This window comes from Triplophysa dalaica, chromosome 22 (assembly GCF_015846415.1).
Source record: "Triplophysa dalaica isolate WHDGS20190420 chromosome 22, ASM1584641v1, whole genome shotgun sequence".
NCBI classification, from domain to species: domain Eukaryota; kingdom Metazoa; phylum Chordata; class Actinopteri; order Cypriniformes; family Nemacheilidae; genus Triplophysa; species Triplophysa dalaica.
The window spans coordinates 10,227,539-10,804,254 of NC_079563.1; the positions used below are offsets into that span (position 1 = coordinate 10,227,539).

At 37.9% G+C, this 576,716-nt stretch overlaps 13 protein-coding genes across 20 annotated transcripts; 11 read left to right on the forward strand and 2 right to left on the reverse strand.

Annotated features, from left to right (window-relative positions):
* The first annotated feature begins 9,814 nt into the window (after positions 1–9,814).
* On the forward strand, positions 9,815–14,126 carry si:dkey-175g6.2 (uncharacterized). Its single transcript, XM_056736942.1, has 2 exons — positions 9,815–10,005; positions 11,033–14,126. The coding sequence occupies exon 2, from the start codon at positions 11,073–11,075 to the stop codon at positions 12,855–12,857; it is 1,785 nt and encodes a 594-aa protein (XP_056592920.1). The 5' UTR covers positions 9,815–10,005; positions 11,033–11,072; the 3' UTR covers positions 12,858–14,126.
* Positions 14,127–23,091: 8,965 nt separating this feature from the next.
* Positions 23,092–27,311, forward strand: slc25a1a (solute carrier family 25 member 1a). The gene is made up of 9 exons (XM_056737206.1): positions 23,092–23,455; positions 24,161–24,268; positions 24,390–24,489; positions 24,560–24,698; positions 24,847–24,931; positions 25,707–25,811; positions 25,931–26,046; positions 26,560–26,633; positions 26,711–27,311. The coding sequence occupies exons 1-9, from the start codon at positions 23,203–23,205 to the stop codon at positions 26,823–26,825; spliced, it is 1,095 nt and encodes a 364-aa protein (XP_056593184.1). The 5' UTR covers positions 23,092–23,202; the 3' UTR covers positions 26,826–27,311.
* A 930-nt stretch (positions 27,312–28,241) lies between these two features.
* nle1 (notchless homolog 1 (Drosophila)) lies at positions 28,242–32,633 on the reverse strand. Of its 2 annotated transcripts, none has more exons than XM_056737204.1 (13): positions 32,596–32,633; positions 32,307–32,447; positions 31,594–31,811; positions 31,434–31,513; positions 31,273–31,349; positions 31,090–31,187; positions 30,802–30,994; positions 30,552–30,687; positions 30,392–30,438; positions 29,718–29,920; positions 29,103–29,262; positions 28,851–28,921; positions 28,242–28,734 (listed from the first exon to the last, which is right to left on the reverse strand). In XM_056737204.1, the coding sequence occupies exons 2-13, from the start codon at positions 32,439–32,441 to the stop codon at positions 28,722–28,724; spliced, it is 1,431 nt and encodes a 476-aa protein (XP_056593182.1). In that variant the 5' UTR covers positions 32,442–32,447; positions 32,596–32,633; the 3' UTR covers positions 28,242–28,721. The 2 variants fall into 2 exon arrangements, with proteins under 2 accessions (XP_056593182.1, XP_056593183.1); XM_056737205.1 differs by having other exon boundaries at positions 32,554–32,620.
* Positions 32,634–32,679: 46 nt separating this feature from the next.
* Positions 32,680–49,140, forward strand: ltn1 (listerin E3 ubiquitin protein ligase 1). Its single transcript, XM_056736955.1, has 29 exons — positions 32,680–32,772; positions 33,215–33,421; positions 33,593–33,691; positions 33,793–34,023; positions 34,135–34,187; positions 34,550–34,730; positions 35,272–35,445; positions 35,612–35,802; positions 36,361–36,508; positions 36,676–37,431; positions 37,548–37,589; positions 37,661–37,871; positions 38,398–38,637; positions 39,067–39,368; positions 39,490–39,697; positions 39,793–39,952; positions 40,233–40,337; positions 40,955–41,097; positions 41,196–41,331; positions 42,523–42,667; positions 42,922–43,135; positions 43,209–43,446; positions 44,340–44,420; positions 45,541–45,727; positions 45,842–46,013; positions 46,092–46,312; positions 46,399–46,593; positions 46,869–47,036; positions 47,816–49,140. The coding sequence occupies exons 1-29, from the start codon at positions 32,731–32,733 to the stop codon at positions 47,876–47,878; spliced, it is 5,313 nt and encodes a 1,770-aa protein (XP_056592933.1). The 5' UTR covers positions 32,680–32,730; the 3' UTR covers positions 47,879–49,140.
* A 25,461-nt stretch (positions 49,141–74,601) lies between these two features.
* Positions 74,602–407,454, reverse strand: cadm2a (cell adhesion molecule 2a). The gene is given in 13 exon segments (XM_056735977.1): positions 74,602–78,892; positions 79,946–80,068; positions 88,344–88,436; positions 93,185–93,363; positions 93,908–93,998; positions 95,026–95,187; positions 105,781–105,918; positions 109,690–109,842; positions 139,631–139,753; positions 139,756–139,779; positions 151,014–151,040; positions 253,158–253,175; positions 407,121–407,454. Coding segments are annotated over 13 exon segments (1,566 nt in total). The 5' UTR covers positions 407,437–407,454; the 3' UTR covers positions 74,602–78,773.
* LOC130411385 (C-type lectin domain family 10 member A-like) lies at positions 162,964–164,918 on the forward strand. 2 transcript variants are annotated; one of them, XM_056735980.1, is made up of 5 exons: positions 162,964–163,241; positions 163,413–163,784; positions 163,916–164,043; positions 164,115–164,221; positions 164,332–164,918. In XM_056735980.1, exons 1-5 carry the CDS (start codon positions 163,061–163,063, stop codon positions 164,453–164,455), a joined length of 912 nt encoding a protein of 303 aa, XP_056591958.1. In that variant the 5' UTR covers positions 162,964–163,060; the 3' UTR covers positions 164,456–164,918. The 2 variants fall into 2 exon arrangements, with proteins under 2 accessions (XP_056591958.1, XP_056591959.1); XM_056735981.1 differs by lacking the exon at positions 163,413–163,784 and having other exon boundaries at positions 162,973–163,241.
* LOC130411390 (C-type lectin domain family 17, member A-like) lies at positions 167,108–168,413 on the forward strand. 2 transcript variants are annotated; one of them, XM_056735990.1, is made up of 5 exons: positions 167,108–167,253; positions 167,393–167,668; positions 167,818–167,945; positions 168,017–168,123; positions 168,234–168,413. In XM_056735990.1, the coding sequence occupies exons 1-5, from the start codon at positions 167,169–167,171 to the stop codon at positions 168,355–168,357; spliced, it is 720 nt and encodes a 239-aa protein (XP_056591968.1). In that variant the 5' UTR covers positions 167,108–167,168; the 3' UTR covers positions 168,358–168,413. The 2 variants fall into 2 exon arrangements, with proteins under 2 accessions (XP_056591968.1, XP_056591969.1); XM_056735991.1 differs by lacking the exon at positions 167,393–167,668.
* Positions 170,439–173,335, forward strand: LOC130411386 (C-type lectin domain family 4 member M-like). Of its 2 annotated transcripts, XM_056735983.1 has the most exons (5): positions 170,439–170,690; positions 171,542–171,916; positions 172,077–172,204; positions 172,564–172,670; positions 172,775–173,335. In XM_056735983.1, the coding sequence occupies exons 1-5, from the start codon at positions 170,522–170,524 to the stop codon at positions 172,902–172,904; spliced, it is 909 nt and encodes a 302-aa protein (XP_056591961.1). In that variant the 5' UTR covers positions 170,439–170,521; the 3' UTR covers positions 172,905–173,335. The 2 variants fall into 2 exon arrangements, with proteins under 2 accessions (XP_056591961.1, XP_056591962.1); XM_056735984.1 differs by lacking the exon at positions 171,542–171,916.
* LOC130411389 (CD209 antigen-like protein C) lies at positions 188,301–189,872 on the forward strand. Its single transcript, XM_056735989.1, has 5 exons — positions 188,301–188,689; positions 188,815–189,060; positions 189,135–189,262; positions 189,340–189,446; positions 189,552–189,872. The coding sequence occupies exons 1-5, from the start codon at positions 188,527–188,529 to the stop codon at positions 189,673–189,675; spliced, it is 768 nt and encodes a 255-aa protein (XP_056591967.1). The 5' UTR covers positions 188,301–188,526; the 3' UTR covers positions 189,676–189,872.
* LOC130411388 (C-type lectin domain family 17, member A-like) lies at positions 208,451–211,070 on the forward strand. 2 transcript variants are annotated; one of them, XM_056735987.1, is made up of 5 exons: positions 208,451–208,678; positions 208,968–209,201; positions 210,173–210,291; positions 210,367–210,473; positions 210,573–211,070. In XM_056735987.1, exons 1-5 carry the CDS (start codon positions 208,489–208,491, stop codon positions 210,691–210,693), a joined length of 771 nt encoding a protein of 256 aa, XP_056591965.1. In that variant the 5' UTR covers positions 208,451–208,488; the 3' UTR covers positions 210,694–211,070. The 2 variants fall into 2 exon arrangements, with proteins under 2 accessions (XP_056591965.1, XP_056591966.1); XM_056735988.1 differs by lacking the exon at positions 208,968–209,201.
* Positions 232,773–235,928, forward strand: LOC130411383 (C-type lectin domain family 4 member F-like). Of its 2 annotated transcripts, XM_056735978.1 has the most exons (5): positions 232,773–233,119; positions 234,782–235,195; positions 235,282–235,409; positions 235,481–235,587; positions 235,698–235,928. In XM_056735978.1, exons 1-5 carry the CDS (start codon positions 232,951–232,953, stop codon positions 235,855–235,857), a joined length of 978 nt encoding a protein of 325 aa, XP_056591956.1. In that variant the 5' UTR covers positions 232,773–232,950; the 3' UTR covers positions 235,858–235,928. The 2 variants fall into 2 exon arrangements, with proteins under 2 accessions (XP_056591956.1, XP_056591957.1); XM_056735979.1 differs by lacking the exon at positions 234,782–235,195.
* On the forward strand, positions 239,812–243,230 carry LOC130411387 (CD209 antigen-like protein C). Of its 2 annotated transcripts, none has more exons than XM_056735986.1 (6): positions 239,812–239,939; positions 241,241–242,035; positions 242,114–242,449; positions 242,574–242,701; positions 242,789–242,895; positions 243,006–243,230. In XM_056735986.1, exons 2-6 carry the CDS (start codon positions 241,915–241,917, stop codon positions 243,133–243,135), a joined length of 822 nt encoding a protein of 273 aa, XP_056591964.1. In that variant the 5' UTR covers positions 239,812–239,939; positions 241,241–241,914; the 3' UTR covers positions 243,136–243,230. The 2 variants fall into 2 exon arrangements, with proteins under 2 accessions (XP_056591964.1, XP_056591963.1); XM_056735985.1 differs by having other exon boundaries at positions 239,825–239,939; positions 241,921–242,035.
* Positions 407,455–448,948: 41,494 nt separating the features above from the next.
* On the forward strand, positions 448,949–450,467 carry LOC130412155 (CD209 antigen-like protein C). The gene is made up of 5 exons (XM_056737304.1): positions 448,949–449,105; positions 449,226–449,471; positions 449,578–449,705; positions 450,009–450,115; positions 450,225–450,467. Exons 1-5 carry the CDS (start codon positions 448,976–448,978, stop codon positions 450,352–450,354), a joined length of 741 nt encoding a protein of 246 aa, XP_056593282.1. The 5' UTR covers positions 448,949–448,975; the 3' UTR covers positions 450,355–450,467.
* Positions 450,468–576,716: the final 126,249 nt, after the last annotated feature.

Sequence of the window (576,716 nt, forward strand, 5' to 3'; positions counted from 1 at the left end):
GGGACAAAGAGAGAGAGAGAGCGAGAGAGACAGAATGTGTGTGTACACTGTATATAAATTGGCAGGTTGTAATTAAATGTGCAGACCTCTCCACTATCTCCTCCTCCAGCCCTGCGCCAGTGACGCACAAGCGGCTGCAGAAAAGTGAGTCATCCAGCCCTGAGGATCACCAGCCCTCCCTCTATCTCTATATCCCCCACTTCCCCAGTCCCCCCTTTTACCTCTGTCTCTCTTACCCTCCTCCATTCACTCCCTGCCACTCCATCCCTCTCCTCCTTTTACCCACTTCCCCCCTGACATTTCGAGTCACATGGTTTTCCAATACAACCCCTGCCGTACGCGAGTTTCTCTGCATTTGTCTTTCTCTCTCCAATATATATTTTTTTGAGATTCCCATCTTCCGTCTTTCTCAGACACTCTACCATTCCCGCAGTCCCTATTACGTTTTTCCATCGCTCTACCATTTCATACCTCTGATGTATTTCACGAAGTCAAACAGTTGACAAAAAGGGCAGATGGCGCCTAGTTAAAGAACGAAACGTAATGGGCAAATTTGTGTTTAATCTTGCGTACGTGTTTACGCTAATTGCTTTATGCGGCAAGTAAATTTAGCATAAAAGGATCCTCCCGGAAGATAAAATGTAGATAAACGTTGGACAGATAAACATGATTAACCGTAAGAGCCAAACAAAAAACCTGAATCATTATATGACTCATTAAATAATCGCTACTTTCTAACATGCAATCTGTCAGAAGTTGACAGCCGCAACCAAAACAAGCAAGGCGTGTTGTAGGAGAGTGTACGAGCAACTGCGCAAACAACAAACCGGCCCGTTGGTGACTACAGATTGATCAGAAATTACAGTACAGAGATTCATGTGCCGCAATTCTGTCTTTTGCAGTGGGAAGAAGGCCGATCGCATACATGAGTCATGTAATTGTAAGCGCTGCCCTGGTTGGCTTCGACTTTGAAAAGAAGTTCATCGCCCAGAAGAAAGCAATTTAGCACGTGGTTATACAATTAGCTTCATCTGAAAAGCGGATGCGCACGGGGAGGAACATACTAATGTCAGCAGCCATTTAAATGCGTTAAATGGCGCTGAAACAAACGATGAAACGGAATCATTTATTATTATTAAAATAAAGGTAGCCGTAAAATAATAGCTGACTGGAGAGCTGCGTACTCGTGCAAGTGAAAAGAAATGTAACTTTTTGAATTCGTGAAGCGATTAAAGCTCTGAGTCATTCGGTTTACTCTGTCATTGCAGCTGTGCGATGACTACTCGCACTCACGTGGTTTCCAAAATCTCTGTACTCTCACTACATCTCCAATCATTTTATATATCTAAAAAATTGTGTGCATTTGATGTATATCAATAATTTTTGCTATTATAGTGCAGTGGTACTATTATAATGTTAAGTGAAGGTAACAAGTACACTTATTTTTGATATTATAATAATAATGTTTAATAAACTATGGTTAATTTGTGGAGTGAATTGCAGCAATTATTTAATAAGTACATGCTTTATATAACCTAGACGGCAAAATCTTTTAATTTGTGACCATTGTGTGGTTGTGAAATCTGGTCTTTATGAGAGGCTTGGAACAGAGAGGCACTGTGGGAGGGTTAGTGGATGATGGTGGGATTCAGAGGAGCAGGTACAGCTTATCAAAACATAATCTTCAACAACAAGGTCGTCACTCGCCAGAGGACACCGCCTGGCCCATCATGTACTCAGAAAACCTACCAAGAAGCAGCTTAAAGAGACCGTTTTGATTCATTTTGACGACATTGAGTGGACGAAAAGCTTGTATAATACATCGGAGGGAATACAATGTGGCCACTTGGTGGGCACAGCTTATAAAAATTTACCATAAAATAAAGTAGATCTGTCATCAAGATGTAATCATTATCCATCTCTTTCTCTATCCGGCTTTGTTTTTTGACTGAAATCACCAGTTTTATGGAATGGAAAAATAATGTTAACCAGAAAGTTATTCAAGCATTGTTGATCTCTAGTTAGTAAAGCAAGAGATCGACTAGTTTCGCGGAAACTTTGGCCGCTTTCATCAGCCAAGGCCCACCCAAGGGGGCATATGACTGAAGGGTTGTAGCGATTTTAGCTGCATGTTAAAATAAGGATGAGTTTCTCCACCAGATTTATCAAGATCACATACATGAAATGAGTTATTTAAAATGTCAATTTCAGTATAGGAATTAGTTAAGCTCAAAGGTAAATACGTATAATAATCGTCATTACACATACATATTTTACAATTCTGATTAGCAGTTTAGTGATAAAAATCCTATATGGATTCGTCCAGCAAATGCATTGATGATTTATATACTAACGTTATCTCATGACCATAAGTAACATGACTTTACCAAACAGAATTAAGAGTTAAGAGGTAGCATAGACCGATACACGGTTTATGTGACCCGTTTGTGAGTGCGAGAACCCATCACAAATGCCTTTATGGTTTTTATTGAACTCAACTTTACATGGTAAACATAATGACGACAAGCAAATACATGAAACACAAACGCGCAAAGAAGTGCAGAGAGTGAGAATGAGAGCGAGCGAGAGAGAGAGAGAGTGAGAGGGCATGGCCGTGAGGCAGGTAAAACATGTCTGAAAAGCTTTCCTGTAGCTCAGTGGTAAGAGCATTGCGTTAACAACGCAAGGTTGTGGGTTCAATCCCAGGGGATTGCAAATACCTATGTAAAATGTAAAGGATAAAGCAATGTAAGTCGCTTTGGATAAATGCGTCTGCCAAATGCCTAAATGTAATGAAAACCAATAAAATCATCTTTAACAAAGAGGCACACTCTTAATGCAGCTATTCTAATGTATAATTGGATACTTGCAATCTCGGTGTTGGACCAATATCCGTGTATTTTTTCTGTAAGAAAATAGGAGGACATTCTGTTGCATGTTGACGTCAATAATGCAACCACGTCATTAACGATCGCTTGCTAAGATCATTCATTTGAACCTAATGGCTCGGAAGTCTATGATCTGCTTTTTTGTTATTTTCTCCTTAAAAGAATAGTTCACAGAAACATGATAATTCTCGTAATTGATTCTCCCTTATGGTATCTGAGATGTATGTTAGGCTATATAAGTATATTTGTTACTTCCACTGCATAAACCGCATTTTTTTACTGCATAAAAAAAATACGTTTATATTGAAATACTACCATGGTATCAACATGGCGAAGCTCTAAAAAGCACATCCATACAAATCCTGAAAGGCTGTAAGTATTCATTGCCGATTGTATATGTTGGATTGTTGAGAACAAAGCCAACTGAAGGAGGCGATATTACTGAAATGAATGCCGATGGAACGTCATTTATGTTTTGTAATGTGGCTCTTACGAACCGATTGGTAATACTCAGTCAACAGATGAGACACAAAGGAAACGGCAACTGCATCCTTTCATCCTCGCAGACGTTGGCCTCCGTCTGTTTCGTCTAAATATCCTCAGTGAATCTGTTGTCCATGTGCTAAGGCTTATGTGCTAATCTCCAGTCATAATAGGTCCCATTATTAAACATATTACTCCAAACCAACATAGCCATCTGGCTCACTGAGTGTGTAGCACTGAATAGGACAAGAGCTACTGTTCTTTTTATGTCAATTTAGTTGTAGCACACTGTAAAAACACAAGCTGGTATGACGGCTGGTCGAGGGGTGGGGGTGGTACGGTATGATTGACGAGGGCATGAATGACCTCATAATGGATGAATTTGTATGAGGCGATGCAGAGGGGGCTTTGATGGACTGAATCAGCCTGTGGTAATTAAACGATTAATAGTACTTAGCTCAACTCAGATCATCTCCGTCGCTGGCTCCCATGGGGCCCGTCATCATGTTGAAATTACACAGATGTTATCGCTCTCCCCGCCTGCAGACAGACACACAATCAGTGTTTGGTAAAGATGCTCGCCTGTTTACATTTACACACGAAACCAATGTCAAATGACATAAAATAGATAATGGTGATGATAATGTGCTGCTGTCCTTATGATCCGATCAACAAGTCGACTTTTTATATGCAAAAGTCTGAAACAAACAAACCTTTTGCTCTTCTCCTTTCGGAGTTTGGTGCATAAACACCATTATGACTGGGAGGGCATTCCCCTCCCCCACCCCTGAAAGACTTTTGGATGATAGAATTCAGACTTGAAGGATGGTTTACCCCAAACTGTGCCTGGCATTAAAATACCATCATTTTATTTAAATATGGTGGCATGTTGGTAACTTCAAATACTCTGATCTGCTTGTTTACATCTAGCTAAATATTTGCAAATTCAGTTTCAGTTTTTCACTCGCAAACAAAATGCAAATTTTTTCAAATGGCCCACTATAGTCATTTGGATTACTTTAATGATGGATGACTGTGTTATTCTGATCTTTACCATTGTGAGCACCGTATAAGAAAATAACTGCTTTTAAATTAATTTCATTTTAATATAATTATGTTTTTGTGTTCTAGTAGATGAAAGCCATATAGACTATATCTGGGATGGCATGAGGGTGAGTAAAAGACCTTTTTCAATTATTTCTTCCTTTACAAATCTATTTAATTTTCCTTTAGGTGAATACTTTATTGTGAATAGTCGAATTGTTGTGCATGATTTATCAACGCACTCCAAATAAATTATTATCCCAAATCTTTGCACTTTTACCTTCAAAATACAACTTCCTCTGAAGTTTCTTTACTTTCCTAACAGATCTCACCAGTTTTTAAACCCTATATCTACATCAGAATTAACAGAAAGACGATTTCATTGACTGTTTATTTTACAGAAATAAAATGAGTTGAGACTGAGAGCATCCTTATGTATAGACTTGAAAGAGCGGTTTCAGTAGCTCTTGAACTACATACTTGCAAGTCTACTTTCATTTATTCCTTTTGCACATGCTTCTTTCCAAACAGGCTCACATTCCCAACACAAACAGTTCATCACAGGAAGACAATAACATTAGAGGTGCAACGCAATGTTCCACAGTTGGCCGGAAGGTACGCGCAAGCAGAGATTGAATGACAGATGTTTCAGTGACACATGTTCGTGCCACTACGACAGTCTGTAGAAAGTGTCAGGGGTGACGAGAGGAGGGGAAACATCTGTCTCGAGTTTCTCTCGCCGCGCGTGACTCTACTTTTCGCACAGTTACAAACATTTATTTTCTGGCTCGGGGAACGCAGCATACTCACGATCTGTTTTCATTCATCTTTTTGCATTCTATCTGCCTCCTCCCTCACTCACTCTTTCTCTGTCTCTCGCGCGCACACACACAGATTCGTTCCCCTCCCTCCCATTCGATAGATCAGAGGCTCGTGGGTGTCTTGGATGAGTCATATCAGCAATTTACCCAGTTTAAAGCATCTTTCAAATTACTTCCCTTCCAGTCGGGTACCGTGCTGATAACCGATAACAGTTTTCGTTCTCGCAAGGAGTTTTGGAGGACATTCATCGTCCGTTGGTGTTGTCACGAGCGCGTTTTACGGTAGCTGATTTGCGCATGTGCCAATGTCCGCGAATGCCAAAAGTGTTGGAAAGTGATGCGGTGAAAACACGAGTGACTGGAGAAGATTTTAGACCTTACTCTGACACGACCTGATTTCTAAAAATAAAATAAAAAAATAACTGAATATTCTTTTAATAAAATATGGGCAGTTCCGTTTCATCTTTTGGTTCCATGCGTAATCTTCTTTGTTTGTGCGTTTAAATATGTAATCTTCAAAAGGCTATTTCAAAGATGATGAATGCTTTTTAAAATCTTCCCAAAGTTTGATAGGTCGTTTCTTTGTTTCTTTTTGACTCTCTTTCCCTGCCGCATTTGCCTTCTGCCAACTTTACATGCGAAATGGGCATCATGGCAGAGGAAACTTAACACACAGCGTGGTAACACGTATTATAGCGCCCTCTTCTGGATTTACCTTTGCTAAAAATGCATGCATTCCGGGAAACGCCAAACAGATTATTAAATATCCCCACGTATGCATTACATTTTCTATATATTCAATTCTTAAAAATAGCTTTGAAGTTACTATAGCTAAGGTTAAAATTCCAATTGTAGTCTGCTTCTGTAACTCCTTATCTATTCTAAACTGTAACTTTTAATGAAACAAACTAGTGTTTTATGTAATGTTACTTGTCTGATAACAAAAATGGAAAATAAATGAAATAAAAAAGTAAATTCTATACGACAGGGTAGTACGCCTGATTGACTAACAGATTTTACACAAAATGTTGGAAAATCCAGTTATTTACACCACGTCCTTTACGCTGCACATCATTGCTCTACCATCTCTTATTTTTCTGGGAAGGCCATACATATTAGAAGGTTTTTTTGTACATTTATAATTACAAACAATTTATACTGTATTTAATATGACTTTCTGTAATTGCTGTAGTACTTTACATTGTGGTATATCGTGCACAATCATTACGTGGTCTTTTAATGAAAAAAATCATAATGCAATTCATTATAAATTAAGAGATTATGTTTAGGAATTTAAATTACAATTATATTTAACAGATTTAGAACCTTTATCTACTATAACACAATACAGCATTTTGTTTTTCAGTCATAGTTGTGTCAAAAGACTGCTGTAATATTCACGACATGTTTTATAGCAATGCTTTCTAAAAACCAGTTTACATATATATTTATTTAGAGCATTTTTAAGAAACGTAAATTCATGTAAAAGCTTTTCTAATCTCATTACGCATCGATTTGGCTTTTTTCTGTCATAAATTGTGGAAACCCCTCTCCACATTTTTAAAAACACCACAATAGGCTATAGGACAAATGTAAATGACAGTTTTTTTAGCACACCGCTTGCACCAAATCACAATGTTATGGGCGAGATTATCCATCCTCTCTCCGTGAAAGAGAGATTGATGGCAGGGAACCGATGACTCTCGCTGATATCAATCGGCTCATTAACTCCAAATACGAAGCCAACCTCCGACGTAATATGTCACCGACCAAAGGTTTTCATCACAGAATTCGGGGAAAATGCGCACTGGTCTCTTCTCCAAACAAAAACGCATCTATGTTCCTCAACGTCGTTATTTGTTTAATTCATTTGAGTTGAAACAATTAGCTGTAAATTAATATATTATTGCGATTTTTTGATAACAGCTTTTCGTTTAGTTCGCATGCAATGGCTTTTTATTAAGCACGACTAAACAGGCGAGCTCTACAGTATGTGATTATTACGCAAATTGTGCGATCGGATTTTTTTGCGACCGAATTAAGAGGACACGTTGCTATGGCCCCGTTTAGCCTTGACGTATTTTAAATGGCTAACAAGTTTGATTTAAAACGAGAAAATACAGCTCAACATTTTTGGCAAACGAATCTTCAGCGCGCGCGGGGTGGCTTTGATGAATGACGACGCAAGCGACGACGGAACACGTCCTCTGACTGTAAATATTGACAGATCAAACATGCCCGCCATAAACGTTTAAAACATTTGCTTTGGGTCGCCATTCGTGGAACCGATGCACAGATCAAATAAATCAAACAGCAGATTATACCCCACTGCTAGTCCGGCAAATTGTTCCAGTGGCAATGGTCAAAGAGCGCGTGCTGACACACAATAATCCGTCTCGATGGGGACGGTCCTTCATCGTGAATATTTACGCGTAATATCAGCGCATGTTATTTGGTGAAAACCAAAACCTAAGAGTGACTAAATATGCAACTGGTTTATATGAAATATCGGGATTGTTGCGTACTGAGGCACCATACAGTTCGACATTTTCGCCATTTAAGAGCTTATCGCCTCAAGAGAGCAGTCTCTTACGAGAATTTGCCATCAAAACAGATGCGGTGCTCGTGTGTGGGCGCAAGGCTTGGGGTAGGCTACACACCATTAAGCTTGAGCCGCAGCTGAGTAAAATGTGAAATGGGAGATTTAATCGATCCCAGGACGATGCTTTTTTTCAGTCTCGTGGGAGTAGGAATTCTTTTATTCATGAGGAGCATGTTATGTCACTTCCATTAGGCGCTTTTGTACTTGATGCGGTGCAGATTTTTTTGAGTGTATTTGAACATACATTTTCATAATTGCAGCCAATATGTCTACGGCACCCTCAAACGAATCTTCTCTTGGCTTGTGAGGGTGGAAATGTGGGTGCACAACAATTCCCATCAAGGGCCCAAGAAAAAAACTAAAGCTCAAAAGTACTTTTATCCACTGTTTGGACTGTTTTGCTTTGCTTTGCTTAGATTTTTAACGGATAATATATTCATTCTGTTCTTGAGCGAAATAGTCTGTGGGCATTTTGGGTCCTGCATTAAGTGCATGGATAGTTAGGGAGGAGGTGAGTCAGCGCGGGGGATGAAGAGCGTTGGTAAAGGGTAGCAACTGCGCTAATGCTGAGTGGCAGTCGATAATGCCAAGCCGTATCAAAATTTGACCATAGCTCGAACCTCAGAGCTCTTAAACTATTTGCCACCAAGAGAGAAAAGGACACGCATTCAACCTCTCTTAACTCGCCCCCTTTGTTGTATATCGCATATACAGAATTAAAAGTCATTGTCCCACCAACTTGTCTATAACAGGAAAAATAAGTCATTTCTTATGACTGGAAATATGTGTGTTATTAGGGCGGCCATGCACCACTCTGGAGCGTATAATGAGAAGGAAGTCGTCGGCATGAAAAACATTAATTTATAAACAAATAAAGCGCAAATCACGCGCGAGAATTTATAACAAAGGGGTCTCAAAAGTTTCAAGAACACGGGTCTCATGGATGCAACCTAATAAAATATTGAAATAAGGTTCCCACTTTGTAATGAGACAGCTTTGATGCTGCCATTTCGAGTGTGACTCGTGGGACTTCAATATCCGCACTGCAACTAATCCAATTACACGAATCATAAACTGTGATTGGTGGGATTGCTGTTGGCTCCAATGCCACGCGAGCATTTTCCAATTAGGCCTATTCCTAAAACCTACAGTATTCCTGTGAAGGTCCTAAACCACGTCATAGGGACTTCTTCTCTCTAAACGATAATTGCAGGAGAGAGATCGAAAAAGCATAGGTTGCATTCCGTCATACACGTATCCACGAAACTTTTTTTCTGGCTTGTTTAGGCTAGGTCTTCAGAGCCAACCGCAGCTTACCTGTTCCATACGATTAATAAATACACGTAAATGTGAAAATGAGAATGACGTTTGAGACAGATGGATGAAAGTCAGGGGCGGCAGGAGACAAAGAGCGGAAAATTGAACGAGCTCGGGAAATTGAGCGGAAGTAGAGCAGTGAAGCTGAACCTCCTGCGTCACGGTCGGTGCAGCCGTTCGGTCTCTCTCCAGCTCTGATTATAAGGACACCTCAGAACAATTAACGGGCCAAAAGGCAAACGCACCTTGAAAATGCTACTAAGTAGTTGACAGACTCACATTACTCTGGCCATATCATTTCATGTCATTTTTAAATACAGTGTGTGTATTAAATATAACATGCTTAAAGGTTCAAAACAACACAATTACTCAGTTACAATAAAGTTTAGTCTATGTGTTCATTTAACAGAACAGGTTTCGCGGGTGCGCCACATTGCTCCGTTCTTAATGGAGAGACTGTTTCATTCATACAATCTCTGTTCATTCATCAGAGCACCGTAGCGTACCATGTGAGTTCAAACGAGACACGAAATTCTTATCAATGGAGAGTCTGACGTCAGCAGCGGCGCGATGACTCGAGGGTCACGTGTTCGGCGGCGTCTATACAAATTGGTGATGCGCTGTCCGTGGTCCTGAAAAAAATCATGCACCGCGTTCATCTGTGGAGCAAATGACATCTCTCAACTGTGCGAAAAAGACCGAATTGTGCTCTTTATAAGTGTTGTGGGAACGATACTGACTTGACTCAAGTTTTAAATGAACTTCACGAGAGCGATTGTTTCCAATGCTCGTCTGTTAGAGACCAAGAAGCACAAGCTTTGAGTTCCAGCTAATTTGTTCAGGGAAGCAGGTGAGTTGTCCATCTCTATTCTTCAAATGAATGTGCTGTATAATTTGTGAATAGGCTATGCATCATATAAAACAAAGATAACTTGAAACGATGAAGTTTTAAACATCTGATTATACTCGTGATATTTTGCTATCTTGAGATTGCACGCCGTTGAATCTAAGCGCGAGTCTTTCTAGAAAAGATACAGGTCGACCGATCAACAAGCGTTTGGAGCAAAAATTTATAAACGGGTAATATTTAATATGACATAAAAAATTGTTTATATACATATGTTTTTGATTCCATAACTTCGTGTTTGGAAAATTGTTGATGCAATCTTTGATAGCCCGTTTTTAAAATTTGTAAAACGAAATAATTTTTGGGTATGAAGTGTTTGGAGAAGAATAATTTTGAAATATTGAGACTTTTCTATTGACTTCATTGACAAAAAGAAGCAGAGGTACCGTATAAATTCGCCAAAAGTTAAGGACAAGTGTCAATATGAATAAACAAAAAATTGATATTGCTCGGAGCGATTCTCATTATTACATCCGTTATGCTCGTTTCGCACCAAATCAAATAACACTTTTCTTTTCACCACACAGTCGGCACGACGTGTGTCTTTTAAAGATTTTCACACATAATGACTCTCGAAGTGTATATTTCCTTTCCATTCAGCGATTGCCAGCCTGTCGTGATTCTTTATTGATTCGACTCAAGAAGTGATTAGGAACGTTAATTAGGTGTCCAAGGAGTTCGCTCGCCATTTAACATTTTTTTGTGGTGCTATGTAGTCTATGTGGATTTATAAAAGTCAATTTATTTAAAAAACTATAAAACTATATTGTTGGTCATGTTTTTGTCATGCAAATTAATCTATGCGCATGCTTGGATGTTAAGTTAAACATATTTCATCCACCCACATACAGTAATGTTCTGAAATGTTCAAAAAGTAAAACATCAAGCAGAATTTATATGAATGCTTTAATAAAGAAAATGAAATAAAACAACAACGCAGTTATTAATCACTACATTTTTATATTAACAGGTGCTCCCCTCTCCCCCTCACCCTATCCCGTCCTCTCTGCATGGTCATGTTCTGCTGTTGCTACCCCTCCAGCACCTCAGCTCTCCTGTTAGTCCTCCTCAGCCTCACCCCCCTGCTAGCCCTGGCTGCCCCTGCACTTCAGCAGAGACTTCCAGTCAGCAGCACCACCAATGAGGCTCTCCACTTGGCAAAAGAGGACCTGGGGGAAGCAGAAGGAGCTGCTTGGGCACACAGGAATGTGGACGACCTGCTCCAGAAACCCCTGGGAAGGGAACGTGTCTCAGATATGGACTCTGCCAGTGCTCTAGCTTCCGTTCTGCTCGAGGCTCTTGACCACCCAGCCAGAGAAAAGATGGCCATTAAAGCGGATCCTGAAGAGGAACTTCCACTGGAGGCAATGAGAAATCAGGATGATTATGAGCAGAACAAAGAAATGGAGGACGACACGGAGAACTCAGAGATGGAGGAAAATGGAGGACGAGAAAAGGCAGAATTAAAAGAGCAGTGGTCAAAAGATGAGGGCTACGAAGAGGACGGGGCAACCGCGGCTGGAGAAAAAGACGAGCATTCGCAGAGCCAGTTGAACATGGCATCCCTCCTTCAGCGCAAAACCAGAGGCTATTTCCAAAACATTGACCTCGGACTCCAAGACAATGAGATTCTGCCTCCTCTAAAAGGCTACAAAGCCTATAACCAGCAGCTGGCCCAGGCCACAAAGAAGCTTAAGTGGCAAGAGGAGAGAACTAGGAACCCATCGCAGCTAGAAAGAAACTTCATGGATGATTTTGACTTTGTTGAGGAAGAGGAGGAGATTATAACCCGGAAGGATGAGGAGGCACGAGCACAGGCAGAGCAGGAGGAGGTGAGGCGGCAGGAGGCAGAGGCACAGGAGGCACGCGAGGAGGAGCAGAGGTTGGCCGACATCGCCTCCGACATGCTTCTGGAGTACATGGGAAGAAAGCAGAAAGCATCATCTTACATGAAGGAGGCAGCTCTTCTAAGCAACGTCGCTGAGGACAAGCGCTCTAATGAGGTGGAGGACAGTGATGACGATGATGAAATGGATCCTCAGACAATTGACAAGCTGATTGAGATTTCCAGCAAGCTCCACCTGCCAGCCGATGATGTGGTTGAAATAATCAGCGACGTTCAGGAGAAGAAGAAAAAAAGGAAGGATTTACTCATCCCCAATAACGCCCCTCGTTTCCGCCCTCTGGTTCCTCTGAAAGCCAAGCCGAGGCCTCAGGCATATCAATATCCTAAGTCACCTAAGAAATCCTCTCATGCGGTCAATCCGTATAAGAAATGGTACAAGGAGAAAAACAAAGCCAAGCTCAGCAAGCAGGACTATTGGTTTAAACCCCAAAAGCAGTTTCTGGCCTATCCCTCGTTCCCTTATTACCAAAAGCCATATCGAGCATATTACCCAGTCTACTTTCCTCCCCCTAAGCCCCGGTTCTATACAAATCCTGCTCTCCCCTTTGACTACAACTTTGGGGGCTCCATGGGCTATGCCCTCAAAGCTCCGAACCGCAGGTACAGAGACAGGGCAAAGGCAAGGGATTGGAAATGGTCCCAAGCCCCTCAACGTGCCCAGAGCCCCTACCCACAACCGGACTCTGTCATATCTAATTACATCCTGCCCCATCCTCGAACTTACCAAGCCCTCCCCATGCCCAAACCTCGTTCTCCTCCCAGCGGGAGAGCCCCCCCTTACTTGTACCCACCAGACTATGTGTACGATGAGCCTGAGTCTCCACAGGACAGTGACGAGGAACTGGAGAACTTCATCGAGAAGATTTATTACAACCGTAGATTATATTAGTCAGTCGGAGTTCAGGATATTCTCAAGCGATGATACTTTGAAAGCGATGAAAGAGTGAGGAGAATTCTGGGTAAAAACTGAAACAGAGCGTTTTGAGCGACAGGGCTGTTTAAAGACAGTTAGGTGTTTCTTCTCCACTCTTGTTTTTTGATACATTCCAAATCAGGAACGGAAGAGACGGTGCTGTTATATCAGACCCTCTCTGCGTGCACTCATTTGGTTTCTCTCGCAGTTTACATTTTAATTTGGTGAGAGAATACACAGGTGAATTTGTAAGGTTTCATTCAGGTATGTTTTTGATGCTCTTGCATGTTAAAAAAGAAATCTAAAAAACTAAATGAAATAGTAAAACATACAAACAAACAGACAAAAAGGTGCCAATTGCAAGAGTTTACACAAAGATTTATTTTCTTTAGGAAACACTTGATTAACTGAAGCGCAAAGCTCGGATTCTTGATACTGCAGGGCACAGTAATAATTGTTACAAAAACAAGTAACAGTCAAATTATTACAGGCTTTTTCTTGAGGGTCTGTTGGAATGTTTTGATCAATGTTCCTATTGCCTTAATACTGATCACTGTTTTAGCTCATCCATGTGCATGCAGGTCTTGCACCACTAAAAATGATTCACGCACGCTGTAAACAATGCTTGAAACTGAATCTTCCATTTTATTCACAGAAATGCAAAATGGTGAAAATCTTCTTTAGGTCGGTGCCCTGTCAATCTGCTTGGTGGAATTCTATACCTGTACACATGTGATTCAATGTAAACTTGACATCCTGCCAAAATGTACGATTTTAAAAATGCCCGTTGCTGGTGATTACCTACAACGTTCAACCACTGAGTATGGGATGTTTGTCTCGAGAGCTGACAGAACGCTGTATAATAATGTTCGTTCTTAAAAACAAGTTTTAAAATGTCCGAGGTTCGTGAGGAATAAGCGGAGGGGGAACAGTTTGCACGTCTATCTGTATTTGCATCTTAAAAAAAAAAAAAAAGTCTGACAAATTTGGGGAAAATCGCCTCTTTAAACAAACTGTGATTATTAAAAAAAAAGAAAAAAAGAATGAACTCAAAATTACTATAGCAAGTGTTTTCATCAGTTAAACCGTCTTGTGAAAGGAATTTGTTGTTGTCAACTTCCAGATTGTAAGTTGTACAGTGTCAAATAAACAATTGTGTGTGCGATGTGTAAATAACAGCATGTCGATTACTAGTTTTGCTATATGCTGAAAATAAAAGCAATTATTTTATTAAAGTCAGTTTTTTAAAAATGTCTTATTGGAATATCTTTGATCAGAGTCCGAGCCAGAAAGTAATTAATTTCTCTACCACAGGGTGTGAATGCCAAAGCTATATGCCATTTCTTATCTCACCTGTGACAGAAATTGTTTTGGACGTCAGAGTTTCAAGCAGCATGCTAATTTAATCTGTGTTTGATCTTTGATTTTAGGTGCCAAAGTGTTCTTAGCTGTCTAAAACTAAAATGTATACCGGACAAGATCTCTTAAAAATAATAAACATCATTAGGTACATACGCAACGCCACATACATCTGCATTTCTCAGAACATTTACACATCAATAAGATTTATCTAAACAAGTGTAGGCCTAATTATGATCATTTAAAGAATCACATTTATCAAAACATCAGAGCCAAAAAGCTTTGCGTTTTATAAAATAAGAAGCATAAATACAGAATGACAAACAAACGTGTTTGAACACATCTCATACACACAATAAGTCATGTATGCATCTGTAACCAAAAACATGTTTTCAACCTTTTGAAATGGATGCCATTCATTCAGAAAAAAGTGCTGTCATTTGTAAATAAAACGAATCTGTAATAAAAAGAGAGTAATGTGAAGGGAACAGGCAAGGAGACACACAGACCAAATGAAAAGCGAGGGGTGGGGAAAGAGAAAGCTGCAGTGATTAATGAGTCACATGATTGACGGGTGAGTCATCTACTGCCATGCACCACTGCAGAACCTCGAGCACCTCTCTCTCTCTCTCTCACTTATTCTCTCCACGCTAGGCACAAACAGCAGCCCACTCCCCCACACCCTGACTTTGGACACAATGCAGAACTCAATTATTCACAAAAAAACACTTGAATTAGGCAACCACCACATGCAAACGCATTTGCGCGCGCCCGTTGTGGCGGAGCCCGCTCGCCGTGTATTAGGTTAAGACACAGCTGTGACCTCACATCGGGCAATAACGCTGGGTTTTTAACCCCAAATTGACGTTCATTGTCATGCTGATGCACTCTAAACGTCTACTGCTTTCAAGCCAATCGCCCTAAGTGGCAGGTCCCGCTGCAAATTAACAATTGCAGACGACTGCTGGAAGATGTTCCATTAGTGACCAAAGCGCAAGGGCTGTGGGGACGGCCGTTCACGAGTCGACTGTATGTTTCTCTCTTTTCTCTCTGCGTTGTAACCCAAAGGGCCGCGAATGGGTGTAAATGCGGAGAAATCTCGGAGCGCTGCAGTCCGAGGCTGGTGAGTCATGGCCACTTATGCTCTACCTCCATTTTGAACGGTTTCCTGACAGGGAGTCTGTTAAGTAACTCCAATAATCACTGTCAATGGACGACCGACTGTTCAAAAGCTTTACATGCAAAGCCTTCCAAGTCATTAATGTACGCACCGCTCTCCATCTGTTGCTCATTCGCGCGCGCGCGCACGCACGTCAAAATCAGCCGTAAACACAGGCTGATGCACTGATAACAGAGCCTCCAACACTTCAGAGGCAAAAAAGTGCCTCATAATGACTGTGACTCAGATGGCAGCTCTAATGATGCATTCTGCCGAGCCAACCAACACGGCACAGCGAGAACACTCGCTAAAACTTTCTCCGTGACACGCGCGCGCTAAGGTGCTTCAAAGCGCCTTGAAGCTCTCCGCTGCCTTTGTAGATAGACAGCACCATTTATGCCCTCCCTGGATTTCAGTGATTAGCCATAATTGAACAGAAATCTCAGAGAGGTTGTTAAAAAAATAATAAAGTAAAAAATCCCCCCCCCCCCGATCCTTTTCGGTATGCCAAACCTTTATGCATGATGATAATTGCCGTGTAATTACCATTCAATTATACCCTCTGCTTTCCCCGTAAGAGCTGTCAGTGGGTTCGCGAGGAGCTGATTGCCAACGTCTACCGTTATTTTTCGCAAGACGAGCTGGATGTTTTTACCTTTACGTCAGATGTGAGTGTCAAACAGCGTTTATTGATTTCAAATGTACCTGTTCCGGCAGGTCACATTGCGCATCAAGGTGTTACTTTAATGTCACGTGCTTGAGGTTTCACATTAAAGACTTTGAAATGATTTTCTTTCTGAATCAATTCAAACTGTTCCATTTCACCTGCTGGGGGGGCGCTCTTTGACAGCACTGGGGAGGGGAGGCGGGCGTTGTGCTTTCTGTTCCCAGCGTTCACCAGCCGTCATGTTTCCATTAAAGAGCTTTGAATGCGGTGCCACTAAAACAAGAGGGACGCAATAACTGCGATGTGCGGGTGTTTAGAATGTCTGATTAATCTAACTAGCTATCTAGAAACTGTGTTATGACTGGGTTGGTAAAAATGTTCTCACATACGAACTGACGCGCGTACGCACGCGCACACATACTTTCAACTAATGCATGCAGAGCACATCAAAAGTCATGTATTTGCACTGTATTCAAGAGAATCTTCTTTTAAAAGAATGGCCCTCTCAAACACAGCCAAACCTACGCGCACACGCACAAACGCACATACGCACACACACAAGCCCACGCGCTAATAGTGCTCACGCTCGCCAATTCTTCCTCAAAAGTGTTGAGCACAATCAGCTCCGCTGAAACACCTGCAGAAGGTTAACGTTTGGAACCACGGCGAGCGGAAAACAACATCAGCACTTCATTCATCTGCTGTTGGGGTCGGTGGCGCATTTAAAGTAAAAAGAGAGCGAAGGTGAAGAGGGTTGAGGGGCTGATGAAGTCAGAGAGAATGAAACCGAGAGAATAAAGGTGAAGGTCTGAATGACTCACCCTCTATAAGCACTTAGCCGCCAGCTCTGTGAAGTGGCACCACCTTCTGAGTAATAAGCTCATTGCCTGCCGGATCCTCAACAGAACACACACACACACGGGGAAATTATTCGTCATATAATGTGAATAACATGATTGTTTATGTGCTTTCAGGATGCTGGCTGTAGCACACAGGCTACACAATTAGCCTGATCTAGATGCAGGGTTCTGTCAAAATAATTCAAAACATCACAGTTATCAAACGCAATACGTCATTTCAAATGTGGTGCTGGATCATTATGGCAAATTTCTCCCTTGATGCATTTATGCGCGCTGCTGGCGATCATTAGGCGACAAATTGAAATCTATTAGTGTGGCTATGAAGTGGGAGTGTCATTTTGAAAAGTCCAAAGGGCCAAACGTGCCCCTGTTTGAAGAAAAGCCCATGCATAAATATTGCTCCACGCACTTCATTCTGTCTGGTACTACATTAGGTTCACACTGTGTGTGTGTAAACAGCCCTCTTGTCTCCAGGGTGTAATCCATTTGATGCTTACACGAGTGCTGTTGTGGCAGATGGGGTAAAATGTCCCTCAGGGCTCTATATGCTCCGCTGGGAGGTCCAGACCGCTGACTGACTTTGACACGTGAGGCCTGACACCTGAGCTCTACTGCTGTCTCTGTTTACAGCAAATGTGCTTGTGAGCCATTGAGAGTCATCAAATATTGAACGGCCAGAGTTTCCTTTCCGTGAGAAGGACGGGCGAGAGAGAGACAGAAAGAGAGAGCGGGTGAAACCACAGGAGATTGCTCTCAAGGAAACGAGAGGTCAGGGAGATGGCCGGGACGCTATGCCGGGGCCAAGCAGCCAGAGTGGGGTAAGAGAGATCTTTATGAGTACAAGTCTCAATTGCTTTGGATTCTGACTAGCCCCAGAGTGCATTAAAACTCTCGGCTGGGGAGAGTAAAGCCTATCGGTGTGTAATTTGTCGGCAGATGGATTAATTGATAGCCTCATGATGAGGGGTAGCCTAAGTGTGAGTGAGAAAGACAGCCGGGCTTTAAAGTAAAGTTTCTAATGTTGGTTTAAATAAAAAGAACATATACATGTGCCTTATTCTCATTTTCAAATTTTTATGTTTCCACAAATACAGAGAGAGTCCTTCTGACAACGGGAACAAGGAGCAAAACTCTCCACATGATCAACATGAACAGGTCAGATCTGCTCTCTACCACCACTGTCAATCTATAACAAAAGATGTCTCTACAACTCTCTAAAATATTTAATTCCTTATTTTTTATTTGATAATATATTGGGTTTAAAGTAACCCTAACTGTATGTTTTCATAGTCGTGGACATGTTCTTAACTGTTTTATGTTACTTGTCTATGATCTCTTTTCTCTTAAACTTAAACCACTATGCAAAGTCCGTTTAAATAAGTATTTAAAAAAAGTAAAATGTACCGTTAAATGATCATTACTTCAATATAAACTCATTCACCGTAATAAAAGACCTATTTGCTTCATGTCTTGGATCTTTTGCAATGAGTAGCCGACTGTACGTCATCAGTATTCTATTCTAATGTAAATTTATTCTGTTCTGTTCTATCTGACTACTTTGGATGACGTAAACAATGTTGGTTTTAACGCTGGTACAGTTTAGCGCTGGTCCATTTTCACTACACAAACGTTTGAACAAAAAACAAGCAAAATAAATTTAATTATATATGTAAGATTAAAAAAAAACTAAAACCAGAAGTGCTTCTGGAACAGTGTTTACATCTTGCAAAGTGTTCTATTCTATTCATATTGTAATGATGAACAGGCCATTCCATGTGAAGAAGAGAACTGTTGTGTTAAAGAGGGTGTGATACAGGACAAATCTGAATCCGACCAGAATCCAAACATCACCCAAGCATTGGCAGCTACTCCTCTGGACACACAGAGTATGTCTGCACCTTGTTATTGTCACCCAGCTGATAAACAAAGATAACATACATGAAATGTGCTGTGTAATCTGTGCCTGAGCAAATATTCAGACCTGAAATCCAAATGCTATTTATTCAGATGGCTGAAGGGAAACAATCGCCAAGCACCCAGCCCTGATTTACTGAGGCATTTTGTCCAAAAATAAAATGGCGTAGAGAAAAGTCAAATATGATTAAAATGCTCTCACTTTGGCATAGGGCACCGGATACACAGCCAGTGTTGATTTAACCTCCAGAGGATTTTTGTTTGCTCAGATTGTTGCTCTCTTTTATGACTTTGGAAATATTATCCTCAATTTAATTTCTATGCAGTAGAAAAACACATCAAATGAAGTGATACATCTCTTCTAAAGGCAATATACATGTTAATTTATATCAAGTGTGCATTGTTTTATTAAAATGACAGCTTTAATTCGACACTATTATAGGAGCTGCCCTTGAACTCTGTTGGTATTGCTTAAAATCTTTTTCTATCGAGGAGCTACACATAACTCAGGTAAAGTGACAAGTTCTCTTTTGTTCTCCAACTGCATGATATCAAATACAGGTCATACTGTAATAGAATAAGTATCAATTTTGTCTGCCTTTTTGTCACTTGGTTCTCTCTTAGATTGGGTTTCATTGACCTGGCATGCATTCAGAGTCTTGTTGCAACCATTTCAGCTGGCTGTAAATAATGTAGCCTTTCAAAATATAAGTTTTCATTTCCGTATCTGTCCAGTAGAGGGCCCAGTGCCGTCAATGTTTTGTCTCGACTGCAGGTGGAAAACGATGCCTCAATATTGACCTCTAGTGGCGAGCGTGTGAAATACCTGCGAGACCCCCGACCTCATTTTGGAGTCGCTCACTCGTCTCGGTCTGTATCGTTTGCGCTGTGGGACAGTGATCGGCCGAGAGAGGTGAAGGAGGGGGAGGATGATGAGGAGGAGAATGGCGTGGATTCTGTCAGCTGTTGTCCTCATTGCCATCTTGGGCTGCCACGTGATACACTGCGCTGGCATGAGGTGACTAGACACATACACATGCTGCTTTATTTTATTAAAAGTTACAACACTATTAAAAAGTTACTGGGACTAGTTATGAGAAAAAGTAGCATTGTAATAACAAAACAACAACTGAACATATATATAAAAGTACTGTCATTTGTGATTTTTTATATTTATTTTTTCTTTTGCAGGCAAAGTGTCAGCTGTTTGAAGGAGTGAGAAACAGTTCAATATAAAAGTTGCGAGAACAAGATGTAAAACTGTTTTTTTTCACAATGGCAAACTTTATTTATCAGTTTTTTTCAAGAATGCTAATATATATTTTTCAATTATGTATTACAAAACCGATTCCAGCCTCAACGGTGCAACAATTTCTACCGATTAAAATATTTTAGAATTAGGTATAAATAGAAGTATGTATGTATTTGTTATTAGCATGCTAAGAAATGTCTATAAATGTCTTAATAGTTCACCCCAGAATAAAAATGCTGTCATTATTTACTCACAAAACAAGATATTTTGAAGATTGTTGTTAACTGGGCCCCGTCCACTTGCATTGGTTTTGTCTCCATACAATAGTAGTGAATGGGGGACAGTGCTGTTCGGTTTCCAGCTTTCTTTAAAATAAGAAAGTCATACATTTTTTAAATGAAAGAATTTTTTGGGGTGAACTATCAGAGATATCTTGTTTTTTTTAGCTTATTTTAATGCAGGTATTGTCCTATGTTAAATCACTTGTAAATTCTTGTTGAGGCCACCTTGGTTTGTTAAGACCCCCTATTGTGTCCTGGCACCCCAGTTGAGAAATATCATTGCAAACAATTCAGGGACTATGTGTGACTGAATAGAACAGCCTTTAATAACACAGTTTTACATCTCTTTGAGGTCATGAAACAGCATAAGTGCTTTCTGTTACCCAGCTAAATCCAATTATTTGTTTCAAAGAAACGCATCACATTTCACAAGTTGCATTACATTGCTTTTTCTTTTCAGCCTTGAGGAATTTGAACCTTTTTCAGTACACCTTTCTGAAAAGTACTGGATTTCATACCAATATTTGAATGAACATAAATAGATTTCTCGTCCTTGGTGATTTAATAATGAATTGTAGTAATATTATAAACCTAAATTGATGCTGATGTATAATGTGCATTGTTGTCAAATAGCATATCTGTAACAAGGCAAGTCTTTTTGTACAAATACGCTGGCTAGACTGTATAGAGTATGTACATTTAAAAATCTTGAACCTCTGTAACAGTGTGTTTGATTATTTATTCAATTAAACTTTTTTAATAAACTTATGTCATTGTTATGTATTAAAAAAGCAGAATAACAGGTTGTAACCATGAACTGTGATTTTCAGGATATTCAGAGCACAAGTTTGTTAGCCTGTTCCCTTCATGTCACCCTAAAATGGTTAAGGAATACAGTTGGACTGGACTAACAAGAGGAGATTAGATTTAACGTTGTCATTACAAAGTAAAGAGTGAATGAAATGCCAAAGAAAAAACCTGTAAGAGTCTGTTCTATATTCGGCCAGGCAAGGCTTTCTCAGCTAAGTCATGTTCATTTTATACTTTATATTTTTATAAACATAAAAGCTTGAATGTGGCTTTCACAAACAACAGACCTGGTGTTTAGTTTATGATTTCAGGCAACCACTGAGGAAAGAATAAAGTGTGGAGAGGTGAATGTGTCTTCACAACCCCATGAGCACAAAGGTGTTATATGAGGTGAAGCCAAAATCTTAAAGTTGCCTCGAGCTGAGAGTTACGTAGACGTGGAAGGAATTGTCAACAATATTCAGTTCAGAAACTTAAAAGCCAGAGGTGTCCCGACAGCTCCTTCAGTGTGATTATCAGCTGTTGGCTTATGAGGAAAGACAGAAGTGCCAGAACAATTTTACTGGCTTTCTTATACAGAATAAAAGCAAACTCCATTTAAAACAACATGCAATGTATTATTTCAACTATGAATATGAACATTTCCACCATTCAACAAATCACATTTACACATTTGTTAATTTAAAATTCATTCAGTTTCTCTCTTTTCACTAATGTGCATGTAATTAAAAAGCCAAGATCTCACCTACCCACCCAAACACACAGAAACACATTATGGAGGCAAATGGAGTCAAAGTACTTATTCTGAGGATGCCACAGTTTAATAAGCTTAGACTTTGGACTAAGATACAAATGGTTTCAACATCCATGTTTTGTATCATATAAATTGACTTGTGTTAGCTGTGCATGTCTACATGACAAGAACTGCAAATATGGTTTGCACTCCAGTAAACATACAGAAGAAATTCATAGCAGTCACTCAACTGTTACCAAACACAGACACTCAGAATTAGCATGACATAAAAACATGTATAATGTAATGGACAGACTAACATGACAACTACTTACAACTACAGTAAAGTAAAGAGTATAAATTTGAAGTGGGGCTGTCAAATAATTAATCGTGATTGATCACACCCAGAATAAAAGTCTGTGTTTACATAATATCTGTGTACTGTCCTTTCATTCTTTATTTATGAACACAAAAACATACACATACATGTATATTATATATATATTGAGAAATACTTAAATGTATTTATTTATATTTACCAATAATTGAAATTATATGTTTATTATTTTTTATATTTAATGTTTTTTTTCTTAAATATATGCATTTATGTGTGTAAGTTTATAATTAAATACGAAATATCTATGTACACTACACCTACATATGTTATGTAAACACAACCTTTCTATTCTGGATGCAATTGATTGTTTTACAGGCCTGCATTTAAAGTATTTTTTTATAATATAATATAATATAATATAATATAATATAATATAATATAATATAATATAATATAATATAATATAATATAATATAATATAATTAAATAAAATATAATATAATTTAAGGTAATGTAATATAAGGTAATGTAATATAACATGCTATTTATTTCATAGATATATAGATATTTGTATATATATATATATATATATATATATTTTTTTTTTTTTCAGTAATGAAATAAATATTTTCTTTTTAAACAAACAAAAATAAAGAAAGAAATATGCTTCTGGTCATACATGTTCGTTGGTCTATTTTATACTAGAAGATGCGTAGCGTAATAAATTATCCAAATTATGAAAACGGACCAATGGCTGAGCTCATTTCTGACCTCTATATTAATATTCATGAGCCCCGCAGCGCCACGCCTCAGAGTGGTCTCTCTGTGATTGTGTTCATTGGCTCCGTCCTATTGGGCAGGCGCATCGTACGTGTCGTCATCCCGCACCGGGCAAAAAAGGCGCATGGTTAATTCTCCGCTTTATTTAGGGGCAAAATCTCACTAAAACATGTCGTCTTTGTACAAACCCTTTTCTGTTTCGGAAGGCCCGTGTAAAGATGCGATCTCGAAGCGAGGATGCACAACGAAGCGACAGCATCCGTTGACCCGGATTCCCTCCGCGCAGTGTTTTGGGGCTGGCGGCGCGTGCTCGACGGGGACTTTTACCCCAATTCCCAACATTTATCCAGGTCGAAGGAATTTAGCGGCCGCTGCCATCGGAGGGAGAAAAATCACCCATCCGGGGAAAGCTATTCTTGCAGGTAAATGTCTCGTTGGGTTTGCGTTGGAAGCAGACGAGCGTTAATGTTTTGGTGGGTCATGCGACACCCCATTATGCCCGAGCGCACAACAACAGTCATGCGTGGTCATAGATCATATGTGTCGAGTCCAATGCACGCAGTTGAATGCACGTCCCCCTCCATATGATTCAAATAGCTTCATTGGCCAAAGCGTAAGAGCTTTAAATACACACTTATTACACATTATATAAATAGAGAAGCATATATTAATAAACAGTAAAATTGCATTCAAATTATGTTGTCATGTCAGTTACACTGTATTTATTTTTATGTTCCACTTTTTGTTCTCTGGTATCTGTGGTACTATAAAAGCTCACTGACCTGCATGTCTTTAGTGGGTTTGTTGGCTGAATGCTACAGTCATTGTGACTCAGCTAAAACCAGTTTATAATGGTTTGTACACATAAATGCACAGTTATTTATTATCATAAACAACAGGATTTAATGTGTAATCACATCCCACCATTGTTACCCCAACAGAAATGCTTCTTTGGTTGCAGTGTTATGTAAATATCATAACTTCTAAAATAAAATGACCTTGTTTGATACTCCATGTCCTCGATACCAAAACAGCTGTACGCTGGAGTGAACCACATAGATTGCTGTTGATGTCACCATATGGAATTAGACACTGATATGAAGTTGTGTTTACTGCTTTTTCCCCAGGTGGCATTGCAGGCGGCATTGAAATCTGCATCACCTTTCCAACGGAGTATGTAAAGACGCAGCTTCAGCTCGACGAAAGAGCCAACCCGCCTCGCTACAGAGGCATAGGTGAGGATGACAGCTCATTGTTTTGAGCAGAACAGTATATTAAGTTTGGATCTGCATGTCTTTCCTGTCTGAAGGGGAGGGACTTGATTAAAAATAACACAATTGTGTAAACTTCGTGCAGGAGACTGTGTTAAACTGACAGTGCAAGATCATGGGTTGAGAGGTCTGTACAGAGGTCTTAGCTCTCTGCTGTATGGATCCATCCCGAAATCAGCAGTACGGTAAGAAGCACACACCTTCATATTGTGTCTTTTTATTAGTGCTTAACATTTGTTATTGGCATACTTGCAGATTCGGCACATTCGAGTTGCTTAGTAACCCCATGAGAGATGCCACGGGTCGCCTTGACAACAAAGCAAGTTTGATTTGTGGGCTTGGAGCGGGAGTTACAGAGGCGGTTTTGGTGGTCTGTCCAATGGAGACGGTCAAGGTTGGACTTGTTTTGTTACATACTTGATGTGACCTTAAAGGAGTTGGTCACTGAAGTACTCCTTTAACTATCCCTCTGGAATACAGAGCACTCCAATAAATCTGAATACGAGTAAAAACAACAAAATGTTGTTTTGTTTTGTTTGCAGGTTAAGTTCATTCATGACCAGTGCTCTTTGAGGCCACGCTACCGAGGGTTCTTTCACGGTGTTCGAGAAATCATCAGAGATCAAGGTACTTTAGACACCAACACAACTTAAGACTGCTTCTAGAAAAATCGCAACAGGTCAATTCTATACAAATGTAAACACTAATATGAAGTCCCAGTGAAATAAAAAATTACAATAGCTACTTTGTCATGAAATATTACAGTGTTTATTGTCAATAGTTTACCAATGCGTGTCATTCTCTTTTTAATATATGTGCCCTCATAATCTTAAATGAAATGTGAAAATGTACTTCCAGTGGCTGTCAATGTCAAATGATGTGAGTTCGACAGCTTGGGCGGAGCATCCGTTAACTCATCACCTTCAAGCAATTCGCAGAGAAAAACACAAGCCACGCTCACTATTGTTTTCATTTGAAATTCTGTTTTGCTCGGAAATGTGTTAAATACATAAGAAAAAACGCCTGCATTATCTGGTTCACGGGGACTATAAATACCCATGTGATGTCATCTTTTAAAGCTTTATTGCATAGTTTTCCAATGTCTGGTAAGTGACATTATTCCTCATAAATGGGCAAATCAAAATGTAAAAAAGTAACTATTTCATGTTCTATAAAAAGCCATCCCTTCTCCATTTGTTGGGTATTATTGCTTCTGGTTTGCATATTTTAATTCACATTCATAAAACATGAACATTTTGACAAGTGCATAGTTTTAGTCATACTCTGTTTTACAAAAGTTAGTTGTCAAGTCATTTTTTCAGACAGGACTATTATACGCATTAAATGCAGTAAATTATATTTTTAAAAACATGATTTCACGAAGTTCCCTCTTTGTTCGCAGGTGTTCGAGGGACGTATCAAGGACTGACTGCTACACTTCTGAAACAGGGTAGCAACCAGGCAATACGCTTTTATGTTATGAACCTGTTGCGCAACTGGTACAAAGGTGAGGATTATATTACATCCCTCCTGTATTCAGCAGTAATCTGTCAAACAGATTTGTATCCAATTATGATCCTCGGTGGTGAAAAACAGGCATCATAAAAGTCATCTTGCCTTGTTCAGGTGATGACCCAAATCGTGACATGCACCCGGTGGTTACAGCGTTGTTTGGTGCGACAGCCGGTGCGGCGAGCGTTTTCGGAAACACGCCGCTTGATGTGGTGAAGACCAGGATGCAGGTAAGCATGATCCAAATTTATAAATAACATTGACAAAACATCTCTAATTTAAGACATTTGATTATATAAAGGGTTAAATATTTTATATAAAATATAAAAGATCCAGGAATGAAAATGTGAAATGTGTTTAAACTCCTCAGCTGTCCTTCTGAAACCTTGGATGTCCAAATTCACTGTTTTCAGGAGAGCTGTGTTTTGTTAAGCACTTTTTAATACGTTTGATCGGTTAGATATTTGCAAAACCAAGTGACAATCAGGAAGGGTGACTAATAATAATGATTTATTGCAAAAAATGAACACGAAATATGACAAAAAAAGTTTAAAGTTTTAAGATTTGAAACCCTACGCTAGCTTTTATGATGTATTTGACCCTGTTTTGAGCTTTGAAGTCAAAAATTCTCCTTTCGTGGAGAAAATATAAAATAAAAGCATGTTTGGATCAACATGGGAGTATATAAGTGATAAAGTTGTATTACCTTTTAGAAAATGATTTAATCCATTTTTTTAATTCAGGGTTTGGAGGCCCATCGCTACAAGAGCACAATGGACTGCGCTTTTCAGATTCTGAAAAACGAGGGTCCTCAGGCGTACGTTTTAGCTCCAAATTACATTTTGTTCAAACACTCCTTCTTCTGTCTAACATCCTTCTTTTCTTTCATTACAGATTCTACAAAGGCACAGTCCCGCGACTGGGTCGGGTTTGTCTGGACGTGGCCATTGTCTTCGTTCTTTATGAAGAAGTCGTGAAGCTACTGAACAATGTCTGGAGGACAGACTGAGCATGGACCTGAGCATAATCTGCACAGGACTGACTTTGACAGGGTGGACTATCCAAACACAGTTGGTCACGTCAATCTAGTTAAAAAGATCCAGACTTTAACTGTAGCCTCTGGCTCAAAGGAACGGATTAAACTAGCTGTCTGTGTCTGAATAGTTCAGAAGATGGGAAGGTGGGAGTCAAGGGCAGAAAGCTGTAGCTTTTTATTGCGTTGCACAAAAAGATTTCCGAGAAATTCAAGGTCCTTCATTTGCACTCTTCACTTGTAGAAAGTAATGCAAGTATCTTCTTGTCACCATGCGTTTATAAAGATTTTCGTGAGATGGTCCACTTCCGTGGCGCGATGAACATAATAGCGAAACAAAGTACACAGAAATTTCACTCAAATGCACATTTTGTCTTGGTTTTCATGTAAAGTGCTCCACATAATTGCTTAAAAAAATGTAAATGTGAATTTTGGAATCATTTAAATAAATCTAGAATCGTACAGCTGGTTGAAATCTAGATATTCATATTGATATTAAAAGTACATGGTTAAGTGTTATTGTCAGAATCAGGCCGTCATAGCTTTGGAAAGCTTTCAGACTCAATTACAGATTCACTGAATAGTGCCAAGTTTGGAACTGTGGTATTACTGCACCATAATGCTATATGTAATCTTACAATGTAACTCTTTAGCGGTTAGTTTTTTATTCATGATGTAAATGGCAGCAGTTTTTTTAGTTGCGCAATATTTGTTTGTATATTGCGCTTATAGGTTGTCAAGGTAAAGTTACCCAATCTACCAAAGCAAATCGTACTCGTTCTGCTTCTTTTGCGCTCTTGTCAGAGATGCTTTACTGGTACTTAATCAACAATGCTCGAATTGATTGTGGAATACTTCACGATGATTCAATAAACTGAATGGGTTACATTTTCTGTCACTGTGATCATGCCGAGTGGCATAATGCCTATAAAAGCATAAATTTATCCAAATTGAACGGAAATCTATATGAATCAACTGATCATAACTCTTTGAATCATGTCTCATAAATTGATCTTAACTCTTCGAATTGTATCTTATGAATTGAACTAAACTTTTCTAATCATGTTTTGTAAATTGATCTTAACTCCTTGAATCATGTCTCAAATTGATCGAAACACTTTGAAACACACCAGAAGTAATCCGAAAATCTTTGAATCAAGTATTATAAATTCATCCAACCTTGATGTGTCAAATAGTTTTCAACAATTTTAATCATGTCTAAAGTATTTAACCCAAGTCTATATTGAAGAATATATCGCTAACCCTGTTAAGCTTTAACCCTTTGAATCCCAACAGTCAACTTTAACATCATAAAAATCTAAACAACACATGGCTAAATGTATTTCGCACAGTATCTAATTCAAGATAAGAAAACCACACACACAACATGGATCCCATCAAATTTCTTATACTGCTCGTTTAATGAGGAAATGTCTCTGCTGACGTAGCATGAGCGACTGTGACGTAGCTGGTTATCTCTCTTTGCTGGAACAGACCCAGTTAATGCCGCCTGTATCACAGCATTAAGGATTAAGTTAATTACAAAGGAGGTGTGTGTAGGAAAGATTACATAGATTAAACCGGGCCAGCTTGGCTGCAGATTCAACCGGGCGATCACGCACGAACGGGTGACAGGACATTTTATCAGGCCATAAAAGACACCATTTAATCTTATTCTCACCATCTGGCCGACAACATCAGAGAGTGCTATGTATATCTGCTATTATGAAGCTGTCGGGGCTGTTTTGTTGCATGATTCAGTCAAGGCTTCTTGCTCTGACACTGCAATTTGCTGTCCTGTGGGACGGGCCATCAAGTATGGCATCGAGGCGCCAGGTTGAGCGCAGAGCCAACGACCTCTGGTTTCTGTGGCTACCGCCTCCATCTAAAGGGAATAAAGATAAGATGTGCCAAGTGTTTTTACCAGGTGGTGTGTTGTACAAGACTGTACATGTGTGGAGTCGATATAAACAATGTGTTGGACACATTGATGTCACTCACATTCTTAAACACTTGTCTTTGCCCCCGCTGGCCACCCTCTGCCCATCAGTACTCCAGTCAACGGCAAAAACCTAAACAATAAAAAGTAACACAAATAACAATTATTTTTATTTTTGGGGGGCCCTACTTACTAGCATCACAACTATGAATGGCTCCATTATTAATAAAATTGTGCATATATTCTTTTCTAAATTAAAACATTTAATTTCAAAACTTTGCAAACTTCTGAACTAAATCCATTCAGTGTCTTACCTCATCAGCATGGCCCGGCAGATCCACCTTCAGTTTGGCTGTCTTGACGTCCCAAACCTTCAGAGTGCTGTCACTACTGCCACTGACCAGGAGACGGCTGTCAGCTGACCACGCCACCTGGTACACCGGCCCTACATGACCCCGCAGCGAAGTCAGGTACCTGGCAGCAAAAGGAAAAAATTAACTAGGATCTGAAAATATCATATTATACACATTTTCTATTAACACGTTTGACATGTCTATAATTATATATTGATTATTTTAAATGTTTTAAAAATGCCTGTTTAGAAACAAGATATAGATGTCACGTGAGTGCCCTCTAGTGTCTGCTACTGGAAATACAAAAAATGAACGCATTACTAATATCTAGACTTTTGGAAGTATGAGTAATAAGGATGCAAGAATAAAATAAAGAACATTGAATACATTGATATTTCCTGTCCATTTTTCACAATAAAAATGCCAACTGCATAAAAGTTTTTGCAAGTGTAGTAGGTCATCCAAGTTTTCTACGCATAAAGAAAATTTGCATTTGACACATAGTATTAATACTATACATAGTAATGCAAGAATGTTTATTCCAAACATAAACAAAATCACTAATAATTTCCATACTTTCCCGTCTTTCCATCCCAGATCTTGATAGACTTATCGAAGGAAGCGCTGGCAATCAGCCGTGTGTCCGGAGAGAAAAGCACCTCATTGACAAGCGCTTGGTGACCAGTCATACGGGCCACAGGCTTCTTCTCCTCTGCCGGGTTCCATAAAAACATGGTGAAGTCATCAGAACCAGACACTAGTCTTTCATGTCCTTCACCCTTTAGACAAAAACATGTTTGTAGTCAAGAGATCAGAAAATCATCTTTGTTTGTTGATTGGTCTGACTATTGGCTTATAATATAACGGTTTACAGTTTATTTAAAATAATGTTAATTTATCAGAATATTTTATTGTATAATAATTGTATTAATAAAAAATGTTGAATTTTATAGTATATTATATAGTAATAAAACATTTTGTTGTATTGGTCGTGTAACTGTGTCGCACTTAAGTTTAGCCAAACAACGGTTCTTCTACTGGTAAACAAAAATAACACTGAGTAGACATGCTTTTAACTTGCTAGCTAATGTTATATACTTATTATTTCTTTAACTTGTTATCAGAAACAATCTACAGGGAATCTTTGCGGATGTGAACCAGAAGTTAAGTTTGGACCACAAAGCACATATGTGCAGTGACGTTGAATATGTTGTTGCTTTAAAGCCATCCATACACTACTAAAAACTTACTCTGACGTTGTTGTATCGTTTCAAAGCGTTCTCCTTGATCTCTTCCACTGTGGAAAACAGAAACATTCTCATAAAAATAACATGAACATGTAAATCAAATCCAGCATCATTAATGCTAAAACAATGGACGATCTTGTGTACAGTTTATACAAACACATACACGAGCCAGTAAGATCCTGTGGGTTTACAGTGGCGGTGGCTGGTTCAAACGCTCCTGTGCGCAGAACATAATCTGTGCTGAGGGCCAATGTGTTCACCCAGTGAGCGTGACCTTGCAGTGTGCGACACTGAACCCCCTATAAAATGGACGGAAGCCATTGTTTAAAAAACCAACCATAAGACGGGTGATGAGTTCAAGTAATCCTTTGTAAATATGAACCATGAAAATATAACATTTTTTTATTTCTTACATCTTTGGCTCTCCACACTTTAATAGTTCTGTCTTGAGATGAAGTGTACAGGAGTCCATCACCCCCCCACTTCACGCATGTCACGGATTGTGTGTGACTTGTCAGGATCTTCTCACAGCGGCCCAAAACCGTGTCCCATATCCGAATAGAGCAGTCTTTAGAGGAACTAGCCAAATAGCGGCACTCTGGGTTCCTGTAATAGAGTGAACATATCATTAGTTACGGTTCTTCAATCTGATTACATATTCTTTTATTAACAAAATACATGAGTATCATTCTAAGACTCACAAGTGAAGTGGTTCCCAGCATAGCCAGGTGATCCACTTTGTGTGTCCTGTCAAAGTCTTTCCTATTTGACCTCCTGTGACTGGATCCCACAGGAAGATCTACAAAGGTTTCAAACATTTTAACCTCACAGGTTACTTAAGGCAAACTGAAATGCCAATGACTATATGAACAGAACAAGCTCACCTGACTGTTTTTGCACCCTGATGCTAACTTCTTCCCATCTGGAGACCAGGCAATAGATAAAACCCAGTGTGTGTGACCTTATAAGACGAAAGACCGAATGTCAGGTGAACGGTTTGAGTTACAGATGTACTGCATTTGATAACGTTCCGGGGTGAACTGACCTCTAGAAGTATGGTGTGGAGTTTCTGTAGTCAGATCCCAGAACCTTACCGTTGTGTCCCCAGATCCACTGGCCAGATATCTGAATAACACAAACAGTTTTATAGTTTTTTATAGTTTTCGTAAAGAACACAGAGTTACAGTGCTATGCGCTCAACCTACTTCCCGGTAGGGCTAAAGGCCACAGAGATGACTGCTTCCGTGTGACCCTCCAAAGAGCTGGTGCATCGAGCGATGGCCCGCACACGGAACACAGCCTGCGGCTGGTACACCACAGGAAGCACCTGTTCAGTCTCCAGACCCAGAGTCTGTACGCAAGTGCCCAGAGAGGAGACCACCTCCGCATCTTTCAAGAAGAACAAGAAGGGCACTGGTTCCTCCTTTGGTCAGAACAGAATATTTCATGTGGTCGCTTTGATTAATATACTATAAAGTTAGGACACATGTGATGACTTGATGTATAGTAATCTGCCAAAACATAGCTGTATTTATGCATTTAAATTCATGTAATTGGCTGACGGCTTTATGCAAAGTTACTTACAGTACATTAATAATTATAATCTTCAGGTCATGGGTTCGAATCCCAGGGAAAACACATACAAACGTACCAAAAGTGTACGCTTCATAGGACACATGTGATGACTTGATGCATAGTAATCTGCCAAAACATAGCTGTATTTATGCATTTAAATTCATGTAATTGGCTGACGGCTTTATGCAAAGTTACTTACGGTACATTAATATTTATAATCTTCAGGTCATGGGTTCGAATCCCAGGGAACACACATACAAACGTACCAGAAGTTGTTAGAGCTAAAAGCGTCTGTCGTACTTATAAAACTCATTAACGTAAAGAAAGAGTCCATCTTTCTGACCTTTTGTAAAAGCGCATTGCAGACCAACTGCAGTTTATCCGGGTTGATGTCCAGCGGAACATCGAAGGGGGATCCGAGCACCTCACCGCTCTCATTCTGGAGCTGAATCAACACACGCTCCACGTCCCCGCTCATTTTTACCTTTTAAACACATGACAACAGTTTTAGATACCCGTTAAACCTTTGTATACGAATATCATACACAAATATAAACAATCGTAAATTAAAAACAAAACAAGAAGATTACGTATGGGCGAAACAAGAGGAACTGCAAAATGACAAGCCTCACTTTACTAATAGATGATCCACGCGTGTCGCGTACTGCACTCTTGGCGCACAATATGTGCGTCATCGTGACGCGCTAACCGGGCGACGTTATTGTGACTGTACTAGAAGTCGGAAGAGACGCTCATCCTACATCAGCATGGGTGGCAAAAATAAACAGAGAACGAAAGGAAATGTTCGGGTAAGACAAAGATGTTTAAGAAATAACAAATAAGCTAGTTATAAATTGAGTCAAATACGTCATAGGTTATTGAGCACAACGCTTACGTGTTTGGCAAACGTTGAAAACTATTTATTACACCGTCTGACACACTACCATAAATCATTCGGAAGTCTTCGGTCATATATACTTTAAAGTAGTTTTATTCTATGTTTTATGGCAAATGTAATTTGTATGTCGTTGACGTCACTTCACGTATCTGTTGTGCAATTGAGTCGTAAAGTCACGTGTGTTTATGCATCAGTCAAGTGTTCTAATTTAAAATCATTGGACAGTAAAGATGTGATGTAATACAACCTGATGACATTATAGGACTACAGTATGAGACGTGAAATGATTGACTGTTAACAGTTCAGACTCAGAGCAGATGCATGTGAAACATCTCTGTGTTTGTGTTTTCTAGCCCTCCAGCAGTGGGAGAGCTGCTGATCTATTGGCGAGGGAGAGCGGGGTCGTACCTGGGTTTGTCGGATTCGGTGTTTCGTCCTCCAGCGATCCAGGATACGTGCCTGCTGTGCAGGGGGCTGAAGAGATTGACAATCTGGTTGATGCGGACTTCCGCTTGGTTCTTCGAAAGCTTTCAAAGAGAGATGCGGTCACTAAATTAAAGGTAAGGAGTTGTACAATGGTGTTGAAATGTTGTGGGTACGATCCCTGAGAAACACGAAGAAAGACACTACACAAAGTATCCTTGAATTCACTTTAAGTATCTGCCAATGTAAATGTTAACTGTGGAATCAGTACTTGACTGGCATATAAATGTCATTAATGTGTATTTCAGGCAGTTCAGGAGTTTGGAGCGATGTGTCAAGAGCGAGAGCCTGATATTGTAAAGGGTGTTCTTCCATACTGGCCACGCATATACTGCCGAGTGTCAGTGGTGAGTCAACAATATCTCTACAACACCACACTGGCACACAGCTGTGTATTTACGCCAAAGCTCCGTAGTCAATTTCTATCTAAACATGTTTTTTTTATCAGGACCATGACCGTCGCGTGCGAGAAGCCACACAGCAGGCCTTTGAGCAGCTGGTTTTAAAAGTCAAGAGGAATCTCGCTCCCTACCTGAAAAGCGTTATGGGTCACTGGCTCATTTCTCAGTGTGACACGTACTCTCCCGCAGCTTCGGCTGCCAGCGTTGCTTTCAATGCCGCTTTTCCCCTCAACAAACAGCCGGGGGCTGTCAGCTTCTGCAAAGATGAAGTTTTGATTGTAAGATGATGTTTAGCTTGTTTAGTCAGACTGGAGCAAATCTCAGTGCACTGTTGACGCTTACTTTGCAGGAACGATTCATTGATCAAAATGATGTGCTTGGATTTTTAGGTCCTTCAAGACAATTTGCTGAAAGAAACACCCGACACACTTAGTGACCCTCAGTGAGTGTGAAATGTGACAGTTCGGCAAAATTACAAATGTTGTCATCATTTATTCACCATCATGTCGTGAAAACCTGTATATGACTTTTTCTTTTGTCGAACACAAAAAACGATATTTTGCAGAGGTTTTGTGTCCTTTCAATGAAAGCCAATGGGGGACAATGATGTTTGGTTACAACATTCTTCAAAACATCTTCTTTTGTGAAAGTCATTCAGGTTTACATTGGCATGAGAGGAAGTACATTTTTATTTTTAAGTGTACTATCCCTTTATGTTGTTGTGACTATCCTATATATAATTTTCAGCGACATTTTTTATATATTGGACATGTAACTTATATTTTGTGTGTTTTACTTGTGCAGGAGTGTGCCCGGGGAGGAGAGAGAGGAAAAGTATGTGCGACTGTTGACCAGCTCTCTTCTGGCCCTCAAGAGATTGCTCAGTGTTTTACCTGAACAGGACAGAGAGGCGCTGAAGGAGCAGTTGGCCCAGCTCATTGCACAGGGAAAGTTCTGGAAGTACAGCAAACACAAAACTCCACAGGTGAGTTACACATTTGGATTAATACATTTCTTTGGACCAAAATTCCACTTCTCGTATTTGTACACAAAGCATCAAGGATTCTCTGACTGTGAATTTTGTTGCTAGTCACAGTGTTTTGTGACAGAAATTTTGCTTTAAAGGTCCAGTGTGTAGTTTTTGGAAGATCTATTGACAGACATGCAATAAAATGATGTCTTCTGGGGTATATAAAGACTTAACATAATGAAGCGTTGCTATTTCTACATTGTGCACTGCGGTCCCCTCGCATTGAATTCACCATGTTGTTTCTACAGTTGCCCCTTAATGGACAAACTGCTCTACAGAGTAGATTTCGTAAATCTGTTATCTCCTTCTACAAAGAAGTTAAAACGTGACGACATCTTAGTGCTGTGTCAGTCGCCGTAGTGCTTCATAAGGGAAGCGGAGAGGGTGGAGTGAACCGTTGGTTGCAATTTGCAACCTCACCACTACATGCCGCTAAATTTCATACACCGGACATTTAATTTACAGTTATTTTCTCACTTTTGCCATTGTTTCCCAGATTCGAGGTGCTTTCTTTGAGTTGATAGCCACAATGTGTGAGTACACGCCACAGCTGATCCAGGCGGAGGCGGCCCGAGCATGTTCTTCTGTCCTGCTGTCTATCGACGACACTGAACCGATGGTGCTGCCTCCTTTGTGGGAGGCGGTTCTTCATATTCTCTCCTGTGTTGAGGTTAGACTGAAGAGAGATGACTGTATATATATTAACAGGTCCTATTTGCAGAGCTGTAACTTAAGGCACATTCATCCTTAATTGTGATCATGTTTTTACATCGTATTGTGACCCCCCCCTTAAATTTCTCAAACTGTCCACCTCTATAAATTCTTGGTTGGCGCAGAATTGTTGGACGCATGTCAATGCCAGGAAAGGTGTGATGCCAAAGCTCTGGGTGTTACTTAAAGAAGGAGGTCGAGGTTTGGCAACAAGTTTACACCCGAATCTCCTACCCTTCATCAGCAAACTGCCAGCGGAGGTCACACAGCCTTACCTGGACTTCTCTAGAACGTTCCTCACATCAGTCATTCAGGGGTAAAGATTTGCAAATTCTTACAAAGAAATCTTTATCAGTGTCATGTGTTTGCAGGTTGGGTGTCAAGTATTTGATGAGGCTCTGCTTAAAGGGACAGTCCACCCAAAAATAAAGATTCTGTCATCAATTACTCACCCTCGAGTTGTTCCAAATATGTACAAATTTCTTTGTTCTGATGAACACAATGAAAGATATTTGGACGAATTCTTGTAACCAAAAGGTTCCTGGTCACAATGACTACCATAGAGGAAAAAATGCTTTATTCTGTTGGACACAAAAGAAAGATATTTTGGAGAATACGGGAACGCCAACAGTTCTGGGGCAGCATTGACTTCCATTGTAATTGTTCTTACTATGATAGTCAATGGTGCCCCAAAACTGTTGTTGTGTTGATCAGAACAAAGAAATTGATAGAGATCTGGAACACTTTGAGGGTGAGTAAATTATGTCAGAATTAAAATTTTTGGGTGAACTGTCCCTTTAAGATTTATACAATAAAAATAAATCAGTTTCAACTTTTTAAATGGTGTTATTCTCTATGTGTTTGTTTGATACAGATTGTCGAGCGAGCGCGCCACATCCAGTCCTTCAGAAAGTGCTGCTATTGTTTTTGCTACAATGGAGTGTTTGCGATTTATCATGCTCCAAAATGCTGGAGATGAGCTGGAGCAGAGAAGCATCCAGAACATGCTGATCTCAGAACAGGTCTGTGAGTCACCTGCTGTAATAATGCTAAATCTGAATGTCAGAACAACTGAATGTAGCCCAATACCAGAATAACTCTGGTTCCCTGGTAAAATGCTTGACTTTAAAATATGTGAACAGAAAATTCTTGCACCACCGTGAAACACTTATGCTTTTTCTCTTCACAGCTCTTGCCATTGATCGATATAGCTCTGGAGAACCCGTCGCTACAGTCCGGCCCTCTATTTTCTCAGGTCTCTGATATGCTGCTGTCCTGGGAAAAGCGGGCGGCTGGGACAGAGACTGGCGTCTTCCAGAGGCTGCTGTCGGACTTTTGGGATGATCTGGCACGCTTGTGCACGCGTTATGTGGACAGCGAAGATGCCCACCAGTCTGCCCTGGAAGGCATTGCCTCGCTTTTGCAGATCATGCAGAACCCGAACAGCAGTGACATTAAACGGACCAAGAAGAAGAAATCTGTCAAAATCTGCTTCATGGACGAGGAAGAAAAAGGCCAGGGGGACGCTCCTCAGAGGGATGCCCCGGTGGCTGAGCCCACGGATGGGCAAGAAAAACTAGCTTGTCCTTTAAGAAACGGACATCTGCTGGATTTGGTGTGCCAGCTGGCGGAGCTAAACATGGTTTATGTGAGCAAGCGTGACTCTGAAAGGCACTTGCGGTTTTTGTCTCGGCTTCTTGGAGCTTTTCCGAACCCTCAGGTGTTTCTGGTACTGCTGAAGCTGGAGGAAACGAAGCCTGAAATGGGGTCGGAGCTCGGGCATCTAGCGGAAAGCCCAGCCGTCCACTTCCTCCTGGAGAAAGTAGCCGTGTGGTTAAAACAGGAAAGCAGGAACGACACGGACTTCCTGGTGGACATGGTGTTCAGTTCCCTGCAGTGTTGCGGCTCCAGTGCTGACAAGACGCTGATCCTCGATTACATCAGCGTAAGCGTCACATGCGTTGAGTTTTATTTTATGTGTGTTGGATCCTAAATGTTATATGCATTACAGCAACCAACTAGAAAGAAATTCAATTAATAACTTGTATTTCTTCATCACAGAGGGATTTGAATTGGGCTGTTACTCTTCAACTTATTCAAAAGGTACCTTTAATTTAGCTTTTTTAATCAGGATACATTTGCCAATTATGATTAACTAAATATCTTTTTCCCAGGCGTGTGTTGATTCTGTTCGTCTGGAGGTGTGTGCTGGCTGGCTGAGAGGGCCCGTGTTAGGGGAAAGGTTGGTGGGTCTGGCTGGAGAGCTTTGTGCGATGGGTTTGTGTGGACCCCCTCCGTCATCCTCTTCATCCTCTCCTCATTCTTCCCATCATACACATGGCTGGACTCTTATCAGTCTTGCTCTGTCCCAGCAGCACAATAATGGTGAGTCACAGGTTTACATATGTGACCCGGGACAACAAAACCAGTCAAGGGTAAATGTTTTGAAATTGAGATCTACACCATCTGAAGTTAAGTATATAGGAAGTTCATTTATAAAGTTTTGATATATTTACTGTTGGAATTTTACAACAAAACCTTTATGGAACATGATTTTACATAATATCCCAATGATTTTTAGTGTAAAAGAAAAATCTATAATTTTCACCCATACCATGAATTGTTGGCTATTGCTACAAATATATGGGTGAGACTTATGACTGGTTTTGTGGTCCAGGGTCACATATCATCTTGTTGAGAACATGAAAATCTAAATGTGCCCTGTTTACATTTCTGGAACAGTGCATTTTAATATTATTCATGTAAATTTCATTAAAATGCATAATCCAAAAATCCTGTCCTACTTCTTTTCTCAATATTTTTCAGTCTTATAACTGGTGTTATTTTTGGACAAAGCTAAATCTTTGTCTGAATTTTACAGAGATTAATACATTTCTTCTATTTTTTTCAGAGCCTCTCATTGGCAAGGTGTATGTGGAACAGATCATTGACAAGCTCCATGGCACGCTGTCAGAAGCGAAGGGCATGTCTGACGCCGGGAACATGGAACCTCTGGTGTCTTTCATCTCTGATGTGACGGCCACCTTTTTCTCTTCAGTTAAGGGCTGTCTGCTGCTGGCATCTGCTGAGGAGCTTCTCATAACTGTTTTCCAGCTGTGTGCACAGGACCAAACCATAACTCACCTGTCAGGTAGATACAAGACCTCTCCAGAATTGCTCTAAAATTGTTTAGGTTTAACTAAGCTTGCTGTAAACTGTCAACTGTGTCACTGATTTCTCGCAGCAAATAAAATATAATTTTGCTATAAATATTAAATGTCTAGTGTATGAAATTTACCGGTGTGGTCGCAAATGGCAAACCAACGGCTTAGTCAAAGCCTCCCTTTTGAAGTGGCTGACACAGACATAAGGTGTCGTCAAGTTTGCTCATTGTTGCAGAAGAACAAAGTGTTTACGAAATTAGCTCTGTGGTGCAGTTTGTCCATGTAGGGCTACTGTAGAAACATATTGGTGATAAAGAATTGAACATTTACTCTAGATATGTTCACAGTTACTGTCAATGGTTTGTTTGAATTTCTGAATACCCAATAATTGCTTGTGTTTCTCAACTGATCTACAGATGCTCTCCTCCTGAAGCTGAAGCATGCTTACACTGCAGGAGTTCATTCATTGATCACTCATCTGGGTGCGGGGGTCACGCAGGGCACGCTCCTCCACAGTGTCGCGGGATGGATTAAAAACCAGCTACTCACTGCACCATTGACCGTCAAAAGCCTACAGGTTCTGGTTCAAGCTGTAGAGAGCCTGATTCGGACGATCACCTCAGCCCAGAAGAGCAGCTGTGTCCTGCCTCAGTTCATCAGCTGTCTTGCTCCAACAGATGAGGAATGGAGCCGCATCAGACAGGCCCTGCCCCCTCAGGTACTCGGCCCGTCATAGGGCAAACTCTTGCAAAGCCAATGCTTTTATTTATTCCTAAGTGAACAGTTCTTTGAGTTTCTGTTTTGAATGAAAGAGCCCAACTCTGTGTGTATCTCCACAGTGGGTAAAACACCCTCTCCTGTCTGGGCGTCTCAGAGCGACGGGTGAATATCCCAGCATGGATGTTTGGAAATTCAGGCCGTCTAATAGGCTGCCTGCCCACCTTTGTGCAAGTGCGTTACTTGGCAAAATCATCCACACTGTAACATCACCTGATGACCCACAGGTGGCAGCAGACTTCTCAGAAATTCCCAATCTTAAACACATAAGTGAGTTTTATTCCATCTTTCATTCAGCTTTTGCACAACACATTAAAAAAGTAATGTGTAAATCGTTTATGACCGTGTGTCTTTGTTGTGTATAGTTGCAGAGATCCTCTATGCGCTCCAGTGGTGTGAGGAAATGGAACTGTCACCACATATAGTGACTGAATATCACAACCTCCTGCAATCCTCAAGCTTACAGGAGAAAATCCAGAACAACATTCTGATCAAAACCGCTGTTATAGACACACTTTTCACAAGGTGAACTCATTCATATGTTTAAATAAAAAACTAAATTACATTATTTATTTGAGATAAGTATGTATTTTTATTGCATCAGACACTCAGATTTAGATGGCCACATATTTTAGTTATTTGTATTATTTTGAATATGTATGAAAAGTCCTGACTATATTGATTAGTTGTGATGATGCAAAATACAATTATTAAAAATATATCATATATGAATCATTTAGCAACAAGGAAAGAATAAAAAAAGGGTAGATCCAGATCATTAAATTGAATGATACTTTGTTCACAGGTCACAGGAAGAGGGCTTTCTCTGGTCACTGTCTCTGGCAAAATGCATCCACAACAAGAAACTGGACCCAAGTGACATCCAGAGTTTGTACAACAATGTGGAAAGGTACAAAGATCCAAGAACCATATGACATGTTGTTTTTTAGTTCAGGTGCGACATACATCTGCATGATTTTTTGTAGATGTTTCTCTGGACTGCTGCAGTGATGCGGTAAATAGCATATGCAGGTGTGGTGCACGTGTTAATGTGTTTTTTGTATTGTATCCTGAGAGAACTCAGCCAGTCAGCTGATACAACCACACCGAGCTAATTGTTAGTCCCACGTCTGTCAATAAGAACAGTGTAGTGTGTAAAAAATGCCAGTTTACACTGATTTATGAGTGCTTAAATTTACCGCAGATGAAATTGAATCTTCCATAATCTTCCTTATGTCAGGTATACAAGTAAAAGATAAACATGTCTCTAAAAGACAGATATCTCTGTCAATCTGTAGGAAATATTGAGTTTTGGTGTTAAGAAGGTTTAAGGGCCACTGAGTGATAACGTTAACAAACACACACAATGAATAAAAATAACGAAAGAAGGAAAAAAACATTGTAATCTAATGTCACATGCAGTTCAGGAATATGCTTTATCTTTTTGATATTATTGTGTCTGTAAAAAATCACAGAGGTAGTTTTATGACATGCTCATTCTATGGCTTGTTTCTGTGTGCGTTTCAGTTTCTTCCCCCTCACAGATCACAGCGTGAGCACATTGCAGGTCCTGTGTCCATATCTAGCCAATGAGGAGAAAGAATCACTCGTGGCCCTGTGTGTCGCAGAGCTTCTTAACTGGCAGGACAGAGAGAGCGACTGCATTGACAGTGAGATTTTTATCATACACACACTGCACATGATGAGTCATGTAGACTGAACATCCCCAATCATGCTCAATTGAACTGATGTGTGTGTGTGTGTGTAGGCGTGCGGGCGTGTCTGGCTGTGCTGCACTGCTGTCTCCAGGCTGATACGGCTGCGGAGGAGGAGATTTTATTGGCTGTCGTAGCTACGATGGCTGAATGGAGGAACAGCAGAGAGGAATGGTTTCTCTTCAACAGGTGTGTCCGTGCGGCAGCTCTGTGGGGTGATAAAGACAGTACGGGCAGTGACAGTAATGCTTTTCACAGCACACATGATTTAGGTGTAGTGGTGGTACTCAAATGTTTGATTTTGATAGTTGTGGTTGGGATGGCCGAAATGGTTTTTAATGCTCCATATGTATATTTAATGTTACATAAGATTAAAACAACTAAATATGAGGTCCGTGGGATGAAATAACTTTTACATTTACATTGCATTTAGCCATTTAGCAGACGCTTTTGTCCAAAGTGACTTACAAAATAAGCACCAATGAAATGAATCACAACTGTAAAATGTGTATCAAAAACTGAACACAGTTTCAAAAACAGTATACTTGACTAGCATATTATTTTTGTTTAATAGAGGACAGGATAGAACAGAAAATAAATGCTGTTTATTGTGTAAATAGGCAAAATACTAAACTCTTAATATATTTATTTCATATAATTTACTACATTATAAGGGAATATGGTTTCATTTGAATTTATTTTATAAGGCTCACAAAAAAAGTATACATTGTATACAATTTCACAAATGATTATAGTTATTTTATATACAAGCTTTGCTTGTGTTTTAAGCCTCCTTATATTTTTCCACAATTTAACAAAGTTGGACATTAACATTTCCATTCAAATGTATATTTTGAACACCTACAGAAATGCAAAATCTACAATACATTACTTTTTGTAATACAGACCAAGGCGATTAATCGTATCCGGTATAAAATTTTGTATTTGCACAGTGTCTGTGTACTGTGCATATTAAATTTGTATTTATAAACACATACATGTATACATATTTAAGAAATATTTACATGTGTTTATTTATATTTCCAAATAATTTAAAGCAGTAGTTATTTTAAATTATATATAAATGTTTATGAATGACTATATTTTATTTATTTCTTAAATAGATGCATGTATTTGTATGTTTTTATAAAAAACAAATAAATATGCACAGTACACAGACATTTAATATGTAAACAAAACTTTTATTCTGGATGCGATGAATCGTGATTCATCATTTGACAGCCCTAAATCAAAATAAAAAAATATTGGAAATAATAAAAACGCTTTCTAAAAATATATTTGACTAACAACTGATTTTAAAAACTCCTTTAAGTGTCTAAATTGTTTTACTTTCAATATCTTCATTGTGTTGATTTGTAGTGACCTTGGAAAAGTTTCCGCCTCAGGCCTCTCATTGGCTGTAGAGATGATGCGTTTCCTGTGCTGGTCTGTGGATTATTCTCCCGCCGTTTTGGGAAACTCCCACTGGGATTTTCTGCTTTGCTCCATGCTGGCTTGGCTCGAGGTGGGATTTCTTCATTCGTATTGTTTGTATGCAGAAAGTGACACTTCCTGCACCTTCTAGAGACTTAAACCCCAGTGGCAAATCAAATCAGCATTTTAAACAGATCACATTTTAACACCAGGTGTAAATGACATCTGAGATGCTTAACACAAGCGGCTGATCTCATAAATAATCGCGTTTATCCTGAGATGCACGGTGCGCACAGACGCATATTGTTACTAATCAGTACGACATGTGATTGTGTCTCTTGCCAGACGGCTTGTGAAAACAGCAGCGTGTTCTGGAACCCTTGGGTGCAGCTGTTTGTGTGCGAGAACTGCAAGCTGACTGTGAGGCTCAATCGGTTTTTCACATCGCCCCCTGCTGGTGTGGCGGAGCAACTGCCTCCCGAGCTGACATCTGAGTGGAACGAGTTCTTTGTGGAGGGAATTTACAATCTTTTGCTTCCACTGCTAACCAAGATTCCCAGTGAGTTTCATGGACTAAGCGATCATATTGTTAAAATAAAAATGGACGTTTATATGTCATTCTTTCCCTTCAGTTGACTTTACGGAACCAGACGACCCGTTGTTTCCCCTGCCGGTGTTGAGGGCGGTTGGGGAAGCCCTCACCTACATTCCTGTGGAGCTGCTAACACAGAATAAGCTTCCACCTCGGTTTGTGGCCGATCAGAAAAGCAGTCTGCCAGAGCCTATGCAGACCCTGCTGAACACCCTCTCGCCCCTCCTGCTCTTCAAAGCTCGACCATTACAGCTCGCCGTCTATCATATGCTGCACAAGTAAATCATACCATATTGTCTTTTTTATGTTTGTGTCCAAATCTGGATTTTTAAATGGAGATCACAGTCGGTCAAAAAGTCATTTAAAGGGACAGTTCACCCCATCATTTATTCACACGTATGTTGTTCAAAACCTGTATGTGATTCTTTCTTCTGTGGAACACAAAAGATATTTTGAGAAATGTCTAAGCGGTTTTGTGTACACACAGTGAAAGTCAATGAGAGCCAGTGTTGTCTGGCTACCAACGTTCTTCAAAATACCTTCATTTGTGTTCTGCAGAAGAAGTAAATAATGACAGAATGTTTTATTTTTGGGTGAACTTTTCCTTTTAATCTGAAGTAGCATATACATTTTGGTTTGGAGGAAGGAGAATGTCATGTGTGTTGGTCATCAAAATTGAATTACAACGCTTAACTACCATTATAACTGGAGAAGTGTTTAAAGAAAAATACAAAAGTGTCTCGATCAGCAGATAAATCTCTCCGAGTGTCCAGCTAGGCCTTTGCTTTCTGCTTGTTCTGCAAAAATACAGTAATGGACTTTCCTGTTAGTTGCTTTGGTAGGAAAGTAGGACACGATTGTGAGTGTAATAGAAACGAATACTCTACAGGGCCGCCAGTTCAGGCAGCCTTGAGGTCATGTCGCACGGCAGGAGTTTAATCCATGATGCGTTTTGCTTTCGGTTGAATGAAATACTTTTCATTGAGAGTGTGAGCCGCTGGGAGAGAAGCGGTTTTGTTTTTCACAGGACAGAGATCTTCTCTAAGCTTTTGCTTTAAGGTTCTTTCTATTTCAAGCACATATATGAGTTTAAGTGTTTATGTAAGATCCTCTCAGGAGGAGTGTGTGGAGTTAAAGACTGAAATGAGAGTGATGTGTTTATATTGTACAGGGTGATGCCTCTGTTACCGGAGAGCGACAGCGAGAGTGCCAGGGCTAAATCTGAGGCTGAAGATGGGGAGGAGCCGTGCTTGTAAGACATGCGCACACACACACAGCCTTCTGGACAAAGATATTTAGATTAATATTAGCAAATGAGATTTCTGGGGCACCATTGAATACCATAGTACAAAAAAATATAGTATTTTCAAGAATTTACAAAAACAAACTTCATTTGCATTTCTGCATTTTTTTGTCTACCCCAGAAAGGTCAGCTGCTAGCATTGATCATTCAGAATTATTATTTATTTATATTATTGAAATATTTATTTACTTAAGGTAGATGCATATTTCGTTAAATTAATGGCACAGCTGCATTGCAAACATTAAGCTTTGATCAATAGTATTTTACATAGCCATTGTAAAAAATGTAATGTCAAAATTAAATATTTTAATACATGGATTCACAATCAGCAGATTATTGTTATACATTTAAGCTTTTACATTAAAGGTTTGGATAAACCTGTAACATTTCTTTGCGAACAAACATTAATTTAATGGAAACAAGTTTAACAACACGAAAACACTGCCAATTCACTACTCCCCTGCAATTCCCTCATGAACCACCAGGGGTTCGCAAATCTCACTTGGGATCTGTCCTTGTTAGTTGAGAAAATTCTGTGGTGGTGGTATATAATAGATCACAAATAATAGGCAATAAATCTGCGTAGGGTTAAATGTAGGGACAGACTTGTTTAAAATTCGGTAAAATCTTTAACTAAATTACTTATTCTCCATGCCTCTACTACATTAGTAAAATGATTTATTTCTAAAAATGTTGCTGTTTTAATGTTAGGTGGATTTTTTTTTTTTTAATGGAATATTATGAAATATTTCAATATAATCCCCTCTGGAAATACAGATTTGGGGTAGTCAAATAAAATAAAAAAATCTTTTTTTATTGAACGTCCTGTTTAGAAATACACATTATGTAAATGTGATGAGTCGTGGAGACTGTTTCATGTTTTATTTATGTACAACATGTTAATTGACATTAATTGTCTTCATAACAACTAAAATAGCATAGAATCGATGTGGTAGAACAGCCTTTGAGAAACAAAAGACCATTTCTTAATGTACTGAATTCTTTATACCTTCTCTAATGTTTACCATTTGTGATTGTGTGTGTGCGTAAATGTTCGCACATTGTGAAGATCTCCTCCGGCAGCATTGATGAACATGCTAACTGGCACAGAAGAGCTGCTGGAGAATATTCTCGGCGGTGTGCAGGTGGGCGAGTTTGCCGTGGTTCAGCCTCTCAGTGTGGAGCACTGCTGCATTCTGGGATATCTGCTGGCATGGAAACTCCTCTTAACCTTCTTTAAGGCTTCTTCATCACATGTGAGTTAGATCTTAACCGTCTGTGATTTGGATACACTTTCAATTATTGCCCTGTCCTCTCTGATATGCTAGTAACAGTGGTTTAGTGACGCAAACGTTGTCTTTGTGTTCCAGCTGCGAGCTCAGTATTCACTACATTTGAAAAAGACTCGTTCTCTTCACAAACTTCTGATGCATCTGTTTCGTCTGATGCCCGAAAACCCGTCGTTGCCTGGACAGCCAGCGGAACCCTCCAGCAAAGAACCCAAGACTTTCTTCACAGAGAGCCTGTCTCTCTCGCCCCGCAGTGCGTTGTATCTCAAATAGTCTCCTGTATTTCACACACAGGGGAGTTCTTGTCTTATTATGTGAGCGTGTGTTTTAGAAACCGAAGGCCTGCAGTTTGAAGTGCCCCATCTGGCGTGTTCAGTGTATTATGGTGCGCTGAAGGACCTGCCGGCGATGGTGCGCCTGTGGTGGAACAGCCAGGAGAAGCGTGTCTTCAGCACGGTGGATAAATTCACAAGCAAGTACGTCAGCGGCGTGTTGTCTGCGCAGGAGATCGCGTCGGTGCAGTCCAGCACCGTGACTTTTGAAAACATGATGGTGAGCGCGATGCAAAGCTTCTGGCAAATTCTGATAGCCTGCAGGAGTACGTTTTGTGAGCTGTTTTGCATGTTTTGTATTACCAGGTAAAGGCACGTTCTACCACGCGGGAAGTGATCGCTACGTACTCCGTGGATGATATTTTCATAGAACTAGTGATTCAGCTGCCTCAGAATTACCCTCTCGGATCGATCTCAGTGGAGAGTGGGCGGAGAGTGGGCGTGGCTGTCCAGCAGTGGCGCAATTGGATGCTTCAGCTGAGCACTTACCTCACACACCAGGTACAGGAAGCGAACAGGTTTTGCGATCATTGCATAATAATGTACTCAATATTTGTCCCAGATTTTTATTTTTTTAATCTTTTAAAAAACGTTCAAATTTACTGACAGAAACGATAAGAGTAACCTTGGAGTTTAATGTAAATCCAGAACTATTAGGACAGGGTACTATGAACAAATGTTAACAACTGTAAAGTTTATTTTGTCAAGAGTGAAGTAAATAAATGCTATAAACTGAAATGCTCTCATTTGGAATCTGGTGTTGTGGTTGTGAACAGAATGGGAGTATATTGGAGGGTCTGTCCCTGTGGAAAAACAATGTTGACAAGCGTTTTGAAGGGGTTGAAGACTGTATGATCTGCTTCTCTGTCATTCACGGATCCAATTACTCGCTGCCAAAGAAAGCCTGCCGTACTTGCAAGAAAAAGTTCCACTCTGCCTGTCTGGTGAGCGCCACACACACATTGACACAAGCTTTTGACAAATAACTTGTTATAAGTGTAGTTTTGAGCTTTTGTGAGGATATGAGTCTACATAAAAATATAAAATATCTAAAGTTCAAAGTCAACATAAAAACTCTGTCATTTGATATTATATGGCCTTTATGTGTATGGCTGTTGCCTACAAAGAAAACCAATGCTCAATTTCATGTTCTTAGTTCTTGAAAAGTCCAAAATCTCCAAAACGGTTTGTGAGGACTATGCAGCAATAAATTCGGCTACTTACATTTTAGCCACAATTTCTCCCAAAAAAAGAAAGTATGGCCGCTATAGCTATAATACCAATAGTACATGTTTAAAATGTAAGTAACTATACGTATCTTGCCATCTTACAAGCTTTGTATTGTGATTATGAGTTAAACAATGAGAAAAAGGATTACAAAGACATTTTTTTTAGAATCACAATGACAGCAAAGCAAGAAATGTGTATTAAGCGAATTAATAGGGTCTATTTCGATTTCTTGTTGACTTTAAAGGCCATTATTGGTTGTGACAATCCACCCCATTTACTCTAAAGCTTTAAAAGCCTTCAGAAGGTCAGCGACGCACTTAGGAGTTGAATGGTCATTTTTCTCCCTATTGAGGTTCTGAATCGTGAATCCGTCTCAATTCATTACAGCAATTCTGCAGATATTTCAGAATCAGCAAAATGTGCAGCCTTGAATGTTCTAGAACAGTCCTCGTTCCTCACTGATTGGTTGTTTCCATTTCCTTTCATTCCACAGTATAAATGGTTCACATCCAGCAACAAATCCACGTGTCCTCTGTGCCGAGAGACGTTCTTCTGAGCGCTGTCTCCATGTACACTTAAATAATGGCTGAGTGACGTCCCGTGCGAGCAAACAGCTGACACGAACAGAAACGTTCTGTTCGTTTGTTTGCACATGATTTTTGCAGTGTTGCAAATGACTGTGGCCTTTAAGTTTCTGACTTTGAAGATGAACCTAACAACCCCTGTCACAGAGAGAGGGATGAATCAATGCAGTCGCACCAAACCGGATTAAAGACCAGAAACTGGACTGTGCATTGAACGATGAACAAGCTTGTGTGCCTCTACAGACTTCAATCATGGATTCAAAGGAATAGGTCATCCAGATTACTTGTTTCGGTCAAACAAAAACGATGAATCTATTAACAATGACAGTTTATAGTGACTGTGTGTCAAGCATACAATATAGTGTATGTGAAGTGTCACATATTGTAGTGAAAACTGTCAAAATTGTACTAATTGAAATCTTGCCTTACAATTTCTAATCAGATGTCACTAATTGGTTCTTGTATATCACATGATCAAATGTTATCAGACCTCCACCATATTTGATTAGATTTTTGGAGGGATGAGAAAGATTACCAGTGGATATCTCACAGTTCACCCAAAAATGAAAATTCTGTCATCATTTACTCGTCCTCTTGTCCGCAGAACACAAAAGACATTTGGAAGAATGTTGGTAACCGAACAGCGACGCATTGACTTTTATGGTATGGACATAAAACTAGTGCACTGTTGATCGGTTATCAAGATTCTTCAAAATATCTCATTTTATGTTCTGCAGAAGAAGGAAAGTCATATAGTTTTGAAATGACAAAAGAGTAAGTAAATGATGAAAGAATTTACATTTTTGGGCGAATTAAATTGTAGCACAGCCACATAAACTTATATTATATTACTGTTTGGTGTTTATTGAGTAAATAATTGAAAATTTTCATATATGGCAGAACTATTTCTTTGAATTCACTTAAAATGTCTAAGAGGGGAAGATCGTCACAGAATTGTTTACTGGAAATTACCTTTCACAATTACAGTAGTACTTTTCTGATGAAACCAGTTTACAGCTTTTGAAATGGGAAATATGTTTTGCCCCGATAGCTGTGGGACCATTTTTGTGACCTGTTAAAATGATGGACTGAGTTTTGGCTTTTAATCCCATCTTGATGATACGCTTTGAAATTATACATAATGTTGTAATCCACAGCCATTTCTGTTTGCTTTGATCTTCGGATGTCATAGACAAACACAATCTGTGTTTGTGAAATACAGATTTTTCCCACACTTTCTGTGTCTGTCCATCACAAAGCGTCACGTTGCCTCAGTTTTAAAACCAGTTCATGTTGTTTAAACGTTTTTTTGTAACATTACTGACAGTATATGACAAGTGAGCCTTTTATCTTCAAACCCATATACGGCTGTGGGTTTCTTCCACATAAACGGATAGTGTGACCGAATAGCTTACATGTTTTGGTGTCAATCCACCGCACGACTGTGAGGATGGTTTTGACACACTTGGTTTAACTGGCTGCCAGAAGTCTGTATATTTCATTCAAACAAAACTTAGAACAAAGCTTTAGAGAGAAGAAGTGTAGTGCGTGTTGTTAATATAAGATCAATAAAGCAATTTTTAGAAAGAATAAACATTTGAAGACACATGCACGGACTTGTTTTAAATATTACGATTATTATCTAATTTCACATTTAAATTCTCTATCTGTGCCTGAGATTGTGCCAAATATTCCCATGTATGACTTGAATGCAAAGCACTCGTTCACTAGTATTGCGTCTCTCTACATGGACTCTGCAGCATGACAGAAGCTCATCTCCTGAGAGAGGACAGATAAGAGGTCCCGCTCCACATAACCATAAGAAAATATCATTTTCTGTCGCATGCAGAGGAAGTTAATGCCTCTAGGTGAGGATAGGAGGGATTTAGAGCTCTTGGGGAGATTTAACAGTCTTATCTATGATCAAAATCGATAGTGGTAAAGACTACAATGAGGACCGGCGGACAGGAATGTCAGAGGTCTCAGGGATATATTTTCTTAAGGGAAACGTACATGTGTCGTCAAGAGTGCAGGAATGATGTGAATATGGGGGCGGCATCGCATTTATCATCAGCTTGACTCATGAATATTAATGAGATGTAAGTTTGTAGAACTCTGTTAGCTGTAGGTGGAAGAAATGGGCTGAAAGGATTATCATCGGTCATTATTGGTCAATTTAACGATTAAGCACCGAAGTTACTTTTATATTAATACAATTATTGCAGTTTGGGGATGTAAGTGTTTATTATGTGCATATACGTGTGAATGACTGACAGATCTATTGAGATCAGGAAGGCCTACTAAGTAACTAAATTTTTCTTTACTGACTAATACACTCTTTTTTTGTTGCTATTTCTCTTTCTAATCTTCTTGTTTAATGTTAAATGCAAATAGTGCTGACATGTGTTGAAAAATCTCTGTCCATCTTTAACAGCTGTAAACAGATGTCCATAGTTGTGAGAGTTCTTTATATACACCCAACTCTCTTTACGCACATACTGAGCTAATCTGTAGAGTAAGAGAAGACTGTCCGTTACAGTCCCCACAAATGTACAAAGTCCTATATGATTTGTTAAATGTGTGGAATGGATACATGTACTTATATCTGCATTGTGTGTGCAAACAAAGTTTATGCTTTTATGCATGCAGAACATTTTATGTCATTCCACAGTTCTAGACTTCCTCCATTAGTTTTTTCTGAAGTCTGTAATGTTTAAGACAAGAAACTTATGTGATTTAGTTGACCAATGACACCGGCTAAGGGGCGTGGCTTGTGCTTATGAAGGCTCTTAAAGAGGAGTCGATGATTCCGACCTTAGGAATCGACTTTGGATTCTCAAGGCCTTGGAATCGATTCTTTTGGAATCGATTCCCAGCCCTACCTTCACTTGCAGAGGAATTTCAATTCATGCCTGAAACGATTGGTTTGTAGCTTCTGATTGGTTTAATTGTATATACCTTAACGTCCTCATTGCTTGTATTTTAAAATATAACAACCATTACCCCAAACCTGAGAAAATGAAGACATTTCGAAATTATATATGGCTCCTCTTGCACTAATAGGAACGCCTATTGGGTAATGAATGTCTGTGAGTGAAAATGAGAGGAAAGCGAAAGTGCAGAAAAGGCCAACCTACTTGAAGTTGTCGAGAAAGTTTGCAGGGTTCACACGTATAATGAGCTCTCTGTCACAACAAACTCCGTCGATTTCCTCTTGAAAAGCCGTTTATCTGATTTATTAGGCCTGCAATGCCAATAGTAATTTCAGTTTTACTGTAAAATGCCACCGATGCTCGTTCTCGGTAACCTGACCAATTAGACCGCCGCCGCTGGCGCCAAAATGGCCGCGGTTATCGAGTCTCAGGTCATTGCCGTTTGAGTAATATTCTGGCCTAATGGAAGCTTTATTTTGAAGTCATTAGTTAATTATACATGGCCGACTTTTGTTGTCTGGCCTGAGCAAATCCCTGAAATATATGAATAAAGCTGATCTTATGAACTCGCAGCAACAGGTTGATTTAAACCACTAGGTGGCAGCATTAGATCGTATCATTGCAGGGTTTGTAGTATCGGGACTCTGTCATTCTTTTGTTTTCATGTTTCTATTAAATCATTCAGTGTCAAGAGGAGGTTCATCAGCACCTATGAACAGGATCATCATGTAAAACATCAGTCTTTTCTGTCAGTCTGTTATTCTCTCTGTCTATCTATTTTCTCTAAAAATGTTGATTTTCCTTTTGGTTATCTGTTGGCTTTATATGTTGACAAAAGTGAAAAAGATGCAATTCAAAATTAGCGAAATTGTATATTTGTGAGAGTATCATTTTGCCATAGATAGGCCTACATCAAATACCTCTTCGTATAACATCACAGCATTCTGACGTATTGATTTGAGTTTAACTGAAGAAAGGAAAACATATACTACACATATACTGTATATGTATATGGGATGGCATGAGGCTGAGTAAATTGAGAGAACTATTCCTTCAAAATCTGTCCATCTCCTGCTGTCATCCCGTCAGACCACATCACTGCTTATGGATGCAGAGAGAACTGATGTTGTATAATGGTCCTTAACAGTGCATTATGAATCACCAAACTTAAGCACATTTTGCAGCCAAAAACCACTAGGAACCCTGTCCACATCTCTGTAAAAATCTGAACTTAATGCATTTCAGAGTGTGTTCAGTTTATAGCATAAAGCTGAAGCGAGATCTAGCATACAGGGCCTAGTTAATATTCAGTCCATTCTGACCCATTTGAGGACTCGGGGTTCTTCCAGAGTTGTCATGGCTCAGTTCAGTGCTGTAGGCTTCTTTTCAGCTCTCTAAATAGCAGCATGTCACTGCTGTTCTGCCAGCACAATGAAACCAGGCCAGCTCGACTCTCTCCTCCTCCTCCTTCCACTTTCATTATTGCCATTAAAGTAGGCAATTTGCATGGCCAGCAGTTTGGCTGACCTCTAGTGGAGATGTGCTTCTTTATTCTCTGGCTTTCATTTTTCTTTGTCTGGTTGTACTTTTGGCTAAACATAGTAAAATTACCTTTTTTTGACGACGGGGTGACTTTTACCCTTTCACATGCTTTTTTAGTGGAAGGAATTTGAGAATTTATTCAATTTTGTCATGGAGCTAGTTAGTGCCGTTAGCTGACACGAGTGGACCCATTTGTGAAAATGTCATTTCACACTAAATTGATCTACGTTGATTTAGTCAATTCCTTAAAATTATACTTTAGCGAGTGGTAGGTAAGAAAACTGTCAATCAGGAACGTTTCGTGAAGAAAAAGCTTGCAGCATGTACTGTATAAAGCTGTTGCAAGTAATAAAATTGAGCTTTCGGCTCAGAAATCTGAAAAGCATGAGCCACATTCAAAGTCAATCACTTGAAACCACACATCAGAAAAAGCCAAAGCAAAGCTCACTAGAAATATGGCACATACTTAAAGTCGGCAAGGATCGGAAGTAGCGATTGTCTTTTTCTATCCTATCGTGACTAATGTGAAACAACTTCTGAGATGAGAAAAAAATGTAGGGCGGGACTTGATTTCGTTCATCGAGTACTGATTGGATCGTTGAAGGTTGGGCGTTGCCAACAAAAGGGAGTCATTTGAACAGATTAGCATCTGTTGGTACACGATCCGGGATGCTTGCACGATCCGTTCTGCGCATGCGTGTAATTACGTAGTAGTAAACATCATGGTTTCCCTGAACTATTGGTATCACGCATGTTATGAAACACTTGATGGCCTGGCGGCACAACTGGGGGCATATTTGTGTGGGCTACATTGTGTTTCTCATTTAACAGTTCACTGTGGGACTAGTTTTATGTTTTTAAATGTAGCTTACGCTATGCATTACGAGGTGTTTACGTGGTTGCCAATCCAAAATAATACAGGAGCTGTTACGTGAACAACGATTTTAGTTACAAGTCTAAAGTCTGAGTCTTTCTGTCACTGCAAACCTTCAGTTTTATCCATCTCCCCTTTGCGATTCATTGCTGTATGGCATTAGGCCTACTTAACTTGCCGTGTTTCGATCTGATGTCTGTAGTTTTGTCAAAGACGGTTTGTGTCGTTTTTTTATTAAAACCTGCTAATATAAGTCAACTTTAAATTTAGTAATTTTGTATTAGTATGGATATAGGCTAATATATCTATCCATATGATCTAAATGAGGAAAAAAAATCCCTTCAATGGTGTTTACAGAAGACAATAAGGAACATAATATGCATTTCTGCCTAAACTATCTGCACTTACATGAAGAAAGAACTACAAACAAGTCTTGGGAAACGTTACAGAGTATTTCAAACTGACAATGGAAATGACTTGAAAGAACGCATAGTGTGCACACAGTAGTGACACGAGACCACACGAGAGGTGGACAGCAGTGAAGTACATTTACTTCAGTATTGTACACTTTTTGAGTATCTAGTTTATTTAAGAAAAAAAAATATCACTCACACGTACTAACAAACAGTATATGGGTGACTGTGCACCCCACGTACACGCTACGTGGAACAGATCGTGCAGTCTCGTAAATCGTTGCAGAACCGAATCATCATTTGAGCATGCACGTTTTCTACTACGTCATTATGCGCATGCGCAGACACATCATGCAGGGATCCCGGATCGTACACCAACAGCATCCCTACGATTAACCAACCACTGAGAAACCCCTTGGGATGTCCTAGCAACCAGCCAGACCACTTTAGGATCTGAAAAGCAACTGTGTGATTGTTTGACAGTAAGGAAATTTAGGAACACACTACTTTATATAAATCTGATATGTGTCCTTGTACATAATTTGGTTGTTTGCCTGTGTCCCATTTGGTCTATTCAACAGAACCTGTGACTTTTGCACATGCTAGAACGTAGAAACATGAATCCTTTTTTTTATCACCCAAGTACGTTCTCCTACCCTATACAATTATGCCTGTAAATTAAACATCGGTGGTGTTTATCATATTGCATTAGCTGTTGCTAAAAAAAAAAGCTGTTTAGCTAAAAGGTTCGCACCATGGCTTGTAAAAATGCCCAGGCTTGCTGGTTCTTTAATAAAGTTGTCTTTTAAATTCCAAACACATTCTGCCAAACTCCCCGTTCGCTGCAGCTGTCTCATATGTCGTCTTTGTCAGCAAATGCTGCCCGTCTAGAATTTATTTATTTATTTATTTGGGGGTTGGAGGAAGGGAAAGACAGGGTTGGAGAGTCTGTGATATGTACCCAGATGGCTTCTCGCTGTGGCTGTAGGCCGACTCCCCTGCGCCGTACTCTTTAATCTCCCTCAGCTGTGAAGCCGGGATATCTAAATTAGAGAGGAGAGGAGAGAGGAGCTGCCATTCTCCATGCTGCAGGTTGTTTATTTGCCGTGACTGGGCCGCAGAGGTAGAACAAATGAAAAGCCCAGGGAGAGGCTTAAGACTACGACACGACTAAGAGCCTTTTAAGAGCGGGGCCATTAACGCCGAATCTCAGCAGTTCTCTGACACTCGGGCTCGTACGCCGCTGCGTGGAGAAACAGCCACGGGCTAGAGAGGATAGGCCATAACAAGGCGCCATGAATTCATCCGAAGCGAATGCGTCGCCACTTAGGTTGGCGGATTTGTAAACAGAAAGTTGAGCAGAGGTTGTACTCAAGCGCCAGCCCCAGACCTTAATTCGAACCGTTACTCATTACGAACGAAATCAGTAGGTGTAGGCGACCCTTGTCCGCACCGCCTATTGCTCAGGCTGTGTGGGGCTGTTGTTTATGGAAAGCGTAGTTTGTTTACGCTACTATGCTAATGAGGTCGTAGCCTCTAGGTCTCAAGATCAGAGAGTCTCAGCGTGGAGCAGCAGCCCGAGGCGGCCGCCTCACGGGGAGCTGAAGGTAGAGACTGTCTTACATGACAGTTATGCTGAAAACAATTTTCATAAGGCCCTGTTTATGACATGCTCGGTGGCAGAAAGGCTGTTGACTGTCAAAGCGGCAGAAACACTTTGTATAAGATGCTAATAATATCAAAGTCAGCTTAAGTCGTCAGGGTGGGAAATCCCTTTGAAATGAGAATTATTCGGATAATCTAAGTAACTTCGTTTCTGGTTTATACCATTAGGCAAATCCTAATTGACAATTTCCTTGATTTATAATCTAAAAAACCATTCATGAGTTCATTTAGTGGTGCTTTGGTAAATGAACAAGGTAATTGCTTTCTTAAAAAAGGTATACGTATCATTGTGGCTTTTCTAAATTTTGTTTAATTTGCACTATCTTCGGTGTTTGTAATTGGTATAATAAAGTCTATAAGAGGAAATGTTTAGCTGTGGACACATTTAGTAAGCATATTTTATGCTGAACATAGAGAATGCAGCATGAAATAAAACGCTGATTAGACAAGTTATTACCTTTCGCACAGATGAATAATTATGCATAATCTCCAATTAGAGCAATCTGACATCTCTTGAATTGCCAAATTAAACCATAAACATGACGAGTACGCCATTAAATCACTTCAAATGCTAATGCCAAGATAAAGAGAGACAACAAAATAAGATCTTGTTGTTTTGCATTTGTCAGACATGTCTGTGATGGTGTCTGTTTCATTTTTCTATATACACGTTTGACGTCAAGGCTTTGCAGTTTTATGGGTTGGAAGTGGATGTCTCACTTATAGATTCTAACAAGGTCACAGTTGTCAACAGGTACCAAGGCCGTAGAGTGATATACAGGTGCTTGAAGCAAACAGCATTTCTCATCGGCTTATTGGAATGCTTAGTGTGTTAGCAGCCCAGGAAATCAGGATGCACGTTGCCGGTTTGATATCCAAGGTGCTCCAAAGCAAAGCTCTGTCACAGGCCAACTCTTTCTGCTGATATACTACGGGTTCAAAAACAACCTTCAAGCTGTAAGAGAGCTGACTGTTCTTCTCTCTCACATTCTCTGTAATTCTTCTCGTATGTTTTCTTCACAGAATTGTGTGCTATTAAGTATAATAACTGGAGGTTTAAAAGTACATTTGGGAAATCACCATTTTTAAAGAATTCTTCAAATAAAACTTGGGCTAAATAAAAATTGTTATTGATTAATATTGAACTAATGTATTACATTATTGATTTCAAGGTGTCTTTTAAAACACATTTTAAATACTATTTAAACATATGTGAGGAGTATGTGTTATGTAATTTGTATACAATTTGTTAACATTTCGTTAATGCTTTAGCTAACATGAGCAATATCATTTTTCACCATATTTGTGACCCTGGACCACAAAACCAGTCAAAAGGGTTTTAATTGGGGGTTATATATCCGCTGAAAGTTGAATAAACAAGCTTTCCATTGTTTGTTAGGATAGGATAATATTTGACCGAGATACAACTATTTGAAATCTATAATCTGAGGGTGCACAAAAATATTGAGAATATCGCCTTTAAAGTTATCCATCAGAGTCAGGTTTGTTTTAACACTCTTTATTGGCTTACTGCAGCTGTTATGCCATTCTGGAGAGTGAATAAACCCGAAAGCAGAAATTCTAAGTTTCACATAGATACCAAACTTGAGTTGGTAATTCCCAAAGAGGGGGCAGCTGACAGTGAGTGAAGTTGAAGGCATGTTTCTAGCAATTTTTCATGATTTTACTGAAAAAATTAACTTGATATATATATAAAAGAAAATATATTGATGTTTCTTAATTCCAAGAACACAAAGAACGGACTTGTGTTCTTGTGGAGACCCTCTTGCCAGCAGCATCGGAAGAACGAACTTTGAAAGATGCGCATCAGTGACTTCTGAGATTTCAAGCGGATTCCGTAGGCGCATAAGTCTGCATACGATGCATCCTTGATATCGAGAACACATCATGGTACGTTCACGAGTTCTCTGTTTTTGAGTATTGGAACTGGATGTTGACAGTTATTGATGATGTAGAGCGAGAAATATTGAGAAACGCTATTGCTGGAAATGTACCTGCGCAGCTGTGACTGTTTTTGTGGTCCAGGGTCACATTTGTTAATGTTAGTTAATGTCAATACAGTTATTCATGTTAGTCTTCCGTGCATTAACTTATGTTAACGGTTACAACTTCATTTAAAAATGTGTTAGTAAATTCAGAAATGAGCATGAACTAAGATTAATACATGCTGTAGAAGTATTGAACATTCTTACGTTCTGTTAGCTAATGCATTAACAACCTTGTTAAAGTGTTACTGGTGTGTTTAAGTTGTTCTTTTCAAAGCCAGAAACCTTATAAAGTGAAGGTTCAAATAAATACATAAATCCAATAATGTAGGAAAAGTGCTATGGATGCTTTATGGTGAATTTACAAGTTAGTCACAGCTGCTCGGTCAAAACCTGCAGGCCAAAACAAAACACTTTCTCCACAGAAAGCTATGGAGCTACGTTTCTGCTTTGTTCTGCTCTATGTGGTAAGTCTATTATAGTAAATTTCATGTTTGCTAAAGTGAGAAATGACCAAAAGAGCTTTAAGGCATAAACACCCTTCTCACAAACCGGTGATTGGTTGATAGTTATGAATTTTGAGGAACTCGCCCTACTTAATACAAATCAGGTTCTTGTAGCTTTACATCATTGTTTGCTAGTGTCCCATGACTTTGGTCTATTCAATAGGATCTTTGACTTTGGCCCACGCTAGAACGTAGAAACCTGACAGTTGTTTTCTCGCCCAAGTACGTTCCCTCTCCACAGGTCCTAATTAGTTTCAACCGAAAGCCATTATGCCATGGCAGAGTGGACCTACCAGCAGGTGTCTGTAGTCACACGCTAATTGAAAAACAGTAATTAAAACCCCAGGTAGCTGGCCTCTGTGTCCAAGAAGAAAGCCCAACCCCTACAAACAAGTTGTAAAGTTCACTGAAAGAGCAATGCACTATGTTTTATGAAAGAGAGAACTGTCTATAAAAGTCTTACTTTTATAGCCAGTCAGATATTACTTTTGTATAATCTCGCCCAGCTCGGCAACCCGGAGTGTTTCACAGAAAGCATCAGACGGAAGGCGATGTGGCAACTTTGAGATTGATGGAAGCTGGATGGGCCCAGGACTCTACAGAATGAGAAAATGCCAGTCACATAGTTTATTGGTGGTCATTATTGAAAGAGGAGTCGCTTTCCTGTATTGATTTACAGTTGACAGACACATGAAGCGCTAGTGACTTTCGGTATAGCAGGGCATCAGCTACAATGCGATTTCATGACTTCACAACTATTGTTTCGTGTCTCTATTGGGCGAGGCCTGGACCGTCTGATGATGATAATAAGTTCATTGTGTTCTATGTATGATGTCAATGGTAGACAGAGATCTCACATACTGTGCTTTCAGGCATCTAAAGTCTATAAACCTCTGGGACTAGGCCCTGAATCCACAGCCCATATGGTGTGAAAACAGGAAATAATTTGCTCGGCAGAGTGGAAAAGTATTATCAGTGCAATCTGTTTTTATGAAAGTAAATGTGGCCGTGGGGTTGAACAGGTGATGTTGTCTTCTGTCAGACAGTTTGGATGTATTAAACAAACAGCCATATGTGCTTAATCCTCTGGTGACACCTGTGACTTAATTCCGATAGTTTATTGTGATGCAGTGTGCTGAAATGTGTCCCACATTGTACTGTATTTGACCTTTTGATGCCAGTATCAGGAATGAATTGGAAGAACTAAAGCATCTTTCCTTGACTTGTTGGATTACAGATTGTACAGTTTTGAGTGTGTGGTTCGAGGTGTGTTGCATGCCACATGTCAATGTTCTTCTCTAAATATAGGGTGTGTTCACACTTGGCAAATTTGGTTAGATTAAAACAAACTCTGTGTGATTGCTCTCCTAGTGTAAATACTACCATCTGAACCTTGGAGCACACCAAACAAGCACCAGAAAAGGTGGGTCTTGATATGCTATCAAACAAACACTTATATTGTACATCTCCACTTGCCTGTTTAATTGTTAGAGTAATGCTAATTCAGTCAAGTCTCCTTTAATGATGTAATATTGCAGTCGATTACAACTTGCCTAACACACGTCTAAACAATTTCTGGCGTAGATCACATAGAAGTGTAATTTATTTACAAACCCCAAAAATGTCCAGTATTGTTGCCGTGTCCCTGTGGTGATCTCATTAATCTGTGAGTAAGAGGTGTTTTTAACAAAAGTTCAACCAGTGCTTGATCTCTCCTGCATGGTTTGGGTTCCCGCTCTGTGAAGCCCTCCGAGCAATAATCGTTCGGTTGACAGGTGATATACGGAGGCTATTTCCAGAAAGTAGGATTAGGCAAAGACACATCTTTAGCTGCCGGACATAGCCTCTGCTGTGTTTATGCAGTGCATTTTAGTGGTGGCTCAGGAACAAGAGTCACAAGACCCCAAACACATGCTGAAATGTACGCCTGGAACTCATCCTGGTGCATTACATTAAAATAAAAGCCTTGCAGTGTACCATCATAAACCATCAGTAAACCAATAAACCATCAGCATAAGATTGACAATCTTAGTCCAAATTTATAGAAATACCAAAATTTAAGAACTCTTGGGCAATAAGGTTTGATTACACGACTAAATGACAAAGAAGAACCGAGTTTAGAGACTGTTGGCAGGTGGTCTCTTGACTATAGATCGAGCTACTTTGATTGATCCATATGCCAGGTGGAACTTGTGTCACTACCCAGAATATTCCTACTCATTTGGCTGGGATTTTGGAGTGGGTAATGGTTAAGTGCTCGCGGAGCGCCCGCAATCCACATGTGCTTGCCATCATCGCACAGAGTTCTTTTCTCTGCAAACATGCAAATGTGATTAACCATATTATGATGAGTCCCCATCCTTAGCAAAACAAGGCATGTGAACGACATCACTCAAATGTGCACGGCTGTAACGGGATGTGATTTCATGTTATTCAGTGGAGCTGTGAGAAAAGTTGGTGTAAAGGATGTGATGAACAGTTGAGATTGAATATGGCTGACTTGGCTACTATGGAAACATCCTTGTGATGTTTTGCAGGTGGTTTAAGTGGGCCATCAAATGATCAAGGCTACCGGCAAAAGTGTTTGAAATGTCTGTGTGTAAATGATGATGCCAAATGCTATTTGCATGAAAAAACTAGGTGAAAATAGTGACTGGTGCAAATTACACTTAGTTTAAATAGCAGTAGGTTCTCTTTACACTAAGTGAGAATATCAGCATTTTCTAGCGATGTGCTATTTACACAAACTGAAAATAGCTGTATTTTCTTTGGATTAAGCAGAAATAGTAGTTTTTTTAGTACTTATAAATAGTGGCAGATAACGTTACTATTTGCACCTCAGTATTGTTGTGTTTTGTTATTACTGCATGTTTAGAGTTTAAGTCATTATATTGATAAAAATATGAAGATGATGGCAATTTATTGAGATCTGTAAGCCCTACACCTACCCTTACTCTAAACCTTAACTTCATGAATAAAAAATATTTTTGATCTGAAATGCCGTTATGATCTGTAATGATAGAAAAAGGTAAAAGAGCGTTTTGAGCAAGAGTTGGATTAGAACCCCGGTCACCAGTGGCAAAGCTAAACAGAATTTAAATCTCACTCCTCTTTAGTGGCTGTTTAAAACGGGGTCGTTCTCGAATATTCTCTATTCCAATCACATATTGGTGGGCGGAGCAAGTGCAAATAGTACTGTGTAAATAGACAATTTAGAAAAACTCAATTTAGAAAAACTAAATTGTCACGCCAATTTGAAGCTTTAATTTGGTCTATTTCTTTTGAGAAGCAAGAATATCATCAGACTTGGAATGGGCTACTTTTGATGCGTTTAAACACCTTCAACAACTTTTTTTTGCTTGTGTTTTGTGTAATTACGTATATGTTCACAAACTCACACAAGTGTATAGGCTACATAGCTTTGGAGAACCATGTAGAAACCTTTGTATTTTTCCTTCCCTGAAACATTTCCGCTTCTCCGTTTTACAAAAGCCGTATCCTTTTCACCGATCTAAAGGACTGAGAATTAGAACAAAGAGACATTAGCTGGAAGGAGCAAACGGCCCAGTTCTCTATGCTTCTGTCACCCGAACAGTAAATGTGGACCCTGCTCTGCCTGGGGGGCCTTTAGCTTTACCCGAACCCTGCTGTAGCTGCGCTCGCTCGGGCCGGGGTGGCCACGTTTCTCCTATCAGCCTCGGTGGAAAATGCACATTTTAATTGAGTCCCCGCTGAGTGTCGGGAAAGATATTCCGACTCTCCTGCTTTAACAGATGGTGCACTATTTTTACCCCCACCTGCTGTTCCACTCGGTAGGGAGAAAGGCTGCAGCTTAATGGTCTCCCATGGGCTTCCTTTTCCTGACACGCTCCCTGGCAGGTTTGAGCACACCTGGAGGGAGAGGCTTCAGCACCGACACAGCCCTCTCAGTAACCCAGAAACGGGAAAATGAATCACATTGTGCATTAATTGTTAGGGAAAATTGTCAACAGTCAGAGGAAGACCTGGTTATTGTACCTGTCATGGACGTGTTGGGTAAGTCGAATCTGTATGCCTGTATCTAGCTCAGAATGAGGACGGAGCAGAAAGTGAACTTTATAACATCTGAGGTGTGCATTTATCTGGAGAGTGATAAAAAAGTTATAGTTTTTAAAGATTTTAACGTGATGAATATATAAGAACAATTTAATGGAACCTTTTATCCGATTCTACCCTTTTGTAGGCTTCATGCCTGCTAAGACATCTATAAAACATGAACTTTCAGTGGAGGCCAAAAAGCTCCAAAGTGGTGCTTTCTTGTGCTATTCATTTTCATAAGTTCAAGTTCAAGTTTATTTATAGAGCACATTTAATGCAAATGATGTGTGGAGGATTTAGATAGACCCATATATAATGAGTTACAATAGTCAAGCCGACATGTGATAAGTGCGTGAATCACTATTTCTAAGTCCTTTGATAGAAGTTGTCTTAATTTGGCGATGGACCGGAGATAAAATAAACTTTCTGAATTGAATTGTTAGGTGAATAATAAATCAGCGTCAAAGACAACTCCTAAGTTCTTGAACCTTCAGTGTTAAAGACAAGGATCCCAGTTGGTTACCGATCTCAGCGACACACAAAGAAGATCCAAAAGCAATGACCTCTGTTTTGTCATCGTTTAGCATTAAAAAGTCAATCAAATTTTGACTTCCTCCAGACCGGAAATAAGATTTAAAATCGAGTTTCCTTTGCTAGACTTGACAGGGAGATAAAATTGTGTGTCGTCAGCATACATCATGTTTCTGAAAGATAGATCCAAGAGGAAGCGTGTATAATGAAAAAAGCAGTGAACTCAAGATGGAACCTTGTGGGACACCATATGTGATCACTGTTGTGGATGAATTGTGTTTACCCCTTTTTACTGAGAAGGTCCGTCCATTAAGATATGAAGAAACCATTTTAATTTAATTTCATTCTCTATATGATTTAATAGGATAGTGTGATCTATCGAGTCAAATTCTGCACTGAGATCCAAAAGAACTAAGAATCCAGCCAGCACATAAATTTAGCACATAAATTTCCCATCACCAGAATCCAGCCAGCACATAAATTTAGCACATAAATTCAGACTGCCATCAAATGTTGGTTGTTTTATCATCTAGTTTTTCCCAAATTTTTTCCATTCCTTAATTTAGATTTTGTAAGGTGCATGTCGACAGTCAAATTACCACTTGAATACATGGACTCACTACATCCTCTTGTGGAAATAAGTGTTGAAAAAACTATTAAATAACAGTAGCCGTGTTTCCATTCCCCTTCAAATTTCAGCAAATTGAAATTGCGAATTGAAGATATGAAAATGGACTGGAAACACGTCAGTTTAGCAGAAAATCCCATATATTGCAAAAAAGGTTTTGAAGCTCACATAAAGTATCTATTCAGACAATTAGAAAAAATATTTTTTCACAAAACTGCAATGAAAACAGTTTTTCGTACAGGTCACAAACTGCCTAGAGTTTTTTCGCATTTTCAGGTCACATGCCGTATGATCATTGTATCGCTGGCTGTTGTAGGCTTTACGTAAACTTACCAAAATCCGACATCGTGTTTTTGCAGCCGATTTTCGAATTTCAGTGAGAATAAAAATAATTAAGATATTAATCTGCATACATTATGGACATCGATTATGCTTATCTTTGGTATCATTTGTTAAAGACCTTTTAAGTAAAATAGCTCCGTATGTGACGAAGCACATACAAACTTAAACCAGATGCAGTGAGACCTGTTTTCAAGTTTCTGCATGTAATGTTCAGCTTAAAGCTTACTATAATTAAAGCTTGCTTAATTTCACTAATAATATTAAAGGTTAATAATGGAAATAATAATATTACATATGAAAGTTTCAACATGAAAAAGTACAAGTAATTTTGATGTAACTGTACATTTGGTTGTAAAACATTGGCAAAAATCTGCCTAACAATTGGCTGTTTCTTGTGTCTAGGAAAATTTATGCCTGGTCACTCTCCTCATAAAAGCCTGTATTATTAAGTATTATTATAAGCTGCCCATTAACATTGTCCTAATTTCTCTAATAACTTAGTTGGCAAGCGTTAAAGTACTTCATTTATGTGGGTCCAGAGTCAGCCTCTAAACGGCCATCATTTAAACATATAATTACAGAAAAAGCTTTTTATTGATGATTGAACAAAATACTAATTACACACCTACATGAAATAACCAAAATCATTTTTACATTAGGGGATACACAATACAGATCTGTAATAATTTAAATGAACAAAACAATGACATTTAATCAGATACATGATTCTGATATCAAGATGCAGACTTTAAACACTTTCAGTGTTTTTACTCTTATGGACAATGCTGATGACTTTTTTTGAAGACTAAGTTTCTTTGACTTTCTGAAAAACACCTAGTTTGGTTGTTGGGAACCATTAAGACCTATTGGTCTTAGCCTGAGAATCTGAGTGGATCTGACGTAATGAAACAGAATTGACTGGACGGAGATGTGTCCGTTATATCTGCTGTTGTCTGGTTACGCTGAAGCCTCCTGGGCTTTACCTTTGAAACCAAATTAATGCGGTTAAACAAGAATTGTTTACAGATTCTGTGGACCTAACACCCTCATACAAGATCTTAATAGAAGGTCTTCTATAAATATTTACAAGAGCCATTGGGAGGCTATAATAGAAACATTACTTTCAGATGCCCTTTAAAAAACCCACGTGATATAGATCTGATTAGTTAGTAGAGCTTGAAGAAGAATTGACACTCGTTGGCGACTGCAGGTTGGCGTGAGGCCATTGTAAAGAGGACATGATTGATGTAATGCGTCAGGGTTAGGCTGGTTAGGTCAGCAGTTAGTCCATGGTCTGTGTTTGGTTGTAATATAACAATTTATTTTATATTTAGTATAAATAATGTTGATTTATATGAATAGTTTATTATGTATTAATTTATTGTGTAGTTTGTTTTCGTCTTGTTTATTGATTTTGCCTTGTCTTGCCAAGTTCACGTTTCTGTTACATGTTTTGGATTTATTAAACATTCATTAGCTGCATTAGGATCCGTTTTCTCTCGCACTTTACACTTCTGCTAAACACAAAGGAAGATATTTGGAAGGATGTCAGAAACAAACAGATCTCATACCCACCATGTACTGCCATGGTAGGGAAAATAAATACAATGGGAGTCAATGGGGAATGAGATCTGTTTGGCTACTGACATTCTTCCAAATATAGTAGCATGGGTATATTTGCAGAAATAGCCAACAAAACATTGTATGGATCAAAATTATCTATTTTTTAGGCCAAGAATCATTAGGTTTAGAATCATAAGATCATGTTCCATTAAGACATTTTACAAAATTTCCATCGTAAATACAGTATATCAACTTCATTTTTGTCCACCAACAAAAATGTCCAGAACACGCCTACAAACTTGGTTCTGCTGCTCTGGGAATTACCCTCTTAAGTTTGGTATCTAGTATCAATGTAAAGCTTAGAGTTTCCGCTTTTCAGTTTCAGTTTCATCTACTCGCATTACTCTCACAACGTCATAACAGCGGTAAGCCAATAGAGAGCGTTAAAACAAACCTGTTTCTTAGCAACGGCCTGCTGCAGCAAATGAATTGGAGTTTCTTTACTTTCTCTTTTTCATATTACTTTTAAAGTTATATCTTTATTTCTATTTATTTCGTGTATTCAACATGTGCTTTCTTTTTTCTTATAGTTTTTTGGTCTCGTACAGCTACTTTGACACAATACAAACAGTAAATAGCGCTATAAAAACAAACTTAAAAATGTGTCAAAATCGAGTGGCCATCAGCAATGAAGGCAGCAGGTTCTTCAGTGCTGCATGCACCAGTCAGCAGCTACTATTAAGATGAATGGGAATGCTTTCAGTTGACTTTTCAGGTATTACAAACCCCATTGGAACGTTTCTGACTGACCCCTGGAGATCTTTTTGTTCACCTTACCATTTCAAAAAAGCCACATGGTTCCCCATCTACGAAGTAGCATTTCTGGACAGGCTTCGTACTCAACTGACAAACCGGAAGACAATTATTTGAACCTATTCGTGCGCACTACCGATGTCATGTTAAGCTCCAGTTAATAAAACCTAATATTGGAGACATTTCACTCAATCTCATCTCCTCTTCCTCCATCTTCCTCCAAAGGATCACATGGTCATTAATCAGCCTGTATCAACACCGCCTCAGTGAAGTTTGCGGAGGCTAAATTTGGGCCATCCATCACTCCGCCGGGTTGTCTTATAATAAAGGGCTGCATACATTTTTCCTGTGTTCACCGTGGCAGGCTCTGATAGGATCTCTTGGTAGAGTTTGGTCCACCCTTGATTCATTAGCTTGCAGAGTGTTAGCGACAGAATAAACGCCTGCTGGATGTAGATGCTATCGGAGTGTGATAGATACCCCTGCCTCTGAAATTAGGCAGGTGGACACAGAGAATTTAGAACGGCGCCGATCTCAATTGTGTGCCACTCATTCTAATTCAGATTACTGTTGCAAGTGCTTGAGAAAATCGGCAAATATGACAAAACCAACAGCAGACTTGATTCTTAAACATTCTGAATAACACTTTGAATGTTCAGCTCAAAATCTGTTGCTGCTTACTTGAAAATTCTTCAACCAACTACACACACCATCACTTTTGGGTGTCTTTCCAAATCTGTGTGACTTTTTCCTTCTGCAGAACACAGAATAATATATTTTGAAGAACCCTGGTAACCAAACAACACTGGTCCATATTGACTTCAATTGTATGGACAGAAAACCACAAAGACATTTCTCAAAATATCTTCTTTTGTGTTTTGGAATGGTTTAAAATGACCTGGGTTCATTTTTCAGATAACTATCAATTGAAATGACTGTGATTCCAAACTGTTTTTCGACATGACAGCTTGTACTGAAACAATGTTTTTAGGATATTGACTCGAAACACTTTTCTTTCTAAGCCTCTATAATGACAAGTATATTTTAAGGAAGTGCAATATGGGAAATGTTCTGGTTATGCACGATTTAATAGAACCTGAGAGAAGCGATTACACCCGTCCTCTCTCTGAATCGTTTGCTTACATGTGGTGCAGCAATGTGGTCTCATTGTTCAACCTATTGTTTCACATCGTAAAGTATATGCTTTACCCATGGTTCACATTTTTTGACATGCATCTCATATTTTCACCAAGCTTCCCTCAAAGCAAAGCCACCCTGACAGACGGATAAGTCCGAAATGTGATAAGCTCATGTATCACTGAATAAAAAAAAAACATCTTTGAGCCTTTCTAACCATAGATGGCAGTAACTAACCACAAGCCTGTGCTTGACCGACAAAACGAAACATTCCCAAATGGTTTGTGCAGAGAACTATGTTATGTCAAATTAGTCGCTTATTTCTTCTAAAATTACCCTACCCACCGTGCATTGGGCTGCAGGATTCAAAGAGCCGTCATTTAGAGCTACAAGCAATGTAATTACATACAAGAGGGGAAAGAGTCTTTCCACAAGCAAATGACTTGATTTGCTCAGAATTCAATGACGGTGTAACGCAGCATTCACGTTTATATTCCTTTTCATGTTAAGAGGTTTTTATTTAGGTAATGAACAACAGAGATGCTGTAAAAATACAATATCAGGGTACATTTGATTTAAATAGGCATTAGAAGGCAAAGTAAGAATGTAGCAAAATGAGATTTATATAAAAGATAAAGAAATATAGGTTATTATTCCTTTATTGTTTTATTTATAATATTCCTAAATGGGCAAACTGCTTTACATAGCACATTATCTCCTTCTGCAAAGAAGCAAACATCTAGGTTCTGTGTCAGTCACAGTCATACAAGGGAAGTGTGGAGTGAGCCGTTGGTTGCAATTCACATCCCCACCACTAGATGTCGCTAAGTTTCATACACAAGATAATTAATAGAAAGTTAAAAAATTAGCATTAACTAATTTTACCAAATAGATTTGCATTCTTTTTTCTTTTTCCATTTCACTGTTTTGCTATTTGTTCTTTTGTCTTAGTTCATACATTTACACCCTAAACCCGTTCGAAATGAACTAACAGGCTCTTTTAAACCAAAGCCATTAGCTCCCAACGAGGAACCTGCAAGTTCATGATAAATTGGAAAGAGCTGGTGAGTAGTTTAAATATAGAGATGAGGGGATGAAAGTTCTTTATCTTGTTGACACCACGGATAAGAAATGGAAAATCAAGAGGGAGGATCTATCAAAGTGCGAGTGGATTCCAGCTGCCCTCCAATGAGTCAGTGTCAATGGTCTGATTACTGACCTTAAAGCAGAAGACAGGAAGAGGAATGCTTGAGAGAGAAAGCGAAGAATAGCTTAAGAATAAATTGTGCTGTGAAGGAAGGCCAAAATGAGGTATTTTACATTTGATCCCCTGTGAAGGCAATGACATCCCAGACTGTGCTGGAGTTTCTGACACTCTTGCATGCTTGGAAACAGGACATGATGGACTTTCTGTGAGTAGTTTCAATACTACGGAATTCACACCATGGCATCAGCATGTGTTTACCAAAGATCAAAGTGACTTTGGCTCTTTTCCTTCAGGGTAAAAAACTAGTAGGATCAATGTCGAATCAACGGCTGTTATTGGCGTACATTCATTGTGGAATAAAAATGGTCCAATGGTTGAAATTGGCTTCGATTGAAGACGGGCGCTAGAGAAGGTTAACAAGCAGCACGGTAATTTGACCGAACTCGGCTCTGAATGCTAAAGCATCCGGACGTGGTGTCTCGGTGTCTCGCGTCTTAAAAAATGGCATTCAGGAGACAGTCGTGAGAGTTCACTCTGAAGGTTACGTCTGGGTTGGGCGTTTCCAACCGAGCACAGGCTGACACCTCTCGCCCTCTGCCAATACTTCCTGCAGGGGGTCTTGTTTCAGGAAGTGATATTCGTCAGGTAAAGGTGTGAGGGGATAAGAAAGGGTGACAAGCCGCCCATATTCATACAGATACCATCTGCTCAACTCTGACATGCCATACATATCAATGTAAAATAAGGCACTGGCTCCCAAGGTGAACGAGGTAGACATACGCGCAATGAGGTTGGACTGTTTTAATATTAATGGTTACATCTCTCACGCCCTTTAGAGGGTAATGACTGTGTCAAGATGGCTTCAGTCAAATGAGAGGGTAAAGAGACTGCTATGTAAATTAATGCTTTTCTGCTTGGCTGTAGTGTTTTTAGAAATTTGTGAATGACTGTGGGGAGTCATTAAAGTGTGTTAGTATGAAGAAAGAAATCACGACTGTGTGAAAATCCAATGAATATGTATATATATATATATATATATATATATATATATACCAATCGACCAATCAGAATTCGCTCGTTAGTGGTATTTGTATGCATGCTATTTTTAAATTTGTTGTATGTGGTGGAAAATATTAAAACATGAAATTGAAAATATTTATTTTATTTTACTATTTAGTTTGCTACTATTTATTTTTCTTTGGCTGTTATTTATTTCATGCATTTATTTGATTTATATTGATTCATAGTATGAGTACCTGATGTCATATGTTGCATGTTCTCTTGTTTGTTTGTTTTTGAAAAGAAATAAAACAACAATTATTTGGAAAAAAAGGATGGATTTGTAGCAATTTGAAAATAATAAAAATGTATATATTTATAATCAACAATATTGTTGTTTCATTTAACAATCATTGTTAACATATTGAGCCAACAGACCATTTTAACAGGATAAATTGAATATTAACAAAATGTATGGGTCTAGGTAAATAAATGTCATTTTCATGAAAACTATTAAAATGGATTTATAGCGTTTTGGAAAAGAGCTCTTCATATATACACACATATATATCATCACCTGACTGATCGTACACTTTCAATGACCTTGTCCACACTAATATGTTTAAGTTTTAAATTGCTTACACTAAGCAATTTAAGTCTCCTGCCTACACTAAGAAGGCATTTGTCAATAAAGTTTTTTTACATTTGTTTAAAGGAGAGGGAATGTTTCTGCGCGAGGACATTTTACTTGCTTTTGCAAATAATCTTGTGTTACTGCAGCAACATATCTACCTCATTGTCCGTGCATAAAAAACTCAGGTACTAACAAAATAAAAGCTCAGGATGTTGCTTTAAAGAATTTGTTTGAAAAGTCAGTATTTACTGACAGTATTGTAGGTATTTACTCACTCTCTGTATTTTTTCAAGCACAAAAGTATACATTTTTTAGAATGGTTTTACAGCTTTGCCCTGCAATGACAGTTTGTGGTTAGCAGGGGCTGTCAAGCTGAAAAACAGAAGAAATCAAAAAGCAGTCTGTATGACTAATACACCATACGACTTCCATACTTCAGTTCTACCAAAGTACTTTGTGTACCCGTGATGTCATTAACACCACAACATCATCTTTTGAGTTTATCAACAAAACATGACACACTATTTTTATCTCTGCACACAAGCTTTGGAGAAGATCATGGGCTTTGGCCTGATCTTGTTGTATCACTGTTGTTTTGTTAACACATTACAATAAGGTTGTTTTTGTTAACATCAGTTAGTGCATTAGCTAACTAACTAACAAATCTTAGTTCACATTTTTAAGTCACCATGAAACGGAAGTTGCCATTGACTTCTTTTACGTATCGTGATGTATATCCGAGTGAAACGGCTTCTGAAATTAGAAAAAATGTAAGACGGGCTTTATTTTGTCCTTCCCTTTTTGACTGGTTTGTTATAAATTGGACCTGGAGGCGAGGGCTAAAATGCTGAAATACAGTGAGGATAGTCCTAGCTCATTTTTGTTGAGAGGGGGAGAAGAGCTTAATGTTTTTCCTACTATGGTAGTCAATGGGGGGCAACATATCTTCTTATAAGCATTCTTCCAAATATCTTGTGTTCATCAGAACAAAGACATTTATACAGATTTGGAACAACTCGAAGGTGAGTAAATGATGACAGAATTTTCATTTTTGGGTGAAGTATCCCTTTAACTTATGTTAACAAAGCTTAATAAATTCAAAAAATCTATCTTGCTCATTGTTAGTTCATGTAAGCTAATGCATGTACTAATGTTAACAAATTCAACCTTATTGTAAAATGTAACCATTGTCTTTTTTTGTCCTTTTCTAAACTTAACAGCCCCTGGGCATGATCAATTTATTGTTTTTTAGCATTCCAACAGCAGCCGTAAATAATGACAATATTTACTTTTCTCATTTTCGGGTAATGTACACCTTTAAACTCGGACTCAAGTGAGGCACAGATTCTGGCAGGCACATAAGTACATTACCATAGTGTGCAGAAACATTCAGACAGGCTCACCACGATCTCTGGCTAAATGTATTCATGCCACAGAGACAAAGAACAGTGTTGAATCCGTTCGAAATATTCCCCGTGCCTCGTTCGTGAACATATTAAATGCATGTTTTCTCCATTTCTGCCTTCTCAATTCAATGCTGGCACGTTCGATGCGAATAAAATATGCATTAAATGCGTTTCAATCAAAAGGCTTTTCATACATCGAGCAATTCTTCATCTTTCACACGGGGACACATGACTGGATTACTAAATCGATGCATACATCCTTATTTGGAGTCTGGAAAGACACTTTCTGTTGTTCTTGACACCGTATTTAATTTCAGGGAAGTTAAAAAATGATGTGCCTTGTAAATGACTGCCTTGGAGAAAGATGCGGTCTGATTGATAGCTTCGATTGCAGAATAGGGTGGTGGAAAGCTATGTGGTCGGTAGGAGGTGACTCAGGATGGGTCAGCTTGTGAATTGGAGAGATATTGAAAGATCTCTATCGCCATTGTGCTTTTGAATAAGGCACTTTAGCGCAGCGCTGAGCTCAAGGTAAGCGGCCCCTGTAGTTATACTTGAGGTTGCCTCGGATGAATGATAACAGTGTGAGTGAATACGGTCACACAGAGCCATAGAGATTCAGAAGATGAGGGTTTCGACAACAGACACAATACAAGTTTAAACCCAAAGATCCACACAACAAGGCTCATATCAGTGCATAATCATTTAAGTATCGTGTCTTGTTTTCCTGTAAAATATCAAAAAACTTTTTCAAAGTAAGAACGAACAATCGAAAATGCTAAAACATCCATAAAATGAGAGATGTAAGGCTTATTTTCAGATAATTATTTATGTTTAATAAGGGACGAAACCCCCAAAAAACTCTGACATCATTTATTCATTCTCGTGTTGTCCAAAACATGTATATGACTCTTTCGTCTATGGAACACAAAAGATGTCTGAGTGGTTTTGCACAATACAGATGCCAGTGTTGTTTGGTTACCATTCTTCAAAATATCTTCTTTTGTGTTCGGCAGAAGAAAGAAAGTCATACAGGTTTGGAATGACAAGAGAGTGAGTAAATTATAAACTAATTTTCATTTTTAGGTGAACTATCCCTTTACGTTATTTTGACGGATCGACTATTATATATCGTTCTTTTGCTCCTATCAAGGGGCATGAGGTCCAAACCACAGAAAATTGTGGGTGTCTTAAACCCCTTAAAAGGTATCTGAACGTGGATGGCATTCCCATCACTCCAAAATACCAGCGGAGAAGGTCACATGTCCAGAAAATGATTGATAAGAAAGGTGAAAGTCTCATAGCTCGAGCACTACATCATTCATTTCTCTTCACACCTGACACAAAACACATTCAGCTCTAATGTGTTCAGGACAGGGATGAACATGTTGAGTTTACTGAGTGACACGCGGGATTAGATCTTATCTGCTGTCAGAAATTAGATGGGGAGGAGCCTTTATTTAATAGAAACTCTTATCACAATTGCATTCAGCTTGGTTTAATTCTACTCTATTGATTTGGAGGGTCTTGATGACATGCTGATTACTCTTCACCCGTATTATAATTATTTTAAGTAATTGAGTTCATTTGACTTGTTTAATTAAAAAGTAGTTGATTCCCACGTTGGAAACTAGTGGATAATAAAGGAATGTTCTGGGTTCAGAATAAGTTTTGTTGTCGGCTTCAGTGGATTACTGTTGAAGGAATAGTCCACAAAAAAATTCAAATAAAATTCACTTAAAAATCTCTCATAAATCCAATGTCTTTTAAATTATTATATTCACCCCAGCATCTTTATGTCCTCTCAGATTTATAGCACTAAAAACTTTCCCCCCTATGATTACGATGACAATATATTTTTTACTGTATATATAAATACTGTAAAGTAATTTGCTCACAATTGAAGTTTTCAGGCCAAAATTCTAGAGTGTGCAAAAAGCAAACGTGTGACTTTTATTTTTACGTACATAAGTGTGTTGTTATTTAACCTGTAAACTTATAGTTGTGAAACTTTTACTCTTCTAGATGGATACCCGGTTATGTATAACATATGCGTTTTTTACCTATGGATTTTTCGTCACATAAACATTGCATTTCACCATGAGAAATATGTCTTTACACGGTCATGGTCATGCACAGACAAGGTTAGCATTTTTTTATTACAGAAGTCTCAAGTTGTCATGATTCTGCCGCATCATGTCATGTTTCTCTTTGACTAGTGGCGGGATCATGACAGAACCCCATGTTTAATGTGGAGAGAGACAATTTGGGCACTTGTGGCTCGCCATACTCTCTCTCCAGTCTCGTCATTGTTCCTGCCCTCTTGTTTCCTTGTTAGTGCTCGTTATTAGTTCATGCCCCGCACCTGTCCCCTCTTGATTTACTTCCATATTTAATGCCCTCATGTTTGCTGTCTTGTTCCTGTTTCTTGTAAGTGTAGTTTAGTTATTTTTTATTTAATTCAAGTGTTGTCTCAGTCTGGTTAGGTTGTTGTGTTTTTACTCCTTTTTTCAGCTAACACTTTTCTTTATTGTCTTCTTTTTACTCCTTCATCTTCTGCATACAACTACTCACTAGAGCCCCCAGTGGCGCAGCTCCACATCACATATAATAAAGCAAATTATACCATTGAACAATTAGTATTGCATACTTTAACACAACATAGGTGGAGTTAGTCCTTGTCCCTGATGTCATGTTTTATACCCTTGTGCTTTACTTGTATTGCACTGGGAACATTTATTAAGGTTGTTGAAAATATTTTTGTATCGATTCTTGTGATGGCACGTGTTTCAGTGGCTTGTTGATGGTTGTTCTTGTCCATAATATAAATGTCATGGCTGAATCATCAAATCCAAGGTAGTGCCAGCTATTAAAGTAAAACAAGCCCCATCAAAGTTGACTTATGTCTTTTTAAAATGATATCGCGCACCTGTTCTGTGTCTAGTCACAACAATGGAAGCCAAACTATGAAGTGGTTTTGAAATGGAAGCGATTGTTTTTTGTGTTGCTGTTGACCTCGGTGTGTGTGTGTGTGGAGTCATGTCCCCTGTGGTGATTTCACAATGATGGCAGTTTCATGCCCTGAGGGCTGCTGTCTCACATCCCCTCAGGGGTCTGCTGCATGCTTTATCTTTCATAGTTTGTGCCGGTCTCCACAGCAACAGCCATATCGCCGTTATATTACAATCCAGAACATTCTCAAGTAACGGTACAACCTCATTTTTTCATCCAATTTGGAGATAACTAAATTTTGTCTTTGATATCTCATAAGCAATATGTTACTGAGATGATTATATACGTTAGGAACATAAGGACCAAAACAAAAAGTTTTAGGAACAAAAGTCACAGTTTTGAGGACCAAATTGACAGGATGAAGGAGATTAATGATGTCATTCAGACAGCACGAAAAACAGCCAGGAGATTTTGGTATTCATTTATTTAACAATTTCATTCCATACATGTGAATTAGGCTTAAAATCGAATCTCGAACCAACTGAATACACCATGGAACACAAAAAAAAAGAAATAGAAACCCTAATGAGGCGTTTTTTATTCAGCTTGCTACAAGAAGCACAAACCCCTTTGTGTTCTGAAGCCACTATCATTTCAAGAGCGAGGGAGGCCGTTTCGCTTTAAACCGGGTACTCGATTCTACCAGAGCGCAATATGCTACCCACTACATCTGTTTCACTGGCACTCTGAATGTTTTTGAGACGCGAGAGGAACATGGTGTGCTCGAGTGAAATTTAAGCAGCATTTTTTTTCTTTTTTCAACTTTATAACTACAGAAGTTTCTGGAACAGTGCGTATTGTGGTGTCGGCGGTGCAGGTGCTAATTCTAGCAAGGCCATGCGAAAAACTGTGAAATTAGAGTCTCCCTCAAACTATTTGATCTTGACCTACATGGAGCTCGTCCTCGCTATGACAGCTGCCCTTTCAGTGTAACACATTACAAGCTAAATTAGCCCGAGTATTTTTCTGCTCTAAAGTTCGCAACGGATCGCAAACTCGTGGTAACAAGATTCGCTTCGTGTTGGAGAGATAAAGCGTTTGTCTAGGGTTGGTATGTTGGAGATATGTGAATGGGAACAATGCATGTACAGAGATGCAGATAGACAGCAATGAACAAGTATGAGGTACTCGTATGTGTTGTCAAAATCAAAATAAAACCTGATTCATACCTGAGATGTGAAAATATGCAAACGATGTGATTGGTTGTCAGTGTTCGACATACGTTTACAATTTGAACTGTTTTGGATTGCCAGTTTGTCAAAGTGATTCTCTTAAAACACAACATTTCTAGTACAGTATGTATCTAGTATAATGTATGAGAAATGCTAAACATTACAGTTGACAAACAACTTTATTTTGTGGATTTCTTATTGTCTACACATACTGTGCCTAAATTTGAGGAGGGACTTGGAGGTTCTGTTATGTTTAAATGACGTGCATTAAAGGGATAGTTCACCCAAAAATGACATTTCTGTCATAATTTACTCACCTTCTTGTCACAACACAAAATAAGATATTTTGAAGAATGTTGGTAACCGAACAATGGTGGTACCCATTCGCTTCTATTGTATGGACTCAAAACAAATGCAAGTGAATGGGTACTGCTGTTGTCCGGCTACCAACGTGCTTCAAAATATCTTCTTTTGTGTGCAGAAGAAAGTAAGTATGAAAGTTTTTAAATAAAATGTAGAATTATGACAAATAATGACAGAATTTAGATTTTTGGGTAAACTATCACTTTAAGAAATAGGGTTAAATTTGACTTATAATTCTTGTGGCTTTGTTGAAGCTGTTTAAGCATCAAAATATTCAGGATTGTAGAGGGCCAATTAAATCGTTTAAGAACGAAGCATATTGTTAAAGCACTGCGTATTGTTAAAACACTAAACATGGCGGGAGACATGCCCCTGTAATTTTATGATAGTTACAGCCCTGTAGCTATGAACACTGTCTAAATCACAGCTGAACAAAAAGCACTACTAGAACTAGATGTGCATTCTGAGAAAAAGTGAATGAAGTATACAAAAAAAAAGGTAAACTATACCATGTAACGTATAAAAGAGAGTTTAAAAGAACAGAAACAGAACTAGCCAATGTGAAAGTCAACAGCAGTACTGACGTAACTCAACGTGTAGCTCTCACTACAAACACATAGGCAATCATGGTGATAAAAGAAGCTGATTTATTAATAGCTGGAAATGTTGAGCGCAAATCTGAGATATATTGTCTTGATAATAGTATGTGATTTACTGATTACAGAAGGCAGCGTCAAGTCAGGATCACAATCAGAGATGATCAAAAATTGTTGTGATTATAATGTAGGCAGATGGTATCGAGCCGATCAACCGTACACAGAACATGAGAAAAACAGAAATAAATAACAGTAGGATGTACTGTAAGCTTGTCCGCGTTTCGTTTCACAAGACTCAAGTTGATTGATTTTATTTTGTACCCTAAACAAGTATGATCACAGCCCAGTGACCCGACCATTCTCCACGCCATTAACATATTCGCAAAAATGAAAGATACATGTGACAAGACACTTATATTTGAAACTTGTATATGGTTGTGATATGTGTTGTTGTAGTTCGGTAAAACGAACAGTTTTGGATAGTCTACCTTGAAAAATGAAAGCTTGAGCTATTGGTTATAGAAGCTTTGTGATGTTGTCCTATGTGAGAATGATAATAAACAACTTGACGGACAGTGATGCAGGTAGCCATGAACACTAATCGTATATAGCAAATGAATATCAGGTTGTTAATGTGTGAATTCTCCCATTCAAACAAATGTAGCTTCGCCGTTTCATTAAGAATCCGTTACTCACAAATACTGTCATACCCATTGTGGTTTTCAATAAGCAAAACAAAAATAACTTACATTGTGAGCAGAACCAAAGAAATTCTTTCCAAAATGTTTTTACCAAAATGTGATACTTATACATTATATACATGCCTTGAGCTTAAAAGAAAAGCCATGAAGTTAAGAATCTTTAATCGACAAATCAAATCAAATCAAAAATTCCCCACCAATATTTAAATCAGCTAATATACAAACTTGATGGAAATAGGGACCCCAAAGTCTAACAACAATTTTCACTAGTTACCACATTTAGCAGATATATTATACAGCCTTAGCAAGGTTGTCTATTCATTGTAGAAATCAACGAAAGAACAGAAAAAGATACCGTAATTTCAGAAACACTTCCAACCATTTATCAACATAATTTGCAACGTCAGTGATTGTATGACAGGTATCGATACGGTTTGGATGATGACAATTGAATCGTTATTCTCATGAGTTATCTGCGCATTAGACCTCGTTCATAAGATGTCTTGTGCTTGTTTTATCGTTTGACCGAAACTCACACAATAGTGAGCAGGCGGGCGACACTTTTTGCGCAATGTTTTTATATGTGTGAAATTTTGCATACCTTTTTGGGACCTATAAATTGTGATGAAAATTGAACAGCACTGAAATATAGTTGCACTTGAACCTATCACTTTTTCCTGGTGTTATGAGAATCTTCGGCACAACGGTTGTGTAAACAGCTGAAAGGATGACATACTGTACGATTCCCACCCCTCACTCGGCCGTGGATCTGTTACCATGACAACGTTCTATATGGAAAGCCTCATAGGCTGGGGGGCCAATCAGTGCAGGAATATACAGACTAGTGCAGAACCAAGTGTCATAGGAGCCAAGCGAAGATGCGTCATGAATTCGTTCTTTCCTGCTTGGTTGCAAATCCACAAACCTGCTAGTTTATCCGGTGATAAAGTTCAGTTAACCAAAAATACAAAGTGAGTTTTATGTGTAATTCACTAAGACCTTGTGTGGAACTATTCGTTTACTTAACAATATCTACATTTCAAGTACAAAATACTGATTTTAGTCATAGTGTGAGCTTGTCAGTTTCACGCAATTTAATGGTCAGCCGGAGAATGGAGCATCTCTACGTACCAATAACATTATTAACACCTACAAATCTGCAGAATAAAAAGGGAACCTCCCTTATTTCAAGTCTGAGTATATTTCGACTACTGTACATCTTTTTTTGTTGAGGAACATCACAATAAATGGATTCAGCATGAATCACAAAGAAAATGTGAAAAGAATAAAAAAAACGAAAGCAACACTAGAGCACAGAACTTTTTTTTTAAATCAAAACGCTGAAGATACAAAGCAAACAACCAATCAGAGGTCTACTGACACACATAAAGGCATTGAATCAACTCAATGGACGTCTGTATATTTAGGCACTGTGAGAAAATGGAGATGAGTCCTTACTGAAAAATGGCTGCAGATTATTCTTCTTTTTCAGATTTGGAGATTCTTGTACTATTCTGGGGTGTTTTACAGCTATACAATGGTTACAAAAGGTGACATCTTCAGCAAATAAGTTGCTCGTTAAAAGTAGCGGGTGAGATCAGCTGTTATCGGAGAAGGCAACGGAACCGAAGCGAAAGTAAAAAATGCAGGAGAAATGTGGGAAAAGAATCCTCTGCTGTCTTGAAGAAGTTCCTACACGATGCGGGGAGGAGCGAGAGGAGGAAAGGAATGGTGTACCGCTCGCAGTCTAAATAAAATATTCTTTCTTTTCCTCTGCGTGCGCGTGGTTGCCGTCTGCGTTGATGATGGCTGTGTCTGCGTCCGGGGCGTCGTCTGCTCCTTTGGCCTCATTTGTCAAATACGTGCCTGAAATAACACACAAGACCATGATATTGCAAATGTCACTAAAACTTTAGGATTCCTATTTATGCACGCTCTGCAGTTCAGAGTTTGTGTCCTTTTTTACAAAGTCAAAGAAAATTTTATTGACAAGTCTATGTTGGAAAATTACTTGCGTGCTTCACTATATTGTGAAGTTATACTTAGCAAGTCTCTTTTAGTAACAAATTTGAACCCCAATATTTATATATGATATATATATATATATGATGATTGCATATTGTATAAAACAAACATTTCACAGTGCCATGACTAATTTTGTCCCCAGCATTAATAGAAAGATCAGTGGTCCTTTTTTTGCAGTTTTCATTTTTTGGTTTGTCCACATGGTGATGGATCTTGGATCGATACATCTTATAAGACAGTGTATTTATGAAAACAGTAAAATGTCAAAATAATTTGTTCTCAAACTAAAAAAATAAGTATCAGCATATCGTCATAATGTATGTATATGTCATCCCAACACTTTGCAAAACAAAGCCCATGCTATAAAGCTTTCCTGTAGCTCAGTGGTAAGAGCATTGCGATTGTGGGTTTGATCCCAGGGGATTGCAGATACCTAAGTATAAATGTATTTGATAATGCATTTGGATAAAAGTGTCTGCCAAATGTGTAAACGTATATAGAAAAGGTTATTAAACAACCCCATGTTTAATATTAATAGTGATTGTATGAATAAATAACATTCAGAAAGTTAAGAAATATTAATCTTCGGTATCGGCAGTGGCACATATACCTGAGAATCATCGGTATCGGTGGACAAATTTAGTATCGGTGCTTTTTTTGTAGTTCGTGCGGGCCTGGTACCTAGGCTGGCACCCATTTTTTTAGCAATATATTAATAGTTCATTGCAAGCATCATTTTACATTTTTATGTTATTAAATGAAAAGATAATCATTCAGTCAATACAATACTTATTAAAAAGTATTTAATGTTTTTTTTTTTATAACCAGCTGGACATATTTGGAATTTCCCAGAGAAAATCTAGTGAGGCAGTGCATCTCAAAGGAAAAGCTCACCTTTATGTCGCGCCAGGTAGCGTCCCAATACAATAATTAAGCACAAAGTAACGAAAACGACGACGGCGACTACTCCACCAATCAAAGCGTGATCTGGCCCACGTTGCTCCAGGGCATTAGGATCTGTAGAGAGAAATACAAACGGACAAAAAGTACAGTTAATAACACCTATTTTACCCAGAAACAGTTCATCATGTGGTGTTACCTTCTAAGACTACATTTTCCATTCAAGCTATACATATAAATCAACAGTTGAACTAAAGGAAACATAAGTCGTCTCCTGTCTGCTCATCTGTTGATCAATCCATCTATCTATCCATTCATCCTAGTTTGCATTCCCATCCATCCATCTATCATTCTACTATTCTGTCTTGTCCCTTTGTTCACCAACAGTATTTATTATTGTTATTAAAGGGTCATCACAGTCATTTTAATACCCTACTGCTCAATAAATCCAATACGAGTTAAAAGAAACACATTTCAGTTTTGCATTCAATGAGGGCGTAATTGAGCCCTATAAGGAAAATGTACACCAAACGGGTCGAAAAACACTGACTCATGAGATAAACCTCTCGTTTTTTTTCTGGATCTGTAAGCTGCGGTTCTTTATTATCTCTCCGCTTAGTGCTATTTGGAGTGGTATATTATAATTGACAGTGCGCGTGGCATCCGCCACAGCGTGTGCGTTTAATCCGAGCTCCGTTTTGAGCCGCGGGAGCCACCTAATCACTGTCTGCCATTACTGTATCAACCACAAAAAGCCCAAATAAGCTCAACCGACAGAGACGTTCAAACTCATTTCATTAACGGAGAATCCCACCGTCGGCCGGGGCGTCTCCCTCACGTCCTTTTCATGGACATCATCATAGACTTGCTGCTTCTCTTTTTTGTTTGTGTTTACAGGTGGACTGTAAAACCCACAGGCTCCGTCTGACTTTCCCGTGACTATCAATCACAATAAAAAGCGAAATATGTGCAGATCTCTATCACGCGTTTATCGGCTCGCCGAAATTTGAAATGTGGAAGGCTCGCTCGTATCTGACAGGCGCATGTTTCTGAATTTCCAATAGTGAAAGGCTGTAGTATTAAATTCTACACATTTTTATGACATCGATAAATCAGACTTAAGCTCCGAAAAGTACCTCGCTTCAGGTGCATCTAACTTGAGTTCAGTTCGGTTTAACTCCTTGTCTACCGTCACAAGGTTGGATGCGTCGGGGTCCGGGAAAAAACCTTTTGGGTGGTTTGCTTTCTGACAAAACAATTTTTGCCATTCGTATTCAGAATATCTGTACTGGTGTGCTCAGATACTGTCCCTGAACATTAGGCTGTGAATCTCAAGTACATCCCCTCAGTGTCGTGATAATTAGCCCTCCGCTATGCTAGCTCTATTTTTATCAGTGCGCAATGGGGTTGCCGTGTTGAGAGCCGTCCTGGGGCAAGTGCATTGACACTGTGTGGGACCTAATAATCTCTAACAATATGAAGAGTAATTTCAACACTTAAAGAGATGAATTATAAGTCAAAATGATTGCCCCCTCGGTTCAAATGGGCATTAGATTTCTAAATTGAATGTTTGAAATTTGCATACTTTCCAAGATCTTGATTTCCTATCATTCAAACCCTGTCTTATTGTTTCTTGTTGATTATCTGCTTTGGTCAGTGTTGTAGTTACATGCAATCTCATCAGATATCTTTACACCTAAACATACACTAGGCCTGAGATGCATTGCTGGAATTATATGTTTCCTCTTCCCAAAGAACACATTATCTTTTAATAAGGCCCGTGACACTCCCTCCCCCCTGATTCAATATTGCAGCGCCACACGCAACTTCCTATTTTAATATTTATAATTTCTTCCCGCGCCCGCCATTGAGCGGCTCTGGCAAATTGAACAAATTAAAGGCAGTGCGGTATAAACCCGCCAACGGCGCATCAGAGAAAAAGGCTTTCAATCCAGCAGCGACTAAACAAGGCTAAAAACGGCAACAGCACCCAGCGAGCGCAAACCCCGCAGCCGCATGAATTCTTAAAGGAACACTTACAGAGGAAAAACATGTAGGAAACACTCTCTTAACAAATCCACGAAGCAGGGGGTTACCAAGAACCCTCGGGGGGCTGCAGCAGCAGGGGCTGCCATGATGCTCCTTCACAAAGATGACATTTCAAGGTGAGCATTAGTCTTAACTCCACACGGCATGCTGATGCAGATCCCCGGGACACGGACCCTTGAGACCGGTGTGTGCCGTTTGGGATATTATTGTTACAGTAATCGTGGAGATGTTTACATAAATGCTTTAAAAGGCGACAGTGAGCGTGGGCTGAGTGTAGAATGGATGAACGCTTCAGTGATCTTCTACACATGAGAGAGCTGTTGAAGGAGAGCAACAGAAGAAGTGCTGAATCTAAAAACTTTACCTTAATGGTACAATCGAAGCTGAAAATGTACATTTACAGGCCAACCGGCGGTGTACGTCCAGAATTAAAAAGAGCAAAATGATGGTCGGCCTACAGAACGAATTAAAACCTACGAGCAAAAGTCTATGTAGGAGGCAAACAGAATGAAAACTTCCCAACAAATATCGTGATATGAAAAACCTGCACGAGCTTTTCAATGGTATTTGTGATTTGATTGCGGCATGCATGATTTGCTCCGATTCTTGGATTCAAATGTTCCACCACAATCAACCAGAAGCAAACCAAATTACGCATAAATTGTCAAATGCAGTGGGACGGAAAGATGGTGTTATTAACCAAATTATGAGTTTAAGTGTGAGCTCATTAGACTTGATTAGAAACTCGGCTGGAAATGAAGCTGTTTACCGTCAGATACATCAACATTAGTCTGAGCCATTAGTGTGGGACTGATAGAAAACGTGCATATGCCCAGATTTACAAATGTGATCATTTTATATTTAGATTTTATACATTTTTAAATTACATTAAAAACATTTTTGTATTCAATTTTATAAAATGATGTACAGTGTATTAAAAAGCAATGTGTGGAATTGTTCTTTGTTGTTTAATTCTTTCTTAATGTGTAAACAGTAAGGTTCTATGGCACTGTATTTTTATTCTTTAGAGGGACATCCAGACTAAATCTTAACTCTGTTTGGAGACACTTGTGATGCAGAAATGACACAATACAAATACTGTATATTTAACTATATATCGCTGCTGTCCTTCTAAAACCTCCATATTTTCATTTTTGCCATAAATCATTACTTTTAGTCACCCTTTATGTTTGTCACTGGGTTTTGTGAATATATCACCAAAAATAGGGCTTGTCAACTTTGACAACACAGTAGTATTTAATCATTTAAGAAGTACAGTGTTTATCTATTTCCTGAAAAACGGTAAATTTGGACATTTGAGGTTTTAGAAGGACATCGGCGATATGCAACTCTGATCATTTGTTCTTCTGTAATTTCTCCTGTGCAACTAGTTAAAACCGTAAGCCACCAGCACAGGATAATAATACAACCTTCTCTCTCTCAGACATTTTAACCATTTCACTTCAGCGTTGGCTGTTTTGCCACTGTTTTTCGGCCAAAGAAGCGAAAACGTGACGACATCTTTGTGAACTGAGCCGTTGGTTGCAATTCGCAACCTCACCGCTAGATGCCGCTACATTTTATACACTGGACCTTAAAGAGCACATCTCATCATGACACACCACCAGCAACAAAAACCAGCCTGTTAAATGCTATTACAGGACTCTATAAATAAATATTAAAATGTCATCTTAATGCACTATGTAATAATTAAATAATCCCTTAATGTAAATAAATTCCAATTAATGGAAATGAACTTTTATCAGACTGTGCCTCCAATCTACAGTATAAAATTAAACAATAAACACCCAAATCAACAGTTCTTTCCCTTCTTCTTCCATCTACATGAAAATGAAACAGCAAATTAGGTTTTGCCTGTCTTCCACATTCCTCCGCACAGCACAGCAGCCTCTGAAATGACCTGTGAAGGGTGATTTACATACTGGACGCTCACGAGAGCTGATCTAAAGCCAAGAAGGGCCGGCGGAGCCTCCGAGTTGGTCAGCCCAGTTTAATTAGATTTTCAAAACAAATTACGCCTTCTAATTGTGGTTAAAGAAGGTGGGCGTGTGGAGAGACGTGACGAACTTGAATAGAGTGAAAACAAATGCAGGTGTCATCCGCTGAGAGTCATGAGCAGGTTATTGAGGTGAGACAAGACATTTACGTCAAGACATTACACTGCAACATTTCATAGGCCATCATACTTGAAAGTGAATTGTGGGAAACGGCACGATGTGTTCATTCCGGCAAAGGTATAGGCAGCTCAAGGGTTCCAGAGGATTACGTTAAGTGTCTCCCTCCATTGAAACAGTAGAGACTTATTCGTAATTCATATTCAGTGGCAGAGTTTAATGATTTTTCTTTTTTCCTTTCTGTTTTATTTTAAATTGTTACCATAAGTCTTCCCGCGAAATGACTTAATTTGACAGATCATCAATAACTGCGCTGCTTGACTGAGGAAAAAGACCTTTGCATTACATTTTAATTCCTCCTGTGTTCCGTCTCTTTCAGGAAGGAGAGAGAGGCGGGCGGTCAGGAGTGCTGTCTCAATATTTAACTGACCCTCGAGGGACACGGCAGCAAAACTTTGCCTTATTCCTTTAAACAGAGCATGTGTCCTCTGGCAGACCCTGAGAGGAAGTGCTTTTTCATTTTAAGAACGTCTCTTAGTGCTTCTCTTGGGGTTCAAATCGATAATTCGAAGATGTTTAGTTAAAAATGATTTTAAGTGTTTTATTCAGGTCCAACAGCAGAATAAATGACATCTAGCGCCTTGACCTAAGCAAAAGTGATGCATTAAAGCGCCTCACGATAAAATGCAAATCAGAATTTTTGTCTTTACCTCTCCACGTGACTGGAAATCTTGCCGAATACTTAAATTTTAATTCATTACATCGATACCGACTATTCTTGTGGTTACGAGACAGGCGACAACCAACAAAGTTCAAAGTTGAGAGTGAGTCTGCATGCCGTCTTCAAGTGATGTATTGTTTACATCCAGAAAATAAAACTCACTCAAAATATAAAGCGTTTTCACCCGCAAACGTATTGTTTCGCTTCATAAGACATGCAAAAACACCCTTGAGTTGTTTCGATTGCTTTTATGAGGTTCCTTTAAAGTGTTCTTATTAAATGTGAATCATAGGTAAAACATTAGGATTTGCCAAAATTTGATAAGAAATGTTTGAGTACATATTGAAATCTTTATTAATAATGACTTTTAATAGCAAATTTGAGCTCAGTTTGGGATCATCTGATTTGTTAGATTACTGGTGCATGTGACTTAAGGAAAAGTTCGCCTTTGTTCTACAGTAACTGAGAGATTACATCTGTGATTTTTCCGTCTTACTGTACAAACATCTAACTTTGGTAGCTTGAAACGTAAATCTCTTGAAAGTTTCTTCCGATTCTACGAATTAACTCAAAACACCCTGACATGGTTTTGACTTCACTCAGAAAACACAGAAATCAACAAAGCTTTTCTGGCATTATTGGAACTTGCAAATGACTCTCGGAGGATTGCTCATTTGTTTGCTTCTTACTGGGACCAGAGCCCACGAACGAGTCCGTGTCCAACCTACAACTGACAGGCCATGTCTGCCCATTATGCTCCTGCGGCGCGGCCATGTTGAGTAATCGCCGGGTTTCTGGTCAACGCTTCAAGAAACATATGCTCTACTCCATACTGTGAGATTTCAAGCAGGACGCTAGCAGCTATGCGTAACCTCTCTTACATGGCTTTAAGGAATTCCTAGTCACCTAGGGCAGAAACATCTTAAAATATATATATATTTTAGCCAACAAATTTCAAACACCTAAAAACTTCAGTACAGTTTCCTCCTTCTGTGTTTATGTTCCAGAGTTAAATCCAATTAAACTGGATCATTTTTGGCAGACGTAGGACCATAGATAAAAAACGCTCTGCCATAATTCTGCAAAACTGCTTTGCTTTGTTTTCCCCTCTTGTCCGTGGCCTTGGCTAATGAACCCAAACTCCGGCCCTCCCTAAAACAGATACATTTCTGCACTCTCGTCTTCCAATCCAGAGACAAAAGCCGTGACCAATCATTATCCCTGTAAAAGTGTCTCGGTGGGACAATAACGGCGTGAGGGTCTGCATGAGGGCGCTTTCATGCTGATTATGAAAAGTGAGCTGTAAATATTTAAAAATCCGCAGCATCCCTAGTACTTTATTCAACCTTTCAGCTTCATAAGGTCACAGCTAATTTGCAAGCCATAAAAATGCATTTGGCAGATTTAACGGGGACGGGAGACGCGCTGATGGCATCGTCTGAGCCCCGCGCTTCTTCTTGGAAGACATATTATTCCCATTAAGGCCGGCAGAACGATGAGGCCAGACCGCGACTGGTACGCCCCCATTGATCGCAGGCAGGGAATGAGCTGCTAATGCCTTTAGAGAAAAAAGCCCTGTTAACAATATAACCTTAAAGAGAAATTCACCTGAATGATGGGATGATGTCGGGTAGATGTTATTTACAAATAGCTGAAACAGGTTTTGTTTGAACACAACATATGCAGCTGTGTCTGTTTCGAGAAATCTTGAAGATAACTAGGATAGTTAAGTAACAAGTACTACCGTTCAAAAGTTTACAATCACTTATTCGTTCCTTGTTATTATTTTATTCTAGAATAATAAAAAATTATCCAAACAATAATGTGATGATGAGAATGATGTTGTGACTGATGAAAACGAAAACAAATCAAAGCTAAGTGATATTTTTGTGCCTTTGAAGTTTTGATGTTCCAAATATGGCAAGAGGCGTCACATTTCCATCACACGCTTGCAGTATTCGACCAATCACTACACATTGGTTAACTGGCGAATCATAGCACACCTCGCTTTTCAGAGCAATTAGCTTGGTAAAAAATCTGCGCGTTACAGAGAGGCGGAGCAAAGAGTAGATACAAACATGCACGGTATGTGGAAAATACAACATTTTTTAACCTTAAATTGAGTATACACATAGCATAACATCTAAAACAAACTACAAGATACGTTTTAGTCTTGTCATATGACCCCTTGAAAAGCAGCTTCTCTAATAACCTTGTAACCTGAAAAAATATTTTCCAGCTAAGTTTATAACGCTAGATAAACATACATTGCCGAACACATAATTTCATGTTAATGCAAAGTTACCCTATGTTTTATCCAGTTAAAGTGATTGTTCACCCAAAAATTTTAATTCTGTAATCATTTACTGCAGACCACAAAAGAAAATATTTTGAAGAATGATTTGATCGTAAGAATGTACCGTTGTTCGTTTCCCAACATTCTTCAAAATAACTTCTTTATAAGATAACCACATTTCAATAGTGGGGTTGAGATGTGTATGGTGTACACTGTATTGCCGCTTTTATGTATAAAGTTACATGCAACCACGGACAAACAGAACCCTCAATTGCTGCAGGAAATTCTCACGTGTCGCACGAAAAAAAATAGATAGCCATTCAAATGACCTTATGGAGTCCTTATGTGTGTCTACCGGGAGTACAAAGACTCTTAGCCACACTTTATAAATCAAGCTGTCTATATATTTAGCTGAGACATACATAAACAAAACAATCCCCGATACCCCCGAGACCATGTATTCACAGCAAAGATCGAAAGAAGGGTAAGGTCACACCGTACAGATATTATTCTCGTAGAGGTTACGTTACAAAAATCCATCACTCTGGCGGACATGCCATTTGTGTTGGGTTGTTTTTAAAGAAACAGGTTTCTTTTAATTTTTCCAATATTGCTTTACCGCTACTTTCTGCCGCTCTCTCACTTGCTCGCTTTCACTCGCAGCGGAAGTTTTACTGGAAGTAACTCTAAAGATGTACCGTCATAACCTCAGGATACAGGATAATTAGTCTGACCATAAATGCATCTAGTACAGTAAAGACACACAAGGTTCATTTAAAGAGTACTTCACAAAAATGTTGTCGTTCTGTATTCACTCGCACAGTTTGGAGATTGAATGACATGAAATTGAGGAAATTTGTAAAATTCAGCTTTAATAAACAGCTCCAGATGGAGCTCAAACAGTCGTGCCAAAGATAAAACGGACACCAGTAAGATGACAGATACCACAGCGAGAACTAAGGGGTGTGGATAGAGAAAATCTAGAAAGAGACAGGATCTATCAAAAGACATCAAGGTGCAGAGGGACCATAAGCTTCCAAACCACTTTTTGTTTTCAGATGCAGCCTGTGACTGTCCTTGGAGTTACAGACCTGTGAAAACCAGCTCTGAGAAACAAAATGTGATAGATGTATGAAAAAAAGGAGGAATGAGAGGAAAACAAGAAGGACGGGAGGTGGGTTTATACAGTACCTCTCTTACCGGTGATAGCAGGATTGAGGTGCTTGGTGTCTGGGGAGGTGGGTGCGAGGGGAGTTGTGGATGGAGACGGTGTGGTGTTGGCATCTGTCATACGCGACAAACAACATTGAAAACAAAAACGTAAACAAAGGACGGACAAAACAATGACAAGGGGAAGAAAAGATTATAACAATGGAACAAATGAAACACATCACGATGAGTAAAGTGCTGACATCACAATGCAAATAAAAACCGAGTGGGTTTAATTCAACAATGTTGACGTGAATAAACTATTTTAATAAACTGTGCAGTGCACCTGACAGTCATGAAATGTCTTTGTTTATGATGTTTACGTGTAATGGCTGTTTGGATTGAGCATGATATTTCAAAACATTTACAATGAAAGCAAATGACAGTTTTGCTCTCGATATGGTTGCAAAAGCAGGCCGCATGCAGGAAGACATGCATCAATATTTGATGAACCATCCAAAGCAGTCAGTAATGCCTTCATGCTGGAGAAAATGTGTGAAACAGCATCGCCATAACAAGCTTTTTATTCCTGATAATAAACGCTTGTAAATCATCAGACCACCTTAGAGCTTAATATTAGTGCAGCTTTAAAAATGTATTAGATCTTTTTTTCTGAAACGTTTTTTTTTAGCGAAGGTGTCGAAGAGGCTGTCGCTACCTAAAAAAGCATAATTCCCGTCTTTCAAATTCAATCACGTATCAGTTTGACGTACGATTCACTCGTTATTTTCGCTCTTGAATACGGCAGGTATAGCCGAATCATCCTCGTCTTGCTTCCACCTACACAATCAGCTTAACACTAGCAGCTGTTTTGCATGCGTGAGCGCGTTTGGTGCTTTGATAAGGACGGGAGAGGAGAGTTGGACTCAGGTTGATAAGTTAAATCACTGGTCTGCCTCCGCACTAATGGAGTCCTGCAGACAAGCAGAGTAATCCAACTGATAGCTCTGAATTACACAGCGGCAAGGAGCCCCAGTTACCTGGACATTAGACACACCACAGGTCTCAGGATCAGATATTAGTAAACAGCAGGTCAGAACGGATTTGCACATTTTTGGAAAATGTGAGGGGTGCTTGTTTTTGAGGGTTGTTGTTAGGGTGTTGCTATATGGTTGCTAAGGTATTCAGAGTGGTTTTTAAAGTGTTGGACACGCCCACCTCCTGTCATCCAGAATCACTTCTGTTCATGACACTAGAAGTCGCTATGTTCCCATTGCTCGGTCAATGCTAGTCGCTGGTTTAAATGGGGCGTAGCCTGTTAACGGTCACCCGTTCCGCATACGGGACACCTAAGTTTGCGTCAATATTGTGCATGTAATTTCTAATCGAATAATGACAAACTATATATCATTGGAAAGGTCTGAGACTCTAGAATTAAGATTTCTTTGGTGTTTGTTAAAATAAGTTATGTAGGGAGGGTAATTGATTCTTTTTTATATAGAGTGTTATTATAATTTTTGTTATCCTTTTGCGACCTGTATTTTTTAATGTATTTTTTAATCAAATTTTTTATTTATATTTTACAATAAACATAACCTCATACCTTTGATTTTTTGTGTGTGTGTGTGTGTGTGATTTTTTTGTTTTCGCAATAATCAGCTACTTCTCTTATTCAAACGAGACCAACTTTAAGTCTGTATTCCAAAGAATTCATGATTTACTGCCCTTTTAGTTCCAACATGCGTTTTCATGTGTAGGCTCAAAAAGGGCTCCGACAGTTAAAAGGTAGGGTTAGTTCACCCAAATTTTTTTATTCTGTCATTATTTACTCGCCCTAAGGTGGTTCCATCCTAAAATGTATACGTCTGCTGAACACAGAGGAAGTAACCAAATAAATCTCATCCCCCTTTTACTGCCATAGTAAGGAAAATAAATACTATTATGGGAGTCAATGGGGATTGAGATCTGTTTGGTTAATGACATTCTTTCAAATATACAAAGACATTTATACAGATTTTGAACCACCTTAGGGTAAGTAAATGATGACAGAATTTAAATTTTTGGGTGAACTATCCTTTTAAGTGTTCTGGTTTTACCTTATTGCTATGCGGTCTCTAGGGTATTTTGTATTGTTACTAGATAAACATTAGTTGTTTATCACATCAATAGATTATTGCCCAGGGATATAGATATACGATTCACCTCACAGAGAAATGTTTACAATCCTGCAATATGTAAATAAGTAATTCACTTTGTTCCCCTTGTTCTTGTGGAATTGTAAGCTTTGCATATATGTTAACGTATAAGAAAACAATAAAGAAAAAATGGAAACACTAAAGTAAGGTTGTATATGTAGTAAATTAGCTAGCATGAACTATCAATGAGCAAAAATAGTTTTTCACCATGTATGAATCTCTGCAAATATTAGTTCATATCAATATTCATGTTATTTCATGGTGCAATGAAATTACAACCATTGATTTAAAAAAAATTATAATTAAATGCTTAAATTAACATGAACTAAGATGATAATAAATGATGTAGAGGTATTGTTAGTTCATGTTTGCTAATCCATGAACAAATCTAATAAATACATCCTTTTTGTTAAATGTTACAAAAAACATTGTTTAAGCATCCTGCCACCCCAACGCAAGAAAGATCTGTTTGACCAACCAATGGCAGACAAGAGTGTTCAGGAAACTCATCATAATCATTATTCCATTAGGTGGTGCTTGTGGCATACTTTATCACAAGCAAGCATGTGTATATATATATATATACATATATGTATACACAGTATATATATACACATAAAAGTTTTTGATGTTTTAATAAAACGTACCATTCAGTACATCATGGGAAATTTGGAGTCTTGATTTTTCATGGGGATACTGTGATTTAATAAAGTGTTATTACATGTTCAAACACTCTAGATACTATTGCCCTGCTCTAATATCTTATTTAAATGTCATGGCCTATTTTTAATTAAGGGTGAGATTTGAAAATAATATTGACTATACCTCTCTCAAGTACCCAACTGACATGGCGACCCCTCTGCCTGGAATATCAAGTGACTGGCTGCATATTGAACAAGAAGATTTATTACATTTGCAGTGGGCACAATAAAAGAAAAACGATCGGGCGATGAAGTTCGGCGACCATTATATTGTTCTGCTTTTGTGTTAATCACTAGTAGAAGGACTGCATCATGTTTTGCCATTTAGAAAGACAGTAATTAATTCAGACAAGGTGCTTTATATTTATGACACCCAATTAGCTTTTTATTCCTACGGAGAAGGTGTCAGTTTTATAGCATCAACATCATTAAGGGCTTTGGTTTCTTCTTGTTGTTACAGAGTCTTGACATTTCAATGAGCCAATGGCTGGACCCCTACATTGCACCATAACGGCTAATTAAATCTTCTTAAGGTGCCCTGGGAGACGAGACAGGAGGACAGAAAGTGAGAAAGAGAAGAAACTTCTGGAAATGAGAGGGCGAGGAAGTGTTTTGGCGCCTGGAGGGGTTCGGAGTCAAGAAGGCAGAGGAATGGTGGGGGGAGATTGGTGGTGATGGAGAGATGCTGTCTGCCTCTTCCGCTTGATGCCCACAGTCATATCCGTTCTGAGCCCGTGAGCGTAACCACGCAGCGGGCTCTGATGAAAGAGATGGCAGATGTGGACGCAGCGTAGCCTCTGAACCTCAGGTGTAGAGAGACCCATCATGCTTTGCAGTTACGTGTTAAGTGGGGAGTGGAACCTGTTCGCTTTTAAAGGAGTCACGGAAGGACACAGAGAATCTAGGTGGTTTGGAGAGAGCGGGGTAAGCTGTGCCACGCTTTGTGTAAGTTGTCCTCTAGGCGAGGAGAAATAGAGGGGAAACTGACACGGTTAATGATATTTCAGGATGTCCGCTATTAACTGAGACGCATAGAAAATGCAGAAAACAGGGAATGTGAATGTGAGGGGTAAGCTGTGTCATGTGAAGGGCTTTGTTGAAACAATTCAAAAAAAGTTTGCATAACCGTATTAACACAAAATGGTTTTCAACAAATGTATTTTGGCAATTCAGTTTACAGGGTTTTGGGGCCTGATTAAATAGATTAAACTTTTTGCAAGTTTAAAAAAATGACAGTGTTATTGTAAACTACATAAAAGGAATTTGTGAAAATTAAAATCTCATTTAAAGGGACAGTTCATCCAAAAAAAAAATGAAGAATGTTTGTTACCCAACAGTTCTTGGCCACTATTGACTAGCATAGTAGAAACAATTACAATGGCAGTCAATAGTGCCCCAGAACTGTTTGCGTTCCTACATTCGTCAAAATATCTTCTTTTGTGTTCAACAGAACAAAGAAATGTAAAAAGCATTTTGTCCCATTTGGGGCGAACTGTTCCTTTAACTCGACAAATGCATTTAGGGTGTCAGCCTGATATACTGTGTGTACATATACAGTCACCAAAGATCAGCATGACAGTATTGACAATTGTCATCTCAAAAAATCTATTTATCTGCCTTTAAATATGTATACATTGATATGCAAAGCACAGCTTATAGCATGAAAAGCCATATAACTTTTCACATGTAGAAGTTTGCAGGTTCAAGGGGAAGACGGTGTTTATCCAAAGACACATCTTACCCCGTCTCTCCATCACACGTTTTGTGTAATATTTCCACCGCAGAGATAATTACAGATTGTCTGAAAATAAAGCTAGACATTTATACATCAAAAGTGTTTCAAAGTGCATCAAAACCAAACAGCACTTATTAACAGGCCAGAAAAGTACAGCAGTTTGATTAGCAGAAGATGCAGATGTTTTCCAAGACAGCCGCAAGAGTTGTGTTAGCATAACAGAGATGTTAATGCGATCCGTCTGTCACTCACCGTAGACAAACAGCACATATTCAGCGTGATTGGTGCCCAGATGATTGGTTGCTTCACAGCGGTAGGTGCCGTTGTCTGTTTTGTTCAGTGATGTGAAGGTAAGTTCCCGCCCTTCAACAATCATGCGGTCCAGATCCGGCAGTTCTCCTCCATCTTTAGTCCATAGCACTGGGTCTGGCCTGGTGAAACAACGCTGACTTTAAGCTTCTTATAATTGACATACTTCAATGTTTTTCTAAAGTTTAATGAAGCTCTTATCTACTGATAAATTCAATGAAAGGAGAATACTGCCATGAAGCTAGAGTCATAGCTGTGAGACATTTCAAGTATTATTCAGTGATGGGATTTGGAATTTAACTTAAAAAACTTTAGAAAGGCTACATTAGATACAAAAAGTTGTCTAAACAATTCAGGAAACCAGCATTTTATGCAGTTTCTTCCTCAGCTCTTTTCTTCAAAAAATATTGACCCTATATTTAACGTCTAAAAGACATTTTTCATATTTTTCCCCAATTTATGGTTATATATTCATAGCTGTTTAATTTGAACAGAATCACATTTGAATCATCACATTAATGCGAGCATGATGGTTAGAAGTCGCTCGCCTTAGGCCTGCCCACAGGGCTGTTTCCTACTCGGTGAACTACAGATATGCAATGGATCTTCCCAAAGCTCTGCAAACATTGTAATTCAGCAAGATGCTGATAAATTGTGGATGCTTACGAAGGGTTTCCTTTAGATACACATTCCAGTTTCAGGTACTGCCCCTCCTGGGGGATGGTTAGGGAGTGTTTGATCTCCACCCGGGGAGCATCTATGAGACAAACAAACAAAAAATTCATATAGATTTAGCCAAAAGTCATACAACACATACTAGATAGCGTTCAATTTAAGTTGTCTTTTTTTGCTCCTGATCAGCTGCTTAATGGTGCCGCACTCAAGACCCACCTCCTAAATCTGCCTGTATCTGTCGGATCATTGTAATCGAATCCTGTTACGCATCATGAACTGTTCTGGTTCTCCAGGTGGGGCGACATGTATTGCCGCCTACCTTAAATACGGCTTTTGTTTAAATATTTGACGACAGTGGTCCTGACAGAATTGAGTGATTTGTTGTTTAAGCTCAAACAATTCTGCAGATTGATTAAATCTAGTACTATAGCTTTGAGAGAAAGTTTGACAAAAATAAAAAAATTGCAGCTGGTTGCCTTAAAAGTTAATTCAATTTAAAATATTAGTTGACTCAATGATCATTGTATCAACTTATAACTTTAAATTTAAAGGTAACCACGTAACTATTTTTTAAAGTTAAACCAACAATTTCTTGTAACAGTGAAATGATTGTACTGGTTTTACTGGTTTTTGACTGTAGGATTTACGTTTACATTTGGTTATTATTTTTGCACACTATTTTATTAAGTAAATTTAAATGTGCAAAAACTTGCCACAAAATTACACAGATTTTACTTTACTGTGTACAAAAATTATAAAAATTAACATAAACAACTAGTTGTTTTTTCAGTGTAACTGTCATGCATGATCTTAAGCCTAAACCCACACTGCTGTATATTATTTGCAGGTCATCGCATTTCAAGTTTGAAAAAGAGCCCAAAATACATTTTAGGTAACAATTTATGATAAGATTAATAGATTAATGACATAATGCTAATTTCAAATATAACAAGCCTAAATTGGAAAGTGTCTTGCAAGTTTAGGTGGTTAAATATTATACAATATATGGTAAAGAGGTAAACTATTCTATTTTGGGTCAAAAATTGCATAAACATTCCTAAAAAATGTATAAAAAAATAAGGAATATGGATTTGGCTCCGTGTACTCACAGTGGACCTCCAGCACCTCTGTGGTCTGTTGAGGGGTGGCCGTCAGGGCCACATGGTCCACTTTACACGTGTAGGCAACACCATCATCATTTCTGTCCACCTGGAGCCTCAGGGAACTCTTAACCGTGAACGTCCTGCCACTGGCATTCACCTCTTTTGCACCTGGGAAAGGCAGGTAAGAATGACTTTGACATTTGCTGCATAACAAAGATGAAGCGCGTTTCTCATGTGTTTAAGATCCACACGCACGTTACAGTCAAAGCGGCAGTCTGAATTTGAAGTGTTGTGAAATGCAGCAGTTGTGAAGCAGAAAGATGCACCTCTCGCTTTAAAAACTTGTTTCAATAGAAAAGTTTAGTTGAAGTGAAGGCAGTGTTGGGTTGCATTCATTATTTCCAGTCACTGACGCATATCACTGAGTTTGGAACGCTCTTGAAATCTGCCACTATCTTTTCTCACATACAAAACTGCATAAAAGTGTGAAAGTGAAACTGGGACTGTTAGGCTACAAAAATCAAAATGGATCGGATTCGTGCCTAAGCACAAGTTTATTTGTATTTAATGATGGGTTAATTTGATCATTTATTATTATCCACTATAGAATTAGTATTGATGTAGTGTACAGTATTGTGGGTGAGACAGAAAATATTCTCATTTTCCTGCAATTGCATGAGAACTATTAATAGAAGAACAGATTGTGCTTTGTTAGCTTCAGCGTGTTAAAGGGTTTTACGTTTATAAGCTTCTGCACCACATGCAGCTGTAGTAGCACTTACAATATAAACTTAAGCCAATTTGTATAAAAGAAGAATATTAACGTATGCTTGAGTTCTCAATAAACTGTGTTATTACCTCTTGTTGAAATATTAAAAATACACTATTTATACACACCAGCACAGCAAATGTAAACTGCAGTAGTATAAGACACTCTCACACACTAAAGTAACACGTTTCCCAAGAATCATAAGATGTGATAATCCATAATCATCAAATGCTTTTTTTTATTCACACATAGGCTAAATGGCTTTTTTAGCAAAAAATAATGAAATGAAAAACACAATGATGCTTATGCAACACAAAAAGTTCCTGCTTTAGACGGGAACGCTTTACAGATTCACGTAGATTCAATTTAGACTTTGCATATTCATAGACAAGGACCACATGCAGAATGTAATTTTCTACAAAACCCTCACAATTGGTGCCTACATAAAACCTTCTTTCTAGACCTTTCTCTCTTTCCATTTGCTCTCCTCAGCGTTCAGTGCTCACAGCGTTGCTCCTGCTATCACTGCCAAGCTGTCAATCAGTCTCCTCTGGGGGTGTCACCACCCGCTCAGGAGCATCTGAGCATGCAGAAGATATCATTTAGAAAGCAGAACACACACACACATACACAGAGGGGAAAGTACAGTCATGTGGGTATTCTTACTGAGATACTTATGAGATTCAGTCCTGAGGTTGGGGGTCTTTTTTTTTTACTTTTTCTGACATACAACAAACAAACAAACAAACAAACAAACAAACTTCAGATGAATAACACTCTCTATGGTTGTGAACAAAGTGAGGAGAGCTTGTTTGAGAGTAGACGAACACACTCAGCAATTAAATGTGGAAGTGAGAAATTTTTCCACCTCAAGCTTTGAGCTTATGAAGATTCCCAGCATGCTTTAAAAGTTTCTTTAGATCCACTTCAAATCATGCTTGTGTTACATTTGATTAAAAGCGGTGTCGTGTGGTTGTGCTCTTAAACAAGGTGACAAGAGAATTTAGTTCAATAGTTAATCAAAGAATCAATGAATCAATTCGTCATAAAATGGTTTTAAGATTTGAAATGAAGGTCTTAGGCATAGAGGTACATATTTAATTCAAGCAAGCTGAGTGATTACAAAAAATAAACCCACATGTTGTCATTAGAAGTAATATCAGGTTAATTAACTTTAGAATTGTCATTGGTTTTTGGTGATATCTACTTCCACCAGTTGGCCCTGTATGTACCAATTTGTATAATGGTTGTAAATTATTAATATGATGGGGGGAATAATGTCATTGACAGAGAATCAATCCAATCAATATAGTGGAGGTTCCGCCTCCTCTCACATGACTCCACCCATAAAATGTATTTAATCTTTAGAAGGACCTTTTTGAGAACTCGGGTCTAATAATGTCACTGTTGGACAGTGTATATTAAATCTATGTTTGTTAGTTGTGTCGTATTGTCGCTGTCTTTTGGAAACCTTGGATGTCCAACTTCGATGGTTTTCAGGAAATGGAAAAACATGATTAAATACTGTGTTGTCAAAGTTGACAATGACTTTTTAACCTTTTTATAGCTTAGATATTTTCAAATTGCAGTCTCAAACATAAAGGGTGACTAATAATAATAATTTATGCACTGTTAACCCTGAGAAGTTGGCAATAATCAAACATTTGGTTTAAGTAAGCAGAACTTTCAAATTTTGATCACTGTTAAGTTTAAGTTCTAACCAAATATTAGCAAGTGCGACTTACATTTTTTATTTATCCTTTTTATGAAATTAAGTAGGCAGAACTTAAATAACTAGCCTACACCAAAATTGCATTTTTAAGTTAACAGTTTACATATTTCTTAGTCTTAATATGCATCAATCAAACACTTCGACTTATGCAACTCAAAACGAGCAATAGAATGATCTCAGAACTGGCATTAACACAGTTCCTGCTCACTGGTAACATAACACATGTTACAGGCCAAATGTAGATTCGCAGAGCCTAAGCACATGCACCACTCTTCTAAACAATAGTTACCATAAAACTGAAAAATATGTCAAACTCTTCTAAATATCTAAGAGAAATAAACATTAAACACAAACAAGTCTTTAACTTTAGTAAAAAGATGTAAACTAATCATATTTTTACTCTCCTAATGCAGTCTGACGCAAAGCATGCTTGGAATTTGAAATCCTTCTTGACAAATTGTGTTGATTTAACTTGTTTAAATTAAGTAAATTGAAAAAGGAGTATTATTGTTATTTGTATTATTATAAAAACGGCAAGTCATCATTACACTTTACTCAAAAGTAAAAAAGTGTTTCAGGAACTTTAAGTAAGTAGAACTTTTTAATAAAATTGAGTTTACATTACTTAATCTGTTTGATTATTTTGAACATTTGGGTTTACAGTATGGCAACAAAATCACAAAATATGGAGGTACGAGGTTTCAGAAGGACAGCAGAGATGTGATAACTGAAAATGACTCAATAATCCGTTATCTAGATTGTATCTAAATAAATTATGCCCATTTATTATCATATATTAATGAATCATCTCATTCATTCAACTACCCATTAGGACAAAACCAGCACGAGGAGGATTTATCATCGCTGTCGACTTCTATTGTCTCCTACAGTTACTTAGCTGTGTGGGTGAGAGGGGAGAGATTTGCCAGCAGACAGAATTGAAATTAAGGTCAGCATGTTTTATATTAATATTTATGACGTTAACCAGTAATAGAAACATTATCGCTCACAACCACGCACATGCAAGATCCCATATAAAGCACACAACAACGTTAAAACAGCTTCTAGTTTTTATTATACACACAGGGCACGTGTAATTACGTACAATTAATTTTCACAAAATTGAACACGAAAAAGCTAATTTCGGCTTGAAGACCAGAAGACTTTTTGAATCTGGAACCTTTTCCTGGAACTCTGTGAAAGCCGCAGCATATGGCGAGCCCAGAGAGCAAGCGGGAACAGGAATGAATGAAACGTGGGGAGAGATTAGCATTTCATTTCAGCGGTGAGCAGTTCTGAATTCAAATGGTGTTTTTCACCTAAAAGGAGAGTATTAAGAACAACAGGAGGCACGAAGGTGCAGCTCATCTCCATCGCCGCTAAGCATTTTGCAAGCCCATTAGAAAGAGCACGAGAGGGATATGAGCAAAACAGACCGATGGAGAGAGTGAGCGGGCCAATTGTTCTTTATCACCATGAAACGCTTTCAGGCTAAACACAGTGGTCATTCCAAGTGCCCGGATGGATGTTTATATGTGTTTGTGACTAAAGTCGGCAGTTGGCTGCGTGTTTGCATGTTGAAAGCTTCAATGCCGGGCGGCAGTTTTCAATTCCCTCGCAAAATTTGTGGGTTTATGTTTATTTATGTGCTGTAATCTCCCGCCCGTTGTGAGCCTCTCTCCACCAGTTCCTCCACACGAGAGCGAGTGACTGACTGATAGCGCATCTCATCTATCTAACTCTAATCCTCATGTCCCAGAGACACGAGAACCGATAACGACAATATTATTTCAACAAACGCCTCCCAATCTCCACTTAAATTGCTATAAATATCAGTTACTCCCCCTCGCGGTTCGCTGTCTGTTCAAATATCCTCTATATCTGGTCAGTGTGGCTTTCCATGTTGAATTTTCCTTCCGGTGTCGTGTGGTTTTATCTCTCTAATCCACACAAACGGTCGTTCCCCTGCCGCTTCTCTCACTGGGGTCAAATACTGCAGACTGAGATGGGATTTGTTGATGCGATTGTCTCAGGCTGGTTGGAGTTAATGATCTTGTACAGACACACACATAGACGCACATCAATCATCACACACCGACTGACTGCTGACAGTGTTATCGACTGTGCGATGGCACATTCACTGGTTTTATCAGTCCTGGTACTAGTTGACACAGGTGACAGAAGCACACTAAAGGCTTCTTTTGTTAATGTGTATGTACAGCAATACACACAGCTTGCAAAGTATATTTCATACACGTACACATGCGTTTTACAATACATTGCAATACCTCTCCGGGCCTATAGGGGTCAGAATTTCTTCTACAACCGTAAAATCGATGTTCCCAGGACACGGTTGCCACCTGGTGGTTAAACGAATTACTGCAAGAAATGGAATACGCATCCGCGGAAATCCGGCGGTCCGACGGTGCTCAGCACACTATTCTGATAACGAAATTTGCGTCACATGCACTGTATGCTGTCCCTCGTGTACGTGCAACAAAGAAATTGTACTTCTATGGTCAAAAGCTCCGCCCATCGCATTCTGTCCCACCCAGTAAATCTGTAAAAAGCTCCACCCACAGTAATCTATTCAAAGATCCACCCCATAATCTGTCACATTCCCTGTATATACTCCTGTCAAAAATCCCCATACTATAATCCGAGAGAAGCCCCGCCCACAGTAATCTGCTCATTTTGTTTCGTGTCAACGCCTTCATAAATTTTCATTCTGATCAGATATAAACAGCACAAACAAGGAAGAACCCACGTCTGAATGACCTCTCCTTCTTCACACGTTAGAGATAAGCCGGCTCGTGCGCCGCTGTGAAGTTGGACTCTGATTCCCGTCCCCCGCAGGTCAGATGAAAGAGGAAGCTTAAACAACGAGGATCACTGTGTGTTCTGACTCAGTGGTCGCCGTCAGTCTTGTAAGCAGTGCTAAGAACTTTTTTTCTCTCTCTTTATCACACCCTCTTGCTCTTGTTTGGCTGTGAGCTTTTATCTAGACACCTGGGCGTTTGTTATTTACACCAGCCAGTGCTCAGCAGATGTTTGGGAGGTGTGCATCATGATCCAAGCTTCACCAAACAGTGTGAAGCGGCAGAAAAGCCAGCCAAAGAAAGTTACTGTTACTTCCACACACGTGGAAAATAAACAAGTTTTTTGCTTCCGTATTACGTCCATATAAATATATTAGAGACCAAAAAGTTTTTAAAAGTGTCTTTTATTCCAAATTTTATAGTATTAAAAGTAATTGTTATACTTGCATAACCGTTATAAGGAAAATATTGTGTTTAAATGTCCTTTTAAACACATTGTGTTTGTACTATTGTGACCACATAGATACCACAAATCATTAAATCAACATTACACGATCCCTTTCTGTCATTTTGTATTCAGAGAGAAGAAATGAGAGTTTTCAGACAATCCCCGGAGGAGAAAAAAATGGAACGGTCTCGATCTCTCTCTCTTTCATCGGCTCTGAAGTTTTTCTGTCAGCTAATCTGTTACACGTTCTTATAGTTTTCCTCCGGGGAGTTATCCTCCCTTAAGGAGGTCTGGGGATGGATTCGCGCCCTTATCATCCCTAAGGAACCGGGCGAGAAATTTTCCCACTCTCTGAAACCACCCAGCACACATGACATGAATATAACAAATTAAAAAAGCATATTTATATCCTCATGTGTATGTGTAAACTCCGCTATGAGACTTGGGAAGAGGGGCTGTGTCAGAGGGATGAAGGCTGATGGAAAATGTCGTTATGGTCCATGTTTTATTCATGCTGCTGCCGAGACACGGGAGGCATTTTAGAATTCAATTTTTAATGACTATTGATTGATTGCTCTCAATATGATGTAAGAAAAAGCTGTGGGTGAATGAAGCCTGTGCTTATGCTACCTGCAAATATGTTCACATTCACTTGTTGTTGAAAAATAAGGGACCACTATGAAAATGTAAAAAGAAAAAAAAGAAACGTGATTATATATCAATTAGAGATGCACAGATACTGAATTTCTCCACCGATACGATCAATTTATACAATCATGAAGGATATCTGTCGATCCCGATATCGATAGTATGATGGTTATATCATCTCATATTAAATAAATTCTGAAGATCAAGTTAATTTTTCTTAACTTTTAATAATTGATATTCACTATTAATATTGAAAATTTGAATGACCTCCTTAACACAAAGAGCAGAGATTCTGTGCATTTTCCTGTCCTTATTTGATTGACAGGATATATTGGCCCTGATCATCGGCTGTTCTCAAATTTTTGGCCAATAGCCGATATATCGGTGCATATGTAATATAAATACCAGGACAAACATTAGGATTATCTACCACTTTAACTTCCTTGTACAAAGGATCTTCTTGCACTTTCAGATATTCTTAAATTGTGAAGCCAGACCAGCTCCAGAAGAAAAGTGGGATATCTTGAATATATATTTTTTGACTTTAAATGAGACAACGAAGAAATAAAAATCAGGAAGATTAAAAAATAAATATTTGCACTGGTGGTCTCATACTATAGCATCCCACCTTAAATGCACATGTTTAATGCAGAAGGTGACTATCAAGATTGAGGTGTACATGATATTGCAGATTAGTTGAACATGCAAACAATTTTTTCTGCAAAAATGAGAAAAAGCGTCAGAGAGTGAGGCATGTGATAAAGGTGTGGATATTGGATTCCATAGCTGTCAATTTCACACACACACGCGGCGTCTTTGGCTGCATACTCAGGAGGGAGAAAGTGTGACATGTTCTGCTTCTTTGAGACCAGTGCAAATTTAATACTGTGCTGAATGTCTCCACGTTCCCAAAGATCTTACAATAACGCGACTGCTATTCCCAGTCCAGGGTTCAAAAATAAACGCATTTATCACAGTTCAACCACACGCTGCGTTGAAGAAGTGTAGAAAACAGCGATCGACAACAGCTGTCGCTCCTCGCAAACATGCCGACGCAACCACCACAAACACAAAATCGAACAGATGCAGCCACTACAGGAAAAACAGCCGACCAATCAGAGAGAGTGGAGCCAGAAAGCAATATCCTTTAGTTTACTTACACCGGTCTGTCATGAGACCAAGACAATGAAACCGAGACGAGCAGCCAAAGCACACAAAGCTATATTGAATGACATCATGGAATTTCTACCTTCCTTTTACCTTTAATGTTTTATTTTAAACATCCTATGTGTGTGTGTGAGTGTTTCATCCATTTCTGATCCGCTTTCTTTATGCATCCTTGAAAAGTGTTATTGTCTTATTGGGTTCATCCATCACTGCTCACATTCATGATGAAAACATCTACGTCTGACACTTCGCAATCAACTGAGAGCCCATAAACTTCACGGTTTATGAGACTGTGGACCGGCGGGGCAGGCGTTAACCGCCATAAACCTCACTGTATCCGCTACATGCTGCATTACATAAATATTTACCACTCGCAAACTCATGTGAGATAAAAATGCGTTCCCGTTTTTGCTACTTGGATCCCCAATAAATGTGGAAAGTGAATGGTTTGGTTGTAATGAATGTATACAGTCTTGTATAGTCGTACTAGAAATACTACCTGTGTTAAAGACCAAAGTCTAGTTTTTCCTTTATTAAAAGAAATCAAAAGACAAGCAAAAACCCTCAAAAAGTTGCTTTGCTTTTTCAACCACGTAACTTCTCTTATATCCACCAAGATTAAACGCCCGTCAACTCGTATACAATCTGTGGTTTTGTTGTCTGGCTTTAAATAATCACTGTTAATTAAAGGATACATCTGTGCTAACCTGAAACTGCGATTGTTAATGAACACAGAGATCGTATCAGAAATCTGCAACCACGCACACACAAGCACATCCGTTCCTTAAAGGAATCCTAAACAAAGCAGCTTACATTTCTTCATTCTCATGGCAAACATCGCTGATCCCTTAATGAAATGAAATAAGCTCTGACAATCCTGCCCCGCTCGCAAATTCACACGACCAGAGGGATCGACCGCAGACGTTATATCTGATAACAAGTCTAATCAGGATCCCATTCCCAGTCAAAATTATGAGAACCCTTGACTAGATTTTGATAAGAGGCTAAACTTTCCAGCGCAGGATTTAGGTTCTGCTCTTATTTCTTTCTTTCGGTCGCAGATTGAAGCTCTGATTTGATGGATTTTGCTGAATGCGGAGTTATGAAAAGCCTTGGAGAGTGGCTTGACAAATCGAGAGATATCCACTTCCACTGCAACTCCACTTTCAGAGAGTTCGACTTTAAAGTGGCGTGATTTGCATGTCTGGAGTGTCGTGGGATGCGGTGTGTTTTAATGCGCTTGATTGCTTGAGCGTTTCTCTCCATAAAGTGAATAACAAGCCATGCGAACTCTTAAATGTGAATGAGGAGAACAGGCTGTTCCCACACCTGACAAACATACAACTACAACTCTGTTGCTATGGCTAATGCAGAAAATGTTTGCACTCAACAATACGATTTTTATTTTGTCGTGAACTCACCTATATTGTTAAAGGGATAGTCCTCCCCAAAATCAAAATGAACATTTACTCGCTCTCAAGTTATTCCAAACCTGTATAAATATCTTTGTTCTGATGAACATAGAGAAAGATATTTGGAAAAATGTTAGCAACCAACATTACCACAACGGGAAAAAATACAGTATCATTTTTTTGGTTGAACAAAAAATAAGATATTTATTCAAACTGTTCTAGGTCACCTTTGACTGCCATTTTAATTTTTCCTACTATGGTTGTCAATGATGTTAATACAGGTTATGAACAACTTTGAAAGATGGGGTTATTCATGACAGAATTAACATTTTTGGGTGGTGTATCCATATAAGAAAGACATTATTTACTGCATTGAACACAAAGGGAGGTGTTAGTCGGTATGTCCATTTGCTCCAATTGAGGTAAATAGGGACTGGTGCTCTAGAATGGGACCTTTGGATCTTCCATGTCTTGTGACTGACGTCTAAGCCGGTGTGACATATCTTGTGGCATATTTGAATAGATGTATGTGACATTTTCAATGAATAACATTTTCTGTCTATTTCTCACCTGGAACATCTCATATAACTCCCATAATGGCTTATGTAATGAACATAAAAGTGCTTTTTTCCTCGCTGTTTCAGATATTGACAGCGCCTATCCATTTTAAATTTACAGGTTTAGAATGCCACAAGAGTAAATTATGACGTAACGTTCATTTTTTTTTATTTACTGATAGACCTTTGTAGAGTCTGAAACTATAGACACAAGTGACACAAAGACACCTCTGTGAAAACCCAGCCTCATTTCAATCCCCGCCCCAAGTCATTCTTTAAATGTAAAAAACATACTTAAAAAATATACTCTTGATATCTTGACTGAGTAGGGCCATGTCAGAGATTCAAATCATAACGTTTGAAATCAAACGTTGATGCTCATTATCTCATATTTAGACTTTGAGACTTTAACTGCATGATTTTCCCAGACGGGGTCACACATTGTTATACTCGGGGAGTGTTTTCATTCACCTCACTACACTTTAATTCAACAATACACAGAAACAAACTACTTCACCTAACAAAGTCGTTACAAAGACATGAGAAACGGTCTAGTTCTGCTTTATCCTCTGGGGTTCACTCGCTCCTCACCGTGGAGGCTTCTCCACAAGATTTCGTCCACCAGAGACACAGTAATCATTCAGCGTGGGAAACACAGTCTCGCTGTTAATTAGAGTCGCTGTATTTTTAGAAGAGCGACAAACATACACACGCTCGCGACAAAGCCACATAAAAGTCATCTGCACGGTAAGCAATGCAGCAGGAAAAAACATCTTCTCAGAGATATCTACTCCCATGTTGGCATTTAACTTCTTTCCACCTGCGTTCTCCAGAGAGGGAACATCACTTACTGTATATGCTGATGGATTTACAGAACACTTTAAGCCCCCTTCAAATAAACATTTTGATCTATTATACTCAATTCATTAATGCTATACATAGCATACAATACTATATTGAATAATATTGTTTCCATCTTTGTTGCTACTGTTTTGAAAGGGCTTCTTCTGTACCTCTGTGTTCAAGTCATTGATGGGTTTGCGTGAGGAGTGTGTGGCTCAATGGTGGTCTGGGCTTTATACAGACTAGTCAAGTTCTTCCGCATTAGAATGAATCGATCATTTCTTGTTGAATCTTGCTTTGGGGAATAGAAAAGCGTATGCACTCAAAAGCAGATAAAATCTTTATGACACGTTCAGCTCTTCTCACCTTTGATCTCTTTTTCATTTCTGAACCATCTGACTTCAGCTGCAGGTTTGCTGCCGGAGGTCACACAGGTCAGAGTGATGAGATCTCCTTCCATTGCAGGCTTAGTGAATCCATTGATCTCTGGTTTCTTAGGCACACCTGGATGGATAGAAAGAGGGTAAGAGATCGATCGTACATATTCTTTAAACATTTTAAAAATTACTTAATAAATATATTTTTTTAGATTAGAAATGTCATAAAACCATTATGCAGAACAGGTTTATTATTAATGCAGTCACATCTTTTATATCTACTACTAGGGATGTAGCGATTCACTGTGAGCCCGGTTAAAAATCGATTATAATGTGTGATGATTCAAGCCTGGTGAGATGTTAAATGAATCGCGACACATTTTTTGAACAGCAGTGGCCGCTGTTTTTACTGCAAATATCGGGGGTGCCTCAAAAGTCATGAAAAGTGAAGCTGACGGTCCTCTGATCGTCCACTGGTGGATGGGTGCAGTACAGGCCATAAACCCGCCCTTTCCATGTAAACTAATGGGACATGAGCCACACTATAAAATCCAATAACACTTCAAATCATTTTTTTCCAAAGATGATTTCTTGGATTTTAGTCAGTTTTATCACGTTGATGTATGTCCAAGTATTCATTTTTTAACAAGTTTGGTTTTAGTTAGTTACAAGATTTTATAAAAATGGGGTGCGGTAACATGATTTCTTCTGAATATGGGCACATTTATATCGCGCTAAACTACGTGCTCACCACTGCGCAGACTCTGGATCAACTGGCTATTCCTTCTGCGCATTCCCAGGCTCAAAACTGACATTTTTGTGTAACATGTCAGCGCCCATCGTCTGAAGTTTTACGATCAATTCATTACAATGGTAGGAAGCGGCATCACGCTGTACATCTTTTATACAGTATATGTGGCAAGCTTGGGAAACGTGGATATGCTAGTATTTCACAGACAAAGTCTTAGCTTGTTTATATCAAAGAGCCTTTTGTATTATTCATTTTTAATTTATAAATTAAAATTTAGTTTTGTTATTTGACATAAAATATGTTTATTTTACCAAGAAACGTGCAGCATTTGAGAAATAAAAAAAGGGCACTTGTTCATTTCTAATTTGTGATTTTGTAAAAAACAAATATGAAAAAAACGTATCATGAGATTAGTATTGGGATCGCATTACATAGTGACGTAAGTGAATTGTTACATCCCTCTCTACCACAGTATAAATGTTATATCGTTTTAACATTTCTGCCATCACACACTGAATCCATCATACGGCCCGGCCTTAATAGAAACAGTAGGTAAAGGAGAGTTTAATGGAACTAGATTACAGATCTTTTATTTATCGTCCGCTATCACATTTTCCAGTCCTTTTTATTTTGCCTGGGGTTTCTTCTCTCATTGAGGTTAATTTGAAACGAGACCCTTTACACATAGTGCTTATTTGATCACATTATTCCCAAGTTTAAAAGTAATAGTGTATCTTAAATAAAATAGAGGTTACGACATATGAAAGCTTCATATGGCTTTAACATTTCTCTACTTTACTTATGATTTATCGGACAAACTTCTTCAGACCCTTTAAAGTACCTTCGAACATGCTTACAGCTCATCCCAACTCTCGAGACACCGAACCCCCGTAGTGATGATGTCACGTTTTTTGTCCTCCACGTCTAAAACCAATCAGCGTTTCAATCTGATGAAATATTTCGAGCGCACAGGAAATTCTGCGACCCGCAAATATATTACTGTGTCATGAGTTTCCTTTCTGAGGTAGCGGACTTAGACAAAGAAAAATCAATAGGGAACATTAGTCAGGAAAATTAGATATTGGGTTCGCTCTGATTGAAGATGAGATCAGACGTTTGGCATTCAGTTCACAGGCCTTATTGCTCCCTTGAGTATGAAGCCTTAATCACATACCTGAGAAATAAATCACAGCAAAACAACCACAGTGTACTATGCATTAAAAAGCAACCGAGTAAATACATCAGTCATTCTAAAGCAGTGCGACCTGTAACCTCCGTTGGACTCTGCGTAGCTTATATTGTCCTATGATGACGATGAGCCTTGAGGATGACCAGATGCATTTCTGTATCTCCTAATAGATATGTGTTATTTAAAACCACTTTGGGTGAAAATATGCTAAAATAAACTGTTTTAAGCAGAAAATCACACGTCTTATTAGCTAACAACATAAGTAACAACATATGTGATAATATTACAACTAAGCATTGTTAAAATAAAAAATTCTACATAGTAATTAGAAAATGCTAATGAATCCATTCATGTATTCACAAAACGTTAATGTAATCCAAGCTTGTTGACAACGAGTGTACAACTGTAATGATTTTAATGGTGCACGCCGACTAATTAAACCCAGCCCGGCTAATTGGGCACCTAATTTATGCAGAAATATGGCATTAAGCAACATTTGTGGGCTGTCACAGATGACATTATGTCTGGTATGTCTGGGACTCGATACAAAGTCTGCATGACTTTTGATTGACAAAAGTAGGAAAAGTTGATAGAGGGAGAACTAATTAAACTTCTTTCTGTGTCATTTCTCGACACTGTTCTGTGATCATCTGTGCCTTTGTAGAAGGCAACCGGGTGAATCCATTTAATTAAATTCTGATCCCGGCCAATGTTAGATTCGAGACGCCCCCATCGCATTCTGAGGTAAAAATCTAATTATCTACCAGCAAAAGGCAAATTTTGCCATTTTCTTTCAAGTTGTTAATGGTTCCATGTAACTCCCTCAAAAAAAAATCTAATTTTTACCCAATTTATCACACGTTTAGTTACAATACAGCAATATTTATAAGCTTCGCATGGCTAAAGGTAGAATTTCAGTATTTTTCCACTATGACATATATTGAATAATACTGCTGGTGATTGATCCTGACATGAGGACATGAAGATAATATTAAATACTTAAAGAGATAAATATCTAGTAGTCTCACACTCGCCCACAATCTGTTCAATCACCATCGGCATGAAGCAAACAAACCTTGAGTTAAAAGCATTAGTGACAACCACAAGTTTTGTTTTTTGTTTTGTTAAAGATTTTAAATTATAGGTTTTATTTTTATATTTTAGCTTTTATATTCATGTTAATTTAATTTTTAGCAATTGCAAAATTTGCTTTTGGCATTTTATTATTTATACGTTTTTTCCATGTGGCTGTATAAAATGAAGTTACTTTTTTATATATAATTTTAGAGCCCCAAGCGTAAACTTATAGTTACTAATTTTCAAATGTTGAACTAAATTCAGAAAGCATTTATAATTTTCAATTCATTTATGTTGTTCAAATATGTAGGCCAATATTTTATATGATTTCAATAAACAGAAATGTAAACCACAGTATAATAATCCTGTATCAGATTGTCTGTCCGCAGCGCAAAAAGAGTCAGATTACAGTTTTATTGGTTAATTTATTAATGAAATCGTGTTTTGTAAAAGGTACCAGATTTAAGAGGAACGCTTTTGAGAAAGAATTTAGAAAAGACACAACCCTTTTGAAGAGGTTTGAGTCTTCAAAATGTAAAAGACATTAAGCATTCGGTTTAGAAAATTGAACAGTTATGCCTGATTTGAGTATGTGAATAAGTACTTTATAGATAGACAATAATTCTGATCATAGAATTTCAAAAACCTGAAAGAATTTCACAGACATGATTCAGTTTTTTATTAACATATCATTATTTCAGATTTACCCAGCTTAAACTGCACTATTTCAATTGGTTGGTTCGATCCAAATTCAGGATTAAATACAATGACTTCAAAACTTCTAAGAATGAATAAGTCACTGCCAACCACTACAGTTCAGTGTCATGTGAATTAAGCTATTATCTTTCCCCTCACACAATAGGTGTGAAAAGAACTCTTACCCAGTACGGTGACATAGGCCTTGGCTGTTTTGACAGGCATGGTGAAGAGAGAGCAGGTGTACAGCCCTTCGTCTCCCAGCGTGACCTCGCTGATGCTGATCGTCAACTCCTGCGACGTGGCTCGGACCAGCTCGATCCGGTTATCCCTCAGCGCTGTGGGAACAAACAATCAAGAGAGCGAGATTAGTTTTGACACCTTCATTAGCATTCAAGAGCGGAGGATGACATTCCCAATATTCCCAAACCGATCCGAGTTATTTTTATGTAATGACTAAACTTCTCTGTCAACCCTAAAGACGTGTGATCATGAAACTTGTAATTTTGGAAAAAAAGGCTAAATTAATAAGCGAACAAAGGTGCGATTGTGTTCCCCCACTGTGCTTCAGATGAAGATCAATTCTATTACCACGGGAAAAATTATTTTCTGATGGATTTCAGTCAGAGGCCAAATGGAATATGGATCAGACAGAATTCAAATTCAACATCAGTCAATGTAGAGTTCAAAACGAATGTTCATTGATTTCAAAAATTCATGCCTGATTTCTTTCTCTCTCACTTGGAAGATGCAAGAAACAAAAAAAGAGAGTTCGTTTGGTATTTACAACAGCTGTGAGTACAGAAAGAATAAAAATGAAGTTCAGACTTATTATGATTCTAACCTATGTGAAAAAGAGCCCTTAGGATATGACTGAAGTTATGACACATTTTAGTTACTGTCATTTCACCGAGCTCATGCAAAAGTCAAGGGTTAGCGTTCAAGACGGGCAGAATTCCTGAGGCATCTTTAACACGTTTTTAATGATAATGACCGCGTCGGGAAAGAGTATGGCACGTCGTGAGATATTCGCCATGTGGCGGCACGGTTTAATCAACGGAGAGACAAGGTCACTTATCCTAACCTTCTGCTTTCCATAAAACTCACTCAGACATTTTTAGCTTCATTGACGCCACGTAACAACCTGCCGGAATATTCGCAGGAGCGCTTTATGGATTTTTTCTTCCTAGGGAGGATAGAAAGAGCACGTCCTCGCGGTCAATCATCGCTGTGACCTTTCGGAACTCCGTTAATAAAAAAGTTGGTCAATGCCTCAGTCGTTACCCTTGTCAAACTACCTGGAAACTTTAAATTGAGTGCGGCAGATGGGGAACATACTTTGAAACTGTAGCTTCCCAAACAACAAGGTTGCTCGTACTTTATAGTAGTTAAACTATTCAAGTTCAATTCTATTTTGGGAAATATATAAATTATATTATTAAGGGGTGACCTCGAATAGACAAAGATTCGATAGGAGGAGCCTGATTCGACTACCAACCTCACAGTCGAATCTTCGCAGAGGTGCTTTCAAATGGGGATCATGCCATTTTGGTCATAGGGGCAGTGGCGTGTGGCTTGTGTTTTGAATATACTGAGGTACCCCTGCATTTCAGACATTTTACCTAAACACATTTATTTACCACATTGCGATTTAAATCTTGCCTTTTTAAGTTTTTTTATTTTTATTTATTACAAAGGTATATTCTGTTTTAATCAAAATCTGTAAATTCATTTTTGTTTGTTATTTGAGGAATCAAAGTTGCGCTGCATCCTTGATAACCACCTGGTGTAGTCCCCACATTCACACGTGCGTGCGATTCGACTATCAGTCGACTATAGGCAAGACGTGACAATTCTGATTCGAATATGTATATCCTTAGTCAAGGACACCCCTAGTATTATTACTCGGGTGGTCAAATGATTAAGCGCGATTAATCGCATCCAGAATAAAAGTTTGCGTTTACATAATATATGCATTTATAAATACAAAAACATACACATACTTGTATACATATTTGGGAAATATTTACATTTTTGCTTATTTATACAGTATTTACGAATCATTTAAATAAATGTTTATTAATTTTATATTTTTTTTACTTTTGACAGCCCTTATTATTACATTGTCTTATAATTATATTGATATTCTTTTTAACCATTAAAACAGTATGTGACACAATATGTAGGATTTTAATGAGGGAGGCTCCATTAAACTATAACCGAAAATAAAAATTTACGATAAATTTATCATTAATAAAACAAGCAAAACAATAGTTAAAAAAATGTGAAATTTACCAAAAATACCTCTTTCCAAATACTGATCATTTCCTGAACACATGTATGTAAATATATGTATATACATACAGATGTATTTCTAAACCTGCACACAATACAAAATAAAATGTAAGATCCGTTCACCTCAGTATATGTATATCGCCAGTTCCAAACTCAGAGTATGTTATAACGTAACAAAAAGAGATTTTTATCAGATTCTGTCACATCAAAATATGTGACAAACGCTTTAAAAGTACCTTTAAGGAGATACATTTCATTATCATCTAACAGAAGGGTGCACCTCAAAGTCTGACGGAAACATACACACCAATTACCACGTTAAAAGAACCTTAAAGGAAGCATAAAGTGCACCACGCAGAAACACTCCGGGTGCCAAATAAACATCCCACAGACTCTCCCACATGTCGCTGCCGCTCTCCGACCTCTGTGCCTTTAATAAAACAGACTAACTGATGTTGTGTGGTGACTGTGTGCTTTCATATGCGCGTCTCCCCTGAGGCCTGAGTGTAGCTCCCCTTGGACCGCAGCATCTCTGAGGTAATTGAACATAATGAGCTTCATTACAGTAAGAGAGGCAAGCCAACTGTAATGAAAAAAGGGACATAAGGTACATCGATTTTTATGCTTCTCTGTCCTCTTTCCTCTACGAAATGCATTGTAATGTGACTACAGTATAGGCACACATTTAATGACTACACCGGCGTGAAGAGACAGATTGAAGCTGTCTATACTGGAGACGTCGACTCTGTCCATCACCAGCTGGCTTTGCATATCACAAGCTGGCTTTGAAAAAGCAGTTATTATTTTACTGTTTATCTATAATAGCGAGCAATTCACACACATTATTCTGCAATAACGTCTTTCAGTTAGATTGGGAAAATAATGGAGGGGCGAGAGGGCAACAGAAATTTTGTGTCCACATAAAAACGATGTACCTTGGAATTTAAGGGCTAGTACACACAAAAATGAAAATCTTTCATTATTTATTTACTCTCATGGCATTCCAAACCTACAGAATATGACTGTATTTCTTCTGCAGTACACAAAAGAAGATAGTTTGAAGAACGCTGGTAACCAAACAAAATTGGTCCACATTGATTTCCATTGTATGGACACAAAGCCACTGGGACATTTCTCAAAATTTCTTCTCTTGTGTTCCACAGAAGAAAGAGTCATATACAGGTTATAAATGAAGTGTGGGTGAATAAATGATGAGAGAATTTTTATTTCTGGGGAAACAGGGTGAGGTGCGAGGGTGCACATGTACAGTGCAGACATAGGCTTTAGCTAAAACTCACATTCAAAGACACACTCTCCTGCACAAAAACACACACATACACGCTTCTGAATTCTAACCTCGCAGCCTCTGATATTTGGCTCTGGGTTGAGGGATAGATGTTCTTTCTGCTGAATCGAATGCATTACAAGTATTCTGTGGAACGAGGGCTTTCTGGGGATACACATACATATTGAACAGACTAAACTGCATTGTACACACGGTCAAACCACTATCGTTCACTCCACAAATATCTGGAAGCTTATTTTGCTTATTTTTGGGCACTAAGCCCAATTCCACAACACGATTCTGACTGCTGAACAGAACTAAGAAGCTTCAGGAAAATGCCGGTAACTTCAGTCAGTTCAGTCAAATGCCAAACAAACAGTCTGTTCTCATTCTGTTCCATGTACTGCAGGAAGGGAGGGTGCATATCTCCCTTATGTTTCTCTTGAAATGTCTTAAAGGGATTGTTTACCCCAAAAGTGAAAAATTATTTCATAATTTACGCATCTTATTGTCATTCCAAAACTTGACTGCAGAAGACAGTCATTGGCCCCCTTTGACTTCCATCGTATGGACATAAAACCACAAAGACATGTCTCTTGTCTTACTCACAAGAACGGTGAATAAATGACAGAATTGTTTTTGGGTGACCTGTCACTTTTTTACCAAAATACTGCAGAAATACCGTTTTATAAAATACAGGAAGGAGAGACAATTTAAGAGCGAAAATAATTGGAGAAAAATCCCTGTAGTACAAATTTGTCATGAATGTCTTTGGTCTATTTTTCTGGTAGAGAGAGACTGTAACTTTGAAATACTTTGTACGCACAGGAATATAAACATTACACTAACCCTATACACACAATATGCAAAATTCAAGCATCTTCAAAGGATATGACCGGTTGCTGTGTTTTCCGTAAAATACTGGGCTTAAAGATTTAACTCCACAAACAAAGATCTACAAAAAATACAAAAGGCAAAAGCTATTGTGTGGAACTAAATATAAGATTCTACTACATAAGATGTTTTGAAAAGACAAACAATGCTTTCAACTTTCTTTCAGTGCAACAAAGTAGCAGGTCAAGAGGTTGTTTGCTAAACTCCATTCTGTGTATTGATAACACCGAAGCCCAGCTCACCAAATCAATACACAGAATAAACCAGAATCTGCAAAGATGCTTACTTATTAAAATATAATACATGCATGCTTTGGCTCCCCCAGAATGATAGCATTAGACATGACATGTGTTTTCCCTCACAAGTAACATATTGGAACCAAATCCGGGGTAAACTGATGGATGCACGTGTTCGATTTCTCAAGGGCAACATCTGTTTAATTTACAGACACTGTTGACTGGATTCTGTAATATTCATGAAGATTGTGGAAGGTTATTTTTTTTTTAATGGAATTATAAAAAGCACTTTTTAAAAGAATACATAAACAAACTAGTACCCCTAGAATTCAGTCGCATCACAAACACACAAAAGCTTTGACCAAGGATCGGATATATGAGAGAAAACACAAATGCCCTTTGATTAAGAAACTGATCTTCCTGTTTCGACATGAAAATGATGTCAGATGGCTCTCTGGTGGGTTTCACACTTTGATGAAGTTTCCTGCAAAGCCTCTAAAGTGCTAATTTCACTGCAAAGCTATTAATTAATGGCACGTCTTTTTGAATTGCCGGGGAAGGTCATCAGAGCCAAAGTGAAATAATGCAAGTTGAGGAAAGTCTTATGTAATTGATAATAAACTCTTGTGGAATGACAAGAACATCAAACAAACGCGTTTATCATCGCGTTTCATCACGATGACAGAGACTTTACACTGATCAAGCAGACAGGATTATAAAAAGAGAAGACGACTGAAGTGAACAAACACTTCCTCGCTTTCCTCCCTAGAGTTGAGAGAGACTGAGATACCTTTACACACAACTAAATGTCATGCTGTGAGAAGATCTGCTTCATTTCTGGGTCTTTTGGGGTGCTAACCTAAGACCATTTATTAGCACTTACAAGGGCTGAGTGTAATTTTTAGCAGGATCTATTTATAGAAATGCAGTATAATATGCATAGTCATATCTTCAGAGGTGTATAAAGATCTAACATATGTAAGTGTTATGTTTTATTACCTTACAATGAGCTATTTCTATCTACTTACACCGCGGGTCCCCTTACATGGAATCCGCCATGTTGTTTCTACAGTAGCCCTAAAGGGACAAACTCCTCATTTCGTAAATACTTGATCTACTTCTGCAATAAACAGCCGTATTCTACTAAGATGCTTTTCATTTATTGTCGTTTACAAGAACTATGTTGAAGTTGTATAACAGAATTAAGAGTGAACTGAAAGTATACCATGCTGTGAAAGTGCGACTTTAAAGCAGCAAGGCTGTTTTTGTTTAAAAATGACAAATAAAACACGTCAAATTAAGCATGTTTATAATTTGAACTTAAGGTCCACTTTTGCAGGAAATTAAAGTTTGAGATCCCTACACTTCAATGCACTAAGGTTATTGTAGTTTACCAAAGTTAAAACTTTGAAAACTTTTCTGTTAATTGAAATCAAATAAAATATTGGCCTATAAATTATTGGAAAAACATAAAGAAATGAATCAGAAATAAACTGAAATAAGTTTAAGGCACTAAAATCATAGCAATAAACACACAGCTAAAATACAACTAAATTAAACTTATATAGCAACATACAAAATACTTAATAAAATGACAAAAACATGTCAAAAGTGTAACTATAATTAGTAAACTTTAAAATAAAAGCACAAAATAAAAGCTTTTTTTAAATATTAATAAAACTAAAAAAAAAAACTATAAGAACTCTCCAATGCACGCAAAGAAACGTACGTAAAGTACATTTTTAAACAATTTCATGTTTCAAAAAGAGATGGCAAAGTTATAGATTGGGGCAAATGTTACAGCAAACGTTACAGACTTTCACAGCTTTCTTTTATAAAACATAAAAAAAAATGGCTTGATAACCATATTATACTCCAGTTCAGATTCATGGAGCAGAAATGCAGAAGAAGTTTGTCTGGGTGTGATAATGACAGAGGAAATTACATGGAGTCTGACAAGGCGTTATCATAAAGTTACACCCATTCTTCCCCCTCATTAACAAATGATGTTCGTTAGAAAAATAGTGCCATCCATTCAGCAATGATTGAACAACCATCTAATTATCATGTTTAATTATACCATAAATCAGAGCATGATTGATAAATAAGTACCACCCTCAGAATCACTAATGAGGTCTTTCATTACATCTTACTGTCTCAAATATCTTCCAGAGGAAATACATCCTCCGCTCAACCACAGCTGACACGGGCAGGAGGAAACGGGAGGTCAAGAGCAGGTGGAGACATTTATCACATTCTGGGCTGTGTGAGTGACATTGTCCTGATAATAAATCTTTAAATCTCAGTTCTTCAAAACTAGACACTACAATCTGCCACTTTCTTTTTACATTTTACACAATGCTTTACTTTCGAGATATTAACATGATACGCCTTACACTGTCACGAACATATTTGACATGTGAGCACATGAAGCCCGACCCGAGTACACCCCATTGTTTCATTGCCTCCCTGTGCCCCCTTCTCAAAATAAATTCACTGCGCTGACCTTCCTGCCTCTCGCTGGTCAGTGCTGTTTCTAAATCTCATCTGACGGGAGTCTTCCCAGGGCCGTCACATCTCAGTAATTCTCACAGACGTCTCAGCAGCTCCTCCACAGGGAAAACCAGCAGGCTTCTGAGCTACTATATGGGCATGCCAGTCCAAACAACAAAATACAAGCATTGCCTCTTGCTCTTCTCCTTCCCTCTTTCTTTCTCTCTATCTTTCTGTCGCATTCTCGCTTGTATTCTGTCACCCTTGCTACCCTTTTTCTCAGTATCCTCTTAAACTAGGATGACAGCCCATACATTGCATGTAAGAGGAGGCTGGTGTGCTGTTGTCTTAAAAAGAACAGAAAACAGGGAAATATATTTCCTTCTGGTTTTCATGCAGCGAACCTGCATTGACATAACACACACTCCTGGTTTGATCATTCCTACTTGTTTTCTATTGTTGTTACCATTTCCCATACGTAAGAATATTACTATTAATAAAAGGCTTGGAAAGTTTTTGGTCATTCCACCCAGGTCATCACATGTGTTAAAGACAATTATTTTAAAATACATTTTTTTGTTAATCACAGTGTCCTGTACATTAAGCTGCATGCTAATCTAAAATTTACAATTTAAAGCATTAATACAAGCTAAATCACAGAACGTTTGGTTGTTCCAGTCGCTTCTATCGTATTCTTCATTTGAAAGTCGCTTTGGATAAAAGCATCTAATAAATGATTAAATGTAAATGTAGACTGAAAATTGTGAATGGTGACTTGACAAAAGGGGGAATTCGAGTCATGAACATGCCCTTGAGACATTTCATGTATTTATACTAATTCTGAACTATTATCTCTTCAGTCCTGTTACAAAAATGCATCCATATTCCATTCAAAAACCATGTAAAATATAAAGCGTTACCTGAGATACAGATCACACAATTTGAATAGTAAAATACAGTATTTTGTTATTAGATTTAGTGTTGATTTTTTTCGAGGACCTTACTTACAGCAAATACAGCACAGATTCTGGAATGGCTCTTTTCCTTCAGGTAAGTAAAGCAAATTATATTTGTCTACAAAATATATTTCAACATTTTTTATAAAAAACATTATTTTAAATGTGTATTTCACACAGTGTATAAAGAAAAACTGGTGATGTCATCATGTTTTTGACAGCATCACTAGTAGGCTGTAGTCACACAAGCTCTTCGCCGCTAGCAGGCAGATGGGAAATACTTCTTGTTAAATCGCATGACCTTGCGTTCTGAATCTGTGCCAATGCATCTTTCTGAAAATGACCAGCTAATAGTTTATATTAAATCAATTTCCCACAGGGCGCTGGAGATGGCGGCTATTATTGTTGCGGTAAATTACGTTAGCATTGCTGAACTAGCACTTAGCATCGCTTAATGGTGATTTGTATTCACCGCGCATTAAGTGCCGGCCTCCACAGATCACTCCGGCGGAGCCCGATGCTACAAAATCTCCCCAGCCGAACGCGCTTGCCAAACAACCGAGATGTAATGTTGTTACATGCGTGATCCATCAAAGCGCACATGCTCCGTACGCACAGACATCTGACCTCGAACACACTCCCGCGCAAGAACGCGTCGAGACGGTGCTTCCAGCAGCCGGAGATGACAGCAGGTTGCCGCCGCTGATACCTTGCAAGGTTGAGTCGTGCTGGCAGGAGAATTTACTGCACCATTGGCTATAGTGATGGGGTGTCACGGTGGGATTTGGGTGTCATTCACAAAGCAGGCTTTGTTAGAGCCTTTCAGGATCGCCTTGAGAAGACAACCAAAACAGTGCGCTCAACAGTCGCCTCGGGTCATAAAATCTGACAGTACATTGGCCCATTAGGATCTGGAGATATTCCGCCTGTGTGTCTCGTTGCCGGTTTGGAGCTGTTGTTTCCCAAGAGACGAGGGATTCGGTGCATTAGGGACAAAAATATGACATGCTCCACAAGTTGTGAGACTTCTAAGAGTTTGCTTTTTAAAATCGCATTTCATATACCGGGGGAGCTCAAAGTAATACTTAGTTTTTCAGGCCATTGCGCTCTTCTTTTTATTTAAGTCTGCACGAGACTTAAATAACGTGTTTGATGTTTCGGCGCAATGCCTCTGTCTGTGCTGTTAGTGAAGTTTGCTCGCGCTGTGATCCCGAGTTAAATGAGCCTGACTTTTTCTACCGGGAGTGCTTAGTTAGCCACACATCCGCGTGTTGGAGACATGAGGACGAGGTGAAGAGTTTAACTCTTATTAATAGAGCTGAATTCGACAGAGAGCAGATGGATATTGTGCGCTCTCTGTATGCTAACACAGGATAATAATAAATAATGTTTGCCATCTGATCCGTTGCCATAGTGTTCATTTTCCTCACCTCAAAGTTAAGCTGTGGATTAAATTGTACGTGACGCAAAATGTCAGCGTACAACATATGGAGATGGGTGCAGCATGTAATGCATCATCTCTTAAAGTGATGGTTCACCTAAAAATGAAAATTCTGTTATCATTTACTCACTCAAATCGTTTCAAACATGTATGACTTTCTGTCTTGTGCAGAACACAAAAGAAGATATTTTATAGAACGTCGGTAACCGAACCAAACCAGTGCAAGTCAATGTGTACTTCTGTTGTTCTGTTTCCAACATTCTTCGAAATATCTTCTTTTGTGTTCTGCAGAAGGAAAAAAGTCATACAGGCTTAAAATGACAAGAGGGTAAAAAATGATGACAGCATTTTCCTTTTTGGGTGAACAAATTTTTTTTCCTTTTTTCCTCCTATGTCTTAAAATATTTATGTTTTGTTACTGTACACATCTCTTGTATTAGGTAAAACATTTTTTTTTAAATTGGTATCACATTATCAAGATGTCAAAAGTAAGCTGAGTTGGTTTTTAAAAGGTTACAGAGTTTAAAAGGTATTGCGTGACAAGCATGACCCGAGTGGTTCAACATGAAACAAGAAAGACTTTTTTTGGCATGTATAATTAAAATGTTTGTTGCTTCTTTGCATCCAAGCTGTCCACACACAGTCTGAGAGGTCAGAACAGATGGGCAGGAACACTTTGCCCTCATGAGCAGATGAAGTCCATAAAACTTCTGCTGTGGTGGTTAAACTAGGATGCTGATGACCTGCTGTCTCTGATCACCCCAAAACACATCTTGCATCCTTTTCGACTATAGGAAGCCTAAACTTATGCATCATCTTCAAAGGAATAGTTCCCTCAAAAATGAAAATTCTGTCATCATTTACCTGTCATTTCAAACCTGCATGACTTCTTTCCTCCTGCAGATATTTTCAAGAATGTCGGTAACTAAAAAACAGCGGTACCCATTGACTTGCATTGGTTTGGTGTCCATACCATAGACAAAATATCTTCTTTAATTCATTCTTCAACTTGTATTCAGAATTAAAAACTAAAAAGATCCTCTAAGTTTTATCCATGTTTAAAGAGAGATATATTCTGTCATGATTCCCAGGAGCAAAAATTAGGGATTTAACAATATTATCGATATGGTGATATCGTGTTATCGCAATAGCAAAAGTTTCAATTATTTTATTTAGTAAAAGGGATTTTTAGGTCATTTGACGCATCTCATACTACTGTATAACTCATACAGTACCACTAAGCAACAGTTATAATTAGAAAATAGGATGCTTATGGCACGTTTACAAGTTATCATTTGTCATTTTAAATAGTGCAATAAATAGCATACCCTTGACTTTTTACCGAGGTTTTATTGTTCAGTGAGATTTTGATTTGGTTACATCCCTACCGAACGTCATTCTGGTTCCACATTATGCTAGGTAGGTTCAGCCATAAAATAGAGGCTGCAAAAATGTGGAAGTCATCTTTTCTCAAAGTCTAAAAATGCCCAAGTGATCTTGTCAGGACTATATTTGCCTTGGGGATCGAGAGAGTCAGAGATTTCCCAGCAGTGTGCACCGCCTATATGGAGCCGGGGTTTCTCGTCTGAGCTGTGTTCAGCCGGTCCTCAGAGTTAATGAGGACCTGTCGGTAACCGTGTCTATTGCACAGCCATACAACACTGTCAGAAAGTCAAGGAGATGGGAAAGGAAGCTCTTATTGCCTTGAGATTATGCTAATACAAATCCTTATTACCCAAACCTGTGATACACTCTATAGACTTACAGCACGGCAAGACCCAGACTGACCGTTTAGCTGACAGTAACAAAAGAGAAGCGAAAGAGAAAATAAAGTTTTTCTCCTTGTCCTTCGTCCTTCATACGTTGATGTGAAGCAGGTGGGGAGCTGCCATAAAATGGCCCTTTAATTTTTTCATTTATCTTTCTTTTCCAGTCCTTCCAAAGAACAGGTCCGGTTGTTTTACGGCCCTGGGTGAGAGCGGAGCTTATTTGGTACGCCGGGAGATTTATTACAAGACTAATGCTGGCGAATTCCACCAAGACGAGCCAACGTCTTTTTAAAACCATCATAAATTGGAAAATATAACCTTTCGCCATACAGGGAGCACATTGCACAATGTCGCTTACGGCAAAAATACAGCAGTTGGCGAAATATAGCAAGAAGGACCAGTTTTTCCAAAGTTTCTAAACTCTATTCAGGCACAGCGAATTTTAAATGCATCAAAGGCTTGACTAATAGATTTTTGAGCAGGAGAAGCTGGAGCACAGGGAGATTGATACAGTTGAATAATATATTAGCTTTCTGAAGAGTTTCATATTCAGACGGGCTGCTTTGCGATTGCATTTGAGCACTGGCTTGACCGCACCACTCGCTGGTCATCCATAACTCAAATTCCAATGGTCCAGTTGTGAGAAATATAACATGAAATATTTCAATATATCTGGCATGACTCACCGAGGGGAGAAACTTGTGGCGGCACAAAACAGCCAAACCTCAATCTCCAAATGCATCTAAAAATAAAAACTATTCGCATGAGAGTGAAGGTATGTAGCGATGTCATGCATAAGAAACTGTTGTTAAAAAAGATACAATGGCGATTCTTTTTAAAAGTTAGGTCTAGAACACAAAACAAGAATACAAAACGAGTGATTTCGAAATTAAGATAAATCCTTTATATGATGACAGTTGCGAGAAGAAACAGTTGTATGCCTGAATGCTCTTTAGATTTCTTCTGGGATTACATTCATGAATTTGGCAAACACTTTTTATCACTTAATGTGGATTTAAAGGCCCACACTCAAAAATGTTTGTGTAAAATTAGGACACAATATACTGTATTTATATGAAGGGATTTTCTGTATTCATTTTTTACAGTTGTTTTACCTGTATTTTACATTTAGGACTGCATTAAATTACGTTTTAGCATTAATGGAAATGTACGTAAATAAAGGAAAATGTACTAGTCATTTTCTGCCAGTACTTTATCAGTTTTTTACAGTGTGAAATTTAGCAGCATCTAGCGGTGAGGTCCAAAAATTGCAACCAATGGCTCACTCCACCCCTCTCCCCTCCATTTTGAAGCACTATGGCAGCTGACACAGAACTAAGATGTCGTCACATTTTCGCCTCTTTGTCGAAGGAGATGATGTATTTACCAAAAGAGCAATTTGTAAATTTAAGACTACTGAAGAAACAACATTGTAAATTCCATGTAAGGGGATCGGATAGAAATAGCTCATTCTAAGAAAATGAAAACCTAACGCTTTCACGAAAGGTCTTTATACACCTCTGAAAATACAGTTATGTGTATTGTATTGCATTGCATTTCTGTCAATAGATCCTCCAAAACAATTTACATTGGACCTTTAATTTATACATTTTGTTTTTAATTAGTATGTGTGTTCTTTGAGATCAAACCCACGACATGTGCACTGTTAACACAACGTTCTACCCGTTTAGCTAAAGAAACACCCTGCAAATAAATTTCTTGCAATTTGCATTTTAATGACATAAAGAAAGCTGTATATACAACGCACTACATGTTTTGTAAATATACAAAGGTTAATCTCGTAATTAATTTGCTACAGATCTTAAAGACAAACATTCGCAGAATGTCTAGCTCTGAAAATGGCCTCTGTTTTGGAAAACAGAGCATTTTCATCTGCTCATGCATGTAGAAAACTGAGAAATTACATGCCACTCAAGGAGGCTACACTTACAGCAGCCGAGCAATTGTTTCTCAAGAAATAACGCTATACGAATGCAGAGCAAACAGAGGCTGGAGAGAGAGAGGAAGAGAGCGAGAGCACGAGATGAATCACTCAGAATTCATGAATGCCAAAACCTATGAAGTGCTCGCAGGAACTTGTGTAAACAAATCACACTGATAACACACATCTCTCATACACACAATGAGTATTAAACATGCGCTATAATGGCTAATATCTCATGCCATTTCAATACATTATTCATAAAAATGTTTAACCCCCAAACAATTATTCATAAGAATGTTGAACTTTTCAGACAGAAGAAATGTAATCAAAATGCACAGGCATTATGCATGCAGAACATGCTCTTAAACATATACGGTCTGGTGTTTTCAACCACTTAAAAAAAAGATTTGATGCATCGGGATGTAGTACATAAATGGCAATTATTTATATTCCAGAGTGTTTCATTTAAAGAGGTCTAAATGCTTAGAGCTGCTATGGCGGTCTGTGCATTCCGTACGAGTGATGTGACAGTTATTGTGTGCTTAAAATCTAGTCGGGTTTCGTAACATTACTCACAAACGCAATGTACGCTGCAGAAAAAAGGAAGAAAAAGTGGCGTGCAAGAAAGGAAAGTAGAAAAAAGCAAAAAACAGGTTGTATAATTCTCATGAGGATGTGGCAACTGTGCATATGTAATTATTTGTATAATCCATATTTCATGCGCTATATTTCATATCAAGTCTTTGATAGAAAAAGCAACACACAGAACAGTCTTTGCATCATCCGACACATGGTTGCCATGGATACAGGTAGACATCACAGTGCTCAGCAAAAGGCCTTATGGGTAATTAGTCAGACAGGTAGAGTACATATGCTGAGAATGAAGCTGCCATGGGGTCTTATGATAACCCCCTGACAGAGACAGGAAAGCAAACAGTTATTTAAAAAAAATCCTGTCTATGTTTTCCTCTCTTTCAGCTTTGAAGGTCAGTCATGCTTAGATGTTCATTCATGCTTAGGTGACCCAGAAATCGGGTCTATTCATCAGGTCAGTGTAATGCGGGTCGGAGTAGGCCAGACTTGTAATTGCCTATGATTCCTCTTTCTATATTTAAAAGGCCAAGGATGAGACAGTCTGTATAAACCACCCTTAAAACCCTCAGTAAACAAATCCAGGCGTCTTTAAGGGACAGGAAGTGCATTCTGATGTAATGAAGTAAGGACCTAAATTGTCCACAAAGACAAATTAGACAAATAGCCAGTGTGTGCATGATGCCTAGCTGTAAGCGCGAGCAGAGAGACACGGAGAGTAAATATGTGACCGCCACCTAAACGTTCTCAATAAAAAATGCTGTTACATCTTCAATTGCTGTGCGCATCTTGTATGAGTCAAACACAATAATGATTCCAGAGTTAACATTTGCGGCCGGGGAGGGAGTTGCTGTTAAGCACCAGTAGAATATACAGATGCATACCGCCGTTGTGTTGACTTAAAAGTGAAAGCTGCGTGCATTATTTTGGGCATGTTGCAAATGGGAATGGCACGCTATGTAGAAAACATATGCCGCTGGATGATTCTGACAGATTTTAGTTAACCTGTAGTCACTTTCGGAAGCGCTGATTATATTTACTGATCTCCAGAAGCTTATGTTCGGCTCAACCGTAATGTAGACCTGTAAATGAACAGTTTGCGCCAAAATTGAACTTCTATCATTCTCTATTCAACACTGCATGAATTCATTTATGACTCAGAATATACACTGTATATGTACAGTATATATAAAATACATTCTTAGAGATATTTGTTTAACATTTTGATACAGATCTATCAAATGTTTGTGTAATGTTAACAAACAGACACGAGATGTTCAGATGACTAGACAAAACAGCCCACAGCCCAATGTAGCTCTGATTTAATAAGGAATCATCCGCAACTGAGCAGGACGGCAACTTTTTCCACAGACCAGCTTGTTTACCCGCGTTTGGTTATGGGTGAGAGGCACACGCATTAAATCTAGATGGCGACGTTCCAGGAAAAAATAACACAAATGATTCGACGCTGCTAACACGGTTGATAACAAATGCTCCCGCTAACCTTTGCAATTATTTTTTCAATATCGTGCTCTGTTGAGCATTTTTAATGAATGCGTAACAGAAGCAATTAGGTGTGTGATGGCATTTTCCTTTTTAAGGAGCTAATTATAGTACGACTGGATGGTAACCTGGCCTCATCTCAGGTGACTGGCAGATGCTGCAGCAGACAGCAACACATTATACTGATTACAGGAAAACAATCAAAAACAACAAATAAATAAATATCAATTCTGAAGTGGAATATTGAGAGGGGAAAAGTGCGGTGTTCATCGTTTCGTCTTCATTTAGGAGCAGAAAATAATAGCGATGTGTAATCCAGATGAGATAATGCAATGTGGTAAGAGATTGAAAGGCAGAGAAATTAACCCATCGTGACATCCCCCTTTTTTACAAATAAACATGTGACCACAAAAAACGGGATGCTTATTTGAGCTTAGATAAACTAAATGTGGCTCTGTACACTGTAGTAGGCTTTGTGAGACATGTTTTTATTGCTCTTATGCTTTTAGTTGTCCTAATCTTTGACCCAATTGCTTCCATTGTTTATAATGAAACACAATGTGACAACAGCATAATCTGTGAACATTTGTAAGGTGATGCGTGTGCTACGATTGTAATGATACCCATTGGCCCAATGCTCATTACCATTTATCATGAACATTCCCACGTGTCTGATTGATGGAATAAGGACAGAGTGGCTTCATTTGAAATTCATTCAACCCTCAGAAGCGCCACTGAGAAACACGTCAAAACTCTCCGAGCGATAATTTCCAACGTGACATCAAACGTGCAAAACAGAGGCAAATGTTTCAAATAACCTGTAATAAAACAGTGTCATTCCAAATGGCTCCTTAGTCTTCTCATAAAAAAGAAAAGAAGAAAATCTTTTAAAGCAACCTCTATTAGGCACACACAGACTAACACAGAGACACGCAGAGCTAAGCTGTAATCGATAACGTCTCGCACGACGGAGTATAGAAGAGACTGATTCAATAACGACATCACGGGACCATTTTTTATTCTGCATGACTTGTGCAGAACCTTCGGCCCACATTGATCGTGGAGGAGCTATCGTGCTTACCTGCGAAAAGCACAGGGTTATTATCATCGGTGGAATAATGTCTGCTTCATTTCAGTTTGTGCATAAATGCTATTTTTTATTAGCTTCAATTCCTTCATTCAAATCCATTCAAACACCACAGTAACTGTGAAACAGAAAGTTTCTCTTTGGTTTTGTCGTTGTATTCTTGCAAAGGATCTGTCATTACTGAATATACAGTGGCCAAAGTGTAATATTAGTAATATTTGCTCCCTCAGGTAAGATTAAACCATCAACATATGGTACAAAACTGACAAAAAAAAACCTTTTAACACATTTCTTGTTTAAAATGATTCGGCACAAGGGCAAACCACAGAATATCAGGGAATAGTTTTATGCGAATACACAAAAAATCAACCTGATTTCATGGGAATTCGTAACTGTTTTATGAGGTTACTAATTTGTATAAATTTGCACGGTGTGAATGGTTCAAAAACGTATGATTCTTAGAAGAAATACTATATTGAAGCCCCTCCACTAACGTAACTGGAGTAAAATCAAATAGTTTTAAAGCGTACAAATTTTTGTATGAATGTTTACGAATTAGCCACCTCGTATTATTTATGAATTACTGTGAGATTGTGTTGAGAAAATACAATTACAAGGGAAAAACTAAAAACTCACTGGAAATAAAGCATTGACAAAATTTTGTCAGTTATTTGTTTGCCTTCTTATCATTAATATTTGATGTCTATTTAGTGGTAAAATTTTTGTTTCCGTTTAGACTGCAAACATACCAATACGAAACTTGAATGCCTCTTTAATAAAATGTATGAATGAACAGCGAAGATGTCAATTGTCCAAAGTCAGACATCACTTTTGGCCGCTTCTATAAGTGACAAGGACGGCAAAGCCTTCGCGATTTTTGAGACTCTCACTTTCATGAATAGGGCTTTAACATCAAACCTCTTCTATTGTTCTCTCTTCATCGGCACCGTTCCCCAGTCACTTCGCAATCCCAGAAGCAATCGTTTTAACTTGCTGTCAGTAATTTGCTTTGTTCTTTTTATAATCCGACTCTGTGGGGCCGCCCGACAATGACCTCAGGGGTCTTACAAGTGACCGGAGTCCAACTTCACAGTATAACTGAAAAAAGCTTTCTCTCTTTCTCTCAACAGGTATCGTGCTGTCTTTTGTGGAAAATAGGAACTTTGTATTAGTACCTATTGTATTATTGCTCCTGTATGACATATCGCTTTATTACTCCCTGAACTCTCTGTAAGTCGCTTTGGATAAAAGCATCTTCTAAATGACTAAATGTAAATGTAAAGCTAAAGTGGATTTTCATACTTGTGTTATCACACAACCTCATCTGTCACCTGAAACACACCACACACACACTCTGAAAGACATTATAAATTCCATCACCTGGCTACAGTCCCTATTTCACACACTATAACATTTGGATGTCACGAAAGTGCGTATCTCATTTTCTCTCTCTCTCTGCTGGGATAATGGAAAAGACCGGAAAACTTTTCATTATCTTCCTCTGTGTTGGGCTCAGCGCTCAACACAAACATCTTCTGGTCTCCTCCGTATCATTGGTATTTGACATTCAGGTAATACACAGGAAAAAGATTTCTTTTGGAGTTTTTTCTCCAGAGACAATATGCCGGAAAAGATATGCCTGCCTTTCCATTTTGGTTTGGGAAGTCTTGACTCAATATTTGCAGATGTGCTAATCCAGAGAGACTGAAGTTGTGAGGAAACCTAAGAATTCTGAAAGTCAGATTTTTACTTGTCCTCGTGAAGTTTCAAACCTGTACGATTTTCTACTTAACAGCACAGGAGCGTTTTTCTGAATTGTACCAGTTGCATTTTTTTATAGAATTACAACAAATAAAAAGTCATTGTGTGAACGAAAACCCATGACTTTTATGTCAGGGATGCTGCATGCCAGATGCCATGACAACATATGTGATGCCCAAAAGGTCACGTCTTTGAAAATGTTAACTACGTCTTCACGGCATAAAGAAGACCAGGAAGCAGAACAGGCGAATGCTATAAAGCTTATGCCTTGCTCTGGTTTCATTTCTTGAAACAACAAGAATAACAATCTATCCATAAACAAAGATGACCACGTTTCAATTAAACTAAAAACTGCTGTGGTAAAAGAGCTCAGGGAAGGAGCTGTAGCTCATTTCAAACAGCGACATGCCACCACAATAAAACCAACTTGCATAAATTCCCAGAGCTGTTTATTCAGGCAGTTATGGGCCAGGATGATTCATATGCAGTCACATTAAACTAATATAATGCAAGCTGGGTTATTATCTGATAAATTTGTAGGTGGGTATGCTGAGCGCACAGCTGCCATTGCTTCTTCTGGATAAACAGAGTGTGGAGAGAGAGGGAATGATGGTTCCACTTTTGTTTATAGTGTGATGCCATATAGAAAACTTGTGTTTAATATGCCCATTAGTCATTTATGGGAATACATGCAAATGCTTTCCCTTATCAGAATTAAAACAGTGCGCTGCAATTCTCATTTGATGCTGACAGTTCAAATCCAGTTCATATATTTTAGGGTTTATTTATTTATTTTATTATATATATTTTTGTCATACTGTATGGGGTAAGTTGTCACAGCAACTATTAAACAGCCTGTTAGAAGATTTCGAGTACATAAACAGTATAACATTGAAGAAACTATCTGAAAAGATACTTTAAACTACACAACTAGAGAGTTGTATGAACAAAAATCTAATTTACAATCTATTCATAAGTAATGCTTTCATGATGCTATAAAAGCAAACCAAAATATAAGATTATATAAAAAGGTACTGTATTTAACTTCACAGGCCACTAAAGGGTGGATAAAGAATTTCTACTGCTCACTAAAATGACAAAGAACGTTTGGTTCTGAGATCATAGTAAATAAACTTCATACAGGCGGCACAACACAACAGAACTGCACCGACTGGGGACTGAAGCCGAAGAAACCTATTTAACAGCCTTTAATGGTTTAGTCAGAGGACGAGTCGATGTTAAGAGGATGTTTCTGCATGCTTCAGCTCTTTTGCTAAGCAGAGCTTCTTGCCAAAGTCTGTCATCTTAGGTGTTGAATTAGATGTGGGAATGGGCTAATTATGAATTGTAAGTAGCAACATCAGTCTCGGCACATGGTGACAAGCAGATTGACTTGCACTTTAGCAAATAAAATTGCCTTTCTATTCCATTTCTGCTTAGAAAACTGAAATCTCCAACCAAGCTCTTTCACTTTCCTCACAGCATACAGAACAAACTTTACTTACATTTTTTAGTCATGCAATATAAAATAAGTTGAGTTGCATTAATTTGCAACTAAATGCAACCATTTTTCAGCTTTATTGCGCTTAGAGTAGTCAGTTTAAGTAGGCTAGTACAAGTTGTCTGGGGCTTTAAAGATGTGCGCTCAGGGGTCTCTCAGGACCGTGATTCAGTCCTGCTACTTCTACTCTTCATGAGCAAGATAAGAACTAGCACTATAACCCAGCTGCAAATACTCTTCAAAAATCTAATAGAACAGGAAGGCAATCATAATGCACTGGCATGTCAGCTCAACGGAGCGATACAGAGAAAAAGAGAGAGAGAGGGGGGAAGAAAAATGTTTTGTCTGAATTTTTTTGTTAAATCACAACCAAAAGTCTCCATTCCAATATGTCAAAGTCAAAGCACTTTCCTTTAGTTTATCTAGTCCTACCTACATTGCATAAAGATGGGTCACGACTAGCGATCTTTATCTTTTGGATTGTTTGCATGGTAAAACGCATTCTGAAAATTTCAGTCTCGCAAATTCCTCCTTCAAAGCAAATCTATGATAGCCATACAAATTTAGAAGGAAGTGTAATGCACCGCACATACTGTGAGAACTGGAGTCAAAAAGCGGAGTAGCCCACTGTATATGATAAATATTCCCAATAATTTATAAAAGTATTGTTTTTGTCATCTCTGTCCCCACCACTTTTCATAACAAAGTTAAGCCACTGGTCTTTGATCAATATTCTATTGAGTTGGACTACATCTAAGCTTTTTTGAACACAAGAACGTATCTCGCAAAGAAATGTGTTAAATCAAAGCGTGCCGCTACAGATGGGATGTCTTAAAAATCTGTTTTTTTTCTCCAAGACATCAATGAGCTAAAAAGGAGAACAAATGGAAACTTTTGCATCTCACACAGTAGATATTCTCTCAAAACAAAGAAAAGAAATCTCACAATAGTCATCTTTAAAGGTAGAGTTAACCTAAAATGGTCCCCATTGACTTGACCAAAGTAATTTTTATTCCTACTATAGAAAGTCAACGGGGACAATTTTTTTGGGTGAAATATTCCTTTAAGAGTTTCAGAAGATATGTAAAAAATGTCACAGACTGAGTTCAGATTGACCACATCTGCCATTTAAAGTCAATACTATTCAAAATCAATTTTACCATTTCTCATCAAATTGAACCGGATTCAGATTATGTTCCCTATTTAATACACATTAATTTAACACCTCCATAGTCTTCATCTATTTCAATCTATTTTCGGTGCCTCTGAAAAAGTCTAAAAATCTAAAATTTCACCATATCCTTTTTTGTACATAGCCTTAGTCAATTTCACAGAATGTGCTTTACTTGATTTTATGTAGAAAACAGTAAATCACAAAAAAATACTTTAGCTGGGTTTTCACAAATCCACGAAGTATAAAACAAGTTTTGCCCATTACCAACGGAAGACAGTTTAATGTGACAGGAAGCATTCATGCAAAACTTTTAAAAGCAAGCAGCCAACTTTACTTTGCTCCTTTACTTATAACTGACAACACCAATGAGCACTGTAGCACTGTATAGTGATGACTTAATAAGCATGCAGCACCAAGAGTGAATGTTGTCTGAATGTTACGTGTGTGTTTCGGGAGAGTATATTTGATAAGATGCATGCTAGTTTAGGCACTCGCTCCTGAAGAACAGGTTGTGACAGCTTGGCACACACTGGAAGAAAATAATGAATTCCACATATTTCTTTCTCTGTTCGCCAAAGTCTGTCTCACAGTGATATGACGGGTCACTTCACTAATAAGCTACCTGTGACTCGGACCCGTATAACAGGACGTTCCCCACAACTAAGCCTTCATCAGACTTCACTGTGAGAAAGAAAGCAGATTTTAAGATTTTTTAGTCCCTCGTTTGAAGTGTAACTTTAACAAACTTACACTTAGGGGTCACACTGTGTACTAACAAGCTGGAATATTCATACCTTAACATCTTAAAGAGATAAAGTGATGAAATAACGAATATTTTGTCCTTGTTTCACATTTTTTCGTAAAGATAATTATAATGTTAGTCAAAAAGTGTTTTAGCTTTTAGTTTTAAAGGGACATGGGTACAATGACGGTTCCGGTTCACTTCTATTGTATAGACACAAAACCAATGCAAGTCAATGGTTACTGCTGTTATTGGTTACCGACACTTTTCAAAATTTCTTCTTTTGTGTTTTGCAGAAGAAAGAAAAGTCCTAAAGGTTTAAAATGACAAGATCGGGCTTGAGTCAGAATAAAAAAAATTGGGTGAACTATCCCTTTAAACAAAACGTCTCCTGTTAACTGTCGGAGCCCTTTTTGAGCCGACACATGAAAACGCAAGTTGGAACTTACGGTTGTTCTCGTTTGAATAAAGACAAGTAGCTTGTTATTGCAAAAAAATTAAGGTATGTTGTTAGGTTTATTGTAAAAAATCAATAAAAAGGTTTATTTTTTTCTTTGATTAAAAATTACATAAAAAAATACAGGTCGCAAAAGGATAACAAAAAATCTAAGCACACTCTTTATAAAAAAGAAAAGATTACTCTCCCTACATAAATTATTTTAAAAAACACCAAAGAAATCTGTATTCTAGAGTCATCGACCTTTCGAATGATATTTAGTTTGTGATGATTTGATTAGAAATTGCATGCACAATATTGACGCAAAGTTAGGTGTTCCGTATACGGAACGGGTGACAGTTAAAAGTTAACAGTTAAAGGTTTGTGTCGATTATCACATTTCTGTTGTCACAAGTTCATTCCAGCATGAACTCATAGAGCCACTTTTCTTCCATCGATCTGCGTGCCAGCTGTGAAAAATGTCCATCTTCGAACGCATCAGCCAATCACGCTACTCTTCCCAGATGCTCAGGCAGCTGATTGGTCAGGCTGGGAGGAGAGTAATTACGGCCAAGAGTTACTTCTGTAAGTGACTATATAAATTCTGCGCTTTTATATAGCAGCTGCCGATGGAAGCGACAAGGCAGATAAGGTCCGTTTAAATAAACGCACAGACACCCGCACGTGGTTAATGGCTATGCTGTGCATTATTTCTGTGTAATATGCCATAACACTTATTCCAAATGAGCTAATTTGTTGGTCTGGTGGGCACACAAATCCCGTTACGAGTGGTCAGGCTGCGCGGGCTCAAAGGTGAGGAGGAATTGTGGGTATCGACATGCTTTCAGCCGGCAGAAATATTGAGCAGTGGAAAACTGGCGGGGCTCTTGAGAGAAATATAAAGATAGCTGCACTCTATGTGAGCAGTTAAATGTTGAATTAAACAGTCAATCAATTTCAGGGTGAATAAGACAGGGTAAAAGTGTGTGTGTGTGTGTCAAAGAGAGAGAGATAGAGAGAGAGGTTGGGGGTTCTCATTGACATGAGTCAGGCTGAAAAATAAATGAGGTCTCGGCTCATAATAAACCCATATTTGTAATAAACAGATGCTGCAGAGCCATAAAATTGTCTTTTTAAATGGAGAGGGATTTGCCTGATGATGCACCATTACACACGGTGTTAGCGCCTGACAGGGCCAGGAAAGGCCAGATAGACAGATGAAGAGAGAGACGGCACGCTTGTTCTCCATCACACATTCATGCTCCCTGTTTCTGCAGGGCTCTCTCTGTGGAATGAAGGTTGTGCGTATTTTGGAGAGAGATGAGCTAATTTTATTCATAGGGCTGGAAGACGGATAAGAGAGAATGGAAAGAGAACTATAAATATGAGTATGAAAAGATACATTTATACAACCTGAAGAACCATGATGCTGATTTATATAACAGTTTCCCAAATAAGGTGTGGAGTGTCACAATATACTGGTAATGACAATAACCGGGATATATAAAACGATGATTATCATTATTGTGTTAATATATTGCATGTCCCTTTTTTGCCATATATTATTATTATTAGTCAACCTTTCTGTTTGTCACTGGGTTTTAACCAATAGAAAGTCTTAAAAAGTGTTTGACAACACGGTATTTAATTTGAAAAGTACAGTGTTTACAGTAAGTGTACACAAAGTATATGTAAAGTGTTTTTTCAATATCCTGAAAAGCAAAGAATTTCAAAAGAAAGATTCAAAAACTAAGAGAGGTTTCCGAAGGACATGATGATTTGATAATTTCATAAATCATTCAATATCTGTTAAACATCTTCTAGCAACACAATAGCAACAAAAGTTCTTACTCCACCCCCTGCACATGTATTTAATGTGTCAGTTATTCGGAAAAAACAAACAAACAAGTAAATATTTTTAAAGAAGAATTTGACTGATTATGTGTTATTATTATTATTAAACAAAATAAAATACAATAAACATTTTGATTATATAATTATTGTGAATCCATGATCATCAAATAAATTGACCAAGAATGGCCTAGAATGAATACTTTTATGTGGTATTGACAGGTGTATTTTTTTTTCCGAGTTCACGCCAAAAAACTACATTTTGTATCTGTACCTATACTAACTGAATAAAAGCATTCAAACAGTTCGAAAACGTCAGCTAAACTTTCTTGACAGCATCTAGTTTTACATGATTTATAGCTTGTCCAAGTTAGTTCATGTGGTTGATCAGGGTCGTGTCTACATTGTAAAACTTGGATTTGCTGCAACAAAGCTTGAGGTTAAGGGTAGGTGTAGAGTTACTGCCAAGCACAGTGCATGAATTATGCATATATTTTTCACAAAACTGTTCATACAATAGGACTGCCATACTATCTAGACCCACCTGCTGACCGGCGAGACTACCAACATATCTTGAGCTGATAAACCTCAGGACCTAGTTAAAACAAATGACCTGATTAACCAGCTTAACCAACAAACCAACAGAATGTGTTTTTAACTAATGTGTAGGCGTCTTGTACCGAATACACATACAATTACAAATTTCCAAAGAGTTGCACAGACACCAAGCAATTAAACACATTGAGCAAGAAACAATGACCAACTGAAAAAGGAATAGCAGGAACAATAACGCGAATCGACAGGCGGACCATAACGCAGCACCTGCAGACGCAAAGGAGAATTTTCCTGCCCATTTTCTCCCCATCACGTCTGAGACCAAGAGTGTGATCAAAAATCAGCGCCGTGGGATCGAAGGAGGTGTTGAGGACTCATAGTCCATAACCACACACTCTTTACTCTAGTAATTACATCTCTTTCTCAAGGGCACCTTGTCCTCCAACATCACTTTCAAATCCTAGAAAAGCGTGGAACGGCATACAACACGCGTGCAGAACAAACACGTCATTGAGGTACTTCAGCGATTAGCCTTGGTGGCATTTGTTGAGAACGCACATCTGCACCTGTGCATGCGCTCGATGGGACTTCACTGGCAGATGATAAAAAAATAGCAGCTGTAAATATTTCCCACAAACCCCCTTTGGCCAAGCACAAAATGTCTGCAATCTCCCTTTCTCCCTTCCCTCATTTTCACTTTCCTCCAGGCTGCAAAACTATCCAGAACTTGTAAAAAGCGCCACAATAGAGCACACACACTTCACAGGCCCGTCTTTGGGTGACATTAGGGAGGGACAAAACTCCTGGGCAACACAACGACTTTCAAACACTGCCACAGGCTGGCATTCTTTTAATTAATACTTTTATTTAATTTCTATCTACAAACAGCGCTGGTCTCCTTAAATGGAATTCGCCATATTGTTTCTACAGCAGCCCTAAATGGACAAACTACTCTACAGAACACGTTTCGTAAATACGTGATCTCCTTCGGCAAAGAAGCAAAACTTGTCAGCCACTGTAGTGCTTTGAAAGGGAGGGAGGAGCAGTGGAGTTATCCGTTGGTTGCAATTCGCAACCTCACCACTACATGCCACTCCATTTCATACGCTGGACCTTTAAATGAACTAAGCTTTTTACTTATTGGTCAAACAACCCAGTCATTCAGAAGTTCAATCTACATTGTGTTTTTTGATTTTTCAGCATTATTTACTGCATCTAAAAGGCATTTAACAGTGATAAAGTACAACACAATGAAACACAAAAGGCTTAGGGCCCTATTTTCACGATCTAAGGGAAAACGGTCGGCGCCCGGGCACATGGTCTAAAGGGGTTGTCATCTACATGACAGATTTTTATCTTTATGTACACAATAATAATAGTTTACATTGTAATCCATCTTTTTTTTAACATTTGGCATGTTTGTGTGCTGCTGCGCTTCCCTCTTTGTAATAAGTATAAAGTGAAAGCGTGTCGTGGACCTGCCCAGTGGCGCATTTTCTGCTAATGCACTCTTTTTTTAAACCCAAAAAATATTGCGACTTTTGACCAGGTTTGAGTTGGTCTATGGCAGACTATTTTCAGTTCCTCAACTGAAAAGTTAAACAAGGCAGCACAGAACGGGAAAATGAGAACTGCGTCGGGCTGAAACTAGCAAAAACACTTGCGATGCGCCTTGTGCCGCATTGCACCGGGTGAACGATAGGGCCCTAATAGTTTCAGAGTAACAAGCACATTTGCGTGATTGATGTTTTCAGTCTGGGCTGTGATCAGATAGACTGACTGCTCGCAAGCATAAACTGCACCGGCATCGCATCTGTGGCAGGCGGATTTCACAACCTCCCGTTATTGCTTCCTCTGCTCTGCTCTTGGGTCTTATTCTGCTGTTACCCAAATGTGAAAGTTCTCGTTCAGATCTGTGGTTGTTAATAATTAAACCCTCACACTGTCATTAGGAGCGTACCGTCCCGACACGTTCTCATGATCGGTTCGGCTTCCGCACACCTGCCAACGTACATCAGTCAACAACCCTTCTCTCACACGCACAGGAAGCGAACATTGCAACAGGTGCCACTCGATGTGAAGAAGCCTACTTGAGTAATTCTACTTCATTATTGAAGTGACAGCTTTTTATGCATGGACTATAATATAAAGTCACCAACAAAGTTAACCAACAAAAGTCAAACAACAAAAAAAAGCTTTTTCTTAATTTACTGTTTGATAGAAGGTTTAGGGCATTTTGTCGTAAAACCATGTTAGTCACAAATTGATCATTGTCCACTACGGAATGCATATATCCATGAAGTTATAGTCAAATTGAAGCACTGTTTAAGGAATAATTCAACCAAAAATAAAATGATTTATTTACTCTCATGTTGTTAAAAACCTAAGTAAGACTCTTTCTTCTGTGGTACACAAACAAAAAGATTTTCTTTGAGAAATGTCTCAGTGGTTTTGTGTACACAAAATGAAAGTCAACGAGGGCCAATGTTGTTTGGTGACCAAGGTTCTTCCTACAGCAGAAACGTATTAAAGGGATAGTTTAACTAAAAACAAAAAATAATTTTGCTATAAAGATATTTTGAAGAATTTTGTTCACTGTACAACGGCGGTACCCATTGACTTGTTGTTGACCAACATTCTTCAAAATATCTTCTTTCGTGTTCTCAGAGAGAATGAGTACATGGTAGAATTTCATTTTTGGGGGGGGACTATCACTTGTCTTTTGATTTCAAAAGCTAAAAATCCTTTCTTACCCTCGAAAACTAATTTCACCGTCACTTTCATTTTAATGAGGTACTTTTAATCCAGTAAAATTAACTGTATAATTTCTCTGTGCTTTTTACAGCCCCGCACTCAAGCAATCATAAGATCCTCCCACTGAACTCACTGGAGGAGGTAATTGTGGGAAATGCTGTGCTAGCGCAGCGGGAGAGCAGATCTGCACAAATTAACTACAGGCTCATGTAGAAAGCAGGCAGGTGAAGATGAGCGCAGGGCCGATGCGAGCAGTTAAATTACACAGCCTGCTATTATCAAGAACACAAAATATGCAAGTGTGTAATAATGACTGTAATATTACAACAGCTAATGAAAACACGTATAACCGCCAAGGAAGCCCGCAGTATCATTCCCATCCTTAAAGTGATATTTCACCAAGAGATGAAAATTCTGTCATCATTTACTCACCTTCGAGTTGTTACAAACATGTGTATACATTTCTTTGTTGTGATGAACACAGAGAAAGATATTTGGAAGAATGCTTAAACCAGACAGATATCAACATTTACTCGCATAGTTGGAAAATCACTATCTTTTTTTGTTCTGTTGAACACAAAAGAGGAGATTTTGAAGAATGTAGGTCAGATGTTCTGGGGCATTTTTGACTACCATTGTATTTTTCCTGCTATGGTAGTCAATGGGTGTTGAGATCTGTCTGGTTACAAGCATTATTCCAAATATCTTTCTCTGTGTTCATCAGAACAAAGAAATGTACACACATTTGGAACAACTCGAAGGTGAGTAAATGATGAAAGAATTTTCAATTTTTGGGTGAAGTAGACCCAAAAATTTTGGGTGTACATCGATGGCATTACGATCATTTCCAGAGAAAATATTAAACATCTCTATGTATGTAAACGGAAACCGGTGCTTCCATTGAACACAGTGATGTCACACAAACACATAAAACCGGCTATTCAAATGTATTCTTTCGCACATGGGCGTTTAAAAAACCCCCCAAAGGATATTGTAGTAGAGTAGGCGGGCGAGACCGTGGTTCGAGTCCAGTGAGTAATTGTGATTGAGCGGCAGCTGTGCGCACACCGGGCTCGAATCACGTAGGAGATTGGGAGCATATAAAAGGAACGAGCGACCGGACCGTCGAAGAGAGAGGACCGGGCCCGAACTTATGTTAAGGTTATATTTATGTTCTTGTGTTTTGTATTTGTTTTGTTCGCCGGCGGTCGTCCGTGAGGGGCCGCCGGCTTTTATTATTTCTGTTATTAAATGTTTAAATGTTTGCCGGTTCCCGCCTCCTTCCTTCCATTTTATGGAGATTTATTACAGATATTTATTATCTCAATCTAAACAACCTGAGGAAATCTTACATACGGTGCGTCATCATTACAAAATCCATTCCATCGATGTGTATCGAATCCGTCCCACAATTACATCCGCGAAAGCTCTGCTGACATAATAAACAGCGCATTCGCCATCTGTGATAATGCTTCTGCTCTGTATCGATCTGATCTGGGAACAGTAGATATCTTCAATGCGGCAGTGAAGAATCTTTAAATGGCTCGCCTCCCGTACCTCATTTATCAAACGTAATCTGTTAGTATTCCGCAACATTAATCAAACCTCCGTCCCACTTTCCGCGTGTACGAGCGCGCACGTGATGTATGTGAGCGAGTCCGAGAGAGCCAGAGAGAATGTCTAGCTGTTGATTTTGCGTCTGCTCTTGATTAAGGGTGTTTATGGGTGAAAGTGTGTCTTATAAAGCCGGGCCGGGACCGATATTGATTCTCTGCAGGAATTTATAGCGTACCGATCCCACAACAGGTGAACACAAAGGCATTTACAAGATCAAGGCCAGCCTGGAAGAAAATCTAGACAATGTACAATGAGATACAGTTGTTTGCCTTTGTACATACAAATGTGACTCTAAATGTACACAGCTGATACTATTGTAGATCTTACTTGCAGGCCAGCAATCTGTCTTTTCAAATCACGTAAAAGCAACATTTAAAGGGACAGTACATCCAAAAAGTAAGTATTCTGTCATCCTACTCATCCTTTCTCTGTGATGAACACAGAGAAAGATATTCGGAAGAATGTTTGTTACCAAATAGTTCTCGACACCATTGACTTCCATAGTAGGAAAACAACGGTAGTGAAAAATGCCCCAGAACCGTTTCCTTTCTAACATTCTTCATTATATCTTCTTTTGTGTTCAACAGAACAAAGAAATGTACAAACAAAGCAATTTTGCCAATGGTGTCTTCATCTTGTTTCATCGTGTTGTCTCAAACAGTTTATATGAATGGTGCCCAAGGATTTCACAAATTAAAAAGGAATATTATAAATCTCCATTATTGATCATAGATGCTTTACGTGATAAAGACAGTCAAATTTAAGCTGTTGTTTTGTTTCTTATTCATGTTTTGATGCAGTTTTCAAACATGGCACGTCAAAACATATCACACCTGGTTTAACATGTTATGTCCAAGTAACTTGTTCTCATGTGTTTAGTAACGGATCAAAACACGACAATGCACATATTCTAAAAGCATAAATGAAGGTCGAAATCCATTTATAGAGATAAAAAGATTGTTTGTCACACAGAGCTATCTAACACACAGCTTGAAGGGAACTCGGCAGTGTATAGTCACCATTTACTTTCATTATTTTTATATGAAATATAAAATAATAATTCTTATATGACATATACATTTTATATAAGTGTAAAACATATCGTCTTTTTCTGAAAAAAAAGGGTTTGAAACAACGTGAGGGTCAGAACATAACAACAGTCAAATCCTTAAAAATCTCATTTAGCTGAGATCCTTTGTCCACCTGACAACACACAAGACTAAAAATGGCTTTCACAAACCTTTCTTGTCCCCGAAGAAGAGGGTCTGCTGTGCCGGGTTTGACCACTGGAGGGAGTTGTTTTCATTATTTTCAACTCGGCAGGTCAAGTTGACTATCCCTCCTTCTGTCACGGTTATGTTCCGACGATGGGGAACTGGCCTTGGGTTCCTGAAAGAGACAGACAGAATCTTGGTGAGCGACAGATACGACCACAGAAACATATGAAACACATTCAACCTTCAGCAGTATAGACCAACATGAAGCTACAATGCGTTCCGCCGATTCGGTTCATGGAAGATCTCCAGAAAAACAGTCGAACGTGGGTGAAAAGTACAGAAGGTGATGAAGTTACTTGCATCTTTTAACGGAAAATCACAAGCGAGTCAGAAAAACACGAGGAGGGCAGTTTGCACATAAACGCTTGATTTCAGACATGCCAGATTTTGGAAGGCAACCAGATGACATTAAGCAACCTATGGCAGGTGTAAAGTCCTTTGTGGGGGTGTTAAAGAAATTGAGCTCATGTGCAAATTTTGTGAAGAAAGTTGAGCAGTGCTTGCCTGTGCAGAAGTCAAAGACACCATGCGGCGTGTTGTGGGTGGCATTTCTTTGTTGTTGCTATGCTGTATTGGGTGGTCAACCCCCCCCCCTCTTAAAGTTCATATATAATAATTTATGATCGGATTAAGTAATAAAGTACATTGGACTGTGATTTATTGTGAATATACTCATGACTTTATATAAAATAAAACAAAATACTAAAATAGAATAAATGAAAAATACAATAATTAATATAAAATAAAAAAATAAAAAAGATATATAACTGTAGCAGAATCTCTTCCGAAAAGCTACAGTAAAAGACACTGATCACGGGTCAGCCCTGAGCTCGGCAAAATCTGAGCAGAAGACTGAATGAAGGTATAGTTTAGCTCAGTGAGGAATAATTCACAAACTGACATCCATCATGGCACCCCAGCGTTGGACAGGCAATAACAGATCACCTTGTGCGAGAAAGGGACTCATAGGGGAGCTAATGAAAAACTCTCCACACACACATTTATGCAGTATATATAGACTGCCCTGGAGAGAGGACATGATAGATGAATAATCTGTATTTATTTAAAGTGAAAAAGCGATAACCCAAGAGGTCAACGTCTCCAGTGCCATTGCCAGCCAATGGGGAGTCGGGATGGACTAAAATGTCAGGATATGATGTAAGAGGTAAAGGAGAAGGACAATGGGATGATGGAAGAGAAACGGTGTGTCCTGACCAGGCATGATGCGGCAGGATTTGAGCGTGAAGTCATTTTAGGTCCTTGGAATATATTTGATGATAAATATGCAATATATAAAATGTATCTAGACCAATGAGATTTGAGTGTGGGTGGGACTACCAACCACTGTAAAAAACAACTAGTAGGGTTTACTCAATTTTTTGTTTTGCACACAGTTAGGTTAATTTTACAAAAAATTTAAAAACTTGAATTAACTTAAAAAATTATTAAGTAAATCCTACTGTTTTACATTGCAGTCCCACCACTGTACATTTGTCTACAGTGCAGCATAGTTGTGAAATATCAAAAGATATTTCACAACTGTTCAAAAATATTAAAGATTGCACAACATTACTTGATGGGCAGCATGCCTAGCAAAGGGATTTTTGGATGCCTCGGACAAATAGTGGTGAAAAATGCGATATGAATAGCCTACATTTTACAAATCTTTGTAGGGTGTGTCAAACGTGAATTTCGTCAACATTTATAAAGACTTGCGTAAGCACCCCTAAATCTTAAATGAACTAACAACACAAAACTTTCCTTTTAATTTAATTCAGTCTGTCAAATGGAGGAAATATGATTATTCTCATGATTTGGACACGGTGAAAACAGATTGTATTTATGGTGGCTAATGAGAGAAACGGAGCTAAATAAGGTCTTAAGCTCCGTGCAAGGCTAGAAATTTTGCATCTTTTTCTGCTGCCGCTAATTGCAATGTTTCACAATTAGCCTGATTCGAAGGGCTGTCCTCAGACATGGTGTTGCTTTCATAAGACAACCAAGAGGACAGAGAGACAGAGAGAGACAGAGAGAGAGAGAGAGAGAGTTGCTAAGGGCCACTCCACAGGCTCCCTGACTGAAGAGCCCATCCACCAGCTGTGGTGCTTATTTCTTTTCGATGCCGCTGGAAGGCACATTACATGCACACACAGGAGAGATGTCAATTTGGGATTTATAGAATTTCAACTTTTATTTCATGAAACACCTGCATATTTCACTAATATGCTCAGGATGTACCGATATTTTGCGATGACATCACACCCACGCCTTTGAAAACACTACGATAGCAAAAACATATGTGCAACCTGTACAGACCATACAATACTACATAGAATCTGGTTGACAAAGGGACTCCTCATCACATCTTCTGAGCATCTCAAGATCAGACAAGTAAAGAGAGAAGGTCATTTACGATCTCGATTGAGGTCTCCTGCAGTTCAGGCATTATGTGGAGGAAGACAGTGAGATGGAATCGCATTACTCTAGGTAGGCAGAATACATTATTCATCCGGCTTTTGCGTGAAGCATGACCTGCCAACTTCTTTCTCTAGTTCTCACTCTGGTTTCTGCTTTCCTTGATCTCTACCACATCATCTTTTCCTTCCTCTATTTTCTCTCTATAATCAGGAGAAAGGGTCACCATCCCCTGGGAAATCAAAACGACACTGAAACTGTGGGTGCAAAACTTGTTCTATTTTTATGCATGTGGTTGAAAACACCGGTCAACCAAAATGTGTCAATTTCAGAAATCCCCAGTAGAGTCCTATACTGTAAATTGGATAACCAATAAATTAGGAACGTTGTAAATGGGGTGTGAAACAAGGATGTACTGTGATGGTTTTCATACCAGAGGTCAACATCTCCAGTCACTGAAAGCTTAATACCAATAAAACGGTGCAAATCTCAGACAATGAGAATATTGTTGATGTTTAAAACACAGCTACATGCAGATTAATTTCGGACCAATGAGATTGTGTTGTGGGTGAAACTAACAAATTAACTTTTAATAAACTGTTTTATAATAAGAATATAATACTGTATAAAATATTTAGTTTGAAGCTACTGTAGTTTTTCCTTTTTAAACACATTTTACATTTTTGGATAAATTCAAAGTGACAGCATTACTGTCTTCAAAGATTTCCATAGACAATAATTTTGCTTTACAGCCGTCTGTCTGCACTGGAAATAACTGAAGTTTTGGACAGCCTGTAACATTAATGGCAAGATTAACTGTAAAATGTGCTTCCAGCTATTACGAAATGATTCTTGTTTTGCATATTTCCTGCCAAGAGCACTTTTGACAAACAAACAACCGCTGAGAGACACCTGAAACTACCCACAATGCCTTACAGCACTATTAACAACACTGAAGCTGAAAACCTTATTTTGAAACATCCGTAAAAAAAGCGATTTAAAATGAAGTTAAAAATGAAACTCAGAGATGTTAACAAAGACGAATAAATGAAAGAAAAAAGGAATCGATAAAAGTTCACAAAGTTTGATTTCAGCCGTGTATCTGTCACGAATGTGCAAAAACTTTTTGAGTACAAACGCAGACAGTAATAACAAGGCGACAAGAATTTGAAAGGTCAAACAAGAAAAATAAACAGATTTCTAATTTAAAATCTGGTATCCATCTCTTTGTTCACCTGTGTGAACTACACTTAATCAAACAATTGAAAATGAATGACTGAATTCACGTATTATTATGTACATAGAAATAAAAAGTTGGTCCCAAGTTAAATATAAAAAAATTTTTTTTTTGCTAAATGAGTGAACAATATACAGCAACAAGTTATAATTACATCAAAGAAAATAAGTTTAGTCTTGCTTCTCTGTATTAAAGTGTCTTTTTCTTGCTTGAAGGACATTGAAAACATTAACTGTTCAGGTCAATCTATTCCTGTGCAGTGGACCATATCTTTGTAATTTATAAAGTTTTAGTAGTAGCGGTTTAAAGGGGTCATATGGTGCAAACACGTGATTTTCTGTGTCATTGGTGTGTTATAAGTTGCTCATGCATGAATTAGACACATAAAATTGCCAAAATTAAAGTATCGGAAGAAAAGATGCATTCTATCTAAAAGCGAATGCTTGCCCAGACCTGTCTGAAACACCTCGTGTAACCACACCCCCACAAATCTACGTCAGTTCCTGGTATGAGTTGTCCACCCAAATGTATCTGCAAGTAAGGTGGGTCTACCTGTCAGTACAATTGCTTTTTGAACCTGATGTTCCAAATATGGTAAGAGACGTTACATTTCCGTCACACGCTTGCAGCATTCGACCAATCACTACGCACTAGTTAACTGGCCAATCATAGCACACCTCGCTTTTTCAGATCAATGAGCGAGTAAGACACATTGCATTACATCTAAAAGAATCGATAACATTCGTTTTAGCTGTGTCATATGACTCCTTTAATTATCATACTTCAAATATTACCTCATTAGCTGGAGCATAATGCTACAAACAGCAGGATCACACACAAAACACAGATACTTAAAGGAAAACCTTAAAAATCATTATTATTAGACAACCTTTATGTTTTTCACAGAGTTTTGCGAATATTCAACTTTGAAACTTTTAAATTTAAAGAAGAACAATTTCCATTTCCTGAAAAACAGCAAATTTATAAATCCGAGGTTTTGGAAGGACAGCGACAATATTGTCCTACATGGACATTATTGTTGCTCAGGTACGGTCACAGATATAAAGTAAGGATAAGGACTATGTAATGGTTATAGGCTTTTGTGTGTCTTTATGTACAGAACAGCTATTTGGTGAGGGAGGGGATATGCATCTAACGTCTTTTTCTTATTTTTTCCATTTTCTTGGATGATGTTGCTCTCGGTACATGTTGTGTGTTGACTTAATTGAGTAGCGAGGTGAGTCCTGCCATCGCACAGTTTGATTGAAACCGATGTATGTATATACAATATCATATATGTGTGTATGTGTATTTAAAGACACAAAATTTGCTGTCCTGTATGAGAGGACGAGTGGAGGGAACAGATGGTATCATTCAAAGACTGATAAATGTCCCGAGTTTAAAGTATCTACACAATCTATACAGTACGTGTATATTCTCTTCATGCGACATACACATATCTTGGACATAAAATTAACATCGCAGGAGAATGGAAAGAGCAAGTGAATATCATTGTGTCTGATTTTTCATCTAAGTTAGATTTCATTGACAAATGTCCACTGCCACTTATCATGAAGTTGGAGGCTATAAGACAGTTGGCGCTGTATGAAGTACAACATTTGTTCTCTATCGTTCACATTCAACAAAAATCATTGAGCGAAATGAATAACAAAATAGTAAGCCTAGTGCGGAAGTGGTTTGGACTTAATACACATAGCACCCCTGATATTATCTTTCATCCCCAATGGGAAGGAGGGTTGGGAGTACCAAATGTGATGTGGATTTACACAGGCGTGCAGATTTCTCATCTTCTGAATATGCTGAACAACGATGATAAAGATGTCAGGGAGTTGCTTCGATCCTCCTTATTCCTGAACTTAAGCAAACGCAAGGTGCCGTTGGCCAAGGAGTCGGCTTCAGAAGGAAATCCAGTGGGAAACTCGACTCATTCAGATGGTTTTGGCGTTTGGTCAGACTGGCCGGATTTGAATGATCTCTGCTTTCATGAGAATTTATATGCACTGACCCTCATATTGTTACAAAAAATGATCTTTCTTTTGTTGAATATGTCACAATACATCACTGTTTGCCATCATTCATGCAAACGCTTAAAAATAATATTTTGTATTCCGCAGAAAAAGACAATGAGGAACAGATTTATATATGGTAATCTATAAAAACAACAAACAGCCCTTCACTCCCTTCCTTTGTTGTGCTAAAAAGAGCCAAGTTCAGTCTACCGAAGAGATAAGAGCCATACAGACCTCACATATTTTAACAACATACGGTACTAGTATAAGTCACACAACTGACATTTAACAGCTGCTGTTTTATTTTGTTGCTTCTCACACACAATCTGCTGCAGTTCAGAAGGTCTCAACACTGAAACTTCACACAAAACTGTTGCATGGATGATCTGTCCAAGTTATCCAAACCCACGTGTCTACATGACCTTTCGATTAAGAAGATGACCTTTAACGGGACTGCCCTCACGATCTGAGTCACGAAAGTCGGCCTGGAGGTAGTCATGCCCTTGACTTTTAGGCCTGAGCGTGCTTGCAGAGTACCAGAGGATCGTGTTTGTCAACAGATCAGCCATCATGACAGTTTTTCATTTCCTCACTCTCATGTCATTCCTAACTTGTATGACTTTGCTACTTCTGCAAAATTGAATGTCGGTAACCAAATAACGTGGGACCCCATTGACTTCTGTTGTATGGACACAAAACCACATTTCTGAAAATGTATTCTGTTGTTTTCCACAGAAAAAATGAGTCATACAGGTTTTGAATGACATAAGGTCAAATTCATTATAAAAATGTATGAATCTTTTCAAATGCCCGCATCCCAACCAGTAAACAAAACACATCATATGCATGTGTGCAGCCTTGCTGGAAACATCTTTACGACCTGAGATGCGTCTGATAAGACTATCCTGATGGAGAACGATATTATTAGGACAAATTACCCCGACACATAATCTCTGAAGTGATAAAACATAAATAGAGCACTACAGATCCCGGCTTATATTTGGACCCCAAGCTCTGTCACAACAGACGACTGCAAGTCTTGTTTAATCTACCGTCTCATCTAGACGTCTCTGTTGGATTCAGCATCAGCACTCGGCTGCGTTTCTAACCAAATCCAAACAGCTAATTCACGATTGAGATCTACCACACAAAAACCGTAGGCACATGGGCACGGTGCCAGGTGACTGCACCCAGGTGTGTGGGCAGTGCCGAAGCACATAAATAGGTCCCATTTGGGCAAACCATCTCAAGTCTTCCTCCTCAACTCGATTGACCAAATAAATGTCCTAAACAAGATCCAATCTCTACTCATTCAAGCGCCGTACACACTTACAGCAATTTACAGCGTGAAAGCGTCCGGAAGACATTTTCAATGAGAGCTAGCGATCCGAGGGGTTGGCCGAGTTCAATGTCATCTTCATGGCTAGTGATGGAATACGGCAACTACCAATGGGAACGCAGACAGTTGGGATCATGTGATCTGCCCTATGATGTAGGACATCACTGACACTTTTTCGACCCCCAGTGATGACACATCTGTCTGTGTGAGTACTTTATAGGAGACATTTGTGGGCACAACCACCTTCAGCATGTGAGTCAATGTACGATTAATAACTCGCAGCGTTGCTTCCTCCCACCGGACACCAGCACTTTTGAAAGTAGAGGTGTTCATTCTGGAGATTTTTTAATTCAGCACTCAGAATCTTTCCCCAGGGATGAGAATAATATTTGAGGAGTTAATTAGAGCTGTGGGACATTTTGTCAAGAGATATTGCTTAGCAGAAAAAGATGAAAGATATATAACACAGATTAGGAACTAAAAGTGGTCCCCAGCTGATTTTAATACGCCCTGACAGCGAAGCGCCCTCTTTGTTAACCCACATTGGATTATTGCACTTAAAAACACCCTCATGTTTGTTTATTTTATAATTTTGTAATGTGCTGTGTCTGTCGTATCCTGATCACACATCAGTACGGATTCTGCTTGTGGAAATGGATGATGTACGTTTTTGTACTAAAAAGATGTGACAAGCTAGTAAACAACAAAACAGCATTTCTGTACGCATTGTTTTTGAAGATTAGATATCATTAAAGGTTTTTCAATCACATTATTTGCAGCTATAAATTGTCCGATATTAGCCATATCGCTCCTACTGACTGCCACAGCCCACAGCCTTGTGTCGTAGTCAAGACCACCGTAAACCAAGACAAGTCCTAGGCAGACGGAGACAGTCAAGACCATCAAAAAACAGAGAGAACAAGACTGGTCTCGAGTACTACAACACTTGTTGTATTTTGTCGAAAGTATAGCTCTACAGTTTAATCTAGGATAGTATTAAATATTTTAACATACTATAGCTGCAATCCAATACATTTCTTTGATTAAAATTAACAAAAATCTGTTCAATAAAAATGAGCACATAAAAAATTAGAGGTCAATATTGTTTTTCTTACCTTCCCATAATTCACAACTGTAAGCTTATAATTAGTAATTTATAATTAAAGCTGTCGGGTCAGATTTCGCATGAAATGTAATTTTGATGTCATTTCACTTCAACCCACAAAATGATAAGCACGTGAAATAAACGTATAAAAAAATGGCTCCAGATTTTCCTCGCAAATACAATACAAAGCCATCAAATTACAGCCAAAATCGGCGAATTTACAAGAAAAACATGCAATTTTATGTGGAAAAACCTGGGGAGTGGCAGAATTTTTTTGCTTTTTACCGGATTTCTTCAACACTGTAACCTGCAATTTTCAGTTTCAAACAAAGATGGCGACAAAGATGCAAAAGTTACAGATTGCAGCCTTATTTACTTAAATAAATTTAAATAAAATGACACACTCAGTTGGTTAACCAGTTATAGCACTAATTGAAAGACGTCTGATGAGCTGTGGCTGTAAATAAAAGCGCTTTCGTAAAGAACATGGACACTAAAACCCACCCACAGAGTGTAGGATGTGCACTTTATTCAATACACAATGTAATTTCTGATTTAGAGGAATCTAATCAATTAGCAAACAACAAATGAACTGGCCTCAGCAGTTCCACTTTCATTTGCACAATTAGACCAGTGTGCAGCTGCTCTTGGCAAGGTAAACAAACGTCCCAATCACAGTTTCTTAATTGTCGCAAGCCTTTTTTCTGTCATTTTAATGCCGTAATTTACTGCGACAAATGGGGTAAAGGAGCGATTCCTCTGTCTGGATCAAGTTTGCCCATGAAAGTGCTGTTGACAAAAACAACTCTCTTACTCGCAGAGCACGAACGCACACACCCAGACAAGGCCGTGCGTGAAGCAGGGAAACGTCCCACAGCAGGCAGATGGCACACAGGTAGAATTGCCATCTGAGGTGAGCGCGTATAGTACAAGTCATGCATTATTCATTAAGAGAGCAGGTTGTTTAGAGAACAAATATTTGCAGGTGATAGTTTTTCTTCCCTCCAAAATCAGGTGGAGCTCCGGGAGAGCTTACAAATGTCACAATCAGATCTACAGCCTGGGAAAGATTTTCATTTTTTTGAAATAATAAATACTTATGAATCAACCGCCTATTGCTGTAGTTGTAGGAGAACAGATTGACTCTGTATGTGTGTGTGTGAGAGTGTTTGTGGGTAGGATATCTCACTTCCTTGTGGCTCACCGAGACATACATAACCTCTATGAACTTCCCCTTTTAAATATTTCAAAGGGCTCTCTCTGAACCACTTAAGTCAAAGCGTCAATTTAATGTGTAACTATGTGGCAAACAGCAATCGTGAAATTATACAGCCGTGGTCTGAAGGATTTGATGTCACAATAAAGTTTAAAAAAATACAGCCGTAAACAACACTCTGCGTACAGTTCATGTGTATGATATAATGCTTTGCCTTGTGCTCCTGAATAATGCAAAGCACATCTGTGAGCCCTTAAATCTTTTCTTTTTTTGCAATGCCGTATCATTTTTGCTCAACATTTTTTTAAAGCTGTATAAATGCAGCTCTAGGTGGCTTACTTTTACAGGTAAACAGCTGTATTTGACATAGGCAGCAATACCCGAATAAGTAAAAAGTAACACATTTCTATATATATATACACATACTTTTTTTAAATATTAAAAAAGTAAAATAATCAAAAGGCAATAAACACTGATATTAAATACCTATTTTATAAAATTCCTAAAAAATGCTATGATAAATATAACATAGTTGTAATGTTAAAATCAAAATATGATTAATACAAATAACAAAATAGCAATGTAAATATGTTTTTATGTGAATAATAGGAATTATGAATTCTTATTATATATATATTTAATTCAATATTCTTATATACTGAATATGAATATACTTGATGATAATAAAATATTGTAGAAAATATATTGATAAAATATGAAAAACATTATAATAACACTATGAGCAATATTAATATATACCAATATGAATAATAATAATGTAAATAAATATAGTTGTGATGGTAATAAAATACAATTAAAAGTTATACAAATAATAGGAATATATTTAATGTGAATATTAAAATATTATAATGATTAAATATAGTTGTGACTGTCAAATATTATAAATAATTCAAAATAAGATATGAATAAAATTAATATATTGAAATAAGAATGTTAAACGTATGAATTTATATATATATATATATATATATATATATTTATATATTAAAATTACAATGAGTTGTGCCTTATGTAAATATGAAATATTAAAACGTTAAATATAATGATAAATATAAAATATTATAATAATTAACTATAGTTGTGACTGTAATAAAATATTATGAATAAATATAGTTGTGACTGTAATAAAATATTATAAAAAAATACTTAAAATATTATAATGAAAAAATATAGTCGTTTATATATTATAATATTATGAATAATATTAATACAATGAGATGTGCCTTATGTTACATGTGCGGTTATTATGGTGTTGTCGTGCTAAACATTCTACACATGCTGCTACAGTATATGGTAGCATTTTTCTGGAGTTGGTTACTGTTTAAGTAAAAAATGGCCAGCAAGTCTTTATAATATTATAGACCAAAAAGAATTTTGTATAACATGTCTTAGGAATCTCCACTTAATATCAGATCATATTTGATCAATTTTCAGATCTGCCAGAAATTACAGGAAGTAGCTCTAATTTTCATAGAGATGACACTTAATATCTAAAAATAACTTCAGAACTGAAGCTCAAGTAGTAGGATATTGCACTAAAAAGTACAGCTTGAATGCACAATACGTCGATTGGATTGCTGAGTCAGCCAAAACGCACAATAACTGCAAGTATACTCCAGTTTAGCATTTACAGTTCACACTACAGCGTCTACATATCGCTACAAGGCACTACTGTACATGCTACGAAGCCCCATGCAGCACCGTTCAAACGCTGAGAAGCCTTGCAAGATGAACTGAAGGAAGAAAAGATGACACGGGAAGTAAAGCAAAGGGAGTGGATTGAGGAGGGCTGGGGAAGAGACAAAGACAAGGGCAGTAAATAGCAAAAATAATGGTCTGAACCCCCAGTGTGTGTGGAGGAACAGAGAGCGGTACTGCCTGCCTGGCTCATAGCAGTGATAAGACAGCTATCTCAGCTCAGCTTATTGGGAACTGTGTCTGCCTATTTATCAAGCAGCAGGGAAGATGGAGGATCCAACTCACCTCTCACTTTGTTTTTCGTGGCCGCCACTGGAATCGCAAAGCATTACGGGAGAGAATGGAAGGGAGGAGGACAAGGAGGGAGAGAAAGGCAGGATAGAAGGGAGAGAAAGAGGAGAAGAAGAAGATTACATTAGAACAAACCAGTTTCAAGATGGTGCAAAATGCATCTAACCAGCACACCGATCCTTCTGTTGCGGATTCTTAATTCATACCTGTCTGGTTCGCAACAATGCGCCACTTGAAAGCAAAAACCTCTCAAGAGCGCTTATCATTTGTAAACACTATCCACTACAGAGCTTCACAATAAGCTGGTGATAAAATTGTAGCGCGCTGACAGGCAGGCCAATGCCTCTCCAAATATCACACAAATGGCTTTGATGATGAATATTACAAGTTCCTGAACGCTCGTATGCGATTCAAGGCCTCTGTTGTCATGAAACCCTCTATTTCAGCACAGATTAGTTGTCACTTCAGGTTTGAGAAAACGTATTCATTGAAAAGTGCTGGAAATTGTGCGGTTCTCCCAGTTTTTGTTTTGCCATTAAAACCATTACAAAATTCCTTTTGTACACTGCTGAAAAAACGACAGAAACCCATAACCAAGATCTGCGATTTTGAGCAAAAACCTTTCTCTTGGTCGTGTTATTGCTTGGTGAATTGATCTGACTGAAAAGCGCTCACAATTAGACACAACAAGCCGTTCATGGTTGACAAACCAACCTCTGACGCCAAGTCCTGTCCATTTTTTGACATGTTTTCGCACCAAAAGCATCCACTTTAACAAAGCTTTCCATTTATATGCATTAAAGCTGAGCGCATGCGATGCCTAATTATCGTATACACCATAATGCAATCACACAACATTATAGACTGAAGCAAGCGAATGAGGAAAAGGGCTGGTAAATGTTTTCAATAACACTTTTCATGAAAAGCAAGAGAACAATGAATGTCCTGTGCTGTGTTTCTATACTTTTTATGCATTTCGCTGAAACACTAACAAATCAGGTGGGGTTACGGGGGCATTCTGATAATTGTTGCAATCAGTCCAGACGTGCGTGTTCAATGAAATAGCACTGGCACAGTCAAAGTCAAACAAATAACATGTGTTTGTGTGTGTCTGTGTGGGTAAATGTGTAGGAGGCAGAAAGCTGAGACCAGAGGAAACTTTGCAAAACTTTTAGATTTAACCTCTTAGCAGAACCCAGAAGTGTCACAAAATTTACCAGTGGATTATTTTATAAATATAAATACATCCATCAACCATACAGAAAACCAAAGTAAAAATCCTTTAGTGAAAAACTAATAAACTAAATCCAACATCATTCAGTTCCTGTTATTAAGGTGGTAGAAAATTGTCATACACTCTAAAAAATTTTTTTTCAACACAAGGTTGGGTCAAAAAAGGGACGAAACAGAAGTTACGATTGTCTTCTTTTCAATGACGTAAATCCGAGTGAAACGACTTCTGATGATGCCAAATAAAAATAATGAAGTGCAGAGAAATGTCATTTATAAAAAAGAAACACTACAATATTCCCTAAATAATTAGATTTATTTTATTTCACAGAGAAAATTTTATATATGACCCAACAATGTGTTAAAACAACCCTAGAATCATAGTGTTCAGCCCTTTTTGACCCAACGTTGGATAAAAATAGCTCAATGCAAAATGTTGTTAGTTTAAAACAAAAAACACAAATACTGTTTGACATCAGATAGTCTGTCCATTTGCTAAGGGCATCATTTGCCTTTGGTTTTAATAGATTGCTCCAGTAGAGTATATACAGCATTTACATGATGTTGACACATTCATAAAACTCTAAAATGAAGATTTAGTTTTCTAAGATGAAAATGTTAAAATTCACATAGTCAAAACAGAGTTAATGGGATGTTCGATTTGGATGTTTGCTAAATGCTTTTCAATCTTTCACCTTTCTCAAGTCGAATGTTAAGCCCCTGGTTGAAAGCAGGGCATAGTTTTAAGTGACAGAGACAAAAGTGGCTAGATAACCCAACAGCGGCTGTAGAGCTAACTGTGTAGGGGGAGTAACTGGAGGAAAGGCAGGAGGAAGGAAAGGTCTGTAAGCCTCTATCTCCTACAGCCAGAAAGGTGACAAAAATCCCACCATGCCATTTTGAGAATTCTGGCCATCACTGAATAATTCAACGGACATGAATTATTGATGCCAGGAAATACTGAGATCAAGAGGCCGAGACCTTTGTTACCATGGATGACAACTTGTAGCAGAGCAAATATCATCTGTGCCCGATAAACTACACGCTTAGAAAAACAATAAAAGATGCTCCTGTTGGACCAGTTGGAAGATTTATTGAGTCAGATCCGAGCTCTAAACTTTACTTTTAGTGGGAAAGACCTCCCGCTGAATAAAAGCAGTAAATCCTGCTGTCCGTAACACCATTACGGTGACTGAACAACCAAAACAAGAGAAGAAACAAATGGACTTGATTTTAGCTCGGCTGAAGAAATCGCTCACTACTGGACAAAGGAACTGAGCCAGTACAGCGGAGCCATTCCTCACACGACATTCCCTGACATACATCAAGGGAAGTTCAATAGAATGCAATTTCTGGGTGAATTACAGGTATCTGTCTTGGCTTGCTGATCAGTTAATACGTAACAGCCTGTTATTTGTAAGCGCATCACATCTGTGCCATTTTGCAGCCATTTATGTTGAGTTGAAATCAGTTTTAGGGAGACTGGTAAGATTTATGATGAGGGAAAACTGAGAAAATATGTGCTGAGCAGAGACACAAGGAAGAAAAATTGTTGATCTCGATATCAGGAACAGCACGTTGACAATAGCATTCAGCACAGATGTTGTAGGCGCAATTGCGCTGTTGTTTTTGATGTTTTTTAATAAAAGTTTGGCAAAAGTTCATTAAAGTTTGTACACATATGAACATACGTTCTGTTTTACTCTGTTGCTGGGTTAGGTTTGAATCGAAACCAAAACTTAACCAAGTGTTAACACACACTGTATACAGCCATGAAAAAAATTTAGACCACTCCCATTTTGCCTCTAATTTATGTATGTATTCACAGGAAATACACATCCAGATGAAAACGTATGTAATATCAACAAACAAACCCTAAAACATGAATTAATTTATGTATATCGTGAATCCTGATCAGAAATAGAGTCAAAAATGTGGGGTCATTTGGTGACATCATGTCTCAGACCTCCCTCATCTCTGATAAGATGACTACAGACTTTATTTCAGCATCTTTTTCTTTCTTTTGGGCCCCTTTGCATATTTAAACCGAGGTCTTTTAACGTCATACCACAAGCGGCGTAAATCACAGCGGACGACTGCGCTCGACACCTTTCAAACGCTGGAGAAGTGGCAGCGTGGCAATAGCGGCTGATTGCTAATACCCTGTTTGTGCTGTTTCAGAATGGTAATTTGGCAATTTAGCGTAGCTGCGAGCACTCGCTGCGCTATAGCGCCCTGGTGAGAGGGAGAAATAAATAGCATGAAATCAAATGAAATAACATGAAATAAAATCAGGAAGAGTCTGCGTTTAGGGCTCATTACATTTCCGCTCCTGCGGAGGGTTCTGGAGAAACCTAAATGAGGCAAAATAACAATAGTGACACACACAATAACCAGCGTTGTGTTCAGACTGAGAACATGAGCTCATTTCTCAATGACAGAGCTATTGCAGCGGGCAATATTACACACAAACTCAGTGGAACCGGATGCAAGATTTAGCAAAACTACAAGATTTAACAGACAACAGATACAGATACAAAATGCTCTCTCTCTCTCTCTCTCTCTCTCTCTCTTTCTATATCTATAATTTCACATTTTCTTAACAGGGTCAGTCATGGAGCCTCAGCCTTTTCAAACCATCCATGACTCGGTCTGAACTAAATCAACAAATTTATGAAGAAGATACGAACAATTATTTCATGAATCTGACATATCTTAATTACATTTCGGACTCTTATTATGTCATACCAAGATGATAAACAAATATTGTACATTTTTTACTCAACATTGTGCTGTCCCTTTCATTTATTAAACAAAAAATGATAAAACACATAATGTGTTAAAATACCATAACACAAAAAATCTGTTTAAGCGCACAAAGCTATCGTATGTCTTCAGAAGGCTTCAGATGTCAAACGGTCCATGTTCATTCTTCTTTTGCAGCCTTTTAAAGCTTAAAAGCTTGTCATGCCAATACAGGACTTTGAAATCTAATAAAAAATAAGAAAGAGCCTGCAGTACTATATCACAGAGTACAATACTCAACATTTTGCAGTGTTAAACTGAGATGAGTACAGTAAGCCTTTAAAAATAACGAAGATAATCTATATGGTTCAGATTTCAATCATTGACAGGTCTATACCGGTACAGCAGCAGAGAAATCGTTTGCTGTTTCACACGCTCAAACACACATACTGTATCTGATTCCATGTGGATATATTCTGTTGGTAGTGTCTTCAGTACAATTCTTATTCCTTTCCTCTCTCCCCCACACTTCCTGATAATCAAAAGTGAACAGTGCCTGACACATACGTTCTGTGATTTGGATCCAGGTTAATCCTTGTTACTCACTTGAAATATTATAAATGTCACACAAGGGCTTCTTGAAAATCTCACGGCTTAAAAGACATACAAATGACACGCAGGGCCAAATGTGATCTCGTCTAAATCCTCCATCATCCATATGGCAGGAGATTGTGAGTCAAACATGCTATAATATCTTTATTTTCTTAAAGGTCCAGTGTGTACATTTTTGGAGGATCTATTGACCGAAATGCAAAATAAAATACATAGCTATGTGTTCAGAGGTGGACCTTCCATAATGAAGCGTTATGTTTTTATTACCTTAGAATGAGTCGTTTCTATCTATTTTTTACCATGTTGTTTCTACAGTAGCATAAACGGACAAACTTTTCATAAATACGTTATGTCTTTCGGCAAAGAAGCGAAAATGGGACGACATCTTAGTCCTATGACAGCCCCCGTAGTGCCTCAAAATGGAGGGGTGTAGTGAACACAAATTTTCGACCTTGTGGGAAGTTAAGGTGTAAAATAAAGAAAGAGACAAGCAAAATAATGTTCTGCTTACAAGCTAAAAAAAATTCACCGGTAGTGCCCAACTATTTAAAGGTCAGTGTGAAATAAAATATAATTTTGTAATCACACAAAAGTTGAACAACTAGAGAACCAAATCTTACAAACATGTATAAATAACTTTCATTGCGTTGCAGCAAATGCTTTAACATCCCTATAAAAATTAATAAAAGTAAACAGGCAGACATGGGCTGCATATTCATTTACCTTATATTTATATAATATATTTTATTATATGTTATATTCATTTGTTAAAAGCACATTGTCTGGTTGATGACTTACATTTTCTATTTCGAGTAATTCGATTATAAAAAACACCTTTTAAATGTATTAAAACATGCATGCACTGACAGTATGCTGGTGTCCCTACTTCATACATTCTTTTAATTCTTTAAATTATTTTCAAGCTGTCATTGGTTTAACAGCAGGTGCATTCTTTATCAAAGAATTTGTAACTGCATAATTCTATTAAAAAATCTGCATTTTTACCACAAGGCACATACGTTTGGTTCGACGAGTAATAACTAAAATAATTGGACATAAATAAACAAACTCTGCTGGATATTTCACAGCTGATTCTGAACAGGTTGCGTGTAACAAATACTCTGAAACCCACACTGTTAGCCGGTGTTCTGTCACCATCCCTTTAATCGTCCACAAGAGACATTTGATTTATACAGCCAGCACATACCTCAAATATTTTCATCTTTTATCATAATTTTTTCAAGACGCATATTTCAAGTTCATTCATTTCATTTTAGTTCGCGTGTGTTATCTATTAGAACTATAGAAACCCCCACAGGTAATGAATTCAAATAATATATGCCCGTGAATCTCAGTATTTGCGTTGGGTGTCAGGTGCCGCGATAGAGAGCGATATTAATCACTTCCACTACATTTTGCTCACAGGCGTCCACTAAACACACTTTCTACAAACGCAGAATCTCATGAAATTTTAATGCACAGTTTGTCACTGGGGACTGGGAAGTACATGGGAAAACCACCCTGTCAGCCTTTAACATTCTCGAAAAAGAGATCTGGAAATGGTCTCATTTTGCCCAGAAGCATCAAATAATAAATATACATAACACATCCACAAAAGTATAGATATAAAACATCTGTCTATCTATCTGTTAACAATGAAGAAAGACCCATTGGTCAACCAACCAATCACAGAGAGGATGTTTTACGAAAAACATATTTAATAATTAACATTCTATAAATGGTCAAATTTTACTATCAACGTCAAGTAGAATATCACTGACAAAGAAAACTATTTCATTTGTTTAGGCTAGCGACAAAAAAACATGTATCCATGAAAAGTGAATACAATTTTATCATTGAGTGTAAATTTGACAGTCACAAAAAATGGAACTCATTATTTTAGCGTATTTTTCTTAACCAAATACATTATGGGTTTGATCCCTGGAATTTATATACAATGTGCAGCTTGAATGCACTGTACACTAAGTTGCTTATGATAAAATCGTCTGCCTGATGCATAAATGTAAATGCGATCATTTCCGCCAGAATGTTAACACGGACCCAAACGACAAAATAAATGCTCGTTAGCTGAGGAAAACAAATTACATCTTGCAAAAGCACACAAATTGGACTGGAAATTATGTCATCTGGGTATTTTCGCGGTCCTCTGTGCTAACCCACGAGTCTTTGTTTGATAGGCGAACAGCGACCATCTTCATGCAAATGGGCTAATAAATCTAATCACGCCCACTTAAACCAGCTTCTTCCGAGTCATCTTTATTACATCTCCTCCAATCTACCTCGTTGTCTCGCATTACAAAGAGGCGCCGTTGTGTTTGTTTTTCATTTAATCGGGAATATTTGATTCATGCTCCTTAACGTGATTACGCCAGTATTCCTCTGCACCGATGTGCTCATCACCCAAATAAACAAAAAGACCCAGCTGAGCGGTAAACACAATCAGCTCCGCAAACAATACGTGCTGCAGATGCTTGTATGCAAATAATCTCCTGCATGAACGCGGCAAGTTCATTTCGACCCTTAAAATTAGATAAACAGTAGCTAAATAGCTATTTCTAGGACTGAAGATCAGATAGATCAGACGTTATGATCAGATTCAAAAAGAAACATGCTGACTGGTAGTAGGGAGATGTAAAAGAATTAGGCTGCTAGGGCGCCAGAAATATGGTGTAAAAACAGATCTTTTTTCTGTAAAAATTACTTTTTCTGTGATTTTTTGATATTTTTTTGACATTTCACTTGAAAAACAGTAAAATCAGCCTCATGAAAAGCATGTTGGGAACCAGAAACGCACATTAACCTTTTTTTTTCTAATTTTGGTTCCCAGAATGCTTTGCATGAGGCTTTTATTATATCGTTTTTTTTCCTGTAAGGGTAATGGTTTGTTAATGTTTAATCATCATTTATCTTTGAAGAAACTGTTGCCAGTAAATTACATAAATGTAAATCTAGTAATCTACAGTAAGTTTTTGGCAAACTGCGGCAAAATTCTTTCCAGTGCATCTGTAAAAGTATGTTTCAACCTGACAAACTATCAACAAACCATTCTAGTCAACATGCAATTCAGCCAGTGGTCACAATAAAAAAAATCCCTCGATCAAAAGCTATATTTCTCTTTACAGGAAAAGTGAAAAAGACAAAGAACTTTGATCTTTAAATATTCTGCTTGTCTCCCGGGGCCTTGTTGTGTACACTGTAGTTCAGTTAAACCCCGGACCCCCTGTAGCGACCGGTGTAGCCGGCATCTCCATAAAACACTGACACTCTGGACATTAAAAGAAATCTTTTATGTGCTGGTGTTACATTTTCCAATTTCCAGTAAGCTGAAGGATACAGAAATCATGAATCTTTCAAATGAGCGGAGTCAAACAGGTACTGCTAAGAATGACGGACAGCTCGGGCATGCCCATTACTCAAGCGCATATATATTTTTCTCTCAGCTTGCTCTGTTTCTTCAAATGAATAGTTTAGAGCCATTTCGTATTTTATGATTGATGGATGAAGGCCGTTTTTTTTCACAGACAGGAACACCGCAGCCAACGCTGAGTAACTATGAAATATAATTTTGCAGAATATCAAAGGAGAAAGAGAATAAAGGAGATATCTCCAAAATAATAAAAGTAAAGAAGCAAAGAGGAGGTTTTAACCCGGTGCCTCAAACGATGATCATTTAAGATAAATCCGAATAAAATATAGCCTACACAATGATTAACTATTCTCCACCAAAACGTGAATTATTCTCTTAATAATCTCTGTCATTATTGAAACGCTGGTATCATGACTACATATTGATTGTTAGAAATACAAAAAGATGAGTCACATGAACTGCCTCACATCTATAGAGGAACACATGAAGGGAAATACAGGCTATACAAAGCAAATGTCAAGCTGTCAATATTTCATAACAAGACCTGACTTCTCATTTTTAACTATTTTTATTTCTCCTCACCATGTCACTTTGTGGAAACTTGCTAACAAAGACTTCTGAGCGGAGTTTTGAAGTTGGACGACTCCAGAGGAAAATGACCGGCCAAATCGAAGTCGACTGAACAGCTTCCGTAATGAGGTAAGCTTGAATCCCTCAAAAGAAGAGATGGAGAGAAAAGGGCCAATCGCAGGAGGAGAGCGTTTCTGAAAAAGGGGCCGAGTCTTTGAGATGATGGGGATAAAGACAAATGTAGATTTCTCATCCTTTCAACTGCCCTGAATGTAAGCGTGCCTTTTCTCCACGAAATGCCATTTTCTATTGAACAAGTCAGATGCATTGTGATGTCAGATGTGGGGAAAAAGCTGAAGTCTATACATTCTTAGGCCTGTTTGTATACGTTTTTTTCACTTTGTCTTTTACGGCACATAGGCTTAGTTCACAGTGCACAATCCACATGCAGCTTTCATACGTACATAAGTGGCCACTTGATAAAGCAATTTAGAGTACATCTGACAGCAGAGATGTGTGGGATTTTAGCACAAGACTGCAATCGAGGTCGCCAGAAACTTCTCTCCAGATGTACTGTAAACGCAAACAATGTCATTTTAAGCAAGATAAAAAGGATTCTGCATTATTTGGGACTTCTTCCATCATTTTGGACTTAGAGTTCATAAGGTTGAGCAACACAAGAGTGGTTATTATATACCAAACACTTCCTGAAAAAGGCAGATGTTTATCTTTTCGTGATTCCCTATTTCATTTCATTTCTGCTTTTATAGTCTACCCGTCAAAGATTTGAAAATAATAACCTGAATTAACATTTCACTTTAATCCTGAAGTTGTTATTGTTATATGGGTTATTAAACAACACTGAATTTATTTCTATTAAATAGTTAACATGTATTATGCTTGTTTACATGGGTGTGTTTAAATGATCAATGATACATCACAGCAGGGGCTTTGAAAATGCGTGCGTACAGTATTTCTGTGTATACGTGGGTGTCTATAAGCAGCACTAAGGGCCTGATAATAGCAAGATGAGAGACTTCATCTCAGAGCCCACTGAAGAGCTTAAAGTTTCATTTACTTTAGTCAATGTGGCACCACTGTTTCGCTGACATCTGATATTGCCTTCAACTAAGCTCTAGTGAAATTCGTCTAGAACAGCAATACTGAGGAGGACAGCCCATAGAGGATTCTCATACAAGCTTTCCTTATGTTTCACGCGGGTTAAAGTTAAAAATCAATATATTCAAATAATTCCTGCCTATATCTGAGGCACTCCAACATAACACACTTTAAATAGAGAAGCTTGTGGGCTGTTTTTTCTACCATCGTCTTAATTATTCCTGTGTTAATATTAATATTTTATGTTGAGTTTTATTACAGGTCTGACATTTATGAACAGAGTAGTTATGATTTATGTTTAATGAACAAAAGTTCACCACACTGGATATTTTCAATCTCAAAAACGGGTACATGTCAACATCTCATGAATTCTTCAGCTTGAACATGTGCTGACCTTTTTGGTGACATTAAAAGACACATTATCTATCAAATAACCGTCGGATCATCATCATCGGATCTCATGTCATCATTTATTTACTTTAATGCTGTTGAAATTACACAAGATTATATGATGGAACTTTTTTCGGGTGCACTGTCCCTTTAAGAAGTTTTTATCAGTCGAGGTTTTTCGAAATTCTTGCGTTCAGGGACCCCGGGGCAAAGATTTTATAAAGGACCCCCTCATAATTACAACGGTTATTGTGATGTTACAATTTGCACGCTTAAAAGCAAAAAAATAAATCTGCGATAGGAGTAAGAATAATTAATACAGGGAATAAAACTCATTTCCAGCATTCACCCGTCTAGCCCGAACTGAAGCCACAGCCGTAATAATGATGGATGGCTGCTCACACCCTCTGCATTTCACATCAGCATTTCAGCTTCTACATTAGAGCATATATGCATGCGCGAGGGGCCCGCGGGACCGCCGAAGTCTCTCCCAGGACCCCGCTGAGGAGAGACTGTCTCATCATTTATGTGAAGCAGCCTCTCCAGCTCTGTAGAAAGAATGACAAATAAAGCTCAAGCCGAATCAAGGACTCTCATCTGGTGGCATTTTCCTGATTTCTCCAATTGAAACAAACTCAATTACCATTAGAAAGCTGCCCCTCTAATGCGGGCGAACAATAGCAGACGCATGATGGATCCACGCGGACCGCTAGCGTCGGCCTTCCTACACCAGTCACTCAAACTTTGGCGTGCGGGCCTTCTAATGGCTGCGATAACAGCGACTCATTACGATGTCATATCCTTCATGCCTGACTTCTTGTCAAGCCAGACAAAGACCTGATGCACGCCGCACAGCAGGAGCCAATCAAATTGTTGGAAAATAAGCAGGGGCCATTTTTAAATTTCCTTTCTGTATAGACAGCTTTGGAGATTGACTGACAGTGAGAAGCTGTGGAAAAGGACATTGAATGTATAATTTGAATTCATAACCGTCGATTCAACACATTAGGTTAGCTTGTGGCAGACAAATCCTTTAAAGCTGTTGTTTTTAAGCGTACGTCTGTACACAGTCGTATGCGATAGACTTTCAAAGTTTAACATTTAACACGATTTACCACGTACGTAATGCATAGAAATGTAACTTCTATTTTTCTCTTCTCCCAAAACCCACCGAATATGACAAAATATGCCTTTCCGTCTTGTTGGTGTATGTTACTTTACATTATTATGTGTTATTATTAGAAAAAATGAAAATGATACTGATAAGGAACAGGATTTCATCACACACCAGCAAAACGTGCGGAATAAAACAACGCATTTTTCAGGAAGATTACCTTTAAAGACTGGGAAGGGTGAGACAATGCGTTTCAGTGACATCCTAATTGTTCAGCCCGTCTTTTGCAACACAAAGTGACTCACGTCACATCGCTTCAGTTCCTCCAACAATTAAAACCTCAGGTGGGTTGAACCGCTCGGAAGGACGAACAGCAGAAGAGAGGGAAGTTGTTTGACGGTTTAGCAACCTAATAGTTTTCGAAAGCTCACCTGCTGAGTTTAGCTTTTCTAAAGCTGGAGAACAAAGCGACCATGATGAACCATCCTGACAGCTAGTAGTTAACATCATTCTATGATATATAAAGAAATGTTGAAAACTGTGCGCATTCAAAATCTGTTTGATTTAAATCAACCTTAGAGTCACATGGCGCAATGGAACAAAAGGGAATTTAAGAGCATCTGCATGCTAAAAATGATTATTTGAGTTACAATGTTTGTTTGACATCAAAGTGAAAAGTATGATAGAGAACTTGTGTATTTGATGAAAGTTCAAAGTTCACTTCCTGTATGCAGTAAGTTCCTTTATGTAAAAATCATTTCACAGGGAACTTATTTTGAATAAATACTTCAATTCCTGGCACAAATACATGAGTCCAGCACAGGATAGTTAACAGCTAACTCTTAACTTGAGTTATCTCACCTGCACTATCAAATGTCTGGTAGTGTGAATGATAGTAGAGATAAAAGTTCAATAATGGACGGAGAAGAAAAAGAAGAAAGGATTGTTGATATCTACATCACTGCCGAGGCTGTAAGAGATATTAAACACAAGAAACAAACTGAGGAATCTGAAACAACAACAAAAACAACAACCCAACAACCAGAACACAAAGGTAATGAATTCTGCTCATATATTTTCTCATAAATAAAGATAATATATATATATATATATATATATATATATATATTATAGCAAAAATAGACAATCTGGGTGTTTCTGGTTTACGTGAGCAAATAGTTAATTAAATAGTACATAATATTAACATTATATCTGTAATCTTTAGGAAGTGAGTGTGCGAGGAACAGATGTCACAGATCAGTTCTTGTGTGTTTGGTGCTACTGTGTGTTCTTCTACTGACTGCAGTCATAGTGTTGTGTGTCCTGATCTACACAAACAATCACCAGTTTCACATCAACAACAAAAAGATCACACAAGAGAGAGACCAACTACTAACCAAATATACCAACATCACAGAAGAGAGAGACCAACTACTAACCAAATATACCAACATCACAGAAGACAGAGACCAACTACTAACCAAATATACCAACATCACAGAAGAGAGAGATGAATTAAAAGTCAAATGCTATAACGCCACTGAACTGTATAAACAGATAAATTGGAAGACAAATCTAATCTGGACACACTTTAGTGGTGATTTTGAACTACAACAAAACAACACAACGCATATTTGACATTTTTTTAACATAATTAAGATCAATGCAAGCTGTACTTAATTGTGGTCAGAAATGAAGATTTAGCAGCAGAACTGTTTATGTTTACAGATGGATGGATTGAACAAGAAGTCCGTTTGTACTTAATTTCATCTGAACTGAAGAACTGGACTGAGAGCAGAAGTTACTGTAGAGACAGAGGAGCAGATCTGATCATCATTAACAACAAAGAGGAACAAGTGAGTGAAAGATACTGAATGAAAAGATCATTAAACGTCATGAGATATAAATGTTCTTTGTTTCTTCAAAGGATTTTGTTAATAATATAACTTCTGGAGCACAACACTGGATTGGTTTGTCTGACAGTGATGTGGAGGGCACATGGAAATGGGTTGATGGCAGCACACTGACCTCTGGGTGAGAAAACACTCAAATTAACTGATTATCATCAATAAATGATTCTCACATTCAGTCTCATATCACACAGAAAACACCACTGAACATCTAATGCTCATCTGTTGTTTCAGATTCTGGGAGGTTGGACAACCTGGTTATCATAGACTGGAGAACTGCGCTTTGTCTCAACCAGAGTGGCATGATTATCCATGTACTTCTTTTTTTAAATCGATTTGTGAGAAAAAGATTTTTTAAAGAGTTGTTAGTGAGACACATGTTTATTGAGTAAATTGTAAACACCAGGATTTTCTAATTGTTTTAGACAGTCTATATGAGCAGTTTACAATGTGCTTAGTGAATTAAGTCAAATATAAAGAATAATTTTTAGAGTTTAATATCTGTCATATTTCCATATTGTGCTTTTCAGTAAACTAATTTGATTGTTTTTATTTGTGAGTGTGTTTAATATTGGGCATTTTTGTAAGTAAAATACTGATTGTAGATTATTATGTATTACTGTATTACATTTTCCCTTTAAAGCTGCTTTAAAATAATGCAACATCATAAAATGCACTATATAAATATACTTGAACTGAACCTTAAATTTAATCCTGTAAAAAGAAGAAACTACTGGCACAAATGAAAAAGCAGCTGTTAATCTGTGCTGTAAATCTGTTTGTTGCAAATACAAAACCACACAATAAAAAATATTATTTCCAAAGAACTTACAGAACATTTCCTCTAATCTCCATTGGTTCAACAGATAGTCCCGACCCAAACTCACAGCACTGGTCAATGTGAATCTTTCAAATATGTGTAGTTTGGGTAGGAGTTAACGGATGCTCCACTCAAGCCTTCTAACACACGTCATTTAAGATGGATAGTCATTACAGGAACAAAGCGCATTTTCAGATTTTAACTAAAGATTATGAGGGCACACAAAAAAAGGGAATGACCCTCATTGATAAACTATTTACAAAAAAAGCTGCAATATTTCGTGAAAAATATGAATGGTATTTTTTTATTTCACTGGGACTTTAAATAAATCTAGAAAAGCAGAATATAGAAAAATATGGAATGGTCTCTTAAATTTTCTGTGGCTGTATTTGATGCCTTAGGAGTAAAATATATATTTATTCAATTAGTGCTTTCAAGCCAAGACACGAGGACATTTGTTAAAGAATTGTTAAAAAAAACTGGGAAGTCTGCTCATAATATATCCAAATGCACTGTGACATTCTCTGATGAAGTTCCTCTATGCATAAATGCTGGAAACATTTCAGCCAACAAGTTCCTATTCTGCATTCAAATGTTGCATCTGTATCTGAGAAGGATACAATTTTATAATTAACACATCAACAGACACATCAACATTTTAGCTTGAGCATTTTTTTGTAAATTAGTTTACAATAATAAACAATTGTATTTAGTCTTCAGTGTTTCTTGAGCATCAATTTGAGTAAAACTGAGTAAAACTAGACACCCTAGGCACCTACATATTGACATGAAGAGCTGTTGTCCAAGATGTATTTGATATGTTTGATGAATTGGAAGTGAGAGCAAAAGAGCAAAAATACATTTCTTCAGTTTATTGTTTCAAGAAGACATCGCATGTAATGCACTAAACAAGATCCATGTTGGGATACATTTCAAGCATTTCATGTTCCTTCAACTTATTTTTGATTAAGCTTAGATTTAGAAATGAATTATGTTTGATTTACAATCAATTCAGTTTGTTCTTTATTTCATCAGACAACTGGAAACTCATAATGCAATTATGGTTTTAAATGGATCTGTGGGAAATTATTTTCAAAATGACTCATTACAGTGAATACTGGCTTGAAAGATCAAATCTTTTGCTCTTTATTCTTTTAATGTATCTTTTTTTTTACAATAAAAAGATAACCCTTTAATAATGAAATCAAATGTTTCTTCACTATACAGCATTTCTGATTAAAAAAATTTAATCACTAATTTTCACCACTTTTAGTAACAGTGAAGCAATGAAATAACAGATAATAAAATAAATCATTGACTCCTATAGTATTTATTTTCCATACTATGGAAGTAAATGTGGGATGAGTTCTGTTTGAATACTGACATTCTTCCAAATGTCTTCCTTAGTGTTCATCAGAACAAGACAATGTATACAGGTCTGAAACAACCTGAGGGGGTAAAAGGAAGTAAATGATGAAATTACATTACATTTAGTCATTTAGCAGACGCTTTTATCCGCAGCGACTTAAAGATAAGGGAAACAATTGAAGCAATTGGAACAACATAAGGACAAGTGCAATAAAAAACTCATATAGCCTACCACAGTATACAGAGCTAAGTTTTTTTTTGAAAGAGTAGAAAAGAGATAGAAGTCAGAACTGATTAGTCAGGTGTTGACAGAAGAGATGATGACAGAATTTCATTTTTAAGTGAACTATCCCTTTAAAACCAACATTGAGAAATGTCTGCAAGCTCAACACAGCTTATTAATTCTTTCAAAACAGAAGCAAAATAATAAAACAAATTATATCAGCAGTGGTCAACATGAACATATCTCTTAAAAATACACAAATTAAAGGGACGGAGGGGGGGCTTGAAGGAATTTATAGGTCTTTATAAAGGACTTTGAAATGATTGTTAAACTTTTAATACAGAAGTTAATGAGCGAAACTGAAAAAACCCAAGACAAGATGACATTTGTTAAATGATTTTTCACGAAATCAGGTCACAACTGGGAAGTCTGCTCATCCGTTAATACTGTATATTCAAATGCACTTTGACATTCTGCTGTGAAGTTCCTTTATGTATAAATACAGGAAACATTTCTGCCAACAAGTTCCATTCTGCATATTGTTTTTCCCACATAAACACAAACTGTCCAGTAGCATTGATTCACTTCTAGTTGCTGGACTGTTACTATCTTGATCACACTGATACAGTGAATAAAGCATAGAAAAGCTGTAACACTGATATGGACAACAGCGCTATCTATGTCAATGCAGATGCTATAAGAAGAAAACACATTGCTGATACTTCACCATCACCTCAACTCACAGGTACCAACATTTAAATAACAGTGTGTTTCTTCATTTGTATTTAAAGGCGTGTGTGCCGTTTATGTGCTTTAAGTTGATGTCAACTGTGGTAAATGGACAAAAGAAGAGATGAACAGTGTTGTGTGTTTGTTGCCCTCAGAGAGGAACAGAAGTCACAGATCAGTTCTAGTGTGTTTGGTGGTGTTGTGTGTTCTTCTACTGACTGCAGTCATAGTGCTGTGTGTCCTGATCTATACAAACAATCACCAGTTTCACATCAACAACAAAAACATCACACGAGAGAGAGACCAACTACTAACCAACAATATCAAACTCACAGAAGAGAGAAATGAACTAACAGCCAAATACTATAATGCCACTGAACTATATGAACAGCTAAATTGGAAGACAAATCTAATCTGGACACATCTTCGTGGTAATTTTGAACAACAACCAAACAACACAACACATATTTAACATTAAAAGAAAGCAGAAAATGCGTTTGGTAAACCAAAGATCACTGTAAGCTGTATGTAATTTTGGTCAGACATGAAGATTTATTAGCAGAACTGTTTATGTTTACAGATGGATGGATTGAACAAGAAGTCCATTTGTACTTAATTTCATCTGAACTAAGGAGCTGGAGTGAGAGCAGAAGTTACTGTAGAGACAGAGGAGCAGATCTGATCATCATTAACAACAAAGAGGAACAAGTGAGTGAAAGATACTGAATGAAAAGATCATTAAACGTCATGAGATATAAATGTTCTTTGTTTCTTCAAAGGATTTTGTTAATAATATAACTTCTGGAGCACAACACTGGATTGGTTTGTCTGATAGTGATGAGGAGGGCAGATGGAAATGGGTTGATGGCAGCGCACTGACCTCTGGGTGAGAAAACACTCAAATTAACTGATTATCATCAATAAATGATTCTCACATTCAGTCTCATATCACACAGAAAACACCACTGAACATCTAATGCTCATCTGTTGTTTCAGATTCTGGGAAGTTGGACAACCTGGTTATCATAGACTGGAGAACTGCGCTTTGTCTCAATCAGAGTGGTTTGATTATCCATGTACTTCTACTTTTAAATCGATTTGTGAGAAAAATATTTTTTAAAGAGTTGTAAGTGAGATACATCTTTACAATAAATTGTAAGCACCAGGATTTTCTAATTGTTTTATACAGTCTATATGAGAAGTTTACAATGTGCTTAGTGATTTAAGTCAAATATAAAGAATAATTATTAGAGTTTAATATCTTTTATATTTCCATATTGTTCTTTTCAATAAACTAATTTGATTGTTTTTATGAGTGTAAGGGTTTAATATTTCACATAAATGTAAGATTATAATGTATTACTGTATTGTATTGTCCCTTTAAAGCTGCTTTAAAACATTGTAACATATTAAAAAGCGTTATTCAGATAAACTTGAACTGAACTTTAAATTGAATCCTGTAAAAAGAAGCAACTACTGGCACAAATGACGAATGCAGCTGTTAAATCTGTTTGATACAAATACAAAACCACACAATAAAAATGATTTTTCCAAAGAACTTTCAGAACATTTCTTCTATTCTCCATTGGTCCCATTGAGAGTCCCGACCCAAACAAACAGCACTGGTCAATGAGAATCTTTCAATGAAAGTGAGTGTAGTTTCCAGGTTTCCTTCACTGTCTTTCCATCTTATAATCCCAACATGTAATGTTAATACACAAATATGAAGGGTTTACATTTTATATCATTAAATCATAACACGCAGTGAAGAAACAACAAAAAAGCAGGGGTAGTACAAGCCATTACACTGCATAAAGATCTAGAGGAATTACAATACATATTGACATGCAAGTGTTTTGGATGTACTGTGTTGGAAATAATTAAGAGAACATTTCAAAATTATTCTCAGTTTTTCTGAATTTAGTATTTATGTGTTTTGGTACAATTAGCATTTGTGTTTCATTCTGTAAACTACTAACAATATTTCCCTCAAAATTCTAAATACAAATGTATTATCAAGTTCATATTCAGTTTTAACCAAAACAAAAGTAATAATTGTACATGTTTTAACAAATAAATTAAACCTGGATTTTTATCACAGTTTTCATGTGTCTTGTCATGCTGTCTATCTTCACATTGCTGGTTTGAACAAACAGAAATTCAACAGACACTGAACAGGAATATCTTAAAGTTCTGTGAACCAGAGGTTGAATTGTTTTTTCTTCCAAATTCTGATGCCTTTCTGAGTAAAATGGAATTTCTAATGAGAAAAATAGTGGGTATGGCTTTCGTCTTTTTCTGCGATTTGATTGGATGTATAAAAACAGCAATTATATTTTGAAACGGAACTGGGAGGAGACTGACAGTTGAAGGGCAGGAGCATAGCTGTGGGAACGTATTTTGAGCAGGCGGTGCTGTGATTTCGTATTTTACATTTTAATGTTAATAAATAACAGTGGGAAAAAAATTTATGCCGCCTATAATTGAGTGTGATTATAAGAAACAGCATAAAAAGTAACACCTAAACACATGTTATATGTATGCCTATGGTCAAAGCACAATCTGTTGTACGAAACTAGCTGAACGGGGGCTATAGCTTAAACCACTCTTGACCTTCACTAACTCTGTGACGTCATGAGACACTTGTGTTGTCATTTTAACAGTGACGTTATTAAAACAAAAATAGTAACTTTATTAATGTTTTTAATTTAATATTAGTGAAAAGAAACATTCTTAAAATGTATTATATTTATTTTTGAAAAAACATTTTAAATTATGCAGTGTCTATATACACTGAGTACAAATAGCCCTCCCAACGCGAAAATACCTGTTTTATAAATCGTAGCAGATAACGTTATTATTTACACCTCAGTATTGTTGTGGATTAAACATTATGCAATAATAAAAGAGTGTAAATCATTATATTTATAAAAAATATTAAAATGATGGCAACTTATTGCGATATTAAAGCCCTTCAGCCCTAACCTTACCGTAAACCTCAACTTTATGAATAAGAATATTTCAAACATTTAATGTGACTAGCCAGCATTTTGTATTTGTTAGGTTTTAATGTTACATAACAGGTTTTTACTGAGGAAGCTGTGAATGTTCAGTGTTAAGTTCCTGTTTGCAGTAAGTTCCTTTATTTGTAAATCACGTCACCAAGAACTTGTTTTGCATAAAACCCCAAATCTCTGGCAGACATACACAAGTCCAGCACAAGATAGTTAAAAGTTAACTCTTAACTTGAGTTATACAGTTGTATATCTCACCTTCACTAGCAAATGTCTGGTAGTGTGAATGATAGTAGAGATAAAAGTTCAATAATGGACGGAGAAGAAAAAGAAGAAAGGATTGTTGATATCTACATCACTGCAGAGGCTGTAAGAGATATTAAACACAAGAAACAAACTGAGGAATCTGAAACAACAACCCGACCACCTGAACACACAGGTAATGAGTTCTACTCATATACATTGTAAAAAAAATGAAGTAAATTCAACTTAAAGAGATTTTAAATAAAAATGACAAGATAATCTTTGTTGCGTTTACACAAATATAACAGTTCGCTTGACCCCCTTTACTTAAAGAATTATGTAGCATGAGTTCAATCAACTTACAGTGCTCATGTGGGCTGTACTTAAATATTTTATTAATTCACCTTAATGTTCATATAGCGTAGTGAAGTATATTACTATAACAAACAGTTTTGAAAGAATTGATGACTGATTTGATTTAAATTTGACAAATTTTCACTACAAAACAACATCAATAATACTAAATACATCTAAAATTTCGTTATAAATCTTATTAACATCTATATAAATGCCCCAAAAGTGCTTTTTATTTAAAAAAGCATGAATAATCAAACTTTTCAGGCGCAAGGGCTTATGGGTATTCCTCAGCATTTGTACTGATAATATTAAGTTCATTGCACTGGAAAAGTATGTAAGGCTTGCTTAATTTTAACTGTAGTTTAATTTTAACCCATTCACTTTATGCATTCTTTTGAGCTTTTCTTGTAATTTATATTTTTGTGTGGCAAGAACAAAGGATTTTAAGTTAAACTAGAAATATTATGAAATTTCTATATAGAAATATATAGAAGCTACTTTAGATTATACAATATGGTTGTTGAGACAACAAATCACTTTTTACAGTGTATGTCCTCATACATAAAGAACATTTATGTATAATAGTATAAACATTTACAGACACAAATGATATTAAAGTTTGCATGTTTCTGGTGGATGTGAGCTGATATAAATGCTACAATAGATTAACATGATATCTGACGTCTTCAGGAAGTGAGACTGTGAGGAACAGAAGTCCCAGATCAGTTCTAGTGTGTTTGGTGGTGTTGTGTGTTCTTCTACTGACTGCAGTCATAGTGTTGTGTGTCCTGATCTATACAAACAATCACCAGTTTCACATCAACAACAAAAACATCACAGAAGAGAGAGACCAACTACTAACCAAATATACCAACATCACAGAAGAGAGAGACCAACTACTAACCAAATATACCAACATCACACAAGAGAGAGACCAACTACTAACCAAATATACCAACATCACAGAAGAGAGAGATGAACTGAGAGTCAACTTCAACAATATCAGTGTGCAATGTGAACAGTTCAGGCAGGAAAAAAATAAACTGTTGGAATTTCTTCAATTGGGTAATCTTCAAGTTAACTACAACACAACACAAAATGCATACTGTATGTTACAGGATTAACATTACATTTAAATGCATTTTGCAAACTAAACCTTCACCTGTAAATTGTGCTGTGTGATCAGAAATGCAGATTTAGCAGCTGAACTGAATTGTGTTTACAGGTGGATGGATTTACTATGAATCCAGTTTGTACTTCTTTTCATCGGAGAAGAACAACTGGACTGAGAGCAGAAGATACTGTACACAGAGAGGAGCAGATCTGTTCATCATTAACAACATAGAGGAACAAGTATGTTAAAGATGGAGTAACACTTTTCAATTAATTGGCATTTGTTAACATTAGTTAAAGCATTAGATATCATGAACTAACAATCGTCAATACTAGTATATGCTGAATTTATTTATGTTAGTTTATGTTTATTATATCATGAATGAATACGTTTGTAAATGTAACTGTTAATAGTAGTCAATGCACAGTAAACATAAACAACAGTGTTGGCATCAACCTACACTGAGATCAATAAATGAAAAACAACATTGATCACTGTTAGATCATGTTAAATATTTAATTTAGTATTAACAAATAAAACTTATGAAAGAAAGTTTTTGAAAAGACCATTATTATATCCATGCTCTTTTGTTTCTCAGTATTTTGTTGGCAATACGTCTGATAGCAGTACACAACACATCTGGATCGGTCTGTATAAGGTGGCGGACACATGGAAATGGGTTGATAACAGCACAATGACATCTGAGTGAGTAATCACTTAATTTAACTGATTATTATCAATAAATGATATTCACAGTCTGTATCATGTCACACAGAAACATTACTACTAATGTTTATCTGTTGTTTCAGACGTTGGGGAGATAAAGAACCAAATGGAGGAAATAATGCAAACTGTGTTGAGACAAGTGGATCATTCTGGAATGATCATGATTGTTCTACAAATCTCAAATGGATTTGTGAGAAAAAGATTTTAATATGAGTTGTTAAATGAGAAACATACATTTATTCACTAAACTGTGAACACACGAGAGCTTTCATGTATGAACACCAGAACCAGGAATAACAATACAATCAATCTGAGCAAATTAATCAATTTAATTGCATAATTCATACGTATTTCACATATAGACACCGTTGTATAATTAATTCTAGTTTAATTTTATGCAAACTATTTATATTTTAATTTAGATATTTTAGTAAATCAAAACCTTTTTTATGTAGTTGTGTGTAATATTGTGCATAAATGTGAATAACACATTTTAACACAGTTTGTTGTGATGACGGTATTGCAGGATGTATTTATACAGTATACGTTCAGATGCAACTACTGTAAAGAATTACATGTTTGGAACTGTAAATCTGTATCACTGCAGTGTGTTGCAAAATTGTACAATTATTTCCAAATAAATAAGTTTTAAACATTCCCAACAATCTGTCTACAATGACAAAAATGCATAGTGAAAAGAAGGATCATGTGGTACCAGTGTCTTATGTTAAAGACATCTGCTTTAAATCTCTTAAAGAGACATAGTTCATCTTAACTGGCATAGTAAAATTAAATCAACATAATCAAACTGAATATCATGTAAACTCTGACATACTTCAACCTCACTAACATCTTCTAAAAGAACAGATGAGTTTACTTAAACAGAGGAGCAAAGGTCATTTACACAACTCACTATAAACATGATTGCAATAAGCCAAACATTGCACAATTTCATCAATGAATTTGATACAAAAGCAAAATAATAACATTTTCAATATCAGCCAGTGTCAAAATAAACAAGTATCTGAAAGACTACACAAATAAAAGGAAGAGAGTGGTGGGCTAGAAGGTTGTGCTGTAGTACTCGAGTACTCCAGACTCGAGACGTTTTTTATGGTCTCGGACTTGTCTTGGACTCGTTGGTATTTGCCCTCGGACTTGGTCATTGGTCTCGACAAATGTTCTAGCCGGTCTCGTCCGAGTCCAGCAATATATGTTTTATTTTCTCCTTCAATACAAAACATTGATAGATCTATATTCTTGTGATCCGAAAACAAATGATTTGAATACTGAGGCGGACTCTCGACTCAAGAACGAGACCTGCGCGGGCTCAAAATATCTCTCTTCACACAGCAGTTCAGCTCAGTGTGTCCTGTTGCTGTAACTAAATAACTCCGGTATATTGGTTCAAGTCCGCGGGACTGTCATACACGCCAGAAATTGATAATTTAATTAATTTGTAGATAATAATATGTGTTAACGGGAGACACTTTATCTCGAACGATTCAGCTGAACTGGTTCGATCCGGTTAAAAAAAAAGAAAGAACCGGTTCAAATGATCGATTCGTCCGTGGCACGGACCAGAGAACATCAATCATCCATCAGGCACGTTGTCAGTGAGGAGAGGCATAATAAAGTTTGGTTTTACACACCATAGAGAATAGCCTCTGCCCTTTCAGGCGGGTCCTCTATTGAACTTCCAACACGCACGAGCACGGGCAGGCGTACACACACATACACGCATCTACACACACACACAAAGGTGTTTATTGCTGCACAGCCTTGCTGTTAGGAGTGCTGATAAAACAGTTATTTAAAATGTGGTTTATTTTTGGTTACTTTGGGGGACACTAAGTAATAAGTTCTAGAATGGGAAAATATTCAAGTGTTTGCTGGTGATTTGTTACATTATCTATTGGCAGAATAAAATTGTTACACTTAAATTGTAAATTGTGCTGTACCTAAAGTAAATGAAATGATCTTATTTTATCTGCTTTTTGATCGTAGCAAACAATAATGAAAAAGATTATCTTAATATAGAAGATATGCTTTCGCTTGTTTCACATAAATGATCAATAGTGAAGTATGTGGTCTTGTAGTCATGATTCTTTACTGTTTCTGTCTTAACTGTCTCAATTTGATTCGGTCATAACTTGGACTTGAACCTCTCTGGACTTGGACTCAAACCTGTTTGGACTCCGTCTTGACTCGGTCTCTACTAGTCCTGGTCTTGGTCTCGACAAACAGAGGACTTGACTTCAGCCCAATGAAGGACACTAATGATTTTAAAAACAGAATCAGCAAACAGCCAAACTCAAGACATGATGATATTTGGTAAAGATTTTTTAATGAAACTGGAAGGTCTGCTCATGCTTTATTATATTCAAATGGACTGTGACATTCTGTGGTGAAGTTTCTGCATTCAATTTTATAAACACAAACTGTACAGTATAGATTTTCTAGATTACTGGACTGTTACTATCTTGATCACGCTGTATACAAACAATCACCAGTTTCACAAAAGCATCACACAAGAGAGAAACCAACTAACCAAATATGTCAAGATCACAGAAGAGAGAGATGAACAGAGCTCAAGTACATAAAGTAAATAATAAATGTATGCATTCAGTATATTGTTTACACAACAGCTTTAATGTTTGAACACCGAAGGACCTTCAAGTCATTTAATACAATCTACTCTATCTGAGAAGGATACAAAGTAACAAGTACACACATACATCAATATTTTAGCCTGAGAATATGCAAAAATACCTCTTGTTTAATAGGATACATACTGTAAATATAATAAATGAAGATTGTTTCGCAAATTAATTTACAATAATAAACAATTTTACAGTTGTATGTGTTTATTGTGCATCAATGTGAGTAACGTCTGGAACAACAGATCTATAGAACATCAGAAATGTATATTAAAGGTGAGTTCAGCTCAACAGAAACAAAAAGGTCAAAAACATAACTACAGTATACAAGTAAAACTGCATTCTGTAATCAGGAAATCGCATCTTTCAGCTCTCAAACTCATGCCACTTCTGTATATAAAGACACTAAGAGACACCCTTGGCACCTTCATATTGACATGAAAATCTGTTGTCCAACATGTATTTGATATGTTTGATGCATTGAGAATGAGACCCAGGGCCGGACTGGGCCACAAATATTTGCATGATAGCAGAGAGTTACGCGCTCACACATCAATAGTAACTTACTTCTCCGCTACAATATCATTCTCTTCACATTTGTATGTAAAACAAAATGCCGTAGCTGGCTGGCGGCAGGCCAAATCAGTCGACAAGGCTACGGGAATCATCCCGATTCTCCCGATGGCCGATCCGGGGCTGATGAGAACCCATTAGAAAGAGAGCAAAAAAGACTTTCTTTAGTTTATTGTTTCGAGAAGACATTGTAATGAGATCCATTTCGGGGTACACTTGGAGCTTTTCATGTTCCTTGGTCTTATTTTAGATTTAGCTGCAGAACTGAATTATGTTTGATTTACAATCAGTTCAGTTTGTTCTTTATTCCATCTGGGGCTAAGAACAGGAAACTCGAGAATCAGATCTTGTTATCATAAACAATGTACTATTATGGTACTAATATGGTACTATTATGATTTGCATGTTTATTCTCATTTCATAGTTTATTGTTAGCAATATGTCTGGTACAGAAAACATCTGAAGTGGTTTTTCTGACAGTGATGAGGAGGGCACATGGAAATGGGTTGATGGCAACACAATGAACTTCAGGTGAAAATGACTAAATTGTATTGTATTGTATTGAATTGTAAAAGTATAACTTATTCAATACATAAACTACATCATGTTTTTCAGTGTCTATATGAACAGTCCCACATGACCTCACATGTTTTCCTCATTTACTTAATCAGGTCGTGCAGTGTTTACTGCAAGTTTAAAATGGAAAATCTGACACATTGCAGAGACAGCAGCTATAGAAGAAGAACATTGGGAATTTTTTATTTCTCATTTGAAAACAGCTAAAACTGGGGCATTAATCATTTTTTATTTTTTTAATCTATCCCAACGTCGGGCACATTTTGTGTGCCTGTTATTTATTCAGCTGAAGCACATGCTAATTTGAACACAATACCCATTTCTGTTCCTATATTCATTAAAACTTGAAACAATTCTGCTAATAAGTTCCTTTATTCATAAATACTTTCAATAATTCTGCATATAAGTTCCTTAACTCTGCAATACCAACCAGATAAACTCAAAAGCAGTTTGAAGTTAACACTTAGTGCACCACACTTAGTGTAAATAAGTAGAGAAAACTCCAAAACTAACATAATGGATATGGATGATGGAAAAAATAGTACGGATGATATTTATATCAACTTTGATACTGTAAGCAGTGAAACAGGAAAAGAAACTGCAGATTCCAATACAACAAGAACAAAATCTCAGGAAATCACAGGTACTGTGTTTGCTTATGTTAACTATGTCTTCTTCAGCATTTGGCACAAGTAAAGATTGCATGGTTTTCGTTGAAGTGAGCTTACTAAATGGACAAAAGCAGATTAACGGTATGTTTGTTGCCCTCAGTGAAAGAGCCCCCGAGGAACAGAAGTCACAGATCAATTCTAGTGTGTTTGGTGGTTCTGTGTGTTCTTCTACTGACTGCAGTCATAGTGCTGTGCGTGAAGCCCAATCTAGAAAGAGATCAGCTTATAATCAAGATGAACGATCTGACTAAAGACAAAACTATTTTGCTTTCCAAATGTGAAAATTTGACCAATGAGAGAGATCAGCTAAAACGGGAGACAGCTGAACTTCAGACGAGTCTCGGAAAAATGGGTACGCTTCGTGTGGGCATAAAAGAACTTGGTGTGGATGTGGATCAGAATTTAATAATTGAACTGTTTGTGTTTACAGACGGATGGATTTACCATCAGTCCCATTTTTACTTCCTTTCATCTGAGTTATTGGGCTGGACTGAGAGCAGAAGATACTGTAGAGACAGAGGAGCAGATCTGATCATCATTAACAACAGAGAAGAAGAGGTGAGTGGAAGATAACTGTGTGTGCTATGTGTGATTATAGCTATAGAAAATGCTGTATACGCTGAAAAAAAGATTTGTAGATTTTAATAAAATCTTCAGCACAAGTTGTTTTTAAGTCAAACTTGCTGCTATTATTTAATTACGTAAATTCAACTTATTTAATACAAGTAGATTTAGATAAAATATCAAGTAAATGTTACTTAAAGTAAACAAAAAAGTTACACTGAACAAATACATGTGTTTAACTCAAACTTTACGGATCACTTAATTTCATATTGAAATATGCTATTTTTTACAAGATAGATTATCAATAAGAAGAGACGATGGTCTCTGTACTGGCATTAGCACAGTAACTGTTTGATAAGTGAAATAACACTTCATGACTGATATAGTGCCTCCCTCAGCCTAGGCTCAAGCACAGCTCTTCTGAACAACGGTAACAACTGAAAAACCCAAACTTATAAATAACACAAAACTCTCCTAAATCTCAAAGATAAATCGACAAACAACACAAACAACTCTTTCTTTTTACTGAAAAACACTTAAAATGACAGTTAATCTTGAAAATGTATGTATGTATGTATCCTCAAATGCAGTCAGATACAAAGCACGGAACTAGGAACTATAGATCAACGGCCCAGGGAGATATATCTACAAAAATGATTTATGTACTCTCAAAACAAAATAAATAAGTAAACTTAATTTTACCAATTTAAATGGTTTAACAAAATACATTTAGTTGGATTTAATTCATAATTTGTTCAATTAAAATTAATCAAAGAAAATAATAAAACTCTTACCAAACAAAATTAGTAGATCTCATTCTGAAGATTTTTACGGTATTTTTACTAAATTTATTTTTTGTTAAAAACAGGAAAATAATTATATTAAGTATATTTTAATAATTTATTTTTGTAAAATCTATTAAGGCACATAATCAGTGTATACACACACACAAAAAACTGTTCTTTATTTACCGTTGAACAGCAAACAAGCCGAGAAAAGCGGCAAAAACACTCCAAAATGTGTGCAGAACACTTATTTTAGTCACTTTTCATTGGTTTAATATTAGAAGAGCATACAGACAGACGTTAGTGCGATCAACAGTAATGATTTGTGATGAACAAATATGAACAAATATGAAGATTTCGGTGCCTTTGTTTATTGATGAGTCAAGTGTTTGGAATGTAAACAATGCTAATTTTTGACATACTAAAATTGGTCAAAATTGGTCAGTTTATGATATAAATGTCGCAGCATTTCTTCTTTTCAGGATTTTATTTTGAAAACGCCTGGTACGTAAAACAGCTGGATTGGTTTGTCCGACATTGATGTGGATGACACATGGAAATGGGTTGATGGCAGCGCACTGAACTATAGGTGAGATATTACTCAATTTAACAGATTATTATCACTAAATGATTCTCACAGTCAGAATCATATCACATAGAAAACACCACTGAACATCTAATGCTCATCTGTTGTTTCAGCTTCTGGAGGTCTGGAGAACCCAATGTTACCAAAAACAGAGTAGACTGTATTTTATCCACTACAACAGGGTGGGTTATGTATCCGTGCAATTATGCTTTTAAATGGATCTGTGAGAAATTATTTTCAAAATGACTTAATAAAGTTAATGATGGCTTGAAACATCAAATGTTTTGCTCTTTATTCTTTTAATTTATCTTATGTAGTTTTTAAGAATAAACAGATAACCCTTTAATAATGAACTATTCCCACTACACAACTGTTTCACTATACAGCATTTCTGGTCAAAAGTTTATAATCACTAATTTTCAACACTTTTGTGTTAATAGTAAACCTATCTAAGTTATGAAATAACAGTTATGAATGGGAATTCACTTTTGAATAAAAAGCCTAAATAAACCCATTGACTCCTACACTATTTATTTTCCCTACGATGGCAATAAATGGGGGATGAGATCTGTTTGGATACTGACATTCTTCCACATATCTTCCTTAGTGGTCATCAGAACAAGACTATTTATTTAGATTTGAAACAACCCGAGGGGGTTAAAGTAAGATTTCATTTTTGGGTGAACTATCCCTTTAAGGCAAGGATTGCAAAATTTCTGCAAGCTTGTCACTGCTTGTTAATCCATTCAAAACAGAAACAAAATTATAAAAAAAAAATTATATCAGCCAGTGTCAACATGAACATATATCATAAAAATACACAAATTAAAAGAAGGAAGTGGGGGGCTTGAAGGACAAAGGATTTTATCATTTTGAATACAGCCAAACCCAACACACAATGACATTTGTTAATTATTTGTGAGGAAATCAGGACACAACTCATGAAACTGGGAAGTCTGCTGATCATATAATGTATTATAATGCACTGTGACATTCTGTTGTGAAGTTCCTTTATGCATAAATACAGGAAATATTTTTGTCAACAAGTTCCATTCTGCATTAAAATTTTCCACATAAACACAAACTGTCCAGTAGCATTGATTCACTTCTAGTTGCTGGACTGTTACTATCTTGATCAGACTGATACAGTGAATAAAACATAGAAAAGCTGTAACACTGATATGGACAACAGCGCTATCTATGTCAATGCAGATGCTATAAGAAGAAAACACATTGCTGATACTTCACCATCACCTCAACTCACAGGTACCAACATTTAAAAAACAATATGTTTCTTCATTTGTATTAAAAGGCATGTGCCGTTTATGTGCTTTAAGTTGTTGTCAACTGTGGTAAATGGACAAAAGAAGAGATGAACAGTGTTGTGTGTTTGTTGCCCTCAGAGAGGAACAGAAGTCACAGATCAGTTCTAGTGTGTTTGGTGGTGTTGTGTGTTCTTCTACTGACTGCAGTCATAGTGTTGTGTGTCCTGATCTATACAAACAATCACCAGTTTCACATCAACAACAAAAACGTCACAGAAGACAGAGACCAACTACTAACCAAATATACCAACATCACAGAAGAGAGAGACCAACTACTAACCAAATATACCAACATCACAGAAGAGAGAGACCAACTACTAACCAAATATACCAACATCACAGAAGAGAGAGACCAACTACTAACCAAATATACCAACATCACAGAAGACAGAGACCAACTACTAACCAAATATACCAAACTCACAGAAGAGAGAGACCAACTACTAACCAAATATACCAACATCACAGAAGACAGAGACCAACTACTAACCAAATATACCAACATCACAGAAGAGAGAGACCAACTACTAACCAAATATACCAACATCACAGAAGACAGAGACCAACTACTAACCCAAAAAATCAACCTCACAGAAGAGAGAGATGAACTGAGACTCAACTTCAACAATATCAGTATGCAATGTGAACAGTTAAGGCAGGAGAAAAATAAACTGTTGGAATTTCTTCAATTGGGTAATCTTCAAGTTAACTACAACATAAAATAACATGACACAAAATGTGTACCGTATGTTACAGGACGCAGTAAATGCATTTTGCAAACTAAACCAACACCTGTAAACTGTGCTGTGTGATCAGAAATGCAGATTTAGCAGCTGAACTGAATTGTGTTTACAGATGGATGGATTTACTATGAATCCAGTTTGTACTTCTTTTCATCGGAGAAGAACAACTGGACTGAGAGCAGAAGTTACTGTAGAGAGAGAGGAGCAGATCTGATCATCATTAACAACATAGAGGAACAAGTATGTTAAAGATAGAGTAACACTTTAAAAATAAGTTGCATTTGTTACCAGTAGTTAAAGCATTAGATATAAAAATCAACAATACTAGTAAATGCAGGATTTATTCATCTTAGTTTATGTTAGTTTCAAATCGTACTAATACATTTTGAAATGTAGGGGAGATCAGTGATTAAAGTACCATTTTGATCATTTTAAAAGATTATTTTTCACCCAGAGATATATTTTTGCTGTGGTCAGTAACTCACAAGTGTTCTCTAACAATAACAAGTGGCATTTTGTACACATGTAGAACAACTTCTGTATAATTTCACCTTGAAGATCAGTTGCGCATGGTTACATTCGACTACGTCAGTTGGGATGAAAGTAACACAATAATAAAAGGTAGATTTTTTGTGTTACACTTGTTTTTATTAAATAAACCTGACTATGAGCTTATTAATATGACACTCCAAACACCCTTTGCCTTGTTTCTTTGCAAAAATAAAAACAATTAAATTTCGTTTAAATTTAAAGTTTTATCAAATGTTTAAAAAGTAACCCGATTGTCCAAACTTAAATTGTTTAAAATATTTTGTGATTGGCAATGTTAATGCAATTTATCAAACATTTCAACAGTATGAAAATTAAAGTTAAAAACTAAAAACAAAAAAACTTTTGGTAACACTTTATAATAACTGCACGCTATGAATCATTAGTTAAGCATCAGTACATAGTTAATTAATCATTTATGAAGCATTGGCCCCACATTAATAGACATTAGTAAGCAGTTTATAAATACAGCTATAAATGCTTTGTTCTTGATTTATAAGCATGTATATAATATGCTTAATAATCAAATTTTCATACTTTATTAAGGATGAATTCATCATTTCTAAACTAAGGATTACATTACTTACAAACCAGTTAGTTAGGAGTTGTCAGTGGTTCATGAGATCATTTAGAAAGTGTAAGTAAATGATTAATAAATGCTTTGAATGCACAATTATACATCTTATTATTCTGACATATAGTAACAGTTACTTAATTTGTTAATAAATGCTTTTTTAAAACACATTCCCGCTGTAATTCATGATTAATTAAGGTAGTTATAAAACATTTACTAGTTGTCAGTTAACTATTTTTGTGAGCTCATCTAAAGTTAGGACTATGTATGCCTTGTAAAGCGTTTACAAATGAGAGTTAAAGGCTCAGTTATCTTCTAAACAGAAATAGGAAAAACACAACACCGAGGGATACAGAACATAGAAATATTTATTTCAAGATGCAAAAGAAATTAATGTGTACAACTGTACATATTAATGAATATAAATAATTTAATATAAAATAAAAAATAAACCTCTGCAAAATTAAAATTGTACAACCGAACATATAAATTAACATTAAATTAATTGATATAAGATGAAAAATAAACTTCTGAATTTTTTTAATTTCTGCACACCTCCAGAAAAACTATAACCGTGAAGTGATATGCAACTCTCATTTGTAAACGCTTTACAAGGCATACATAGTCCTCACTTTAGATGAGCTCACAAAAATAGTTAACTGACAACTAGTAAATGTTTTATAACTACCTTAATTAATCATGAATTACAGCAGGAATGTGTTTTAAAAAAGCATTTATTAACAAATTAAGTAACTGTTACTATATGTCAGAATAATAAGATGTATAAATGTGCATTCAAAGCGTTTATTAATCATTTACTTACACTTTCTAAATGATCTCATGAACCACTGACAACTCCTAACTAACTGGTTTGTAAGTAATGTAATCCTTAGTTTAGAAATGATGAATTCATCCTTAATAAAGTATGGAAATTTGATTATTAAGCATATTATATACATGCTTATAAATCAAGAACAAAGCATTTATAGCTGTATTTATAAACTGCTTACTAATGTCTATTAATGTGGGGCCAATGCTTCATAAATGATTAATTAACTATGTACTGATGCTTAACTAATGATTCATAGCGTGCAGTTATTATAAAGTGTTACCAAACTTGGTCAGGGAAACAATGTCGAAATCACGTGATATTTGGTCGCTTCGTTAATGTTTGCGTGCTAGACATGCTGTCAAAGTTTGGAAGGCAAATGTAGTCAGGGCTCTTGGAAAATTGCCTTTTTACTTTCGTCCTGGTTCTCCTCTAACTGTTAATCGTAGTCAATGCACAGTAAACATAATTAACAGTGTTGGCATCAACCTACACTGAGATCAATAAATGAAAAACTACATTGATCACTGTTAGATCATGTTAACTATTGAATTTAATAATATTAACAAATACAACTTATGAAAGAAAGTTTTTTCAAAGACCCTTATGATATGCATCCTTATTTGTTTCTTAGCGTTTTGTTGGCAATACGTCTGATAGCAGTACACAACTCATCTGGATTGGTCTGTCTAAGGTGGAGAACACATGGAAATGGGTTGATAACAGCACAATGACATCTGGGTGAGTAATCACTTAATTTATCTGATTATCACCAATAAATGATATTCACAGTCTGTATCATGTCACACAGAAGCACTACTGCTAATGTTTATCTGTTGTTTCAGACGTTGGGGAGATAAAGAACCCAATGGAGGACATAATGCAAACTGTGTTGAGACACATAGATCATTCTGGAATGATCAGGATTGTTCTCAATATCGCAAATGGATTTGTGAGAGAAAGACTTTAAAATGAGGAACATTCACTACAGTGTGAACACACGAGAGCTTTCATGCATGAACAGCAGTATCAGTCATTTAATATAATCTATCTGAGCATTATAATTGTTTAATTCATACGTATTGCACACATAGACACTGTTGTATAATTAATTCTTAATATTATGCCAAAAAAATACATGATACATTATGGAGATTTTAAGTAATTCAAAAAGTGTTTCTATTTAGTTGTTTGGGTTTAATATTGTGCGTAAATGTGACACATGGTTTGTTGTGATGGTATAGTGTAGGATGTATTTATAGTTGAGCTGCAACTACTGTCTATACACAATTAATATTGTATCACTGCTGTTTTGATCCTCATGCAAAAAAAAATGTTTTTTTCCAAATAAATAAGTTTCAAACATTCCCCAACAATTGTTCTACAATACTAGATGGATCATGTGGTACCACTGTTTTCTGTTGAAGACATCTGCATTAAAGCATTAGTTAGCAAGTTTAATAAATAAGACTAGAAACAAGACTGCACAGGTACTGTGTGTAAATATTATTATATTTCTTCTATTTGTACTTATAAGCACAAGTACAGATTATGTTTTTACTTGACGTCAGTTGTGCTAAATGGAATATGTTTGTTGCCATCAGTGAATGAGCCTGCAAGTATCAGAAGTTACAGATCAGTTTTAAATGTTCCAAAAAGACAGATTAAAGTTTGTCAGAAAACAACAGAAATCTTTGACATACTAAAATCTGTCAAAATCAGTTCATGATATAGATAACCATGCAGCATCTTCTCAAGGTTTTGTTTTAAAAATGGCTGGTGCCTACAACATCTGGATTGGTTTGTCTGACATTGATGAGGGGGAGGTGGAAGATGGAAAAGGGTTGAAGGCAGCGCACTGACCTATAGGTGAGAAATCACTAAATTTAACTGAATTATTATCAATAATTGATTCTCACATTCAGAATCATATCACATAGCACTGAACATATAATGCTTATGTGCTGTTTCAGCTTCTGGACGTATGGAGATCCTAATATTACCAATAACAGTTTAGACTGCATTTTATCCAATATTATAGTATTCATGTAGTTCTTATAATAAATGGATATATGACAAAAGTATTTCTAAATGACTCATTACACTACAAAAATAATGCACACTGTATATTGTGAATGCTAAACCCTTAAACATCAAATCTGTTATTGTTTAAATGACTTGTTGTATTACACCATCTTACAATAAACAGTTCCTAAACATTCAGACTTGACTTTTTAGCACTTTTTTGACATAGTAGGATACTCTGTGAAGATCCTTTACTTAAAAGGAACAAAATGTATTTTCTTTAACCGTTGTGGTCACCTATAGTTCAGTTAAGCACTACCCCTCAGAAATTTGTCAAAACAGGAAATACTGAGTCGACCTTTAATTAAGTTCAGCTACGTGCAAAAATATATACAGACAAATCACAAGACATAATACAATTACTGATTTCTTTAGAATCACTACTTTCATTCAAGATTAAAAAAGTGCATGTGACATAAAACAGTTGCATTCACATAATTTGTATAAAAGCTCTTAATAATGCATGAGAAAGGAAAATCACATATCACAGCAAGCTCAGCTCACAGGAAGCTGAATAATACCTTATGACCCAGATTATTTGAGGTGTGCAGTGGGTTCATATGCAACTTTGTATTGAGTATAATATGTAGGACGGTCAATGTTACCCATAACGAAGAATAGATACTGATGGTCCACAACTAAACCTCCATATACATGGTACTTTTAAAATTTTTAAAGCTTGGTTTTGACAAGAATACAATACAATGTAAATATGAGTTTAAAACGAAATGTTTATAGATTCATGCCAAAAAAAATCTTTAAGATCCAAAACAATAGTTGACAGTGCCATTGTGCTTTTACAATGCGTGATGCCTAAAATATAAAAAGGTGAAGGAAATATTCTAAACTCATTTGACTAACTGTTCGGATACAGTCTGCTTTACAATTCCTTGTTAACCTTATTTTGTTCACATTTTGAATGTAACATTATTTTCAAGTTCACACTATTACGCTTCATTCTGAAAGCTTCAATTATCATTTCCCTACATTCATTTCTTTTGGGCAGTCAAAATCTTCTCTCTCAAAACCAAAGAGATGAACGCCGCAGATAGACTGATGATGGACAGAGATGAGACCACTGTGGTTTTATTTGTTTGTTCCGATACCATAAAACTACATGACATAACAACAGAGGCACACGGAGCCATACAACACAGCAACCAATTGCTTGAGCATGCAGGTATCGTAGACAAATGCAAATCTGAAGAGGTTATCAGACCTTACACATATTCTCAGTTTTACATGTCAAAAAGGAAAAGGCAAAGCATGGTGTTAAAATGTCATTTTCAGGAAGTGACTTTCAAAAGAAAGGAAGCCGGAGATCGACCGCAGTGTGTTTAGGGGTGTTGTGTGTTCTTCTATTCCTCGCCATCGTACTGCTGTGTGTTAACTTCACAAAGGAAACAAACCCGTTACAGATCGAGAGAGACAAACCTAACATCAAACTTTCTGAACATGGTACATTTTGTATTCTCGCACAACCTTAAAGTAACACATGCTTCTTTATATGAACTCTACACATGATCTTTAAATCTTTAAATCTGTATATCTACACACAGATTTGATTTTAATTTGTTTGTGAATTTATGAATTTATTTATTATGAATTAGTAGTTTGTTTCAGGTTTCAGGAGATATTTTATCTTGTTTACATTAACAGATCAGTGCTCTCGTAATCCCAAGTGGATAACACACAACAACAGTTCGTACTACATCTCCTCGGAGTGGAAAACATGGAGCGGGAGCGAGAGCAGACGAGACTGTTTAGAAAGAGGAGCAGATCTAGCGATCATAAACAACAGAGAGGAACAAGTGAGTGAAACATACTTCTTCAGTATCTGCTTTTAACTGCGTCTGATCTTTAACACGTTATTACTTCATCCTAGATATTTCTTACACAAGCTACAAGCGCAAACATTGTTTGGATTGGTCTGACGAACAGTGATGAGAAAGGGCTTTGGAAATGGGTTGATGGCACCAACATGACCTTTGGGTATGAAACCTGTTCACATGTCTCATACTAAGGGATGTGTCCTGTATAATATGATGGACTTAAAGATCACCAATGAAATGCCAATCCCATTTCCTCATAGTTAAGATTGCATGACATCCAATGCATAATGTTTATTTCTTTATTATATTTTGTTCCAGGTTATGGGATCCTGGGGAGCCTAACAACAAGTTATCAAATGAATATTGTGCCGTATCTCTCTTTAATTGGGCCGATTATCCATGTAATTACACTTTTGTATGGATTTGTGAGAGGGGTTTAGAAGTTTAACAAGACTTTGATATCAATTTTGTATAGATACAGTAAAACACACCAATAGATTTGGATTGTAATTAATTCATGTTTGATTATTTCTTAATATAGCTATATCAGTATATTTTTTGTACATGCTCTTTATAGAAGTACTGTATATCCAACACAATTCGGTCACTAAAATCTCTCTCTCGTAATGGAATTGAGCAAATAAAACGCTTTTCATATTAAACTAAAACTATGTATAGTAAAAAATTTTTTGAAATGGACAACCTAGACTTCTTCAATATTGTGTAAAAAGACTTCAATAAAAGAAAAAAAATCTGCCAAGTAAAGGCAAAAGAGGACTACACTGAAGATAGATCAAATATATAAAAAAACAGATTTTTTAGTTGACACATAATTCTCTTTGTGTTATTCCTTATTGTGCTATTCCACAGTTTTGAAAAGCTTACTATTGATCTCTAGAATGTGAAGAAACATGAAGTGAGTATAGTGTAAAACTGTTGACCAGTAGTGTGTATATATATGCATTTGGGTGGATTTTAGTTCTACTTGTGATGGTATGAATTATCTAATAAAACAACAAAACTAAAGAATGCGGCTCGCAAATAAACGTTGTTCTATATCAATGCATACACTGGCTCGTGTATCATTTGTTGGAACATCATTACACCATTACTACGAAGCCAAAGATTTCAACACAAAGGACATTGCAGACACTTTCACTTGCATAATGGATCTGATCGCATCATCACCGTACGGTAACTTGTAGATTCAGTTCTGTAGTAAGATATAAAATACAACAATGTCAGCATACCGTACACAAGTATTTCTGTGACACACACACGCTGTGCATTGAGGCAATGAATGTGGGTTACATCAGAATTGCAACAATGACAAAAAAACTTTAAGCATCGATGGTCCATGTGCATTCAAGATTTTATCATGTTTGCACTAGTTATCAAAAGAGGAAGAACATTGCCAAACTGAACAGATCTACACAGAAGTGACAAGGAACATGTTATAGAATTTTGCTGTTAAAGAGGCAGAATGTCCGAAGTAATTTACAGCACCGTTATCAGGACTGAGGCAAGAAATAGAGACAAAATGGAGATGATGGTGGATATTTATGAGAGTGCAGATTCTATCAAAGATCATGACTTCAAGAGGGATACAAACACACAACAACCACAGCAGCAGCAGCAGCAGACAGGTACTTCTGTGTTTAAAGTGAATGAATAGGAAAGCGAGAGTTTGGATGTTTAGTCATAATCTATAGTTTTTTAAATGGATAAGCAAAAAATAGAGAAAATGCAACTTTATTTCTGTCATTTCCAGGAAGTGAGACTGCGAGGAACAGAAGTCACAGATCAGTTCTAGTGTGTTTGGTGGTGTTGTGTGTTCTTCTACTGACTGCAGTCATAGTGCTGTGTGTACAGATCTATACAAACAATCACCAGTTTCAAATCAACAACAAAATCATCACACAAGACAGAGATGAATTTAGAGCCAAGTACAATGATGTTACTGAACAATATAAACTGCTGAATCAGACACAAAATGAACTACTGAAATATCTGCACGGTAATTATGATTATTATGATTATTTGCATTATTATTTAATGCAGATTTAGCAGCTGAGGTTTTTTTGTTTACAGATGGATGGAAGTACTATGAATCCAGTTTGTACTTCTCTTCATCTGAGGAGAAGAGCTGGAGAGAGAGCAGAAGATACTGTACACAGAGAGGAGCAGATCTGATCATCATTAACAACAAAGAGGAACAAGTGAGTAAACATACTCTATATGTTGGGGAATATACTGAATAAGTATATTCAGTTGATCATTTGTTTTTACTTCTTAGGAGTTTGTTAAAAATATGTCTGGTTCAGGCTACATCTGGATTGGTTTGTCTGACAGTGACGAGGAGGGCAAATGGAAATGGGTTGATAACAGCACACTGACCTCTGGGTAAGAAATCACTAAATTAAACTGATTAATATCAATAAATGTTTCTCACAGTCAGTATCATATCACACAGAAAACAAAAGATCTAACACTCATGTGTTGTTTCAGCTTCTGGGCGTATACACCTGTTGTCAATAGAAGAAAGAACTGTGCTGTGTCTCATTCATCAGTGTGGTATGATTATTCATGTGATAATACTCATAAATGGATATGTGAGAAGAGCATCAACTAATTACACAAAAATATACACGTTATGTAAAATATATGAAACATAATTAAAGGTGTTGTGAACTTAACATTGAGTGTGAGTCATACTGATTTATTTACTTAAAAATAAAAAACACACCTAATTAATATTATATGACATATTTAAAATGTGTAAACAAAATTGCATTCATCATGTTTGAACATAAGGGGTCACCCCATGGAAAGTCTGTATTTGTTATGAGCTAATAAAATCTTTAACAACATTTTAAATGTTTGATACAGTTAAGATGGTCAAGACTTGATTACTCGGTTGGAGTTTATTATGCAATAACAACCAGCTGCCTGTACATTATCCACAGCAAAACTCTTTATCATGTTATGACTCAATTTAACATTTATTCTGATGCACCATGTCAGTATACGAAAACATTTACAATGGTGTTCTCCAATAAAAGGGTGACCACCACTCAACAAACCAAATGTGTGACAGGTAATACGTTTGTGTGTGACAATGTGGGACACTATTGAAAAGTAGTGGTGATTTAGTAGTGTGATATTATAACGTAAAGAAAATATTTATATTTACTGTACATATACATATATAAATATATTTTATCTTTAAGCTTGTAAAAATATGTTTTTATTCAGCCCATTCCAACTACAACATAATTAAGCTATAAAAAACATTTTATAAAACAACTTTGAAAGCGGTTTCAATTTAAGGTTCACTGTCCCTTTAAATTTGAGCACAGGTCAGACATGGACTTATCATCATACAAGGGCTGAAAGATCTTGTCACGAAGAGAAAATTAAATGACTAAAGAAACAGAAAATAGTTTCACTTTCAAAATGTATTGTTAAATAATATATTCCATTATTTTTAATGTTTATAAACTAACAACAACCATAAACATTGTTTCAAAGCCACACACTTTATAATGTTTTAGTGATTAGCCGGCAAGTTGACATGGGAGGGATCGCCACAGAACTACAGTTTGACTGACGGACGTCAAAGCCTCTTGTTGACCGAATTCACGGCTTTCTTCATCCATTAGATTAAAAGGTGTAATGAACTGGTCTTGTTTAGTAGTCGTTGATATTTTTCTATGAAGGCGGTGTTTAACCTATCATAGATCGGTGCATTCCAGAACCTGGCGTTCGCTGGGCCTGGTGTCAATAACAGATGTAATCTCTGTAACAAGGGCGTTTTCAGTTCTAACACTTACATGATGTTCGCGTGAATATGATTCCCTCTTATATATCAAAAGCTTGGGTTAAAATTTTGTTTTTAATTCATGCCTCCTTTAAGTCCGATTTTGAAACATTGTTGCGTATGAGCTCTTTGGACACTGGTGTTAACTGGGTTGGTGCCTGTTTTTGACACAGTGGAAGTGCTGGTTAATACAGTAGTTTAATAAACTTGAAAACTTAAACTTGAAATTTACAAAAGTTTCAGAATATTTATTCCTTCCACAAATTGATATTTCTTCAGTGCTTTAAGATAAAAAATATAATAAGAAAATTATATTTTGTCATCAGTTAAATGTTTCTGTAGTTCTTCAGCTAGAGCGTGCCACTAGAAAAGTTCTGGTGTGTGCACACAAAAGCAAGCAATTTAAATGATTACTTCAGTCGTATACATACAAAGTCAATGCAAAGACATGAAAATACATGCGTGCCAGGCAAAGTGAATGAAATAAATTGAGCAACACGATTGCTGCAAACATGCGATATTCAACTCTTCTGTGCAAGCTGAAAAAACTTGAGCTGGATATTTACATGTGGAGTTTTTCGTCCTGTGAGTAATTTAAGAGCGAGGAACGCAATGCTTAGCTTTTGGTTTGCACACATGATAAGTCCCAGAAAATGTAAACTATAGACTGATAAAATAAATACAAACTCCTTATAAATAAAAGCACAAATGTATAAATGTAAATATATTTAACATACAGGTGAATCAACATTTGTCTAGACTCTGTACTTCTATCTGCCTTAAAAATGACAACCATACGAGAAAAAAAAGAAAGAAGAAGTTGTTTGTTTTATAAGACGGTTTATCATACGCTCTTTAACCTCAGTGTCTGTAAGCAGAACACATGAAAGCAGATCATCTAAACAGAAGCACACAGAGCATTTACAGTGTTTCAATGCTGGACTGGAGAGAATTAGAGATTACTGAGGTTGTTAACAAACATTTGCTCAAGAACACGATTTAGGAAGAAAGTAAAGAGGGGATGGAGAATATACTTTATTTTTGTGCCAGTGAAGATTCTCTGAGAGATCGTGACATTAGGACACAGACCAACTGGAATACATACACACACCAACCACTTCTGTGTTCAGGTAAACTATTTAATATTCAAAAACTGTATGAAAAAATAGATGTACATATGCATCTCAGCTCCTTAGTTGTGTCATAATTTAGTATGTAGTGAAAATGAATTTGGGCACTAGCAATGACTCTATAAATCAATGGTCTGACACGATCTAAAATTAACATTCATTTCTGTATAATTTTTTAAAGGAAAATCAACTAGAGTTTGCATGTTCACGTACTGTTCATGTGCATGTTCATATACAACACTGAGAAATGTTACTTCCTATTTGCATCTTCAGGAAGTGAGACTGTGAGGAACAGAAGTCCCAGATCAGTTCTAGTGTGTTTGGTGGTGTTGTGTGTTCTTCTACTGACTGCAGTCATAGTGTTGTGTGTCTCATCAACAAAAAAACACATCACACAAGAGAGCCAAACTACAAATTCAAAGAAGAGAAAGGGCAGAAAGCAAGATATGAGCTTAAAAATACTTTGAATAGAACACACCCCAGTGGCATCAATGACAGTGTGAACTTACAAGGAACTTTGTTTCTAAGCGGATGATGACGTGTAGATTCAGCCACATACGTACGTTTGAGATGCACTTATTCTAACTTACTGACAGTAAGCAGGTGGCTAACAATGTTTGTGGGAAACGCACCTTTGGGAGAAATACCAGTAACAACTATGATAGTTCGATACTAATGGACCCATATAAACAATGTTTGTTGTATAACCTTAAAGAATAAAATATTTTGAACTGCAATTTGGATGTTTGGTGTTGTTTTCCCCTTTAAAAGCCTTTAAATGTTGTCACCATCATAGATCTCAAATGTCACTGTTCTAGATGTATTATTTATATGCAGTTAAAATCATTCCTCTTTCAAAATTGAACAGAAGATTGCTTCAGATAAACTGATGATGGACACAGATGAGATGACTATGGTTTTATTCATTTGTACCGATTCCACAAAACCACAAGACAAAACAACAGAGGAAGACCGACCCATACAACACAGACACCAACTGCATGAGCATGCAGGTATTTAGATCACCTTAAAAGTAGACAAATGCACATTTGAAGGTGTATATGTATCTGCCTTAAATGGTAAAGTAAAGAGTAGAGGAAATATTTATAGACTGACTTTTCTTTCTCAGGAAGTGATTTTCAAAAGAAAGGAAGCCAGAGATCAACCGCAGTTGGGGGCTTTTGTGTTCTTCTGCTGCTGGCCATCGTGGTACTGTGTGCACACTTCACAAAGGAAAGGTAAAAATGTACATACATTTGCACAAATAGCAAATTGATTTTGTAAACAAAAATATAATTGTGCCAACAAAACGATTCCTTCCATAACAAAACTTAAATGAAATGCATGATTTGTGTGATGTATTCTCATTTTGAAAATTCTAAACTGATATCAGTTCCTTGTATTCATGATAATGCAACTATTCATTTACATTTTGAAATGACTGCCATATTGGACATGGAGTTCACAGAAAATAAACAACACAAATCAAGAATAAAGCATTTATTTTATTATGAATAATTAGTTTGTTTCAGGTTTCAGGAGATATTTTATCTTGTTTATATTAACAGATCAGTGCTCTCATAATCCCAAGTGGATAACACACAACAACAGTTCGTATTACATCTCCTCGGAGTGGAAAACCTGGAGCGAGAGCAGACGAGACTGTTTAGAAAGAGGAGCAGATCTAGCGATCATAAACAACAGAGAGGAACAAGTGAGTGAAACATACTTCTTCAGTATCTGCTTTTAACTGCGTCTGATCTTTAACACGTTATTACTTCATCCTAGATATTTCTTACACAAGCTACAAGCGCAAACATTGTTTGGATTGGTCTGACGAACAGTGATGAGAAAGGGCTTTGGAAATGGGTTGATGGCACTAAGTTGACCTTTAGGTAAAAAACTTCTTTACTCATTGTAATGGATTTATGCCGTACCTGTGACACTTTTAAATATGAAAAGAAAATATGATGAAAGATAGTAGATGGAGATGGTGGTGTAGTGGGTTAAACCACTGAACTGGTAAATCAAAGGTTGCTGGTTCGATCCCAGCAGCCATCACCAGTGTGTCCTTGAGCAAGACACTTTACTCCATGTTGCTCCAGGGGGATTGTCCATGTAATAAGTGCACTGTAAGTCGCTTTGGATAAAAGCGTCTGCCAAATGACTAAATGTAAATGTAAATGTAGTAAGTTACCCTGAAAGTTCACATTTTATGAACTAAGTTTTTTATTGTTAATCTTTCGTTGCAGATACTGGAGACCTGGGGAACCCAATAACTTATCAAAGGAATATTGTGCTGTATCACTCTTTGAATGGGCCGATTATCCATGTAATTACACCTTTGTATGGATTTGTGAGAGGGGTTTGACGTTGCTTTGAAAAAAATGTTGTGTAGATACAATACAACAGCAAAAACTTGTATACATTGTAACTAGTTAATAAAAAACTAAAAGGTAGATTTTTATATCACTTAATGCACCTCGAACTAACATCTGAACTAAACATCTGTACTGACATGAACTAACATTAAAAATTCTTATTACATTTAAAAAGCCTTATTACATGCAAAAAAAAGAAAATTGTCAGCTAATGTTATTAATTAATAGGAGTAGTTAAAATGATGTCTATGCCAGCTGAAAATATGATATGATGTGCTCATATATGATAAATAAATACGCTTTATGAAACTTCAAAAACAGGGGGAAAAAAGGAAGAGGTAGGAAGAGCCAGAATATTATTTAAAATCATTTTGATTATGTTCGAAAACGCGAGGCACTAGACTACTTTTTTGATTGACTTTTTAAAAAGAGCAGCGCGCAGTTTTTTTATTTTGCTAGGTAACCACCGAAACAGCTGTCCTATCAGACCAAGATTATAGTGTGAGATAACTTTCATTTTATCAGAAACTTACAGAAGGCGCCTGATCTGACCTTGCTCGGTTAACTTGCGTCAGCCACAAATTTCTCCTTCATCATTGAAGTCTCCAGACGTTTCAATTACCTGTAATGTTCTGTCACCACATCGGAAGCCCAGCCTCTCCTTTCATTTGATTGCATCAAGAAAAATATATAAATATTTATGACTTCGTTTATGTGATGCCAAGGGCCAGACTAAGTCCGGCATATCAGCTTGCACATCAGCAGGACTCAAACCGATTGACTTTACAAGTAACATGTAGACGATGACATGTAACCAGTGACGATGACATTCGTGTCATACCTAGAGCCATTGAGAGAAAGAGTCGTGCCAAACATAAGTTCAACTTCAGTTGGTCTGTTTAACTTTCGGGAACTATTGAGAGCCTCCATGAACCGCCATTGCTGTGAAAAAAAACTGTTCCATTGGAGCCTACGGAGTTGACGCGCCCTCACATACTGTCTGTGTGGTACCTGCTGCCCACCGCAGTACAGTCTACATGACCAAAACGAAACTCTGAAAAACTGCTTGTGTGATCTATTTATAGAACAGAGTTGTTTATTTTTGTGCATTTTATGAACCCAGTTTCTAATCCTTTGTTTCTACACTTCTGTTTATGCCCTCTGAATTCTTGTGCTCGGACATTTTAGGAGAATAAAGTGAAGTGACACAAAACACTAAAGAGCAGTTTCTGAGTGAGAAAACTAAAAAAATAACAATATGGCCGCTCCAGCAAAAGTTATGGTACAGTTAATGTCAAGTTTAATTGTTGTTTGCAATTTAAACATATAGGACTTTCTTTAGAAACGTTAAGCCAACCTGGCCATCCACTATCATAAACAGCATTCCTTCATCTTTTGACCCAAACTGGCCAGTGGCTTCAGGGTTAGCACCTATTTGGTTTCAAAACAGCAAACAGACTAGCCGGCATTGGTCACATTGTGATACTCGTTTATTTTTATCTGCACAGAAATAACCACCGTGTAAACCAGGAAGCTGGTCAAAAGCAACTTATGGCAAAGTACCACAGATAAGTAAGATATGTAGTGAGATGTTGTTGTTGAACTTGCGAGCAATTTCAACATAAGCAAATTACACGTTTTATATATAGATGCTTTATAACAACTTAAAATCTACTTGCTATGCTCAAAATCAGCAGTTTTAAAAGGGATAGTTCACCCAAAAAACTGTCATCTTTACTCACTCTCTTGTTATTTCAAACTTGTATGACTTTCTTTTTCTGAAGAATGCATAAGAATATATTTTCAAGGAAGCTGGTAGCCGAACAATGCCAGCAACCAACTTACTTCTATTGCATGGAGACAAAACCAATGGAAGTCAATGGTGCCAGTTACCAACATTCTTCTATATAACTTATTCTGTGTTCTGCGGAAGAAAGAAAGTCACACAGGTTTGAAATGATAAGAGAGTAAGTAAATGGTGACAGAATTTCATTTTTGGGTGAACTATCATTTTAACCTTTTACAGGACATATTAAAAGATAGAGAGGATGACCCCAGCACAGCATTGCTTATTGTATGGTAAATTTTGAGATCTGCTAAATGTAATGTTTATACTACCAGTATGTTTGGCTATGGTACCTAGAATGCAAAGTCGCACATATTACTTTAAAAAACACCTTCTAATCTGAACAGGAAACTAAAAGCTGGCTTCATGTCTAAGTCCTCTGCTCGAAATCGACACCAAACCACACGATAGATAAATAAAATATACACGAGTAGACTGGATATCATGTGACCCTTGAAACACTTTGACATACTTTGGCCTCACAAGCATCTACTAAGAGTTGAGTTTCAAAAAGCAGGGTCGTGCAGTCCACCTAAACAGAATCACACGAGACGTTTCCATAACTTAGACAATCAAGGCCGGTTTATTTGACCAGAATGGCGGAGTCCATTTATGGCAATTTAACCGTTGAGACATTTGGGATGGACGAAGAACAAAGGATTACAGATGCCAATGCAGACCCCAGAAAGATCTCAACAAACAGGTACAAATACAAACACACACACACACACACACACAAGTCATATAGTGGCAAACATTTACTTTTGTCATCTTCAGGAAGTGAGTGTGCGAGGAACAGAAGTCCCAGATCAGTTCTAGTGTGTTTGGTGGTGTTGTGTGTTCTTCTACTGACTGCAGTCATAGTGTTGTGTGTCCTGATCTATACAAACAATCACCAGTTTTACATCAACAAAAAAAACATCACACGAGAGAGAGACCAACTACTAACCAAATATACCAACATCACACAAGAGAGAGACCAACTACTAACTCAGAATCGCAACCTGATAGATGAGAGAGACCAACTACTTGTGAAGAACAAAAACTTGACAATAGAAAACAATGGCTTATTATCCAACAATAACAACCTTAATACACAAAATGGACAGTTAACCTGGCAGATCAACAGACTGTGGAGGATCCTAAATGAAACGGGTATTCTTGAATTACACTAAAACAAGGAAATACTGTATTTTTTAGGTTGACCAATCTATCACAGATGGTATAACTCAGGGAACTGGTGGTGTTTACAGACTGATTAATTTACAATCATTTTAGTTTTTAATGATTTCATCTGAGAGCTGGAGTGAGAGCAGAAGATATTGTAGAGACAGGAGCAGATCTGATCATCATTAACTACAAAGAGGAACATGTGAGTGAAACGAGAATAAGAGAGCTTTCCATGTCTGTTCAGCAGTAAACATTACTCATACTGGTTTATTTAACTAGGAATTTGCAGACAAAGTGACCAGCAATTATGGAGTCTGGATTGGTTTGTCAGACGGTGATGTGGAGGGCAGATGGAAATGGGTTGATAACAGCACACTGACCTCTGGGTGAGAAAACACTCAAATTACTTCATATCACGAAGCACTGAAAGGGGAACTGGAGTTTTAATGTTATTTATCTGTTGTTTAGGTTTTGGAAGTCTGGACAAGACACTCGGCCCAGAAAAGAGAACTGTGCTGTGTCTTATTCAGCAGGGTGGTATAATTATGCATGTATTTCTGCTTATAAATGGATATGTTAGAGAAGCACTTTTGTTTAATTAGTTGTTAAATGTAAGTTTTTTTTTTTTTTTGAGGATCTATAGACAGAAATGCAATAAAATATATACATAACAGTCTTGAGAGGTGTATAAAGAACTTACATAATGAAGAGATATGCTTTTATCACCTTAGAATGAGCTATTTCTATCTAAATGCACCATGGGTCCCCTTACATGGAATTTTAAATGTTGTTTTTACAGTAGCTATAAACGGACAAACTGTTCAACAGAGCGAGTTTTGTAAACAGGTTAACTCCTTCGGCAAAGAAGTGAAACGTGACGACATCTAAGTCCTGTGTCAGCTTGTCACAGTAACCAGCTGCAGTGCCCTCCCAAGTCCACTAGAGGGCCCTCTTCACATCACCCGGACAGCCATATCTCACTATATTACCCATAACCCTTTGCTGGACTCTTTATCCATGATTACCTTCACCCGTGTCTCATTTGCCTCTGTCTATCTAAACCCTGTTTAGTCTGATTTTTGGTGCCGAGTCTTGCTTGTAACACTGCTTCCTAGGTCTGCAATTTGGTTATCTTGTACCTGGTTTCTCTTGTTTTGTTTTGTCTTGTTTTGTTTTGTTTTGTCTTGTCTTGTCTTGTTTTGTCTTTTTTGTTTTGTTTTGTTTTGCCATGTTTTGTTTTGTTTTGTCTTGTTTTGTTAACCTTTGCCTGTTATGTGGACCTTGGTTTTGCCCCTTTTTTCCACATTGCTCCTTTAAATGAGATACTTCAAACATTCCTGCCATATTTTGGTCAAAAAGAATGCCCCATATTCACAAAACTGGTTAAGCTCATGTTGCCGGTCTGTTTGGTGTCTCTATTTTAAGGCAGTCATGATGCTAAAGTGAAATCAACTTCAGATCAGCGTCAGAAACGCAATGGATCTACTACAGACCATTTTCAACTAAAAACGGAAAACGTTTTATGCGTTTTGTCTGTTCATTTTAAATGAAAATGGCGTTTAGTTGAACCGAAAATGCAAACAGGTCTCAATGTGCAAGTTTTTGAAAATGATGAAATTATCGTTTCTGTGTTAACTCTGAAATTGGCGTTTTCCAAATACGATGACGTCATACACATGCATATTACGCATTCAGTCTGTAGGCAAAGACCAACAATAATGGCGGCCTCCATGCTGGATATTTGTGTCGTGTGACATACACTCACCTAAAGGACTATTAGGAACACCTGTTCAATTTCTCATTAATGCAATTATGGTGGCGGTGTAATGGTGTGGGGGAGGTTTTCTTGGCACACTTTAGGCCCCTTAGTGCCAATTGGGCATCGTTTAAATGCCACGGCCTACCTGAGCATTGTTTCTGACAATGTCCATCCCTTTATGACCACCATGTACCCATCCTCTGATGGCTACTTCCAGCAGGATAATGCACCATGTCACAAAGCTCAAATCATTTCAAATTGGATTCTTGAACATGACAATGAGTTCACTGTACTAGAATGGCCGACACACTCACCAGATCTCAACCCAATAGAGCATCTTTGGGATGTGGTGAACGGGAGATTCGTGCATCCCACAAATCTCCATCAACTACAAGATGCTATCCTATCAATATGGGCCAACATTTCTAAAGAATGCTTTTAGCACCTTGTTGAATAAATGCCACGTAGAATTAAGACAGTTCTGAAGGCAAAAGGGGGTCAAACACAGTATTAGTATGCTGTTCCTAATAATCCTTTAGGCGAGTATACGTATTATCATTTCCACCATTACCTGTGGCGACATCGTTTTCATATGCACACTATAAACACACATACACAAGGTGTATTAAAACAGGGTATGCGTATTTGCACAGGCACGCAGTGTTTCTTTATAGGGCAACATCGCCACCCACTGGCCTGGCATGCATAATACATCGTTTTTATTAGTTTTCCCGGATCCGTGTAAATGCAGATCATTTTGATAACACTGTCAGGTGTGGGTGAAACTTTTCAAAAACGCAAAAGCGAAAACTTGTTTAAACTTATTTTGTAAACGTACTCTAAGAGCAACGTAGCAGCAATTAATCTATAAAGCATTTGTCCTATATAACAGCTCTAGCACATCATTTTGACATGTAGGAATTAGGCCTACTAATTCTACACTGTGCAGAAGGGTGGGGCTTGTGCATACAGGCTGTGTGGAGATATACGATGACCATGATGAGTGTTGCTTCACTCTATGCTAGTCTCTAGTAGTAAATCTTTTTCTTTGGGATGATGCTCTGATACAGCCTTTAAGCACAAGCGCCACACCTCCACACGATTGCATACACAAAACATACAGATTAACTAGCATGCATATCAGGAGACCATGCTGCAGTTACACAATCTATGATGTTTTTGGCCTCTGAGCTGACCTCACATTAAACCCAAAAGACCTCAAAATAGAGGCCCCAAAACCTGCAGTCAAACATGTCTCAGCGAATGGTGTGAGTTTCAAACTTGATTATTTGTTTGACCAATGGCAATGGGAGTGAAAGCTATTTTTGCAATTTTTATAAGTTCCAGGCCCTCCTTAAAGATCCGGATACTGAATCAATTCGCTATAAAATTATATTAATTAAATAATCAAATGGTATAACTATTGTTTTATTGGTGACAACGGTTTGTGAATGGGCATCTCTTCATAAGCAGCTCTGAACTTCTCTTGTACTTGTTGGATGCCACATGGTCTCAAATGTCCAACCAGGTCTCATGGGAAATATGTACCTCTGTACACTTTCTGCAGCGCCACAATATACATGACACCAGGAACGTATTGTTTTGAGACACAAAATATACTGGGGGTGCACTTTAAAATGCAGTTTTCTTATAATACACTATAAATAGCTGCATAAAATAGTATATACCATGTACGAAAGTTATTTTTACAAAATTTCCTTTATACTATAGAAATGTTGAACTTTACCATTGTACAATTACACATAAATACACTGTATTTGCACGATTTAAATGTACAATATTTATCAATGTTAATAACTGTTTATCCTACTGAATCCTACTGAGGCGAGTCACCCCTAGCGCAATCAGCGTCCCCATGGGAACAAAGCAAGGTAACAAGTTGCAGCTGTTTTTTTTTTTTTTTTTTTTTAAGTACAGTTCTTTCGAAGTCATGGTACTTCACGTATCGACACCTAATACTAGGGACAAAACATTTTTAAAATTTATTCTAGCTATTGTATATAGGCCTCCAGGGCACCACACAGATTTTATTAAAGATTTTGGTGGGTTCTTATCAGAACTAGTACTGGCCGCAGATAGAGTCCTTGTCGTCGGTGACTTTAATATCCATGTAGACATTGATACAGATGCCTTAGGACTGGCTTTCAAAGACACTCTTAACTCCATGGGCGTTAGTCAACATGTGTCAGGACCCACTCACCTTCGTAATCATACTTTAGATTTAATACTTTCTTATGGTATAAATGTGGACGATGTTAAAATCGTTCAGCAGAGTGAAGATATTTCGGATCATTATCTGATATTATGTTTGCTTCAATGGCCTATGGCTGCAAATCAAACTCCTTGTTACAAATATGGTAGAACGATTACTTCAACTACCAAAGATGCGTTTCTCGATAATCTGCCTGAATTGTCTAAAATATCCAGCATGAGTAATAACGTTGACGATTTTGACACTACTATTGAAAATTTTAACTCTACTTTCTCGGAAATATTAGACACAGTTGCTCCTCTGCGTTTAAAGAAAATTAAAAATAGCAGCCCAACACCGTGGTATAATGAACACACTCAGACTCTAAAAAAAGCATCCCGTAAAATGGAGCGCAACTTTAAGAAAACGAATTTAGAGGTATTTCGTATAGCATGGAAGGATTGTACTCGAAATTACAGGAATGCAATAAAAATGTCTAGATCCGCCTACTTTTCAACACTAATAGAGGAAAACCATCACAACCCTAGGTTCTTATTTAACACCGTGGCTAAATTAACAAAAAATAAGTCGTCATCGACGTCAGATTCTGATTATCAGCATAACAGTGATGAATTTATGAACTACTTCACAAGTAAAATCCAAGATATAAGAGAAAAAATTATAACAATGCAACCTGTTGTGAAATCCGCTGAACAAACTAACTACAGCACCCCTAAGGAGAAATTGCAATTATTTTCTACAGTAGATCACGATGAACTGTCTAAAATCATTAAATCATCTAAATCATCAACATGCATGCTAGACCCTATACCTACAAAACTACTGAAAGAAATGCTCCCCGAAATTATAGATCCTCTTCTTAGTATTATTAAGTCATCTCTGACATTAGGACATGTGCCTAAAGCATTTAAGGTGGCTGCTATAAGGCCTCTTTTAAAAAAAAAAAAACTCGACCCTAAAGAACTAGGGAATTACAGGCCTATATCGAATTTACCTTTTATATCTAAAGTTCTGGAAAAAGTAGTTTCAACTCAATTATGCTCCTTCCTCCAAAGGAATGACATTAATGATGAATTCCAGTCTGGATTTCGAGCATGTCACAGTACAGAGACTGCTTTGATCAGAGTTACAAATGATCTGCTTTTAGCGTCTGACCGTGGCTGTATTTCGTTATTGGTGCTGCTAGACCTCAGTGCTGCATTTGACACCATTGACCACAGCATACTTCTACATAGACTCGAAAATTACGTCGGCATTAACGGAATAGCATTGAAATGGTTTAAGTCTTATTTATCCGACCGTTTTCAATTTGTAGCAATAAACAATGAGGTGTCCCGCAAATCACAAGTCCAGTACGGTGTACCACAGGGCTCAGTCTTGGGACCCCTGCTCTTCGCATTATACATGCTACCTCTAGGAGATATAATAAAGCGACACGGAATTAGCTTTCACTGTTATGCTGATGATACTCAACTTTATATTTCCTCGATGCCTAATGAAACCCAGCAGTTTCATCGAATAAAGGATTGCATAGTTGACTTAAAAATGTGGATGAGTAACAATTTTTTACTACTAAACTCGGACAAAACAGAAGTGTTACTTACTGGACCGAAAACTGCTATGCGTAACAACCAAGAATACTGCTTAACGATTGACGGATGCTCCATAAAATCCTCGTCATCAGCTAAGAATCTTGGCGTTGTATTTGACAGTACTCTCTCATTTGAAAGCCATGTCGCAAACACCTGTACAATTGCATTTTTCCATCTTAAGAATATATCTAAATTACGTCATATGCTATCACTGTCAGATGCAGAGAAATTAATTCATGCATTCATGACATCAAGACTAGATTACTGTAATGCACTTCTAGGTGGTTGCCCTGCGGGCCTATTACAAAAACTGCAACTGGTTCAAAACGCGGCAGCTCGAGTTCTTACACGTACAAAAAAGTATGAGCATATAACCCCGGTTCTGTCAACCTTGCACTGGTTACCTATAAAGCATTGCATTAACTTTAAGATCTTGCTTATTACCTATAAAGCCCTACATGGTCTAGCGCCGCAGTATTTGAATGAACTTCTATTGTATTACAGACCTCCACGTACATTACGCTCTAAGGGGTCCTGTCAGTTGGTAATACCTAGAATTTCAAAATCAAGTGCAGGTGGCAGATCCTTTTCTTATCTAGCGCCTAAACTTTGGAATATTCTTCCCTGCACGGTCCGGGAGGCAGACACACTCTGTCAGTTTAAATCTAGACTAAAGACTCATCTTTTTAATCTTGCATACACTACACCTCCATAATATTAATCCTCAGAGGATTTAGGCTGCATTATTTAGATCAACCGGAACCAGGAACACATCCAACAACAAATGATGTACTTGTTGCATCAAAGAGTGCAGAACAGTACTCTACTCTCAGCCAGTCTTGTCTCTTTGTTCCAAGGTTACCGCAGGATGCAGTTCATGCCCAGACCTGATGGCAGAGCTGAGAATGGGAAGCGGTGACCTGACAAGTGCTAAGAGGATAGAGCTGGATAAAGGACGCGACAACTTTGTTTTTTCTACAACATTTCAAATGCTATTAGACTGTTAATGATAATCTTTAATTTTTATATTTTTATTAAGCCTTGTTGTGCAAGCACTGATGAGCTTGTGCAGAGGCAGCAGCTTTTGCCAGAGGGGAACTGGAATCCCCTGGTTGGGCCTGGGTTCCCCTGAGGTTTTTTTTTTTTTCTCGATGGGAGTTTTGGGTTCCTCACCACCGTTTGCATATTGTTTTGCACTATCTGCCTGGCCGGGGGGGCTGCTTTAGAATTCATACTTGTATTAAATGTGTCTCATGTACAGCTGCTTTGTAACAATGAAAATTGTAAAAAGCGCTATATAAATAAAGTTGAGTTGAGTTGAGTTGAGCTGTCGGCTCATCTCAGCCGACATAAAAGCCGCTCACCATGGCCCAACGCGCCCAATGGAAGCCAAGCCTCGGGAGTTCCAACCTGGTGACCAGTTCTGCTCTTACTCCCGACGGCCACATCAAAGTTCCTGGCATCCTGGAGTGGGCCCTATACCATCGTGGAAAAGGTTGGACCGGTCAACTACCGCGTACGTCAACCGAGATGCGGAAGGGAGGAAAAACTCCATGTGAACCTGCTAAAAAGATGGCCACCAGCCCAGATGGCCGCGTTCGTAGCGACGGAGCCCCATGGGTGAACATCTGTCGGCCATACAGAAACAAGATCTTCGCACCCTGGTCAGTTAGTTCTACGACATCTTCTCCGAGAGGCCCGGGCAGACTCGAATCATCCAGGACGAGATTCGGACCCCTCCCAGTCTCATCATCAGGCAGAGTCCCTCCCGGGTCCCGGAAGCTCACCGACTGGCCAAAGCAGATGGGATCAACCGCATGATGTAGTGATAGAGCCTTCCCGCATTCCCTGGTCGAGCCCCATCGTGATGGTCCCCAAGCCTGATGGCACTCTCCGCTTCTGCAATGACTTATAAATGTTATAAATGATGAGTAGGAAGTCACACCCTTTGAGCCCTCGTATACTGTATGTGTGGTACCTGCTGTCATTACTTCCATTACCATAACAAAACTTTCAGCTCTCCAAATGTTCGGATATTTTAGGAGAATAAAAAAGAGAAAAATACTATAGAGCGGTTTCTGAGTGAAAACAATATGGCTGCTCAAACAAAGGAAATCCCGCCATCCAGTAAAAAAGAACCAATCAATAATTGATTAAGACTGACAGTTCTCATTGGCTGGGCTCCACACACAGAGTTTTGCAAGGAACATGAACTGAAGCGAACGCAAAAAATGTCTTTGTGTCTGTGTCACAATTTTACAGAAATCAGTCTTACCCGATTTAAACACGTTTTCTTTAGGAAGTTTAGCCAACCATCCACTATCATGAACAGCATTCCTTCATCTTTTGACACAAACTGGCCAGTGGCTTCAGGGTTAGTGTCACGAAACGTATGAGCAGAACCCAGATGCAGGCAGACGAAGTTAAAGCAAAGAATCTTATTTAAATAACAAAACAAAACCCACGATGGGGCAAAACAGATACTAGTACTCACAAACAGAAAACTCTCTACGAGGGGAAGAAATTAAACATGATAGCAAATAAAATAATAAGTCCAAAACACGAAATACTAGGACAGAACTCACGGGGAGGAAAAGCACTCAGGGTAATCCAAATATAATCCGGAACATGGGGCAAGGCAAGAAAGACAAATACAATACAATGAACCGAACAAGGTGTGAGGGGAAACAGTGGTATTAAATAGGGACATAATAACGAGGGGAGATTGCACAGGGACGGAGAAGGGCAGGTGACAAGACTAAACACTAATGGGAGACAGGTGACGGAGATAACACACTAAGGGACCCTAACGGAGAAACAAGGGGGCGGAGCTTAACGGAACACAGGATGACACGCGGCGAATTATCCAAACATACCGCCACGTGTCTCCACATAAAACAAAACATACACACAAGACATGATACTGTAGCAACCCTGTCCCAAGGCACGAAATCCAAGAACCGAAAGGACAGGATCGTCACAGTACCCCCGCTCCAAGAGCCGATCACCGAGCGGCCAAAAAAAAACAAAAATTCAGCGGGACAAAATAGACAAGAACGAAGACAGACACCACACAGACAAAACACAACAAACTAGGGGCAGGGCCGACATAACTATGAAGGGGTTGGGGTTAGACAATAAGATAAACATCAAAGGGAAGGGAGGGGGGGGAATAGGCAGACCAAACTTGGGAACGCTAGGCATGGGTGGGACATGATGAGGGAACCTAGGAAGACCGGACGAGACCGGTGGGGACTTACAAAAACCGGGCGAGGCTGGTGGGGACTTGGGAGAGCTGGGGTGAGGGGTGTGTCCAAACAAATAAGGAAAAGTACAATGTTCCGGCTGGGCGGCCGGCTGAGAATCCGGCGGCTGGGCGGCCGGCTGAGGATACGGCGGCTGGGCGGCCGGCTGAGGATACGGCGGCTGGGCGGCCGGCTGAGAATACGGCGGCTGGGCGGCCGGCTGAGAATACGGCGGCTGGGCGGCCGGCTGAGAATACGGCGGCTGGGCGGCCGGCTGAGAATACGGCGGCTGGGCGGCCGTATGAGAATCCGGCGGCTGGGCGGCCGTCTGAGAATCCGGCGGCTGGGCGGCCGGCTGAGGATATGGCGGCTGGGCGGCCGGCTGAGGATACGGCGGCTGGGCGGCCGGCTGAGGATACGACGGCTGGGCGGCCGGCTGAGAATCCGGCGGCTGGGCGGCCGGCTGAGGATACGGCGGCTGGGCTGGGCCGGCTGCTGCGCCTGACTGGACTCCGGCTGGGACGGACACCACGCCTCTCTCCGTTGCTTCTTCCTCTTAAGGCGGGCAACCGGATTGGTGGTTGGCTGCAACAGCGAGACGAAGGGCACGGCTAGCACCGACCGGGATTCCTCCAACGAGGGCCCCACAGGCTCTCTCCTCCCATGTCCGCCAAGGAGTCCTGCTGGTGGCGGAGAGGAGTCAGGGGACAAGGCGACAACCGGAACCCCGACTTGAGAGGTGTCGTTCTCTGGGGTATATCCCGGCCCCGTGAGAGGCTCCGCCACGGATAGTGTCCTGGACTCCTCACGATCCATAGCGATCCGGATCCAGTCCACGAAGCCCACAGCACTCGTCCTGCGCATGTCAGCCCGCACAAAGGGTTCATCGAGGCAGCCGTTGAAGATTGACTTCAACTCTGCCTCCGTGAAATCCGTGCTGTGCGCAATGGACAGGAAGTCCGTGGCAAACTCTCTCACAGGGAGAACCCTCTGCCGGAATCCGCACAGGATACGGGCCTGGTAAGCTCGCATGGAGTCCGTAGCTGCCCGCTGGGTTCCTTTGGTTCGGTTCATTCTGTCACGAAACGTATGAGCAGAACCCAGATGCAGGCAGACGAAGTTAAAGCAAAGAATCTTATTTAAATAACAAAACAAAACCCACGATGGGGCAAAACAGATACTAGTACTCACAAACAGAAAACTCTCCACGAGGGGAAGAAATTAAACATGATAGCAAATAAAATAATAAGTCCAAAACACGAAATACTAGGACAGAACTCACGGGGAGGAAAAGCACTCAGGGTAATCCAAATATAATCCGGAACATGGGGCAAGGCAAGAAAGACAAATACAATACAATGAACCGAACAAGGTGTGAGGGGAAACAGTGGTATTAAATAGGGACATAATAACGAGGGGAGATTGCACAGGGACGGAGAAGGGCAGGTGACAAGACTAAACACTAATGGGAGACAGGTGACGGAGATAACACACTAAGGGACCCTAACGGAGAAACAAGGGGGCGGAGCTTAACGGAACACAGGATGACACGCGGCGAATTATCCAAACATACCGCCACGTGTCTCCACATAAAACAAAACATACACACAAGACATGATACTGTAGCAACCCTGTCCCAAGGCACGAAATCCAAGAACCGAAAGGACAGGATCGTCACAGTTAGCACCTATTTGGATTCAAAACTGCAAACAGACCAGCCAGCATTGGTTTTGCCTCGTAAGCACATTGTGATACTCGTTTACTTTTATCAGCACAAAAACACGTTAATCACCTTGTCAAACAGGAAGTCGGTCAAAAGCAAGTAATGGCAAAGTACCACAGATTAGTTAGACTACGTTCACACTGCCACAAAAACTCCACTTTTTTGCTCAAATGTGACCCAGATCGGTTTGCCATTAATAAAATGACATCCAAATAAAACAATGATCAAATAGTTTAAAGTCGTATGACTGTAAAGATTAAACAAATGCAAACATTTTTGCAATCACTAAAACAAAAATGCTATAAGCATCTCACACAGCAGACGTGTGTTAAAAGTATTCCAGTTAAGCATGTGACTTGTAAACTTTGAACTTTATTGGTTGTTTCAGTTGCATGTTAAGCTGATGGCAGAGATATAAATATCACCCATGACAGCTTTTGACACATTGCTCTCATATCAGTTCCGTTCATCACTGTTAAAAACAGAAACAAGCAGAGAAGACCAGAGGCCAACGAACTCTACAGGAAGACCATTTAGCATTACCACATGATGATTAAGTTTGACGGGAAAATGTCTGAAATTTCTTGTGTTATTTATCACAATGTGGCTAAAGATGAAATACAGGGATTGGACAGAGAGAGAGTGGAGTTGATGGTGGAGTTCTTTAAGACTGCAGATGACTTCAGGACACAGACAGACTCCAATACAAACAAACAACAAGAACTTCAGTGTACCGGTAAAAATGAAATCAAATAAATGACAGTTTGTGTTTATTCACAGATTTCCTTCAGTGATTTAGTTTGCAAATATCATTATGTCTACATCCGGAAGTGAGTGGTGCGATTTGACAAAACACAACAATTTGGACAACAAGGGATCTGTCACTTATGCTGCATTCGATGCGGACAGCATTACAGGATTTCCGTAATTTATTGTCAAATCATGCCGCTCACACCCGGTGCAGAGACGTTGTGAATAAAATGAATGGCATGAATAATGAAACCATTCACTATCTATCGTTACAGGAAGTGATAGTGTGAAGAACAGAAGTCACAGATCAGTTCTAGTGTGTTTGGTGGTGCTGTGTGTTCTTCTATTGACTGCAGTCATAGTGCTGTGTGTCCTGTGTTACAAGTCTCAGATCAAGACCAAAAACCTCACCAAAGAGAGAGACGAATCTATAGCCAAGTACAATAAAACTATCGAACAAAATCAACAGTTGAATCAGGAGAAAAATGAACTGCTAAAACATCTTCATGGTAATTTGAACAACAAAATAATTAAATTATTCAGTATTGCAAGAATGAAGTAAAAACACTTTGTGTTAGATGTTCTTGTATTTTGCAAAGCCAGATAACACGGACAGGGCTCTCAAGTCTCACGCATTCATTGTGTTTACATGCTCACACGCCACGCCTTGCATTTTTTGGAACAACTTGTCCTGCTTTATACAATTAATGGATGAGATGTTGTTTTTCGCTCGCTTTCTGTTTATTACCAGCTTTAAGAAACGTTTTATGTTTCATGCTGTGTAGACTAAAATAATATGACATGCAAAATCAATTTATAAGCATGATTACAATATAAAGAGTAATAATAACAATATTGTTTTTGAAGTGGTATTTTTTATATTTATGACATGTCATAAACATGGCAACATTGTTTTTGTCATTTAAAATTACGACAATGAATTGTTTCACCCTACGTTTGAAAGTGCTGTTTGTCGGCCATTCGCTTTGTTTTTTCGTATCCTGGTCAATGTGAATAGACCTTAACACTGTGTCTACACCGGACCCGACCGGGCATGCCGTATCCAATGTGGACGAAATGTTTTATTATAATGTGTTCTAATGCAATCTATTGTCTTTTGTCACGTCACGCCGCATCGCACCGTATCGCGTCAGGTGTGGACATGGTGTCAGAGTGACTTGTAACCGAAGTAGAACCCTTGATCAGACCTAAATGTATTAAAGACCCCCTTTGGTGAAAGTCATGTATTTAATTTTGTTTATATGTTTGTGTGGTGCTTTAAGACAAACCATGTGCAAATGTATCATTTTAAACCATTGCTGAGTACTTTCTTCCAAAAAATTAATATTTGGACTATCTGGGTCTGAGCTTGTAATACATGTAATGCAGATAATAATAATAGTTCACAATGTAATGCGTCTGTCTGCAGTCAGTTTGGTCAGAAACTATGATTTATCAGATGAGCTGTTTGTGTTTACAGAATCCAGTGAATCCAGTTTTCACTTCATTTCATCTGAAAGGAAGAGCTGGACTGAGAGCAGAAGATTCTGTAGAGAGAGAGGAGCAGATCTGATCATCATTAACAACAAAGAGGAACAAGTGAGTGAAACGGTATTTGAGTGGGGGGGGGGTTAAAGTATAGAATAGCATATGTTTTATTGTTAAATCTTTCAGGATTTTGTTAGCACAATGACTGGTACAGAAAACATCTGGATTGGTCTGTCTGACATTGATGTGGAGGGCACATGGAAATGGGTTGATGGCAGCACACTGACCTTAAGGTAAGAAATCATTCAATTGAACAGGTTATTATCATTAAATGATTCTCACAGTCACACAGAAAACACTACTGAACATCTAATGCTCATCTGTTGTTTCAGCTTCTGGAAGTCTAAACAGCCCGATAACAGAATAGTGGAGAATTGTGCTGTAAATCATTTATCAGTGTGGTCTGATTATATGTGTCATGTACCATTTAGATTTGTTTGTGAGAAAAAGTAGTAATATCCCACCAATGCAAGTGTATGTGATAATGAAAGAGGAGAAGAGGTCTTTCTAACCTAAACACAGAGACGTCTTTTAAAGTTCATGTAGCATTTTTTTCTAACACTAAAACTTCCTGTCTTTTGAGGTCACTTTGAGAAAAATGTAAAAGTGTATCATTTCACGACACGTAGCACATATTATTACAGCATCATAGCTTGTGTGTCTACGTTGGTTTGTGTTTAACTTTTTCCAGCTCTGCGCAGACGGACCACTGTATTAAAAAAAAGCATACAGCTTTTGAAAGCATTTTAACAGCATACATTTCATAGGCATTCAATAGTCACAGCTGTCATTGTACTTTGATGTCATATGCCGAACGATCTTGGATCAAACATCTGTCTGCGTTACGTATATCAATTATACGTGTGATTTCATGAATTTAGAAATTTTATATGCAATATTTACTATTCAGTCAATATTTATTCAATGTAAATTGTTTTTGTTTATCAATAAACTGTTTGCTTTCTATTTGGTTTTAGTATTTCTGCTTATTCAAATATTGTGAATAGTAATACAGCAGAATAATATATTACAGGGCTAAACAAAAAATAGGATAAACTGTAAGATGATGCCTTGAAGCACCCAATGTGCTTCAAGACCATTTTAATAAAAAGGTTTGTGGTTTTATTTTAACCAGTGTTTAGTGATCAACAGAATCAAAAGCAGAGACGGGCGGAGCGGCGACTTATCAAGAACTACAAAGGAAGAGCGTTCATCATAACCAGTTTACTAGTGATAGACTGTCAAACCCGAAATGTGTTATGATATCTATCTTAAGGGCTTTTCACACTTGAATGGTTAACCCATGGTTAAGCGCAGTGTGAAAAGCCCTACAATGTGCTCAAGACTGACGTTCAGAGAATTGGCATGATGGTGGAGATCTATGAGACTGCAGATGACTTCAGGACACAGACATACTCCAATACAAACAGACAACAATCACTTCAGTATTCCGGTAATGACAATCATTATATCGCTAAAAAATGAAAATAGAGTAAAGGATGAATAAAATAAAAGCTTAACCTCACATCTATCATCTTAGGGAAGTGAACATGTGAGAAACAGAAGTCACAGATCAGTTCTAGTGTGTTTGGTGCTGCTGTGTGTTCTTCTGACAGTCATAGTCCAGTGTATCCAGATTAGAAACAACCCTCAGCGTCACATCAAGAGCAAAATTCTCTTAGAAGAGAGAGAGCAGATACCACCCACATATATAAACATCACAGAAGAGAGAGATGAACTACTAACCAAATACGTCAATATCTCTGAAGTGAAAATGCGGCTACTAATCAAATATACAAACTTCTCCAAACAGAAAAAAACAACGATTACCTAAATATATTAACATTGCAGATGAAACAGTAGAATTAGACATGTACAATAATGTTACTAAACTAAGTGAACAGCAGAATCAGGAGAAAAATGAGCTGTGGACACATCTTCATGGTAATCTTGAACTATATAAAATAAAAAAACACCATTATTTAACAATAAAGTATGTAGTACATACGAGCAACCCATTTTAGTGAGCTCAGAAATAAATAAATAAATAGTTTGTTTATAGACGGATGGATTTATTATGAATTAGTTTTTACTTCATTTCATCTGAGGAGAACAACTGGACTGAGAGCAGAAGATAGTGTAGAAAGAGAGGATCAGATCTGATCATCATTAACAACATAGAAGAACAAGTGAGTGAAACATACCGTGGAAAATAAGAGAGAACAAGAGTTTTTGTTCTATCAAATGTTTGGTCCTAGTTTGTTTTTAAGGTAATGACAGTAAATGTAACTGATTATTATCAATAAATGATTCTCACAGTCAGAATCATATCACACAGAAAACTAAAGATCTGATACTCATCTGTTGTCTCAGCTTCTTGACATCAGGAGAACCCAACGGACAAACAAGAGAGAACGGTGTTGATTCTAATTCACGAATGTGGAATGATTAATCATGTAATATAGCCACACAATGGATGTGTGAGTGGAAATTTTAAAATGAGTTGTCAAGCGAGAGACCTCTTAATTCAATGATTTATGAACATCAGAAGTTTAAACAGTCTGTCTGAGCAGAATATCATTTAATAAGTGATTTAAGTCAGCAAACATACACGTATATGCATGAGGATTAACAAACCAATGTCTGTATTGTAATTATGCAAACTTTTGTTTCATATTTATTCTGTCTTAAAGCGGATGTTCACAAAGACCTGCCTGAAACGCCTCGTGAAACCACACCCCCACAAATCTACGTCAGTTCCTGGTATGAGTTCACTAAGACCGCCGAAATGTATACGCAAGTAAGGTACCTGTCAGTACAATTGCTGATGTTCCAAATATGGTTACATTACTGACACACGCTTGCAGTATTCAACCAATCACTACGCACTGGTTAACTGGCCAATCATAGCACACCTCGCTTTTCATAGCAATGATCTTTATAAAAAATCAGCCCGTTTCAGAGAGGCGTCTCAAAAAGAAACAAACATGCACGGTATGTGGAAAATACAGCCTTTTTGAACCTTAAATCATGTAAAAACACATTGCCTTATATCTAAAATAAAAGATTAAATTCATTTTAGCCGTGTCTTTTGACTCCTTCAAGGAGGATGGTCAATAAAGAAAGAAAGTGAATTTCTTGAAGATTATGAGGGCACAGGAATTAAAAAAGAGAATGACCCACAGTGATAAACTATTTACAATAAACCCTGCAATCTTTCAAAAATAGTCATTGTCACTTTTTATTTTTGTCGGCCTTTACATGTTTCTTATAAAACCAGTATTGACTGGAAAACTGAGATAAGAGTGGATTGTAAACCTGAATCTGCCTAATCTGCCTGAATCTAAACACCAACCAGGGAAACCCACATTTCTTTTCAACATTAATTTTCAGAAACACTAGCTGCTGTTAAACGAACGAGCCCTTATTAACCGGATCATTTGTGGTTCTTAGTGCACTAAACCGTTCTGCCTGGTATGTAATGCAACTAGATGGTTGCTTAAACTTCTTCCTGCAGCAAGATGTATATGTTGTCAATCGAGGTCAAATGTTGGTTTCATGTGTGATGCAAAGAATGTTTCATGTGTGATGATTATTCATTCATTTTTTGAAAACAGGATATCGCACACTGTTGACCACAACGGTAGGCAGAACTCATCAAAGCAGTGCTGGACATAACTACACACCTTCCAACAATCTTAACTTTAACAGAATGATGATGACAAAAAATATTTTTGGCAATAGGAACATGCATAGGATGCAGGTGATTGATACAGAAGATGTTGGAGAGATGAATGTCTATGCCAATGTAGACGATATGAACAGCCATGGTCACACCAGTAGAGGAACAGAGGACTCCACAAATAACCAAACATCTCAACACATAGGTACAGAGACTCAATTATTTCTCAATGATTATAACTTTCAGTACTATAGTTGACAGTTTGTAACCCCTTAAGAAATGTTTTTTTTATTTTTCTATCAATATTACCTGAAACATAATATGAATACATTGAAGAACATCAACTTGCATGTCTGTCATCTCCAGGAAGTGAGTGTGTGAGGAACAGAAGTCCCAGATCAGTTCTAGTGTGTTTGGTGGTGTTGTGTGTTCTTCTACTGACTGCAGTCATAGTGCTGTGTGTCCTGATCTATACAAACAATCACCAGTTTATCATCAACAACAAAAAGATCACACAACAGAGAGACCAACTACTTACCAAATATACCAACATCACACAAGAGAGAGACCAAATACTAACCAAATACACCAAACTCACAGAAGAGAGAGACCAACTACGAACAGAAAATGTGGGATTATCAACCAACATTTACAATCTTAATAAACAAAAAGACCAGTTAACTAAACAAATAAATGGACTGTTGGAGAGTCTAAAACCAGGTATTCAGGAAAACAAGGAAAAAAACATAAAACATAAAAAAGTATCCACAAATATGCATTTCAAATACAATCATAAAGTGCATGTTTCAACTGTGTTGTGTTTACAGATGGATGGATTTCCATCCAATCAAGTTTTTACTTTATTTCTTCTGAGAAAAAGAGCTGGACTGAGAGCAGAAGATACTGTAGAGAGAGAGGAGCAGATCTGATCATCATTAACAACAAAGACGAACAAGTGAGTGAAACATACTCGGTTTATGTGTTTGTTGGGGGGAGAGGCGATGCTTTTAAGTATTAGACAAATATGTTTTGTTGTGTTTTATTTTTGTTAACAGGATTTTGTTAACAGGATTTCTGGTTTAGAGAGCCACTGGATTGGTTTGTTTTACAGAGATTTGGATTCCGTATGGAATTGGGTTGATGGCAGTACATGTACCTCTAGGTGAGAGATCACAACATTTAAATGATCATTATCAATAAATGATTCTCAGAATAAATATATGAAATACTTAATCTTCATCTGTTGTTTCAGCTTCTGGGCATGTGGAGAACCCAATGACCCAACAAATCAGAAATGTATGATTTCTTACATAGCCTATAGTTATGCGTGTCCATGTTATAGTGCTTTTAAATGGATCTGTGAGAAGAACCTGTTTTAGTTCAAGATGTCGAATTAAATGCATGGTTATTGAAGATGGGGTAGCACACTCATTTACTGCAAATCTCATAATAATCTTGAGTACCTATACAGTAGTATTGCATACTTTGTATCTTCAAAGAGAATTTAGTTCGATAAAATAAAAGAGAGATACAGATGTATGAAAAGACGAGCTGCTGGAGGAAGGCAGGGGGGACGGAACTACAGCAAGAGCACACAATACATTATCGCATTATTCATTTGTGTTGATCACATTATAAATGTAAATGCCAACAAAACACAGACATATGACTTAGTTTGACTTACCGCATCCAGTTCATGTCTGAAATCATGAAGCGCTGGAACAACCGCTATGGTTACAAAACAGGGATCCAAACTTATAAAACTTTCCGAAAAAAGTTGGAGTTCTGGGGCTCAGTGTATTGAGCACAGAAACACTACGTCATACGTCCGACTCGTTTTTGAACAAGTCGACCATGTTCAGAATGAGAAGCCTGCACGTTTTATAATAAAGAAGTCAGAATGCTTAAAAATAGCATGTTACCCCATCTTTCTAACCATTTAGAACAGCAATTAAGTGATTTTGATGAAACATTCTCTATAAAGATTAAACCATGTATGGCAAAATTTCTGTCTAATAATTTTATATAGTGTTCATGCATTTTTATTTTACATGATACATTTGAATAAAATAGGCTAATTGAGTGTTAATCAGATTGTTTGTGATCATTGTTGAGCAAGCAGTAGTTTATAGACAGTTTCGTCTCTACAACATAAACAAACGTTACTGTGCATGTACACTTTTGTGACCCCAAATTAACTTTCAGTACGCTTTCACAAACAATAGAGTACCTGTAGATTATTTCTGATAACAATCAGAAGAAATGGTGAAAAAATGTTACTTGTCAAAACTGTTCTCTCCAATATTTTGAATTTAGACTCAAGACTCTATAGACTCTATACCAAGCTCAACCGCTAGATGTCAATGTACCATACGGTGCACGGTTTGTTTAAATGTGACAAAATGCAGGACCCATTTAAACCCATTTGTTTACTTAATAAAATGAACAAAATTCAACAAATCGATTATTTAATACAATTACTAAACAGTAAAATAATAATACAAATTAAAATGAATGTACATTAACTAAAATATAAACGGTTATAAGCTATTATTAGACTCTAGCCAAACACAAACTGGAAGTTAATTGGGGGTCAGGCGCGTCCAATGAAAGGGCATATACAGCATTAAGGTACAAAAGATAAAATACTGGCATAAATTACACATAATGTGCTTTGTTACAAAAAATAAATAAAATAATGGATATTTTTCCAATGTTCCTTCCATCTGCCACTGCTCAGATTAACAAATCCTGATCACCATGACAGCATTTAGCGATAAGAACCAGCTAAATGTGTTCAGTAGTGGGCAAAGAACAAAGTACTAGTCAAAAAGAAAAAATCTCCTGATAATATATGACTTCAGTAAAAGAACAGCTATTTCATTTAAAATTACTTGATCTTTTAGTTAGTCTGATTTCAGGCTGATATTTTTATTACTTGACATGTAGTCATTAAGAAAGATGAGCGTATACAGACATTAAATATACTTTGATCCACAAAAAGGAAACATTTTGTTTTACTTAACATTTCAACTTTACATTATCAAAACTTTAAGCTTCAAAATACTAAGATGTCAGTTAAATTATTCAGAAGTCACCCGTTGAAATAGATTGAGTACAAGAATATGCAATTATTTTACTAATTTTAGTTCTGGTAGGGATTTACTTCAGAAATGTCTGGTCTAAATAAAATGTAGATTGGTCTGTCTGACAATGTGTTAGACAATGATGTAGAGGGCAGGTGGAAATGGGTTGATGGCACCACACTCGCACCATTTTTTTCATATGCCATGCATTTGGCACTTGCTTTTTACTTGGAACAAGTCTAATTGTATTTTCAATATTCAAATTATTTCCTGTCTATAAAACATGATGATCTCCGATCAGTTCTCTTTTGTGGTTTTATTTTAACAAATTTTAAAAACAGAATGAAAAACGGGGAAGTGCAGATACCAGAGAAGTACATAGAAAGAATAACTATTTTTAGCACAGTTTACTAGTGATGATTGACTCTTCCCAAATTCACAGAACATTTTACCTTACCACTAAAAGTTCTTCTAAATAGCATTAAACGTTTTTGATAAAGGGACAGTTCACACAAAATTTTTTATTCTGACATGAATAATTGATTCCCTTGTTTTTCCAAACCTGTATAAATGTCTTTGTTTGTTTGAACACATAGAAAAATAGTAATAAAAATAGTCGAAAGTGCCCCAGAACTCTATGCTTTCATACATCCTGTAAAATATCTTCTTTTGTGTTCAACAAAACAAAGATATTTATAAAGCAACTTTTCCTACTATGGTAGTCAATGGTGGCCAGGAACTGTTCAGTAAAAAACATTCTTCCAAAAATCTTCCTTCTGAAATGTATACGGATTTGGAGAAAGTCCAAGGTGAGTAAATGAAGACAGATTTTTCATTTTTGTGTGAACCTTTAAGAGTTTCCTTTATTAAGTATATTCACGAAGCTGTTGAAAGCAACATTTACTAAGGAAAATCAAGTCATAAAATGTATTCAAAGTCTTAATGCTCCGGTACAGACTGCCAGTGCCATTTCAAAAATGTTTTTAGCTCTCAAACGCTTTGTAAAATACTCTTAAGCGCAGAAATTTTGGAGTCCTGAAAAATCAGGACTGATACACCCATTGTTTTAACAAGTTTATCCCAAACTGGCAAATTATGAGCTACTTTTAGCCTTAAGATGTTTTATATCATGCGCAGGCTGTAGTTTATTCAGCATAAGGTCCCTGTCCAAAATAAAGCCAAAATGGAGCTTGTTACACAAGTTTGAAACAGCTCAACAAAGCACATTTTCAAGGAAAAGTTCAGTCTGGCTGGTAAACAATTTTTAATCTACCATTGGTCCAGGTCCATTGCACAATAGGTGGCTGTGTTCTGATGTGTTTGCACATACACATTTCAACCCAACGATTGGGTCAAAAATAGACAAACCCAACGATTGGGTCAAATTAACCCTGATTATGTGAAAGGTTGAAACAAACCAGCATAAGTTAATTCATACCCCAATGGTTGGGTATTGTCCATTTTTGACCCAACGATGTGTTCCAATAACATATAATTTTGTGTATATTTGTGCGATTATACTGTTAAAAATCAGTTGACAAAGTCCTTATGCTTGTGGTTTCTTAAGTACTAGAATAATGATTTAAAAGCATTATTTTTGCTGATCGCCAAGAGACACACACAACATACTCTATTTGTAACAAAGAGATCCAAACTATTTTTGATCATATTTGGACTTTCCACACTGACCTCAAACCAGACAAGTTCCGCTTTGTTGTATTATAAATAGTGTTCAAAACAGAACTAAACACTTAAGAGGACAACATAGAGCAAAGAACTACAGAAGAACGTCCTTTATCTGATTAGTTCACTAGTGATTGACTGTTAAAGACAAGAAATGTCTCATGTTAATAATCAGTTTATACTCAAGAATAAGATGGACAGAGAGAAAGTGGAGATGACATATCAGAACGAAGATGAACACAGGACACAAAGTGATTTAAATACAAACAGACAACTTCAGCGTTCAGGTAATGGCATTTATTAATTAGCTTAAAAAGAAAATGGTGAAAAATATGACATGTCAAACTAGGCATCTACCATCCACAGGACGTATGGCTGGATGAGACGCTACAGAACAGCTATAGTGTGTCTGGTGGTGCTGTGTGCTTTACTGACTGCAGTCTTACTGTATGCCCTAAAAAATCACCTGTTTCACAAAAAAAACGAAAATGGTCTGTTGGAGATTCTAAATGACGCAGGTAATCTTAAACTACATCAAAACTTCTGTATGAAAAGTACTGTAAAATTTTAAAGAACATCAGTGTAGGTGAGAACAACAGGTAAAACGCAAAATGGTTGTTTACAGATGGATGGATGTACTATCAATCCAGTTTTTACTACATTTCATCTGAGAAGAAGAGCTGGAGCGAAAGCAGAAGATACTGTAGAGAGAAACAATCTGATCTGATCATCATCAACAACAGAGAAGAACATGTGAGTGAAACAGTTCTGTAGCTACTGCAGATAAGAAGTCAACTGAAAGTTATCTTATACATTTACAATAAAGCTGTTGTTTCATCCTCTCAGAATTTTTTTCAAAAAATGACTGGTACAGAATACACCTGGATCGGTCTGTCTGATGGTGATGGGGAGGGCACATGGAAATGGGTTGATGGCACCACACTGACCTCAGAGTAAGAAATCACTAAATGTAACTGTTATTATACAAAAAATCTCACAGTCAGTCTCACAACAAACACCACTGAACATAATGCTCATCTGATTTTCAGATTCTGGAGGTCGGGAGAACCCAATGGTCCTAAAAAAGAGAACTGTGTTGAGTATTATTCAACAGGATGGAATGATGACTTATGTGAGAAGGATCGTAAATGGATTTGTGAGAGAAACATTTTAAAATGAGCTGCAATGCGATGCATGTTTATGTAGTTTATGTGTCTATCTAAACATGATGCAAATTAAAAAGTTAAAAATAAAGATGGTTTTATCTTCCAAAACACAATGTCTGTTAAATCAATTGTAGTTTGTTTTGTTTCACTACATGCATTTTAATAAATTCATCTTTTCTTTTCATTTTGACGTTCTAACTACGGTTAAACCATATGACAAAAAAGCAATGCAGAACTAAAATATGCTAAAATGTTATGCTATTTGCCGACATGAAAATGTATTTTCCCTCTTAAAGTTCTTTTCTGTCTTTGAAATATGCAAATTAATCATTGCTTAAACATATGTAACAAATTTTATTTTGTGATTTAAATAGTATTAAAAAACAACTGCTCACACAAAATGCACGTGTTTGTTATAGCTTATACAAATGGAAGATGTTCGGAGTTTAAAAAGGTTTTTTCTTAAGTTTGATGTTCTATCTGCTATTTAAAAAATACAAAACAAACAGGAAACGTCACTTTTCTCTGTCGATTACCTGCGAGAGCGCTGGATCATTTCAAATCCATTCAAAACAAGAACCGAAAGGCAAAGGCACTTGTATAATTTTATCCAAGTTAATTTACTGTATGTTGTGTTTTAAAAAATGATAGCACAAAGAAAAGAACACAAGCATGTACATAATCATTTTTACTCCGAACCAACCTGGTTTGGTGTATTCAGAGTTTAATTTTAGCACCAATAGTTCACAAACTTTTTACCAAAGGACACACTGAATGAAATATGCTGTCAGTGGCAGTTGAATGCATTTTAGTTAAGATGATCTCTATAGTATTTAAAAACAGGTCACATGGTTTTTATATCAAAGACTGATCTTATATCAGATTTTGAGTTTTGGTGCGTCATTTAACCAGCCATAAAACTAAGCAGAGCAGCAGCAGCATACAAAGAACCACACAAGAGGGACGTTTTGCATCGGCACATGGTGACTATGTCCGACTGCAACATGTCCGAGATGTCTTGTGTTATTTTTCACAATGTGCCTAAAAATGAGATACAGGGATTGGGCAGAGAGAGAGTGGAGATGATGGTGGAGGGTGCAGTTGACTTCAGGACACAGAAAGACTTCCTTACAAACAGACAACAACCACTTCAGTGTACCGGTAATGACAATCATTTCTTTGCTACAGTAAGTGAGAAAATAATATAAAGCTTAACATTATTTCTTTAATCAATCAGGAAGTGAGACTGTGAGGAACAGAAGTCACAGATCAGTTCTAGTGTGTTTGGTGGTGTTGTGTGTTCTTCTACTGACTGCAGTCATAGTGTTGTGTGTCCTGATCTATACAAACAATCACCAGTTTCACATCAACAACAAAAACATCTCACATGAGAGAGACATAATACTAACCAACAATATCAAACTCACACAAGAGAGAGACCAGCTAACTAAAGAGATCATTGGAATATTTAAGACTCTAGAAAAAACAGGTGATACATTGAATCCATAAAATGCAAAGAAATTCTGGTAAATACCAACATAAACTGTCAAATTCAGTGTGGGGAATACCGTATTAACAACTAAACTTTTTTTCCACAGACAGATGGAGGTATTTTCAATTCAGTTTGTATTACATTTCACTTGGAGACATGAACTGGAATTTGAGCAGAAGATTCTGCAGAGAGAGAGGATCAGATCTGATCATCATTAACAACAAAGAGGAACAAGTGAGTGAAACATACTGTGGAAAATCAGAAAGAATGAGAGAGTTTCACATTGAATATAATCTCTATCCTGGTTTATATTACTAGGAGTTTGCTACAAAGGTAACTGGTGTATATGGCTTATGGATTGGTCTGTCAGACAGTGATGAGGAGGGCACATGGAAATGGGCAAATGGCAGCACACTGACCTCTGGGTGAGAAATGATTCTAACAATCAGTATCATGTCACAGAAAACACCACTGAACATCTAATGCTCATCTGTTATTTCAGCTTATGGACATCTGGAGAACCCAACGGTGGAACAAATGAGAACTGTGTTGAGTCTTTGGCATCAGGTTGGAATGATTGTTCATGTTTTGATAAACGAAAATTCATCTGCGAGACGAACATTGTTTGATATTGAGCATCATTGAGTCATACTCTCAGCTCTCAATCTAAGCTGCCATAGTTCAACGATTGCGTCATTACAACAGGATGTTCAACCGCCCCCGCTGATTTATTTAAAATAATGTTTCGCAACGTTTTGTCGGGAATGAACGCAGCCCAGGCAAGTCTCAAACTGTCACGGTTCTGCCTATCTTGTCTGGCTAATTCTTGGTCTTGAGGCAGAACCAAAACAGAATTCCCTGTTTCATGTGGGGAGAGAGATTTTGGACCTTTTGGGCTTCCATACTCTCCCCGAGTCTCGTCTGTGTTTCCCGCCATTTCGTGTCATTAGCTTCCCCTTAGTGTTTCATCTGTTTCACCTGTCCCCTATTAATTATCCTGTCATTGTCTCCCTATAAGAGTCCTCTTGTTTCATTGTCTTGTGCGGTTCATTGCGTTTGCCCTGCATTGTATTTGTGCTGTGCGTTTGATACCTGTTCTATTGCCTGTCCATGTTAAGCTGTTGTTCCTGTTTCCTGTTTCCCGTGTGTAGTAAGTCTAGTTTAGTTTTTGAAGTTCTGAGTGTTTGTTTTCTTTTAGTGTAGTTAGTCAGTGTTCTTGTGCTTGTTAAGATATTGTTTATCCTGTTTTCCCCACTGAGGGTTTTTGTTTTGCCTGTTTTTGTCTTGTTAATTATAAATAAATTCGTGTTCAAATCCCTGTACCACCTTGTCTGCCTGCACTTGGGTTCTCCTGCCTTGTCTCCTCGGAGATTCATGACAGAATGAACCGCCCCAACAGAACCCAGCAGGCAACCGCGGACGATTCCTTGCGGTCCCACCAGGCCCGACTCCTGTTGGGTTTTAAGCAGGGGGATCGCGGGATCAGGCAGTTCGCTCGGGAGTTCCTGGCTGCAGCTAGGGAGACTGAGTTCGGTGAGGCAGAGCTCAAGGTTATTTTTAACTGCTGCCTCACCGAGCCTCTCCGGCGGTCTGAGATGAGGATGTTGAGCTCCCTGTGGATGGGCGACATGATCAGGTATGTGGTCAACCGGGATGATCCCTGGCCATTAGTGCCAGACTGGGTGTCCGCCCCCGTGGCTACCGTCCCGGAGGACCGCGCCCTGGCCGCCCTTACCCTGGGGAGCTCGGCACCCTCATCCGCAGCACCTCCTGCGGCCACTCTACCGTCGGCCAGTCCCACTGGCCGGCGGAGGAGAAAGAAACTACCCAGTCCGGAGCTACCCAGTCCGGAGCTACCCAGTCCGGAGCTACCCAGTCCGGAGCTACCCAGTCCGGAGCTACCCAGTCCGGAGCTACCCAGTCCGGAGCTACCCAGTCCGGAGCTACCCAGTCCGGAGCTACCCAGTCCGGAGCTACCCAGTCCGGAGCTACCCAGTCCGGAGCTACCCAGTCCGGAGCTACCCAGTCCGGAGCTACCCAGTCCGGAGCTACCCAGTCCGGAGCTACCCAGTCCGGAGCTACCCAGTCCGGAGCTACCCAGTCCGGAGCTACCCAGTCCGGAGCTACCCAGTCCGGAGCTACCCAGTCCGGAGCTACCCAGTCCGGAGCTACCCAGTCCGGAGCTACCCAGTCCGGAGCTACCCAGTCCGGAGCTACCCAGTCCGGTGCTACCCAGTCCGGTGCTACCCAGTCCGGTGCTACCCAGTCCGGTGCTACCCAGTCCGGTGCTACCCAGTCCGGTGCTACCCAGTCCGGTGCTACCCAGTCCGGTGCTACCCAGTCCGGTGCTACCCAGTCCGGTGCTACCCAGTCCGGTGCTACCCAGTCCGGTGCTACCCAGTCCGGTGCTACCCAGTCCGGTGCTACCCAGTCCGGTGCTACCCAGTCCGGTGCTACCCAGTCCGGTGCTACCCAGTCCGGTGCTACCCAGTCCGGTGCTACCCAGTCCGGTGCTACCCAGTCCGGTGCTACCCAGTCCGGTGCTACCCAGTCCGGTGCTACCCAGTCCGGTGCTACCCAGTCCGGTGCTACCCAGTCCGGTGCTACCCAGTCCGGTGCTACCCAGTCCGGTGCTACCCAGTCCGGTGCTACCCAGTCCGGTGCTACCCAGTCCGGTGCTACCCAGTCCGGTGCTACCCAGTCCGGTGCTACCCAGTCCGGTGCTACCCAGTCCGGTGCTACCCAGTCCGGTGCTACCCAGTCCGGTGCTACCCAGTCCGGTGCTACCCAGTCCGGTGCTACCCAGTCCGGTGCTACCCAGTCCGGTGCTACCCAGTCCGGTGCTACCCAGTCCGGTGCTACCCAGTCCGGTGCTACCCAGTCCGGTGCTACCCAGTCCGGTGCTACCCAGTCCGGTGCTACCCAGTCCGGTGCTACCCAGTCCGGTGCTACCCAGTCCGGTGCTACCCAGTCCGGTGCTACCCAGTCCGGTGCTACCCAGTCCGGTGCTACCCAGTCCGGTGCTACCCAGTCCGGTGCTACCCAGTCCGGTGCTACCCAGTCCGGTGCTACCCAGTCCGGTGCTACCCAGTCCGGTGCTACCCAGTCCGGTGCTACCCAGTCCGGTGCTACCCAGTCCGGTGCTACCCAGTCCGGTGCTACCCAGTCCGGTGCTACCCAGTCCGGTGCTACCCAGTCCGGTGCTACCCAGTCCGGTGCTACCCAGTCCGGTGCTACCCAGTCCGGTGCTACCCAGTCCGGTGCTACCCAGTCCGGTGCTACCCAGTCCGGTGCTACCCAGTCCGGTGCTACCCAGTCCGGTGCTACCCAGTCCGGTGCTACCCAGTCCGGTGCTACCCAGTCCGGTGCTACCCAGTCCGGTGCTACCCAGTCCGGTGCTACCCAGTCCGGTGCTACCCAGTCCGGTGCTACCCAGTCCGGTGCTACCCAGTCCGGTGCTACCCAGTCCGGTGCTACCCAGTCCGGTGCTACCCAGTCCGGTGCTACCCAGTCCGGTGCTACCCAGTCCGGTGCTACCCAGTCCGGTGCTACCCAGTCCGGTGCTACCCAGTCCGGTGCTACCCAGTCCGGTGCTACCCAGTCCGGTGCTACCCAGTCCGGTGCTACCCAGTCCGGTGCTACCCAGTCCCAAATATTTTTTGGGGGGGCGCCGTGGGGAGGCGACTGTCCGAGCGGCCGTTCCGGCCGCGGATCCGTTCCAGGAGCCGGAACCAGGCCCGTTCCAGGAGCCGGAACCAGGCCCGTTCCAGGAGCCGGAACCAGGCCCGTTCCAGGAGCCGGAACCAGGCCCGTTCCAGGAGCCGGAACCAGGCCCGTTCCAGGAGCCGGAACCAGGCCCGTTCCAGGAGCCGGAACCAGGCCCGTTCCAGGAGCCGGAACCAGGCCCGTTCCAGGAGCCGGAACCAGGCCCGTTCCAGGAGCCGGAACCAGGCCCGTTCCAGGAGCCGGAACCAGGCCCGTTCCAGGAGCCGGAACCAGGCCCGTTCCAGGAGCCGGAACCAGGCCCGTTCCAGGAGCCGGAACCAGGCCCGTTCCAGGAGCCGGAACCAGGCCCGTTCCAGGAGCCGGAACCAAGCCCGCCGTCAAGTCCGGCCGCCCAGCCGCCGTCAGAGAGCGCTGCCCAGCCGCCGTCAGAGAGCGCTGCCCAGCCGCCGTCAGAGAGCGCTGCCCAGCCGCCGTCCAACCCTGTCAGGCTGATCTTCAGACCCTGGTCCAGCCCGGCATTCCAGCCGTGGTCCAGCCCTCCAGTCCTGCAGGGGACTAGGACGGTTCCCCCCAGGACTACCCCTGTCAAGCCTCCTGGGGCTCCGCGCCCTGGCGCGTCCCCAAGGGCTGGAACTTTCCCACCCAGCCCTCCCCCTTTTGGACTTCCCAGGTCTTCTTGTTTGCCCCCACCCCCCCTCCCTTGTTTGTTATTTTTATTAAGTCACCCTAATCCCCTATTGATTCTTGCCTGTCTGCCACTGATTTTGTTTTCCATGTTTTGTTTAGTCTTGTCTATGTCTCAGTCTGTCTTGTCCTGTGAGTCTCCTTGAGGAGCGTCAGGATGTCGCTCCTTAAGGCGGGGGTTCTGTCACGGTTCTGCCTATCTTGTCTGGCTAATTCTTGGTCTTGAGGCAGAACCAAAACAGAATTCCCTGTTTCATGTGGGGAGAGAGATTTTGGACCTTTTGGGCTTCCATACTCTCCCCGAGTCTCGTCTGTGTTTCCCGCCATTTCGTGTCATTAGCTTCCCCTTAGTGTTTCATCTGTTTCACCTGTCCCCTATTAATTATCCTGTCATTGTCTCCCTATAAGAGTCCTCTTGTTTCATTGTCTTGTGCGGTTCATTGCGTTTGCCCTGCATTGTATTTGTGCTGTGCGTTTGATACCTGTTCTATTGCCTGTCCATGTTAAGCTGTTGTTCCTGTTTCCTGTTTCCCGTGTGTAGTAAGTCTAGTTTAGTTTTTGAAGTTCTGAGTGTTTGTTTTCTTTTAGTGTAGTTAGTCAGTGTTCTTGTGCTTGTTAAGATATTGTTTATCCTGTTTTCCCCACTGAGGGTTTTTGTTTTGCCTGTTTTTGTCTTGTTAATTATAAATAAATTCGTGTTCAAATCCCTGTACCACCTTGTCTGCCTGCACTTGGGTTCTCCTGCCTTGTCTCCTCGGAGATTCATGACACAAACTTCCATGTAAACGGGGTTTGTGTGTCCGGTTTATTACTATGCATTTAAACAAATGAAAACAGGTTTCTTGTTAAGCTGATTTTTGATAGATATCAGTTTATTTTGTGCATGTAAACGCACTTAATGTGAGTAACATATGGAGCAACTGATATGTGGTGATTCTTGTTACAACGGGCTGGAGATGTTACTGTATTAGTCTAAAAAGGAGTAATGACTAGCACAAAGTTAATATTTGGTAGCTCTTTCTGTGTTTTGTAACTACATTTTTGTGTTTTTTAACAAGTTTTAAACATTTCCTCTGTCTGCCATTGGTCAGACAAAAAAAATGTGTGTGTTTATATATATATATACTGTAGATAAAAGAGTGCACCATGTTTGCCGACTTATTAGTCAGTTTATCTGATTTCTATGTTAACGAATGACAGCTAATCATTTGAACATCCTGAGCTGAAGATGTAATAGATTGCAAAATGCAAAAAAGACAGTAAAAATGCAGTCTTCTCTCCATGCGCTTATCTATCAGTGCCCTCGTCCCACAAACACGTAATATGCGCTGGTGTAAGAGGCTTATTTAATGTTATTGATGATGAAGTGAAAGGAAATCATCAACCATCAATGTCTTTACCGGACTTGCATCACGTGCAGCTCTGAGCTTTAAACATTCTTGTTTGGTGCTCCATGAGCTCAGATGTCACACATTGACCACACATGATTTCATTGGCCTATCCATACACTTACGTCAAAGCCAAACTGCTTATTGCCATGTTCATAAAAAAAAGATGTCAACATAAAAAAATAACCACTGTTCTGAGTTTTGTTTAAGTAGGTGAAGTTATGTGTGCAAAGAAACTACATATTAAATGTAACCTATACTGAACCATCATGATAAGACAGCTTAATGCGATGCAGGGAGATGCAATCTCTTTATTCACTTTCGGAACAGACATACAGTCCTATATACATTTATATAGAAATGTAAATATATTCATATATAACCTTTCCATGCTATATTTGTTTTTTATGTCAGTCTATAACATTAATCAAAATCGTCTGAATTAAAGTGTCTATACACACTAAGAATTGCTGGGTTAGAAAATAACCCAACCTTAACCCAGCTGCTGGGTAACTATGGGACAGATCACGCGCTGGGTTATTTTGACCCAAGTGCTGGGTTGAACCATTTGACCCAAAATGCTGGGTTGTTTGTTTGACCCAACTAGTGGGTCGGGTTAACTGTGTTTCTGGGTTAACATAACCTAAACATTGGGTTATATGTTGTCTCATTGCCTTGCTACTTTTATATTTACCAATAAAAATAAATAATCTCAAGGGAATGTAAAATTATTATAATTTTTCTGTAATACAATTACACAAAACAAATGCAATTGTAAATATGCATTTTTATTACATTTATTGAATGGGTGCAATTGTCATACATTTCATCCAACACCTACAGACACATACAAACAAGTTTTTGTAGATCAGTTTCTTTAAAAACACAAAACTGGGTGAATTAGGCACTGTAGATTCCTATTCTATATGTCAACATTGCAGCATTAGAACACTCAAAAATATATTATTGGCACATGAGAATCAGTCCAAACAGTGTTCAACTAAAACTAAACCAAACAAAGACTCCAAACAACAGACAATACATGTGACAACTTAAAGCATGTTACAAGTGCCCAGAAAAAACTGTTGTCCTCAAAAACTTCCCACATTAAGACATGTCCATCTATACGATTAACTGCATGCTGGAGATATTTCTAAGTAGGAAGAGACTGCTTAGTTAACATCAAGCACAGAAAAGGACTTGAAACAGATCAACTGAGCAACAAGTCAGTTTCAATGGCATGTCCCGAAACAATGGTGAAGGTCTGGGATGTCATTGCTGCCTTGTCCCCAAGGCACAAAATGTGCAGAATACATCACTGTTCTCTGCATTTTGCAAGTATTCCACAATGAAAGTCCCTACCTGTTAAATATATGACAGTTAGTCTTAAAACATAACCAACATTTAAGTTAAGTGCATTTAATGAACAAACACAGAGGCCTTATAAAAATGCTAATTTTAGAAGAAAACTTCAAACTTCACTTTTAGTATTTTACTTCATTCACTACATTCATACTGTATATCATTTACTTCTGAGGGTATACATATATCACAGAGTGATGGCCAAAACTATTAGAACACTAGTATTTTTACCAGCTGGAAAATGGTATAAAAGTCAGTTATTTCTATCGTTTGCTGTCGTGTGTCAGAAGGAAATTTCTGTTTAATTTTCAAAACATTATTTTTGTCATTAATTGTAATAATCAGTGAGATTAAGAGGCCTAGCTTTTAGCTAATGCAGCTAACGGTAACGTTACCTGAGGGGAAAAAAGCGCGAAAATGCTAAATTTTAAATTATTGCTAGTTGGTTGGATCCGGCACGTCACAGACACTTGAAAAAATATCCCCTTAGATTAAGTTTTGTATGAAATTATCTAATTCTGACTAAACAATACAAATCCAAACAGTAGACAAACAGTAACCGAACTATACCATGTATTTCTGACCTAAGGCTAGTTCATACATTTCCATGAGGATTTAACGTGAAGGATAAAAACCCTTTAAAGTAAAAATAAGCACACGTACACACACACACATATATATATCTATATATATATAGATATATATAGATATATATAACATAACGATAAAGCGATTGTTAAGGACTTTTTTGTATAACAATTAGCATGCTAAACTGCTAAATTACTTAACGTTAATCAATCACAGAATAAAACACTTCCTCCGCACAGACACAGATCAAATACTGCATTAAACAGTAAAATCAGTGTGCTCTTACCACAAGTTATTAAAAATAATCATATTATCATATTAATTTACCTTATAAAATCAGCTTGCTGTGATGTGCGTTTCCGTCTGACAATGAGACGAAGGATCCAGAAGGTTCGATGAAGTGGTAAAATAAACAAACCGGTTGGGTTAAAATAACCCAACCCATCTGTTCAGTGGTGAAAGAACCCCTACAGTCCATTTGACCCAGCATGAGCAACCCAACTGTGTGTTTACAGTACCTCAAACAACCCAAAATTATGACCCAGCACAAATAACCCAAAAATGTGTTTACAGAAATAACCCAGCATTTTTTAGAGTGTATAACTACTAGAATTACTAGATTTGGAGTTACTCATTTAAACAAGACGACATGTACTTCATGTTTGTGTCTATGAGCTGCATATTTGATTTACTTAAGTGTAATGTTTGTTGTGTTCTGGTAACTATTTTCATATTAGTATTGTTAAACTTCTACTGTGTGTTCAGACCGCCACCGTCGAGAGCGTCAAAGTAGCAGGAAGTCATTCATTTTCAATGTGAGCCGGCGGCGAGCAGCGGCGCGTCTTGGCCGTTGAGGGCGTCAAAGAGAGTTGAAATCAAGTCAACTTTATGGTAATAAGCTATGATGCGGTTCGGCGGCAACCAATCGGATCGTAGAAGTCCACCGTTTGAGAAGATTCCAGAGAACGCAGCTCTGTCAACTTTGGTTCCAACCACATTAGTTCCCAAGCAATATGGAGGAGAGGTTAATTATTGCTGTGGCGGGTTTCCCAATCATAAACGACGCATCCTTGTTTGCGTACAGCGATGCAAATTAAAAAATGATGCGTGGACAAAGATGTCAGAGATTGTTCGTCTTCCTGGTGAGTTGCTGATGATGGGCATTAACATTATACATTTTCTGTAAATAAGCGGGAATTTCATGCTAACTTTAGCACCAGAGCATACAAAACAGTGTTACTTAAACGTATAACAACAACGAGTTCTTTCCACCGATCAATTTCTTGTGGTCAGTCTGCACAAGATCAACAAGCTTGTTTGCTTAGCGGCCCCTTTAAATACAAAATAAGATCTCGATCTACGTCAGAGCGCCAGCGACCCCAAGACTCTTTCTACAGCGTTGTTGGCAGGGCGGCCAGAGCGATCTTTGACGCTCTCGACAGCGGTGGTCTTAACGCACAGTAAGAAGTTTCTTAGTGAACTTTCAATCAGGTTCCACATGCAAAACACCATGGAAAACAAAGACAATCGGCTCTCCCTCAAAAAGGGGACATCTTCATGACTGGGTTACAGTTTAAAAGAGACCACAGTCGGGTTCTGTTTGTGCCATCTATACAAGGGTTAAGCCCCTTTGGGATCTCTTAAGAATGGACTAGAAGAAGCCTTCATCCTGACCCCTAAGTCTGTGCCAGGTGGCCTCGTCTTTCCAGACACGGACCCTCTGCATCAATCGATCAACTGGAGCCTCATTAAACTGCATCAGAAACATGATTGGCAAGAAGACATGCAGTATCATTCTTTGCCTTATTAATGGATGCATAGAGTATCATTAATCCTTTTCACAAAGGTGTTTTAGAATTAAAGTAAGAAACTGAGGTTTTGTTAAGTCTCTTGGTCTTCTGAATATCAAATACTGCCTCAAATTCCTGCTCTGTTCTTCTCTCTGCTTCAACTTCAACCTTTTCTAATGCTAAATTGTTTGTGTGTGTTTGTCAATGTATAGTCTAGTCAATGAATTGTTTTTATGTCACACATGACGTTGTTTGTATTTCATGCTTATAATCCTGTGTCCCTTATCATGCTGATTCTTGCTACTTGCTCGTAACGCTAAGTGATTTCGCCATATCATGAATTTGATCCAGATAATTATGATCGATCATAATCAATTATATTCATCCCACTTTGGGCTGATATTTTGGATGCATGGGCAACTTACAACACACCAAAGACACAGAAAACAAGTGTTCGCACCATATGGCCCCTTTAAAATAGAGAAGTGGCGATACTTCCTTCCCTTTTTGTTCCACTTCAAGCACTTTGTAGAGGGCAGATGGCAGCATGATGACCTCTGATTTTCATCAATAAATGATTCTCACAGTCAGTATCATATCACACAAAGACAGAAGATCTTATTCGCATATGTGGTTTCAGATCGTGGTGATCTGGTGAACCTTCTGGCCATAAAGCAGAGCACTGTGGTGCAAAGTATAAGGGATGGTAGGCTGACGGCGTATGTACTCAACTTTTTATTTAGATCTGTGAGAAAAAATAGGTCCTTAGCAGGATAAATCGAAATAAGTTATTTAGGTCAAATTATGGACTACATATTTCACTGTTTAATGCCGTTATATTGGGATGATTAATAACCTTCTGTTTTGCCTACGAATACATGAAGCTTGGCAGAACATGTGTACCGAAGTGAAATATTAATAAAGTTTTACTCAATGTAAACTACCAAATTTAAATATGCATTTTATAAAGCAAATAATTAAAAGATAAACTTGCTTGGTGAAATATGATCCTTTATCTTTTAGAATTGATGATATTATTACGTAGATGTGAGCCCAGGGGTCAGAACACATCCGTTTCCCTTTCTTTGTCTCTCGTTCTCTCAGCTCTCCACATAACTGTCATTGGTCACCTTTACAATCATAATATAAAAGACATCATCCTACACATTCAACTAAATGATTGCCACTCATGGAAACTGTAATATTCAGAACACAGCATTCTGGTGCAACGGAATGGATACGCAGAACACAGATGTGAAAGCCAAACAGGTAAGTTTGACATAGTAAAGGTAACAGGTGAGTAACAATGTCAAACTTGGGTTCTTGAAGATCGTGCAGGAGAACAACAGTCTTGGTTTAACCAGAAGCTGATGGATGATGAGACGTGACTATGGAAGTGACAAGGAGAATCTTGTCTGGATGGAACAACACACTAAGAAGACTTGGAAACGTAGGCGCACAGAGACTAGGAGAAGCTTTAAGGTTGGTAAACTACAATTTTGGTAACATGTAGCGAAACTTCAGAGTCCTTTTCTGTTATCGTGACCGGACAATGTGGGAGTTCTCAGTGTGGCTTTTGTAGTGATCTGGGGGTTTGATGGATTGGCTGCAGGTGTGCTCTTGTCTGTGACATTGGGGTCGGAACACTGAAAGACGTTTGTGATGTGCATCACTTTATATGCAGCTCTAATCTTTTCTTGTACTTGCCGGATGTCAGATGATCAGAGATATCACACACTGACCACAGATGCTTTTTGCAAAGCAAAAAATGAAGACAGCTAAAACTTGACTATAATGCAGCGTTTTGGTCATTTAGTTTCATTTGGTCTGACTGTAAACATGCACATACTTCATCTCTTGTTTTAATTGTACTTGAATTTGCTAATGTTTATCCTATGAAAAAAATAACAAAACTATAAAGAAGTAAATATTGATTTCTGTAAAGTCATCAGGATATCACATGATCATAATGGAAAATCTATTAATAAAAGGCCAAAAGCGGAACTTGTAAAGCAGGGCAGTAAGTATAACATACTCACCCCAGAAGAGCTACCAATAGACGGATGATGTCGAAAAATATTGTGGGCAAAAGGAACATTCCAGGGATGCAGGCGACTGATATAGAAGATTGTGGAGATATGAATATCTATGAGAATGTAAATGATATAAACAGCCATGATGTCTGTAGAGGAACTGAAGACACCGCAAGAAACCAAACATCTCAACTTAAAGGTACAGATACTCCATTTGATTATTATAAGAAACAATAATCCTTTAGAAATTTCTATATGTTTTGAAAAAATATGAATATTTATCAAAGCATTGTTAGACTAGGCACAGAGGTGGGCAAACGTTTTATCTCGAGGGACACATCAAGTTTTTAAATCCTTGTTAAGGGACACATATTATTTGCACATTAAATTAAATCTTTTTGCATTTGTTCCAAAGTGAAATGTGATGACTACTGAAGTGTGTGTCCATGCATTCCTTCTACACTGTGTTTTATAAACACTTTTTTATTGAAAAAAACATTGGCACAGTGTCATAAAACAAAGATTATAATCATTTACATTTTACATAATTTTTATTCTTGAATATTTTTCAAATATTCCTCTAATCCCACATGAGAAATGAGACTGTAGTGGGGGGCTGAACCAAAGTCTCAACTCAATTCTGCTCAATATTGAATTTATGGCTTTTAAAATGCATTAAATATCTGATCTGATCCAACTCTTTTATATTTAAAAATGAAAAAACACCACCGCTTATACTTTTCTGCACCTCTTCTCTTTGTTCATATCATTGTTTAAACATGTACTAATGTGAATTAGTTAAGTTTAGTCCTCCACTACAATCCCATTTCTCACGTGGCCCCTTAAGATTAAATGCACATCCCTGAATCAGAGGAATATTTTCAGTGGGAAAATGTCGCTAGTTCTGCCCCGCTAGCACAAGCTCTCTCTTTGCCGGCGCAGGGATCCTTTCTCTTGGCGTCACTGCAGGGAGCGGCAGGAAGAAGCAAAACCGTACGACAAGTAACTGACTCGTGAATAAATGAATACAAAACTGCGTATCCAACAACCTGTTACTATTATCAACAGTTTGGATATATAAATATCGTTTACCAGGAGGCTGTGTGAAACAACATAAAACATTAGGCGAAAACATCACTTTTTATTGTGAGTTGTCAGATGATTTCGCGTCATGAACAGACAACAGAAACTGAAAATATGTCAATGAGAATGGCTTTATTGTTGTAAAATAATGAATAATGGCTGTCTCAATTCTTAAAAGGTAAGAGTTTTGTTTACATTTATTTGTGCGTGCTTCCTTGCCAATTAGAAATTATTTTAAATTATTTTATATGTTAATCAGTACCAAAATTTAGCCTTCATTGTTAGATAATCCTCAGTGCTTTCACATACCCTACGTTGCAATCATGTGGTGTTAATCCTATAATGGAGGATGTGTACAGGTGTCGATATTGTCCTTCAGGTGGTGATCATAGTTTGTAACTTGTCAATGTAATCCTGTATAGGATAGAGGTGTTTCATAAACATATTACTCTGTAGGCTAATTTAAAACTTTATTTTGCACATGTGTGTGAATGTGGGGGTCCATAGGACACTTGTGTCCAGGGGCCTCTGAATTCTTAATCCAGAGCTTTGAAGAAGGAATTGATTGTCCATACACTACAGTAGTTATCAAATTACAGTTTGGAACAAATACAAAAAGATTGAATTTAATGTGTGAAAAATACGGCCTTTAACATAGATTAGAAAATCTGATATGGCCCTCGCGGTATAGAGTTTGCCCACCCCTGGACTAGGGGGTTACAAAAATCAACTAGAAATGTATCTGAAGTACATTTTTCTGCATGTCTGTCATCCTTAGGAAGTGAGTGTGCGAGGAACAGAAGTCACAGATCAGTTCTAGTGTGTTTGGTGGTGTTGTGTGTTCTTCTACTGACTGCAGTCATAGTGTTGTGTGTCCTGATCTATACAAACAATCACGAGTTTCACAACAACAACAAAAACATCACAGAAGAGAGAGATCAACTACTAACCAAATATACCAACATCACACAAGAGAGAGACCAACTACTAACCAAATATACCAACATCACAGAAGAGAGAGACCAACTACTAACCAAATATACCAACATCACAGAAGAGAGAGACCAACTACTAACCAAATATACCAACATCACAGAAGAGAGAGATGAATTAAGGGTCAAATACAATCATATATTGAAACAAAGTGAACGGTTAAATCAGGAGAAAACTGAACTAACAACACATCTTCGTGGTAATCTTTATTTATTATTTTTCATATAAGAAAGTAATTTACATAAAAAAATCAACATTCAGCAGTTGAACTGGTGGTTTTTACAGATGGATGGATTTACTATCGATCCAGTTTTTACTTCATTTCATCTGAGAAGAAGAGCTGGACTGAGAGCAGAAGTTACTGTACACAGAGAGGAGCAGATCTGATCATCATTAACAACAAAGACGAACAAGTGAGTGAAAGATTGTGTGTGACGGAAGTATAAGTACAAGTTTAAGCAGTTGTTGTTTTTTTTCTTTTTAGGAGTTTGTTTGTAAAATGTCTGATGAAGAAATCGTCTGGATTGGTTTGTCTGACAGTGATGTGGAGGGCAGGTGGAAATGGGTTGATGGCAGCACACTGACCTCTGGGTGAGAAAACACTCAAATTAACTGATTATCATCAATAAATGATTCTCACATTCAGTCTCATATCACACAGAAAACACCACTGAACATCTAATGCTCATCTGTTGTTTCAGATTCTGGGGGGAAAATGAGCCTGGTGGCCAAAGAAGAGAGAACTGTGCTGTGAAACATTTTTCATTGTGGGCAGATTATCCATGCACTGATGCTTTTAAATGTATCTGTGAGAAAAAAAATGTTTTAAGTAAGTTGTTAAATCAGATACATGTTAATTGAGAGTCTTTTAGAGCAGACTTTATAGGTTATCAAAGTCACACATACAGTACATCTCATATCTTTCGCACCAAAATTTGTTCAGTCATATTTCTATATTATGCTTTATGCAAATAAGCTTTTGTTTTACATTGTATTTTGTAACAAATGAGAATTTTCAGTAAATATGTTTTTAATTTGATGGTATTTAGTTTTGTGTGTGATGAATGTGTGTTTTTTAAATATAAAAAAATAGTGAAATAAATAAATATTCATTTTCGGTCAAGCACAACATTAAGATAGCTCAGCTCAAACTCACGCCCCTTGTTGAGCCAATGCTGGATGCTGAAGTCTGTTACGTGTCACTTTTTTAAGGGCATTATGAGGTTAATGTGAGATCAAACCAGGGACCAGAAACACAACAGATCACTTTATGAAAGCACTACAAGTGGCACTCCTACCACATGCATGTCAGTTAACAAACAGTTACAATATCACGTGTCATTTTTGGGGAAGTTTAGGTTTACCACTAAACCATCCCTTTAACATCATACCTCACACATTTTACTCATAGCCAATAGGTGGAGTTAGCCAACAGATAACTATAAGATGAAACGATCTTATATGCAAGTCACAGAACCAACGACATCACAGAACCAGCAGAGAAACCAAAGAGGAGGAAGAGAAGAAAAGAAAGAGAGAGAGTGATCAGACTAGAGCCCGAATATGAATCGATATCGGACATGCTTACACTCTCGCCTCGATTTCACAATTCCTTGTAGTGCTGATGACACAGATATACGCATCACACACTGCAGCTACAGTCAACAGATCTTCACATATAGATACAGTCAACTGTCTTCACACACTGATCTCGGGTCAGTTTGGTTTAAAACACAATCCAAAACAAAAGAGCAGATAGCAAACTCAACTGCACTGTGTTTTGATTTTTGGAAAATGTACGCTTTGTTTTTCTAGAAATACACAAAATATCAGGAAACTTCACTTGTCTTTGTCGATGACCTGAGACCGCGCTCATCGAACAGAATGGCAAATAATTTTGTTAAATTTGAATTCAAGTTAATTTAAGTTGTGTTGTAAGTATCATTAAACAAGCTAAATTCATCATGAGTAAATATTAAAACAAGCGCTTTTGTTTTGCCTTCATTTTAAAGGCTATGAAGAATAAAATAGTTATTTCATTTACAAAAATTGAAATGGACTTCACAAGTGCATGATCTGTTGATTCATTTAAACTCAGAGCTAATTTGGTTGGGTGTTGTTTCTCTAAAAATGTGTAATTCTTTGGAGGATCTATCGACAGAAATTCCATATACAGTAAAACACAGAACTACTGTATGTGTTCAGAGGTGTATAAAGACCTTTCAAAATGAAGCATTATGTTTTCATTATCTTAAAATGAGCAAGATTTTTGCAAGCGATTTTACAAATAACTGTCTTCCTCCATTCAAGTAGAATAAAATAGCTAAGGAGTTTGCAAACATGGCTGCCGAGTGGCATAACTTCATTCTGGGACGGTTGACGGTAGAAAGGATACAGTTTATGGTCGAAATCCTGTTCACCCAGCGAGAATTTGGCGTTAGCTGTAGGCTATGCCTTTAAGCCCTAACCTTCTAGGACTGCCCGAAGGCACTGCAAACACAGCCGCTAAGTGGCTCAGCTTCCCTACGGGACTCTTATGTTGAATGCATAGAAAAATCTAATTTTTCAATGACTTTTATTTTGTTGCTTGTGGGTTCATTTGTTCTCTCTGTTTGTCTTTTGTCTTATAAATTTCTGGTTAGTCTTCACCTGTTTCTAGTTTAGCTTGTTCACTGCATGTATTAATACCCCTGTTTTACTTTGGTCTGAAAAAATCTGGTCCATGTTAACTAACTTAAGATGATCCCCTGGTTGGGCCTGGGTTCCCCTGAGGTTTTTTTTCTCGATGGGAGTTTTGGGTTCCTCACCACCGTTTGCATATTATTTTGCACTATCTGCCTGGCCGGGGGGGCTGCTTTAGAATTCATACTTGTTTTCAATGTGTCTCATGTACAGCTGCTTTGTAACAATGAAAATTGTAAAAAGCGCTATATAAATAAAATTGAGTTGAGTTGAGTTAAGTGGTGCATGGCCAGTTTTAAACTTTTCTTATAACAACACATTTGAGTTGTGAGTTATTCATGATAAAGCATAAAGTTTGTGGCTTTGCTTCACATTAAGCAGCTCTGAGCTTGTTCTTGTTGGAAGTCACTTGCTCTTCTTGATTTAACAGATTGACCAAAGATTGTTTTATTGAGGTGTTCTAAATATATAAAAAAAATATATAGAAGAGCAGAGCAATGAGAGCTACATCAAAACTAATATGTAATTTTATTTGGATAGGCCTGACTCCACGTATGCTGAGATACAAAAATAAAGACTCTTGGTTTTAAGACTCTTGTACTGAGATCATTAAAACAAAAATTCTGTTAGCATCTCATATGTCAATATGTATCAAACTGTCACACATTGACCACAGGTGGTTTTATTTAGGTGTTCTCTGCTTTAAAAAAACCAGTGGTGGGCCGTTAACGGCGCAGTGAGACTTTTATCGCGCGATAAAAAAAATGTCGCCGTTAATCTATTCTCAAAGTTGGGTTGGGAGCTGGGTCTATACTACGCAAGCTATGATGACTTTCAACTTGATATTTTAGCGCGGATGTATACCAGCTTAACTGCACTGTACGGGGGAGAACGAGATTTTTCAACTCGCGTGATTCGCGTCATTCGCGGAAGCAGAAGCCGCCTCATCATTTCATAACCAGGGCTTCATTCGCGCGATTCGCGCAGCAAGTAGGTCTATTGGCTCTTTGCATTAACATATAAATCACTCGCGCTTGACACGCCATTCGCGTTTGGTCTGAACACAACATAACGTTACTGTGAAATTACCGCATCAAACGTAACGTGCTAGCATGGATGCAGCTATGAAGCCGCCGGGTTTGCTTCAGGGAATATTAATTTTTAAGAAGCTTCCCAATGGAAACATCGACAAGACTAAGGTTGTTTGCACCTTGTGCAATGCGGAATTGGTTTAAAAAAAACACTTTCTCTCAACAGGTAGCGGTCTAGCTTTAGTTGAAACCAGTAACTTTGTATTGAGATCTAATGTATTATGGCTCCTCTATGACATATCGCTTGTTGCTCCCTCACTCTTTGTAAGTCGCTTTGGATACAAGCGTCTGCTAAATGACTAAATGTAAATGTACTGTAGGAGCTCTTCCAGTCTCAAGTACCACCTAAACACAAATCATCCCTTAGCTAATGCGGAAGTAAACACAAGTTCATCTTATTGAACATAATTTAATTTTCATCACCAATTATCATAGTAGAACAGCTTTCTCAAGCAGTTTGTGATGCATTTTGGAAACAGGAGATGAGCCCCTGGTCTAATGCGCCACCTGGTTTGAGAAACCCGTTCTCAAAGACTTACTTTTAGTCATTATTTGGGTAGCACACATATTCTGAATGCCTTCGGCAGAATTCAAATGAGCCATTTTAATCTAGATTAATTCCAGAATTAATCTAGATTAATCTAGATTAAAAAAATAATCTATGCCCACCACAAAAAAAAACTCAACAGACAAAAAGCAGAACAGTGCAGCCAACTTGGATTATAAATGCAACCTCACATGGATTATAAACGGCATAGAAAGGGCATTAAGGGCATAAATAAACTGAAGTGCAAATACAACATTCGTCATGCAATATACAGTAAATGTAAGGATGCAGAACTACAGTACTCCCTAAAATTGCAAAATAAACAAGCCATTAGTGACTCATGCTAAACTGTGCCAGACAGGACATGCCTGTTAAGAATAAAACAAACACCATGAGAGAAAACAGGATATCACATGCAAGAACACCTTCCTGTTATATAAAGGCACAGAGACTGACTATGGCCAATAATATTTTTGCCAGTCAGAATTTATCTAGGACACTTACAAATGACAAAGAAGATGGTAAGGAAATGACTATCTATGGGGATGTGGATAATAAAAGCACAGTCTATAGACGAAGCGAAGACTCAGACACCAAGAGAAAACAAACATCTGAACGCACAGGTACAGACACAATTTATTATTATGATGATACATTTATAATAAAAAAATGCATTTCATCATAACAAAATCACTTCCACACTTGTGATTAAAAGTTTGTTGACCCTGTTTTGTACACTCTACAATGCGCGTTTCCTCTCCCCTCTCCAATGACTCTCTGCTGGAAAGCATCTCCATAGATATCTAAGAGTATCTCTTCTATAACGGCCCTATCAAGCATCTCTGCAGCAAAGTCTTTATAATATCAGCGCAGGTCCTAGCTCCTGCCTGACTTCTATCCTTCTTTTTATACTTAAAATCCACAGACCTTTTATACTATGTAATAAATAAGACGACACTCATTCTACAGTCTTTCTAATGCCCGCATGATCTCTTCCCTATGTCAACATGAGAGCGACATCTTTTTGTACTATGGTGGCAACTGTCGTGTTTGGACTGAGCAATTTGTTGCAAATCTATAATGCATTTTTAAGTTTTTTACTCTTCGAGTTATTATCAGTCAAATAAAACATTGTTTAATGTTGGTCAAGAATGTATGGTGAAACAATCTGTTAACTGTCCAATGATACACAAGAGAAGCAATTGAGAAACATTTTTGTAAACATTATTCTGCAGTTCCTTGTGTTGCTTCTGGCACAGAGATACAAATCACACGCTATGGCTACAGTCAACACATCTATTCATATTCTTATTGGACACATGATCTTTACTTTAAAAGATCTTTACTGATCTTTTAAAGAATCGGATCAATCTGTGTGTTGAACTGATGAAACAAAAGGTATTTTCACAAAAATCTCAAAATCCCTTTTATTAAGACCTAAGTGTCGAGGCATTTTGATCTAAGATCAAACAACAAGCATAAAAGCGCTTATTAATAACGACCATTGCAACACTGCAAAAGAGTGCTGTGTTGTGTTTATGTGTGAATGTGAGGATTTCAATTTTACATTACTGGTGTCTCTTGTATCTACATACAGAGTACGTACATTGAAAACTAATTCTAAACTTGCCCGGCTAGCCTTATAAGCTGGCTTCATGGTACAGGCCCCTGTTCCTCGTTTGGGTTTTGATATCTTTCCTTTATATTCCCCGTGTTGTCCTGTGTCAGATCATCACAAATGTTTTCATGTTTCACTACGCTGACTCCCACGTTCTTGTTATTTTCTGCCTGCACTAACCACCACTAACCGAACTTATGCTATTAGTTGTAGATACTTAGGTATGCCACTAGGTCCCCTTGCCTTAGCCCTTGCCCAGGCTTTTACACCCAGACACCTCACTCCCTGCATTCAATTCTCCCTCAGATGGTTAAATTCTCAATGTGTGGGCCCGGCTCTCTACAGTGTGAGTTCCTGTGATTTCTTTGGTGGGTTGAGCATCTCCTCGCGGATCTGCATGCTGCTGGTGGTGTCTGGACCCATTTTTTGTGGACTGAGTGTTTTCTTTCAAAAAAGTTCTGTTCTCCCTGCCCCGTGGTATTTTGAAGTAGGCGAATGCTGACACAATTGTTACTTATCACAACAAACTACCAAAATTTTGTGTTTTGAGAATAATAATGCATAAAACCTATTTTTGTTAACCCTAACAATATCAACACTTTGTAAAAGGGCAATAGGACCAATTCACACTTTGCCAGGAGCCTGAATGGCTGATCAATTATAACACTGATAACATGTGCCCTCTGCCGCTATCCGCAACAAACAAACAAAACAGAAGAGGTTGGAGATAGCAGGATTCATAGCTCAAATCTGATTGGTTTCTTAAACAGGAATAATTATTTCTTGAAAAAAATCACACAGGAAGTCACACTGTCTTGTATGTACTTTTCTATGAGTAAAATATCAAAGGCGGACTTCTTCAATCGCTGCAGGACATCTTGACATAACCATAAAAGAGCAACTTGCAGTAATATTAACTTCTGACTGGAAATAACATTCTTCACATTCTTATAATTGTATTTGATCTAAACATTCCTGGGATGCAGGCGATTTATGAAGAAGATGAGATGACTGTCTATGCCAATTCAAATGCTATAAGCAGTCCTAATGTCTGTAAAGGAACAGAAGACACCACAAGAAACCAAATATCTCAACATAACGGTAATCTATTCATCATTATAAGAAACATATTTTCTTCAATCTATGAAGAACAATCATCTGTATTTCTATCATCTACAGGAAGTGATACTGTGAAGAACAGAAGTCACAGATCAGTTCTAGTGTGTTTGGTGGTGTTGTGTGTTCTTCTACTGACTGCAGTCATAGTGTTGTGTGTCCTGATCTATACAAACAATCACCAGTTTCACATCAACAACAAAAACATCACACAAGAGAGAGACCAACTACTTCCTGAAGATGCCAACATCACAGAAGAGAAAAAACAGCTACTAACTAACAATATGAAACTCACAGAAGAGAGAGATCAGCTACTAACCAAATATAGCAAGATTAAAAAAGATAGAGACCTGATAAATGAGCAGATACATAAACTGTGGAAGATTCTAAATGTAACAGGTACTGGACTCTTAAAGAACACTTTGCCAAAACAACCCAATGTTCCAACAAAACATGTATTTGTTGTTACAAGCCATCATTAAGAATAATAATTTAGTGTGGGTGGAACTGCTCGTGTTTACAGATAAATGGCTATACAGACAACCTAGTTTTTACTTCATTTCATCTGAGACGAAGAGCTGGAGCGAGAGTAGAAGATACTGTACACAGAGAGGAGCAGATCTGATCATCATTAACAACAAAGAGGAACAAGTGAGTGAAACTTATAAAAGATTATATTAAATTTTGTGCTTGTGTTAAGATTTTACAAGGAGGTTCCATTCTGGTTCATTCTACTAGGAGTTTGCTGTCAAGGCTACTAGCGATTATGGAGTCTGGATTGGTTTGTCTGATAGTGATGTGGAGGGCACATGGAATTGGGTTGATGGCAGCACTCTGACCTCTGGGTAACAAATCATTAAATATAACTGATTATCATCAATCAATGATTCTCACAGTCAGTATCATATCACACAGAAAACACCACTGAACATCTAATGCTCATCTGTTGTTTCAGATTCTGGAGGTCTGGAGAACCCAATGGTGGTAAATCAGAGAACTGTGCGGTGTTTTACTCATCAGGGGGGTACGATTACCCATGTGATCGTGCTTATAAATGGATTTGTGAGATAAATATTTTAAAATAAGTTGTTGTGAGCTACTGTATATGTCCATGCTTTCACATCCGGACCGGAGAAAATTGTGAGTGAAGTCAAAGTCAAACATACTGTGTGGTACGGTATGTAATCTTTTCAGCAAATTTTATATTGTGTTTATGCAATAATCTGTGCTAAACAAATCTGTGTTTATAATTTCATTGTATGTATCTAAAATGTGCTTTTTTCAAATAAAGCTTTGTGATTATGCTATATTTGTGTTAAATTGCAATTAATCGCACACATATATTGAAATGAAACATACACTATTTATTATGTTTAACATGTTTATTTTAGTGATGTCAAACAATTAAAAAAATAACTTACTAATCAAACACAGCTTTCATGTTTTTAAACATACTTTTACATTCTAATACTTTTACATTCTATCTCCAAATGAATGTAGAAACAATAGATTTCTTTAACAGCATCATTTACTGAATGAAAGCTAACATTCTAGTTTTGTTGGCTTTGCAACTGGTGTCTTAATAAAAAAAAATGTTCTACTAATCAAACTCATTATAATAACAGGAAGGAAATAAAGTTCTCAAACACTTTACAGTCTTTACTGCTAAATACATAAAATACAGAAGAATACTCATTAAAGCTGAGAAATCACATAGATTTCATATTTTCTTTTGTTCTTTGATTAATATTAGTGACAGGAGTCACAACAGCACGTTCAAGTACGCTGATATTTAAAAGCTGCCGCTCTAAGCTGCACTTCCTATTTTCACTACCCTTAGCATTCTTTTATGGCGTTATTTAACTCTATGAAGACTGTGCTTGCGTCAATACTAGACAAAATGTACTATCTGGCATAATCTTATGTGTTTTATTCATTCAAGCATGAAAGAGAATATAATTCTGGTCATCTGATTCACAGCCTTTAGCCTGTGACTGTATAAACCAGACTGGACCTCTGCCGTGCTGCGTTGAGCTGTGTTCCACAGGCAGAAGCTGTCAATCTACACTGGACGTATCAATACAACCATCTCAAATCACATGCAAAAAATATTTGCATGGGTTAACACATTAACACATTATTAATAATAATTACAAATAAATATGATTAAATTGTGTACATTAATAAATGAGAAATGTGTTAGACATTAGACACCAATACAATGGAGGCTTAGCTGTCAAATAGGTCAAAAAGTGAAGACCAAATTCTGCAGAAGGAATAAATTATCAGTTGTAAATGTTTGTTATTGTTTAAATAGCTCACATCAGGCTAAAACGCCGTGTACAACTCATCAATTCAAATAGGGAAGCAGTGAAAAAACCTCAAAACTGTGCTTATACTTTATGCCTGCTATAAAACGAGATTATTAGATTATTCGAGGCTACAGACCAGCTGCAGTGAGCTTGTGACTGATGTTTGATCTTTCTCAGGCTTACGGGTGCAAAGTCCACGACAGCTAGCTTAACAAACATGTGTGACGTTGTAAATATAGATATGCTTAGTAAAATCTTTGACGTTAATTTACATTGAAGAAACCATGCCAAAATGAAATTTCTGGCACAAATTGCAGCTTTTTTATCAAAAAGAAGAGGAAAAGGATGGAACAAGCTGATTGATATGTAAGCAGATGATCCACAGTTTAGTTTGTTTTAATGGCACATATAGATTCTCATGTGGGCAGAGACCACACAGTGACAAAGAGCCAGTAAAAACAGTTTCTGGTTTCATGTTCACAACACCACTGCAGAAAGATTAAATCAACAAGAGAGATACAGAAAGCAGCAGCTACAGGAAATAGCTATATGAAGAGGATGCAGAAATGGTTTCCTGTAAGTGGGTGACTGACCAGCGTTCATTTTTAATGTCTGTCAGAACAGTGAACCCGCTGGTTGTATGACTATTGGCCATGTGCAAATGCACCTGTTCGTATTTAGAAAAAACACTTAAGCATATGGGATGTGGAAGAAGCCATTTACCAATTCACTTATTGGCAGTCTAACTAAGGATCACAAAAAAGAAAGTGGGAAAATGAGATGTGGTCGCATGTGTTGTTTCTATGACAACTTTGTCAATTTTTTAAAGCTAACATATTTTGGCTATATAAATATTTCGAAACTAAAGTCATTCTACATTTTACATAAAGTTGAATGATGAAGGACCTATGCACAAAGCGTTTTTCAGATTAGCTGACTGTTGACTACTGAGAAAGCTGTTCCATCTGTTGTGAATTACACAAAATAGCTGTCATGACATTATAAAATCAACTGATGAAAGCTTTAGGCAACATGTTTGCACAGCAGATATTGATAGTGCTTTATTTAAATGCTGGTTTTAACTTTTATATTGCCCAACGGTTATTTGGGAAGCTATGAAGGTAGTTCTTGAATCCCAGGAAATGCATGTACACTCAAAATAAGTTGTTTTACATAATACATCAACCAAATGCATAATGCATGCATAAAATCTTAACGGCTAAATATTCTTAAGCTTGCAGAAGCACAATTGTCACCTCTCAACTCGACTTCCATCTCAAGGTCTTATAAAGGAGGAACGGCTGACCAGACTGCTAAAAACTCGAAGACGGTTGGAGACATACTAATTGACATTTGGAAAGTCATTAGAATGGAGAACATGAAATGAGGAAGGGCTTTTGAATGAGACTTGGCCTTTACCCAGCACACAGTGCTGGTGTCTCATAGCAACTGCAGGTTATATTATGTTTTCATTATTAAAATGTGTTCAACTTTAAATTCTGGAAAGAAAGTGAAACACCCCTTTGTGTGCACTTGTGTCCATTCGGTATGGCCTAAAATGCCAGAGGTCTGATACATAGGAAGAGCTTAGCAAAATTGTAAAAGTCCTCATATATTTAAACAACCAAAGTAAACAGATGGTGTTCATTTAATACATTTTTGTTAACTAGACACGATGAAGGTGTGCAATGTCATTAGAAATGTTAATGTTAATAAACAAAGTTTATTAACTAGTGCTATCAATCGTGAATAATCGATGTGTATGTTGTGTATTATTTATACGGTATGTACACAGTACATAAATGCACATATACATATATATATATATATATATATATATATATATATATACATTTATATTTAAACACAATTATATAAGGACAAACATTTATTTTGGAGTCGATTAATTGCGATTAATCGTTTTGAAAGCACTAGTTAATAAACAACAGTAATATACAACCAACAAAATAGAAATTAAATCCAATTTAGGTCGCACTTTATTTTAACTTCCAGTTCTTGGTTTTGGTAAGCTATTAACTACGACTTTTGCTTAGCTAACTGTTAATTTGTTACTTATTAATAGTGAAGGTAGTTGGATTAGGTATCGGGTAGGATTAGGGATATAGAATATGGTGATGTAGAATATGTGCTTTTGTAAGTGCTTATAAAAAGCCAATATGCTAATAACAAGCATGCTAATAAGAAACTAGTTAATAGTGAGAATTGGTCCTTATACTAAAGTGTTACCCAAACTTTCACCCAGATAATCCAACTTCACTGACAAATTCAACTGTTTATGATATCTCACTATCCTTAACCCACAGTGCGCTAACCTTTCAATTGAAAACACCCACTCAGCTCCAGGTGGGCATGTGCAGTAAAGTGTATCACAGTCAATTCAGTTTTTCACACACTCACATGTTTTTAACCTTATCATTCTTCCCCCTGCCTTTCTGTGAATGGAGGGGATTGTAATGCAGACGGTGTTGGGACAATATCCTTTTGGAGCAGTCAATGCTTCATACGCCTCAATACACACTCGCTACCCCACAGCCTGCCACCATCGTGTTTAAAATTTCATCCCCTAGGAAAGCCATTCAATTCTCAGCCAAATGTTCTCCCAAACCAGGCCGACGGTACAGCATAATGCCGAAAAACAGAAGCAACCTTGTGCCGTGTCAAAAACACCATAGAGCTTTATGACCTACCTGATGTTGATGTATCCTACGGTCGCCTGCTCTGTGTGAGGCCAGAACATACAGCACATAATGAAAAACACGCTCATAAAAGCTCTTGAAACTCATCTGGTGAACTCACAGGGGAAATATGCAGCGGACGCACGCTTTTAATGTCAATAGCCAATTAAGCGGAAAGGTGATATCAGTCGGGCACCGAGCGTTCTGTACCATGTAAATGCCCTCTGAGACCCTCACCTCTCCGCTTTATCGATTTACAACCTTTCCCGGCCCTTCAGCAACCTTTATTGATTTTCTACTTTGTTACAATTATTGGGTATTTGTCCTGTACCGGAGTTCGGCGACATTCAGGAAAGGTGTTCACGGATTTGGGTTTTGGTGAAACTAATGATGGTGGCCAGGGGTGACAGAGAGTCTGAAGGTAAAATGAAAGATGTCAGGCATAGAAGAAAAAGACATCTTCCTATCAAAGCTACATATACTGTATCAAGCCTGTCTAAACTTTTCAAACCAGTTATGAAATGTAATGTCAAAAATGCAAAATAATTCGCTTTTCGAAACCTGAAATGGTTTATTGCCTTAGAATAATTAGATTACATTCTTTATCGCCACTATTGCAGATCTAAGTAATTAGGTTAACATAACCCAAGTAATCGTTACTCTAAAGCTGTCATTCAACCTCGACTAAATAACGAAATCACTTAGCGAGGTCATGTAGCAAACATGCTAATAGCCCAAACTAAGTTCCTTCTATTTTGTTTCTTCACATTATATGACAAATGGAACAACCACAAGGTCATAGCAATCAGCATATATATTTCTCCAGCGTCCCGTGACTGCGTAATCGCCTTAACCCGAAACCATTTCTGACAATAACATGCGACCACAAGCCAACACTATTAGCCGTAATGAGACATTTATTGAAATGTGATTGCACGACTCTCCAACCTAATCTGGGTTAAATACAAACACGCATTAAAAGGCCCCGCCGTGGCTTTGTTTGCAAGAGATTGTGACTATGGCGACAGAGTGTGTTGGGTTAATTATGGCCGTCGTCCACTATTAGCCGTGACGGGCCCACATTCCACCAGTCTGTCTGCGTAACTTTCAGCCGCCGCTGTAATCAATCGGTATTCAAAGCAGTGAGGAAGCTGTTTATCAAAAACAATTAGACCTGATCCAACTGACTCATAACCACCCTAATTATCTGGTTTTGCATCCTGATTAAATATGGATCTGATATGATAAGATGTCACACTGTATTTATCTGAGATGGGGAGCAATGTTTGGTTCAGCAAAGACGAGATATGAAGACAGTGTGATAAAGAGACGAGAATATTGATGCCTTGTTGATCAGATTATATTTTACAGAGAAAAATAGGTTATGCTGAATTGCTAGCCCACTGACCCAGGAGAAAGTGGGAACAATAGCATATCATTACTTTTTATTATATTTTATTATATATATATATATATATAAAATACAGTATATATGTGTGTATGTATGTTTGTGCGTATATTTATAAATATATATACTGTATATATACTATATCAAATACTTACAAAGAGTGATCAACCATTTCAAATGAAATAAGCTTTAGTAATAAATATTAATCAATATAAAACAATAAAATAATAAATACTGCAATAATGTCAGAATGTTTGAGAAAAATATATATACTTATATAGGTATTTTATATCAATATTTATCAAATTCTAACCAGGATTGTTACAAATAAAATGTTAAACTAACATTAAATAATAACTAGCAATCCTAAATTAATAATAAATAATAAACAATAAATTAATAAATAATTAATAAACAAAATAATTCTCACAAAGGAAAAGAGGTAGAAATATTTATAAATAGTTAATTTATTTATTCATATAATTATTAATATTTTTACTTATTACTTAATAAATTCCTGTCACTCTGCTGCTATTTATTTGTTTTAAATACAAACATTTAAAACGTTTAAAAATGTTAATTTTCTTTTAAGATTAAATAATTCACTTTTCATCAGAATGTATTTCTTTTTTCAAAAATGTATTTATTTTCTTTGTGCTGTATTAAGGTTTTTTCTCTTTTTTTGCTTTTTATGCCTATATTTTGACACGACAGTATACATTTTAACAGGAAATTACATGTTTACATGAATACAAATAATGAAAATGTATGCAGCAGTGGCCCCTTTTACATCGACCCCGGGCCAGGGGCCATCCTAATTGTCAAACCCTGATAAATCCACAAGACCGGGGAGTTTTAAGCTCTTACCCTCTCCAATCCTAACTGACAATTACTGACAAGTAAATCACAGCCTGACAACAGGAAATCCTCTTACCAGATCATTCTGTGTAACACCTCATGATTTTTGAGGGGCCCGGTCACTTTGTGTCATTCAGTAACTGTCAAGTTCAGACCAAGCCACCACGGAAATTGCTAGGGAAGTAATGTGCGCGTCTAGAAAAAACGACACAAGAGAGAGAAGATATGCGACTGATGATGGAACCTGATTCCATCTGTGAGGAGAGAAATGGATTCTAAGTAAAGGCTGTGAAGAGCGCCAAAAAGAGAAAGTGAGACTGAAGAGAGGAAGAGACACTGCGACATAAACAACTCTAGGGTGTGACACTAGGGCGCATAGAGGTTTATAAAAGTATGCTTTTACTAACTCTTACAGACACACACATAATTTAACATATTGTTATAAAAGAAAAAAGAAAAGAATTCCTGGATTTGAATAAACTTCTGACAAACCAATCAACTTTTTTCAGGAACATATTCGGGACAATGAAGCACGCCCCTTCCCTTGCAAATATAATAGTTAAAATCAATCAAACTTTCTAACTTCTGTATGAATTCTTTAAAACAAACAGAGAGAGACAGACAGCACCAGAGAATAAAGAAAACGCCTCTCAGCTAAAACTTTATGCAAGTGATTTAACGGTCCACAGAGCTGTGCCCAGCGGCAGACGGGCAAACAGTTGGCATGCCTCTCATTACAGTGCCACTGTCCTCCCTCTCTCTCCGCCACCTGTCCAGCATACCTAATGCCACTCTGGCACCCAGCCATACCGTTGGCTGACATCATCAAAGCATGTCAGGGTAGGGCGTCACCCCAGACTGGCAGTAGAGAGACAGGAAGGTGTCTACTGCCATATGTTTTTGCCCTTCCAAACCACAGGTCATTACAGCTGTGTTTTTTGTATTATTTGGATTGAATTAATTTGTCCACGCCGTCCTACCTGCGAGCCAAGAGAAAGCTGGCGGCGATGAGAGGCTGCAGATCTTTAGAAGTGCTAAGTGCTCTTGAGATCACAGGAAAGAGATTTCTAATTACGTATTCTCCGCAGAATGCTCGACACCGTGTCGTGGATGTACAACAAAACTGTTGGACGGCGTCAAACTCCAACAGCTTGTCACGGAAGCGGTACCTGTTTCACAATGCCGCATTACAATACGCTCATGCAGAAAGCTACGGATTGAGTCCACATTCGGATGAGCTTGTAATGAAATCTAACCCAGGAGCAATCTATTAATAAACTTCCCACAATCAATAAGCGCATTAACGCTGCCGAAATCTTATCTTATCCTCATAATGCAATTCGTCCCTTGTGCTACTCATTGGCTATATTAAGAAAAACACAAAACCATATCAGGCATGTCGTCCTAATTTTGAGGTTTAGTTTCACTGTTGTTTTGGACGTCCCTACGGTCAGGGATATCCAAGCGTCCGTGTAATTAGAAACTTCTTTCTTGAAACTTTCCGTCTTGACCTTTTGTTGCCCCTGTAAACACACGAACAAGCATTCCCTCCCATCCAATATTCCCCAGCAGCATGGCCTCATGGGTAATGTAGACCACGCTTTTAATACTGAAGAACATGTCCTGCCATTTCTCTCAGGTGAATATTTTTCTTTCATTTGTCTCCTTTCTCTGGAATATTCTGCCGGGCGTCGGTGTCCTAAATGCAATTACTGTACACAGCAGAGAGGGTCCGCGGGGACCGCCGGTAAGCAGGATGCAGTCAGGGGGTGCGGTAGTTCTGCTGCTACCTAATTTAATTGGTGGGGCTACTAAGCTAGCCCCAGGTGACCATTATATGAAATCTTAGTAAGGAATACGGTTAAAATCACCTCGGGCTCCAACGTCGTTTCATTTTTTTCCCTGATGTTTCTCCCGTGCAGCCATTTCGTCTTATTTATTACATTTTCTTCATCCTAGGGAAGAACTGTCCCTGTCATGATGAGTTTACGAGGAGGACATTAAGAGCGTAAACAGTGAAGGCACCTCAGATATGAAAAATTAGGAATGGGAAAGGGAAGAGGGACTTAATCAACCTTAAACGTCATACAATGTGCATCCAAAAAAATGCACCAAAATCAAATTAGTTTTTTTTGTTTATGCAGCGAGATGCGTTGTGTATTATGTCATTCTTGTAATCTTAAAGGCACAATATGCAACATTTTTGCTTTTTTAAATGTTGTTTTGAGTTTGTTTAAATGTTTAAGTGGACCTCATCTATAAATTTGCAGAAATGCACAGTTGTAACTAATGTTACGCCCCTACGAATTGTGTCAACTGTCATGTTCCTTTTTCTCCTCCGTTTTCGCTTTAACTCGTTCGGCTTCATGCGGACATCAAAGTAACGGTAGTACTGTCAAGTCACTCTTGTGATACTTTGATGTCATACAAGGAGGCGCAGCATGCAGTCAAACACATCTCATGACAATCTCGAACATCTGGACATATTTTGGGAATAAACATATTTTACAGTTCAATGGTGTACCGTAATCTCATGAAATCATCAATGAATATGAATTGTCAGTCCCGAGTTGATTTCCATCAGCAGTGGAGGTGAAGACAACATCTGTCATGATTCCATGCTCCTTCACATCCATGCCTTTGTGGCTTCATACATCTAGTGGAGGAAATTACATATTGGTCCTCTAATGTGAACACAAAATGGAGTTTACCAAGCCTTTGTTTTGCTACATGACGTTGTCGTCTACGCCCAGGAGGACTTGCTTTTCATAAAAAGCAAAAAAGTAGGAAGACACTAAAAATATGTTACCAGTTCTGATTTGTGGCTGTAAGCAAATAAACCATTCTGTTTAGGGAAGTAGGTTACAGTGTGTGGTCAAAACCCTGCTCAAATTTATGTGCCTGGAAAACAATTTTACTCTTGGATAGCACCCTATTACCCAACCTTTGGAAAGATTGAGGAAGGCAGTTACATAACATACAAAATCCGACTGGCCAAAGGTCCCAGAAGACTGGGGGCAACTCTAAAACAATCCAATCTGCCAGTTGAGGCTTCTGAGACAACCAGCGTCACCAACTCACTTCCCACCTCTAGACCCCCTTCCACGAGCTCCATCTTTTCTACATCCAGGCAGCCATTAGATAACCCAAGATTCAACTGTGAGATGTGTTCATGCAAGATGTGATTAACATTCATTTAAATATAAATTCTGCCCTCTAATAGTTTCAAAACAAGGAAGACAGTTACTTTTGGTTTGACTGGAGTCATTTTGCTTTGTGTCGGCCACTGACATTGGACAAACATTGCTTGTTCTTATACGTATCAAGAATCTATGAGACCTACTGGTCTCAAAGCACCCAAATAGCAGAAGCTAATTCAAGACACAAACATTGCAAAAGCTTGCACAAATCCACATAGATACCCCTAAACCTGTTAAGCTTCTGGAAGAAAGAATTCAGACTCTGGAAATAATGTCATGTATTCTGCTCATTAGATGATGCTTTGATAGGTCTAAATGGTACGTCAAATCATCCGTTAACATCTCATCCCAAGGCTGTACCGGCCGTCACACAGCCGTGAACTTACAGGTGTCTTCGCTCATTGCAGGCAAATTCCAATTATTCTAACAACATAAACTTATCGCATACATCACCATGTTCTTCTTATTTAAAAAGGCATTATCAGATTAGCGTTTGACTTGTGCTTCCTGCAAGGGTATTACGGTATAACGCTCCTAAAACATCTGAGAGCTTTAAAATCTAGTACAAACACAATGTGCCACCAGCAAATGACGCAGACAGAGAGATGAGAGAACATTATAAACTGTGCTTACCTGAAACGGGGAGAATATCTGAGCAGCCGAGCAGCACATGAGAGGAGAGAGAGAGAGAGAGAGAGAGAGAGAAGGAGAGAGAGACTGATTAGAACTGAGGGAATCAATCAATCCCAAATGATTATAGCCATTAGATTTAATCACCATCAAATCTAATTTAATAGCCATTGAAGGACCTTCCTCAGGTGGTCACCATTCTTAAGATGAAAACTGTCAAAAAACTGTGGCGACATTATGAAAGAACATAAATATAAAATTGGCCTTCATTCTATACTGTATGTAGAGAAAACGCTCTAATGAAAAGATTGCTCTTAGCTATTCATGCTGCATGCTGTGGTGGTGAATACTCAATTTATCAAAATTATACATTACTGCCTGCTTTATGTTTTCAGAATCTCTGAGTAAATGCTAGGATGCATGCTGTGTGAATAGAGTAGATGGATTGTGTGTGTGTGTGTGTGTGTGTTTGTGTTTACTTAGCTATTTCTATATATGTTAGCTGTATAAATTATACACCAATTTGCACACCTCATATGAACAGTATACATTTATTAAATTAATTTATCCTATTTAAATGAGTGTTTGTTTGTTTGTTGTGATTTTATAGATTTTTATTACTTTTATGACTTTACTGTTATAATGTACTGATACATATTCTTGCTTTTCTATTCTTGGAATTATAAGAAATGACATCAACATCTATTTTACAAACACAATGCAAACAAATTACAAGAACACGAAGACACTGCAGAAATCTTATTTGATATGTTACTAGACCATTTAACATTTTTTCTTTCGTTTTATTTGAACAAACCAAACAAAATTATCACTTACAAGGAGATATGAAAGAAGAGCTATGAAAGATATAAAAGATGCCCGCAATCTACACAGCTTTGTAACTCAAACAATTGGACTTTGTATCTCCTCAAAATAACTGATGGTTAAAAAAAGGACAAAATGTAATTTTCCGGCAGCTGGTGCACAAATACCGTAAAATAACAGTTTAAGGTCAAATTACAACCGTTCACATTTTTCTTGTAAATTTGCATTTTTTTTCTGTAATTTGACGCGGTTTTACCAAATTAAAACAATAAATGAAAAATATTTTCTGTAACATCACAGTAACATTAAAAAAATGTTTTAAGTGAACCATCTGTGTGTGTCTGAGTTTGTGTAAGGGTTTACAGTATATTTTTGGTAGAGCTGAAGACAGAAAATTTCTGCACGAAAACAGTGACTGTCTATGAGATATAGTTGCTAATGTAGTAAACAAACCTGTTTGTAAAATGGAAACAAACAGAGGGCAAAGCTAATAAAATAAAGCTTTTCATTTAATTTCTGTAGACCTTCAGCCCAGAGACAGCAAATACACGCATGCATTCACACACAAAGCTTTATGCTCTCCTGGTTTTTAAGGAGGGCAGGTGCTGGTGGCGATATCATGGCAGCATTGGCCATAAGAGAGAGGCTTAGGGTGTCCATAATCGGATGGATAAGGGTGACAAGGATTTGAGAGCTTGCCATAAAGTTACAAACTCTGCCAAGGATCTGCATGACACCTGGTCCACTAACAGTCCAGACCAGAATACAGGGCCCAGAGCCCTGACACAACAAATACTTCAGCTATGACAAATGCTATGCTTCAACCTCCTAAACATTTTTATCATTTGATAACACCGAACAAATATATATTTTATTTAAATTATTTATTAAGAAATATACAAAAACCGCTAAGGAGAGACAAACATCTATTTATTTATATTTTCCTTTTCTGATGGGTTTGTCACAGAAACAAACTGTGCAGAACGATGGCCTTTTCTCTCTTTATCCCCACCAAGAACCCTGTCCTGTCAATGCTGCAGAGCTGAGGAAAAAAGAGATTTAATGTAGCATAAACTGTTTTATGTGCTCTCGTTTCTGTCCGGCGCTTTCTGCAAAACTGACAAAACCAATCTACAAACCCCTTTTATATGAATGAGCTACATTAGTTCTGATCACAGTCCTGCAGTAACATAACCATCCCACAAACTCTCAAACAAAGCGCGTTAGCTCCTTGTATACAGATTCGTAACAGTATACCTGCAAGTTGGGTCTGTTCTGAATAAATATGAATTAGACTTCAAGGGACCCCTTCTTTCAGGACATCACTGAACACACAAACTCTCTCTTCAAAATGCTACAGATATTTCTAAGAACAGTGATTGTTCTTTGCATGTTCATGTTGATGGTGCACAATATGGTCAATTGAATGGAAATATAGAGGAAAACAAGAAAAAAACAAGACTGGATATTCTCTTTTTATGTTAATCTGACTTCAGATGTTGCTTCGCCAACATACAATCGAAACTACTTTTAAATCCCATGAGTTGTGATAGTCTTCCATATTCTGATGCAATTCCGAGTGAAACAGAATTTAGAATGAGACAAAATAGTGGGCGTGGCGTGAGTTTTAAACTGCAAATTGATTGGATGCATGAAACTGCCATAAGGATAGTCACCAGAAGGCAAAAGTCCATTTTGAGATTTTAACTGAGAATAATGAAGGCACATTCATTTTAAATAGAGAATGTCCCACACTGATAAACCATTTACAATAAACGCCACAATATTTCATGAAAAAAGAGGAATTGTAACTTTAATTTCACTGGGATTTTAAAACACTGCTCGAACACCAATCAACCTCTCATTTTTGGCTCTCTAAGGGGTCAAAGTTCAGGAAAGCAGTGCTGTTTTAGTGCTGACTGATTCTTTTTATTATTCCAAGCTTTGACTGCGGTATATAATTTCACATGCTAAGAATTCAGAAACTGACTGGTCATTTCTGTTATTAGACTGCTGTTTTCAGGTGTTGGAACTGTCAATTCGACTAATCACACATTGTGGAGAAATGACTTGTAATGTTCAACCGGTGGTCTTCAGAATTACACCCCTTATGGTCGGCGGTCAGCCCTAGAAATGAACTGCAATCACCACAATTACATACAAATGAAGCCATATAATCACCAAAGTTCCCCACTACAGTTTCCGTGTGTATTTTATGACTAACTTTTGTCTTCACATTGATTTTGCTGCTTGGCCTGACTGTTCATGATGTCTGAAGAAACTCTGGAATTCTCCGTTGAACTGGAAACCAGATCACCCTGACCCGAACCTTTCAACTCGGGATCCATGTGTAACACTTGCTTTTTTCATCTTTGGCCCTATAACTCCTATTGGCAGAGCTATTACTTTCGGTTGGTCGTGCCAACAGCGGATTTTGGCTGCCACCAGACGTTTCATCAAGATCAACAGTGATCTTCCGAGAGGGCGAGGCTAAACTGCCCATTTCCCACCAAGAGTTGGCACCGGCGTCAATGCATTAGGCCTCTAACGGGCGGAACTAGCGCCAAGTGGAGTCTACTAGAGTCCAGGAATATAGAGTAAGTCCCAGAACACAGCACCTGCTGACCGCCGCATGGAGGCGCTGCGGGGCATGAGGTGACCTTTGAGGGAGGAGATCCATTACAACTGCTGATACATTACTACTAAGAGTAAGTGTAAAATCTAGTTGAAAATGTAAAAAAGCTAATTAATGTCTATTTTGAGTACAGTCAGGCACTTTATTACAATTTAATATTATTAGTATTTTAAGTATTCTTCTTAAGATCCTATTATATGTCACCAAGATTAAAAGAATGGTTCACCCAAAACTAGAAATTCTGTCATCATTTATTCATCATCATGTCGTTCAAAACCTCAAAACCTTACAAAAGAAGATATTTTGAGAAATGTCTGAGTGGTTTTATGGAGTGGAAGTCAATGGGTACCGCTGTTGTTCGGTTACCAACATTCTTCAAAATCTCCATTTGTGTTCTGCAGAAGAAAATAAAACAGGTTTGAAAGGCCAAGAGGTTGACTAAATGAAGACAGAATTTTCATTTTCGGTTGAACAATCACTTTAACAGACCTTCACAAACTGTATATTAGACTTGAAGTGCCCAGGAAGGGTTAACAGCATAGCTCCTGTAAGCCACTGTGAAATATCAAATCATCCCATCTGTGCTTTCTCTCTTAGCTCTCGATGCTGTGTCTCATTGATGTAATGGGGCCTCACATGAATACAAAGACATTTCTTATATTCAAGACATACTGTATTCATAACACACAGCATTTAACGTAAAAAAACATCGTAGCATTTCGAATGCATTCTCAAGGGTCGACTCATGAATCACTACTCGCAAATGATAAACAAAGATAAACCCTCATTTAGTCATTTACTTGAAGCTGCAAGAAGGAATAAAATAACATAACCCACAATGTGATAATTAGATAATTGCACTAAAAAACTAATTGAGATCGTTACATCTGTGAGCTATTTGGGTGTCCCAGACAACGTTCGCTTGAAGAGCGGAATAACGTAATGGCTTTAAATGACCCAGCTTAATAATAATTAAGGAGAAATGTCATTGTTCACATTTCATAAGGCAAAGGACACAAAGGAAACTGTACACAATGATTCCAGATAATAGCGTTAATAAAGGTTACATACAATCCACGATGACTCCGACTATCGTTTCCACCTAATTTCACAAGTTTACGATCCGAGTTCAGAGAGTAGAAAATATAAAGGTTTGTCCTTGAAAATCATAAAACGCATGTTAGGATACGCACACACTTCTTTACAACCAGATAAATACACTTTACGCAGTAATTACTATCCGTAATGGACCAAACTGTATTTATGATGATGGCACATTTAGCAATGATGCTGAAAGAACACAGAGCCCCGATCCCAAGCACATTAACATTGATAAATAAGTGCGATGCCTCCTCACAAAGTTCCCTAAATTATCCATCGAAACGTTTAGTTCGCCAACCAAAACAAAACAATTGTTCCCGTCAAAATCAGAAGACTGATGTTCCCTTCTTATCACGGGAAAAAATGAGGTCGCAGTATCCGAATTATATAAAAATTAAGCCGCGTAATTGATTCTCTTTCTGCCGCCACCTACTCGTTGGTAACAGAAAATTAATGGGTTTTGTGAACAAACACTGCAAATGAGGAATTACATAAAAGTTCCAGAACAACAAACAAACAGACTCGCTGGCGGACGGAAAACACAAATCTTTTTATTTATTAAAAGATTAGGAGCTGAAAGGAAGACTAGATTTATGTTGTATCGCCAGCATCGAACAACACTAAGCACACTTTGATTTCGGCAACTTGAATAGCTTGTGGGGAGAAAGGTCTTGTGTGTTCAAACATATTGCTTTTAATTGTATTGACTTTGGAGCTACTTTTCTATTATGGCCGTCTAATCTCTATATTCTATTAGTGCTGTGCGGTTGGGCTCGGTTGGGAGAGAGAGGATATTGCTTCACAGGTCCAAGCAAAACATGGCACATTAGAAGCAATCAAAGCAGCATTTCCATGAGATCTGTGGTTGCTGCGGATACATCTACAGCTGTTACATAAGAGCAATAGCGTTTAACAAACAAATATCCAGAAAGATATACACATCACACAAGACAGGCAGTTGTCGGAGAGAAAAGAAGAACTGAGATGGGGAATCCACGCCGGTCTTTTGTTGGATGTTGATTTTTACACAGGGCAGAGGGTGTGGCCAGGCACAGCTGTAAGCAAACTTTTTTACCTGTTCATGAAAAGTTCACTTCATATTGTCAGACAACACAGTCTCACTTGAATTTGTGATATTGCCAAGAACTGTAATCTATTGATTCGTGTTCATGGACACGAATTTTCCCCATTTTTCACGACTTTCAATCTAACGTATATTAATAGAAAGTATCTTTCAACGCAATCTGATGGGAATCCATATCTATTTTACGAGGTGGCTCATTCGTGTGAATTTCAACAATTTCTTTGTATGTTTTGTTATGATTTGTTTTTGCCCCTGTGACATAATGGTTTATTAATTTGTGGCTGTGATTTTAGGGTTTGGGGTGAAATAAGGTGTTGGTTAGCTACCTACTTAAATATGTAAAACTTCTTTCTACATCAGGTTATAAATACAAATGCATCCTATGTATTAAAAGTCGTGCTAACTGGCACAAAAGAAAATGGGAAATTTGTATCCATGAACAAGAATCAATAGATTCCAAATTTCCTGCCAATGCCATGGACTGCCGTGAGACTAGATCAATATATTACTACTCAAATCTCTGATGTCCCCACAGTGAAAGACAGTAATATATATGATTTTTTTCTGATGTACTGATAAAATAATACATAATGTAAAGAACATTATGTGAAATATAACCATGATTTCTTTAATACTGAGTATACAACCACGTCAAAGATTGAAATCATAGTAAAATGATTGACTGAAATCAAACTTCGATGCTCATTCTCTCATATTAAGATTGAGACTTGATTTTCACAAACAGGTCACATATCACATTAGGATGACTTTTAGTGGACAGAAAAGTGACAAGTGAGCTCATATACTCAAAAGTAACGATATAAACATACTGGAAATATGTTTATGATCGTTAACATTAGGTATATATAGACCGGTGTTTCCAGAACGGTTGGCTATGCCCCCAGTGGCCCATATAAATATAGCAGGAAGTGTGCCTTAAAAAACATTTGAAAATAATCTGTTTAAATTATAGTACATTTTATAGCATACAACTGGAATACTACAAACTGACAAACACTTAAAAAAGAGAAAGTGGTTGACAAGACTTTATTGTGTGAATATACTACAAAGAAAAATAAAGATGGGCCTTGAAGTTTAAAGTAAGTTTGTAGGGGTCTTCCCCCTCTGAAGTTTAAAAAGCTCTGATCTAGACATAAGAAACAGATTTGTTTTTTACTGCATGCAGTTGTATTTTCAGAGATATTTAAGTTCTAAATGATTTTGAATCATATCAGCTGAATCATAATTCAGGAAAGTAAACTGTAGCACAACAAGTTACGATAAACACCCCATTAAACATAATTGAAAACCGGTAATAAAAGCAATATATGTTTCTATGGTTTTCATCGAGTGCTTTAAAGCACTTTCTTCTACTGTTGTTTTGACTCACTTGAGAGCAAATCATATTTTATGACCAATTTAAGTGCAAATCCAAGCGAATCCACATTCTGCTTGAGCATTTATAAATATGTCCCAACACAACGCTGCCCAGAGGAACATACGGACAGTGCGGTGGGGATCTATTTACAGGGCACGATGCCAGGCTCGCCCACCACTGGGACACATGGAGCATTCAGATCTAATGGGACTCCATCCTTTGATATTACTTTTTCATGCGCTGAGGTTTCCATATGTCAATATGGATATAATGTGGTCATTCAGCACAGGTGGGTAAGCTGATCTCTGCTAATAGAGGGGCTTTCTGCATTCAAACATTATCTCTGGTCACACTATCCTATCCCGCTGTGAATTCGCGACTATGCTAATGTCTTCATAATGTTTCCGGACTGATTAATTGCACTGACACTGAAAGACAAAGACCCAGAGCAGAAACATCTAAACTTTCGCAATTGCCAAATCTAAATGAGTTTATGAAATACCAAATGGCAGAACGGCGGTGGCTTTTTCTCATCTCTTTGAAAAGGGCCCCTCAGCTCCATCACTTTCTGAAGCGGCTATTTCTCTGCCTATCTTCTCTTTGAGGAAGGGAAATTAGCCATAATGATTTACTCCTGTCATGTCTCCAGGGCTATTCTGCTTCTAATGGACTCATTTACCTTGTTTTAATCACAAATTTACAGCCTGGTCTCTCGAGTCCCCTGACGCACTCAAACTTCCACGGCTTTGATATTCTTCAGGATGAGAATGGAGGGGAAGGACAGTTCTCTCCTGTCGAGAGTTGGAGTCGGATCTACACCAACCTGTTTTCCATCTTTTCCGGTCTAAAATGAAAAAGGTGCCCTCACTGTTTCTCTATTTAGATCTAACAAAGATTAGCTATGACATCATTAACCGTGCATACAATCAGTGTAAGCTCAAATAAACCAAAAGCTCTTTGTAAGATTTTTAATTAACATGTAAATTTGTTTATTTGATACATATATAAAAATATATCACTACTTTAATCACTTTTCAATTTCATGTTGTTCTTTTTAAAAGCTCCCATGGTGAAACAAATAAATTCCTGAATGTACAATTTAAGACTGTTTTAAATATTATAACACAAGTATTTACATAAAGTATTCATAGTTAAAACATTTGTAACAAACAACAGGGATGTTTGTAATTATCAAGGTTATTATAGTTTACTAACAATTATATAATAATTCAAACATCTCAGAAATCAAAAAAAATATCGGCCTAAAAGAAACCAAAATTAGTAATGTTGGCTCAGCAATAAACTGAACTAAGTTCAGGTTGAGGCACTAAAATTATAAACTGAAAATAAATAAAAATAAAAATAAACTGAAACTGAAATAAAATACAAATAATAAAAAAACATATAGCAAAACGAACCATAAAACTAATACATAAATACAAACTAAAATAAACATTAAACTAATTAATAAGTAATACAACTAAAAACAAAACTATTACAATTATAATGTTATAAAAGTGCAGTTTCTCAAACTGCATTAAAACACAAATTCAAACTTAACTTATGCTTTAAAAGTATACCATGTAGTCTCTTCATTAATAAAAAAAATTATAATAAAAACACAAAAACTTTGAAAAAAGGATGCAAAATAATAATAAAAGCATGCAAAGTAGTTATAAAAGATTTTGTATAATTCCGTGTGTAAAACACTTTTGGATGAAACAGTTGCTATGTTGGTGGTACATTGGGGGTTAAAGATCTGGACTGTTACTGTAGCACAAAAATCATTTAAATGCATATAAGAGTTATATACTGTATAAACAGAACAACCCTAAATCTATATCGTTTTGCATTTCAGTCAGCTCCAGAAGTGCTTTCCTCTAAAGGGCTGTCAATTAGTGTATAAGTCACGTTGGCTTCAGATGAGTCTGCTAAATAGTAAATGAAACATCAGGAATTACTTACACACTTGTAAACATATGGCTGCAGTCACATTAGCACTGATGTTGGTGGAAGGCGGCTGCCTCTGCTGAATCACTAACACCGGTTATAGGCTTTAAGCTGCTTTTTAATATAAACAGTTTTGAATACAATAATGTATTTATTTAGCATTCTTTCTTTCCTTAAACTGTGTAAATACACAGAAATTGGAAGTCGGGGATGACACTTTAAATGGTACGCTTAAAAATGTCAATAACCATCTTTTATAGCATGACAGCAGTCCTACAGCCTGTTTCATTACTGTATCCAACATCTCAATGTCCGACATCAATATTTCAAACAATACAGCTATTAATTTCACAAGAGAGCCTGTAACTGTTCTCTGATCAAGGCTACCGGCTTCTTTCCCTGCGGTCTGACAGATACTGAACTCACATCCCAGCTTATAAAACAAAAACACAAGGATACATTGGAGCATAATTCTAATATAAAGCCACATCAGCAGAGGACTCAACGGCTCGATTTAACGGCACAAAGAGCAAGTACGACCCTCTGCCGACCGTTTTATGCAAGGATAAAGTAGGATTCATAAGAAAATAGTTGTTTATGTCTCTTCACACTGCTGAGTCATTTTGGTTGCCTGATCCGATCACATATTAGGCATCAAAATGATGGCTGAATAGAGGCGTAAAGGGATTTTCTGTTGAATCCCGGTTAAGCAGGGGATCATCGCGATACCCAAACAGCTCGTCAATGCAGGGCGGTGCGAAGACATTCTTCTTGGATCGTTCTGAGGATGTCTGGATGCGCATTTCTGTCTTTCTAGAGTCTGAGGCCGAAGACGCATTTTTTTAAGTTTTTTTCTAATAATGGTGTATGGTTTGTTGTCTCCCTGTCTAATGGCCGTGTCGATAAGCATGGAAATCAATGACTGCCTGCCAAGGATAACTACCACTATTAACTATAGAGAGAGAGAAAGAGAGAGAATTTTTCTATCTGGGCAAAATATAGAAATGTTAACAGCCACGATTTCCTTCCCCGGTCCCTTCATGACCGTTTTTCTCGCAAAGCAAAACCGTATTTAAACCAGATTGCAGACTTGGTTTGAGACAAATCAGCTACTGCACATATGATTTTCCTCCCTGAAGAATGTAACTCCATTATATAGAAATAAATGTTCGAGGAGAGGAAAATAAAATAGCACCACACAGTATGTTTACAAATCAAGCGTGTCATCAAACACTCCATAATCTCATCCAATCAGCAATGTGGATGTGCTTTATGACTTCTGATTGTAATTTTACTCGTATTTCAGCGAATGATTCACAATCTATGATAATGAGACCCCACAGTCTGCCTCCTAAAGCGTTTCATTCATCTGTCGAGACAGCAGCCAATGCAGCAGCGTTTATGTTCATTGTGATAAAATGCAAACACACGGCATTTTGTATTCAAAACAATTTCTTACAGTACGTCATTATGCATCTTTATGCTTCTTGACTACACAAAAGGAATACTAATTTCTCCTGCTTTCTACTCAAACAAGAAAACAAAATCATATCATCGTTTTGTTTTCTTTAACGTGCACATGCACACCACTCCTCCCTGCATAAACATATTTGGAGTCGCATTTTATAAGAAACACAAAGTGCAAAAGAGGAAAGCTTATTTTCTGCTTGAAATCCAACCGCTCTATCTGCCTTCACACTGGGATAAACCAAAAGCACGCTGTGGAAAATGACTTCCCAGCGTCCTCTTCTCAGACCACCTGCTGACATCTCATATGTTTTTGTAGAAAGGAAAAAAATGCACTTTGAGGGGAACAACCACTTATCCATCCCCGCCTTTATAAATGATTGAGTAAGCACTTTAATGCAGACGTACCAATATGTCAGGCCGGATCTGGTCATCGCTGTGAAAATTCCACTATGAGGTTTGACAGGCGGAGCAAGTGCCCGTTCGGTACTCGGATGGCGATAGCACACAGACTTGGAATGAACTGCTGGAAAATCTGCTCTCGGTTTGTGGTTTTGGACGTGTTTTACGTCTGTGGTGCACCAGGGTTAAATTGCAGCATCTTGAAATAGAGGGTCTATGTTTTAGACTTCTCTCTGCTGACTTTCAGCCTATATAATCATATGCTGTGGCTTTGAGATGGACAAAGATACGATTGTTTATGGAACAAAGTTTGGTCAAAGTAAACCAGAGTTCTGTTTTGAAGAATGTAGCATGAGTTGGACGGGTTGAAAAACCGAAAATGTATTTTGGGCTTTAAAGCTGAGGTGGGGTGAAGTTGTTGATCATCTGAAGAAAAGGAACAAAGCTGCTTTTAAGCAAACAGGATCTGAACACTCTTATCAATAAAGGTGCTTAAAGGTTCTTCACAGCGATGTCATAGAAGAACCATTTTTGGTTCCACAAAGAAGCATTCAGTCAAAGGTTCTTTCAAGAAGCATATCTTTCTTACGTTTTTATAACCTGAAGGACCCTTTGCGAAACAGAGATTCTTCAAATGCTAAAGCTTCTTTATGGCACCAATTTGACAAAAAAATCGGTTCTTCTATAGCATCTTGAAGCACCTTTATTTTTAAGAGTGTACTTCTTCGTTCAAAGTCCTCAAACTCACACATCTGTGCTATACTGACATCAAACCCACCACTTCTAGCATGATTATTTTGTATCAAGATGCACATAGTAATGTTTTCTTTCGTAAAGTATGTTTTTTTAAAACGATTTAAAGGACTAGTTCGCTTCAAAATAAGCCCCCATTGACTTTCCATTGTAATTTTTATTCCTACTATGGAAGTCAATGGCGGCTTATTTAAAAGTGAACTACTCCTTTAAATATCCTAGTTCAACTAAGGCCTAGTCCTGGTTTAAGATAATTCCTCCAATTTAAATATACACTGTAAACCCAAATGTTCGAAATAATCAAAATGATTAAGTAATGTAAACTTAATTTTATAAAAAGTTGTATGTAAAAAGTATATTTTAAGTTCCTGAAACACTTCTTTACTTTCGAGTAATAATGATAATTTTTGATTAACTTTAAGTTTTTACTAACTCAAAACATTAATTTACTCCTAATTCAATTTACTTAATTAAAACAAGTCAATTCAACACAATTGGTCAAGAAGGATTTCCAATTCCCAGCATGCTTTGCGTCAGACTGCATGAGGAGAGTAAATGTTAAAAATAAGATTTATTTACATGTTTGTAGTAAAGTTAAAGACTTGTTTGTATTTAATGTTTATTTCTCTTAGATACTTAGAAGATTTTGATATATTTTTCAATTTTGTGGTTACCATTGTTTACAAGAGTGGTGCATGTGTACAACCTAAATTTGACCTTTAATGTGTTGTGTTACCAGTGAGCAGGAACTGTGTTAATGCCAGTTCTGAGATCAGTCTCTTCTTGCTCATTTTGGGTTGCATATGTTGCAGTGTTTGATTTATGCATATTAAGATTGAGAAATTGAAAGAATTTAGTTTAGTTAATTTAAAAATGCAAGTTGAAATGACAGCATGACAAGTAACAATATAACCGACGTAACTATAGTGCTGAAAATCGTTTCAATCTCAGCATTTAACAAGCTCACTTTACATGTTCATTAGCAATACATGTGGACTGAACGAAGCCCATTAACACCTCACTGTACTTCCTTGTCTTATTAAAGAAACTTAACAGCAAGACAATAATGGCACTACAACAGGGTTTTAATATGGCAGCTAATTAGTTCAGCGTGTCTTAAGATCTCTTCATTTCTCAACAAAACACGAGCCTTGATTCAGTTCAGTGCTACGGCTGACTGCTCCTCTATAATGAAACACGTAATACAGTTTCTGAGGTGACCTGTACTGTCATAAACACCTTTCATAAACCAGAGTTTGCCACTAGTGATGTCTTTATTGTTTTAGTTTACATTTGAAAGTAAATAGTTATGTTCTGCATTAAATCCTACATGGATACACATGTCCATATTAAAATGTAACAAAAGTATAGTTAATAACCGTTTTTTTACATAAATGTGTTTTTTTTAAATATAACTTATATAATCAGTCTACTTCACTTTGTAAGACGTTTTCTTATCTGAACATAAACGTCATGTGCCCCAAACGTAACATCCTGTAGACCTCTGCAAAGAATCTATAACTGTCGAGTAGTTTTAATTAAATGTTATACAATCTATATACATTTAAATTTAAATTAAATTGTTATATCATAACCGAAAGTACTTCTGGCCAGGCGTGTGCCCGCCTATAACATGCCATAGATTATCACAACCATTGTTATTTTCTTCTCTTTTATTTCTTATTGTCTCTATTTCTTCGATACAACGCAAGGATCCCTGATTGTTTTGACTGCACAGTGAATGGCAGTGAATATCCTAGGCGCAAATTTCTCGGCAATAACAGTACTGCTTAATCCGGCCCTGCTGCTTTTCCTGACAGTCTGAGCAAATCCTGAAAAAAAGTGTTAAAAATACAATTCAGTCCAAGACTGGAGCTAAATTTAGTCTATGAATCATCCCAGAATACAGAGAGGAATTGCACAGCAGTTCCAGTCAATTACGTAGTAGACTTTGGTACAACCAACAAAGCTCACTTAAAACAAAGACTAGCGCCTTTACAGAAGACCCCCCCTAATATCCGATTCACCTGCTTGATAAGCTTCAATGTGGTGTTTGTGTGGAAAAGGCCACTTCCAGGTGTCGATTTTAACCTATCTTTATAGGGTCGATGTCACAGGCCAGCAGCCTGTGCGATGAAGGCAGACATAGATCACGGAAAGATGATTAAACATGGATTAGCTGAACTGTCACGCTGGACTGGCTCATATCTCACACTGAGAAGATGAGAGGTATGAGAGAGAGAGAGAGAGAGAGAGAGAGAGAAGAGCGGTCGGTAGTGAAGCTCAGTTCTGTTATAATTTTCAAAACCATTTTCGCACCTTCTGTGGGACACAGAAGATATTTTGAGAAATGTCTCAGTGGTTTTGTGTCCAATCAATGCAAGTCAATGTTGTTTGGTTACCAACATTCTTCAAAATATCTTCATTTGTGTCGGGAGAGGAAAGAAATGTATGACATAAGGGTGAGTAAATTATGAGAGATTTTGGTAAAACTTTCCTAGAAGCATTTATGTATAATGCATTATAAAGAATAATTAAGGGGTAAAATGCATTATAATTCTTCATAATGTGTGTTGCAATGCATTATATGTAGTTGTGAAGAATTATAACCAATTTAAAATGTGTAGTGTAACAATGAATTGCTAAGTGTTATAATGTATTAACTGAAATAACAATTATTTATAAGACATTAGAATGCTTTAAAAGGTGGATTACAATGCTTTAAAACTACTTTTATAATGCATTATACATACATGCTTTAAGGAAAGTGTTACCGAGATTTTTCATTTTTGTGTGAACTCTCCCTTTAAGAACCAGTTGCCGTTCTGGTTCAAATGAAGGCTGAAGATGAACAGCCAAATTGGGTCTTTGTTTGTTCATAATAAACATAATCAGCATATCTGAGCAATGAGTCAACAAGCGGCTGCTCGGATCGAGCCTGAGGGATGTTAGAGAGAAGACGAGGGAGGTAACCTAAAGACTCTGTGGCGTACAGCACCAGCGATGTGAAACCATTTCAGAAGTAAATGGCTCTCAATTACGCTGTTCACACCTGCTGCTAACATCCGTCTCGGATGATGTGATCACAAGTGGCCGTGCGAGAGAGATCATTTTCACATCATGACAAAAGGCAAAAATGACAACATTTGGCACATTGTTATCACATACAAAACATTCGTACTCTCAGCCCAAAAACATTGTTCAATGAGGAGTGCTCTAAGCTATTTTTGTCCTTCATTTCCTTCCCTATTTGCCTAATTCTCATTTATAAAATTGTAACAGCTGCTTTGAAACTATTTCAACCAAAGTGCTCTTATCTATACTTGCATTTAGCATTAACATAAACTTTGAAAGGTAAGTGCATCAAAAGTGTGCTCCTTCCAAAAAATCAAAACCTAATATCATTTTAAAAGAAAAAATAGATTAATTTAGAGGGTTGAAACATGTTCAATGGTCTAAAAAGCTGATATACAGGTACAGGACAATAAACAGAAAAAACAGTCAAAAAAAAAAATCTGAGCCCAATGACAATTTTTGTCATTTTTGGATGATCTTTTGACAGAAATGCAATATAATATAAATTACTATGTGTTCAGATGTGTATAAAGAGCTTACATAATGAAGCGTTATGTTTTCGTTACCTTAGAAAGAGCTATTTCAATCTACATACACTGCGGGTCATGTAATTCGCCATGTTATGTCATGTGCTGCAGTGCTTCGAAAAGTTGCTATACGCAACCTCACAACTAGATGTCGCTAGATTTTACTGATAGGGCCTTTAAGGGTTGTTCATTAGAAACGTGGTCGAGCAATACGAATATACTATACAATATTGTGGCAAAGCTGCAGGCCTTGTTTTAATTTAGTCTTTTGTTATAATGGGTGTGTAATTATGAGAATTAGTATGAGATCAGAGTGGTTGAGCTCAGCAAGGGCATGAAGAGGACACACCTCTCGATTTTCCCTCTCTGACGCATCTACATGGAGGACCATTATCTCCATTATGAACATTAGGCTGTGGGCTGGAGCACTGTCGCCCATATGCATGAATCCTTACACCATAATAATCCTCACACATGCATACGAGTGCTTTAGAAGTACCTCTTTTTCACCACCTCACTCTCTGCTCCTTGGTACAGACATATAGGGTACTTTACAATTTCTGGTTCAGTCTCTTATCCAATTATTTATGTTTATTTGTATTATTAGCTTATTTTATTTGTATTATTACCAAATAAATAAAACATCTAAATAAAAACAAACGTTAACATTGTTGGTCGTGCCAGAATTCAGTCCACATACTTTAACATTTAGTAAAGCCTTTGATATCTTCGTAACATGTAACAAAGTCTTTTGGGTTTGTACAGTGGTTATAAAAGGTACTTGGACAATTAACAAATGAGTGTTATTAAATGATTTAATAATATCAAGCCATGCTTTTTGGCACATATCAGAAATATATTTACAGCAGTGTATTTCAACAATAGTTTCGATGTTGGACCAAAAACAGTTGGCTGGCACAAATGAACCCTGTCATCGTTTAAAGTGTTTTTTGTTTTTTTTGTGGCTCATCTCACACGTCTTCTTGCTCACACAGTGTTATAAAATACGACCTTGTCTGGTTGCTCTCATAAAACTTCCAATTGTTGATAATTGAACATCACACCCTATATGTCCTAATGGACATATAGACTTGGACAAGTAAGGTGTTTGTTTACTTTGTCCAACTTTTTTGGAATGCTCTCTAATCTTCATTTTCACAGCTATATTTAAGATTCACAATTTGAGTCCAATAATAGGGATTATATAATATAATATAATATAAATAAAAATATTTATGTACAGTAGAGAGCTGACAAGAAAGCTCCAAATATATTTAAACAAAACTATATTTAAAAAGCAATGCTGATAGTAATAATAATAATAATGTTATTGTTGTTTGCCATTATCTATATTTAGTAATAATAATAATTTATAATAATTTATTACTTACAATTATTATTATCGCTGTTGTTGTTAGCCATTATCAATCTATTATCTATAACTTCATTAACTACATACATTTTCTATAAATATATTTCTATAATAGATAATATTCTATTTAAACGTGTCTATCAAATACATGTAAAGACAAATACATTTACAGAATTAAGGATACTGCACTTATTAAGGTGACTATAAAACAAGACTAAACTATTTAAGAAAGTTTGTTTTTTAAGTGACATGCATCGAAAGCAATCCCTCTTCTATCCCTTTCTTTACTGTCAAACAGCCAGACGTATGCCATCATGATGTAAACACGTTAACATCATCATCTAAATCGACTGTGCACTTTAGTTCATGAAATAAACATTCTTTTCCATTTCCAAACTCTCAGAGTTCGGATGTTTATCAATAATACATCTTTCTCTTTCCCTCCTCTCCGATCTCACAGCCGATACACTCGAGACCCAGCGAGATCAGCCGGGTCAGCGTTCTTATCTCCAGCCCTTTTCATTTTTACCTCTATATTAAGCTCTAATCTTTAGCAGAAAACCAGATCGCATTGCCCGCTACAACCCTATGCCTTTCTTTCCGTGTTCCGCCCACAGAATACAAGCAAGGTCTTCCTGAATGACAAGACCTTCAGGGTTTCCCTGGAAAGTTCGAAAACCATGTGTATCATAAAAAGAAAACATCCATTGGAAGAGTGCATGAGTGAGATTTGCAAGGCTTGCAAAAACTACCCACTGAGGGTGTCTGGTGTTGATGTGTTAAAACAGAGCTGTACATTTATGCATATGAATTTATCTAATGAGAATTTCAGCACGTTTATAAATAATAATAATATTTGTAATATTATTGTTATTATTATTTTAATGGTTATAACATTTACAATAACAATAATAAAGTTAGTTTTATATAGTGCCTTTAAAACACCTTTTTAAGAAACGTAGGTAACATTTCAGTATAGGGGGAAATCCTCACTATTAAGTCCTTGTTATTAGCATGCCTATTGTTTAAATATTGGCTGTTTATTAGCACTTATAAAGCACATATTCTGGACGACCAACCCTAATCCTAAACCAATACCTAAACCTAACAACTACCTTACTAACTATTAATAAGAAAATAATTAAGAGTTTACTGGGGGAAAAGTTGTACTTAATGGTTTGTTAATAGCAAGAGTTGCCACCTATACTGAAGTGTGACCAAAACATAGGAAACCATTCGAAAATATAATATAAATAATAATAGAAAAAAAAGTATATTTACATATCATATATTACATATATTTACACACATAATTTAAAGAAATATGTATATTAAAAACATATATATATTTCTGTAATACTGACTAATATTGTCAGGTGAAAGATTGAAATCAGCTTCTGGGTCTGGTTCCTTTTCGGGCAAAATATTAAAACTTAGTATCAATAAAATCACTAATTTCAGTATTTACCATATTATAAGTGAAAATGTGTTGTGATATATTCTATCATTTACAACAAAACACACATAATACCTATTCTCAAGGTTTAATGGCTGTGACTACAAGGATCCTACTAATTTTATAATCAGATTATGTGACATTAGAATGTATTTTATTTCCAATAGAATGTATTTCACAGACAGGGTCACAAATGTGACAATTTGTTATTGCAATTACATCCTAACATTATGGACTGTAATATTAGTTAGACTGATTTGCTGAAAGGCAGGTATCTGAGTGCTAGGAACAGTAGGAAATAATCAGAAGAATGAATTTGATACAAGCCAGACTGAAACTCACACTGCCCGTATGAGTCTGACCATGCAGTGTATCAGTAAACATGTAGTTACACAGCAGGTCGCATCTGAGACTCAAAATGTTTTTAAAGTTAACTGGAATAGCGTTCAAAACCTATTTGCACAAAAGCAAAGGTACCATAAAGGTGAAACCACACTTTTACATTTGGTTTCATCACATATGTTACAGTCTGGTGTAAGAATATCAACAAATGTTCCTCTCCCACCTCTCCGACTACTTCTTCACCCCTTTTCTGTCAATAGAGGTGTGTTAAAAAGAAAAACACAGAGTTGCCACTGGCTGAATTACATTATTGACTCCATGTGGCAGTGCAAAATGTCCGAGGAGTGAAAACGACTGCTGTTTGGCAACGATCAGAGGCTTGTTCTGCCCGAATCAAACGCCTATCGATTCGTCTTTCCGTATTCGCTTGCCAGAATCACCTTCGGGCGTTGCTCCTGGGGACGCGGCGCCTCTCAGACGAGGCTGATCCCAACAAACAAACAATCGTTTAACAGATAATCCCCACATCGGCTGCAAACCCTTTGCAATTCCGAAGTAAATACCAGTCGAATCAGGGTGGTGATATAAAACTGAATTCTTATCTGCCTCGTCTTATTACTTCGTCAGCTCGGTTAATGACTAAATTAGCCCAGCTATGAACCCAGATTGAAGGCTCACTTTGTAAAGCTCTCTGGGTGTGTTTGTCCCCCTTGAGAATCGGCTGTAGATCTTATTTTCCCCTAATGAAGATGTAATTCTGGCACTTGGCTGATGCTGGTGCGTGGAGACCGGGCTGATCCACTTCCCAAGCGGTGGCCAGGTCTTGTCAGATAATCTACAGCTCCTCGCTGACCGCAAACGATTCTATTCCAACATCTGGGTCCCGCTGGGAGTTTAATTCATTAGTGTTCACCAAGTGCTAGTTCCAGAAAGGCGACACACAATCAACCTTATGAGGACCTTGCGAGGGGATTACGAGAGCTTCTATAACTCACCAAATCGCATTTGCTGAAATAAAAACTGAGTGAAAGTAGCTATATGTGAGTGAAATGTTTCAGGTTCAATACAAACTAAATTCAATTCAACACTTCTCTTATTTGCACTTAAGCATGACCGCATAGTGCTAGTGCCGTGCTCCATATGAGCTAAAGAATTGAGATACAACAACAATAATAATAATAAAATAATAATAACAGCTATTTTTAATATTCATTATCATCACAATCGTTAAAATTAATATTAAAATGTAGTATTCATTATTATTACAATTAATAAAAAATTCAGAAAAAATGAAGGTTAACTTTTATTCTTATTATTATACAATACCGAATGAGTATTATTATTATCATTATAGCTGCTTTTACTTATTAATGAAAAAAAATGAATTATTGATATTATTATTATCATAGCTGTTTTTTATTACTTATTAATGACAAATTATTCTTTATTGACTAAGGTCATCTTTAAAATGAATATTAAATTCTATCAATACAACCCCTAAATTTTTTAAATTTAAATCAATTTGAAATTTCAGTAACCTCATTAGACTGTGCAATATAAAATAATGCATACAAAGGATGACACTTGCAACACTTGTGACCATATATCTGAAATATTGTGGATGTACACAATGTAGGCCGTATACTTTTACTTTAATTGCCTTCCTGAAACCATGTATTGGCTAATTTGTATAGAACCGAAAACATTCCCCCGGCTTTTTTCCAGCAGCAGTTATACCGTATACTCTTCAAGAACGACTCAACATCATGAACAAAACTGAATGCAGCCCACATACAGTACCGAGGCCTGACTAATGAATACACATACAGCCAAATGCCACACTTCGCCATCAAACGCCCCTGCTAGTGCTCAATAACACCTGGGTTTACATAATCAGCCACGGATCCATACGTCTAAAACACTTTTGACTTTTCTTTGTCAATTTATACCATTCTGCGACAGAATCAAAGTGTGGCTCGCTAAAGTCTCATCAATGTAAATGTATCTGCTCAGGGTCAGCCACAAGGATTCTCTGTAATTGGTACAATTGAACAGAAGGCCGTGTCAGGCAACTGAGGCTTTATTTCCATAGAGACAGCTCATCTGTTGCTATAGTTTCAACACCATGCCATATCTTAAGGATGAGGAGGAAAATACAAGTATTGTCCCTGAGGATGTCTCCTGTAAGAGATGAAAAAGCAAATATGTTTGCTCTGTTGGAGTCAGTGAGGACGCTTATAAAAGTCAGAGGATTCAAAAGACGAACGAATGAAAAGATGAACACTTTGATAAGCCGACGCAACACCTTTTCAGGACGCAGTCCGTTTTTTTTCTCCTTCAAAGTGTTGTTTCTCTAGACTCCGCTAAGCAAAGCTAACACCTGTGAGTGTGGAACGAAAAAAGAGATTTGATAAGAACAGTTGATCAATTTAGATTTATATAATATAATTTTAAATTTATAAAACCGTTAACCACAAAAATAAGATATTTGGACTTATTATGTGTCGCTCCACGCCTGTATATTCAATTCAGAAATGAGGATCTTTGATATTCAGGTTTGCCGGGCACTCGGCTATCTCGTACAAAGTCAAAACCATCTCACTTGCTGTTCAACATCACATTGATGTTGTCCAACAAATATGAGAATGACCGACACACTTTTAAAGAAAGCACTAAAACACTGTTAATGAGAAAGTAGCACATAGCCTGAAAATGTCGAGCTATTTTAAGATCTCAGACGGTGACCTTGCCTTGATACTATTGGATGTAATTGCATTTGAGCTTTGTAAAGGAAATTGAAACAGATCTCTGTTGATGTTTAGACGACTCGGTGAAGTCTCATTACATGGCTATTATAATTCATAAGGCGACTGGGCTTAGAAGAGTATTTGAGAGATTAGTTAATGACACACGGCACTTCGGACCTCGCTGATCCGTAATAAACTGACTGAATGGAAATGTGAGGCAATTAATAACGTTCATGTGCTCATTTCCCATGAGTTCCCTCTAGCCAATGCCTGTATGGATACATTGCCTTTGGATATAATAAATAGCGGAGTTAAACATCGCCTGAACAAAGCAATACATTTTAATGAGTGTAACAATGTATAGAGTGTTTATATACATCAACATAAACCCTAAGCCCCACCTCCTTGCCTACTCATGACTACTCGTGAACATTATAGAACATCCCATTGGAGAGATATTGAGATTTTGGTGAACGCTTCAGATTTCAGTTATAGCAGTTTAACTGCAGTTTGTCTTTTTGTCAATTTGTTAAATCGCGCAGTAACATGATTAAAAACTGGAGAGACTGCAAATCTGATTGGAGACAGCCAAATGCTCACCACGATCAACTGAAAAGAGAAAAGCAATTGAAAGCAATTACAACTGATATCATTAGTCCTACTGAACAAAACAGAGTCCAACATCACTATGAACTCTAGCTGCTATCGCCTCTAACACAACCTGAAATAAAGAAGAGCGGCAGAGTGTACGACGAGAGAGGACCGGGCCCGGACACAGGTTTTTAATTTGTATTTATGTTCTTGTGGCCTTTTACTTCCGTGTTATTGTTTGATATTTTTAATATATTAACGTATATAAATATGTTTATTTTAGTAACTATCCCTGTAGTATAGTAGGCGGGGCGAGACACTGGGCTCGAATCACGTAGGAGATTGGGAGCACATAAAAGGAACGAGCGACCGGACCGTCGAATAGAGAGGACCAGGCCCGAACATGTTTTACGTTTGTAGTTATATTTGTATTTATGTTTGATGTCCTCCGGTTCCCGACTCCTTCCTTCCTTTTAATGAACCTTGTTACAATCCCTTTAAATGAGAAAAAGTGCAAAAACTTGAATGATCAGTAAGTCAAAGCATGACAAATGGTCAATTTGTAATAAAGAATAAGTCAAAATTAACAAGACAACACCTGTAATTTTACAGGGAAAATACAAGAAAGCATTCCCTGAAGCTTCTCTGAAACTCATCCATCATTTTTGGATATTCACTTAAAAACAAGTTTTGTTATTAGTCGTGTACCTTAGGGTGCATCTACTGTCAGTCAAAGTTTATTACTTTATATTAGTTTTGTGCATCCCCTTGAAGGGTTTTTGTCTTTTATTAATTAAAAACTGTAACATATACAGTGCAAAACTCAAAATCTTAAGTGTTTACGACTGCCACAAAAGTTGTCATTACATTTTTACCCCTGTCAGATTTTAACTCCAAGTAAAAAGCACATGTTTTCTGAACTTTATTAATATCCCATGTTGCATAAACTGAACATAAAAGTCAATGTTTTACCAAACAGGAAGAAGCAAATCTATAATTGCCTGCTTCAGCACTTAAACACAACAAAATTTGCTGTCTGCTTTTTTCTTGAACTCGGCACGGTAATGTTTTCAAATGGGTTTAGTTGCTATGGTGAAGCAAATGGTGACGAGAGGAGATAGAAGAAAGCAAAAAAGAGAGAACTAATGTAATTTCCCCAGCATTTCCTTTGAGTGATGCGTGTTGTAATGGGGCGGTAATTGAAGACGGGCCAGCTCTGAATCAATAGCAAAGCGGAGCGTGTGGCATGAATCATACAAATCGTCCTTTATGACACGGCCACCCGTCTTTATAATGAATGAGCAGCGATCCTTAAATTGGCAGATGATTTCGACTGTTACGAACACAGAGTGCCGCGTGCGAAACTACTGTATGTCCACAAGCACACAGAAATGGAAACCGATAGAAATAAATTGGAATCAAATAATCCTCCAGACGTGCTATTCATCCTATACTCTGCGATGCAGAGCAGATGGTATGTGCAGTATTAAAAATCAAGCAATGCGTTGTTCTAATAAAGTACCTCGGATCGTATTCTGTGAGGATTCTGGTCCAAAACTGCCTTCTGCGTTCCTAAACGCTATCTGGTGAACAGGTGGCTGTTGTTAAAATGGCGTAGCGTTTATTCTGATGGCAGGCACCAATCAGAAGACAAATTAAAAGAGAGTGCATTGAGAGTCAGGCCATCTGCTATACATCCATTTTGGTATTCCTTCATCGATTGGTTTGATTTAGATTTAGTTTGCCTGCCAAGAAAGCGAGCATGCTTATAGATGTGCGAACATCTTCATGAAGTTATGAAAATTTCACATCTACCTAAATCGATTAATCGCGATTAATCGACTCCAAAATAAATGTGTGTGGCGTGTTTATTTATATGTACTGTATATAAAGGTGCACACACATATGTATGTATATCAAATATTCACATCATAAACGCCACGCACATCTTTTACATAAACACAAACATTACTTCTGGAATCAATTAATCGCGATTAATCGACTTAACAGCATGGATCACATCGTATTCCAATGAGGAGCAATTGGTAGAGCTGGATTATACAAACGGCCACTAGCAACTGCATACAATATGAATCGGACGGTCCGTGTGCAGTCTGTAGATGTGCCACCCAAGACAAGATTTTTTAGTGGTTCTACCCAGTGCGTTCACGCTAATACTCAGTATATCTCTCTCAGCAAAAGGCATTAAGAGGCTAATCTCAATTTAACATAAATTAGCCGAGCTCCTTTTCTACATCACCCTTAAAACAAAAGGATTTGCTAACCCCACAGGTTATAAACCAAACCAGAGTTTTGAGACCAGAGGTATCTAATTAAGACTGTTGCAGAATCACATATCAGCCTTCATATCATGGCCCGGCCATTTCGTTGGGCCAGCAGCTAATGGTGACCCCTGGGTTGAACTCCTACTCAAGTGTGAGGGGCCGCGAGGCACATTTCTCCCCTCAAATATAATTGGAAAGATTATTCACCACTATTGCCAGTCCACTTGGCCTTGCCTATGTAATTGCTCTGCATTAGTCATCTGCTAAGAAACGTAAGCAGCCTCATATTTTGGCCAGACCACCACAATAAATTGTTTGGTTATCGAGGGAGGAAAGTACACCATGTTACCCTGCTAAATGAGTATGCGGAATTCAATATAAATCAAACAGGAATCCTGATTTAATAAGAGAACATAAAATGTTTTAAACAGAAAAATAGGACTTTAATCCAAGTACAATGAAATTACATTGGCAGTGTCACTTTTCATGAACTGGATCGAAACCTGGAAACCAGTTTGGTTTTAACGGAAGAGAGAGAAACAAACCAGGGCTTCGGTTTCAAATAGAAACTAGCCTCTGGCTTCTCTGTATTTTCATAGCAAATCAATAACTTGCGGAATAAGTAAACAGCCTTGGACGAAACGAGACCTGTTAATGGATTCAATGTCAGTAATTTTTCTCATTTATATTTTTCATCTGAAAAATAATTTATTTGGATTGCACATTATGGTTAATATTATATACGCGTAAAAAAAACCCTATTTTAACTCATTCATATTACTTTAAAGTGTACTTGTTGCGGTGCTCTTGTGAATGTGCATTGGACACTGACACGGAAAAGAGAAACTGTGGAATAGTACAAAAAATATTCTTGTTGCTTTTATCTAAATTAACGTTGAACCACTATGGTCAAATTAACATGTAGGTCTTACAATTGGTAGTTGCAATGCTGTCTATGGTGGGTCAGAAAGCTTTCTAACTTCATCAAAAACATCTTACTTTGTGTTCCAAAGATAAGCAAAATTCTTACAATTGTGGAACAACATGAGGTTTCATTTTTCGCTGAACTAACTCTGTATTATTAACGCACTCTCTATATGTGAGAAGAGGATAGCAAAAGCACACGGTTTGCTCTCCGGGGCCTCTCTGCTCCTTCAGAACAGCCTTCATTTTGCGCTACTGCTGCGGCCGAGATTACAAGCCAGCTGTTCCCCTCGCCTCACCACCCGGTGGTAAAGAAAAGCACTCGCCCCCTTAATGAATGGTGACTGCCACGGTGGTTTGCGTAACTAAAGAGCATGCGTACCCTACAGCACTTCAACAATCCTGCCCTCCAGGCAGTCCACACAGTCCGGGGCTTAAGCGGCACCTTTTTTTAATAAGTGATGTCACATTATAGCTTCATTGGGGAATAGAACCCACACTTATCAGGTTTTGGCGAATCAGCCAGCGGGGAGCCTCTGGATTCAGTGGACACCTATGGAATGCATTTTTAATGTGCTTATAACTGGCACCCACAGCCACAGAGCGGATTTACAGCCCTTCCTTCTCCTGTGCTAGAAACACTTTAAGGTAATCCATAGAGCAATACTGATAAATGAAAAGTTGGTGGTCCTGTACCTTTGCTTAAGCACTTGTCAGCGGTACTTATTTATTTTCATAAGCTAAAATAAGTGTGATGACGGGTTATTAAAAGTATAATTCAAATCGAATGTGAATGGACAGATTATTCTTGTTCTTAGAAAAGAAATAGTCGTATATTCTTACAGCCATATCTTCACACTTTCATTAGTGGTCCAATGTTTGATTTCTTGGAGGACCTATTGATAGAAAAGCAATATAATATATATAGTGTATAAAGAGCTTACATAATGAAGCGTTATGTTTTTATTACCTTAGAATGAGCTATTTCTAACTACATAGACAGCGGGGCCTCTTACATGGAATTCGCCTTGTTGTTTCTACAGTAGCCCTAAACAGACAAACTGCTCTATAGAGTGTTTCGTAAACGTGTGTCTCTTTCTGCAAAGAAGCGAAAACGTGACGACATCTTAGTTCTGTGTCAGCCACCGTATTGCTTCGAAATGGAGGGGTAGACTGAGCCGTTGGATGCAATTCCCAACCTCACCGCTAGATGCTGCTAAATTCATGCACTTGTTCTTTAAATATTTGCAAAATAAGATATAACGGCAGTTTAATTCTAACAGTGCAATGCAATAAAATGAAGAAAACATATTCAATGCCAAACTAAACAAGGAAAGGGACACCGTGCTTTCTAACAAGAGAAGGAAGATCTGCAGTTTGTGCACGGTGTGCTTTGATGTTAGCTGAGCGGTGAGATTTGGATATATCGATCGAGGGGTGTTTTTGGATGTTTGGGAGCAGGCTGCACGGAGCGTATGAAAGGTTATGTGTTGGAAAAGGTCTCGGCACTAGAGTGGAGCTGTAGGTTTGTTTAGCAGTGCTGTTCTGAATCTTAATACGGGACAGGAGGTTGCGGCGTTCCTGCAGCCCAGGCCACTATCAGTGCTTTCAGGGGCAATGTTTGAATGCTGAACGTCTCCATGCTCCACAAATAAATACACAGCAATATAAGCAAGCAGCTAACACGTTTGCTAACAAATGCATTTAGAGGGACAGTTTATCCAATATGTTTCAACACATACACACTTTCATTGACATTTCTACTTTTCTTCCCAAAAATTATATTTTGAAGAATTGACTTCCATTGTATGGAGGCAAAAAAAGTCCGACATTTCAAAAAATACTGTATCTTGGTTTATGTTCCACAGAAGAATAACTCATATGCAGGTTTTAAATTACATGATGGTAAAAAAACGATCAATTTTTATTAACAGTATCTGAAATCCCTTTTTTATTGGCACAAAAATAATCCCACAGGTTTGCAAAAGTAACTCCACAATAATGATTTATAATTTAAGTCACCACCTATGAATTCACACGAAATGTCCATTTAATTGAATTACATTTTTTCATACCCTCCTACTTTCACTCCATAACCTAACCTGTAATTTCATGTTTTGAACAGAGATGGCGATATATCGGCAAATGTTAGGAAGAAACCGACCTCATGTATATGAAGTGGCCATCCAGCCTTGATCTCCACTGATAAACAGCACCGCCCGGACTGCTGAAAAATCTATAAGGCTTCACAGGAGGAGAGCAAAAGGAGGGACAATTACCACGGCAACAGCCCAAAGTGGACAATTCATCAGTGTTTGTGGATGAATGAGGACAAATAGATAGAGGGGTCTAAGGCCATTCCTTGTTAAACGTTCCTCATCAGAGATCACATCACCCCCCAACAACGTACCCCGCTGAATGGCTCTGGATAGGTTACTAGCCTTCCACTCCGATTGGTTGAGACAGATAATTAAGTTGTCACCCTGGGTCCTCAGTACAGCATGCTGGGAGAATGACACAGCGGGGACGCTTTACTAGGCGCTCATATAGTTGATGTGGCCTTTTCAAAACCCCTCTCTCTCTCTCTCTCTCTCTCTCTCTCTCTCTCTCGCTCTTTCTGGCAGTGTGAAAGGTTCTGAAATGCTGAATAAAGACAGTGACAGTAATAGGTGGAGGAACGAGGGTGCTGATAACGTGATACTTGACTCAAATCCAGATATGCGTTTTAAAGGTCTCATGAACTATCCTTGTTTTTTGTTTTATACTGTTATATAAGGTCTACTTATGACGTTCGCATGGTTTTTACATTAAAAAAACATCAAAATCAATAAGTAACAGGCGATTTAAGGCCATTTACACATGAATCAGGATTTCATGTGACGCATTTGCACGGGATGATTTTACTCAAATTTACGGACTTATTTCCCAGGATGTGATGTCAAGGCTTTTCGTATATTTGCATAGCCTATAGTTGTATTGTGTTTAATGATATATGATTGTACCTGTCAGCATTTGAGACCTGTGATGCCGAAACGGAAAAAAGATCACCGCGATCGCGGGTCTCAAATGTTACGAGAGTTTCCATGATAAATTAACAAACGGGAGACTCCCGGTAACTTATGGATGTCACCCAGTACCCAAAATAATACCAAAACACTTCAAAACAGCCACCATTATTTGCAAACGGTGGATAAAACTTTGAACAATTATATACGAGCACATCAAATCACATAGATGGTGATTTACACGAGCTTAAGATCACAGACAACCTCTGCAAGTATTACAAATGACTAGAGGTCCCCAGGTTATACTAATCATGTGCGATAGTGCTCAGGGCACTTCAAGCGATCTCTAACAAAGCAATAGTACAAAAATGTTTTACTCACATAAGATTGCTGCACCATTCCTATTGGATCCAATATTGAGGACACAGCACTGCTTTTACATTTTAGTCATTCCACAAATCCAGTGTCGATCTCTGACTTGTTCACGAAGGAATCCTCAGAGAAAAACGAGCAAAAGCTTCATGTTTTTTTTTAACTGGAACGTCTTTAAAATTAAACTTTAACCCTGCATTACTTTTGTCAGAATCCGAAGGAAGGTTTTGCAGCGACCGTATTCTTCCACAACCAGGGGTGTCACAATATTTATATATATTTAACGGCATGTTTGTTTTTTTGCCTGCTCGCTCTATCTGGTGCCAAGCCACTTTCAAATTGTCATGTGCGAACCAGTGGGCGGGGCTAGAGAAGTAGTCGTTGATATTTTTCTGTGGAGGTGGTGTTCAACCTATCAATGTCGTCATAGATCGGTGCATTCCAGAACCTGCGTCCGCTGGGCCTGGTGTCAATAACAGATGTAATCTCTGTAACAAGGGCGTTTTCAGTTCTAACAATTACATGATGTTCGCGTGAATATGATTCCCTTATTTAACAAAAGCTCGGGTTAAATTGTGATTTTAATTCATCACTCCTTTTAACCAAGTCTAGCAATGCCATATATGTAAAGTGTCTGTGGTCGCAGGGGAATTTTTAAGTAATTCAAAAAAATGTTTTACCTGGAGATGCACCGATATATCGGCCAACAATCGTTATTGGTAAATAATTATTATTATTATATTAATAATTAATTATTCCGGGCCAATATATCCTGTCAATGAAAAGACAGGAAAATGTTATGAGTATGTGCTCTGTACGTGTATGTTTAGAAACATCACCAATTTGATGTTCAATAGTAATAGTCAATATTTGTATTAATAGCATTCAGAAAGCTAAAAAATATGAATTTATTATTCAGAACTTATTTAATGCGAGTTCAATAACCACCATATCGGCATCGTTGGATATCACTCTGAATAATCTGTTATTATGTGGCTTCATAATATTAATATAAATATAAGTTCTATAGACCCAACAACACTAGGAAGTAAACATCAAGTAATCTTGTCGTTCTACATCGCCCCCTGTGACTCATCATGAGCGCTGCAATGCATACCAAGCTGGCAAAGTGTGCTAGGCAATAAGCCAAAGGACATCTCGTGCCATGTGCCTGCCCTGATGTGTAACAGCCTTTAGGTATCAACTCACTTTATCTGAGAACCCCCAAGAGACGGACAGTGAGGTGTCGGCTGAAGGACATTCTGAAATCACTTCCTTATAAGAGAGAACTCGAAGTACTTGTTGAAAAATAACTACCATCAATGTGAAGAAGTGTGTGAGCTGTAATTTTACACGTGGGATGAAACAGCCAGAAATCAACAGCTGTAATATGCTCCTTGCTGGAGAACACACAACAAGTGCGAGAGAGTGTGTGTGTTCAATTCTGAAGCCACGGCACCACTTTAAGATAAGCAGAGAGGTTGCCCTGTCCTTCATCCATCTCAAAGTCATTTTTCTCTTTACTGTACATATGAGACAATTGTGTTATGTGGATACATGATAAAATAAAAAGGTGAAAAAATCTGCTAATATTAACAAATCGAATTTAAATGAGCAATGTGCAGATTTTAGTTGTGAGGTCGCAAATTGCATTGCAACAAATGGCTCACTCCAACCCTCCCTTTCGAAGCACTATGGCGGCTCTCACAGGAGAAAGATGTTGTCACGGTTTGCTTCTTTGTTGAAGGAGATAATGCATTTACAAAACTCACTCTTTGTGCAGTTTGTCCATGTGGGGCTACTGTAGAAACAACAAGTTGATTTTCTAATGGGACCCGCAGCATATGTAGATGGAAACAGCTCACTCTAAGATAATAAAAACATAATGCTTATCTTCATTCTGAAGACCTAGTTCTGTATATTATATTTCATTTCTGTTAATAGACACTCCTAAAAATGACAAACAGGACCTTAAAAAAAGTAGCACACAAAAAAAGGAAAAGAATACTGTATACTACCAAATCACAATATCTTAAAACAGTTTATAAAAACATCCACACCTACGATTGAAACCTTCTCAAAACGAATGCATTGAATCTGTATGTTTTGTTACCGTTGCACACTCTTGTGTACCATATATGACAGGATATGAATACATAAACTCAAACACCAATGAAAGAGATGTACAAAACCAGTAACACCTATACCTCACACATAAGAAACATACAACATATGTACACTCAAGCCAGGCAATTCTGTTAAGACAAAAATAATCATTCTCTTTTATCACACGTCCCACACCATGTAAAGAAAAAGAGGGATAGGGTGATAGAGAGAGAAAAGAGTGATAAAACAGAGAGATTGTTCAGTACTGTGTTCCTTTTCGAGAGAAGAGATAAGGGTGTGAACGGGTTTGCTTGTCTCTTAACACAATAAGCTCTTACATCTCAGATATTAAATTGCCTCAAGTTTTGCCGTTATTATTATTTATTTATATTTTTTAAATGGCTCATATTTTCACAGATGTAGTTGCCATAGCAATGGTGGGGATGAAGAGTAAAAGAGGATGGTGCGTGCGATATGTGTGTGTGTGGGATTGGAGAGGTGTCATGAGCGTAGGTAATTTCTGCACCTGTTTAAAGTGATAACACACTCACGTGGTCTTGGCACGCACACACACAACTTGGCATGTCTGATACATAAAAACAGTTGAATCTGCACATCCCCAGGTATTTCCACCTGCCAACAAACTCCACAGATTTTACAACAAGTATAGTCAGAGAAGACAGGATATGTTTCTTGATGTCATATCACAAATCATTAAATAAACGAAATGTGTAGCCAATAATTCCATTGAGATTCATTCGGAGAACAAAAGTGAACAGATTTTGTTTTGTTTATCATGTCTACATATCATATTAGGAGAGAAAAGAAAGCAGGGAAGCAGACAACACAACTGGAGAAAAGAGACGGACGAAAAAGTTAAGGTGCTTGCTATCTCCTCTCATCAATGTTTAAAGACAGTCTCTTTCATCTCTGACTTGCTACGGCCTCTCAATTACGTGTCTCTGTGTTACAGATCTAACCAAAGCTTGTCCTCTCCAGCTGCTAGACAGTTTTTTCCATTGTGCCGAGTACACCTTTTACTAAAACGAACACATGTCTGTTAACTGTTCAAGTAACAACACTGCAAAGCTCATGCTATTTATTTTACACTCTACAATAACAGTTTGTGTGTTGTGAATGAACATCACTCAGCAGACGTGTAGTTAAGCGCAGAGGAACGGTATATAAACTCTATAATACTGTGAGAACATATCTATTACAAAACCCCTGACTCAAACGAAAGAGCTTTGGCTGTGCACAAACACAGTAAATCAATGGAGTACTGGAGATTTTTTTCCTCCACAGTTAATAAAAGCAATTATTCCAGCTAAAAAGCAGCATTAGTGAAATAATCAACTATTAGTCACAAAATGCAGCGCTATGTTTTTCACAGACCACAGGGAATCGATCCGGCGTAATTCTTTTCCATAATTAAGAGCGAGATAGCAGATAGACGGCCTCTCGCACACTCTCGTCGCCTGAGACAAATTGCAGTCGACTGTTCTCATCCCTGCTGCGATGTACACTATGAGTTACATGAAATAGACAACTAGTTGACATTAATGATCTGACGAGACATTTAAAGGTTGATGTCCACTCGTCGCGGGTCATATGATTTTTGACACTTTACCTTACATCTACAATTTGTCGTTTAACAGATGCTTTTATCCAAAGCGACTTACAGAAAAAGAGAGTTCAGGGAGCAATATGTGATTTGTCATACAGGAGCAACAAAACAAAAGGTGCTGATACAAAGTTACTAGTTTCAACAATAAAAGACCGCTGACTGTTTTAAGACACCTGCGCGCAGGACGGATGTCATTCCCATCCGCTTCATTGGGATTCTGTCACACTCATTGCAATAATAGCCTATATGTTTTCTTGTCCTGCTTCGCACGCATCATTCACAATGTGTCCTGTTTCCTCCGCAACATCCATGTTTTGTTCTGACGCTCGCAACCAAACGTTTCAGTGCACTGGCTTCTACAGGCAGATCTTTTAAAGCGGCCGTTCAACGATGTGCCATGCATTCTGACTTCTTTACAATGTTAAACATGGTTAACTTGTCAAAAAATCGAGTTGGACGTATTACGTAGTATTTCTGTGCTACATAAACAGAATCGTTCAGGATTCGGAATGTTTTTTCGAACATATAAAACGTTTCCCAACAATGTTTCTTAGTCATAATTTGACAATTGGACGCTTTAAAATGGTTTTAGTTTAGTTGTTGTTGCTCTTGTGCAATAGATGAACAACAGTATATTTGTGTATATATATTTTAAGAGGATATTTTGCAGGAGTCCCGCCATTCTCACGCAGCCCGCACACACACACTGTGCACACATGCATCAAATATTGTTGCAAAACATTCCTTAGCTCTTATTTTGTTATTTAATGATGAGACTTTTATCACATAGTAGTCGACTTCAAAAAATCTGAGGTCGTCTTTCACCTGAGACCAAACACCTGGGACACACGTTACACTTTTTTTTGGAGTAAACAAGAAGAGATTAGATTGTAAATATTTATTTATTCATTTATTGTAATTAAGGGGAATATATATTTTCCCCAAACTGAGAGGCATTTCAAGCCTTGTGTGGTGTGATTGTTTTTTTTACTTAAAAAATAACTTTTTTACCTATAAATAATACAGAATAAAAAAATCTTTCATTTGATTTAAACGATGTAAATGAAAAATATTAATCAATTATCCTGTCTGTGTTGTTTGTAATGGCCCTGTAAAAAAATAAACTCAAAACCTTCAAAAGCGGTCTTACATTTTTTGTTAAATAAAATTGCCAAGTCACTTAAACTTAAATTATATTAAACTTACTTATGAAAAAGTTTGAAAATGGTTAAACAAGATTTTTATATTTTTTTGTTGTACGAAATGAAACTATAATATAATACAATGATAAAATGTTAATTTGATTTAACTTAAAATAATAAGGTGTTTTAACGTTTTAAAGTTGAAACATTTAAAATATGTTTAAATACATTTTTTTGGCTTCAGCCAATTAAATATTGGCTGTGTTACAAAAAAACATGAACATCCTATCATATTATGTTGTTTCTCACAATAAAGCATGTCAGATATGATCTTCAATCTGAACAATTATGATTAAACCAAAACAATATCAAACAAGAACAAGAAAACTGATGTATAATGCTCAAGATATCAGAACAATACCCTATTTTTTACGTCTGTGAGTCACAACTGGCTTTTTTAATTGAAATATTTCACTATTTGTGTGATTTACAGGGCTGAACCCTGTTTAATTTCTGACCCTCAATTATGTTGATGTGACAGAAAAGTCACGGGACCCAACGGCCTGATCATCATTTACACACCCATCACATCCCAGATGAGTGAGAGAGTCACTAAACTATCAAAGAGAAAGTGACAGAAATAGGATGGCAGAAAAAGAGGGCGTGCGAAAGAGATAAATACAGCGAGAGAGAGAGGAAGAAAAGAGATAATAAGTGTGTCTCGCACCCCAGAGTCCCCTACAGTATCAAGCACAGACTCCCCGGAGAGCAATCAGTGTCTGAGGAACGTGTGTAAGTGCAGAATCATTCCTCGTGGAACAGCAGGGTGAAGGTGATACCCGCCATTTTAACCCACGCTGACATCACTGTAATCAAAGACTCTTGAGAACTGCACTTAGACCGGTGATTTTCACATATTAAAAAAGGAGACAGTAAACACACCCCCACCTCACCTACTATCTCATTCTTACACTGAAACACATTCCCTCGTGCTTTTGCACAGAGCCAAATCACACCACATCTGTCTAGACCCAAACGTTCTCACCGATAACGTCAGAATCATCAAACTAAAAGCTTCTTCCTAGAAATACGAACCGTGTCGGCTGGAAGAGATGAGAGCTCCAAATCTTTTTAATGCGAGAGATTCTTGATCGGTTGGCTTTTGTTAATCTCATCTGCAATCTAAATCCAAATTTGGCTCATCCTTCGTCTGTTACTTCTGTTTTCATTACAATGCCATAGGATGAAGAAAAGCAACACGGAACAAATTTTGTGTGCGATGTGATGGTAACAGTGCGCTAGAGTTTGGATGTAGGTTAATTCTCAATATGCGTTCTTCAGCTATCTTGTGTCTACATGTTCTTGCTATATGTCTTCATTAACCGTCAAAGTCTGGTTCCAATACTTAAGAACAGGAAACGCATGGAAGGATCCTGATGTCTGCACACCCACCCGAGAATGGCCATCGCAAGATGGTCTTCACAAGAACATTAGTCCTTTCTGTGCATTCTTCAATTGAGAAACAACCATGTCACAATGTACGTTTCCAGTTTTAAAGGTGTGAATGGTCCGAAATGAACAGTGTAACAACTTCCTGTGTAATACATACAAAAAAGTGTGTTATTGGTATATTCTTTTAAATATGGCTGCTGGAGTGCCAGAAAAAAAGCAAAAAATTACACTTTTGTAAAGTTTTTTTACGGTGTACTTTAACTTTACCCAAGTAAACTTGTTAAGCCTGAAGTACTCTATACTGGCACCCACATCATGAAGCATTTACTTAATTACCCAAGATAAAACATATTGACATATAAAACAACAGAGTTTGTAATTGCAAATAAATAAATATATTTCATATAAAATATAATTTCCCAACACCAACAAGAATAATACGCTGAACCAACAAATCCCACACCCACTGGAATCAGACGTTAAAGTGTGTCAGGAATAAGAGCTAACGTTCTAACTGCTAGCTTTCATGGACTGCAGTCTTGTGGTTTCAATCCAGTCCACGTCTGAGAGTGGAATAAACTAAACAGTTTATTCCAGGTTTATCTGCTACGGCTAATCTGAGGCCCATCCTGATGCCAGGGGAAATCTCCTCTGCCTGGCAGAGTTAGCACTTTCACACAGCAGATTAGAAAGCTTGGCAAGTGTTTACACACACACAGAGAAATCTCCCCCCGAGAGATTCAAAACACCTGCACACAGTCAAGCAGGTGACACAGTTATTTGGCCCTGTGTTCGTGGTGAGGCCGGTGTGCATTTGTCTGTGTGTGTGACAACAAATAATAAGCAAGCATATACAGTAGTATATATACGGTTTAGTTCTCTGTGTAAATGTGTATGTCTAAATACAACAATAGATACGCCTATACACACTGTGTAAAGGATTGCCGTGCAAGCGTTTTAAAAATTAAAGGTGCTGCATGTCATTTTTGCCAGGATCTATATACAGAAATGCAATATATTAACATAACTATGTCTTCAGAGGTGTATAAAGATCTTACATAATTAAGCGTTATATTATTAATACCTTAGAATGAGCTATTTATATCTAGATACACAACAGGTCCCCCCCGTTCATGGAATTCACCATGTTCACCTCTTAACGGACAGACTGCTTTAAAGAGCGTGTTTGGTAAATACATTCTCTCCTTCAACAAAGAAGCGGAAACGTGACGACATCTTAGTTCTGTGTCATGTAATATCACTTGGCGGCCATGTTTGCAAGCTCCAGGCAGATATGACATAATTAAAACAACACATGAATGGGGAATACAGATATTTCTACAAACGCCTTGCTAATAAACTACTTATTTTAAATGACGTAAACATGTTGCTGTAGATGCTATGCATGCGCAAAGCTTCACTGTGCTGCCATGTTGAGTTTGCGTTTATCCCCATTCATTTCAATGACAGTGATGTACCTTGTTTATATTTGTATCTCTGGTGTCAGCCATCGTAGCGCTTCGAAAGGGAGGCGTGGGGAGTGGAGTGAGGTTGCGATACGCTAATTTCTCCACTAGACATCTCTACATTTCATACACTTGCCCTTTAATGTGTGTTTTACATAAGTTTCGTGACTTCTCTGATGGTCGCCTCTTGATTATGACAGTTCTTGAGTTGGTATATCACACGTTTGGCAACTTCCACAATCAATCTCTGCATAAGAGATGGAACGGACCAATCAATAAAAACAAGACAATCAAAACTCAGCATGGTCTTGTCTGTCACAGCTGGTTAAAAAAAATTGTCTGTCATGTTGCGTCTGATCAGGACGCGATCGTATGACAAAACCAGCAGGGATTATTAGTCGGTGTGCACGCACGAATAGGTGATTGAGCCGCAGAACCTCCTCTCCTCCGTGTACATACTCGAATTTAAACAGCTGTCTGAGGTGATGACTGCTGAGGATGATGGATGTGGTTTAGCGCCAAGCCTGTCCAGCAGCCAATGTACACCGCCATGTCCCAAAGCACCTCTTACACACACGCACGCACTCCGAAACAGCTTGCCTGACAGCTACAGGGTTTGGCCGGACAATGCAACGCTACAGAGGTTTGATGGATTCTGTGCCGTGCTGCACCCGTGAAACCAGCCACGTGCCAGCGTGTGAATGCCTGCACGTCCACCTCTGCATTCAACATGCGGCCGGATCACTCAGGTCACCCATCTGTCTTTCTGCTCTCTCAGACTCGTGTCCTGAAGGAATTCTGCAGGGCGGGATAAAACGCTCGGGCGAGGGGTTGTTATGAGTAGGGACACGTGCCACGTTGCCACACGCGTGCCAGTATGTGCATCTATGTAGATTGTTTGGAAGGTTGCCCGTTTAAGAAAAGGACAAGGAAGATTTTGATGAAAAAGTGATTTGCTTCCACATCTGTGGCTTTGAACTACTGACAAAATCTCAAAAGTAATCGGTCATTGATTTCTCGTTCTAATCAGTGCTCAAATTAAGGGGGGGTGGGGTGTTCCGGGGCCCCCCTTATACATTAGGGGCCGCTTATTAGGTAAAAACTAGACTTGGGTGGTCCCCGGGAGCACATTTATGATAGGGTCATTCTTATAATTTCTCTATTCCAATCAGATACCGGTTGGTGGAGATTGTGTAAATAGCCTCAGATTACAAACCGGGCTATTTGCACTTAGTGTAAATAGACAATTCCTTCATATATTTAGAATTGTATTACATATGTTCCATAAAGACGATTTTAAAAGAAGTTTTACGATTTTTGGTCCCGTCCATAAAAACATTATGTGGTCTGGGGAACCCCCCAGAAGACATCATTTAATTCAAGCACTGGTTAGGATGTTAACAAGTCATCATTCTTTTATCTCTAAGGTGAAGAAATGGAAAGAATAAAAGTGCATATTAAAAAACGAAATCGGGAGTGCGCCTGTCATTTCAGCATGCACACAAAAGACACAATGAGAGAGAAGGTGAAGGAAAGTGAACATTGAAGCCAAAGCTGCTGTGATTTCTAGCTTAGGAGATGTTTACAGGGAAGGGAACGGCCAGCCAGATCTGGAGTCAGAGGAGTGTCTGTTGTTCCTTTCAGACAGATCTGAGATTAAATGGAAAGCAAATTGAGTCTTCTCCATCTCAGATGTTTCTTCCTGAGGAAAAGACCGTAATCTCATGTGTCATCGGATGCAAGCTCAGCCAGTCCCAAACTGTGCTCAGATTTGAGAAGACACCAAAAGTCTGCAATGCAAAATGATTCATATGAACTCAATATGAACATACAAATCCAAAACCTGTTCCTGTTCCAACCCTTGAGATAAAATTCTGCAAGCTGGAACAGTTTTTCCTCTTCTTTTCACACTGTCAAAGCACAGCATGCATAATGATGAGCGCAACACACACCCCATTGGATGCAGATATGGAATTATGCATCTTTTAACTCACCGGCTCTGTCTGAGGGGAAAAGCGCATAGCCTGCGAAGGAACAATGCAATTAGCGGATTTGCATCTGAAAGAGAAACTACATTGAGATCAACACAGCGCTAATGATCAAGACTAATGGATAAAGGGAAGATACGGTAAGCCTCAAAACTATAGAGAAGCCTTGGAGTCAACAACAAGACATATAGAGCTCTAATGGTATTATAAGTCCCCAAATCCTTCCCTGTGGAGGCCCGCTGATCCCAGATCAGCTTTAGAATGATCCACGTTCATTTGAGGTCTGTTAAAAGAGAGGGCAGAATTGATCCTGTAAATATTCGCACACAAGTAAGAAGGAAGAATGGGGGGGAGTTGGAACCAACATTGGATATGTTGCTCAGAGATGGAACAGAGCTGGAATAGCTACTCGGAAACTATAGTTTGCCAAGCGGTTTATAATTAAAGTCATTAATCTAGTCCAGCTAGCCCTGAAGAAAGAAAATAGCTACAAACGAAATATAGATATTTATCGCGAACTGCCAAACAACTATTAGCTTTCCAACACAAAGACTCTCATGGCTGTGATGAATTTTGCTTCAGTACCAAAGAAAGTTCAGGGATGGGACTGATGAAAATGCTGTTGATTGACGAATCAAATCGATGAATCATCTTTTCAAGCTAGTTCATTGCAATTCAAAGAACTGCAAGTATGACTGGAAGGGAGTTTCAGATAGGTTAGCAATAGCAAGCTAGCTTTGTAGGCATATAATGCATTTAAAGCTTCTCTAAAGCCACACCTCCTCCAAAACAAATGAACGTATGTAGCGAAAGAAGAGTTCAAGGAAGGTGGAAGACAACAGTGGACATAAGCAAAGCCTCATAGATATGGAGGTATGCAAACACACAGGTTGAGACAGAGGCAGGTTACACATCTTATCCCATCGAAGAAGCTTATTATTTTCCATTGTAATGCTATAGAACACTTCGCATGATGCAAACACTGGTCCAGAGGCACATTCGGGTTCAGGTTTTTTTTCAATTTTTTCTAACATATATAATGAAATATAAGAGATATTTGTTTAACATTTTTTATTGTTTATAAATGTTCTCTTGGTTGTATTTTGTTCAAACGTTTGTGTAGTGTTAACAAACTGAAACAGGAAGTTCATCTGGACTAGCGTTGGATCAGCGTTGTTTACGTCTTCCGAAATTGTCTATAACCGAGGTTAACTTCGGATCAGTGTTTATTTACTGGTCTATATAATATAAAACAACTTATATTATTATTATTTTGATATTTTATATTACTTGTAATAAAATAATCTACTCCACAGGAGTTTAGTTCTACCAGAAGTTAAGGCTACATTATATATATATATATATATATATATATATATATATGTTAAGGGATACTTGACCCAAAAAGTCATAATTTACTCGCCTTCGAGTTGTTCCAAATCTGTATACATTTCTTTTTTCTGATGAACACAGACATATTTGGAAGAACGCTTATAACCAGACAGGGTTTGGGCGAAGTATCCCTTTATTATTCGGTTATTAAGAAGAATTAAATTGTCTTTATAAGTCATTTCAACATTTTTCCAACACTGCTATTTGTCATGTGACACAGCTATTTTTTGTTTGGTTTTGTTTCTATATTACCTCCACGATTCAAAACAAGTTACATCAACTCAACCCTTTGACATGATTCGGCTAATTTAACAAAAAAAAGTAAGGCAGCATTTTTTAAATAATAAACATATTTATTTATTTATTTTACATTCTATGTAAAAGGAAAAGCTAAACTACTTTGAAAACAACTTCGCATGCTTTTAACAAAAACAAGTGAGCTACATGCTATGAATAAAAGTGTGCCTTTACTAGGCTACTTGTCCTGACGGTTCTGAAGGCTCTACTTTTCAATGCTGTTGAAACTGTCTTCTTATCTAAACTAAACTAAAGAAACTACTGAAATGGTTTAGCAGGTTAGTCTTACATTAGCCCATCTCTGTGCCCTGCTGACGTAACGACCAGCCGCTGAAAGATTAGCATTCACGCTAATGTTGACAAAGCAGATGCATATTAGAGGATGCAAAGCTACAAATGAATGAATCGATGTGCAATAATGTGCTGTCTGTGTGCCAAAACACACATTCTCATCCACAGACACACTTCTGTTGCTTGGTTACACCGAGCATGATATCCTTGCTCGCTTGTCATATGCCTGTGGGATATGTTTTTCTTCATTAGGAAACTGCAACGGTCGGATAACAATGATAAGAATACAAAACCATTACACACTATTTTAAAGGAAGACACTTCTCACTGAGGCATTGTGGGATATGAGTGATATATAAATAATATAAATTCTAATAAATAAAAAAGTAAGAACCTTCGCTATTGGACCTTTTTTGGAGCATTTCGTACAAACACGCCATGTCTGGTTTATTTGCGTGTTACGTCGATTCTGAAACTTTCAGTGAAGTGTGAAATCTCTCTCCAGCATCCTCTCGACTCTTTCTTTCAAAACGTTCCCTCTCTTGCCATCGATGTAAAGGTTATCTGTCTTGTTCAGCTGCAATTTATTCTATCCAGATCAAGTTACAAAGCCACAGAGCCCGGCCGCCCTCCCGGCTCTCCGCGGCGCTCTTGTACCGGCCTTATTTACAAGCAAAACAACAAGCTTCCTTTCGATTCACTATCAAGCGTATAAAGAACTAGACAGAATGGTGCATCATACAGCAGGTCATGCTGTTTCCTGCTCGCATTAAAATAGAAACCGAAAATGGGAGAATAAAAGAAATAATGATACCGAAAAAGCCTTTAAAGTATTCACCTTTTGTGTGCTGTTCGTTTTGAGACGGCCTTAAAAAAATTTCCACAAGGAATAAAAGGAGGAACCTCAGAGAGCCGCGATGCCTTCGGCTTTATTCTGGAGCTTTTATCCGATGACCCCAATCTGCCGGGGTTGAAGGTTAATCAGGGTCATTTGCTTTTCTAATTACAGATACAGAACTCATCTGCCCAAACCCACACACAGGCCATGGTGCCACACACACAGGTACACACACACATCATTGGCACCTTTAGATGCAGGGGTATTACTGGAACGGAAAATGCATTCTGTTTTGTTCTTTCACCAGCTCGGCTCTGCATTCATTTACATTTGCAAATTAGCTTGTGTTTTTCATCACCTGTTAGGAGCATTGAATCTGTGGGAGGGGGAGTATGTTATCTTCCGTTTCCCAGAATGCACCTGTCGCATAGGTTGGCACCATGTGGTAAGCCGTACAAATGGAAAGTTATACTAGGTTTTTACCTTTTTTCAACAAGCCGCATGACTTGAGGAAACGTTTGTGTCTGTAAAATATAAATAGTACACAATGAGTTACACAACGTCCTTAAAAATGAAAGATTTTTTTCCAAAGACTAATAATACATTTTGTTATTATTATTAACTGTATATTATTATTAGGTCATTAAAGTAAGGATTATTATTATAATTATAATGGGGATTATGTTGTATGAGAACCAATTTCAGTTAAATAACACGCAGAAACAGAGCATTTCATTGTAAAAAACACAAACTCTAAAAGCCAGACTTTGACTTTGTCTGTTTTAACTTCTTGTTCTCATTATAATCATTTCTATCAAACATTCGCGCCTTGTCTGCACGCACTGTTTTCGACTTAACATTATCTGGGAGACGTGTCTTTAAATGAACACACAATTAAACATTACAAGCTTTATAAAAACTTGACATTCGTTTTGCAGCTTGAGCAGATGTCTTCAGGCATACGGTTTCTTAATTATGAAATTCATTAGTTTCAAACATCTCACAGACGTACACTGATCATTAATGTCTGAAAAAAATGTTGCTATTCTGTTGTCACCACCTTTAGATTTAAGTCTGAGAACATCTTCAGCTTTACATAACATGATTACAATAATAATAAGAAATCATTAACAACAAATTTCTAGTCATATTTGTAATAAGTGCATATCTGGTTAAAAATATGGAAATATTGTGTTGATATAAGGCTGGTTTTATACAAAATGAATCACACAAAACAATCCATCTCAAGGAACACAGTGGTTAAAGCTTTCTGTTCATTCATATAATGTGTTTTGTTTTGGTTCTTGTACTATCCGGTCCACATTTCCATGGGTCACTTTTAGACAAATTAAAGGTTACACACAGAGACCCTTGAAGTGGGCTCACATGTGATATCATATGTTTTATAGTAATTGCCTTGCAGTCAAGAATCAGTATTGGTGGAGGCAGTGAATCTGCTCACGGTTCTAAAGTTTTTTGTTTGTGTGTTCACTGCTAAGCACCTTTCCTGACCTGGTTTAAATATCAGCAGACCTCCAGGAGATTTACTGCTCGTAGCTACCTGAATACTCGCATAAGACTCACCATCCATAATCTCAAAGACAAGATGCTGCAGAGTGCAGTCATTACGTATTAGAAGGAACGGTTCACCAAAAAATTCTTGGTTTGGATTTTTATTTAAAACGATTTGATTTTGTTATACTGCTATTCCATGCTAATTGTTTTGGGTGGGATGTCAATATTTGGTGGCAAAATACACATGTAAAGTCTCTCTTAAAGTTTTTAAAGTAAGTTAATTGTCACATCCATAACAGTCCATATTCGTCATAAATGGACGCATGAAAATTAAAATATAAAACTTATTTTGTGGTGTATGAAGAATCATCTCTAGTCCGTTTGTTGGGAATTATTGCTTCTGGTTTTCACATTTTAATTCACAGAAAACCTACAAATCTATCAAAACATCAATCCTTTTATGTCACACCCATAACACAATCAATTCTCTTTCTTTTAAACAGAAAACTCTTGTGAAGAATATTATTACTCAGAAGTCTGGACTCTATCATCAGGAGTTTAGTCAAATATCAAAAAGTTGTTCATATATTTACATTTATGCATTTGGCAGACGCTTTTATCCAAAGCGACTTAAATTGCATTATCCTATATATTTGTTTCTAAGTATGTGCAATCCCCTGCGATCAAACCCACAACTTTGGCGTTGTTAGCGCCATGCTCTTACCACTGAGCTAGAGGAAAGCTACATATATTGGTAATGAATAGATTCTCTGCAAATTTTTGGACTAAAAATATGTCACATCCATTATGTTGTAATTGCTCAAATGACCAATCAGAAAAGTATATTGCATGATCAGATTTTTTATTTAAGATGTATATGTAGTGGAGTATGCGGGGCGAGACCGTGATTCGAGGCACCGGTCTCGTATCACGGATCGAGTTGTCGGAGGCTTTGTTTTGTGATGTTGATATCGAGCAACCTTGGTGTAGTCTGTTTATAGCAAGAAAGTCACAAAGAAAATTCTCTGTTAAACACAGAGCTTATTTTTTGCGATCTTCCAAAAGTTTATGGGTCAAATGCATAGGCTTTCGGCCGAGGGAACCACTGCAGCGCTAACTTCCGGATTGGCCTACAAAAAGACGAGATCACTGCGGCTCCCCATTTAAATGATATAAAATGCATATACATCGATGTATACATGTATGTGTATGCTTTATAGATACAAAATAAATATGCACAGTAGGCAGGCATGTTATGTAAACAAACTTTACTTTCTAGATGCGATTAATCGCAATTAAACCTTTGAAAGCCCTATTAAGAATAATTTTTAAATCATTTCACCAATGACCCCTATATTACATGTGAAACAGCTGGCATGTGAATTGCACACAACAGTATAAAAGAACCTTCAGGATATAATCGTATCAATCTTACCAGTCTTGGTATGGCACTGCGCCAGGTATTATCTTATTCCCTCTGGGGCTAAGAACACACAACTTGGTCTACAGCACTGAATCGGGTACGCTGCCAAACCACCAGGGACATCTCCGAGTGTAGTAACCACAGCATCTAGACATACAGGCTCACTCTGCCCAGATCAGAGCACCCTCCACGGGCCACTGAGATTGTCAGACGCCATGTCTGGCTCCAAGCACTCCTGGAGGACACACCAGAAGCCTCTTCACCATAATAAGCCGGTCATAAAAAGAGCAGAGCCCTAGTGTGACTTTCATTCCCCTCACGTATCCTTCTACGAGCTCCTCTGAGCATCTTGCTAAGAGAAGCATCCCAGAATTCTTAGCGTCTCTTGTTCTCCAGCTCTGGGGTTTAGAAGGCAGAACCAGGCTCCCAAGCGCTATAAATCTCAACCTTGCAGAGCAGGAGGTCACGGTTTATGCTGTTATTGCCCGTTTCAGACAGAGGAACCATTTTGTGCTGTTGTTTATTGGCAGAGGAGTAGTTTAGCTTCCTGCTGATGGAAGCAGTTTAAAAACACAGCACTTTAGCTCAGGTGAGGGAGAGTAAAACACTGCGAGACTCATTATTCACATACCACAGGGTGCGGTGTTATTACGGCGGATGAGAAGCGTGATAAAAACAATCACACACAATGCAATTATTTACACAAGGAATGATGGCAATGCTTGATGTACCCAACAAACTAGCCCGGGGCATTGACATTTACAGAAACGGTGTACAGCGCATCTGCCGGTCATAATCATCACAATTCCCTTCGGAGAGACCAAAAGAAGATTAGCACAGAGCGAGTTTGGCCGTGTGAAATGCGCTGAATGTTTGTGAACCGGCAAGTATGACAAAATAGCATGATGCGCTTCATCCAATAGGGTAAAATTGTTTAGTTTACTGACATTTATGCAACATCACCTCTCTGATCCAAAACTCGGAAACGTTCAGGCGACATCACCGTTCACACAGCTGACTCAATTAGCCAAAGATTGTTCCTTTTCAATGGTCGCACACCCGTTGAGGTCAGGCAAAGTCACGGGAGAAAGCACTTTTTTATTTGATGTACACTGCGATGCATATTCCAGTCCTCCACCTTCAGCCTGTAGACATCAATCAAATTCAGCAGTTTCAATTATCCAGCAAATGGAATCCCATTTCTTTCATCATTTCTGATCCTGCCGACGGAATGCCGGCGAACACCCGTTCAAGGTGCTAATCAAACCCTGGGACGGGGACGAAGTCGTGTCGAAGAAAATGAGCGGCGCAATATAACCTCGAGATTTGACGTAAGAGCGTGTTTTCGTAAGACATATTGGCCCGTCATCCGAGCTTTACATTACGAACGCCAATACATGCTAAATTCTGATGAATGTCGCCCTAAAGGGTCTGGGGAATATATTTGGGAGATAGATATCGTCGTGGGTTTATATTGAGAATGACGGGGTAGAGAGTCTGGCTTTGAACTGATAGACTGTCACTAGCTGTTACAGATGAGAACGTCACAGATTAGCATTCGGGGGCGTCGTCCGCTTACGAGTCAACAAAATAATATTTCATTTCAATAATTCCTTCGGCAGATCGTAAAACACACTGCCAATGAAAGAGAGAGAGAGGATGCAAAGCGAGAAAATGAAAGAGTTTGGCCGATATTCTGTTCTGCTGATAAAATGGGTCGTGCTGAGCGATGCCTTCAACGCTGACAGTTTCACTAATCAGACATAACGGCATTATATGATATTCAGAGGACAGACGCTATAATTAGAGCGCGTCTCTGGAATGGTTCTACACCACTGTCTCTGTGACATGCTTTATAACAAGCTGACACAGTCGCTGACTGCTGCCGGGTGAGGGGGGAATCATTTATACTCACGCTGATCTGGAAAGCCATTATGAAGACTGTTTGGTCAAGAAATCTAATATCGTACCACAGAGAGACAGCAGGGTGAAGAACATTATCTGAGGCGTTCCAAATTCATTTTCTTGGACGTAAAGCTATAGTCAAAGTGAATTTGAGATTTGACAGTGAATGCATATTTTGGGGGGTATTTTTCACCCCTGTTTATGTACCGCATAGACCATTTTGCAAGATATAAACAACTCCGTTCGAGAAGTACTTCCTGTTTCAGTTTTATTTTATTTCACATACATGATTAAGTCTTAAACATTCTAGTTTAGCATTTCAGTTCTAAATGTATTTCAATGTAATGTTTGTGTGGTGTTTAAAACATAACAGGAAGTGCTTCTGGACCAGTGTTGTTTATATCCTGCAAAATTACATTTAAGTAGGTTGTGCCACTCGGCAGTCATGTTTGTAATGCAATCGGGCTGCTATTTCAGACAACAGTCCTATCTACTTGAATGAGGGAAGACCGATCGCAAACAAAAATGGATCCTGACATCAACTGTACCCTAACTTTTGTTTCCCAAGCCTAGTTTGCACTAAAGCACATTTTTCGAGGTCGCTTCAGCTACTGCGCTTGCGCAAAGGTTGGCGAACACCTCAATAAACTCACAAGGTGATGATTGGATCCTTTTATTGGTAGGTGGGACTTTCTTCACTCGAGCGAACATTGAATTCCCTCACCATTCAATGGTGGATCTAGTGAATGTCTATTATCTTTGTCTGCAGTCCCTCTAAGACATACTTCTCACACTTCCATTAATATCATTTGTGTACCAACAATGTCCATATTAAAATATTGATGAAATGTGGGTGGAAAATATTCTATAATGTGACTGGACACTCAAATATCATGAATTTCCAACACATGTAATATTTTCGTTTAATCTCTTAAGGCAAAATATAAGATTGTTCTTAAGATAAATTATAGGAAGCTCGTAGGAATGTTCCTTCTAAAAAGTTCTCGAATACTTTCTTATGAACATCTTTCTATTTTATAAGACTAAAATGACATAGGCTCCATAAATCAATCTTAATCAAAATAAATGCAAAAAAAAACTTTTTTCTCGACCAGCGGAGCATTTACTTAAAAGCATCCTTAAATTCACATCCACAGGATGTTACCATTTGTATAATATAGCATATATAACATAATTAACAATACATTTACATCTATGTATTTGACAGATCCTTTTATCCAAAATGGTTTGTGATTTTCATTATTATCTTTGTTCCACGGGCCTCAATGAACCCCAAAGCCTATGCGCTACCTAAACATTAATCTAACAATCTGTGAACGTGTGTGTATCCATTTCTCCATCCAACAACAGCATATTTAATAAACAAACAATACATTATGAAGCTTGAAATAATACATAGTATTGATGTTTAGTTTGCTCTTGCTTTTTTTCTGTTTTTCTTGGAAAGCAGAATCTATCTTGCTGTGCACCCTTTGGATGATGTATTTGCATCCTGGTTCACATCAAAGACAGGAGCCGGCCCCAATGCATCATACTTCAGTCTGCACTAATCCTACAAAAGACCTCTCAGTCCCACCTGTGTCCTGCATTTACGTCACACGCTCCGTGTCAACAGGACAACCAAATGCTCAGCCGGCTATGACAAAAAAAACTCATATTTGAAATTAATTCTTTAAGCTTATAAAGCAGCATTGTCTAATAGTAATTACAAGAGTAAACATATCCGCAGTGAACGTATCTGTTGTAACCCAATCTGTCACATGCAAATGCAAATCTCAAAAGGCAAAGGGGACAAGAATCCCCTCCTGAACATAAACACACCCTCGATTAAAGACTTCACTGTTCTTCGGGACAGATGTCAGCCTGCTCAGACAAGAAGATCTCAATCAATTATCAGCCAACGGTGTCTGCTAGCGAACATCATCAATTTCCTATTATGACATGCCACCGAGCTGTCAATCAAGACAAATTACTGCAGGAAATCACATGTCCCACCCAGAACACCTCTCACATTCAATTCCACTCTATCGCTTGATCTTCCTCCCTCCTCCTGTCTGTCGCTGTCACTGGTAATCGAAACTGCATTACACGCATTGAGATCCACTCAGTGCTGTTTGTAAGCCACAATCCCATGGCGCACTCTCAAATGGGAGTTCTGCATTTCCGTGCGACACGCGGTAAACATAACCCCAAGTGTGAAAAACAACCAGTCCTCCGGGACTCCAGACAGCCATCGCCCCCCCCCCGATAGGATGTGACACTTGCCAGACAGGAAGATTCTTAAAAGGGGCGGGGCCTGTCTGACTGATATTAAAAGCTGTCATTAGGTCTTAATACAAAGAATTGTTTATAGGCAGTGATAAACAGCAGGGGTATAATCAGATGAAAATGAGTGTTTCCTGCTGTGGTCCATGTCACACTGAAAATGACAAGTACAAATTTCAGCGAGTTATATCCCAAGGCTCAGCGTTCCACATGATATCAGCCGTCAAATCTCTTCCTCCTCATTAATAAAACAGTATGCACAAACAAACTTTTCTTAGAAGGAAACTATACTGTCAAACAAACAGGTAATCACAACATGTGGGCCTATACCTATAGCCTACAAATAAAAAATGAAATTTTAGTTATTTTTAGATTGACCTTTTGTCTTATTTGTACTTTTGACGCTTTCAGTTTATTATTAGTCTATATGTGGAAAACTTGAAATAAGAAAGAGTAACTGAAAATAAACATTTAAAGGGGTCATATGACACGGCTAAAATTTATATTATCGTTTGCTTTAGATGTAATGGAATGTGTATACACGATTTAAGGTTAAAAAACGCAGTATTTTTTCCACATACCGTGCATGTTTGTATCTCGTCTTTCCGCCGCCTCTCTGTAACGCGCAGTTTCTTTAACAAAGCTTATCACTCTGAAATGCGAGGTGTGCTATGATTGGCCAGTTAACCAAAAGTAGTGGTTGGTCGAATACTGCAAGCGTGTGACAGAAATGTGACGCCTCTTACCATATTTGAAACATCAGATTCCAAAGCAGAGAGACAGGTCCAAGACAGGAACGTCCACCTTACTTACGTATACATTTGGGCGGTCTTACTCAAATCATACCTCGAAGTAGATTTGTGGGGATGTGGTTACTCGAGGTGTTTCAGGCAGGTCTGGGTGAGCACTCGCTTTTGGATAGAATGCATCTTTTGTTCCGACACTTTCATTTTTACAATTTGTTGTGTCTAATAAATGCATGGGCAACTTATAACACACCAAAAACATGTATTCGCGCCATATGACCCCTTTAAATAGTTTTTCAACACTCACTCATTTTATCCACATTTTAGAGTTATAACACCAGCTTGACTGGTGAATGGAATAACACTTGTAAATCAAATAGTAACTACCAGAATATCGTTGTGAATAAAAGCATCCAAAAGCTTTTCTAGAAGCCACCCTTTCAAAAAAAATCTACAAAAAATCATTTAAAAAAGTACGCTTCTTGAGCTCTCTTTTCAGAAAGTAAAATATCATTTTAATTTATTATGGGCTCTCACTGGCTGTTTGTCATTATTTGGTCCATGTCATCCATATGAAAGAACGATCCAATTAAATAAAATAAAGAACGAAGTTTCATATCCTAAGAACATTTTAGTCAAGTGTTTCGAACCTTTAAAAATGGTAAAAACTATAGTGATTCCTGTGAGTTAAATGACGTGTATACTGCAATACAACTTTTTTTTAATAACATAAATTCACTGGCAGAAGTAAAATACCTCTTAATATTATGGTGGAAAAAAATCAATGACTGTTTTTGAATTCATAATGAGAGAGAACCCTAAGGCACATAGGCCTTTAAAAAAGAGCCAGCGCCATCATTACCAAAAACACCCTACATAAATTCAGTCCACCAGATCACAAAACAGACGTCCTCTGCATATATAAAGTCAGATGTAATTTAAAGACATGAGGCTTGAATAAAGCAAAACTGATTAAGCCTATGGTAGCAGTACACAAAGAGAGAGCAAAAGCTCTCTGAAACTCCATCTGCTCTGACTCCACTTCTGAGAGCTCTTCACTCTTCATCCGTAGGTGTCTGCCTGAGCATAGCAGTTCAGCCCATCTGCGCACACACGCGCTCAGCAACATCCAGAGACAGGTAATTATAAGTAAGCAATGAGGAACCTTTTGTATATCACAAGTGAAATGAGAGAATAAATCAGTGCGCACTTCCTGTGTAGCAGCCGCAGTGTCTCATTTAGCCGCCCACTCTCTCTCTCTCTGAGCTCACAACCGACGCACACGGCTCGGCAGAGGAGGAGAGGCCAGGCCTGCGAGACGAACAACTTAACAAGACTAGATTTATACTTTTGTCTTCATATACTGTTTACACTCCTAGCCGACCACTTAACCGCTAAAAGTGCTCTGCATTACACGGCCCATTGTGGTACAAAAGTCAATATGTATAAAAATGTGTTTTTTTATGCATCTGTATCAGCAAATCTGATAATGCCTTTAAAGCAAGCAGTATTAACCATATTAACAAAACAATGTGCATTTGTAGCGAAATTAGGTGTTTTATTACTTTTAAAAGTATTTTGATATCAATTAGGGTAAAACATTAGCTTGCAATTTGTAAATGTTCATCATTTTAATAAAAAAATTGGTAAAATGTTTATTTATATTGTACAGGCATTGTATATTTCAAAATGACTGGGCATATTGTGTAAGTTGCTGTTCAACTTTATAAAGTAACAAAGCCAAATTGGAACCAAATATTGGCACTTAGATGTCTTTAGAAAGTTAAAGGTACAAAGAAAAGCATTGACGTTCAACTTATTCGCCAGCATTTTGTTTTTATGGTTGCCAGTCTGTGTCATTTTAACAAGATTTTGATGGCCCAAATATAAGAATGAATCTTTGCCATACAACAAAGCTTCTCCTTGTAAATACCTTGTGAACACACAAGGAAATTGTGCTTTAGTCAGATGTACTTTGTCCAGATTGATTTCAGAACAGAGAATTTGTTGTTTCGGTTCCAGATGCCATACTCTTTCAGAAGATGTACAATAGCACCCCCCTACCATTTAACACTGTAAACAAGGAAAGCCGCAAACATTTATCAAGAGAAGAGTTGCGACATTAATGACAGAGAAAAAAAGTTACTGAAAGTTTCCGTCAGTGTAGACAATTGTCTCCTAGAAGTGGTAGCTGGCTCACAGTTGCCTGTGCAGACCCCCATGTGGCCCCTGTCCTTTCTCACATTCTAAGAGGCCTTTTGGGTCACGGCGACACTGCTTAAAGATGCATCTCGTCACATTACTGAACACACCCGCTCGTCGCAGCACTCGAAATATGAGTCATTATCCGAAGATGTGCCGTAATTATTACTAAGGAGGTGGTATTTTTAGCTAGTAATTAGCCACTTGTCCTACCGAGAGCCCAGCGTGATGCTTATCTATCAAGGTAGAAGAGAGAGGGAAGACGGGGTTAGAGCGGAAGAAATTACTGCCGTTGGAGGCAGCGAGTCAAAACAGCGTCACACATGCTTACAAGGCCGGATGTTTTATTGAAGACGGTTTTATGATCTTAAGTTGGTAATTGTCGCGTTATAATCCCATTAAAGCAATTACACCATTCTGTCAACCATTTATCAGCCGTTCTGTGATGAATTTCTCAGCACTGGATTTACGGCGTCATTTTTTTCAAATCTCTGGGGATTATGGAAGTCACTGGAATAAACACTGAACGCTCAGACTGTAAGGACATAGGCTAAGTATATTGAACGCAAACCTTGTACTGTTATACACGTTACAGTACAAATCATTACGAATACTCTGAGGACCAATTAATGTTAAATTCTTACAATTTATAGGTTGATGTAAATGCATTTAACACATTTACCCAATTTAATCATGAAACATTCATTAATAGTTAAATAAATAGTTTCAAGCATTACTTGCATAAAAATGCATACTGTACCTATAGGATGCTGTCGATACACTGATATCATACTTCAGTCTATTGTACATTTTAGTGTCACACAACTGCATTTCACATACAAATAGCTGTGAAAACAAATAAGATGATTGTGTTTAGGACGCCCAGACACCCCTGACAGTGTTCTGTCTGACCTTTGATGGAGAGAAAGAGGTGCAATTTGAGGTTTTTGGCTGGACCAGCGGATGGGGGGTCCTCCAAAAGGTCGGTCTGTTAAAAAACAGAAACATGCTGTTCCCCAGCAAGCAGCATCAGCATGGGGGCTTAGCGTTTCTCGCAAAACAAAACACAAAACGTTCGCACAACCTTTGGAGGTCAATATGCCTTTCAGGAAAACTTGCATCACATCTAAACTTTTGTTAATACGAAGACACGTAAGTGTGTCTGTGTGTGTTTAATTCTGATATGCATTCGCTCACTATATTAATATGCCATACACTCATTAACCAAACGCATAATTCACAAAGAGGTCCTACACGGGATCATTTACCTCTGCTTTGACTAACCTAAACTGGACGAAGCTGGTCTCCCATCCTGGTTTTAAAGAGGTTTTGGACACATTTTTTTACATTAAACCCAGCAAAACACCAGCCTGGCCAAGCTGAAAACTTGCTGGTCTTACCTAGGAAGTAGCTGGTCAAGCTGGTGTATCGCTGGTTGGTTCCAGCCTGTCCAGCGACAACCAGTTTGACGAGGTAAAAATGGTCCAAAACCTCTTAAAACCAGCCTGCTTCACCAGCTAAAAACCAGTATGGGCGGCCTATCGGTTAGCACCTAAGCTCTGAATATTACTAGTGACATTTTGTGATCCGAACCCCATTTTCCATCATTTCCAGTCGTCTCTCTTATACGCTGAACATAAAATTAAAAAAGGCAAAAAGTTGGCACCTCAGCAGGGCACTAAACACACATGCTCTGACATATTGAACCAGTGAGTTTTCCAAGAGACTCAAGTTCAAGTCTGACATCTGCCATTCCCCTCCTCTCTCCCCATTATTTCTGCTACACTGTCAATAAAAATATCAAACAGCCTGAAATAATACTAAAGCCAAAAATAAAACAGCTACCTAGCAGCATAGTCTTTGCCAAACCTGACACAGATTTATGGCAGTAATAATGTCATACCTTTACACCACCACAACATTTGTGTGCCGCATTACACAACAGACAAATCATTTATGTTATGCTGACAAAAAGTCATTCCTCATATTTACTGTACATATTCAAACATTGATGTGATAAAAAATAGGAAACAATCTATATTTTGCGTGCTGTCAAAACTATCCCACATAAATTCCGATCGCTACAAGGCAACAATTCATACTGTAAATGGGGGCAAACAGGTTAAGAAAAATTCAGCATAATTAAAAATCAAATCCTCGACAGAGCAAAACTGTGAACGGGTCAGTTTGTACAGGAAACAGCGTGCCTGCCTTCCGGGTGTTACCGTAACCCGTACGACACAAAGCATCCCTTCCCCTCTCGTCTCCCTTCCTGCTTCACCTCTAACCATTACACATTTGAGATGTAATTTGGCACACGGGGATAAAATGTTTCTAGTGCGAGGAAGCTGCAACAGTGAAAGGGCTGAGCACAGATAATTGTTAACAAATCTGACTCGCGTGGAGTGTGTTTTTCCTTGCCCGCTGCGTTCAGTGTGTGCCGGCGTGCCCATCTCCAGAAAATCTGTCTATGCTTTGGCAGTCGCCCCAGAGCAAGCATCTGTCAAAACAAATGCTTCTCGTGTTGGCAATAAATAAATGAAAGAATAAATGAATAAATGAATAGATAACACAAAAGAGGTAGACAGACACATCATAGAGAGAGAGAGAGAGAGAGAGAGAGAGAGAGAAAGAGAGAGAGCAATGCCACAAAAAGGGCACACGTAGCTCTAGGGTCTCCTGGCTTTCAAGGGGACAGGTGATGGTGGTGGCGGCAAGAGAGAAATTCAATGTCGTGCCTTAGCAGAAAAAGTCAAGGCACTCAGACTGCCAAGTATTGAATCCATTCATATTGCGCGTTATGAATCCGTGTTCAACAAATTAAAAAATGTTGTGATGTCACAATGTGCTTCTGAACACAATTGATTGAAAAGATACAAAGAAAGTTATAATAGTGAAATCAAATTGGATGTTTGGTACCTGAAATGTGCAGCGACATAATAATAAAAGAAACAGTGAAGCCCAAAATTGAAAGCGATAGTTCACTCAAAAACAAAATTTCGGTCATGATTTAATCAACCTCAAGTTGTTCAAAACCTGTATAGATCTCTGTGTTTGGTTGAACAATATTTGGTAGAATATCAGCGACTTAGATTTCTGGGGCACCATTTACTACCATTGTAGAAATGATTATTGCATAGTTGTAAGAATTTACAAGAATTCAAGAAACCGAACATTTCTGGGGCACCTTTGACAACAATGGTGCCCCAGCAATGTTAGTTGCTAACATTCTTTCAAATATCTGTATAGATTTCATTGTTTGCTCGAACAATATTTGGTAGAATGTCAGTTAATGAGATTTCTGGGGCACCATTGACTATCATTGTAGAAATAATTATTGTATAGTTGTAAGCATTTCCAAGAATTTAGGACATTCTTCCAAATATCTTTCTTTGTGTTCAACAGAGGAACAACCCAAGGGAAAGTAATTCATGACAGAATTGTAATTTTTGGGTGAACTGAATTTTTTCAAAACATGTGTGACATCTGCTGTCCTAGTTTAGTCTTAGTTGTACAGTCCAAGCTAGTATTTTACAAAAACAAATGGTGATTCAAAAACAAAAATCATTTTCATTTTTTGGAAAAACTAAAATATTGGTCATGAACCAACAGAAGAGCAGACGAACAGCATCGCTGGAAGTTCATCCACTCTAAGGTCTCTTTCAAAAAAAAAAAAAAAAGAAATGAGTATTTTCTTTATTCTGCCACAGCGTAAAAACATTCTCCTCTTTAAAAGCATCTTTCCCAGCAAAAATGTTCCCATCTCAGTGAATAATGCATTAAACTATCGAAGACCCCTTTACTGTGCCAGACTCCTCTGAGTCATTACTCAGCGCGGGCTGCAGGATCCTCTTTTGATCCGGAAAGATATTCTATAAAATACATTAGTTATTATTATTCATTTGTCTGTCAAATGTGCTGTTTGAAACTCTCTGCCCAGATGAATTAGCATTTCATGGCTGTGCGATAGCTGCGAGGAAAACTGTAGGAAACACTAGCGATTTGAAACCCAGGGCAGAGCCGGCGTCCAATTTCATTATTTATACATGCAAAGCGAGACTAAATGGAGAAGATCTTGCTGACAATGTTTATTTAGCTTATTCTGGTCAAAGAACGACTCCTTTACAAAAAAAGAGTATTTGACGGACATGTTAGGAGACTAACTGTACTGGTTTGTATCTGTATCTTAACACGACTCTGTCAAGTAAACCTGGGAGAAACACTTCAAAATAGGCAAAAAAGTGATACAAAGCTTCACTAAAAAATTGGTTACACATTTGGATTCATGATGCCTCCAGACTTCTTTCCTTTCTCTACCCATGACTACAATATTGATCCCACGTTAAAGTTCACCCATAAATGAAAATTCTGTCATCATTTATCATCATCAACCTCTTGTCATTTCAAACCTGTTTGACTTTCTTTATTCACCAGAACACATAATAAGATTTTGGAATGTTGAAGATGGCACCCATTGACTTGCATTGGTTTTGTGTCTTAACAAGAAAAGTGAATGGGTACTGCCATTGTTCGGTTACCAACATTCTTCAAAATATCTTCTTTTGTGTTCTGCGGAAGAAAGATTGTCATACAGGTTTGAAATCCTAAGAGGGTGATTAAATGATGACAGAATTTTTAAGTTCAATTTGCTGAATATGACCAAGCTTTGTGTGACTTATTTTGTTGTGTTCAATGTAGATGTCACTAGAAAATAAATCACGCCACTCTATTCTAAAGAAAAAAGGTCATGAGAAACACAAGAGTTTCTATTGAAGCAGCAGGCACGTGAGTCATGTTAGCAAGAGGAGAAAAATAAATCTTTCTTGTGGAAAAATGAGACACATGTTACAAATTTGACTTAAAATAGTACAGTGTCCAAAATATTTCAAAAAACATAAAGTTGCTTGTCAACAATATTCTGGTCTTTACATCCTTGTCAGAGTTACTGAAACCTTGTGCAAGATTAAAGTAAAAAAAACTTAAGAGGATGAAGGTTTGCTTTGTCTTTGTAAACAAATCAATGCTCACCATGAATAAGCCGAAACCTTATTTAACCTTTTCACATCCGATTCACCAACAGCACACAGCAGAACAAAAACACATAAAATTGTACATACTTTGACAAGTGACATTTCAGCATAGGACAGGTCTTACCTAGAAGAGAGAAGAAAAAGAGAAAAAGAGTTAATGGAGTCTCCCAATGTGTAACCTCTAATCTGATTGGTCTACAAGGCAACATGCTTAAATTTGAGCCTCTATCTAACTGGAAGTAATGTTGTTTTTAATACAAACCCGATTAATACAATGCCAAATTGTCAAAATAACTGACTTTTGATCCTTGGTAGTGACTACAGAACCTTCTTCACATCCTAATGACATCATCTATTTCAGATAATCCCTCCCACAAACACATAAAAAGCTCTGTGATTGGCCACTTAACATGGCCTCCCGTCCAAGCAGGTGGTTCTCAAAAACAAACTTCACCCCCATAGAAGATCAACAGAAGCAAGTGCAACCAGACTCGACAAGACCGCATGAACCGTTTCCTCTTAATTAGGAAGTCCATCATCTCCCAGCCAAAGCCCCATTTGACACACAGCAGAAAAAAGAGATTAAAGATGAATTAATCTAGCCCATCACTTCCCTGACCGCGAGTGTGACAGCGTGTTAATAAATGTGGACTCTTGAGAGGCAGTGGCCCCTGAGTAGCTCTGCACGAGAGAGGTCACTCCTCTGTTTCAAACACATTCGTCACGTCTCAGAGCCGGCTCAGGTGGGCCGGCATCGCAGAGTACCGCATGCAGATGTCTGCTGAGCAAGACTGATGTCGGAGACTTGGCTGTCCACTCGCTGTGAACTAGAATACGCGGGGACAGCGGGTCGGGGACAGAAGCTCGGCGGGACGTGATTAAGTCGGAGGTGAGAGGTGTAAGGGTCCGCTGGAGTGTCTGCGAGAACTATTCTGAGAAAGACAAGACTGCAAATTTTGATATAATTAACTTTGTCAGAAGCTCATCAGTTTCTTTCCAGCTGGTGTGTTCAGGTGATGGATGTTTAAAGAATGCAACAGAATTTTTGGGACGGTAGATTAATGATTTTAATTGAATTAATTACAGCTTTGCTAAGAAAAGATCAAATATGATAATTCAAAGACAAATGAAAGACTTCAAATATATAACCACAGTTAGTTTTTACATGAAAACGGGCAGACAAATCTTTTTTATATTTTAAGGACTTTTTATATTTTATTTATTTTCTTATATTAATAAATCACACTCAATCAACCTGTTAAACTGACAGCCCTGTCAACTTTATTTTTAGAGACTTTCCACACAGGTCGGAAACACCGGCACCTTTCTTTTTCCCGGAACGTAAGAGGCGATTTCATCTTGCTAAGCAGCGGGTCTCAAGTAAAGTGATTTACCTCACCGGGGTGTAAGACCATCTTTCGGCTCATTTTCCCATCCACATCACTGGTGCGTGTTCACTGTGGGAATTTCAGCGGTAGATTATAAATGGCCCGCTGGACGATCCATCTTTAAAACTGCTCGCTTCTTAGCCTCCGAGAGGAATGACTGATGTATTCTGCTCCATTTGCCCCAGTAGGATCGCATAGAAAAATGTCACTTTTCTAAAAAGGGCCACAGATGTTGCCCCTCTGCGCAGGACGTAAAGTTGACTGAAAGTGAGATAAATATCAGGTGCTGAAAGGCAGGATGGGGCGACGCTTAGATCTAAGATAAAAGAAGGGTTTTTCTCTTGCAGATGAGGCCAAATGTCTTTATTCATCAAATCCGTGTATCTTGGCTCGGGCTTTCCTTGTAGCTTAAGGCTCATGCTAATGTGTTCTCTAAAAAGGTTTTACTTTTACACAGTAGAAGGGTTTACATTTCTAATAGAATCAATTCCCACATTTATATAATTTTTTTGTCTTCGGAGATACAGTGTATAGTTATTTTGAAAGTTAAACATGTTAAAACTTAGACTAGTGGTAAATAGCCAGTTTAAGTACCAAAACACATCTGCAGCATCAAGGAAGCAGCTTGGTTGCATATTTACAAAGCAAACGACCAAAAAAGTGAATATTAGCCTAAAATAAAATACAGTAATCAAATAAATATATAAAATAAAACAAAAATAAAATAAAAACAAAATTATTATTATTAAATACTATTTAAAAAAAAAAAAAAAATCTCATTGCTTTGGAGTGAACACAGCCAAACAAATGCTTTTTAAATTTCTTTGCTCTTCCAAAGAAGATATTTGGAAGAATGTAGTAAAGCAAACAAATAAGAAGATAACAAATAAATAAATAAAACACAAACATAAAAAAACAATAAAACAATATTATTAAATAATATTAATATTATGATTAAATACTATTTAATCATAATATTTTAAAATAAAAATCTCATTGCTTTGCATTGCTCACAGCCCAAAAAGTCCTGCCTCAGTTTGGCTCACAAAGAGCGACTTTAAAAACGGTCATTTGCCGTGCTTAGAAACCAGGTTTGCTCTCATCTCCAGAGGTGCAGCGATAAGCGCAGCGCCATTTGGATTCTGTATGCAAGGTCATGTCTGCAATTTCCCCCTTCTGTCGTTTTACAGCTGCCATACTTTATTTGCTCCCACATTAACTTTGCTGCCGAATTTCCCTTCCCATCTAAAACACATTTACAGGTGGGAGAAATGTAAACAGGCTGGAAGTGGCTCATTAAACAGCAGCACATAGCCTCACATCCAAACAAACTAACTTTTATTCCTCAATCATCCCCTCATTCCACCGCCTTTAAAACACTGCATGTGTGCGTGACCTTTTGGGACAGCTCTGTAGGTCATTAAGCAGCTTCATCCTGATATGGTTAAAGCTGATATATGTGTCAGGTAACCCCCTAACCTACAACATCCCAGGCCAAAAAGGGTTCAAGAACATAGTGACCGTGCTCTGACCACATAGAGTAACGTTCTATCTGCTAGCCAATACCCTTAAAGCAGGGGTGTCCAATGTCGGTCCTGGAGGGACACAGTCCTGCAGAGTTTAGCTCCAACTTGGCTCAACACACCTGTTTGGAAGTTTCTAGTCTGCTTTGTTAGACCTTGATTAGCTGTTCAGGTGTGTTTGATTAGGGTTGAAGCTAAACTTTGCAGGACACAGGCCCTCCAGGACTGACTTTGGACACCCCTGCCTTAAAGGAACAGTTCACCCAAAAATAAAAAATCATTTATTGATGAACAAGAATGCTTTAAGACAAACAGTTATTGGCCACAATTGACTACCATAGAAGGAAAAAATGCTTTGCTCTTCAAAATAAGATATTAGGAACAATGTAGCACCAGTTCTGTGGCACTTTTGAGAACCATTGTATTTATTTCTACTATGGAAAATCTCTAGTTGGACAAAAAACAGAGAATAATGTAAGAAACTTGCTGATAGTGTTTTACTGTGTGTATCTTTGGCTGATGAGAAGAGACCGATTTAAGTATATTTTAATGACAGTGTGATAGAACATGAACTAAAGTAGTCCCTGTGATGTGTTGTGGGATGAGAGAAGATACATAAAGAGCTTTAATGGTCTGTGACAGCCCCAAACCCCCTCCACTATCTCCCTGTCTACACTGCAGCAACATAACATCTTTCTTTCTTTAATTCTTTCATTCTCTTTCTTTCTTTCTTTCTCCATATCTCTCCTCTCAACCACAGTGAAGGCTGTCGGCTATAAAGCCCTGAGCACCTTATCTGCCCCCTACGGCTGTCAGTGGGGATTTCAGAGATCGGTTTCTTCTCAGACACTTTAGAGCTGTTCAAAGTCACTTCATCTTTTTGACTGGGAAGAACAAGCCCCAAACCTTCACACTATGAGCAGGTCTGCCTCTCAGCCTCCAAAGGCCAAATCTAAATTCTCTAGTATTATTTTGTTCTTTAGTAATTATTTATTGACAATTTGTCAATCAATGAGTCCATCAGTCCATTCATCCCAATTAATAAAAATCATAACTCTATTTTATCACTCTTTAAGGGTTGTGACTGACTAAGATATATGTACCATTTTTGTACCATCACCATTCAAAAGTTTAGAATCATTTATTCATTCAATGTAAATATTTCTTTGTAGATTAAAAAATAATTTAAAATAAACTCATCAAAACAATAATAGAAGAAAACTAACTTGGTAGCTACCAAAGAAAACAAAGCTATTCTATATTAAAGTCTCTTCATAGTGGCTCTACCGTTTGTAGAATTGAAGTAGTTCCAATCTATGCTGGGCTTTTATTGACTGCCTTCTCTGCGTCATTTTGTCCGAATCATTAATTTTTAGACTTGTTTTATTACAAAAGTTGTTAGTTTTCTCATAAAATAAGTTGTGTTTTCAAAATTATATGTCGTATATACTGTACAAACAAACACAAACATAAACATGCTTTTTTACAGCATGTCCTTCACCCTTAACCAACCCTCAGCTTTGAAAAAACAATATAAAATGCTCAAACACTGTCAAACTTGAGTCAAGGTAGTTACGTTTTTAAACTTCTTGATTTTTACGAGAGCCTCCAGTCTTCAACTACTTTTCCTTGAGCGCCAGATTCCAAAAGTAATCCGTGTCCGTTGAAATTACAGTATTGCTGGCAGCGGTTTGCCTGTAACTTAATGTAGATTTACATTTATGTAATTACTTGGCAACAGTTTGTTCAAAGATAAATGATCATTAAATGATCATTTATCCTTACAGAAAAAAACCCTATAAAATAAGCAATGTATCAAAGCTATCGACATTACTTTTTTCCGTTCGAAACATAGACGCACATGTTTACCGATTATAGCAATTTATATGTCACCTTTATGACACTAACTTCAATACATTTCACCTGGGGGTCCAAGCAGGGAATAACTTGTGTTGACACCCAAATTAAAATCATGTAAAAGGGACTTTACCACGTTCTTATAATCTGAACGCGATGATTTATTGATAAAAATAATGTTCCAAAACCAGCAAAGAATATTGATCAAGGAACCTGTTATACTTGTGTTAATCACATACATTTATGTGACTAGATTTCCGAGTATTTTGTCTAGGAACCACTAGTTCAAGCTCATCACAGGATTAGAGAACTTGTCAGAAATTGACGGGGAGCAACATTCAAATCAACAAATCCAGGTAAATGTGCGAGGTTGGTGGTCCAATCCGAACTCCACCACAAATTGAATCCTGAACCATTTTATCCTCAACACATTATGGTTTGTTTGTTTGTTTTCTTGGGCAACCACTTGATTAGCCCGTGCAGGCAGATGAGAACTCATGCATAAATGGATATTAATCTTGCTAGCGATGCCTCCAATGTTTCTGATGGCTTTTTTGGTGCCACACCAAAAAGTTAATTAAGAAAAATCTGTGTTGACTCGTTCTCATTCATATCAATTACAAATTACGCTCTAATATTTAGATAATACCATAGAAAACAGAGAAAGTGTTACTTTGTCTAATTACACTAATCCAAAAAAATATAGAGGTATTAAATGTGCAGGAGTATCTAATAACACCAGAAAATATGCAAAAAACTGTATTCTCTGTATTCATAACATTATGATTCATTAACCTGTTTCTTAAAAAACAAAAAGACTCAAAGTGTGCTAACTGTATAGATAGTCACTCTCAAACAACCAGCAAGGCGCTTTGCTCAAAAGCACAATGGAAATACCAAACGTTGGTGACTCTCCAGTTCCCGTTCACGCCCCGACTGAGGGTTTAACTTACACCCTTTTGTAATGCCTAGATCCTTAACCACTTCCCTGTTATCACCCTGCAAAAAGCGATTTTCCCAAGCCACTGCCATCTTAAATCTAGACTCAATACGGACAACACAACTCTTCGAGTTTTCTGTGATGTCCATCACAGGCGAGTGGGTGCTCGGGTCTGGATGACCCTATTGTGAGGCAGAGCCTTTATATGAACAAGAGTCAGCTCTCTCTCAGGCCACGGCGAACAAATACGGACAATCAACAAAGGCTTTCTGCTTTTCCCTCAAGAGCGTCGGTGAAAAATAATCAGCCCCTGATCCTCAGAGCATCTTCAACTCCGCGGGGCAGATAAAGAAGTCGTGTAAGATGAATTGCTGTACGTGGGAAGAAAAAATAAAGCGCCGGAGAGAGAGAATGTAGTTCTTTTTTCTTCCGACGCTTTTCTCTGAGATAAGAGGAGGCCGCATCCTGACAGCTCTCAAATCAGCTACTCTTGTTTCCCTGGACACTGTTACCATGTCAACCGCAGGTGTGCTTTGACCTTAAGCCGGTGTTTACCGACACCAATTAAAAGTAGACGTAATGACTGCGGCTCACGGTGACCACTTAAGGTTGCAGAGTCAGCCTGAACCGAGCTTCAGAAAAAGCCGAAAAAGAGAGTGAGGTTGTCGATAGTCGATAGATGTGGTGACTGGGGGTTTGTGTTTGAGAAATCAACCATTAAAGTTTACAGGGAATCAGGAAGAAAACTGAAATGTTACTTTATGAATGTGAGCACATTAATGTAAACACAAACGTAATTAGAGTTTGCGGTTAACTGTCAACCTGTTTGATATTTAAGGGACAGTTCAGCCCAGAATGAAAATTCTTTCATAATTTACTTACTCTCATGTTATTTCAAACTTGTATGACTTTCTTCTACAGAACACAAAAGAACATATTTTGAAGAATGTCTCTGATTTTGTTTTCCACACGATGGAAGTCAATGGGGCGAATGTTACTTTGTGAATACATTTGCCCCCTTGACTTCCATTGTGTGGACACAAAACTGGAGACAGTTCTAAAAATATCTTCTTTTGTGTTCAACAGTCATGTACAAGTCATGTACAGATGGAATGACACGATAGTGAATAAATGACAAATTTTCATTTTTGGGTGTACTATCCCTTTAAGAATTGACTCAGCAGACGGTATGGAAAGAAGAGCATATCCACATATTAGAAAGCACTTTATTGGACAAAATAATAAAGCATACACCCAATAATTCAAGTCGCACCATTAATATTTTTTGTCTATTTGAAGTAGTACGCTAGTATAAAGACAAGCTCAAAAACAACGACTAGACGCCCCAACTCTGCAATTTCAATGTCATAGGGTCTTCAACACACGAATACACAACCCCTCTGACACGCAGAAAGCTGCGGCCTTTCTTCAAAGCGGTCATTACGGCCCGTTGATTTATTTTGTTTTCGCCGTGACGTGACAATCTCCCATTTCAATACTTTGTGAGAAAGATTGATGGGTTTCTTCTGCAGCCGCTGACTGGGAGATTTACAGAGCCTGATCAGAGCTCCAGGAACAGCCACCTCTGTCTGCTGTTATTGCACTCTCAGGTCTCTCAAAGTTTAAGATAAATTACATCGGCGATGGGCTAAGTGCGTGCCAGACCCAGAGACCGTGTTTTCCAGACCGGCCCATTATTTGTACTGTATATTTACAGTACTCGGCGTGTTTGGGTATTTAAAGCCAAATGTGTCCTTGGCTTTGTGATGCATTCCATCGGTTTGTCGGCTGAGCTCGCAATCCACCTGAGCACTTTATCTCGCCTCCAGAAGTCAGAGCGCACCGGCGTAACCTCCGTGGGAAAAAAAACATTGAACGCGGGCCAACGGGAAGTCCTAATCTAATCAAGCGTGAATACCGAGCCAACAAACAGAAGCCTGATTCAAACGTCACAAGATAACCTCTCTTGCTGGTTCATTACATTCACACAGTGTGCCGAGTAATTGGCACAAGCCAAAGAACGCTCCCACTTTCCCATGGAAAGCCTCAAACTCCTGTTTTTTGCTGACCGTGATGTGGACCAAACAAGCATGACTTCCTGTATGTTTTGATGCCTTTTTAAATGTTTATTGTTTCTCCCTACATCCCTCTCAGCTTCTCATTCTCCCTGATAAAATGAAATAAAACATTGTCAGCACCTTGCCGAGCAGATTTCTATTTCCCATGGCGGGGACGATTTACACACAGCAAAGAGATTCAATTGATGACATCTGCTGAGTCAACAGTGTTACGGCAGGAGAAATTTTATCGTACAAGGTTGTGAGTTTGCAATCTAAATTGAAATAAAAAGATAGACAATACAATTTAAACACATTAAATTGACAAAAATCTACATTCAAAACAAACAGAGCCAGTCGTATAGTCTGATTCACTCGTATACGCTGATTCTTTAAATGAATCAGAATGAATACATCTGATTGTAATGAATTAAAGTGATAGTTCACCCAAAAACGAAAATCATTTCAAACCTGTAAGGCTTTCTTTCTTCTGCAGACATATAAGAAGATATTTTGAAGAATGTTGCTAACCAAACAATGGCGGTACCCATTCACTTCTATTGTATAGACACACAATCAATGCAAGTCATTTGGTGGTGTTGTAGAGGTTATCAACATTCTTCCAAATATCTTCTTTTGGTGTTCTGCAGACGAGAGAAAGTCAGACAGGTTTGAAACGACAAGAGGGTGAGTAAATGATGAAGGAATTTTCCTTTTTCGGTGAACTATACTTGAATCTGGCCATCTAAACAACTGTATGTATTATACCGTGCAAATAAAAACACACATTTACAGAAAGATATGTTGTTATTTTACAAAACTAATACAAATATGTTTCAAAAATCTAATATTTTATTTGGTATGTGACACGAAATGGGTTTACAAACCAGAATTCTGCATTAAACACATATGTCAATGTGTTGTAATACATAGAGAGTGAAATCATACATTTCATCACACGTCATACATTTCTCACCGAACAAATGCTTTTCGGGCTACACCCGAAAAGAGTTGAATTACTGTAGAATTAGTGCAGAAAGCCACTTATTTCCATAACCTGCCATTATCAGGCAGACCTGTGCTACAGTGAAAAGGTTTCTGGATCCGCTATGTATTCTCAGATACCTCCAGACATTGAGAGGATTAGCTGCCTTGAAGCTGCCCAGTCATGTGAACTAACACAGTAAACACAGCAGATTTGGGGAGAACAAAGACACGGAATCAAAATACGAGAAGATGCCATGAAATCTCTGAAACTGAGCTGGGAAAAAAATGAAGTTTTGAGTTGGATAAAAAGATTAAGCTAATACTTGCTTTGTTGTTGATCGGGGTTTATTGTTCAGGCATAGCGGGTATAGAATCGAGCTCTCGTGTTTGAGCATTTTGTTTTAAATTGCACACCAAAAATAACAACACATTCAGAGCACAGTATGAAAAGGTGTTCTCTATTCATTTACTTCTGTGATGTGACATTTCGGAATGAAATAGGATATTTGCAAAACACAGGTTGAAATAGAATGGAGACGTCACTGAAAAAAACGTTGTTTCAGAGATGGAGCAGAAAATAAACATTTAAAAAAGAATTATGCCACGTCTTTTATTTCAACTGTTTTGACAACAGTTATTATATTTGCAGGTTTTTTTGAATGCATCTTTGTTTGCGTATGCTTGACATGAATTGTACCAGCTGGTGAATATATTCTAGCTTTTAATATTTAACACGGATGGACACTGCGGTGGTTATCCCGTTGGAACAAAACCTGTGGGTTTTCATAAAAACCCTTGGACAAGCCCTGTTCTCATTCCTTACAGCGATACAGCTGTACCAGCCAAAGGTGAGCACACGGACACGAGTCCCAAATGAACACAGGCTCAGGGAAATGGATGGAGCTTTTATTAAATCATCGCCTCATTTGGCTTCGAGATTGATTTGAGGGAAAATACAGATGGAACGTGGAAAACTCGAGTTTAAGTGTTCATTAATGTACAGACACGCTTTGAATGAACCTTCAAATATCTTGGATAGTCAGCAACATTTATTTACCTTTTCTGATCCCATACAATTATTTATTTCATGAGCTATATCTCTTTTTTCTGCAGAACACTAAAGAAGATATTTTGAGAAATGTCGGCAACCGAACAACGGCGGTACACATTAATTCTATTGTATACACACAAAACCAATGCAAGCACAACGTTGTACACTTACCAACATTCTTCAAAATACCTTTTTTTCTGTCCTCAAGTCAAATGAGTTTGAAATGACAAGAGCTAGACTAAATGATAACAGAATTAAATTTTTGAACTATACCCTATCCACCTGCTCTGAACACCAAACACATCTTTGAAAATCACTATAAAACTGACAATAACGATTTTCAACATGCAAAAAAGCCTTGATAATGACGACTTAAGGCGATACATTAAAGTCCAGATTGATTCATTATCACCTGAGGTTTGAACACCTTGGAGGCACTATGGGAAAATACGGCAAAAATAAACAAACAAATAAAAGGAAAACTTTCCATTTGCTGAGCACAGCGGTATGATAATTGTCACGATTCATTTCGCATCACCTAGAAAGAAGTGACAGGTCGGCCCTCCGTGTAATATTCGCGCCTCTGTTCAGCCGACCCTGACAGAGCCACAATCGCTAAACCCACCACACTAATTTATTCAACTTTGCGTGTGAGGGGACTAAATCAAAGACCCCCGTTGAAAGTGTGAATTTAAAAGCTACATGTGCATTTCAACTCATATGAGAACCGTGCGACTTTTTTTTAATAAGCTTTAGCCGCACCGCTAACAAAAGCTGTTTGGCCTCCGCAGGTAATTACAGAAGCACATTACATTACCAGCATGGACAGACTCTCAAAGCTTTCAGTCCCGTCAAATTGATAAAGAAAAAGCACGAGGAGGAGAAAAAGCAATAAACACACAAATAACTCTTAGCGTGGTGTTTCGCTAAGAAAGCAAATTATTTTGCCGCAGAATTATTTACTCCTGTGCAATGTCATAGCCTTGAATAAATAACATCCTGTAAATTAAGACGAATGCAAATAGGCGAGAGAATAAATATTGAAAACAGAGGTGTTCCATTCATCTTCTGGGACTCTGCTGTCTTGTGATTAGCGGCTGCTAGCTGACTCGGATACCCATGAGATGTTCATTTCAATAACAGACTTGTGGGAGTCAGTGCAATGATACTGACGGCGGCGACTACAGCTTTCAAAGTTGAAGGAAAAGTTCACCCTAAAATAAAAATTCAGCCACTATTTATTCACCCTCATGTTGTTCAAAAGCTGTATATGACTTTCTTTTGGGGAACACAAAAGAGGATATTTTGAGAACTGTGGTTTTCTGTCTGTACAATGAAAGCCAAACAGAATTCAAAATATCTTTTGTGATCTGCAGAAGTCACAGGTATGCCATGGAATCATTTTCATTTTCGGGTGAACCATCCCTTTAACAAGAAAAGAAACGCCAACCCAGTCAGTATAAACGTGACTGGCAATGTAGTGTATCTCAAGCTGGTCACGAGATATGAAGATGGCTAGGATGATGTCCGTGCGGGCAGCGAGGCATCTCACTAGATTGTAAAACAGAGCTAGAGAGTCTTTAATGGGTAAAAACAGCCTTGGCATTGTTGCTCAAGGAGCTCATCGACTTTGCTCTTCCAGATATGACACACTTAGATACAGAGCTGAGTCCGGCACGCTTGTATCACCTCACATGTACACACACACACATATTATGATTCTCGGTGAGATACTCAAAGTTTTTTATTTTTCATGGTCGGTGTCTGACCTATGTCAGAGTGCCACAGCGTATAGAGATTTCTGATCAGAGGCGCGTGGGATCGAGATGCGGCCTCCCCCTGCCTGCATCTCTTCTTTCCTGCGGACGAGCAAGGCTTTCACAGAGAGAGGAGGAGAGATGAATATTTCCACGGCAGACGCTGCATATTTCTGACACGCAGCGCTTCTCCTCTCTGACACGACTGACAAAATGGAAAGGAGAGAGAAGATGTGCCTCAGAAGCGGGCTGTAAATGAGAAGAGGCCGACAGCGTACGCTCACACACTCACACATATCTGGAATATCTATCCTGCTCAAATCAGAACACTGCTAGAACTTTTTATCAACTTTCTGATGGGGGAAAGAATCTCAGGAGATTTCAATGCTCCTCTCAGGTCCACTTTTGCTTTGTGAATGGCACAGCGAAAAGTGACTTTCTTTATGAATTTCAGATGAGGGGAAGAATTTCAATGGAAAAACGGATAGTTTCGGATCTGAAGTCAAAATGGATGTCGTGTTCGTAGACACTATAAACAACCATTCATATGGACGATTTTCACCCTAAAATTTAAAGAATAATTTGATTATTATATTATTTATGAAAATATTGCTGCTATCCTTATCTCCATATTTGGTGATTTTTGCCATAAATCATTATTATTAGTCATCCTTTATGTTTATCACTGGGTTTTAAAAATATCATAACCAATAAAAAGTATTAAAAAGTGTATACTATATAATCATTTAACAAAAATATGTGTCCTGGAAAACAGCTTCCGAGGTTTCATACTAACTTATTTTATAATTTTTAAAAACAACTTAAACTAATAACACAAAACAAATAGTAAATAACAAAAATTTTGTTTTGACAATTAAGCCTCAAATCATGTTTTAATAATTTTACTAACAAACCTAAAAGCCTTTTTTTTAAAGCTGCAATCCATCACTTTGAATTGTTGAAATAAACAGATAATAGATATTGATAAAGTACACTCTCATAAAAAATAAAAAATGCTTTACAATGCCGTGGATGAATTATCTTTTGGTGTAATGGGTCCAAAAACAACCTTTAAAATCCATAGAACCTTTCAGTTTGACCACAAATCTTTATATTGAAAAAAAGCTCTTGAGAATATGAAAAAGTAAAAAATCAACAATCTTCTTATTTATCAGGACATTCATTTTTACAATGTAGGGCAAAATCTAACCCACAAAGTTTTCGTGAGCTGTATTCATATAAACACATGTTCCACCACACATTCACTCTATTTTTATCTTTTTAACAAACAAGTAACCATCAATGGCCAATGTGCTAATGTACTTAACAGTGGTGTCATCATTGGAACACATGGTCCTCTGGGACTGCTTTATTCTTTGAAATTATGACCAGCCACATTACTTACACGAATACTCTCAACCACATAAAAACCATCGGACACAGAAACTGCCCTGATTCAGAATAAAAAAGCTAGTTTTTTACTTTTCATACTGTTTTTGAAGCACTGCAGAGAGCATTAAGAGCGTTCTGACCTCAGAAGAACAAACTGAAAAACAAGAACTTGAGAGTCTACACCTCACGGGAACTAAACCTCCATAAAAGTTGTGTAAAACCTCACGCTACAGAGCACAGGCTGCTGTACAGCATCCAGGCAGTGAGAAGAGAGGGGACCGGGAGGCCATAATGCCTCTCTCGAGTGGAGACAGGGCATGATCCGTGCGGCTAAATATTTAAAGCAGTCCTGGTGTGCTCCAGGCTAGGCTACTGCTGACCGGCACAATCGGGAGGTAGTGGCTGTGTTGTGTGTTTGTGCGGGCAAGGGCCAAGCTTTTATAATTCCCACATGATAGTCTGAAGGTTGTTCCGACTGACATCACACCCTTCATCAAACACCAAACGGAGACAGAGGACAAGGAGGCAACGGAAGGCCGTGCACTATAAAGGTCGCTTTTAAGATGACGCGTCGAGTTCAAAATAGTTCACGAAGTACAACACTGAAGCATCTATCACATTTTTTTCAGTCTGGAATTATTTCAATTTTAGGCCATTCTTGCCTTGCTTGTGTGTAGTTGCTTGGATTTTAATACGTTTTAAAATATACTGATATATTGAGCAAATTATGAAGTTAATACACACATTAGTAAAGTTAATATGTAAATAGCATTATCTAGTTATGAACAATAGATAGTTATCTTATAACAAATATTAAAGCGGTCATATGACTCCGCTAAAACAAATATTATAGTTTGTTTTAGATGTAAAGCAATGTGTATACACGATTTAAGGTTAAAAAACGCTGTATTTTCCACATACCGTGCATGTTTGTATCTCCTTTTTGCCCCTTGTCTCTGAAGCGTGCATATTTCTTACAAAGCTCATCGCTCTGAACAGCGAGGTGTGCTCTGATTGGCCCGTTAATCAGTGCATAGTAATTGGTTGAATACTACAAGCGTGTGATGGAAATGTAACACCTCTTCCCATATTTGGAACATCAGGTTCCAAAGCAATTGTATTGACAGGTACGCCCACCTCATTTGCATATACATTTGGGCGATCTTAGTCAAATCATACTACGAACTGATGTAGATTTGTGGGGATGTGGTTACACAGGGTGTTTCAGACAGGTCTGGTGAGCATTCGCTTTTAGATAGAATGCATCTTTTGTTCCGATACTTTAATTTTGGCAATTTTACATGTCTGATACATGCATGGGCAACTTATAACACACCAATGACACAGAAAAAACACATATTCGCACCATATGACCCCTTTAATAGATTGTTGTAATATAAAAAATCTGCCACTGGGGTAAGAATTAGGTACTTAAGAAAAAGGTAAAACCAAATTCAAGTTTATTTTTTGATTGTTGTTTTAAATATAAGCTTACATATGTATTATACTTTCTTAAATTAAACAAGTACATTTCCTTAATAAGTAACTCATAAATTCATTAATCTAAAATTCATTTTTGGAATGAGATAAAAAAAATATATAGTAGAATATAATACATTTACTTTGCAAGCAAGTAGAATGTTATAAAGTGTAAAAAAAAGGTTAAAGACTGCATGTTATACAAAGAAAAAAAGGTCTATTCACACTAGTGTCACTGTCTTCACAAAAGAAAAGAATGGTAATTATAACCATGTTCAAATAGTGTCTGAAAATCAACTAAATTTAGAATTATGCCATACGAGAATAGGAAAAAAATCCCAATTAAAGGATCAAGGAAACCAATTAGTTCAACAAAGCTGAAGAGAACCCTAGACCAACAATGATAAGTAATTAACATTCAGATGGGTGGGGTCAAAGGTCCGGCACAGACCCAGACTCGATGCTCAGAGGAAGGCCGGGGGTATGACAGGAGCCCAGAGGGAAAGAGAGAGAGAGCAGAGCTAGCTCGAATAATCTTTTATTTCCTCACTGATGAAAGAGCAGAATAATTACCTTGACATGCCGGCTGAACTCCATGAAGTGAGACCTGAGACACACGCCACTAATACCTCGACCCATACGCAACAAGCCGACGTCGCTAAATGAGTGATTTACCGGCACGAATTCCGAATGCAAATTGCGGAGAAAAGGCTGACATCTTCGCTCACTGCTTCCCATAAAACCATAATGGTCTAGATCCACATATATAAATATTGGCTTGCCAAGCACATCCGTCATAATGGAACATCTCGCAAGCAAAAATAAGCTATAAAAATGCAAGACGGATCCTCGTGTGCGAGACGAGGGAGTGGATTAGCAGATCTGAGGTCTGCCATAAGACAGGCTTGGACTCCCGCTTAATGTGAGAAGGCAGGTGGAGGAAGCGCATAGATCTTTCGGAGAACGTCTTGGAAATGGGTGATTGAGACATTAAAGGAAGTCATTTTGGTCGGGCAAATCCTTCATTCCAAATGAGCACCCTCTTTTCCTTCATGAGATGAATACAGATAACATTATCAAACGCTAATTACCTCATCACAGAGTTCACTCGACGTATCGGTGTGATGTCATGCCCTCATGTGGACTATCACAAGTCCTCGTGAGCTTATCCGCTCATTCCCTTTTCTCCAAATGTTAAACTAGAAATCAACTGTGTAAAGATCCAGGTAGAACCAAACATCTCATGTCATCAACGTCGATACGTGCACACAGCGGCATGCGATGAATGGATAGCTGGAGAGATGGATGGATTGATGAAGAGCGAGCGGAGAGGGAGAGGTTTTTAATCAATCATAATTCCACGGGTGCCTGGCTTTATTGATCATGATCTGCTCAAGCAGAAATTACGTTCGCTTAGGAATCAGAACAGATGTGGAACACGGTAACGCCGGGCCGAGGAACGGACACAGTTCACGGCAGCACACCGTAACAATATGTTGGATGGTTCGAGATCATCGAGTTTTAATCAAAAGCCAGAGGGTTTTCAACGTTTTTCATTGCTGTAGCATGTGATCGTGTAAAAGCGTGTTCAGGGGCACAATCATGATATGCAATTCAAGTAAAAAAGTAGTGTAGAGTAGACAAAAAAACACTTAAACCACACTTAAAATGTATAAATTACTTTTCAATAGATGATAACATTTCAGAACTAGTGAAATTTACCAAACAAAAGTTACTTTTCCGAGTAATTTTTTGGCCAATTTTGGCAAGGTAATTTTTATCAACCGTAAGCCAGTCAACCCCTCAAGTTTACACAGATTTCCTAGCAAATGTTTGACAAACAAAATGTGTCCTTAAACAGAATGGTTATAAAGATTCATGCTTATTTTTTGGAGGATCTATTGACAGAAATGCAATATAATATGCATAACTATGTGTCCAGAGGCGTGTAAAGATCTTACATAATGAAGCGTTATGTTTTTATAATCTTAGAATGAGCTATTTCTATCTACATACACCACGGCCCTTTTACACGGAATTGGCTGTGTTGTTTCTACAGTAGCCCTAAAAGGACAAACTGCTCAACAGAGTGTTTGATTTCAAAACATATATTAAAATGATCATTAACTAAGATGAACAGATGCCAGTCCGATGTGTCCAATGTAATGTTGCTCTTGCTATTGAAACAGATGTAAAATCCCTCAAACATTCTTAGTGCAAATACTTTTTGACCACTGTGTCTGAACACAATGCAGCAAACAATGATAAAGCCATAAGACATGAAATGGAGTGCTGTATCATCATGGCTGTGATTCGACCACAGGACCTTATGCTGCCATGCTGATACAGAGTCTAACAGCTTGACTATGAGATATTTATTTTATTCTACTAACAAGAAATTTCTTGTTCTGCTAAACAAGAAGGAAGATATTTATACGAATGTCAGAAACCAAATAGATCTCATCCCCTTTTACTGCCATAGTAGGGAAAATAAATACTATGGGAGTCAATGGGAGATGAGATCTGTTTGGTTTCTGGGATTCTTACAGAATCTATTTAATTTTGGAACAATCTAAGGGTGAGTAAATTATCATTTTGGGTGAACTACCCCATTAACCAATCAAATTCTAGGTTTTGACCTAACAGTTAAATTAAGAAATAAATGAAGGTAATCGAAACCACAACTCGTCAGATATGCATGAATTCTTCTTATAAAGTGAAGTACTGTACACAAGCTCATTAATGGAAATGATTAAAATGTGATTCTTCATTTCACACCACACGCAGAGAACACCTGAGGGTCTGGAAAGAGTGTGTGTGCATGCGTGTGTGTGTGCGTATGGACTTGTCTATGCATCCATTGTGTAAAGCTCTTGTGCTGGTGAGTGTGTGTGTGTGTGTGTAAGTGGTGGGTGGATTACCTAAAACTCTCTAAGCTCCACCAGTAACCTCTTCACAAACATCTCATCAGTGTGGACAGGAGAAGTGTGTGGGAGGCAGAGAACATATCCGAGTGTAACTCACTCTGTCCTACTTTAAAACTTGGGTTTAAAAAACTATAGTGTGCGTACGTGTAAAAGCAACACTACTGCATTTTCGTCTGTCTGCCTGCTCAGGTCAAACTCTCTCCAGTATGGATCTCTGAAGTTTCACCTCCCAGCAAGCCCCATGGGGCTTTGCCAGCCAGACCCACACAGATGTCAATCAAACCGGAGGCATTAATCGCTGATAATGGCAGATCTGTATCGCACGGTGGGCTGGAAGTGAGGATGAGGAGGGGAGAGAAGGTGTGGAGAGTGTGTTTCTTTCCAAGAGCCCCAGACGCTTCTGCACACACCTGAAGCAAACAAACTGTGGTGTCACGGTTTTATATGATTGACGGCTATGTGAAGTGTGAGGTGTTGGACAGCTTGTTTCACAAATTCAGAATATCATGATGCTATACTATATCAGGATTATGCATTTTGTGAACAGCATGTATATTTTATGTAGGCAAAGAATACCAAGATGACCCAGTGTGTACCACAGCACCATTTGTAGAATGCTCATCTTATTTATGTTTTAAGTGGAACAGAAAGGAAGATATTTTGAAGAACATTGGTAGCAACCCTCCTCCCATTGAGCGGACACAAAACCAGACATTTCTCAAAATATCTTCTTTTGTACTCCACATGAAAAAAGAGAAATATACAGATCTTGAATGACGAAAGGATGAATATATGATGACAGAATTTGTATTTTGGGTGCTGAAGGTGAGGTATTATATCACCCAAACATGCGTCTTATTCACTAAACACCTTTAATCCATTTTAAGAAGGTATTAAATGCATTGAAGCACTATGGTATTTACGTTGAATCAGTTCTTCTTATTTAGAGAGACAAATGTTTGGGTTTGTTTGCAATACACATACACAACCTTTTGAAGCACTTTTTTCGCATCTTATCGTACTAAATCTATATTGAATTGGTCGGGAAAAAAAGCAATTCACAAGAAAACTAATGAGTGCAGCTTATTTAAAGTGATTCCCCCCAGAGTAGCATTGTGGAAGACAGAATGATATGGAGAAAGTAGGAATTAGAGGAATGAGAAAGAGCAGGGGTGGACGAGAAGGGGATCATTCTTTTAATGTGCTGTCAGGGCAAGACCGTGTCCTTACAGACCCCTGACTGTGCGAGCAAGCCTGAGCACGTTAAAAATAACTTCCCTATTTTTCCTCTCTCTCACTCTCTCTCACTCTCTCGCTTTCTCTCTTCTGTTAATGCCTGAGATGTAAATGTAAATGGATTTGAAAGTAAGACGGAGAGCGAGAAAGAAGAACGTCACAACCGCACGCCGCTTGTGAACGAGGTTTATACGGGATCAAAGACGGAACTGGAGGTATGAATATCTTTTATTCTTTCTAGCAAGTATTCAAAGTCATGGCGTTATCCTGAGAGCTACATAAGGCTGGTCAAGAAAATCTTACAATTTCACAATATATTCTGAATGATTTCTCTGCACTTAACATTTTCAAAGTGCATATCAGAATACAGCATCTCTTTGGAAAATAAGGGCACTATTGAGTAGGACTGGGCGGTATGACCAAAAATTAATATAACAGTGTTTTCCAGATTTATAAGTAATAACCAGGGCTCAAAATGAAGGCTTTTTTCCTTGGAAGCACTGGTGCTCACAACTTCAAGGAGCATCCACACAAAATTAATAGTTGAATAGTTGAAAACAAAATCAGAAGAGCTTTATTGCAGCAGAGCAGAATAGTAACAACCGTACCATTAAAACATGCATGTGATCATAAAACAAAGGCATATGTGAGAGGAAAACGATCACATCACGCTGTCAATCCTCCTTACTGACCCTTATTTCTCATAATAGCATATAGAGAAACAGTTCAAACTAAAATATATCATATTATAAGCTTATATTGAGCAGATATGAGGAGAACACAATCGTTTTTTGAAAATGTTATTTTGTGACTATATTTATTTTAACGTAATGCGAACTTGCAATAGCTGCACTTGTGCTGCTGTTCAGCCGTGAGGTGCGCGCTCCCATTGCCACGGGAACGAAATATGTAACGTTACTGCTCATGCGCGAGACGCACGCAAACATCCAAACGCCACCGTTTAGGGCATTTATATAGAAAAATTATGATAAAGTAGTGTCGCGACACAGATAGAAAAATGCATTCTGTGTGAATGGTCGGTCACAGTGCAACAGTAAAAGGGACCCCACTGAAACAGCGTCGCGCCGCGTTCCGCACGTTGTTCAAGCGACGTACACCGGTATTGCGGTATATAAAAAATTCATGTCATAACAAAAATACACACCGGTATTCTGTATGAACCGGTATATCATCCAGCACTATTGAGGCAGTCATATATGATTTATGTAAAAATCTAGCCTAAAGTTTTTATATGCACAAATAAACTCTTTAAAACAAACTGTTGCCATCAATTTGTTCAGAATCAGGAAACCATATCTTCACTTTAGTTTTATTCAAAATAAATGCAGGTCAATATTGTTATTTGGTATATAAAGAAAACATAAAAAAGAAAATGTCATAAAAATAGTGTATAAACATAAATATTCAGATATATTTCACATTCAACAAAGAGTATTAGTGAATATTTTTATGTTTGCAGGGTACAAATACCAAAACATCTAAAACAGTTCAGTGAGGACAAAGAGGAAAAAGAAAAATATGACGAATCCAATTCCAAAACACCAGGCAGAAGGTATCCGGACAAAGCCAGATTAGTATTAGTTATAACATCCGCGACACCAGATCCATCAAGTCCAGTGGAGGAAGTAAAGAGAGGCCAGTTGATCCCCCGCCTCTCCCAACCCACCCGCTCATCCAGCCATCGTTTCAGAATTTTTCACACTAGCTTCCTCTGCCTGAAACCACCCTTGGCTTGAAAAGACCGACGCATTCATGCTGAATTTCTTAGCCCGAGTCGACCCTGCATCTTCCTGAGTGGAAAATTCAAGCTTGCATCGGCCTGGGTTGAACTTGCCCATGGAACTGGAGTTTTCCAGTCGGAAAATGTGTTGTGATAAATGTATTTGATTACGAAATCCACTGACCCACCACCAGGAAGTGTCACTTGTAACGTATATGCTGCATCAACAAGGAAAAGCGCTAGCATACTGGTTAGCCTCATTCTCGTCATGTTTTACTCATATTCTGTGGGTGTAGAGTTTTTATATTCTCAAATCAATATTCTATTACTCAGCAAATATGATTAATGTAGTCCATCACAGTTTGACATGTTTTGTCAGTTTTCCAAAAAGAAGTTTTAGTGAGGTAAAAAATCTGATATGATTCAGGCCTTAAAGATATTGTTCACCCAAAAATGAAAGTTCTTTCATCATTTACTTACGTTTATGTCTTTTCAAATCTGTATGACTTCAAATCTTCTGCAGAACACTAAAGAAGATATTTTGATGGTAACCAAACAACACTAGCCACCTCATGGACATAAAACCACTGACACATTTGTCAAAATATCTTCTTTTGTGTTTCACAGTAAGAAGAGTCATATACACGTTTTAAACCACATGGGGGTAAATAAATGAGACATTTTTGGGGGGTAAACTATCCCTTTAATTTAAAAGACCTTTTACTGAGTCTCTAAAACTATGATTAACATTAAACACTTAAAAAACAAAACATCCAGCACACGCTTATACGCACAACACACATTTACCCATGAATCAACACCCTTCACGAAGCATCCTGGAACACATCACCCAGCGTAGCTTCATGCCTGATGAAGTGAGCATCCGTCCTTCATGAAACTCGATCAGGACTACTGAACCATGACAATCTGTTGGGCTGATGTTTGTAAAAAAATGATTAGCCCACGTTTCTCTCATCTCAAGAGCGAATATCGATAGGAAATCCTCAGGTACAGTTTCCTTCATGTATTTCAAGGCCAGAAAACTGATGTTAAATACCAGTCTGAAGTGAACGAAGGATAGCACACACATACACAGACATACAGACGCACATCCAACTACACGTGTGGTGCAGAAAGTGGGAGGTGGCAGGGCAGAAAAAGACAATCTGTTCCAGACGGAGAGTGTGAATAACCCTCTTCCACTGCTGTAACTGCACTGTCACTCAGAGCAAGGAGCACAAATGCATGTTAGCTGCCACAGAAAGACACACGACATGTTAACAGAGCCGAGAGGATGGGCTGAAGTTCTGCTCAACTGTCCTGACTGCTTATTTCCACAAACAGCCGTCCTGCCCTTTTGTCTCTCAGCAAGACACGCAGGAAATTGCAAAACGTACACGTGTGCACAAACACGGCGCGGTCCATCCATCAATGCGGAGGTATTTGATCATGAGGCGCGGAGTGGGACTAGCGTAATGCATACGCTAGCAGTGCATTAGCATTTGTGCTTGTTTATCAGGATAGAACACCATTTTATGTGAACTAAAGCAGGGTGTTATTGAAGCAAATACGAAAGAAATACAGAAGTAAACTAATGATAAACCGAAGTTCATCGAATCTGTCCATCAGTCCTGTTGAAAAAAACAGCATTGGCTGGTTTGGTATGTTTTCATGGTGGTTTGCTGGTTTGTGCCGGTTTAAGCTGGTCATGTGCTGGTTTAAGATGGTCATGTGCTGGTTTAAGATGGTCATGTGCTGGTTTAAGATGGTCATGTGCTGGTTTAAGCTGGTCATGTGCTGGTTTAAGCTGGTCAAACCAGCATCAAAACATACCTAACCCAGCATATGCTGTTTCTCAAGAGGGATGTACAGTATCTCAAGCTTCCCTCGTCCACTTGTTAAAAATAAATCATGGTTTAATTGTAGTGAGGGTAATTTTACAGTTTCATGCGTATTAAAACCGTAATAGAAAACCTATAAATGTACATTTTCACCACAACAACTGTACAATGGATTAAATATACAGTTAGAAAAAATAAAAAAATGATGTAATAATCTTGATTTTATCACAGTTTTTGAGTGTCTTGTCATGTTGTTAGTCTTTCACATTGCTGTGGGATGACTTCTGAGGTCACTCATGTGGTTTGATATTGATGAAATTCAACAGACACTGGACTGAGATATCTAGAAATTATGATTTGAAATGAAAATTTGGATTGCTCTCTTAATTCTTTTCCACGGGTGTATGTGGTTAAACTACTGTATGATAATACAAATGTCAAACAATCTCCTTAAAACATTGCTACTACACTTTTACTACTTTAAAACGAAGCTTTATTTCCATAATCTGATTTGAAACGTGTTTGCGGCGGGGTTTGTCATCGTTTCATAATTTTTTGTGTTCATTATTTTTACATCATTCCAAAATGCCATCATTCCAAAAAGTAGATGCAGTTTCTTCTGACTTTACTTCATGAAAGATAGGCAGTAATATTCAGATGAACAAAAATCTAATTATCTGTTCACAGTTTTTCAACAGGAATACTTTGTCAAAGACGCCTAAGTGGTATTTATAGGTCAAAAGTTAGCAAAACAAACCAAACCTTGCCTTCATCAAATCCAACCCTCAACTTCCATCTGCAGGCCTGCTGGCTTTCTCCGGAGACTCGCTGTTTATCGCCATCCCAATCCACTAATGAAGGCTAATCAAATCCTTCATCCATCTGATTAGCATTAACAACTCTCTCTGTCTGCCCGTTAACTCATTACCATCATCAATTCTCTTCAAGCTTCCCAGAATGTAGAAAATATCCCATTATAACACCGTCGCAGACAGAACAGAGATGGGCAGGCAGTCATGAAATCCAATGTTTAGCTCAACTCAATCAAATGTCAATCTCTGTGATTTACAGTCATAACTAGCTGATCATTCAATCAATGCATTTGTCCATCCACTGGCAATCTTCTCAAAAAGTTGTCTAATGCGAAATCTTTTCAGTTTGTCTTGTGACACTGACCCAAGTATGCTCTGGGGCTCATGGGAGGGTTCCTAAAGGCAATGTTCACTTACAGATGGTTTTCAAGTTATCTCTATTGAGCCATGAAGGTGATACGTGGGCTCTGTTGGCTCAGCCAAAATGCACCAAAAAGCTGAAATTATTCCCCCAGGGTAAAATAAATCCCTATGTTGGTACATCCAGAAGGTTTTCATTGATCAGTGGCTTATGGGAAATAGATGATTTGACACAGTGTAGTTGGCGGAATTGTGTATGGTGCAGGGTTTACACTTAAATTAGTTTGGCACCTTTAATGGGTCCCAGTCAATGGTCATCTTACAGCTCGGTTTTAAATTTACCACGTCGATACGAAAAGCGTTTCAACCTCATTTCTGCTGTAACCCCTCAATCTGTGGCTTCCACGCTCTCTCACGATTACCTTCCCACTGATTCCTACCAAATGGATTCCGTTTTATTGATCTGTTAAAGGGCACCGGAAACATCCCCCACAATCCTTTGCGGCCGAGTCAAATGGCCACCTTCCAAGGCTTGAAAAATAAATGAATGTTGTCTCTGTGTAGAAACATTGCACGGATCGATACAAAGAGCTGATTGGGTTTGAAAAAATCTCATAAATGTGAAGCATTTTTGTTTATTTTTTTGGCTTGAACTTAATCTAGATGAATGTGAACACAACTTTAAGGAATGTATGTTTAACTAAACACAAAATTGTGAAAATACACTGGAGGCCTCAACATTGGTTTGAGTGGCACAAGAGCCATTGAGGGATGCGTCGAGGGAAGTTCCAATTTTTCACGTGTCACATGATTCATGGTCTTCAGATAATTCCAGGAAGTTAGGATTTCTCCTTAAATGCTTTATTTCTTTCATTTTTTTATTCATTAAATGACTTGCGTCTTTAAATGGGTTGAGGTTCGTCACAATCGGTGTGTTTTTCTGCAGCTCCATGCGTTATTTTAGTTACTTCCGGGGACTATTGAGAGGCTCCATGAACCGCCATTGTTGTGAAAAAACTGTTCCATTGGAGAAAATGTTGATGCAACTTTCGGTCTCTCGATGGCTCTGAGTGGCACCATTGCCTCAACCAATGGCGTGACCGGGGCGGGGCTACCTGTTTGGTTGAACATTGAGAATTTTGGAAACCTGTTCAGATTCTGTTTTTCTGTCGACACTGCCACAACAATGTTTAAAACTAAGTGCTAAGCTAACACATTTGCAAAAAAAAAACAAGGTGCCACTCGATATTTTAAACCTGGAGCGTCTCTCAGAAGACTTCAGCTGACCTACTAGTCATTTTGTTATGATTAGCAGTCATTCAAAGTGAATGGAGCAAGAAAAACATAACACATGGGAAGGAAACATCACTTAAATGGAAGAATCTGCCCTCAACAGCGCAAGCTAAAAATATCCTGTTTAAATGTAAAATTTGTGGTCAATTTCACCCATCTGGCCTGTGACGGCGGCGGGAACTAATAAAGCCACCAGACCGCACGCCACTGAGTTTCGGGAGGCGAGTACCCTCTCTCCAAAACAAACCACCGCCCATCCCAAAAACACACGGTCTCTGCCATGTCATTCATCGCACTCTCTTTGATCTTCATTATAATTCCATCTGTTTGACATCTGGGTCTCTTTAAAGATGGAGTGAAGGACATTAAAGCCATAGAGAAGCACGGTAAACGTGCCAACTCTGCCACTGAATGTTTTTACTCCCAACTTGATTTGTTCTTGTAAAATAGAGTTTAAAAAGCTATAAATACACACACTATCTGTATTATCTGAATTCGACGTGGCATTTCGAGCTGGGGATATGGATCTCATCTGAACTTCTAGATTATAGGTCTGTAACACTGGAGACTGTGGTCTTCTGTGAAATTGTAGTATGTGTGTGTTCCCACCATGATCACGGTTATTTGTTTTCAAGAAAAAGAGAGTATGCGACACACTGACATCTCATCACTGATGCTCTGAGTTTAAAACCAAGGTACACTGTGTGAACATCTGTGCAGTATATTCAGTCATTCTCTATTTAGCATTTGATCTTCAAGGTTTAATTTTGGATGGTGATACGTGCATCACTCCAACTTAAAGGGATAGTACACCGTTTTTTTGGTCATTTACTCACCACTTGTAGGGTGTTTTAAAGAATGTTGGTAACAAAACACCCTTTGACTTGCATTGGTTTTGTTTATCCAAAACTTACAAAAGGGGAAAGTAAATGATGATTGTAACAAATCTCAATAAAATGGAAGGAAGGAGTCGGGAACCGGCAGACATTAAACACAATGTTTTAATGTAAATAATAATAGCCGGCGGCCCCTCACGGACGACCGGCGGCGAAATAACATAAACAACAAATATAAATATAAATACAAACGTAAAACAAGTTCGGGCCCGGTCCTCTCTCTTCGACGGTCCGGTCGCTCGTTCCTTTTATGCTCCCATCTCCTACGTGATTCGAGCCCGGTGTGCGCACAGCTGGCGCTAATTCACAATTACTCACCGGACTCGAACCACGGTCTCGCCCCGCCTACTCTACTACATACCCCCATCACCCCTCACAGGCCGGGGGGTACCCCCGCGACTGTGCAAGCTCCCTCCCCCTCCCTCGGGGGGGGTGGGGTGGGGGGTATGCAGCGACGAGACGAGACAACGGAGACGGGAGCCCTCGGAGCGACCGGAAAGAGAGAAGGGAGAAAAAAAAAAAATCTGGTTCCCCGACATGCTGCCGCTCGTTCCTTAACCAGCCGGAGTACTCTCCTTCGCGGTGCCTTGCGGTGGCCCTGGGGCTTCGGTGGACGGCTCGACCGTCCGCCCCCTGGCGGCCGGCGGTGGCTCCTCCTTTATCCGGGAGTCGGGGCGGGTTCCCCGTCCCCTGTTCCTCCCCCTTGGGCGGACGGACGCAGGCTCCGGCCTCTGGCAGGCGGTGGCTCACCCGGCACTTCCGCCCCCTGCTCCTCCCCCTCGGGGGACGGACAAAGGCTCCGGCCTCTGGCGGACGGCGGCAACCCCCCCGCTCCCACTTGGACGAAAGCCACCCCACCTCGACCCAGGGGCGCGGCAGCAAAGGTCGCCGTTCCACCGAAGTTTTGACGGTGGCCGCACTGTGCACTTCCGTTTCCCCAGAGCCACCGCTTCGGGCAGCCACTGGCGGACGCCCTTCGTCCGCGCTGCCCGAACTCTCCGGCACCGCGAGGCCACTCGGCGGCGAGGACTCTCCGACAGCATGTCTCTCCTTCCTCCCGGGTTTCGGCACCAATGTAACAAATCTCAATAAAATGGAAGGAAGGAGTCGGGAACCGGCAAACATTAAACACAATGTTTTAATGTAAATAATAATAGCCGGCGGCCCCTCACGGACGACCGCCGGCGAAATAACATAAACAACAAATATAAATATAAATACAAACGTAAAACAAGTTCGGGCCCGGTCCTCTCTCTTCGACGGTCCGGTCGCTCGTTCCTTTTATGCTCCCATCTCCTAGGTGATTCGAGCCCGGTGTGCGCACAGCTGGCGCTAATTCACAATTACTCACCGGACTCGAACCACGGTCTCGCCCCGCCTACTCTACTACAATGATATTTTTTATTTTTGTGTGAATTGTCCCTTTATTTTTTATATATATGCAGAATGCCACTCAGAATCAGAATCAAACATCCAAAAGCCATAAAAACTTGAGATTACAAAGAAAAACTATTTCACTTTTTAATGAAAGAACAAACACAAAAAATAAATTAATGTTTATCAAGCACGTTTATATCACTGGTGTGTAGTCGGAACCTTTAAAACCTTCAGTGAAAAAAAAACTATATATAAATCACTTACATATAAATATCGGATTTTAACATAGACCTTTGGATTTTATAAAAATATCTCTACTGTCAGCTTGCATGCGTATAAGTTATGCAAAACAAATAAGTCCAGCTCATCCAGAAATATACAATGCATTTTTCCACTATGATCAATGGTGGCCCAAAACTATTTGGGTTCCCTCAATGTTCCACATTTATCTCTTTAAGTTCAGCAGAACAAAGACATTTATACAGGTATGGTACAACCTGAGGGTGAGTAAATGGCGACAGAATTTTCATTTTTTGGTGAAATATCCATTCAACCCTTGTGTGGTGTTCATATTTTTGTTACTCAGCCTGTATTGGTGGGTCTAGTGGACCTGCTGCTGTTATGGGTTTTTAATTCAACACAATCAAACACTTTATGCTAAAATAATTTAAAGATGTTTACTTCATCCCAATTACAAGCAATCTAAACAGCATATATGGTTAATATTTGCCCTATAGCTTTGTTAGATCACATTTAGGAATTGAAGTGCTCCACGTTCTTTTGCGGTAACGGAATGGGCAGAAATAGAAAACTCACACTTACACAAACTCGCAAACACTTTCTCTCGCACATACAGGAACACACACAAACAAAGGACGCCCAGACATGAAGAAGACACAATAAGGTACACAGAACCTACAGTTTCCACAATTTTATAAGCCCATGTAATATAATATAAATGTGTAGGGTTGTGTACACTGTGTTGTCATTTAAATGTATCCGGATATATGTTCTTTACAGAAAATAAGCCTAAGCCAATGAGTTGAATTTGAAAAAAAAAATGTATAATTTTTCTTTTGATCAAAAATGAAAACGGGTCCCACAGGACCAAGGGTTAATATTAGTTATTTCACATTGAACAAACACTGCGTTAACTAACATTGACAAATATTAACAAATGCTGAAAACTACATTGCTCATTGTAAGCTAATGCAAAGACTAATAGAAAATCTGACCAATCACACATCTTATTTGCACTGTGGGGGATCAGCCGTCAGGGTTTAACAACTGAGCACAGAAAAGGTTATGCTATTAATTAAAAAATCCCTATATGCAAGGCTATGTAGGTTAATTCAATCACCGCAACCACACACAGAACACTACAGGACGGATGACACCAGCCTTCATCACAACTTAAAATGATCCACTTACAAACATGAAAAGACTGGAAAGCCTTTACTCCCATTACCTTTAAATATCCCCACACAGACATTATCTTCAAAAGTACCATGAGCGATATCATAATATCAGTATAATATCCATACAGTAGGCATGTGGTTCGCTGGTTCACAATATTAGTTGTTGAGAGCAAAATAAAGCCTCTGCTTGCCCATTAGATATGCTGCATGCTTCTAGCCAAAAACCTCTTTATTTCTATGCTTTTCATTCATAGTCTTGTTTATTGCGTGCTCTGCAATTCCATCCCCGAACGAGGAGAATGGGAGACGTGTAATGCATTACATTCCCTGAAAAGAGTTCATTGCCATATTTTCTTGCACTGCTGAACTGTCATGTGTATGAGGGGAGAGATGAGCTGGAACTTCTTAATAGGCTGAACGTTCACGGATCTAGCATGAGAGCAACAATGCGGTCTTTAGTTGGGTGGTAGCCCACATCTTCAAATATTTCATTTTGGTGTGGGTAGCGGCTTACAGTGTGTCTGTGAGGGGTATTCGCCGCTCTGTCAAACACACTTATTCCTATATTCTGTATACCACCTCTCACATTAAAAACACACTCGCATGTAGCACACATACAAGCTTGTTGATTGTTTACACTGTAGATGAAGCACAGAGATATTGATTCACTAACACAAAGAGAAATAAAGGGAGTAGGCGCAGAAACGCGCTAACGCATAAACATCGAGGAAAATCCAGAGAAATGTGGCTGGATATTTTTCTCTCCTGTGAGAAAACTGAAGGCTTTATTGAAGCACCAAAATACTTGGGCTTATCAATTGAAGGGAAAACAATATTTCTCCCCAGCCATTTCATCAGGCCGCGCTGTGCGGGAGAGACAGTCCTATTGTTTAAAAAAAGAGCCGGCGCATCCTTTGTGAAGCAGCCGCCGTTTGGAGCCACGAATCAGAGCGTACCGAGAAAATACTGAGAAATCCTTGAGAGGATCAGCAACACATAATGAAGATTATCTGTTTAAAACTCCTACTTTTAGAGGAAGAACTATCAAGTAGGATGGATTCTATAAAGACTATTCAGAATAAATAGTTTTGGAAAAAATCCCGCCTCTGTTCCTCATTTCTTATTGCTTATGTATATTGCTGAAACAAGTGCTGGGGGAAGGAGCCTAGAGGCAAATTGTTAGATATAGGCCTATGATGTTATACTGTACATTATAATTATAAAATGTAAAAATATATATAAATTCATTATAATGATAAAAATCAGATGGAAAAAAGACACATTTATATTCTAGTGGAGGCTTCATTACATTTTGCTTGTGCCACACATTTAAAAACTGCTAAGCTCTTTCAAACCTAGTTGGCTAAAATATGCACAGAACCAACTGTTCGGTTATAAATTAACCTATGATGGGTTGTTGTTACCCAACAATGGTTTGGAAAATAATATACCTCCTGCACCCTACAAAATGAAGGTTAAGTGCTCATTTGCAGGACCAAATGTTGCCTGGGAAATTCGCAACATATAATAATTTAAAGTCAGAAAATTTACTTGAACCAAACTAAACTATGGAGAATGTTACTTAAACAAACAGTGAAACGGCATAACCTTATATTGAAATAATTCATTATTTCCCCATCAGTTTTATACATCTACAATGTGACCAGACAGGTAGCCGGTTACAAAAGCATTTTGTCGATCACGTGCACATTGGTATCAAATACGAATATTTATTAGATGCTTTATATTTTGTGCTTATAATTATTAAAATCATGTAGAAGTGTTGAAAATCAAGGGCCCCCTTGCTCATGTCTTCCATTCCAAGCAGAAAACATTCCAGAAAACAAGATTTTTTGAGACTTTAAATCAGCGAAATACTAATTAAACAGCAGCACACAAGTCACAGAGGGGGGCAAACGTACAAGGAACCCTCCGCTACTGTGAACAACATTGATCAAGTCTGTGATTCAGATTAACAGCCTGATTCGTGCCCTTTGCCCGCCGCTAATTAGCAAGCGCTAGGAAAGTCAAAGCCATGCCATTCAGCACAATAAAATGAAGAGGGCCCAAACAATTATACAGAGCAATTACATGTGCAATTCAAGACCTGACTGTAGCAACAAGGTCAATGAGACAATGGCATCAGCCGTTTAAAAAAATTCAGACAAAAATAATGGAAGATGGATCATGAGGTGAACTACAGATTGATATGGACCCGTATCACCTCGTTCATCTACTGATATTACCCAGGTCAACGCAGATGCAAAAAGCTCCTCTGAAAGGTCACTTTTGCAAATTTTGACATGTGTCAAACAACTACTGGGATGTCGCTCAAACCAAGCGTGTTAAGGGACAGTTTAAATCACGAAAAAAATCTAATAGTCTTGTCATGGCCCATGTCACTCATGTTGGTGGAACACAAAAGATTGTCCATACAATGGAAGTCAATGGGAGACAATGTGGTTCGGTTACCAACATAATTCAAAATTTCTTCTTTTGTGTCATACAGGTTTGGAATGACATAAGATATTGAAAAAGTTAATACGATGTTGAAATTATTGAAATAATAATTTTTGGTTGAACTATTCCTTTAAATATGCACACGGCCACGACACAACAGAGTAGATTTAAACTTGAAATTCCTACATGTTCACCAAAACTCAATACAATGAAATAAATCACAACTCACCTTTGTAAACCATTCTACTCTGTGTTGTATAAAAATCAAAAGACAAATGTGCTATGATTTAATAATAATCTGTAGGGATATTTCAAGATTGTTAAATAAACTCTTAAGATACACTACCACATTCTAAATCTGGATTGATTTGAAGCATTAAAACAAAAACACCACAGCAATTACTCTGTCAAAAACTATGACCAGAAAATCTCCGCCCACAAAAACAACACAGCACAGGCCAATACAAACACAATTGCCTGTTTTCCTTACAGGTTACCTATTAAACTGACAGTGTTTTTATTGGTCTCCCAAGTGAAGGATGGGACCACAATTCTGTGCAGTGGAAAAAAAGGGGGGTTACAGTGTTGTACCCACTGTCCACTCATCCATCAGCTTACCCAAACGTCCATGCACTCTAATGAAGCCACAAGGGCAGAAACTGGAGACTGCCTGATCATACAGTAACAGTACCTTCTGCTGCCTCGTGATTCGTGATACATGGCAACCTCAACCCTCAGTACCAAATACAGAAATGGGGATCAAGTTGTCCCTTTTCTATGCGATTTAGGCCATGCAGAGGCATTGCTGATGTGTTCCAGAGCATTGAAAGCCTACGGTTTCTGGTTTTCTAGTGGCCCTGGAGCCCACAACAAATCCCCAGCGGGAGCTTCAGTTCCGAGTAATGTGAGCTCACTCGCCAGCCCGCCGCATTTACAGTGTGGTCATGGGAGGAAAAGTGAGAAAGAGAAATCAGCGTTCAGGCTGCCATGTCATGGCGAGCCCCCACCCCAAATTAACTCGCTGCGGTCGGGAGCGTTCATGGAAAAGACGTCGGGTCCAAACCAAAGTATAGCAACTTTGAAGATATAAAAAGAGTAACGTTCAGCCATCTGTGTCTATTCAACCGTCTGTTTGTTCTCAAGACGTTGACAGAGAGTCATTCTAAAATAAACTTTCTAAACTTAAAGGCATTGTGGGCGATCCTGTCCAGAAACATTTTTTGTCAGTTTGGTTGGAAATCTCTTTACATCCTGATAGCAATCAAGAAGTAAAGTGGTCCAATAGTGTTTTTATAATTATATGTCGTCTGTGAAAAGAGTAGAACCAAAAAACGTTCGCCCAATCAAAACGTTCTGGCCGACGACTGGTCATGTGTACATTTTCAGCCAACGTATTTTGCATACCACTGCGCACCCAGTTGTCAATGTAGGATGAACGGTGGACAATCAGCAACAATTAGACTTTCCTGCGGAACCGACAACAAATAAATCTACAAAACAAAAGACATTTTTTGAAAAAGAAGTTACAAAAACATCTGGATCATGAAAGCGGAAATTAACATCGGTTCAGCTTTTACACAATGGAGACAGCCCTGCCACAGAGGTCTGAAAGGGTCTGTAAGACGATACCATGGTTGCTCTTTTTCATTTGGACAGGTATGTAAATGCTTCGAGAGGAATTCAATGGATTAAGTTGGTAATTCGTTACGTGGAATTACGAAATACATTCATGTGTTTGGAGGAGGCGTGGCTTTGGACGGCGAATCGCAAAGAGGGTGGGATTATAATTTCAGTGCTAGCAGGCTAAAGTTGGCACCTTTCCAAATCAACCACTCCACCTTTAACTAACATGCCTTTGACAAGTGAAAGTACAAACTGCTATTTTTATAAAAGATTTGACAGAAAAACATGCTCTTATATGAGAATCAAACCTCCAGCCTTTGTAATTACAAGTCCCTTTGTTTAACCCTTAACCTTATTTCAGATCTGCACACATATAGACCTGCTTATAAAGATATCTAGCCAGCAGGAGATCATAAGCAGTGTCATCAGCCCCGGAAAGCAGCAAAAGGGGACATATCACAAGGAATCAAATTTCCTCTGATCTATTGAGATAAAAGACCTTGATGTACTATGAAAACATAAAGTTACTTTATAACTCAAAACTACCTCCGCAATCCAAAAGAAGTAAATCAGCACGGAACAAAACATAAGATGAGTCTCCATGTGCATGTTAACATGTTCCTGTAGCACCGCCACAGTGTCTGTCAAATACTCTATTTACTCTATAAATGACCTCTAGACGCATGTGCATTGATATCCATGAGAGAGAAGATGTAGGACTCTAGCCAGGTCAACTCTTTGTCTCTAAACTTGAAATTCTTCCCTCTGATGTTGTTACTTCATTAACAGTCATTTCACACCGATCATTGCCACTTCGTACTTCCTTTTCTTTCTGTTCCCTGAGGGTCTAGATGAAGAAACAAATTTAAAGACACAAGTCGCCTCATTTTAACCCACTCATGGCAAAATCACATATTTCCTAAACAACACCACAGACTCTTACATTCTCTAGAAATCTTTTGCTTAACATTATTACTTAAGAAATGAAATTGTTTATACAATATAAATGTGGGAACCAAAACACCTCTCAACAGTTTACAGTTTTTTCTAAGCCTTTTTGGAGCTTTTCTGTTGCAGAAGCACTGTTTGTAGAGCAAGGCTTAGAGGAAGAGGGCATTGTGGGTATTTTTTAATAGAGAAACAGGGGAGAGTCAGAAGAGAGGCCATTGCAATAATACACCAGACTGATAAGGTTTATCTGTGTCAAAGATTCATTACAGACTGAGTTTCACAAAAAGAACCTCTTCCTGCCACACACACAAAAGCACAAGACACACATAATCACAAGACACACAAACACACAAATCACTAAGCGTATAGGGTTGAAACCACTAAACCCTGTGCTCTGAACTTAATATAGCCATGCAAAAAGATACAGGCTTACTCAGGAGACATAAAATCCAACTACCCTCCCATTCAGCCTTAGGGGTTTGGCATGAAATACTGGCACAGTAATTGACATCAGCAACACTAAAAGTTGGGAGCAAACTGTTAAGTACGCCGCTTACTGTCACAGAGAAACTTTCTATTCATGCTCTTCTATGCATTCAAGCAAAGCTGCTTGCCCAATAGGAAAATGAAAAGAGTGTGAAAAACCTCACAAGAGGACCACACGATGCTTCATAAGGTTTCATTCATTATGTACCCACCTATAAAAGAGAAAGAGAATCAGGGTTAGTGATCCAAGAAACAACGTAGACAAATACAATATTACAGTTTATAGACGACGAACGTTTTGGTGGGATTTATTCAAATGTAATGTGACATTCATACATTTTAAAATATTATAAAAGCCATATACAGACATTGAGTTGGCGTTCAGATGTTGAGAACCCTTAAAGGGATAGTTCACCCAAAATTGGAAAACCTGTCATCATTTATTCATCCTCATGTCATTCCAAGCCTATGACTTTCTTTCTTCCGCAGAACACAAATAACTATATTTTAAAGAACGGTGGAAACTGAACAACGGCTTAAAATGATATCAGGGACATTTTCGGGTGAACTATCCCTTTAATATGGACTAAAACTAAAAATTATATAATAAAAGGACATTTGTCATTGCTATTTAAAGACCAATCAGAGTTGCGAACAACTGCAAGAAAAAAGGCCAGTCGCGATGCAGCATGCAAACTCTACAGTGATGTCCTTCGTCATTGCTTTGCAGTGATTTACAGAGTTTGAATAGAATCCTAAAACAAGTCCAGGGCTTGTTCATTAAGTCATTTTAGGTCTAGTAACTGTAGAAAATTGTGGAGGAGGAAGAAAATAGAAGAAGAAAAGAGGAACCAGAAAAAAAGCCGGAAAAGAAAAATGGACTGGTTGAGGAATATCAATAAAGTGGCGCTCTGTGAGCCCTGTAACAAGCACAGCTTCAAGGCTACACAGAAAATAATTTGTCTTTGAGTATAATTTTATGTCCCGTACAACAAAGGAATAAAGGCGATGGGGAAACAACTTTGCTTTAATAAGCCTCCACCGGGAGAACTTCTCCATCAGGAACTGATGTTTTCGCTGTCGGCAAGTTCTGTTAAACATTTCTGAGGTGTAAAACCCTCAGAACAGTGAAATCCTGTAATTGTTTACATACATTTCACTCAGCTTTTGTTTATCCCAGTCAAAGCTGTTTGCGAGGGCGTAAACTCCATTAATCAAATCAAGCGCGTATGAAAACGCTATTATGACATCATAATCATCATCATCACCGCATCATTTGGATAAAGGCCTGTCGTGTTTTATGAATGGCTGCTCTCCTCATGCTGACAAACAGATAATACGCCTTTAAAAGAACGCTTTTATTTTCCCTGAGGACTTTGTTATACGAGAGATTTGCATTGCTGCTATAATTCTGTTTTTTTATGCTCGGTTGATTCTCATTCAGGCAGATATTGGTACAAATTCGACGACTTCGCAACACAAACGTCCTTGCATAAACATCCTCTCATAAGAAAGAAAAATCACAGATAAGATTTCTTTAACGTCTCGATGGTTTCTTCTAAGACTCAATGGATTAAGCATACACGTTAAAGCATCATTCAAGGGCTGCCAAAGTGTAAAACTATGCTCAAATCCCCAACCCTGTGTAAGAGCAATAGTAAAAAGTGATGCTCGCCTTAAAAAGCATCCCTAACAAACAAACCTCTCTTTTTCCCTAAAGGTGATTCATGACTAGCGAGCTCCTCGGATCCATTTGCACGTTGCTCTACTCGCGGTTACAAAATGAACATGAAGACTCTTTTGCTGTCAAATGATTTCCCAGAAGGCCCTGGTTGAATCCCGGGTAGTGACGTGCTGGCAAATCAAACAATCCCATCTCTCCGCCTGTCCTGATCGCACTAAAGACAGTTCATTGCGGCACCCAAATTGGAGTCTGCAGAGGGGACGGCCTTACGACTCCATGATTAAGGTGTTGGCATTCAACTGCTGGAGTTGTGAGTTTGGGAGTCCAAACGCTGAATTCTCCATTGATCTTCTGTCACCACAGACAGTCATGTTCTCAGACAGCCACACCACGATGCCCAAACTCATCTTTCATTCTGTAATCCTCTTTTGATAATTCTGAGCATACTGTGATTGTTGACAAATATTTTAAACATTAAAACATCGTATTATATACTGATGCTGCTTGCATATCGTCGCTGTCGTTCCAAAACCTTGGATGTCCACCTTTTTCAGGAAATAGACTAAACTCTTTCCATTTTGACTGATTAAATACTGTATTGTCAAAGTTGACAAGTACTTTTTTTATACTTATTATCGGTAAGATATTTGCATAACCCAGTGACAAACATAAGGGGTGATTAATAAGAATGATTTATGGCAATAAATAACAATTACAAAACGGAGATACAAGGTTTCAGACGGAGAGCTGCGATATGTGACCCTGCCTGTGAAATTGCAAGTCAGTTTTTTGCGATTAACTATTTTCTACATAAAATCATCCTACATAATGTAAAGAACAATCTGAACAAATATAACATTGATATCTTTAATATTGACAGAGTAAGATAATGTAAAACTGAAATGAATGGTTAATATCCAACTTTGATACTTACAATAATATCTCAGAATTTGATTATGATACTTATAGACTATAATTTACTGTACATAATTTATAGACATAATATAATATTGAACCGTAACAATAATAATTATTAATACATTCAGTCCATTTAAATTCCAAAGTCTTTATCGGCATATTCACATCACTCTGAATCTCCTAAAAACACTTCAATTACAGACAGAATAGCCTCTCATTCCCTTTAAAACACGCTGCCCGTGCACACTATATTTATTTAATTGAATCACAGCCTTTTGCGGTTTAATAATCGCACTATTCCGATTTTAATTTGATTAATTGTGCGGCCCCGTTTCAGAGGAAAGAAAAGAGATGGACTGGAGCGCACTGAGTAAACCAGCACTACAAAGAGACTCGGTCCCCTATCTGAGTTCTGCGACGGCCAACGCGTAAATGTAATTACAGCCAGTGGCCTGGCACACACAATGGGCTTTAATTGTGTAGCGGCAGACCAGCTGCTGAAGTGAAGCTGTGGATCAGTCTTCCTGCTGCTTGGACATCACACAGCCAGCGGGTGAAGCGAGACCCCCCGCCTGTCCTCGGTCCCAAAGAAAAAAGCTGTCCTTAGTGCCTCGAGTTTACCCGAATCTTCCTCAGCATCTGGCTATTGATGAGAGGATACAACAATAGATTTGATTAAAGAGAAGAGGACAGCTATGACCTGGAGACGAGGCCGGGGAGAAAGGGGCAGAAAGCGGGGTACCCGGACACCCTGCGGTGAGGAGAAATACAGAATCTGCTGTAGTTTCTTTTACTGTAAGGATTGGGAATGAGGAACAAAATAAATTGCGGACAAAAATGTCATGAATGGATTTAAAACGATAATATATAAATTGTTCAAGACAGACGTAGCATGAGCTCTGAAAGAACCTCCTTAAATCCCCTATTCTGCCCTTCCAATCAGATGAAGCGTATCTAGTTTCTCAAACACTTTCTAACAACATATCAGAATATATTAGAATATTTTGCATAAAAATTTAATATTTCGCTGCTGTATTTTTAAATCTCATGTCTTCTTATTTGGGAATTTACATTTTTTGCCATAAATAATTTTTATTAGTTACCCTTTATGTTTATCATTTGGTTTTGCAAAATCTGAACAATATTAAAAGGTGCTTGTCAACTTTAACACAGAATTGAATCATTCAATAAGTACAGTGTTTTTACACTTCTTGAAACAGTGAACTTGGACAGCCGAGGTTTCTCAAGGACAGCTTAGATATATGAAACGTCTTGTATTTTAAACTTATGAACAACTATAAATCAAGAGTTTTGTGTTAAACCACTTTTTTGATGATGTAATTCCCAAAGCTTCAAATGGTGCTTCGCTTATTGCCTCATAAAATAAGTCGTCCTGTACCTTTGTCTCTTAATCGCGTTTGAAACTCTTTTTTGCTTCAAATCAAAGTCTGTAATGTTGGGATTGATCTCTGAGCTGGTTGGTTTGATTCACAGCTTTGAACTCTTTAATTTTTTTATTAAATTTTTTGTTCAATCCCTGTGGAGAATGTGAATAAGAAAATATTTTTCTGAAACAGTGAGGAGCCATCGTTGAGTTTATTGGCTTGTCCAGCATGTTTTCCTGAAGAATTGACAGCGAGACGCAATCTATCCTTTGATCCCAGGGACCTTTAGTGTATTAACATGGCCTTCATGTCTACGAGTAAATAATAGGTCAGTGTTCATAACACAACCCAAATCATCGCTCCTGGGAGTGACAAGACCTCCCCTTACAGGCAAATGTGGCATTATTTTCTACATTGACTGACATCGGAAGATCTTGAGACCGGCGCACTCTCAATTAGACTCTCCGGGAAACGGCATCATTTCCATAAATCTGCCCGACTGCTGTAGAGGGCAAATTATGGGACCGTCAGAGTCTGATGGTGACTGCTGGCAAGGCCACTGCTGGAGACTCATGGGTAAACAATGAGGGACCATGAATTAGCCCACCATTTATTCAGATTTGTCAATAAGGCCTGAATGCTGACAAAGATGGATCTCCCAGACCTTCGCTCGATGGAAGACTGTACACACTTAGGGCTTGGGTCAACAAACCGTCCAGCGCCCGAGACATTAATGTGTTTGCCCAGGTCGAACGGGGCCCAAGGTTAATGCTCGCCGCGTGCATTAATGTGCTTACTTAAGGAAAACAGACAGACTCGCACTCTAATGTGCGCAGCACTGCAAGCTTACCTGGACCTGGAACACTTGAGAACTAGATAAAAGGAAAATAGAGAACGAGGGTGAGAGCAGGGTCGATTCTATGATTTCAGCTTTTAGATTTACATTTATGCATTTGGCAGACGCTTTTATCCAAAGCAACTTAAAGTGCATTTGGAGTAGGCTATACATCTAAATCAGTCCATTCAGTTTCTGAGAAATCAAACCTATGACTGGTTTTAGAATTTGTTGGTTTCAAAACCAGTGTTTGATTGAAATACATCTATTACATTTACAAAAAAAGACACTAGTGAGACATAAAAATATTTTTTTTTCCCTCAAAAAGAATGACTATGAATATGTTGTTTATATTGTTATCGGCTGTAGAGCTTTTTAGCAACAATGTAAAATTGTGAAAAGCACTATATAAATAAAATACATTGATTCATTATGAGATATTAACCATTTCATTTCACCAAATATTCAATTATACTAAATATTACTAAATATATTTAGTCTATATCATTTTAAACTTTAAGCATTTAAGTAAACTTTAAGTATAGTACATTATTTAGCAGGTTATCAAATACAACACTTTTCTTTGTACAATCCTACTGCTTTACCGAAAGTCTGCCGGCATCTAAAGACAACATTTGCTTGGTAAACATCAAATTCAAAATCATGAACATTTACAGCTCCTACTTTGTACCTGATGTGGGTGTATGGCTATATACAGACAACGTAGCATCTGTGAGGTCAGGTTCTGATGTTGGGGGAAGGGGGTCTGGCTCACAATACTCCAATTCATCCCAAAGGTGTTTAATGGGGTCAGATATGAGCTTTGGCTAGTCAAGAATATCCACAGCATGGACTTCTTAGTCGACCATTTCTAACAGTACATGGAGATTTATGCATGGGGCAGTTATCTTGTTAGAATAGAAAAGACCCCATTCCACTAAAAATGTTTGTCTGGAGAGACACAATGAATGACTGCATGCCTTTTTTTTGGACTTGTAAAAAATAGATGTAGCCAAATTAATTAAACACATTAAAGTCTTGTGATACATGCTGCATAAGGAACAGAAATACAATATCAAGCATTTATTACGCTACTGTTTAAATGTTTTTCACCTGAGAAAAGGCAAAACTCACTTTTCAAATGTTTCCTCTAAGCCCCATTTGAACAGCCACGTGTGCATGCTTGCTTCTTTTTGTGCATCACGCAATGCTCCTGCCCGGCCCTCATCTTACCCGTGTCAACCTCAGAGAGCACCACAACAGTAATTCCCCAAGTCCAATATATATCTGAAATAATTGCATCCCTGAAACCATTTTTGATGTTCTACAGAGCACGACAACAGCAACAGAGAATAAAAAAGCCCTCTTTGTGTTGCTTTCAATTTAAGGAGTTATTTTCTCCTCCAAGATTCCTCACATAATGACCGTGAGTGTGTCTGGGTCTCTTCTCGCGTCTTCAAAAAGCGGCCCGGCTTGTTTGAAGTCTAGTTAGCATCCAGGAAAGGCTTCGTAACTCTTCTCACACGAGTGCACCGCACGGGGACGATTGGCTAGTGAGAGGAGGGGAAATGTATTTCTTCCACAGTTGACGGTAGAATGATCTGATCTCTGGATTACACATGCGGTTTAGATGAAAGATGCCCTTTGTTTTTAAGATGCACTTGAGTGTTGGTGCACATAATGAAAAATGCTCTTTAGATAAAAAGCATGTTCTAAAACAAATAGCTCAGGCTGACTTGGATGAGACACTTGAAGCCGTAAGAATAACTGTAATACTACTCATGTTTTTTTTTATAATATAATGCATGACATCACATTGTAATGTTTGCCTAGCAAAAATCCTGTATGTTTTATATTTTTTACATTTAAACAAAAGAGGTAGACATCGAAATAAATAAAATATACTGCACCGTAAATGTCCATCCAGCCGTTTCAGCTGTCCAGATGGAATAACAAAATAAATCTTCATAGCGGAAAGTTGCCTGATTGACATTAAAATGGAACATCCATGAAGTGAAATTATATATTTAGCTCATTCAAGACCGCTGTCACATTCAAGTAACTTCGCTTTCCTCTGCCAGCTCGAGGCCATGGTCAACACATCTATAAAAATAAAACTATCACATAAAGCCATCCACATGTGCGTGCGTTCACACATGCATGCAGACAGAGACCCTCCAGGGAAGAAGTGATGGACAAGAGACGACAGGCCATTGTGTTTGTTTGCAACAATGAGTTTACGTTCACTTCTTCTGTTGCTCTCACAGCTCACAGAGACTCTCCTTGCAGATGCTGTCACATTGAAACTACATTGAGTGTATTTGTTAAAAAAACATCATAACATCAATCTGGTGGGAAAGATCCAGCAAACATTCCAATGTTAAATGGACTGTTTTTAATTTACAACATTTTAGACATTTAAAGTTGGTGTGTGTAATATTTTGGAGGATCTAATGACAGAAATGCAATATAATATACAGTATATGGTGTATAAAGACCTTACATAATGAAGCCTAAATTAGAAAGAGCTATTTCTATCTACATACACACCGGTCACCCTACATGGATTTCATGTTGTTTCTACAGTTGACATAAACAGATACATTTGCTCTAGAGAGCGCATTTTGTAAATATGTTATCTTATTTGGCAAAGAAGTGAAAACGTGACGACATCTTAGTTCTGTGTCAGCCTCCGTAGTGCTTCGAAAAAGAGGGGCAGCGGAGGACTGAGCCGTTGGTTGCAATTCGCAACCTCACCACTAAATGCCGCTAAAATTCACACACCGGATCTTTAAATGGAGGCTTGCACCCTACGTAGTGCACTTACTGCGACCTACTATTAGCAGAGGTTATAAATACTACACAGATAAACAGATATTCCTGTCTGTGTTATAGCGCTGTTCCTGCTTCCATCTCACACAATGAAACTCAATCGCTGGCAGATAAAGGGTTAAAAAAGCCATGCACACTTAAGTTTCTACTGTTGTTAGATGCTTAACTTAAGGTAAAACAAATTGAAGCAAAGGGCTCTTTCAAAAAGCAGAAAAAAGGAAGAGAGCATGTAAGGTGTACGTGACTAGAACTTCAAGTTTATGAATAAAACTCAAAGAACTTCTGTAACATGTAGGTGTTACTTCAAAGCCCAGAAGGCCTAGTCCGTATCCTCAGCCGATCCGGCGAAGAGCTAATGCGTCGGGGCTCGGGATTCATTGCACTACATAACACAAAATGGTGGCATGCGAGGTGACGCCTTTAGCAGTCGGTGGCAGGTGTACACGCTAAGCTCCATTATTATTTCCCTTTATCCGAGCCGTGGCATTTAAATGAATTCTTCTTCTTTCTGCCTATCTCCGCCTGCCGTGATAGACTTCAGCTATCCCCTTAATTATGCCTTCAGCCCCGACTGTTTACCGAACAACTCCTACCGGCTCACCGCCGTGATGAACATTCTCGAGCCCGTACAGAGACGAGTCGGAAAAATATCACACGAGAGAGATTGTGCTTGACAGCTCGGACTGTACGGTTGCACCGTGAGGGGTTGAAGGAAGAACATTCTTGCTGTTTCTCAGCCCTTCAAAAGCCAGCCGCAGGTTTTTATTGTCCGCTCTACTTCCAGTTACGTGTTCATAGTGCCGATAAAAAATAGAGGAAAGGTTCCAATTGTTAACATTACTTAAAGTGATAGTCCACCCCACAAGGAAAATTCTGTCATCATTTACTCATTCTCATGTCATTTCAAACATGTATGACTTTCGTTCTTCTTCAGAACACAAAAACAGATATTTTGAAGAACGTAGGTAACCAAACAACATTAGACCGCATTGACTTCCAATATATGGACACAAAACCACTAACACACTTCTCAAAATGTTTTCTTTTTTGTTCTTAATCAAAGAAAGAGTAATACAAGTTTTGAATGACATGAGGGTGAATAGATGATGACACGTGCATTCATTACTTTCGATTTTTTAACCACTACCTGGAAATGGGAATCAAAACAGAAGAGAAAGAGAGAGTGAGAGAGAGAAAAGGAGAGACAGAGGTGGGGTTGAGTGAGACTGAGGCTGCCCTTCCGCCAAACTGACCTTGACCAACAAAACGAGCCAAGATCAGCGCCACGTGCTATTATTAATGGACAGAGAGAGGGCAAGAGAAATGACCGAAAGCATTGAACAGGTTTATAAGAAACATCTGTCAGAAAGCATTCTCTCTTCCACCGGATCGATCATTCAGATCGAAAGAGAAGGAGAACGAGCGATAGAGGAAAAGCACGGCTGTCTGAAAGCTAGTCTGGCTGAGAAGACGGCAGGTGTTCAGCAGATCAATGATTGAAAGAGAGAAAACGGCTCATCTTTATGACGTGGCCCGCTGTGATACACACCCTCCCTAACACACTACTTTAATTAATCTGATCACATCCTGTTATAGAGAGCAGAGGTGGAAAACAGCCTGGCACTCGTTCCTTCTCGCTCGCTCTGAGTAATGTCACCCGCATGCCCCTGGAGTAGATGAAGGACATGCTGGTGAATTAATCATTTAATACACCTCCTCTTCCCTCTCTGTCTTTGCTTATGAACATCCTTTGATATAAGGTGCAGAAGAGGTGTTATGCACATAGGACATACTCCTTACAGCTCCGGGTAAATTTGTGGGTGGAAGTGGTGTTAACGTTGATATGACACCACGAAAAAATTAGTTGACAGATAACAGTGAAATGGATTTTTGTTTTTAATATAAAGAGCAGTAGGTGGATTTGAGGTGGTCACCATTAAACTTTAAAAAAATGAATGCATGAATGTTAAATAATATAAAACAATAAAAAAATTCAAAGTAAGATATTATATTTATAGTAAAATGAAATAAAATAATATAATATATATAAATAATATTTATATTATAAGAAAAATAATTACAAATGTAAATACATATTTACATAATTATTTATTTTATTTTCAAAATAAAATGAAATATAAATTAAGTAAATGTATTTTAGTTTAAAGTTTGTATTATTGCTAAATGAAATGCTAAACTGCAGTTTTTACTTTGTGTAGAAAGGGTTTGAAAAATTGTAAATCTTTTTCTCCAGACATCGTTTAAAAATCAAAATAGATTCTGACTTCATTTTAAAGTGGCAATCCGTAACTTTTGGCTCTATATCGCCATCTCTGTTCAAAACAGAAAATTGCAGGATAATTGACCTCCTTTCCTTATACCTCCCTATTGCTATTTTCCTTATTTTCTCATACCTTGGTTGAAGTCAAATTGACGTTACCTGCAAAATCTTACCCGATGGCTCAAGTTATAAATAATTATAGCATTAAAATAATAATTATTTGCAACAATAATCTTCAATTTTTATTCAAAATCCTTATTGATTAAAAGATAGTGTCTGACTATGACACTGACACCTTAGGTGCGCTTACAACTAGCTCAAAACTAGTTTTATGAATAATAAGCAAATAAATAGAAAAGCAGCGTAGGGGAAACAGATCACACATAAATTAAATTAAAGCCTGTCTGCAGACACACAAAACACTGTGGTGTAACACACTTCAGTGAATAGTCTGGCTTATTCTAAACTCCCAGGTTAAATATAGCAGCTGTGCCCTCTGGCTTTCCATTTGCTGTGGCAGTGTGTTTGTAAAGTCCTTACACAACAAGCATCTCACATCACACCAACACACAGAGGGACTCTGATGAATGGAGCTATTTAAAGGGTGCACCATCAGGTACAAGTGAAACTATATTCAAACACAAATAGTGTTACACGGCCGTTGTTCACACCCGAGAAAGTCGAAACAGTAGTGTGGCGCGATCGCATGCAGTTACGGGTTTGAGACATCCATCCTGTGAGAAGCTATTTTTGAGGTCCTCACGGGCGTGTAGGTACATCTGCCTCCCCTCACATTGTTCGCTAGCTCATTTACACCTTTAGTTGGCTCACCGCAGCACTGTCCCTGAGACTTGGAAATGGAAAAGCATCACAACCTCCAAAGTTGTGAGTTGAATATTATGCGAATGAGCAGTGATGCAATGGGACGACTACCAATTGGACAGTGGAGCAGGGGTTGGAAACTATGTGCGTTCAATTTCATGAGAGTATAACCGAAAATTTAACCAAGGTTTAATATTTGTCATGTGCTACTCCTGAGACGTTCAGTTGCATTACCTCTGAAAGACACAACACAGCCATTTCAAGACATTATGGACCCACAATTCCAAACTGTGACAAGAACAAGCACCAAGTGTACCGTGAGCAGTCATTGAATCTAAATTTGACATACAGGTATCCACAAGCCTGTGTAAACAGGAAGGACACGTGTGCGCGGTGGGGAGACCCGAGAGCTGTAACCTGACAGACAGAGATGTCTCTGTGGAAATCTGGAGCTTTGAAAGCAAAACGGGCAGAAAGACAGTCAGCCAAGTGAGAAGTGGTCAGAAAAGTATTTACACTGCATTCTGTTATGGATTGACAAGTCTGGTGGGACCATACCAACTGTCTGGACATTGACACCAAGGGAAGCCAACCACATAGATATCCTACACAGAGAAGCCGGGATGACTGTTAAACCTGCAGTTGATGTGAAGTTGGTGTAAAACGTTAAATAATGCAACAATAGAAATTTGACCAAAGCCCTTACACAAAGTGCTACATTTTGTAATCTAGGGCATCAATGGACCCATTCATTTATCTTCAACAAATAAAAATTCAATGTACACAAAAAAAAACTATCCAAAAATATATAGAAATGCAAACATCATTTACTCAGGGATTCTTTTGACCAAGAATACAACAGCAACTACAGAGCAACACATACCACCCTTGCACTGTGTCGGCAACTTCAGCAAACATCAATCATCCTTTTCAGTTGTTCCAACTTTTCTATTTTATATTGTAACTAACACATTTTTTGATATAGCCAAACAGATTCACAGCGTGATCTAATGATGCAGCACCTCAGTTAAAAAAAGGAAATAACTGTGCCAAAACAGTCATGAACCAGTGGCGTATTGATGGATGAGGGTTGTTTAATTATTGTACCTTTTTTATCTGATCTCTTGGCTGCTTTCTCTTTAAAATGCATGCATCTCTTTAGAATGCCATGTTACCGGTGCATGCATGATGATAATACTGCAAAAAATGTATTCTTTATTTTTGTTCTGTTTAAAAAATCTTTAATCAAGATAGATTTACTTGACAAGCAAAATAGCATAAGAAACAAGCTTTAGATAAAAAATGATAAAAATGAAGTGAGTTAATGCTTTAATTATTAAGAATTAAGTTTGTTTTCTGTTTTTCTGACATATCTATTTTGCTTGTTTTAAACATATACAGGCTAAAATTCGATTTACTAAACAAGATTAAACGTATCCAGATATTCTGCTTCAAATAAGTCTTTTTCAAACATCTAGTTCACAAGACTTTTAAAATGGAAAATCTTTATACTCCAATCCAACATAATATTTTTTGTCATACAGCTAGCTATTTACTAAACAAGGTTAAAAGGACCAGTATATAACCTTTTAGTGGCATCTAGCGTTGAGGTGGCAAATTAAGAACTAAGATGTCGTCAGGACGGTTGCCAGAGGGGAACTGGAATCCCCTGGTTGGGCCTGGGTTCCCCTGAGGTTTTTTTTCTCGATGGGAGTTTTGGGTTCCTCACCACCGTTTGCATATTGTTTTGCACTATCTGCCTGGCCGGGGGGGCTGCTTTAGAATTCATTCTTGTATTCAATGTGTCTCATGTACAGCTGCTTTGTAACAATGAAAATTGTGAAAAGCGCTATATAAATAAAGTTGAGTTGAGTTGAGTCACACTTTTGCTTCTTTGTCCAAGGAGATACGCATTTAGGAAATACGATCTGTAAAGAAGTTTGTCCTTTTAGGGCTACTGTAGAGACAACATGGTGAATTCCATGCAAGAGGACTTGCAATGTATTTAGATAGAAACAGCTCTTTCTAAGGCAATAAAACATGAGGCTTCATTATGTGAGGTCATAGACACCTCTGAAGACATATTTATCCATATAATGTTGCATTTCTGTCAATAGATCCTCTTGAAAACACACACTGCACGTTTTTACGGCATTTTCTATTGTGACAACTTTCCCCATGAAGTGTGACCACAGTCCCTGAGCATGTGTTTAATGAACTATGTTTCATTTACCTGGCAAACACAAGAGTGATGTATTTTAAATAAGCCTTTTATACATGTGTATATACAGAAAACCGCTGTCTACTGTATCCCGCCTCGAGCAACATTCACTAGAGCAAAACGCATGACAACTAGCCCCAACACAGATGCCACCGGTTGGTTATAGGATGTGGCAGAATAAACTCACTGTCTTGTTTTCTTGCCTTCCTCCTTTCATTGTGTGACTTTTCATTTCCAGCCAAGATGGCACATGCATCAACAAGTGTCAAAGTAATCACTGTGTGCCGTGTTTCCTGTGTTTCTGGCCTGATACGTTGAAGTCATGGGGATCAAAGGCGAGTTTTGGAGAATGAATTCTCTGTATTATCGAATCCTTCATCTGCAAGCGGTAAAAGCAATTTCCTCTTCCCAAAAACGTGATTACCAGCCCCGAGATTAGAGGAACTGCTCAGACGAGACGATGAGAGCATGTGCCACAAACATGCTTCATTCATGAGACGCCATGTGAAAAAGTGAGTTCAGGCTTGGATGTTAAAGGCGATGTCATTTTTCGATGTTAAAATCTCCTAAACTTAGAAATCTGTATGAACATAAAAAAAAATATTCTTCTGGTGAAATTCATTTACTTTTAACTCCAAAAAACAAAAGGCAGAGTTCTTTTGTAAGCAGTACAACACTAAAAAAAGAACAATTATTTTATTATTGTAACACGGAGTCAAAAACAAGGCCCGGACACTTTCACCACCATCCACGATCTGAAATTCATCTGTTCAACACACAGAAAAATGTCCTCAAACAGATAATGCTGTCGGCCCAAACTACCATCACATCAAAGAGATGCTATTTTATGCCAACACTACACAGTTTGGAGTATATCCTCAGAGAGATAGAGCTTAAAAAAGCATACGCTTTTGGTCGTTCATGATTCTATCTGCCCCCTACCCTGTTGTTTTTACGATAAAAGTGAATTCAACATGAACAGAAGCCTTTACAGACATTTTTACAGTACAGAATAACATCACAGTGAAAATCTATCTTAAGACGGACATCATCTCCACTACAGAAGAAAATCTACTTTCTACTTCTGCTGACCCTCCGATCGAGTAGCAAGGGTAGATCTCCTGCAAAAGAATGATAAAGGGAGCAGCACGATCGGCAGGGAGTCCGGCCCTTGAGCGGAGGGTGGTCTGACCCTTAACATCCCTCGAGCAAAAAAGTGTGGGTCTATGAACACTTCTTCTGCCCAGACATGGGCCACGGGTCACTCAGACGCAACAGAGCGGAAAATAGAGGAAGAGAAACTCAGTGCACAGCGGAGTCCGTCTTTCTCTCGTTCCCCGCTGTTTTCTCCATCTTTTTTATCGCAACGAGTCTTGCGGCGTCTGACGCACAATGGAACAGAGAGCTGGTTTTAAATGAGCGTGATGGAGATTTAGAAACTTTTGGGATCTGGACACCTGGGGTTGAATTTACTGTATAATGTGTGTTTCCTAGTGGAGTTGAATTTATATTATGTGTTTGATATTCCAAAGAGATATCTGCTGATTGTTTTCTTTTATTGGAAATAGATTCTGAGTTTATTAACAGCTGGTTCACGATGAGGGCTTTAATACTGAACCGAATTACCAAATCACCTTTTCTCAATAACATAATTATTTCAATAATATTGAGCAGGAATTAAAACTCATTAAAACTCAATAACGCAGTCCCACAGCAACCGAATAAACATTTTACAAATATATAAGTAGAAGGGATAATGTAGTATTGCCGGTTTGTTCCATTACACAATTTCGATACATCTCTATTAAAATATCTGGAGAAAACCAGCATTATTATATTACAATATATTTTTAATGGCATTGATATTCCATTCTTTGTTTAAATCAGCATAACTAGAATATAACAGCTTGTTTGCAGTGTGAGAGAACACAAGGTGCAAGCCAGACACAAGAGCCCATTAGTGGGTCAGAACAATCCCGCGGGGGGAACAACAGACACGGTGTTCTTTCACAGGCTAAAGTGTCTGTCGGAATCACATATCAGCAAATTGCTGGGGCTCGGTGGAGACGCTGGAAACAGACTCATCAAAGAAAAGAGTCTTTGAAAAGTCTCCAGAGCATGATTGTTGTTCAAGGTTACAGATATTTTCAAGTCCATGACAGAAAAATCCATCTGTGGACATGAAGACCCGAGAGACGTTTGATGAGTAAAGACATGATGGGAGACTCCTGGTGATGCAGATCAGTATAATGGACAAATATTTATAATGTTCAAAAAACCTACATTTAGCATTTACATGTAGAAATAAAAATCACAAATGGAAGAAACATGTTTCTTCTCTTCACAGAGCAAAGCAATTAAATTAAGATAAAATGGAAAATCATTGCTTCCTATGCCAAATTCACATGGATCCAACGATCGCCAAGTATTACCAACACACAACAGGTTGTTGGTTGTTGGGGTAATCATAAATAAAGGATGAAAAACATGCACCTTTAACCTAATCACCAAAAAACATCACACAGACAACCATCAACAAAAGTTCCAGTCAAAACATTGAGCTTATCTATCACTTTCATAGCAGATCCATCCGCATTAAATACTTCAGGCCTGAATGCAGAGTAACATCAGATCAGATGCGCACTCAGATAAATCACTATGAATGAGACCAAACCTGCACTCAACGCTGGCTCCGAGCCCGTCTTTAAACGTTTACCGATAGCGCTAGGGGAATGTTTCAACACCATTGTTATATTGATTACTCATTTTTCACAGTGATGGGCGTCGTAATCGCCGTTGGCGGCAAGGACGACAGATGGCGAGAAGATGCATGGGAAAGGAAGTAGGATGGATAAAAGAATCAATGTCACATGATGCATGCCGTCACTGCTGCATTGACACAGATATCATTGACAGCCAATGAGCTGAACGATCGGTCAAATCGAACCTAATGCAGCCTTACTGTATATACTTGAGACAAGAAACGTAAGTTTCATATCCTATAAATCTGTTATATGGGCAGTAAAAAAACTAAACACCATCAGCTACAGTATATGACCTTTCAAACAAACATACCCTGTCATGATGCTGACTGATATTGCAGAATATGACAAAGGTTCCTACAGTTGATTCATATGGTACTCAAAAAGTCAATTATACGACATCATCACAAATCACAATGAAGCAGAAAATATGAAGAGGAAGGCTGGAAGTTTGAGCCTGAATCTCCTCTGTATGAGCACCAAGGCTCAACATGTCTACTACACCGATGGTCTGACATAAAACTCTATCCTTACAAAATTATTTATTTAATAATACAAATCTTAAACCAGCTTCTTAGCATGTATCGTTCTTTTAACGGGTTTGATCTGAGAGATTAGACACTGACCCTGGATCAGAGGGAAAGTATAACTCCTACACAAAAGCAGGCAACACCGATTGTCTGTAGATAAACTGACGTGCCATTTTGGACTCCATCATTCTTTCACACTCTCCATTGATTCACAGTAAATATGAAGGGGGACCTGACATTTAGTTTCGGCTGTTTGGAGACTATTGACTGTCTGGCTAGATGAGCAATTTCATTTCCATTGATTCAAGTGCTTCTGCAAAAATCTAAATCGCACTACAAACAAGAGGAGGAGATGATCTTAAGCTTGTTAGTGTGCAGAAAAGCATTTTTAATGGTGGATTCAGAATGCCATACAGTGAAATGACCATACAGTTTATTTGCAAGTTTTCATATATCTAAGGTAAGAAATGTTCAAAATATCTTCATAGAATATGATCTTTCCTTAATATCCTAATGATTTCGGGCATAAAAGAAAAATCGATTATTTCGACCCATACAATCTATTTTTGTCTTTTACTAAAAATATTCCCATGCTTCTTAAGACTGGTTTTGTAATCCATGGTCACATTTTCATGAAATAGCACATCCTACCCTGCTGTTAAAGAAGTTATTCAAAATGAAAACATAAATAACCACAAAAATGTTCAATTACGTTTTGAACTGCTCTCTATAAAGCGACGGTACTCTTTTTACACAATCAATTCAGTTGGCTGTGCAAAACTGGTCAAATATCTTTGGCTTCTATATAAAGAAATAAAAGTCAAATGTCTCGATTTTGGTAGTACAGGTAGACTAGTGGTTCTCAAACTTTTTCGTTGTAAGGCGTTGTACAAACATATTCAGTTACACAATTCTGAAACATAAATTCTTTTGGCTGGTTGTCTTATTATTCTGACCCCCTGGGGTCCATCTCGGTGTCCGCAGTTTGAGCTAGAATATGCTCCTTCAAAGGTAGACACACAACATGGAGTTTATACAACATAAAGGTTGTTTTCTTTAAAAAAATATATATATAACAACCTCTATTCTAATTGTTAAATATTAGACCTTAATAAAAAACCTAGCACAAAAACATGTGATGAGTCAAAGATAGCAATTCATTGAAGACAAAAATGCTGATGTCAATGAAAGTGCATGCACACAAACACACACAACCACCTAAAACAAGTGGTAATTGTTCCATTTTTAGCAAGTGTTGATTGTGCTGAGCTACAGCTTCTGCCTGGTAATTGTTTTGTCAGTTTCCAGCAGAAGTAAAGTGGGACTGAAGATAGTCTGTTCTTTTTACGAAAGATCAATACACTTTTAATTTTTTAACTACCGTTAGGAGCGATACTGATGAGATTTGAGGGATGTAGTTAAAGAACGATGTCAAAGCAGAAAATGACTCAAAAACACCACATTAACAGATGCAGGGCTAGACATTGACTTTAAAAATGAGTATTGATTTATTCTGAGAAAATCTGAAAGACACTGCATCTTAAAACAATGAACATCCGCCATATTCACGAAGTATGTTACTGCATCAAACATCCTAGTTTTGTTTAACTAGATCCTTATTCAAAAGTTAAATTCAGGCTTCTTTTCTGTGTTCCTTGAAACTGGTAGCTTTTAGTTGACTTCACAATGAAGCACATGTTATTTTCAATTGAAGTTATTATGGGGAAGATACATTCTCATTCTAAAAAGCGATATATTGGACTAAATTTGATGACTCGTAAATATTTTGGTCTATTTTCCAAGAGGAGACAGTACATTTTAAATGTGTTTGTCTGCTATAAAGTTTGTCAACTTTTAGAAGCGCATTAGCATATAAATGGCTTTAAAACTAAGACACATGAATTAAATCCACAACCAATTTTGATTTCATGGATCCTGGAGGAGTGATGTTCAGAAAAGTGAATATATTCATTACCACTGACTCTATAAAGTTCTGTGAATTTAAACCACTTGATGAGTCATTTGGCCCCTAAAAACCAAACTTAAACCTGTGATCAACATGAGGCTTCTCATCCCTCCATCCTTTTGACAGCACCGTGGATAAATCTCATTGCCAAAAAACAAAAGAACACTGCAACAATAAAGAACCGATCATTCCTGACACAGCAGTGTCATATGATTCATCAGCGAGGAAGCAACCGGCTCATTACCGTCACTCAATGCGTTTGATAGTTGCCTTCCAGAATCACGAAAGGGCACCTTTCATTTCAACTGCACTCAGTTTATTCATTGCAAATTGCATCCTTCATCGCACTCTTCTACCGTCTCTCCATCTCTGGCAAACTCCACCCACATCCTGCCACAAACCAACAACCTGCCAAGTTCCCAGAATTCAAAGAAACCTCAACCATTGTCAAGGTTTCGACAGTTGGGCCTATCAAAATAAAATCAAGCGACGGAGGGCGTCACATACCCTGGAACGCAGAAATGTGGCATTCATCAAGTACTTTAAGATAGGTGGATTGGCTCATTTGCATAAAATATTGAAAAGTGACAGCGCCATGTGAACGCATGGAAATGATGCCGTTGAAATGATCAATAAGAAATGCTAATGAGGTTGAATAATGGCGCATGTTTTCATTTGCTGTGTGGGTGGCGGTAAATTCTTCATGTAGCCTTCATCGCCGTAAACCAATATAATGTATATATATTAGTGGTGGGCCGTTAACGGCGTTGGTGAGACTCTTATCGCGCGATAAAAAAAATGTCGCCGTTAATCTATTCTCAAAGTTGGGTTGGGAGCTGGGTCTATACTACGCAAGCTATGATGACTTTCAACTTGATATTTTAGCGCGGATGTATACCAGCTTAACTGCACTGTACGGGGGAGAACAAGATTTTTCAACTCGCGTGATTCGCGTCATTCGCGGAAGCAGAAGCTGCCTCATCATCTCATAACCAGGGCTTCATTCACGCGATTCGCGCAGCAAGTAGGTCTATTGGCTCTTTGCATTAACATATAAATCACTCGCGCTTGACACGCCATTCCCGTTTGGTCTGAACACAACATAACGTTACTGTGAAATTACCGCATCAAACGTGACGTGCTAACATGGATGCAGCTATGAAGCCGCCGGGTTTGCTTCAGGGAATATAAATTTTTAAGAAGCTTCCCAATAGAAACATCGACAAGACTAAGGTTGTTTGCACCTTGTGCAATGCGGAATTGGTTTAAAAAAAACACTTTCTCTCAACAGGTAGCGGTCTAGCTTTAGTTGAAACCAGTAACTTTGTATTGAGATCTAATGTATTATGGCTCCTGTATGACATATCGCTTGTTGCTCCCTCACTCTTTGTAAGTCCCTTTGGATAAAAGCGTCTGCTAAATGACTAAATGTAAATGTACTGTAGGAGCTCTTCCAGTCTCAAGTACCACCTAAACGCAAATCATCCCTTAGCTAATGCGGAAGTAAACACAAGTTCATCTTATTGAACATAATTTAATTTTCATCACCAATTATCATAGTAGAACAGCTTTCTCAAGCAGTTTGTGATGCATTTTGGAAACAGGAGATGAGCTAATGCGCCACCTGGCTTGAGAAACCCGTTCTCAAAGATTTACTTTTAGTCATTATTTGGGTAGCACACATATTCTGAATGCCTTCGGCAGAATTCAAATGAGCCATTTTAATCTAGATTAATCTAGATTAATCTAGATTAAAAAAATTAATCTATGCCCACCACTAATATATATATATATATCTTTTTTTGCTAAGACAACAGTGTGGGTATCAAATAAAAGGTGTGTTAAAAAAGAGCAAGACAATCCAATGCTGTAAAGGGGTCCTATGACACTGCTAAAACAAATATTATATTTTGTTTTAGATGTACTCAAATGTGTATACACGATTTAAGGTTCAAAATGTTTGTATCTACTCTTTGCCCCGCCTCTCTGAAACTCCGCTGATGTTTTACAAAGCTCATCGCTCTGAAAAGTGAGGTTTGCTACGATTGGCCAGTTAACCAGTGCCTAGTTATTGGTCGAATACTGCAAGCGTGTGACGGAAATGTGACACCTGTTACCATATTTGGAACATCAGGTTCCAAAGCAATTGCACTGACAGGTACCTTACTTGCGTATACATTTTGGTGGACTTAGTCAAATCATACCACAAACTGACTTTTTTGTGAGGGTGTGATTACACGAGGCGCTTTAGGCAGGTCTGGGTTAGCATTCGCTTTTAGATAGAATGCATCTTTTACAATTTTACGTGTCTAATAAATGCATGGGCAACTTAAAACACACCAAAGACATAGAAAAACACGTGTTCGCCCCATATGACCCCTTTAGAAGTTTTACGAAAATAACTTGTGTGTGCGCATGTTATATAACATCAATAAAAAAAACGGAAGACATGGTAAAGGTAATGGCAAATGCAATGCGAACACAAAGCCACACTGTTGCATAAGCTTTCACTTGCATTTAAAAACAAAAGAGAGAAAAACCATCAAAATACTGAAAGAGACAGAGAAAAAAAACGCTGGTAATTAGTCTGTCGGCTGCAGATGCATCCATGCGATTGCATAAGCAAACAAACGTGTTAATGGCTAAATTAAGACCATAATGAGAGTCTGGAAATGAAAAAACACGTTATGTAACAAACGCCCTTTTTCTGTTGCCTGAAAGCTCATCTGCCTCTGGAAGTTTGCAAATATCTGAGTTACTGTTATTAAAGCTTATCTGTTGGAGACGCGCTGACAGAACGTTCGATTTAAGACAAATTTATATCTTGTGTTTCAAGAGCTCATAGCAGACATCACGAATGCTGAAATAAAAAAAGATATTTTCAGTGAAATGTTTATCAATGAATACAAATGAACATTTGTATCCAAACTAGCCAAGAGATGACAATTCTGATCTAGTGGAGCCCGACGGACTGACCAGAAACTAGTCAGAAAGTGAATATATTGATTATCAGTTCTTAGGGGCCATTTACACAAAACGTGTTTTTCCATTCCAATGCGCTACTTTTCCTTAGTTTTTCTATGTAAATATGCAATTGATGGACATGCATGACCGTTAAGCTCTCGTCTTTTGCAGCGCCTAGCAAATTAGCGCCGCGTTTTTAAAGTGCCGTATCAAATTAAAAGATTTAAAACTTTGAGCATGGCTCATCAATGTAGGTTCCAATGCAGTGGACCAATCAGAAGAATTTGGAGGAGGGGGAACCGTTGCAAGCTTCTCTTTACAGTAGAAAGTTGCCATGACATGGCAACATGGCAGAGACGTCTCGAAATCCACACATTCTACACCGCACTTTTTTAAAAACCCTTCCTAAGCGCTGCGTCTCGCATTTGTAGATGCAAAGACTTGTTCTGTGTGAATGGCCCATTATAAAGTACATTTCTGTCCCTAAAAACCTAACTCAAACCTTAAGTGGTCAACACAGAACTCCAATAAAAAGAGACTTAGTGACAGCTCAATTTGTAATGCTGTTATAATGCCAATAAGTTCTTATATGGGGTTTGACTACCTGAGGTTTTACAATTTTATTTAAAGTTAAAGAAGCAAAGAAAAGTGTTTTCAGGCCATATTTTTGTGCCATCTCCAACAAATTTGACTGTCACTCTGTCCATTTTCTACAAGATAGCAAATTTAAAATCAGTGCTGTTATAACATTTGAACTGTCATCTCTCTCTTCCTCAACCAGACTGACCCGCTGCATCCACCAGACATCAGCCTTTTATCTATCAGACTGACACATTGGATCTCTTGGGTTCTTGCGGTAGAGTCGCACACACAAAAACTCAACAGGGTCGTGATCGCTGTCTGTCAGACAGAAACATCAACTAAACCCAAATCATAAGAGTCTTACACTATCAAATGTTTGTAGGATTGAAAAGTTTCTGAAGTGTCAAACCGAAATATCAGCGCTCAGTAATAAGCTGGACAGCTCTGGGATGAGTTTCCTTAAAGCATACTAAGCCAACTATGGTCGCAAGTTTCAGCATTGTTCAACGCATCAAGTGCTTCCTGAAACCCTTGTTCCAACGATCAATCGTAAGCAGCATCGAAAAGTTGTGTGGTTGGAACGACAGGTAATATAGGAGGGATTTATGAATGAGTTAAATATTGTGAAATAAAACAATAGAGAGCAAAAATACGATAACGAAATAGTTTTGGATGAAGTGTACATTATTTACAGCAATAATATGACATTAAATCAATCTAAACGGATTAATTAGAAGATGGTTGTAGTAGAGTAGGCGGGGCGAGACCGTGGTTCGAGTCCGGTGAGTAATTGTGAATGAGCGCCAGCTGTGCTCACACCGGGCTCGAATCACGTAGAAGATTGGGAGCATATAAAAGGAACGAGCGACCGGACCGTTGAGGAGAGAGAGAACCGGGCCCGGACACATGTTAAGTTTATATTTATGTTCTTGTGTTTTGTATTTATGTTTTGTTCGCCGGCGGTCGTCCGTGAGGGGCCGGCTGTTATTATTTGTATTAAATCTTTGTTTAAATTTTTGCCGGTTCCCGACTCCTTCCTTCCATATCTTGAATCTTATTACAACGGTATTACTCCACTACCTATGTGACGTCATCAACTATGTTGTTGAACCAACGTGGTTGAAAAACAGATGTGTGACAAGGTTTCTATGCTAGTTACTAGCTAGTTAAGTTTCTCAAATGACGCATAGTACTATGGGGGTTAACCAGCGAGTTATGTCGTTGTTCGGGAAACACACCCCAGGTCAGGCCTGAAAATATGAAAATCATGGGAAATTATATAAAAATGACTGATTTGTTCATAAAATTTAACACATTCCTACTGATGCATTCGGGGTCCTTAAAGTCATTCTCATTATTTTGACTTTATTTTTGGTAGACAGGTCACTGTAGAAATCATAACATAAAAAAAAGAAACTTGTTATGACATAAAAATATGACGACTGCAGCGTACATGAAAACAAATGTATGATGCTATGAAAGCACATCACTGGCCTGAATGGACATCAGACCTCAAACTCTCACACTAGTGTGGATGCAGGGGGTGATGTAATAATGTATAGGTGAAATCTGCAGACGATTGATTCTTTGAGCAGAAAAATAGAACATATGAACAGATATTTCTGTGCTACACTCGCCAATCCATTTCTAACATCGAGCTGCTCGCGAAGCAATCTTGTCGAGTTTCTCTCTCGCTTTCTCTTTCTCTCACTTTTAGAAGAGGTGTAATTCAAATAGTGATCGTTTCTAAGTTAAGATGAAATTCATTTTGTAAAGCAGCAGACTTGAATCATCAGAAACACGATAAAAGAGAACAGAAAAAAAATCAATGGCGCATAAAATAAATCACAACTCCAACAGCAAGGTCAACAGGATATGATTCTTCACGACTCAAGCTCTTTTCCTTGCCTTGAGAAATTCACATTGTTATTCTGGTGAGGTTGAGACCGGCGTCTCGGTGCACGTCTGCCGTTAAGAGGAAGCGTCTCCTCTCACGCATCCTGATTCCAGTCCCGGTTAAACTCAGAGCTCAGCGCCCCCCGTCTGTAGAGCCCCAACCTGCAGACTAAAGTCGGCTATTAAAGCACCTGTGATCCTCAGGCTCTGAGAAACTGTACAACAAAGTGAATTGTGTCGAGCTTTGAAGGGTTTTATTTCATCTTTTACCACTTCTGTTGATAAGGATTGTAGAGAAAAGGCAGGAAATTATTGGGGGAATATATTTAAGCAGTGTCTTTAAAAAACTTGGAAAAGTTCAACCAATACATTATTTACATTATCCATTGTTTACTCAAATAAATCATATACTGTTAGTTTATGCATGTAAGATAAAATGCACCCTTTTATAATAATTTATAAGAGGTTATTATGACCACAAGCTTAAATCTAGGCATGTTGATCACACAAAGCTTAAAAATAGACAGTGTGAGTAATATGGATTGCTTTATATGTGACCTTGCCAGAGAAAACTGTGAAAATAAAACCCAAAACCTTAAATATAAATGCTAAGTTAAAAATTGAAACCATGGTGAAAATATTGGATGATGAGACCGGGAAGGTATTTACAGGTAGAGCCACATATAGTGCATTATAGAGATTTACTGCCTAAAAACAATGATATAATAGTTTTGGACAGACTGTCCCTTCACGTGCCTTGCATAAAAGCTTTTACTAAATGAATAAATAAATATAAACATCAAAGCTTTTGTTGGCAGCCAGCAATGTAACAACACTTGTTTGATGAAAAATGAAGGTTCTGCCACTGTGTTATTACTTACCATGTTGATTTTCTGGTTATTAGTGAATGTTTGGTGTCACTCAAAGCAGCACGGATGAGACTAATGAGTTCTGTTTTGCCCCCATGAAGCTAAATATGGCAAAACAAATGGTTTCACATTAATAATAATAGCTGCGCTAAAATGAAATACACAAATTAAACACACAGCCATTGATAGCTAATGCAAACTGCATCAATTCTTCCAAATCGTTCGGATACAAAAGATCTAAAAGCACAAAATAATAAATGAATAGTTCACCTTCAAAATGAAAATTCTGACATTATTTACACGCCCTTTGTCAATGCAAACTGACTTACATTCTTCTGCAGAACACAAAAGAAGATATTTTGAAAAATGTTGGTAACAGAAAACCAACAGTTTTCTGATACCAACATTTTTCAAACTATCTTCTGATGTGTTTTGCAGAAGAAAGACAATCACACAACAGGGTGAAAAAATGTTGACAGAATTTTCATTTTAACACGTTAATACCATTACAAAACATCATCATTCAAGTTATCAAAAACCGAGTTGATGCTTAAAACATTAAGAGCTTTCTTTCTCTATAAACATGCAGTGGAAATACTGCGGGCCAGAGAGCAGGTGAGTTGACTTTGGAAAGCTGTCAAGTAGGCGTGTTTGATGTTTTATTAACTTTAATACCGGAGTCAAAGGAAGTTTGTCACCCCACCCTTAACTGGTCATTTCTCTTAGCAACGACGACAACAGGATCATTTAAGAAACACGGGCTAAAATCAATTTTTAAAAGCCCAGCAGTGCATTATTATTTCCTGTAGGAGGCTTGAGGCCACGCTGCATTTGGCCTTTCGCTCCTGACCGTGGCGCCGCATGCATTTTTAATTGGCAATCTCAGACTCCATCATTCAATTTTAATTCATAATCAGACCAAAGTGGGTCAGCTGGCAAACATGTCACAGCTGCTCCCATCACCCACAGACAACATTCGTTTAACATGAATGTTTCAGAGCTGCGCAAAAGGGAAATACAGACTGTGGTATACAAAAGATCCATTTACGACACGTCAAAAGAACAAAGCGCGGACGCAAGCGAGTAAACAGCTAGTTTTTACATATCGACACCTGAGGTTACATAGTGTGAACTGAGAATTTCTCATTAAACACACTAAAACACATTAAAACTAAACCTTCGTTTTACTTTAAGAAAGAAATAAAGCTGTAATGTGGATTTGTGTGCAAGTTGTCCTCATTCGCACCTTTGCTCAAAAACACAACATCTGAGCGTTGAGTTTGTTCGTTCATGCCCTCCTGGGCCGCGTGCAGCATCCCAACTGATCTGTACACACTCCGTAAAGAAACACATCAAAGGCCTCAACCAGGTTATCCACTTATGTGTAGACCAAAAAAAAAAACCTCTCCTTGTGAGGCAAGAAGACACTTTAACACTGCAAGAGACACTTTTTAAATATTCTTAAGTGTTTTTGGCACAGAATGTGCAAACCCTGTCTGGGGGTCAGGCATCTGTAAAAACGCAGAAATTACTCATTTTATCCAGAGCTTTTAGGTTGTGACTGCCATTTTCGGTCCTTTTTCACGATGCTAAACACGCACACACCACCACATAAAATCATCGACTATTCTCACTATCAGAAGGCACTGAAAGATCAAGAGAAAGCGGCAAAGGTTCATTACAGCCCCATTTAGGCCCAATGAAAAGACGAGCAAATGATATGTAATTTAGCAGCACTTCACGCTTCAGGGCCTCTTAAAGGAGAGAGCAGGTCTGCTTCCCCGACACAGTGCCGTACACAAACACAGCTTTCCTCTTTGAAAACGGAAGCTCGCTGGAGTTTGGAGCCAAAAAAAGGATTAAGATAAGCAGAAAAAAATTCATCCCAGTCCCATTTATCCAGCTATATTTATTTATCTAGCAAACCAAACTGATTTCTGGTCAATTTTACATACTGATTCACAGATCAATGTATGCATTTCTGTATGTGTATCGAGTTTACTGAATCTAAAGCTATTAAAACAATTTCTGTCTATTGAAATCAAGTCAAATATTGGCCCAAAATATTAATTAAAAACATAAATAAACGAACAAATAAAAGGACAAAAGGACATGACAAAATAGCTAAAAATAAAAGGAAAACTAAAATGAAAAAAGGAAAAAAGAAGCAAATTAAATATAAATGAGAATTGAACATATTAATAAGATTACCCAAATCTGAAAACAAAACTATAATGCTGTTTTCACATTAAAGAGAAGCTGTCAGGATCACTAGGAGGAAGAACCCAAGCGAAGGCAGCGGTACGAAAAATCTGAACTTTTATTAAACAAAACAAAAACCCACGATAGGGGGAAAGCAAAACTGAGCAAAGATAAACTCAAACTCACTATAAAACAAAGACTTCCCATGGGGGGGCAAAATTGAGAAACAGGATACCTAAACCAGAACACTCTTCAAGGACTTGACACAGACTAGGAATACAGGACCAGGTAAGCACATGGACTAGACAAAGTAACCAAAGCAAAACGAAATGAATGGGGAATGAAACATTGGCGGAAAGCTAAACGAGGAAACGAGGGGGTGGGGTCAAGAGCCGAGACAGGAGAGCACATTGCCATCTTTAACGAACAATGACCGTGGGTTTCCACACAAAACATGTGGGGATGTCATGACCCTGCCACGAGACTAGAAAAGCAAGACAAGGTGAGGTGGGATAATGACAAAGCATCGTGTTCCTCGCTTTTTATAACTCATGGGAATAGTTTGCTATTTTCGCGCGAGTAAAGCGAAACACATTGTGGGCAGTGTCAATTAGCTCTTTGCACAAGTCGCATCATTCACGCCATCCAGTGTGAGTTTGCGTCAATTGTTGAGCCACTGTTGAGCCACAGATAGATTTCAAAACCATACTTTCCAAGTGCGCCCTCACAAGATCATCCAAATAAACCGCACGCAAACACAATATTTCAAGAGCCACTGTTTGCCCCACAGAGCTCTGAACCGACAGTTATGACAAATGTACAGTGAGGGAAAATACTTCAAAAACAATCACTGCAGGGAATGTCTGAGACCGACTGGAAGTAAAAAGGGAAAGAGACGGCAGGTACTGCAAACCTGGCTATTCACCTTTTACCAGCAAAACACGCGTTACAAAAGGATTCATTTAGCAGCAGGTGCGTACGTCTGGATGGAATGATCTAAGAAACAAAGAATGACGCTGATCTCTAACAATTCTGCAATTGGCATTCAGCTCACGGAATGCAGAGGCGAGAAGGGCGGGCAAGAGACAGAGAGAAACAGTGAGAGGGAAGCAAAAAGAGAGAACAAGAGAAAAATACCAATCACTCAACACAGCTGCAGAAAGCAGCCAATAACGCACCAAATGAATTGTTAGGCCGTTGAGGTTTACAGCGGTGGTGAGTGTGTATGCAAGACGACTGCGAGCTCCATCACAACAACTCTCTCTCATCCAGCCATGTCCAGTCTAATGCTGGCTAAGGAGTTCGGCCGGCAGGGCCGTGCCCTGACCCACGTGGGTGCCTGGGAGAGGAGCTGTGCCGATGTCTGCGAGCTCTCCAAAACAGAGCTGCATGCCAGGGCCCTATTTCTTTCAGCAGGAAAACAAGTTACGTAAACACGCTTGGATCAGAAAACGACAAACTATTTACAGTGCTAACATTACTGAAGCTGTATTCTAGTGCATTGCATAAGCTGGGCAAATGTCATGGGATTGAGGCAATTCCAGCGTTGTGGACATGACATAATAATTTGTTACCAATATACTGAACCATCTATTTATATTTTCCTGAACCCTTGTTGATAGAGTTTAAACATCAGAAAAACATTAGTCTGTGCACAAGTTTTCTATTTTAAAATAGGGAAATAAACATGCGTTTTGGATGTTCTAAAAAGAGGACACAGTTTTTGGGAGACGACAACCTTTGTAGGATTGTGAATAAAAATGAATAACAATGCACAAACCTGAAGCAACTAGACCCAACAAATGGAGAAGGGATGCCTCTTCATAGAACATAAAATAGTTACTTTATTTTATACTATATATTACTAGTAATATGTATATGTTATGCATGTGACAATCCTGAAAATGGCACTTACCTGACTAAGAAAAAACATGCATTTAAAATAAGACAAATGGTTTAAAAAGAGAGACCTCACATGGATATTTGAACCACCAAATGTTAATATCTGTGCTGCCAGAATAGTATAAACCTTTGGTAAAAACTTTGACATTCGTATGGAATTGCCAACATATAAATAAAAATATACATATATAGTTATACTTATAAAATATATCAATGGTCATGATCATAAATGATAAAATTGAATATAAAAACAACTGAAACATCCCACATATTTTCGTGCTGTGGCTTCTAAACCCTTTACCAAAATGCAACGTTGTAAAATGTTTTGCGCCTCCCTGGAATTTCCACATGTCTTTTGAGGACAACAGGTTATGCAAAAAGTGACGGTCTGGAGTCTGGACTCAGCACTCTGAAAAGTAAACAGGGACAAATTCTCCACCCCAGCGCCCCTCAATTACCCCTTCATAATAACTGGAACAAAACAATTACAGCTGCGCTTTATGACAGCGTTCTGGATTATGAACCTTAATTAGGAAATAAACACGACTGTTCATCTGACGCTCCATTCTTAGCATGGAGGACGGTTTAAAACACCTGACGATTCGAAAAAAATAAGAATAAATTGTTTCTTGTAAGCCTCTCCTGACCCCTTGCTAACAACTCAAAAAAATATTTGAGCTCTAATCCCCCCCAAAACTCACTTAATCACTTTTGTACACATTAGTTTTTCTACCTGTCATCAGAAAAACACATATTTAGCCATCTGAGGTCTTCTCACGGTAACGAAAGTCTTGAAGTGAAAAATGACATGTTTTTTTTGCTGTAAATGCAATATTGAAGACAACTTCTAAAATGTTTGTGAAACTATGCAAACATGCTAAATTCATTTTGTGTCAGTTCTCTTCTTCTGCACTGCCAGCTGATGGTTATGGAAACTCAAACTGTATATTCTCATCTCCCATGCTTTTGCGATAGACAGACAGTGTGCTTATTTTCCAATCCAAATGTCCCGTCTGTGTCACCTGTAAAACCAAGTCTGTCTGTGGAGGCTGAATCAGATCTATTAAAATTGAAAGAAATGTTGTGAGCTAAACCTACCCAACTCACTTTTTCCTGTGTGGTTGTGAAACATGAACATTGAGAGTCAATCACAGATAAATGCATATGCAGTTCGAACTGAAATATGGAGATATAGAGAAACTGTTACGCTTTCTGAAATGCTTCAATATGGCAATAGCTGGCTTTGCTTTTGAGACGGCAAAAGTCCACTTGAGCTCTGTGCTAACAAAGGTTGTGTAAATAGTTTTTGCATTGGTCGAGAAGGGACCGGATGCCATTTGGACAATTCTTCACACCTTCAATAGCCACCGAAATGGAAAACACACTGGAGAGCAGGGCTGCACAATGCTGCTTTTTAAAGTCCCCGTGAACTGGAAGTTGCGATCGTTTTTACATCCGTATTTCCGAGTGAAATGGAATTTTGAATGAGACAAATAGTGGGTGTGGCTTTCGTCGTTCACTGCGGTTGATTGGATGTATAAAAACATTCGCTGCATTTTGAAATGGAACTGCAGCAGAAGGGGAGGGGCTAATGGATGCTCCGCCCAAGCCGTTTAACATACGTCATAAAATGGATAATCAAGTGCATTTTCAGATTTAAACTATAGATTATGAGGGCAAAAAAAAAGAGAATGACTCGCATTGATAAACTATTTACAATAAACGCTGCAATACTTCATGAAAATATAGGCAATGTAATTTTATATTTCACTGGGACTTTAAGTTTCTAAGTATATTTCAATAAAGTTAAAAATGATTTTACAAACTTAAAGGGATAGTTCCTCCATTATTTACTCATCCGTTGTCATTTCAAACTTGTATGACTTTCTTCAAAATATCTTTTGTGTTTTGAAGAAGAAGGAATGTTGGTAACCGAACAACACCGGCACCCATTGACTTCTATTCAATACACACAATAAACTTTATCATATCACGTATTGTATATTGCATTATTGATCATATTTTTCTTCCGTATTGTGCTTTTGGAGTGTTGCAAAAAGTGAATATTTTACCAACACAACAGCAATCGCCTTGAACGTTGAAATTTCCAACTGCTGATCTACAAGAACTGTAACTTAAAACTTATGAATCCCTGATGAGTTTGGTTGCATAAAACTGCAAATGAGGCTAATTTCAAACGCATCATCTATATTTGCAGCAATTATGGGTGGAAGCAGAATAAATATGTACAAATTTGGTAAAACGCTTCAGAATGGCACAGATCAACAGGCACGTCTCAATCCGATTCAAGCACACTAATTGAGCCTCACGTCATTTAAAATGACGGCACTGATCGATTAGCGGCAGAAAATCAAGCGCCAGGTCACAGAGCTCCAGGTCAGTTAGAAAAGAACAATTAGCGATGTGCACTGAAAACAGACTTGAGTGATGAATTATATTTAGCGGTTCAGTAAAAGAGACACTGTTTGCACTGATCCACACTCAGCGGTCAGGATGTGGAGATCTTAGGCAGCTGCGCGCAGCCCCTGCCATGATTTCTCACATGGATGCATTGGTGATTCATGCACCACATTAATACAATTATCTGCCCTGTTTGGTGTTTGCACGGGGAAGGAGAGAGAGGAAGAGAGGAAGATAAACAAGACAACGTGGCAGATCCCATGAACACAGGAAGGGCACTGGAAGGACAGACACATTTAAACTGAAGCCTCTTTAAATATAATATATAGTCAGTAAATAATTACAATAGTTTAAAGTGATGGTTTACCCAAAAACGAAAATTCTGTTATTTACTCATCCTCTTGTCATTTTTAACCTGTATGACTGTATGAAAGATGATATTTTGAAAAAATATTGTGTACCGGCACCCATTTATTTTGTGCCTATACAATAGAATTGGACGTTACCATATTTTTCAAAATATCTCCTTTTGTGTTCTGCGGAAGAAGGAAAGTCATACAGGTTTGAAATGACAAGAGGGTGAATTAATTATGACAGAATTTTAATTTTAGGGTAAACTGTCCCTGTGAGTATGAATCTTATACTTGTTTATTGTAAATGCTGTTTTACACTGATTTGGGCTTGAAACAAAAAATAGATCTTGACAGCCTCTGCTTGATAAAAGAGCTCAAGGACTAGTTTTTTATTATTCAATTTTACTATTGCAAATCAAAAGGAAAATGTTTTCATAAAGTGTCAGGACTAAAGATCAAAAAGTGCCAAATCAAACATGCTGGAGCCTCCAAATGGCCTTTTGGTGTGTCCAAGTGGACGTTTTGTTTGTTTCTTCATCAAAATACTTTCTGCAATATTTTGCTGGTCAAATAAATATAAAAAAAAATGTTTTACTTAACTTTATGTAGCTGTTACACACACTCTTTGTAAACTCAATGTGAATATTATGCCATCTCGCCACAGGGAAGGCTGCTATGCAGATGCAAAGGAATACATTCTACAGATTCTTTAATCAGACATATCAGTCTTATAATATAATAATTTATTTTATATAAAAAAATGTTTTATATATACATATATTTTTTTATTGTATATTAATTGTTATAAATTAAATTCAAACTACTCCACAGTTATACATTCTTTGCTGAGGTCTACCAGAAGTTACGTTTGGGCCACATAACATTTGTTCACATTTTGTCGTCTATTTTCTTTATTCAGAGTGCAAAGTACAAAAAGAGATAGAAAGAGAGAGATACCAAGATCTATAAACTCAGAGCACAGGGTATGCGTTTAAGACTGAAATAAGTGACTTGCAAGCACCTACATGAAGAGTGAATGCAAAAAGATCAGAGGTGATGAAAACATAAGAACAGAGCATTAGACATTCAAAGCAAACGTAGCTATGGTAACTAAACTAACTTTCAAACACCAGAGCCAATGGCCTATGCATGAGTCCTAGGAGCTTACACTTCCTTCCTGACTGTAAGTGATAGTAATGTACGCAAACATACATGCATGGGCCCATTCGTACACCTGTACGAGAGTGTATTTTGCTAGTTTCAATCCAACGCAGTTATCGTTTTCGTGTCCTGTGCCACGTTGTTTAAATTGGTGTGTTCAGGCAACGAGTTGGTATTTTGAGGCAACTGAAATAGACTCCACCACTGAGGAACTGAAAGCTGGTCTAAAGTCAATGCCGCAATATGTTTTTGTTTATTTAAAGAGTGCTTTAGTAATATGCCCCTCTAGATGGGTGCATAGCGCTCGTACATGCTGCTTATTACACAGAGAGGGAAGCGCAGCAGCACACAAACATAACAAATATTAAAAATAAATGGACTACAATATGAGATTATTATGGTGTATATAAAGATAAAAATCCGGCTTGTCCTGTAGATTGTCTGCTCATGCACTTTAAAGGGGTCATATGGTGCGAATTCATGTTTTTCTGAATTTCTGTGTTTTTCAAGCATGTATTAGACACGTAAAATTGCAAAATTTATGTGTTGGAAAAAAAGATGCATTCTATCTAAAAGCGAATGCTCACCCAGACATGCCTGAAACACCTCGTGTAACCACACCCCCACACATCTACGTCAGTCCTTGGTATGATTTGACTAAGACCGCACAAATGTATACCCAAGTAAGGTGGGTGTACCTGTCAGTAAAATTGCTTTGGAACCTGATGTTTCAAATATGGGTAGAGGAGTTACGTATCCGTCAAACACTTGCCGTATTCGACCAATCACAATGCACTGGCTAACTGGCCAATCATAGCACATCTCGCTTTAAAAAGGAGATACAAACATGCATAGTATGTGGAAAGTGTTTTTGAACCTTAAATCGTGTATACACATTAAATCACATCTAAAACAAAAGATAACATTTATTTTAGCTGTGTTATATGAGCCCTTTAAAATAAATGAAAGTGATAGCAGTCACAACATATTTGAGTAAAGCAGTGACACAGAGGTGAGAAAGTAAATATAATGAAGGAAAGCATTCACAGCTCCATACAGCAAACAACTCTATAAAGAGAAGCACTTTGCCAGCAAGACTTCTATATCTCGAAAAAAAAAGTAAACAAGTAAACACAGCCAGCAAGCCCTAAAGAAAAGTGACAGTATATGCTTCATACAGATGAGAAGCAAGTTGCCAAAAACGTCTGGATTATGCTTTTTATTAGAATTCCCATTTATCTGACCTGTTCTATATTTTTTGTTACAGTTTAGGATAAGCCAAAATAAATACATGAAAATACTAAAATTGAACTTTTGTTTAATTGAACACACTGCTAATTGAGATGCTCTGCATCAGCATCACCCAGTGACTCTGGGTTTCTATCACCTTTAAATGTCAGTTTGCAAAAAAGAAATAAAAATCAAGATTTTCTGCCTCGTAGCTCACAAAATGGCTTCTTCCTTCAATGTTTATTTTGAATTTTTTTTTAATATCCAAAAATGCCACCAGCTTAGCCTCTGGAAAATCAGAAAGGTCTTTATAAGGCTTCTGCTCTGCTGTGGTGCCCAAAACAATTTATACAGCATATTTTTTCAATAAAGCGCTCAGCCCAGCTGTCCTCTCAACAGTGCGTTTTTGAACACCATAGAAAGCAGGTGTTAAAGGGCTAAATAGAGAATAAGGTCCTTTAATCTCCCAGGCGGGCAACCCGGGGATAGTCTAGCGGTGGTCCCGCAGAGCGGCAAAAAGCACATCATGAGAACACGGTCACACGTTTTAAATTAACTATAGCTGCCTAATGCAACTTAAGCTGAATACGATTTCCAGCATCTGTGTGACACTAAACTGTCCTGCATCCTGGACAAAACATTTAGATTTACGCACATAGCAGACGCTTTTATCTAAACTTTTCATTTAATGAGTGTGCATAGTTAACTTACCATCCTTCCTATACAAACAATGAGGTCGACATGATGATGCTGTGTTACTGTAGTTTTAAAGAAATACATGTAGATAAACCCACGTGTTTTGGGTCAATAAATAATGTAATAAATTGATCATTTGAACACTGCCTGTGGGTTCAAGAATGCCGTAATGCTTATAAAAGCTCGACTGGGAACTGGCGTGATAAAGACACGCATGCAATAGTCTTAATCCTGTTACATGGAAGTAATCATATGATGCTTATCTGATATGTGGCCCACACGCTGAGACCCCAGAGGACATCACACACACAATGGAGCATTAAGACTCATACATTTCTGCGGCTATCAGTCTTGTTTTATGTTGTGAAGTGTTGTGAAAAATTAAACAGATATAATTATTATCTTAGCGCTACAAAAGGAAGGCTTCACAAGATTAATCGAGACTGTGTGTTTGAGCATCAATTCATCAGTAAAACATAAACATGCACAACTTTGAATTTATAATCTAGCATAAGAAGACTGATACTAGTGTTATTGCCATGATGTTGCTACGTGGTTGCTAAGGTGTTTTAAGAGTGATGTTCTACAGTGAATTAGCTATTAGCTCCAATTAAACACATGGATAATAAATTATATTTCTAATTCATTTCAGTAGCGTTTTTACAATTTGTGTCCCTGGACACAAAACTTCATATCCTAATGATTTTTGGCATAAAAGAAAAATCTATAATTTTGACCCATACAATGTATTTTACTAAAAATGTTCCCCTTGCTACTAAGACTGGTTTTGTGATCCAGGGTCACATTTGGTATTGCCGCAAACCAACATTACAGAAAATGATGCCGACTATTAATCTGCTTGGCAAAAAAATGGCCATCTTGAGCTTCTTAATCCAACCAGACTCTGAACACTAAACTCAGTTTAGCTCTACAGATCTCACACACTAGCAAGATAAAACTCGGCAAGATCAAATCCAGATCAAAAGCAACGTTAACTAGAGGAGCCTCATTAAACAGCTATGTCGCGTACATCCTTGACACTGAAACGCGAGATACAACGAGACGTACTTTGATCAAAAACAACCTTTCTGTGCGTCTCCATTTGCAACATTCAATATGAAACCAGTTCATCTGAAAGCCTATGAATAGATTATATGGTCTGAGAAATCTTTCGACTGTTGCCGCAAATATGCTAAGTGCGAGCATTCTGTAAATTAGTCTGACGCTGCCATTAATATTCCACAAGCATATGCTTTTATATTAGAAAAAGAATGAAGCCTATTTGGAAAAACTCTTCATTTGGAAACAAAATTTAATGGAAAGAAAGTGACCAAAAACCTCTGATGAATTTAAATGACCTCCCACTTCATTGAAACACACGCAAACGCACGCAACAGCATAAAATCTGCATACAAGCCGCCCGTGCATACATACACGTAGGTTAACAGACTTTCTGGGTTGAAACTGATGCCCAGAAACACCTGGCTCTGTTTGCAGGTCAGGTGCGTGATGGTGCACCTGAAGGCCCGGGCAGGTGGCAGGTAGTCAATACACCTTACTGAATAATGGATGACCACGAATGTAGAACTCAAGACACACATACAAACTCAGGATAAAGATCAACATTAGTGTTCAGTGGCCGGGCTCCGATGTTTCTAGATTGAAGACTATTGATGGATTAGTGCAATCTGTGAAGTCACGTTAATGTGAAATGGCAAAGGCCACAGGTGTAATTATCACCTTTCCAAACACGATCACAGATCTTTACTTATCTGTCATGTATGACTCCGCATGTAACAATTACAACCCAATGCTGTAAAGTACGAGCCCATGATATGCATGACCCCACAAATATATTACATTTTTTTGCTTAAATTTGCAAGTCTTAAATTGCCTTTACAAGTCTTAAATTTATTTAACTCCCCATTTTACACTTTTTACACTTTCAATGTATGTTTACAAGTTACAGTAGCTTTTAAAATTAAAATGGTAAGCAAATTTAATTATCCTAAAAATAAATATAAACGTTAATTTTGTTATCAGAACAGAACTTCTACACTTGGATTTCATTTGCGATGTTAAAAAAAACGTTTTATATTCAGTGATATATAGGACACACCTTCCATTTAACATTCACCCTTTCTTTGTTAAACATATGCATGGTATGTAAATCTGCCTTTATAACTCTGTCATGTATGACATAACGCTAAATTCACAATAATGCATTTGGCAGACGCTTTTATCCAAACAGATTTACATTGCATTGTATTATACATTTGTTTCTAACTATGTGCGATCACACAAAAAAAGCACAACAGAAATGTCAAAATCAAATACAAATACACAATATGTTTTATTAACATAAACTGGAACCTTAAAGTAATAAACAACAACACACACGTGATTTACCAGCCTAGCCAACCACATGATACAACTCAGCGAAATATTACATTAATCCAGAGTCCATCACAGAGGAGCCAGATTATCAAGTGACAGACACATTTTCAGTAAAAAATAGCCCTATAGTTTGATGGGATGCACAGACTTTGACATCAACAATAAAAGATAATTTTCTGCTCTGCAAAGTTGATAAGCCTATTTATTCGGACCCACCAGATCCATTGATGTATCATACACTGTGCTGCTCAGTCTTGGCAGCCTACAGAGGCATACTGCTGAAAAATCAAACAAATAGGAAATCACTGCCTAAAATTAATTCACCGCTATAATTCCATAAGAAGATTAAAAGCACACATCACTCATTTTGTGTCAGGAATAAAAGCAGTTCACAGTTTCTTAAAAAGCACTATTGCTAGCACTAATGGCATGATTTCACATTTAACCATGTGACCCATTTCATAAACACATGGTTTTTGAATCTTTACATGACTCTCTCTCTCTCCCTTGGTAGCATGTGCACTCTTGCTTTACAGAAGCAGAATGCTCTCAATAAAGGTTTAAAAACCGTTGATTATAGCATTACAATTTTTGCTAAAGCACATGTACTCTTTTCCATTCGAGCGTGTATACATGTACGTGCAATCACAGCCTATAAAGTCGTTTCGAAACCAAGGGACATCTCATGGTCGCACATGAGCTCGAATGTAAATCTCACTCAATGCGTTGCATTTCCCGCATACACACTGAATGGTTCGATGGAGACTCGCTATTAAAGTGCATCATCTACCACCAACCTTTTTCTTGCGAAAACCTTGGGCATTTCTCCATAAATGCAAGCAGCAGTGAAAATAATAAAGGTTAATGGACATTTTAAAGTATCCATTTAATCAGAAGCGAATCTCTATCACAGCTAACCTTGAGGATTCCATTGACGTCTGAGATCTGCGGTGCTGTCTGTGTCTGTATTATATTTCTGTATTTAAAAGAAATGCAGGAGAACGCAAACCAGGCCGCTAACAAAAGCCACATTTCAACCGACAGTGCTTATTTCAAATCTCATTCAGAGATAAACCTAGCACTCAAGGTCATGATCCTAGCGGTTAGGACATGTGCTCTGAAAATGCTGACCCTTTACCGCCTCTATCAAAAAATCGGGTAATCTGGAAATAAAAAACGATTTGCATTCTTGAAAGATAATCCCAGGGTTTGTAATACAGACAAATAGTGTTAAAGTGTTAAACAAATAGTGTACAAATAGCTGAGTTTGTTAAATAAATTGCTGTCAGAGCCGCTTTCAGTGCTTGAGATGCCTTATTATAAGAGAAATCATTACCACCGTTATTTTGGACAATGTAGCGGTCACGATAATTTAACATGATTGCTCGCTGACTTTTAAAACAATATAAAGAATGAATAAATAACATGTCTGTTTAACCTGAATTTAACTGAAACACAAATAAAACTGTAAAAAACGTAGGAAAACTGTACCGCTGTAAATCTTTGGAATGCCGCACACCAATCATTATTTCACAATTATTTAGTTTTTGTTATCGTTGGAAGGCAAAATTGACTATTATAATTTATTGAACAGCCCTACTTAGCGCAAATCTTTGTTTTACTGGTTTAATGGTTAAATAGACCTGTTAACTGTCGGAGCCCTTTTCGAGCCAACACATTCTCGTTTGAAAAAAGTTGTTATTGCAAAACAAAATCACGCACACACACACACACACAAAAGGTATGTTGTTAGGTTTTTTCAAAAAAATAAATACAAAAAGTTTCTGTTTTTCTTTAATTAAAAATACATTTAAAAAATACGGGTCGCAAAGGGATAACCAAAATTCTAAGCATAATCTTTATAGAAAGAATCAATAACTCTCCCTACATAAATTATTTAAAAAAAACATAGAAATCTGTATTTTAGAGTCTTAGACCTTTCCAATAATATATAGTTTTTCATGATTCAATTAGGAATTAGATGCACAATATTGACGCAAACTTTGGTGTCCCATATACGGAACGGGTGACAGTTAACAGGCTGTGACAGAAAAAAAAACATTTTTCAGTATGCCATTAGATATCCAAAATCTGAAAAAGTGCAAAAACAATGTTGCAAACATTTTGTGATTTATTACAAATTTAAAATTTATTTCTAAAGTTATAATGTTAACAAAAACACAAAATAGAGAGCACACCTAACATTGAAAGTATCTACTTAACAAAGCAAGCAAACCAATAAATAACTGCAATGTTTCAATATATGTGCATAAGTGAGAAACATCGATAGAACTTAATGCAATAACTCAATAAAGGTTCAGCATTCTACAGACTGAAAAGATATGTTGACTAGACCACTAAATACATAAGCAATCCAGCAGCACTCTGATGTGTTATTGAACTAAATGCTATAAGCGAGTGTCGACAGAAAACACTGATGGCTCTGAGCTTGCACATGCATCTTCAGAAAGAAAAACAGAAAACATGTCATTTGAAATTTTTAACGACACCACTTAGCATGTCGCATGGAGACGGATGTCAGGTTATAAAAAGCAGTGTGCTGAATTATGGCGGAAGTTTAAATTTGTTGCCAGTAACATCAGAGTCCAAGATTTTGCAGTTTAACGACAACATAGAGGCACATTTTTATATTAATTTACATTTTTTCCTATTTACTGTCCTCATAAATGTTCCTGCTTTGATTCATCATGCTGGGTGATAGGACCTCATCCAAATAGTGTTTAATAGGATTTGATCTGGGTTTGTGCAGTCCAGTAAGTAGTAACTCCTATATTCAGCGATAAAAAATGCAATTGTCTAAATGGGTAAATAATTAATTCACAAGTCGCTCAAGTTAATAGAATATAAATTATTTGCAACAGTGTGAAGCGCCGACATGGTGAAGCAATATGGGTGCTGCCTACATTATGTAAGGGATAATGCACAGGCAGCTGGTTGTTATCACACTAAAGGGGCTAATTTCACAATAACAGCCAGCTGCTTTTACATTATCACGCTTATTACACGGCTACTTGCCACTTGAGAAAAAAAAGACATGAATTTGCCATTTACTTTCGGTTTTAAGGTAAGAAACGATGTTCAGATGTCACGAACAGGCAATTTGGTTTAATCATTGGTAAATATAATGTCATATATGTTACAAAAATATATATTTATATTTCAGTATGTCAAAAAAAACTGTCAAACTGATTTTTTTATCTATCCTCCCTTCAGAAGGACACAGCATGCTTATTCCGTCAGTTCCATGCGTGTGCGTGTAAGTGTTTGTGAGATGTCACCCTGGTTTCCCAGTGGTCTCGGCAGCAGGCCGACAGGTGGGCAGAATGGATGTGGCAGGGGCTCTCGAGAAGTGATGTGGGCAGGCAGAGGCTCTCCTCACTTGCCACTATGCTTTCTGTGTCCTGTGTCTGACTCTACAATCCTCTCAAAAAACACCTTCAACTGCAGAGACGCCGTTGCTTTTTACTCTTGCCTGTCCTTCAAAATCTTTTCACACTTAAGTATACAGTTGTATCATATACAGCTGATTCCCTCCTTTCTAAATGCCTTTTAACAATATTTAATTTGGTTACACTTTATTTAAAGCCTTTACATATAAAGCATTATAAAAGGTTATTAAAGGGCATGATGCATTAGAATTGTTCATAATGTGTGTTGAAAAATATTATATGTCATTGCAAAGAATTATAACCAATTTAAAAATTCAAAGTGTAACTATGAATTGATAAGTGTTACAACAAATTAAAGGGCTCATATAACACAGCTAAAATTAATATTATTGTTTGTTTTAGATGTAATGTAATGTGTATACACGATTTAAGGTTAAAAAATGCTGTATTTTCCACATACCGTGCATGTTTGTATCTCCTCTTTGCTCCGCCTCTCTGTAACACGCAGATTTTTAACAAAGTTCATCGCTCTAAAAAGCGAGGTGTCCTATGATTGGCAAGCTAACCAGTGCGTAGTGATTGGTCGAAAACTGCAAGCATGTGGCGGAAATGTGACGCCTCTTACCATATTCAGAACATCAGGTTTCAAAGCAATTGTACTGACAGGTACACCACCTTAGTTGCAGATACATTTGGGCGGTCTTACAAAAATCTTACCAGGAACTGACGTAGATTTGTGGGGGTGTGGTTACACGAGGCGTTTCAGGCAGGTTTGGGTGAGCATTAGGTTTTAGATAGAATGCATCTTTGGTTCCGACACTTACATTTTTGCAATTTTACATGTCTAATACATGCATGAGCAACTTATAACACACCAAAGACAGAAAAACATGTATTTGCGCCACATGACCCCTTTAGCTGTAGTTACAATTATTAATGAGACATTACAATGCAATATAAGGAGGATTACAAGGAATAATTAATACATTAAAACTATTTTTATAAACAAAACAGTGTACTGTATATGCTTTAGGTAAAGTGTTACCGTTAATTATTGTCCTTGAATCTGATTGGACAAGAGGTGTGCTGAGAGAGGAACAGGACTGGGATTTTTTGTCATTTGCATCACTACTTCACAGTAACGTTGATACTTGGTTATTGATTTCCTCAGCAGACAAGTCAAATTAAATAATAGTTTCCAGGAAACTAACAACAAAACAGATGGTAGCTATGTTTTTTTTCTGCCTTTGTTATTAAGCCATCACAACATCTCTGCACATTATGTTTCAAATCAAAAAGCCAAAATGTCAGCCTTTATTTTAGGGAAGACGGACGGCGACATTCACCAAAAGTCAGAAATAAGGAATATAAATGACTGGCATGGTTCATGCCAGGTCGTCGCCTGCAATAAAGACAGACACGGAGAGGATCTTTTGACCTTTTATCTTAAAGTTCGAACCATTGGACCACGGGGTTGAACAAAGGGGGTTGAACCAGACGCACACACAGTCCGATGCTCACTAGAGACGGCCCTTCTATGGAGCCGTAATGACTCTCGCATGGCAGCCATTGTGTGTCTGGACAAAGGGAGTTACCAGATGCTTTTATACCGGTCATTCTCTTTGGGTATATCTCAGCCATATGCTGCTTCGTAGCAGTGACATTAACCACACCAGTGTCCTCTCCCTCCATCTACCACACACACATGCACAGAATCCACATTTCACATCTCCAGAAGAAAGAAAGTCATACAGGTTTGTAATGACAAAAGGATGAATAAATGACGACAGAATTTTTGGGTGAACTGTCCCTTAAAAAAGGTTTGAATTCCTATAGTATAGTGAATGATAGACATGGTCCGAGAAATAATTATATGGTAGGTCACAATAAAAACAGACCCCTGATGGTTGTGAACATCAGCACACGTCACTGTGATGATGCAAAAAAAAATGCACACACACCTAAATAGACTCTTGAGGAATACACAAGACGTCAGGCGCACACACACAAAGACAAGAGCTTCTCTCTCTCCCGGAGGCTTCAACATCGCAACTGAACAACTGGGCCAGAAAAAAAGGCTGCCAGAGAAATTCAGACTGAAGAACGAGGAATTTTCCCAAAACCCATCTAAGGGCCACTGGGGACAGACACAGAAAAAGTTATTTTTGACTAAGATTTGAGGTTATCTTGGGATATTCCTCGTCATTACGTTTCTCAAGGATTAGAAATGATTGTAACTTAAAATAAAATTCTCGCAAAGGTTATTAAGCGACCTCATATTTACCTCTTGGGTTTCAGTAAAATAATTTACATACGGGGAGGAGCAAAGCACAGCTGTAGGGGTAAATTTCATGAAGAGATGTCATATTTCATGTCAAAATTAAAAGAAAAAATATGACTAACAGTTGCATAAAGAAAATAAAGCCTCTGTGTGCTTAATTCATATTTTCATTACAACATCCCCTATAAATAGATTTGGACATTGTTTGAAGGTAGGGCGGTCCCAGTGCGGACATGAACTGCAAGCGGTAAGTCAAACTAAGTCATATGTCTGTGTTTTGTTGGCAATCGGCGCATACGTGCATAATCTAAAAAACACAAAGGGATTAATGCAATGATGTATTGTGTTCGTGCTGTAGTTCCATCCCTCGTCTTTTTCCAGAAATAATCGTACAGCTGTATCTCTCTTTAAAAATTTGATCAAACTAGATACTCTTAGAAGCTACGACATATGAAGTGCTACTGTATAAGTATTTAAGATTATTATGAGACTGGCAGAAACTGCATGTGTGACCCGATCTCTAATATTATAACAAACTTTGTATTACTGCCACTTCTGGTGTATATTGCCGTACGTAGATGAATCGCTTGTTTTTCTCAACTGTAAATCACTTTGGATTAGAATGTCTGCAAAATAAAAAAAAATTCTTGTATATTGTAAAAATTCGAATTGAGGTAATGGACGAAAGGAGAGATGACTTCACAACGTAAACCGACTTAATGATCCTACGTTTACAAATTAAGGCTAAAATTAAAGATTGATTTTATATCTAATTTATACGGTCACAACACACCTTTACCTTCATGCGAACCACTATGTCGGGTCACTTGTGAGTTCATGTGCTTGGTGCACATCACTAAACTCAAGCACAATCACAGATGGCGGTAGGAATAAACCCGAGCAACACCCGTCCACATCCCTCTCTCTTAAAGCTCAGCCATGCATATATAAACCAAAGCTGTTCTGCGCTGCCTTCATAGGCGACACATACTATGGAGAAGCTTCCGGAGAACTTCGTAATGGTCTCCAGCGTGTGCGATCGCAGTGATTTTACTGCCAAGCGTGGCAGATGGGTGACTGTAATGAATGAGCTGTGTGCATGCGTGTGTGTTGGAAGCGTGTATGTGTTTGTATTTGTGCAACAGAAAACCGGCTGTGAAATACATGAAATAATTTTTTTCATTCTTCGTTTGTCAGTTCTTTTAGTCTTTCCCTGGTTTAATTGCTTTTTCGTCTATGTGGTTTTCAACCTTGGGTACGTTTTATACGATCCACTCCAGACAGGCGACAGACACACTTCAATTTTATTAGTGAATCTCACAGAATGGGTGTAATTATACTGGGCTCCGTAACGTCCTCGCGACTTTGTTTTTTAACGTCGGTTTTCACAGACGGCTTATCAAACCCAACATATTGCGCTCAATGAATTAAAACAGTCCATAAACTCGTAATGAAATAACTTTGTCCTTATTTTTCTAAACCAGACAAACCCGTAGCAACTAATAGGACTATAAAAGACATGTGCAGGAAAACAAGGCAATAAAAAAAAGAATCAGACCGTAGCGCCAACTAAGAAAATACAAAAAAGCCCTTTTGAGATTGAGTTGGCAACACACAAAAAACAACATCTAATTTAAAAACGAATCTACTTTAAGAGCGTAATTTCGGATCCAAAAGAAGGTATTGGTTTTTAAGAGTGTTGCGAGAAAATGGAGAGGAAGTGCCTATCCAGAAAACACGAACTGTCAAACCACTAGATTGTAAAAAGGATTCTGTCTTTATCAGAGCTTTCAGTCAGAGCTGATAGAGTCAGTGGATTGATTCTGAAGAGCGGGGAATTAATTGAAGAAGGACCGAGGTGCTGTCACAGTCTGGTCTGCTTGGAGAGTGGAAGCTAAAGGTCACAGGGGAAATGGTATTAGCTCTTCACCTTGAGATTATAGAGCGATCTACCCTCTGATAAAGCCATGGACGGGGAGACAGTGAGAGAGGTGGAGAAAGACGTATTAGTTCATTGCAAAAAGAGTTCTACATAAGCTTTGCATATTACGCCAAATATTAAGAGAACTGTTATGACAGGTCTTTTGAGGTTGAGGCCAATGAAAGAATCATGCCCTTCATGACAGCGTGGATAAAAGATGAACGCCTGAATAAATAAGTCAAGGGAAAGCTAATACTTTCTTTTAAAATAGGAATGAGTCAAGGAATGCTCGGCTTAGACATAATGCAGGAGCAAAAAGACGGCCAAAGCTATTAAGCGCTGACCCGGCTCATCTTCACTTTGAATTTCCACAAAGAAAACTGACCTTTTCCATCAACCGGTTTTGTTTATTTACCCCGCCAAAGTTTTCGCAAGAATCTCACGCTCCCTCTTGACAGACCCCATTCGAAAGCGCTGGAGTCAGCAGCCGCGATGACAAAAGTTTCGAAAAAAAGACTGTCCTTGGGTTTTAACAGTATGAAAGACAAAGAATTTAAGAATTTAGAAGAAAAAAAATGATCAGACAGGAGTACCAAAGCTCATCTTGTGGGCTCAGATTCATCAAAAAAGACGTTCTTTTCATTTGAACGACTGAAAGGAAAAAAGCCAGCCATTAAATTGTAAAATGAGGGTAATTTCTAAGCCAATCACACATCCCAATTAAGCCTGTGAGCTTTAAACCAAACAGCCAAGATCGAGCTTCAGAGAGTGTGTGGATCAAATGTTGTCTAAGCCCCCGACTCCCTGTTCAAAAGCTATTGTAATATTAAAAGAAAAGACATGGTCTCATTAATATGCAGGGGTGGAAAGATATGAGCACAGCCCTGCAAACAGACCGACAGTTCTAAATTAGGCAGAAACCCAAGGATTTTCACTTGAAAAAGCTATTTTTTTATTTCTGTTTTCTCATTTTACAATTGCGTTGAAGGTGTGGCTATGAACCAGTTAGCCCAAGCTTGCTGAATTTGGGTGCTGTTCCTCTCCCTTCTGACATTTTATTTAACGTTCCCCGCCCCTACCTCCACTGCGCTGAAGTGCTTGTGTGCCCATTTGTGCCAGTCGGACTAAACAGACAATGTTTCTGCCAATCAAGCTGGGCATCCCTCAGGGCTACAAGTGAGCCTGGCATGAGCCACGCTGCCACTGCGTGTGTGTGAATGCGATCCCTAAAGAGGCTTTGTGCATAAATCATCACGACACCCTGAATATGGAACAGCGTGTTTTGGGGTAACAAGAACAGCATAAAAAAAATCTATTAATGGTTCTATGAAATGTATTACTAACCACGGAGAGAGAAAAGAGAGAGAGAGCTGAAGAGCGAGTGAACAGAGAGCTGTCTGGCAGTGCGGTCACGTATAGGTTGGCTGAGCGTCGGGCATCGGAGGGGCCGAGCGAGACAGAGCGGGGCTAGCTCTGTGGCGTGCTCGGTTTAATTTAGCCGGACGTGACTCACATGAGGGCGATGGGCGCGGGGAGGTGATTAAATCTAACCTGCTTCATGCCTCGGCTGCAAATATGGCAATGAGGATCACAGCGACCAGGCAAGGTGCTCATTTGGTCCAGATTAGGGCTAACCTCCTCGCCCCGGGGAAGAGATGACACAGTCACACCCAGATCATCTGCTTCTCTTTTCCCTCTTATTAGGTTAATAGGGTTCCAGCCGGGACAGAGAGGGAAGGACAGGTAGGAAAACGTAGATAGAGTGCATGGATTGAGATTTACAGAAGTATGCAAGGAGAGTGTCAATTATACAGAGTTATGAGCTGAAGAGAACACATAAAGAAGATCATTCGAGTATGAAGTGAGCTGCAAAGATTTTGGACCAAAATCTAAAAAGAAGCATTGTGCCCAGTGGTGTAGTTTAGTTTTTGTGATCAGTATAGTCTGATTTTTCCCTCCAGCCTCATACTCAACGGTCCTAGATCGACAACCCGTGAGCACCAGCACACGTCTATATGTAATCAAGAGCATTCTAAAAGATTTATTGCAAGCAAGACTTCAACAGACAATGACAGCTGGGGGACTTGATGGTTTAGTTCATCACTTTCTAACTCAGCCAGTTAACAGTTACCTTAAGCCTTAGATGGTATATGTATACAATCCCTAAAGCAAAGGTTTTATCAGCTGGCAATTTTCAATCCAAATTCGTTATACATGTGAAAACACAGCTTTAAAGTAATTTATTTGTGATGTCCTGTTTCCACATAAACCCACTCAGCTTTAAAATGGAAACCATTACATGAATTCTAGTTGTTTCCATTAAAATTCCATTTTGAACCACACATTTTTCTATAAGATTTAAAAAAAATGTCTTTGGTATTAATGGGTGTTCTATCGATTCCCATCTGCATCTATTGTGTTTTAGACAGGGTTCTTTTATTTTTTCAGCAGGGCAGCCGACATAATGTAAAGAATATCCTGTGAAAGTATAATATTTAGATTTCAATATAGTTTTGATTGATTATGTCAATCGTATTGAATTAAATGAGTTAAATCAAACTCTGATGTTCCTCACTAATATCTCTATTTTTAGCCTAGTTTTTACACACTGGGTACACATATGAGTGCAAGTTGCGCCTATTATTGACTTTGATAGTTAACTATAATAATTAACAAAGAACATTTGTGCAGTTTTATCAAGCACCCGTTGCACTTATAGATTGTTGGCATGTTTCTATACAGCCTGACTTTCACAAGGCTGGCCAGGAATCTCTTATCATCTAAAACAATAATGAACATTGTAATATAAGTGTTCTCTCCCTTACTCCCTCATTTATTGATTCACCACACACATTTTGTGTGTGAAGTTGGCCAGTTAGATATAATTTAATATGCCAACAATCCCCTGACAGTTATGTTAATAATTAGTACTGTTAATAAAAAAGTACGGAGTGGTTTTAAAAGTGGGGGTTAGTTATCGGCAGAAGGCCTGATAGGCCGGCGAACAGAGTATGGGATTGCGACCCCGGGACACTAAAGCGACGGAGGGGGACCCCGCGTACAGCGTAGCATGAGCCTCATCAGGCTCATTTTCTGTAACACCTGCTGCAGCATCACAGGAAATGACTGAAGCCTCAGGGGCTTACAGAAACACAGAAATAGTGTAGTTTAAATGCTTGCCTTTCATGATCTATTTTAATTTATAATATTGCAGCTGCAGTTTATGTAATGGCCACCAGTATCGCTAATACCAAGCATTTCTCAGTCCTACATATCGGCTCTGTGGGATGAAAACTATGCCTATTTTTTTATGAAACACTGTGTTGTCAAAGTTGACAAGCTATTTTTAATTATTTTCATAAACACACAGCAAACACAAAGAGTGACCAGTAATCATTTATGAAAAGAAATGAAAATCATTACGTAAGGAAGATACAAGGTTTCCGCCTCACAGTGATGACATAGCTCCTGTAATACAACATGATATAGATCAAAATAAAAGTATGTGTATAGTCCTGATTCTGAAATCAAATGATATTCAGCCATGACAGAATTTCGGTCAAAGTAGAGCGTTCCAGTTCAGTCAGATGAGGTTGTACTTCAGTTCGGATTCTGTCACAGAAGACAGTTCCCTATGAAGACGTTACACAGTTCGCTAGGGTTCAGAAATCTTCCAGGAACATTTGAGCATGTGACTCATACATCAGGGATGGGAGGCTCTTCCGATCAGCTGGCAGAAATGTGAAAAGGCTATATAATTCAATTACTCTTGTTATCAACATGAATCTGCTCTTAACTGCAGAACCGGCAGGAAGGGATGTGGATTTACCCATCATCATACCAGACACTCCTTTTATTCCCGCATCTCTCATCGATTCCACCTGATTCGCAGAGGGAAATCATCTCTGGGGCGTCTCTAAGTGGATCTGACTTTCTCAGATAGATGCATAAGAAATTCAGAGGAGGTGAAAATCTAAGAAAATGTGTTAAATGGAACTTAAAGAAGCATTGAGAAGTAAATGAACAGAAATCTTTGACTTGAGGATACAGTGTAAAAGCTAGGGATGGGTATCGTTAAGGTTTTAACGGTATTACTACTTTTATCGGTACCACTTATCGATCCGGTACTTTAACGGTACTCTTATCAGTACTTTTTGTTGTTTTTTTATGAAAGAATAAACTAAAGTTGGAGTTGTTTTCACTATTTAAAAGATTCTTTACTGACCTTACGTATCTTAATGCATGTAAAAGATGACTGATGCCCGCCTATTATTCATAGAGAATTAAAATAAAATGCATGGGGGCCTAAGTTTGTTTGTGTTCTTTGTTGTTGTTGTTTAATAATACAGAAATGGTATTCCAATTATGTGTTGCGGCGGGAGATCTTCTCTTTTGTGATGATGTGTGTAGTGTAGCACATGCACATGCATCAGCAACAGGCCCTGTCAGGTTCATGCCTTAGACACATTATACATTCAAATCCTTGCTATCAGATGCCCAGATGTCATTTCAAATCATGGTCTTGTTCTGGCTGTGCAGTGTAACATGTTTGGGCTTAAAAGTTATACAGGTTTGGAACCTGTTGCAATGTACACACACACAAAAAGTTTATGTATTTCATCACTACAAATAAATTTTTAGGTAAGCTCTGCTTTGTAATTTCTTAAGCATAATTTACTATTATTCATCCATTTTAAATGCAGTACAGTGAAAGCATTTTCTATGTTTAAGATTTATTTAGGCTACTGCAAAAAAAAAACTCTAAAGATTTATATGTAGGCTCTTCTTTAATGTGATGTGTGTTTATAAAATTATTACACAGTAATTTAAAGAAATCTTATGCAATGTTTATGTCGGCGCTAGGCTACGTACCTCAGGACGTGGATGATGAACTAGTAGCTAGGTTGTCGAAATCTTTGCATTTATCTGTCTGCCCATTAATCACTTTTGAAAGATGTTTTGTCAGATTGCTTGTGTTTCCGCTCTTTCAAGCAAAAATCTTGTTTCACTTGTTGCAACGAGCATTGTCTGCATTCCCTTAAATGAAATGTAACCATAATTTAGACCGTTTGATTCTCTCCGCCATCGTCACTCTATTAAGCGCGAACTTTCGTATTGTGTGCGCGCGAGCTCTGTGTAGTGTGGGACTGACGGACATTTTGCGTGTTAGATTGTGATTAACGAAAATGCAAGTAAATGTCTTTAATATTACCGCATATTAGAAATGGTTGGTCAGTTAAAATATGCTAGGTACGTTTATTTAGCAACAAGAAATAGGAAATGTTTTTCTTAAATTATCCAGTACCGACAGCAGAACCGTTAACGTCAGAGCTTATCGATACTTCGGTCTTTCATAATTCAGCACCGGGACCGATAAAGTACCGAGTTGTGGTACCCATCCCTAGTAAAAGCTACACTGTAAACACAGAAAGGAAGTCACATTTCTGGGCTGAGCAAGATGTCTTCATTTGTGCCTTAAAGGAATATAGCAAAAAAACATTAAAATGAAGACCTTAGTCAGCTAGGACACAAATGTGAACCCAAGGGGACTAGCTTCATGCATCCTCTAAAAATGTCAAAACAAAACAAAACATAAAAGCTATGAAACGGATGACAAAAATAGTTTTATGTAAACATATATGTGCATGTGGCATCTCTGTGATATTCCATCCAACATCTTGCTCACTCATATTTCAGCAATATAATTCTAATATCAATGGGTAAAAATGAAACCCATATCAGTATTTAAATCCAATCTGTATTCTCTTTCTCCGTGGATGACCTTGGCCTGTCTTTACATTCAGCTGGGACTCTCAGAGGTGACGCTACTGCTATTAATGAGCATGCAAAAAGAGATCTAATGAGCTGCTTAAATGAGCTTTGGTTCCCGCTTAAAAGAACCTCCGCTCTTAACTTCTGAAGATTGCACAGGGCACTTAAAATTCAAGTGACAAAAGATTTGATGTGGAAAATTCAAAACACGCTCAAAATATTTGACGGCGGAATGTTTCTATTACACAACAAATCTGCGAGATGCATCTCCCCATCAGCAATACAGACAAAAATGTGAGTTTCTCAACATGCACTATGCAAATGCTTATTTCTGGTTCTGCGAATCAATACCCACATCGTAAATCTTGACACGTGCATGCTCTCATACTCAAATCTAAGGGTGTTATTCAAGTATAAGTCATAACTGATATAGATAAAAGCTGCATGTGATATAAGCCCCAGTGTAATGAACCATATGCACAAGTGAGCAACAACAATGCCCAACATTCCAGATCGTCTCCATGATGCTCTTTTTCAATGCTCTCCCTTCATCTATTTTGTTTAAGTGGAAGGCCGTTGAAAGAGAGGGTTTGGGGAAACGCTGACTGAACATGTGCCATGAGCAGACCCTCAGCTAAGACACCCCACCCACTGAGTGCCGGTCACCAGTCATAAATCCTAGAATTCAACAGATTAGGGTGAGGTTGTGGTTATTAATTAAGCCCTGTTCGGATGACCGCTTACGTAAACCCAAAGAGCCAGGCAGATGATAGCGAACAGCCGTAAATAGGACCAGGGTTCGAGGAGCTCATACCAAATTCATGGAGAAGGATTGAGACCCTCTGCTTACTCACGCATGGACGCACCATAATACAGGCCAGCACGCTCGCTCTCCGTTGGCCTGGAAACAACCTCACGTTCATCGGGATTTCTGGAGGGAATTCATGAATGGTTGAGAAGACTCCAGCAATGCAAGACTTCAAAGCTCTGGAAGTGAGCTTTCAAATTTATACACTGAAAAAATGTACAACTTGAATGAAGATGTAAATCTGTATCTGACTTTTAAATGAGCATGAATACTACATTTTAAGTCAATTTACTAAGAAACTTCTTTAGACGACACAACTAAACTGGGCTACAATGACAATTAATGTCCTGTGTTGAAAAGAGGAGCTTTAAGTAGTCAACCCAAAGAAAATGAAATGACATCTTAAAAAAAGGAAGAAATTGAAAAAGAGACAAAATTATGAATCTTTTATTTTAAAGCTTAATCAGTTTTATTTCCAATGCATAATATTTAAAAAACAATGACGCCAAAGAAACAAAAAGACTTTTCCAATGTGCCATTTCTTCTTCTTTGTATACCAAATTATAACACTAGAAAACATACTAAAAACATATATCACTACTCAAAATTAACAAAATCGTATACACAAGCTATTGCGAAATGAGAGTTTACTACGCCTACAGAGCATTACGCTTACGAATAAACACACAAAAACAACAACTTCTGAAGGGTACAATATTTCACCACACATGAGCATTCAATTTTTTTTGCTGCTTCCCTATAAACATGATAAATTACACACGTGATCTACCATTTCAGAAATTACGTGATAGCTCCAAGACAAAAAAACCTGAGAAACAGAGATAAAGATTTAGAACGAGAGGTTGAAATATCAAGACATCTAATTAGGAATTCAATAAATTCAAAGATGTATAAACCCTCCTTACTTTTCCCCTCTTGCAGGTTCATTTTACATTTTCAATTATTTAAGGATGCAAAGGCGCTCTTTATTCAACGGAGAGCAATTTAAACCCTTGAATCTATGGGAAATTCTCAAATTGATAGCGAAGGTGAATAAGACACATTTATCTTAATGGGAATACATAAAACATTAAAGGCAGCCAATGATTTATGGGGAAGGCAAAACCCATTTCCCTTTCCATGCTCTTAAATGAAGCAGCACATGTTTATTTGAAGAATTGAGAAGACCCTAACAGCACGTTTTAAGCTTGTAGGTCTTCTAAAGGGAGACCTGCGAGCGTTGGTAAAATCCATTAGCGTTGCGACAGAGCCCTAGAATGCTCTAGAGACGGAAGAGGAAGTTGTTTATTATTTAATGAATGACTCGCTGATTGATAACTGCCCATCAGTGGTGTCCTCTGAAACGACATCTCAGCTGAGAGCTAAATCAACAGTTATATGAACATTTCCAATTGGATCACCCACAAGAAACACACAGTGGTTTTCAACATCTGACTCAGAAAATGTTGCATCTTTTCAAGGAATAGTTCACCCAAAAATAAAGATTCTTTCATTATTTACTAACTCCCATATCATTCCAAGCAGATATATTTTTTTTTCTGCAGAAAACAAATGATGCTATTTTGAAGAATTTTGATCAACAAAGGACCCCATTTTAACATTGTATGGACATAAAATCACAAAGACATTTCTCAAAATATCTTATTTTCTGTTCCACAGGAGAAAGAATCATATACAGGTGTTGAACAACATAAGGAAGGATTTTTTTATTTTCAGTGAACTATTCCTATGACGCATCTTATGGATTCCATTTCCGTCTGTCTAGCCCTCTGTTCCTGGGTGTGTCTGCTAAATGTAGCCTTGTCATGTGGTATCCGGAGACGGGAAAGCAGCACATTAAATATAACTTTGGTTAACTCTAACGTTAACATGAATTGGTTCTTCATCATCGAATGCAACACTGTCAGAATAATTTACAAATAATTAACATTCACAGCTCTACTCGTATCTTTGAGTTCATTTTTTAAACATTTAGGTTCATTTGGGCCTTACTTTTAGCATCCAGTAAGCAGAACTATTGGACCATTTACAGGAATAGTCAACCCAAAAATTTAAGGTTCTGTCATCATTTACTCACCCTCTTGTCATTTCTTCTGCAAAACACAAAAGAAGATATTTTGAAGAAAGTCGGTAACAGAATAGCACTGGCACCCACTTACTTCTAATGTATGGACACAAACCCGATGCAAGTGAATGGGTGCCAGTTAGCAACATTCTTCAAAATATCTTCTTATGTGTTCTGCGTTGGAATGAAATTCATACAGGTTTAAAATGACAATGGGTGAGTAAATAATGACAGAATTTTCATTTTTGGGTGAAATAAACCCTTTGACACCTTCCCATAGTCTCTAACTAAATGTCATACAGCCTGCTGTAGTTGCATGTTTGCAAAGTAAAGATAAGAATCTGATAAATGCGCTCCTTGTCCCTCTCAATTCTATTAATCTCAGGAAGATCAGGCTTGTGCTCAGCATCCCGGTATTGCCATGCTAAATGCTGGACCCTGGTAATGAGGTTGCTGTGATATGAGGACATGTGATTTCTTATCGAGCCACTAATGGAAAGGAAGCTAGTCGGTCTGCAGAGGTGGATACAGATCCAGACATAATTTGACCCTTTCAATCTGTCTGGCTAAATAACCACAGAACAGCAAACCATTTCTTTCTCTCCATCTCTGCTCATCCCTCTGTATGTTTTTCTCTCGCTGTAAGCATCTCAGAACCTTAGTCACTGATCTATGCATGTAAAGCTGTGGTGAGTTACAAAAAAATCTGAAATTTACAATGAGGAACGATTTTTTATATGCCATCGTTTGATTACAGAGGAGGGCCTGAAGACTCGTAAATCTGCACTGGATTAATTGAGGTTCCTGTTAATAAACGCTGAGCGAGAATTTGCTCCTGTTCTTGGGAGGCCTCAGCTAACATCATTTTCTCTTTCTCCATTTTTATTAATTCAGCTATCACTTTCTTTCATATTTCTGGATTACATACATCTAGCGCTTGATGTGGTTTTAATTAAAAGGTTGGATTTTTGAAACTACGGGAGCAGGAAATATACCTGTCATATCATCTGCAACAAAAGCTTAGAAAAGAGCTCCAAACCTAATAAAAAGTCTGCTTCTGTTTTGCATTATTCAAAGCTGTGCCGCCTTTGTAATCAACCATGCTTAATGAACCAACTGAATATATTATGAATCACATGACAGCATTGATTTAAAAACATACTTTCAAATCCTAAATCGCCAAAACAAGCCATGATTCAATAATTAGATCAAGATTTCGAATAATTCAGAAAAATATCACAATTATTTTAAGTACACAGTCATGCCGGAGATTCATATAATGCCAGCGGGCCGTCGAATGAGATGTCTCGAATTTACGCTTTAATACTCGCGAACACAAATCACACAGATACCACAGCCACACGCCGCCCCCTCCGAATTCATCACAATGCGGCCTGGGGTCTGAAAACTCACAGCGCTGCCCACACGAAGACGACAACTTTCATTTGTGGGGAGGCTCCACATCAGAGTGATCCCCGGGGCCATCGCTGAAGACTCACTCCACTGCTGTGATGAGACGGAAACAAACAAAACAAGTGTTCCATCTCTCACAACACCTTTTTTCTACCACTGTGCGGACAGAGGGGCGAACACTGGTAAAGCGCGGCTGCGATCCAGATGAGCGTTCTGCATTAGATAAAAGGACATGAGAGGGAGACGAGTTTCATTTGTTTTAAACCGCTACGGAGCCGGGCCTGTCTCTCAGATCCGTGCGGAGCGGGGAGGAAGACAATGCGTGAGAATTGAAACCAACATTATCAGCTTGGTACAAAAGCCTGCAGTTGTCCCCCTCTCTCTCTCTCTCTCTCCCTCGCTCATCCTCTACAGTCTAATTTCATTTTAAAAATGCAAACCACTGTCTAATTTTTGCATGCGTTTATGCAACGGTACTTTCTGCTAGTATAAGGAGTGGGAAAATTTTCAAAATGATGCAATAATTTACCTTATGGCGCTGTATGCCAAGACTTACTGTGAGAAATCAAAAAGAAAGAAAGAAAAGAAAATGTCACGCAGATTTCAAACAACATTTCATGAGGCTTGAGGTAACATGACGACAGAACTAAAAATATATATTAAAAACAAAGCTGCTTTATTGCAACAAATTAGTGATTCCTTATGGATCTAGAGTATAAAAACCTAATCGCTTGGTTTACCAAACCCAGACTTTTAATCCAAAAACCACACCAGCCAGACTAAATACCATCCTAACATGCAAATGTGCGATTTCCGACATCTATCAGGCATAAATCCCAATGCTCTGCTTTAAATGCATTAATTATGTTAGGGATTAACATAAAGCGCACCCATACACCCCATTCTCGGTCCGACGGGCCTCTCATATCTCCGAGACGGCAAAAAGCGAACTAAAACTCTTGATTGCTGACTTGTCTGGCATTTGCGTTCAAAGCATTTGCAAAAGTGGCGCCGTTACACCGAGTCGGTGCGGGAGAGCCGGCCCGGGCTGTGGAGCCGTAATGAAGCGAGCTGCCATCTTAGATCAGCCATCTCCAATCCTCCCAGGATCCATCAGCTTGTCTTATCTTCACTCATTAGAGGGAGGAGGTATTAAAGAATGGTGGATGAGCTAAGAACTCTTGTGCCCTCTAAAAACAGGCAATTACAGAGATGCCCCAGCATCCCACAGAGGGACAAATCCTCACTTAAACTTACCCTCACAAGACCTTTATTCTGTGCGAGGAAATTATCCTATTTATAATATCTGAGGTTTTCTAGTTTGCTCGTTTTCTAGTTTGCTCGAAATCTTTACGATTCTACCACTTTTTTTGCTGGGGGGTGGTGGAAAGACCCAAAAATATGTGCACACACGTTACGCACTCAATCCTTGAACCGGGCGCACGAGAGCAGACTAACAGATGGTCAAAGGTCACCGTAGACCCCAGGATTAGTTGAGCTTAAAGTGTACTTGTGTGTGCAGACGGGGACAGTAGAGTTCAGTCTGGTTTTTTGTGTAAAAGTCTGGCCAAATGGCTCTTTTTTTAGTCGCACATGACAAAGGCTTTAAGTGGGATCATCTCTCTTGCACTGAGTTTATAGTTATGGTTAGGTTAACACCTAAAGTCACATTTTTTACACATACTTGCGATTGGGTGTGTAACCACAGCGCCAGTTCAGACAAGCCCAACGATGCAACCGAACCCAAACAATGTCAAATAGTAATTTGTAAACGGGTCCTGATCTGCAAACATAACAATGTGCCTGCCGGGAACTGTTCTATAGGTGTTTTATTTACCCTGCCAAGCATAACCGAGAGAATGTCTTTAAAACCAATGATCTGATGATGACAACGTAACACATAACACTCTGGTTGTAGAAACAAAGAAACAACGCTGAGGAAATCTCAATCTCAGGTTCCAATAGTCTGTTTTATTTCTATGAACACTATTCATGTTTACTTGCTGTGCAATTAAATTATTGCAAACATGATAAATCAAACTGTTTGTGGAATATAATTTGTGGCGTTAAAATATTTGCTGTCATTTTGCAGGCTGTTAACATCTATGCATTTGGCAGATCCTTTTATCCAAAACGACTTACAAAGTATACATTTTATTCTGTCCGTGTGTTTTGATCCAATGCCCACCAATTGAGCTTCAGGGAACTCTACGGGAACAGTTCTGACAGGCAATAAAAATCTGGCCGATTTTATTTTGAGTGACTGATTTAGATTTAGAAAAGTGAAAGTTAAAAATAAAACTGGAAGCGGGATTCATTGAAACACAGAAGACTAGTGCTGTCCTTCTACGTTAAATGTGGTTAAGCAAGCACCCCACCTTAAACCTCAAATCAAAATCCGACAGGAAAAACAAAGAGGGAATCAAAACTAGGCTGTGACAGAACCAAAGAGGCGTTCAAAGACGTGATGAATGCATCTCCTCGGGGGAACCTACAGATGTTCAAGGTCCTGTAACATCATGGGAATGCAGGTGAGTAAACGTAAGTGATTAGATATTTCAAAGGTAATATATTGGCCATTTTTAAAATACACTATATAGCGATGACTTTTCAATTCACTGGAGAAAAGTCTGAAAGAGCACAAACATACAGCACGTTGAAGTGTACTTTCTGTTTCTCTGTTATCTGAGTTGTATCAGTAACTCTGTAGAAGTGAAACATCGTAGCCCCCCTCCTACACATGCCAAGACACAAAAGCTGCATGTCTGATGCACTACAGAGAATCGCTGACCTTCTCCGAGCAGGCAGACAGGGCCAGCTGATATGAAAATAGCACCATTCTGCATCAACTGATGCTGCATTGCTGTATCTGCTGAAGAAATATGATTATTTCCAAACCCCTAAACCCAAGAATTGAACTTCTAAGCATCAACCCCACAACGAAAAACAAAAACCTAAAAGCATTGTATGAAATAGCATTGTGGCAGTAAAAGTATGAAAAAAAAAGATATTTTGAAAAATGTTGGCAACAGAACAGCATAGTTAACTGACAACAACATTCTTTAAAATATCTTAAAATATCTCAATCATTCAGGTGTTTGAAATGACAAGAGGGTGAGTAAATAATGACAGATTTTCATTTTGCAATTTTAATAAATTGTTAAATGCATCCTTTATTTTTTTATTTCCTGGAATACTCGGCATAGCATTCCTGTGATGCCAAGCATAGCACCTGCAATAAAATGGCTGCAACCTGTTTGTTGTACAGGTCAATTACACAGACGTATTCAACTCAAGGAGTCTGACATAACACAACTAGTTACACCAACCACGTTACGCCCAACTTACGGTCAATTAAACGCAATAGTGACAATCTGGAAGACAGACGTGTTTACAGTCCCTGCTGCAAATCAACAAACGTAGTCATATGTAAATACGAGGGAGCGCTGAGATTCTTTGGCTGCTGAAGGGCTGATGGTCTGTTACCGACTGTGAAAAAAAGGAGGGCTGTGCGTGTTCCAGTGTGTGCGCACATGATCTGGCAGGTGCATATTGTCCTGAGCTACTGATTAATTGATTGTTTACTGTATTTGCAGGTGTTAAATTCTATCTCGCCAAAGACAGATGGTCCTGCACATCCCTAACAGCAGACAACATGGGACCGGAGGGAGGTGGGGAGCGGGGGGAGGTGGGGAGCGGGGAGAGAGAAAGAGAAGATATACAATACACTATAGAGATTAGAATATGCATACTACTGACCACTGGAGACGAAGAATACGTCACATGATTTTAACCAAACAGCTCCCAAATATAGTGATGCCAGGAAGGGAAGAAGACGAAAGATGTTAGAAACATCCACAAAGGCTCTGTGACGGCCTACTGCAGGCATTATCCAGAACTTCACAGCAAACCAGTGTGTGAGGATTTGGTTGAATACACATTTGTTTGAAACATTCTGTCAATTACTGATCTCTACAATCCTGCTTTGAAATGCATTTCCTCTCTCACTAATCCAGTGTTTGTTACCAAGCATCCTTGTAATTGTGAAAACCTACAAATGCAGCAGGTAATTTGTGAGTGTTTGGTTTTACTGACCCTTATGCGCCTATAGCTCACAGTGTGCAGATATTCAATTTTACAGAACAAATTCTTTTTTCTGCTTTTGTCAATAAAAGTGATTGATTACCCAATCACTGAGCAAGCCCAGAGCAGATGTCGTCCTTTGTGAAAGATCACGTTAGACTGTGGCAAAATCTGAGATTATTTGCAAAAGGGGGTGGCAAATTTCCTATCAAATCCATTCAAAATAAAAAATAGAAGACACAATGACAACAGGGAATCAGCCTTCTGTTTTCTTTCAGGTCCAATGTACTTTGTTTTGGCTTCTAGTTGATTTTCTTTGTTTGCTTGTATCTTACGTGCATCTGATTTCTAGTATCTTTTCATGAAGTCCTTTTCAAGGCTTTTTTGCCTTTATTTGACAGACGTTGAATTTTGGAGAGGACAGGAAGCGAAGTGGTTGAGAGAGAGGGATTGGGGTCGAGGGAAGGACCACGAGCCGGGTTTCAAAATCGGGTCGCCCCGGGACGCACCAGCGCCAGAGCATATGTCAGACAACGAACAACTCGACCATCGGCTCCGACCTCATATCGATTTTACTTGTACAAATGATTCAGCATCATGTTTGTCTGATGTATATCTGTTCTTGTTTTATGCTGTACCGTTGTTATCTCTTAATCTTCTGGTAATTTCACAAAGAATCTCCTCCTGTGTGACTCTGCGTAAGATCCAATGAGATTACCAGACATACTGTGAGTTTAAGGAAATCTTTTAAATTAGCCAACACAAAGGCTAATCGGATAGAAAAGCCATTATAAAGGCTGTCAATCATTTACTAATAAACTTCATATGAGAAATCATTAAGACAAAGGTCAGCTAAGTGGATTTATATAATTGCCATACATACAGGAAGATTATCATTTTAACGGTTATGTCATCTTCATAAGGGGGTACCAGTCTAAATTTTATTTAAAGGGATAGTTAACCAAAAAATGAAAATTCTGTCATCATTTACTCACCCTCATGTCATTTCAAACCTGTATGTCCTTCTGCAGAACACAAAAGAAAATATTTTGAAGAATCTTGGTAACCCAACAATGGATGTACCCATTCACTTTTATTGTATAGACACAAAACTAATGCAAGTCAACGGGTACTGCGGTTGTTCGGTTACCAACATTCTATAAAATATATTTGTGTTCTGCATTTTTGGGTGAACTATCAGTTTAAATAGTTACCTTATTACCACAGAACTTCATTTCCATGAAGCGTATTTGGTGAAGAACTACACTAGCAATACAAACATCATAGGTTTGATTCCCAGGGAGCATGAATACTAAAATAAAAATGTGTATCTTAGATGCACTGCAATCGAAGTTGCTATAAATAAAAGCATCTACCAAATGCATAAATGTAAATGAACAACACTAGTGCGTCAGACAAAAAGATGAGCAAAAATGTGCAAATCTGGTTTCTCAGGATTGAGAGAGAGATAAAAAAACAGACCATGCAGCTAGGAAGCGTTTATATCAAGACATCATGCCCAAGACTGGTTGTGCAATTTCATATAACAATTCAAGAGGCTGTGTTTTGAACGCTGATCCAAAAATCACTGCAAAAGGCCGATTTCTTTCCAGAGCCATTTGGGAAAAGAGGAAGCGTTATGCCAGGAACTAGCTGTACCGCCGAACAGTTGACAGTTCCCTCCACTTTTTGTTTTAACTTTTTCAAATACCTGGAAGAACAAAAGAGGGCCTTTCATCACAGGAAATCCCTCACGATTACAGCGGGGCTTCACCAGCCCGGCTCTATTGCACACTCATCTGAGTCTGGTGGAAATGCTCGAAGGCCCTGATGCTTATACGCAGACAGAAGAGAGGTTGAGACAGATTGAGAGGGAATGTGAAATAAGGTGAGATAAAGGCAAATATCTGAGTCGCTCTGTTAAGGAGCCTTTCAGCAACCCCACAAGAGGACACAAACAAAAAGGAGGAGGATATTCTCCTCTAATCCTTTTCTCCATCCTAGCTCAATCAGCCAAACAAACTCCCACATACAGTGAGAAAAAACGACGCACTTGCACTCATGAGAAATAAGAGACTGAAAAAATGGCACACGCACTTGACAGCATGGGCCATAGTAAGAGCCCGGCGTGCAGCCCAAAAAGAGCGGCTAGTGTTGTTCCCCTGCTAAATTAATGCCAAACAAATGCTTATTCTAGTCAGCAGAAATGGCACCTTATGCCCGACTCTATTTCTCACCTGTCTGAGCACATTTGCCTGTGCTGCCGCTCACCTGCAAAAATGCTTTTCACGCTCCAGGACTGACAAAGACAACAGAGCGGGAATGAAGAAAAGGACATTAAACGCTCCCCACCCTCCCTCGACACAAGTACATCCAAGCACACACGCACGCTCTCCCACTCCTAAAGGAGCGCTTTCCCACGCTACTTGGTCTGGTCTCAGAAAGGACACTTCCCAGCTTGGAGTCGCGCAACTGGGATAAGATGACTGGGAGGCAGTGGGCCAGACACTTCTCAATGCCCACTCAAACATTTCCAATTCTGCAGTGTGTTCATGAAAGGGGCATTTTTGATTGTAATTCATTTTGTCGTTATTTTCTGTTTTATAAGCCGACTGCTGAATTTGGGTACGCTTTGCATGAGAAGCCGAAGAGACGATCCGGGCAAGGTTTCAGAGCGCCGGATTGTTGAAACGCCACAGAGCCAACAGAGAGAGAAAGGAAGATTCTGCGTACACAAGAAGAGGCAATGTCCCCACAAACAGAAATGAAGCAGGACTACGCTAGTCCTCCCACTCCTTTCTGGTGACTCTGAGAACGGAGCCAAGCTTTGCTATTACTCACAGCAGACCTCCACACAACAGCCCTTCACAGACTAGTACTCCAAACGCAGGGAGGAGCTGCCACACATTTTGCATAACTGCCATGCTCCCCCAGCTGCTGGCAGCATGCGGCGTTCCCTCCGGACGGATGTGTCACACTTGTGCTTCAGACATTTAACTTCACCGAGGAACGCTGGCGTGGCTTTACGAGTAATCGATGACCAGCTTAAAAAAAAGGCAGCTGGGACTCTTCGCTGGATGCAGATGGACACTAGAGTTCGGTCCAGTTTGGGACTAAACAGAACTGTATTCGAATGGAGATGTATTTGTGCAGTTTATATACATATAAATATTTGAATATGAGGGAACGTCGATTTATTTTTAAATATTACATGGTTTAATATTTGTAAGCTACTGATATCCATAACCATCAGCCCCTTGGTTGTGGGAAAGACTCCATGTTGTCTATCAATTCATTTGAGAATATGACAACATGTTAAATTCAATAAAAACGAGACAAATGTGGTTTAAAATGAACTGTTGGAAATGTGATTCAAATGAACAAAATAAACGTTTTAAAATGAACAAAATCCAATAGGCTACTTCATCAATGCATTACTGTTAATTATTGATTATTGAAGATCAAACAAGGCCACCAGAGCCGTCTGACCTCCATCATACTACAGCAACAAGCCTGTGGGGAAACCACACTCTGTTAAGCCTATTAACACGCTCACACATGGCAAGCAAGTGCAGCCAGACACCCTCGGTGTGTCAAAGAACCGAATGCTGTCGACTGGGCGCTGAGAGACACGGCCAGGGTGATTTACGGGCGGAGAGAGAGTGAAGGCTGGGAGAAATCAATACATTGCTTCGGTCTCGCTCGCTGCCGACTCATTAGAAGTGAAGCCTTGAGGAATGTGCTTAATTATCTCTGATTATGAATGGCCCACCTCTCCGACTATCATCACACAGCACACAGCATTTCGTCAGAAGAACACCGGCTGACACGCACAGTCGCGCACATGCAAAAAAAGGCGTGTGCAAATATTCCGCGCGCGCTCATAATCTGCGCGTCAACTGGACTGTTTGAGATGTAAACATTTATGGCTGGCCTCGAGGAGTCATGTTTCATAGATATCCAAACCGGTTTGATGTCGCTTAACTATATTTGTATTCACAATGAAAGAATTATGATGTAAACACACACGTTTGTTTTACGTTAACGTCCTCACATTACCGGATTTATCATCACAGTCCCAGAATGATATCGGGCGGTGGCCGCCTCACACGAGCACATGGTTTAACTTACTCTAAAAAGACACAAATACTTGTAATTTAGTGGTCACGCGACTCGCACTTCCTACCGAGACGAGCGCTAATACTCACATCCTCGCCTACAATAAACACACCTTCCCAGTGCGCCAAAAAGCAATAAGGCACGTTCACTTGACGCATTCATCAAGTATTCCTGTCACACTACGGTCGCCCCGCGCGAAAGCTGCGCGTGACCTTGCCCTGCTGATGCTGTTTACAGTGTCGCGCGTGAATGATGAACACAAGGGGAAACTGTACGAAAAATGAATAACTCCGCAAACGCTGTCGGTTGTGTTTGCACACTTCTGACATCCGTAATTTGAACAGAACAGTTCGGGTGTTTTTATTCTCGGTGAGTAATACGGCGCAGTGGATTGGCAACTGCAAACTGACAGGTGTACTCGCTTCGCAAGTGTTTCGCTGATGGCGGAAAAAGCTGATGCTACTACGACCCCAAGATGCGGTATGCCGCAAATACCAAAATATCTCGACTGAGAATGAGAAACTCTTTAAAAGACAAAATCCGGTCTAATGTGATACATTTCAATAGTGAACACGATTAGTTTTGTACTTTGAAAAAGCGAAAGTCTGTTTTAGTCAAAGCAAAAGATGCGGGACAAACCACCACGTTTTAAGAGCGCTATTTTATGAAACCTATATTAACGTCACATACCGAAAACAACCAACCTCAAAATGTATTAAAACACTGATATATAGTTCAAATGATATACACAAGACAGCCCACTAAGATTCTGAGCAATACATGTATTTCTTAATCAAATCATTTAATACAGATGTATGCATATGGGTGGGGAGCATTGAAAGACGTGCATATTGCACAAGTTTGCGCTCAGGAAAAAACCCTATTTGGCCGTATCAATTACATCTTATTGCCTCTATAGTAGTCTACTGATCTTAACTATAACACATTTTGACTGGTAATCCATAAAAGCGGGGCTCTAGCTCAGAAGCCTGTGCAGGCTTATCCGTGATAAGATTCCATATCAGTGGGTTATGTGTTGGGCAAATGTGCACCGTACAATTCCTTTCGCGCAATGCTGACTAACGGGAAAACTGACATAGCAAGAAAGTACCCCTACATTCCCTCTAAGCCCTTATAGATATTATGTATATGTAAATCATCAGCATTCCACAACATTAATGGTTTTCTTATACAGTGCGTAACGATAAGACAGCTTCAACATCGTTCACATAAACGCTCCGTTCCGCAAAGAGCTCGCGCTTTGCACTATTGCGAAACCACTGAATAGGTTGCCTAAAGTTTGAAGCGCTCTTACCTTTAAGGACGATCCCGCAGATGCTGTACAGGGTAAACAGCATATGCTGCTTCATCATCATATTGCCTTCCTTCTGTAACAGCTGCGTGCTTCCAGTCAACACACTTTCTTCCTTCCTTTGCTTCTCCGTGTGCTGATGATGGGGCTTATCCAGGTGCAAGCTGCTGCGATCAATACTACAGACTCCTTCGATAACTTCTCCTCGCTTGAAGTCCCACTCCGTTTTCGACACGCCGTTCACTTGTCGTTCGGACTGAGCTCGAGAAGTGCGAACAGCGAAGCGCTCCAACACAGTAGAAAAGTACAGCTCGCGCATCTATCGCCTCCCGGGAGCGCGAGCGGGCAGAGTCCCGCCTCCGTAGTTTGACAGATGAGGATGGGGAACCAATGGCGTACAGCTAGACTTATTCTATGCACAAACCGGTTCACGTCTCCACAGTCAGTATGATTCAAGGATATATCATGCGAGTAGGAGCACTGTCATTACCCCGCGATGCACCGCGCAATGCAAAATGTTTATATGTATGGAGTAATGGTGATTTGGGCACTAGGATGAGGACGCGTTTAATTCAGACCCCATTACGCGGAAAAGGCGCGTTCTAAAAACATAGAGTAGTTCTGAATGGGCACCAACCGTGGGATCTGCTGGCAGCTCACCCTCTCAAAATTGACTTGGCTGTGTTCACAGTACTAATACTGGTTGAAACCACTAGGTGGATAAGATTGCATCGTCATTCTGTACATTAATAGTTCATGAAAGAAATGAGACGTCAACTGAACAATATTGCGTTTATTTGCACACTATATTGTATTTTTTTTATAATAAAAGGAGACATTGGCCGAGACTATAAAGCTCTCATTTGAAATACCCAAAATGATATATGCACTGTAGGTTGATGGTCTTTCATTATCTCTCTCTGTATATAGGTTGATACACACTACACACAGATATATCATTTGTAGGTCTTGTCGAGACATGGCCCCTTGATCGGAAATTGAATATCAAATCTTAACATTAAGACAATATGAAATATTTGTGTCGTGTGCCATCATACTAACCAGCAGTTGTATCTCCTCCTTTGAGCTGTGGTTAACTTAAAAGAAGCTCAAAAGATGTTTTAACCAACCATTCATATGAAAGAGAATGTTAAAATGAAGTGTTTTTTTTCTGTTTTCAATCGTTTGCTGTGATAACTCAGAAAAGTCACCACCTAGAAGTAAAAAAGCTTTTTCTTTTTCGTTTTAAAAAGTATGACTATTCCTGCAGGCTTAGATAAGTTTGATTTCTGAAGTATCACATTACCAGGAATACTAAAATTTCTCAGTTGTTGTGAGGATCCATCTGTTAATTCTACTTCTTGACCCCTCCACTCCACTCATTTGACAACCTTATGAAACCGTCTTGCTCTGCATATGGTTAGGTTATCAAAATATAAAAATATAGATTGTAAATAAATAATTTAATCATGAGGTTACTCAGGAAAAAGACAAGTATATTTCTCTCATTCACCTCCTCTTATAAGATAAGTTATAAATGAAGATACAAACAGATTTACAATATTCAAACAGATCCTCTCCCATTGAGGATCATAGTGTCTCTCTTCTAAAACAATGAACACAGATGACACAGTCTGTGAGTAGGAGGGGTGCTAGACTATCTAAACCACGTCTCTCATATCTGTTAGCAGCACTGTTGCAATGGCACATCCCAGTGGAGCAGTGCACAATAAGGTCACAAATCACAGTCTGTCCAGGACTAAGTACTGTAGCATCAAACTACAAAGCAGACATATGAAAGCACATAGGCAGGGAACCAAAACAAGAATACTTACATTTTAAGAAGAAGAAGAGTGAATTTAGATAGTGGCACCAAAAACAACAAAGGATTCAACCGTGGAAGGTGTACATCTTTAGCACAGGTGCATCAACACGGTAGAAAAAAACATGAGAGAGATCACTAAGGTTGTTTGAGGCAGATTTTGTAAGGCAACCATACGCACAGTTTCAAAAAGTACCCTATTACCTCGCTCTGTGCACAGAAACTTGTTTGGCTGTCAGAGTGTGGAAGTAAGGAGGTATGGGATCTCACTAAAACAACCATTCGGCACATGTTAAATCCACCACTTTGCCCTCCATGTGAGGTGATGAAAAGTCAGACTGACAAATAAGTTCCTCTAGGATGCAGAGAAATTTAGGATGTTGTTAATGTTAATAACATCCCTCAGTTTAACATACCTCTGAGGACCTTATTTACAAAATGCCTGGAACACAAAGCTGACAATACTGCACTGGCATGACCTGATAATAAAGATAATCATAGTGGACATTGTTTGTGAAAAAAGTCATCCCTTTGAAAGGAAAACAATATCAAAAAAACAATCCATCCCTTGATGAGCTGGCTGGTCACCAAATATGTCAATGAGTACAGCAGAGTACAGCAGGAGGAAAAGGAATTAAAAGAAATGGACATGTTTTTTGAGATAATCTAAATCGTGTACACTCCTAAACATTTAGCGACACAAGAAATAGCATTTAAATTAAATTATGTTTCTGTACGTTATGAAATCAGACGTAGAAAACTGATGACACACCTTGGACCACACAGATCTTCCAATTATCGTCAGAATGAAAATGGTGTTGTTCATTGTCTAGTCGTAGACAGGAGGTTGTCAATGTGTTTTTGTATGGATTTCTAGATACAATTAGGTCTAAAAATATCATAACTTAAAAATGTAACATTACTATCAAATACACACCATCAAATCATCCATCATCCAAACTTTTTTCTTGAAAATGTATGTTGTTAACAAGATGCTTAATCTCTGATTTAAAAAGGTAAACACACGTCCTCTGTGGTAGTTCTAGTCTTTATTAAGCACTTTGTTAACAACATAAATTTAAGAAAAAACGGGCACATTTACTGAGTCTTATAGTCCTTCGGCTAATCTGTGGCCTTTGAAGTGTCCAGCAACTCCAAGTTAATAAGCACTTCAGCGGATACATTAGTGTTCCAGAATAGAGTTACCAGCATTGAAAGCTAAATAGCTTTTGAAAAAATAAACAACACAAAGTAACTCACCATCATTATGCACTATGTTGAGGTTCACTAGACATGCACTGGATAGACGCAGTCTTGAATGCCATATCTTCTACACACATGACTTCAATTTCACTAGTCTGGACGTAAAACTGCACTGCAATAAAACATAATTATATTAGTTGGAAACTTCACATAAACCACCTGTCACCAGTAGCAGTCAAATTTTTGGAGATGTTGTTTGTTGTTATGCAGTGGTGTGATATACTTCATTGAACAAGGGAGCCGAACAGGCATGAGACAATTTCATTCAGAGAGTATTTGATGTGACAACATGTGTAATGTAAGAAATCATCAATATTTTCAGTCCATTTTCCAGATGACAAAGACTTAAATTGACCCTTGAATGAAAATTTCCCCATGTCTTACTCACCCTCAAGGCATCCAAACTGCTCCAAAAGCTCCAAAAAGTGCATCCATCGATCAAAGAACAGCTCGACATGGCTCCGTGGTCTTAACAAAGGTCTTCTGAAGCGAATCGATACATTTGTTTAAAGGGGTCATATGGCGTGAATACGTGGTTCTCTGTTTCTTTCGTTTGTTATAAGTTGCCCATGCATGTATTAGACACGTCAAATTAAAAAAATGAAAGTATCTGAACAAAAGATGCATTCTATCTATAAGAGAATGCTCACCAAGACTTACCGGGAATGCCTTGTGTAACCACACCCCCACAAATCCACGTCAGTTCGTGGTATGATTTTATATGACAGTTGCTATTCAAACTTATACCAAAGCAATACTCACGTCAAAGCAATGACAACTCAGTGAGCTCACCAACATTTAATGGACAATAAAGGCGTCTTACTTTTTTATTTTACTAAGAAACCGGACACAATTAAAACTGACAAAAACACTTATAATGAAGCACACAGCACAAAAAATGAAACCAAAATCCTTCAAAATAGTGGATTTGGTTCATGCATATCATAAAATATCAAAATAAAAGTCTTACATAAAAAAAGAAATATCAAATCCATAATAACAGGATACAATCGTGGGTTCTTTTTGATGTAAGTCAAGCAAATTTGACTTTGAAAAGTCACAAGCCTCAAAAAGACCTCATTAAATACTTACCACCCTCTCTGGGCTGAAACTAACACAAGTTACTCAACATTAATCAGCACTCTTAGTTTCAAATCAGTTTCCTTCAAATAGCTATGTAAAAACAAAGAATGAAAAAATCACACATTTAATCCTTTTCCTACAGTGTTTTTAGGCAATGCCAAATTCCTTGAGGCAATTTTTCAATGCAATTTGGCAGAAAGGTGCTGGACATGCACATGGAGCGAAATTGCTGGTCTCGCTTAAGAAATAACTTGCTGATGAACAAGGGGAGGAAATGAAAGATGTTTAAATGGTGTTTGGCAGGAGGAGTGAAGGGTATAATGGGGGAACGGGTTGATCTAGGCAGCTCTCGGATGCATAAGTGGCCCCTCAGTGGCATGAGCACATGGTGAGAAACACACATCTCTATTCACCCACTGAATTGGCCTTAGTGTTCCTCTACCATTTCAATTTAGTTTTGCCGAACAGTTATGTACGGTAATATAATAATACAATTTTGACACTCTCTAAAGCAAATTGAAAGGACAAAATATAGTGAGTATAAATTAGTTTATTAAGATGAGGTTTTTACAGTTAGATCCACACTATTTGAATGGTCACATTTCTGACGGATTTTAAGGATTTTATTATTTGACTCACAGAAGAAAGCCATATTGTCACTGTACAGTAACTACAATTAAAGCCAAAATCTCACAACGCAATTGTTCTAGTTTGAAAAAAGCCAACCCACGTCCTATTTTGCAGTGTCATGATGTGACTGTTCTAGTCACCTCCTCCTCACATAAAAAGATTCATCCAGAATGAAAGCATTCAATCTGTTCCCTTTATTCCATCATTTAGATTCCAAAATTGATGCAGGAACTGTGTGCCTGAGTGAAAATATGACCCATTTGTGGTGAGGGAGGCCGTCCGTCCTCCATATTTAATGAGCCAGCAGTGTTTCCCAGCACAAAAGTGCCTTGCCAAGCAGATGGAACAAAGCTAGAACGACAGAACCCCCCAAAGTTATCGCTTACCAAATGGCGAGCCTAATGAATCCTCTTGACACCGTCTCTCTTTTCCAAACCATCCTCAATGTGAACCACATTAACGGGAGGTAGATTAGCCAAACGTGGTACAGATTTCCCATTTACGCTACGAATGAGAAATTGACTGTACTTTTACTGTACACAGTTTAAACCGGCAAAAGACGATCCCCTTTACCGTGTTATCCGGCATATAGTCACGTGACACACGTGCCAAGTAAAGTCTGATGAGGTCTATAGCACGTTGGAATGAGCTCTCTTCTGTACGGCCTTCTGGGACACGTGAAAATAAGACCGTGACAATCCACAGCTGGGGCTCAGGCGAAAGACCGCAGCATCGGGCACTCGTCGTTCATTTTCCCAGCACACGGACGTTACACTCGGTTTAACATTCCAGTTTTGCCACAGTGGCCTTCTCTCGCTTCCATTTTATCTGCCACTGAAATGTCAGGCTGTCCACCATGTAGTCTCCTAAATGAGCTTTCTGTACCCCTATGACACGGCAGTTCTAGTCTACTGCTTCTGACTACCCGAACGCAGCAGAAGTTGGACAATGGACAAAATTGGTCCCCTTTCCGTGGCTATGCTCCATCTACCCGGAGAAATGTGCTGGACCTTAAACGACCTTGTAATCCTGGGTTTCTGATATCAAATATGGCTTTCTACACTGAACACGTCCACCTTTCCAGTGTCACTGCTGGGAAACAGGTAACTCTAGTGTCATTTTTCGTTTTGGGGCAGGGAAGACTGTGCCTTCTTCTGGATAAGAAAATATTGACAGTATATAAATAAATCTAACTAAATATCGTTCAATTAGATGTATATTACCATATAAATTATTTTTTAAAGTAACACTGTCCAAAATTCCTGTATAAAGTTTAAGGAGGCATCTTTTTTGTCTCACTTTGAGCTATTTTTGTGTTGCCGGTCAAATTGATCTTTCAGAGTTTACTTATTTCTGGCTTGTTATCCAGTGCAAATATTTTATGATTAAATTCTTAAATAAAAAAAAAACATACTGTGTTCTGAGGGAATATACAATATAGACGTTATTGCTAACGGGAAGAAAAAATAACTTTATATAGTACTTAAAACTTTATTATTTTTCTTTATTATTTTTCATTTGCAGATGATGAAATCTAAAGCTTAATTTTGATTTTTTTTAAATCTTGTTTTTATCTTAATATTTTATAGCCTACTTGTAATATCTTAGGATATTTTGCTTATAAAGGAAAAAAATATGTTAATGTAAGAATATTTAAATATGTGTAGGCTACTGTGAATAAATACTTATAAATATTTTTTGTTGCAGTGTTCATTTTCCTTTCATTTTCCTTTTTCATTTGTGCTGAGCACAGGTACGTCCCTTGTTGTGCACTGTAACTCTGTACTGCAAATGTACAGACAATTTCTAACAGTATTATACTGTATTTCCTTAAATCAGTAATAGGCTGTATCGTTTACTGTATGGCTGTAAATATATACACCATTTTTCTGTTTGCATCTCACTTGCTTTGAAATACAGTATTATACTGTAGAAGCATTTCATCATGAGAGTTATTTCGCGCTCAGTTTGAGGTGATGATCTAAACAGTCATAAACAAAATATGAGTTGTCAGCGGGATTTCAACAAACAAAATCGACAAAGAATTATTTGTGTTATTAGAATAAGATAAGGGTGTGTGCATTTGTGAGTGTTTAAGCTTTTTTCAGCTGTGATTAGCGTTAGCGCTTTGCCATTAGTGGTTAGCTATTAGCCATCATAATGCACTGCGTGAGATGACGTGGAAATTATGTGTCATGTGAATAAACTATGTTGACGATTATAAATGGACTCTTTATAGCTATTTATCCGATTTCTCATGCTCCACTGTACTTTAGATTTAACCATGTAAGATTTCAAAATAAAAAGTAAAACAGGAAGTGGCTCTAGACCAGTGTTTACATCTTGCACAGTGGTATATTTCTTATCTGTGAACATGCCGATTTCATTCATTTTCTCTCTATTAGAAATCATTGCTGTCCTGGATGTGCGTTTAGCAATTTAAAAACACCACCCCAGCATAAAACATTAATATCGCTTTGACTCATTTTACTTCAAGACATGATGAGATGTTTATGTCAGTCATGCATGATGGAGTCTCCAGGAGCTGGTTAACGCTAAGGCATGCTTGAGCGCCCTATGAAGCACACACATCTGAAACACTGCAGAAAGTACTTTTCAATACAGTTACAGTCAGTTAATGTTTCGTAGCACGACATTCTCACACCCTATGACGTTCAAAATGCAGGTTTTTACGGGGAAAAAGACAGTATTTCTTTGCAAGTAATTCACTTGTCTCGGTCTCTTTAAGCTCTCTATTTAAGAGTATCCTCACTTCCGAGACATAAATTCCATTTATTTGGTTTTGTTTTTCAATCAAGCAAATAATGTATGTTGATTGCAAGGAACTTGCAATGAAATAGTCTAGACGTCTGATCATCAGGAGGTTGTCCTTGAACTTTCAAGCTTTATTGTGTAATTTTTTCAATGATAAAAACTTTCTATTATGCCAACTTGATATGCATGACTAAGCAAACCACCTATTTAAACGTAGGCATATAAATTCAAGAATCCAAAAAAGGCAACACTCAAACTATGTCAGGAGTTTGAGGGGTGGACCATCTACTTGTCCACCAACAGCAGAAATTTACGTATTTTTGTATATTGGAAATGGCATATTTTACTTTCATTACAATGTGATAAAACCTTCGGTGGCTGTATCCACCACCCCACTGGTTTTAGAAACCTCACTTTCATTGTCTTTTTTAAAATATCTCATCACATTAGAATTTGAAGACTAGTCAGAGTAGCACAATTATCAACATTCTCTCTCTCTTTCTCTTAGTCCCCCTTTTTAACTATTTTCCTTTATCATTTATTCCATTAGCCCTTTGTACTCTATTGTATTCTCTTCCTTGCTCTTTTTATTTTGAACGCTGCATGGCAATCAATTGTGAAGTCGCAGGAGGGCTGTTTATTCCCCTATGCCCAGTGAGGAGATCCATCGGTCTGTCAGTTCAAAGAGTGGAATAAATGTTCTCTGCAGCTTTCAATCTCAAGTAAATGTTATGTTTAATGCCTGTTAAAGTGAAATAAGAGACGAAGCCCCTTGTGTGAAATAAACCAGTTTATAATGGCTAACATACATTTTGATAATGAAATAAAATAAATTAAAACTATTATATAACAACAGCATACGAGGGTGTGCACACTGCAAATAAATCTCAATTGTATCTGTTTATTTCCAAATAATTTTTTTAAACGGATATATTCTAAGTGATGAAATCTGATCAATTCAAATCAGTTTGAAAATGCTATTTGACTGTTTTTATTTCAATCTGTTAATTGTATATTGTTCTAACACTGCATCTGAACCAGAGTTATTTAGACACAACGCTGTTCGATATAGTCATTATCTGGTGTACCCACGTCGATTGCTATAGCAATGATTTAAACCGTGTTACAAAGCCAACAAAACTCTACTCATGTAAAAGCATGGTGCTTCTTCTTTCTTATAGGTTTGATTCCTATACTCAAATATACAAAGAATACACAAATTGATAAAAGTTTCTTTGAATTAAAGTGACCAAAAGCAGAAGTGCACAAAAACACAACATTTCAACAGCCCGTTTCAGTCTGGAGAACAGAAACAAAGTTTACTCAGAACTCCCTTGCTGGGCTCCTGCTGAATGTGGAAAAGCAGAATTAAGTACAGAACAAAGAGCAAGTCTTCTTGTTAAAAGAACAGTAGGAAATGACTGAGAGAAAAAGATGAGTGATCAGAGGCACAACACTCCTGCAGTGTGAGGTAAATAAAAAACTGTTGAAGTGCCTTCGAGTGATATCATGAAATCTATTTTTATTTATATCTGGAGGACCTCAGTCGTACTTTGTTACACATGCTTCAAAACAGATGAAACATCAAATAAGATGGAGACGGGTTTGTTTTAATGCTCTCTATTGGCTTACCACTCTAATGACGTTGTGTACAGTAGATGAAAACAGAAATTCTAAGTTTCACATAGATAACAAACTTTAGTGGGTAATTCCCAAAGAGTTTGTAGAAGCGAGCTGAGTTATTATAGTTTTGATTTCAGTTTAATTCCTATTTTAATTTAGCTTTTATTTTTAAATCTTTAGTTTCTGTGTTAATTTTAGTAAAAGTTTAAAGCAATTTTGCTAGGCTTTATGCTTTTGTCTTTTCATAATTTATTATTATTATTATTATTATTATTTATAATATTTATTAATTTCTATTTTATTTCAGTTTTAGTTTATTATTATAATTTTAGTAAATTTATGTTTGAGGCAACATTTCAATTTTTCGTGTAGTTAGGTGGTTCCCATACTTTTGGGTTAATATTTGATTTCAATGAACGGAGACGTTTTCAAACTTTTAATATTAGTAAACTAAAATAACCTTGGTTTCCAGCCATTTTTGTTCACGATTTTGCTACATTTAAAGTCATGCAAAGCATTCACTCACAAAAACATTTCGTTTAATCACTTGAAGAATGAAGAAGTCATTTCCAGAATTCACACCAAATCCAAACAGCCTCCCAGAAGTAAATTTAACTCCCAAAAAGTACCACAGCATGTGTAAACCTCATTAATCTGATAACAGCAGAGACTAAACATGGCCATCCAAATTAATCCCATGTTACCTCACATCATAACCCATCTGCTGAGATCAGATTCATAACGCTCTCTCCCTTCCGCTGGACCTGCGCACATAATCGGCATTAGTGGAAGCCAACGATCCAAATGTTTAATAGTACATTTGAGTCCCCATCGACCCTGTGGATGTGCAGAGAGACACATTTTTCCTCCAGGCACACTTCAGAGGTGAGAGCACAGGCAGTGTGGATGGAGCGTGTGGGGAACTTGTACTAAAATGCAAATACCAAGGTGACCTGTGCTCTGCACATTTAAACTCTTTTTGCTCCATAAAGCACCTTGAAACCAGTTCTGGTATAGTAACGGAAAATTCTTCTCTTGTAATGCATATTAAGGTTCCTTCGAACCCTCTGTGAACAAACACATGTAGTGCTGTTTTTATGGATGCTGAACATTGGATTAAATTCTGTTTATTCAAGGGTAATGTTGTTTTAGGGGCTTTGATGTATGACTAAATTAATTAACTATTCTTAGTCATTACAAAAAGCAACCATGCGTTTCTCTGTGTAAATATACATTTTGGCATTTAAGAAGCAAAGCACCATAGTATGTTGTTCATTAGCAAAGAAGACCAAAATGAATAATATTTATAATGTTTATGAAATAGTTTGTTATGAATATTTAATGGCCATCTTGGAAAGACCACATCAAATACAAATGTAGTTATTTTTTAAGTCCATCTATTTGCTTACACAGTTTGATGACTCATCTTGCACTCAATGATGTTGTCCAATCATATGCATTTGATAATAAATTGGGCCCTGTGACAAGGTGGGGCCCACTTAGGTCTTCTTTAATATAACAGACTTTCTGTGCTTGACCCAGAAGAATAAATGGAAAAATTGGAAAAATATTACTAATCATTAATAACGTCACTGAAAAGCAGTTCAGAGTAATAATCCACACATATACTACTGTGCTAGAATATTTATATTGGCAAATCAATTATAAAATAAATATAATAATAAAACTGAGAAGGATGTATGCCTCATCCTTGTGTATGTTTCTATTCAGGAAATAAATCATTATACAAGAAAGTCACGATCATCAAACAAATTCTTCAAAAGTCAACTTTTTGTTAAACATTTCATTATCTGGTTCCTGCTGAAAACTCTTTCAAGAATTCCCAGAAACAGCGACAGAAGCAGAAAGAGACAGAGATAGTCGCAACAGCAGGGTGTAGTTTCCAGGTTTATTACTGGAAAACACTGGAGCCCTGACACAGTGCAGTTACCACACATCTACACAAGCAAAGGGGTACTTTAAGACATCTTTACACGCGGCTCCATTATATACACAAGACTGAAACAAGACTCCTGAAACGGCCACTTCTGACTTCTCAGCCAGGATTTTGACCTTTAAGCCTGTAGCACAAATGTGTTTCTCAAAGCATTAATTCTGCAGTGCGCTGAGCGCCGGGCTTTCTGCTCGGAAAGCTTTTGGATCAGTAAAGTGCAGGAATGGTAAATGATCTGAGAAGAGCACGTGGATTAATGTCTTTAATTAAAGAGGTGATAATCGTGTCATCTTTTAGGTCATTAGACTGACCTCTCCATAGGGCAGATGTTCCAGTTTAATAGCACGGTCAGAGAACTCATCCAATGTTCCACCAGTATTCATTTTTAAGAAACTCTAACTAGACGGTTTCAAAGTGACAACATAAACAAACGATACTGCACATGCGCGCGTTCGTGGACTACACTTAACTTCACAAACAATAAAGTGCCTGTAGATTATTTCTAATAGCAAGCAAAAGAAACTGAGAAGAAACGTAACTTGGCTAAACTTGTCTCTCCAATATTTTGAATTTAGACTGCGAGACCAACTCACCTGCTCTATTGTTTCTTTAAATGCGACCAAACTAAAGATTAATTTTCTTTTTTATAAAATTATCATAAAGCAAAATTCATCAAATAATTTATTTAATGCAATTATTATACAATAAAGTAATCATATAAATTAATATATATAAATATGATCAGACTCTAGCCAAACACAGAGTTAACGAGTGCCAGCACGCACGCACCCGATGAAACGGTCAATATATTAGTGTATACTGTATATATATATATACATACATACAGTACATATATACCTTATATACTACTATACAGTAGATACTTCTTATAATATATAAAAATCAAAAAATATCTAATTTCTCATTTTTTAAATTTGCACAGCTTGCATAGTATAGTGTATAGTGACTGTATATGTCAATAAGTCACTAGTGTAGATGTAAAAGTGTGTGAGTCAATATAACGGGTTAGAAGGTGATAAATACAGAAGGTAGCTAACCGTGGGTCATTTCACCTGTCAAATATCATTATACGTCTAATGTTCAATGGGTTCCCTTGGCTGTGCCCCTGTGATCCTGGATACTAAACCTCAACTCAACCATGAACAAGTCCCATGAGGAATTTAACACAGCTCTGACACGAACATTTCTCATCCTAATCGCCACGTTTGGAATCATACGCTACTGTCATTATTTCTTTTATCACCAAAGTGACTTGCAGCTAATGTTTGCCGTTCTCTCGTCGCTTCGGGCCACACAATCACGCTTGTTGACTGCTGCAGCATACCTGTGGCCTTCTATCTGCGTTCCCCTCGGCTATCAAAATGTTAAGACAGAAACCAGAGCCACGGTTTGACCGGCCCGCAGGACTAGAATATCCTGTAGCTAATTAAGTGACAAATAGCAGTCACGGAAAGCCGTGGGCTAGAAGGTCATTCCCGGCAGGCAGACATATTCTGGTCATTTGCCACATCATACTAATGAGATGCCAGGTTTATCATTCATTCCTGACATGACACAATCCATTATGGAGGAAAAGCACCGCACACACGCGTGATCGGCAGGACTCGCTGCCTGCCATGCACATTTAGATGGTGCTGCTGGTGTCCTCTTGCCTCAGGAAGGTTAAATGATAGAAATCTTTGCTGCTTTTCCATCCCCCAGAAAGATGTTCAGAGGTGAGATAGCCTGAAGGCTGATATTGCCAACTGCACATTCATATTCTGTTAGATTTTAAACACTTGTTTTCAAACCCAAATTAGAAAATACAGCTTATTTCAAACGCTCATTTGCTACCACACGTACGTACATTTTAAATTTTAAGTCGTTTTTCGTTGAATTTATGTTAAATATAAAGTAATTGTCTTACTCAAAAAAGATAAGAAGTCTCAGTGGTAAAGGACTTATTAGATTGACACTGTAAAACTTAGCTGTGGTTTGGAAGCAGGTTTGCCAGTATCTTACTGTAGATTTAAGTTACAATTTTATTTTGAACATAAACTTCCCTATTCCTTATATTTTCTTTCACGAAACGAGACCAAATATCTTAGGTCACATTTCTTGTTATGTAAATGTTTCGTAATTTAAGAAGTTTCAAACATTTTTTACTAGAAAACAAGACTGTAGCTCAGTGGTAAGAGCATGGTTGTGGGTTCGATCCCAGGGGATTGCAAATACCTATGTAAAATGTATAGGATAAAGCAATGTAAGTCGCTTTGGATGAAAGCGTCTGCCAAATGCCTAAATGTAAATGTAATGTAAAATGTAGGACAAAAATGCTTAGGAAGAATGTTATTTTTGCAGTGTTGCTGTGCTGAAGCCAGTTTTTTTTTTTTTAAACAGTACTGAAAACAGTACTAATAGGAAAGTAATTCAATCTACAGTAAGTTACTGGAATACTTCTGCAAAACTACAGCAAAGTTTTGCAGTGTATATTTAAATATAGATCTTTTTACTTTTTCTGCAGGCAGGACACAAAAGAAGTTATTTTGATAAATGTCTCTGTGGTTTTGAGGTCAATAGGGGCCAATGTTGTTCTATAAATATCTTCTTTTATGTTCCGCAAAAAGTTACAGGTTTGGGTGAGTAATCGAATGAACTTTAGGTGAACTCTCCCTTAAATATGTTAAGATGTATGGCCTTGTTAATACATTGCATAACATGTCTCTAAAAAGAAAAAAAACATAAAGTTTATTCTGGACTTTCTTAATTTCGAACAGGATCTGACTTAGGTTTAGACAGGCAATGCTGGTGTTGTTTGGAAAAGCTGATTAAGCTGCTTAGTAGTTGCTCTTTCATACACTGTCGGGAAAAGGTCATTTTTTGTCTCTGGGATGGTAACATTAAAGGTTCCTTTTTGTACCTTTACAGGTATTACACTTAAAATGTTTACATTTTTGCACCCTAAGGACCTATTGTGGAAGAATCAGGGCGAAAATAATATAGTGATTTGCCCTGACCACATATGTATTCCAAGCTATGACAGCATGTTCAGCATACAACCCGTGATGGAGCTGCCGAATATCATGTGATTTCATCATCGTTTCTCACAGTCAGGTCCGAAAACCACTTTTCCAACACAACGTACATTACTGAAACTATCCTTTCATTTCCTTTTTTTTTTTTAAATTACAAGTTTTGTTTTTCATTTCATGTGTCAGTATGGACCAATCTACAGGTTATTTAGTGCTGTAACACATCCTGAAGTTTGCCTTGTCAGAGTTTTTCAGTATAAAAGTAAGTCAGGTTTTTGTTCCTGTCTGGAAAAAGGTAACGCGTGTTACATATGTTATAAATAAGCTATATTATGGTAATTTGATCAATTTAATTTTCATAATGTCCATACTGTTAAAATAGTTCTAAAATGGATCGACATTGCCAATCAAAATATATGTCTTAACATTTCAAGTTTTGACTGCAGGAGAAACATTTGATAGAACTGAAATGAAAAACAATGAAAATATGATTTAATATTTTTTTCGCAAAGATAAAGGACAAAATATGTTTGCAGTTCCATATGAACAAGGTCATAGTCAGTTATATTTCAATGTGCAACTTATCTTTAAAGTGAAATTATACAGAAGTCTTTCAACATTTGAACAAAATATTACCTGGTATTGCTAGACCACACTTGTGAAAATATATATAAAAACATGTAGAAAAGTATATTTCTTTGAAAATACTTAAAAAAATATTCTGTCCCTGCTCTCCCCTACCAGTTAAATATTATGGGCACAAAACATTTAACTGTACATTTAATGGTACACAATAGGTCCTCACACTTTGTCTACACTGGACGTGGCACGATTAAAGACTATAGAACGCATCAGAACCCATTATAATGAAACATATTGGGCACACTGGATGTGGCGGACCTAACAAGACACTCCCATTAGAACAAGCCGTGTGTCGTCTCATGTCGTGCTAGTCGTGTCCGGTGTAGACACATTGTAAGGGTACAGTAATGTGCTCAAAAAGGTACAACATTATATTATGTCATTTATACCTGTAAAGTTACAGTAAAGAACCTTGGTACCACCCCTTCGACTAAAAATTACAATTTGAATCCCTTTTTTTTGACAATGACTGGTGTACTCACATAAACTATTACAATGAAGTATCAACTTTGTCTAATATGCCTCCCCTAAAATATACTTATAAAACAGATAAACAGACAAAAGAAACTTGCTGATGCATTGTGCTATACACATAATATGGACAGTACACACTAATTTACGTCATCATGGAAAAATTCGATGAAAAATAATGATATTAACATTTCTAATAGCAGACTTTGGTATCTTGGCAAATCCAGAGCAAATTATACTAAAGAAATTTACAGAATATCCACACGTGAAGGTCCTATACTGGGGTCCTTTTTCTGAACTAAACACACACTACACTCTATAGGTAAAAAACAAGTTTTATCTGGCCATTTAAGACCAGCTGAACCAGTTTTCCACAAGCAGGGTAAATATTGCATGAAAGCACCTCGCTTATATTACCCAGACATAAACTATAGGCTTTACAGTAGAGTTACATAAACAGATCCAGTGTGTGTGTGTTTCTACTTTAAAGAGATGTGTGTCCCTGTAATGTTTACTCTGATGTTGGATCTTGTTCAACCCCTACTGTGAAGAAGAGTTTCGGTTTATTACACCATATGATTATTAAATGATTTTCTGAAGCGCTTGTTACTCTTTCTGGTGTCCAAAAATGTACTCACACCCAACACCTCTCTCTCTCTGTTTCTCTCTCTATCTCACTCTGCATGTTTGAGTGAATGAGTGGGTCTATGTTTAACCACAGGGGGTATATATTGCCATAGCAACGCTGCAGGTTCATCAAGATCTCTGTGAAATTCTCTGCAGAAGTTTCCACAGCATCTGAACAGCTATTATTAAGCATTTATTTTCTTCATCCCATCCATCTGGTGTTAGTGGAATAGGAATCCAGCAGTATGCTTCGCGCCAAAGTTGTTGTGAAGCCACTACAGCACATGTTCTGGTATTGAGAGAGTGGAAAGGTGTGAAGTTAAATAGCATTATATAGTCAGTTCCAAATGAAAATAGCGTGAGTTCCTCTAAACTTGTCAAAAACAATTTGATGTTATAGATTTCCCTCTGTTCAGTTAAAAAATATGACTGTTATTCAGGAATCCGATTGATTCAGTTTGATGCCAATTTAATCTCAGCAAATAAAATACAATACAAATAGAAGAAAACAAACCAATATACAGTATGTAAAAATCAGACAGTGTAATGTAAAAATGCTTTGCTTTCACTGTTGTATATTTTCGATTAAAAATGACAATTTATTTCGGTTACTTCAGTTTAGATACCTGGTACTTGAATGTGAAGTTTGTTTTTCAAGCTATTCGAGGGGCTGTGAAAAAAAACAGACAATGAACGTTAAGTACACCGAAGAGAAAATTTCTGTCTATATCATATTGACAAACTGTTCTCTCTTAAAAGGATTGTTATTAAACATGTTTTATTTAAAAGATTAAGCTAGATTTGTATTTTTACTTCGGTTTTATGACAGAAAACAAGAAAAAAATGTATAAACTATGATTTACACGCATGGTTTGCATCTATGTTACACCTAGTCAAGTTTTGTGTTACACACCTTATTACTGTCTTATGTTTTCAATGCATATTTAATCTGCTTATACAGTACACAGAGATAACAGTAATGAAAGCCTAAACATTTCGTATGTATTCACTGCTGTGTCACTTCATGTCTCTGTCCTATCTAATAGAAGCAAAAACCTAAATCGGAAACTTCATGTAATTTTGAACAGAGCTTGCAATTTTCACAAATGCGTTCTGAGTGTTCTATGAAACAAAAGATGGATGAATGCAGGCCATCTGTGGGCACGCTGTCTGAAACTAAATAAACACAGACAAATGCACACAAAGATAAAAAAATAAACATGTTTTTAAAGGGACAGTAAGTATTTCTTAGGGACGCTGATGACAGTTGAAATTGATATCTCCGTGGGGACAGTCAAAGGGCGTAATGAGTTGTATACTTTACAAACTGTATATTTATCCAATATCCCTAACCCAGCCCATAAACCTAAAGATCGTGGGAAAAATTATCGTTCTATGCAATTTATAAGCTTTTGTGCCCGTGAGGACCTCAATTTTGGTCCCCAAAGTGACACAGGTCCCCTGAGAAATGGATGTGTGTCGTGAATATATCACAAAAAAGCTGTAATTTCATGTGCTCTTGGAGACCCCCTAGTGTTGGAGGGGGTCTCCAAGAGCACTCTGCTTAGGGGCCTCTGCTTAGAGAGGCCCTAAGCAGCCGCTTTGTTTGCTTTTGGGAGGGCCGGCTCTGATTGCTCCACCCTCAAAATAATAAATGCTGATTGGCTGTAAGAATGTTATTGTTTTGTGTGGATCTTAGTTTTTTCTCCTGTTTACACAACCAGAACTATGTGCAAACACAAGATTTATTTTACGACACAAATATTCACAAATCTGTTTTAGGTTACCAGATTAAACTCTAGTAACATAATAGGTGTTGCTAAAAGCTGAAGAAAACATATGGCACAACAAGGAAAAAGTAAACCAATTATTAGTTTTGCGTCTTGTTGGTGTAATGTACACACACACACCTCCGGTAGCTTGAGAAAAAATATTGTAAACATCATTACAGCGCCAAAGTTAAAGAAAGTCTACTAAGCAAACAACACTAGCAGAAATATGAGCGAAGGCTCTTGACCTCTGCTGGTCTTACGGCACAACAAACATGCTAATAACCTAAACATGTTCTGTTCACAGCAAACTAAATTTGTGGCTCTTGTTTACAACTTGTCCGCACACCCACACCACAAGACTTCTTGTCTTCATCCTTTCCTTTTCACTAAAGAAGATATTTTGAAGAATGTCGCTAACCAAACATCGACCTGCATTGACTAACATTTTATGGACAAAATATCACAGAAACAAAGATAATCAAGAATGTTACAACTGTCAAAGTCAATTTCATGTGTATCGTCCTCTGTGCTCAAACAGAAGAGGTCAGGCTAACATTGTCAACTGAAAGTCATTACAGGGCCCCGTTTTGAATGAGCTCTTTACCCCGCGGTTCTACGTGAGCAGGCCTCGTCCGCAAGATATCTCAGGGGTACAGAAAATAATTACAGTTAATCGAACGCTTATGAGGCTTTTGTTTTGGCTGGAGACAGCGCTGAGTGGATAAACACCTATTATAGAAGTCAATGTCATACCATGAGGCAGTACACTGCAGTTGCCTCCCCAGAGGCGTTAGGGCTCCGGTTAGGACAGACTTTGAGATGAGGGTATTTTCGCTCTAATGTGTGTGCTTCTGCTGTAATAGAGTTAGACATAGTTCATATTGTGAAACTTTTTGGGGGGCAAATGAGGTGCCCTGATGAAGGAAAACCGTATAAACAATACACCAGAGTTCACTGTTGTCATTCATGTTTCATAATATGTCATAATGACAGACCAGAATGAGGTCAGGATTCATTTTCATAATACGTAGATTATAATAGATGTAGAGCTTGAAATTTGTCATGCTACGCTGCCACAAACACTGTAAGCCATCACAGAATTGGATTTAATACAAACTCTATTGGCTTCCATAACAACACCATTAAAAAAACAACCGTTTACCGTATTACGTTTTTTGTAAAGTGTGTTTTTGGTCTTATTCCAGTAGAATTTAATGCTGTTCTATTGGTTCTCATTGGCCAGATAACATCCCATAGACCCAACACGTGGACCAATGGAGACCACAGACCATTAGTTTCCATTAAAACCAATACGGTTGTCCTTATAACCATTACATCCAATACAATTTCTGTAATGTTTTTTGTTTTGGTTGCGTTTAGCAGGGTGTTGCATGCATTAAGACTTTCATTCAGATTTTCTCACACATTTGCATGGACGTTTTTATTTCTTCATCTATCGTTTTGTTTGCAGATGCACCTGGCAGATTGTCGATGTACCCAACTGGATAGACATCAACAGATTTGTAAACGCTTTCTCAAACTGTAGCATTCATAAGCGTTATTACATGTGTCAAAACATTGAAGCAATTAATACACTCCCTTCCTACACTACACTCCCTTACTACACTAACTACACTCCCTTCCATTGAGGACATCCAGAAGAAACGCTGTCTGCGTCGAGCTCGCAGCATTCTCAAGGACTCCTCTCACCCCGCTCATAGACTGTTTACTCTCCTGCCTTCCGGTAGGCGCTTCAGGTGCCTCCGGGCAAGAACCAGCAGACTAGGAAACAGCTTTTTTCCCAGAGCTGTTTCATTATTGAACTCTGCTCCCCACTGATTTCACTACCTCTCATAACTTTAACTTAATGCTGCTATTACAATGTTTACATTGCACTACAGGGCTGCCATGCATGACGGAACTGTACATACCAGTTCAATAAAGAATTGATTGACTTTTTCACTATACGAGTGAAGCAATTACACATCATTCTACACACTGAAAAATAAATAACAATGAAATGAAGGTATCGATCATAACCAATGGCAGGGATTCTATTTTGAGAAGGTGTAAAGCTTGCCATGCAGATTTTCAATTACATTCCCGAAACTCTCCTGTGATTAGAAATTGTTATGAACCCCACACACGCAGCGTGTAACATAAAAAGCTTCAGACGCACAATTACAGTGGCCGAGACTTTAAACCCCAAAGTCCCTGCATGGCTCATTGCCCAAGAGTTTTTTAGAACCAAAGTCCCATCCCTTTCAATTAAAACACATGAAAGAAAGAAACTCCAGCCTCATTCACTCCTGGGACTAAGCAAAGTCCTTCTGCTCTTATTCTATACAGGGTCTTAATTACCTGAGATAATTACTTTATACACTGAAGCAATTAATGCCGCTTCTGCTGGGACACGTGCATGAACCTAATGGGAGCTGTGGAGAAAGTTCTAGGAGATATTCAAGCGTATTGAGTTGTGAGTAGTGAAGATGAAAACAGACACAGAAATTCAGACTCAATCTGACCCAAAACTCGAAACCATTCTCATTTGAAAATGTTTTGATCAGGTGGTGCTCTTTTTTTGTCATGATCCTGCCTCATTTTATTTGCTTTTAGTCTTGTGGCAATGACGGCCCCACGTGTTTTGTGCAGAAGCACATAGTCATTGTTTGATTATGATAGCCATGCGTTCTCCTGTATCTTTATCCCGCCCCCTCGTTTCCTCGTTTTGCTTCCCGCCAGTGTTTCATTCCCCACACCTGCCTATTGTTGATAATCCCTTGATAGTTCCCCCTTTCAATACCCTTGTGTTTGCTGTCCTGTGCTGCTTCATTTTTGTTGTATGCAGTGATTAGTAAACTTACCTCATATCCTGGTTCCAGTTATTCCCAGCTCAAGTTCCTATGAAGTGCATTGTTTAGTTAATCCTAATCTCTCTAGTTTTTTCCTACTCGTTGGAAGGCAATGTTTTGCTGTTGTTTTGTAGTTTGGATTGCTCTGTTATCGTTTTTCCCCCATCGTGGGTTTTAATTTTGTTAATAAAAGTCTAAATTATTGTACTGCTGCCTGCGCTTGGTTTCTCTCTCCTTGACCACCCCTGACACTTATTTGATGGCGTTCTCTGTTGTGTTTCATTTAAAAGTGCTGTGTGTAATATTTTGGAGGCTCTATTGACCAAAATGCGATATAATATCCATAACTATGTCTTCAGAGGTGCATAACGAAGCGTTATGTTTTTGTTGTCCTAGAATGAGCTATTTCCATCTACATACACCAAGGGCCCCCTTTCATGGAATTCTAAATGGACCAAAAATGGACAAAATGGACAAAACGCTACAGAGTGCGTTTTGCAAATATGTAATCTCTTTCAGAAATGAAGTGAAAACATGACGACATCTTAGTTCTTAGGAGAAATAAAATGAGTGTTAGAGTACATTATGACTATGGAGGTGTAAAATTAATGTTGGTTATAAGAGTAAAATAATCTGTATTTGGGTAAATGTAATGAGAAATATTTGAGTTCATATTAAAATCTTTATTAATATTGATTTTAGATTTGGTAGTTCTTAGCTCAGTTTGTAACATTGTTGAAATGTCTTCTAAAACGCTGATCAAGACATTTGTCCCTTTTTCTCAGGAGAAATATCTGAAACAGAGAAAACTTAAAAGTTACAATTGATATATTAGTAAGTTCTCATCTGTGATTTTTCTTTCCTTTGGGCTATATTGAGTTGACCTAGATTCAACACAAAACTGGACATACTGTATATGGGATGATAAGTCTTCTTGCCATCAATTATTCATATATTATACAAACAGAATACAATGAGGTCTGAATTTGTCTTCCTAAACCCACCCCTTGTAAAAATCGGACAAATAATACACAATTTCATATTTATGCCATATAAACTCACAAAAGGAGTCATTTATCAAATAACAGCTGTCACTCTCAAGAATATCACTGTATTATTCACTGATCACTTTAGAATAACACAACTTAAAAAAAATTGCCAAATTATTGTTACAATTTAGGTTTTAAAAAAAATTGACAGTTTTTTCTTTAAAATTCAGATATTTCTAATTCTTAAAAATATCCACTAGTGTTAAAGAGGTCGAATATCTCCTAAAATAATCAAGCCCTCCAGTCTACACTGAAAAATATTTTACAGATATTGTGCCACCATTTATATAAAACTTTACTCTCTCTACCATCTTTCATGCTATTTTCCTGTAATATTGTATGCACATTTGTTCATGGGTTCTACCGCACAACATTTCCTAAAAAATCCATAGAGACAAAAAAAACTGTAATTAAGTATTTGTCATTGTTTCCATGCAAAGACTCCTTTCTAGTAAATGAGTCTCATTAGATTGTGCATTATTCGCCAAACTATTTGCCTGACGCAATTACCAACCATTGAAAGCAGACTGTAAATGAACGTTTATATGAAAGGAGTGTTTGTGAGCACTTTCAAGTGATCATGGCAGCAATCATAGCCGGCCGTAGATATCTCCAACGCTTGCATGCAAGAGATGGGACATTTCATCATTGTTTCAATAAAATATCCATGTAAATGATACTAATAACAAATCCGACCTTATGTGCTATAACCTGACATTGCATTCAGCATCCAAGACTTTATACATGTCAGGTGAGAAAATCAGCTTCAAGTATCACAGCAACATAAAAAAATAAAGTGGGAATGCAACTTGGCTAATTGCTTGATATTTAGCCTTTGTGTCCCAACTTGACAAGTTAAATATAGCAGATGAAGCGTTCTGTTGTGTAACATCCATCAACACTCCAAAATTGCTAAATTGCCTCTATTAGCTGCTAAAAGAGAATGTACGACCCCTACAAGCATCTCTGCCCTCTTGTGTTTGTACTTCTGGAGACAGTGAGAAAAGATAAGTGTGTTGTTTTTACATAGCTAAGAAAGCTCAATGAGTGTCAAAAGCAAAGCGTCAATGAATGGGGATTTTCAAGTGTTGAGTGGTGCTGTGTATGTGTATCCTTCAGTAACAGATGCTGGTAGATTTCTTTCACTTACAGGTGTCAGTGATCATAGATATAGCAGCTCTCTCCCTAGTTGGCGATATAATTTTTAGAAGAAGCACTTTGTGCATGTGCAAAAAGGTAGTTCACAAATAACGCAGTGAAAAATAAAATATGCAAATTTATCTTAAATAATTAAATGTGACCCTGGACCACAAGGGTGGTCATTAGGGTGAGATTTTTTTAATTGAGATTTTGACCCAATCTGATGAGTTGAATAATCATAAAATGAATAAATAAGCATTATGTTGATGTATTATTTGTTAGGATAGGAATATTTGGTCGGGATACAACTATTTAAAACTCTGGAATCTGAGGTTGCAAAAAAGTCAAAATATAGGGTCTTCCATTAGAGGTGCTGTAGCAGGCCGTTGCTCAAAAGAAACAGGTTTGTTTTAACGTTCTCTTTTGGCTTACGGTCGTGATGACTTTGTGTAAAGTAGATGAACCCGAAAGCGGAAATTCTAAGCTTTACTTGGATAGTAAACTTGAGGTATTTCCCAAAACAACGGGTGGCAGTGAGCGATGTTTAAAGTTGTGTTTCCGGCCATTTTTGTTCGCAATCTTGCTGCATCCACTCCCAAAAATAAAGTTTAGATATATTTACGGTTGAAAACATACAAAATATATTAATTGAACATGATCTTTTCTTAAAGTCCTAATGATTTTTGGCATAAAAATGAATAATTTTGACCCATACAATGTATTGTTGCCTAATGCTGCAAATACTGTATACTCATGCTATATGACTGGCTCTGTGGTCTTCTGGGTCACAAATTTAGTTTTGGCTGTCTTTCTATTTCTCTATTTCTTTGTGTTTTTGTGCTCTGTCTGAATGAATTCAAGGAATAGTGATTTTATAAAATGGTTTTAAACTTCAAAGAGAACATCAATTTATGTAAAAACGAGGCCGTATTGCAAAAATAGCAGCAAAGCATGAATATAAATGGATGCAAAACCAGAGCAAACCTCTAATAACATATCCCTCCAATAAACAAATTACAAAATCAGGCATAGTTCACCAGTAAATTTACCATCAACCACGAGAGCACAGAATGCCTAAAAACTTCTGCTAAACAATCCCAGAATCATGCAAAAAACACAGACTCAAGGTGGTTCCCAAATTATTATTGAACTTCATAACAGAATGAAATGAGCTGTTGAAATTCTCACAGGCTGTGTGAGTTCGGCAGGTTTAATCCACAATAATGTTTGCTACTATTCATGGCACACAACCCCTCACACTGCGCTTGTTCTCTCAGACCAAACAAGAGGCAGGTCGCCTTTGAAACCCGTGCTCCATCCGAACCCCCTGCCACTTTCCACACCGTCCGCCGACGCCATCAAGGGGCATATTTTATTGGGCTTCAGAAATACCACGTGTCATTAATATGCACACATGGGAGAGGTGCAAAATGTCATGCACACAAATGCAGTCCATTCGGTCCCTTTGAGCAGCGAGAAAAGATATTCCCAGTGCTGTAGCGCACACACTTACATCGGTCACATGGTAGACGCAGCGTTACGAAAGGAGTTTGATTTAGATAACGCCGCTACATGAAATTCATACAGGACAAAAGACATGCTATGCCTTTCTTTCCCAACACGGAGATGTCAGCCGCACGCCATTCCTTGCCAAAACTTCAAAAGCAATCCGTCCCCAAAGATCCTGATTCGTTGTAATGAGCCAGTCAGTGTTGACCAAGAGAAAAGGATTTAACAGCAATGCCCCAAAGCATTAGGGGTGATGGCATTTAGAATTTGAGTTTATTTACCTAATGCCACTTTTGGCACTGAAGAATATTAATGATGCTATTCTGCTGAGTTCAGAGAAACCTGAAGAGTCATCACATGGCTTATGGCATGACCTTGAATGCTTGGTCTTCATTCACCAAACGGCATTTTTGGTATCAGTATTTCCTGTCTGTTAAACTTAATTCATTAAAAGTCATAAATCAGTCAATCAACATTATTAGCTACGCAGAAAATGAAATGCGCAAGATATTTACAAAGTAAAAACACCCTGTAATGTTCCATTCCATTCCATTTTCTACCGCTTATCCGAACTACCTCGGGTCACGGGGAGCCTGCACCTATCTCAGGAGTCATCGGGCATCAAGGCAGGATACACCCTGGATGGAGTGCCAACCCATCGCAGGGCACACACACTCACTCATTCACTCACACACTCACACACTCACTCATTCACACCCTACGGACAATTTTTTCCAGAGATGCCAATCAACCTACCATGCATGTCTTTAGACCAGGGGAGGAAACCGGAGTACCCGGAGGAAACCCCCGAGGCACGGGGAGAACATGCAAACTCCACACACACACAAGTCGGAAGCGGGAATCGAACCCCCAACCCTGGAGGTGTGAGGCGAACGTGCTAACCACTAAGCCACCGTGGCCCCCACCCTGTAATGTAATGAACAATAATCTAGCCAAAGAATAAATAAAATGTGAAAATATGTATTGTTGCATCCGAAACTGCAGTTTTTCTCCTATAATTTGCACTTTATTCTGCGTTGTTTTGTTATGGTGTCTTATACCTGAGTGAATAATTTCATTCCTTTCATTTGTTTCCTATCTTTACCTACAATTCACTCCGATATACTGTATAAACTGTAAATACAGCCATGAAAAAAATCAAGAGACTTTTTCAAAATTATTTTAACTTTTTCTGAATTAACTTATTTGTAGGGATGTGTTTGGGTGAAATTATCATTGTTGTTACATTCTGTGAACTACTAACATTATTTCTCCCAAATTTCGAACAAAAACATTGTTTCTGTTTGCAGAATATGAAAACTGTGGAAAGAGGTAAAAATAACAGAAAAGATGCTCTGCATTTTCACATTCACTGTACAATACAACAGTTATATTTGTACATTTAGGAAAAGTAAAAAAATATTTTTGCTGCGTGACAACCTGGATTTTTCTCACAGTTTTCATTATCTTGTCATGCTGTCAGTGTTTAACATTTGCTCTTGATGACTTTATGTCACTCCTGAGGTTTGATTTTGTTGAAATTTTACAGTAACTGGACTGAAATGACAACAATACATCTAGAAATACTGATTCAATTACAAACATGTAGCACTTTAATAAGAAAAAAATCTTATCACTAAAAATACAGTTTGGCAATAAAGCCCTATTTGGACGGTAAATACCTGTTTCTCACAGGGATGCGTGAAATTTTATATTGTATTGCCATCCGAATCCAGAATGTCTGTTTAAAAATCCCGGACTGAATTAGCTGCTGTTTTTTGACAAACACCAATGTCGTGCGGTAATTTAGTTTTTGTCCAAATCCACATCTCTGAGTTTTAACAGGTGTTAAATCCAAAAGACATTTTGTAGGTCTGCATCCATACAAATCCAAGCATGTTTATAAAGGCATACGCACACAACATTTGACGGACATTTATCATGAGACTCCAGGTCAGAAGAGTCTGGCACACCGTCAGTTTCATGATCACCTCTGGTGTTGTATATTTCCTCTTCGCCATGTTTCGATTGTCTATTATAATTTCGTTTTACTTGCTCAAAAAAACATATTCTGTCGCACTCCGTCACTCCCAGTTCATATCTGCCCTCTACCGCTCTCCACGAAAACTGCAGCAAATGCCTTTTGAAACACAAGTGATAAGCGTAACACATACATGTTCAGAAAGCTCAATTTGTCAACTATTAGGAGTAATTAGAATTTTTTTGATAGCATTAATGGTTGAAGAGATACGGTTAAACGAATAACGCTTGGTAAATGCGTTGGCGTTAAAAGGGTTAAAGATCCCTATTGATAAAAATGTATGTTTGTCCGAATGCATGATTTTTATCACCAAGGAGCCATGCAGAATTATCTTTACAGATGTCCTTGAGAAACAATTACCATCCGAACAAGGCTGAATGTCATCTTTTACTTAAAACTATTAATTAAGCCATTAGTGTCATGATTCCACCTCTTCTTGTTAGGTAATTCTTGGCCTTGAGGTGGAATCATACAGGATCCTTTGTTTTATGTGGGGAGAGACGTTTTTGGCCTTTTGGCTTTCCATACTCTTTCCCCGAGTCTCGTCTGTTCCCGCCCTTTCTGTCTCGTTAGCTTTCCCTTAGTGTTTGATCTGTGTCACCTGGTCCCTACCAATTATCCTGTGTTTGTTCCCCTTGAAATAGTCCTCATGTTTCGTTGTCCTGGTTCATTGTACGTCTTACCTGGTCTTTAGTTGTACGTGTTACGTTCTACCTGGTATTTGATGATTTCCGGTTCCACAGCTTAATGCTTGTTCCTTGTTTCCTCGAGTTTCTAGTAAGTCTTAGTTTAGTATTTGTTTCAAGTGTTTGTTTTGTAGTTTAGTTAGTCTTTGTTTTGTTTAAATCTAATATTCCGTCTTGTTTTCCCCCATGTGGGTTTTGTTTTGCCTCTTTTGTATATGTCTGCGTACATACCTGTCAGAATGTCTCTAAATGTCAAGTTGTGAGTTTTCTTTAAGATGCTAAAACCTGTTATTAAGACCTGGAGGAAAACATGAGGCAACAGAGCTCCGGTTCTAGTTTCAACCTAACAGTTCTCAAAACCAGGAATTTGGCCTGTCCTTCTACTTATTCTGTTTTCGACAGGGATTTATTTTACACATTCAGTCTTGCTGTAAACAAGGCTTGCTGGTAACAATCGAGGCGTCAATCCCTCTAGACGGAAAAGCTTCTGCCTATTATATCGGAAATACAAACATGATAGCGGTCACAAAGAAAGGATTAGACCGCAACAAAGAGAAGATTGAAAGCTGACATCGGTGAAACTGATGGCGTGGAGACGGAGAAGAGAATGAAGACCCTCGGAAGAAGGTTTGGAAGCATCAATTGTTTAGTTCAATACGATGGGATGGAGTGGGATGGGACGTTTCAGATTTGTACTGTTTTCAGTGAATGCTCTTTTGTTGCGTGTTGAAATAACACAAAGGTAGTGTGACCACATTGCAATTCTCTAACATTTATCACTGTAATCCCATAAAATAAATACCAGACCCCAGTCATGGAATCATATAAGTGTGCTTGACAGTTACTTTGAGATAATGTTTTAAGGTGAGATGAATCAAATCTTAGCTGAGAAATAGTCATTTTCACATAGTTTTTTTATATCTCTGCTTTATGATGTTGCAGCATTGCGTGATTCTGTTCATTTTCAGATTTACTTAATAGCAGATTATTTGAGCCTCAGAAACAGAAAGATTATTTACTCTGAATCTCACATGCATTATTAATTGTAACTGTAGTGTCAGTTTGACACCCACTGGCTCTGTATTTGGGATGTGGTCTATACCTCACATTTAATGTGCCATTGCTTCAAATAATCCTCAATTAAACTGTGTGGACAGTCTTAATGCTTAATTAAATCTCTTTCTGTGAATTGCCTTATTGGAGATTTTTGGACAAGTTCCCAAGTTGTGCCGTGGGCTATTGCTTTTTTTCTAGTCCTGTCATTTTGGAGGCTCAATAAAGCATTTAATAATCTAGACTGCGGCATTAAAAACATTGAGGACAGATTTTCAGTGTAAAACACCTGTTATTCTCAAGGTTGTATACGTGCCTTGACCCTAACAATTGTTTTATTGTTATTTAGTAAATCATTGTTGATTTTTCGCTGTTTAGCTAATATAAGACTTCTATAAACTCTCATTTTTAGTGTAGGGCAAGCATTTGGAGGGTTTTAATATTCATTATTATCTTAACTTTCACTTTCTATAACCGTAAATAAGCAGCTAAGGGAAAGAACGGAAAAATTGTGGGAGGGGGCCATTGGAGGTACAGTAACTGGCCCCGGGGCCATTTGAAGTACGTCCCTGGCCACCACACAAGCCGCTATTTTAATAAAAGGAGACATAGGCATGTATTCCATACATAAATGCCAAGGAAAGCCCCTTATAGGGAATTGGCGAAATAAAAGGTGTTTCTAGGATGTACTGTGGAACACAATTTTACACCATTAAAGAATGATCATGTTACTTTTACGCATGACAAAATATGAAAACAAAACTTTTCCATTACTTTGCGTATATTCCTTTTTTCAATTGCCTGAAAAACCACCTCAACAAGCATTAAAACTTTTAACCAATTTTTTGTGAGCTTTTGCGCAATTGACGTGTTTCCAAAGGCAGTGGTTTCAATTTGCACAATTTAAAGGATGATGGATGTGCATTTAATCTTTACTGGATTATTTCAGTAGGCTAATCCATTAAAGATTTAAACATTAAAACAAGGCCACAGAATGATAACGCCCATTCAATCGAGTGATGATAACATTCCTAGCGGGTGAAGTAGGCCTATTGGTTTGTATAGCACCTAGCGATGCACAAAATCAGAAACAAAGCATAAAAAAAAAGGACAAAGAAGTTGACAAAGTTGTGCAAACTCACATCAGTGATCACAGTGTGGAGTGACTGATTGTTTTAATTTTTTTAAACATTATCATTTCAACTGCCAAAAACATCTTCCACACAAAAAGAGTGTCAAAGCCTCACACAATGTATTTTTGGAGTGTAACATAAAATCACACTGTGTTCTCAAGGTGCAGATGGTTCAGATTTCCAAGTGTCTGTTGTCAGCTGATAGAGAAACAGTAAAGATATTGTATGTCATTTATGTACAGATAGATTAAATTATGAATTTTAACGCACTTTTATGAGTCAATGTTTGTGTGTGAAAGCACCTCCAGTGAAACTATAACTTAACAAAAACACAACTGCTAATTTTCTTGGCATCCAGCACTGTAATATTATAAAGCATAATCACTCGTGTGCATGCCGTCGTCTTGTAATGAAGGAACATAATGCCTCCCACACCACAGTCGACTGTTTATCTCTGCCTGGGAATTAAAGATGTTGAAAAGAAATCCCGGCAGCGACGAGAACAACCAAGCACCTCGAAATTAGAATGTTTTCACAAGTTAGCAGCCGCGAGTTGTCACTGAAATGTGTTTTAACTAATTATAGTGGCTAATTAACCTTATTAAATTGAAATCTTATGAGGAGTAATTGAACGCCAGAGCACAGCAGGTGCTCCATTTCTTCCTCTGTCGCTTCATTGTTCTGTTTTTTTTCTTTTACACCACGCTACTTTGTTCCATTCCTGACCAACATCCTTTTCCCCGTCTTCATCCTTTAGACACCGGCTGCATATTTTCAGCACCTAAATCTGGCGAGACTGTGATACCTGCCAAGGGGAAAAACTGAAACCCTTTGAAAATCAATGCTGGCCCTCTTTCTCTCTTTCTGTCTCATGATCCTTCTCTGTTTTATTCTTTTTCTCCCTCCTTCAATAATTAATTAAATCGTCAGTCCTCTCTCTTGCTCTGACTCTAGAAAATCAATAAAACCCACTGTCTCTGGAAGAACGTCATTTTATGTTTAGGCGGCCTGACGTATTGACTATGTTTTTCAGGATTAAATGTAACATTACGTTTACAGTAGCACATCAACTGTATAATAAAGTTGCTTCCACAAACTCAAAATGCAAAGTAGACATTTTGAAGGTCCAGTGTATCTAACATGGCAGCATCTGGTGGTGAGGTTGTGAACTGCAACCAATGGCTTACTCTACCCTTCACCCCTCCCTTTCAAAGCTATATGTCCTCTCACAAGACTAAGATTTCACGTTTCGCTTCATTGCCAAGGAAATAACATTTACGAAGCATGCTCTGTAGAGCAGTTTGTCTGTTTAGGGCTGTACAAGAACAAAACGGTGAACTCCATGTGCATGTGTGGTTCTTGCCAAGTGCAGAAGGGTTTTCTAGCATATATCCTGGGTGGGCATATACCCCAACCACACACAGTATATAGCCGCAAAAAAATTAAGAGAAGTTTTCATTTTTTTCTGATAAGAATGCGTTTCGGATAAATGATCATTTTTGTTTATTTCTGTGAACTTCTGACAACATTTCTACCAGATTTCATATAAAAATGAACTTTATAATAAGAATACGAATTTGAGAAATCCTGCATTTTTAAAACTGAAGCAGCGCTCAAAAACAAGTTCATATTTTAGTTTCAAACAACACACAACTAATGTTTGTACATGTATTACAAGAACCAAAAAAATAAAGTTTTATCTCAGTTTATTATCATGCTTTCAGTCGTTCATATCGCCGTAAACTATCACTCTTGAGGTTTACTTTTGTTGGAATTCAACAAACACTGCATATATGACTGCAATACATGCAGGATTTGATGGGACAGTTCAGCCCAAAATAAAATTCTGTCAACATTTACTTGCTTTCGAGTTGTTCCAAATCTGAATAAATCTCTGTGATTCATCTGTGTTCAAAAGATATTTGGAAGAATGCTTATAACCAAACAGATCTTGCACCCCATTAACTCCCATAGTAGGAAAAAATACAATGGTAGGCAAAAGTGCCCTAGAACTGTTTGCTTTCCTACATTCTTCAAAATATCTTCTTTTGTGTTTAACAAACCAAAAAATGATATAGTAATTTTTTCTACGGAACTAATTATGACAGAATTTTCATTTTTGAGTGAAGTACCCCTTAAAATGATTTAGCAATTAAATAGACGTTTCTCACAGCCAATAGAAAATACTGCAATTTTTGGTGTTATTTTTTGATTCTCATTGGGTTGGCAAGGCAGGCATTAAGGTGGGTTCAGCCCACCCCTGCCCATGCCTAGAGCCGGCCCTGAAGGGGACCCACGCCGTATGTAGATAGAAATAGCTCTAAAAACAAACTACAAGAGTGACACTATAAACGTAAAACATATGACTTGTGCACTATATAAGTCAAGTCTTCTTAAGCCACACCATTGGTTTCTCTTTGGGTGTGTGAATAGGGTCATCCTCCATTTATTAATTCTTTAAAGACACACTTTGCTGAGTACAAAATTGCCGTCTGTGGTTTCGAGCGGCCATTTACTGTTTATACGCTGGAGATTTTCCCTCCAGTCACCTTAAGTCTCCCATCAACTCAACTCTTTATTACACACAGTGCAGGTGGGAAAGAAGCTAAAAGACGGGTCGCGCCGCACCTGGTTTCTACCAAGTCTCAGTACGCCTGAGCTGACAGCTCTGTTCTCTTTTAAACACTCTCATCCTGAAAAACACGATTAGACATGTTTGCTCAAATTATTTATGCTCTAATTGAGCTCAACACTACAGATGACTTAAGGTAGTTGTTTAATATGGAGCGTTTTTTCAAAGTGTTCCTGCAGTGACAAGAGACGTCCACCTCATAAATGATCAAGCACGCGCTTACATAATCAGCACAATGGATTACAAACGCTGAATTTTTTAATATTCAAATCCGACTGCATAATTCATTGTTCTCAATGACCTCTATGATGCATATTTTGTATGAAATTACAGGTGTTTGTGAAACCAAACATTACTGTTATTATTAAACGTATTTACCAAACAACCACCTAATAAAAAGTATTAAACTTTGGCGTGCATCAAAACAGCTAAACTGAAAACGTTCTAGAAATGCGGTGACAAGCCTAAAGTTGCCTTACATCGCTATGAGATTGTTAGAAGGCGTTCAAATCCTTCAGTGACTGACCAGAGACGAATGATGTGAACTAGAGCCCTGCGCGGGACTCTTTTCATAATCAATTTAGTTTAAAGAATTTAAACGATGCTGAGGTATAATACAGTGACAGACACAGCACATTTGCGCTCAATTAAAAGCTCATCTTACTGGCGAATAAATATGCTCATGTGAAGGTAAAGCACCACGCCCGACCAATAACTTGATGACGACAAAAAAACTTTTCGCTTTTGAAAGGGTACTAACAAGTTTAATTCATTACCACATTTTATCTGTAACAATTGAGAAATTTGTCCAAAATGTCTGATATTTTGGTGCCGTAAAACCCCGCTTTAATTTTCTTCTCTACTTCATTTTCTGACTCCATCCTTGCTGGCGGCAAAGCTCTTTGCTCTTTGTTTTACCCGCCCAGTCCTGTCGGCAGCAAAGCTAAACCCCCTGTAGTGTAACTTTCTTGGTAGTCGCTCCCGAATGTCGCTTATCGTTTGCATAAAGTTGAGCAAATCTCAACAATGTCCAACGCTAGACAGGCCCACTTCCAGTTGTCAATTCTCTCTGTTGCTCATGTTGCTGGAAATATCTTGATATCTTGAAATGAATGAGATTGCATCCGTCTGCTGCTACTAGTCGATGGCGGTGTGAATGGGACGTAAGACATCCGATTTGTGCAATATCACATTTATCACGGCCAAAAGAACTCACATTAACGATATTATCATGATTCATGATCCAATGTTATTTATAAACAACTAAATAATAGGATCAGTCAAATTCATCTTAATTTTGTTTATTTTGTGTTATCTATTTTTGTTTGATTATTCACACTCGAAATACGAGTGAAGAAAGGTGGAGAGAGAGTTTGTAACCATTGTTACTCTAAAGGCGAAATTATTGAATAATTCACAGTATTACCTTAAGTGTAGAATTAACACAATATCAAAAATTATGGTTTTTAATATCAAGATAATTCACAACTTCCTGGTCACAAGCGCTGTATCAGCTTGATCTCATGGGAAAATGTTAATATTTTGCAATTTTGTGTTAATTTAATTGTGAATCGTCCAAAAGCAATCGATATAAAAAAAAGACAACCAGCAAAACCCCTAATCACATCACAGTTGAAAGCAAATTCTACAAAAATCATACACGTTCACATGAATTCTCGTAAATTGTTACAACCATGAGACTGTTTTTTTACAACATATTTACTGAATGCTAATTTTCATTTAAATGGAAGAGTAGTTTTTGGTCTCTGTAAATTGTCCTTCAAATTGCCCCTCACTTGTCTCTAAATTAGGGGTTGCAGTGCAGAATCAGTCCCAAACAATATCCCATCTCACTAACCACAGAATTGCTGTTAGTAAACAATATAAATAAATCTAGAAAACGTGCTTGCCATAATGGGACTTATTTGAAGATATAAACAATATCATATAAACGTTAATCACTCATATATTATCAAACCCTCAGAGTGCCCTGAAAATGGAAGATCCATTGAGACAATATGTCATGCTAACACTAGTGACTGGCCAATCATGCAAGCCAATTTAAGTGTTGTCACATCCTGTTTCTGTCCTCTCGGCCAATGATTAAATAATATTGCGGTGACATAGAAAGCAGAACGTTCCTAAGAGTGATTCATTCAGACAGATGTTTAGACTGTACAGTCAGGACAGGCTAAGACTAAAATGGTACTCCAAAAAAGTGATGAAGTGATTATAATATCCAATAAACAGACTGGCAACAAATTTCAATTGAATTGAATTGAATGAAATAAGATGAGTCATATTGGTCAGACGCCATCTGTCATTTATAAACAAAAAGTAGGAATATTTGAACTTTATATAATTTACATTTTCACAAACACTGCCCTTCACAACAATGCGAAAAATCCTAAAATACATTCGGAACGTCTGTATTTATAAGCATCACCGCATCATTAGAACTCAACTTTGACCTTGTACTATGTTGCAGTCACCGTTTCAGCAACATTATTTCTCTCTCTCTTTCTCCATCTTTAGTTGTCCGACCTCACCAGTCCATCTTTGATCTCAGTCTGTGGGCCACCTGCTGTATAACCATGATGTCTCATTAGACTAATGTGTGTTTTTGCATTGAACCTCAGGCAATCTAGAATAACACTTATTTGCATATAAAATCTATCACATATAGAATGAGTTCACAGAAGCATGCACTGTTCGCTGTCAGAGATAAGGTACGTCTGATCAAAGGACTGGCATTAATCCCTGCTGCGCTGAGAATGCGCCCTCCAAAGAACTCGTATATGTGGAAATGTGTGACAATTTAGGACAACTACTTTATCTGGAGATGAATATCCAGTGGAAATAGCCCAGCTGTAGGTAAAGAAAAGAATGTTGTGACATGCTTTCTTCACTTCAATGTTCACTTGAAGATGCACGTGTGTGTGGCTGCCAACTCGCTTCCCAAGGAAGGATCAAAAATATTGTAGATACCAGCAAGATGGCCTTTGATTTGTTTTTCAAAGTATGAAGCTGCGAAGAGTCTTGTGTGGAAATATGTAGCACTGATTAATTCAAAAAAAGTTATGAGATCTTAAAGTGGAGTCAGATGTTATACAAGTATAATTTACATGAATGATCAAATTAAGTTGTTTTAATAGCGTTGTACTGAAGCTAAAAGTTGTAATTGCAGAGCTGAAGTTATTGTTTTAAGATTCATTTATAATATGTAACAATCTGGATGTGTGACAACATCATAATATACAGTATATATTTTTTTTTATGTTATCATGTTTTCATAGTGTTAGGAAGCCTAATCAAAACAACCCAACTAGAGTTTGATTTTGGGGGTTAACTATCCCTTGAAGAAGAAAAACAAGAAAAAATATATAAAGTAAAAATATGTTTTTAAAATCTTTATATAAACGTTGTGCAAAAGTTTATAGCAAGCATTATTAATTAATACATTTTGAAATTATTTCAGATGAAAAAAATGATGTTTAGGTTTTTTTTTGTTCATATTAAAGGTGCCGTCAGTAACTTTTGCCTCTGCATCGCCATCTCTGTCTGAATCATATAACTACAGATTACGGTACTTTACCTATTTATCTATACTCTATACAGGACATTCTCAAAATCTATCCTTAAAGCTCAAATCATAAATCATTATTAAATCATTATCATTATTCTATATAAATCATTATTTTAAACACAATGTTTTAGTACTTGTTTGCCAATACTTGTTTATTTTTAACAAATAAAGTTAAAAGAATAATTCACTACAAAAACCAACATATTTACACACCATTATGTCATTTCAAACTTGTATGACTTTCTTCTGCAGAGCACAAAAGAAGACATTTAAGAATTTTGGTAGTCAAACAATGGCATTACCCATTGACTTCTATTGAATGGACACAATGAGATTTCTCAAATTATATTTTGTGTCATGCACGTTTTGAATGACATGAAAGAGAATTATTAATGCATACCAAAATTAGTAATAAAAAATCCTTTTTTTAAATTTATTTATGGGTAAACTATACCTTTAAAAGAGACAACATGTGAAAACCCCACCTTTTCTGTGTTACTGAGTGAAACAAAACTGCCGATGTGTGTAACATTTATCAACAGTCTGAATTGACGTTAATGTACCGACGAGCGAGACCTGCTTACCATCAAGATTGGCTGCGCTGCGTCAAGATTGGCTGCGCTGTGGACCTGCAGAAGCAGGTTGTTACTCTTGCAGTAGTGAGAGGTGTGTGTTTGTTTGTTCGTGGCATTTCAGTGATGGATGTTATATAATCGGTGGATAAAACGCAGGATTTGGAGATTGTTTGAAACTGATAGATGGCACAGTCCCAACACGGCACTGTGTTTTCCTGTGTTTTGTTGGCAATGGGTGCCCAAAGTGCTTTAGTTTATATTATTCTGTAAGGACTCAAGATTACCATGAGATATGTAGAAACTGTCTGAGTTATGGCAACTTTAACACTCACGCCTGTACTCTATCTTTCCATCTCTCCACTTCGTTCATTTTCATACCCTCCACGCCACCCACCGCCCTTCACGAGCGTGTATGTATGCGTGTGCCTCTGTTGGACCTCCCCTGATCCACTTGCAGATGAGTTCCCCTAACACATCAAGCCATCTGCCGTTTCTCTCAATCCTCTCGTCTGCTCTGCCAGACGAAACCCTCGCCTCTTTCCCTCTGCCAAAATAGTTGCCTTTCACCAACACTGCTGTCTGGGTGCATCTATGACAACACAATAAGTATGAAAACATGCTAGTTTCGAGTGCACACACACACACACACACACACACATACACGTCTTATCAACTAACTTTTTGCGCAGATTGCATGGGAATGCACTCACTACCTCATGTCTTGAGATATGATTTGATGAAAACAAGGAAGACAAATACACCAAGAATGGCACTAGGGAGAGTAAATTATAAAGGTAAATTTCCATTTAGGGTGAACCTGAAGTGGCAGTGTGTTTAAACTACAAAGAATGACTTTAAATACTTAAGCATCTGGTAAACTGGATTGCAGGTGGTATGAAATGTTTAAAGAAGCAGTATTTTTGGCAAAATACATTTCAGAAAAGTGCCACAGCTGTTGAAAAGTGCCTTTACTGCCAGTTACACAAGTGCTGTTTGTATTAGGACTTATCGACTCCTAAGGAGTGATGAGGTATCCTTTTTATTGTGCTTGATCCACATTTCCAAAAAAACAGTCGATATATTTGAATGTGCAGTTTTTAAAGTATCAAACAACCAATGTCAATACATTTAAGTAAAAGTAGTTCACCCAAAAGTAAAAAAAATGGTCATCATTTACACAACCTCTTCCTTCCGCAGAACACAAAATAAGTTATTTTAAACCATGTTGTTAACTGGACTCCATTCACTTAAATTGGTTTTGTGTCCCTCCTATAATAGTGAATGGGGGCCAGTGCTGTTCGGTTACCAACATTCTTCAAAATACCTTCTTTTGTAAAAGATAGAAAGTCCGGTTTAAAGCATAAATAAGAGTTTCCATTTTTGTGGGAACTATCACTTTAACTCTGTTTTACCCATCCTCACACTTTTGGTCAATTGATAGATTTGAGTAAAGCTAATGGTAACTTGGGCACCCATTGCAGATGTATTTTCAGTAATAGAACCACCAATCTTGTAAACAATTTTAAACAGATTCACCGTCTCCGTGGACACAATATTTAGATAAATGACTTCTACAGTTCAAACAGCACAACATTTCTCTGTCAGAAGTTCTGCGCGCAAAATAAAAGCATTTACAGATTTGTGGCAGTGTTCCAGAAAGCCTCCCTGCGCCTAATTAATCCCCAATGAAACACCCGACCGGTGGCCAGCGTGAGAGGAGACAGCAGAGCCCCTCTGGTCCTCCAGATGGAGAGACCGGTGGAAAAGGCCCAGTAGGGGGCGAGTGGAGCAGCATGAGGGCTTGGTCTCCCACCAGGCCTGGCCCAAAGAGCGGCCAGCACACCACAGCTTCCGCACAAGCAACAAATGTCAAGCTGCCTGTCCATGTTTCTGTTTCATTCCAACATTTCATCCATACAAACAGCCACGTTCTCCAGTGTGGTGTCCGCCGGCTCACGTACTTTCAGCAAATGGCACGAGAAATCTCTTTGTATGTATTGAGATCAAATATTTTATTACGTGTAGATGGAAACACACATTCCAGTCTTTGCGATACGTTATGCTAAAGATGATATGATAAGTTTGACATTTACGGAAATGAAAAGAAAACGCATAGGTGCTTCCAGGATTTTTGCATTACGACAGAGAAAGTGCGAACGTTTAGTTATCTGGGGTAATTCGGTCTCATTAAATTCTTTTATAGGTCCCTTCAGATCAAATTCTGCTGGGAATACTCACCTCCGTATGATCTCATTTTGAAAAGTTCAAGTGGGAATTCTTCACTTTATTAACATGCGGATGATGGATTCTGCAGTTGTGCTTGCATGCTTTGCTGAACATCACTACATCCTCTGCTTGTGTTCCTGTTTATCTCAGTGAGGCATGTGAAGATGTTTTATTCAAGGCTTCTGCAGGAGAAATGCTCACATGTAAATGCGGGTCTCATTTCTTCATTAGAAAACTACAGATCAAATCTGCTTTACCACGGCTTCATCAGAACACAAGCAGATGATGGAGAACTAATTAAAGATTACAAAATATAAGAATAATACACTTACGTGTTAAGTGTTAACGATACTGAGAAGAATTGTTTTGCTGATTTTGTACCAGTATAAAAAAAGCTGAAATAGGAAATGCACACTTAAAAATTGACTGAATCCACTGCACTTAAAAACATGTAATTTTATGTTTTTTTACCTTTTTATTTAACAGATTTTTCTCAACACCAAATCACACTATTTTACACATTTACATGTATTTGTGATTACAGAGTTACAAAAATAGACAGCAAATTTACAAGATGTGTAACAGCATTTCTAATTTATCAACTTTTACTATATTTTTCTTGCGCCCCAGCTGCTGAAATCCACTAGGACTGTCACCATACACTACAGAACTATCATCCAAAACAATTAACAATAACACCTATACAATATTATCACATGTATTAACAACTTTACCAATTACACATACGTGCACTCTTAAAAAATAAAATAAAAATAATATTGTAAACTCACTGTAATATAAAATATTTACTCATTTACTCACCTCATGACCTTTCAAAGCTGAATGACTTTCTTCAGCACAACACAAGAAAATATTTTGAAGAATGAAACAAAACTGGTCCACATTAACTTCTATTGAACACATATTTTTTTGTGTTACACAGAATAAAGAAATGTATTCAAGTTATGAATCTTAAAATGTATCAAACAAGATACATTAAACAGCGCTTTAAGGCAGACTTCTATGATTCCAATGACTCTCCTGAAAAGCTCTTCTTAAATACCAACCTGGTATTTTGTAACTCGGGTTTGTTTCCAGGTGGGCTGATCAAAAGTAATGTCAGCCAGTCCTCTTGCCAGATTTAGAAAGTACTTTCCAGTTTTGAATGCAATATTCCTAAAATAGGCTTCATTCAATGTTATTGTTTAAACAGTTAAGCACAGCATTAACCTTAAAGACATAGTTCATCCAAAAGTGGTATAAACCTGTGTAAATTACTTTGTTCTGCTGAACACCAAGGAAGATATTTGCAAGAATGTTAGCAATGTTGTGTGAGTAGGATTTCCTGTTCAGTTGTGGGCCACAATTGACAACCATGGTTTGAAAAATTACAATGGAAGTCAAACGTGCCCCAGAACTGTTTGCTTTTCAAAATTCTTCAAAACATCTCATTTTGTGTTCAACAGAACAATATACACAATTTGGTATAGTGAATGATGTCCCAGAACTGAACGTTACTAAAATTCTTCCAAACATATTTCTTTGTGTTCAGCAAAACATAGAAATTTATAGAGAATTGCAACAACTCGAGTGTGAGTAAATAAAGACAGAATTTGCATTATTGGGTGAACTTCCCCTATGAACTAAAATTTTGTCATGCGTTTCTGTCAACTATTGTAACAAAATAAATATAATCTCCCCACAAATTTTCATTTTATATGCCCTGAATAAAATGTAGATCATTTGCTAAATAAAACAGTTGCGGATCATCAATAATTATCTTCATGTCAAACGACTTCCCCAAGTCGTTGAAAGGAGTTGATGTGTGCATACCCAAAATCAAGAAACAAATGCTTACTAACAGAGTTAGAAATAGTTTTTTAAGAGGGGTAATGAAAAGAGGATTTAAAAACATGTGTTTAAATGCTGCATTATGCATGAGGTTGCATAATTTATGCGACCATACAAATTTAATCAAGGAAACAAGACGAGTGAGGTAAGCCTTGATTACAAGCTTAACCCACATCAAAAGTGAATAAATTGAATTTAATAAGTCATGATGAAAAGAACATATTTATAGGTGAATAATGTTCGGGGAAAGCCGAAACAGGAAATATGTCTTGAGCTGAATATAGCCGGTACAGGAAGTTGTCCGTCCTGTGTTTTTTTTCTCGTTGACGTGTGAAATATTTAACATTTTCAGCTGCCAAAATGACAAAATATTGTCTATGAGTATTCTGTCTGCTGTGTGGGTTTCCAGTTCTCTTTTCTCTAGAAAGTTCTGCTTTAGTTTAGTCTCGCCGCAACTTTCAGATCATTAACAGACTCAGTGAAGGCCAAAAGGGGCACCTTGTCTGGCTGACTGTGAAGCGCATGTAGAAACAAATGACATTGCTCTCCAGAGTTCTGTCAGAGGACACCTGCTCCCGTGCCTTTCACAGCTCTGTCACTTTCCTGTCCGCTTCTGAATGGGTCAGCGTTCGAAGTGCTGGCATTCAGAAGCTCGATTCTGTGTGGCCCTGTGCCAAACACCTCACATATGCTAGCCGGTGCTCTTCTTTAGCTGTGCTGGGACCTGTGCCAGGAACTGGACAACATCACATCTAACTCTACACAGAAAGACTGGACAGACATGCAATACAGCTGTGTCATACGTTTGAAATGTAGGAATTTTCAAAAACACAACATGTTCGTGTGCCCATATGTACTGCATGTTACACTTTAAAGAGGCATATTTTATGCATTCTGACTTCTTTAAACTGTTAAATGCGCTGGCTTTCTCATGCTTAACATGGTTAACATAAAAAAAACGAGATGGACGTATGATGCAGTATTTTGGTGCTCGATGGACTTCACCAGGGTTAGTTTTCCAATAAATTTCCATTACATAACAAGTTCTCTTAGACCCTTATTGGAAAATTCTCCTGGAAAAGCACGCCTACGTGTCGGTGATGAATGTTATGTAAACAGTGGAAATTTGCTTGATTTGGAGATCGTTTGAAACTACGAGATGGACCTTTTCTAGCGCTAAAAGATGCTGGTCATTAACATTTCCTGCACATGAACAGACTTTGAACTCCACCCACATCTCTAAACTGAAGCTAGAATCAAGAAACGGACAGCATGAAGCATGAAGCAAACCACACATACATCACTCTGGTGTTTTTATACAGATGACTCCAATTCGGTTGTATATCAAAGTGGTTGTTTATCAGCACTTGTTGGAACCAATGTGTCTTGATTCCTTTGGTTGGTTTGACCGAGTCTGAGGCAAGATCTCATTGGTCAAAACAGCTCTGGATAGCGGATGTAAGAGCTCGACTGCCGAAAATATAATAATAGATGGACTTCACACCCTTGCAAGGAGATGAATTTATTAGTAGCACAAAATACACAACTACTTTTGTTTTGTTGACCTTATTGCAGTTGAAGTTGTTTTGCTCTACACTTCATTCTTCATGCAAATAAATGCATGGTTCTAACTTAATGCCTTTAAACATTGTATGCATTAAAAGGACACATGAGTTCACACTTAACTTATATCTGTTGTTTTGTGGGTTGACTCTTTGGTCAAACTGCTGTTATAATAACTACACAGGAAGTACATTCAGCATTAACAGATTTAACTGCAACATTGTATTTCTGTCAGAGCCGATTATTTATTCCATGATTATTTAACAGGATGGGGACTGACTATCAGGGAAGGAAAGACAGAGTAGAGATGATAGTGGATGTGTGTGAAAGTATAGATTCTGTGCGAGAACACAATATCAGCACACACAAAAATGCACACCAACCACTGGAGCATACAGGTAATGACTTTCATTTGATCTTTAAAATGTGAACCTTCAGGAAATGTAAGATGAAAATCTACATTTCTATTTGTTCCAAAACTAATAGAGGAATTCAAAAAAATCTCTTGTCATCTACAGGAAGTGAGTGTGTGAGAAACAGAAGTCACAGATCAGTTCTAGTGTGTTCGGTGGTGTTGTGTGTTCTTCTACTGACTGCAGTCATAGTGCTGTGTGTCCTGATCTATACATACAATCACCAGTTTCACATCAACAACAAAAACATCAAAGAAGAGAGAGATCAACTACTAACCAACAACACAAACCTTATTAAACAAAATTCCAAATTAACTCAAGAGAACAACAGAATGCTGGAATGTTTAAAGGGTATTTTTAACTATACTAAACAAGACAAATATTAATATAAAAATAATTTCAAAGCATAATCGAACAAGCTGTAAAATGACATTGTGTCAAATGTTTGTGTTTACAGATGGATGGATTTACTGTCAATCCAGCATGTATTTCATTTTATCTGAAAGAAAGAACTGGAGTGAGATCAGAAGACTCTGTAGAGAGAGAGGAGCAGATCTGATCATCATTAACAACAAAGAGGAACAAGTGAGTGAAGGATAGGGCTGTATTGGTCAACCATTTGAGTAAAATGGACAACACTAAATGTACTTTGTAAAATGAAAATCTACAAGAGTGAAAACCACATTGTATAACCAAACAGCAAAAGCTGACATCAAATTTTAATGATCTGATGTCTTCGGGCGAAGCTTACTGTACGTTTATGTGATCACTTTAACCTACTGTGAATACAGCAGTTATCTCATTTACAGTTTAACGGTTTGTGTGTAAATATGTATTTTGATGTTATAAAATCGTGACAGTTTTATTATATAAATGTGTAATCTTTAGGACTTTCTTGTGAGAACTTTACACAAAGAGTTAGTCTGGATTGGTCTGTCTGACAGTGATGTGGAGGGGAAATGGAAATGGGTTGATGGCAGCACACTGAACATTAGGTGAGAAATCACTAAATTTAACAGATTATTATCAATAAATGATTATCAGATTCAGTATCATATCACACAGAAAACGCCACTGAACATCAATGCTCATGTGTTGTTACAGCTTCTGGGGGTCTGGAGAACCCATAAGTGGTCCAGGTGTGGACTGCGTTCTGTATAATTCAACAGGATGGATAACTTACCCATGTAATACAAACTTTATCTCGATCTGTGAAAAGAGTTGTCTGGAATGAACCATTACACTGTGATGTATGATAATTCAATAATTTTGGGTACATCTTTGCATTTTGTCAATCATTAAGGCATCTTTAGAATGGTTGGAGTTATGTTTGTCTTAAATATGTTTTCTTGTTACTCTTGCAGTTAAAGTGATTCACCCAAAAATAAAAATTATACCATAATTTACTCACCATCAAGTTGTTCCAAATCTGTATGCATTTATTTGTTCTTCTGAGCACAAAGGAAGAAATTTGGAAGAATGCTTTTAACCAAACAGTTCTTGGACCCCCTTGACTACCAAAGTAAAAAAAAATGCTTTATTTTTGTTGTTCTCTCGAACACAAAAGAAGATATTTGGAAGAATCTATGAAAGCAAACAGTTTGCGGCACCTTTGACTACTATTTGTCACTCTTCCTACTATGGTGGTCAATGCTGACATCAGAGGCCTTCAATGAGCCCAATGATGACAGTACAATAGTAATTCTATGGGAGAGATTAATTTTGAGTGACAAATTTGATCAATCAAACTAGAAGGAAGGTAAAATTTGAAAATCAAGTAAATTGATCATCAAGTTATCATCAGTTATTTATAATTTATTAGGCCACCAAGTGATTTTCAGTGTGGTCAGTCTTAAATGAAACATATTGTGCATATCTGTTGTTATTCTGCATAAGAGTGTCATTTTATAAGATAAATTGTAAATTTACTACCGTCAGTTACATACAGTTCACTGTACCAGTAAAATATTAAGATTTATCATAATCATTGATTATTATAGTGTGCACAGGGCCAAGGCTCCCGCCTTATGTTGCAGTGGCGCTGCCATCTTGGGAGGATAATACTCCACTGGTATTATTGTTTGATAAGTACCGTTACTTGTTTTGTTTGATATATGGAGAAATCGCAAGTGAAGACCCATTTGCTTTTCCTGAACGACTCTGAGTAACGCTATTGCAGTTTTTATCACAGCAAGACCGACCTACCATAGTTATATTTCCCAATCAAACAAGATAAACAAAACACTGCATTGAACGCACCAGCAACCGTCCTTCCAAGATGGCGCAACATTCAACGGAGCGTGACGTCAATTGACAAGCTCTATTTGGTTGACTCTAGATCTGGAGCTTTGGGAAACGTGATTACATGCTACCTCTATGCAGAAAATTATATTTTTTTAATAAACCGTTGTAAAATACAAGAAAACGATCTCATTAATAAGTTATACTTTTTTTAAGTGAGAACATGTCACCCTCCTATCCTCGCGAAAAAATGCAGGTTTATGATGTCCATATAGATTAAACTTTGGAGATTGAACTGCTTTTGGGCTGTCAGCCAATATAGCATGTTGACATAATTAAAAAAATTCAAGATAAAGACATAAAGGGATAGTTCACCAAAGAATGTAAATTCTGTCATGAATTTACTCACCCTAACATCGTTCCCTGACCATAATATACCTCCGTTCATCTTTGTTGACCCCCATAAACAGCAATGCAACTACTCCATCTTTAAAGCGTAGACAATTTGTAAAGACATCCTTATAATTAATTACCTTCATTCGTTAATTTGACTAGAGTGGTTCAAACTTAGTTTTATGAAGACGTGATATTTCATGTCATGTGACATGAAAACTGTTTAATTGAAAAATTGGGATTTATACATCACCTGAAAGCTGAATAAATAAGCTTTCCATTTATGTACAGTTTGAAGAAAAAGTATGTGAACCCTTTGGGCTTACTTGGATTTCTTCATAAATTGGTCATAAAATGTGTTCTGATCTTCATCTAAGTCACAACAATAGAGAAACACAGTCTGCTTAAACTAATACCGCACAAACATTATACGTTTTCATGTTTTTATTGAACACAACATGTTAACATTCATAGTGCAGGGTGGAAAAAGTATGTGAAACCCTAGAATAATGACTTCTCCGAGAGCTAATTGGAGCCAGGAGTCAGCCAACCTGGGGTCCAATCAATGTGATGAGATTGGATGTGTGGATTAAAGCTGGCCTGTCCAATAAAAAACACACACCAGTTTTGAGATTGTTGTTCTGAAGAAGCGTTGTCTGATGTGAACCATGCCTCGCACAAAAGAGCTCTCAGAAGACCTATGATCAAGAATTGTTGACTTACATAAAGCTGGAAAGGGCTACAAAAGTATATCTTAAAGCCTTGATGTCCATGTGTCCACGGTAAGACAGATTGTCTACAAATGGAGAAAGTTCAGCACTGTTGCTACACTCCCTAGGCGTGGTCGTCCTGTAAAGATGACTGCAAGAGCACAGCGCAGAATGCTCAATGAGGTGAAGAAGAATCCTAGAGTGTCAGCTAAACACTCACAGAAATCTCTGGCACATGCTAACATTTTTGTTGACAAATCTACAATAAGGAAAACATTAAACAAGAATGGACTTCATGGGAGGACACCACGGTGGAAGCCACTGCTGTCCAAAAAAAACATTGCAGCACGTTTGAAGTTTGCAAAAGAGCACCTGGATGTTCCACAGCACTACTGGCAAAACATTCTGTGGACAGATGAATCCAAAATTGAGTTGTTTGGAAAGAACACACAACGCTATGTGTGGAGAACAAAAGGCACAGCACAGCACAGCACACCAACATCAAAACCTCATCCCAACTGTGAAATATGGTGGAGGGGGCATCATGGTTTGGGGCTGCTTTGCTGCCTCAGGCCCTGGATGGATTACTGCCATCGATGGAAAAATGAATTCCAAAGTTTATCAAGACATTTTGCAGGAAAACTTAAGACCATCTGTCCGCCAACTGAAGCTTAACAGAGGATGGACGATGCAACAGGACAACGACCCAAAGCATAGAAGTAAATCAACAACAGAATGGCTTCAACAGAAGAAAATACGCCTTCTGGAGTGGCCCAGTCAGAGTCCTGACCTCAACCCGATTGAGATGCTGTGGCATGACCTCAAGAGAGCGATTCACACCAGACATCCCAAGAATATTGCTGAACTGAAACACTTTTGTAAAGAGGAATGGTCCAAAATTTCTCCTGACCGTTGTGCAGGTCTGATCTGCAACTATAGGAAACGTTTGGTTGAGGTTATTGCTGCCAAAGGAGGGTCAACCAGTTATTAAACCCAAAGGTTCACATACTTTTTCCACCCTGCATTATGAATGTTTACATGTTGTGTTCAATAAAAACATGAAAACGGATAATGTTTGTGCGGTATTAGTTTAAGCAGACAGTGTTTCTCTATTGTTATGACTTAGATGAAGATCAGAACACATTTTATGACCAATTTATGAAGAAATCCAAGTAAGCCCCAAGGGTTCACATACTTTTTCTTTCAACTGTATATGAGGATAGTACAATATCTGGCAGATATACAACTGTTTTAAACTCTGGAACCTGAGATTATATTTTTTTTAACTTGAAGTTATTTTATTAAGTTATTTTTAAAAACGTACTTTACCAAAAATCATTACAGTGTGCTCCTCAAACAGCTTGACAACATGCACAATAGGGATGACCAGACTGCTGTGCTAGTTTTTAATACGTCAGTAGTTTGAAATTTACACCTCACTTGTGAGAATGACATTTCTTCAGCTAATACTGAAGCAAACAATTGCCTTTTCACACAGCAGATGAGACATTCTTGTATTTAAAAAGGCTCTGTGATCTCTTTGTGCGAACAATCATGTTAAAATTGATGGGCACAAAGTTGAATTGTCTGGATATTATACTGAATTATAAATGAGTTTGTCCGATGAATTGGAGCTGATTTTACTTAGTAAAAATGGATGCATCAGAGAACTGTAGATTTTGAAGAGCCAATCCTAAATATGACAATTGTATTTTAAATGTTAAAGCGGTAGTTCACCCCCAAAAAATCAAGCAGTCACATGAGTCAAGCATGAGTTAAGTTTGCCACTCAAAGCACACCCCAATCCCCATCTCCTCCATATTTGCCTTTATGGGTCGGATAATTTTAATTTAATCCAGTTACGCGTCATGAAGTTTCATTCCGCAAACGTTAAATATTGCTATTGTTTAAATATTTTTGATGACAAAAGAAGATATTTTGGGAAATGTTTCCCAAAATATCTTCTTTTGTGTACTGCATAAGAAAGTCATACAGGTTTGGAGTGACATGACAATAAGTAAATGATAAAAGAATTTGAATTTTAAGGTGAACTATCCCTTTAAATACAAAAGTATAGATTTTTCCTGAATGGTCATTAGTTTATTGTTCATGAACAGAAGTTCCCAATTATTCTTTTATGCTCTAGAAATGATTTGGACTGCCTATGACTTGGACTCATTATATTCATTTATCATAGATTCGCATTGAGAACGCTAATATGCCAGAGGCCATGATGTAATAATGCATTGCAAGATATCTAGAAAGAGAGACAACTTGGCCCATATTTTAAAAATAGAAGCAGGAAAAAGTCATCTATGAAAGAAATCAGGTCTATATAGTATTGGGAATACACACCGTAGTCTATATTCACACAGAGTCTGAGCTAAAGACCTGAAGAAATAGACAGCACTCGTGGAGTCTTGTCCTGTCCTCAGGATTCACATGCTCAGAAAGCAGAGCGTATTTTCGGTTTAGGGAGGCCACTGTTTTCTTCGTTGCTATTTATCAGCCTGTCACCCGGCAGGGATCAAATTTTCCCTGAAGACACCATGAAATTACACATACATTCTCCCCTTCCCTCAAGACATCTAGGATAAATATCACAGTTTAAGCCTCTGGAGCCAGCTGAGCTTTGTGGCAGATAAAAATTTGACCTCTTCGTTCGCCCTGTTTGTCCTGACTATTGAACTCGGCGAGAAACTCTGTGATCTGTCACTTCTAATACACTGGCTTCACAATCCTTCCTTTCTTTTCATTTTATGTTTAATAAAATAATAAAAAAAGAAAACAAATAATGATAATAATAACTAAAATACTATAATGAATAATTTTTTTACACATTTTATAAATAACATCTTAATCATAGTTGGGGTAAGTTGTCACACTGAAACCTACTACATGATGGCCTCTTACATGATTTATGATTTACATGAGAGTTATGGTTAAAAATTATGAAATATTTAAAGGACCGTTGTGTAATTTTAGCGTCATCTTGTGGTGAGGTTGCAAATTACCGCTCACTCCGCCCCTCCCTTATGAAGCACTACGGATGCTGAGAGAGGACTTAGATGTTGTCACGTTTTCACTTCTTTATTGAAGGAGATAACGTATTTACGAAATGCTCTCTGTAGAGCAGTTTATCTGTTTTGGGCAACTGCAGAAAAAACATGGCCAATTCCATATAAGGGGGTCCCTGGTGTATGTAGATTGAAAAAGCTCATTCTAATATACTAAAAGCATAACGCTTTATTATGTAAGGTCTTTATAAACCTCTGAAGATAGTTATGTATATTTCATTCCATTTCTGTCAATGGATCCTCCAAAGAAAGATCACTCTAGACCTTTAAAAATAATATGTTTCGATATTAGATATCATATTATTCTATGATGAAAGATGACATATTTCTAAGACATTCAGTGCGAGAAAAAATACAATTTGTCACAGCTTCTGGGTCAGGACACGGTGTGATGGCCTTTTTCCAACGCCTGACATAAAAATGAAGCAAGCACAATAAACGCACCACTTAAAAAAAGTGCAGACCATCTCTTTAACCCTCCCTCCACCAGCCTTATCGTTCTCTTTTCAGAACTTGCCGGACATTATCACGAGTCAGCCTTACTATCACACAGAATTACACACCTAGATAAAGTCAGCCGTGAGTGGGAGACGGGAATATTTCCATATTTATTAGCTTCTAATCTCATTCCTTCATTCGGATCGTTCATTCCCGATAGAGCGACAGACGCTGTCTCAGGCTTGTCTATGCAAAAAGTCCTAATCAAAAAATAATTTCTGTCTGCTGAATAAAAAACACAAGACTTTTATTAGTTTTTTGGGGGGAAGGGGGTGTCATGTAAAAAAACTGTGTGGTGCATATTTCCTCAGCGGAAAACAATACCGGCATTCATAAGCAAATGGAGCAAATACAGAGCGTATCTTGATGCTTTATCAAAATATTTTATGCCTTTCTGGCAATAGTTTCAGCTTGAGATCACAGCTGGGGTTTCTACAAATCTTGTGAAGCGGAGAAAAGTTTGAGAGGGAGTTAAGGGAATATTTATATTGGTTGGGTTGTTTGCAGTCGGCCTCATCGAGACATGATGGGCGCTTGCTGATTTGTTTGTATTGTAACTGTGTGGCCGTGTGAGAGAAGCGTTCGCGTGAATCAGTGTGTGCATCAGTGTGTGCGCCTGCGTTATATTTAGACCCGACCGTTGGGTCTTACCCGAACGGCAGCCATTATCAGGCATCTATGAGACCGCCTGGGACCCAATTAGTTTGCAATCTATCTGATGACAAAAAGACTTTGCTTGCTTATGTTCTTCTTTGTGTGCATGCCATGGGCGGATTTAATAAGAGCCCGAGCAATTCTGGGATCTCTCCTCCTCTCAATCTCTCTATTAGATCTCTGCCTTCATCCCTGAATAAGTGCTTCTGAGGTCACTTCTGGGGTCATTTTCCCTTTTATTGCAGCACATTCAGGTTTTCGTGGACATGCGTATAACTTTGTAAATCATCTATTAAACAAAGGGTTAAAAATGTTTTGAAGAACACATCCGGTGTGAACAGTTGCCTATGTGTATGTGTTGCCTGCCTTCACTTTGTAAGTTTGTGCTTTGAAAATAGTTTACAGTACTTTTTGCTTCATTATAAAATGAATGCACAGGATGGGAGGCATGACGTTTCTACTTTGTGATCATTTGTTATAATTAAATGTGTCCACCGAATTTGTTGAAGCTGCAATATGTAACTTCAACATCTGTTTGAAACCAAGGTTATTGCAGTTTACTGAAACAGAAGCTATTAAAACAATCATGTTTATTAAAATTAAATATATAGAAAATCGAACTGCAGTAGTAAACTGAAAGAAATTTCCTCAACTAAGCTTAACTTAACTAAAACAATCATTTTACATCTAAAGTAATATAAAAAATAATAAAACGACAAAAGCGTTTTTGTGAATAACAAAATTGTGAATGAGTTATCTAAAATATACATAAATTAACAAAATAATACAACTGCTATTTGAAATATGAAAATATGATTTTTTTTGTATAAACAAATATTAGCTTATTGAAAATATAATATATAAAGAAACTAAAAAACTGAAAACAAAACTATATCAGTTCTATTTTAAACATAACTCATCTGGTTATACTGACTTATCTTCATGTCCGTTAAAGTTAAATGATATTTACCACAAAATTTCCCCCTAAACAGCTCAAATTATAAAAATATTATATAATAAGGTATGGCGTGCAGATTAAATTGATAGCCCTAAATAAATAATAAAACATAGAATATTTATTACATATTTTTGCAAACTTGTTTGTTTTCATTAAACAAGAATCTCCCATGTGCGAAAAAGTAAGCTGGCAGCTATACGACTGTTATTATGGACAACACGTTTACATTTCAACGAAGAGACACGGAAGACACTGTTTATGCTGCTACACATCTAACAGATGAGTCATGGCATTTCATTTCCTCTGGATTCCAGACGCCTCCTGCCCTTCCTCTGTGACACCTTCACAGACCCGACCGCTTGCACGCAGCATGTAAAGCAATGTTTGATTTTGCAGACTTTGCTTGGTGACTTCATCCCCGAGACCTTTTGTAGGACGACGCTTGTTCGGAGCTACTTGATAAAGCACAATAAGAGGCCCATGGGATGGCTCAGCATCACACCATCTGTGAAAAGAAAAAGGACGGTGTACTGGTGACTTTGATGCCTTTGGCCCACAAGAAGCTGTGTCTGTTTATGCCGTTTTGTGGTTATCTACAATGTGATCTGATCATGACATCACGTCCTCTTAATTTCATTCAATTGCAATTTTTATGTCATCTCCACAAAAAGAAGAGTAGACGGACAGCGAGCCGGAGACAGAGAGAAAGTCTTGGCGTTTCCGTACTCTCAGTTTGAGACGATGACCCTGCGGCACAGAGGGCATTGAGCACAGATGGTTCTTCTCTTTGGCTGGCCATTCGTCCTGAGGACGGCCGCAGGTCGGGTCCGGTGGTGGCGGGATCCATATGGCTGTGAGGGCACCCTGCTCTGCCTCTCCCTTTCGCCCTCTCCATACCCTCAACACCACCTTCCACCTTATGGAGTTTTTCTTTTGCCCGATTTGGCACAAGGATCAATAAACCTACGCCTAGAGCTTTCCTCCATCAGACATTACAGAAATCTGTATTTACTCAATGTTAAAAATACAAAAAACACTCAGCAGTTATTTCAATCAATGTTACAGTCTACCACCGCATTATCTAACACTTCATGTAAGAAATGTCTAATAGAGCGCCATGAGCAGTTTTATCTATCTCTGTGTCCACATTATTCGCAGAGATTACACTTTAAAACAGCTTGTGAACACCAACGCTCTTAATTGCATCTCTCGTCTCATTTCTGGTGTCTGTCTCTCAGTAAAGCACAAGAAACGCCTCCACATTTCGTGGGTTGACAGAGCTGAGAGAAAAATATTTTGTGGAAGGAGCGCTGTGTCGGGTTCGAGCCAGCAGATGTGTTGAGTGGGACGTGAGGGGGGTGTGATCAGATGATACCATAAAAGCTTCTGTAAATTTCACAGATAATATGCAGGCGAAAGAGATGACTTCCTTTTTAGATTTTGTTTATATACAGTGTACTTATTTCTTAAAGAGAAGAAATAAATGTTAAAACATTTCTATTTTAATCAATTGGCTCAGATGAGATTTTTATACATTGATCACCTCTCACCTAACTTTTTAAAGTTGACAAAACTTCAACTTTAATTGCAACCAATGGTTCACTTCACCCCTTCCTTCCAAAGCATTATGGTGGCTGACACAGGACTGAGATATTGTCACATTTTTGCTTCGATTCCATGTAAGGGACCTGCGGTGTATGTAGATAGAAATAGCTTGTTCTAATGTAATATAAACATAATGCTTCATTATGTAAGGTCTTTAGCATATTATATTGCATGTCAATAAATCCTCCAAGAAATTACACACAGCACCATTACTGTAACTGAGCCAGCTGAAAAATCCAGATGCATGAAGTCACTAGAAAATATTTAGTTTGAAAGCACAGATTTTTTTTATAATACAGTACTGTAGGTGTTTGTGTGTGTGTATTGTACTTTTATGCAAAGTAAGAAACTACTGAGATGCTTTACATCTAAACAATCTGTCCTCCACATTAGACGGGATTCCCGATAGAAGCATTTTAAACCAATAGACTGGCAGCTGTTTAAAAAAACTAAAGTTAATTTCCTCTCTCAGAAACAGGCATTACTCTCGCTACTCTAAGCTTTCGACTTGACTGAAAATGCACAAATCTCATGAACTCAGTCAATGCAATTTGTAGAAGTGATTATTGGACAAAAGAATATACTGGAGGTAAAGACTCAAGGGTTCACATGGAGAATGCACAAAAGGTCTCACAGGTACGTCTGTGATCTGGTTCTTGTTTTATAGACTCCATGGACACCATAAGCCTCTCTCCATCCGGAGCCAACAATGGGTTTGTAACAAAATAATAAAAGATAAAGTTTTTTATATCAACTGATATCACACTGTGCTCAACAAAATAAAGCTCCCAGAGTGGCCAGCTGAAAACACTGTACAAAATACACCAGGATAAAAGTGCTCTGAGAATACAGACTACAGGAAGATTATTTGGCCCTCACGAATTGAAGGACAAATGCTACAAATACATAATAGATACTGTACAGTCGGCACAAAAGAAGGGACCGGTCAGGTCTTGGTTAGTCTTGGTTGGTCTTTTTACATGAGTTTTTAATAAATAATACATTAAATAAAGAACCCCACAAGTTTGGTGTGAGACACATGACATTGTTTGTTTTGGCTTCCCCTGTGTTCTCCCGGACCCCTGACAATCCCTCACAGAACCCAGCAGACGGAAGAATGGACAGCACTGGAAGCACAGACCTTTTCCGGCAAGCCCACCTCCTATTTGGCATCCGACAGAAGGAGCCGGTGGTTCGGATTTTTGTCCGGGACTTCTTGAAAGCGCTGGTAGGGATAAACTTCAACGAGGATGAGCTCAAGCTCATATTTAACAGCGGCATCATTGAACCCCTCACCGCCAGCAAGATGAGGATTCTGAAACAGCTGGTGACCGACTCCACCGGTGCAGAGCTGGCCATGCCCCTTACCACACTCCTGTGACCACCCACTCTCTCGCGGAGGAAGAAGCGTAGAAAGGGAGTTCTGATGCCAGCTCTAGTTTCCAGCTCCGGTCCGGCAGTACCCGTATCCTGTCCTGGTCCAGTGGCAGCGATGGCTCCAGTCCCTGTCCGGCTGTTGCGCTGGTTTTCGATTCCTCCCCGGCCGCAAAGTCGGTACCCAGTGCCTGTCCGGCCACGGCACCAGTTTCCAGTCCCTATGCGGCCACAGTGCCTGCTTCCAGTCCCGGTCAGAACCCAGCGCCGGCTTCCAGTCCTGGTCCGGCCGCAGAACCGTTCCAACCAGTCGCCTGGTTCCCTGTGTCATCCCAGAGCTCTGTGTCCCGGTCCTCCAGTACTGTCTCTATGTCCTCCCTAGACTTTGTTTCTGTCACTGTTATCCCTGGACCCTCGTTTGTTATCACTGGACCCTCGTTTGTTCCCCCTGTGCTCCATGTACTGTATCTTCCCTGTCGCAGCCATGGCCCCTTATTTTGCCCTCACCCTTGATAACCCACCCCCCTGGACGTTCCCAATGTCCTCTGCTTGGTTTGCCCCACCCATGCCCGCTATACCCACGAGACCCACCTGGACTCCATGCTCTAGTCCTTCCCCTGCACCCCCCCCGATCAAAGACTATTACACCCAACCCTTTTGGACTTCCCCCTCATGAAATCTTTTGTGCTGACATCCCCTCCATGTTTGTTAATTACTATGTCACCTCAACCCATTCCTTGTGTTTGCTGTCCTGTGCTTATTCGTTTTGTTTTTCGTGCTGTGTAAAAAGACATTGTGTCCATCTTGCTACTCAGTCTAGTGTATACCAAGCGTTTTATTTAGTTTAAGTCAGTCTAGTTTATTTTTCCTGTCAAGTCTGTTTGTTAATAAAAGTCTTTGGATAAAAGCGTCTGCTAAATGTCTAAAGGTAAATGTAAATGTAATGTTAATGTAATACAGCATATCCCTCTCAGTATTGTTTTACCCCCTCGTGGTTCTTTGCTTTATGTTTTGTGTTAATTGTTAAAATCTTTATTTCCACCCGCTTCTGACTGCGCCTGGGTTCTCTGTCCTTGCAATCCCTGACAGAAACACTCTACTTTGACAGAACTTCAAAGCAGAACCTCCATAGAGCAAATAATAATTCACAAAGCCAAATAAATAAATGGGGGAAAGTGCTGTTTATTAGGGCTTATTAAATATGACCGGCTTTGCAATATAAAATAAACCAGGCTGAAATGGAGAAAGTAATAAAAATCAGATTGATCAAAATTTTTGCTCATTTCAAAGAATAAATACCTGGTTCCATTATGTAGAAACATTGTATAAATAACATTGTGTTACATCAGCACTCTCTAGAGAATGAAGTTGATATACTAATAATTTTAACAAAAACAGCATTGCTTTGTAGGGCTAGCAGCACTAAACTGTATCATATTGAATCGTGATAAAATTTATGCAGATAACAATGATAATTTTTTCTCAATATGAATTAATCAAACAGCCAGTCGGAATAAATGTGACAACAGCCAGTCAGCATGCAACTTATAGCATGTGTCAAAGTACAAATTCCTTTCCTGCTCTTGGCCAAAAAAGAGCTTAACAAGAGTGTATGCGTCAACAAAAGGAAAACTAACTTAAAGATATGTAATTGTCTTGTGTGCAGGTGTAGCTATTTTCTTTACAGAGGCATGAGCCAATAGCGTTATAGTGTGAGGAGTGAAAGAGCATTTTTATTGGTTAAATATACAGAATGAATAGGACCTTTTCTATTCAATTGAGTCAAAATGAACTGGTACATGATGTTCATACACGGGCATTGAGTCTACACAATTTAGAAACTTACAGACAAACAATTGAAAAGACAGTTTACCCAAAGACAAAAATCCTAGTTTTACTGAAACCTTTAAAACCCAATGGCTGCACATTGGTTGTGTTCAACTTTATTAGCAAAATGTGGCTTTTGAACCTTAATCAATGAATATGCGTTGTATCATAAATGCATGTCCTTTCTCATAGTAACATCAAGCGTCCTGGATATCTTGATTGACAGGAGTTTCGTACAATTAGCAGTAGCTATCCCATTCCAACAAAACACATACCTTTTCCGGTTTGACTGATTTGTCGTTCTGTTTTCTGACTTGTTGTTTCGTTTTCAGATTTGTCGTTGTGTTTTATGATTTGCTATTTTGTTTTTAGATTTGATATTGCGTTTTCAGATTTGTCATGTTGATTTTTTTTTTGCTTTTAGATTTGTTTTTAGTTTTATGATTTGTTGTTTTGTTTTGCACTTCCTCGCCACTGCACCTATATCCACCCCCCTCATAATACTCAGTGATTTACAACATGCAGCTCATTAGGCAATAATGCAGATGATTATCATTCATCAACTGCGTATCAGCATATGTCACATACTGTATGTCTAATACCATGCCGTGCAAAATCCATAAATGCAAATACAATGGAGTGGTATTGACCTTTATGCTCACGGTGCTGTGATTGCTGTTGAAGGTCTTATGTTGATTTTCTTTTCCTCACACCCACATGCACCACTTTTATTTGTTTTTACGAAAAGTTACAAAAGAACACAAAAGAGTAATTGGCAGCACTTTTCGAAGTTAATGTTAGTCTACTTGGAAATGCAGTGGGCATAATGTTTTTCATGTTATAAGACAGGATAATTACATCCCTTTATTGCATCTCTTAAATTGCACTCTTGTGATATCTTGAACTTCGTCACACGGTTTGTTCTCCCTACTGGGCCTTACAGATTGATTTAATAATAGATTTTATTCTCTCAAATGAGTGACAAAAACACTATAAGTGGCCGTGCTGTAAATCAAAATATACATCTGGTGAAATGTTCTTATTTAAAGTGAATATACTGTAGGCTTGAGATAGTAAGAATGCTATATGCCAGTTATGCTATTTGTACTGTATTTCAAATTTTGTGAGAATAAACAGCATGTCTAACCCTGTGTTGTGAAGATCCTCTGCCCTTTTTTATTGCTTAAATTGTTTAAAATCATGAAAAATGGAGATACAAGGTTTCATTGTGACAGTGACGATATAGCACACACACATACCACTGGCTCACTGCAAGCATATTTTGGCAAAATTAATAAAATAAAAAAAATAAAAATCTCTCAGATGATTGCTTTCTGTGTGAATAAGGTGTTTGCTTTGTTTCAGGAGATAAAAGCTTTTAGTTTGACTGGTGGAACTGAAAAAGTTCTAGATTCTAATATGTAGTGCTCGCTTTACTGCATGACCTAGAGAGTGATACTGTATAAAAATATTGCTCTCTGACAAACATTGATTTAATTTATTGTTTTATTACAAAAAAATGCTCCATTTCCAGTAAATAATCTAATACTGGTCAGTTGTCATAGTGACATACTACTAATGAGTTTCATTACTGTACTGACACATTCACACACACATCTAACAATACCAATAATCCATGTTTTACCAGTCTGTAGTAAGTGGAAACTGAGGTATTAGGAAAAACAACAATTGCTAATTTAAAAGTGATTGATTAAGAAAAAAATTGGTTTTGAGGGGATTAAAATTACTTTATGATCTGCATGGGAAATGTGTTTGCAGTGGACTAAGGATATAGAATACGATATTTCAGTCATGCATATTTATGCCCTCCAGTTTAGTTCTTAAAAAAGAATTCAAAAGATTCTGAAAAATCTGTTCATAAAAACAGGTGCTTGACAAAAGAGTTGCCCTTTTAACGGTGTAAGTAGAATTCAATAAAAGTGTCCATTTCTGTCCAATCTGATTAGTAGTACAGGTGTCCTACTGCCGGGACAAAACAAATATTTTTTACCCCTAGACAGCATGAAGATTTATCATCAGCCCAGGGCGACTTTTTAAGGACAAAGAGTCATTCATCAACGACATCAACAACAGTTATTGGTGGGTGATAAACTATTTTATTTCCCTTGCGGCAATGAGGATAACTTATTTTAACTGTACATGAGCTACATTTGGTCCCCTGTGGGAATGCATTTTCAAATATAACTTAATGGTCTTAATCAAATATATGAAGAGGCAGTGTAGTGCCCAAAATGCAAACCAAAGTAATTAAAACCCAAGAGAAATGCTTATATTACGACTGTCAAGTGAACCTGTTAGTTTAGCATGATTAATTATTTTAGGAAAAAGTGATTACAAAAAAATTAAACAATTAATGATCTGATTGCTTACGTTTACTAAATTCCATTTTTTTCAATTGTAATTAACACTTGAAGTACACGTTAAGGTTCTGACAACTCTACAGTCAGGCACTATAAGAATGCCAATATAGATCAACATTTACATTTAGGCAAACATGTGTCTAAAATTATTTTTTTAAACATTTTAATCTATCATTAAAGGACATTGTCATTTACTCACCCTCAAATGAACAAAGATAACAATATTTGCATAGTATGCACGTAACAAAACTGTTATTGGCCACCATTGACTTACCACAATAGGAAAATTTGCTAGTAAATATCTTTTTTTCTGTTAAACGCAAAAGAAGATATTTTAAAGAAAGTAGACAAGAAAACAGTTCTGGGGTACTTTTGTGTACCAATTTTTTTAGAATAATAAACCATTATTAGTCAAACTTTATGTTTGTCAATGGGTTACTTTTATTAACTTATAGAGTGGATGTCATTTCTATTTAAATGCCCTATTTAAAAGTATTTCAGTATACATAAACACTAATAGACTGAGCTGAACAGGCCAAGGCTATTTAGTAGCGCAAACAACTGCCAGTCCTAAATCATAATGAATCATTTACATAAATTCAAGATAAAAATAATTTTCAATTGCTCTAGGATAATTGCATCCATTATTTTACCCAGATAGCCACATTACAGCGGTATGAATGAGGTCCATCAACAACCTTTATTTTCAGCTTATAATGGATACTCTCAAGCATAAATTCTTAATCTGGGATCATTATTGGATACACTATAGACATAGGCATTATGGTGTATTGTAGGGCATGTGAACTCAAGAGAGAACATGGGAAAATTTTTACAAGCGTGAGTGTTTTAGTCCTCCACAATTACAGCCAGCTACAACCTGCAGTCCTCGAACTCTATCATTGTAAGGAGATATAATGGTATTATGAACGTAATAATCACGTGTTAATCTCACCCGTGAGCATTTTTTCAACGCTACCTTCATAAAGGTCATTCTGGTATCATGTGGTGAAACTTGCCGTTCCCTAGATCTACAATTTTGCCAACTTTCATCATACAAACTTTTGCCGATCCTCCTTTGGAGCAAAAGCTTTATGGGTATCAAAAGACAGTGATCACAAAATTTGAGTAAAATTAGCCTTTTGCAGTACATATCCATTATCGGTTTTCTGCTCAGAGAGACACATGTACGTAGAGACATTAGGCATCGGCTTGGCAAGATAACGAGGACAAAAATCTCAATTAAAGAGCCCAGGCAAAAGGAGACCACAGGAGATCAAAACTCTGTGTTGGCACTTTTAATGATGGCAACCTTTAACCTATGAATATGAAACGCTTCTGGGCAGAACGGCCCTCTTAGCAGAGCTCTGTGGGCAGCAGACATTACAGCCACCTCCTGCAGAGAAGAAGGACCTTCTAGCGACATAAAAGTTCAACAAGTTTAACTTTGGTATGAATAAGACATTTATTACATTTAGAGCTCGGTGACTCTCGAGCACGGACCTTGAATTTGAGCCTTCTGTGCGTGTGAGAGCGGATTAAATTTGCTATCATCTGTTTGAACACAAATCAGAAACTGAAATTAAATTAAATTTAGGCTCCTTATGTACGTATCTAGTGTTTACTACAATATTGTGTTTCCTTTCAATTCTTTAAGGCTCTTTACCCCATGATAATCCCAATAATCTATCTATCTATTTTCATTATCTTTATAGATCAACGCGTTCAGAAACTGGAACCATTCTGCGTTGGGTATCATATTTTCACGTTTTTTTGTATAAAATAGGTTTACTATGAAAAAAACCTGCACTGTTAAATCAAGACAAATGAGGGCGCTGTGGAGCACAAAAGTTCTACTATTCAGTTTACATGGGAAAATGAGGATAGAGAACTGGACAGAAAAGGCATGACAACGCAAGCCAAGGGCATGAAGCTGTCGCTATAGACATCACAGCAGGATGCTGACTGTAGCGGGAACTCTTTGTGAACAAACAACAGGGAAAGAAATCAATACAGCACCAGTCATCTAATGAAAATGACTCATCTGTTTCGCAGAACACGGTATTCCACAGACATTTTTGAGGTAGTAACTCTGCCCTCCGATTGCATTTAAAAGCCTTTTTGACCGTTTGAAAGTTTTTTCAAGGATTTTGCATTGAGATTGAGGTTATATGCTCTATAAAAGTCCCTGAAACCTTTTAATCTATTTTTGCAGTGCTGGTGCCACAGAGAAAAGATATTGTTTGAATCCCTCCCTAGTGAACTTCACATAAGTACCGCCTGCAAACTGCTGTTCCGGCAAAATTGATTACAGCTTGTCAAGAAGAAACTTCTAAAGCTTAGAACCGTGCGCTAGGTCCTCATGAGAGACCTTTGCATTTCTGAACCCAAACTCTATTTGTGTCCTTCCATTGACCAGAACCGACAAACGACGCCTGCTTCAGGAGACTCGCAGATCTCAAATCGCATCTGATGCCGCATACACAAACATTTAGTGACAATTTCATTTTTAATCAGTCATTGATTCTGGTCAAGGCTGCCCTTAAAGAAATCCACTGTTAGATCAGTGGTGACCCTATTCTACTGTTTGTGCTTGAGACTGACTTCTTTGATGTCCACATAAATGTCATAGAGCCAAAAGGGGTTAATAAATATTTAAGGTGATCTTTAGAATCTTTGAATTGGACTGTTGGCTCTGTCTCTCACCTCCCAGATCTAAGTGCCTGGAGAGGAATTTCCCCCCGTCAGGCTGAAAGTTCCTTCAAATATGGCCGTCTCTGCACTATACAAGAGGACTTAGACTCCTGTCGGGCTGCTCGCCCTGTCTGAGGAGGGGATCACTGCTGCGGTCTGATGTCTGATAGAAAAGATCCTCTTTTTGAAAAATCAAGGAATGAGATAACTGCACTCTGTGTGACTGATCTGCCGAGATCAATCAAAAGTCAAGGAAGCATTTTGATATATTGACACTGACATGACTACTAAAGTGTGGCCTGAGATTCAATTATTTATTTACATATGCTTATAACTATTTTGCCATTAAATACCATGAACAAAGGTTAATTAATACTCAGGTTAATGAAAAATAAATGTTGTTTATTGTTAGTTCATGTTTGCGCATTCACCAATGTTAACAAATACAACTTTTAAGTTATACCAGTTTAACTACATTTTATTAGTAAATCAAACTATATTTTACAAGATCTTATGATACAGTACGACCCGTTTTATTGTCAAAGGGAAATCTGAAGAGATTTGGTATGAACTGTATTTATTTAATGACTACCCGTGTGTGTATAAACATAACTGAATAACAAATCAATTGATCAAATCAAATTATAGATGCACAATCGTGCAAAATGACATTTTCTATTTTCTCAACATATCTAATATTTGTGAGGACAACGTGTGCATCACCAAAGCGAACATGAGCACTGCACATTTCTTTTTTTAATTAGTTTTCTAATGGTACAAAAATCTGAATCAAGCTGGGGGGCAGGTCGAGCCCCCACTCTAAAAATTAGTGTGAGTATTTTTTTTTAAATGCTCTACTTAGAATAATATTTATGTATGCAATATAAATAAGAAATATTTAAAATATACATATGAAGTATGCACTTGTCACATATCACCTCCGTGTTTCGGCGGCAACACATCCGCTGCCACTGCAGAAATCCCCCTCCCTTCCACTGCTGCCGCTGCCCCTACCTGTCTGGTTCTGTCAAAAATGACTGAGGATAAGATTACATTTTTATACTCACTGCTTACACTCCAATACTGTAAACCCTGGATTGTGAAACAACGGAGGTAAACACTGGGGAAGCATCAGAAAATGGGACAGAGCAATGATCCACTGTCACATCGGGGTATTTAAATGCTGAATGTCAAAAATGTTAATTGGTTGTACTACACTGTGGTATGTTTACTATATAATATTATAATAAAACATATATTTTACTAATAAAAATAATAATAATAAAAATAATGACAAATAATATTAGACTAATTCCTTAAAGATGACCACATAGATTTTTCTCAAACAATACATTTTTTGCGCATTTATTTTGACAACGTTTGGGAAAACCTTCATTACAATGCTATCAGTAGTGACTGCATTTAAACATGCACTGACACTTGGAGCGTCAACGGTAATTGAGAAATCATTCTCAACCTTTAAGCTGATTTTTTTCTGACTTAAGGGGCAAGCTGCACTTAAGAAAGGCTCACTTGATAAAACTCGCTTTTGATAAAGACTTGACAAAAATGCACAAATAATTGGAAAGAACACGTATATGGTAATTTAATTCCATGAAATGAAGACACATTCAGCTCTGAATATTTCGCTAAGTTTAAGTTTTACTTTTTTAGTTAACAACTATGATGTAAATGATAATGTAGCCTACAGTATATGCACCCGCCCGCCATCTGTGCACACTACATAACAATTTTTTTTTTTGAGGATTAAATGTGCACTGTAAAGAAATCCCGTAAAAAATGGAAATGGCACTATCAGAAAATTAGGCTACATTTTCCTATATTTTATTGACATTTCCGTTCATGCTAAAATGTAATTTAATGCAGCGCAATATGTAAAATACAGGTAAAACAACTGTAGAAATGAATACGGAAAATTTCTTCACAATAATACAGTATATTGAGATATTGAGATTATTACAGATTTATTTTGAGTGTATTATAATCGTTTCCAGATGTATAATTACAGTTTTTTTTCTGATATGAATTCATTATTTTTCTGAAAATAACAAGGTTCTATTTCTGTTACCTGAGTAGTAAACAGTTTGAGTTTTTCATTGGTTTGCCCCCCCCACACAATATGAATACTCCCCTGTTATTACCGGCCTGGCGCCGGGCCTGATCTGAGTTCATCTAGACATGAAAATAAGATCTCCAGGTCATTCCGACCCCATTTCTGAGAATGAAACCCTTCATGCTACTGTTTCTATCTAGTAAACATTTAAATGTATCTTCTCTCGGTTCCTGGAAATCTTGAGAGCAAGTTCACATCATTGTCACAGTTCACATCATGTTCATCTAAATATTTTGTTCGGCTGTGAAATGCAAGCACCAAGTGAAACCCCTTTTCAGTTTAACTTCATAACAGAACTGTATGATAACTGGTTGAAACCATGTTAGTTAAATCCCATGTCATCTATAGCAAACATTATATGCATTGTTAAAGGTCAGCATGCTCCATTGCTCCAGCTCTGTGAAGACTGAAGGATATTAAAAGACTCTTAATTGCTTTACTTGAAGATTTTCGTCCAGATATATACAGTGTTTCTGCCAGAACACCCTCACATCCCTAAGTCTGAATGATTTTTTTCTGAAGCAAATAGGTGGCAGGCTAATTATTTGTAGGCTAAAGGCCATTCAGCCACCTCGATTAAAATGAATTGGAGTGATTTTGTGTAAATGAAGTGAGAATACACACTTGAGAGAAAGAGTCATTAATGCCTACACAGGTTTTCATGTCTGTAGAGCTGCGAGGATCTTTTGTTCTTTGTAGGAACATAGAAACATTTGAGTTTAACATGATTGAATTCTCATCTGGACAGGATGCACTGAATGCAAGTCAATGCTTGATGATAAAGTATCCCTATGTATATGTGCCCTTTGACCCCAACAATAAACATATTGTCCCCATATCGTCACTAAAAACTATAAGTCATGTATCAGAACATCAGTTCATAAATGGTGGATCTTTTTATAGACGTATCTGCTAGAAATTGCCACCTCAAATATACGACCATCACCATTACAGCCAGATTTTTTGTTTACCAACAGATAAGCGCTGCCAAACGGTGGCGGGTTTCCATGTGTAAGACTGCACGGATGTAAGCCATGATAATTCCCTTCTCTTCCTGATGGTGAATAACTGCGCTTGTTAAACCATCACTGCATTGAGCTCAGACATTCTTCAAGTGCCGTTTCCTCGCCAGATATTTTACTGCCAACCTGTCGGAGTCAGACAGAGCATTATCTCCACCGAAAATTACCAAGTTTTTCCAGCGGTCTGTGAATTTTCCTCCTTCGTTGTCATGCTTTATCTCTGAGTACCATCTGTCTTATGCGCGGTGCATTCAGAAGACATCTAGCAGTGTGTGTTTTATGAGAGTTTGTGTGACTAATAACATCTTAAATAAACTGATTCATTCAAGCTATGCACTATTTTTTTTAAATGTTAATATTCATATTAGTATGCATGGTGCCTGTGACTTTTAGATGAGTTTTTAACTGATAGTTCACACAAAAATGAAAACCTTTTGTCATTTCAAACATGTATGAATATCTTCACTTTCGCAGAACAAAAAAGAAGATGTTATGAGGAATGCACCCCATCACTTGCATTGGTTTTGATACTATACAATAGAAGTGGATTGGTGCTGGAGCTTTTCATTTAACAACTTTCTTTAAAATATCTTCTTTTGTGTTCTGCAGAAGATAGTAAGCCATACAGGTTTGAATTGATAAGAGGCTGAGTAAACGATGATAGAATTTTCATTGTTGGGTAAACTATCCCATTGAGAGGGTTTTTTGTGTAATTAAATTCCATGTTAGTAAAGATATCCTTCAATAGAAGAATAAGGTAGTAGAAATTTGAAGAACCAGAATGTCGCCAGTGTTTTGAGTTTAAAATCCCTCTGTACAAAGTATACCAAATTGCATTACATAATCAATCGAATGTCATTCTACATCACCTCAACACCAGCCCCCCTCATGCCAAGAAAAAGTCCCACCAATTTCCCAATGCCTATTAGTTGAGCACTAACCCACCATCTGCTAAACCATAGCTACCAAAACCCGAACCACAGCAAACACCATCCCACCATCAGCCAATTATGAGCACAACACCGGCCCACTTAAGACAGAGCCATCACTCAAGCAGCCCACTAACATCATCAAAGTGATTGGATTTGTGTGTTGAGCACTGTCTTACCATGTTTACACAGTTATTCAAAGCAGTTAAAGAGATATTTCACTACCAAATAAAATTTTCCGCAAGTTTTACTTAGTTATCCTAACTGAATATGGTTTTCTTCTGGAAGAATAATCCAGTCACTTTGCTTCCAAGCGGTAGAATGGGAGTTAACAGGGAGCTGAATTTTTGGAACTCCAAAAAGTGCATCCATTGATCAAAGAACTGCTCGACTGCTTAACAAAGGTCTTCTGAAGCGAATCGATGTGTTTGGTTAAGAGAAATATCCATATTGACAGCGCTATCAACCTTTTTGAGCAGTTCTTTGATCGATGGATGCACTTTTTGGAGCTTCAAAAAATCAACACCTGTTCACTCCCATTCTACCGCATGGAAGCAAAATGATACGTGGTATTATAACTCTGACTGGTTTATTCTTCCAAAAGGAAATTATTTACTTTCAGTTAGGATACCTTTAAGGGGAGTAAACATGGGGAAATTTTTATTTGGTGGTGAAATACCCCTTTAAGAAATATAAAGCATTTCATAATAAGCAACTTAGTGAGTCGACGTTGTAAACAGATAAACAGAATTATAACCTCTGCATGTCTTAAAAAATGATTAAAATATACAATATACAAACCATGAACATAAAATGTTTCTGTAATGTAAGCTGTTGTTAAAACTTTTGTCGTTTTTTGAAGATTTCATAAATAAACTGCCCCATCTGCCTAAATATATATATTTTTTTTTTTAACTGGATTTTTTGTGTATATTGTGTAAAAGCATATTTCTCAATTGAATGCTTGTCAGGTATTCAGAAATGCATCAGCCAAGCATCCGCCTCTGCGATAATGGAGAATGTTAACAGTAATGTTTAGATAGATGCACAGAGCCGTAATGCTGACGCTTCTTAAGGAAATCAACCAGCCTTACTATTAGCTGTCTCTTCCTATTAGGCTAGACATTGTTAAACAGAAGAAAACGTGCTTTATCTGTCATCATCCTGTTGTAAATGTGTTTATTTCTTAGTATCATATTAGTCAAAATCATAATCTATAATATATGTGTATTTTTATTTTTGTGTACAAGTCATCATTCGGTTCTCTGCTTTGAACTGTCATAAAAGTGGCGAGCGTCAATGAAATGCAACGGCCTTCAGACTTCTGCCCGATGGCTTTTAAAAACATTTCCCCGCTATGCATTGCTCATCTCCTCCGTGTCACCGCTCCACTTCGCCTGATGACTCAATACTGATGCGTGTCTACTCAGAGCTCTATAAAAGCTGTGAGGCATTGTCTGTGCTGGTCTAATATTTTGCCTTCTCTTTTTCAAGGAAGCAAAATACATTTTTTGTCTTCTTTATAGTGTTTGGTGGCGAATTTTAAGATCACAAAAAGAAAAATATTTTCGATATCAATTATACACTTCCTACTCTGGGCTATTTTTAAGTCATTCTAATTGGTTATTTCAAATGTCAGCATCAGAGGAAAAAAAAGTGTTATTTGATTTTATGAAATCAGAGCCTGGTAAGTCTATAGTGTGATGTTTAATGTTAAACCTGGGAGAAACTAAAACCTTTGTATTTGTATGGAACATTTAGATTTTTTTCCATATGTGACCCTAGACAAAAAAAATAGTCTTATGTGTCAATTTTTCGAAAGTGAGATTTTTACATAATCTGAAAGTTTAATAAATAAGCTTTCTATTGATGTATGAGTTGGTAGAATATGACAATATCGGGCTGAGATACAACCGTTTACAACTCAGGAATCTGAGAGTGCAAAAAATCGAAATATTGAGAAAATTGCCTTTGAAGTTTTCAATCAGATGCACTGCGGCAGGCCATCCACTCACAAAAATAAAGTTTTTATATATTTAAGGTAGGAAATTTACAAAATGTTTTCATGGAACATGATCTTTACTTAATCTCCTAATGATTTTTGATATAAAAGAAAAATCTATAATTTTGACCCTTACAATGTATTTTTATCTTTATTTTATCTTAACTAAAATGTTCCCCTGCTACTTTAGACTGGTTTTGTGATCCAGTGTCACATGTTTTGATGCATTTCCGAGTAAAACGGAATATCGAATGAGGTAAAATAGTGGCTGTGGCTTACATTTTTCATTGCAAATTGATTGGATGTATGAAAACAGCCGTGGATTTTTAAGTGGAACCAGCAGCAGACGGACAGTGGAAGGGGAGGAGTTAACGAATGCTCCGCCCAAGCCGCCTTACTTACCTCATTTTAGATGGCTAGTCACTAGAGGGCAGATGTGCAGTTTCAGATTTTAACTGAGGATCATGTGGACACATGAATTTTAAAATGTGAATGACCCACACTGGTAAGGTATTAACAATAATCTCTGCCATATTTAATAAAAAAATTGTAGTTTAAATTTTATTACACTGGTACTTTAAAGGTTGGTATCTTAACTTAACACAAAGAGTATAGACTTCAAAGTTGCTTGGTTTGCAATTTTACTTTTTATATAAATTAATAAGAGATCTGTTGTGGCACAATCATATCAGTTATAAACAACAGGATCTGTAAACGTCTGATATCGCACATTCTGTTATTATGTGACAAGTGTGTAGGTTGCATAGCAACCACAAACAGCCCCAAGTTGTAAAATACCCTTACCCATTGTAAAAATCAATGTAATGCGCTGTAATTCCTTTATTAGAAACAAAAACCTAGAGTGTGACATCATATCCTGCAGGCTGCTTGGGTCCAAGGTTATTTTGCACCCTCAAAGCCTACAGTGAGATAACTCTGTCTAAATTCTCCTAATAAACATTCCATTTTCTAGTCTGCTCACAGCCAATCCATTTACCCAGCAGTGCAAAGCGGTGGTAAACACCCAGGAGTGACACATATAACGCAGACCTACACTCATCAGAATCAAACACTCATATTTTGTTTACAAGAACATGCTGCTTGAGTCTCAACCCACAATGCTCTCCTCCTGCACACAGCTGGCATGAATAACATTTAAAAAATTTTTTTTTTTTTTACAATTCCATTAGGTAATGGATCTGGTAAATTAGGTGAAGTGGCACCAAAAATTACACATTTAAGAAACTGCCCTACCAAAGAGAAATCAGCTAGACACAAACAGAAACTGCAGTTTAGATCTTAATTCAAAAGCGACCACCAAATTTTGGGCTTTAATTCTGAGCTCACATCCTTCCCGTCACTCAAACATGTTGATCGACCACACAGTGATCTTTCTTGTGAAAAGCATCAGACCCGTGACTCAGAGTGCTGTGTGACTGTGACTGAAGTACAGTGGGCGAGAGGTGTCATGAGCTCAGTATAAATCAATCAATGAGCCCTGATCATCCACATCCTGTCTCATCCAAATCTCATGTTGGAAAAGAAACCCGACAAACATGTCCACATTACTCACAAAAACAAATCTCAAAGACACAAAGTAAAAAAACAATTGTCGTGCATTTGGAACTACTGTGTGTAGTTTGGTATTGATATTTTCATGTACTGTTGTCAATAATTGCAGTGTGAGTGTAATAAAACTTAAAAGGACAGTTTACCCAAAATAAAAGAAGGCAGCGGGTGATTTGCACTTAGTGAAAATAGCATGATAGAAAATGTTTAAATAGTTTATGTTCTGTGTATAATAAGTGAACGTAGCAGCATTTTTTAGCGATGTGCTATTTACAATGACCGAAAATAACTGTATTTTCTTTGGAATAGATGCTATTACTAATACATAGTGACAGATAATGGTAATCTTTGGACCTCAGTATTGTTGTGTATTAAACATTGTGCAGTATTAACAGAGTGCAAATCATAAAATTTGTAAAAAATATTAAAATGATGGCAACTTATTGAGATAAGGTAATAGAAAAATGTTTAAAATGCGTTTATAGCAATACGTGGATTAGAAACCCAGTCTAACCGTGCCAAGCAATACAGGCTTTACACCTTAAGCCGCTGGAGTTACTGCTTGAAATGGGCATTTTTCTTACACTTCCAATCACATGTTGGTGTGCGGAGATAGTGCAAATAGTCTCTGCCAACAAGGCAAGCTATTTGTACTCAGTGTAAAGTGACACTCAGAATAAGGCATTCTGTCATCATTTAAAAAAAAATATTTGTGTTTAACATAAAGACATTTACAATATTTTTTTTCCTAATCAATGGTGGCCAAGAACTGTTTGGTCACAAGCATTCCACTATACATACTCCACATACTCCACTACAGTCACCTACAGTATATAACACATATATAACACAACAGACATTCACAAACGGAAATGTGAGTTTGCTTAAGGAGGTTACTATAGGAACACTTTCATCCGAAAATATATTGTTAAAATTTTGACAAAACCTAAAACATTTCTGTAAATGTTTCTTGCCTTAGATGTATTAACTTGTGTCAAACTATATGGAAAATTATGCCCTCAAACGAATGGCATAAATACAATAGAGACGTATATATTATGTGAATGGTGATTTGGATCAATTATCTCACAAGGCTGGTTCAAAGCCACACAACATCCTGCTTAAACTTTCATCGCCCCCCCCACCCCACTTTTTATCTATCTATCTGCCCTGCCATGCAGTTACTCTGTGACCGAGAGAATGATTACAAAATCCATACGCGCCTCAAAATATAAACAATAAACTCCTGTCATCTCCTTAACATCGAGAGTTACCAGAGCATGTTATTCACCTGCCTTCTTTGTCGCTCTATCTGACTGTCTGCAGAATGATGCTCTGTACAATGGTGAGATAGCGCTAGAGCCTTTTTCATCATCACACCAGAAACAGCTTTAGGCTAGAAATAAATACACATGCGTTTGATCATATTTTCTGATTACTCAAAAAATACGTATTCAGGTAAACAAATAAATAATGGAATAAAGGGAGCGAAAAGGAAGGTCTAGCATAAAAATGAATGAAATACTCCCCCTGGTGGATAAACGGACAATTGATTGGGTTTGTGGACCGAGAGGGTCCTGACAGACGGCCCTCAGCCTGAGCCCCCGCTGATATTGATTTCATCACAAAGGGGTGAACAACAGATCTGGTGCAACACTGGCACATTCTTAAGATCAAAGTCCACCTTTATAAAGTGACATCTAGAACACGCACACACATGCATACTATGTATTTCGAGATGGGCTGCTTCTGAAAAACCTTGGATTGGTACACCAGATAATAGTTTGGTGTTAACCGGCTCAGTGGTCCGTTTGGTGTGGCATGGGACCAGAATTTCAATGAGAAAGCACTTAATCTGATTAAACAAAATGAATGAAAAATTAAGAGTCTGTGGCTGACAGCAAAACAAACAAAATGTGCTTTCCCTTCGCTGTGTAAACCAACAAACGCTAGTCTGCGATAACATGACTATGTAAATCCACACGTCTTTTTCAAAGAGGCTACGCTAGTTTAAGGACCTTGTCAGAAACGGATGTGTGGAAGAAGTGACCCTCGACCACTTCTCCACGTATATGTATGCAAATCCAGATTTGCATATGTAAACCTTGACATGTAAATGCATCATTTCTGTAATGTAGTCATTTAAAAAATCGGGTCCATTATACCATCAGTACAATGAGATCTAAGCGCTGCACCATTATTTACGTTCCGCACATCATACATTTTCATGAAGTATTTCTCAAATATCATTTCGTTTAAACTCACGAACCGCTGAAGCTGGTCTTTGCATATCTGTCGGCTTTTCTCTGCCTCCACCTCTGAGGGTTTGAGTTTGTGAGTGTGTCTGGGTGAGGTCTTGTTTGACTTGTCTCCAGGGATGATACTAGAAGGAAATGTCTCTAACGCGATATGGCGACATAGCCCCAGGGGTCATGTGACAGCTCTAAAATGGCCTTTTGATTCCGATTCGCAGCCCATAATAACCCGGCTACCAGATCTGAGGCCCTTTCATGTCGCCCCGGCAACTCTACCCAGGGAATTTGTGCTGCTGTCTTGTCCTCTCGCTGCATTTCGACGGGGAAAACTATGCCGCTGAGAGAAAGAAGGAAATTGAGAGAAACAGATATGCTTTGCGAGCAAATTTTTCATAACATCGTAACTCACTTTTCTTTTGCCTTCTCGGAAAATCTGTCAGGAAATATGTTGAATCTTCTCTTCCAGCCAACTTATTGCACACGGTAAAAGTAAGAATGTAGATCTTGGGGGTCAACACAACTCAAAATGTGTCCAGTTAGCTCACGTTTATTGTTTGGAAGCAAAAGAATTCCAAAAAAGCCAAAGCTTAAGAATTGCACGATGCTATGGGGTGCGGAGGCAAGAGATGAGTGAAGCGAAGATCATCTCAACACCCCGTTCAAAGATTCCTGATATCAATAAAAGAGGACTGCAACTAACTCTTGATGAAATCACATAGTGCTGCCTTTTTTCTTCTAGGTTTTCATTTTTCCTCCGACATTATAATTCTATACTGTAACTATGCAATACGAACTAACATACAGCCCTCATTCAAAATGAATGAAATCCTGGCTAGCTAGTTCAAGGCTACTATGAGACGATGCAGCCTGGAGCAGTAATACAGTAATCATACATTCACAGAGTATGAAAAGAGTTTGAAGATTACCAGCTAATCCTGAGGAGGAAAATCTCAAGACGCACGCGGGCACCTTCATCCAACAGAAATATGTTTTCTTCGCAGCCTTAAGGAAAAAGGGGGAAAAAAGAATGTAACTGATTTTCACGGTGGAGCCTGCCTGATGTATAATGAAACCAAACTCTGTTATGCGCTGTGGAGGCAGAGGCGACAATATCTAAAATCTTTTTTTTATGTTCCTCTCTTATAATCTTCGTGTGTAAGCGCTTCTATTCAGGGAGCACATCCAGTTGCCATTATTCTCAGTGTGTGCTAAACAAACAATGACATGACCTATGACCTCGGGCTTTATGATCTCATAAGCTCAAATCCAGTTTGTGGTCTAGCTGGCCATACATCTTTGTACATTTATTACTGGCAGTGCGGGTCAATGTATTGGAGTTTTGTCTCATAGACAGATTGTGTGTGTGCTGGTGGGGTGACTCTTGTGCTAACCAATTATTTTAAATGAAAGAAAAAACTAAACAAACATACTGAAGAATAAAAAACAACTCGTGACATATTTGGTGTATCAATCCGCACAGGAGATATCCAAACGTCGTCATAACTGCTTGAAAATTGCTTAGAAAATACTATTGTTTAGATTTGTTTTCTTCATGCCAGGCAAATAATAATAATATTTTAAAAATGATAAAGTTTTTTTTATGAAACTAAAATATTGAATGTTCAAATATTTATAAAGAACGATCTTTTTAATGCTGAGGTGCAAAATGACACTATTTAGTAAATAACATAATAGCGTCTAACTACTATTTCTACTATTTTCTATTTTCGGTTTGTGTAAATACAAAGCATATCGCAAATAAATGCTGCTATTTGAAACAGAACGTAATGCTAATTAAACTTAAACCGCTGCCTATTTTTTGTTTTAACTAAATTTCTCACCCCCTTGTCCTTGGAGTTCTGTAGTAGCCAGTACAGTTACAATACTTATTTCCACCTGATGTGGACTGCATTCAAGAAACTCCTTAGCAAGAAACAGCCCATTATGTCTGTATAAAACAAAGACAATGTTATGAAGATGGCCTATTTTGTCTCTATACAAATTATGTTTTTACGCAAATAAAAAATAAATGAGCATGTGTTTTTAAGCATGCTTACAATAATGTCTTAAAAATGTAATCCATACTTTACATAAATGACAGCTCTTTAGTCCCCGTTGCTTGTTCTTCTTGTTCAACCTCAAAACACCTGAATTTTGCCGGTATCTGGTTACCCAATCACAAAGCTGCCAGTCTCTGAAGCACTTTCTATTTATTTGTTTACTTACGCATGTCTTAGTTAGTTGGTAGACTTGTATTCCTAAGAACCAAAACGTTCCTATTTAAATATCCCAAATTTGTATAATGCTTTAAAAATAATGGTTCCTGTCAGAAATATATGATTCCTAAATTAATGTACAGGTATGGTTGTTTAAAAAACTTTTAGTAGCTTTTTTGGGGAAACCAAAAAAGTATTGAATGGCATTGAGATGAAATTCTATATTGTTGGTTTTACAAAGCACACATAAAGTATAAGCCAGCTAAGAGATAGGGTTTGAATGAACCTGGCTGGCAACCTTAGAATTTCCAAAACACCACCTCATTGTCACCGCTCGGTTCAATAATACTGTGGGATTGATGTAGTAGAATTTGCCACATACATTGTTTGAGCAGTTTTTCTGTGACAGCCATGATTTTTTTGAGATTGGTAATGTTCATATAGAACTCATGGTGGAAGATATGGGACTGTCAAGCAGCCGAGTAGACAGAGCAAGCAGCTAATTGGCCGGAGCTTGTGAATACAGGGTGAGACTGCACACAGAGAGACAGCGTCTGGGCTTGGCATGTTTCCACAGTACCACCAGCCTGTCGTTATACCTTGTTAAAATTTGCTTTAATGTCTAGAGCCTCATAGACAGGCGCACACACTCTCGCAGGCTCAGGCACATGTGCACCTCAGACTTCCATTGGATGGTTTAATGTGAGGCTGGGAGACAGAAAGTGAAAATTAAGTCAGGCATTGTCAGCAGAATATTGTCACAGGGGGTTTCGGTTCATGAGGAGGGTTTGACAGTAAACTTTCTTTGAAAAAATGCTTTCTACGTGGGAAGTATGCAAATGCACTTCATACTTCAGTATATTCACCTCCCCATCCTGAGAATGAACATTTCAAAACTTTGGAGGAAAAAAGTTGGAGGAGGGAAAATGTATGTTTTTGAATAGGGATGAACAATAAATTATCAGCCATGTCGGTATCGGTCCAAATAAAATTTTTACCATATTTTTATGGTATTGATATCGGTAAATTTAGGCTCATGTATTACAGCTAATAAATTATGATCATTTCCTCTTCAGTTGCACGCTGCTCACAGTTAAAATCCAGCACAGAACTTATCTATCTGTCATGATTTTTCACAGTGCTATCTGTAGTTTGTTTATTAAATAAACATTATACAGAAAAGTTGAAAAGTTCAATAGTCTTTAATTAGCTGAAAATAGGCTCCTTACATGCTTTTTAGGGGGAAAAGTAATTTTCGGTCTCAAAAAATGTTATATTAATATTGAGAGACTGTATATCGGCCAATATATCAGTTATCGGCTTCCCATGTTCAAGAAATAGCAGTTATCGTTATCGGCTAAAATGAACATATCGGTGCAACCCTATTTTTTAAAGCATACTGATCTGGTTGCCTAGTCGTGTCATCCTTTGATTGTTTGTTAACATTGATGATTCACATAAAACAAGACAATGTCAAAAGGCTTTTTGCCCAAACTTTGAACAATATATTTGTTTAATACCTTACAAATAATTTGATACCTAACAAACTTTTTGCAAAATTCAATATAATATTTGTTTGCCAATATTTCTCTAAAATTAATGCTATTGGGTTATAAAGTGCATATTTATTTATTTTAAAGTGTGGTTTAACTTCCTAATATTGTGTGGGCTAGATATTTAGTTCAGATTTAAAGGTCCATTGAGTAATTTTTTGGTAGATCCAGAAAAAGAAATGCAACGTAATATACATACCTAATATGTCTTCAGAGGTGTATAAAGACCTTACACAATGAAGCGTTGTGCTTTTGTTACCTTAGAATGAGCTATTTATCTACATACATTGAGGGTCCGTTTACATGGAATTCGCCATGTGGTTTCTTAGCCCTAGTCCGACAAAATGCTAAATAGAGCGTTTTGTAAATATTTTATCTCCTCTGCAAATAAGTGAAAAAATAACGACATTAAACGTAACTTAGTTCTTTGTCAACCGCCTTCGAAAGGGAGGGGTCGAGTGCGCTGTTGGTTGCAATTTGCAACCTCACCGCTAGATGCCGCAAAATTTCATACACTGGACCTTCTGTTCACATTGCTGCAAAGCAGCTTCATAGTAATTATATCAATACATATATACTACTGACAAAATAACGGGAAATTATGAAAAATACTATGTATATTTTATGTGTATATATTATAGTAGGCATAGAATAACCACTTAGTCTGCTTAGTCAGGTTGCTAAATAATAGACTTATAATCTTTGTAATATTCGTGACGTTGTAACCATAAACAAGCATTCTGCACCTTATTCAGATTGATGCTGGCTGGACCAGGTTTAGCAGGATTACCAAACTTGGTTTTAATTATAATAACATTTTAAACAATTATTTTAATATTCACAACATTTTATCATGGTTTATCATGAAACCGGTCATCGTCTCATCCCTTCTTGAACGAAATCTGCATTCACATTTTTTTGTCCGTTCAGGTTATAAAAACACCTTACTTTTCATATGTGTTGCAAGATCTAAATGTTTGATGTAAAGTCACTTCTGTGGGTTTTTTTTGTACCTGCTGCGGAACCACAGGTGCTCATTTTAGACCCTAGTGAGGCTCATTAGGGCCTGATATCTGTCTCTTGCAGCCCTGAAGTATTTATTGCTTTGGAAATGAATCAGTTTGATTGATTGCTTTCATCATTGATAATGGCCCCTTTTCTCCTGCCCTGCCAGACACCATGATGCTGCTGGCACTTTAGGGGCCTTTCGGTCATTATGTTCAGTGTACAAAATGTACAGCATTAAAAGGATGATGTGGCTGCCTCTGATATGTGGCATCCCGACCCTTATGCCTACACTCGGATTTAGTTCTATTTGTTGCTGACTTTACCGGGTCTGGGTCCACCTCTGACCTTCTTACACAATAAATCTGGAATTGCATTTGTAAGAGGCCAGACCAGGTAATTGTGTTGGCTTTTTGCATTTCTCCGTATAAGTAAACATGTCATATCACCTTTTCATGCTTCTGAAAGAGAACCACAAATTTTTCGCTGTCTTATTTATTCCAGCCTTTTTAATATTCCCTTCCTCAGACATTGTTTTTGATAAGGTTCATTTCTATTCAGAATAGTGCTCGCAGGGGATAGGATAAATGTGATGCTTAAATGGTGTGGTGAGGAAAGAAACAAAAGTAATGTTATTTAGAGTGTACATTTGAATGAGATGGCACATACCAATTAAGCCCGTTCTGATACAGGTGGCACCTGTTAGGAATGCATAAATGTGCTCCTTGGTGAACTCACTTACGTTACTTTTTTCATCAAACTTAAGAACGTGCAGTCAGCCGTTCAGTGGGTCTACGCTGGGCCCGGGAATTAGTTATGCTGTGACCTGCATCTGTGATATGTATGAGGAGCGCTTGGTCGGCATGCAAAGGTAGCAGCGTTGTCGAGCATTGTCAAGTCTCACACCTACACAGGTTGTTTTCCCCCGTGAAACGCATTTGTTAAATCTTTTTCAGCCTCTAAGCTTCACATTTTGTGATGGACTGTGTGTTAATCTTTCTGTGCTTTGCATGGCTACATTTTGGAATGGTGTGTATTTGTGACATTTGTAAAGATGATGAAATTCATGAGATTACTGACATAAGTGTAGTTTTGTATTTAAGAAATTCAGACACATCAACACATTTATGGTATATTTGTCCACTACCTATCAAAATGCTTTATTTCAACCCAACGTTGGGTCAAAATGGACAAACCCAACCGATTGGGTTATAGATTAAGCTATTTACAAAAATTCTAGGTTATTTGAACCCATTTCGGGGTCAAATATATCTATATTCTGGGTCAATTTAACATAACCGTTGCTTTTGTCCATATTTGACACAACGATGGGTTGAAATAACCCCAAAACATTTTTCGTACAGTATACCTTCATATGTGCAGGTTCAAAAGAAGTTTGATATAGAAATCTACCCATACCTCATATTTTTGCCAAAAAAGACTAATACGGCACTTACAACAGAAGCAGTCTACAGTATGCATGAGGTTAAATGTATGAACGTATAACCACAATAATTTATTGAGACTTGTATTGCATAAGAAAATATGAAGATTTATTGCTGTTCTCTGATCAAAAGTTTCATCAGCATGTAATCTAAATGCAATGCAAATCTGCGTGTTTCTAGATTTTCTTTGACAGCTAACAACATCCAATTACTCCATTTTCTATCCCTCACCTGGGTTAATTTAATGTCTAACCAACACCTTTATCTGGAGGGAGTGGTTGATCTTTTTGATGTTTTTTTGCATCAGCGGGGGGTGGATTGATGTTATTTTGCTAAAGGTGAAAATTGGACTTGTGTTGCTGGAGCAGTGAGCTTATGAATTACTTTTTTATATTGAGCCGTGGGTTGCCTGCAAGATGATTAGGTGATTACATGCTACTCAGGAAAACACATAAACAGTTCAATATGAACTCACTTAATACATTCCAAAATACCTTATTGGCAGATATTTTTTCAAGTTCGAAACATTAATCTTACTATAACAATTTGCCAATGGGTATACAAAAATAATGTTAAATTAAACATATATTCATTGAAATGTCTTTATGTAAAGCTGAAGTGCGTGTCTTTATTTTATGCATTTTATATTTTTTTTACTGGAAAACATAACAAAAATTCTAATTATGAAAAGACATATAATTTAGTTCTTATATATAAATTAAATTTTAAAGCATGTTCGTAAAAATATATTTGGGGTTGAAAATATCTAACTGAATCATCAAATGAATGTCATGTTCATATCAGAAAATTACAGTACCTCAAACTCTCCATGCGTAAAAACAATAATACAAAATTTCTTACACAGTGATTATTTTAAATGATTTATCCGTGCACATCTTTATTTTTGAAAATTTAATTTGAAGTTGTAATCTTTAATGAAAAAACATTAAGCTCCACTCAACAACTCTTCTCTTCATGACGTAATGCCTGAAATAGAGGTCTATACTGATAGTCAATGGGGACTGGTGGTGTATCAGGCCACCTAACAACGATCACATCAATTAAGGAAGGGCGACATAAAGTCCCGCCCTACTTTTTTATCTAATTTCAGAGGCATTTTACCTCGGATATACGTCACGAAGCAGAAAAGAAGACAATCTCAACTTTCATTTTATGGTGACTTTAAGAAGAAGTTTAAATGGATGTGTCTTCATTTCTTCTCCTTTCCAGTATTTAGTTTTTCTTGATCTGAGGCAGTAATATTCTCCATCATCAACATACTAAATCACCTTATAAGTTTAAGTTTTCACATCTAGATTTCTTTTCAGCAAATAAATCTTTACTTTGTATGCTGTCTCTGTGCTTTTGCAAACGCACTGTATTGGATTCATGGATGAGGAAAAGCTATTTCAGAATATTGCAGGAACCCAGAACAATTGTTAGACTTTTTAAAAGTTCTTTGCTTAAGGGCCGCAGGTCAGAGAAAGAGAAGCAGCAGCCTTACCAGGATTCCCCTGCATGCCTTTTCGCACCGGCAATAGAGCCGTGGACGCTGAGCTCTCACGCACTGCATCAGACCATTATTATTCATGAATGTATTTTCTCTTTGTCTTTGAGAAGCCCCAGGTAAAGATTCACCTGGACCACTGTGCTGAAGAAAATGAGAATTTGTCATAAGAAAATAACTCCATGAATGTTGTGGTGTCATCAGCTATCCTGATTGTTGGCTGTTTAGTCGCTATTGGGCATTTGAAAGACTGATTAGTTTCTCTTTTCTCTCATAACAGAAGTCAGCTTGAAGATTCTTGTTTTTCCTTGTTTCTTGGCTTTGACCAAAATGTCTGCAACCTATGCATTCCACAATAATCCTAAAGCTTTAAAATCTTTGTCAATCATTAGTTTCTATATTATGTCTATGAATCCTGAATCCTGAACGATGAAACATCTTCCTTTGAGTAATTGTTCTCTTGGGAGACGCTTGAGCTAGAATCGACCTGCATCTCCCATACAAGCACCACAGCTCAATGTGTCTGAAGCATGTGTGCTAACCACTAGATGATAGCTCCAACGCCATTATTGATTTCCAGCAAATATATCTTTAACTTAAGAAAAACACACTGTTTTTAAAAAAACCCAGTCAATATCCCTGACTGGCTGAGTCAGGCAAAGACTTGAGTCCCTGATGGCAAATCCAGGCGACGAAAACATGTCCTGTGTCTTCATCCTTCCTCTTTAATTGGGAATGGAACAGTGAAGATGCTGTTTGTGTCAGCATAAGGTCAGCACAAAGTTTCTTATGCTCTTATGCTTATTCTCATTCATAATAGGGTGTTTCGTCAACCACTTTCAGATCTGTGGACTTTTAAAAACATAAACTGCCTTAAAGTGATAGTTCACCCAAAAATCATTTATCATCATTTAAACTTTTGTTACATTTACAATTAGGCTTATGGCAGACGCTTTTATCCAAAGCGACTTACAGTGCACTTATTACAGGGACAATCCCCTGGAGCAACATGGATTAAAGTGTCTTGCTCAAGGACACACTGGTGGTGGCTGCTGGGATCGAACCAGCAACCTTTGATTTACCAGTTCAGTGGTTTAACCCACTAGACCACCATCTCCAAGCTATTGTTATTTCAAACCGGTACGATTTTCTTTCTTCTGTAGAACACACATAAAAAACTTGTTAAGTGGTACAAAGTCACTTGCATTGGTTTTGTGTCCACAAAAGTGAATGGGTGTAGATGATGTTCGAAAATGGAATGTGCCAAAGGAGTCCAAAATCAACCCCTGGGTCATAAAAGTGCTTGTAGTTGAAGAATCACCCAATGTTACAAGAATAGGCCCATTTCTGAAAAGGTACAGTAGCTGCCATACCATCACATACTGCTGACTTGAAACCATTAGCACTTCTCGTGTCTCCGGAGTCTCTGTTTACCTCTGAAAAGTTAAACTGTGATTGTGCGTTTGGATTTCAGTGCCTCTGGGTGTACACAAGAGAGCTTCTAACAGGGTGAAAAGACCCTTTGTGATTCTTTTATGATTTCGTGGGGGACGCCAGGGGCAGAAACGAAGCCTGTGTCGCGCGTTTCCTTCCGTGGGTTTGCATGCTTTCTGTGTAAGAAACACTGTGTCATGATGACTCGGCTCACCCTGGGGCTGCATACAGAGATAAAAATTGATGTATGTTCCCAAGCATGGGGTTTCTTCAGCGTGCTCTTTCAACAGGACAGGATTGAGTGGTCAAGTGTACAATCTTTGATGGTTGAGATCTTCTTTCAGGGCACGGCCGGAGGTGCGGCGCTCTAAGCTTCCGCAATACTTTGCGGTCTCCCTAAATCATTGTTATTAGAGAGCGACGGAAAGCATGTTATTATATCTGAAATGGCAGGGTGCGGTGTTCCCCGAATTCCCTTTCGGCTAGTCATTGCCTCCAGCTGAGCCGAGATAAGCGTCAATTCTTTCTGAGCTCTGGTCCGTTTGACCGCCAGACTGAATGCTCGACAGCCTGCTGAAAGGATTTGTTCAGGGGGTGATTAAGTTGCCCCCTTTGCTCAACGGGGGTCATATTTTTCCTTCCTTGTGTCCAGCTGCGCTGACAGACCTCTTAAAAAAGTCTCCTGGATCTCAGCATGCGGTCCATCAGAACGAACTGAGTGATCTTAAAGCCTTTAAATAACCACTTTCAAAGCTTGATTGTATTTTTCTTCATCTTGGCGTAATGTTAATTCAGCCTCTTTGTTAGCTAATCCTTTAAAACACAGAGGAAAATCGCACTGCTGTTTTATTGCTTGGGACATTTAATGAAGTTCTGTGTTTAAGGTTTATCTTTGTTTCGGTTGTTTCTCCCAGAATTGCTAGGAAGAAAGAGAATCGGACACAATTGAGACAACTGCTAATGTGCAGTAGGGGGATGAAGCTATAATATATATAGTTTGGGGGATGGCATAGCTTAGATATTTGCTCAAATGTTTGAGTTCATATAAACATTTCACACTTTTTATTGCAGACTTGGGTATCGTTTTACATTAAAGCACATGGGATGTCTTAAACTCTTTGGTCTCATTCCATCTCGTTGATGTCTAGGAGAATCTTCGTAGAAACGAAAGAGATTTAATTGCTCCTTTCATATGGGAAAACCTTGTACTTTTTTTAAATCATAGTCATAGTCCAGGAAAAGTTGCTTAATTACCTAACAGGCTGTGAAAGTACATCTGTGTCTGGTAATCAGTTGAGCCGTCTGGTCATTTATGTAATAGCAAACTGTGTAAATTTGCACATTTGCAATGTTTTAATGATTTGGGGTTATTTCAGCCAGTGATCTATATAAATGACTGGAATTCGCCTAGAAAGCTAAAACAACGGCAGAAGGTGAAGCCACCAGAAGGGATCGCGCCACCATCTTGGTTTGCCCAACTGACAGTACCTTACAGTCAAAATGACAATCGTAAATAACCCGTTTTTTAGCTAATAAGGCGCCAGATAAGTTTCAAGTTCACATGTGTGTTTAAATGTATTGTTACTTCTGATATTTCTTCCAATGTTTATTTTGGGCAGAACAGCGCCATATAGACATCAATGTACAGAAGGTGAACTGTTGTACCGGCACATGTGTAAATGTTTAGAAATAAAGCTTCATGGTTTAAAGAACATATACAACCTGTATTTATCTGTATTTAGATTTCAGAATAAACACATTTTGTCATATGTTGAGGTTTCTCGATCTGAGATGAACGCTACTGATATGAAAATACTCTATATCTAATAAGTTGAAAATTACATACTTAAGACATTTGCATTGCAAGAATGTACCGTGAGACTTAAAATATAAAAACAGGGAATGGGAAGTTGCTGTTTTTTATTAATACTGTCAGTGATTGTAACCAGCAAGGCGGGACGAGAGCCGTGAGGGAATGGTGCGGGGCCGGTGACGTGAGTGATAATGAGTGTCAGCTGCACAAAGCACTTGTTCCGTATCTCTCACGATGGAGATCGGAAGCAAAAAAGGGACGAGCGGCAGAGTGTACCAGATCTGTTTAGTTTGTATTTATGTTCTTGTGGCCGGCAGTCGACCGTGAGGTGGCTGCCGGCCTTTTATTTCCGTATTATTGTTTGTTTATTTTTGATTAAAACTTTGTTGAATGTTCCTGCCTCCTTCCTTCCCCACTCTGAAGTGTACTACAGTAATATAACTCCCTAGTAATTAACAGAACGTTTGGGCATACCAATATAGCTTCAGTGTAATGACCTCATGAGCAATCCAGTCATTTATTTAGATCAGTGATTTCAACCCAGTGATGTGTAGAAAATGGACAAAACCCAACGGCTGGGTTAAATGAACCCAATGTTTTTTTTATTTTTGACTCAAGAATGGGTTAAAACAGAACAGCATTTTGGGTTGAAACAACCCATCATAGATTCATTTATAACCCAGCCATTGGGTTTGCCCATTTTTGACAAAAGGTGGGTTTAAATAACCCAAGATTTTCTGGAGTGTGTGGAGTGCTACTGTCTACCTTCTCTCTCATTCCTGCCCACTCTTCTCGTTCTGGTTGTCTTTTTGTCTGTTTGTCTATCTGCCTTTCACCCTCTCTCTCCAGCTCTTTTTCTCTGATGAAGAACAGTGCTTTGAGAAGGCACTTGACAGCACCCATCACGCTGTTGTTCTTCAAGTTTTAATGAGCACTTTAAACTCCCAGCGGAACCCAAATGAGCAGTTCCCATCGGTAATTACTCTTAACATTGCCATGAATATGCACACCAAAGTCCCAGCTGGGCTCAGCGCTCCATACATTCGAACGTGGGCATTTAAACTCAAATGTCTGACACTCTTAAACAATTACAGTTTACGCTAATTGGATGGGAATGTATGGCAAACAATGATTATACATAGAATTACTACTTTTATATTTTCTAGTTTTGTTTCTGGATCCAATTTTTATTTCATTTTAGTTTGAGTATCGGAAAATATCTTCATGTAGAAGTAAAGCAATAAATATTTCCATTTAATATACAGTACAGAAATGTTACAATGAGCTGTATAGACCAAACAACATGTAGATTGAAGAAGGGAAAAAAACAGAAAAGAAAAATAATTCACACTATCGGCTGATAGTATAAAAACAGCCAATGTTCATGGCCAATATATCCGATCAATTAATCGAGAACAATAAAATGCAATGAATTGTGCTTTGTATATAGAAAATGTTAAGAAACATCACCAGTTTAATGTTTTATATTTTCAAAGTCATTATATGAACTAATAGCATTCAGAAAGTTAAGAAATATTAATGAAATCTTCAGAACTGGCAAGGAGTGTGACAAATATAATCCATAAGGTTTGGTTTTAAAATGTCTACAACGTGATAATTTGATTTATTTTTTTCTTTATTTTTAAGATGTTATGCTTATTTATATAACTATTTATGCACAATATGAGTTTTCAAAAAAAGGAATAAGACGATGTTCTCATCTGCAAGATGATCTGCTGCTTATTTTGTGTAAATTTAAGGCCTTTCAAGTAAACATTATACCGTTTTTTCTCTTGTTTTCCAGTTCAAGTGGGATGTGTAACCTTTACAAAAACTGAAATATTGCAAAATTGGAAAAGTCAAAAGGTTTAGAAAAGCAATTGCATCTACTTTTGGCTCAAGCAAACCTTAAGCTGATACTTAAAGATGCTGAGCTTCCACTCCTACCACACATATCATTTTCCTTCAAGCTGACAGGTATCACTGAAAATATGTGTCTTGTCATATCAGATTTGTTGCTGTGACAGCCCTTGACTCTGTTGCGTGTATTAGCCAATATAAAAACTTGACAGGAGGCATCTGTCAGCTATGGTTAGTTGACATGTATGAAGTGAGTTGTGATGTAAAGAAAGGGTGTGTCTAAAGAACCTTGGTAAAATTATCAATTTTCTTTAACGGAGTATCTATTTACACTAAGTACAAATAGCCCGCCTTGTTAGCAGAGACTATTTGTATTAACTCCGCCAACTAATATGCGATTGGAAAAGAGAAAGTGTAAGAACAACGCCATTTTAAACAGTGACTCTACTATTATAATGTTTAAAGTCTATACACTGTTGGTTTGGCACTGGAGACCGGGGTTATAATCCACCTCTAGTTTAAAACGCTCTTTTACCCTTTTTTATCATTATAGATCATAAAGGCATTTGTTTTCAATAAAATTGATTTAAGACTTAAATTTCGTTTTTATTCATGGTTTATGGTAAGGTTGGGGCTGTAGGGCTTTAATATCTCAATAAGTTTTTTTTATAAATAATGATTTACATGCACAATGTTTAATGCACAATACCGAGGTGCAAATAGTAACGCTATCTGTATTTATAAGTATACCAATAGCATCTAACTACTATTTTCACTTAATCCAAAGAAAATACAGCTTTTTTCGGTTGTTGGTATTAGCATATTGTTAAGAAATGCTATTTTCACTTAATGTAAACAGAACCTATCGCTATTTAAACTTAGTGTAAATAGCATGCATAGCTGTTTACACTTTGTGCAAAAAGCCTCTGCCTTTATTTAATATACAGAAATTTTAAAGTCTGAATCTGTATGAAGTAACAGCATGAGGTGAGAACAATGAAGGAAATTTGCAAACTGTGAGAACTCACATAACCCACTTAACCCATGACAATATGACATAAAATTATAGTTTGTCATAGGTAAGAACATCAATTAACTGCCTGCAGGACGAGACGGATCTTGGCTAATTTCTCAGATGACTGAACAGACATGAAGAGATGCTGTTTTGCAAAAATGTGGCAAAGTGCTTGAAAATAAGAAGTCTCAACTGAAATTTCAACTGTTTTTTTTATTTCCTGAGGCCTGAAAATATTTCACACTTATCAAACTGATATTAAAGGGGATCATATGGTGGAAATACATATTTTTCTGTGTCTTTGGTGTATTAGACATGTACAACTGCACAAATGTAAGTGTCGGAACAACAGATGCATTCTATCTAAAAGCGAGTGCTCACGCAGACCTGCCTGAAACGCCTCGTGCAACCACACCCCCACGCATGTACGTCACTTTGTGGTATGATTTGACTAAGACCGCCCAATTGTATAGGCAAATAAGGTGGGCGGTCTTGTAAATCTCATTGTACCGTCACAGCCTGACGTTCCAAATATGGTAAGAGGCGTTACATTTCCGTGCAGTATTCGAACAATCAATACACACTAGTGAACTGGCCAATCGTAGCACACCTCGCTTTTCAGGGCGACGAGCTTTGTAAAATATCAGCGCATTTCAGAGAGGAGTAGCAAAGAGGAGATATAAACATGCACGGTATGTGGAAAATGCAGCGTTTTTTTCCTTAATTCGTGTATACACATTGAATTACATCTAAAGCAAACAATAATATTCGTTTTAGCCGATTCAAATGACCCCTTTAAAATGAAAGTAATTTACCTCAAAGTGAAATACTGTCATAGTTTACCCACCCTCGTGTCATTCTAAATAGTGAGCTGTTATTTTTTCTTTTACATTTTTAAAATAAGCAATAGGAGTTTGGAAGAACACAGAGGTGAGGAAATAATGAGAGCATTGTCTTTTTTTTGTCTTATTTGAAAAGGAAATGAAAAAGAAATAGAACATGCCTACATGTAGTTATACATTTTCTTGTGTCCATTTACTTTTGTTATTTTTTCTTTTTTGTTAGTTACTCTAAACACACACAATATATAAACTACTTTCTCAACTTTTCTTTGCTAAATGTTTTATATGACGCCTATAAAACATCTTTTCTCTTACAACAGAGTTTGTGTATCCAAAAGAGAACCTCAAGCAATATCTTTGAAATCTCTTCCCAAACTCTTTTTTTAATCCCTTTGTGTGATGCTGTTTATATTTTTTTCACTGTGTGTGTCTGTACACCCAAACTTGCTGTCGGAAAGAGCCGTGTGTGGATCTCAGCACCTGCGAATCATTAGCCAGATCTACCATGCGAACTAACTTTGAAACAAAAGTTTTCTTTGCGACTCAAAGCTGACATGAATTCCAGTGATCTCTCTAGGAACGATTTTTGCGAGCTGGTTAGAGCTTTGTGTGTGTGAAACAAGCCGGAAGGCCAAGAACTGAGTCTCAGAATGTCTGACCTTTATTATGTTTGTTATACCAATCTTTTCTCTCTCCCGTTTCCTCTTATCTACTTTTTATTCGTGCATTTGAGCTTCAGCTAAGCGATCTGGCACAGCTGGAGACTCCAGAACGTCTGCATCGGTTCACGGTGAGCTACCAGATCTGCAGAATTCGTTGCCGTGGTCGACCCCTTGGGGAACAAGCTCCCATCCTTACTGGGGAATTCAGTAAGCATCCTCTCAATCGTGTCCCTGCCTGTCACATCAATTCGCAAGCTCTGCTTTCTACAGATCTGAAATCAAAGTACAAGCAGTTTATTGTTGCCAAGGAAACAGGCTTTAATTTTAGGCTGCTAAAGTTTGAAATGCACTCTGTGTGCGCGGGGCGAGAAATCCGCGGGGTTTGCCACGAGTGATTTATTAAGCCGTAATGATGTGCATCGCCAATTGTGCGTTTATCTGGATTGTTTACAAGTAGTTTGACGGTATTGTTCTTTTAGAGACATTGAGAGACAGCGAGAGTTGGACTGATGTTCCATTGGTAAGTTTTACTCTATTAAAAGCCGATTTGGTGTCTGTTAGTGCTGGGCTGCAAGATAAATTCCCTCTAATCTTGAAATAAAAAACGCTTCCTGCAGTTCACGTCGTCTCTGCTTTCCTGAAAATTGAACCAATGCCTTGTTGGAAAAGTGTGATTGAGATCAATTGATTGGCCTTGTTAATAAATGTCACGCACTCTTTTTATATTCAAACAATGCATGCAGGAAATTATTGCCAGGTTTATGGTTTAAATGACAGCTGGTTGTTCACGTACCGCTGGGTTGTTTGATGTGGAAATAAATTAAATCAATGTGGAGATACTTGTCCTGAACTTCTCAGAGACGCAACAGTAGCAGTGTCAGGCATCTTCTTATTCATACTTGTGCATTCACTGATTTTTGCTTAGTTTTAACCAAAAAGAGATTGGATTGTAGCTTTAATTATATACAGCTGTCGAAAAATAATAAGAGACCATTTCTAGATGCGTCATTCCAGTCCAGTGTCTGTTGAATTTCAGGGGGAACAAAAACTCATCCAACAGCAATGTGACAGACTGACAGAATGACAAAACACATAAAAACTGTGAGAAAATCAAGGTTATCACATTAAAAAAAAAAAAATACCGTTCCTTGTAATACAAATATAACCGTTGTATTGCTTAGAAGTGAATATGAACTTATTTTCTTTGCAGTATTTGAGGTCTTAAAAAATACAGAGCAGTATTTTGATCTTTTTCTCCAGTTTTCATTTTCTGCAAATACAACTGTAGCTCCTCAGTGCCGGCAGCACTTATGCAGCCCCAGACACTGACACTCCCACCACCATGCTTGAAAGTAGACAAGAGACACTTGTCATTGTACTCCTCACCTGATTGACATTGCACGCTTGACTCTATCTGAACCAAATAAGTTTATCTTGGTCTCATCAGACCACAGGACATGGTTCCAGTAATCCAGGTCCTTAGACCTGCATGTCTTCAGCAAACTGTTTGCAGGCTTTCTGGTGCATCATCTTTAGGAGAGGCTTCTCTCTGGGATGACAGCCATGAAGACCAGTTTGATGCAGTTTGCGGCTGGCGATCCCTTAAACCTCTGTAGCACTCATTCGTTTATTTGCCAAAGACAACCTCTTGATAAGACGCTGAGCTTGTGCGTTCAACTTCTTTGGTCGGCCATGGTAAGGCCTGTTTTGAGTGGAACCTGTCCTGTTAAACCGCTGTATGGTCTTGGCCACCATGCTGCAGCTCAGTTTCAGGTTCTTGGCAATCTTCCCACGCCATCTTTATGTAGAGCAACAATAATTTTTTTCAGATCCTCAGAGATTTCTTTGCGATGAGGTGCCATGTTGAACTTCCAGTGACCAGTATGAAAAAGTGATATCGATAACACCGAATTTAACACACCTGCTCCCCATTCACACCTGAGACCTTGTAACACTAACGAATCACATGACACCGGGGAGGGAAAATGGCTTATTGGGCCCAATTTTGGACATTTTCCCTTAGGGATGTTGAGACATTAATGGCTGTGTTATGAGTTATTTTGAGGGCAAAGCTCATTTACACTGATATACAAGCTGTATACTCACTACTTTACATTGTAGCAAAGTTTGATTTCTTCAGCATTGTCACATGAAAAGTTATAATAAAATATTTACAAAAATGTGAGGAGTGTACTCACTTCTGTGAGATTCTGTTAATTCAATAGAAACAATAGTTTTGCTTATAATTCTCCACAGAATAAAACAAAAATAATAATAATTATAATAATTATACCTAAACACATTTAAATTCAGAAAAACAGAAAATTGTCTCTTAATTTTTCCCCGTGGCTGTATATCCTGATATAAATATTTCAGAAAGTAATCTCAGCCTGGGCTGACGCCCACCCACAATCCGTTCATTAACCATCTAAAGCATATTGAATACAAACTGTTCTCTAATGTACAGTATTTGCATTTCAGCATATTTTCTGATATTTTTGTACAGTATCAGTTTTCTCTACAATTCTTTGCCTTGCGTGCATGGCCAGTTAGTGGAAGATTGAAATGCTCCATTCTCTTCTATTTGTACCTTGACGCAGCTTCTTCAAAAAGGCAAACAGAAACCCCGCTGTGAGTAGAGCTCTTGGAGCATTTTGGCGGGGTTCTCGCTTTTTACCATTTAATATTTTATTCTCCTTCTGCTGAGAGTTGCTTTTTTTACCTTTAATGTTTGCTTTCACCTCTCTCGTGTGCCTCTGTTTCTGAAAATCCCAACCAATCCGTCGCTTTCCACCTCAGAGCTCCGTTCCTCCTCCGAGAGGGTAGTTGTTGTTGGAAACTTTCAGTTAGTTGTTTTTTTGTTCTTTTTTTCCCCGTTCAACGGCATCTGTTTTGACCCGCTTCTGTCCTCGCATCTCGGAGTGAGAGCTTTTAGCTGTCGAAAACAGGAAAGGGAACGTGTGATACCTGTTCTAAACTCACGGATCACGTCGTCTGTCAGTGAAGTCCCTGCGTTGAGGCGGCCAATAGGAAAGGGAACGCTTTGTGTCAGTTCATGTTGTCAGCAGAAGGGGAAGGGGGTCGTAAAGTTCTTGTTTGAAAGCTGCTCTGTGTCTGTCCTGCTGTCTGGTGCTTCTCTGCGACCCTCTCGCCTTGTTTGGTTGATGGGGTGGTGTGACAGTATCCTCCATGAGAGAAACACCAGAATATACCTTCCCTGCTGTTCGCACAGACACGCGCACCGGCATGTTTTTACTCTTTCTGTCACACTTGCAAAGTTACTGATGAAACTATTGCGTCATGCTTTCACTGATGCCGGGCTGGAGCTCAACACAAATGTGATGTCTGAATGCATGTTACGTGGCCATTTCCAATTGCATCAGTTACTAAAAATGTTATAATGTCTGTCAACCCCATCCGACTTCATCCTCTGGCCTCTAACGTTAGCAGTTTCTGTTTTAATACCAGGTTTTTTTCACAATGTACTGTCTTCTGCTGTTCCTCTCACAGTCTTGTTGCTTACACCTCAATCTGAAGTCCTCAGGGAGCATGAGTGCAGCTAGACAAATGCACCAGGTGTCTTATTAGAAAGCAAGTGAAGTGCCTCTGGCCAGCGTCAGACTACCACTAACTGAGAGCTCGCTGGAGATGCCATATTCTATGATCTCCAGGCTGTGAGGGGATACTGAGACCTGTGAATGTGACCTTATATTTGAAGACACTTACTTGGTTTTTACATTATTTTCGTTGTAGGCCTAGAAGTCAATGGGGGCCAATGTTGCCAACATACTTCAAAATATCTTCTCTTGTGTTCTGTAGAAGAAAGAAAGCCATACAGATTTGAAATGACATGAGGTGAGTAAATGAAAAGGGAATTTTAATCTTTTCGTAAAAATGTTTTGGTTAAACTGGTTGCCAATGTCAGCTCGTTGTGTAACTGAACACAATTTCATTGGTGTTCTACAGATGCAAGAAAGCCGCAAGGGATTGGAAAATTGATTCCATTATAATGTTATTTTAATTGTCGAACTGTTTCTTTAAATATAGAAAAGCCCTGTGCAAACAAATTTCAAGTACCTCCATATTTAAAACTATAACTTTACTTACTTTTTATCTCTCCTTGAATATGTTTGTAGGCAAATGTTCCTAGTATAAATGTAACTTACCATTACTTTCAGAAATGTTCCTTGAGTTACCTTAAATATACAAACAGATCTTGAAACATATGGCAACAAATACTGTCTTCAAATTGGGAGTTTCTTTAGTTTATATTCAGCATGAGGCTAATTCCTTGGGGCTCGTTTCTTTGCTATTTCAGCAGGTATTGATTATACCTGGAAGACATAATTCATATTGACAGAGAACCCATCCGTTTTCTTTTAATACACTGCTTACTCGCCTAGGGGAGAATATTGACCTGAGGTCCAGGACTCACCTTTTAGTTTGATAATTATTGTTGATAAGGATTGAGTGATTAGATAGTCCATTCTTCAGTCACTGGTGGTGATCTTGAATAAAACCAGCTCCCTCATTTCATTTTACTTGCTGTTGCAAGATTTTATTACCACATTAATACTTCAGCACTCTTTGTCTAACACAAATTAGTTTAAAACACGAAGTGTTTGCTTTCTATTTTTAAATACAAACTCTAGATGTGGTTATGTTACTGGAATATTAATTTGCAGTAGATGCTTGAATACATGAAGGGGAAAATTGAGAGGAAAAACATGTTTGCCATTTTAAACTTGAATATACATTATCGTTCAAAAGTTTCAAAACTGTTTTTCTTTGTTTATGGGTCAAAGACGAAAAAGGTTTAAGCATATAAAAAAGTGTTGTACTGCTTAAAATTGTTGTTGTTAAAAAAAAAAAAAAGTTTTCTGTGTAATTTAATTGCATTTTTGTTTTTCTGTGCAAAAAATATCAAAATGTTTCCCTGATTTACAGAAGCACCCGCTAAAATGTCATTCGGATTAACAGGCATATTTACAAAAAAAATCTATTTATGAGATGTTAAAATCAATTCATGACATTTTGAAAAGCCTAATACTTTCCCAAATGGTAATTAGTGGTATTTTTTTTTTAATAGCCACTATCCCAGTTTTTATTTTTATTAGATTTTTTACTCATCAAAAACATAATAAAATGTTTTATATTCCCTTATTCTTTTATATATTTTAATATGTACAAGTCAGAATAAGCATGTTGTTTGAATTTGTACAAAACTATTGTGTTACTGAATGACAATGTAAATTATTTCAGCAAATTTTGACAATTATTTTCCAAAAACTTTAAAGTAACCACAAACCATAAAGTAGACATTTTACTTTCGTTTAATGTGCTTTCTATGGACATAAATTTTGTAAATTTCTTTCTAACGTCTTTTACCCCGTCCTTTCTATATTTAAGAATAATAGTAAACTCATTAACACTGGAATACACAATTGTAATCTACGGTATGGGAATTATGTTTTATCTAAAAGCACCCAGAATAAAACAAAACTATGCTATTTCCTAGCATCTTCAAAGCAGTTACACTTTGTTTAGAAATCGTACTCATTTACATTTTCTAGTTCATTTTATGATGTCTCACCTTGGGAAGATTTATCTATTATGGGCTGTTGTTGGAAAGAACAAGTAGCAGTTCCATTTTAACCATAGCCAGACAGTTATTTAACTGATTTAGGACTCTTTAACTGTATTCCTTTTACTATAATGGAACATTTAACCCCACTCAGTGAGCATCTCTCTTCTCTCCTCGCAAATACCTCATCAGCTGTCATATTTCATCCAGGTCTACCATCCAGGTACTGACCAGGCTAAACCCTGCTTTCCAGATAAAGAAACCTTACTGCCAGTTAAAAAACTGGCACATCATTCCTTCTGGGAAAAGAGGTTGTTTACTAGTTGTATTCCGCTCCAAAATGTTGTCTCGACTCTATTGACACTACTTATATCCGTATGACCAGTAGCCCCTCTCTCGCCTCACCCCTCTGATCCCCCCACTCTCCTCCACCTCATATATCACATCCTTTCCTTTTCTATTTATCCCTCTACCTTTTTGTAATTATCTCTCTCTGAGACCCAGAGGTGGTGTCATAGGAAATACCAACTTCCAATTTGGCGTGAGATTGCATTTGGACATGGCTCATATTATATGGTTTCAATTTCACACTGGGAACGAAGGGGTAGAGCGAGAAAGAGAGAGAAAGAAGGTTGGGGGAAGGGGAGCCTGTCTTGATCTACGTCATTGAGCTGCAGGTGGGTAGGCATATTACTGTGGCGCTCCTCTTGTGTTGATTTATTTATTTATTTATATTTTTCACTCTTCTCCATTAGAGTTTGTAATGCGAAAAGAGATACACAGAGGTATAGGGGGCAGAATGACAGAAATTATCCACAACATATTTGTATCTCTCGTCCTGCGCTTTCAGAGACTCTTCCAGCGATCTGAATGAAAAGTCTGGGGCATTCAGCTCTGATATTTGTACATGTCTCTACCTACACACTCATTCACCTGTTGAAGCTATAGATGAGCTGGTTTTACTTGCCATGTACTGCATATAACCAGCTGAAAAGACTAGTATAACAGAATTTACATCACATTTACACATTTTTATCAAAAGCGACTTACATTGCTTTTATCCTATACATTCTACACAGGTATTTGCAATCCCCTGGGATCGAACCCACAACCTTGCGTTGTTTACACATACTCTTACCACTGAGCTACAGGAAAGCTTCTTTGTTGATTTATTCCACAAGTACATTGGTCAACCAGCTTTATCAGCACTAACCAGCATGAAAATTAATTCAGTGCATTGCTTGAGTATTCAGGTTTTGTGCCTGTTCTTACTGAATTACAAAAGTTGCATCAAATTAAGTTAAATTTTTTTTATGAAAATTAATTTTTACTGTTGCATTATTCTTGCGTAGCATTGGCCTCTACCTGTTTTCTTTTTAAATACCAACCCTTCAGTTGTGGGTTCATCGTAAAAATACGATGATTGACGAACATTGTGAACATGCAGATAAAGAAATGAAGGAAATGTATTTAAAAATATCTGTCTCATCAGGCGTTGCTGGTTCAATTCTCAAGGAGAGAAAAGTTAAATCAATCATTTCAGGCATTTTCTGTGTAAGTTTCTATGAAAGACAATGTGAATGTGAATTAGAAAGTAACTTGTAAATGTTCTGTGTGTAGATTTAGCGGCATCTAGCAGTGAGGTTGTGAATTGCATCCAACGGCTTAATCCACATTTCATAATGCAAGGTCTTTATACACCTCTGAAGACATTTACATTTACATTTAGTCATTTGGCAGACACTTTTATCCAAAGCGACTTATAGTGCACTTATTACAGGGACAATCCCCTGGAGCAACATGGAGTAAAGTGTCTTGCTCAAGGACACAGCAACCTTTGATTTACCATTTCAGTGGTTTAACCCACTACACCACCATCTCCCATGGTTGTCATGGTTGTCTATATTATATTGCATTTTTTGTCAATAGGTCCCCCTTAATCTTACACATTGCACCTTTTAGAAAGCATAATAGCAGAATTCAGTTGGCGAGTACCCTGTTGCATTGTGGGTCACATTCCATATTTTTGACAATAGACAAAAGCATATTGTAGTTTATTACAGCCAGTATTTGTCTTTGTGCATTATGAATGTCAAACTTGTATGAAACCATCTCAATTAAAATTCTTATTTTCATGTAGTGCATTAATAAATGATTTTAAAACGCCTTGATCTATTTAAATAATCAGTTTTCCTTTTCAGATTCCTGGGTAAAACGCTCTCCCGCCTTTTGCAAAGAAACAGGATATTGTTACGTTGTGTCTCTCCGACACAATTGACAAATCTTGTCAATATGCACCGGTCAAAATCATTCTGAGAAGTAGATCATGCCACGAATATTGCCCAATTCATTTCAGCATAAAGATCTAAAAACATTTTATAAGAAAAAACAAATACATAAAAAGATTACATAAAAGGTTTAAATGTCAAATGGTTTAACTTTGTTAAACGATTATATACTGCAGTTTTCATTGAACTCATTCAACTTGTGAGGTAACATTTGGATTAGTCAAAGGTTGTGTGTCTCTCTAGCTCGATTAGGAGCTGTTAGACGCTCTGCTAAGGCAGAACGGGCTCTTGGCTCTTTTCCTCCATGAAGGCCGATGGCTATTGGCAGGTTCGGGTGGCATTTGTGGGGCAAAGCTGCTTGACTTGGCTCTTAGGGTTAATCCGGGGTTGATGGGAAGAGGGAGCAGATGGGGCCGTTGAGGGCCCAACAAGTTCCCACTTGCCAAAGTTGGCGGGGATTCGCATGTCCAGCACAGTTTGCCACAGTGTCATGCTACAGGTTTTGAAGCGCGCTGACTCCACCGGACACCGGAGGTTGATTGCCTCACATTAGTGCTGCTTCAGCTGATCTCAGATCAGCTGCGCTTAATTTTTCACTTTTGTAGAATGTTGCTTATTGCTTGGATTTAACCACAACCGAATAAAGTAAGGGGTTTTTAATTTTCATGGGTTGGGAAAATTGAATTTAAATAGCTTGGTAAATGGATACTTTAGCATGTTCGAGATCATTTTCAATGCTAATGCTTGATATCAATGATAATATGCATTGATACGATTTTGGTGACTTTTATGTTTAGGATGAGGAACACAACCCAGTTTTTATTTGTACTTCATTTGTGTTACTCAGGTCACTCTCAGCCCAGAAAGCGAGTGTGGTTTGACTTTTCCTTCATTTGTATGTAAACCTGAAGTAGTATCTGTTGAGATCCTTTAAATTTGGTCTCTCTCAGGAACTGCTGTCATGAAGCACTTCCCAAAAGCAAAGATTTCCACAATGTTACTGCTGTGAGTTGAGTTCTGCCTCCTGCAATTTCCTGCACCTGACTGAAATAGAAAGTTTACCCAAGTTTGTTGTCTTTCTGTTTGGTGCCTCTTCAGGTCGACTATAAAATAAGAGAGGTCTGAATGGCCATTACTGGACACAGAGTGTTTTTGTGAGGAAATGTGGGGGTTTATGTCCACATAAGCGGTCGTTGACTGAATTTTCTCGTTTTGATTGTCCTTTTCCGAGTGTCAGGTGGACAGATGGAGCTCCAGGTCTGGTCGGAGGTGTCTATACGGTAATTGGCTGCCATACAAAGCTCTTTTAAGCCTGTAGAGGGATCCAAAGAGGGATTTTAATGGCGGGGGTGAGCGGCAAGGTTTAACATATGGAAACTGGTGGTGCTGAACTTCAGCCAGGAGTTCATTTTTCTCTTGCCTTCCTGCAGAATATTCAGTTGTACACTGATTAATATGTACTTTATCTATCTCACAATAGTTTTCCTGTTCTCACATTCTTTCTCAGACGTGATATTGTTGGGCTCTTGTCTCTAAAATAAACAGCTGGACTGTGGCACAGCTGCTGGTGATATCTCGAGTAGCTGATTGGCAATTTATATACTCACCCTTAAAATATGGAATCTGTTTGAATTTATTAATGCACTCTTTAACCACACGCATGCGACATATGCTCACTGAAGTCACATAGGACATTTTTAATAGTTTAATTATAAAGCTTTTTGCGCTTTGAGTGCAAGTTGCATTGTCTATGGGGGATCAGAAAGCTATCAGACCTCATACCTATCTTGCAGCCTTGATCAGTTATTTTTGCTTAATTGTTTTTTTTCAATCGTTTAAGCAATTATTTAGTGGGACATATAAAAAATAATAGAAAATCCAACAGCTAATTTCTACAAAAAATTAATATATTATTTAAGTTCATTTAATAAAAATAAGTATTTAATTTATAATTACATTTTTAATATACACTTAAATTTTGGGTGAATTCTAATAGAAATGTTTGAGTAAGTTAGATTTACTTATTTTTTACTAATTTTATTTCATTGATTTCACAGCACTCCATCCAGGGTGTATCCTGCCTTGATGCCCGATGACTCCTGAGATAGGCGCAGGCTCCCCGTGACCCGAGGTAGTTCGGATAAGCGGTAGAAAATGGATGGATGGATGGATGATTTCACAGCATCAAAATTCATTCAATTGTTTTGTGTAAATTGTTTCACCAAAAACATTGATTAAATCGCAGTTTAACTTAATTTCTTTAACTTTATAGTGAATTTCTGGATATTTTTTTTTTTAAATTTTAAACAATCTTTTTTAAATGTTTGATTTATTTGTTAAAGCATCAATCGGCAAGTGTCTCGATTTACAGATAAACTTAAAATATTTATCTAACTAATAATCTTAACTAATAATGATTGAACGCTATGCAGATAATGTCAGTTTGACTTATTTCAACTTCATCCCTCCACTTGCTATTTTCAAAACACAATGGCGATAGCAATGCAAAAGTTACAAATTGCAACCTTAAAGATAAAAATATTGTTTAACACATCGCAATAAAGTAAATAAAGGGATGAATTTTGAAAGGTTACTTAGGTTCGAGTAGAACTTGACATCGGCAATTAATTCAATTAATTTTGTTATTGTTTAAAAGCTATTCCTTAAACGTCATTTACTCATCAAAATTTTGATCAATTGGGATTTTATTACAGATTTAATTATGCAAATGCACTAACACTAGGGCCTTGCAAAATGCAAACAGGTGGGTGAAAGAGATCAGTGTTTGTCAGCACTATTAAACACATATGCACACGTTCAAGGGTTCAAGCATGCACTTTCAATGTTTCATGAGATTCTATTTCATGGTCTTCTTAATTTTTTTTCTAATGTATTTTCCACAGCCCACCTTCTGCTTTGCTCCAAACAAATTGGAGACCTGCTGTAAGCATTACTTAAAATCAGCACTGCTTTTTTCCCTCTACGACCAGCAACCCCGATCTTCATTTATTCAGACATGAATATTTTAGTGACCTGTGTAGCAATATTGCATTTTAAAAACATCAGGAACTTTAGACGCTCAAAGACTTTTAGCAGGCAAACGTGATCAATATGGGTTCCCAGTTGGCTCACAGATCTCCAAGCAAGCTCTCCAGCAAGGCCATGTTTAATTCTCTGTGTGGTACATTCATTTTTTTCGGCTTCTGTTTGTTGAGAGATACCTCTGTGGCTGCAGACAGCTGGTTCAGGGGTATATTCGCTGTCTCGAGGGAAATCAAAAAACTGTTAACTGGAGTCTGAAGGAAGCGGGGAGAAACATCAAGATTTCTAGGATTCTTTTCTCACTGTGTGTAGGAACAGAGATGGAGCCTCTGAATGTTTGTGCATGTGTAAAGAGTGGGAGGAATCTAAACAACTTAAACCCTCCATATCATTCAGCAAACACACACATTTCCAGATGCTTAGCCAGGAGATCTCGGTCATTCTATAAAACGGATCCTTTACCAATAAAATAAGTGCTAAATTTATTTCTGGTGTATTCGGTTTAGTGTTAATGATTTGCTTGATGCCATCTCAGGCTTAAGTATTAGTTAATTAAATGACTAGTATGGTATGTGGAACATTTATTAGGATAAAATTGAACATTTTGACAATAACAGGATTGACAGATTTTTATAGCTTCATGGCCTTGTTTTACCATGTCTAATTATGGTGATTCTCATAAAGCATATTTAATGATTAATTAATGTTAATATTGATATTCTTGTAGTAATATCCACTTTGCAATGTGCCAGACATTCAACAAAAAAAATCTGAAATCTGAGGGTGCAAAAAATCTGTAGCAGGCCATTGCTAAGAGGAAACAGGTTGACTCATCCCTGTAATGACGTAGTGGAGAGAAGAACCCAAAAGTGGAAATTCAAAGCTTTATAGAAACCAAACTTAAAGTAGGTAATTCCCAAAGAGTGGGCAGCAGCGAGTAATGTTTGTATCCGTGTTACTGGCCATTTTCGTTCCTGATTTTGCTGCCTCCCTTCCCAAAAAAAGGAAATTTACAAAACATCTTCATGGAACATGATCTTCACTTAATATACTTATAATTTTGACATTAATTTTTTTTATAATTTTGACCCATACATTGTATTGTTGGCAATTGCCACAAATAAACCCTTGTGACTTATGACTTGTTTTGTAGTGCAGGGTCAAATATATAGTCATGTTTTACGCACAAAAAATGAGAGACCCAAATGGCACCCGCTCTGTTAACACTCAGGGTCATTTACTCTTTGATTGTTATATCAGATGTGACCGGCTGGGCTCAGGCAGAAGGTGTTGTGGCACATCAGAGGCAGGAGAGCTTTGATAGGAATGAAATATAATTAAAGGTTTGAGCCACGTCCAAGATGAAACGTGCTTAGCTGAACTTTACTCTCAAGCTAAATGGAGACGAGATTGTCCATTCACTCCAAATTAAACTCATGCTAATCCATAAAAGATCCTGTCTGGCCCATACGTGGCTGAGAAATGTACCTGCCAGATGTAGCCTCTGTAATTATACAACACACACATTAGGACTGTCACAATATCACAATTTCTCTACATCATATAACAATATTATCATGCTCTATCTATTTGTTAAGAAATAAACAATGCTATCAGTCAAATGCATCTTCAATTTTGTTAGTTTCATCCTTTATTTGGTTGTTAAAACACACTTAAAACACAGACATAGAGAGGCAGAGAGAAGGGTTTGTAAGCATTTTGGCTCTTATGGCACAATTTTTACAGGTGCTGAATTGTTTACAACATGTGTAGAATTATGACTATTTCATCAAACATGTTTTTTAATATCACGGTTGTGGTCACTACCGGTATGTGGTATCAGTATCATAGCCTATACAAGTTTAATAATCTGAAAGCTCATCAGAAAATATGAATATGAATGCTTTGGAAATGTTGAATGACAGTGCTACTTCCGGAACTTCGCTGTTAAACTATTGCTCTTGTAAGTCCATCACTTTCTCCAATCTCTTTTTCTCTCTTGGTCTTTCTCAATGTCACTGTGTTATTTCTCCTGTCAGTAAATCTCTGCTCTGTTCTTAGCTTGATAATAGTCTGTGCAAAGCTGAGCAGAGCAAGTTAAGGATGTATCGTCCCGCCTTGATGTCTCTCCAAAGCAGCTATCGATCTGTGACAATCTCCGAGCTGCCCCCGGAGAGATTGAAAGCAATGATGGACCTTCTTAAAGTGCTTTGTTTTCTTCTGCTTCTCTCCCCCTATCTGTCAGCTCTCATCACCAAACACCTGTTCACCTGATGTGTGTGCGTGTGTTTGTGTGACAGAGTCAGGTGGGTGAGAGGGTGGAGAATTTGAATACATTATTGGCTGTTCGGAGAAGTGTTGCGAAAGTGAAAGGTTTCATGCAGCTCATGAACTGATTTCATTATTTATTATAGATAAATAATGAATATTATTCATTCTTGTATATACAGCCATGGAAGAAATTAACAGACCATTCCAAATTTTCACATTTCTAGATGTATTGTGTCCAGTCCAGTGTCTGTTGAATTTGAAAGTGACATAAATTCATCCAACTGCAATGTGAAAGTTGACATCATGACAAGACACATGAAAACTGTGATAAAAAGGATTTCACATAAATTTTTTTTAGAATTTTTCCGAAACACATGTACAAATATAAATGTTGTAATGCTTAAAAGTGAATATGAACTTGTTTTCTTTTAAGTATGTGAGGTATGAAAAATACAGAGCATGGTTTTTGTTATATTTACCTGTTTCTCCCGTTTCTCCCGTCATTTTCTGCGAATGAATACAAATAGAAACAATATTTTTTACTTGGGAGAAATAGCTCACAGAATGAAACGAAAATGGGCATTTTACCTTAACACTATAACAGTAAATTTGCAATAACTGAAAATAATTTTGAAAAGGTCTCTTAAAAAGAATGAATCATGTACCATTTAGTTAGCATTTAGCATTTATGTAAATGATTTTACATTTCAAACATTTTTTATGGCTCTCATTTTGACATTTTATTTGTGCTATTTTTAACTTGTTTTATACAATCTTATTTCTTTACCTGATTGTGTTGATTATTCTTGTTTTTCCTTTTGAATATTTTTTGTACTTCAGTGGAAATTCATGGCATGTCATGATGATTATGGTCAAGTTATATTGTGTTGTCGTGTATACGTTTTCGAAAAAGTTGTTGCAAATTTAGTTTTTTCTTTTTCAATTAGATGGAAATAACGAGATGCCGCATTAGCATCTGTTTCTGTCGGCCGCTATACGTAGGTCGTCCACCATATTGTAACCGTTGCAAGCCGGTCCGTTGCCACTCAAGATCAAGCTGACTGTGTATGATTATGAAAACATTATTGTTGTATAAACTCAAACATTATATCTGCTACACTAACAGATGACAACAACGAAAGGTTATCCCATTTTTGGGGAATTTAAAGCGCAGTGCTGGGGCATTCTAGTCAACTCTGAGTGACGTCAGTGGACCGTTCCAAAATGGTGGACACGTCTATGTGCCCGGAGCGTATAATAAAGACATCTAGTTTATATATATGTTTTTACACACCTTGGAAGTTCAAATTTCATGCCAACTAGCCCGAGAGAGTCCATAACAACCAGATTTTTGATAAGCATTGTTCATTTTCTCTATTTGTCTGATTATTGCTTTTGTTTGCTACTTGGAAGGTTTATTTGGCTGTTGTCTGAGCTGTTAGTCTTTGTTGTGTTCTTTTGAATCTAGTGACAAACTGATTTTAAAATGTCTATAAAAGTATTGTTACTGAGTATAAAAGTTTGGTTGCCAAGAACATTTTTCACAATTCCAAATTGTTCCTCAATTTTGAATATTGTGTGAGCAACATTAATAGATTGCTTTGGTAGTTGTTGGGCTTTTGGGATTGCAGGTCATAGAGTTGGATATCACAAGAGGCTGTAATGGATAATGTTGGCATTGTTTAAGACAGTCAAATAAAGAGATCAGATATGTATACATTCGCCTTCAGCTAGATATTGCATATAAATGCTGAGACACAATAGCCATTGTTTTGTGGTGTATCAGTTATGGTGGATGTTTTTGAGCTGTCAGACAGAAAGGGCTGAGTTATAGACTTTGGCATGGGTTACCTATCAGAGGCGGTTTTACCCTGTAGAGGGTCAGCAGAGAACCATACATCACACCAGTCATCATCGACTGATAGCTGTTTCCAACAACCACTGACTGAGTTTCCATTTTTGCTCCAAACAATAACACACTTACACACACACCCAGGTGCAGCTGTCGCTTGATCTTTTCATCTAAAAAGATTGATACATCCGATGCTCGCCTCATGGACGTCTACACCCCGTTTAGATATTCCATCTGTGTATCCAAGCAAGAAACTTGTGTTGTTTTTGCTCTAAGGATGCGAAGGTTATTGTTTGAGGATGTGCGTGAGAATACAACGCACCACGTCTAAGCCTTTTATTTATAGCTCTAGGGGCTTTATTTATACAGATGAAATTATTTTATGCACCGCTTAATAATCGCAAATCATCTCGTAATCATCGCTCTGCTGAATGCCTGCAAATATCCGCATTATAAATGATGCTCCAGCTCTTGTTGTCTTCCTGTTGTTGCAGTTTGCACATCAGGATTCTCAGACAAATAAACATTACTTTCTTCAGCAGAACACAAAACAAGATACTTTAAAGAATGTTGCCAACCAAACAGCATTGCCCCCATTGACTTCCATTGTATGGACACAACACCACATTTCTCAACATATCTTCTTTTGTGTTCCACAAAAGAATGAATCATATACAGGTTTTGAATGTCCTTATGGTGAATAAATGATGACAGCATTAAAACTATCTTAACTTTGTGTTCATGAACAGGTAGCAGGAGGGAATGTTTGCGTGGCCACAAACTCATATGAGCCTGTGGCCTTCCTGTTTCTCTCAACCATTTATTATCAGTATCTATTAACATCTCTGAAGCATCCCGCTCTCGTGGCGACTCCAACTTTCACGTTGGTAATGACACTCGAAATCCGCCTCCTCTATAGTGACTGTCCACTTTAAAGAGCCAATTTAATCTGAGGCGATTCAACAATTGCTTCGCCCTCTTGATGTCTTGGTTTCGCTGAAGAACTATTTTCAAATGGCTTTGATATGGGGGGTTCTGACAATGCGCTGACAATGACACAAAAAGTACTTTTCTTTGAATTCTGTTCATGGCCATGGTCAATGACGTCATGCTCAAAATCAGGTTTTTGGAGAGATGAATTGGTGACACGATGTCATCTGACATTTATAGCACTTGCTCCATGATTAAAGGCAGGAAATATTGCTTTTTGCATTTAGAAATGGTACCATTTTTGGTGAGCTAACAAAGTTGTATCTTTTTTTAACGCTTTTTCTTCTGGGTTTCTTGGAGTTGTCATGTATATAATTGGCTATATTCTCTCTGGAAATAAAAGAGAAAATATTTCGATACTAAAACCAATGTTATATTAAAATTAGATTGCATTCTCAGGCTCTTGGTTTAAGCTGGCAACTTAGCCTCCAATGTATTCTGCAAGCGTTCAACGGAGATCAATATTTGATTTGTGTTGCGTCATGATCTTTGAGGTAACCCAGATGCTCAGTAGTAGAACCTCCTAGCAAAATTTCTCACCAAAAATGTGTTTCCTCGCATTAGGATCTGGGTAAGTGATGAAATCTACAGAAACACGGCGAAAACACACTCGCTCATAACATCAAAATGATACGAGTCCAACAGAAAAGAACAAACCTCTCTCTGAGGGCCAATCGCTAACCCTCTTCTCAGAGGGCAGAAGAATTGGGCTTTGGTCTTTCAGAACAAAAACGTACTGTTATCAAATAATCTATATGAGTGAGAAGGTTTAGGTACCACCGAGTTGAAAGACATACAGTTGAGCCAGTCGAATAGGTTTTCATTATATTATATACTGTGGGGGTATTTGTTTTGAAATCGTTATTTATCGTCACAGTAGCAGGCTGATGAATTTGTTTAAGGCAATATTTTACAGTCAAGGTTGCTTCAGACCACAATAGTGAAGGTTCATAGCTCACTCTCTAACATCCATTGACTACCATAGTAGGATAAATTACAATGGTACTCAAAAGTGATCCATAACGGTTTGCTTTCCTACATTCTTTAAAAAAAATTGTGTTAAACAGAACAAAGACATTTATTAAGCAATTTTTCCTACTATGGTAGTCAAAGGTGGCCAAGAACTGTTTGGTTATGAGCATTCTTCCAAATGTCTTTCTCTGTGTTCATCAGAAAAAATACATTTATACACATTTGGAACAACACAAGGGTGAGTAAATGATGGCAGAATTTTCATTTTTGGGTGTACTGTTCCTTTAAATAACTTGTTTGAATTCAAATCTGCAGAGCCTGATTATATGTCATGATGGTATAGAGCAAGGCTGAAATACAATAACAAAACAACAATCAGGTCCACATGGAATATCTCACTAACCGCGGCAAGCAGAACGGTTAGGTTTAGTTAGCAGATGTGCAAAACAGCTGCCGCTTCAAGTGAATCCATTAATGCAGAGAACCGATTTCCATGATCGTTCGCATACAGAGCTTCTGACAGGGAAGGGTGAGAGGAAATCAGCCTACAGTAGAATTACTATGTCAGAGGGGTCCAAATGAGTTTTTCTGAGCTACGGGATACCTTAAACATCAGTGTTTATTGCATTGGTCTGATCCATAAAACATCACCTTCTGCTGTTTGTTGTCAGAGGGGATGAAACAGTATCCTTTGCCTGCAGAAAATAAATCTGTTTGTAAGCAGAAAGTTAGTTGGCGTAAAATTATTTTTCAACCCTCAGATGGGTGTTGAAAATAGTGACTCATTGTGACTTGTGACAGGCTCGCTTTCTGTCAGGGCTAAAAGCGATCGCTGTTTTCTGTGAGTCTTGACACTTAATGTTACTTTGGTACTGTGCTTTTGGAAATGATGATGCTCTTTTTGGCTTTAAATCTTTTTCTTTCTTTTGGATTATAGCATTAAAGGGATATTTTATACAAAAGTGAAAATTCTGTCATGAATTGATCACTCTCTTGTTGATCCAAACCTGTATACATTTCCTCGATTAGTTGAACACAGAGAAAAATATTTGGATGGAATCTTTGTAACCAAACAGTTCTTGGACCCCATTGACTACCATAGTAGGAAAAATGACAATGGCAGTCAAAAGTGCCCATGAAACTGTTTGCTCTCATACATTCTCAAATTTCTTACAAAAAGAATATGCATTGAATATAAGAGATCTTTTTTAAAAACAAGATTATGTATGCATGGTCTTTCTTTGGGCTTATAAGGATTTTTGTTATACACTACATGATAAACAGTTGCTTGACAGGTCTGATTTTTAAGCTCGCTGATAACAGATTTTGCAAGATGGGAAAGAATGACTCCAGACAAGCAGTGCACAAAAGCAGGCTTTGTTCTGCGATTTAACAAACATCCATATAAATAAAAAAAGAGCCTACTTTGATTGACCAACAAAAGGAGCCAAGGCACAAAAAGTGTAGTCTATGTTCTCCAATGCCGGGACACAGACATTTGCTTATTTTATTTTTTTAAGTACGTTTATTTTGCTTGCACTTACTTTTTTGACACATTTTTCTTTGTTGTACATTGACACGATTTCAGTGCATTGGATAAGTCTGTCATGGCAATAAACAGAAGCAAATTTATTTTTTTTTCTTCTCACACTCAACTCTTTTGTAGGAGTAACTTCAGATGTTAAAGGGATAGTTCACCCAAAAAAAGTATATCCTTCCATCATTTCCTTGTGTTATTTCAAACCCGTATTATATTTATTTTCCTGCAGAACACAAATAAATGTGTTTTGAAGAATGCTGGTAACCGAACAAAAATTGGCCACCATTGACTTCCATTATATACACAGAACCAAAAAATAAATTTCTCAAAATTTCTTACTTTGTGTTCCACCAAACAAAGAGTCATATTCATGTTTTAACTTGCTTAGATATACATGATACACAATATGAGTAGAAATGCACAGATATATCGGCCAGTTATCAATATCGGTCGATAAAAACATATTCTGTCAATCAAAAGAGGACAGAAAAATGCAATAAATTTGTTCACCAGTTCGATGTTCAATTAATACCATTCAGAATACATAAATATCATTCAGAAATAAAAAAAATACTTTTATCTTCAGAAGTGGTATCAACAGATATCACTCCGAATCGACTGTCGGTATCGGGGGGGGGATAAATTTAGAATCGGTACATCTCTGAATATGAGCTAGATTATAAACAAGGTATATCAGCGTACTGAACATTTTCGTAAACATTTAGCTGGTGCTTGTCTAAAGTTAAAACTTTTGGACATGTTTATGAAACTGTAGGATTGTTATCTTGGTCACATTATGAATCATTGAATAGGGATGTTGTCACATTGGAACACTGAGTCAACAGGCGCTGTGGAAATGTTGCTTTAAAGCGAAGCACCTGGGTTTGATTACATCATATTTACTCTCAACTATGGCAAACACTTCACATTTAAGTCGAAAGCGAAAATGAGAGCAAGTCTGGACTTTGCCTAGTCGTTCAACAGTCTGATTTGATATCATTTTGTATCACAAATAGCCTCTGCAGTAATGCTCTTGAAAAATGACTCCGCGTTCTATGATTCGGTTAAAAACATTTTCAGAAGAATAATTGAGGACAGATTAATTGACTGAACTGAAATGGTGTGAGGGGAGAATAGCTTTGCTTTAATTACCGTTTTACCTCTTCCGTCACCTGCTCGAATTGCAATTCCACGACACACAATGATAAACAATTTCACAGTTCAGATAAACGATGACATATTCCTTCTGTCAAATCATACATTGACAACCATAATAGTGAGTTTGCTCTAGAAACATATTTCATCAGAGCATGTGCTTTCTTAGCAGCTCAGCCCCTTTTCTGTTCTCTTTCAGGTGCTGGAGTGATAGTGTGTTGACAGAGCTTAGATTGAGTTTTTCTCAGGTTTGGCTGTTACACGATGTAGTTTACAAAGCCGTCCAGCAGTGATTTTGAGTTCCAGTACAGTCAGGTGGACATCAGGACACACAGAATAGGTGAAGAGGGTTGTCTACTTCCTCCTGTTTCATGGAACGAGAAAACAATGTAACTTCACCTATACATCACCGCAACCCTACGAACAACATCAAAGGGCATAAAATGTGAACTGTATGCTTTTAAACTGTTCTTTGTATAAAAAATAGGAAGTTTTTCTAATTTGTCATGCCATTGTTTAGTTTTTAAAGATTCAGATCAGCACAAGAGTTGACATTTAAGCCTATGCTTTGGTTCATTTTAATTATGTTGTAATTAATTCACATTTTCAAGTTTGGATATAGAACAACTTTGAAATAGATTATGCCTTAGAAATGTGTTAGTGCTTCTTTTTGAAGATCTTTTTACCCTGAAAAACGATCTGAAATCCTTCCCCCCCACACTTTTTTCCTTGTTTTATGCAGATCATGGGAATAATGGAGCATGCCTTTTATTGTATGCAAGCTTTGCAAATCAAGTCACAAACTTCTTTGCTTCAGGTAGATCTTATGTCCTTCTAAAACCAAATTTTTCCATATTTGGTGTTTTTTGTTTTTGTTATAAATCATTATTTTATTCACCTCTTGTTTGTCACTTGGTTTTCTGAAAAATCTAACTAGTTAAAAGTATTAAAAAGTGCATGTCAACTTTGACAACACAGTATTTAATCATTTAAAAAGTATAGTGTTTTTTTCCTAAAAAACAGCTAATTTGGACACCCAGTGTTTCTGAAGCACAGTGACGAAATCGAAATCAGTTGTCTATTTTTTGTAACAAATGAAAATATGATCAAGATAAAAATGCTTGGAAAAGTATTTAGATTTTAAAAGCCAAGGTTACGTCCAGTGAGACTTTCTTCTCACCTCAGGGCTTCAGGTCTAGATGTTCTAAATGTGGCAACAACATGCACTTGGCGTTCACCAAAACACATTAGCATGCTGTGCCCTGGTCACATTTTATTTATTAGCGTTCTATCTGCAAGGCCCGGTAGGCTGAGCCTGTGACAGCATCTAAACGCTTTTCATTTTCCATCAGAGCTCCGGGTTTGGTGGGGTTGTCCTACGGTCGGCGCAGCTGCAATTTCAGTCTTTAAATCAGGATGAGGTCCTCTGTCAAGGGCGGTAATCTTACTGTAAACACATTTGCCGTTAATCCCCAAATAGAAGAAAGCCCTGGTAAATAACAATGGTAAAAAATAGAATTGGGTTTCCAAAATAAATAAACTCTCATGAAAGAAAATTGCATCTTTGAATGCGGGGAGTGTGCGACTCCCTCAGCCTAATAAGATTTGACATAGTCATTGGGAATCTTTTTTTCGGCTTTGGCTGGTGGAGGCGGTAGGCTCTGGTGGACGAGTCCAGATAAAGTGCTATGTATACAGAGTAATTTCACTCATGATCGACCACTCATGCACGTTTAAGACCTATTCCTCTTTCTGCCCGCAGAAGGGAGGTGGGTGACTAGGAATAACATTAGCTCTGTTCTCGCTTTCCTCAATCTTTGTCCTGATATCTTTTAACCCAGTGGAGCTGATGAAAGGCATTCTGGGAATTTGGGCCGCTCGTTTTGTAATTTCAGTGTGATCTTTTGGAGATACTCAATCATTTTACAAACCATTCTTCCTCAGTTGGTTTGGCCATCCTGTTGACATGAAGCATCTGGTTTAGAGTCATATTGAACACTCTAAAATAAATGGCGGTACATAGCACTTAAAGTGGTTCTTTGCTCGTAATCCGAGGGGAACCACTTTTAGTGCGATATATATCTTGGTGCTTCAGTGGTTCTTCAGAGGTGCTATATAGCACCGTTTCCGTGTACAGAACCTGTAAAGCCCCTGTATGGTTCTTCAGTGGTTTTATATAGCACCTCGGTCATCCCAAAGAACTGCTGAAGAACCAAAATATGGGTCTATATCGCAATAAAAGTGGTTCACCTATGACTAAGTTCTAATGGACTAAGATTCAAATTTTTAAGATGAATTTTTTTATTGAGCGTGTACAGTAACGCTTAGAAATACACGGTAACGCTTAGAAACACACATAGACAAACATACACATTTATAGATGTTCAATATTCTGCCTCGAATGATACATCATGCTCACATGCTTCTTCTTATTTTGAATTAGTTCACATTTGTGCATATCAAACAGCTCTCGAGTTTTCCGCAAGCATTCAAATGGTAATGGCCACTAATGGATCTTAATGGCATCTTAAAACCCCATATAAGAGGCACTAAGGTGTTTCTTGAAGTGTCACAACCGTTCTCCTGCGATTCGCTGTGATGAGCGGGCAAGCGCGCCACGCCCCTGCTCGCAATACTTCAACGTTCGCAAACTAGCCCTTCTTTGGTAAATCTTCAATGCGTGTCGCTTCATAAAAATCCAAAAGATATCTCTCCATCTTGGCTCTCCTCTCTCTTTTTTGTCTCTGAAATGACAGGCTCTTTTTGCGCCACCTTTCAGCAACGGACCATTAGAAGTCTTAGTGGTGCCCTCCATTGCCTCCTTCCCTAATGGGATCACTGTTGTTTGAATCTGAAGGGTCATGCCTCACCCGCTGAAATGATAGTGCTGTCTGGCAGTTACCTCTCCGAATGAACATTGATTTTTAGTCATTCCTTTGCTATTGATTCTGGTCGTATACCTTTTGTCCTCTCTCTGCTTTTCTGTTTTTCTTGCGGGTCTCTGCCCGCCAGTGACGATGTTTGGTTTAGACATATAGCTCTGCATGGATGGGATGGAATATTAGTCCTGCTTTGTGCAAAGGTGAAACGGGGAACGGCCGCCTTTTAGCTTGGCACATCGCTCTTTGTCACAGCAGAAAGAATGCGTTGGCAAGATACGGCTGCTGGGTTTTAAAACCTGGTGGGTTGCCTATACAGCGTTGTGTGTTTACATGCATTTAGCTATTTTGTGGAGCATAATGCGCAATTTATCATACAATAGTTATTGCAAAAGTATAGTTCACAAAAATTAAAATTCTGACATCATTTACTAATCCTTTTGTAATTTTAAACCTGCATGACTTTCTATGTTCTGCAGAACACAAAAGAAGATATTTGGAAGAAAGTTGGTAACCGAACAACGATGGTCTTCGTTCATAGCAATGGCAAGTTTCAAGAGTACACCAGACTATCACAGAGACTAAAGCGGAAGTAAAAATGCAGAAGGAAAGTAACGGAAACATTCTAAAGAGCACCGTCCCTGCAATCCTAGCAGACCTCCATTACACTTCGATCGATCCGCATGTTTTTAACTGATGAAGTGAAGTTGACGCCATTGTTACTGTTTACAGCTAAACGTTTATGAATACACGTGCACTGAGAGGGACACCGACCAATCAAAACAGCCTGAAGGAAGCTCGCTGATATGGGTGAGACATCTTTACACAAACACTCTAAGGGGGAACCAATCATGACAGACCTGGTCAGCTTTACCAGTCAGAGCGTTTCGGAAGTCAGGACTTTGAAGAAACAGGAAGAAATCCAGTCGTTTTGTGAGAATAGATAAGGCGGCGGAAGATAGACTTGAAATATGTGAACAATAAAGTTTTTTTGAAACTAGAAACATAAGCATCCATTGTTAAACATCCAAAAATAATAATAAAGGCCTCAAAAACAGACAAAGACTGGGTCCTTTAATGTGTAAGCTTCTACGTTTCTTATGGTATTTATTATACAAATTCTCAGTGGACGTTGGCTTAAAATCTTAAACCCGAGATTTTCAACATGTGCTCACGGTGTGAAAAATATTGTGAGACCTAAGAAATCATCCACAATGAAGCATAAAAAATCCATGAATTATGAAGGAATGTGTAAGAGAAAGATATAACAGCCCAAGGTGTTCAGACATTGTGAACTAAGATTAAAATTGTGTTTAAAACAATAAGTAATATATATTCTGTAGGGAACTTGTCAGGGTTAACCTTAACGATACAAAAGGGACTTTTATAGTCTACACTAATTCTTGAAAGTAGCCTTCAACAAAGTTTTGTAAACAGCTGGTCTATTCTAATGAATTTCATTTTGTCCCAATGTTTTTCCTAATTTATCAGTCGGTTTTATTTTGTAGTGATTCGTTAAAATAGAACATTTTTTCATTTTATTTTTGTTTTCTTATTTTCTTTATCCAACCTTTCAACTTATTCTCTCTGTTTGTGTACAGTTGTAAGAGGATCATTTAGCTCAGAAATTAAAAAAACAATAGAGAATACAGTTTCAAAGCTTTGTGTACCATTAATTTATTTATTTATTTCGTTTTATTTGTTAATCTGTTATTTTGCGGACCGTTGTTTGAAGGCTTTGATGTTGTTGTTTTTCTTGTGCTTGTTTGTCCGGCACCAATTATTTTTGATACTGATGGCGGATTGGAAGAGTGGCAGTAATATATTGATTCTTCTTGAAAGTCTTTCATCTGTGGCCGGCTGCAGTTGTTCCCGTCTCTGTGGTGTAAATGAGCCCCTCTCATCTGACCTTACCCCTGTCAATCCCATCTAACAATTTCTCTCTCGCTCTCCTTTCCTCACATCCCCGTATTGTGCATAAATTCTGCATGCTTGAGAATGAAGTGTGTGATACAGCAGAAGCGAAACATCAGAGGTGAACGTTGTTTCTGAAAACTGTTTAAGGATTTTGAATGTGAATGAAAAATGATAACTGTAGTGACTTCACATCCTGCAGCTCTCCTTATTGATTTGACACGCCCCATAGAAAATAGCAAAGGGGCGACCCCCTCACCTTAATTTATGATATAAATCAATCAGATTGGACATGCCTTGCTTTTGGCATGGTAAATAGCTGGGACGTCACACAAGGGTGTGTTTAGTACTAAAGAAAGCTGCCTAGTGAGTAAATCTCAACCTTATTGACTCCCCGTAGTCCACAACAATTTTTGAAGCCACCGCTCACAATGTTTGGCATAAAAATGTACATAAAATAAGTTGTTTTAGCTAATTTTATTGTTTGTTTGTAATATTTTAAATGATTAAGTATTAGGTGTTATTATAGTTTTGATTTTAGTTTTACTTATTTTTATAAATATTTTTTATTAGCTTTTATATTTTAAGTTTTTATGTTATATTTGCTTAAAATTTTAACAATTTTGGTATATGATTTTGTCATTGTATCATTTATTTTTTTGTATGTTTATGTTGCTATGTCCCGTGACCCGAGGTAGTTCGGATAAGCGGTAGAAAATGGAATGGAATGGAATGTTGCTATGTAAGATTAAATGATTTTATTTTAGTTTTTGATTATTATTATAATTTTATTGCTTTATAATTATTTCAGTTTATTTAACTGATTTTTTTTTTTTGAAATCCAATAATTTCTAGGTCAATATTTAATTTAATTTGAATGAACAGAAACGTTTTATTAAACTAAAATAACAAAAGTCTCAAAGGGATACATCACCAAAAAATGAAAAATCTGTCATCTTTTATTCTTCCTATATACAATTCAAACCTGTATGACTTTCTTCTAATGCAGAACACAAAAGATATGTTGAAGAATGTTGGTAAACGAACAACAGCAGTACCCATTGATTGTATTGGTCTTGTGTCCATACAATAGAATTGAATGGGTGCAGCTGTTATCCGGTTACCAATATTCTTCAAAATGTCAATCTTTATTTTTGGGTGAACTATCACTCAAGTATTTGTTGGACAAAATTATCTGGCAAAAGGCAAACCACAGCAAATGAGGGAATGTGAGTTTTGTTCAAATGTACAAAAAAACTGCATACCGGACAGCAAAAGCCTGCAGGAAATAAAGCAAACATTGACTGGAATTGTATCAATAATTAATATTTGCTGATCCTCTCGTGTAGCAATGTTTTGTAGCCATTCTTCTGGGCTTTGACTCAATAGGCTTTGCTGTCTTGTGTTATTTTTTTGCCAAGACTCCTTAAATTCTTCTCAAAGCTGAGCTTCGCTTTACACTCCCAAAATCAACATATTTAATTTTATACTTAGATAAAAAGTGAAGAAAGGAAGTTGTATAAACCATCATGTTTAATACTAATTAATATTCTTAGTCAGTTTTCTAGAAATCTGAGAGAAATTCTTAGTTTTCTGTATTACAAGCGTATAGGGCTAGTCGTAGAGTAAAATCCAATGAACTCCAAATTTGATTTACTGGGACGTTATAAAAACATGTTTTACACAACAAGGAAAAACTTTGAATAACCCTTGTGCAACAGATGCTGTAATACACACTTTGAGTTTGTAATCCATCTCCGACAACAGCTTTGTTTGTACTGGCTGTCCGTCACCGGGTATTAACAGCTGTCCTGCAGTATACTTCACTCTGTAATGAACACTGTGTCTGGAGTTGTTTGCACTGTAATTACATGTTTGATGAGCTCTGTTTATAATCCAGTGACACATTCAGTGACGATACGCTACAGCATCGGTGTCCCAACAGGTGGGTCCCAGCCCACAAGGGGTCCTCAGCGAGCTCTGTGGGGGTCCTGTCATATTTAAAAAAATGTGTTGAGCTGTGAGCATTAAGGAGAACGATTATATAAAATTAGCTACTTTTGTCCATGATCCCCTGGCTGACCAAAAAATCTGCAGTTCAACGACCGAGTCCAACTGCTTCGCCTATAGCAGCTGATAGGAATGACCAGTGTTGGGTAAGTTACTCTGAAAAAGTAATTAATTACTAGTTACTTATTACATATTCAATAGTGTAATTAGATTACTGTAAAACTTACTCTGTCCAAAAAGTATTTAGTTACTTATTACTAATTACTTTCTATATCCTACATCAACCTTGATTAGCTAAGTGATTCAAGTATAGACATGAAACGGCTTATTTAATTCATTCAAATAAATTATATTAAACTACATACAGTATTATAAATGTGAGAATTATACATTAAAGCATGGATTTTGATGTCAATTCCACTATTGCACGCGCATAAATTACACAAAGTATTTAGTTAATTACATCAAAACTGTAACTGTAACTGTAATTCAATTACAGGAAAAATAAGAGTAATCCCTTACTTTAATTTTTCAAGGGAAAAGTAATTAAATTACAGTAACTAATTACTTAGTAACTAGTTACACCCAATACTGGGAATGACCCAGGCATACTGGACCCAGGTGAGGAAGCTCCCACCAATTTGTGTCGCAGTTTTAGAAGTGCTAGCAATACTGGAAAAACGAAATGCGGGAAATACCAAAATAGTTACCTAAACTATGGTTTTATTGTTACGAAAACGTAAATGCCGATCATGTGACGATGACCATAAATCCCCAATTTATCCATTTGTATGTAACATTATTGGCCTTTGTCCTGCCTTTTCATGATGAACTGCACTTGCATAATTTTTTTAATGATGACAAACAACAATTTATACTTGAGCTCTTACTGTTTGGCCTGTGGTACCAAACTTTAAACCTTTCTAGCTCCAGTGAAAAAGACAATTTTGGTTTCGTCTATACTACTAGATAGCCTAATTGTAATATACTGACTGGGTTAAATAGAATTGCATTACTAAAAAGAGACTAAACTACAATATTCTTTGACTAAAACTAGACTAAAATGTCATCAGTTTTCGTCGACTAAAAGTAGACGAAAATAGTCATGGATAATTCTGACTAAAATAAGACTAAAATGCTCAGACTTTTAGTCGACTGAAACTTGACTAGACTAAAAAGAGTAGGAACGTGACTAAAACTAATGAAAAACTAAACTTAAAACAGGCCGCCAAAAACAACAATAATTACAAACAATTCTTCCTTCATAACGCGACAAACCCTGTACATTTTTTGAGCGCAAAGCAAAATAATTGACACACTCCCAAAATGAGATGAGGGAAGTTACAGCTACAAATAAGAAACATTAAAAAATATTGTATACAGTTGAGAAAAAATCGCCAAAGCAAAGAAAGGGCATACAATTGCAGAAACTTTGATTTTGACATGCGCAACAGAGATTGTCTAGGAATTATTTGGAGAAGATAAATCAAAACAATTGGCTAAGATACCATTATCAAATAATACGGTCAAACGTCGAATCGGAAAAATGTCAGAAGAAGCAAGGGGTCAGCTTGTTGGTTATGAATGGGAAAAAAATAAGATTTTTTGTTTTGTACAGAGCTCAGTACCACGACAAATGAGATCAAATGAGCATTGACCAAATTATTATTTACTGGCAGCACCAATCCTCATACTGATTTATAAAGCCCCACAAATAACATGCAAGTATTAAGTTGCCAGTCATTTTGTAATCGCCTATTTTCATTCCTTTTTTCTTACAAGTGTGAATACTGATATTTTTGATATTGCATTTCAAATAAGGCCGATTTAAAGGCTACTCCTATAGGCTTACATTTTTTAATAACAAATGACCTACTGATGATTTGGTCATTCTATTTTAAATATTATAGGCTATTATTTGTGCATATACATATCTGGTTATGGTAATAAACAGTGTTTGAAACAAGCTTTTTTGTCATCCTTACTGAAAGCTTACAAGAGTGATAATATTATTATGTGTAGGGGGGCCCTAAAATATTTTCTTGGGAAAAAGGGGGTCTCAGACAAAAAAAGGTTGGGAACCACTGCACTACACAATCTGCACTCATTTACACCAGCCCCCAGTCAAACTACTTGGTATATACACTTATTATTTATTTACAGTTCTAGTACTCAGCATTCTATAGATATGAATTAGTTATACTTATCGAGTTTTTCCTTGAGAATGTACCTCATCCTATAAAAATTTGAAAGAATAATGTTAATTCCTTCATGTGTTGGCAGAGAACATCAATAGGCAAAATTGTGGAAATGCAATCGTGAATTTTATACAAAAGTACAAAGAAGGGAAAAAACAAATCAAAGCTTTTAGGAATATACTGTACAGTATAGCCGGATTGTGTGATGAAGGATCTGAGATGAAGAGAGCGAGAAATAGACCTTATTAGGTTGGATATACAAAAGGATCGGCTGTTGTTTGCCAGATGTCACTTCTTCTCAAATGTGATTCTTATCTGAAAGAATGCCGAAGGGCACTCTGTCGTGGAGACTTGTATTGATACAATTTTAATCAACTTAATCCAAAGAAGCACCAATGCAATTTGTGTTTTGAGAAACTTAATAATTAAAATGTATTTTCAAATATGTATAGATATGTATAGAGATGTCCATGTCATCAATGCTATACACAATAATTACTAACATTTTCCTTACTTGCTTTAAAATGGGACACATTTTAGCTTTCAAATTCAGATTACAGATAACTCAAGTATAAATCTATTAAATGATTTAAAACAATTAAAGAGAGAGTCATATTTGACAATTTAAAGGGATAGTTCACCAAATAATGTAACTTCTTTCATCATTTACCCACTCTGCATTTAAAACCTGTATGACTTTCACTAAGATATTGAAGAATGTTGGTAACCAAACAACATTGAATCCAATTGACTTCCATTGTATAGACACAACATGACAGAGATTTCTCAAAATATCTTTTTTTGTGTTCCGCACAAGAAAGACTTGTATACATTGAACAATATGGGGCTGAATAAATGCTGACAGAATTTTGATTTTAAGGTAAACTCTCTCTTTAAAGGGATTCTTTAAAGATTGTCTCTGTCATGAATTTCTCTTCAATTAATAACTCTTACTATTTGTGCCAAACCTGTATAAATGTATTTGTTTGGTTGAAAATGGGTGTCAAAGGTGCCCAGAATTGTTAGTTTTCCTTAATTCTTTAAAAAAATATATTTAGTTCAACTGAACAAAAAAAACAATTCCGCCTAGTTTGGTATTCAATGGTGCCCCAGAAATCTAACAGCGAACATTCTATTAAATATCTTTCTTTGTGTTTATACATGAAAAGAAATATGCAGGAAAATACATGTAAACAGTTTTGGTACAACTTGAGTGTGAGTAATTCATGACAGAATTTTCTATTTTGGATGACTATCCCTTTAAAGCTACAGACGCTGGAGTGTGTAGTCTAGAGGCTAGACTCTTACTTCCGCATTTGTCCACAACACTGTTGTCATGCGGTTTCTACGTCAGTAAAGGCAGTAACAAAGGGTAACGCGGATATGCCGCCATTGACAGGCGACTGCACAGCCCCGTGTCACTGTTTAGAATGGCGATTTTCTCATTTAGTTGGAAGCATTTGAGATATTGTAAGTACTCAGCTGAACAAAATATATAACACTACCCTAGTGGTTTTTGGATATTTAACTGCAATTTTTTTACAAACTGCACTTTTAATGTCTCTATAATAGCTTTATCAGCTTTATACATCCCATCCCTTATCACTCTGCAATCTTGTTACTGTCTCTGGGCTTCATTAATATGACAGCCCAGCAGATGGACCTTCAAAGACGTTGATGTCTTCATCAGGTGTCCTCCGATATCCAGAGAGCTGGAGAGAGAGATCAGTATCGTATAGGTTGTGAAGGGAAGATAAGCAGCGTCTAAATCAAAACACATACACTCACCGGACCCATTAAAAGTTTAGCTACAAAGTCAAAACAGCTGACAAAGCTTAGCAAGCTTGCTCGACACAAAGAAATAGAACAGACTCATGGTAGTCCACATTGGCCCCCTGGGGGTCCCGGCCCTTGGCAGGAGTGTTAGCTAAAAAAAAGCACATTAGTTCTAACACTGCATTTGGCAGTGGATTTGTGTTACATTGCTCAAAATGTATTCTAGGATTGAGACCAGGACATAGACCTGCAGAATAGTTGAACGGTTAAAACTGTGTATTTGAAGGTGCAGGTGCAATAAAATTACAAATGCTAAATGTCATTCAGCAGACACTTCACAAGCGATGTACAGTACACTTGAGACCCATTTACACCTGGTGTTAACATGCGACACTTGAGATATTTTACAAAAAATAAGTAACTTTGCAAGTTCTTGTTAACCAACAGCTCATTGTTTTTCACACCCTGTTACAAAACACAATGTTCTTTTATTCTTCTGTTATTGGGCACCAAAGCTGCTCAGGTCTTATGAGATGAGCTACACTAGCTGTAAACATTCATATAAACACAAGGTTAGAGGATAGATGCTTACTTTAGCTTTAATCTCGCTTTAAGTCTTCCCCACGGCTTTTACACCCTTCCTCAGCAGACCAAACCAAATTTAAGATGTTTATATGGATATTTTTACATTCGTACATTAATGTTTGAGTTGTTAAGGAGCTTTGGTTTGGATCCAGAATCGCAGTTGCAGAAATACGTTTTCCAGCTGTGGCTCCGGTCCCATAGACTCACACTTGTTCCTCACACCGTGTTTGTGTGTTTTTGTGCATTGTCTCTAATTTGCAGACTCCAGTGAGTTTGTGCTTCTTATTTATGAAATCTAATTGGAAGCTTTTTTGATGTTGTAAAGCTCAAACCATTAGACATTCCGTTGCAGTCCAGCAGATCTCACTTAACTAGTTATAATTGAATCCCAAAGGTTCCCGCTCTGTCTGTGAAATTTTATTCAGAGGAAATTTGGAAGAGAGAGACAGCTTGTGTGTGTTTTTTTTCTCGGCCTGTTTCGTTGTCTTCTAAAACACTGCCCATCAAAGAAAGTTTTACAAAGCCGAGATCCACAGCACGGTCTGAGTTCATACAGAGAACGAGGGAGAGTGTGGAGATCTTTTCACTGTGGTAATGTACTGAGTCCAGTCCTTCACTGAAGTGCCCTGCCAGCCTTGCGACTGCGAGAACTTTAGTTTTAAGACTTCAGCTGTGCCTGGAACCAGTCCAGGTAAATGATGCGTAGCAAATGCGATGGCTTAATATGAGCGTCGGCACCCGCAGGTGAAATGTTTATGAGCGGTCCTGCGTGTGTTGTTTACTGTGTGTGGATAAATTGTCTCCAGAGCTCTGGAGTGTAAACACGAGGTCAGGCAAAGTTCATGTGCAGTGTGAGGGTAAATGCTTGCTCTCTTCCAAATCCTTAGATCTTTTCCGGTTGCGTCCTTTGAGTGTGTCACAATCAAGGTTTCAGAAGGACAGCAGCGATATTAAGTTTTGCATGATTTCTGCTGCATCACTGCCTACTGTATGTTACATTTTACTGTATATGTTTAAGGTTGGTAAATTCAATGTACTCTTGTCTAGTTTATACTGCATCATATCCATTCCATTCCATTTTCTACCGCTTATCCGAACTACCTCGGGTCACGGGGAGCCTGCGCTTATCTCAGGAGTCATCGGGCATCAAGGCAGGATACACCCTGGATGGAGTGCCAACCCATCGCAGGGTGCATCATATCCAATAAAATAAAATATAGCCTGATGTAAAAATTCTGTGAAAAATTACTTTATTTTTAATAGCTTTCATTATAATGTGAACACCCCTTAACACTGGCTTCAAGTTATATTCAGTTGTGCTTTTTCAGATTGACTGTATTTAACAGGTCAAGAGACGCTCAACTGCACTGTGTTAAAATAGAGAATTGCAAACTACATCTTTGAGAGTTAAAGGAAATGTTGCATTCAATTTTTAACTGAAATTAGATACCTTTAAGACTGCACAAATACATGAAAATATTACTAAAGAGTATCATTTTGAAACCGAGTTCCCGAGTCACTTTTCTGTCAAGTGTATTGATTCCTTGCGATGGCAGAATGTGTTAACAGTGTGACAGAGGAGTTCTGGCTGTGAGCTTAAGACACCGTAGGAGTTGATCGACTCTGCTTTGCCCCACAGGGGGTTCACTTATCACTCCAAGGGCCTTTACTCAATGTCTTCTGTGCCCGGGGAGGCTCGCAGGAGGGAAGCCGTGATTCTCTCACCCCCTCACTCTCTGTACTAACACTCCAGACCTCTACTTAGGAGACAGACTTTATCACTCATCAAGGGCAGCCGGGTTTTGTCTTAAATCAATTATTGATGTGAGAAATAAAGCCGTATTTGAGAGGTGCGTTAAACTCTAACAGGTGAACAGAATGACTTGTGTGATGGTACTTGTGCTCCTTGTCAGGGTGAACACTGAACTTTTTAAGGGAAAGATGAACAACAAGGAGTCACTTAGATTTCCAACACAGACATTGATTTGAATCTCTTGGTTCATCTCTGGCATGTTGTTTTCTCACAAACACACATTAGCATTTTTTTGTTTCATTCTTTTAAATAAGTATCATTATCCTCATTAAAGCAATAATTTTTATGTTATAAATAATATTATGTTTTAATTATATGATAATAATAGAATATTAATATGATGCTAATGGTTATTATTATTATTATTATTAATTATTATATAGTTCATGAAAGTAATAATATAGTAATAAAGCTATAAATTTAAATAAAAATAAATGATAGAATTAATAATTATGCAAATTTAACAATTTATCAAATAATAATATAAGATTACTATGATGCTGATTACGATGATCTTAAATAAGATTATAATATTATTATTATTATTATATAATTCATGAAATATTAATTATATTAATGATTATATTATATGTGATTAATAAATAATAATATATTATATAACTAATAATAATAATGCTTAATTAATTCATAATATAATATTAATTTGATGATTCTTATGATTATTATTATGTAATTAATGAAAGTAATAATTATATATATATTTTATATACATCATTTCCAAGCTGGTTTTTCAAACAATGTAAGGATGATCACAACTAAGCATAGACTTTCAGTATATGAACTTAAATAATGGCTTTTTTCCCCTCTTCTTCATCTCTCTTTCCTTCTTCATGAGATGGTCAACAAATTTCAAGCGCGTGTCCACACGGACATGTGTTTGTGTCTTTAATCCCTTCCTTGCATCCACCACCTCTTTTTTCCTTTGTTAGTGGCTTGTTGGTGTGTTACATTGTTGTGTGTTTGCTGATTGGCTGCTCTCTGAGCTGACAGTCGGATTAATTGAGCCTCTCCTGGGAGTTCTATCAAATCTCACCGCCAACATTGACACCAAAACAATCAACGACGGCTCGCGGCCCAGCCTGAGATCCACAACTAATTAAAGGGATTGTACGGTTTACTTCTAGAGCTGCCTAATGCTCCGCAGGTCATCATAACACAGCGTGTGGGATATCAAAGCTCAGAGTCACTCCTAAAGATTCTTTTACAATTCTCCAGGGAGATTTTCTTCTCTCTTGAGAGGCACTTCATAATCAATTTGATTGGGTTTTGTTCTGCTTAATTTGATTCGGCTCAATTAAGTTTCATTCAGAAGTGCTTTTATTGTAATTGCGGTGCAGTTTTAAATTCTAAAAACACTTTTAGACATTAATGACAGTCATAAAGAAAGAAAACATTTATTACGTAAAATAATACTAGTAAGTGTTTAAATGTAAATTTATTGGCACTGTTGTTAAACATGTTCATCACCGCCGTCCTTCTGAAACCTCTTTTTCCATGTTTTGTGATTTGTATTTTTTTGTCAAATGTAATTCTTATTAGTCACCTTTATGTTTGTCAGTGAGCTTTGCAAATATCTAATTATTTAAAAGTGTTTGTCAAATTTAACAAAAAAGTATTTAAGCATTTTAAAAACAGGACATGCAAGGCTTGAGGAGCACAGCAACGATATCATAGATAGAGAACCTGAATTTTATGTTTTCATAACGTGGATTGTGTTGGTGTTCATTTTTCTTTTTTAATTGAAGGATGTAAACCAAACAAAATATCTACTGTAGAGCTTGAGAACAAAGGGATGTGAAAAGATATACAAATATTTAATACACAATCGATAAATTACTTGAGCCGTGGTATATTGAAACTCATTCTGTAATGAAACACGATCAGCAACGACACAACTTTGAGACATCTTAATCCTTTTTTAAGTATGTTTTGTATTTTGTAGATATTTCTAAAGTAATGTTTTGCTTGTTTCTGCAAAATGTAATGTGCCGTAAATACAGCTGAATGACATTTCAATGCATTTAGTGGCTGGTTTGTGGGTGGTTAGTAAGCAACACGCAAGATTTGTGAAACGATGGTCTTAAAAGTGCTGTTGAGTTTATCCTCGGCCTCTCTTCTATTCCCTTGTGCAGAGTTTGAGAAAATCAAAGCTGTCTTTAGACCTTTCACCCTGTCTTGCATTTGCATTTTGCAATTAAACTTGCAGTGCTTTTTTAAGCTTTCGGGCCTGACCCAGGGCATGGGTATGTGTGTGACTCATAGAAAAGTGGCGAATGATTGTGTCACCACATGCCCTGGTCGATAATCTGATGTAAAAGGTCCAAAGCTCACCACCTTCTGACTTGATAAGCAATGCGCTGAATTCATCTACATAGATCTTAAGGCTGATCTGTGAAAACAGTGCACAGAAATTTTCGCCCTCTTCCATTTCACTCTTTTCTTTCTCTGTAAATGAGATACATCTGACCTTGACTGCTTTCTCCGCTATTGATTAGCCACGTTAGCAAAGCCCGTTTTTAATCAGCGGGCCCGTTTCGCTACTTTCATTCACTCTGTTGGGAGACACAGACTTTTCCAGTCTCCCACAGCAACAGATGGCAGAGACGCAGGATTGTTTGCGAGCAGAAAATCTTTTTCCTTTTTTGAACCCAAACATAATGAGCCCATATTCAGCGTTCAGTCTTCCCCGCATTTAGTGTTTGGCAGAGAGACGGAGCGTAGATGAGCTGCCAGCGTGTGTCTTTCTGTATCTGAAATGGCTCTGGTCATTAGTCACTCCTCATATACGACATAAACAGCTTCCAGTCGCCCGTCTTTCAGTCAGCGTATCGCACGGTTTACAGCGGGTTCAGTTGGTGTAATGGCTGAGGATGGGCGTTTCACTTTCAAGGAATAGGATTGAAGTATTTCATGTTTTAGTCTATAAAATTGTTGGTATCTACAGAGCGTACAACAGGAGATTTGTGTCACCAAAGTGATTGATATTTTGAATTTTGATGTAAGTGAATGAGGCTTGACCTTGCACTTTTATACAACAGGTAAATGGTCGGGAACATACGAAGTTAGTAACATAGTAACATGAGGTATTCATTAGTTTCGATTGGTGACATATAGCAGATGATGGCAATGTGACAAAACCATAATAATCTCCATTAGTGTTAGTTGAATTGAGTGTAAATTATCTTTTCAGATTTTTACTCTACTAATAAAACTTACAAACTTTTATATTACATAACATTTATGAGTAGAAATATTTAATTAAAAACTAAATATACTTTATGGTTTGTCGTCATGCCATATTGCCACATTGTTACATAAAAAAGTAATTTATAGTAAAAGCACTTTTGAAAACAATTTGAAATAGAAAGTTGTGAACACTCTTTCAACAACAGTTCAACAAAGTAGGTTATTAGTCTGAATGCTCCTTGAAAGGTCCAGTGTGTACATCTTTTAAGGATCTATTGGCAGAAAGGCAACATAATATTCTTAACTATGACTTCAAAGGTGTATAAAGACCTTAAATAATGAAGCGTTATGTTTTTATTATCTTAGGATGAGCTATTTCTATTAACACACACCGTGGGTCACCTTACATGGAATTCACCATGCTGTTTACAGTAGCCCTAAACAGGGGTCGGCAACCCGTGGCTCTCGAGCTGCATGTGGCTCTTCTTCCCCCCTGCTGCGGCTCTCTGTCGTCTTTTTAAGGCACTGCTTATGCCTGTTATTAAGATGCGTTTTGGTCGATCGGATCACAAGTGGACAAACGAGGCACACAGCCGTTTACACCTGCTGCTGTAATCCGACTATTTTGTCCAATTTTGACCACTTCTGTCTAGATTTCTTCAAGAAATATCTGAAAATGTGAAAATGTAAAAAATAAAAATGTATTTGCTTTTTCAGATATTTCATTGCGAAAAGACGAAATAAGTGCCTGCAATGTATGTATTAGCACAACCAGAGATGGCAGAAAAACCATACAATGAGCAGCGGTTTTATTTCTGCTTAAATGACAGATGTGAGACTGCATGCGTGTATTATAAATGGTGAGAAAACATTCTGCTAGGTACGGTATCTTTAAACCAAACTTTTAGGTGCTTCTCATAATGTTGACTCATGATAGCCATATGCGCACAGTAGGCGTTTTCTTGTGGCTGTTCATCAAACGCTGAAAAACAAAAGCCAAAAAATAGTTCACAGAAAAAAGCTTACGCTAGTCTCCTATTGTTGGACACCTAATTCTTGCCAGGGACAAAAATGTATCAATTGTATTCATCTAAATATAATAAAAATCTAGTATATTGCCACCTATTGGTGCAACTGGGTAACAACCATACATGCATAACAAGCTATATTATAGTAATTAATAGGTTACAAATATTTTGCTGCTCCAGGCATTTTATTTGGTGGGAGAGGGCCCAAAATGGCAATTTTGGGTCGCAAAGGTTGCTGACCCATGTCCTAAACAGACAAACTGCTCTACAGAGCGCTATTCGTTAATACATAGTCCTTAATAGGTTATTTCCAGGGCTGTGCAGAGTCCTTTAAAGGGAAAGGTGCTCAAAGTATAAAAGGGGCACATGGAACAAGGCTTTAAATATGGCTGGCGCTCAAAACATCAATACAGCAATACTGTATATCGCAATTTATTCCTTGCTGAATCGTGTAAATACGGATGCTTTTGTTATTGATAAAGCAGCAAATGCCATGATGCTGTTTTGAAAAAGAAACAGAACAGAAAAGATCATTCTAATGTTTAAAAGTTTGAAAATATTTTAGTTGCACCTGTTAACAAGTCTGGAATTAGAAATTTAAGTGAATAAAGTTGTCCCAAAAAATCATTTACTCAACTTTTAGATTATTTCAAACCTGTGTAAATGCTTTTGTTCTGTTGAACACGACAAAAGATATTGGTAAGAATGTCAGTAACCAAATAGATCTCATCCCCCATTTACTGCCATGTTAGGAAAAATAAATACTAAGGGCGTCAATGGGGGATGAGATGCGTCTAGTTACGGACATTCTTCCAAATATATTAGCTGATGTTGAGGGGGCTGTTGGGGATGTTGCTGTATTTGCTGTTGTAGAAAAATAGTTTTGTCATTTAGAAATATAATTCTGTTCTAACCCTCTTTTGCATTTTTTTAAAATTATACTGATTTTAAAAAGAGCGTTCATGAGTCTAATACGTAGGACGAGATATGTCATGTTCAGACTTGACTTCATTTTTGAAGCTGCTGGCGTCTGATTTACATTATAATCCTATGTAATAAACCGTGTTTTCAAAAAAATTGCTGAGCGTTTCTTTAAACGCCAGTGCCGGCGTCTATAGTTTTGTATAAATGTAAGTTTAATTTCAATTTCAGCAACTTCTGATTGCATTTCTAGCGAGGAATAAATATTGTAGTTTTTAAATATGTGATTTGATATTGCAAGACACACTCTGTTTCTAATTCAAATAGACTTCTGTTAAGCTGTCTATTTCTTTCTCTGGGCTGCCTTCGTGCCTCCAAAGTCATGGCGTTCTGCTTATATTTGTATTTTTGTACTAAAAAAGCACCTTTGTCAACTTTTTCTTAAAAAAAGAAGACATATCTGAACATGGCCTAAGCCTGTTTTACCAGTGTTTTGAAGGCACTCTACTGTAAATACTGTAATAATAATAACGTCACGTCAGTTCAGAGGAGGCTACACACAAAATATGCATGCTCTCTTCACGGCGTTCTCCTGAAATACTTCTATTTATAATAATAATAGATACACTTACAAGTAAACAAGCCCACCACTCCCCTGAAAACACCACTGACCCACCACACGTTAACAGTATGTAGGCGATCCTGGAAATGCTCTATTGAAGGCGTCTGAACGTGAGTACTCCAAGATGAGGTCGTCAGGTGAAAGGTCATCACGTGAGTCATTTATTTAGGGTTAAATTATTATTCATTTATTTCATTATTCATAAATTTATTAATGCAAAAAAACGTGTCGACATCTTAGTTCTGTGTCAGCCATCGTAGTGCTTCGAAAGGGAGGGTGAGGGGTGGAGTGAGGCGTTGGTTGCAATTTGCAACTTCAGCACTAAATGCCGCTAAATTTCATTCACTGGACCTTTAAATATAGTTGAGCAACTGTAATGCTAATTATTAAGAGAAACCATTTATTCGTAAGAGCAAGTTAACCTAAGTTTACCTAACCGAAGCTAGTAAACCCAGTGCTGTAGTCTGTTTAAAAATGTCATAAATAGCTTATTTATTCAAATGGGTATTTTAAATTGAACTTTAGGTTTCAGAGCAAGAGAGCACAGAGATATTTTTCTTTTAAATTCCAAAGCTCAGACAGTACTCCACATGACCCTTTCGTTCTAGACAAATCATTAATTTTTAAGGTGTTTGATGGAAAGTGTTTACTGAGAGAGTTTTTTGCTAGACATTCTTACTAGTTGGCTGTTTACATTTGTTTTATTTAAGACAAAAATCCTTTTCTTGTGTGTAAAACGCTCCTGCACTGTATTTATTTGCAAAGATATTTTTATACTGCGTAACAATATGTGTGACTTTAGAAAACAAATAAATATCATCAAAAAAGCCTAACGTTCGTTTATTAGGAACTTCAAAACAGAATCCATAGACACGCAAACTGCAATATTCATTTCGACTCCAAACAAAAGAACACAATTACAGCTTATCTGTTCATGAGACTAAAGGAAACCTGCCAATTTTTAACCTTGGAAGAGAGAGAGAGAGAGAGAGAGAGAGAGAAAGGTGTTTCTCAAAGAATGAAAGCGGAAAGCATCTACATATATTGTTTTTCTGAATACTCAACGTCACTGTACCTTTATCATGACTAACCCATGATCCAGTAATTTCACCAAGAAAATTACATTTATAGATTCATTTCATGAAACATCAGCAATGCTCTTCTAAACCAAACTGTAAAGTACAGCACTTTTTGAGGTTGAAAGTGCTGATTTGTTTGAAAATAGATAAAAATCCTTCACTTCAGAATATCACAGCTATTCATCATTCATCTCCATCTATCCTCTGTGGAAAATCTTATTGTGCTTCCCACCTCTCTCTCTCTCTCTCTCTCTCTCACTCTCTCTTTGACTGTCTCTCTTGTCAGTTTTAGATGATGGTCATAATCTGTTTACGGTGACGGTGGAGGCAGGGGTGTGAATTCTGTAACCTTATCATATCAAAGCAGCTTCCACAGATGCACAAATGTAATCTGCCTCTGTTTATGAAAGCCTCATATCTGGGGTAATATGCATAGCGCTTTATCAGTGTGTGGTGAGACTCTATCTCTCTGCTGAAAGTGTGTGTGGAAGAGGAGGGTGAAAGAGCAGGTTGTATTTGCTGAAATTGAATTGCTGTAATGGCCAATTGGCCATTCATGTATTTGAGGACAGCAATAGCTGTTTGTAGATTTATATGAACATATATAAGAGAACAAGGAGGCTCTGAGATGACCTATTTTTGTATGCAAAACCCAAAAATGTTACCACTTTAGCACTTCCGGTTCCTTCGCTCGAAACTCTATGGTTTATTTTAATGGGTTTTTGGTAAATCGCCCGAAATAAGATCTGCGGTAAACAGACCTCTAAATATCTTTTCTAAATCACATTTTATTCTATGACACAACACAAACCAAGTATTGCATCCATTTTTCTCTCAATTAACCATTTACTGAATCCAATAAAAATTTATTTTAAATATCTTTCACTTGTATCAACACAGAATAAAATATTCAAGAAATTGCATGTTATTCATCAGGACGGTGAGCCAGTCCAGGTTTGGGTTGGATCCAGTTTCAAAACTGTAATATTAAAAAATAAGCATAAATAAAAGTATAAAAATAAGTTTGTCTCATGTAATTTTATTCTCGATATTATTCTCTGTATTATTTATTAATAATTTAATTTATTATTTTATCTCTGTATACATTATTATCTGTTTATTTATTTTGTTTGTTTGTTGGGTGGGTGGGTGGGTGGTTGAAGCTGGGGGTGTTTTTCTAACTCCTCATGTGCTTGTATCATTTTAATATTGTTAAAGTTCAATCAACAAATTTACAGAAATCCGTATACAAACTGCGTCGCTTCAGCTCGTAGGGTTTGGGATTTTAGGTTCGGCCTTAAACTAGGTAAGCATTTTAAAGAATGATGGTGAAAATTTCCTCTTGGCTGTGTCCTTGCTGAGAGCCCGGTAGATTCCCTCATCTTAAATTGATGATGCTGTTTATTTTCTGTATTGTTTGACTTCTCTAGGAGCTGTAGTAGGTTCTGTAGGCGCATAGCCGTGGACTCCTGGGGTCTGTCCAAATGTTATATATCTGAAAATTGCAGGTCTTCAGCTCTAACCGCTCTGACTCCAGAGTTTCCACAAGGCCAAGGTAAAACTCCTTTATACCTCTGAAGACTCTTGAAGGCCCGCATTGATGTTCAGCAGTGAACGGCGTGCTATCATCTGTATTCATGCATCTCATACACAATATCATGAATGTGAGCACGTGTCTGTATGTATATGAGTTTATCAGCACGTGCTGGGAAACATAGATGTTGGATCTTTTTTTGAGATGTGAATTACTATCAGTGATGTATTTTTTTATTTAGAATATAAAAGAATGAAGGACCTCAGCTGTGTAGAGTGTAGCCTTAATTGACAGTTCACCCAAATAAAAATTCTTTACAAACCTGTGTCAACTTCCACAAAAAAGATATTTAGAAGAATGTTTGTATCCAAACAGTTCTGTGGCAATATGTACTTCAATAGAAGGGGTACAAGTCAATGGCGCCCCAAAGCTGTTTAGTTTCTCAAAATCTTCAAAATAAAATTTTTGTGAGTTCAAAGGAAGAAATACTTTTATACAGTTTTGGAACAACTTGAGGGTGAATAAATAAGTAAAGAAATGTCATTTTTGGTTGAATTATCCCTTTAATCTTGTGAATGCTTTTACACAAAATTGAATGGCTTTTTAATGAATTAAACACTCCTGTGGAGTAACAACCTGCTTTTACAATGTTGCTACATTCTTTTAAATATTAATTTCCATGTCAAAAACATGGTCAGAGTTATGCCTGTGTGCTACAGTCTCATTTCTGATGGGTGGATTCTAGGGCATTACTACTGTGGCTTGTTGCTAGGGTTTAATCAGTGGTTGATAGGTGCTTGTCCCAAGTCAGAAGAGCCACCAAGACCTTACAAATGGTCCAAATAACTGAATACTTTAATATTACTAAATTATTATTTTATGAATCCCGATCACCTTTGTGAAATTGAAACAAACAACCTTTGGTACTGAGATATTTGGCATTAGGAAAGGAGTTTAACCCGCCAGGAGCAATGCATGAAGAGCAGAAGGTTGTTTTCTCAGAATGGAGGGTGTTGAAGTGTTTCAGTCTCTAGTAAGTTTCATCTCCTCCTCATTCACACGCCGTTCAAGGTTCTCCTCAGGGAATCGGCACCACAAGTCACCCAGCCTGCTGTCATGCTGTCTGTTTCTCTCTCTCTTTATTCTCACTCTTCATCTGGCTTTCTGGACCCAATCTATTGCTCAAATGTGTATTTTTGGCCTTATTTTTTTATACGTCAGATTTGTGTTGTAGTTGATTTGATTTTGGGCTCTTATTTAATCAGAGTGGGTTTACTTTAATGTGGATGATGTGAAGATAATCTCTGTTTCAGTTTTTTCTGTTCACTGTAAAATGGCAGGTTGTGCTGTGCTTTTTCTCAAATTTACGCTGATGAACAGAAGAGGACCACTTTGACAGCTTCAGGTGACTTAGACAGGTGAAGTTAGCTCTTTAACATCATGAAAAAATGCTGTACAAAAAAATATACCGAACCAGTAAAAATCTTGGTTTTCTAATAAAAAAATGATATGTTTGATATGATATGCACATTTTTAATATTGCAAAATATTTATGCTTATTAATTTCTTCCAGGAAAAATGACATACATACTGATTATTCAACCTATTATCAGGCCGAAGGTGTAATAGACATGCCGGCACACTTGAGAATGCGTGTCAGTGTCACGATATGCCACCTCTAGGAGTAAAAATTGCACGCATGTATGAAGGTGGAGTTCCAGCAGGGGGCGGCAATTTCCTCGATGCCAACAACCATAATGTAAATAATTTCTATTCAATTTTATTGGGGTTGTTTAGTTTTGAATTTAACCAGACATCGTATTTTGTGTACATTTATTGTTACGTGTGCACATTTAAGGTGTAGTCGAGCATGTAACACTACCCCACCCCAAACCTAGAGGTTTCAAACTTTTATTCAAAAAGTGCAAGTATACCAAGCACTCCATACAGTACATCCAGTTCTGTTTTATATTCATTATTGTCTTTACTAGGAACCGAGCGCATCTCACATTTGTCACATGGCCTTGTTTGGATCAGTCTGGAGCGTGACAGTCTATAAATGTGTCTCGCCACGTCTGAATCAGTTGAGCTGTTCATTGAAATGTAATGGCTTTGATACAGAATCATGTAGAGTCGGGCTGAAGCATGCCAACTATGTCATTTCTGTTACATTAATAAGACTGTGAATGACAGCATACAGTATGAGAGGAAAGGGACATAATATTACATGAATAGACCCTTTTATATCATCATCATAAATGATGAGACCTTGACTACTCTACATACATATAATTGAAATTATTTCTAAGACTTGCTTCTGTATTTGATTATTGTTTGTGTGTCCAGGCAGACTACAGAGAGGTTCAGCATGCATGCAGATGAAGCAGCGATGGTCCGATGCTAGCCAATCATATTCTCCACGGGCTGTTCCCACAATGCAACACTGTAGCAGAAGCGAGAGCCTTCCTGCACCGCGGTACCTTTCCATTTTTCATGAAGAGGTATAATTTTTTTGTTCTTGCTGGTTTTCTTTCTCTACCTCTTTCCGACCAATTACAGCTCCCATTACCTTTTTTACTTACTCCAGAGTGGAAATTTCATTTCATTTTTTCCGGTTCTTTCACTCTGTGCCAGTGCGTTTATTTAAAGCTGAGCTCCTGAGAGGCTGGAGCTGAGAGTGGCTAATGGATCAGGGTGATAATTGTGTGATTAAGGCCAAAAGATTCAAGAAAAGAACAGGAGGGATTGTCGGAAGCAGCTATCTTGTGGATGTGCCAAATTCTTCTTTCCCTGTTCTCTCGCTCTCAAAACCCTTTCTTTCTTTGCTGGTCTCATACAACCCACAGGCAGGTGTAATAGAAGCAGGCGTTTTTTCAAATTGCTTTAATTCGCCCATCTGTCAATGTGATTAATCTAAAGTACAGAATGATTGGGGAAAAGAACAGCGGCACATCTGAGGTGCCGATTCTGCATCGCAAAATCCATAGCAACGTACTTTCGGTCCACATATTTCTAACTCAGGGTCATTTAGGGTTGTGATTCTGTCTCTCGGTTTTTGAACTTTCTGTTAAATTGGTGGAATTGCGTGCTGGAGCTAGCAGCCATCTCATAATGTTTAATGCCATGGTTTTATACTAACCCCTGGACCAAGAGGGAAATTTTATTGCAGTTGTTCTTTGGTCAAAACGTTCCATTCAGTGATCAAACCTATGTCAAATCTCTTTAAAAGTGAAGTGAAGGCTATAGAGGGATGAAGAGGGTAGGGCAATGCTAGTTTGCAACCATATTTATTATAGTTTATCAAAACTGTAAGAATATACATGAAATCGAAATCAAATAAAGTATCAACTTAAATACATTTACATTTATGCTTAAAGCAGACGCTTTTATCCAAAGCGACTTACATTGTATTATCCTATACATTTATACATAGGTATTTGCAATTCCCTGGGATCGAACCCACAACCCAATGCTCTTACCACTGAGCTACATGAAAGAAATATTATTTGAAAATGTAAACCAAATGAAAATTAATTTCCTTATCAAGTATTTATAGGACGTTTAAAATTATTGATTGAAAATATAGATAAATAAACAGTAAACTAATTTAAAATAAACAATTATGTCATAAAACGACAAAAGCACATAACAAAATTGCTAAAATTAAGATAGCTAAAAATATTAAATATATAAGCTAATTACAATACAAAAAAGTTCTGCTACCATGTGCTAGTTGCACAAGATGGCGCCGGTGAGCTTTTGCGATGCCAGAGTCCCCAGACAAATTTTCGGATTTATAACACTATTGCAAGTTGTTATATCGCTTATTTATGACTTTACTCTTTTTATCTTTAAAACACACATATTTGTTGGGCAAAAAACCTCCCTTTCTCATACAGTGTTAGAGGCAATTCACATTTTGAGTCTTTTCCGCGCTAAAGTTAGTTATTTTAAATGTAGACACGTGGCTAGCGCACGCAAATATGGAGCGACGCGGTGGCGACGTGAATACAGTGCGGCGCGTACATTTTTCCGCGGGTCAGTTGACTAGTAAAAACGAGATGCAAAATGTGAATGGTCCCTTATACAACCGGAAATAACTCTGCGACTCTGGCGTCCCAAAAGCTCGCCGTCGCCATCTTGTGCAACTAGCGAATTGTACACACATTATGCACAGTATCTCTCCTCATCCGTGTTTGATAATTAATATTCATGAGGTGCAGAAATTCCATCCAATGAGTTTGCTGTTGTCGCAGAAATAGTAACCGTTTCTAAAATACATTTGATTAGGACTGTGTTATGGTCATTAGTTATGGTTTATAAAAACAAATTTTACATCATACGTGTTGACATATTTACAGAATAACATAAACAACCACTGGTTTCGATAACAACCGAAAAGGTTTAAAAGATTAAAAATGGTTATAATAATAAATATGATCATTAAAACAAGAATATCAAGAGGATTCAACATCTTATTTTGCTTACAGGACCAGAACACATTTGCATATGCGGCTGTATCTCGCATCTATATCTTGGGGTTTGTTTATCTATTCTTACCCCCTTAGAAAATCATTTTATTTCATTTTAAGGATACGTCCAACCAGTTTAGAGAGGTTTTTCTTTTAAACCGGATAAAAATTGCCATGGGATAAGAAGAAAACATTTTAATTCACATATCAGCTTTATTCCCTATATATCATAACTGATCGCTTATGATTTTGCTTCTCAAGTAAAATCTTACTGCTTTGAAGATGTTTAGATATTTTCCTTGAAAAACGAAAAGAAATCAGATTTCAAATCACACGTTTAGCTGTATTTATGTGTTTATTTGCTATTCACATTACAAACAGCATAAATGGATTTAATGTAAGTGCTGTCTGTCTGTGCAAAAGTCTTGTCTAAACATTTTGTTCTGCACTTTTTGGCATCGTCTGGAGAATCTCCCACGCTCTTTCTCTCCTTCTTGTTTCCCCATGGATGTTTGCGTGGGATATATCAGGGATGCCAGACCCGGGCTGGTCCATTGATGAGGGACGACTGAGCTTTGATTATCGCCCGGACAAATGGATCCAGGTGAGCTTCCATCTCCTGTGATTTGTCCCTCTCCACACAGATGTTGTTCCTTTGTGTTTGCTTCTGTGCAAATGATGTCGTTTGATGTCTGAAGTTCACCGTTTTGGGGTCATCCCTCTTTATGTGGCTTCGTATTTGTAGTCTTCTCAGCGGCTGTCTCGCGTCCAAATCCCCTGCTGGCTCTGATGTGTCCGCGCGTGTATCAGCGCGGATATTTCAGTCCAGGTTTTTGCATGGATGCACCTTTTAAAATGACAAAAGGAAGACTATTGATTGAGTTTGCTGCATGAGTTAAGGGTGTAATCTGACTCGGAAATCTGGCTCGCCGTGTTTAGATAGCACCCTCATTTTTCGGTGGGATCTCTATTTCATTTCCACTTTGTCCATCTTTCATTCGTCCTTTGGCAGCATTTTGAAGGCCATTAAAAGGTTTGTGTATTGATATTCCTGTCTCTGCCTAGCTATTATAATAAGCCTTGGCGTTTATGCAAGTGTGTGTTTGTTCCCCTTCTCTCACGCACATATACACGTCTCTCTCTCTTTCTCTCTCTCTCTCTCTCTCTCTCTCTCTCTCTCTCTCTCTCTATCTCTCTCTCTGCAAGCCTATTCAATACGACTTCCAAAAGTCGAATGACTTTCAAGTCTTGCATAGGAAAATCAAAAATTTCATGCTTGGCACCGAACCAGAACGCAACGCTGGAAAATAATTGAAAACAAGTGAAACAAATCATATTTAATCATATAAAAAAGCCTTGCAAATTGTATTGCGTTTTAGCTGAGCACAGAATATTAACTGTATCCGTGGTTTACCATCTTAAAGGAATAGTTCACCTATCTCATTGAAGCTTCCAAATCTCATTTGTGTTACATTTGTTTTAGATTTGGAGCGTCGAGTTGCGTACGTGAAGGCAACAACAGGAGACTAAATAATGTAAATAGGCCTATATTTGCTCAAAGTTATCTGGAAACTTCAGCAAAATATAAAGCGAGTTGTATTTACTTATTTTGATGAAAAGTAGATACACAGGAATGGAATAACATGATGGTGGATAAATGATGACAGAATTACATTTTTGGGTGAAACATTTCTATATACCTCAGCAAGCTTAATGTAGCCCAGTGTCTACAAATCCCTTAAAAACTACTGCTCTTGGCCTGTAACTCTCATTATCACAAGGAGATATTCAAAAGGGTAAACTATCTACTAATTTACTTGTGAGTTCTCGCTCTGTTCTTCTTCTCCATGTCACTTGCAGCGTTCGGGCTTCTCAGCTGCGCTGTGTGCTGTGACGGAGGTCGGCTGAGCGTGGCTCGCTCGTGAAATTAAAATGTCCGCGCTCCGAATCGATAATGCAGATGATGAACAGAGCGGAGAGAAACAGGAAGAGAAGATATCTGCCGGCTGTAATGAAACCTCCCAAAACCTAATGAAACCATTAAAGATTTCCAGAAGGAGAGCAGATGTTCTCTCTCTCGCACTGTATTCGCTGATGAATACATTAATGCGTAGAATCAATAGTTTTATTAATGATGCCGTTTGATTTGCGGGCCAGAGAGGAGAGCGAGAGCGAGAGCTCAGTCATACTTCCTGGAGTAGAGAAATGGAATTGGAGATGAATGAATTACCGAGGAGCTGATTATATCAGGAGGTGACTGAGTTTCTGTGTGCCTGTGGCAGGTTGAATGTTTGCTTCCTATTTGCTGGAGAGGTCAGATTTAACGGAATGATATTATACGTGTGTGTGTGTGTTGGAGTAGTTAAATTGAAAGTTCACCCAAAAATGGAAATTCTGTCATTATTTACTTACCCTCTTGTCATTTCAAACCTGTTTAAGTTCCTTTCTTCTGCATAACACAAAAGAAGATATTTTGAAGAATGTTGATAACCGAACAGCGATAGCACTTATTCACTTCTACTGTACAGACACAAAACCAATGCAAGTCAATGTGTTCTGCAGAAGAAAGTCATACAGGTTTAATATTGCAAGACGGTGATCAAATGATGAGAACATTTTCAACAAGAGTATCACTTTAAGGAATTGTTTTCCAGAATATGAAATTGCTCAAGGAAATTAACGTGATTTCATGTCTTAATTTCTTTATTCGAACATGAATAATTAATTTTGTCTCAAAAGGCATCTTTATTTTCTTAAACTTGCACGTGACAGGAGTCACCAGACATCAGATTTCATGATATTGCCATCCGCCTGTTGTCATGCATACGCAACATATTGATCCCTAAATAAGCTTAAAATATTAATTGTGTCCCCTCACAAACATATCTTTTCACTTTAGAAGAAGTATTAACACACTAAAGTTATTTGGGTTACTTCCACGATGGATGTGCTTTTTGGAGCTTTGCTATGTTGACTCATAGATGATGACATGACATGTTTTAATGATTATTTTTGCTTATAGAATCATTTAGTTGTGTTCAACTGAAGAAACAAAGATACATCATTTCAACTACTATTCCTTTAGGAACACTTTACTCACAATGAAAATGCTGTCGCCATCCCCTCACGCTGTTCCAAACCTCGATAACTTTTCTTCTTTGATCTGTGTAATTTGAAAATGGTCCATATTTTCTTTCTGACACTCTCGAGTGCTTTAAAATTGGTCTTGATGTATTGTCATTGATGTATTGTGCTGAATCCTTCCAACTGGATATTCATTAACTCCCGTCCACCTCTATTGAATAGAACGAAACCAATGCAGGTCAATAAATACCGCTGTTCTGTTACCAACATTCTTTAAAATATCTTCTTTTGTGTTGTGTAGAAGTAAAGGTCAAACAGGTTAACAATGACATGATGGTGAGTTACTGATGACAAAATTGTCATTTTCGGGTAAAAAGTCCCATTAAGAACATCCAATAATGTTTGGATGTAGTGGCTGACATGTAAACAATAGCGATGTTATTTTTTTGGTTTTGTACCGTTTTTACAACTAGAACCATTCAACCAACTTATGACTAGAACCACTTTAAATTAGTAACATACCTGTTCTTCTGAGGGCCACATTTCTAAACGTGTGTATAGTAAAACAAAAAATGATGCATTTTGTTTTAAATGACACATACTCGCTGTTTAAAAATGCAGAAGTGTGGTTTCATCTGTGTCTGTTTGTGTGCGTGTCAGAGATCTCTCTTGTGTTCTCTGCGAGAAATGATGGCAAATGGGAAATGATGGTCATGATGGGAAATAAACCCATTGTCTATAATTACCAGTAAGTGGCACTAGAAAACAGATTAATATCCTTCTGTCCTATCTGGCTAAAAAGCTCTCCACCGCCCTTATTTGTTTAATTCATATCCTGGTGCTGAGCTCCATGTGGCTGTTGATTTGATTAATTTGCTTAAGCAAATGAACTCGAATTATCGAATACTTCTCGGTTACCCCCACCCCTCGCGTCAACATCCAACCCCGATGCCCGTCTCTATCTCGAGAGGAACAATTAAAGCTCATAATGCGTAATTGTGATGGGAAGTCTGTCTGATTTCTGCTTCCTCATTAGAGAACATCAGGGTTTTAGTTGGGCCTCCGGTGGATGAATTATGTATCGATATACTTTTATTCCTCTTCCTGTGGTCTGAGAAAGAAAACGTGGGAGGCTGAGGTGGATATGAGGATAGAGAAGCAGATCTCTCTCTCACTCCCGTCACACTAAACAACACTTATTGTGTGAGATAGCGTGGGTGCAATATTTGCCATGATTAAGTCTATGGTTTGGCCGCGTGCGGCATGCGCTCATCATTCCCTGTTTATTGGTTTAAACGGTCGATTTCATGAAATTTGAATTATAGTAAATTAGAGAACAGGGTGCACTATACTGGAGACTAATATGCCATTCTTAGTATACTGAACAGGAAGTACCATGCCGTCAGACACAGTACACATCGACTGCAGGAAGTTAAGAAATTGCCAACATTAACAATGGCTTAACTTCCATAACTGATGCTATGAATCAAGATCTATTGTGGCAGTCATGCTAGTTTGACTACAGGAGGCTTTTGACCTGTACAAGACCAAAGCCTGCTCTTTCTGAATGTGAGCATTGATTTAAGTCTCTGATGGTGTAATATATAGTAAATATTCTTAATATCATGCTGTGTTTCTTTGGAAACCTCTTGGATCCAGCTGCATGTTTCAGCAGGTGCCTGTACTCATTCCTCCCTCTACTGGACAGTGGCGGAATTACACAGCAGCTAGAACAGCAGAGGTTTAGTCAGAGCTGGGGGAGTTTTAAAAGCTCAGAGAAATTGTGTTTGAAGAGATTGTTCAGTGTGAAGATTCATCTTTGTTGCGCAATGTGAACAAAATAGTAAAAAATATATATATTCCCCATCGTCTGATCACTTGTCTTTTTTGTTCTTTGTTTGCATTTCTGTATTTTAATTATGTGATATTTGTATATGATTTGAGGTGTTTCTAAAGCAATATACACCCTTAAAAAAATGAAGGCTCTAAAATGGTTCTTTACAGCAATGCGACAGAAAAAACTTTTATGGTTCTTCAAAGATCTTTGTAAGACAACATTTTTTTAAAGAACCATTTTTATAGACGGTTTCAGCAGCAACAAAATAAACTATGTGGCCCAATCTTAGCTTCCGGTAGACCTCTGCAAAGAATCAATAACTATTGAGTAGTTAATACAGTATATTTAAACCAATAAACATACAATAAAAAAATACATATAATATAAAATTAATTATCAATATTTTAACCGAACACTGACTGGAAGTTAAAGGGATTCAAAACTTTCTTTGTTTGATTGAACACAAAAAAAGAATGTAAGCAAATGAGATTTCTGAGGCATCATTGACAACAAGAGTAGAAAAATATATATATATATTTTTTTTTCTGTTGAACAGAAAAAAGATAATTTGATGAATTTCGGACAGCAAACAGTTGTGTGGCACCTCTGACTACCATTTTAACTTTTCTACTATGGTAGTCAATGGTGCCTCAGAAATGTCCGTTGCTAACATTCTTCCAAATATCTATCTTTGTGTTTAACAGAACAAAGAAATGTATACAGGTTTGGAACATCTTGAGGTTGAGTAAATGATGACAGAATTTTCATTTTTGGGTGATCTATCCCTTTAACTTCGGGCCAGTGCAAGTATATGTATATATGTAACTATAGTCTAAAGAACCTTAACAACAAAGGACCTTTTGCGCAACCAAAATATTCGTTGCACACTAAAGTTCTTTATGGAACCATACAGCCAAAAATGGTTCTTCTGTCATCGTTTAGCACCTCATCGATGTGGTTGAATAGGTCAGTTAGAACACTGCATTTTCTTTATTTTCGTTTCTATTGATTTCTCTACATCATTATCATGATATAGTGTTGTTCACCACCATTCCTTTGCTGATCACCAACTTTCTCAACAGTTGTTTTACACGCATTGACTAAACTGGAAAAGTTTGCTGTATAAAAGTCAGGAAAGTTTAAAACTCATAATATTGATTGAAATAGACTTAATGATGTGTGGCCCTGTTTGGATGTTGACCTGTTTGACCTGTGGGAGTTGGCCGGTCCCTTTAGAGATGGCATGGGAGCTTATCGTCTATTGATTCAACTATTTATGTTCCTCCTCTGCTCATAAAAACAAACACAGACTCAACCTCTGCTGCATTTCAATATGCTATTACAAATTTATATAGGGTTTGCTAATGATAAAGTTGACTCAAACACGTCCAAATTATACAAAGTCTGTGGTGACATTGTCGGATTTACTTCACTATTTACTATGATTTATTTAATCATGGTGCTGCAAAAACTTCGTTTTAGTTGATGTAACCACAACAGTTGGTTGTAACATATATAAAAAACTGTAGCTGGTGGACCTTGGACATGGGTTCAAATCCTAAAGAACATCAAATAAAATATAAATCGGTGCATCTCTATATTTTAATCGTATATACAGTTGCACGTTATGCTAAGGCAAATAGCTTAATTTTAAAGTCACAGGCAGTATTTTAGAAACCATGAGGAAAAGCCATATCTCCTTTAAAGTAAATGAACTGCTAAATGAGAGCCAATACCCATCGCAAAGACGGATTGCACTCTGCTTTCAGCTTGTTTCACAAACAAGTCAGACTCCCAGACCAACACTGTTTCTACATCATTTATGAATCTTAAAGTCTTACTTTCTACTTCTGTGCCTCAAAGGCACAGGTGTATAACAGCTTCAAGCACTGTTCACTGTGGAATATTTATCTGAAGACTGTAATGATTCTCATTCTGACGCCTTCAAGTGCGAAAAACATTGAGTTTCCAAAAGGAGTTTGAGTTTTCTGCCTCCTATTGGTCCCTAAGCATTAACAAGTAAACCTCATCTTTTCAGCAAAGAAAAACTTTCTTAAAGATAGTTTTTGTGCTGTTGTTGTTACTGGATATATTTTGAATACCTCTTAATTCTTGATCTTTGCATTCATGACGCTTTTCTGAGTTTTCCAGTTTTGGGCTTTATCACACATCTGTTTACCAGACCAGAAACATATTTTAAGTTCTGTGTCAGTTTTCCCCAACATTTCTTCATAAATTTTCATTGTGTAAATCATATTATAAGGAAACTTGAGCTCAAATTCTTGTCACATTCGGTGAACTGTAATAAATTAACTAGCATACTGAAGAAAGGCGTCAGACGTGCAGAATGCAGTGTATTTCGACCAGATCCTCACAGATTGGCTTTGTAAGGCGGTGTAAGTGAGCCGGCACCGAGTAATGCGCTGGTCCGATGCTCTTCCTTCACAGTATATCGTTCGGTTGTCTTGATTTGGTCTATTAAGGTGGGAAAACACTGATGTAATGAGTTTCAAGAATTAAAAATCAATTAGCTAGTAGCATTTTTTTAATAAAGACTACAGATGTCTGGTAAAAGAATCGTTCTTTATTAATGGTAACAGTAGTGCATTTTCTCTTAGTGATTTGTACATTAAGTAGTTTTGTCCTCTGCTCCACAGTCAATGTGTAATTTTTGACTTTCGTCATTATTTCTGGCTATATTAACAAGGCTATATTATATATAAATGAAAATGGTCTTGCTTGAAATATTGTTTATTTATTAACAGCAGATGTGGTGAATGTGCAACATTTGCCATTGCCACACGGCAACCTGTTTGTGCAATTATTCTTAATAAGACTTCCACAATCACTTGCAAACTTGTACATTTTTGCATTTTATTCAGGATCTTAGACAAATTTACGCTGCCTAACAACCTTTAAATGGACCTCATTTTCTATGTATGTCCTCCTGTGGTAGTATTTCTATTAACATGTTGTTTTTTCAGCAAGTAGGGGTGTATTTTTAATAAATTCTTAGTAATTATTTTGTTAGTATTTTTATTGTGTAAACTTATCAAATTATTATTTAATAATAATATAATAATCGTTATTATTATATTAAGTTATTGTTCACCCAAAATCATTATTATTCCCCTCATGTCATTTAAATCTGTCTATGACTCTTTCTTCTGTGAAACACAAAAGAAGATATTTTGAGAAATGTCTTGATGGTTTTGTATTTATAAGTCAATGGGGTCCAGAGTTGTTTGGTTACCAACATTCTTTCAAATATCGTCTTTGATGTTCTGCAGAAGAAAGAAATTCATACAGGTTTGAAATGGCATGAGGGTGAGGAAATTATTAACTATCTTTTATGCTTTTTACTTTAGTGTCATGGTGTTCATGTATTGCTTGGATGTAATGAAATAACAAACAAACTATTGACTTATAAACTAAAAGTTAAGTTACTGCTGCAATAAACATTTTTCATAAAAGTAGTATTAAAAATAAAAAATAAATTCAGTCATGGTTAAAAAATTATAATGTTCTTTTTCTTTTAGACTATTTCATTTAATTGTGTGTGCTTGTTTGAACGTGTTTATGCATCACTGCATTTTTTCAGTATTAGAATTCTGATATGGGAAAGTTAACATATCAAAATGTTTCATATCCTTTGTGACTTCTGCTGTATCACATATGCATGAATGAATAATCATGTTCACTAAAAGAGCAAATCATAAACCACAGCCGATAACAGGAGTTCTAATTAAACACATAAATAACACATCTTTCAAGACAGTGCTTGTGTAAATCACTTTTAAACCGAATGCAAATCTGAAAGTGACTATAAGTTTACGCAAGTATAATTCATCTTTTGTTTTCCACGTCTGGTCACCCCTCCTTTATGATTTAAGCACAAGGGCAACGAGGCAGTAAAATTGTAATGAAGCGCTGTCCCTCCAGATCGTGTTTTTATATGAATCCTTATTTGGAGTTGTTTTTAAAAATCAAGATCAATATCAAAAGCTCATTATCAAATGCTGGTTGGTGTGAAGCAGTCTGTGTAGTACTGATGAAGTAAAAGCGTGTCACAAAATTACTATTTATCCATATAGTGCATGATCTGTACAGTATATTACTTATACTATTTAGTAAAGATTTAGAATTTAAAGGTTAAATTGATAAAAATTTTAAAAGATGCGAATTGACGTGCCTTTGTGGCAATCATGCCGTCCGATTGGCATCATTCCTGTCGACTGGCTGAACAATTTCACCTCAAGCACGAAATGCGCACGAAGGGCTCATTGATATCAACTGTTTGACACGTCCGGACACTCCCTTTCGTGTCATGTTTTGCGTGTCACTCGCACAGAAATAACAAACCATTCCCGCAATTTATAGAAAGCGAGGGACGCAATGCTTCACGTTTGGTAAGAACACAGCATTAGTTGCCAAACAACATTGACATCCATTGATTTCCATATGGTCAAAAATAACACTCGGACATTTCTCAAAATATCTTCTTTTTATAATCACAGAAGTTTTTTTTTTAATTACTGTTTTAACTCTGACTAGATCTTAGAAAAGTCCAATGCTTAGATACAGAAGCTATTTGGCCAGTGGTTAACATTAACCAATAGGCTTTGGGCCTTGATGATGTCAGTAGAAATGAAAAGTTATCTCAGAGGCGGAGACAAATTTTGACGAAAGATTATGAACGCTTCAGTTATTTACGCAGCTTATTGGAACCAGAAAACTTACAAGCCACCTGAAACGGCGAGAGGAAAAAAGAAAGATGAAGAAAGAAAACAAGAGCGAGCAAGCAAGAGAGAAAGTATAGAACGGTTTACTCTGAAGCTAAGCCTCAGGCGAGACTGTGTGGGAGGAGGCTCCTGTAATCTCAGTGAAAACTTTAAAAAAAGGATGTGAAGAAAAAGACAGCTAAAAACAACCAGCTGTTAAAAAGTCACACACCATCAATGCATTTCCCCTTAGAGGACCTGATCCTATCACGGGCCTGTCCTCTATCTGTAAAAACACATTGCTGCTAATGACAAAGTGAGATGCAGTCCCATCAGGCAGTGCGGGAGGGTTTCTAATAAGGCCAGGAAAAGTAGTGTTTAAACAGAGAAGTTTTAGAAAAGCGGTTGTGAAAAGTAGGGAAGATGTCTCACCGAATGCTGACAGTATGAAAGAGCAATAGCGATGGAGAGAAGGGATAGATGGTGGGATTCTTGGAGAGGAAGAGCGGATGGCAGGGCACAGGCACATTGATTGGCTCCATCTCGCCTGTGGGCTCTGTCGATTGTGCCCCCTCTTAAAAGGTTGCAGTGTTATTAAAAGGTTTCTTTTATCTGTCCGTCACCTTTCTGCTCTAATGATGGTGAGCGGGAGAAGAGGAGCGGAGGAAGAAGAAGGAAAGATATTGACTGTCAGAGTCACTTACTTCCTGTCTCTTTGCTTCCAGGAGTAATTCCCTCGGCTGCAGTTCTAACATCCTGTTGGCTTCATATACACCATTAGTAGCTGGTTATTTGCAGTAATGACTGAAATGCATCCTAACTGTATTTGTTGTGCATTAAATTGTTTGATTCTTGTCGAAAAAAATACTGCTTAAACTAGTCTTAAACTAGTTTTTGTTTGGTCAAGCAGGTGTGTAGCTCAGGGACCAGTTGGTCTCTCAGAATAAGGTCACAGTCACACTAAACTTTTCGTTGCATTAACTTCCATTCATATGCATAGGAAAGCAACAGACGGTAAATGCAAGGTCATGCAAAGTTTCTCATTTGGTGCATTCCCGGTTCAGGTTTGGTGAACTCACAGTGATCTTCTTCGCACTAGTTGGATGCCGAAAAGCTAGTGTGACCGCAGAATTAAACCCAAATCTCAATGAGACAACATGGTCCATTTATGAATATAAAAACATAGCTTGCTGGATTTAAAAAGTGTGTGCATGAAACTATCAAAAGTCATACAAAAGTCAGGACATGTGTTCTGTCACTTCTTTCGAATTTTTGTTGGTCAATGTTGGTGGAAAAAAATCTAATAGGTTTACAATAAAGATGTTTATCCAAATTCTAGGGACGAGGGACACCATTAAGACCTTAGCTACCGTTTAGAAATGCTATAACAATCCTTTTGAACGCCCTAGCAACCACATAGCAATGACAATGTAAAAGAGTACCTCAGATACGATGTATTTTTGTATGCAAAACCAAGAAGCCAGTTAGCAATTTAGCACTTGCGGTTCCATCACCACAAAGTCAATGGGTTTATTAATAGGTTTTTGCTTAATTACCTGAAATAAGATCTGTGATTAAGTCTCTAAATATTTTCACTTTTTAATCCATGACAAAAAAAAAATGTATAAACCGCTTGTGATTTTTTTAAAGCTTAGTTGGGTCTAATAACGGCACTTGCTACCAAGGCGCTAACAGCGAAGAACTACATCCTTTGGCGGGGATGCTAGATGTTATTGTGCGTATAAATCTCACAAACAATGTGACATGGCCACAAATATCTAAAACATGGATGATACATTCAAGGAGATATAACCAGGGAACGTGTTTTTAATAAAGTTTGAAAAGGTTGTCCGATGCTTTGTGGTGGTGACGTTGATATCAAGCGACCACAGTGCAGTCGGTTTATATAGCCTCTTGGTAGCTTTTCACTGCTGGCGATTATATTTATGTTTTAAAAGCATTTGTAAAGGTTATCTACAAAACGTTTAAGAATCATAAACCTTTGTCAATCACAGAGCTTTTATGGCGATCTTCCAAAAGTCTGTGGGAAAAATGCTTAGGCTTTCGGTCGAGGGAACGAGTGTGGCGCTAACTTCCGGGAAGGTCTACGAAAAAGCATTATCTCTGTGGGATCTATTGCTCCCACCACCCAATCTCAGCTTTTTAAATTAAATACCACATTTGTTATGCATTATACTTTTTATTCCTAAAGTTTCTCCCCCTCTTTTTCTCTCATGCTCTCTGTCTCTCTCCTCACCCCCTCACCCTTTACTTCCAAACAAACTCTAAACAAACATCAGCTTTCTGAACAAGTTATCAGCGCGCTCAGAAATGTTTATAAAATGAACTGATGTGCCAAATGAATCTGCTCACCGGGGGAAAAACATCCAGAAGTAAATACTCATAATCAGAAACAGGTGTCTCACAGCAAGCAGGTGTTTGTGTTGCTTAGAGGGAGAGTTTCAGCAGAACAGAGGCTCTAATCTCGTGTTGTGACACATAGGGTGCCAGACTCACTCTGTTTTCCAGCTGTGCTCGTTGACCCTTGGACGCTTGAAGCATGTCTGATCAACACGGAGCACTTCTAGCGAGAAACAACCTTTATAGGTCACCTTGTGCAAACGGAACTTCATCCTTCGGTTTGACTCTAAGCTTGTTCTCAGATAAGTCATTGGAGGACAACACGGAGCGCTGATCCGGCCAATGACCTGAACACTGCTCCGCTGAGTCTGAACACAGTCATCGACCTGATCTCACCGAGTGTGCCAACCCACCGACCCACAACTACAGTCCCTACTGGCAAAGTCAATGGGCTTCACCAGCCCTTACCGTTAGTGTGGTCAATGAGCCAGACTTCGCTTCAAGATGGCTGTTCCAACACACAGGACACAGGGCGGGCAGAGGCCAGCGAAGGGGCATCCGAATGCAGAGGAGCGATACGGGATTACACACATGGGTGATCCCACACCTGGACTATGGAGGACTCTCGGGCCGTTGAGCTTGCTACATTGAGTTTCGTCCTGAATTGACTCTCGAATGCAGCTCTGACCCCAGCTTGACACTGCGGCAAAAAAGTCTGGCTATCTGAGCGGTCTGCCTGTCATCTCCCATTCAAAGAATCATGTATCTAAACTGACTCAGTTTGTAACATGGCAAGCAGGGCATGTTCTCAATTAAATGTATGACATATCGCTTTATTGCTCCCTGAACTCTTTGTAAGTCGCTTTGGATTAAAGCGTCTGCTAAGTGACTAAATGTAAAAGTAAACACATATGCACTGATCAGAGTGTGAATTCAGATTTCTAGTCACAGTTAGTTTGGAAACGTACTTATAAAATGTATACTTCATCAATTTATAGTCTCAATGTTTTGACACCTGTCATGGACTGAAGCATCCAGCTACAACAACTCTCACTCACAGCCTCTGCATGGGTAACTTTGCTTGGAAACAGTCTACCTAGTGCTTTGTAGTACTATGAAGCACCTTTTTATGAAGTACGGTAGAATTTGGGTTTTTGGTGTTCTTGACGGACCCAAACTAAGTTACACTGCAAAGTTTGGACATTTTTGGGCATATTGAGTAAGTCTATAGTTATCTGTGGATCGTATGTTGTATCCTCCTCTGAGGATTGTTCTGAGTGGATTTGAAATGGTTAGTTCTCACTGTTGGTGTGAAGAGAGAGTTTAAGTACTTTAGAGAAAAGCAGAATTTCATTAGACCACAGTAAAACGTAGAAGAGTATAAACTCTCTCATTTGGACAATGATGTTTACACCATTATTGAGGAAGCAGAGCTGAAGAAATGAGCCCACGTTGGAGCTGCTGTCACAGTTCCTAATACTGTGCTAAAGTTCTAGACCACAGCCAGCTTTGTAGTGTTAATGACCATCCATGTTTATTTTTTAGTCTCTTTATAGAAAAGACAGGATGTATATAAATAAAACTTGCAAAATGGCTACTACAAGAAAAAGGCAGTACACTAGAAAATCTCCATGGCTGGGTCAAAAACAGACAAACCCAACAACTGGGTTATACAGTAAATTAACCGATGCTTGGTTGTTTCAACACATGGTCGGGTCAAATATGAACATTTTGGTCAATTTAACCCACTAGGTCAAAACAGACGAACCTAGACAGAAAATTGCTTATATTTGACCCAACAATGAGTCAAAAAAACCCAGCATTATTGGGTTGACACAACCCAGCAGAGGATAATTTACAAGCCAATGGTTTGGTTTTATCTTTTGGACTCGACTCTGAGTTGAAAACAAGACAACATTTTTAGATTGTACGTAGTAATAATTATATCCCTTTATTTGTTGACAAAGGTGAGAACTTACAATGAAAACTTAACCATTACAAACTACTGTATAACAATTGAAAGGGTCTGTTATACCAATGTACAAAATAAAACGTAATTTCTACTGAAAGACAAGTCAGTTTATATACACAAAACACATCCACCACATCTGCAGTAGAAGAAGCAACACTCGGCTGTGCAGAGCCTAAGGCGGTAAAAGATTGCTGTCTGGATGAGTAAAGATGTCTTTCATTACAAGCGCTCCCCCCTCTATCAAACACATAAAAGCATTTCACTTTGTCTACTCATCCATATCTGTGTGACAAAGGACTAAAAAACAGTAATACGTCCAAAGGTCACCATCTCAGTGTGCCTTTACATCAGCAAATAGTGGGTAAAGGCACTTCGCTGTAATTGCACGCAGAGGCGAGCTCTTTGCCGTAGAGCAGAACACATTCAGATAGAAATAAAGAAAATATTCCTGAGAATCGTAACAGTCAAGGCCAGACAGCAAACGCAAGCGCCATTGGATCGATGGTGAGAAAGTCGTTTAGCCCGTGTTGAGCGAGAACAAATTGTTCGAGCAAAAGAATCAATCTGACGTGTCAAGCCTAAAGCTCCTCATCCTCGAAAAATTTCTCCTTACCCAAAGCGAAGCCAGAACTGTAAAAGAACATTGAGACAACATGGGAGATGAGATGCCTCTTCTTTTAAAGAGGAAAATGTCTCGGTGACATCAAAACTTTGCTTTATGCAGGGGAGAATGTGTATTTGTTCAGTTGAAATGTAATTTTATTTTTAATTTAACCGCCACCGATGACAGTTTTCTTTCTAAGCTAGAACATTTATGTTCTTAGAAAAATCTTTGTGTTCTGAAAACCCATGTCAAGCTCATTCATCAATAGTTTTGTCTTGTTTTCTAGTAAAAGATTCAAACATCCTTTCAAAGAAAGATCAATTAATCTGATAAAAAAGTTTTTAACAGTTTGAACTTGCAACTTGTTTTGATTAAGTAATAACAAAAGAATGCAGCTATCTAAATCAATACAAACACAACTAAACATCCGAACATAATTAAAAACATTATTTAAATAAATCATTACATTATTTATAAATGTTTAAAAACTGAGTCATCTGTTTTAGCAGAAACTCATTTAGATAAGGTAAGTTTGTTTTTATTACCGTTTAGGCTTTTTTATATTTTTTAAGAAAAAAAGACGAAAATACAAATTAGAAAATGTTTTTACAGCAAGCGCTCATGGCAAACGTAAGTGCTTTTAAATTAATATTAATTGAATATTGTTACTAATGGCAAGTTGTTCACAAATAATGTCTCTTGCGGATGATCCCGAGACTAATTTATCTCAACTGTAGTGAGCTGTGAGGACATCTCTAAAATTATGAATGTAGAGAAATCCGTGTTTCAAACAGGTCTTTTTAGAAGCTTGCGCTAATTCCTAAAGCCGCAAATCCAGAATGAACTCAAGGCCCATTCAGAACAAAAAAGTATGAAAGAAAAATAAGTTTGAAATGTTGTTCTATAAATTTCAAATAATAGGACACCACGACTCTAATGTTAGAGATACAGAGTAATGTTATTGTTGAGATCACTGTTGTGTTGATTTTTTCATGAAGAATAACACATTATCAGCCAATTAAAATCAATTTGAATAAAAAATGCATTGTGCATTTTGAAACTGCATGTGAATTTAGAATAATCATGTTTTTGTCTTTCATTAAATGGTAGTTATTATCAGTAATGTTTTGGGCTTTTTGTTCCCATAGCCGTTCTGTGCTTCTACTCAAATCAATGCTCAGTTTTGCTTAATTTCATCCACACAAACACATCGATCTCATTCTCTCTCTCTCCCTTCTAACGGCGATAATTAGCATGCGATGGCTACATCATCTCCCGCGCCAGCCAACACGCTAGCGCTACTCTGTAAATATTCCAAGTCGTTTCAGAGGTCGATGTTTGAACTACGAGAGCTGCTTCAGGCTTGGAAGATAAACATCCATCCATTCATGTGATCGCGGTGGTACGCGTCTACTCCTCTCTGACCCTATTTTCTCTGGATCATCGTGCTATTGGACATTGATGTTAGCAGTGTTCCTCTTCTGATTAGTAGTTCTCTCCCATTGACTTTGGCTCCTCGCCAAGGGAACCGGAGAACTGATCAAAAATCGTTACGCCTGTCTGCCTTTGTTGCTTGTTATTACAGCAAATGTTGCCGGTTGCTGTTATTTAGGGTGAATATACATCCAAATTTTGCAACTAGACTCTTCCTAGGTTAACCTACGGTGCTCTTTAACTTGAGGTCTTCAAATGGTACCGTACGGTAGTTGATCATGTTTAACAAAAAAGCTCTTTAATTTCTTTGGAAATAAAGACTTACCATCGTTGAAATTGCTAAAGTATGTTTCAACTCAAAATAACTCCTTCATATCACTTAATTTGACCTTGCCTTTAAGTTACAGTTTACCCACGATTGAAGTTGTTTTGGAGCTTCACGTGTGTGTTTTATATTATCACTGATGTCCTTCTAAAACCTTGTATCTCCATATTTTGAGATTTTTTTGTTGTTGTCGTAAATCATTATAATTAGTCACCCTTTATGTTTGTCACTGGGTTTTTCAAATATCTAACCAATAAAAAGTATTAGAAAAGTGCTTTAACACAGTATTTAATCATTTAAAAAGCGTTGATGAACAGTGATGATATGTTGATGTATAGATTATATAACAGAATATGGAACTATTTGACAGCAAGTAAATAATGACACAATTTTCATTTTGGGTGAACTTTATCATGAATAACTTGTAGGAGTACTCAAGGAAGAGTGAACCGTCTATTCCACAGTTATTTAAACTGTGATTTATGACAGCAGTGTTTATGTACGCACTGCATTGCATCCTAGTCAAAATACAGTATAAAGTTTAAAGGATGTTTCTTTTTCTTCTAATTACAAACACGACAATATTTTGGCTCATAAATGAGTCATTTTTCAATTCCAGCGTGCCAGCAAAGCAAATAATCCACCAATTTAAACCTCTATTTCGACACTTCCAAGGATTCAGAGTTAGCGTGGGAGAAGTAAGAAGTAAAATAATGAAAGTTTTAAGTAAAAAGGAGGTTAAATAAAAACAAGAACAAATCAGGCTGTCTCTGGTGTATGTGGAACTGAAAGCGGGAAGACACCAGTCCTGATTAATAGAAATTTCAGCGGGAGATCAGAGCAGCATTAGGCTGACAGTGCGGAGGATGCCAGTGACGCTCTGAGAAGCTCAAGACTCACAGGAAGGCAGTGTGCCTGAAGAGGCTTTAATTGAATTTGAAAGGGGTGCCATTTTCTCCACGCATGCAGCGAAAGAGTTTCGTTTGTGGGCGGAAAGTGTTGGCCTGCATTTATTTATTCATTCGTCTTTTTAAAAACCTTTTCTGGCGTTCCCAACAGAGGGAAGGTTTAGGGCTCGATATCTGGGAACAAAGAATGCTTTTCTCCCCACTGTTTTTTTTATATCTCTGGTAAGTGTAAGGGACTGGCGGTGGGCCATCTGTTTAATGGACATTCTGTTCTGTCCCTTCTGGTGCACCATGGCCAGTGCGCTGATGCTATTGGAACATAGAGTCTGATTTGATTAAAAATGGACCTGTTGGAGAAGGTCTTTGATTTCTCTTTATCATTAAAGTAAATGTGGCCAGACGTGCCAATAAGCTGCAGCACTCATGTCAACTTCAAGATGGCCACATTGACAGATGTCTTAAAGGAATAGTTCACCCAAAAATATTCCAATTGCTGGGGAGTATATCCTGTAGTGGTGATAACAAATGATATGGTCAAGTCAATGAGGATAATTTTTGGGTGAATTATTCCTTAAAAAATATTTTCTCCAAAAATAAACATTATGCCATGATTTATTCACCCAGGTTTGAAATGTCATGAGAGTGAATCAATGAAGATATCATTTTTACTTTTGCAGGAAATATTTTTACTCTAGATACATTAAAATGTAAAAGATAGAGAAAATCATTTTGGGGTGAACTAATGATGTTTGTGATGACAGGAAAGATGTTTCTACAATCCAAAACAATTAACTTCTTTTTTTTCTCTTAAAATATCTACGTTTATCTAAATATGTTATTCCAAAATCAAGATTCATTTACTTAAGACACATAGGGGAGGTTTCCCACACTATGAATTATCAAACCAGGACTAGGCCTTAGTCAAATTAGGATATTTAAGTCATTTAAAAAAACTTACCTTACAAAAAACATTATTTGTGTGCATCTCGAGACAAAACATATGTCAGTGTAAGTTGTTTTCGATCAAGACTAGTCTGGTACCAGCCTTAAACCTTGTCCGGGAAACCGCCCCCTACTATATTACATTTAATGTTATATAGTGCCTGAGACGGATCAGACACGCAATTACTAGTTATATTTCTTAAATATAACAACACAACACCAGTCATCCAACCAGCAAGCTAGTCACAGGGGTTCTACCCTCATTCTGCAACAAACACATAGCTGCAAGACCAGATCTCCAGTGACCATAGCAACCATCAAGATAAGTTTACGATCTAATGGAATGCAGGGCAATGAACTCTCCTTATTCATTTTGTGGACAGACATACAGTACACTTATATAGAAATGTACATAAATTCTGTTCAAAGTAGGGAAGGAAGGAGGCGGGAACCGGCGAACGTTAACCAAACTTTAATCAAAATAAACAAACAATAACACGGAAGAAAAAGGCCACAAGAACATAAATACAAACTTAAACATGTCCGGGCCTGGTCCTCTCTCGTCCGTAGTCCTGTCGCTCGTCCTCTTATGCTTCTGATCTCTTCCATGAGATATGCAGGACCGGTTTGCGCACTGCTGATTCCCACTATCACTCACGCCACGGGCCCCGCCTCACAGCTCTTATCCCGTCTTCTTCGTTACACCCTTGTAAATATTTTCTCTTGTTTTAATCATAAACTTAATTTAAATTTTAGACTTTATTTTGATCTGTTGTTTAGAAAACATGACTCGATATTGCAATAATATAATAAAATATTATGATTTCTATGATGTTTGCTTGATAAACCACTGAAACAAGTTTCATTTTACAGTGCCAAAATCTACCCCTTTAAAACCCATTCAAATTCTCTCGCAACAGTTTTTTGTGTATACTTATCTACACTGAGTGTGTGTGTGTTAATGATTCTTAGGGTTAGGGGATAGAATATACAGTTTTTGCACTATAAAATGCATTACGTCTATGGAACTACACTGTAAACCACCAATACCAACATGCATGCGTGTGTGTGTGTGTGTGTGTGTGTGTGTGTGCAAGCTTTTTTTAGACTGTGTTGGAGTGAAGACATATGTTTGCTCCTACCAGAGCAGAGAGGAAGTTATTTCACCCATTAGACAGACTCCCATTCCCCCTAATTAAGACAGGAAGATGCAGACAAGACAAAATTGCACACTTAACTAAAGCAGCCAGACACACAGACATCCATTAGAGGCATCCAACAAGAGTTGGCCCTGGGTTATTAAGACAGACGTTTGGAGTGTTGCTTTGGCAGAGGTCTTAACAGTCTCAGCAGGGAAAGCACAAGGTCGTGGCCTGATGCAAAATACTTTTAATATGGCTTTTGTTTTGCCTTAATGCACTTTTGTGACTGTCGTCACAAGCATTGTTTTGCAGATAAAATTAGCATATTTAGTGGTGCCTTGGGAGGCTTGGGGAGCCATTCTGGAGTTGGAGTTGGGCAAACAATGCTATACTGTAGCAAACATGGTAAGAAATTTTTCTTATTTTACACACACAGTTAACCCTTACAGAAAGAAAAAGTTTTTTTGGTGAAAAAGCTTTTTTGTGATGATGAAATAAACAACCCTTTCTTGTCTTAGATTTTAATAATCAAAAAGATTTCCAGAGTTAGAGAATTGGTGTGACTCATACCTTTTGTGAATAAATCAAATTTAATGAATTTGGTTTGCAGATACACTTGACTGATCATAAGCCAATTAAATGTCTGAAAGAAGTTGGAAATATACAGTTAATTACCTGTTGTTGAAAAGGTAATTTAGATGTGGTTTGTATTTGGTTTGTTACCATCAAACCTTAAAATATTGTTCGTCACGAAGACACACTTCATGTATTTTGCAAACATAAAAAAAAACCTCACCTATCATGCATTAAAGCCAAATCATTCTTTAAAAGTAAATGACATTGTTTTGTACTCTTCCGCGTCTCAAACTAAAATCCAGATCGAGCCGCATCTGTTAATCTGGATTTACGGAGACTTCATGCAAGTCACATTATCTTTAACAGTGGAGACAAGAGCTTCTTTCTTAGACTTCAAATTGACACCCAACTCAAAAGACCATCTAATCTCCACCTTGCAGCTTGTTACACATGAAAGAGATGGAGAGCTAGAAAGAAGTCCATTTCTTATTTATGGGTTCATTTGGAGGGCTTTTCATGCAAACTATTTAAATCCCATCGCAGCTCACCAGGATCTTTGGCCTCACGCTATAGTAACGAAAGAGAAAGTTGACTTCAAACATCACTACACGTCAGATCAGATTATGGGCTTAGTGAAATCTTAAAAGGGAAGCATGTGTAGATGTGTATGCGTGCATACTCTTCTGTTTATTTGAGGTCAGGCCGCTTGGTCTGAAATGAAAGTGGTGTGTTTACAGTAATTGAAAAGGATTAGCCCATCCTGTTTAGAAGGTTTTAGCAGGGAAACCACAATGACTTTGTTTTTACTTACTCATGTGAAGGTCATAAATGTGAGCGGGTAAGCATATGATCGAACTCGCATATTAACATGTGTTAACATTTCTGTCAAATTAATCTTTTTTTGAGGTGTCCTATTAACAGGGAATGTTCTTAGAACTTTGCCTAATGTTCTTTCAACGTTTTCTCTTTGTTATCAAAAGAGATTTTTGCAGTAAAGTTAAAAGAGCATTTAATCAACATTTATATGCAGTATGTCATTGTCTGTGTTTGGTTATAATATAACAATTAATTTTATATTTAAATGATATTTTCTATCAATATTTTATTTTATATAATTTTTTTAAATTACATTGAAACTACTCATCAGTTATTGATTATTTGCAGGGGTCTTCCATGAAGTTAAGTCTGGCCTACATAACATTTGTTTATGTTGTTGGCACTGAAACCGTCTAAATATATAAAAATATATATATAACTGTTAGCATGAAAACTTTACTTCTTTACACTGTTATTGGAACTTCTAAAACATTAATAAATAATGTTTATATAACTTAATGGGAATGTTAGCAAAACATTCCTGTGACATTTTTGTTGTCTGGGTACTTTCCTAAATGATTGAACTTACATTTAGCAAGCAAACTTGAGCAAGTAAGCACCCGTGTAAACAATTATAATTTTCCATCCTTGCCCTAGCAACCACATAGCAACATCCCTGGCAACCACCCACATCTTTGTTTGGATTGTGGTTGCAGTGAAATGTAATACCATCCTAGCAATCCTAGACTATAACATCTACTTGAAAGAATCACATATGAGATTCAGGAGAGCTTTTTCACTACATAGTTTGTTGCATCTGCCTCTATATCCACATGTTTACTGTATGGAGGAATACAGGTCATATTGTAGCTATTAACATGCTCTGACAACATCAATCTTACTGTCTTTGATCAAATCTATCTCCCCTGTATAAACCCCATTTCTGATCATATTGATGTAACCTTCGAAAGATGCGATCCGACCCCCTTACCTGTCAATCACTGTGAACTCCATACTTTTCTCCAAAATGCTCGTGCATCCAACACCTGGATGCGCAATGCATGCACAACACTGGCAGTGAATCTCTAGTATCTTCACAAAAAGACCCCCATAATTCACTTCGATCAAACTTTCGCCCAGGAGAGCCGTTTGGCCTGCAAACAACGAATCTGTTCATCCAAACCCCTCTTTTCAATGCTCTCCCATAACTTCCAGGGGACCAAGCGAATATTTTAAGATTATCTTAATATATGTGCGGGCAGACGTCCCTTATCGCCGTGTCTGCATTCAGCGCATGGGTGGCAATATAAGGCACCTGAGAGAGGTGACGGGGGTCGTAAGAGAGACAAAGTGTCTCGTCGTCTCCACTCCCTCAGTTTAATTATGGAGTCCAAGCTGTCACAGTTCTTTGTGTGACTGTCCGTCGCCTTCCTCGATTCTAGCCCATGTGCCGTTTCTCTCCAACTGACACATGATATGACTCTATCGGGTATATTCGCTGCAGAAGGTCCCCTTGCACATTAAGTAAAGTTCAAGTGGAAGCGGGGGGATTTGATCGCTCCGATACCCTCCCTCTTTTTTACTCCGTTTTATTTATTTCTAGCTCATTCATTTTCTTGTCATGAGTCCTTTAGTGTTTTCAAAGCTTTGAAGTTTTTTCTCTTTCTTTCTCTTTTTTAATCATTGATGTGGTGATGTCTTTGTTTAATGACTCATTAGTGTAGTGTTAGCTAGATGCTTTAATTAAGCAGGAAAGTGAAACTTTGACTGGAGAGAGAGAGAGAGAGAGAGAGAGAGAGAGAGAGAGAGAGAGGAAACAACGGTTTCATCAGCGATTGAGGATGTTTGTTTTGTTGTCATAAATTGCAGCAGAATGAGAAAGTTGTTTGTGTACATTATAAATCATATTAATAGTGATAATAACAACAAAAAATACAATAAAAATATAATACATATTTATTAAATAAGAATAAGGAAATAATAATAATAACAATTATTTATTTATTTATTTTGTCTGTAGCTGTAATACTTTAATGCTTTAAGTGTACAGAGCCCAAAGGCTTGGTAAAGATGTGTAAAGTTCTGCTGTGCACCAAAGCCAAAAATCCAATAAAGAGAAGGTGCCAAAATTATTTTAGCATTTTGCTTGGAGATGTTTAACATAGGGCTCTTTTTCTAGCAGTTGTCTGCCAGATGTTGACTGTAATACTGGCAAAATTAAAAATAAATCTTATTTAGTTAACAACACAGTGTGAGACCATCTTGTGAAATGAACCTGGGAATGTAAATTATAATCATCTCATAACCCACCAAATTACCTAAGAATGCTCTAAGGTATATTTTCTTATTGGTGATAAAAGCTTTTACCAACTTTTGCAATCTCGATTTTTCAAACTTTACTTTGTCTGGGTAGAGGGTTTGCCCATGTAGAATGACTCAACTTTCGCTGGTAGGAAAACAGAGAGAGCTGATGCTATGATCGTTGCCAGCTCAACCTTGTGGACATTGAGCATTGGTGATACAGTCAGCAATGTGCTTTTGACAGTGACATGGATCGGTTGGCTGGATGCTGGTCAGGTGAGATGAACATACCCACATTCATGAGACTGGCTTCAAAGGAACAGTTCACCTGAAAATGACAGTTCTATCATTTACTCACCCTCATGCCATTTTTTGTGTTTGAAGAAAACAATAGAATATTTAATATAACAAAACCGTTGAAAAATCCCCTGTGTAAAAGCATTTGCTGGATCTGTACTTGCCATCTGTTAACCTATAGGGGCCTGTTTATCTCCTCAAAAAAATGGGATGAGATGCACAGCCCATGTCATAATGAAATTACATGAAGTAAACCAGTTTTTCCCGGATGTCAATATGCGAGCAAATTAAGACTTTTGTCTATACCTCCTAGTGAATTGAATAGAACTGATGTCTCAAGAACAATTTCTAAACCATAAAATATGAGACTTTTGTTAATCATTCACTATATTTTGGGAAAAAATATAAGTGTAAAGGTCATTTTGTCTAATCGCTTAAGACAGCATTCGATATCCAGGCAGTTTTTGTTTCATTTTGTTAAAAGTGTTTAGCTTATTTTCATTTTTAGCTTAGTTCATTTTATAGCTTTTATCTAGTGTTTAAAAAATATTGAGATAATATTCAATTCGTTGGAAAAACATTACAATTTATTTTATTATCTTCTAGTTGTAGTCTCCGTACAAACTCCCAAAGTCCCATTGGCCCACCCCGAACTACCCGTGATGGAATCGGTTGCACACAGACCCCCTCACAAACACGCAAACACAAGCGCGTGTCGTGTAAAAACATTCGCCTTATTTTCCAAACAATGTTTTTCAAATTTTGGTCAGAAAATATACAGAAAATATTCAAAACCGTTTTAATGTGTTTTAAAGAGCATGTTCCCTGCGATCCCATTTTTCAACCTTTAGTTAGTGTGTAATGTTGCTGTCAGACCATAAATAATACCTTCAAAATGATAAAGCTCAAAGTTCAGTGCCAAGCGAGATATTGTCTTGAACAGAATTCGCTTTTCATGGACTACAGAGAACCTAATAAGAATTCCGCTACACACATTCTTAGATAATCAAAGGTCAAATAACAGCTTCCATGACTTTAACATCGGCTGTGAAAGCTGTTCTGTGTAATACACTGTTGTTTGTGTGTGTGCGCATACCTCTTAAACACTATTTTGAAACATCCTTTGAAGTCCTGCTTGCAAATGTGTCCTGGTCAATCTGCATGTTTAAATATCCAACTCGGGTCCAATATAAAAGGCGAAACTAACGCTTCTCTTTTTAGTGTTGATTAATATAACCGATCTGACGCCATTTGGTCCGTTGTCAATTCTCTCACCATAGTAGGAAAAATGTGCAATCTCTAACAAAGATTTACGTTTGCACATGTGCAGACACTTCGATCGATCTGCTTGATTTTAACTGATAAAGTGAAGTTGACGCCATTGTTACTGTTTATTGCTCAATGCCAAAGTTGACTTACACATGAATACACATGGTTGAGCTTTTTCCGGAAATCAGCATATTGGTTTGGTCATAATTAATCAGATGATTGTACATGAAGTTAAAAAAATGCATGGCCCTGTAAAAGTTGCTTGCAGCTGTATTTTGCCTTTTGGTTGACCGCAATTTACTGGTTGTTTCATCTCTGTCCAGGCGTTGGTCATGACTTCAAATCAGTCTGATGAGGCCATCGCATTTTAGCGAGCAAAGCTGCTGCTGTGTATCTTCCAACCCAGCAACATCCACATCGAATACAGAGCGTCAGTGGACTTCTGGGAAGCATCCTTTCACCTTGGAGCTTCAGAATAGAAGCATCTCTGCAATATAGTGTTTATATACTATATGTGTAAGTGTGAGGTTAAGTGTGTGAACTCGGTGCTATAGAATACACAGGGGATATGTAGGAGAGAGGTTAGCTGACTGAATACATACATTCACTTTGTGTGTGTACATAAGGAGTATATGTTTATATGAGTGTAAAAATTGTAAGAATCCTAATGAGGGCAATTTTTCCCCTTACAGGACCAAGGTTGATGATTTATGATGTAAGACCCATGACGAACATTAACAACAAGGATGTGTTTAGGTCCTGTGTGTTCTAGGCCACTTAGATACCGACCCACTATTGGCTGTAACACACTTCCATTGATGTGTAAAGACAAGTTCGTACACTAGGGAGGCAGTGGGATGGGTAACGATCTGACAAGTCTTGAAAACACATTTAATTGGCTGCAGAGATGCTAGAGGTGACTGTTTTCACACGACACGCGCTTGTGTTTGCGTGTTTGTGTGGGGGCGTGCGCAACCGATGCCGCCACGGGCAGTTCGGGGTTGAGCCGATGGGACTTTGAGTTTGTACAGAGACTCCAATTAGAAGATGAGCTAAAGGAAATAAAAGAAAAAAAATCTACGGACGATCAAGCATCAACCCCACTTGCATATATTTACCCACATAAATAGCTTAACGCACAAGGCCTTAGCCTTGTCAAATCTCCAAGTACAAACATTGTTGTGCTGTTTTTGCTAGAAATAGATTTTTGCAGGTAATTCATAAATATTTATATGTACTGTATTTTGACCTCAAACGTACGAAGGTGAATAAAAAATGTATTGGTGTACAGTTATCATCAAGACATACTCAAAAGTCATTTCTTAAAATAAAGATTAAAATGTTGTCCATGGTTAATCTGATGAATTACACCTGGTAACTCATTTACTTCATCCACTAAAATCACCTCAGCGTCATTACAAGAATGATTAAAAAATGAAGTCAATTCATGAAAAGTTCAAACATTTTAAGTCTCATAGTTTGGGAAACTCTATGGGTAAATGTCTTAACGCAAGTCAATGTCTACCTTCAAGGCTGTCATTTCGTATTTCTTCTTGTGATTTCGTGCTAGCACGACTCGCCCGGAAGCATTGGAGTCTTGTTTGTGAGCCCAGTGGAATGGAAGCATCTATACCTCAGATCAATAAAACAGCAACGGGTGGTGCAAAGAGACCATCGCACTACCTCTGTTGGGTTGGGATCTATTTATTTTAGCCCCAAGAACAGAGCTCAGTGTTGGGGGAGACTTGGGATTCTTTCAGGGGTGTTACGCAGCCTTGATGCTTCTGGGGAAAGAGACTTGGATCAATAATGCGCTGTAGTGGAGATCTCTGTGGAGGTATATCTCCAGATGTTTCTCCTGAACGCTTTACTTCTTTATGTTTCTTTCAGGGTTTTCACTTTTTTGGTTTGCATCTTTTCATAGTCAAGGGATGTGGACGAGGATAGTGTTTGACTGCGATAGTCAACAATTGCTTAGGATGCACACTTTGCCGGTCAAGGATTTGATGAATAAATAAAAAGACAAATAAATCTTACTTGGGAATTGCAAGGTTGCAGAAAATGTTTATTTTCTTTAAAGAAATTGTTGAACATATGATAGAGTGTTGCTTTTACACAAATTTTTCCCACAAAAGCTCTGTTTAATAGGTTAGTTTGTACATAATTTACTTCAATTAAATCATTCCAACTATTTCAGTAATTAACAAAATCACTTTACCTTTAAACGACAAATTTGTTTTAGATATTTTATTTTAAAATGTAAAAAACAATAGACACAATTTGATAAAAATGCAAAGTCTGATAGAAAAATAAAATGTGATATTTTTTAAGGTCCATTGAATGAAATTTTGCAGCATCTAGCTGCTAGTTTCCAAATTGCGGCCAACGGCTCGCTCCAGCCCCCCCTCGAAGCACTATGATGGCTGACACTAGTCTAAGATGTCATCGCGTTTTCTTTATACACCTCTGGAGAGATAGTTATGTATATTTGTCATGACACTGACATGAAATAGAAAAAAACAGAAAAAGTGCAGACAGCTCTCAGTCTCAACAAAAGTAAATTGTATTTAACATAGTACAAAACATTACTCATAATCTCATGAGGGGAAAACATGAACAAGATACTTTTACAAACTTAAACTTGACAAAAACTAGGGCCAACATGAGTAGACAAACGATCCAGCACAGGACAGCAAACACAAGGGCATTAAATAGGAGAGCGCAAAAGCTTCAATGGACATGTGACTCCTAAACAAACAAGAAATGGGGCTGTCATGATCCTGTCGGCCAGAACAAGAGAAATAACTGCTAGGAAGGCGTAACATGGCAATGTTATATGGGATTTCTGTCCATAAGTCAGGAACAGTTTGAGATAATATTGAGGTATCCTTTGAAACTGCATATGAAATTGTTATTTTTTTCAAAATGGAGAACCGTCTCTATTTTTAAGATTTTTGGTCCTTTTTATTTTGTAGGACTAAAAAATATCCAAGATAGTTTAGCTAAGTAAATGTATCATCTTATAAGAGATGAATAAAAAATTTCCCAGGAATGCAACATAAATTACAGATGATTTTGTTTTGCAGCTCAGACCCTGTGAAGACTGATCCAAATCAATCTTGCCTTTTTCTGACAAACAACATTCAAGCTCAATTATAAATGTCCCCATTGTCAAGTAATAATCACCTTTGCCAGGCACAGAGCTCCGCGCGCTGAACTGCCAGTATGAAGCATGTCGCTAATGCACTCTCCAGCGGGTCCAGCAGCTACAGACTCGCGCAAGCCGACCCTCATTATAACAGACCCAGAGTAGAGGCCCTTGCCCACCCAACGGCTCTGCTCGTACCCCCTGCCCTCCTCTTCAGAGAACAGGGGCCGCGGGGAGCAGCCGGAGATGAGTTCCACCAGCTGAAGGCCTCCCACCGGAGCCTCTATTTAATCACGGCCCAGGCACCGAGCGCGCTTGGCGGGGAACAAAGACGCCCTTCAGCCAAGGCCACTAAGGCTTCCACAGGCTCCTGCCGGTGCCCTTTCTGTGTCTTGCCCGTGAGGGGGGAGCCCTCTTTCCATGCCACCAACCGGCATGCTTTGAAGATGAGAGACGAGGGGTTCAGAAGTGTGGGGTCCTGTTAAAGACAGACAGGCAGAAAGGACTGTAAATAGGGCCCCCGTCGGCCTCCCCGAGCATCTAATCGGTTTGTGTTATGGTGGTGTATTCTTCTCATTAAAACATCGCCTTTAACCAGAACTAGCGTGGGCCCATGGTGTGCATTTTAAAGGTTAAGAAACTATTTCCTTCAGTTCTAGCCTGAAGCTATAAACCTAATGTGGTTCTTGAGACGGCACTCATTGTATTTTGATATTAAAGTGATGCTTTTTCAGCATGCCTGTATTATAGTTGTATTCAGTATTGTTGTATACAATTCTGCACATTTTATTTCTGAATCTTCTGAAGAAAGCAGAAAAGGCATGTGACATGTTCATGTCATTCCAAACCTGTGTGACTTTCTTTCTTCTGCAGAACACGAATGAAGATATTTTGAAGAACGTTGATAGCCAAACAACATTGTCCCCCTTTGTCTTCCATTGCATGGACATCTCTCAAAATCTGTCATCACTCATGTGTTAAACATAATTGACACATACACACCTAATATCAACTTTTGTTGTCATGTACTGTTTCATATGTGTTCCCCCACATTCCCAATCCCATACTCCTGATTGGCTGGAGCTGTTACTAATCACTTTAATCTGATCACGATGCCAGATTTCTCCTCTACTGGAGTGTTTTGTTTCGAGGCTGAGATGGGAGGTTGATGTTGGGGTCTCGGAGAAGGATCAATCAGTTCTCTTTGCAGGAGATATCGACCCTTCCGGTCTCCAGGGCCATGAAGTGCGGAGGGAGCTTTCAGCCAATCGGTCAGGTCGATAGGAACGTGGCTGGCTCACGCCTGATTCTGATAGGATATCACAGCCAGCTAGGCTTTCGGATGCTGAACTGTTACATGTACTCAAGGAACAGTTTGAAAAGACTGGGGCATGTTAACTTGAGAGGAAAGTGGCTCTTTAATTTTTGGATTTTTTTAATAGATTTTAAAAAGTTTCATATTTAAATATGTGTAGCTCAGGGTAAATATTTATAGATTTAAATGTTGAATACCGACGTAAAGTAACATAATCCAAAAGTGAATTGCAAATATATGTGTACAAAGATTTTACAGCTCTGGTTCCTCGTGCAAGAATGACACAAACACACACACATCATGTCATGAAGCATATGGACCCACTTTGCATTTAGATAATATAAAGTATTTAAAAAGTGTTAATGTCGTCTAATTTGCTTTCCCACAAGTTCTTAGTCCTCTCTCCCACTTTCTTTTTATATCTTTACTGACCTAATTCTCTGTAACACTTTCTTTTTCCTTTCTTTTTCGTTTCGTTGTTTCTTTGTTTGTAAGCTGTGTTTTCTTTCACCACTTCAACTCTTAAACTCTAGTAATTGTTTCATGCTTATGAAAGCCGGCAGACGTTTTCCCTACAGACAGAAGTGCAGAGAGTGCATTCAGGTCTATATCAGCCTTAAGTGTTCCCCAGTTAAAACGTGTCCATGGGGCGAGTCAGCTTCAGATCAATCGCGCTGAGAGGAAGGACCCACTCAAGCAGTATATCCAGGACAGCAGGACTTAGAGAAACTTTTCTCTGCATTATGCATGAAGACAAACGCACTGAGTTGAGGTGAAAGGCAACAGATTGTATAAAGTAAGTATTCTTGGAGCTTTTATTGCAGACTTTCAAGAAAACTGCCACTCAAACAAGTTCACGGGCAGTGAACCATGGCAATAACATTAATTAGAGTGACAAACACACACTCTAAACTCTTGTCTTCAGTGCCTGAGGCTTTCTGGATCATTATCTGGCTGTGTTTGATGTATCACATTAACATGTTATTCATATTTTTGCATTGTAGAGTACAGCATACTATGCTAGTACGCAAATTCTCTGAAGGACTTATGTTTGCAAAACATACAGTTTTGAATATTGTATACCACAATGCAATGCACCCACCTTCACCCTTTTATTTCACGAGATGGTTAGCAGTTGAGTCTGTTTCTTTAAATGATAACGGTACACATTTAATTTTAATTTAAAGAACAACATTATCACGAAGATTAAATCTGAAGAGTTATGTGCGATTGTATTGAGTGATACTTGTTTCATGCACCTTGTTGTAAAATCCAACTCAAATCTTAAATAAAAATTCAATCTAAATATTTGTATTACACTGTCTCACCATCACACTATGAGGGCATGAGGAGGACATGATCCGACTGCATGGATTACAGGAAATACTATAACTGCAGAACACAATGTAAATAAATACTAAATATTTTCCTTAAATAATGTGCGTATTCATCAAATGTCAATGTCTGGAAATATAGCCATTAAACTCTCGCACAATAGTTTCTCTTTACGTCGTTATCAGTCCTTACTATGTTCATAATAAAACCGGAATCAAGAAACATTCGTATTTTACAATTATGTCTTAAAATTTGATCTCAGATGAAGGACACCGCCAATTAATGATGTGATTTTAATGAGATGTTAATGATCAGTCTAAAAAGAGTGTTTAACTGTTTGGAAGCAGATCTCCTGAAAATAATAAATACCTCACTGCTCTCAGGAACTTTTCCAGAGTCTCAAACCTCTACTAAAAAAGAGCAATCTAGACAAAACCTTACTGTCTAATTACAGACAAATATCAACTATTATTTTTATAGCCAAGATCATTGAGAAGGTTGTCTTCAATCAGCTTACCAAATTCTTGAACTCAAATGGCTACCTTGACAACTATCAGGCTGGTTTCTGTCAGCATCTCAGCACAGAGACAGTGCTCATAAAGATAATAAATGATATTCGATTGAATTCTGATTCAAAACTGGGTAGGGCTTTCTGGGTTGGTACTTAAATGGTTCGGGTCATACCTTAAAGGGAGAGGTTACTATGTGAACATAGGCATGCATAAATCTCACTGGACACCCATGACTTGTGGTGTTCCACAGGGCTCGATTCTTGCCCCACTCCTCTCCAATTTGTATATGCTCCCACTTGGGAGCATCAGCATTGATGAATTTAACAGCTGGTTGTGTCAAAACTTCCTTCAGCTAAATAAAAACACAGCTGAAGTCATTGTTTTATGTCTCATACCATGACTTAAGATGTCTAAAGACAGAAAGTAAGGTAAAAAATCTTGGTGTCGTTCTAGAGTCTGACCTTAGTTTCAGCAGTCATGTCAAAGCAATAAGCAAATCAGTGTACTACAATCTCAGAAACATAGCCAGAATCAGATGTTTTGTATCAAACCAGGATTTAGAGAAACTACTCCAAGCTCTCATCACCAGCAGGGCGGATTACTGTAATGGACTCCTTACCGGGCTACCCGAAGAGACCATCAGACAGCTGCAGCTCATACAGAACGCTGCTGCCACGATTCGAATCGGAGCATATCACTCCAATCCTCAGGTCCTTACACTGGTTACCAGTTATTTTTAGAATAAACTTCAAAGGATTATTAATTGTCTATAAATCCATCAATGGTCTAGGATCTTAATACGTTTCAGATATGCCTATTGAATTTAAACCAAACAGACCTCTCAGATCATCAGGATCAAGTCAGTTACAGATAACAAGGGTTCACTCAAAACAAGGCGAGTCAGCGTTAAACCAACACGCCATAGCTACAATCTGCTTCCAGAAGACATCAGACGTTAACACAAAGTAGCTACTTTTAAATCCAGATTAAGAACACACTTGTTTAGCTGTGCATTCACAACCTGAGCACTGAGCTGGTCTACATCAACTGCACTTCTATTTCTAATTTCTTTTTCTTTTGCTCTTATCTCTATTTTATATATACACTCATATTTTAATCCATTTCATTGCTGTTTTATTGTTTCTTAAAATCTAAAGTATGTGTGATCTTAAATCCTTTGCATTTTAAAGATACGTCTTATTTCTCTCGGTTAATCATTTTATGTAAAACACTTTGAATTGCCCTTGTGTATGAAATGTGCTTTATAAATAAACTTCCCTTGCCTTGCCTAAATGCTGTAAACATTTAAATGCTGCAGAGAACTTCTTTGGCTTAAATATAATTATAATAATATTAATTAATAATAATAATATTAATAAATAATTAAGCGAACTGGATGCCAGGCTTATTAATATACGAACCAGCATTCATGAGGTGCTTTGCATTGACTATTTATGGGTAAAATGGGCATGTACATGTCGGCATATGAGGGGTTCTGTCATGAATTGCTCACCCTCCAGTTATTCCAAACCTGTATGAATTTATTTGTTAGGTTGAACACAAAAAAGATATTTAGAAGAATGTTAGCAACTAAGAATTCTGGGGCACCGTTGACTACCATAGTAGAAAGAATTATATATTTTGAAAAAATTAGGGGAAAACAAACAGTTCTGGGGCACCATTGAACACCATTTTAATGGTGGTCAATGCTTCCAAAAGTACATTCTTTGTATTCAAGACATGTGTGCAAGTTTGAAAATTTTTTGAGGTTGAGTAATTAATGACAGAATGTTCCTTTTGAGGTGAACTATCCAGCACCAACTCAAAGAGGTGATCTGAAAGAAAGATAGTATTAAATTAAAAGATTGGTCGAATTGGCGACAGAAAAAAACGATAAGCTCTGTTTGAAATGAAAGAACCAAACACAGTTGAGAAATCTTCAAAGCAGAGAGGGAAAGGTTGGAAATGGAGAGAAAAGGTCACCAGGATATAGATTTCAGATTTTCCGATATTAGATTAGTTCAATGAGTTTAGGTGAATGACCCACGGCTGTTTTATTCCCAGAGATCCTCCTGTGATCTAGAGAACTGATTTCCACCTCAGGAGTTTCTCAGCGGTTGCTCGATCCATCTACCGATGGCGGATGAGCCCAGCGAAAACCATCTCCGCTCAGACCTCCCTCTGATGTTGTCTGCGGTGTGTGGCTCGCACAGAAATCAGCCCCCTTCCAAACATCCGGAGGGTAAAGAAAAAAATAGAGAAACAAATAGAGCGGGAAGGGATTTGGAAATGCGTGACGGCACGCAGGAAAAGAAGTCTGAAATCAAAACGGTAGGAAGATTGCTTGCCCACCATCTCCCTAAAGATGCAAAAATTCTGCGAAACGCCAGCAGCAGGGCTGCAGGGCTTTTCAAGGAGAATGAGATTCGGCTTGTACACACGGAGCATTGTTCTCTGTTTACTAGATTTAAACTGCAATCCCTCTCAAATCCTCAATTTTACACCAAGCCATGATGTTTTTATTGCGATTTAAAACTATAACGGCAGTCACCGGATATCATCTCTGTCTAAAATGATGTGCTTGCCGATTCCAGAACCTGATCTTTTTCTCTCTCCCTGAGGTTTTTGATTGTGTATTTGTTGGAGGACAGGTATACACACCTCGCGTGGAAGAGGGGGCGGTATGGATTGGATCCATCAGTTTTTGAAGTGGAGATTTCTTGGTTTAATGAGAATAAGTTTGCCACCTGCCATTCTCATCCAGCTCGCAATCACAAAACACATTTGACTTCCTTTAATCTCGACAGCAGCTGGCAGCTTTTACAAGCGGTGTCATATAAAACGCTAAAAAAATGTGGATTTAAGTTATTGCGACGCTCTGTGATGCTATCTGAACATTTCATCAAATTATTGTTTGTGCAGCCTGACAGCTATATATCAAAAAGTTGTCAAAATAAATAATGATACAAATTTTAGGTCACTTACTCATTCTTTATTAATATTTTGCCACATTTTAGAATAATAATAATTTGTGAAATAACACAAATGTAGTCTACAGTAACTGTCAATTATGTTGTAAATAAAAATGAGACCCTGGTAATGTCTGTTCTGGGCTCATATTGTTCGCTTATGCTTTATTTGGTCATCCATATTTAAAAAAAAAGATTAATGAAATTAATATGTTGGCACTATATATATATTATATAGTAAAAGTAATAATATATTATACATTTTTTTACATTTTGGCATGTGGTTAGTTGATAAATATATTACTTTAACTAACAACAAAAATAAATCTCGCTCATGCTCTCAATATAAATATTTGTACTATAAAGTATAATAAAAAGTTATTGTTAGTAGTGTTTTCTACATCTTACATGTATGGTATATTTGTCAACTACCCATATGCCTATAAAATTAAATACAAAACCTTGAATGTACAAATTTACTGTTTTTTTCAGGAAATGGAAAAAAATATTTTATATGATTTTAAATGATTTATTTTAAATTAATTAAATACTGTATGTCAAAGTTGACAATCACTTTTAAAAACATTTTCTTTTTTAATAAAATTTGCAAAAACCCAGTGACATAAACGGCGACTTATAATAAGGATTTACAGCATATACAGAAAAAGACTGGGCCGGGCTGGCTGTTAGTTCTCCTTGTTCAGTACTCATTCATTTTCAGCACTCAGTTGAAATTTCTTCGCACCAAGAATGTTCACGCTTTACTCTCTGAAGTGTTACTCTGTTTGCAGAATTTTTCTTAACACTTTTTTTTACTGCATTTGGATGACGCTTTGGAACTTTCAATAAGTATCCAATAATGGTTAACCTGTAGTGGTTTTAACTAAATTACATTTTCCCATGAGGCCGGAATTTAGAGAGTGAGAGGTCTCCCTGGTTGCATTCCTCCCTGTGTGGTGCTTGTTCACTGGCCTCACATAAAACATAACACACTGTACTCACAGGGGGTAAATTATGTTGTAGCTAATGATTACTGTAGCTTGCAGGGGGCGTTGAGGATTGCTTGAGGGTCTCCATAGGAAAGGAAGGATGAAATATGTTCTTTTAGCCAATCGTTTTAGTCTCAAGACTCAAGTGTATTAGCCGTTAAAATTATAAAGGTCCTATGGACATGTTACTTTACTGACAATCACAGCATCACATCATCCCTCCATCCCACACGGAGGCGATATGCTCAGTTTTTTCTAGTCTGGATGAAAGGCATCATTGATTAGTTTCTGTTCTGTCATGTTATTAATAAACTGACCAATCAGAATGGATATCGTTCAATCATTGTTTTGTTCAATTATACTGGTATACAAATCAGTCTCCCCAGATAGTCCCCTCACAAAACACCCAGAAATTTAGATATAGATCAATTCTTGTTTCATGAATCTTTTGGTTTCCATCTTGTCCTTTGCGGTTACAGTGGGGCCATCCATCACAAATGTATTGATCATGAACCATCTGTTACATAGCTTCTGTTTGGAGGAGAGAGATAAATGTCACAAGGCCAAAGAGAGTTTCTTGGTGATGTTTTGTATCAGATATAAAATCAAAAGGGAACTTATACAGGCTGAAGTGGGGGCTCGTTCCAAACATTGAGTTCGTCACAGCACCTGTGTATTTAACGTCAGATCACGCTCATTTCTGGTGACTTCTGGTGCATTTGTCTGACAATTTTATCCATAATTCACACTGCATTTAATCTATGAGTTTTTTTTACAACTCCCATCAGGCCTAGCAATATAAAAGGAAGTTACGAGTAGTTTGTCACTATATAAGTAAGTTTAAGAATTGTAAAGCCATTGAATATAGTCATGGGTTAAATAACGGGCCGCCCTTCTGTTTCTTTTTCTATGCCCTGTTGAATGGAAGTGCGGCTGGTTTATGTAATGTATAGTGGCAGTAACCAGCAGTTGAGGAACCTTTGTGTGCAGACACGTCAAATACGGACGGAACATAGTTTTGAACATACAGTATTATGTATTGGAGGTATTCATTTTATTATTTGATGGATGCGTATTTCACACGTTACATTGTTGTTATTTTCTTTTACAATTGTGGCGAGATGGTTGCCTGAGCATCACAAAACAAGATAACGGATGGTAGAGGTATTTTTGTTTTAACATTTTAAATAAAGGGATTTAAAAAAAGTTTTTATGATTTTAATGGTTATTGTGAAGGACTGAGCAAATTATAGTCGTTCCAGGGTGTTGACTTATTTATTCGAATTGCATTACCCATTAAAAATAAAAAGTAAAAGCTAATTCAAAATAGTAATAAAAATAGAACTGTACAAAAAACTGTAACTCTTATATTTACTAAAGTATACTTACAAATATACTTTTAGAAAAGTATATTTAAGTATTATAAGTACATTATATAAACTTATTTAAGTAGGTATATTTACTTATATAACTTATTTTTTACTTTATACTATAAAATTGTTATCACTGTTGGGTATATGGCTGGTTTTACATGCACATGCAACATGTTACATTGTATCAAATATTCATCATGGTCTAGCTTGAACTAAAATGCCCTTACTCAGTTAATCTTATATGCCACCTGCCTTTCTAGCGCTTTAAGGTTATATAACTGTGCTTGTGAGAGATACTTGCAGCTAAAAAGTAGATCTTCGTGGTCTCTTGTGTTCAAAGTTTGATGTGCCTCAAACATAACCCTGGCATAGACCCTGAGCAAATACTACAGTTACCTGAACTGAACTGCTTTCAGAGAGAACTGCACACCAGCCCTGTTTCATTATGCAGTACTAAACTATTACAATATGTCACACAAAAAATACAGCTTTAAAGTAGAGCGAAGACTAACTAAATCATGATCTAATTTCTGTCTCATTACAGCTCATTGAATTTTATGACAATCCACTTAATGTAGTATCTAAGGCCAAGGTGAGTGAAGCCCCTTTCCCTAAATCAGGTGAAAATGTGAAGATTTAATTTCTACCGCAGCATCCAGAACTGAAATTGAACGTGTGTAGGCTCACTATGCATTCAGTTATTGGTGCAGTATAATGTTTCTTAATACAGTGAAAAGTTATTCATCTTCCTGCACGCAGAGAGTATACAGTATATGTGCAGCGTAGAGAATGTGATCGCCATCCATATGCTGTGTCTGAGGTGTTGATCGAGTCCTTGCTGCTCTGCCCTGGATACAATCCACATAACGCAACTCTGGAGATGGAGGTGAGCCCTGAGGGAGGTTTTAGGCTGAAGTTCATAATGTCCCCGGTACTTGATTTATTTTTCGAGTTCCCAATCTGTCTCTGTCTTTCTCACTTTCTCTCCCTCTTCGCTCTTACTGGCCATTCAGTCATCTCCCCAGGCTGTTTTCAGATGGAGCGCCGGGGCTCTGGAATAAGGCAGGCCTGTAACGAACAGTTGAAAGAGCCGTCTCCAATCAGTTAACCTGTGAAAGCCAGACTAACTTTCTCTTCATAATAGAAGCTTTCTGTTTAGCTCTCACTCTCTCGCACAGCGTCTCGGGACAGGTCCATAAACACAGCGCCTCGCTTTCATATTGCTATTGATCTTTCTATCCCATATTTATAAGCAGCTAAATGTATCATTTGTTTCCACTGGTATAGGATAGAAATGTACTCTGTTAGCTTTTCAATGTCTTCAAAATATAGTTTTGTTTTTTTGGGGCTGGGTCAAGAAGCTGTTATAGGAGTATACATATGTGACCCTGGATCAGAAAACCAGTCTTAAGTAGCATGGGAACATTTTTAGTAAAAGACAAAAAAACATTGTATGGGTCAAAATTATAGATTTATCTTTTATGCCAAAAATCTCTAGAATATTACTGTAGAAAAATACTGTAGATTCTTTCTAATAGTACACATAGGCTCCTTCAGTAGATGTTAATAACGCTGGTCCAAAATAACTTCCGTTTCAGTTTCTTTAAAGTACCAATGTAAAATTTGGAGGATCTATTGACAGAAATACAATATAATACATAACTTTGTCTTCAAGGGTGAATAAAGACCTCAGATTATGCAGCGTTATGTTTTTATTACCTTACAATGAGCTTTTTCTAACTACAAAGTAGTCTATAGATAGTGCTGAGCTAACTCACAGTGATTAAAAACACGACAACAATTTGAATTCCAAGGACCCTTTTAACCATAATAATAAAAATGTTCTGAAGTCATAATCACTCATTTTATTACTTTAAAAGTACATAATTCCATCTTGTCAGTATTTTGTTCATTCTGACTCCGTGTCTACAACAGCGCGACACAACACAGCTTGTTCTT

Excerpts from the sequence above, each read along its gene's own strand:
- si:dkey-175g6.2 (XM_056736942.1), top strand. The coding sequence starts at position 11,073 with ATGGTCATGTTCTGCTGTTGCTACCCCTCCAGCACCTCAGCTCTCCTG.
- slc25a1a (XM_056737206.1), top strand. The coding sequence starts at position 23,203 with ATGTCGTCTTTGTACAAACCCTTTTCTGTTTCGGAAGGCCCGTGTAAA. Across the intron at positions 24,269-24,389 it reads GCCTCGCTACAGAGGCATAG|GAGACTGTGTTAAACTGACA; the intron begins GTGAGGATGACA and ends AACTTCGTGCAG. Across the intron at positions 25,812-25,930 it reads GTTGCGCAACTGGTACAAAG|GTGATGACCCAAATCGTGAC; the intron begins GTGAGGATTATA and ends TGCCTTGTTCAG.
- nle1 (XM_056737204.1), bottom strand. The coding sequence starts at position 32,441 with ATGAGCGGGGACGTGGAGCGTGTGTTGATTCAGCTCCAGAATGAGAGC. Across the intron at positions 29,921-30,391 it reads AACGATACAACAACGTCAGA|GGTGAAGGACATGAAAGACT; the intron begins GTAAGTTTTTAG and ends TTTTGTCTAAAG. Across the intron at positions 28,922-29,102 it reads TGCCGGGCCATGCTGATGAG|GTTTTTGCCGTTGACTGGAG; the intron begins GTAAGACACTGA and ends TTTATTGTTTAG.
- ltn1 (XM_056736955.1), top strand. The coding sequence starts at position 32,731 with ATGGGTGGCAAAAATAAACAGAGAACGAAAGGAAATGTTCGG. Across the intron at positions 33,692-33,792 it reads TATACTGCCGAGTGTCAGTG|GACCATGACCGTCGCGTGCG; the intron begins GTGAGTCAACAA and ends TTTTTTTATCAG. Across the intron at positions 35,803-36,360 it reads CTCACATCAGTCATTCAGGG|ATTGTCGAGCGAGCGCGCCA; the intron begins GTAAAGATTTGC and ends TGTTTGATACAG.
- LOC130411385 (XM_056735980.1), top strand. The coding sequence starts at position 163,061 with ATGTCTGGTAGTGTGAATGATAGTAGAGATAAAAGTTCAATAATGGAC. Across the intron at positions 163,242-163,412 it reads CCAACAACCAGAACACAAAG|GAAGTGAGTGTGCGAGGAAC; the intron begins GTAATGAATTCT and ends TGTAATCTTTAG. Across the intron at positions 164,044-164,114 it reads TTAACAACAAAGAGGAACAA|GATTTTGTTAATAATATAAC; the intron begins GTGAGTGAAAGA and ends GTTTCTTCAAAG.
- LOC130411390 (XM_056735990.1), top strand. The coding sequence starts at position 167,169 with ATGGACAACAGCGCTATCTATGTCAATGCAGATGCTATAAGAAGAAAA. Across the intron at positions 167,254-167,392 it reads ACCATCACCTCAACTCACAG|AGAGGAACAGAAGTCACAGA; the intron begins GTACCAACATTT and ends TGTTGCCCTCAG. Across the intron at positions 168,124-168,233 it reads GGCAGCGCACTGACCTCTGG|ATTCTGGGAAGTTGGACAAC; the intron begins GTGAGAAAACAC and ends CTGTTGTTTCAG.
- LOC130411386 (XM_056735983.1), top strand. The coding sequence starts at position 170,522 with ATGTCTGGTAGTGTGAATGATAGTAGAGATAAAAGTTCAATAATGGAC. Across the intron at positions 170,691-171,541 it reads CCGACCACCTGAACACACAG|GAAGTGAGACTGTGAGGAAC; the intron begins GTAATGAGTTCT and ends TGACGTCTTCAG. Across the intron at positions 172,205-172,563 it reads TTAACAACATAGAGGAACAA|TATTTTGTTGGCAATACGTC; the intron begins GTATGTTAAAGA and ends TTTGTTTCTCAG.
- LOC130411389 (XM_056735989.1), top strand. The coding sequence starts at position 188,527 with ATGTCCGAAGTAATTTACAGCACCGTTATCAGGACTGAGGCAAGAAAT. Across the intron at positions 188,690-188,814 it reads GCAGCAGCAGCAGCAGACAG|GAAGTGAGACTGCGAGGAAC; the intron begins GTACTTCTGTGT and ends TGTCATTTCCAG. Across the intron at positions 189,061-189,134 it reads ACTACTGAAATATCTGCACG|ATGGATGGAAGTACTATGAA; the intron begins GTAATTATGATT and ends TTTTGTTTACAG.
- LOC130411388 (XM_056735987.1), top strand. The coding sequence starts at position 208,489 with ATGATGATTAAGTTTGACGGGAAAATGTCTGAAATTTCTTGTGTTATT. Across the intron at positions 208,679-208,967 it reads ACAAGAACTTCAGTGTACCG|GAAGTGATAGTGTGAAGAAC; the intron begins GTAAAAATGAAA and ends CTATCGTTACAG. Across the intron at positions 209,202-210,172 it reads ACTGCTAAAACATCTTCATG|AATCCAGTGAATCCAGTTTT; the intron begins GTAATTTGAACA and ends TTGTGTTTACAG.
- LOC130411383 (XM_056735978.1), top strand. The coding sequence starts at position 232,951 with ATGATGTCGAAAAATATTGTGGGCAAAAGGAACATTCCAGGGATGCAG. Across the intron at positions 233,120-234,781 it reads CCAAACATCTCAACTTAAAG|GAAGTGAGTGTGCGAGGAAC; the intron begins GTACAGATACTC and ends TGTCATCCTTAG. Across the intron at positions 235,410-235,480 it reads TTAACAACAAAGACGAACAA|GAGTTTGTTTGTAAAATGTC; the intron begins GTGAGTGAAAGA and ends TTTTCTTTTTAG.
- LOC130411387 (XM_056735985.1), top strand. The coding sequence starts at position 239,856 with ATGGGGATGTGGATAATAAAAGCACAGTCTATAGACGAAGCGAAGACT. Across the intron at positions 242,450-242,573 it reads GAAGATTCTAAATGTAACAG|ATAAATGGCTATACAGACAA; the intron begins GTACTGGACTCT and ends TCGTGTTTACAG. Across the intron at positions 242,702-242,788 it reads TTAACAACAAAGAGGAACAA|GAGTTTGCTGTCAAGGCTAC; the intron begins GTGAGTGAAACT and ends TCATTCTACTAG.
- LOC130412155 (XM_056737304.1), top strand. The coding sequence starts at position 448,976 with ATGGGGACTGACTATCAGGGAAGGAAAGACAGAGTAGAGATGATAGTG. Across the intron at positions 449,706-450,008 it reads TTAACAACAAAGAGGAACAA|GACTTTCTTGTGAGAACTTT; the intron begins GTGAGTGAAGGA and ends TGTAATCTTTAG. Across the intron at positions 450,116-450,224 it reads GGCAGCACACTGAACATTAG|CTTCTGGGGGTCTGGAGAAC; the intron begins GTGAGAAATCAC and ends GTGTTGTTACAG.